At 46.9% G+C, this 552,716-nt stretch overlaps 35 protein-coding genes and 2 long non-coding RNA genes across 96 annotated transcripts in view; 16 read left to right on the top strand and 21 right to left on the bottom strand.

Annotated features, from left to right (window-relative positions):
- The window catches only part of SMTN (smoothelin), a 30,536-nt gene extending 2,012 nt beyond the window's left edge, over positions 1-28,524 (bottom strand). Inside the window, exons 1-21 of one of the 2 annotated variants that reach the window (XM_039332481.1) lie at positions 28,394-28,524; positions 26,847-27,028; positions 19,811-19,959; positions 19,047-19,146; positions 18,577-18,655; positions 18,328-18,431; positions 17,294-17,372; positions 16,766-17,076; positions 16,474-16,534; positions 16,025-16,108; positions 14,719-15,324; positions 12,840-12,919; positions 7,403-7,546; positions 7,014-7,089; positions 6,510-6,662; positions 5,780-5,842; positions 5,398-5,461; positions 4,255-4,425; positions 3,704-3,827; positions 3,459-3,610; positions 1,030-1,196 (exon numbers count right to left, since the gene is read on the bottom strand). In XM_039332481.1, coding sequence (XP_039188415.1) covers positions 1,052-1,196; positions 3,459-3,610; positions 3,704-3,827; positions 4,255-4,425; positions 5,398-5,461; positions 5,780-5,842; positions 6,510-6,662; positions 7,014-7,089; positions 7,403-7,546; positions 12,840-12,919; positions 14,719-15,324; positions 16,025-16,108; positions 16,474-16,534; positions 16,766-17,076; positions 17,294-17,372; positions 18,328-18,431; positions 18,577-18,655; positions 19,047-19,146; positions 19,811-19,959; positions 26,847-26,897 — 2,796 coding nt within the window. In that variant the 5' untranslated portion in view covers positions 26,898-27,028; positions 28,394-28,524 and the 3' untranslated portion in view covers positions 1,030-1,051. The remainder of the gene's footprint in view (positions 1-1,029; positions 1,197-3,458; positions 3,611-3,703; positions 3,828-4,254; positions 4,426-5,397; positions 5,462-5,779; positions 5,843-6,509; positions 6,663-7,013; positions 7,090-7,402; positions 7,547-12,839; positions 12,920-14,718; positions 15,325-16,024; positions 16,109-16,473; positions 16,535-16,765; positions 17,077-17,293; positions 17,373-18,327; positions 18,432-18,576; positions 18,656-19,046; positions 19,147-19,810; positions 19,960-26,846; positions 27,029-28,393) is intronic. The other variant, XM_039332480.1, reaches the window with a different exon arrangement.
- Positions 28,525-42,678: 14,154 nt separating this feature from the next.
- MORC2 (MORC family CW-type zinc finger 2) lies at positions 42,679-68,032 on the top strand. 2 transcript variants are annotated; one of them, XM_039332478.1, is made up of 26 exons: positions 42,679-43,140; positions 45,802-45,855; positions 45,967-46,001; positions 47,263-47,331; positions 53,202-53,292; positions 54,679-54,787; positions 54,886-55,045; positions 55,199-55,310; positions 55,481-55,606; positions 57,727-57,806; positions 58,058-58,140; positions 58,541-58,626; positions 58,723-58,863; positions 59,379-59,533; positions 59,661-59,789; positions 60,261-60,366; positions 61,275-61,404; positions 61,807-61,881; positions 62,594-62,995; positions 63,296-63,442; positions 63,674-63,728; positions 64,170-64,311; positions 65,235-65,483; positions 66,393-66,486; positions 66,925-67,113; positions 67,631-68,032. In XM_039332478.1, the coding sequence occupies exons 1-26, from the start codon at positions 43,076-43,078 to the stop codon at positions 67,697-67,699; spliced, it is 3,153 nt and encodes a 1,050-aa protein (XP_039188412.1). In that variant the 5' UTR covers positions 42,679-43,075; the 3' UTR covers positions 67,700-68,032. The 2 variants fall into 2 exon arrangements, with proteins under 2 accessions (XP_039188412.1, XP_039188413.1); XM_039332479.1 differs by lacking the exon at positions 45,802-45,855.
- Positions 68,033-71,700: 3,668 nt separating this feature from the next.
- LOC120303235 (apelin receptor-like) lies at positions 71,701-73,119 on the bottom strand. The gene has a single exon (XM_039332600.1). The coding sequence runs from the start codon at positions 73,055-73,057 to the stop codon at positions 71,900-71,902; it is 1,158 nt and encodes a 385-aa protein (XP_039188534.1). The 5' UTR covers positions 73,058-73,119; the 3' UTR covers positions 71,701-71,899.
- Positions 73,120-85,331: 12,212 nt separating this feature from the next.
- On the bottom strand, positions 85,332-90,810 carry LOC120303202 (zinc finger protein 268-like). 2 transcript variants are annotated; one of them, XM_039332512.1, is made up of 5 exons: positions 89,664-90,810; positions 88,491-88,656; positions 87,935-88,061; positions 87,658-87,771; positions 85,332-87,161 (listed from the first exon to the last, which is right to left on the bottom strand). In XM_039332512.1, exons 2-5 carry the CDS (start codon positions 88,512-88,514, stop codon positions 85,675-85,677), a joined length of 1,752 nt encoding a protein of 583 aa, XP_039188446.1. In that variant the 5' UTR covers positions 88,515-88,656; positions 89,664-90,810; the 3' UTR covers positions 85,332-85,674. The 2 variants fall into 2 exon arrangements, with proteins under 2 accessions (XP_039188446.1, XP_039188447.1); XM_039332513.1 differs by having other exon boundaries at positions 88,491-88,556.
- A 92-nt stretch (positions 90,811-90,902) lies between these two features.
- Positions 90,903-101,284, bottom strand: LOC120303200 (calponin homology domain-containing protein DDB_G0272472-like). 4 transcript variants are annotated; one of them, XM_039332502.1, is made up of 17 exons: positions 100,792-101,284; positions 100,026-100,135; positions 98,153-99,180; positions 97,857-97,977; positions 97,309-97,464; positions 96,929-97,087; positions 96,668-96,730; positions 96,397-96,492; positions 95,786-95,866; positions 95,300-95,482; positions 94,589-94,720; positions 93,642-93,868; positions 93,173-93,311; positions 92,968-93,051; positions 92,620-92,822; positions 91,545-91,611; positions 90,903-91,473 (listed from the first exon to the last, which is right to left on the bottom strand). In XM_039332502.1, the coding sequence occupies exons 2-17, from the start codon at positions 100,128-100,130 to the stop codon at positions 91,312-91,314; spliced, it is 3,006 nt and encodes a 1,001-aa protein (XP_039188436.1). In that variant the 5' UTR covers positions 100,131-100,135; positions 100,792-101,284; the 3' UTR covers positions 90,903-91,311. The 4 variants fall into 4 exon arrangements, with proteins under 4 accessions (XP_039188436.1, XP_039188438.1, XP_039188437.1 ...); XM_039332504.1 differs by having other exon boundaries at positions 90,903-91,462; XM_039332503.1 differs by having other exon boundaries at positions 100,026-101,284.
- Positions 101,285-101,608: 324 nt separating this feature from the next.
- OSBP2 (oxysterol binding protein 2) lies at positions 101,609-134,708 on the bottom strand. Of its 5 annotated transcripts, none has more exons than XM_039332506.1 (14): positions 134,326-134,701; positions 129,841-130,049; positions 113,862-114,112; positions 112,499-112,691; positions 111,936-112,059; positions 111,284-111,350; positions 110,324-110,488; positions 109,153-109,398; positions 108,145-108,265; positions 107,632-107,735; positions 107,336-107,431; positions 106,657-106,844; positions 106,240-106,460; positions 101,609-105,841 (listed from the first exon to the last, which is right to left on the bottom strand). In XM_039332506.1, exons 1-14 carry the CDS (start codon positions 134,502-134,504, stop codon positions 105,699-105,701), a joined length of 2,307 nt encoding a protein of 768 aa, XP_039188440.1. In that variant the 5' UTR covers positions 134,505-134,701; the 3' UTR covers positions 101,609-105,698. The 5 variants fall into 5 exon arrangements, with proteins under 5 accessions (XP_039188440.1, XP_039188441.1, XP_039188443.1 ...); XM_039332507.1 differs by having other exon boundaries at positions 111,936-112,056; XM_039332509.1 differs by lacking the exons at positions 129,841-130,049; positions 134,326-134,701 and adding an exon at positions 125,386-125,615.
- A 1,404-nt stretch (positions 134,709-136,112) lies between these two features.
- CUNH5orf52 (chromosome unknown C5orf52 homolog) lies at positions 136,113-138,184 on the bottom strand. The gene is made up of 3 exons (XM_039332692.1): positions 137,945-138,184; positions 136,802-136,910; positions 136,113-136,437 (listed from the first exon to the last, which is right to left on the bottom strand). Exons 1-3 carry the CDS (start codon positions 138,022-138,024, stop codon positions 136,183-136,185), a joined length of 444 nt encoding a protein of 147 aa, XP_039188626.1. The 5' UTR covers positions 138,025-138,184; the 3' UTR covers positions 136,113-136,182.
- On the top strand, positions 138,098-141,685 carry DUSP18 (dual specificity phosphatase 18). Its single transcript, XM_039332691.1, has 4 exons — positions 138,098-138,229; positions 138,965-139,040; positions 139,565-139,668; positions 140,560-141,685. Exon 4 carries the CDS (start codon positions 140,619-140,621, stop codon positions 141,183-141,185), a length of 567 nt encoding a protein of 188 aa, XP_039188625.1. The 5' UTR covers positions 138,098-138,229; positions 138,965-139,040; positions 139,565-139,668; positions 140,560-140,618; the 3' UTR covers positions 141,186-141,685.
- A 4,144-nt stretch (positions 141,686-145,829) lies between these two features.
- On the bottom strand, positions 145,830-152,926 carry SLC35E4 (solute carrier family 35 member E4). Of its 4 annotated transcripts, none has more exons than XM_039332683.1 (3): positions 148,360-150,331; positions 147,449-147,907; positions 145,830-146,336 (listed from the first exon to the last, which is right to left on the bottom strand). In XM_039332683.1, exons 1-2 carry the CDS (start codon positions 148,997-148,999, stop codon positions 147,486-147,488), a joined length of 1,062 nt encoding a protein of 353 aa, XP_039188617.1. In that variant the 5' UTR covers positions 149,000-150,331; the 3' UTR covers positions 145,830-146,336; positions 147,449-147,485. The 4 variants fall into 4 exon arrangements, with proteins under 4 accessions (XP_039188617.1, XP_039188615.1, XP_039188616.1 ...); XM_039332681.1 differs by lacking the exon at positions 145,830-146,336 and adding an exon at positions 152,493-152,926 and having other exon boundaries at positions 147,089-147,907; positions 148,360-149,656; XM_039332682.1 differs by lacking the exon at positions 145,830-146,336 and adding an exon at positions 150,343-152,170 and having other exon boundaries at positions 147,089-147,907; positions 148,360-149,656.
- A 119-nt stretch (positions 152,927-153,045) lies between these two features.
- Positions 153,046-160,320, bottom strand: TCN2 (transcobalamin 2). Its single transcript, XM_039332599.1, has 10 exons — positions 160,096-160,320; positions 158,912-159,112; positions 158,319-158,508; positions 157,386-157,528; positions 156,849-157,010; positions 155,932-156,107; positions 155,028-155,208; positions 154,505-154,691; positions 154,099-154,220; positions 153,046-153,335 (listed from the first exon to the last, which is right to left on the bottom strand). Exons 2-10 carry the CDS (start codon positions 158,982-158,984, stop codon positions 153,274-153,276), a joined length of 1,296 nt encoding a protein of 431 aa, XP_039188533.1. The 5' UTR covers positions 158,985-159,112; positions 160,096-160,320; the 3' UTR covers positions 153,046-153,273.
- A 1,187-nt stretch (positions 160,321-161,507) lies between these two features.
- Positions 161,508-169,964, top strand: PES1 (pescadillo ribosomal biogenesis factor 1). The gene is made up of 15 exons (XM_039332593.1): positions 161,508-161,642; positions 161,985-162,064; positions 162,802-162,955; positions 163,638-163,747; positions 163,932-164,103; positions 164,794-164,883; positions 165,630-165,746; positions 165,993-166,070; positions 166,353-166,442; positions 166,716-166,846; positions 167,329-167,454; positions 168,022-168,206; positions 168,290-168,429; positions 168,779-168,946; positions 169,179-169,964. Exons 1-15 carry the CDS (start codon positions 161,619-161,621, stop codon positions 169,263-169,265), a joined length of 1,752 nt encoding a protein of 583 aa, XP_039188527.1. The 5' UTR covers positions 161,508-161,618; the 3' UTR covers positions 169,266-169,964.
- A 1,430-nt stretch (positions 169,965-171,394) lies between these two features.
- On the top strand, positions 171,395-181,981 carry GAL3ST1 (galactose-3-O-sulfotransferase 1). Of its 4 annotated transcripts, XM_039332596.1 has the most exons (4): positions 171,395-171,444; positions 173,334-173,385; positions 178,975-179,096; positions 179,592-181,981. In XM_039332596.1, exons 1-4 carry the CDS (start codon positions 171,413-171,415, stop codon positions 180,739-180,741), a joined length of 1,356 nt encoding a protein of 451 aa, XP_039188530.1. In that variant the 5' UTR covers positions 171,395-171,412; the 3' UTR covers positions 180,742-181,981. The 4 variants fall into 4 exon arrangements, with proteins under 4 accessions (XP_039188530.1, XP_039188532.1, XP_039188531.1 ...); XM_039332598.1 differs by lacking the exons at positions 171,395-171,444; positions 173,334-173,385 and adding an exon at positions 174,664-174,894; XM_039332597.1 differs by lacking the exons at positions 171,395-171,444; positions 173,334-173,385 and adding an exon at positions 175,453-176,202.
- Positions 181,982-184,235: 2,254 nt separating this feature from the next.
- LOC120303291 (zona pellucida sperm-binding protein 3-like) lies at positions 184,236-191,073 on the top strand. Its single transcript, XM_039332693.1, has 10 exons — positions 184,236-184,317; positions 185,762-185,958; positions 186,360-186,460; positions 186,884-186,969; positions 187,392-187,572; positions 187,828-187,936; positions 188,906-188,997; positions 189,298-189,392; positions 189,666-189,802; positions 190,931-191,073. Exons 1-10 carry the CDS (start codon positions 184,245-184,247, stop codon positions 190,946-190,948), a joined length of 1,089 nt encoding a protein of 362 aa, XP_039188627.1. The 5' UTR covers positions 184,236-184,244; the 3' UTR covers positions 190,949-191,073.
- Positions 191,074-224,711: 33,638 nt separating this feature from the next.
- MTFP1 (mitochondrial fission process 1) lies at positions 224,712-228,148 on the bottom strand. Its single transcript, XM_039332611.1, has 4 exons — positions 227,948-228,148; positions 226,562-226,692; positions 225,896-226,128; positions 224,712-225,402 (listed from the first exon to the last, which is right to left on the bottom strand). The coding sequence occupies exons 1-4, from the start codon at positions 228,012-228,014 to the stop codon at positions 225,330-225,332; spliced, it is 504 nt and encodes a 167-aa protein (XP_039188545.1). The 5' UTR covers positions 228,015-228,148; the 3' UTR covers positions 224,712-225,329.
- On the bottom strand, positions 226,563-243,186 carry SEC14L2 (SEC14 like lipid binding 2). Of its 2 annotated transcripts, XR_005555381.1 has the most exons (13): positions 243,037-243,090; positions 237,363-237,438; positions 236,096-236,139; positions 235,749-235,808; positions 235,365-235,553; positions 234,437-234,532; positions 233,913-233,973; positions 233,722-233,805; positions 233,252-233,358; positions 232,806-232,945; positions 232,033-232,202; positions 231,603-231,814; positions 226,563-226,692 (listed from the first exon to the last, which is right to left on the bottom strand). XR_005555381.1 is itself a non-coding variant. In XM_039332610.1 (12 exons), the coding sequence occupies exons 1-12, from the start codon at positions 243,088-243,090 to the stop codon at positions 231,666-231,668; spliced, it is 1,230 nt and encodes a 409-aa protein (XP_039188544.1). In that variant the 5' UTR covers positions 243,091-243,186; the 3' UTR covers positions 229,777-231,665. The 2 variants fall into 2 exon arrangements, 1 of the variants encoding a protein (XP_039188544.1); XM_039332610.1 differs by lacking the exon at positions 226,563-226,692 and having other exon boundaries at positions 229,777-231,814; positions 243,037-243,186.
- LOC120303242 lies at positions 230,658-235,523 on the top strand. The gene is made up of 3 exons (XR_005555382.1): positions 230,658-230,788; positions 232,583-232,682; positions 235,387-235,523. It is a non-coding gene; the product is annotated as an uncharacterized LOC120303242 (long non-coding RNA).
- A 4,671-nt stretch (positions 243,187-247,857) lies between the features above and the next one.
- On the top strand, positions 247,858-254,216 carry RNF215 (ring finger protein 215). Its single transcript, XM_039332518.1, has 10 exons — positions 247,858-248,478; positions 248,752-248,880; positions 249,387-249,458; positions 249,555-249,640; positions 251,016-251,070; positions 251,335-251,439; positions 251,880-251,996; positions 252,092-252,229; positions 252,778-252,880; positions 253,515-254,216. Exons 1-10 carry the CDS (start codon positions 247,858-247,860, stop codon positions 253,526-253,528), a joined length of 1,440 nt encoding a protein of 479 aa, XP_039188452.1. The 3' UTR covers positions 253,529-254,216.
- A 276-nt stretch (positions 254,217-254,492) lies between these two features.
- CCDC157 (coiled-coil domain containing 157) lies at positions 254,493-261,517 on the bottom strand. 7 transcript variants are annotated; one of them, XM_039332556.1, is made up of 11 exons: positions 261,380-261,517; positions 260,339-260,654; positions 259,504-259,675; positions 258,201-258,885; positions 257,630-257,707; positions 257,265-257,455; positions 256,802-256,978; positions 256,126-256,354; positions 255,765-255,904; positions 255,172-255,289; positions 254,493-255,068 (listed from the first exon to the last, which is right to left on the bottom strand). In XM_039332556.1, exons 2-11 carry the CDS (start codon positions 260,584-260,586, stop codon positions 254,644-254,646), a joined length of 2,463 nt encoding a protein of 820 aa, XP_039188490.1. In that variant the 5' UTR covers positions 260,587-260,654; positions 261,380-261,517; the 3' UTR covers positions 254,493-254,643. The 7 variants fall into 7 exon arrangements, with proteins under 7 accessions (XP_039188490.1, XP_039188491.1, XP_039188495.1 ...); XM_039332557.1 differs by having other exon boundaries at positions 256,126-256,294; XM_039332558.1 differs by having other exon boundaries at positions 254,774-255,068; positions 255,172-255,251.
- A 161-nt stretch (positions 261,518-261,678) lies between these two features.
- On the top strand, positions 261,679-274,016 carry SF3A1 (splicing factor 3a subunit 1). Its single transcript, XM_039332563.1, has 17 exons — positions 261,679-261,812; positions 262,641-262,753; positions 263,301-263,505; positions 264,019-264,276; positions 264,409-264,483; positions 264,916-265,066; positions 265,659-265,852; positions 266,040-266,157; positions 266,594-266,779; positions 267,286-267,407; positions 267,522-267,764; positions 268,244-268,454; positions 269,268-269,297; positions 270,924-271,078; positions 271,778-271,879; positions 272,441-272,512; positions 273,483-274,016. The coding sequence occupies exons 1-17, from the start codon at positions 261,750-261,752 to the stop codon at positions 273,582-273,584; spliced, it is 2,400 nt and encodes a 799-aa protein (XP_039188497.1). The 5' UTR covers positions 261,679-261,749; the 3' UTR covers positions 273,585-274,016.
- Positions 274,017-275,075: 1,059 nt separating this feature from the next.
- EMID1 (EMI domain containing 1) lies at positions 275,076-292,552 on the top strand. Of its 3 annotated transcripts, none has more exons than XM_039332713.1 (14): positions 275,076-275,500; positions 280,533-280,646; positions 281,070-281,173; positions 282,480-282,566; positions 282,656-282,717; positions 283,113-283,251; positions 284,841-284,948; positions 285,120-285,257; positions 285,445-285,525; positions 285,815-285,858; positions 286,573-286,635; positions 286,925-286,969; positions 290,648-290,738; positions 292,162-292,552. In XM_039332713.1, the coding sequence occupies exons 1-14, from the start codon at positions 275,361-275,363 to the stop codon at positions 292,299-292,301; spliced, it is 1,356 nt and encodes a 451-aa protein (XP_039188647.1). In that variant the 5' UTR covers positions 275,076-275,360; the 3' UTR covers positions 292,302-292,552. The 3 variants fall into 3 exon arrangements, with proteins under 3 accessions (XP_039188647.1, XP_039188648.1, XP_039188649.1); XM_039332714.1 differs by lacking the exon at positions 290,648-290,738 and adding an exon at positions 288,727-288,811 and having other exon boundaries at positions 275,077-275,500; XM_039332715.1 differs by lacking the exon at positions 290,648-290,738 and having other exon boundaries at positions 275,077-275,500.
- An 854-nt stretch (positions 292,553-293,406) lies between these two features.
- RHBDD3 (rhomboid domain containing 3) lies at positions 293,407-299,844 on the bottom strand (the record flags this gene model as incomplete). Its single annotated transcript, XM_039332517.1, has 6 exons — positions 293,407-294,371; positions 294,869-295,138; positions 295,848-295,989; positions 296,276-296,387; positions 296,970-297,361; positions 299,619-299,844. Coding segments are annotated over 6 exons (1,326 nt in total), but the record flags the coding sequence as incomplete, so codon positions are not given.
- On the top strand, positions 299,763-318,220 carry EWSR1 (EWS RNA binding protein 1). 8 transcript variants are annotated; one of them, XM_039332705.1, is made up of 19 exons: positions 299,763-299,902; positions 301,934-301,970; positions 302,207-302,258; positions 303,606-303,729; positions 304,376-304,393; positions 306,425-306,611; positions 306,852-307,016; positions 307,493-307,701; positions 308,592-308,775; positions 311,597-311,631; positions 312,219-312,251; positions 312,651-312,769; positions 313,144-313,273; positions 314,085-314,207; positions 314,296-314,461; positions 314,910-315,007; positions 315,086-315,148; positions 317,382-317,634; positions 317,733-318,220. In XM_039332705.1, exons 1-19 carry the CDS (start codon positions 299,890-299,892, stop codon positions 317,770-317,772), a joined length of 2,049 nt encoding a protein of 682 aa, XP_039188639.1. In that variant the 5' UTR covers positions 299,763-299,889; the 3' UTR covers positions 317,773-318,220. The 8 variants fall into 8 exon arrangements, with proteins under 8 accessions (XP_039188639.1, XP_039188638.1, XP_039188642.1 ...); XM_039332704.1 differs by having other exon boundaries at positions 311,594-311,631; XM_039332708.1 differs by lacking the exon at positions 304,376-304,393.
- Positions 318,221-321,886: 3,666 nt separating this feature from the next.
- GAS2L1 (growth arrest specific 2 like 1) lies at positions 321,887-342,979 on the top strand. The gene is made up of 6 exons (XM_039332614.1): positions 321,887-322,526; positions 325,878-326,554; positions 333,755-333,862; positions 335,935-336,031; positions 337,746-338,079; positions 339,339-342,979. The coding sequence occupies exons 2-6, from the start codon at positions 325,901-325,903 to the stop codon at positions 340,963-340,965; spliced, it is 2,820 nt and encodes a 939-aa protein (XP_039188548.1). The 5' UTR covers positions 321,887-322,526; positions 325,878-325,900; the 3' UTR covers positions 340,966-342,979.
- Positions 342,980-343,330: 351 nt separating this feature from the next.
- Positions 343,331-348,957, bottom strand: RASL10A (RAS like family 10 member A). The gene is made up of 3 exons (XM_039332615.1): positions 347,154-348,957; positions 344,430-344,554; positions 343,331-343,800 (listed from the first exon to the last, which is right to left on the bottom strand). The coding sequence occupies exons 1-3, from the start codon at positions 347,367-347,369 to the stop codon at positions 343,530-343,532; spliced, it is 612 nt and encodes a 203-aa protein (XP_039188549.1). The 5' UTR covers positions 347,370-348,957; the 3' UTR covers positions 343,331-343,529.
- Positions 348,958-351,735: 2,778 nt separating this feature from the next.
- Positions 351,736-372,783, bottom strand: AP1B1 (adaptor related protein complex 1 subunit beta 1). Of its 10 annotated transcripts, none has more exons than XM_039332631.1 (23): positions 372,760-372,783; positions 366,976-367,039; positions 366,571-366,676; positions 365,989-366,124; positions 364,999-365,244; positions 364,511-364,701; positions 363,786-364,007; positions 362,950-363,070; positions 362,659-362,754; positions 361,846-361,961; positions 361,054-361,222; positions 360,165-360,263; positions 359,635-359,894; positions 358,817-359,018; positions 357,803-357,823; positions 357,369-357,509; positions 356,886-357,031; positions 356,081-356,210; positions 355,483-355,567; positions 355,091-355,177; positions 354,158-354,312; positions 353,698-353,706; positions 351,736-352,305 (listed from the first exon to the last, which is right to left on the bottom strand). In XM_039332631.1, the coding sequence occupies exons 2-23, from the start codon at positions 367,010-367,012 to the stop codon at positions 352,231-352,233; spliced, it is 2,850 nt and encodes a 949-aa protein (XP_039188565.1). In that variant the 5' UTR covers positions 367,013-367,039; positions 372,760-372,783; the 3' UTR covers positions 351,736-352,230. The 10 variants fall into 10 exon arrangements, with proteins under 10 accessions (XP_039188565.1, XP_039188564.1, XP_039188567.1 ...); XM_039332630.1 differs by lacking the exon at positions 372,760-372,783 and adding an exon at positions 368,904-369,040; XM_039332632.1 differs by lacking the exon at positions 372,760-372,783 and adding an exon at positions 368,904-369,039 and having other exon boundaries at positions 352,231-352,305; positions 361,057-361,222.
- A 3,849-nt stretch (positions 372,784-376,632) lies between these two features.
- NEFH (neurofilament heavy) lies at positions 376,633-384,849 on the top strand. Its single transcript, XM_039332694.1, has 4 exons — positions 376,633-377,508; positions 381,235-381,434; positions 381,715-381,839; positions 382,286-384,849. Exons 1-4 carry the CDS (start codon positions 376,662-376,664, stop codon positions 383,850-383,852), a joined length of 2,739 nt encoding a protein of 912 aa, XP_039188628.1. The 5' UTR covers positions 376,633-376,661; the 3' UTR covers positions 383,853-384,849.
- Positions 384,850-385,966: 1,117 nt separating this feature from the next.
- THOC5 (THO complex 5) lies at positions 385,967-396,921 on the bottom strand. Its single transcript, XM_039332684.1, has 20 exons — positions 396,811-396,921; positions 395,763-395,872; positions 395,314-395,457; positions 395,029-395,142; positions 394,247-394,344; positions 393,441-393,587; positions 393,166-393,280; positions 392,871-393,003; positions 391,942-392,019; positions 391,583-391,623; positions 391,349-391,448; positions 390,443-390,551; positions 389,818-389,919; positions 389,290-389,386; positions 388,614-388,728; positions 388,121-388,224; positions 387,524-387,611; positions 386,784-386,899; positions 386,440-386,630; positions 385,967-386,222 (listed from the first exon to the last, which is right to left on the bottom strand). Exons 2-20 carry the CDS (start codon positions 395,856-395,858, stop codon positions 386,159-386,161), a joined length of 2,052 nt encoding a protein of 683 aa, XP_039188618.1. The 5' UTR covers positions 395,859-395,872; positions 396,811-396,921; the 3' UTR covers positions 385,967-386,158.
- A 178-nt stretch (positions 396,922-397,099) lies between these two features.
- Positions 397,100-413,605, top strand: LOC120303270. Its single transcript, XR_005555392.1, has 3 exons — positions 397,100-397,392; positions 399,088-399,202; positions 412,660-413,605. It is a non-coding gene; the product is annotated as an uncharacterized LOC120303270 (long non-coding RNA).
- LOC120303268 lies at positions 397,847-401,898 on the bottom strand. Of its 5 annotated transcripts, none has more exons than XM_039332649.1 (5): positions 401,424-401,898; positions 399,804-400,032; positions 399,012-399,093; positions 398,789-398,931; positions 397,847-398,372 (listed from the first exon to the last, which is right to left on the bottom strand). In XM_039332649.1, the coding sequence occupies exons 1-5, from the start codon at positions 401,546-401,548 to the stop codon at positions 398,361-398,363; spliced, it is 591 nt and encodes a 196-aa protein (XP_039188583.1). In that variant the 5' UTR covers positions 401,549-401,898; the 3' UTR covers positions 397,847-398,360. The 5 variants fall into 5 exon arrangements, with proteins under 5 accessions (XP_039188583.1, XP_039188582.1, XP_039188584.1 ...); XM_039332648.1 differs by having other exon boundaries at positions 397,849-398,372; positions 399,012-399,123; positions 401,424-401,896; XM_039332650.1 differs by having other exon boundaries at positions 397,849-398,372; positions 399,012-399,123; positions 399,804-399,969; positions 401,424-401,895.
- Positions 402,101-406,781, bottom strand: PLA2G1B (phospholipase A2 group IB). 3 transcript variants are annotated; one of them, XM_039332656.1, is made up of 6 exons: positions 406,319-406,781; positions 405,464-405,522; positions 404,697-404,805; positions 404,311-404,485; positions 403,073-403,200; positions 402,101-402,820 (listed from the first exon to the last, which is right to left on the bottom strand). In XM_039332656.1, exons 3-6 carry the CDS (start codon positions 404,728-404,730, stop codon positions 402,699-402,701), a joined length of 459 nt encoding a protein of 152 aa, XP_039188590.1. In that variant the 5' UTR covers positions 404,731-404,805; positions 405,464-405,522; positions 406,319-406,781; the 3' UTR covers positions 402,101-402,698. The 3 variants fall into 3 exon arrangements, with proteins under 3 accessions (XP_039188590.1, XP_039188588.1, XP_039188589.1); XM_039332654.1 differs by lacking the exon at positions 406,319-406,781 and having other exon boundaries at positions 405,464-405,893; XM_039332655.1 differs by lacking the exon at positions 406,319-406,781 and having other exon boundaries at positions 404,697-405,893.
- On the bottom strand, positions 407,753-413,825 carry NIPSNAP1 (nipsnap homolog 1). Of its 2 annotated transcripts, none has more exons than XM_039332646.1 (10): positions 413,668-413,825; positions 411,302-411,429; positions 411,067-411,112; positions 410,341-410,435; positions 409,661-409,731; positions 409,343-409,483; positions 408,709-408,740; positions 408,435-408,529; positions 408,266-408,349; positions 407,753-407,936 (listed from the first exon to the last, which is right to left on the bottom strand). In XM_039332646.1, exons 1-10 carry the CDS (start codon positions 413,754-413,756, stop codon positions 407,872-407,874), a joined length of 846 nt encoding a protein of 281 aa, XP_039188580.1. In that variant the 5' UTR covers positions 413,757-413,825; the 3' UTR covers positions 407,753-407,871. The 2 variants fall into 2 exon arrangements, with proteins under 2 accessions (XP_039188580.1, XP_039188581.1); XM_039332647.1 differs by lacking the exon at positions 413,668-413,825 and adding an exon at positions 412,457-412,661.
- Positions 413,826-416,485: 2,660 nt separating this feature from the next.
- NF2 (neurofibromin 2) lies at positions 416,486-465,261 on the top strand. 5 transcript variants are annotated; one of them, XM_039332529.1, is made up of 17 exons: positions 416,486-416,547; positions 417,333-418,265; positions 429,646-429,771; positions 431,076-431,198; positions 433,584-433,667; positions 438,175-438,243; positions 438,958-439,040; positions 439,277-439,352; positions 439,766-439,900; positions 442,082-442,156; positions 444,622-444,735; positions 447,362-447,484; positions 448,038-448,255; positions 448,618-448,723; positions 451,729-451,859; positions 452,136-452,295; positions 464,039-465,261. In XM_039332529.1, exons 2-17 carry the CDS (start codon positions 418,152-418,154, stop codon positions 464,087-464,089), a joined length of 1,788 nt encoding a protein of 595 aa, XP_039188463.1. In that variant the 5' UTR covers positions 416,486-416,547; positions 417,333-418,151; the 3' UTR covers positions 464,090-465,261. The 5 variants fall into 5 exon arrangements, with proteins under 5 accessions (XP_039188463.1, XP_039188462.1, XP_039188465.1 ...); XM_039332531.1 differs by lacking the exon at positions 416,486-416,547 and adding an exon at positions 455,817-455,876 and having other exon boundaries at positions 418,152-418,265; XM_039332528.1 differs by lacking the exon at positions 416,486-416,547 and having other exon boundaries at positions 416,657-418,265.
- Positions 465,262-477,823: 12,562 nt separating this feature from the next.
- LOC120303249 (cell death activator CIDE-3-like) lies at positions 477,824-487,826 on the bottom strand. 4 transcript variants are annotated; one of them, XM_039332622.1, is made up of 6 exons: positions 487,724-487,826; positions 482,465-482,544; positions 481,938-482,079; positions 481,041-481,190; positions 479,467-479,654; positions 477,824-478,411 (listed from the first exon to the last, which is right to left on the bottom strand). In XM_039332622.1, exons 2-6 carry the CDS (start codon positions 482,515-482,517, stop codon positions 478,231-478,233), a joined length of 714 nt encoding a protein of 237 aa, XP_039188556.1. In that variant the 5' UTR covers positions 482,518-482,544; positions 487,724-487,826; the 3' UTR covers positions 477,824-478,230. The 4 variants fall into 4 exon arrangements, with proteins under 4 accessions (XP_039188556.1, XP_039188553.1, XP_039188555.1 ...); XM_039332619.1 differs by lacking the exon at positions 487,724-487,826 and adding an exon at positions 483,566-483,636; XM_039332621.1 differs by lacking the exon at positions 487,724-487,826 and adding an exon at positions 482,674-483,089.
- Positions 487,827-498,147: 10,321 nt separating this feature from the next.
- CABP7 (calcium binding protein 7) lies at positions 498,148-526,041 on the top strand. 3 transcript variants are annotated; one of them, XM_039332703.1, is made up of 9 exons: positions 498,148-498,461; positions 498,815-498,983; positions 499,687-499,862; positions 500,193-500,302; positions 501,140-502,121; positions 523,362-523,505; positions 524,052-524,164; positions 524,615-524,768; positions 525,275-526,041. In XM_039332703.1, exons 5-9 carry the CDS (start codon positions 502,010-502,012, stop codon positions 525,334-525,336), a joined length of 585 nt encoding a protein of 194 aa, XP_039188637.1. In that variant the 5' UTR covers positions 498,148-498,461; positions 498,815-498,983; positions 499,687-499,862; positions 500,193-500,302; positions 501,140-502,009; the 3' UTR covers positions 525,337-526,041. The 3 variants fall into 3 exon arrangements, with proteins under 3 accessions (XP_039188637.1, XP_039188635.1, XP_039188636.1); XM_039332701.1 differs by having other exon boundaries at positions 498,154-498,461; positions 525,258-526,041; XM_039332702.1 differs by lacking the exons at positions 498,148-498,461; positions 498,815-498,983; positions 499,687-499,862 and having other exon boundaries at positions 500,186-500,302; positions 525,258-526,041.
- Positions 526,042-527,938: 1,897 nt separating this feature from the next.
- Positions 527,939-534,312, bottom strand: ZMAT5 (zinc finger matrin-type 5). 2 transcript variants are annotated; one of them, XM_039332475.1, is made up of 6 exons: positions 534,175-534,312; positions 532,352-532,586; positions 531,668-531,730; positions 530,929-531,009; positions 529,689-529,800; positions 527,939-528,928 (listed from the first exon to the last, which is right to left on the bottom strand). In XM_039332475.1, exons 2-6 carry the CDS (start codon positions 532,476-532,478, stop codon positions 528,799-528,801), a joined length of 513 nt encoding a protein of 170 aa, XP_039188409.1. In that variant the 5' UTR covers positions 532,479-532,586; positions 534,175-534,312; the 3' UTR covers positions 527,939-528,798. The 2 variants fall into 2 exon arrangements, with proteins under 2 accessions (XP_039188409.1, XP_039188410.1); XM_039332476.1 differs by having other exon boundaries at positions 534,166-534,266.
- Positions 534,313-534,404: 92 nt separating this feature from the next.
- LOC120303181 (cytochrome b-c1 complex subunit 9) lies at positions 534,405-536,202 on the top strand. Its single transcript, XM_039332477.1, has 2 exons — positions 534,405-534,590; positions 535,953-536,202. The coding sequence occupies exons 1-2, from the start codon at positions 534,450-534,452 to the stop codon at positions 535,998-536,000; spliced, it is 189 nt and encodes a 62-aa protein (XP_039188411.1). The 5' UTR covers positions 534,405-534,449; the 3' UTR covers positions 536,001-536,202.
- Positions 536,203-536,904: 702 nt separating this feature from the next.
- ASCC2 (activating signal cointegrator 1 complex subunit 2) lies at positions 536,905-549,593 on the bottom strand. Of its 2 annotated transcripts, none has more exons than XM_039332453.1 (19): positions 549,285-549,593; positions 547,711-547,812; positions 546,496-546,654; positions 545,279-545,449; positions 544,045-544,174; positions 543,526-543,593; positions 543,170-543,280; positions 542,213-542,325; positions 541,610-541,684; positions 541,308-541,415; positions 540,897-540,965; positions 540,658-540,732; positions 540,167-540,341; positions 539,564-539,778; positions 538,882-539,001; positions 538,489-538,713; positions 537,742-537,841; positions 537,498-537,574; positions 536,905-537,230 (listed from the first exon to the last, which is right to left on the bottom strand). In XM_039332453.1, the coding sequence occupies exons 2-19, from the start codon at positions 547,789-547,791 to the stop codon at positions 537,059-537,061; spliced, it is 2,244 nt and encodes a 747-aa protein (XP_039188387.1). In that variant the 5' UTR covers positions 547,792-547,812; positions 549,285-549,593; the 3' UTR covers positions 536,905-537,058. The 2 variants fall into 2 exon arrangements, with proteins under 2 accessions (XP_039188387.1, XP_039188388.1); XM_039332454.1 differs by lacking the exon at positions 549,285-549,593 and adding an exon at positions 549,164-549,268.
- Positions 549,594-552,716: the final 3,123 nt, after the last annotated feature.

Raw genomic sequence — 552,716 nt, 5'->3', positions numbered from 1 at the left:
CGTCTTGCTTAACAACCTGCAGTGACTCACTTAATGGCCTAGGAGAAGTAAGCCCATCATGGCCCTGTGGTTTTCCTTTTACTGACCATGTGTGCTTAGTAACAGAATCGACAGTCCCAATAGTGGCCATAAACGAGGGCTACTCATACTTCGTGTACGTGAAGCTCCACTCGTGAGTGGAGGTCACACATGTGCCTGCCACTCACTCCCCTCCTGCGGGCATCAGGCCACCCAGCTGGAAAGGATGAGGACCCTGTTCTGAGACCCTGACGTGGTTTTTCCGCAAGCGTCCAGTCCAAGAAGGGAATCCCCGTGGCCTTCTTCCAAAGGGGCCTTTTCTACTTCCCACTCTAGCTGGCAGCCCTCACATCTCCTGGTGGTCTCCCAGCCAAGGGCTGATCAGCCTGAAACCCCCACCCCACTAGGGCCGAAGGGCCACTCCAGGCCCCAACTCAGTTACACACAGGGCAGCTGAGTGGGGAGGCCGAGAGAAGAGTTGATGGGCAGCCCCCCCCCACTCCCGGAGGCAGTGGAGAAAGGCCTGGGCAGCTCCAAGCAAGCCAGGATGCCCTTATAAAGCCATTGTTTAGCTCGCTCAGTGTGTGCGGCTTCCAGCCTCCCAGGAGAGCCGAGGAGATGCTATTAACAAGAACGGCCTGAGTCATTTTTTCCAGCTCTTCCAAGACTTATAAGGTCTGGGCAAGGCAGGGGAGGAGGAGAGACCCTCCACCACCTGTCTGGCTTCTGCCTTTGCCCCAGGGCCTGGAAGGTCAGGGCCTTTCATTGCCTGGGGAGGGTCTTTGAGGAAGCACCCCCCTCCCGATTTCCAGGCTAAACCACCTTAAACGTTGGGAACTCCTGCATCTGTCGCAAACACTCGTAACCTACCAGCTGAGGGCACCCACGGAGTGGGGAGGTGCATCTCTCGCCTTGCATCTGTGGGGGAGCCCTGCAGCCCCAGCCCCTAAACACCCCTCCCCCCTCAAAAAAAAGGACAATCAATCCCAGGAAAGAAGGAAAAGTTCTCACCGTAGCGCCGCAGAAAGGAAAGTTAAGACTTTTTCGTCTTGACCAGCCCCTTCTGAACTAGGCAGCGATAGAACTCCTGGATGTACGTGTAAACGCACTTCCAATCCGGCTCTCTCATCCGGACCATGTCTTCCACGTCCAGCAACTGCGGGCATTCTGCCAGTGTCCTGGGGGTGGGGGGAGGAGGGATCGTGGTGGAGGGAAGGGCAGGGGGAGGGGGAAGAGGAAGCCAGTGATCACAGCCCAGACAAATTTGGGGTGGGGTGGGGGAAGAGAGTAAATAGAAAGAAATTGGAGGAAAAGAAAGAGAGAGAGAAAAAACACAAGATACGTAAATCCAGTTCACATTCTCGGTGACGAGACCCACATATGCATGCAACGGGGTGAGCGGGCACGGACCTCTCCACCATGCCATGCAAACGGAGTAGGAGATATCGGGGTGCCAACGGATACAGGGGGTGGGGTGGGGGGCTCATTCCTGAGTGAGATGCAGAGGGTGCGGCAAAAACCCAGACTGAACGGCCGGGACAGACAGACAAAAAAGACAGAGAGGTGGACAGGACAGGAAAGCGAGCGGGGTGCTCGTTGCGCTCCCTCTATATGGCGACGTATAGAGAAGGGATGAGCAACTCGCTCTGTGCGCCCCATCCCGCCACACACCCTTGGAAGTGGGCCTCAGCCCGTCTGGGGTGCGAGAAGCCAAGGAAAGTGAGAAAGAATTTGGAGGAGGGGGGAGGGAAACAAGGCAGAAGCTGCAGAGGAGACATCTGAGTTTGGGCCGTGGTCCACTGCCTAGACCAGGGGTAGACAACCTTGGCTTTTATGACTCGTGGACTTTTTATGACTCATGGACTTCAACTCCCAGAATTCCTGAGCCAGCTATGCTGGCTCAGGAATTCTGGGAGTTGAAGTCCATGAGTCATAAAAGAGCCAAGGTTGCCCACCCCTGGCCTAGACCCTCGGTGGAGGAGAAGGGTGGACAATGCCCCATTCTGCAGTCTGGAGGCAGAACAGCCGATCCCCCACGCCTGATTTCCCTTGCTGGATCGGAAGCCGCAGGTAGCAGAAGGGAAGATCCGGGGAGAGGGGAGTCGGGACCCCTAAACACACTCACACAGGCCCATCCAAGGGCCTGGGGCAGCACAGATATTGGTCAAGGGCAGCCGAGCAGATCTGTTCCCCCTGTTCAGACCGGTGCCAGGCCCGTTCTGCCCGCCCCGCTTTTTTCGCAAGATGGCTGGACCCACCGCTGCGTGAGGGAAGGATGAGGAAGGCCTGGGGAGGCCCGAGCTGAAAGGGACGAAGCACTGGAAGGGACGGACAGAAAAACAGCAAAGGGAAAGGAAAAAAAAGAAGGAAGGGGTGCCTTTCTCTGCCGGAGCAAAATTCCCCGGAAAGGCAAAGCCGAAGAAGCCGTGCCAGCCGCTCCGTAGGTCAAACAGGTTCGAGAGGACCCCCGTCACATCCCACCCCAAGCTGCAAGGGGAGCCCAGCCTGTGATGCCAATCTCAGACAGAGGTTGCAGCTGCTTATCGCTTTTGGCCAACGAGGCCCTCCCGCAGCCCCCTTCCCATGCTCAGCTCCAGGCAGCAATGCGCACCCCCCCCCATTTGAATGCATCCCGAGCCCCCCCCCCGTCTCGTTCCCAGGGAAGGAACTTCCACAGACGTCCCAAGGAAAGAGGTTTCAGGAATCCCAAGTCAGAGAAAAGGAGGCCCATGGCAAAATGCTCGGGGTTGCACCCTATCCATCCTTGAGGGCTCCTGGCAGCAGGAGCCACCACTGCGGGAGGGCAGGGAGACCACAACGATCCAGCGTCCTGGGTACGCCGGCTTGCAGGGTTCCATTTCTGAACAGGTTAAGTTTCTAGTCCTTATGGTTGCAGTGGTATACGGGTAGCCCTCGAGTTACCACAGTTCGTTTATAGTGACTGTTCAAAGTTACAACGGCACTTAAGAAAAAAAACGACTCCTGGCCACCTTTCACACTTACGACCGTTGCAGCACCCCCAGGGTCATGTGATCAAAATTCAGACGCTCGGCAACTGGCTTGTACTTACGGCAGTTGCAATGTCCCGGGTCACGTGATCCCCTTTTGCCATCTTCTGACGAGCAAATTCAAAGGGGAAGCCGGATTCACTTAGCAACCGGGTCACTAACTTAACGATAGCAGGGACTCACTTAACGACTAGGGCAAGAAAAGTCATAGAATGGGGCAAAGCTCACTTAACAGGTGTCTTGCTTAGTAACGTTAGTTTTGGGCTCCTGAAAAAAAAGCACCTTTGGGACAACCGTGACCGAGAATCTCCATAGACATCTAGAAGATGAAGCAACCTCGTAGCTCTGGGGAGAATCTCCTGGGGAACTCTCTGCCACCACTAGCTCAGGGGCTGCAGCAAAGCCGAACGGAGCAGGCCCGGGGATACCTACTCGGCTGCGGAGAAGGCCTTCTCAAAGTTATGCCGCCGGTCCTGGGGCGAGAGCTGCGTGTAATCAAAGGCCTCGGGGAAAAAGTTGTGGACGAGCGCGCAGAAGGCCATCCCGTCGCTCCAGCTGGAGGAGAAGTTCTGGATGTCCACGTGCTACGGAGGGCGGAGAGAAATGAGGACCGTCAGGAAAGAGACGGGCCAGGTGCAGCGGGGCCAGGGAGGCGCGGGAGACGGGCAGGCGCTCACCTCGTAGCCCCGGGTCTTGGCGCGGCACCAGTCCAGAAGCATCTGCTTGATGGTGTTGGCATTGGGGACCCCGAAGCTGGAAGAGCGCTGGACTCCCACCCGGGCCAAGGCCGGGCTGGCGGGGCTGCAGAGAAAGGAAAACACATGTCCCGTGGCTGCTCTGGGAAGGAAGGAAGGAAGGAAGGAAGGAAGGAAAAGGAAAGGAAAAGGAAAAAGCCAGGAGGCCGAGCAAGCTGCTATATTTAGAACAAAAACAAGCACCAGCTGGATTAAAATGGCCACAGCCTGGGCAGGAGAAGGCCTCCCTCGGGCAGCTTCTCGTGGTGGGAACCTGGACACGGAAAGGCCCTTAGAAATAGAGTTTTGCAGCCCGGAGGAAGTGGGTCCTCCAGGAAGCCTCTAAGATGTCAGTTGAAGGAGCCAAGCCAAGTTCTCCAGCCACTTGTGGGGATGGGAGCAGAAGTCCTTGGGGAAGGAAAACATTCCAATCTCCAGCCTTAAAAAACTTTGATATCCCCCCTCCCAACTCTCCTTCGAGTCCAGCCCCTCACCTCCCGCCCTCCTTCTCCAGCTTCTCGATCATGGCCTTGCGCGCCTGCGAGGCTGACATCTTGGGCATGGCCTGGGCCTTCATGATCTCCTTCTTCCTCTCCGCTTGGCGCCGCTCCAAGTCAGCTAGACTGCTCCCGGACCTGGGGCTCGGATCCTCCCGCTCAAAGATGCTGTGCCAAGAGGGGGAGGGAAGAAAGAGGGAGAAAGATGGAACACTCCAGGGCAAAACTGCTCTGTGGGTTAGCTATTAATTCAATTAAATAAGAATCAATTTTCTCTGCTTCCCCCCTTCCCCCCCCCAAGGGATCTGTGCAAGGTTTGGAAGGCAAATCATCCCAGGGGTTTTTTTTGGGGGGGGGGGGGAGAGAAGAAAAAGTGAAAAGCATCTCGGAAGCAGAATTTGGAGAATTCAAGATCTGTCTTTTGGTGATGGGGGCTGAGAGCTGCTTGCATATGCTTGGCTGTGTGAACTGGAGGGTGGATGATGGTTAAGGATGCCCTTTTTGCTTTTGTGTTTTGTTTTGATTCAAATGTATTTTTAGCCTGGTTCCTTCTTCGCATGTTGACGTCAGCTGCTTGGAGTGTCTTATGAAAAGCAAGATATAAATAACACCGAAAAAAGACACACATGAACGGACAGCCCAGCTCAGCCCCAGGTCTTGCTCTGTTTTACCAAGCAAATGTAAGTTACTAGCCCCTTTTTGTCCCTGGACTGTTTTAGATCCCTTTGGGTGGGGCGGACGGGGGGGGGGGGATAACCCAGCCCTGGCCTGGACGCTCCATCTCCTCAGGATAAAATAAGATGAAAGATGATAAGAGAAGAGAAGAGAAGAGAAGAGAAGAGAAGAGAAGAGAAGAGAAGAGAAGAGAAGAGAAGAGAAGAGAAGAGAAGCAAGGCAAAATAAGATAAAAGAGTGGATAGATAAGAGACAAGATCAGACAAGATAATAAGACAGATGAGATCAGAAGATAAGATGATCGGATAAGACGTAAGATATGATAGATAAGATGATAAGCTTTATTATCATTTTTTACATGAGCACACTGCCACACATTAAAAATGAAATTTTATTGCACCCCAGAACGGCAGCCGTGCAAGACTTAAAAAGACCCGAGGGTGTGTGTGTGTGTGTGTGTCTTACCTGCCCACTTTCTTGGAAGATGACGAGCTGTAGGACTTGGTCTGCACAAAGGTGTTGCCATCTTCTGGAAACACGCAGGAAGAGAGAAAGAGAAGGAAAAGGACATGACCTCAATCAAGCTGCCTTCAATTCCAAGGAAGATTGATTGTCTAGGCTGGTGTTTCTCAACCCTGGTGACTTTTAAGAGGGGTGGAAGTCAACTCCCAGAATTCCCCAGCCAGCATGGCAGTTGATGTCCATCCCTCCTAAACCACTCTGGCTAGGGAATTCTGGGAGTTGACCTCCACCCCTCTTAGATTGGCCAACTTTGAGAAAGGTTGCTCTAACAGGCTGAGCCTCTCTCAAAAGAGAAAAAAGAGAGAGAGAGAACAGGGAAACTTACTTCCTGACCTCTTCGTGTAGCTTGCCTCCATTGTGATTGTGCGGGATGCTTTGCTGCCATCATCTGGAACAGAAAAATCAGGTAGGGAGAGGAGACAGTGCTAGTTATGCTGGCCAGGGTTACTACGGGGCATTTAAAGTCCGAAGCACCAAGAAATTGTACAATTGGGCAGGAAGGTTCTGTGCTAGGCTGAAATTCCTGCATTCAGGTTCGCGAGAAAAATTTGCCTGCGTGATTACGAATCTCTTATTTCTCAACTCAAAACCTTAAATGCTGGCACTTTGACGCCACCGCTGGGATGGAGAGTCAAAAGGAAGGAATGGCTGGAGGAGGCTTCAGCTGAAAGCCCCCACCCTGTCTGGCCTGCCTTAACTCAACTGCCCAACACTTGTCCTGTTTTCCAGATTGTGGCCAGGGGCTACTTTTGAAAACCTCTCCAGGTTCCCTGCCGACAGGATGCAGGCGAAGAGGCAAGGACCAAACTTCCAGCCTGCTTTTGGACCAGTGCTTTGGGGGTCAAGCTCCCCTCTGTAGATGGCCCAGGACAGCCCAGAAGGATGGCCGGGAAGAGAGCAGGAAGCAGCCACCACACCCAAGGGGAAAGAGCATTCCAAGAGCGGAAGGGGAGGGGGCTTCCATAAGCCCCTAATCAGAAGCAGCCCAATATTTGCATGACCACCTTTTCCCCCCCCAGGAAAGAAGCCCTTCGGAGCAAAAAAGCCCCCCTTACTGGACTGCACGAGGCGCTGGGTCTTGGTGACCGTGCTGACTGCCGAGCCGTCCGCCGACGTGCTGCTCTGCTGGGAGGTGGTCTCGGTGGTGTGAGAGCCCCCCTTCACCTTGGACTCCTGCAGCCGCTGGTTCCGCTCCTTTTCCCGCTGGTCTGCAAAGGGGGGGGGGGAATTATTCAGCAAGCAGAACTCATTTGGCATTGGAAAGCTGTTGTTCCCCCCCCTTTACTCCAAAGAGTGTTGGGCAGCCTGATTTCATGGCCTCCTTGGTGTCAAGATGGGGGAGGAATGGGGGGTGAGGTTCCTTTTATCTCCGGGGGGGGGGGGCAGAGGCAAACAAAGGTGAGAAGGGCCCAGAAGTCCTGATGAAATGGGTCATGAGTGTGTCTGTCATAACCTTGACCAGCTATTGAGCAAGGACTGCCCGTATTTAGGAATATAAATCCAATACAGGTAGAGTCCTCGGCTTACAACCGTTCATTTAGTGACCCGTTCAACGTTACCTCGCTTCCGCTGGCGCAGATCCCGCATGGCTGCCCGGATCAGCCGTCGCTCCTCAAAGTCTCTTGTCTGGTCCAGCTGCGGAGACAGAACTGGGGATGAGAGGCCTAACCAAACTGGGGGGGGGCACATATTTACACAGGAGGGAATGCAAGCTAGGTAGCTGCTATTGAATTTCCCCGAAAATAAAGAGCGGGTCTTCTATTAATTTTTGCTCCAAAAGATGCAAATAAGACGGGGAAATACGGTACTAAAGGTGTCCGTCTGGCTGATGATCTTAAGTGGGGCTTATTTTGGAGAGGGAGGGTTGATGTTAAGAGCGTCCTGACAAAATCACACTAGGACTTATTTTCCGCTTGGGTCTTAATTTTCACGGAAATAGGGTAGGTACCATCTTATCCAAGACGTCTTCCTCCTCGATTTTGCTCAGCGCTTCGGCGCTCAGTCGGTCTGTCTTCTGCTCTTCCTGCGCCTTCCCCTTCTCCGTCCTAGTCAGCAGGCCTGCCTTGGGCTGCCTCGGCAACTCAGCTTCCATCTGAAAAGACAGGGCGGCCACGGTGAGGCTGGACTGGCCGCTCAGCCTTCCGGGTGGGACATCCGGACACAGCCAGGCATTTTAGAATAGCATGGAATAACAGAGTGGGAAGGGACCTTGGGGGTCTTCCAGTCCACCCCCCCCCCTTGCTCATTTTGTCGATAGCTAAGTCAAAATGGGTGGAGGGATGCTCGCTCCCACCCTCCTAGCAGGGCAGAAGGTGCCTCTAAGGATGCTGTGGACGGACATAAAATTGCCACTGTTCTGGATGGCTTAGCACAACATTTTTGGGGAGGTTCTCAAGTAGAGAAGGGAAAGCCATTTGTCTGCAATGGTATAGGCTCTCCTGATCAAGCAGGGGTCAGACTACAAGACCTCCAAGGTCCTTCCAACTCTAAACATCTAAACATTTTTCTTAGACCCAAAACCAGATGGCACAGAGAGCAAAACATATGATGAATGGTTGCAGGATTTGGGTGAAGGACGAGGGGGGACATGATAAGCAGTCTTCCAATATCTCAGGGGCTGCCCCAAAGAAAAGGGAGTCAAGCTATTCTCCAAAGCGCCTGAAGGTAGGACAAGAAGCAACGGGTGGAAACCCATCAAGGAGAGAAGCAACCTAGAACTAAGGAGAAACTTCCTGACAGTGAGAACAATTAATCCGTGGAATCACCTGCCTCCAGAAGTTGTGGGTGCTCCAACACTGAAGGTTTTCAAGAAGAGATTGGACAACCATTTGTCTGAAATGATCTAGGGTCTCCTGATTGAATAGAGGGTTGAACTAAATGACCTGCAAGGTCCCTTTCAATTGTGACATTTTATGTTCTATGCTCTATATCCGTGGAAGCTCAATGCCAATTTTTTTTTTAACAAGTTTGCTTGTTAAAAAGCTAATTTTCAAGAAGGTGAATGAATTCCGCAAATCCCATCCTCTGCAATCTTTTGGCATTTTAACAAGCAGGTGGTGGATTTCCAGGAACCGGCTGTGCTTCAGTTAAAGGACAACTGTCATATCATACAAAGCAGCCTGTGCTGGGATTTCTTTTTTTCAGGAAGATTAAAGGGCTTAGTGGCAAGCTGCTTTGGGATCAGGACTCAGAGCAGGCTTGGCATCTCCAGACAGCCCCCCCCAAATGGTTACACCAACCCCGTCGGCATAATGCCTACACAACGCAAGGCAGGACATCAGCCAGGCCAGAAAAACATCACAAGGGCCACTGCAAAAATGGAGACAATCAGCCAAAACCTGCCAGGCAAAGAGGTTGAATAGCCTCCAAGGCCTGGCATGGCTCCTTCCCAAACCACGCGGTGTGATGGTCCAAGCTTATTGTAGGCCAATGTTCCTTGGCCAAAAAGCCTCTTTGCGGCTTCCCAACAAGTTATTTTGGGCCTCCTTCGATCCATTGAGCAGAAAAAAAAAAAAAAAACAGAGCAAGTGCACAAACTCCGTGTTTTATTGTCCTTCCCCCCCCAAGAGCTGCTGCTTCCTTCTTTCCGGCAAACCTGGGAAAAGCTGTCCCACCCTCTTCCTCCCCAAAGGCCAACCCACCTCCCTTCTTTCTCCAAAGATATCCTCGGGATTTCTGCACATCAGCGGGAAGCCCAAGCCTGAATTTTCACAATTCGAAGGCTTCCCCTCTCCAGCCACCTTCTTCAGCCATTTGGCCAGTGCTGGATCACAACACGCCCAATGCTGCCTCGGGATCAGGGCTACAGATCCCGTCAATCTTCTGGAATAGCCTACATTAGGGAAGACTGTGCTTACTAGCAGGGGTGAAAGTAAAGAAGCTCCAGTTTGGGGAACTTGAAGAGGGGGAATCCAAGGGCTGGCCAGGATAAACACTGGAATGGAATGGTGTATGTGTGTGTGTGTGTGTGTGTGTGTGTGTGTGTGAGATGAACTCTAAATGGAATTAAAAGGCTCCCAACACCAACAGCAAACTGAAGGTGGCTGCCAGAGCAGAATAAAAGTAACTAAGAGAGACCTTTCCTTCTGCCGAAGACTAACAGGAAAGGTGTCTCAGCATCCTGTCCAAGATTCCCCGTCCCAGATTTTGCCCCCCCCCCAAAAAAAACCCACAGCAAGTGATGCAACTCTGATACCGGAATACACATGTTCTAAAAAGTACTTCCACATGTGGCGCTTGGGAGGGAAGGAGACTCCCCCAAAGTGGAGGCTGAGGTTGGGGCTGAAGGCAGGGATCCGGGGTCAGCTGTCCGGAGACCCCATCCCACTCACTCCTCCTCTGGCCAGAGAGATGGGTTAGACTAGAAGACCTCCAGGGTCCTTTCCAACTCTGTTATTCTGTGTTATTCGGGGCGCTTTTTTCCCCAGGAAATCCCTTCTCCACACCCTTTTAAAAAAGGGGTACAGCAAGGAAAGAGAAGGAGCCCAGTTAAATGCCAAAGCACGTCTGGACAGAGATCCAAAGATCCAAACGGTTTCAACAACATTCTTCCTGCTCGCTCGCTCTGCTTGCCAGAGATCCAGGGCGCCTTTTGCTCCGAGGCCAAATCACGTTGCTAGATGGCTTTGCTTTAAGCTGCTTCATTCCAAAAGGTAGATCAGATTCCCGTTATTTCTTGCCCTTCCCCCTACCAGATTTGTTAGCCAAGGGTTCCGGAGCTCAGGTTGGCTAGGAACTCTGGGAGCTGAAGTCTCCAACCGTTTGTCTGAAATGGTATAGGGTTTCCTGCCCGAGCAGGTTGGACTAGAAGACCTTCACGGTCCCTTCCGGCTTGGCTCTGTTCTATTCTGTTCTGTTCTGTTCTCTATTCTATTCTATTCTATTCTATTCTATTCTATTCTATTCTATTCTATTCTATTCTCTATTCTATTCTATTTTCTATTCTATTCTATCTATTCTATTCTATTCTATTCCTTATTCTATTCTATTCTATTTTATTTTCTATTCTATTCTATTCTATTCTCTTCTCTTCTCTATTCTATTCTATTTATTCCTTATTCTATTCTATTCCTTATTCTATTCTATTCCATTCCATTCCATTCCATTCTATTCCTATTCAACCCACATACCTTGAAGTGTCCAAGATTGAGAAACTGCTCTAGATGCCCCCCCCCCCTCATTTGCAAGCCTGACTCTCCAGAGACCGCTAGGATAAACAGCCTGATTTCATTTGACTGAAACCAGCCTCTATTTTTAGGATCCCATATTTCATGGGACTCTCCGTAAGGAGACACCAGCAGGGCTGAACGATGCCTCCCACCCCGGGTGCAGAGGAGACCCAAAACTCCCCAAAGCCAGGAGAATCAGGACTGGGTGTTTTTTTTCCAACCCCCCCTCCCCTTAATCTCCCCCTCCTGCCTAAACATAACAAGCGATACAAGGTAATAAAGCAGTAAGATTTTACTGGAACCGCCTAATTTCCACAACGCCTTTCGACGTCCCTCAGCACCGAGCTTGCTCTGCGTTCATTTCTCACTCTGCAGCGGACTTCATTGATGTCCTCGTTTTAATGTTCATTAAAATTTCTTTTTTGGGGGGGCGGGAATCTCTCTGGGTGCCCTCAAAGAGTCCTGGGATTCAGGGTTCTTCGGAGGAGGAACCCGGATGGTGGCAGAAGCGTCCTGTTCCTTCTTCATGCCAGGAGAGCAGGGCCAGCCGCCCCCTTCTGCTCCAAGGAGAAGTGGGTGGGTGGGTGGTGCGAATCATCCTTCCTCAAAACTACTTGCTGCTCTCTGCAGCCGGGGGGCTCCCAGGTCTGCTGTTGCTGCTACTGCCAGATAGGTGCATTTCAGAAGCCTCCCCGGTGCTGGAGGAGATTGGGGGCTGCGCCACCGGCTCCTGTGCTGTCTCGGCGCCCTCAACCTTGGCGCACGGATCTTCTGGCGCCTGCAGCTTCGTGCTGGCCTCTTTCTCCTGTTTCAGAAACTGCCGGAGCTTTTCCATATGCTGCCGGAGGTGCTGTTGCTCAGCCCGTAAGGCCGCGGCCTCCTGGCGCAGGTTACCGATGGCCGAGACCAGCATGCCCACCACCTTTTTCGCCTCTGCCACCCGCTGCTCCAGGATCTGGCGATAGGTCTCCTTGTTCTGACCAGCTTCCTGTGAGGCCGGCTCCTCAGGGCCGGTGGCAGACGGCTCCTGCCTGCCCTCCAGGTCGGGGGTGGGCACTCCAGGCATGGTGACAAGACGAGGGGCAAACAAAAAAAGCCGTTCAGGGGTGGCGGCAAAGCTCCCTTGGGGTGCAGGTCCGGTGTCCCGAGAGACAGTGGACGCCCGTCTTCTCGGCTGCCTGGCTTGATCCAGAAGGCAGGACGGTGGGCTGAGCCTGGATGTCACTGGCCAGCTATTCTGGTCGCAGAGGAGCCCTCCATCCTGGGTGGCATTCCCGTGACAGACAAGGACAGAGGGCTGGACAGGAGCCAAGGGACCCGGCTGGCCGAGGGAATGGGGGAAGGGGGAGCTGGGCTCGTCCAGCAGGAGGAAAACTGCCTTCCCTTGCAAAGGGTCCGTTCCTTTGCAAGGACCTTTGTAGATGTTGTGGAGAGGCAAGTGGCCAGACTGTTCTCCCCGAGAGGCTCGAAAGAGTTTGGGCTGAGAAGGACCCCCCAAAAGGGGGAAGGTCTTCTGCCCCCAGAACTCCAACCCAGACAAGTTTGAGCAGCAGGTAAGGGCAATAAGATAATCAGAGACAAAAGTGTCAGCGCTCAAGACTCAATCTGTCTCCTGTACTTGCACAAAACCACCCAGGTCTTCTTGCACAATATACTCTCACCCAAGTCACAAGAGACCACCTGGGTCTCGTCCACTGAGAAAAAGCCCCTTAGGACTGGTCAGATGGTTCTACAAAGCCAATTAGAAAAGAGAGAGGGGGGAAGGAGGAGGGAGAGAGAGAGGGAGAGAGGGAGGGAGAGAAAGAGAGAAAGAGAAAGAGGAAGAGGGAGAGAGAGAGAGGGAAGGAGAGAAAGGGAGAGAAGGAGAGAGAGAGAGAGAGAGAGAGAGAGAGAGAGAGAGAGAGAGAGAGAGAGAGAAAGGGAGAGAAGGAGAGAGAGAGAGAGAGAGAGAGAGAGAGAGAGAGAGAGAAAGGGAGAGAAGGAGAGAGAAAGAGAGGGAGGAAGAGAGAGGAGAGAGAGGGAGGGAAAGAGAGGGAGGGAGGGAGAGAGAGAGCATGTCCAGTGTTTATGTTTAACAACTAAATGTTGGGCTCAAGAGTTCCTCCCCTGCCTTCCAGCTTCCCCCCACCCCTTCACAAAAGCCAAGCCGGGACCAAGCAAAGGAAGTCCCTTCCTGCAGGCAGAATTGGAGGCCAATGAAGAGAGAGAGAGACTCACCTTTGCAAAGCTGCTGCTGGAGCTGCCATGGCTGGAGGAGGTGATGCGTAGTGGGGAGTTCCGCAGTCCCAGGGTCAGCTCTGTGGGTTTCGGAGAGGAAAACAGGGGTGAGAGATGCCCCAAAGGAGCTATTGCAAGAAGAGGGGCTTGCAGAGACGAGATTAACCGAATTTGGAAGTAGCTGCCCGACTTATTGTCTCACAGGTCCGCCCGCAAAGACATCATAAGCGTTTAAGAGGTATGTGAAGCTCAAACGTTCCGGACTGTTTCTCCAGATCAGCCCAGCCTTGTAAAAAGGAGCAAGGGGATGATGGGTTTCCAAGGATGCAAAGACACACAGTTAATCTCTCTCAAGCTTTCCAGACTGAACGGGCTGTAAATCAGACCGACAAGCAAACGGGACTCCCTTAATAGGAAGCCTTCTGCCCCCAGGACCAGCCCCTCACCCCAGGCAGGCCATCAAGGAGAAGCCTGCATCTTCAAGTAGCAACCAATGCCCTCCCAGCCTTCCAAGCTGCAAGAGTTGGCTGGGAACGATGAGTTGTAGTTCAGGCCACATCATGCAAAGTGTCAAGCGGCAGTGGGCAAACTTGCTTCCAAGCCAAAGCCAGACAAATCACAGCCAGATTCAATCTGAACGGAAGAGCAAGCTCTGGAACATACAAGGCAGCTGTGCAACCCAACACAACCGTGAGGAACATGCATATCAGTGTCTGTGCTGCTCAGCCACCATCATCCACAGCCTTCTAAACCTAGATTTAGCCTGCTCTGGATTTTGGAGAGAGAGAGAGAGAGAGAGAGAGAGAGAGCAATGAATGTCTTCTCCACTGCAAAAGAAGGAGCTGATGCCAGAATTTTTTTTTTTTTTTAAACCACACTACCATCAATAAAACTTTCCATCCAGTGAAGATGATAAACATCAGCCTGGCCCCTTGCGTGCAGAAGAGATTTCGCCCAAAATAGGAAAGTTTCCAGCCTCTGGGACCTCAATTCACGCAACGGCCCCCAGCTGTCCGTTTCTGGCTAACTTTTCAACCTGTCCCTGCTCTGGAGAGGGGCGGGGGGGGGTACCTTACTTGCGGCAGTGCAAACCCACCACTGGCTGCCTGACTTTCAGGCGTGCTGGGATCAGCCAGATGTGCAGAGCAGATGTGCAGAGGAGGAAGAAAGGATCAGCCGAGGAAACGGAAGAGGAGAGGTAAAGAAATGAAGCGGCAACCAAGCTGAAATTTCACCAGGTGGGCACAAACCCCTCCTCGCCTGGCGTACCTATACCTGCGTAGCCTTTCTTGGTAAGGTAAGGACAGGTGCAGAGCGTAAAGGCCAGTCAGTCTTAGCCTGCCCATTCCCTGCCTATGGATGGTCAGTCAGTCAGTTTGGGCATATTTGGGGTAGGATCAGCCAAGCGCAACCCAAATCCAGCTTGGCCCCAACTTTGCTCACGCTATTCTCTGCAAGCCGGGATCGCCACCCTAACACGTTCTTGGTACTTCCCACCAATTAGGAGGTACATCTAATGTACAGGCACAGTCTCCAGGTGCAGGTCAATTGGATCCACCGCCCCCCTCCTGCAACTCATTTCATTACCCGGTGTCTAGCCCCGTATCCGCAGAGGGGGAGAGGTTACAATCTGCTCCCCAGTCTAAGGAGCATGGTTCGTGAGGAAGGGAAGGGAGGGAGGGAGGGAGGAAGGAAGGAAGAGAGGAAGGAAGGAAGGAAGGGAGGGAGGGAGGGAGGGAGGGAGGGAGGAAGGAAGGAAGGAAGGAAGGAAGGAAGGAAGGAAGGAAGGAAGGAAGGAAGGAAGATCTTTCTTCCTTGGCAAAAAAAGGGAATCCAAGCGAGAGACACCCTTGCCCTCCAGTGACCCTGTGCCCCTCACCTGCCCGCTGGTTCCCCGGGGGTCCCGCCAGGTGGCCCCGCAGAGGCTGAGTGCGGCTGTCCTTGATCTCAATGGTGAGGAGGGTCTTCATCTCGTCGTCCGGGTGGGCAGCAGCTGGACGGAGGACCAGGGAGTCTGCAGGGCTGTGGGCAGAGCCACTTTGCTGGCTACAGGGCACCTCTGAGTCCAGGGAGCCCCCCTTGGCGTTTTCAACACCGGGCCGGGCGGGGGATAGTTTCCTCTCCTGCCATTGGCTGCCCTGGCCCCGCCCCTGGGGGCCGCCTGCCTCTTTAGGGACGGCCGGAGCCTGCGAAGGGGGCCTGCCTGCCCCAGCCTTGGCGTGAGAAGGGCCGGTCCGGGCTGCATCCTGCGCCGTGCTGCCAGCCTGGAGCGTCCGAATGCCAGCATCGCCGCCCTGGTCCCCCGAGGGTAAGTTGGCCACCGGCTGGGAGGGTAAAAAATGCTGCCGTGGCAGGACGGGCAGCCCTCTGCCACCCTTCTCTCCCTTTTGGGATGTAGCCGGAGGGTTTGGGGTGCCGGAGACAAACTGGCGAGCACGCTCCCGGATGGAGCCGGCTCTCTGGAAGGGCTGCTCCCGGCACGGCTCTGCAGAGGGGAGGGAAAGAGGGGAGGGAGATGTCAGTGGAGGGAGGGGGAGGACCAGCCTGGGAGCAGAGAGTGGTTTATCTCAAGCGGCTGGGAGCTCTGCCAGGCCTGGGGGGGGGGTGGTGGGAGAGTTTCCACCCCAGGAAATGGAAGCGCTCAGTGTTGTCCTCGGCTTCCCTCCCAGTTATATCCAGAAAATCTCGTCTCTTTCCAAAAAAAGGAAAGAAGGGGGAACAGGCAGCTCCAACCGCACAAGGGCTGCTGTGCTGCTTTTCAGCCTTTCTGGGCTAGGCAGATCACAAGCGGGGGAAAGTCAGGGGGGTCCCCACTATAAATGTCCCCAACATGTTAAGGAGTGGGCCACGGCCTCCTCCTCCTCTCCGAAGTCCCCTCTGGGCAGCCTAGCACGGCCTCGCCCCCCCAATCCCCCTGCACCTTCCAGGCTTTTCATCAGGCTGGGCTGGGGCTCTGGGTGTCCCCCCAGGGTCTGAGATCCAGTGTTTCTCACCCTTGGATTTTTGCGGGTGGGTGGGCTTTAATTCCCAGAATTCCCAGAGGAAGTCAAGGTTGAGCCACATGGCCGAAAGCCTTTCCTTGGTTTTGCCAGGCCGGCCGGCAAGGAAAGGCATCCGGCGGATCGTATCCTGAACCGGGACGGATGTCCGCTGGGCAAAGGACCAAGGGAGGCTCAGAGCATTACCTGCGCCGGGTGGCTTAGGGGGAGCTTTGCAGCCGTCCGTTTCTACCTTTTGGGGGGCTCCGTGCAGGGCAGTTGCTAAAGAGGCTGTCAAGCATTAAAGTGGAAAAACAGAAGCCGCGTTAGAGAGGGAGGGATTCAGCCTCCCACAGGCACGGACACCCCTGTCAAGGGTGAAACTGGGGCAGCTACCTGAAATTAGGGGAGTGGAGGGGAGGAAAGGAAAGGAAAGGAAAGGAGAGAGGAGAGGAGGGGAGAGGAGAGGGGCTTTCACAAATAAAGGAGAGAGCCTCAAGAAGGGAGAAGATGTTCCTGACCTTATTGGGCGAAAGAATGTGAAAGGTTCAACTCTGAAAAGCAGAAATGCCCTTTCTGGGCAGGAAGGGGGGGGGCCTCACAGGAGGCTGAAGACAGCCGGGCAAAGAGGCCAGGAGCACACACACACAAAGTACCATCTCTGTCTCCCTCCTGGCCTGCAGCGCCTTCTCCCTCTTCTGGGGCTTGAGACACAACCTGGGGTGGAAAGAAATGCAATCAGAATATTGATGAGGTGCACACATACACACACGCGCACACACACAGACACAAACCTGGAAGGTTTCCAGGTTGGAGAAAGTCGTACAGCCCTCCTGAAAAACCTGTAATCTCCAGGGGGAGGGGGAGGATTTTAGACCCAGCAAGCGTCCATTCCAGGCGGGATTGCCCCCGCCCCAATTCTCAGCTAAGCAGGATTCCCCAAGGTACCTCTCTATTCTGGCTCAGGAGAGACTCCTCTTTGGGGGGGGCTTCCCCCCCAGCGCCTTCCTCCTCCAGCTGCTCCTCTTTCCTGGTTTGAGAGGAGCTCAACCCCTCCTCGCCTTTGGGGGGTGCCAGGCCTCCCGCTTCCTCCTCTTCCTCCTCCCGGGAAGAGGGCTGCGGTTCGGGGCCAGCATCCTCATCCTGGGAGTTGGGCCCAGGGTCTTCACCACCGGCCTCGTTGTCTGGGAAAGGAGCTAACACGGAAGGCGCGTGGCTGGGGACGGCTTCCAGGAGCAGAACAGTGCCCAAAGAAGACCCTGTTTGGGGAAGAAGGGGGTTAAGAAAGCCCACCTCTCTCAGAAGGAACAGCCAAGTCTACAACTCCCATCATCCACACCAAGGCATCTGCAGGCTCCAGCTTTCTACTCGGTACTCCTTTACAAGGGCCCTCATGCCAACAGGCTGGGCTCCATGCCAGGCCTCCCCCCAGCCCACCCCAGGTGCCTCCTGCAGGGACCCTCGGCCCAGCCTCACCTGGGGCGTCGGCCCCCTTGGGATCCAGCTGCTCCTGCATCTGGCTTTGGACCAGCTCCTGCCCGGCTCGCTTCTGCACCTAGAGGAGGCCAAAAGGGAAGTGTAGCCTCGGCCCTTAAGATCTGTTCAGCAAAAACCCTCGTCGCACACAGCCTCCGATCCTGGGAAGCTGTGTTTCAGGTGGTCCTCAACTTACGACCACAATCGAGTTACGAATTTCCGTGGTTAAATGAGATACCGGTAAGGTGAATTTTGCCCCCATTTTACACTCCGGGAAGCGGCTGCAATTGAATTGAGCCCAAAAAAGAGGAATCCCTTAAAATTCTGTGCACGTGGCACACTCTTCCTTTCCCCAAAAACTGGGAAGTGCGGTTAAGGTCCCCTTGTTCAGGTGCGCTCAGGTAGGGCCAATTCCTTCATGCAGAAATCCAGCAGGTCAGGGGGAGTTTCAGAGCAGCTTTCTGCCTCCGCGGAAGACGACAATTTTTTTCATTTTTTAAAATGGAAATGCACCGCAACCTCCGACTGGAGGCCTCCATAGTTTCTGGACACCTGCCATTGCCTTCGGCCACGGGGGTATGGAGGACGATGGGAGTTGTAATCTGACAGGCTGCTCAAGCTGGGCAGGGTAGCAGAAAGGAGCCCCAACTCACCAACTAGGAGAAGGCTGCCCTCTGGTGGGGAAAATGGGGAAGGCCAAGTACTCAAGACAACTCTTCTCCAACAGGGGGCCCTCCAGGGATGGAAGGACCCGAGCAGGCAGGCAGCCCTGCCTCTGACGGATGCCAGGCTGGCAGCAGAATCCCCAAGAGACTCCACGGGGGAGTATTAGTACCACTTTACAAACCCTTATAAAGACCAAACCTGGAATACTGCATCCAGTTTTGGGCAGCTACCTGAGAGGCCAGCAAGGAAGATTTACCGCCGAGATGAAAACGTCTCGGGCCCCGGGGAAAATCCGATGCCCCCTAATGCAGGGGGACCCTCCCTGCCTTCTCCTCCGGGGATGAGCCATCGCCGCAGCCCCCGCTTACCTGCGTGTTTCTGTCTCCTGCAGCGTTTTCGTCTTGCTCCTTGGATGCCCGAACTGTGTCGGCGGCCCTCCGGTTATTGAACGCTTTCCCTGCTAACGTTGCAGCTTGAGAGAGGGAATAGGAGCCGTTTCAAGCAGGCCGGGATCATTTAGAGAACCTTGCTTAGGGGACCGTGGTGACCAGGGGATCCAGCGATCCCTCTTGACACTCCACCCTGAGCTGTGGGTACAACCCAGCTGGGCCTCGTACCTTCAATTTCTTCGGCGCGCAGCTTGCGGATAGCAGCCCGGATGAGTTTGCGTTCCTCGTACTCACTGGTTCCTCGCAGCTGAGAAGAGAAGCAAAATCAGCAAAGGGGCAAAGGGATCATTCCCCCACTGTGCGGCCCTTACGCTGACGGGAGGCCACCCAGAGAGCCTGGATCCGTAGGCTGAAGCGGAAGTCCAAGCACAACCTTGGTGGAAAATAGCCACAGCACTTAGACTTATATACCGCTTCACCACAATTTACAGCAGAGTTCCCCAACGTTTCTGCCTTTGCGGACTGGTGGGAGGAGGGAGAGGGGATGGTTCTGCACGAGCAGCCAGAAGCGTACGGGGTGCAGCTCCATCTGTGTGCCCCCCTGAGCGCGCACTGGAATGTGAAAGTGCCCACCGGGGCTCCTCCGGAGACAGGAAGAGCCTCCCCGGAGAGGTCAGCCCCCTTCAGCAAGGACCTACCAGGCTGGTCAGCTCCTCCACATCCTGGATGGTCTCCAGCTTTCTCGAAAGGGCATCCAGAGACTTCTGCTGTCGCTGCTCCTCCTCTCGCTGCCAGGACCTGAAAGGAGCAAAGCCGGAGAGGGGCGTCACTCGGACAGGCGTCCCGGACTCTTCGCTTGCCTGGCAGCGGCTGCCTCCCCCAGGGAACAGAGAGAGAGAGAGAGAGAGAGAGAGAGCTCCTGCGGCCGGGGACAAGGATCCAACGGCCTCAGCTGGTGCAAGGCGACGAGAGGGCACCAAGAAGGCGGCTTACAATGCTTCGTTTAGTGACTGTTCAAAGTTACATCACGGGAAAGAGTGGCTTAGGACCCCTTTTCACACTTATGACCGTCGCAGCCTCCCTGTGGTCGCGTGATCAAAATTTGGCCGCTTGGCAACTGGTTCGTATTTACGACGGTTGCAGCACCCGGGGGGGGGGGTCATGTGACCCCCTTTTGCAACCATCCGACACGCAAAGTCAAAGGGGGAAGCCAGAGTCACTTGACAACGGTGTGACTCACTTAACAGCTGCATGATTCGCTTAACAACAGTGGCAACAAAGGTCGTAAAATGAGGCCAAACTCACTTAACAACTGTCTCGCTTAGCAATATAAATCTTGGGCTCAACTGTGGCCGTGAGCCATTTAACGAAGAAATAAAATGCTTGGGGAGGTTGGCCCAGGGAGGTTACAATCCGAGAAAAGTGGGGTGCAGAGGGAAGCAGCCCCCCTGCCCCAACTCACCTCAGCCGGTTCTCCTTGTTCTCCTGCCGCTCTGTCCGGAAGCGCTTGGATGCCAGTGCTTCCTCGTCTCGCTCCAGCTCCTGCCGGCGCAGTTCCCGGATGGCCGAGCGAATCTGCCTGCGCTCCGTCAAGTCCAGGGTGGCCTCCAGCTGGGGGGGGGAAGGAAACAGTGCAAGAGGAGAGTCATTCACGGCCGGGTCAAGGGCATTGCGGAGGCCGACCCCACCCAGAAGAGGCACGCTCCAGCCTCTTTTTGGCCACCCCCAGCGCCAGGCACACAATGGGTGCAGTGTGAGGTTTGCACAAAGTGCTACTGTCCCTCCGGCCAAGCCCTTGTGCTCTCCCCAGAGTCAAGGGGTACACACACACACACCCGTCCCCTGGCTTGGCCTGGGCCCAAAAGTCTCCTCCACCTCAGCTAGGTGCCGGATACCTCTGTGCCTTCCAAGAGAGGATGGATGCCTGGCACTCACGTTCCGGAACTCTCCTGCTGGCTTCAGTGACCAGATTGAACTATCCAGAATGGTCCAGAGAAACCGTGATTGCCTTCACTCATGGCCACAGATGTTTGCATCACTATTCACTGCCTACTTTTTAAAATCAAGAGCTTGGGGGAGGCAGAAAGCAGGGTGTGTATGTGCAGTGCGTGCAAGTGCGTGCAAGTCTGCCCACGGGGAGGGGGAAAGTTGAGAAACAAGAGGTGAGCAATTGCCCTTCAGCAGCCCTCGTTCTGCAGAGGCGCCACTGGCAGGCAGAAGCATCGGCCCCATCATGCTCAGCCGAGATCGTGGGGCGCCTCGGGGCCCCGAACTGTATAGGAAGTGGACAAGAACTTGCTCAGCCAGCCTGAAGGAAGCTGCTGACAGCTCTCCCTCCCTTTGCCCAGGCTAGTTATCGCCGGGTGATGGAGACGGAGACGAGACGGATGGGGCTGGAAAGGAGCCCTTGAAATGCGCAATTTGTAGCTGCGAAAGACAGGCCCTTCAGAGGCTTTATGAGGCAGCAGGAATGTGTTGATTCTATAATGATAAATGTTGGCGATTTCCAGATGTGCTGAGCTAAAACTCTAGGTGGCAGAGTCCAGACAAGCCAGACCCAAATCCTGCAACCGTCCTTTATGTGGCCGCATCAACGTCAAACTCCCTTTTCCTGCTTCCATTGGTCTCAACCAGGAAGAACTTTGCAAACATCTGACCGGCGGTTGCTTTGTTGAACAGCTGTGCTGTGAGATCAGGAAGACCCCCCACTTCTTGTTGTCTTATTAGCCTCTCATCAGAGATGTGCAGATAGTCCTCAATTTACAACAGCTTGTTCGAAAAGTTACAATGGCATTGAGAAAATGTGAAACTGCAAGATAAACCAAAGAAGGGGGGTGACTCTTTGGGGAGGGGTGCCCAAAAGGAAAAGGCTATGCAAACAAGGAAAGGGGGAAAGGAAGGAGGGAAAGCCAACTGGAGGGGAGGGGAGGAAGAGAAGGAGTAAAAGAAGCTAAAAGGACGGAGTGTTTCTCCTTATATGGTCTAACTCCCTCGCAGCAGCAGACAGAAGGAAAACTTGCTGTCTGCACCCACAGACACACATATCACGATGCCTTCCACACCCTGCCTCTCCATCTGCGGGAATACACCTCCCATCATTCCCAGCTGGCTGGATCAAAGGCTTGCTACAGCTAAGGCTGACTTAGCCTTCAGACTCGGCTCCAAATGGGCCTCCTGGGATCCAGAAGCCCCATCAGCTCAAAGGGCACCGGGCTGGCAGAACTGGATTCAGACTGGCACACCCATATCCCCCCACCAGACAAGGGCTCAGTGGCTGAAGAAAGACAATAAACCGGAAGGGCATTTGCTCGGGATAGACTTCCACCCGCTTCTAAGACACCCAAAATGAACAGCAACAAGGAAAGGCATTTTTGTGGCTTCACAATAAGAGCTAGCCAATTCATTAGTTTAATTAGCAATTAATATCTACTTTGGCCCTGTTCAAAGTAATCCTTTTACTTTAAACAGTCTTGATCCCTGATCTCCTCCTTTTTTATAATGCGGTGACCAAAACTAGATGTATTATTCCAGGTGTGGCCTGACTAAGGCTTTATAAAGTGGCATTAAGACTTCACGTGATTTTGATTCTACGCCTCTCTTTATGAAGCCCTGGATTGTGTTAGCTTTTTTGGCTGCTGCCACACACAGCCGGCTGGTGTTTCACTCAAACGCTCTTCTGCCCTGAAAATGATCAATAGTGCCAATTTTCCTGGCTCCTATTAAAGGAGGGTTGGGAGGAATCAAATGCTGCCCCTCTGCTTTGCCCAGAAGACCAGACCAAAAAAAACCTTGCAAATTGCAGATCTGCTTTGATGAGAACAACACTCCCTTTATACCAATGTTGGTTTCCTGCTTGTGACTTTGTACTCTTGCACACTGATCTGCACCTGTTGTGTCTGGAGGAGGGAACGGCTTGGTCCGCACAACAGGCAATGGCATTGGACAAGAGGAATTAGCACTGAAAGATGCTCGCGCCTCCAGGCAAACTCTTCCTGTTCCAGATGCTTTGGGCGGAGATCAGTGCCAACGTGCCACGCCCCTTTTCCCAGGTATTTCAACGGCTCATTTCCCCTTCGCAGAAAAACAGCTGGAAGGGAGGAAGGAAGGACAGAAGCTGCCTTTTCTCAACCTTTCATAAATTAGCAGTGTTTCCCAACCACGGCAACTTTAAGATGGGTGGACTTCGACTCCCAGAATTCCCCAGCCAGCATAGCTTACGACTGTTCTTTTCACAGCTGGCTGGGGAATTCTGAGAATTGACGTCCATGCATCTTAAAGTTGGGGGGGGGGGGAACTGAACTAGCAGATGAATGCTGTAATGTGACCCCCGTCTGGGGGACTGTAGCTCCTCTCCTACTTGCCTCGTAGCCCAGTTCCTGGCTGGGGTCCCTGGGAGCTGTAATTCCCCCAGCCAGCGAAAGAAGAAGACCCCACCCCCATGTTTTCAGCAGGACCCCTGGATGCATCCAGGAAAAGTCTCCTGCCTCCCACAGCCTTCCTGGTGGGCGATGCCTCAGCTGGCAGGGGAGGGTGCCAGCGGCTTCACGTCTGAACAGTGCTGCTCGCCCCCTTCCAGGCAGGGCTGGGCCGCTGGAAACCTATTTTGGCACTCCTCCCCAAAGCACAAACAGCAAAGAATCCCTGCCAGGGAGCACAAAGGGCCCCTTGTGTGCGGCAGGCAGCGGTGCCTTCCCTCCGGTGGCTGCTGCTGCGGGGCCAGGTGAGTCCAAGAGAGAGCAGAAGGCAAACTCACTTTGGCTGGGAAGAAAAATGGTTCCCAAGGAAGCAAAACTTTTATACTGGGGGAGGGAGGGGAAACTGAGGCTCCCTCTGTCAAACTACACCAGGGGTCTTCAAACTTGGCCCTTTGATGACTTGTGGACGTACCTGGCTGAAGAATTCTGGGAGTTGAAGTCCACAAGTCATCAAAGGGCCAAGTTTGAAGACCCCTGAACTACATCTTTCTAGTCCAGGTAGCCCTCGACATATGACCACAATGGAGTCCAACATTTTTGTTGCTGAGCAAGACATTTGTGAAATGACTTTTGCCCCGCAATGCAGCAAAATAAGAAATGCAAAGCTGGCTCTCTGCGAGGGACCCTCTGCTCTCTGAGCTGGCTTGTTTTCGTGCAGATGTTTCATGACCCAAAGGAGGTAACAGCATCAATGCTAAATGAGGTAACACCATCACTAGCACTGATGACATTACCTAATTTGGGTCACAAAACGTCTGCAAGAAAACAGCCCAGAGAGCACCAAGGACCCCCCAGAGTCAGTCTCCTCCTCCTCCTCCTCCTCTCTGTAACCCCCACTCCCTTCTAGCACTGATGAGGTTACCAGATTTGGCTCACGAAACATCTGCAAGAAAACAAGCAAGCTCGGAGAGCGCCAAGGAGCCCTCATTTCAACCCTGCGCTACAAAGATTCTCCTTTATTGCCTTTCTCTGTCGCAAGAGGAAGACCTGCTAGACAGCAGCACCCAGCTAACCTCGGCCCATCCCTAAAAGTTTGGACCCAGTTTAGTGGGGAATGGGAATCCCCAAGAACTGCCAGAGTGAAAGTCTAGAAAGTTCCTGAAAGAAGCCCAACCACCTCCTGGCTGCTCCAGAGGAAACAGCCTGGCCAGGTTCACCAGCTGCTCTCCGTTGAGCCTGTACCTTTGAGCGTGGGCCACACCCTGCATTCTTTCATCTCTCCTGCAGTTTCACACGGGATGACTTCAGCAGTGTGCCCTCCCCATGGGGGAGACTTGGGAACCGAAGCACAGTCAGATTCCTGGCGGGGGGGGGGGAGAATTCAACTTCAACCATAACCGTTAATAGCAGCTTCTCCATTTAGAGCGCCCCAGATGTTGCCAGGTTTTAGCTGCCAACTTTCCAGCAAATGCTGGCCGAGGAATTCTACGAACCGCCTCCCAGCCCACAGTAAAGAGCTGCAGAATAGCAAAGGGTGAGTGGCAGCGCAGGGGTAACGGGCCAGGGTCCCCAAGTCCCAGCTTGGCCCACCAAGGAGCTGTTGTGGCGTGCAGAGAAGGGTGGAGGGAACAGAATGGCTTCTCGTCGGTCAGACCAAACCCTTGTTGCAAGGAAGATGGCTTGAAAAAGGGCACCCCAGCCAGCACAGGATGCCACCGGCTTACAGTTTAAGTCGGTGTTTCTCAACCTCTGCCGCTTGACGATGGGTGGACTTCAACTCTCATGCTGATTGTTGGGGGATTCTGGGAGTTGAAGTCCACCCATCATCAAGCTGCTTTTGGAAAAAGTGCAGAGAAGAACAACTAAGATGATTCAAGGCTTGGAGACTAAAACATATGAAGGATGGCTGCAGGAACTGGGTATGAATAGTCTAGAGAAAAGGAATGGGGGTGATTTGATAGCAATATTCCAATATTTGAGGGGCTGCCACGAAGACGAGGGGGGGTCAACTTATTTTCCCAAACACCTGAAGGCAGGACAAGAAGCAATGGATGGAAACTAATCAAGGAGAGAAGCAACCTAGTGGAACGGCTTGCTTTTGGACGTTGTAGGTGCTCCATCCATCACTGGAGGTTTTTAAGAAGAGACTGGACACTTGTCTGAAATGTTATGAGCAGGATTAGAAGACCTCCAGGGTCCCTTCCAGCTCTCTATTCTGAATTCTGCCGGAACACTGGCTTTGATTTCAAAAGTGCTCTTTTGGCATTTTATAGGAGCTAAAGCGAGCAGGATTCAGCCTGCAATGGGGCGCGGCAATAGGAATAGATTAGATCAGATAACCTTTATTGTCATTTTTTTTCCTGTGGGCACAATGGCACACATTAAAAATGAAATTTAGTTGCCTTCTCTCAAAGTGTACACATACATAGCACACATTTAAAACTTACTATGTACAACATGCGTACAGACCTACACCCTTACACATAAGCAACATCTAAATATGAATATAAGTATTAACAGGACGACTCCTCTGCAATTGGAAGAATGTCACGTGTCAGTTGGATAAGTCACAGTGGCTTGAGCTCCTGTCTCCTGTCCTGTCCAGGCAGCCTCCTTCACACAAACACATCTCTCCTCCTTCATTTCACAACTATTAGGGCCACAGCTGAGAACTCTGGGAATCGGAAACCACACAGCCGAAGGGCATCCAGGTTGGAGAAAAGTCTGTTCTATGCTGCAGGTTTTAAGCTGGGACGGCAAAGTTTACACAACGTGCTAAAGCAAACTAAAAGCTTAGCGCTTTGGCCGAACTCTGCTCAAATGGCAGGAAAGCTAAGACGCCAGAAAAGCCTGGGGTGGATGTATTTATTTTCCAGCTGGCGGGGTGAGTAAAGGAGCAATTAGGCGAGTCCTTCCCACTGATGAGTGGTAGGGAGCTGATCTACTGAAAGCCACCAAACACAACAGACTTTGCTATTTCCCACAGCCATGGATTTGGACATCTGTGCATTGCGTAAAGGAGGATTTCAAAACCTTGCGAGAAGAAGTTGCAAAGTCTGTGTCCAACTGTGGAACGGCAACTCGCATGAACTCAAAAGATAAGTCGCACAAGGACTGTGTTCAAAATATAAACAAAGGTATGGTGAAAGAAAGAAAAAACTTGTGAAATCAAGATTGGGTCTGAAAGGAGAGCAATTCAAGGAGGCAAAGTGGGGAAGGGGCTCTGACAGCCTCCCAGTGGTGTACAAAGAAAGACCTCTGCATTCATCCCCTGGATTTCTCACCAGGACAATTAAAGACCGGAAGCTGCTTTTAGTAAGCCAGGCGGGCTGTAATCTGGATTAGCTATTTGTGGTTCAGCCCATTTTATGAATCCAGCTGGTTTGGTTACCTTAAGATTCAATCTAGTGCAAGAAGCCAGAAAGCAGGAAATTCAGTAATCGAGTTAAGTAAGGCTTTAAGCAACTGTCACTTATAAGATATGGTTTGCTTGCTTTTGGACTGGTACGTACTGAGTAAGAACTAGGCCAGTATAATGTGTAAACATTTGCAACAGACAAATTTACAGAATTGGATTAAGCAGCTTCTGTAAACTCATCCCATGGACTCATCTCAAAGGATAACGGGTTCATGCGTCCCCTTAAGCTTCGTGGCTACTGATTTTTTTTTCCCCCAAAGCGTCACTGTCACTCAAAAGTCCCACTTAGCCGACCGTAAACTTAGCCCCAGCAGGCTGTTCAACAAATCATGTTCCCAAAACCCTGTGCTTAATACAAAGTGTGAACCCACCCCTTTTATCCAGAAGCATAAATTGGCAGCCCAGGACAAATTCAAAGCTGGAAAACAATCCGTGCCTGCAAATGAAGCCGTTAAAAATCCACGGTGGACTGAAGGGGTGGGAGGAACCGATCCGCAGGGATGAAAAAGAAGTGAGCAAAGTGACCACAACATCTAGGCCTCCACCCAGCCACAAACATCGCTAGGCCAAAGGCAGAAAGAACCCTTCTCTTTGCTCAGAAACCCAAAGCCGCAAACCGTCAGTTCTCCAGAGCAGGGCAACAACATCAGGGGAAAGGAACTCACCAGTTTCCGGAGCGTCCCTTCATCCATGCTCAGGAGCGCCTCTTCGGACATGCTGTCAGATTCCGCCCTCGGGGCCCCCCTCCTTCTCTCCAAAGAAGCTGGCCAGGCAGAGAAAGGCCAGGCAGAGAAAGGAAGTCCCTCCAAAGGCCAGGGGCTAGTTCAGGATCAGAACGGATGGAGCTCTGGAAGGCAGAGGAAAACAACCGTCAATCAATTATCTCAGAAAGGCAAAGGAGGGGAAAAGCTAATCCCAGGACCGCAAACACAGGAGGGTCTCCACCCCCTCCCTTCAACTTCTAAGAAAATCTGACCCCAGAAAGTTTCGCCCTCCTGGCCTGACTCCTCTGCTTTCCAGGCGGCTGGCATTCAAGCCGGCACAGGAAAAATGCAAAGCTGGAAAACAATCAGTGCTGGGACGGCAAACGCCTTGCTGGGATGTCCTCAGGATGCCAGGCTGGGTTTCCAGCCGTCGGACATCCCAGCAAGCCATTGATCATCCAGGCCAGAACCTGGTGACTTCACTACCAGCTGGTTGCCCGACAGCAATCCAGGCGCCTCCCCCCCCCCCCGGAAGTCCCTGGCATTCCTCTCCAGCAAACGCACCAGGTGATGAATGCCCAAAGACTCTGGAGGATGAAGGGTGCCTGGCAGGGATGAGATGCCCAGGGCTCGTGCAGATCTCTCGATCTCCTCCCTACCTGGCAGGCTAGAGAGTGGAGAGGGGAAAATGGGCTGTGTGGGGCAGGGAGGGGACACAAGGCAACCGTCAAGTGGAGGAAGGGAAGTGGGGCCTGAGGGTCACTGCTGTATGGGCCAAAACTTTTTACCTCGCGTTCCCACGATTTCTGTAATGTCCTCAAGGGAAAGCAGAACAGAGAATGGCCCCGTTCGCACAATACATCATGCTTTCTTCTCGCCTAGTGCGTTTTGTCACTCCAGTCCATAAGGGTCGTTTATGGTCTGGAGTTGATCAAATCTAGAAAACTGGCTCTGCAAAATAAACTAGGGTTCATTTCATCCGGGGTGTTCCCCCCCTCCCACTATGCCAGGACAGATGCCCCCTCCGAAGCTTCATGAGGAAACGTTTAATCCTGGTCAAGGGCCGACACTATCCAAGTTCAGCTGAGCTTTCGCCCACCCGGGACATGAGTTACCTGTCTGGATTCACATCCAACTACCGACGGATAGCCGGGCCAGGTTCGCCCAGCCAGGGCCAACCTCGCCTAGCCCAGCTGGGAAGGGCAGGTATGGCAGGTCCCCCTCCTGCCCACAAGCCTTGCAGTGCCAGAGCCGCTTCGGGACACGTCGGCTGCATTCACACAACCCTCTAAACCCGTGCAAGCCTCCGCCGTTCTAGCAAGGGATCCTAGACTGGATCTTAGACCCGCCCCGAGCCCACCACGCTCCACTTCCACCCAGGTCACCCACCCCGCTGCCACGCCGCCAGCTCCTCCCCGCCGACCCCAATCGGGCGCCGCTCTGCCGAACCCCCTTAATCCGGATTAAGAATGGGCTTCCGACCCCAGTCCGAGTCGGCTCCTACCTACCTCCCCCGGTCGCGCAGAGCCATCCACCCGCGAAGCCCCGCCAACACGGAGGCCGCCGCCGCTCTGAGGTAACCAGCGCTCTGAGGCGGCAGCCGCGCCGCGCCGCCAGGACCCAGCCTTGCCGGGCCCCGCCCCTTCTCTCGAACTAGCCAATGGCAGAACGCGCCTCCGCCCAACGGTCCCGGCCGCGCCCCTTCCCACCCCGTTATTGGTCGGTTTCTAACCGTCGGCCCGCCTGCTTGAAGCTGGGCGCGCTTGGTAGGTTGGGAATTGTAGTTCCTGGTAGCGGCGGAGCGGCTCTTCCCCGGCGGGCGGGGATTTGGGGATAATAAAAAGAGTGGATTTTCTTTGGTGATCATGGCATGAGAGACAATGTTGTAATTGTCCAGAATTATATTTGCTGCAAAGGAAGTCTGAAGCTTCTATTTCTTTTTATTCTTCCTTTCTGCGCTTTTTCTTTTTTTCTTCTTCTTCTTCTATTCTTTGCTACTTTGTGATAGGGTAGCGTTCGTGCTTTTGCAAAACTACATAGGTAGTTTTTATTATTTATTGCTGATTCTGAGAGTGCGGGCTGCTGCTGGCCAGTGGTTCTATGTGGAGTAGGCAGCAGATAAGGAGAGATCCAGTTACAAGCAGCCCCAAATAATGGTGTGGCCTTTGGTGACCCTGGATTTAGGCTCTCCAGCCACTGTTTATTCTGTGTCTGGGGGAGAGAATGCGTTTTTTGTAGCACGTCTCTCTCCAGAAAGGAAACGAAGGAGGCAGGAAAGGCAGAAACACCCTCCCCAAAAGCTGACATCAGATACCATGAACTGAAGGCAGACGGCAAGCTAAATGATATCACTTCAGATCTGAATGAGACACCACCAGGCGAGGGGAAGTCTAGAAACATCCTGGACAACAACAACAACTTTATTGCCACTTTGAATGTACACCAATCGGCATACATCAAAATGAAATTTCCTTGCACACAGCTCTCAAAGGTCCACCACCTCCGATATACACTCCTTGTTCGTGGCCAGCTCAAGTTTCAGATCGAAACAAAAGGAACAATGCTAAAAAAACTGCCTGTCCATGAAGTCTTCAAGACCTGAATGCAACTCAAGGGGGAGGTGCCTCTCTCCTCTGCATCCCAGAATGAGTAGGGTTCCCCCCCCTGCACAGCTCACCTGGGGACTGCATGTCTTCTGAGTTCTGCATAATCTGACAATTTGTTCAGCATCAGCTGTAGATGGCTGTCTACAGTCAGAAACATCCCTATGGACAGAAAGTTTAAAATACGTTTAACAGTTTGAAATAGCCATCCAGACAAAACATCTGGGGGATTAAGCAGCCTAGCCAACTCTAAGAGGAAGGGAATGTATTCAGCTTGAGCATTTTCCCTTGGCCCAAGAACTGATTAAGCCAATGACAGATTTCTGCTCATCAGTTTTCTAGAGCCCTCTTTTAGGCATGGTCAGGATATTTAACTGAATATTTACACACACACACACACACACACACCATTGCTTCTGTCTCCTGTTGGCTTTTGTTCTCTGTTTATTTGCCTTAAGTATTTTAAAGTAGCTTTGAAGAAAACTTTGAAGTCAGCCTCTCAAAAGAAGTGAGAGACAGACAAAACAGAATCAACACAATATTGAAAAAGAGGGTCAGGGAAGACTCCTTTGATTAAGGATTTCATTCATCAAAGGCCAACTTGAAGGACTCCATCCTGCTTGGGGAGAAAGAAATAGCAGCAATGAAGTGGATCCATATATATATATATATATATATATATATATATATATATATATATATATATATATATATATATATATATATATTAGTTTGGCCAATATGTCAGAATTCATCTTTTTCATATTCGGCCACCCCAACTCAAGTGCAGATCCTAGATGACTGCAGGTTATCTAATGTGGGGCTGGCCCAGAGGGTCACCCAAAGTCTATACCAACGACAAATCAGTGCAACTGAGATGTTACAATTTGTTAGTAGATCAGAACACAGTGACAATTATGGTGCAAATGGGCAAGCATCGCCACCTGGACTTTCTGCCTACCCCCTCCTGGGCTAGCCTTGTCCTCAAGGCTGGCCATCCTAGTTTATAGTCTTGTTGATGGACAAAGAATTCCACTTAGTGGGACACAGTTGAGTCCGTGCCGATCCTGTATTCTCAGAAGCAGGAATCTGATGCAAACTTTATGGAAACCCTCTGGGTCCGTCAGCTTATCTAAGGCTGAAAGTCTGGCAAGGTGACAAGGACTAGTGGGGTTTGCTCACCTGTCACAGGTGAATGCCTCTTCTCATCTGATAAACATCAGGTCCTGCCTCCCTCTGCATGACTGGACAACTGTCTGCTAAGTGCTCTCTGTCCAGGGGCTGAAACTCTCCCCGCTGTTTGCAAATTTCCTCCCCTGTGATTCATCCTTTAACAGTCTCTGTTCTTAGCTGAGCCGTTAGAACATTCTGTATGTTTGCTGGTTTGCTTCAGTAATCAATGGTAAATTTCTTCCAGACAATGGCAAAAAGATAGTTGTAGGACTTTCTCCCCAGAGCCTTTGCTTATTAGCCTGGGCTTTGGACCCGGGACCTGTTTACCGATGTATTTTTATCAAGCAAATGTCCTCAACTTAGAACAGTTCATTTAGTGACTGTCCAAAACTACAATAACACTTGAAAAAAGTGAGCCATTTTTTCACACACTTGCAGAACATACTTTCCTGCATCTAGTTGGCCGTGCAATCGCAGCAATTGGCGCTCATGAATTTTCCACCCCTTTGCAGCCTCTTGGCTGTACCTACTTCCAAATCAGAAAAAGTTGCCTGAAAGGATCCCCCCCTTTTGGGGGGCTGAACGAAAGTCTGGGCAGGCAGGTGGTTTTATTTAACAGTGGAAGTTGTGAGCGCCCAAAGATCAGTTGCATAACCGTCAAAGGGACCAACGGTCAGATTTGTGAACCTGGGTTATAAGTTGCAGAAAAGTAGATCCTCAGAACCTCAAAAGTATTCTGCTTTTGCTTTCTCATTCTTGCTTTGGTGTTTCTCATTGAAATATATGCAGGCATGCTAAGTTGGCTGAGGAATTCTGGGAGTTGAAATTCACACAGCTACAAATGACTGAGGTTGAGAAATGCTGCTTTAGTAGATGATATCCTGGTTTTTTTGCACTAGGCCAGACCGAGCAGTATGGTTTTTAGTGCATGGCGCATTCAGCATCACTCTGGATTGGGTCCCTGTTTACAACTGACTCTGGGAAATTTGCCTCTTGTATTTCATTTGGCTGGACTGCTTCCTGACCATCTTAAAACAGCTCAGGCAGCTTTCCATCCAAACATTTATATTAAAAGCTGCTTCCATCGTTCTCCGTCTGCTGTGCCAAGTCACAATCCTGGGGAGTGGGGAGTGAGTCTTTCCAACTGTTAGAATGATCCAAGGTGGTTTCATCTTTGGCCTCATCCAAAGTTCAGATCAGGTCTCACCCACCACCCCATTATGCACCGAATGCAAACCCAGCATTACAGATAAGTCTTGTTTCTCTGTTGTAGATTTGGACAGAAAGGAAACATGTTTGGTTAAAGAGAAAAGTTGTTTCTGGAATGAAAAGCAAACATGAAACATGGCCTGGGAATTTTGCTCCCCTGGGCTGTGCTTTGCACAAAGCCCCAAATTTGGGTGTAAACCTGAATCGCTATATCTCCCCTGGATACAGGGCGCAGCCTGGATTCCTTCTAGGGGGCTGAGTTATAGAATTGCCCATCCCTTTTCCTTGCTGACTCTAGTCTGGGGCAAAGTGGGGATATTTCAGAATGGTTAAGGAAGCTCTGGAAAGGCTGACCCACTTGACCCTGATCATTTCTCATGACCAGGACATAAATCCTAGATTCCCATACACATTAAACCCTACATTCAGGTTAGCTAACATAAGCAGTTGCAATTACAAGACAGGCATACCTATGTTACTTACCGCAATTGCCTGATCTGCACAATATGCTCAAATAATGCTTAGATGCCTACAGCACAGATTTCATCCTTCCATTCTCCACCATTCAGTCAGAACTGAAGAAGCATCTTGGATGAGAAGCGAAACGTCTTTCAAGGAAAAACAAAGAAAGTCCAGTTGCCTTTTGAAAAAGCACCTTTGGGACAACCATGACCTGGACAACTGAGAATCTCCATAGACACAACTACAGCTTCTAGTTGGCCTCAACTAGTGTTTTGTAAACTCAAGCAAGAGTCTGGTACAGTTCATCCAACCTATCATTAGCTCACCTCCTTTGAACGGATAGGCAGGATTTGTTATCCGGCACATAGGCTCACCATCCATTTGTTCTTACAACATGTGCACAGATGCTTTGCTGGTCCAATGCAAGATACCAGCACAATCCACACTCAACTGCAGCAGGCAGGCTGGCCACCAAAGCACTTTCTATTGATCAATTGTTAGTTGTCTGCTAAGTTCTTCAGGACCTCTTTGATCTCCCATTTGGTGCAGAGTTTGTCTTCCAGTTGATGTCAGGGTAGCTAAAGTCCCCCATTACTATGGTGGTTTGTTTCCTGAGCACATTAGTTAAATGATTGGCAAAAAGCTCATTTATTTCTTCTGCTTGAATAGCCTGTAGCACACACCTATGAAAATGTCATTCTTTTTTCTCTCTTTTATTTCAGCCTATATGCATTCATATGAGGAATGAGAGAGAATATGAGAAATGATTGAATCAAAAGGGAAGGAGAGGAGGCCCAGGCTGTCAGCCGAAAAGCAAAGAGTGACTAGATGTACATCATCAGGCACTTATGCAAAGAACATTGTGAGGTTGCAAAGGCACCAAATTCAAATAAGGATGTAAACATTGCCTGGTTGGAACAACATCTTTTACTTCCTGTAAATTGGAAGCCATCCTGTGATCGGAAGCCATTTAGTCCAAAGGGCAGCTGCTAAGCCATTTTGATGATCTGCTCAGAAAACTTTTGTGGAGATGCCACTTTTCAAACAATTCCCCCAGTTTTTGATTTCTTGATTGCGAGGTTGGCTTCTCTTCAGTGATACAATCACAAAACAAAACAATGGGAAGAACTGTGGAACAAATCTATTCAATTTACAAAACATTGGATTAGAAGACCTCCAAGGTCTCTTTCAACTCAGTTATTCTGTTATTCTCTCATCTTCTCCTCTCTTCTCCTCTCCTTGCTATCCAGACCTATTGGATAGCATCAAGCGGCATCAAATTTTCATGAAGCAAATTTTAGCAGACTATGATATAGTAGTAGCAAACAGCTATCCTAAGATATTAGAGAGAGAAAAAAATAAAAGATCTTCCAGCTATTTGTGTCCAATAAACTGTCAAGTGACTCATTAGCTGGCAAGCTAAGAGCGTCATTTATTTGTAATCTTTGCCTTACTTAGTGCCTTGAGAATTATTAATGAAGCATCTCTGTAAGCAGAGGGGAGACAATGGCTAATATAAACTCAAATGCTCACAATCTTGGGATAGCAAAATTGTTGCTGAGAATTTGAGGCACGGAACAGGCTGATGCAAAACAATTTTGTACAATTTCTATTCAAGATTATTGAACAGATCAAAGATAAACGTAAGTATAGAAATTGAAATTTAAAAAGAAAAAGTGCAGATTAAAAAAGAAAAAAATGAAAATGATGATTTCTGATATTTGTTATAGAAATTGCATGGAAATTTAAGATTATTTCTCTTACATTAAAATTACATACATAATTAACTTCCTCCCTTATCCAAATTTTTTCAAGGGGCAAATCCAAAAATCAATTCATTTCTATTCATGTTCAGCAAAAAGTCCATAAAAAGTTTCCAATATTTTATAAAAGTATTCTCTTATAATTGATCAAACAGATTACTGTTATATTCTTATCTTTTATGCAGTATTCAGGATTAGTAATCTCCGTTTAGTTTTGAGATGTTATTGTAGAACCTGGTCTATTGTCTTCTTCTGAACAAGATGCAGATATACTTCTTACATTTCTTGATTTTTCATTTCTTCCTCGCATATTGATTTTTTAAGGTTTCAACTACCCTCTTTGCTATTTTCTCGATTGTTCTCATCATTTCTTTCTCTTTTGAACCAAATAGCTCAGAGGAGGTCAGCCAAGGGTTGAAATGATGAGCAATACTATAAAGCAGGAGATAAAATCAACAGAGCGTTTAAAATTTACAAGAAGTTATAAATGCCTAGGTAAACAAAGAAGACTTTTGCTTGCAATCTTTGGAAAGTTAAAATATAGAGGCCAAGCCAATATCTCCAGGCAGGACTTGTTCATTTGAAAGGCTTTGTTTTTATTTGCATGACAAAGAAGTCGTCTTCCAAACAGCCTGAGCAGACTTCAAGGTGAGAGAACAAACACCAACTGTAGCTATTAGGGACCTAAGCCATTTAGCACTTTCACTGTAAGGTATGGTACCTTGAACAGGGCTCCAAAATAAATGGACAATTTGTTAATGATTTAAAACTGGCATGACTCAGGCTGTATAAGTAAAAAATTGTTGTCCCATGAATCAGGAAAGTTTCTTTCTAGAACAAATCTTTGTCCTTAATCTCCATTTTCCTCCACCACATTTTCCCCAATCAAGTATGGGGGTAGCTTCTTTTAGCAAACTAGAAGGCTGTTCCAATTCTTCAGGGAAAGAATGCCGCCTAGTGGCTCCCTTGCAAAGTGAAATCCCGAAGCCGCATTGCTGTTGAAAATAAAAGGATGCAAACTCCTGGATTACTCCTAGAAAGAGCTGAAGAAGCTTCTTGAATGAGAAGCAAAATGTCTTCAAATAAAAACAAGAAAGTCCAGTTACCTCTTGAAAAAGCACTTTGGGACAGCCATGACCTGGATGAGTGAATCTCCATAGATTCCTAGAATTATAGTTGCAAAGCATTCAGAAGGTGCCAGATCAGGAATACAGTAGTTACATTAGAATAAGAGCTGAGCCATACTTTGCCTGCTTATATACACCTGGATTTCCTTCTCCTCTCCTCCCCTCAAAAAAAAGTCTTTTAGAAGGGAAAAAAAGGGGCAGCAGAGTGGGGAGGGCATTGCCTAGCTTTTTCCTATTTTGTTGTTTCCTCTATTCAGATCAGGCTTTCCTCCACCAATGTGTCTGGTTTGCTGGATTCAAAAATGCATTTACTCTATAAACGTATCATTAACACAAAATGTAAAGGAAGAGGGCAGAAATATTTTTCCTAGTTTCAAAAGTTCTTTATACTGTGTTTAAATGAAGCTGAATTTATTTCAGGGTTCACACTGCAGTGGGACCTTTGAGGTCCCTTCCAACTCTTTTATTCTATATTTTATGTTTCTTCAGTCAATTGTGGCTAATGAAACTAGAGCTTAGAATGTTGCATGAGTGTAATCAGCAACTTGGAAACGGGTATATACCATACATTGAGTTTGATTCAATAAACCATAATCAAGGAAACAGTGTTTTTTTTTATGAACCTAGCCATTTATTAACTTTTTCAAAAGAACACTAATGTTCTTACATTTTTGTCCTTTGACTTTTCGACTAGTGGTGATTGGGCTGTTTCTCCTTCTTGTGCACCATACAAAGATGAGATTCGGAGTAGAAAGAATCAGAAAGAATCTCTGGCTGCTTCTCTCCAGGCAAACTTTTTGGCTTCCAATCTCTGGTGAGCAAAACCCATCCATGGTGTACTTATTCATGTCTGCTGTTTTTGCTGCTAGAACATTGTCTTCCTTCTCAGACCTCCTTTCCCACATCCTTATCTATCTTCTTGAAGGACTGTATCTTGAAACTCATAAATCTGAAGCTTGAAAATCCAGTTATCCTGGAAAATGAAGGCATAGCTTTGCGGATAAAACGGGAATGCAGACGGCCAAGTTTGGTCTCTCAGTGCAGGGAAGATTTGACAACCCTCAATGGCCTCCTCTTCCCACAATGCAGCAGCACTTAATTGCCGGGCCAAGGGCTAACTTTATTGCTGCTTCCATTGTTCTAACTGCTTTTGGGAAGACGAAAAAGTGGCAGTGATGGTTCTAGCAAGCATCTGATGGTGCACCTGGGAGATTGGAAATGTCCCGGTCCTTAGCCATATTAGCAAAACAAAGAAATTCCTTGGCAGCAAAAGAAAAAAAACAGAGAGGTCATTCATTTCCAATTTCCGGAATCAAGGTTTCTAATGGAAAAAAGCACATAGATCTCAACCATGTAACTATCCAGTACAGAACACAAAGATTGGATTGGATTGATTGCATTCCTGGGCATCCTCATGCAGTGCTTATATAGAATGAATGCAAATATATGTTTCCCAGGATAATGTTGCAGAATTCAATCTGGGTTGGTCACTGAGACCAGAGGTTTTATCTTCAAGGAACTGCTCTCTAGCCTTCTCTGGCTAGGTCAGCCCCCTCTTCTCAGCAGCAGCTCTTCAAGTACTGAAAGACAGCTATCTTGTCCCAATGAAGGGCTTATGGTTCAAGAATCCTTTAAATAGGACTTGTAAAAGAACTGGTAGCTAAAGTTATTGAAGCATTGAGCAATAATGTTATCAGGATGCCATCTTGATGAAAAGTTCAACTGCTAAAATTCGAGTTAATGGCAGCTTTCAACACATTTTTGAGAGCAGCCCCATGTGCAGTGCAATACTGTGCAGGTCCCTGAGCTGTCCCAAACCTGATGCTCTTCTGATACCTTGAATAGCAATAGATATTAATTAGGAACAATCTGTCTCTTACATGGGGTACCAATAAATGCTGGAGTCCACATAATGCATGGGGATTGTCACATACAGGTAGTCCTCGACTTACAACAATTCATAGTGACTGTTCAAAGTTACAATGGTACTAAAAAAAGTGACTTATGATTGTTTTTCACACTTACAACCATTGCAATATCCTCATGATCTTGTGATCAAAATTCAGATGCTTGGCAACTGAGTCATATTTATGACGGTTGCAATGTCCTCGGGTCACAGGATCACCTTTTGCAACCTTCTTACAAGCAAAGTTAAGGGAGAAGCCAGATTCATTTAACAACTGTGTCACTAACTTAACAACTGCAGTGATTCAACTAACTGTGGCAAGTAAGGTTGTAAAATGGGACAAAATTCATTTAACAAATGTTCCACTTAGCAATAGAAATTCTGGGCTCAATTGTGGTCATAAGTTGATGACTACCTGTAATGGACAAGGTTGACTACTTTTACAACTACTCAAGTCACTCCAACTAGTGCTGAAATAAGAGATCTGAAGACTAGGACCTTACTCTTAATCACAATGGACATATCTTTCTTTGTAGAGTGATATAAATATCTATTTCTAGTTCTAGGCATTTTTTAAGACAGCTTATGTAAAATCTCTAGGCAGAAAACTCCTACCAGATTATCCCCACTGGAACAAATTACTTAAGTTCTTGGAAAACTGGTCAACTGTGCTTTTAAACAAAACATTTTAGAAACACGTAAGACTGAAATGCTTATATTCTAATATACCAAACCCCTGAGTCACTGAATAATAGCATTACAAGATTTCTCCCAGACCCTAAATGGGGAAATTATCTTGGCAGGCAATATAAGTGGCTGGTATTAATCGTCTGTTTGCTAGGATTAGTGACCAAGAGCAAAAGGGCAACTTTTCTGGTAATGCATGAATCTCAAAACAGATTAACACCTATAAACTTTTTTTATCTTTTTCTTATGCACAGAAGAAAATCAACAGCAGCGCACTTAGAGTCTAAATAGGAAACATTTTCATTTTATGTCTCCATTTTCAGTCATCACCTAAATGAATGAATCTTGATATAAGACAGGGGTGTACTGCCGGCCCGCGGGCCGGATGCATCATGTGGAAGCCGCACCCACCCCATTGCCAGCAATGGCAAAACCAGCCCGATACGTTGCGCGACGTCATGTGACGTCGCAAGTTTCACATGCCTGATATAAGAGAACAGAGGGCAATTCAAAGGAAGCTCTACTTTTAGGCTGATTGAGGCAGTCAACTAAAGTTGCAAATGTTAAAGGACAGCCAGGCTTTGAAGGGCAGAACTTATGTAATACTCCATAGCTTCAGCTCAAGTGTCGTAAAAAATTATCTTGCCAATTCAAGACTCAGTTGCGTCCAGTCAGATTTGCATTGTGATAGGAAGGAACACCATCTTATCTTGGTTCTTTTTGTTTCCTTAGGGCAGGGGTATCAAACTGCCAGCCCACGGGCCGGATGCATCATGAAGAAACCGCAACCACCCCACTGTCGGCAATGTGGAAAAAGTTCTGATATGTCGTGCGACATCATGTAACGTCGCGAGTTTGACATGTCTGTCTTAGGGCAATAAAATGTCTCAATTTGATAAAAGCTGAGGGGAAGCTGGATTTTCTTTATTACGGTCACAAGAGGAAGATAGGGTTTTAATAGGGATAATTGCACTTCTGAACACTGGATGGTTGAAATTGCAGTTTTCTCTTTCAGTTTCTGTCATCCCTTACTCTTTCCATGATTTTTAAAAAAAATGATATTTATATCATGTCTCTCTTCCAGAATCTCAAGGCAGCATATTTAATATTCTCTCTCCTCTTAAGCAGTTCACCCCAAAATAGAGGCTTGAAAGTACAGAAGGCATTCTGAGGTCCTGCTCAGCTATAACGTACTGGATTTGGAGGTGTTTTGGAAAATAACTTATTATAATGGAAAGATCTCTCAGGACATAGTAATTGTTGAAGATTTTTAAAGCTTACATTAACCATAAATTGTCTCTGATCCCACAAATAACAAACTGACATAGGTGAATGCTGAAAATGAAAAATCTTCTGTCTCATCTCAAACAGCTGTAGACTTTAATCCTCTGAAAGTGGCTTTTCGTTCAACTATTTCACTCTGTAACTGCCATTCTACCAATCCCAGAAATAACTGACAAAGGTGAATATTGAAATTGAAAAAAATCTTCTGTCTCATCTCAAACAGCTGTAGAATTTAATCCTCTGGCTTTTCATTTTACTACTTCACTCTAACTGCCATTCTATCTCATTCAGTTTTGGTAAGTGTTGATGTTTGGCAGAGAACATCTAGAATTCCATAGAATTACTTTATCTTCATTCACATTATTTTGCATTCTTGTCAACTCTAGCTATTTTTCTCCAAATTTCACACCACAACGGAGAATTCTGGTAATGTGTTTTGTTGATTGCACTTTCCTCCTTTAATAGCTATTATTTCACTATTAAATTTCAATTTATAATAGTCATATTATTCACATTGATAAACATATGGTACTTTTCCAGTTATCTGATGGAATGCAGTGGTTAGACTGCGGTATTGCAGGATAATTTTGCTGACTGCCGATTGCCAGCAGCTCGATTCTCACTGCCTCAAGGTTGACTCAGTCCTTCCGAAGTCTGTAAAATGAGGACCCAGATTGTCGGGGGCAACATGCTGACTCTGTAAACTGCTTAGAGAGGGCTGTTAAGCAATGTGAAGCAGTATATAAGTCTAAGTGCTATTGCTATGTTTTTAACTAGATATTTTGTAGAGTAATTTAATTCTCAGAGTTGTTTTGCAAACCAAAATCTTCTTATGGGATGCATGTAAACTTGCCCATCATTTAAAGGAAAATAGGGTTGAAATGAAGAGTTCTTGAGGCTCTCCTAGTTAGTTTTCTTGCAGATATTTTATAACCCAAACTAGATAACATCAGTGCTAATAAGTAGTGATGGTTTCTGAGATGTTCTTGATGTATGCCAGTGTTAATTCTTTTTAGGGCTTGTGTTGGATTGAGTGGTCAGGCACTTTTTGATAAAGTTGAATGAATATCCATTTTGTTTGAAGATGTTGTATAGATGCTCCATAAACTTTAATTTAGATGTGCTGAATTACTCATATATGGAATTACTAATAATTGTATTTGCAATTCAAATATGTATTAGAACTGCATTGTTTTCCTGCAAAAGAACAGGATAAAGATGTTTTGTACTTTCGGATCTCAACCTGAAAAAAAATGGTGTGGGCACAAGAATGTATGATACAGTGGTCAACGTCTTCTTAAAAAACATGGGTCTTTCCCTGGTAACTGGATAAGCTATGAAAAACAAGGAAAAGCTGAAAGGGTGCACACACACACAGAATCTCTTTTAATTCAAACATTTCTAGCTGGGCCTTAATCACTATAATAAGCCAAACTGATAATCCATATTTCAGAATACCTGTCCTAAAATCATTCCATGCTGCACAATAACCAATATGAGTTCAATATCCTAAATAAAATTTATTGCAAAGCTATGATCAGATTTATTCACTCTTTTCTTGTGATATATGCATTAGTTTGCTTCATAAAAAAATAAAATAGGTATGGTTATTACTAAAACAGCTCTCAAATACACATCAGAATCTTCCTAAAAGTGCTCACAATCATGACTATTCAGTAACTTGCAAATCTGTTCAACTCTAATGAGCAAATACGCATTTCCTACTTCTCCATACTTACTTCTGAGTCTACAGCTGCATGGCAGCATATTAAATTTCAATCTTTCTTATATCCAAAGTTTTAACGATGAATTCAATAAAGATATGAATAATCAATTTAGTGCTCTTTCTGGTGTTTTCTTCCAGATTCAATCACTTGAAACTCACCTTCTTCTTCTAAGTTATCAAAATTGTGTGATTTAAACATGGAACACAAACAACATGCACAAGTAGGACCATTTCTTCCATAATATAAAAACATAAAATTCCTGAAGGGCTTTATTAAAAAGATGACATCAGTTGTTGTGTTCTGGAAGGTTATTTCCCCCAGTTTAAGAATGAAGAAAAATGGAAAAATAAGAACCACAGATCCAAGGCCAACTGCCTTCATGTTTTTTGACGGCTAAAACCCAATTGACATTTTATCACCTATAAAGTAACAAAACACAATGTAATGGGGATCAGAAGAGGTCATGTAAATAAAAAAAAAAGGCTGTCACATGCAGTCATGAAAATAAAGAACTAATGAACAGTCAATCATTTTTTTTTTACTCCCCATCTTAATTGGTACCAATCGGTACCTGTGTTATACAGTGAAATTTTGCTTGAGTTGACCTTGAATGCATCAGACTGCAGCCAATGGATTCAATTTCCACTGTGACTTATCATTACGTCACAATCCCATAGCAATGTGCTAACAATCCAATGGTGTAACATTGGTATTAAAAATTTTCTAAATACAAATTTCCATAATGACATACCAAATTCTCCAATTTAGTGAGCATTCATTTACTACAATTCTTGCAATTCCCTGATTTTGTGAGCCAACAAACTCAGATGCCAAGAAATAACTGGCATTTTTTTTTAAAAAAAAATATTGGTCGTTATCATAATCTCCCATACACGCATATACAAAATACATACAACATTGTGCTACTATCAAAACCAGTTTGTTACAATGCAAAGATTTGCCGAAAGCTCAAAACAACCGCTATTCTCTGAAGAGCCATCACAACTACTGGCCTTTTTCTCACCCCAACTTTATTGCCCAGAAGAGAGAGGGGGGGAGAGGGAGGGAAAGCTCTCTGAGGCACTGACAGACAATAAACACACACACAAAAACACGATACATCAAAAACCAGGAGCATTTCAGTAAGATGGAGCATTTCAATGGTGGGATTCAGATATGTGAACAACCGGTTCTCTGTGTGGATGCTGCTTCTGGAGGTCCATTCTGGGCCTGGGCAATAAAAAAATAGCTACCGGTTCTGCCAAACTGGTGCGAACTGGCTGATTTGCACTGAAAAGAACCGCCGGTTAAGAATACATGAATTCCTGAAACAAATCACAGGAAAAAAATAAAAGGCTAGGAAGCTGGCAAGCGGGGGAGTGGTGCACCCGCATCGAAAGAACCCCACCGCCATCTTCCCTGAGAAAACACCGCGCTTTCTGAGGAAAATGGCTCCTTCTTCTTCTTCAGGAGATGAGGCAGGTGGAGGAGATCCGTTGGTGGGGGGAGGAGAGGAGAGAGATGCGCGTGCCCGCCTTGGCAAGAAAGGACGAGAAGCTGCAACTGCCACTCTCCCTTCAGCAGGCGGTGAGAAGGGGAAGAGGCGAGAGCGAGTTCCTCACGCGCGTGCGCTAGTTCTACCCTCCTACTCCCCTCCCCCGATTTAAACGGTCATCTGAGTCAGAAATAAAATGCGAGGGAGGGGAAAGAGAGGGTAAAGGCGCCACTCCCCCCTCGTCCGGCCGTTTCTCGCGAAGCAGGGCTACGCCCCTCGCCCGGCGGTGGCCCCATCGGTGCTGGACACGTGACCAGCTCTCGCCCAATCGCCGTCGAAGGGCGCTGTCAGAGTCTCCGCCCCTTTCTTCTCCTCGCCGCATTGTGCGAGGGGAAGGAGTATCGGTGCGGGTGTGAGGCTGGAGCGGATGAGGGCAGCGAGACGGGGGGACCCTAGGTGGTCATTTCCCTCTGCGTGAGGAGAAAGAGAGAAAAGGGGAACCGACGGCAGTAGAGAATTGAGGCAGGAGGGAGGTGGATTGGACAGCGCTGTCTTTGGAACTGAGGAGATAACGGCCGGAGAGTGGGGGAGGGGTCAACGGACGGGAGCACCGAGTTGGGCGAAGAATGTGGCTCTGGGCTGGGAGGAGCTGGGCTTGGGTTGGGCAGAGATAGTTTCTGAGAGGGGGAGGCAAGCACATCCTGCTTTTTCCCTCAGGGGAAAGGGCTTGGGGGAGAGGGGTGCCTGTGCCATCATGGCCTCCAACTACAGCAGCCTGCAACGTGCCCAGCTCACTTTCGAATATCTGCACACTAACTCGTGAGTAGGAAGGGAAGAAGGCTGTGGGTTACCAAATGTAGCATTAAGAGATTTCTTCTTCCTTGGATCTTGGTGATCACTACTGCGCTAATCCAAGAAAACAAAAACCATCTCATCGGGTAGAAGGTAATCCTCATGGGTGATCAGAAAATGCATGAAAAGCTGCTGGAATCTTTGACATGAATCAGCTAGCTGAAGTTGCTCTCCAGCTCAGGATTCACTGGATCCCTAGGAATTGTTTTGGACCTTTTAAAAGTGCTTTTGGCTCAAGGAACGGAAAAAAGGATTTGAAAAGATGATGCAATAATGAAGCAATATATGGAATTGAGAAACAAGGCTGATGCAATCTCTGAAGACGACGTAACAATAAGCTATACTGTCCAACAACAAAGTTTTGATAGCAAGAAAGTATGGACAATTCTGTAAAGATATTCAGTAAGCAAGCCTATGATCGTTGATCGATCAGGAAGCAGAGCTTTTAGATAACAGAAGTTTAATAATAAAGTTGGAAGGGATCTTGGAGGTCATCCAGTCCAACCCCCTGCTCAGGCAGGAAACCCTATACCATTTCAGACAAATGGCTGTCCAGTCTCTTCTTAAAAACTTCCAGTGTTGGAGCATTCACCACTTCTGGAGGCAGGTTGTTCCACTGGTTAATTGTTCTAACTGTCAGGAAGTTTCTCCTTAGTTCTAAGTTGGTAAGTATTTTCACTATATTGAAATGAGAAATGGATGACTAATTTAGTATCCTATGCTAAAGATGAAGTTAGAGAATTTGATCGAAGATTTTAATCCACAAGAACACGAATAATGAAGAGTGAAGAGACTGACTTGAAGAGAAATCTAACTGCTGGCAATTGAGATTGACTTGATTTATAAATGGCTGAAAGTTCTTGGTAATATTACACTGCAAAAAGCTACACTACTTCACAGCCGAATATTTACATCTTGTTTGTAGTTAGATTACTTGTATCAACAAGAAGATACACCAGCTTCTGAAGATATGTCAAGAAAGAACGCATTTAATAAGTGACAATAAATCAAGGTGTGACAAAAACTTCCCACAATTTGGTGATACAGAAACTACAGAATGTGGCATGAAATGGAATAATAATAAAATAGTTATAAAAAGAACAGCAAATATGATGTGCATTTGCGATACATATGAAAGAAGCATGAATTCTTTAGCTACAGTTTTGTGGGATTTCTTTTGCAAAAAAGAGAAATGGTTCTTAATAGTGCAGTAAAAAAATCTAAGCAAACAAGACAGTCCTGATGGGAAAGATGCAGAGATGATTATTGAATATGAAGTTTGTGACATCTTGCAATTTTATTCGTGAAAGAGCATCTCCTTGTTTCAGTGAAGATGTAATTGTGATAATAGGAATCTCTGGAATCCTTGATACATAGATTTGTCATTTTCCATGGCAAAAACTGCTAAAGATAAGGTTGGACTGAATTTTTAAAATTTTGGCTAAAGAAGAAAAATGACTTCCAACGTGAGAAGCTATGATAATGTGATATACGTCCATGGCCTTGTTCTCTGTAATAAGCAGGGATGTTCACATATGATCATGGAGCAACATAATGCAGTATGTTTTTCATTTAATTTTCATACAGTATCTCAAATTGTCACGCTTGAAATCTGGTAGAATTGGCATGTTAAAATCAGGACATGGTTTCCTTATTAGTTTATAGGATATTTGAAATGTTATGATTTTAGTATAATGTAGACATTGCTGAAATTGTACAGCTGATTAGTCTTGTGGAATGGTCCCTGAGCAGTTTAAAAGCTAACATTAAAAGTATTGATATTTAGAAACAGGAGAAACTGGATTAGTCTTCGACTTACAACCATTTTTTTAGTGACCATTCAAGGTTACAATGGCTCTGAGAAAAGTGACTTAGACCGTTATGCAGCAGCTCCATGGTCACATGATCAAAAATCAGCCGCCTGACAACTGGGTCATGTGATCACTTCTTGCAACCTTCTGACAAGCAAAATTGGGAAGCTAGATTCACTTAACAATCATGTTACTGAACAACTGCAGGGATTCATTTAACTGGCAAGAAAGGTCGTAAAGTGGGGAAAACTCACTTAACTATTTGCTTAGCAGTGGACATTTTGGGCTCAGTTGTGGCCGTATGTCAAGGACTGTGTACTATGTTTCAGTTGTCTTTGAGAATGAACTCTGAGATTATAGTTATAGTGAGGAAAGTAACAGTACAGTGTTTGACTTCAAACATTTATTTAAATTTAAACAAGATTACTCGGCTTTTTTTGCATTTCAGAATTTCCTACAAGATGATGAAATTAGGAAATCTGCTTTTATAGAAAAGAGATCTCTTAATGCTACATATATCAAGAACAATTTCAGATTGAATTATTAATAGTTTACACATTTGAATCATTTTGAAAAAGGTCTGTTTTCTTGATTTTTTAATTTTGCTTTTTATAATTGCTGAATTTTTACTCCTCCAATGACTTGTCTTCTTTTACAAAATATGCTGCCATCCTAGTTAACTTTAAGAATTTGTTCTGTTATGAGGGACAATTTTATGTAATTTTCTAGGCCATTTTAAGAACCTGTTACAAATTAGGTCAATAATATATATGTAGACAGCTTCCTAGATTTTTACCGATTCTGTTTGGCATTGCAGAACCACACATGAATTCTTGTTTGGGGCTCTCGCGGAGCTTGTAGATAATGCAAGGTAATGTTTATAAGACAATAACTTCCTAGGTTTTAATTTTGTTTTCTTGCATTATTCAGTGTGTGATAGCTCATCCTCTACTAAAACCAATTCCTTATTGCTGTTTTATAGAGATGCAAATGCCACAAGAATAGATATCTTTTCTGGTAAGTTAACTTTTTTCCTTATAACTTGCCAGATATTAATAGAACACAGAAGGTAGATTGGAAAGTGGAGTGGGTGGAACACAAAGAATATGTACATACTTAATGATAACTAGGAAAGTATTAAATGATCTTTCTGTTCACTGAATTTATTCCCAGGCCCTTTCATAAGCTTTAAAGCATTTGAACTCATTCATTTCATTAATTCTTGAAGCTGTTTTACCAATAAAATATGATATAATGTATGATAAATAGTAGCACAAAACTCACTTTAAAATGTCTTACCAACAGAAATTTTGGCTCAATTGTCATAAGTCGACTACCTGTAGTCATGCTGGCCACATGACCATGGAAATGTCTTTGGACAATGCTGGTTCTCTCAGCTAAGAAATGGAGATGAGTACTACCCCCTAGAGTGGGACATGACTGGACAGGGGAAACCTTTGCCTTTATGTGTTATTTAAACTGACTCCATGACCGAATGAGAAAGAACAGTAGATAATAACAGAAAATGTTTTTGTTCCAAAGTAATAAAGAATAAGATAATGTGCAGCTTTTGTGCTACAAGACTATTGCTCTGAACGATTACATTGTTATGTCTATAATTGATAAATTTATAAAATAAGACTTTGTGGCTTACAAAATCATATTTACAGAGTTGAAATTAACATCCTATGTAATAGTGTATCTACAGTTGTATTTATTCATCTCACTCATTCATATATTACTGTTCTGGCATGAGGATGACTTCCATGTGATCTTTATCAAAATGCTAATTGGTACACATATACCATAGGTGACGCAGCTGACATCATTATGTCCTTTCCCAACATTACATATCAAATAAACCTAAAAGCTGCTGGTAGTTATCTAATTCAAATTATTTAATTGAATTTAAGAGAGATTCTAATATTATTTTGTTCCATATATTTCTAAATTTTCATCTATTTCCCAGTGTGGCACTAGTTGGCTTTTATAGATCTGCTTACTACAGCAGATATTCCTTCAGTCTCATGCAATTATGATGAGAAGATCTCACCAGCTTGGAGCTGAGAAGAGATGAAGTTGCATAGTGCAACGCTAATGGATGATTTCCTGATCACGACCTCTGTCTCCAAACATGGAACTGCCTTTGGTCTTGCTTGAAAATACAGGATGAAATCAGAAACAAGTATAAGTACCGAATCCTGGCCATGGCAGTTTTTATTCCTAATATAAAAGAAGGATTGTAGACCCGTCACTCAAAAGTCTTCTGTTCTCATAGAGAATCGTGAAGACCTTCGAGGTGGATTCATGCTGTGCTTTTTGGACGATGGAGCTGGAATGGATCCAAGTAAGTAAAAAAAGAGAGAGAAAAAGAATATTTGAAATTGACAGATTACAGTAGATCAAATATGGATTATCCATTATGTTTTCCCAAAGTTTGTTAAAATATTTGTGAAGTCAGTAAAGGCAGAATGATAAAAATCTATTTTAAGATCTGTTGATTAGTATGCTCTGAAGGTCCATTTCAAAGGTGATTCAATTGAAATTTCAGGTATGGTGCCTTCAAAGCTATATGGTAATTTTATGAAAAATTGTAACCTGGTAATCATGTACATCTGCACACAAATCACGTATTTCAACTTTATTATTAGTGATAATTTGATATGAATTTGTGTATTCATAAAATAAATTTATTATTAAATAGTCTGAAGTTGAGTATTCCAGAAAATTTATAAGAAAATACTTATGTGACTTAAATTAGCAATATTTATGAGATAGGTTTCTCCAGATGCTTAGTTTCTTCCTGTGAATGATTTTAGGACGCATCACGTTTTAATGACAGTGTATCATGAGCTTGGACTCTTAGATTCTTCCAGGGGCAGCAGAAAACAGACAATAAGCTACAGAAAATGGTATTTTTATATTCATATTCTGACAAATGAAATCAGTTTGCCACAGTGGAGGTCGTCATGCAACATCTAGAAGCCATAACATTTTCACAACCAAAAATATGGATCAGATATGTAGGCAATATCTTCACCATAATAAAAAACGACCAATTAGGGAACACCCACAGAACCATCAATAACATTTTTAAAGGAATCCAGTTTACTAGAGAAGAAGAAAACAACAACTCGGTACCCTTCCTAGACAACCTGATCAGCAGAGACCCCAATGGCAACCTGGAAATGCAAGTGTACAGAAAAACCACTAATCAGATGCTCCATTAGCAAAGCAACAACCCAACCCCTCACAAGAGAAACTACGTAAAGACTTTATTTAGATGAGCCCAAATGCATTGCAGCAACCCGGAATAGTAGAAAAAGGAAATGGAGCACCTATACAACCTATTCCAACAAAATGGATATCCATGCAACTTTATCAAAAAGTCCCTGATCACTAAGCCCAATACAGCACAAACCCTAAAAAGAATTATACTGCTATACATCGAGAATATCTCAGAAACCACCAACAGACTACTACAACCACATGGAATCAGCATAGCACACAAGCCGACTAAAGCCCTTCAAAATATCCTAAGCAAACCAAAAGATCCAGCAACCCTAGAAGAAAAAACAGGAGTCATCTACGACAGAGGTTCCTAACCCCTGGTCTGTGGACCAGCACTGGGCCGTGCCATGTCAGAAACAGCCGTGCAAACAAACAAAGCCCCATCCATGGGATATAGGCAGCACACGAAACCACACTCCTACGGTCCGTGGAAAAACTTCTCCCCACAGAACCAGTCCCTGATGCCTAAAAGATTGGGGGCCTCTGATCTACAACATACATTGTAAGAACTGCAACAACCACTATGTAGGACAAATAGGCAGAAGACTGGCAGAACACATCCATGAATACCAACTAGCAGTTAGAAGTTTCAATTGAGAAAAGGTCACAGTCCTAGACCAAGCCAAGTCCAAAAACACCTGGGAATTTCTAGAAGCCTGGCACTCCAACAAATTAGCCATCAATAGACACACAGACATTAACAACATCTATATGCAAAAGAGACAATCAGCCAGCCCAAAAAGGAACAAAAAGATCCAAGCACCTCTCCACCAGCATCAACACCCAGATCATCATAGATTAAGATTAAAATCAGACCAATAATCAAGTAAACAATAACCCAATTATTGCCAAAGAGCCAATAATAAACAGCCCAACCAAAGAATTTCTAAGATCACCCCACTAACACTGACAGGGCAAGCCACCAGACTATAAACCGACAGCAAACAACACTCCTTACTAGCACTGATGATATTAACCTAGTTTAGGTAATGAAACATCTGCAAGAAAACAAGCTCAGAGGGCACTAAGGACCTCTCAAAGGATGAACTATCTCAGTTGGAGACAATATTTGACTGATGTTATCTCTACTTGGAAATTAAACATAATCAACGCTGAGTAGTGGCTGGATGGGAGAACTCCAGGGAAGTCCAGGGATGTTGCGTGGACTGGAAAACCAAAATAGCATCCTGGAAGAAAGCAATGATGATTCACTTTCACAATTGTCTCAAGGAAACTAGATAGACATATTTGTGTAATCATCAGGAGTCACACTTGACTTGAAGGATAATTTTGCCATAAAGTGTTAATTCTCAATATACTGGGAGTTCACATAAGGTCTTTTTTCAAGGAGTTTACCAATTTAATACAAAAGTATGCTGAACGCAAATCAGTCCAAGCCATATATGAAGCTTATGTGTTCAAAACACAATGCTTATCTTTCAAATGAGGCAATATTATGCCTGGAGAGCAAGAGACTTTTGTTCAAGCTTCAGCTATCCATGTTGAACTTCCTTTAATCATTTAAAAGAAATTACAACTGAAGGAAAAAAGCTGCTGTGAGACTGGAAGGAATGAATTGCAAAAGCTAGGGAGGGATTTACAAACACCAAGCACCAGCCTGAAAGAAAAAGTAGGCAAACTATGTTTGTGACCTGAGAACAGTAGTGCTGGGAGAGAGAAAACCTGCCATTTTTTAATAATCTGTTATAGTTTAAGAGAAGCTGATTTAAAGCAAATGCCCTTCTTTGCCTTGATTTTGGTGAACGAGAGTGGTTATCTTCAAAGTGAAAACCAGATTTCAGGAATTATACAAAAAATAAGCTCATTCTTATCATTTACCTATTCATTCACTTATGTTTACATATTTTTTTAAAACAATTTTATTGTTTAAAATTGTAAGGGATCATGGTTGTATGATGGAAGCTTCCACATGCTCATGTATTATTTTAGAAGGCGTAATACTCAAAGTTTGGTGACCTCTCAAGAAATGCTGAGGAGCTACACCACTTCGACAACTTCATGCTGGCCCTAGGCAGAGGTTCAGGGAAACCCTGGGCAACGGAAGGCAATGATCTGACTGAAATGGATCAGGCAAGAGAAGAGGTCCGTTGCAGCCTATATCCAAGAATTCCAGAGCCCAGCCAGTTGACTAGATGGCCCAGGCAATACTATTTGAAGACTTCCGAGACGGATTAAACCATGAGATCTACATCTCCTACATGACAATGAGGAGCACCTAGAACCCTCTGCCAGTGGTACAAGTTGGAAGATGAGGTGATTGACTTTGCAACGTTTCACGAATGCACTGGCTGGGAGCAACAAAATCCTTACACCCCAGAGAGGAAGGATTCACTCTGGATGGGAAAGGGGAGGCAACCCTAGGCTTCACAATATGGAATGTTTCCAATATGGCAAAGATGGCCAACAAGCCATTGTCCTTCCCAGTGCCAAACATCAGTTGCCACCTGTGAGGCTCCCAAGAAAACTAAAGTGACATTTAAATGCTGAGCGGGATCTCTAAGAGGGGTTGAGATCGTAGAGTTCACCCCATTGATCAGCGATGGTAAGGGAACTCCGATCAAATTCCCAAAGCTGGATCAAGACAACAGCAGCGGAAAAGAAGACGACCCTATGGTAAGTGACCCTCTAATCGCAGTGATAATCTGCATAGAACTAACAGTGACTTCCTCAAGTGCAGGAACTTGTTCATAGACTGAAACTGAAATGTATTAAAAATTCTCCGGCAAAACCCAGAGCACGAAGCCCCAAAGCAAGTGAAACTAAGTAACCACGTGCCTCTTATTAAGAAAGTGAAAGGGGAAAGCCTTTCTTCAACCCAAGAGTGGAAAGAAGCAATTAGTGCCATACTTACTAAATACCGGGATTTAGAAGAAGACTTCTAAATGGGAGGTGAATGGAAGGCTGACATGCTTCCCCTCCCAATCGACCACAGACTTTGTGATCAAGATCTTACCCAGGGCCAAACTACCGAAGTCTAGACTTGATGACACCAAGGGAGTTGGAAGAGCTCAGAGCTTTTATTGACAAGAACTTGGCCAGGGGTTTCATCCAGCCAGCAAAATCGCACGTTGTCGCCCCAGTGTTGTTTCGGGAGAAAAAGGATGGCTCTGTGACTGCATTAATTACTGCTGCCTCAATGGGGTTTGTGTGGAGAATGTGTAGTCCTTGCCAGTGATGAAAGACATGTCAGTCTACTAGAGTCATTTGGCAAAAGGAAAACTGTTTGCCAAATATTCAACATGACTTTTAAACTGTCAAAGCCCTTTTTGTATTATTTAAGATAATCTTTGCTGGCTTCTTCACTCAGGGTTTTTAAACTTTGCCTGTCCTGGGTACTGATTTGTTCACCTGAGTGCCTTGAATCTGCCTACTATGTTTGCCTGATCCACCTACCTTGTTATCTTGGATTTTTCGTACATAGTTTCATATCACAAGTGCCCAAAGAGTGGAAAATACAGTTACAATTGACTATCTTGTAAAAGCTGTACACATGATTACTGTTGACAGTCCTAATCCTTGGAAAAGGCAAACTTTTACTACACCTGATTTTTTTTACTTTCTACCTGGCTCGTGGCATTGTGAATTGATGAGCATTTCATTATTGATATTGGCTGAAACTTGTTTTCTTGAAACATGTTCTTTGATACCATCTTTTCTTTGTATCAGAACTTTGAGGCTATATAAGGAAGTCTTCACTTACCAGCCACAATTGGGATCAGCAACTCTGTCACTAAACTACATGGTCATAAAGAGAAACATCATGTGATCAATTTATGATGTAATTTTCAGCTGCAATTGTTAAGTGAATCACCACAGCTGTTATAATGCGTTGGCTACAGCTTGCAATTTCCTTCTAGCTTCCCCATTGACTTTGTCAAAAACTGGCAAACATTACAAATAGCAATCATGAGGTTGTAGGATCACAGGACCATTGTACATGTGCACCAGTTGCCAAGCATCTAAACTGCAATCATGTGACTGTGGAAGTGCTACGATAGCCACAACTTAAGAGGACTGTGGGTCATAAATCTGCTATTTTCAGTTTCTTCATAACTTTGAAGGTTTGCTAAACAAGCAGTCAGTAACTGGGGGCTATCTGTAAAATAATTCAGTGAGCAGGAAATAACGAGAAGACTGTTACAGAAGGCATTCCATGGATTGAAATAATTGTGGATTTTGAAAATATTAAACTATCTTTCGTCATATTAGTGTTATGTAATTCTTGTTTCATAGAACCTACTATGATGAAAGATAGTTTAATATTTTCAAAATCCACAATCTCTTTAATTCTGTATGTGTTATGTGGCTGATCACAGCTGAATAAAGGAAATGGATTTTAATTGTATCTACAGTTTGTTCATCTGTCAGGCAGCCATACAGCCTTTCATTTTTAAAAATTACATCATTGCAAGATTAAGAAATTGAGTAAAGTGCAACAGCAGCTTTAAGCAAATGCTTCCATTTTTTGTGACAAAATTATTTGCTTCTGAACCATAACATCTAATTTATTGATAGAGCTAACCTGAATGAAATTATTTGGAAAGCACAGAGTAAATGGATGAAAAGAGATGCTATTATCTAGAAAATTGTTTGGTGGATTTCCCAGTACTGAAAACAACATTTTTTTGCAACTACATCCACTTTACCGTATACTATAATTGCCTAGCAATTATATCTTTGTTATTATTGAAGATCAGCTTGGAGCTTATTGTCATCAGAAGACAAGAAACTTCCCAAGTGACTTTGTGAATCTGTTCTACCTTTTAACATACCTCCTTCTGAATAGAGATTATGAACATTGGAGCATACTTGGAAGAATTCTTTATCTGAAGCTTTAGGGAGGGAGCTAGTAATATATGTATTCTTGAGGTTTTTTTCTTCCTCATTTTGTTGTATTACTTTCAGATGATGCTGCAAGTGTGATTCAGTTTGGTAAATCTGCTAAACGGTCACCAGAATCCACACAGATTGGACAATATGGAAATGGCTTAAAATCGTAGGTATTATGGAGTCCAGTCTCCATACTGGAGTCCAGTCTCCATACTTTTTGTTTCATTGAAATGCTAAAAAGAAAAAGAAAAATTTACTTACTGGAAGGATGAGTTTTTCATGATGTTGCTTGCTTCCCTGGTTACTGGCTTCTGTCACATCTCTTATTTTACCTTACCTTATGAAGTAAATGAAAAGAAGAGACTGGACAGTCACTTGTCTGAAATGGTATAGGTGGGCTGGACTAGAAGACCTCCAAAGTCCCTTCCAGCTCTATTCCTATTCTATTCCTATTCCTATTCTATTCTATTCGGTAAACCAGCATTATAGTATTACTACATTTTCTTCAAACTTGTATGAGAAGAAAACATCCTGCAAGTACCCTTTAGGACTTGTAGATAATAATCACTTGATAATATGTTCATTTGGATTTCTTCAATACCAAGAATTAATCCAGATCATTTCCTAAATCCTTCAGTGGGGAAGTCAGAACAGCAATCTCTTTCAGTATCAACCCACTGGAAGAGAACTCATCTCTCAGTTTTAGGAATTGCCTTAGGAGAATCTGTTGCAAGATCTTAAAAATTAATATCCTAACTCTTTTATCACCAATTATCCACTTTCATAATCGTGTAATTTGTGTATTGAGAGTTCTGAATCTGATTGGACATGAATCCAGAAAATTTAATTCCAGCCAGGATGACTGAAATTATTCAGCAACCACCTGTTTCAGTGTGTAAACTAAGAATACTAGAAGTGGAATAAAAATGATTCCTTCTGGAACTGCCCAAAAGTTCAGCTCACACAGCTGATCCATTATTTTTAATGCATTAATAAAGACAATTCATAACCATCAATCTCTTCAACCAAGTTTAGCACAATGAATCTTGGTTATATAACTTTGCCACTTCCTAGAATGTAATTGATTCCTTTAAGAAGCTGAAGGAGATTACCTACTACTCCTTCTGGATTCTTTTGAATGCCTAATCAAAAGCATTTTGTCAAGAGTGAAAATTAGCGGCTACGTGCCTCACTGTTTTCACAAGCTTTTTTCTTAATATGTTATTACTTAATAACATAGACTGTTGGTAAGTCTTCCAAACTACATTGTCCCAAAGCACAATGGAAAGAGTATCTGCATCCAGAGATCTTCAGTTAAATTGAAAGACCTGATGTCTTTATAATCTGTGCTCGGATTCCAAATAGATTTCCTTCTTTTGAAGAAACTGCATTTTTCTGAATGTTTCGTTTAGCCATCTCCAGAGGCAACAGGATTTTCAGTTAATTAAACAAAGTAAGCTTGTTCCCCGCCTTGTGATTTTCAGTATATCCTGGAAGGATTGGTTTTGAGTACCACTCAGTATATATTCCATAAACTGAAATCTTTCTGCAGAGGATCCATGCGGATTGGCAAGGATTTCATCCTCTTTACGAAGAAGGAAAACTCTATGACGTGTCTCTTCTTGTCTCGCACGTTTCATGAAGAGGAAGGCATTAATGAGGTTTGCAAGTATTTGCCTTAACGAAATAGAGAACGCACCATTTTTAGAAGACCATCAAAATAGAATTATTCTAAAGCTTCTTTTTTTTTTAATTGCAGGTGATTGTTCCACTGCCTGCCTGGAATGCCCACAGTAGGGAGCCTTTGACAGACAACATGGAAAAATTTTCTGTTGAGACTGAATTGATTTACAAGTATTCTCCTTTTAAATCAGAGCAAGAAGTGATGCAACAGTTTGACAAGATTTTTGGAGAGAAAGGTAGTATATTCTGCATACCTTATGGATAGTATTCTTTGAAATCCAAGTTTTCAACGTAGCATATTTTCCTGAGAGACCCAGTCCGTGTGGCTATCTATTCAAAGGAAGAATGCTCGTACGAGAGACTTACTAACACTGTGTCTGTTACTTCAGGGACCTTGGTGATTGTCTTCAACCTCAAATTGATGGATAATGGTGAACCTGAGCTAGATGTGATCTCTGACCCCCGAGATATCCAGATGGCTGAAACTCCACCAGAGGGAACGTACGTTTGATAGAATCAGCAATCTGAACTCCAATTTTATTTGTTTTTAATCAAGGATAATATAATTTGCATGCTGTTAATCACTCAGTCTGCCGGTGATGAATTTAGTATGATAAGAGAACATTTTTAAGTTTATGTGCTATGATCTATAAGCCTATGTTCTGTTTCAGGAAGCCAGAACGCCGTTCTTTCCGTGCATACGCTGCCGTGCTCTACATTGATCCCAGAATGCGTATTTTCATCCACGGCCACAAAGTGCAAACTAAACGCCTCTCCTGCTGCTTATTCAAGCCTAGGTATGACGCATAGCCAAGTTCTTTTATAGCCAGCCATTTTTGTCTTGAGCAGATATCAAAGCAAACTCAAGTTGCTATCATTTTTCAGATGAATGTCCAGTTGGTTTTGCCAATTTTTCAGACCTCATCTTGGCTCCCCTCATCACAACATATTTCTAATTTAGCTTGTATTAATCCTCTAATTCTTTCATCGTTGTGAGTTAATTGCAGTTATTTTTCCAAAACATTTCCATCTCATGATATAACATAACCATCTCTGTTTTCTTATTGTATCATTTCTTCTCTTCGTATTCCTTTTAATGTTACTGACAGTTATGCAGTTTGTATTACACTGTTTCAGATAGTGTTTCCATTTTAGGTCTCTACAGTCTGACTTTTACATACATAATAACAATGCTTTCAAACTTTGCAGTCATTTTCTATTTGCATGACTCAACTTCAAGACTACAGCATTTTGTTTGCAAGGCTGAAGGGCACATGGATTGGCAGTCTCTTAAATGAAGCACTCGTGGTCAGGAATGACTGGATTAGGGCTAGCTATTTCTGGAGAAAGTAAATTTCCTGTTTGCTTAAGAGGAGCCTGTACAAATGAAAACTGATACCCTCAATACCTTTTTGCAAAAAAGTTGGACACATGTTCTCGAATCAAAGGAATGCTTGCAATGAAGTAGTCTGCTATGTGTAATTTCAACTACTCAGCTCCTCTATGAAAATTCTGAGATAAATTGCTTAGCAAATAGATGACGGACAATGACAAGGGTGCATCACAAGGAAGATATCATTGAAAATGATGAATTGATGTGGAATTTCTGTTGCCAACTTGTTTAATTCTCCCAGCAACATTAAGAGTGCAAAGATTATCCTGCTAGATCTAAGAGAAGATGGTCCCAAGATACTCTGAAGCCAAGCCGTGTGGAGCTGTCTTTTATCCATGATAGTTGAAACTTTTAAGATAAGAAGAAAGTATTAAAACTTAAATTTTATTATGGCTACCCACTCCAAAAATGAAACGTGAGAACCTAGTAGAAAAGAAATTATAACAGCAAAATAAATGACGGGCTCGACAAACATACTGCAAGCCTGGGAACAAATCCAAATCTGAGGAAAATATAGTACAGTAGCTGACATAAACAAATGATTAGCCATTTCCTACTCAAACGAGTTCAATTGCTCTTAATAATTCATTGTCTAATGTGGTGGTATATATACCACCACACAAAAGCGGGCAATCTTACATGTTGTTTCAAGATTAACATCAGAAAATAAGAATTACTTGTACTGCTGGCCATTAAATCCTGTTTTACTAGCCAGGAGTGAGGGCAATTGGAGCATTTCCACCATCTTTTGCATGCTTCCCAACCAGCTTCCAACAAGCAGAGTTAATGGAGAATGTGGACGTAAAATAGCATGTTATAATCGCATGATGCCTTACTTAACAACTATGGTGATTTATTTAACTGAATGAGAACTGATATAACCTTGTGGTCACGAGATTTTCTGCTTATGTTTGTGGCACTTAACAATGGAGTTGCAAGGCAGAGTGCAGTTCAACCAAAAGGGCAGAGATGTAGTCACGCAATGTTACGCTTTACGATCATATCACTTAGTGACCGAAATTCTGGTCCCAATTACTATCGTGATTTATGGATTACTTTTGCATTTTTAATCTCTTAATGAAGTTTCCGTTTGCTGGGGATAGTAAAATATAGGTAGGTGTTAAATTATTTGATTCCAGGTTCAGAATCCACATGTGTGCTGTCATGATGAGGGAACTTGATTATATATGACAAAATGACCACAGAACTGTTAGAATCATAATTTTCGGTTCTTTAAGATTTGTCTTACTCGTCTGAGGTGCAGTTAAGGCCTCATTCCAGTCAACTTTGATTAAGTTCTTGTAGCATTCTTAACAGCAACATGGAAATGGTTTCCTGTTGCTTTTTCCAGATTAATTTTTTTTCAAGGATTTTGAGATTAGCAAATAACGATTTTGTCTAGCTGGGTGTACATTTTAAGAAATTGGACGACTACTTTATTTTATATATCCAGAAGAAATGCTAGCCTTATTAATACATTCTCTCTCTTTTTCCTCTTTTCCCTCTTCTTGCAACTTCTTGTAGGATGTACAAGTATACATCCAAGCGCTTCAAGACTCGAGCGGAACAAGAAGTGAAGAAGGCAGAGCATGTGGCTCGGATTGGTGAGTCCCCAAAAAGGAAGGGATGGGAATCCATTGCGGCGTGAGCGGCGTCATTAAACCAAGTGTGCCTGTTTTGCACACACATTCCGCATGCAAACGGCATTGTATTCCCACAGCCTTCTGAAAGCTGCACTGATTTTCTGAAGGCAGTGCAACTTTTGGAAGTTTCCTACACGTTCTGGGAAGCAACTGGTTATAAGTTCAAGGTGATCTGTGTACATTTTTTTTCAAAATTAATTTCTCCTTTACAGTGGAAGACAAGGCACGAGAAGCAGAAAGCAAAGCCCGGGCTTTGGAGCTGCGGCTGGGAGGGGACCTGACCAGGGAGTCCAGGGTAAATACACTTTATTTGACTGCCAATGTGAAATTTATCCCAGAAGAGATTCAGAGAAATATCCTTGAACTGCTGGCTGTGCTTGGTAGTTTGGGAAGGCAAAGGTTAAAGGATAAAGGTTCATGATCCAAATTGCTGGAATATCTATTCTGATGAGCCATAATAATATAAGTGTACATACGTGCACATGTATAACTGTGGTATAATTGCCTCCTTTACTATTTGAAAAAAAAATGTTGCATGCCTAAAGCAGGAAGAGAGCCCTTAACATTCTGAAACTTCAGGAGAAGTCATTTAGCTTGCATAAGACACAGTTTATTTCCACAAAATTGTGCACACTTAAACTCTTGTTGGTTCCAGATGTGTTCTAAGTTGAAGTTTTATTTATATATATCTGTAGGTTATGCTGCGCCAGGCTCAAGACATAGCAATAACTATGCGCAGAGAGGCAGATGTTAAAAAGAAGATCAGGGAGGCAAAACAACGGTGAGTGATATGATGCTTTCATGTTTCTTGCTTTTTTCTCTTTCATATAAGTGGTCCATCAAAGAAGTGAAAATATCTTCATTTCCTGCTTTGCAGAGCACTAAAAGAGCCAAAAGAACTGAACTTCATTTTTGGTGTGAACATAGAGCAACGCCATCTGGACGGCATGTTTGTTTACAATTGCAGCCGGTTGATTAAGATGTATGAGAAGGTGGGCCCACAGCTGGAAGGCGGCATGTGAGTTCCCATGGAGACCTTCCCATACCTTTATAACAGAAGACCACTTTTTAGACGAAGTGGGACCATCTCTTTTTATTTCTGTGTAATACAGGACAGAGAGATGCTCTTTGTAAAAAAAAAAAAAATCCTTTTTCCAGTCCCATTCTAATCAGTGCTTAGAAGTTTGGGTAGACTTTTGGAACTAGCAGGAAAATACATCGCCTTGCAGTTGCTATGCTCAGCTACAGCATGCCAATTCACTTCAAGCTTCTTTGGATTTTAAATGCAAATGGGTGATATTAGCTGAAGAACTCAGTAAGCCAATATTGGCTTTATGTGTCACTTGTAAATTGTAACAGAAAAGTCGTAAAATGGAGCAAAACTCTTAACAACTGTCTTTCTTAGCAATGGAAGTTTTTGGCTCAATTGTGGTCGTAAGTGGAGGACCACCTATAATTCAGGTCCAGCTACTCTCTGACATTAGGCTGTTGGATGGGTGCCACCAAAGGTGACCCCCTGTTTCTTCTCCCTAGGGCATGTGGTGGAGTGGTTGGGGTAGTGGATGTCCCCTATCTTGTCTTGGAGCCGACACACAACAAGCAGGATTTTGCAGATGCAAAAGAATATCGGCACTTATTGAAAGCCATGGGAGAACACTTGGCTCAATATTGGAAGGATATTGAGATTGGTAAGACGTTACGGGGAGAATCGGGGGGCAGGAAAGGAGGAAGAATAAAGGGAAAGAAACCCTATGGACACAGATAACATTTGTTCATTTGTAAAAGGCTTTTTTTTTTTAAATTAAAAAAAAACAGCTCAGAAAGGCATTAGCAAGTTTTGGGATGATTTTGGCTACCTCTCTGCAAACTGGAACCAGCCCCCATCGAACGAATTGCGTTACAAACGGCGGAGAGCCATGGAGATCCCGACTACTATTCAATGTGGTAAGTGGTGAATTGAGATTTCCTCTATTCTGGGGTCCGAAAGCAGCTCCGTTGAGCCAAAGCCAGCGGTCACACCCAAATAGCAAAAATAGCAGTAGAAATAGCACTTAAACTTGGATACCGCTTCACAGCGCTTTTTCAGCCCCCTCTAAGCGGTTTACAGAGTCGGCCTGTTGCCCCCCCCCAAACAATCTGGGTCCTCATTTTACTGATCTCGGAAGGATGCAAAGCTGAATCGGCCTTGAGCCAGTCAGGATCAAACTCCTGGCAGGGAGCCTTGGTATTATGTCCCCTTTGCACAACAGTAGTGGATAAGTGCACGAAAGAACAGTCCGTGTCCACCAGGCTAAAGTCGTATAAGACCCTTGGCAATAAGTTCTCAGTACCTTAGTGGAGAGATCTGTGCACAGGTGTCTCACATTCAGCAGACTTTTCAGCATGCTGATTGTACGTTATGTCCTCGTATGACAGATGTGTGTTTGAAATGGCGGACACTCCCGTTCCAGCTCAGCTCTGTGGAGCAAGAATACCCAGATACCTGGATATGTGCCATGAACCCAGATCCTGAACAAGATAGGTGGGTGAGAATCAGAAAGCACTTTAAATCATAAATTGCCTTTACAACAATGCACCAGGTAAGTCACTTGAGTAATGCTTCTTATCCTCCTATGAAACAGAATCCAGACAGAGAATAAAACTCAGAAAGAACAACAAAAAAAAAAATAGCAAGTCAAAGAGTTTAAGAAATAAAGGAAGAGAAGAAATTAGCTCAATCTTACAGCTATGCCATACCATACACCGTGGAAGCGCTACATCTCCATAAACATTTTAACAAGTTGTACAATTCATCTAGTAGCTGTGGTTCTTTGAAGAGTTTTTTTGTGTGGGGGTTGCCTTTAAATCATTTGTATTGATTCCTGGTGATTGCCTGGTTAGGGTTAATTGTGCTAATCCCTGATGCTCAGAACAACATGAGTCCAGCCAAATGATGATTATACCTTGGAGTACTTCGTGTGTATTCTACGTATAGTACATTGGGGTAATAATTAGGATGCTGGTTTGCACTACTATCTCTGCCTGCCCAAGGAACTCTGAGACAGAAGGAAGGAATCTTGAGAATAGTTACAGAGTGCAAGCACAGATCCTGATGCAAATCCATGGATTATAATAATAGAGGCATGGTATTCAACCTGTGTTCCCCGGAAGCCCAGGTTTAAGATTTAGCTTTTGTTTCTGTTGTATTAAATGCATTACTGTAAAATTAATACAGGAAGCCCATTAATGGGATCTAGGCTGATTTTCCACATTGAGAAGGGTTACTTGGCTATCTGGGATAAGAGAATCTGATTCAGATAAGCGGTGTGCCCTGTTTATTCAAAGCTGGTGTGAATCTTCATCTCAGCATTAGTAGTAGAGCCTAAACCCACGTGATGCTTTTCGTTCACATTGCTGAGCTTTCTTTTGCTTTTTTCCTTCCTCTGACAGGTGTGAAGCTCCTGAGCAGAAGCAGAAGGTTCCCCTGAGCCTCTTGAGAAAAGAGAAAACGCAGGAAGATAAGGAGAAAGAACTGCAAGATAAAATTCGCCAGCAGCAGGACAAACTGGAAGCCTTGCAGGTCAGTCTGCACGCGGGACTGTAGCCTTCGTCAGTCTGGCCTCCCATCATGTCAGGGGCTTCATTCTGCCAAATCACTTGCAGATGTTCTCTGTCCAGAGCCCAAAGTCATCCATACAGCCACACTGCTACAACTGCTACTACAAACCTTTTCATTCTACGCTAATTAAGAAACATATGCACGTATATAAAAGAGTACTTTAGAGAACCACTTTGGTCTAGTGCAGGGGTCTTCCAACTTGGCCCTTGATAGACTTGTGGACTTCAACTCCCAGAATTCCTCAGCCAGGTGGTGGTTGTGGAGAAAAAAAAAAGAGAGGAGGAAGGAGTATTCTATATTTCTGCAGCCCTGAAAGGCGGGTAAAAAAATAAACGAATGCTTCGTTCCAATTGTTCTGTCCAGAAAACTACCCCAGTGCGTTCTCATGCTGATCTGAAGAAGCTGCCTCTGGAGGTCACCACACAGCCTATGCTAGAGGTAAGTGCCCTTCAGCCGCTGCTATTTCTGGAATTGTTCTCTTCTGGTGCACCAGAAGTCATCCATTGAAATGGCAATTGGGACCATAATTTTCATCGCTAAGTAATTGGGTTATATAATGCAAGGTCACTTCTTCGTGGCTTACTGAGAGCGGTTCCAGTTGCCGTTGTAAGCCCAGAACCCTGCAGGAAGAGGCAGGATTCCCAGGCAAAGAGCATGAGGGATACCACAAATAGTGCTGCAGTGTGCAGAGGAGTACATAGTTACTGCAGGGATAAAGATGCCCAGGGCAGGTACTATGAAGCACAGGTGGGCTGCTAAGAGCTACAGCCATTATGGAGGGCGGGCAGGCCTTAGATGGGCACCACAGAGTGTGGGTGGAGGCAGTGGCTACAGACTAGGTAGTAGAGATCTTGTACTCCCTATTGGGGGGAAAAATGGCAGGAGTGACTTGGGGCCTTCTCTACCGGCTTCCCCATTGATTTTGCCTGTGGGAAGCCAGCAGGGAAGGTTGCAAATGGCGACCACAGGACTCCTCAACTGTTATAAGTACAAAGCAGTTGCCAAATACCTGAATCAAATGGCCCTGGAACAGGTTACAACGGCCGGAACGCTTGAGGACCAGTTGCAAGGACCACACATTCACCTCAGTCTTAACCTTGGATAGTCACTAAAATTGAGGGCGACCTGTCTTTTCTTCATGTCCTAACAGAACGTGGACCTGTTCAGCAAACCCCAGCGGCCACGATCTCCTCCACTGCCCGATGTGATTAAGAACGCTGCCGCACGTCGGCCTCCCGTTCCTCCGTCTCTTTCCAGGCCCCTCAACTCTCAGAAGAAAGGCCCCCCTCCCCGACCAGCCATCAGCTGCTCCAGGCCACAGAACATGGCACACCAGGAAGAATCCAACCTTTCCAGGTTACAGCACCACTTGGAAGCTTCTCGGAAATGCCCCCCATCCACCTTTGTGATGCCTCTCTCCAGATCTGTGTCGATTGGAAAGATGGCCTCCGGGCCTGTTCAGAATGCCAGGAGCCAACATAGACCCCCCAGCCCCAAACCCTTAAAGGTGCTGCTTCCACCAAAGAGACCTGCCTTAATCAAGCCTGCCCAGGTGAAAATCTTTTTTAAAAAAAATAAAAATGCGAGGGTCGGGGGGTGTGGGTGGGATTGTTGCTTCCTTTGTACCATGAATGCCCACTGCCTCTGTTTACAGAACATTCCAGCACGCTCGCCAAAACTATTCTGATTAATTTTTAAAAGAAATAATGATCCAAAATGCATCCAGAAAGTCCACTCCACTGTCCTGCCGTTCTTAATCTTACCGAATTACACCTAAACCCAGCGGCGGTTTGGAAGTAGAAAAAGAAATGTTGACCATTAAGATACGTGAGGCAGTCTCTCATCTCCGCAGGCTTCCGGTTCCCGGAAGAGAACCATCAGCACAGTGGAGGATGACGAGGAGGAGGAGGAGGAGGCTGGACTGAGAAAAGAAAAGAGGAAGCCAGCCAAACCTGTGACAGTGAAGGAGGAGAAAGACTCGAGCGAGGTGGTCGTTGAAGTAAGTCAGCCGGCCTGGTTGGAAGTAGGACTAGAACCCTCTGATAGAAATTGGTGTGATTGTCCCACCTCTCCGTAGATACCAGGTGGAGATCCGTTGCAGGAGTGCCCAGCATCCAGTCGTCAAGAAACTATACTTTTGTTTTGGGTGGCATTCTGAAGTTTTGGTCCATAAAGTACAAGATGAAGGTTACTGATTTTCGGATATATTTGGCTTCTCTCTGCTTTTCAGCTGACGGACAGCGCGGGAGAAGAGGAATTAGCAGAAATGAGAAGAGCACAGAAAGGTACTTTGGCTTGGTCTCTTGCACCTGCAGTGTTTTTTAAAGAGAGGTCAATCACCCATAGATTATATCTACCACAGGAAAACTCTTCTTCACCTCTGTCTGCTAACAGAGTCACTAAGTGAGGGGCGGGGGAGCCTGTGGTTTTCCAGATGCTGCTGAATTTTAGTTCCTAGCATCCCTTCCTTATCCTTGGCAGCCCAGCGAGCTTTGCCCTGCGAATTCAATTATCCAATCTCAGTCTCGTAGACAACGCACTGAAGGAAGTGCCCTGATACTGGTAGCAGTTCTGCATTTAAAAAAAAAAAAAGATTGTATGTTTTGAACTTCCACCTTGCAGTTATTGAATGCAAAGAACACAGAGAGCGCCAGAATCCTGCCAGTTTGTCAGCCAGGGCTTTTTTGCTGGCCTTTGATCCGCTTCTCCCTCTCTGCTTCTCTCAGATAAAGGGCAGCACGTGGAGGTGCGAGTGAACAAGGAGTGGTTCACGGGCCGAATTACAGCCGTTGAGGCGGGCAAGCAGATGGTTCGTTGGAAGGTGAAATTTGATTACGTCCCAACCGATGTTACCCCAAGGGATCGATGGTAATTTTGAACGTACAGATTCTGGAGCAATAGGGGAGGGACCTTAGGGGGCTGAGGCGATGGAGGTTTTGCGCGATGGTCAGGCTGCTGTGAAGGAAGCCTTGAAGCCACTTGCTGGAAGCAGGTCAGATGGCCCTGGGCTTCCTTTGCTCTTCCTTGCTCACAATGTCAGGTCTTTGTTGGCTCATGTCGCATCTAGGCTGTGCGGTGTTTCAGGTTCAATTTGGACAGCGTAGCCTTCTTCTGGACTTAAGAGGCTATCTGTGCAAATCAAGAGAAATATTTCTCAAGGACAAGATCCAGAATTATTCACCACCACCACCATCCTCAGTCTGATTGGAGTATCCCATAATCCCCCACATAGTTACCATTTAAGCTGGGGTAGGCAACCTTGGCTCTTTTGTGACTCGTGGACTTCAACTCCCAGAATTCCTGAGCCAGCATGGGGGAACTATGGCCCCCTCATGACTTGTGGACTTCAACTCCCAGAATTCCTGAGCCAGCATGGGGGAACTATGGCCCCCTCATGACTTGTGGACTTCAACTCCCAGAATTCCTGAGCCAGCATGGCTCAGCTTGGAAACCTCTCCCTTTCCCCTCAGCATGGCTGGGTCAGGAATTCTGGGAGCTGAAGTCCACGAGTCATAAAAGAGCCAAGGTTGCCTACCCCTGATTTAAACCAATCTCAGAACCGCTTTCAGACTGACCTATGGAATAACGCTTCGCATTAAAAAGCACCACATCATCATAGGAGCAAAAATTCACTCCAATGACTTCTGGCAACATTAGGGCCTAAAAGTCTTTCACTTGACACAATATTGGCCTTAAAAAGTTGTGTTTAGTATTTGAATCATTTTAGCTCTTTGTCAGAAAAAAAAGAGACTTGAGAATGGCAAATGACTTGTGCCCGTTGCTTCGTTCAGGGTAGAGAGAGGCAGCGAGGATGTTCGGCTGATGAGACCCCCATCTCCAGAACAGCAGAGTCCAGGTATGCAGCAGCAGCAGCAGGAGGAGGAGGAGCAGCAGCAGCAACAAGAAGACCAGCAAGAAGAGCAGCTGCAGCTGAATATTCCTTCTGAGCCCTCTACCTCTGAGGGTGGCCAAACACAGCCGGATACCACCAGAGCCAGCAACAGCCAAGAGAACGCGGACGTGTTAGCCCGGTCCCTACGGTGAGTGTTCAGTGTTGTGAAGTCATTTCTGGCGGTAGTCATGATCTGGCATGTCCATCTTCTCATTTTGTGTTTCTGAATAAATAATAGACAGCCTTTCAGATTTCATGAGTGGAACAGAGGTCGGTGGGGGCGTATCCCCGTTTAGTCTTGCCATTGTTTAGATCGGTCAACTTCTTCGACTTACTTCTTCGTGTAATGTATTCTGCTCCTGGGGAAGAGCAAGACACTAAACACACTCGTAAAGGAGAATATTTGTGGCTCAGGGTTGACATGATCACAAACAATGCCCCAGTCAAGATAACTGCCAAAGAAGCCCACCAACCTCTTAAGAATCTCTTAAGACCACCCCTGCCAACACTGATAGGGCAAGCTGCTAGAATATAAACCCACAGCAAAGCCTACTCTTCACTAGCCCTGATGATGTTACCTAGTTTGGGTCATGAAACGTCTGCAGGAAAACAAGCCATCTCCGAGAGCACCAAGGACCCCTCGATAAACTCTGAATGCGTATTTTCATTAATTGACTGATTATGTGCCATCGAGTTGGTGTCAACTCAGCAATCACCTAAACGGACCCTCTCTCAAAGATAGCTTTTCCCCATCTTGGCCCTTAAGGTCTTCCAGCAGCACATCCTTCGTCCCTGATTGAATCTATGTACTTTGCTGTGTTGTCCTCTTTCCATCTTTCCCAGCATTAAAGTTTTCTCAACAAAGCTGGGCTTCCGCTTAATATGTATAGAAACGTCTTTAATAAAAAGGAGCTAAATATTCATGTTTGAATTCTATTCCCAGTACCATTTTCTATGCTTTTTTTTTGTGTGTGTGTGTGTGTGTATGTGTTGTTAACTGCAAATGACATTATATACTTCTGCTATGCACTTGCCTGTCTTCTCTTTGCTTCAATAGGAATTGCTTGCGTTATTTCTTGCCCCCCAGTTTCCCCATTTCCAAGAAGGATTTGACTTCCATGAGCTCGCAAGAGTTGGCGGCATTCCCTTTGGTGAGTGTTCAGCTGATAAATTCACGCACTACAACCAAATTACCTCCCCAGATATACTCAGAGTTCTTTTTAATGAGATGTAGAATTTTGGAATTGGAAGTTTGGTGTCGCCTCCATGGCCCTCTCCTTTAATATTTGTGAAATGTACTTCTAAAACAGGTGCAAAATAGCAAAAAAAAAAACAACAACAAAAGAATCCCTGCATTAAAATTCATTTGTTATTTATAGAATGTAATTAAATTATACGCTTCTCTGTCCCCAAAATTCCACATAAATCTCCACCTGTTATTCAACATTACGCAATAATAATCAGGGCTGGCTTGATTGGAAGTCCAATAATTAGTGTCTTTCTCTTCTTGCTTGGAGCAAATCGAAGTCCTTTTGCCTTGTTTCTTTATAACCTTGGGATGTTTTCCTCCATGTCTTCCCTTTCCACAGAAAGAGTACTTTAAACAATACGAGGTGGGTCTGCAGAACTTGTGCAACTCCTATCAGACCCGTGCAAATGGTCAGATCCAAGCCTGCGAGGAGAAAGTTCACCTCTTAGAGCAGAAGGTCAGAGAGACAAATGAGAAGCTTCAGAAACTGAGGACAAATATTGTTGCTCTTCTCCAGAAGGTACAAGAAGTAAGTGTGGCCTCACTTAACAACCTGGATGTTTTTGAGCTCTTTCTCAGGATGTGCAAAACCAACCAGTCCCAGAGCTCTCAAATCAAATCTTTATTACCGTCAAAGACCAGCAGAGGTTTTGCACATGGATCAGCTGCTTTGAATCACCTTTCCTTCGAGATGAATCTAGAACAGCCAGTAATCAGGAGTTACAAGAATTAATAGTCTTAAACATTGGAAATGAGCAACTTCTGTTACAAATATCAGCTTAGATCAGGGATCTTCAAACGTGGCCCTTTGATGACTTGTGGACTTCAACTCCCAGAATTCCTCAGCCAGGCACGCGTGCCTGGCTGAGGAATTCTGGCAGTTGAAGTCCACAAGTCATCAAAGGGCCACGTTTGAAGACCCCTGGCTTAGATTCTCAGAATTCTACCAAATTCTTTATTGTGTTTTTGTAATTACTAAGAGTCACTCCTTTTGTTCGTAAGAGGTACATTATATGGACTAAAGTTTTTTTTCTGCTGTTTTTTAGGATATTGATTTCAATTCAGACGATGAACTGGATGCTTACATTGAGGACCTCATCACCAGAGGAGATTGACAGGCCCAGCTCCAGTCCAGCGAAAACATGAAATCAGACAGCAATGCGGTTGCTATGTCCATTGGGTCTCCCAAATGGGGGTAGAACAAGCAGCGCAGACTGATGGGCAGAGCTGAAGCCATGGTTTTAGAGACTTGTGTTCCTTGTAGAGTTTGTCAGTGTTGAACATGTTCGTATTTTCTCTTTTATATAATGAAATTAGCATCTGTACTGTTAAGGTTTCTAGCCTTTTGTTTATAAATATTTGTTTAAAAAAAAAAGAAAAAAAAAGACAAACCTAACCCCCCACCCCCACCACCCCGAAAAATATAATTGTTCATGGAGCAAGCTTTATTTGTAGTACGGATAGATTCATTCTTGAATTTTGATAAAAGTTAACTCTAAGAAACACTCTTCCATTTGAAAGGATGTGCTGGAGCTGGTAAGAGAAGCCCACTGGGGCAGTTTGTTGCTGGGGCCTCTCTTGTGAGGAGGAGAAAATTAACATAAAGCAGACGGGCTCCGAAGGTGTAACAAAATTGTTCATATAATTGGAGAAAAGCATTTTTCTGACAGCAGGAGGTATTGTCGCATCAGAGCACCACTTTGTGGCTCGCCTCCTACTTTGCATTTACTCCATTTGGAAGTCTTCATAAATTTGGCCACTGACACATCACCCCCCCTTTCGCACTTTTCATCTGGAGCTGACACGTGTTTTTCATCTTAAGAAGCTGGGGATCAACTTGCTGGATATAAAAAAAAACCTGGAAGCTAAAATTGTTTGCTATTGCTTCTCTAGTCTCTGGACTGAAGGGGAAGCAGAGAAGTGAACTCATCCCCCGAAGCTTTTCTTTTGCTTCCTTCCATCCCATCGTTCAGCCAGCCCCATTCTCAATTTACTGAGATGTGTTTGAAGCAAACTTGGGTTCTGCCTTGGGTGTCACTTCAAGCCAAAGGCAATGGGGTTGTTGAATTGTCGCATAGATCATTGTGTAGACTTAAGGCACTTTCAGAAGAAAGGATGGGTCCTCTTCCAGTACGCAATGAATTCCATAAATACACACACACACACCCCTTTCTTCAAGCTATTTTCCAACAAAATCTCTTGAGGAGGCTATTTGCAGGCAAGCACAGCTGACTGAAACTATAACACCCAAGCTGAATAAAACGCAGGGGATTTTTTTTTTTGAATGTAGCCTGGACTTTTGCTGTTGTCTTTGAAAAGAAAGATCATCCACAAACAGGAAAAGAGGCTTAGACTCAGAGGAGTACCCAGCAAATGTTCAAGGACTGCAAAAGCACCACTCTTGGCCTGCAGCTGCTAGAAGCATCTAAGAGACATAGAAAAATAAGCTGTTCCTCATTTCTGACTAAGACAGTAGCAACATATAGTAGCTCCCAGCGGGCCCGTCCAAAAACAAGGGAAATGACTTTTTATGTAGAATTGGGCAGAAACTTAATTTTCAGGAAGCCATTTCTTTCAGAGTCATTTAGTCATGCTCTCTGATGATTTGGGGCTCTTTCCGACCTGCGCTTATTGCAAACTTGGGAGAACGGGGCTTTGAAGTGTCTGAAGGTTAATTTTATGGGAAAAGGATGCACGGTTTTATGGGCTAGCTTGACACACAAGAGACCAGTTAACAAGCAGGTTTTTAGCCCAAGATCTCATGCTGGACAAAAGAAGTGTAACATGCCCTTTCTGATGTGGCCACAATCAAAGCCTTGATTTCTCAAATCGATATGCACGCGGTATGAAGCATTCTGATTAAGCTCTTCGATTCTAGAGAAAGATATGAACAAGAACGGGCAGCCTACATTCTAGATTTGCACACAGTTGATTCCTGAAATTCTTTTCTGCATTCCTTGAGCCGCTTTTGAAGAGTTGATGAAAATCAGGAACTGTTTTCCAGCTCTTCTAAGATTGGTGGTACGCTCTTAAAATATATTCTGCATTAACATAAGTTTTAAAGAAAAAGACAAATCCCCTGAATAGAATCCAAAAACCTTGTAAAATTCCTCCACCTGAATGATGGGCAATCTTTGCTTTTCTGAAATACACGGTCACAGAAAGGTGACTCCCACCTGTTGTAAACTGTTGTTAATGGAAGTTGGTCCATCTCTTGTATCTGGGAAGCTGATCTAGAATGGGGGAGTAGCCAGTGCTTCCCTTCAAGGAGACTGACTAATGACTAGAAATGGGGGGCTGTAATCCCAAGCAACTAGAGATCTTGTAATTTTTAAATCTCCTGTCGGCCTTCCAGTCAGCAGCCTGGTGCAAACTTATTTGCTTCTGTAGGTGGATCCAGGAGATGCTTCTCCAACCTGATGTATTTCTCCATCCCTCAGTGGCTGAATCTCCCAAAGTCCTCTCCCAGCTGCTAAGACATTCCTTCCCCCACTCCCTTCCCACCACCCTTATCACTGTACCCCTTTTGTGATGGAGGGTGCAGCTGCTTAGATCAGCGCCTGGCTGATGAAAGAGCCTTCGTGAAAAGCTGGGCAACTGAGACGATTCATTGTCCCAACTGCCAGCTTCCCCAGGACCTGAGCTCAGCAGTGGTGCTTTTCGGAGGTACCCCCTGTCCACATGGCACCCCATTCCCCAGTCTCCAATGCAAGTTGAAGGGTGCCTACCCCCTGGCACACACCCCCCACACCGGTGCGTCATGTAGGAGAGAGGGCTGCATTCTCTTCCTAGTCCTCGCTATTGTCTACAAGCCCCCTTTTCCCTTCACGAGATGAGAAAGCCTCAGCTGTTTCTCCTCTGCCTCTTGCCAAGGGGGGGGGGGGACAGTGGAACCGGGGACATGCAGGTCGCATCTGGGGCTGAACCCCAAAGGTTGCCAAGTTTTCTGTTGCCTTGGGACACTGAAGCCTTGTCATCTGTCTTTTGGCTCCCTTGGGGAGATGCCCTGCAGATGTGGGACAGGGCAGCTTCCCAGGAGAGGCGCAGAATAGCGTGGCTTTGTGTGGTCTTTCCGGGGTTCTCCAGCCTCCCCGTTTCCCTTGCTCAGGTCAGCCCTGCTACACCTCTTTTGCTTGCTGCTTCTCTTTTCCAAAATAGCTGCTTGTGAGTGCAGGTCAAACCTGGTAAGCGTGACGTGGAAGGACAGCAGAAGTCTTCCATCAGTGGCATTCAAAACAATCCCACTCGGACGATAGTTGTATTTCCCAGCCAGACGGGGGCAATGAGAATTTAGATCCAACCGATCTAGGAAGAGTAGGATGGGGTTTTGTCATACAAGGGTGTTTCCCAACCAAACCATCTCTAGATGTGTGGATTTTGTACTCCTAGAATTGCCTGACTAGGAAGACCCATTACCAGGAAAGCTGGAGGTTGGGATCCAGACCTCTGGGGGAATACACAGGCTGGGAAAATCTACCATTTTGGGGTACAGGGATGTATGTATACCCAAGACAGTGTGATTATTTGGAGATGCTAAGGAGCACAGACTGAAGCTGATTTCCCTTTTCCTTATCTGACACGTATTTATCCTTTCCCCTCCAAATCAGCACCCTTCAAAGGAGCAAGTTCTTAGAAATTAAGAACTTTGGGGAATTAGACCTAGGTGTTTTTTAAGCCTCTTTTTAAGGGCAGGATTGGAACTAAATTTGATGTCCTTTCCACTGCACTGCAAGGAGAGAAGCAACCTGGAGTTATGGAGAAAATCTCTGGCAGGACAACCAACCAACAGAACGGCTTGCCTTCAGAAGCTGTGGCTGCTCCATCACTGGAGGCTTTTGAGAAGAGACTGGACAGCCACTTGTCAGAGATGGCACAGGGTCTCCTGCTTGAGCAGGGGGTTGGACTAGAAGACCTCCAAGGTCCCTTCCAACTCTCTTATTCTGTCATTCTGAATCCAGCTTGGCGTCGCCTCTCCGCGGGGAAAAACCCCTTCGCTTCGGGCATTCCCCGCTTCTCCCCCACTGGAGGAACTTCACCCCTCCCGCTTTAAAAAAAAAAACAACAACAACAAAAACGCCGCGCCAGCCCGAAACAGCTAGAAAAGAACCGACTCTCGTTTTTTTCCCCCCACCGAAGAGAAAGAGAAGCCTTTATTGGGTACAAGGGAGCTGTCCACCGCAAGGACCTGCCCCGAAACGGTGAATCCCCGGGTCGCGAGAGGAAACCAGTCCGAAGCCAGGCAAGGGAAAGTCTCAAGACGGGGCGGACCAGGCGGGCGCCGGCTTGGCGATCTCTTCCCGTCCAAGTCCCCTCCGCTACACCTTGGTGCCCGAGGAGGGCAGCTCCGACTTCTGCGTCTGGCCGCTGAGCGTGGACGAGACGGAGCCGGCGGGGCCGCGGCGGGGCGGGCGGAGGCCGAGCAGCAGCAGGCACTGGGCGCGGAAGCGGCCGTCGAAGAAGGCGTAGAGGAAGGGATTGAGGCAGCTGTTAATGTAGGCCAGGCAGGTGGTGTAGGGGTGCAAGCGCAGGATCAGCTCCAGCCAGGCGCAGGGCAGGCTCAGCGCGCCCGCCCAGGCCAGCACGTAGAGGCTCTTCAGCAGGTGGAAGGGCAGCCAGCACAGGGCGAAGACGGCTACCAGCGTCACGATGATGCGCAGCGGCCGCCGCCCCCGACGGCTCTCCTCCTGCCGGGCGCGCCGTCGGAAGTGGCGGCTGACAGCCGCGCCGATGCAGCAGTAGCACAGCGTCAGCAGCAGCAGCGGCAGCACGAAGCCCAGCGTCGTCGTGGCCAGGCTCAGCGCCGCCAGCCAGCGGGCTGCCTCCTCGGCGCTGCCGGCCCAGCCGCTGAAATCCATGTCGCACTCCAGCGCCGAGCCGTTGCCGCCGTCGCGGGGGCTCAGCCGCGTCCGGCGCAACAGCAGGGCGGGCAACGCCAGGAAGCCGGCCAGCAGCCAGACGGCAGCCAGCGAGAGCAGCCGGGAGGCGCGCGGCCGCCACGAGGTCGAGCAAGAGGCGGCCGGCCGGCCGGCCGAGCGCGGCAGGGCGTGCACGATGGCCAGGTAGCGCTCGAAGCCCAGGCAGCCCAGGCAGAAGGCGGAGGCGAACATGTTGAGCAGCACCAGGTAGCTGCTGAGCTTGCAGAGCGCCGAGCCGAAGGGCCAGTGGAAGCGCAGCGCCGTGTAGGCGGCCCACAGCGGCAGCGTCACCACGAAGGCCAGGTCGGCCAGCGCCAGGTTGCCGATGTAGGCGTCGGCCGGGCGCCGTTTGGCCGGCGCGCCCCTCCAGACGGTCAGCAGCACCAGCCCGTTGCCCGACAGCCCCAGCACGAAGACCAGCATGTAGAGCACGGGCAGCAACGAGAAGGAGAGCTCCCAGTCCGTCTCGGCCTCTTCCCAGAAGCAGCCCCCCAGCCCCCCGGCCTCGCTCCAGTTGCCCGACGGCTCCTCGTCGTAGGCGTAGTCCTGATCCTCCATCCTGCCCTCCGATCGGCCCCTCCGACGGCCGCCCAGCAGGCTGCTGCTGCTGCCGGCGCGCCCAGGGCGCTTAAAGAGGGCTCCGCGCCTGACCCCGCCCTTCGCTGGGAGGGGGGCTGGGGGTGGGAGTGGGGGGGGGTGAGAGGGAAGCGCCTTCCCGGGAGGCAGCTGTACCGGGCGCGCTCCAGTCGCCCCCAGCCCCAGCCACCCGCGTCCCGAGGGAACAAGCCTGCCTCCCCCCGGGGAACCTCTGAAGTTGGAAGGGACCTCGGAGGTCTTCTAGTCCAACCCCCTGCTCAGTCAGGAGATTCTATCTACCATTTCTGACAAGTGGCTGGCCAGTCTCTCCTTGAAAGCCTCCAGTGATGGAGCATCCACAACTTCTGGAGGCAGGTCGTTCCACTGGCTAATTGTTCTCATCGCCAGGGAATTTCTCCTTAGTTGCTTAGGCTTGCACCACAATGTCTGCTGCACGCTTTCTCTTTTGCAAGGAACAATAACAGGTGATGGGCAGGGAAGGTTTAAAAAAAATCCACAGAGGAGGAAATACCTCCATTAGACCAACTAATATATATTTTTCAAGATGCTGCGAGTTTTTGGTGCTTTTCTTTTTTCCGGCCAGTTGGAACCCCCAAAATAGCCCTTTTGTGCCAGGGCCTCTGGGCATGCAAATGAGTTGTGCGGGTACAAGAGCCTAAATAAGAATTTTTGTAAAGAGGAACCAGGAAGACCTGCTCAAATCTTCAATTCAAATTCTTGGCTGCTGAAAGTCCTGTTTTTTTTTGGGTGGTGGTGGGAGTTCATTTGGTGGTCTGGCGGGAGACACCAAAAAGATTTTGGCTGCCTGCTCCGGCTGCAAAATAATAATAATAATAAAAAAAATTCAGATGACCACTAATGGCTGAACAGAGCTCTCTGACGCCTTCAAGTGGGCGTTCAGATCTTTGCAACCCAAGCTGGTCTCCCATCTGGGCCCTGAGCTGTTGGGTTGTCGGTTGTCACTGCGAACACTCTCCCCTCCCCGCACACCTCCTGAGACACAAAGAGGATTCAGAAAGCCCTAAGAAGGCACAAGGGAGACTCCTGTTTGTTCTCGCTGGCCTCTGTGTGGGAATTTTCCAAACCGGATGCCCCATTCATTCGTCAGGGCACAGCAACAGGGCTGGGACCCCCCCTCCCTGTGAGAACCCCGCAACAAGAGGCTATAAATCCCCTTCCCACATTTGCAGGGCAGCAGAAATGGAACGATGCCACAAAGCTGCACACCGAGGCGCATGCCTGAATGGTCCTCTAGTTATGTCCTGCTCTGCAAGCCGGGGAGCGGGGGGGGGGGGGGAAAGGAAGTGGGACCTTTGTGATGCTTAGTGTGGGGCTGGTTAAGGAAGAATTGAGAATAACCTAATTGGAAGGGGTCTAGAGGGTCTTCCAGTCCAACCCCCCTGCTCAGGCAGGAAACCCTAGACCACACAATTTTTGCACTGTATTGAAATGCAAGTTGTCCTCAAATTACAACCCAAAATTTAATGTTGCTGAGTCAAACATTTGTTAAATGAGTTTGTCCCACTTGACGACTTTTCTTGCCACAGTTGCATTTCTTAATAACAGGGTTGTTAACTGAATCTGGATCGTCAGAAGCTCACCAAAGGGGATCAAGGGACCCCAGGACGTTGCAACTGTCATAAATATGAGTCAGTTGCCAAGCATCCAGATTTTGATCAGGTGACCCTGGGGAGGGATGCTGCAACGGTTGTAAGTGTGAAAAATGGTCATAAGTTCCTTTTTTCGGTGACATAACTTTGAACCGTCACTAAATAAACTGCTATAAATCAAGGGCTACCTAAAACATTTTAGGGCTGATCTCTGCCCGGTGCACAACGGTGCCTACATTTCCAATGGAGAGCTTCAACATTGCAGTTGGCCTCTCTCCCATTTGTTGAGGGCGAGGAGGGTCTTTGCTGTCCCCAGACCCTCCTGAGCTGTTTTTCTTTCCCTTCCCTGGTGTTTTTCCAAGGCCTGCCAAATTGCATTCCCTGAAGGAGGAAGGCGATAAGGGGGTGATGGCTGAAATGGCAGCAGAGACGTCTTGGCTCTGGGATCTGTCCGTGGGAGGGAGGGAGTGTGAAAAGGGTCGAGAGGAGGACTGACCTCCTTCACCCCATTTGACAATCCAGCCCGTCTATTTTAAACTCCAGCAGTAGACGGAGGATGAAATTTCCCTCCCAAAATCAAGTAAGAAGCACCGAAGTTTTGAAAGATGGTAGACCCAAACAGTAAACCGCCAGGCATTTGAGCTCTTAAATCTTTCCTAAGGATCCATCAAGACTGAACAATGCAAGTGCTATTCTATTCTATTCTATTCTATTCTATTCTATTCTATTCTATTCTATTCTATTCTATTCTATATTCTGTTATGTTCTGTTCTATTCACAGAAGATAAATGAGAGGTTTAAATTTCTTTTGCCATTCGGAAAAGACATTACCATTCTGAAAGGTTGAGGGACACAGGAGACTTGTGCAATGCAAGGCAATAAGAGGAGTGTCACTCCTAGCCTGAAAAAACAGTTGCACATCCCTGTTGTGAGAGAAAGGAAAGCAGACACCCCCCATCCCCCACCCCCCACCCCCCACCCCCACCCCCGGCACACACTTCAGGATACAAGGCCTATTTCTTGGGACTCCCACGGGATGCTGAGGTTCCTGGGCTGGAGCGTGTGAACTTCTGCAAGGAGAATTGGGATCTGGTTGGTTCACACCAGTTCTACAAAACCGGTAGCTAATTTTTTGTTGCCCAGGTCCAGAATGGACTTCCGGAAGCGGCATCCACACAGAGAACCAGTTGTTCACCTATTTGAATCCCACCCCTGGGGTCATCAGTTGTGTGAATGCAATGGACTTTTTTACTTTCTTGACCCCTTCTGGCCCCTGCTTAACACCCCCATTCTGAAAGACCCTGACAGCATATTACATCCATCAAAAAGAGAGAGAGAAAAGCTATCTTGTAGTTTTATGTGGACAATCATTTAAACACAAGCCAGCAGTGTGCGGAAGCCACCTAAAAAGCTAATACAATCCTTGGTTGCATAAACAGAGGCGTAGAATCAAAACCACGTGAAGTATTAGTACCACTTTATAAAACCTTAGTAAACCACACCTCGAAGACAAGCTCGGATTTGTCTGCCCAAGGGGCCCCTTTTGACCTCCATGTACTGCCAAAAATGAATCGTCCATCCCTGGAGGGAAACCATTGTCATACCTGCAGAAGCTAACAATGAGAGCACCTGATAGCAATCTCCTTCTGTAAACCAGGTGTGGCAATTTTACTACTTTTTCCCCAATGGGCACTAAAGGGGGAAAAAAAACAACACCTCACACAATCTTCTAATTTCTACAAATACCCCCAGGGTAGCCAGGTTCCTGCCCCTATTCAGGAAGGTGATCGGATTTTAATTAACACTTAACTCAGGTGGAAGCTGCCGTTTTGCCATTCCTGCTGCTAATTTCCTCTCCCCGAAGGAAGAGAGGAGTCCTGCAGAAGGTGGAAAACAATTGGGTGGGGGTGGGGGTGTATTCCTCTAGGAATGCTCCCATTTCTACTTCTTTGGTGGATGGGTTAAATGTTAGGATTGTCAAAAAGTTTGTCTCTTTAGGATGAATTCGCTGGAATGCTTTGCGCCACATTGCCCTAAGCCATGCTTGGTTAAACCATGGTCTGTCAACTGAAGAAAGCATTGGGCAAACCACAGCCTCAGCCAGCAATTCTCACCCTTGGCAAGTTGCAGATGTGGACTTCAACTCCCAGAGTTCCCCAGCCATCCAAAAGATGCTGAGACTCTAGACAGAAAGAGTGCAGAGAAAGAGCAACAAAGATGATTAGGGGGCTGGAGGCTAAAATAGTTGATGAATGATTGTGGGGCAACTGGCTATGTCTAATCTAGGGAAGAGAAGAACTAGCGGTGACATGATAGCAGTATTCCAATATTGAGGAGCTTTCACAAAGAAGAGGGGTCAAGCTATTCTCCAAAGCACCCCAAGGCAGGACAAGAAGCAATGGGTGGAAACTAATCAAGGAGAGAAGCAACCTGGAATTAAGGAGAAACTTCCAAACAGTGAGGGCAATCAACCAATGGAACAGAATTACCTCCAGAAGTTGTAGGTGCTCCATCACTGGAGGCTTTTAAGAAGAGACTGGACAGCTATCTATCTGAAATGTTATAGTGCAGGGGTATCAAACTTGCAAAATCACGTGACGTGTCACGACATATCGTGACTTTTTTTCCATTGCCAACAACGGAATGGGCGCATTTTCGCTATGATGCATCCAGCCCGCGGGCCGGCAGTTTGACACCCCTGGTATAGGGTCTCCTGCTGGAGCAGTGGGTTGGACTAGAAGACCTCCAAGGTCCCTTCCAGCTCTATTCTGATTGATAACACTGAGGCAATGCTGGGCAAGAGAGGAAGAGGAAGGCAACCTGGTGGGAACATGGCATAAAAAGGAAGTCTCAGAGCATCTTTGTCAGAAGATGTGAGGGATGAGCCTTCAAACGCAGCAAACCTGAAGCAGCCGGGAAAGATCCCACTGCATCCATTTTGGATCGTAAACAGGAAGAATGGGGGGGGGGTGAGGGGGGATTTCTGGCTTTTCCTTTCAGGAAGGGAAAGTGAATGGCAAGATTCAAAGGGTCGTCTTTGAAGTCTGTGGCTGCCTTGTGCTTTGATTCTGCAAAATAGAGCCCCCCCCTTGTTATCTTGTGGCTTTCCTTTGTGGATTGGGGGGGCTCTGATTTCAAAGAGGAATCAGCCTGACATCCATTCATTTCCCACACACACACACACACATACACACATACTGGTTTTATGATGCTCAACCTGATGAATATCTTGGTTTGGGCATCTTGTGTGGAGGCTGTCCATGGAAAGGGTGATCCAGATTAAGGCTCCTTTTGTAGGTATCTAGAGTTTAACTAGGTAACAGCTGCCCACTTACAGGCATCCAGGGGCCTGGCACAGACCCAGCATCGGTAAACCGCTATGCTTTATCATTAGAGCCTCTGCCCAAGACAGCTGAGGTTAAGAATTACCATGATTTAAAGCTGCCTTTTAATGGGAGCATTAGAGCTGTGGCTGAGATTTCTCCACATCAATCACAGAATGCTAGAGTTTGAAGAGGTGACTGAGGTTATGGAGACCAATTTAGCTCAGACCCTAAATTATAGCATCTCAAAAACGCTTGAATACATCCAAGGGACCTCGAGTTGCGGGTTCCAAAATGCAAATGCCCTTTTAGGAAAGTTTTTTCTAACATCCGATCAGAATTGACTTTCCCATAATATTAATGTATTATGAGATTGGACAACCATTAGTCTTAAATGGTATAGGGTTTTCTGCCTGAGTGGGGGTTGGACTAGAAGACCTCCAAGGTCCCTTCCAGCTCTATTCTATTCTATTCTATTCTATTCTATTCTATTCTATTCTATTCTATTCTATTCTATTCTAATCTGTACTCTGTATTCTGTACTCTACTCTACTCTACTCTACTCTACTCTATTGCTCATATCGGCTGGGGAATTCTGGGAGTGGAAGCCTACCTAACTTAATGTTGCCCAAAGTTGGGAAAGAGTGCTCTACACACTTCATGGGCCAGCTGACCCTCTCTTCTTCCCCATCCCCTGATCCTGAAGGCCTTGGTGGGCCAGGGCTGGCCAGGCTATTGTTCCCTGGGAAGGGATGTTTTGCAAAGAGAGGCTGCTCTGGTGGAGCCCCGCCAGGGTCACCAAGGAGCCGAGAGCAAGGAGGTCACCCTTCCCTGGGCCAGCAGACACAAACAGGAACCTGCCTTCCTGCTGACAGCCTTCCAGGAGATGAAGGACTTCTGGAGAAGAAAGCAAGATGAGGCACGAGGAGGAAGGCACCACAATTAGTCAACTCTCTGTGGAAAGCAAAGAAGGAAGCTGAGAATACAAACCAGCATCAGGGAGCATTTGCTGGGATAAAAACAAGCATATATATATATAGTACACACACTAGAAAGAGACAGACACACACACACATCTTGGCCAGCTGCAGAGAGATAAATTTAGTCAACTGGCCCGAGGTCTTGGTTCTCTTTCTGGTAAAAGTGTTGAGTTCAGGTTTTAATCCTTCCCAGGGACCACTGGTAGGACACGGGAGAAAAGACGAAGGACAATTTACCCCACCTATCCTCCAAAGACTTCAGACTTACCCATCTGCACTAGGAAAAGAAGAAAGCAGCAGCTAAGATCCCTTTGGGGATCCGTTTTTCAAGAAATGCTAAAAAGAAAAACCAGAGAAACACCACACCCCTTTGCACTTGTTTTTAAAAAGCTCACAAGACCACCTCTTTCCACTTTACTGCCCTTCGATCGGATTCACACAATACACGGACTAGGCTGAAATGGAGAGCAAGCAGCCACTCTCTTCCTGTAGAAAGGGGGGGGGGCAGCCATCCCAAGGTTTATTTTGGGAAAGACTAGCATGTCCTGTGAAGAGAGAAATTCAATAGATCAAAAAATGTGTTTATTTTGCAGGAGAAGTTTTTTTTTAAAAAAAAAAAACAAGCCAAGGGCTAATTAAAAGATCCTGCCAGATAAATTTGCAAGCTCCAGACTCCGAGATATAAAACTGACAAGCATGATATGGAACAGGCCACTTTTCCAAATTGGTTCCAACTTCTCATAAGGTTTCCGAAAGGTGGAGCGGCTGATTCCAAATACACAAACGGTGATGATGTTTAGCAGAACTCTTTACTCTGTGGACCTCCAAGGTTTTTCTCCCTGGGGCAAATTGGTTTGGAATGATGGGACCCAATGGGAACAGAGAAAAAGAGAATGGAGAGAGGCAGTCACGTTAAGCCATGATCTCACACACTATGATTTATTCAGTTGAACCCCTCAGGGCTGACAGTTGCACAATACGTTAAGCTTCCAATCCTAGTTTAGGGATCCATGTGGCTGAGCTCACACAACAGCATGCTCAGCTGAATGTGCCTGATCCAGGAATATGTTTCTCCTTTCCCTCCGGTAACCAGAAAGGCTAGAAAGAGGCTGTATTTGCAGGACACGCACAAAAACCTCCAAGCTTTTTCCAAAGCCAAGTCATGGCTTTGGTTTATGGAGTGAACCCAGGCTGTTTGAGGGGCTGCTGATGATGGCTGGCCCCTAACAAGCTGGAGTAGCCTGGTGAGGCAGATCAGCACCCATTGTCTCACGCAGCATCCTCTCCCCCTCCCCAAAATAACTTTCAAATTTGGGTTGGGAATGGTATTACAGGAGCTTCCCAGGGCTGTTTTTCCTCTCTGAATTTGGTCCGTGAGAAGGAGAAGTTCCTTTTTTTAGCAGCATCTTGGCAGATGTGCCAAACATAGAAAGGACCGATCCTGGGAATGTAGAAATCCCTCCAATAATCACGTCTGCAGGGAAATGTTGATTTCTTGGGCCGGTGATTCCCAGCCTGTTGTTGGAATTAAAGGAAACAAGATCCTGGACAAGGCCCACCTATCTGGTCACTAAGGATCAATACCAACCAATACCAATACCAATAGCAATCTGGTAGCACATGATCCATCAGCTGATCGATGCAAAAACTCAATTCTCTTGAAAGGCCTATTATGCTGGATAAGGAAAAAGAAGATGACGAAAAGAAAGGTGGAGAAACTCAATTACAGCCATGATAGAAGCACCATTGGAAGTCCTGAAGGACCAAGTTGGGGACAGATCATGCTGGACAAAGTCCACCTGTGTGGAATAGAATGGAATGGAATGGAATAGAGTAATGAATAGAGTAGAGTAGAATAGGAATAGAATAGGAGAAATGAAGAACAAAGTAGAATAGAAATAGACTGGACTGGAGTGGAATGAGTAATGAATAGAGAAGAGTAGAAAAGGAATAGGAGAAATGAAGAACAGAGTAGAATAGAAATAGACTAGACTAGACTTGACTAGACTAGACTAGACTAAACTAGAATTATTGGCCAAGTGTGATCGGACACACAAGGAACTAAGAGCTCTGACTGATGGCACAAATCAATCAGTTTCATGTATTAAGTTACGTTGTTGTTTTTTCCTCCATACTCTGAATGCAGGAAGGACAGGCAGCCATTCCACAGGCGTCACAGAGGAGTATTTTTCCCCTCTTTCACAGGAGAGAATTGGTGGCTAACTTCTATTTACTCAAGCGCCTTACAAACCCTTCATTGCCTGTGGCTCACAAGTGGATGTTAGTGATGAATAGCACCTTAAAGTCTCTTTTAATTGCGCCAATCAGTTTGGGTTAGCCCACGAGGAAGGAAACTTTAATTACTGTTTATTTTTTTTTACTTCTCTTTCTGGCATTCTTTGCATTTTTTTTCCCTAGCAAAATGGTACCGTCGAAATAAAATGAAAAGTAGCACTTAAAGCTTCCACATTCATCCCAAGAATAGAAGACAACACAACTTAATTAAGAAAAACCAATGAAGTGGCCAGAAGGAAGGGATCCACTAACCCCTCCAGTCACAATCAATTGGGAGCAATCAACCTACAGTAAGAGCTTTAGCGAAGAAACCTTTAATTAAAGGAACAACAGCCCTGCATTGTATCTTCCCTACCATCACTGCAACAATAGGTATAATTGCAAACCAGGTATGGGAAACGCTAAAAGATGTAATCTTTGACTGTCACGTTATAATTATTTGGAACACTGTTAAATGCAAAAAACAACAATAACAACAATCAAGAGAATAAAGGACTTATGTGATTGTATTTTACAGCCGCTTTGAGCATATTTATTTATTGATTTAAGCAACTTACTGGTCACCCAACTCCTAACAAGTTTTGGGGTAGGGTTTACGATTAAAAAAACCCAAGAACAATACCAGAAGAGGTAAAAGGTTGAGAAACATTAACCTAGTTAGTCTCCACACTTAGGGCAGGACGAGGGGGAAGCCACGTAAGTGTGGCGACTGACTAGGTTGTTTCCCAACCTTGACAACTTGAAGAGCTGTAGACTTCAACTGCCAGCAAAGCTGGCTGGGGAATTCTGGGAGTTGAACTCTACACCTCTTCTTGAGGAACATTGAGCAAGGCCTTCATTAGCTTCCCAAATGCCATCAGGATGTGAGCCATCAAGTCACACAGATGAGTTCCTTGATGATGTAGGACTAGACTCATCTTCCTTGATTTTTGGCCATGTTGTCGGGGATGATGAAAGTTGCAATCCCAAAGTTGCTCATGGTTTGATAGAGCTTGTCCCCATTCTGCAGAAGTCCTCTTGCAGAAATGCTAACGGTCAACAGTCCTCAAGGCAGACCATCCCGTGTTCTTCCACCACCTTGCACCATTGTCCTTCTCTGGATGATGGCAGGCATGGACGAGAAAGAACCAGTAATTTTAAGATGTTATGCTTAGACAAGTGTGAAGGGGGGCAGTGGTGGGCTTGGAGAGAAAATGGGATAACACAAGGATAGCACAAGCTTTTTTTGGGGGGGATAATGGACCCAACTGAGGACGGAGGGGGAGAGAGAGATTAGATATTTGGAGCAAACATCCATCCCTGGCCTTCCTGCCATTGTGTAGCCAGGGGCAGAGGGGTGGGGGTGAAGAAAGGATAGGCCTGCATAAACACTTAACCCAGGTTTCCTTTGGATCCTTGTGCCCAGTCAACGCCCAGGTCTCATTGTAAAAATAAGTGGGAAGGCTGGAGCAGCAAATAATGTGCACTATAACCTCTAATCTTCAGAGCCAGATGGTAACTTTGGCCAAGTAGAAAAAGAAAGAAAAGAAAAGAAAAGAAAAGAAAAGAAAAGAAAGAGAAAAACACAAGCCTGCAGTAACTGAGGTTTCTAATTTTAAAAACGATAAAGAAAATTAGACTCATAATACAGACAGACGTCTATTTTCAGTGAGTTTCCCCCCCCCTTTCATTGTGAATTTATTACCATTTCCTGATTGAATTTTGAGTCTGTGCACCTGGTAAGGAAAGCTGGCTACGAAAGATTTGTTCTGCAAAGGTGGCAGTCCCTATGCACTTCTTTAACAAAAATAATTGAACTGAAACTAAATTTGATGTCCTTCCTACTGTACTGCAAGGAGTCTTTCATTCACTTTTCAAGGACAGAGGCAACCTGAAATTAAGGAGAAACTTCCTGACAGTGAGAACAATTAACCAGTGGAACAGTTCGCCACAAGAAGTTGTAGGTGCTTCGTCACTGGAGATTTTTAAGAAAAGACTGGACAGCCACCTATCTGAAATGGTGAAGAGTCTCTTGCTTGAGCAGGGGGCTGGACTAGAAGACCTCCAAGAACCCTTCCATCTCTGTTCTGATTGAAGCCTTCTTCCCCTTGCTGATTACTGTAGCCCACTTGTCTGGGAAAGGAGGGGCTGAACCGGCCTTTGGCCAAACTGCTTGCCCAGATCCTTAACAACAGGAGGAAGAAAGCCCTGGGAAGGAGCCGGGACAGTACTAAGTGGGCAAATCAGACAGGAAGCCCATTAGCGCCCCACCCAGAATTGGAAAGAGCTCTGATATTTTATAAAAAATTAAAAGTGGACGCACAATGTTGGAAAAGTTGAGTTTTCGTTACAATGAGCACGTTTTCTTTGTCACTGAAGAAGTGGCCTGCAGCCCCTTCCTTGGCTCCACCTGGATTATTACTTTATCCTCAGCCATTGTGGTGCCGTCCCCATGTTCACACACCCACCAACTGACCGTGGGAACATTTGTGCCCAGAACACTTTCTTTGCACGGATGCTTATTAAGGCACCATTGTAGGTTTTTCTTCTCACCACGAGTAAAGCCCCTGCAAGGGAGGGTTTCCTTCATCTACCTGAGGGCGCTTGGAAATTTATTCCTTATCTCCCTGGAATGTTTTCAAACTGATTTAATGGTTGGGAATGATGGGCGATTGTTTCGGGGGCCCTCCTTTTTATTCAGTTTTGGTCACCACGATGTAAAAAAGATGTTGAGACTCTAGAAAGAGTACAGAGAAGAGCAACAAAGATGATCAGGGGACTGGAGGCTAAAGCATATAAGGAACGGCTGATTGGGTATATCTAGTTTAATGAAGAGAAGGACGAGGGGGGACAGGATAGCAGTATTCCAATATCTCAGGGGCTGCCCCAAAGAAGAGGGAGTCAAGCTATTCTCCAAAGCGCCCGAAAGCAGGACAAGAAGCAACAGATGGAAACTCATCAAGGAGAGAAGCAACCTAGAACTAAGGAAAAATTTCCTGACAGTTAGAACAATTAACCAGTGGAACAACCTGCTTCCAGAAGTGGTGAATACTCCAACACTGGAAGTTTTTAAGAAGAGACTGGACAGCCATTTTTCTGAAATGGTGTAGGGTTTCCTGCCTGAGCAGGGGGTTGGACTAGATGACCTCCGAGGTCCCTTCCAACATTATTATTATTATTATTATTATTATTATTATTATTATTATTAATAATAATAATTATTATTATTTCTCTGCAGCCTCCCTCTGGGCTACTAGTTCCCAAACTGAGCACCCCTAGAGGAATATGTATTAAGTGTGTGTTTGTGTGTGTGTGTGTAAAATATATCTATATATCTATATCAGGGGTGTCAAACTGCCGGCCTGCGGGCCGGTTGCATCATACAGAGGCCTTGCCCACCCCAGCTCCAGCAATGTGAAAAAAGCCGTTTTCTCTGTAATATGCAAATACACCAAAATAGCTTTGATCTTCTGCATCCTTGCTGATAAGAAACAGAAGATTCAAGGGTTCCATCTAGTCAAGAAGGTTTTAGCGCCCCCTTCTGGTGGATAATCCAGTGCGCCCCAAATTCTGGGGACTGGAATCCCGCATCATAGAATAGAATAGAATAGAATAGAATAGAATAGAATAGAATAGAATAGAATAGAATAGAATAGAATAGAAGCTGGAAGGGACCTTGGAGGTCTTCTAGTCCAGCCCCCTGCTCAAGCAGGAGTTAAAGTTGCCAAAACTGAGAAACCCTGGACTTTGTGGATGTTTCAGGATCTCTTCCAAACTCTTGCATTCTACAATTCCAAAAGCAGCCTAAACATCCTAAGGAAAAGAAAACGTCACTCTGAAATTTTGACCATTATTTCAGCGATAAGGAAGGCCGAAATTCTGATTATGCATCTTCCATTGTTCGCCTGGATATTATCCTCTAAACCACGGGCCTGAACTGGCAACGGGTACATCGCAGAGAACGAAGGATAGCAATCCATCCATCAACCAACCAACCAACCAATCAATCATCAAATATAAAACTCCAAAGTTGTTTAGCTGGGCGCAGAGTAGTTCATCGGAATTTTATTTTTATTTTTTATTTTTTTACAAAAGCTTTCTGTAAATAAATACAATAATAGAATGCTCATTAACATCTAAATGAGATTCTTGCGAAAAATGATTGTTTTTCCTACCGTCGTACTTCCCAGATTCTCTGATTGCATGACTGTGGATGGAAAATGTAGGGAAAAAATGGTAGTAAAAGACCTTATCACTTCAACCAAATGGAGTCAAGGGTCTTCCTTTCCTGGGGTCCTGAGTTGGAGCAGGTTTGACGCATGGTGGACTCAATCCAGCTCTTTAGGAATGCCAACATTCCCATGCTGAAGATGCCACCAGCATGAGTCAGGTCACATCTGAGGCTCCCATGCATTGGGCTTAGCCCCCGGATCCCTCCCGTGGTTGGGGTCCGGCAGGTTTAGCAGGAGCAGGGCCCCCCCTGAAACCGTCTTCAGGCTGAGCACGCTGGGCACACTGTCCTGCAGGCAGGGCTGCCAGTCTGAGGCAGTCCGCAGCGGCTCGCTCTTCAGGCCGTGCGTCCGCTGGTGCTTGAGGAGGTTGGTGCTCTGGCCAAAGGCCCGCTGGCAATGGGGGCATTTAAAGGGCCCTTCGCCCATGTGGATGCGCCGGTGCCGGATGAGGGTGGAGCCCCGGCGGAAAGTCTTTTCACAGTGGGGACACTGGTAGGGCTTCTCCCCGTCGTGCAGCCGCTGGTGGCGCATGTACTCCTGCCGGCAGGTGAAGGTGGAGCTGCAGGAGGCGCAGGGGTACGGCTGCTCCCCGGTGTGGATCCGTTGGTGCCAGACAAACTCCTGCTTGTAGCGGAAGCTCTTCTCACAGCCAGGACACCGGTAGGTCTTCTCTCCGGCATGGCTCCTCTGGTGCCAGGTGAACTCCTGCTTGAAGCGGAAGCTCTTCTCGCACTCCGGACACTTGTACGGCCGGTCACCCACGTGGGCCCGCTGGTGCCACATGAATTCCTGCTTGTACCGGAAGCTCTTTTCGCACTCGGGGCATTTATATGGGCGCTCCACGGAGTGGGTCTTCAGGTGCCACGCCAGCTCTTGCTTGAAGCGGAAGTTCTTCCCACAGGTGCCACATTTGTGGGGCCACTCAGCCGTGTGGGTGCGCTGGTGCCACATCAGCTCCTGCTGGTGCCGGAAGACTTTGGCGCAGTCATTGCACCTGTAGGTCTTCTCTCCAGCGTGCACCTTCTGGTGCCAGCTGTACTCGTGGGCGTATCGGAAGGTCTTCTCACACTTCCCGCACTTGTAAGGCCTCTCCTCCTTGAGGACCCCCCTCGGGCGGATGCTCAGCGTGGAGCAGTGTGCACAGGAGCAGGGGGGCAACACCCTAGCTCGGCTTGGGGGTTCAGCAGGGGTTGGCGGGTTCTTAACATGGCTGTGCTCACATTCAGGGCACACCTGCCCCAATGCTCCACGGGACACCACTATTGGGATGCGGAGAGCAGAATGGATGGGAAAACATTTCTGGCACTGGGTGCAGATCAGCAGCATCTCCTCATGGGTGCCTGGCTGAGTGATGCTCAGGGGCCGGAAACTGCTTTCCCCAGCCCCTCGAGGTGCAGCCTGAAATTCCACCGGCAGAGCTTGCTCACCTGCCAGGCTGCAGTTCTCCCGCTTGAGCCCCACGTCCCCGGGAGACAGACCAGCTGATCCGTTTACTGCAGAATCAGACTCGAGGGAGCCTCCCATCCACCCGGGCTGCTCACAGAGGGACCCATGGTGCTGGCTCCCCTTCCGGGCCGGTGGACAGCACAGCAGACCCGTGTCATCTCCATCAAGGGCTGGCTCCTCTTTAATGGTCAGTTGGCCACCTGCGGGGACAAGAGACCGAACAAAAGCATTACGCAGATGCACGAGGGAAAAAATACAGTATAATTTGGAGTGGGGAGAAATGGCACCTTTCAGAGTTGTCAGAAAATGGCCATCATGGGGAGGGGGAGTGTTACAAAGCATCTGGGTAGGTCCAGTTGCAACGCTGCAGTGGCCAATGGGGGGGGGAGGGGGCGCCCTATCAACACAATGTGGCAAGTTCTCCTTTGGCAGTCAAAGATCTCCTGAACTGAGCCAGGGGTTGAACTAAGTGATCTCTAAGATCCCCTCCTTTGATTCTACCAGGCTGTTGTGAGCTGGTGGTCCCCAACACTTCCATGCCCTCCCCCAAATTATTCATACTCCCACTGCAGAAATCCCCAACTTCTCTGCAGTTGAAAAACCCAGCCCTGCAGATGGTTGGAAGCACCATTTTGATTTCTCCTTCTGCCTCCAGGGAAGGCAACCCTCTCCAGGGATCTGCAGCTTCAGACATACCCCCCAAATTGTCCTTTGAATCCTCTCTGGACTTTGGGAACTGTGCTCTCCCCGCACAGGGCTTCTCCCAGGCTCCGATCTGCAGGAGGACGCTGGGGGGTTGCGCGGCGAGACCTGGGGGCCAAAAGAGAGAGAGATGGGGGTGAATCCTGCCCTTTCGCTGCCCTCCTCGGTGTGTGTGTGTGTGTGTGTGTGTGTGTGTGTCTTTCTGCACTTTTGGCTTTGCTATCTCTTACTATCTTGCTATTTCCTTCCCTTTCCAGTGAAAAAGAGCTACCTAGAGACACCAGGGCTTCATAGTTGTCCTTCATGACGTCCCGGTAGAGGTTCCTCTGCCAGTCGGACAGCGTTTCCCACTCTTTTGCGGAAAAGTAGATCGCCACCTCCTCAAACGTCACTGGATCCTGAAAAAGGGGGACCCAGAGAGAGCTCAAGTGTTGGCCCAGTTTCCCTTCTCTTCCGGGGGTGGGTGGGTAGGTATAGCCAAGCAAATAACAGCATTGGGCCATCCCTGTTTTTTTTTTCCTGATTTCATTCCCCCAATTGGCATAATTTATACTACATTTTTAAAAAGAGAGAGATGGATTTGGAAGGAGGTAGAACGGTTTTAGTGTGGGGAAATCTGTGGTTTAAAAATCTCCTTTTTACTTCCTCCTCTCAAGTCCAAAGCCTTGCGCACTGGTCACTGCCTTTGTTGGGGAGCAATGGTTTAACCCACCTTTCCCCCCCCCCCGTTCCACTGAAGGCCAGGCCGATCCCCAAAGCAAGGGAAGAGTTGCCCCGTAGGATGCAAAGTTGGGGCAGAAGCCAGGTGGAGCAGAGGACAGACTTACCTGCTGAGTGGGGGCTCCAGCCATCTCTCAAGGTGAGGCCTTGCTGGTCTCCCTGCAGTCCAGCTCCTTCAGAATCAATACGTACAGCTGATCAGTGCAGGACTTTGGTTTTAGGCAGAGTTTGGGTGGGAAAGGCCAGCTCAAAAACACAGGGTTCCCAGGAGGACTGCAAATCCGGTTGGGGGAGCAGGGAGCGAAGGGAGAGGAGAGGGAAAGAGACAGAAGGAGACCTTTATAACCTATGTTTTGACTTGTGGTTTCGACTTGTGTGTGGTGTGCACTGTGGACAGCACTTAATTTCGTGGTGAGATACACCCTGACCATAAAGATTAGTCTATTTTTAAATTTCCTGTCCATGAGAACAATTAACCAGTGGAACAGCTTGCCTCCAGAACTTGTGGGTGCTCCACTGCTTGGTTTTTTTTTTTTAAGAAGAGCGGTGAACTGGTGGGGAAGCCTGGGATCTGTAGTCCCCCAAATTAGGAAGATGCCTGGCCCAGCCGACCCTTTGCGTGCGACCCCTTCCCTCGGCCCCGCCGAGACCCCCAAGAACTCCCCACGCGCCACGCCCGGACGGAAAGCGCTCCCCACGCAGGATCCTCGCCGGGAAGACTCGCCGCGCCCGATCCAGCTGGGCACAAAAGCCGGCCGGGGAGGCGCTTATCAGCCACACGAGGGGCGCAGCCCCGCGCCTGGCTCTCCTGCCCGGCTGGGCACCTGCGCTGGGCACCGGCGGCCGCCTCTCCTCCCTGCGCGGCGGTGGGCAGGCCGAAGGCGGCGGCGGCGGCGGGGGGGCTCGTCAGCCTTAACCCCTGCCTCGCCGCAGGTAGGCAGGCAGGCGTGCCATCCGCACACCGCCCCCGCCTGGCCGCCGGGGAAGGGGAGCCGGCAGGAGCCGCGCCCGGCGCCCGGCTGCTCGCTCGCGCACCGGGACCACCGGCGAAGCTCGGAGCTTTGGGGCCGGGGTCCCGGGAGCCACGCGCGCCCGGCGCCTCGGAGGGAAGCGCGGGGGTCTTTCGCTTCTTTTTGGGAGGGTGGAGGGGAAGGGCTCGGCCGTCGCTGCCTCCAATGGGCCCCCGGGCTTTGGCCAGGCAGGCTGGGCGAACCCCCCACGCGCGGTTCTCGTGGGAAGGCGAGGGAGGGTGGCAAGGGAGCGCACCGCGGTCTGCTCACCTTGGGAAGGAGCGCAGCCCCCAGTTGGGGGACAAGCAGCAGAGCGACTGGCGCCCCGGGCCTTTGCGGCTTTTAGGGGGCTCTGCTTGGAAAGAGGCTGTGGCTGTGAGACCCGGGTGTCAGTGGCGAACTCCGCGAACTGTAGCAACTCGGGCAAGCGAACGGAGCCATCGGAAGCGGCCGGGAAGAACTCCGCTGGCTGCTTGAAGCTCCAACTCGGTCGGCTGCTTTGCGGCTTCAGGATGTCACGCAACCCTAGGCGGAAGCTGACGCGCAATTCGGCGCCTGCACCCGGTGCCGCTTGCGAGCGAGTGGCTAGGAAAAAAAGGAGGGGAACCCGCTGGTCTTCCCCCAAGGAACTCCTCGGGAGCTAATCCAACCTCAGACGATACAAGAAGGTAGATCCGTTCCGTCGGGGTGGTCTAGATGGCCACATGGGATCCCTGCCGTTTCAGCGGAAGCCTACGGCAACCTGGGCATACAACCCCAAATAACAGATCCCTAATCTGAATGTGGAAGTACTCTGATTCCCATCTTGCTATGCGGTTGTGCAAGAAGATGACAGACAAGGATAGTCCTTCCCATGGGAAAAAACATCAACACTTCCGGGTGTGTCTTGACAACTCAGGCAGAGGAATAACAATTACGTATTATTATATATTACACTATAAACTTGCACATTCTATGTATACATATACATATTCGCCACTATTGCATGTATTTATTTTTGTACATACATACATTTTATACATATACTACTACATATGCATATAATATATATATACCGTACCTATAGACATATACTATGCTGATATATCATGACATCTTAGGTTCTTGCATAGGAAGACCAACACCACCAGCTAAAGAACTCATAGCTGTGACTTCCCATTGTTGTGTGCATAGTACATTTCAATTAGCATCCTAGGGATTAGGCTGTGGTTTCACTCTGCCCCACTTAAGTGTGGCGAGTGATAACCGGAAGGATATGAACCTATGCGTGCTCCTATCTCTAGCAGAAGCTTTTGTGGCGTCCTCTTTGTGGCAGCCTCTCCAGGATTAAGGCTGCCACAAAAAGGAGCAGGTCCACTTATTTTTCCAAAGCCCCAGAAGGCAAGACAAGAAACAATGGATGGAAACTAATCAAGGAGAGAAGCAACCTGGAATTGAGGAGAAACTTCCTAACAGTCAAGACAATTAACCAGTGGAACGGCTTGCCTTTAGAAGTCGTGGGTGCTCCATCACTGGAGGTTTTTAAGAAGAGACTGGACGGCCAATTGTCTCAAATGGTATAGAGTCTCTTGCTTGAGCAGGGGGCTGGACTAGAAGACCTCCAAGGCCCCTTCCAGCTCTATTCTAATTGATCGGTTGATTGGCTGGGCAAAGGCAATCCAGGCTCCAGATTTTTCCTTTTGCTCAGCTGAGAATATCGCCTCTCCCCCCCTCCCCTCTTTTGGATAACCCCTTCATTCTTGGCAACCTCTTTCCTTCCCCACTTCCAGCTGGATTTCTCTGCTGGTTGGTTCGCTTTGAAGGCAGCCTAGCGCATTAGCCAGCACCGATACCTCCGCCTGATGTTGCTGGAAGCGATGGTTTTCTTACCAATTCCAGATTAGAGACATGCTCCAGGACATCACCAACTTGGCATTTTTCAGTTTGGGTTGGAAATTTGGAGACCTCTAAGTCTAAATCCAGCATGGCTGTTGGGCAGTTGGCCACAGAAGGGTTGATACAAATAGTCTTTGAGGTCTTCTGGTAACTGGAAATGTTTCTGTCCCATCCTTGGCCAACCATTTTGGCATCTGCAAACCATCTGGGTATTTGCAATGCAGGAGACTTTGTAACCCCCCCTCCCCTCCCGGGGAACCTTCCCCCCTCTTTTACCGTGGAGAAACGTCTTCCTTCTGATCCAGGAGTTGCCAGATTCTTGCAGAAATTGCTGGATAAACATCTGGAAGGGAGACGCGCAGTTGTGAACATTCAAAGTTAGAAGCTTGACTAGAGCTAGAAAAGCTCAACCCTTGTGAATAGGACATGAAAAGCAACAGGGCCTAAAGCCACGTACAGAAGGCCAGCGTTACATCTAGAGATCTTCTGCCACATTCTGTCCAACATTGCTTCATTGAGCACACAACTGTGGAAAGCTGCGCTATTTAGAGCACACACTTACAGATCTGTGAAAAAATATTTATCAGATCTTTGGGTTTTGCTTGCTGAGAGTAATCCAAGATTCCGGAAGCACCTGTGTTTCATGATTTTACTTATGGAAATAAATGAAGCCCACAGTAGTATATCAAAAGGAACGGCATGAAGCTCTGATGATATTTGGTAGGAAAGCGATACAAAAATCCAGAAATTCAAATCAGGGGAAATTTTCCTTCTCAGAGATCTGATGAAACTTCTTCAATTCAGCTGCAGACTCTGAGAACTTGGAGCCTTGTCAAGGACACCAGAACAGGTGTGGATTTGAAGCAGACGGTTCCCATAACAAAGCGGACTTGTTGATATGGATTACTTAAGACTTTGGAGGTTTGGCTGGGAAAACGATTGTTTAAGTCTATGAACTGGTGTGGGAACCTCAGAGTTAGTTTTGCTTTGATACAACCAAGCAGTGTATTCAATAAACAGTAAGATTTTCAGAAACAGAATTAACCCGGAGTTTTATTTGGATTCTCGAACTGGATGTTGACACTGAGGTATTTATGACTATTTTTTTTTCTGTAGTTTTAATTATCCAGGTTTTATTTATTTTTCTTGAAGGACATATCCATGTGGGCGCATTTACAAGACCAAGGCAAAGTTCATTCTTTGAGGAAAATGGCAAATGCTGGACTACAATTCTCATAAATGCCAATGGCACCCTCCCTTCCAAACATCTGGAGGATGGAAATGTCTAGCAGTTGGAATCCAACCCATATGGCTTGGGCAACTAAGATCTAAGTTCTCTTGCGACACTCACCTCTCTGGCTCACGATCCAGTTCCTCCTTCGGTTCGTTGATGGGCATACGGTCTGCTTTGTCTTTTCCATAAGCTACGTTCTTCTGTGCCACATGCAGCTCGCCAACTCCCTCTTCCTGTGGTGAGCAAAACCTGGACTTGTCTTTCTCCTGTCTTTCCTTCAACCAGCTGCGCTGCAGAGTGAGGATGTCATCCATGTGTTCCTGCAGGCAATTTTGTCTGATCAGAAGGGGCCATGAGCAAGAAGTGACTTTCAGTGCTAAGCCTCAGTTCCAGCCAGAATGTGTAGTGTCCACGACAAAAGGCCTCTCACGGCTCCGACTGGCTGGACTTTGAAGAGGGACTCACGTGAACTAGCTGCTCTTTCAGGCCTTCGAGAACTGACTGACTCTCCAGGCGAAGCTGCTCTTTCTGCTGCCTCAACTCCAGCTCCTGAAGAAGGGAAAAAGTCAAGTGATTACGTGACTTGAGAAGAACCGTTGTAAGAGAGTGAACAATAAAGGAAACCGATAACTTTCTCGGTTCGGGCCTGATAGTCCAAACCATCACTCGCCTTCTCCCTCTGGATCTGGAAAATGCGCTGTTTTTGCCCCTCAAGCTCCTGGTTGAGGTCCTGGATGTAACTCTGAATTTCCTCCCTCGCCTCTCGCAGGGCCTGGAGGGCAGCGCCGGAGGAGAGAGGAAGACCCTCCCTGGGAAACAAGGAAACAGCAGATGGTGGAATTGGCCTTTTTGCAGTTGTGACATTATGACAGCATTTCAGGGTATCTGCAGGTAGTCCTCCACCTGCAACGGTTTGTTAGTGACCGTTCCGGGTTACCATGGCACCAAAAAAAGAGACTTAGGACCCTTTTTTACCATTGTGACCATTGCAGCATCCCTGTGGTCACGTGATTTACACACAAGTTTTGATGCCTTGCAAAGAGGGCTCAGCCCATCGGCTGGAGGTTGCCGGTTTTGCAAGGAAAGAACCAGTTCACAAAAACACAGCAGACACAGATCAGCCCTGCCCGCTATTCTACCTGTACAGCAGGTGAGGAAGCAGGACTGCCTTCTCCGGGAGGAGCTGCTGGAGCTGCCGACATGCTAAGACAATCTGGGTGGCCAAGAATTGATCCATCCGCTCAGCCTGGGCCTGAGCTTCCCGCTCCCGGAGGGACAACCGGCTGCATTCTGCTTGCAGATGTTCTCGATCTTCTTCCATCTGCTGTAGCTTCACTCTTGTTTCTTCTTTTTCTTGCGTCCTTTCCTGGGTGAAGAAGAAACACCCACGCACCACCCCAAGAACCTGTTTCAGGAACCAGGGAAGTTCAGCAGATGGGTTTCTCACTGCCGCAAACAGAGGTAATGCTGGTTGTCATCTTGAAAGCCCTTGGATTCAGGTCAACTGCCTTTTTCCAAGGATCCCCACCCATCTAATTCTAGTCTAGGGAAGAGAAGGAGCAGGGGAGACAAGATAACACGGTTCCAATATTTGAGGGGCTGTCACAGAGAGGAGGGGGAGTCAATCTGTTTTACAAAGCACCCAAAGGCCAAACAAAGAACAATGGATGGAAACTGACCAAGGAGAGATTCAACCTAGAAATAAGGAGAAATCTTCTGACAGTGAGGACAATCAACCAATGGAACAGATTGCCTTCAGAAGTTGTGGGAGCTTCATCACTGGAAGCTTTCAAGAAGAGACTGGGCTGCCATCTGTCAGAAATGATGTAGGGTCTCCTGTTTGGGCGTGGAGTTGGACTAGATGACCTGCAAGGTCCCTTCCAACTCCGTTATTCTACTCTATTCTAAGATGCCTTAATGCGGATCACTGCCTTTTTGGAAGATTCTGAAGCCCATCGTGCTGTTGAAATTGGACGGCAAAATGGTCACAACAACGTAAGTGGGGGAAAACAGACGGACCATTACAAAGCCAAATGTCTCTTTGCAACCCACAGGCTCTGTTCTTGTGGGTGGGTTGTTGCCTCACCTGGTCCAGCTCCTCCCGCAGCCTCTGGAGAGCTTCATCTTTTTCCTTCTGCAACCCAACCTGGAGTTCTTCCAGGCTGGCTCGTTTCTCCTCCTCCAGCAAACGGGTCTGGTTCTCCAAGCCTTCAATCTTCTGAAACACAGAATGCCCAGATGGGCTGTTCTCACTCCTGCCTTGCTGTCCCATGGGCTCTTTGGCTGGCTACCCCAAGGAGGCAAGGGAGGGGGGAGGCGCCTGGTTCTCCACCAAATTCAGGCAACCATGACTGCAGACCTCCTGCCCCCATCAGGGATGGTCCTCATCAAGTAGGTGTCAGGCACAAGGAACCAGAACGAAACCATAAATTGATCAGAGTAGTTTCTTCATTGTTGTTTGCCTATTTACAAGAATCTTGCCAGACTAACTATGCTCTCTTGGGAACAAGCAAACAAAGGATTCAAGGATCTTAAGCAGGGTCTGGCCTCTGTCTCTTCCTCCCCCGTAGGGATTCTAAGCTCGCAGGTCTCTTTACTCCACCCCCTACTCTAGCTGGAGATTCCACCACATAGGTGGAAAAATTAAGAAGGACTACTAGCCCAAAATGAGTAAGGCTGAACTCCCAACATTTTTTTTTTATTATTAAAGGAGCCGTTCAGGCAGCCTCTTCCAGAGTTGTGTGACCCTCTTCTTCCCAGAATGCAAACTGTCAAGAATGAAACTTTGGTAGCTCACCCGACGGAGGTCAGCCTCTGCATCCCGCAAAGCACTGCTGAGTTTCCTTTCTTTCTCCAGGGCTCTCTGGAGATCCACCCGCCTCTTCCGATCCTGTTCCCGCAGGGCCTCCCACTGCATCTGGAGCGCTGCCTGGGCATGGGCTTCCCATTTCTTCTGCTCCTGGACCAGTGAGTTCTGCACCTGGGAAGGACACACAAGGGGGCAGCAAATCAGTCGCATAAGGTGGGGCCCAGGATGGGCTGAAGAGTCTTCCAGCCTTGGTGACTTTAAGATGGGTGGACGTCAATTCCCAGAATTCCCCAGCCAGCAGCCAAGGCTGAAATATGCTGGGCTAGAAGTGGAATGCTGCGTCCAGTTTTGGTCATCATCACAATGTAAAAAAGATGCTGAGACTCTGGAAAGAGTGCAGAGAAGAGCAGAGATTCTGTGACCAAAGGGGCTGATGAGGAAGAAAGTGGGGACACAGACCAGGAGCCGACCTACCATCTCCTTGGCCTCCACCTTCAGGGCCGCTGCCTGCTGCTGCAAGGCTTCCTGCTGCCGGATGGCTTCTGCTTCTCGCTCCTGGATGGAAAGGAAAGGGGGGAAAAAAGCTACCCTGGCTGGATTCAGACAACAGGTTCAATCCAGGTTAAGAAAACATAATGGCTACATTATGCACCTAATATGCTTTGCTGAAGTGGTTCAGATTCCCCCGCGAAGATGCGAAGAGAACGGCTGGGCTCCCAGCTCTGTTCTGGTCAATTAATATTAATCTTTCCAAATTACATTGCCGATTGCCCTTACTTCTCAAATATCGCCCTTTTCCTTTCTCTCAGCTTAATCATAGTTATTTCCCTTTTTTTATTTCTACTCCTTGGACTAGAGGATCTCCAAGGTCCCATCCTATTCTATTCTATTCTGTTCTGTTCTGTTCCGTTCTGTTCTATTCTATTTTGCTCCTATTCTATTCTATTCTATTCTATTCTATTCTATTCTATTCTATTCTATTCTATTCTATTCTATTCTATTCTATTCTATTCTTATTCTATTCTATTCTATTCTATTCTATTCTATTCTATTCTATTCTATTCTATTCTATTCTATTCATCTACCTTTATGATCTTTTGTAGATCTTCAATTTCCTTCTGGAAGGTGTCAGCTTGTTCCCGGAGAGCACTGGCTTTAGCCTCTTCTGAACTTTCAGCACACTGAAAAAAAGAAGGAGAAAAAATTAAAATCGGCTCGGCCACTCTTTATGAGGTCAGCTGCCAAGAACTTCCCTTCTGTCTTTTGAGGGCCGATCTCCTCTCTGGCTTCCATCCCTTTCCCAGCCTCTCCACAACCTCTCACAATTCCCAGAGACGCAAGATCCCACATGGATACCTCTTGTAAAGCCTGCTTCTTCTCCAGCTGCATCTCTTCCCTTAGCTTGCAGAGCTCTTTCTCCTGGCACGAAGAAAAACAAAAGGGAAAAAAAAATTACTTACGCATTCACTCTACCTACATCCCCTTTAATGTCTCCCAAACCTTTGGATACGAAGCTCTGCCCAATTCTAGGACCTTTAGCAAAGCAGAAAGGAAGCCAGGAACCCCCATCCTTGCTAAGAAAGAATAAATGCATGGCCAAGGAAGGATAAAGAGAACCTTTTCCTGGAAGGCCTCCTGCTGGAGCTGCTTCATCTGTTGCTGGTGTTCCTCTTTTAGGCTCCTGACAATACCGTCCAGGGCCCCCTTTTCCGCCTCCAAGACTGACAGGGTCTTGTGCATCCTTGCTATTTCCAGGTCCTTTTTGGACAGCAGAGCCTGCAAAACCAAAATCCTCCGTTCTGCTTCTAGATCTGAGATCCACCCTGCAAACAAGGTCAGGTCCTCTTGTTGTTGAGCTCACTCCCAGTTCATAAAAACCCTGGGTAACAACCAGCTCTAAGCAACCAATTTTCCTCCCCACATCTGAAATTGACGGTTAGTATTTTGGAGGGCTGTCAATCATTCCAAGTGGGGGGTCTCCAGTGGGATCTTCTTACCTCCTGGAGCTGCTTGGTCTTCTCACTGGCCATTTCCTCCATGGAGGACAACAAGGTTCTAGAACTCTTCAGCTGGAGCTTCAGAGAAGAGAGCTGGTCCTCTAAGCAGCGGACTTGGTCCTTCAACTCTTCTCGTTCACTGACCAGTCGAGAGACCTAAGATTTTTGTTTACAGAAAAGTAGACGACGAAATTTATCCTAAATAAATCAAAGCAGGATGAGTGGCTGCGACTTCTATTCTATTCTATTCTATTCTATTCTATTCTATTCTATTCTATTCTATTCTATTCTATTCTATTCTATTCTATTCTATTCTTATTTCATTCAGGGGAAGAGAAGTGACTCGCCAGTGTCAGAATATTTGACACTCCAAGTTGAAAGGTGATCTGAGGAAACGTTTTCTATGGATTGAAAAAAAAAGGGACCTGGGGGACCCTGCAGCTTGTGGATGCTCCCCTCTGATAGTCCTCTCTTAAAAGTAGTGGCAGGGGATGTTTCTGGCTGAAGGGAAGAGAGAAATCCCCCCCCAGGTGTGCATCCTTCCTCACCTCCACCTGCACAGCCCCGTACTGCCTGCCCTGCCACCTGAGCATGCTCAGTTCTTGCTCCAGTTCCATGACTTCCTTCAGGCAGGTCTCCTGCTTATATTCCAGCAGCCCCAGATCAGCCCTGCAGCAGGACGGAAGGACATTAACAGAATAGTAAAATAAATGGTTGGAAGGGACCTTGGAGGTCTTGTAGTCCAGCCCCAGCCATGTTTACCACATTGTCATTTTGGCAATGGATCTCAAATATCTGCCTCGGGGTTGTCCTACACTTATAGTAAATATTGATGGATTAATACCTGGCCTTTTCCACTTTCTCCTGATGTTCTTCCATTTGCAACTCCAGCCTCCTTGCCAGCTCCTGGCGCTCCCGTAAGGCTTCCTGAAATGTTTCCAGCTCCACAGCCGCATGCTGGGAGGAGAATGAGGAGGAGGAGGAGAAATTGAAGTAGGAGGAAGTCTTCTCAGAATGGCTGACCTCTGCTCTCCTCGGTGGGACTCGAATGTTTGATGTGGTTCTTCTGGCCCTTTGCCAGGATGACTGAGGCTCTCCAACGATCAACCAGTGCTTTGAGCTTCTATTGAAGCTCTGCCTCTGTTCAGAAGATTGCTCTAGTCCTTTTCCTCCTCGCTCTAATCCCAGGAATTCACTTTTCCTGGAATCCACTTTTCCCCCTTCTTCTCTCGAGCTCTGGAGTCTGGCATGAAGACTCCTCTTCCACGGTTGGCCTCCCCTTCCTGCATCCGTTCCACTGGAGCTCTTGGCTGAGCAGTTCTTGACTCTGTGTTGAGTAAGAGGTGCCATGTTCTTGAGTCCATCTCGAGGAAGACCCCAGAGTGGCCATTCTCTGGAAGGGGGAGCCAATTCTTGGCTCCTTTTCTCCTTGGACACTTCTGCTGGCCACCGCTTGCTTGTCGGCTCCAATCTGTGAGAATCCAAAGCAGGATGGAGAGATCTGAAAGGTGGACAAGGACCAGCCATCTCAGGCAGGACGGTGGCCTTGGATGTTGGTGGCCTCACATCTCTGGGGCCTAATGCGAGACCAGAAACAGCCTCGTCCTCACCGGAGCTCAGCCCCAGATCCACCAAACCTTTGTGGAACTCAGCAGCCAAGTCTTCGGTGCAAACGGAGTCTGATCTGCTCGGGGCCTCCTTTGAGTCAGGGAGGTGCAGCAGCTGCCTTCTGCGGTCCATCTCCCGAGAGGACATGTCTCCATCCCCACCTGCGTTGGTCCTGCCTGGATCTGCTGTCCTAGAAGTGGCCTCGGTTTCACCCAGGCCGAGAGGACCATCCCAACTGCTTCCCTTGATCCTTGGTCCAGGTCCCTGTGAGGCAAGAGTAGCAGGTTAGGGGGGTATTTCACAAGGAGGACAGGCTAGAAACAGCCAAGAGGAACAGATTTCAGAAGATGCTGCAGAACCTATAGGTTCTCCTGCTTGAGCAGAGGGCTGGACTAGAAGACCTCCGAAGTCCCTTCCAGCCCGAGATCTTTGAATCTTCAAGCTGAAAGATCTAGAGAAGGTTAAGGTAGATAACCCCTGGTGCACTGCAAATGTTTGGGCAGACAGGGTGGCTGTGGCTGATAAGGTCCAAAACATCTGGACAGCACACACCCAACACATCAGCAGTATTCACAATCTATTATAAAAAACAAAAATAATCTATTCGCAAATTTTAAACAATGGTTTTTATGTCTTTGGGTGCTCTGTGACTATAGAAAACTGTAGCCTATTTTACAGTCATGCTTAGATGCTCTATGGCTTAGCACATTTTTAAACCCAAACCCTAGGATGGCGAAATTGTTAGGGATGCCCTAGGCAGGGGTTGGCTTAGATGATCTCCAAGGCCCCTTCAGGTCTTTTCATCCTGTGATGCAGACCCAACAAAGAAATGCACGTTCCTCCATCTAGCTTGATTTAATTTCCTGGCATTAGCTGGGCAGAGACTCAGCTCTGCAAGCTTGGAGTGAGGTGGGCAAGACAGGCCTTCCTTGAGCAGATATGACTCTGAGACTTTTGCATTCCAAGTTCTAGGAAGGACTCTTTGCCTAAACCTTTCAAAGACCAGTTGGAGTGCAATGGGCAAAGCTGTCTCCCCTGGCCAGCTGTCTCCCCTGGCCAACCTAGGTGTCCGATCCTGAGGCACAGACAGCAAGGTGTGGCTGACCTACCTGCATGGGGTTGAGCTGAGCGTCGATGCAATCCAGCAGGAAATCGCAGTGACCCTTGGTGCAAGGGTGCAACCTCTTTACCAGAGGGACAGCTGTCTCTCTCATCACTTCTGAGGAAGCAGAAAACCTGGCTCAAAAAGAGTAACTGCGAGAGGGACCTCAGAGCCCTAGCGGACGATCCCTTAAACAGGAGCCAGCCGTGTGCGGCAGCAGCCCCAAAAGCCAATGCAATCCTAGGCTGCATTAACAGAGGGATAGAATCACGATCACTTGAAGGGTTAATACCCCTTTACAATGTGTTGGCAAGGCCACAGGTGGAATACAGCATCCAGTTTTGGTCGCCACGGTTATCTGTTCTGGGCTGCCAGAATCCAGAAGATCACTCCATGGCCAAAGCGAACTTTTGCTGCTTTCCAGTGGCACTAATACACGGTGCAGCTAATGGGCAAAGTCTATCTTAGGAAGTCCGGCATCCTGAGTAGGTACATAGGAGCACAGATGCCGCTTTGGGGGCAGGGATCGCTCCGCCTTCATGCCTAAACTGCCCTTTGGCTGGACCCAACTTCCTTCGGCCACCCCATTCCGTATCCCAGCCAGTCTTTCTCCCACTTAGAACTGGGCAGGAGTATTAACAGCGCAAGTGCGAGTGGAATCCGATTCTCTGGGCTGCGCGACTTTTCTTCAGGATGGAGGGGGCAGAGACGCAAGAGGGGAAATGCCCCAAGTGGGAGACCCGGCAAAGAATCGAGAGGCTCCCGCGACTCACCAACTGCCCACTCGGCCGCGCGCGGGCGGCTCCTCCCGCTTGGCCCGGTGGAAACTTCGTTTGCAGCCCTGGAACGTCCCGGGCCGGGGTTGCTTAGCTACCTTATAACGCGGAGCAGCTCCGGCGCTCCCATTGGCGGAGAGTCTCATCCGTTGCCTAGGGACACCACACACGGCGGACTCTCGGAAAGGGGCGGCGGGAAGCCACGTGTGACTGCTGGGGGAGCGGTCCCTGTAGGACCCCCTCCCCAAGACTGGATGCTGGAAGAAACACTCCGGAACTTGGGGAAAGTTGGAAGGATGAGGAAACGTTATCTTGGGGTATTCCTGAAGGAAGCAGAAATCGTGGAGGAAGGAACTTTGCATTCAGCAAACATGAATTTGTACTGTCACCTGTCGTCCGTCCATCCATCCACCCACTCACATACACACCTACCTACCTATCTACAATCTACCATCTACGGTACCTACCTATTTTCCATCCATCCACCCACCCATCTTATTCTCCATCCATCCACTCACCCACCCATCTTATTCTCCATCCATCCATCCATCCATCCACTTACCCATTCTCCATCCATCCATCCACCCATCCACTCACCCATCTTATTCTCCATCCGTCCGTCCATCCATCCACTCACCCACCCATCTTATTCTCCATCCATCCATCCATCCACTCACCCATCTTATTTTCCATCCATCCGTCTATCCATCCATCCAAGCATTATTTGATATTCAATAAGGCATGAAAGCTTTCTTACTTCCTTTCTCACAAACCCTACTTCCACTGAAATAGGCCTTAAAAAAGACAAGCCAAGCACAAAAATCCCTGTATCTTTTATTGTTAACATAATTAAAGCTGAACTGAGAGAAAGAGACAGGAAAACATCACATCAGCTCAGATTTTTACAATGTAAGAGGATCAGGAAAAAAATGCTACAGTTTGTGGCTCTGATTTTTGGAGGATTTGTGTGTATGGGGGGGGGGGAAGGATTGCTGGAGATACACAGGTGATCCTGTTGAAGAGGAGATCCTTGCAACGTGGCCTGAATTGCTTTGAATGTCCAGTGCAATGTGTCCACTCCAGGACACGCTGCATTGTCTAATGAGGGAGAGCAGGGCCGTTGCAAAAAAACGCCCCTAGCTGGACACGGAACAGGTACCTGAAGACACAATGACCAAATCCATGTTTCTTCAATGTAGGTTCCCTATCCCATAATAATCTCCAGACAAATTGGTTAAGTTCATGTTTCTCACCCTTGGCCACTTTATGATCTGGGGGCCTTCAACGCCCAAAACTCCCTAGCCAATGTCGGGCGTTGAAATCCACACATCTTAAAAAGTTATCAAGGTTGAAAAACATTGGGCTAAAGGATTGGGTGTTGTCATTTTACGGAACACAGATTAAAACCCAGAGACAAGCAGAATAACAGAGTAACAGAATGGCAGAGTTGGAAGGGACCTTGGAGGTCTTCTAGTCCAACCCTCTGTTCAAGCAGGAGACCCTACCATCTTGGACAAATGGCTGTCCAGTCTCTTCTTAAAAGCCTCCAGTGATGGGAGCACCCACAGCAAGGCTGCATTTTAAACCAGGAAATAAGAGCTTTAAAGAAACTAAAGAAATGATTTCTTCCCTAAATTAAGAGACTTTGGCACACATACAGTTCAAACATATCAGGAAAATTTCTTTTTTGTGCCATCATTCTTCATTTCCACCCCCAGGATCTCCCCCCCTTTTTTTTAAAGAGAAAAACTTCCCAGGAGCACATAAATTTAAGTAAAGTTTACAATCTGCTTCCAATCTGCTTTTGCTATTGCAGGTGGCACTTGCTGTTGGTGAGCCATCCACACAACCTTTTTTTCACCGTTGCAAGCGAATGCACAAAGGTTTTCAAGCAAACCCTGGCTTGGAAAAACTCCAGCCTGGGTTTTATGAAGGTCTTCAGGAATCTGACACCATCCTCAAGCTGATGCTTTCCAGATGTGTTGGCCTACCCTACCAGCTTCCATCGTTCCCAGCCGGAGTTCCGGTTGATGCCAGGGAAACACAAGGAGCTCAACACATTCAGAGAACACCAAGTTGTTTCTTCTGGAGAGCATAACCTTAGAATCAAATTTTGTCTACAGCAACATTCTTCAACCTCAATAACTTCAAGAGGTATGGACTTCAAACTCCCAGAAGTCCCCAGCTGGAGAATTCTGGGAGTTGAAGTCCGTATCTTTTGAACTGGCTGAAGTTGTAGAAGTTTGGCCCACCAAATTTGTTCTGACTTTGGTTTTGGAACAAATGACACCCCACAAAACTACCCCACTTTGGCCACTATCCATCAGGCAATTTTTGTGCAGGGATCCTGAATTCCATAGGATGCAGCACAGTTTGTACATCTTATCCCACTACTTAATTTTACTTAAGGAAAAAAAAGGGGGGGGTGGAGTAGGAGGAGGCCATTGTACCCTGAAAGGATCCAAAACGTGTTGAACACATTTGTACTATAAAAAGATTCGGACAGAGAGACTCCGTCTTCATTTCTTTGCTTCTTCTAGTTACATACCCATATAAATTTAAACAAAATAATTTTATATATATTTGTGTACATATATTATATATATATAATACATATAAATTAGAAACAAATAAATAGAGATTAAAGGTACACTGCCATCAGCGATAAGAGTACACTGATGTTCAGTCGCTATTGTTATTCCGTATACAAGGTATGTGTCTGTGTGTGTATATGGGCCTAGCTACGATGTGTGAGCGTGTAATGGGTCCTCCAGGATAGGGGATGTGGGGATTTGGCCAGTGTTATCCCACGTGGATCTTGCCGTGCCTTTAGCACTCTGGAAGCCAGGGGAGGCAAGACCCCTTAGGGACAGCCCCCCCATTATTGCTTGTTTTTGTCCCCCAGGAGAGAAATGGTCCACTTCTCAGTGAGTGCTGATGAGATGCCACCTTCGGTGGGGAGGGGCTGTTTCTGCACAATGGCAGGATGTGCTGGGGCTCTTTAGTTGCCTGTCCTGTTGGGCTCAAGGTGGGGGGGGGGCTTCTCCAAGCCCCAGCAGTTCAGGGCACCCCCCGAAGCAGTCTGGCCCTGGGGGATGATCAGCTGGACAACCGGGAAGAGGAACCAGTACGGCAGGAATCCTCACCTACAAGAGGGGAGGACTTCAACTCCCAGAATTCCCCTGGCTAGCCATGCTAAGGTTGAGAATCACTGGATCTGGCATCCTGGACTGGGGCAGAGCAGGGCCAGCACAGAGAGCAATGTGCTAAGGGTCCCAATGCACCACCACTACCATCACCAGCAGCAGCCAGTGCCCCCCAGGTTGACAGGGACTGCAGTCCCCAGAATCCCCGCCAGCAGAGATGCCAGCAAGGCCTGTCCATGGGAGCAGCAGGTGGAGCTACGTCTCCTGTGGAGAAAGAGAAACGGAAGCATATCTCAATGTAACCGACTGCGCCTGGGATGTTGGCTAAGGAGGTAGCTAGGCTGGTGACCGCAGGATGCCTGAGCTGACCAGAACCAAGAGGGCATTTTGCTGGCCCCCTCTTCGATCTTCTACCCTTGCCAGTTTCCTCTCCTTCATCTGAGGAAGAAAATCTTAAAACGGCAAGACGGTTCTCTGTTTGTGCGTGCGTGCAGGCACAGATGTGCTTTCTGCACACATGGAGCCAGCTGTGTTGCAAAGGTGATTTTTGCCCAGGGCATCCCAGAGCGGGCTGAGCATTCATCCAGCCTGCAATGCTCTAAACCCAACAAATATCCTGTGTTAGTGATGGGGACCTGGCTAGCAGGACAGCAAACTAACCAGCTTTGCCCGAAAGGCGAAAACAGGCCATGATTCAACCGAATGGGGGGAATGCTGAGTGTTTGATCCTCGCCTAAGCTCCCGAGCAGAGCTGTCCAAAGCAAATGAAGGAAAAAAGCAACCGGAAGGTCGGAGAAGCCAAGGTTTTGCTGTGGCTGCCTTCCCTGTTCTCCAAATGTTGAAAAACAAAGAGAAAATCTTAAAAATCCTTCCGGGAAACACAGCTGGCCTAGGAGGGTAAAGAACAATTTCTCCATCGTCGTGTTTAATACATCTTCAAAATCAAACGTCAGATCACTCTCCACCACATTTCCAGACTGGGGGCTGCAAAGAAAACTCAACCCTGGACAGAATCAGGGTTTGAATCCCTCCCTACCCTGGAGAAGAAGGACAGACTTCTTCCAAAGAGCTAAAGAAAGAAGATTGGCCCCCCACTCCACCCTAGAGAATTTCGAGGATCCCCCAAGAGGGTATATGGAGCTGCCTGAAACTTGGGGGAATGGGGATTATCTGCAGATTAAAAGTAGGGTTCATTCCCACGTGGCAATGAGAAATCAGAGGGGGAAAAAAAAGTCTTGAAACACTCACCATTTCCAATAAAAGAGATGCATCTTTGGAACTCAGAGCCTTGGTTAGTGAAACCGAGGCCTTGAAAGCGAAGTTAACTGCCACCCCAGAGGCAGGTTTAAAAAAAAAAAAAAAAAAAGAGGGGAAAAAAAACCCTAGCAAACAAACAAACAAACAAACAAAAAAACACCCCACCCCATTGTGTCTCAAATCCTAACTGGTAAGCTTAAAAAAGTCACTTAAAAAAATCATATGCCATTTTATTAGTGCATAAAAATAGCTTTTGGAATCCCTGTTTGGTTTGTCTTGTCTTACTCTTTGTTTGTTTGTTTTTCTTCGCTTGCATTTTTTTTGTTTTGTTTTGTTTTGTTTTCAATTCGGGATTTATTTGAATCTCTGCATGTTTCTCCGAAAAGTGGCTGGGGAGGTGGGAGGGGGGAGGGCAGGAGACCACCCAGAGGGGCTCAGCTACCGGCCCTTCCGTCCTGCCACGGATGCAGAGGCTTCGCGCCCGGCGCCCACGAGCTCAGCTCAGAAGATGCTGGGACACTGGCTCCAGTCCTGCTTCTCTTTGCTCTCCCAGTAACCGCCCTTGTAGACGCACATCAGCTCCCCCGTCACCGGGTCCACCTTCCTTTCAAACCACATTGGGATGTAGCCCTTGTAGTCCTTGCCTGCAAAAAAAAGCAGGGGGGAGGGGAGAAACACAGGAAAAACACGCCCCACACAGGTTTTGGTGCTGACACGGCAAAGCCCATAGATTCTCACCAACTGTCTGGGACAGGGGTGGGGAACCTTGGCTCTTGTATGACTTGTGGACTTCAACTCCCAGAATTCCTGAGCCAGTGGGGAACCTTGGCTCTTTTATGACTTGTGTTCCCCCCCCCAGCCTCATATTCCCTCGTGTGAAGAGAAACTTAAGGATCCCTCTGTAGATGTTGGATTTCATCTCCCACCTGCCCAGCCACCAGGGCTATAAGGAGGGATCGATGGGACGTGTAGTCCAAAAACATCCTTCCTTGTAACCCAGCCGAGAGACCAGCTGATCTCAAGGGCGGTTTCTTTCCGGTACCTTCTGCCAGCGCTTCGGCTGCCTCGACTTCCCGCTGCCGGCGCACGGCCCGTTGCTTCTCTTCTAAGCGTTGTTTCTCCACGTTGGCCTCGTCCCATTTGCCGTTCTCCATCAGCCGCTGGTCGGGCCTCAGGCGGCTGTCCGTGGGAGCAACGCCCTCTTCTGGCTCGTTGAGGGTCAGTGCCAGTTTGGAAAAGAAGTACATATTTTCGGCATTCTCCCTGGAGACAGACGAGCCGGGACTGGACTTAGAGAAGCAGCGGCTGGCACCGGCAGGGGCTTCCCTGCGTGGTGCCGGCATTTGGTCCTCTACATTCGTGGAGCCCCCATAATAATCTGGGCCTTCTCCGCCGCCTCAGAATGGCCAATCCCACAGCTGGCCAACCCTTAAGCCCCAAGCCTGTTGGGAGGACTCACGGGAGGGGATATTTCTTCCACAGGACCTTGGGGGACAAGGTCTGGTAGACCGTTTTCGGAAGCTTGCCTTCCGAAATGGAGTTTCCCTGGCTGGCTTCGATGATCTTGGAACACTCCATCTTCTCGTCCCATGTGCCGGACATGACGTAGTGCTCATTGCCATCGGCATCCATTACCACCCCCGTCACCTGGGAAGGAAAACCAGAAAGAGGAGGGTCCGTGGGGGGCTGTCAGCCCCACCAGGTAGAAATCAACTCTACGGGTAGCCTACAATGACTTCGACTGAGATGGGATAACACAGGGTATCTTAACCTCGGCAGCTGGAAGGTGAGTGGACTTTAACTCCCAGAATTCCCCAGCCAGCTGTGCCGAGTTGATTTGTTATTGCAACAGCCATATCTGGGCTCAAAGTATTTACAGCCAAATCCAGCTCCTGCCCTTTCACATAGTCCCTATAAACTATTTCCCTTTGTTACTGGAACTGTCTGCTTTTCTTCCACACCTGCTTCAGTGTCCTTGGAAATGCCTCAGGCTTTCCCAGTAGTCAGCAGATTTGACAAATTTCCATTTCTCCATCTAAACACTTTTAAAGCAACACTTCCCCCTCCCCCTGCCCTCCTCCAACTCTAATGGCAAGAAGAAACAAATAGGCTGCCAAGGTTTCATTCTTGACAGTTACCTTCCGGGGGATGTCTCTGGAGAAGTAACTGTAGGGTGTGAATTTCAGCTGGCATTTGTCTTTTGATTTGTGGTTGAGGATTTCTATGTCACCAGACTGCACAAAAGAAAGAGAATTTGCCCAAGGGGTTAATTATCCATACTGACAGAAACCAGAATCAAGAAATCAGGAAAAATGGTTTCCTTTCTTTCTTATTTAATTCAAATTTAAAAAAAAATCACTGACATCACTGACGTATCTCTTTATTCACCAAGTGATTTTAGCAATGCTGCAGGATGAGGCCCGTCCATCCTTACCTGGTCAATCCAGAGTTTTCCCACAATAATATTGTGAACTGTGGATGTCACTTTTTGCCAGATATAGTGATTGCCGCTGGAGTGGAATTCGAGGTGGATGGTGCCTGCGGCAGAAAAGTAACCTTACGGTTAGAATATAAATCTCTCTATACAGAAAGGATTATCTCTGTAACTCTTATTGGATTTTTGCCGATTCGGATGGCAGGACGAGGCTTCATTATTTGTTAATTGATAAAGGAGGATGAAGAGTTTTTCTTTTTTCTTCTTTTTCCTTGTTTATGTTAGTTTTATTTTTAATCTTAGCGTTTTTAAACTTTAAGAAAAATTATTATAAAAAGAAAGAAAGGAGAAAGCAAGGAATAACACTGTGGCATAAACTGCCCAGCCCCAGAGAATCGGGCGGCACCTGCTCCATCCTGCTCCGGAAAGCATCTCGACTATCAAGACAGCCGAGAGATCTGGTGTTATTATGAAAAACGGTCATGAGTTACTTTTCTTTCACTTTTTACTCACCCAGTGGCAAGATGGAAAGGTATTTGCCACGGAATTTGCTGGCAATGGTGATCTCCTGCCACAACGTCCAGCCACGCCTGGAGTACACATGGTGAGCTGCTGCTGGGGGGTGATGGCTCACCTGGAGGAGAAGAAACACACCTTGTAGGCAATTCTCGAAGCAGGATCCTCGAAGTGCTCTTTAGCAAGATTTATGGAGACGTCTCGGAGGGGAAGATTAACAAGGATCCCAGATTGAAATAGTGGCGCATAGCTGTAGCTTGGGTGTAGGATGAGGGCGAAGGTCCATTCTCCGAGCTTGCGGGCTGGTTTCCAAGCATTTCGGTACCAGGGTGGGTAACCCCTTCAGCGGAGTTGAGGGGACGTCAGTCTCGGTGTTCTGTTTATAAGGGCTTCAGGTGTGGGTGTTCAAGGGAGGGTCTTCTGATGGATATGGTAAGGGCTCAGGTGTACGTCATCAGTGAGAGTCTTGTGATGGGGAGTTTACATCAGGAGAGGGTCACCGGGAGGTGAACTGCTGGTGGGAGGATCGTAAAACGGGGCAAAACTCACTGAACAAATGTCTCATTTAATAACAGAAATTTGGGACTCCATTGCGGTCGTTAAGTCAAGGACTAGCTAAAACAGGCCAGTTGGAGACCCCTCCTGCTCTTCTTCTCAGCGCTTGAAATGGAACAAGCGGTTACAGGTGCCAATAGCAGCATGAAGACACGGCATAGACCGTCACTCAAGAGATTCAATCACTGCCCCAAACCCCAGTGAGTCTCTTCTTATCCTCCCACACAACATAGGATTAAATCTGCCACAATTGGAAAGATGGGATCCTGATTGAATAATTGGATTTTAGTCATAAGGTCAGCAGGTGGAGGAAATGGGGAAATAAGGAAGGAGTCTCTTTTTGCAGGCATCTGCGGAGTCCAGCCCCTCTGAGCTGGCAGCCTGGACCCAAACCCTACAGCACCTGGCCCTCCCCCGCCTCCTCCCCCCCCCACCGGTTCTTTGGCTCACCTGCTCAGAGAGCGAGCGGAAGCCAAGCTCGTCCAGGCGGTCCAGTTCGAAGGTCTCGCCCAGGAGCGGGTTGAAGGGCTTGGCGGTCCGCTGGACGGTGGTTGAGTAGGAAGACACGGAAAAGGCCGCCACGAAGCACATCTGCTCAATGGCGTTCTCACACCTGACCGCTCGGTCCAGTAGCTCGTGATACTCCAGGTCTTCGGTCAGCCTCTGCAGCATCGAGAGGGGCTCGTTGAAGTTGATCTGCAGGGAGAGGGGAGCAGGCAAGGGGGGTTAGGGGGAGTGGCAGCCCTGGGGGGCTTCACAGAGCCGCCCGTGGTCACGTGATTTAGATTCGGATGCTTGACAGATGACTCACATTTATGACAGTTTTTGCAGTGTCCCGGGGTCACATGACCCCGTCTGATGACCTTCCGATAAGGGGAAACCAGATTCACTTAACAACCAAGTGACTAATTTAACAACTGCAGCGATTTGTGGAACAAAAGTGGCGAGAAAAGTCACGAAGTGGGGCAAGGAAGACTCACTTGTCCAATTTCTCACTTAGCAACATACACGGCAGGCTCCATTGTGGTGGTAAGTTGAGGACCTCCTGTACTACAAAACCCCTCTGTACAGGGGATAAAAGAGCCCAGACGGTGGATGAAAAGTGGAGCCACCGGTCACAGCTGAATTACACTGACCAACAAGGTCACTTGGGAGACAGACAAGCCCTGAAAATAAATATGCTTGCACAAAAGAGATGTGTGTGCTGACCGCTGAAGCTTTTGTCGTCTGCACAAAAAGTTCCTGGCAGACCAGAAAGATTTAATGTCACGTCAAAGGGCGATTACGATTTCCGATGCTTCCCAGTGTGGCTCCCTTAATCAGGAGGCTGCCATGAGCCTCGCACTGGCAGATTTAACAGTTTGGTTTGGCAGCTGCCCTGCTGCTCTTTTACTGGGCTGCCAAGCAGAGATACTGGATATGGGGATTATTTACGGGTTGCAATATGGGAACTCTTGGGAAAAAAGAGATCTGGAGTCCTATTGCTGGGTGCTTGAGGAGAAAAGACTGTTTGGAAAGGGAAGTGCATGCCTTTCTCTTACACAGCTGGCCAGTTTCACACCCAAGGCTAAACTCTAAACCTCATTTAAAGGGAAAATTAAAAGTGGAGGAAACCACTTACAGGCATAGGGATCTTGGACAGTTCTTTACCGATGCAATTCTTCATTATGCTCCAGAGGTTAAGGCTGTAGTTGGGCTTGTCTGGAATTTCAGTGCGCCTCTTCTTGTGGGTGACACCATGCTTGCTTGAAGCACTGAGGCCAGTATGAGTGGAGGCCTCAAACACCTGGAAGGGATCAAATCCAAGTTAAGGACAATTCAGTGTGGAATTTCCAGTTCCCCACCCACCCTTGTAAGCAGAGCCCGTGATATGCTAAGCCAGCTTTACCAAAGGTGTTTCCCCCCCCCAAAAAAAGGCAACTGGAATTTCTTTGTTTTTGCTTAAAGACTTTCTGCAGATCAGAAGGGAAGAAGCTCCTTAGATGAGAAGGGAAACGTCTTCAAGAGAAAACAAAGAAAGTCCAGTTTCCTTTTGAAACAAAGCATCTTTGGGACAACAATAACCTGGAGGGCTGAGAATCTTCAAATAGGTTAAGTCGGTTTATTTAATGGTGGACTTGAGTTAATCCATAACTGAAGGAGATCCCAATTTATGCCAGACTGTAAACCAAGATTGAGAAATGGTAAAGAGTGGACCTCACTCAACAAGCTAGCCCTAAGCCAAACCACAACAATTCACATCACGGCTTCACATACACGAATCTAACCACACACAGAAGGTTAAACGACAGAATCAAACAGTGAACTAAGGAAGGGGAGCACGGCAACCATACTCAGAAGCAAGCAGAGCAAGGCAAACTTCGCAGAGGATGCAATGGGGTTCCCATAGACTTGAGACACATTAACTGCACGTTATCTTCCCCAGCCCCAAACACACACAATCACACAATCCAGAACGAGAACTAGGAGGCCGCTTCTCCCAGCAGCCCAGCCTGGAGGTGGTCAAGCTGCAGCCAAAACTATCATGCAGAGACAGAAACCAAACTCCTGACTGCTCCTCCCAGGGGTGGCTGATACTCACACTGCCGCCCAAGGTCCAATCGTCTGAACGACCCTCGCTGCCCACGCTAATGTTGCTGCTGGTGCGTCTGTGGGGGACACAAAAGTGACAATGGCAATGCCAAAAGCGATGGGGCATGGTCTCCTGATGCGCTGGCCAGCCTGGCCAGGCTGCCCCAGCAGGGCCCGTCAAGTGGGGCCACGGAGAAGATCACAAACAGGGGTGGGGTTCCAATATGCAAATGCACCACCTGGCATTCTGACCCCGCCCAGTTTCTCCAAGCTCTGGGTCTAGGAAACCAATGGGCAGGTGGGCAACCTTCCCTGCAGTGTGGGGGTGTGGGGAGGTGTCAACCAGGTGAGGTTGGGGAGAGGAGGGAACCAGGGGACCATAAGCAGGGTTAGAAAAAAAATGTGACTTTGGAAGAATCAGGGGTTCAGGAGATGGGTAGTGATATAAGGTGGGCAGTAGTTCCTTTAAAAAAACAAAACAAAAAATAGTTCCATTATTTTATTTATACATTTTAGGCTAAACTCTCCCGTCCCTCTCTTATCTCCAGAATGCAGGATGAGATGCTGGGCTGGGGAATTCTGGGAGTTGAAGGCCTCCCATCTTTGAAGCCGCCACGGTTGAGAATCCCTCGCTCAGACCACAGACAACGGCTCCCACCTACCGGTGATGTTTTGGTGACTCCGCGGCTACTGTGATGAAAGCATGAGCGTCTTCCATAGCATCAAAGTACTCCGTCTCCTCATCTTCATCACTGGCGTCTCCTTTTCCACTCTGCACGCTTCCTGCTGGGAGAGACGGAGAACCCAGACCTCAGCCCTTGCCACATCTGGGCACCTGAGGTGCCAAACGGAAGGGAGAAAGCTGGGTGGCTATTGGTTTCCCATTGGATCTCAGACACCATAAGTGTATGTTTACCATTTGGGCTTTCTGGGCCACAAAACAAGAGCTGAACAGCATCATCGCCAAATGCTGGTTATTAAGCAAATCGCTGCAGGGGGCTGGACTAGAAGACCTCCAAGGTCCCTTCCAGCTATTCTATTCTATTCTATTCTATTCTATTCTATTCTATTCTATTCTATTCTATTCTATTCTATTCCATTCCATCCCATCCCATCCCATCCCATCCCATCCCATCCCATCCCATCCCATTCCATTCCATTCCATTCCATTCCATTCCATACACCATACCTTATTTTCTATTCTGTTCTATTCTGGGCCACTCACCTCGGGAGGCGTGAGCAGTGGGGTTCGCGGAGAGGCTGGGCGCTCCCCGACAAGCCCGTTCTAGGTGGTTGTGCTGCTTGGCCAACTGCTCAATGGTCTCCTCCAGGCGGATGCGCTGCTCACATTCGTGTTGAAGGGCCCGCTGCCACTTTCTGCTGTGGGCCTCTGCAAGATCCAGGAAGTCCCGGCAGGCCTGAGGAAGGGAGGCAGGAAGGCGGGAAGGGGTCAGAAAAGGGCGGACATCTCCCTGGGAGGACGAGCTGCATGCAGACAGAAGAGAAGCCGGCACTGAAAAGGGGCCCAGGATGGTTGGTAAAGCAGACTCTCCAGGTGGAACCTTCCGGATACTTAGCAACAGCAAGGGCACTTAAGACTTACATACTTCATCTGGATATTTTTTTCAAACGGCAACTGGACTCCCTTTCTTTTTCATTGAAGATGTTTCGCTTCTCATCCAAGGAGCTTCTTCAATTCTAACTGAATGGTGGGGAGTTCAGGATTCCTCAATCAGAACTGAAGAAGCCTCTTGGATGAAAAAAAGCCCCGAAAACCTCTCCAAGCAAAAACAAAGGAAGTCCAGTTGCCGTTTGAAAAAAAAAAAATCCAGAAGCTTTCAAATGAGGCAGAAGCTGGAACAGAGTTCCAAGATGCTGGCGGGGAAGGAACAGCCAAAAAAACCCATCTCAGGACACCAGAGTCCATCAGCCACCGCAGGATCCTTTGCTGCTGCTCAGTTTAGCCAGTAAGTCCCATCACCGACTGGACTGGACGGTGGTGACGCTGTCTCTCCGATAAATCACCCAAAGCCATTTCTTAGACTCCTCTGTGCCCCTCTATGCCCCCTCCCATTTACCCTTTTCACCAGTTCTTCCCTATTAGGAAACACCTCCCGCACTGCCCTTGTGCCAGATTGCCACTTCCATATTGCCACCTCCTCTCTATTTCCTCCTCGCTTACTCAGTCCAGCAGCGCTTTATGCTTTCCCTTAATTTAGATTTTAAATCCAACAGGGGCGCCTTGGGACTCGCATAATCAATATATTATTTCTGTGTTTATATGCTATTCCGGGGAGAGGGGAATCCCCCTCGAATCGGTGTTCTAACAGAGGTTTGCATTTATTTTTCAACGCTTCGTAAAAGCAGGTGTTACATAAAGAAGGAACTCAAAACAGACAACTTGAAATCAAGGGAAAGAGAAAGCACCAGCCCTGCCTGGCTGCTCCTGTCCCGCCCTTCTCTATTTCCACCCCCTCCTTGCCTTGGAAGGGTCCTCCACCTGCAACAGGGAGGGAATGCTTCCCGTGGCACAAACGCACACACACACCCCTCCCGAAAATATAACCAGCCGCCGGGGCTTCGCTCACATTTATCATAGCATTGGAGGTGATCCTGAAGAGGGTGGCTCGCTCGTTGACCGCCTTGATCTTTTCCCCGCTCTCGGCCGGCAACTTGAGGTTCTCCAGCTCACTCAGGGACCTCTGGAGAGCCGCCCCGTGCTTGGCGATCAGGTCGTTGAAAGCGCTGAGGTCGTCCAGTTTACCAGAGAGGTGCTTCAGGGTGCCATGCACTTCGCTCTTGTCAGACTGCGAGGTGGATTCCTCGTCGCCCGAGTCATCTGTGAAAGGGAGGAGAAAGGAGGAGAAGGAGGAGGAGGAGAAAGAGAGAAAGACCATAGTTTCCATGGTTACCAGCTGGACAGCACTAAAAACACCGTGGTGATTTGTGCACTGATTAAGTGGGAACAACACCTGGAATTGCACCTGAATCCCCCAACTTGCAGCCCTACAGAGGCAGCAAACGACAATGCCCGAGGTCTCAATCCCTGTGTAGAGGACAAGCTGGCTGAGCCCAGGAACCCATGTCTGACCGGATGATGGACCGGCATCCGGACTCAGCCCAAGCCATTTTCAAGAGCGGAAGCAGCGAATGGGAGAGCTTTCCAAGTTCCTTGCTGAGAAGTTGCCACTGATTGCCTTGTCCCACAGTTCCCTCCAGCATCCACACAACCTTTTCCTCAGACAGGTGGATTTCAATCCCAGCACCCTTGGAGGAATGGGGAATTCTGGGAGCTGATGTCCACCCGCCCGGAGGGCAGTTTGGAGAAAGTTGTCCTTTCCACACTCCATAACGGGCTAATTTCTTTTTTCAATTGTTATATACAACCAGCTATTGATTCCTCCCCAAGGGTGAAGGAAGAAGCTAAAATTGAACATGCTCATGGATTTATGACCTACGTCCTGCTGATGCCCAAGATAAGGATAAGTGGACAGGATTAAAAAAAAACCCTCTTAAATATTAATGGAAGCTCAAGTAGCAGCACAAAACAACTGGAGGCTGGTGCAGCTTTAACCTTCATTAACGGAGGCAGGTTGAGCAAGGGAGTTTATTAACACAGACAGCCTCTGCATACAGGACCCATCTGGAAACCTCGTAAGCTATCAGAGAAATTTTATGTGTGTTTTTTTAAAATTTGTGAAGTACACAGAATCTGCCTATTATTCTAATAAATGGAGGGGGGGTGTTCTAACATGATGGCCTGCTTGCAAAAAGGAAAGGAGAAAAAAAGGAAAGAATCCATGCAAAATACCCACATTGTTTATTTATGCAACAAGCAGCTCAAAACATGCCTTTTTAATCATTAGGGGAAGGACGTGGACCAGGGTCTGTTTATGACGGTTCCAGCAATGTCAACAACCTGCCAGCAAATGGAAGCAAAATCCATATCCAGTCGCAGGATACCAAACACTGTTTCTGATTACTTCTGATGAATCCAATCTTCTTCTCTCTCTGACTGTGGGAAAGGGAGGGATTGCCAGAAATTCCAGCAGATAAGAAAGGGAGGCAGATCCATCACCTCTGACTCCTTTCCATTTTGCATCTGCTGTCCCTTCAAAGGCACCAATCAAATAAAATCATTTAGAAGCAGCTATTTCAGAGACAAATCAATCATGACTGTGGATAAAATAAGACACCGCCTTCCACAGCTGCCAGTCAATCAACACAATGGACAATGGACACACGAACACGTATACACACTTCTAAAGCCTTGCAAACTGAATCAAGCTACACAACAATTCAACTTAGGCTGGGGACTGTTTACCTGGGAAGCCACCTCAGACGATGAAAGTTTAAGTGAGAACTATCCACCATTGTTGACCAAACATGTAGCGATCAAATATAAAGGGGCGAATAACTCACCGAGGCAGCAGCTGTCCAAGGTCAAATACAAGTTCAAAACTGTCAAGATGGAACCCCCATTCTTATTTATGATGGGTTAGCTTGGATCAGTCAACTGAAGAGATTCGACAGCCATCTGTCGGACATGGATGTCCTGCCTGAGCAAGGGTTGGACTAGAAGACCTCCAAGGTCCCTTCCACTTTCGTTATTCTGTTATGGTGTTTCTCAAACTTGGCCTTTTAAAGATGCGTGGACTTCCAACTCTCAGAGTTGAAATCACTTCATCACTAGAGGTTTTGAAGAAGAGACTGGACAGCCACTTGTCTGAAATGGCACAGGGTCAGTTAAACATTGGTTTAAACGAAAGTCTGTTTGTGCTCAGGAGGATGCATCATGCATCTCAGCCAGACCCCGTACGCTGCTTAAATCAATGCAGACTGCAATATCATTTCCTGCCTTCTTGTATTATAGAACGTTTCAAAGTCAATTTCATAAACAACTGTGTTTTTACTTTGGATTTATAGCACACCACAAACCAGCCACTCTCCTAGGAACTGCTGTGTCTTTAGATATGAAGGCAGCTATTTTTAGACCCAAGCTGTTATTTATTCTCTTGTATAGAAAAGATCAGAAGCTACCAGCCATATGTTCCTCTAAGATCTACCTCCAGCTGGTTGGCTTAGGTCCTAGGAGAACGCACAGGGTCACAACGGGCTGCTGAGGACAGTGGACTTAATACACTGTGGGCTGCGTTTTTAAAAAATACCCCTCTTTCATTTCTGCTCATGGAACCTGGATGCCATTATTTTCCTGCTGAAATGCAAATTCATGCAGCAGCCCAGAGGCTTTTCAACTCGCTCCCAAATGGAACCAGCTCTGAATTTTGAGTTATAAACATACATCTGCCTTTTGGCGTAAAATGATGGAGCAGATTTTAAGCACATTGCCATTTGTTTTCTGGAAATAAAAAAAAAAACCCTATTGTTTTTAAAATAACCTGTTAAAACTTGGATTTTTAACAAGATGGTGTGGAGAGAGAATTTTCCTATGCTTTTGCACATTCAGGCCTATAATTATATACCCACAGGTACAGAAAACCTTTAGGGAAGCCTACATGATATTCTTGGTTACCTTTTTCTGTGCAGAACAAAGTATCACCCAGTTTTAATTGCTGACGGTGCCTGCAGGACTGTCAAGAGAAGGGAGGCTTGCTGACTTTTGAGGCTAATGAGGTGGCAGCGTGGAGAGTTTTATTTCACAAATGCAAAGCACAGATTATTGGTTTGGTTTTTTTTTTTTTTTTTTAAAAAGAGCCTCTTTCCCCCTCTCAAACTTTTCTCAATTTGGCAACCCTCACTTCTCCTCGCCTACAATTTCTGTTGCCCCCAATCTGCACAGCCAGCAGGATAGTCAGATCTGAAGACGCTGCTGGAATGAGAAGCGAAAGGTCTTCAAAGAAAAACAAGGAAGTCAGAGCCGAGATCTAATTAAGGAGTCTTTTTCAGACTATTCGTGGTGGAGGAATCTACCCGAAAGAGCAGGGCAAGCCGAGGTCTGTTGACTCCAACCACAGTCTGCAAAAGCTGAAGAGGGTTGTGGTGGCAGAAAAAGAGGCCGTCGCACAAGAATAATAATAAAGTTGGAAGGGGTCTTGGAGGTCATCTAGTCCAGCCCCCTGCTCAGAATCTTTACCTTCTCCTCTCTCTTCTGTTCATCCGGGGAAGGAATATCCGCAGTTTCTCCCAAGAGAACCTAGAGGGGGGCCTTTATCGTACCAATTTAAGAGCGATGAATAGTAAAGGGAAACTTCCATCCATATTTAATAGCTCTTCCTGCTCATATATTCCCACCGAAGTCTTCCTTTAATGGAAGCTGCAAATAAAAGCTGAGGTAGCAAGATCGTTAATGAAACTGGCTAACAAGATGAAATACAATCTGTTTCATTGTGTAGTCTTTTTTTCTCCCTTTCTCTCCTTCACAGCCAAAGCATCAAAGACATTCTTTTTATACATACATAACACAAAAATAGAAAACTATCTCCCATCTTTGGCATGAAGCACTGCTTAAAATTCAGCTTTTTTTTTTTGCAGCATAAAAAGCTTCAGAAAAATGATGGATACCTCTGCACCAAGAGGCAAAAGACTTTGCTGGAAATTCTTCATTGAAATGGCTCCAGAATCCATCCATCCATCCATCCATCCATCCATCCATCCATCCATCCATCCATCCATCCTCTCTCCCTCCCTCCCTCCCTCCCTCCCTCCCTTCCGTAAAATGGGGCAAAACTCCTGCTGCATCACGGATGGAACTTCATTAATTCAGCCCAATAACCAAATGTATATTTTGTATATTCTAATCTAGACCAATCCCATACCATTTGGTGGGCTCCATTCAAATCCAAACGTACTGAAATTTAATCCACCACTCTCTGATTTCAAAAGTAGAGATTAAAAATGCACAACAGAACCTGAAAACAACAACAACAACAATTAGACCACCTTAGCATTTTAAAATCTCTTTGTGCTCCACCTTCCTGACATGCTCTGCCAAGTCTTCTCTGCAGACTAAGCTCACCAAATGAAACTTGGAAAATAGGAAAGCGGGTGTTCTCCTTGTAATAGATACTGTGCTTAAATTACACCCTCGCCAAAGGCAAATCCATTTCAGCCGCTGTTGCTGTGCTCTATAATTATCATACAGTAATACAGAGCATGTGTCTCTGAATAGGGAAGGTGAAGTTCATTCAGGAAAGGAGGTATTCTGGCTTCAGGAAATCCTGGAGCTTAATTGAAAAAAAAAAAGAAAAGCACCAGTAAGAGAAGCATACTTCCTAAATTTAAATTTGGCACAAAACTGCCACAAAGAAGAGGGAGTCAAGCTATTCTCCAAAGCACCAGAAGGCAGGACAAGAAGCAACGGATGGAAACTAATCAAGGAGAGAAGCAAGCTGGAACTAGGGAGAAATTTTCTGATAGTGAGAACAATTAATCAGAGGAACTTCTTGCCTCTAGAAGTTGTGAATGCTCCATCATTGGAGGTTTTTAAGAAGAGACTGGACAGCCATTTGTCTGAAATGGTATAGGGTTTCCTGCCTGAGCAGGGGGTTGGACTAGATGACTTCCAAGGTCCCTTCCAATTCTTCTATTCTATTCTATTCTATTCTATTCTATTCTATTCTATTCTATTCTATTCTATTCTATTCTATTCTATTCTATTCTACTCTACTCTACTCTACTCTACTCTACTCTACTCTACTCTACTCTACTCTACTCTACTCTACTCTACTCAACCAACCAAGCCAAAGCCAAAATGCCCATGGCTGAATAACCTTCCCTAACCCGATGCCTTGGGAATTCTAGGAGCATCACATTGGAGCAAGATGATTTAATTTGTTCTGCTGCCTCTAAGCAACCGCGGAGAGAGAAGCTTGGCGCGGCCTTCCCAAAATGCCCATTTATCTTCCATAAAACGAGCCCTCGCTGCCATTTAAAGAGAAGGTGAGGAGGAACCAACAGAAGTCCACGATTCTGGCTGGTGGACATTGCTTCCTCCGGCCAGGGTGACTTGGCCTGCTTGCCCTTCCTCAGCGGATTGGATTTCCAAGCGGGAAGACACCCACCTCTCGTGTTCCCCCTTGGCTTTTCTAAGTATGTCGCTCAAGATAAATTTTTAATCATTAGTTAAACACATTTTCCATTCTCAGGTCTTTGCAAGGTTTCACTCTCCCGCAGAAAGGGCAGGGAACAAAGCCAGACTATACCTTTCTTCCTGGGGGCCAACAAAGGCTAGCTTTAATATTAATAAGGCTCAATTCCCAACCCATTTCTCTGTCTTCTGAGGACTTTATGCCGGAAGCTTCAATAGCTATCCCAGTTCATGACTGGGGCTGGGTGGATGAGAGGGACGTTAGAAATGTTCTCTTAAATGATGCCAGAAACAGAAGAGACCAGCTGTGCTTTTTCAGGAGGCAACTGGACTTTCTTGTTTTCCTTTGAAGACCTTTTGCTTCTCATCCCAGAAGCTTCTTCCACTCTGACTGGATGGTGGAGAAGGGAAGGATTTATACTCCTTGCAGACAGCTGGTCATTTGCATTCTTTTGGAGAGTCATTGAGGCCACTTGGAGGCTGATCTGTGTCCTCTAGGTCACCTCCAAGTGGCCTCAACGACTCTCTGAAAGAAGGCAAATTCTTTTAGCGGGCTATGGGACAGTCAGAGAAGGGGTGCTATTTTGAACAGAGGCAAGCACTCCCATCTCAGAAGACGGACAAAGCCCCCCCCCTCTCCCGTTATCTTCTAAGAGTCCCTGTGGGGATCTGCTCTACCTGCAGATACCAGAGACTTTGCCAAACATTCAGGTTTTGCTTGATGCTATGCTTTCCTTTAATTCTCAAAAAAGGAGGGACATCCAAGATCCTGCTGGGAGTTGCACGCTCACCCTGCAAATGTTCTAGCACCCAGACTCATCACATCCAAGATGCCACAACTCAACTGCCCTGCAAAAGTAAACCATCATCCTTCTCTTATTCCCCTTCTAGATTTATTGGTAAGAACTACACTCCTGGCAATTTCTACAGCAATTATCTGGGGAACAATGAAATTAAAAAGGTGAAGAAAGAAATCCCTTACTGAGCATTTCACCCTCAGTCTGTATTGTGGCAACCCAAAAGGGACCCCAATTTCCCCGTTTACTTCAGCTTCCACGTTGGTTCCAATTCCCCATGCAGCTTTAATTGTGAGCTTGCAACTATAAAGTTCAACCCCCATTAACGGAACTACACAAGCGTCAACTAAAAAAAATTAAGCGTTTTCGCCCCTTGCATGCTTCACTGGGGAAGGAAGAGGGGAGAGCAAGCGTTAAAAACTGGGTCAAGCATGTAACACAACAAGGCCGGGGTTTAACAGCTTGACTTTTGACACATACAGTGTGATAAACATGATTCTGAGTCATTTCTTCCATTAACCCCTCAAATCGCTGTAACTTCCCCAATATATTGACTGACATGCAAGATGACATTGTAATTATAGAATACAAGTTACGCACAATATATAACAAAAAGATTGTCAAGCTGCGAAGATTGTTTGCACTAGGACAGCCATGCTGCTTCTAGCTGGCCAACAGTTCCGAGGGGGGAGGGGAATGTATGGTTTCTATCCACTGGGAAGCATGATTGCAGGAGAGATATTATGGCTTCTCATAACAATGGCAGAAGATTAATTGGACAATGTGACTTAACTATCTTTCTGGCACTCTACTGCTGGAGCTGGTTTTCCATTCATTAGTGCCGGTATGCTGTGCTCAATAAAGTTTTGCATTAGAGATCACAATGTCTCAGGTGTGCTTACTTCGTTGGGATCATCAGCCAGAACTTTGACAAAGATTTAAAAACAGCAATTGGGCTCCAACACAACCACCACAGGTGCAAAAAAATGGGGAAACCACAACAATGTGCAACAGCAGGATCGCTTGAGATTGTTTCTATAGTTTCACACAGCAAAGAGGGTTTTTTTAAAAGATAAATATAACAACTTCCAATTTATAAGATGCAACTTTCTATCCGATGGAAATTCAGTTAAGGACTACCTATACTTATTTCCCCAAACACTGTCCACTTCTTACAGCTAGGATGGTGTGAGTACAATGCCTGCTTGAAATTTCAAAAGCCAGAGCAAATGTTGACAAGACCTACAACACGCATCATTTCAATGGCTAAGACAACTCGTCATGTAACTCTGGGATTCAGCAGAACCAATACAGGAAAACTACAGGAATCATGTACATCTTGCAAATCTGGGGCCAGTGATAGCAACCTCAAAACACTTCCCTTTCAGCATTCATAACATCCCTGGCAGTAAGCAAAGCTCTTCTGCTCCTTCTAATGGGAAACCAGGAAATATTCAGAGAGCACCCTTCAAAAGCCGTATTTTGTCATGATCCCGAAACACTTTTTGACATTTTAAGGATTTATTCTCTTTGTGGCTGACCTACTTAAGATTCTCTTCAGCTTTTCAAAATCCAGGCCATGCTGAATTTTACAAGAGACAATAAATATTCAAGATTTGTGATTGTGGGCCAGGCCTTTTGAAGTCTACAAACAGGGACAACAATGCAGTGTAGGCAAAGGGGCTGTGTGCCTTATTTGCATATCATAAAAGCCACATCCCTGTGTTAAGGAAGGATGGACTGTCTACCCCTGATTCTTCCCCTCCCTGGAAAAAATTAGAACCAGGTAATTTCCAGTTTTTGTTTTGTTCTTGTTAAAAGGAAACATGTACATAGTTCCACAGACCTCATTTAGCCAAATGAACACTAAAAGTCCCCTTGGAAAGACTTGAGCACCGAGTTCACTCTGAATGGCCACAGAGATGCACCCACAGAATTGGGCCCCCGTTATATAGGATGGGACACCTTCCTGCCGTTAACATGTTGCTTTGACTTTTACTCCCCATTGGGCTCAGCACCTTTTACTGCTCTCCCCAGCTGAAGGAGCCAGCAGCGATGCCCCTTCTTTCCCAACCAGGCATGCTCCTCCATTCTCATGTGTGTGCATGTTTTTAAAAGCAAACCAACCCGGGGCCTTTCCAGCGTCACCTCCGTTGGGCTGAACTGATCATGCAGCAAAAACTACCACCGAGCACCAGCTGGAAGGGGAAGGGGCCGAGGAGAAACGAAGGCGTCTGTGGGGAGGATCCACAAAGGCCCAACTAACCCTTCTTAATTTTATTCAGGCAGCCAGAGTTGCAGCAGGAGCGGACGGATCCCGTCTCCGAACAGCTCCTATTCTTCATGCCGGCTGCTGGAGGGCTCTGGCAGAAGCTGGAGCTAGGGACATGGCTGGGAGTCTCTTGGAAAATCAAAGCAAGCCAGAGACCAGCAATGTGGAGGAAACATCCTTATTTAGCAGCAAAGAGGGCTGCTGCTGATGATGCTGCTGATGCTTCGGGCACGTTCTTCTTCCCCATTAGAGATTCTGGCCCTATGCTGAGCTCTCCAAAGGCTGAGCCCCATGGATCTCCCGGCAACCCCCACTTCGGTGTGAACACTTAACTCCCTCCGCGCTGGCTAAGCCAGCAGGGTCTCCCCAGACAAGGCAGGAAGACTGGCACGGAAACCGCCAACCCCTGTGGTGACTTTAACGCTGCTGCTCCTTCCGTAGGGAAAGCCACCGGGAGGCCAGGATGAGAGCATTACCTGGAAAGGTGATCTAAACAGGCTCCTGTCTCTTTAAATCCTTCTGGCGGCTATTTGCAGGAAATTCTGCATCAAAGCTTTAACCCTTCCTCGCCTCTGCGCACTGCAACAGTATTTCCCAGATTTTAACAGCTTTCAAAGGGCTTGAAAGCCCAGATAATCTCAAAGAAAAAAAGAAGGTATTAACCGGGCAGAATCTGCACCCTTGGACTTTAAATGCGCCTTTTTCATCTGCTCTTTCCTGTTTTAGGAGGAATGCTAGAGTTTGCACCTCAAAAATGGCCAGTGCCTCAATCGAGTCTTGATTTTACCTTGAGAGAAAGTAAAAAGGAGAGGTATTATAGAGAGTCCTCGGCTTACGACCGCAACTGAGCCCAAGTTTTCTGTTGCTAAGGGAGACATTTGTTAAGTGGGTTTTGCCTGACATGGTTCTTAAGGGAATCACTGCAGTTGATTCAGTTAGTAACACGGCTGTTAAGTGAATCTGGCTTGTCAGAAGGTGGCAAAAGGGGAGTCACGTGACCCCGGGACATTGTACAAACTGTCATAAATGTGAGTCAGTTGCCAAGCGTCCGAGTTTTGATCATGTGACCATGAGGACGTTCCCCTGGTTGTAAGTGTGAAAAACGGTTGTAAGTCCCTTTTTTCCAATGCCGTTGAAACTTCAAAGGGTCGCTAAATGGACTGTTGTAAATGGAGGACTATCTGTACAGAGGTCCCATTTGGGCCCTGCTGGATTTTCAAGATGCACACAACTTGGTTGCGATGGAGAAAATGGAAACAAGGCGGAGGAAAACTACCAAAGGTTCATTGATTTTAAGGTGCGAGAGAAAATATTGTATTTTGGACAAGACTGATTTTTTTAAAAAATAATCTGGTACTTTTCTTCAACCTGATGCTCCCTTTGGGGTAGTAGTGATCACAGTCCCACAAGAGACAAACAGTCATATATAAACAGCCAGCAGCCTTTACTCCCCGTGCACTGGTGATGTTACCTAGCCTGGTAATGAAACGTCTGCAAGAAGGAAAATGAACTTCAAGAGCTTCACAAGATCCCAGCTGGTTCACCTCTGAGTTTTAACTTTCCAGCTCTTTGGTTTTAGAGAACAGTGGGACAAAAGTGAAAGAGGAACAGGAACACAACTCTGCAAACCTCAGAGTGAGTTTCTTAGCCTCTTTTAACAGAAAGCTTCGTTTTCTTTCAGGAACACAACTCAGTCTGCAGGGAGGAACGTAGCAAGGAGAGGGAAAACCTAATTAAAGAATATTGCATTCCTCTCCATACAGTCATCTGGGGCTCATTCAGGAACTAATTATAAAATCATCAATATGTATGTTTATTATTAATAAATACTAATAAAAACACAGGCATATGGAGCCTAGGGTAACTTCACAGCTTTGCTTAATATTAACAGAAGCAAGATAGCCGTAGCACCCCATCGTTCGCTCACAGCAAGTGATATAAACAAAAAGAATATCTCCTCCCAATATTATGTTCAATTATTGCCTTTATCGTTTTACATTTTTACTTACATTCATTAGGCCTCAATTCCCACCAGTTTCCCGCAGCCTAATATTAACATTTGCTAAGGAAAAAGGCAGCCAAGCACCAGAATCAAAGGGAAGATACAGAAGGATGAAAGACACCCATGTATTTGACTGGTCCAGATACACCTCAACACTCCTAAATATACGACAGACGCTTCCAAAGCCATCAGTATTTCATAGCGGTGTAAACTGGGGAAAAAAAACTTTCAAAAACTATTGAAGATACTGCTTCAAATCCCCCAAACAATGTCTCAAAGAACCTCACTGTAGTTTAAGAAGAAAAAAGAAATTTAGAAGATCACAAGTGTCTTTCGTTTTTACAAATAATATCAAGTTCCATTTGTATGTGGGTCTGTGCAATCCTTTTGCTAGTTTGTTGTATCCATTAATCTCTTGAAAACAGCAGCAGAAGAGAACCAGTCCTTCCCTTGATATTTCTCAAGGGGCAACCAGCAAATGGCCTCCGGTATGCCAGGAAATGGAAAATGGAAAATGAAACCCGTGAAATTACATTTACAGAGACGGGTTTCTTCCCGGTAAAACTCACTTCGCAAGCCTAATTTATTTTAACTTTCAGAAACTGCTGGAGTTAACACTGGTGGGGGAAAAAAATATCCCCCCCCCCATAAGACCAAAAATCACATTCTTTGGGAAAGACCAACAGCCATAAAATCTACAGCGCCACTGCCCGCTTCTCCAAATACCCAACTCCAAGCTCCATCCACAAACATTCTGAAATAAATTAAAAATAGCATAAGCACCCTCCCTTGCATTACCCTAACCTAACACAGCATTTCTTCCTTTTTTTCCCAGTCGCTGGGCGGAAGGAGGGTTTGTGTGTCTGTTTTTCGATTCTGCCCATCGCCTGGGTCGTACTTGTTGGCTTCCCAAAGGCATGCTTTTGTCCCACGTACAAGCGCATGAGCACACACACACACACACACACACACACACACACACACACACCCCTACCGTTCAGGCTCCAGCAAAAGGAAAGGCCAGCAAGATGAAAATTGCCTCCTTCCTTTTCAGGATGTCCAGAAACATTTTGACAATTACAGCCGGGGAGAGAACGAGAGCAATATCGCTGTCGCTAACTAATTCCAGATTGACCCTGCTTTGCACTCCTTCCTTCTCCAGGAAAGCCTGACCTCTGGGCACTGATCCTGAGCTTTAGGATTTCAAGGGTGGCTTTTAAAGCAACCTCATCTTAAAAGGAAAGGGCATCCAGGGACAAGAGCTACACAAACCGTGAAGGATTCCTTCTTTGCAGCCCAGGGTGGGGCCTTCTCCCTCCCCACCTGCTTTTTGTCCCTTTCGGAAAGCTTTTGTAGCCTCTGACCCAACAGCCCAGACCCCCCCTCCCAGGTTAGCGGCTCCTTCTGACCTTGCCAGGTGATGGAGACCTCGCCGTGATGGGGCCGTAAGCAGAGGTGGCCCATAAGGTTAAGGCACATCTCCCTTATGGAGACCTGGCAATATGGGGGGTGGCGGAGGGGGGCGAGGGGGCGGCTCTAGTGCAGCCCGGCTTCCCCGATAGGCGGGGAGTAAACGCTTACTCAGAGGCACAGCCCAGGCTGAGCAGGGAGGCAGCAGGGGAGGGAGTTGATATCCCCCGGGTGGGAAGGGGGAGAGAGATGAGGGTCTATCAAGGAATATGCATTTTATGCACCCCCTTTGCATTGTCGGATCTCAGAGGGCCAAACTTTGCACGGCCCCACCCTGATCGGAGAAGCTACAGCTGCTTCCATGTTTAAAATAACGTCTTTGAATGAATCTCAAAGCAGCTAGGACTCATTAAAAAGCATTGGCGCCCCCCCCCCATACAGACACACACCTCTCCACTTTATTCCAGCTGTGTTATTTGCATGGTGTGGCAAAACAGCACACAGGAGAGGGAGCTTAAGCATGGAATGTAAAAATCCGAGGGGGGGGGAGGGAGAAGGAAAGAGGGAGCTGCATTTTCTGCTGAATCTCATCCGTTGTTCCCAGGCAGGTCAAAGCTGAGCTGACCCACCCCCACCCCCTCCGTGCCCAACAGATGGGTGCCCTGCCTGTGCTCGGCTTAGGAAGCAGAACGAGGAGGGGCAAAGAAGGGGCGGGGAAGGAACCAACAGTGGGAAAATCCCACTCTCTTTTGTTCTGTCTTCTGGGAGACCCTTTGCCAAGCACCACCAGCATCCTCCCCCCACTCACCGCATCATTCCTGCCTCAGTAGCCAGTGACAAAAGGGCAACTCTTCACACACACTCTCCCAAACACAATCTGGAGTTACAGGTCTCCTCCTCCTCTGCCTTCCTCTTCTTCCTCCTCCTCCTCCTCCCTCCTCCTCCCTTCCTCCTCCTCCTCTGCCCTCCTCTCCTCTCTTCCTCCCTTCCTCTGCCCTCTTCCTCCTCCTCTTCTTCCTCTCTTTCTCCTCTTCTTCTTCCTCCCTTCCTCCTCCTCCTCCTCCTCCTCCTCCTCCTCCTCCTCCTCCTCCTCCTCCTCCTCTTACTAGAATGTCTCCAGCGGGCTGACAGGTCCAGGTGGAAAAGCGGCTCCGGGGTTAGAGGGCTGCAAGGCACCCAGGTTCATCTCCACTGGCTCGGAGAGCAGCAGCAGCAGCTCGGGCGAAGCAGCCCTGAGCAGCCAGCCGATCAGCACCCTGGACAGCGGCCAGGTGCAGCACCCGGGCGATTTCCCATCGGGGCTTGGCTGCCACTCCCCCCCCCACCTGCTCTCCGTGGAAGCGCCGCTGCCCCTCCTAGGAAGACCCACGCGCGCGCGCATCCCTGGAGCACCCCACTTGGCTGATGACTCGGCAGCCGGGTCCTTAAAGCTGCCCAGCTCCTCTGGCCCACCCAGCAAAGGATCTGGCCGGACCATCTCTTCAGTGGGATCTTTTATTATTATTATTATTGTTATTGTTATTATTGTTATTAAACAAAAGGCTTAATTGTCCCCACAATTGCTAATATCCAGATAGATGTTACAAAGTGTAGTTAACCCTTAAGCTGGCTTGTCTATCTGCATTTTCTCTGGTTTACAAATATCTCAATAAGATCTCCTCTTAAAGGCACCTTTATTAGGCCACGAAAGGGTGTTTTTTTTTTCCCCCAGGGAAAAAATACTATTTTTTTTAAATAAAAAAAATGATTTTGCAACCATTAAATCATAAAAAGGCAGCCTCAACTGTTGGGCTGCAGCAGATAATTTTATTAAATGGGATCCAATATTCTGTCCCTCCCCCCCAAAAAAACAGGAAAAAAACCCTCACCTGAACCACCTAGTTAGCATAATAGTTCCATCTGTATTATTACTAATTAATCAAATCAACCGTTTTAATGAAAGCCTGCAAAGAAAGCAGACAAGCATAGAATCCAATCAACAGACCAGCACAGGAAACTGGGTGTGGTTGCATTTTCTGTCAAGACTGCATCGCAGTTTCCTGAAGTCATCGTCATAGCTAGGTTACAGATATATATGCTTTTTTTTTTTAAAAAAAGATCTCATTACGTTGTCCATTATCAGCATACGTATAAAACTAAAATAAACACCCAAGCAGACGCGGAATTGAAAAACCTTCATTTTCTCACCTGCCTCCTGCCTTTTCAAAGAATTATTTGCAGAGATTGTGCTCAGCAGGATCCCTGGGGTTGAAATCTAATCGCAGTCTGTCATTCAGCTCTTTGATCCGCAAGCAACATGCTTGAGTTAGCAAACGGGAGCAGAATCTGACCTCTATCGACAGCAATTTATTAATTATTACCAAAATATCTATTGTCCTTAATAGCCACATAATATGAGGGAAACATAGCTGGCTATATATATATATATATATATATATATTTGTAGCTCAGGGTTGAAATGAGGGGTCCTGAGCTTGCTGGTTTTCTTGCAGATGTTCCGTTACCCAAACTAGGAAACATCATCAATGGTAGAAGGGAATGGAATTGGGAAGGCGGAAGGAGAAAGGAAGAGAGAGGAGGGAGGGAAGGAGGAAGAAGGGAGGAAGGTGGAGGAGGAGGCAGACTACGGGGTCCTTGGTGCTCTCTGAGCTTCTTTTGTTGCAGATGTGTCGTTACCCAAACTAGGTAACACCATCAGTGCTAGTAAGGAGTGCTGTTTGCTGTCAGTCTTGGGGGTGGTCTTAAGAGATTCTTTAGTCTGGGTTTCTGCACCCTGTGGGAAGCTATTTATCTCCCGTGTCTTGTAAACTAGTCTCGTTTTGCATAGGTCTGCTAAGACAAAAACCAGCAAGCCACATTAAGGACATGAACCAGGCAAAACCAGCCTCACTGGGGGAAGGAGAAAGAGACCCAGGAGGGATCACCCAAGGTTTTGCCTGCATGACAGTTTTTATTAATGTCTTTCCTGCTGCTGCTGCTCAGCGGGGCATCCTGCTTTCTGCATGACTATTAGTGATGGCTTCTTGATCAAGGAACGACGACGCGTATTAAACAAATTTCAACCGCAGCTCAGCTCAGCAGGGCGCCTAAAACCAACTGCAAGGCCTTTTAATGGGCTTCTGAGAGGGAGAAAGAAATGGAAACTCTGCAAACACGCTTGAGATGCCCAGAGCTGGAATTTGCAAAGGAGGCTTTCCAAAAATAATTTTGCTGAAAGTGAGAAGGAAAAGTGGGTTCTAATCCCACCTTAGGCACGAAAGCCGATTGGGTGACCGTGGGCCGGTGGTTCCTAAACAATGAGAACAATTAACCAGTGGAACAGCTTGCCACCAGAAGTTGTGGGTGCTCCATCACTGGAGGTTTTTAAGAAGAGTCTGGACAGCCATTTGTCTCAAATTGTATAGGGTCTCTTGATTGAGCAGAGGGCTGGATTAGAAGACCTCCAAGATCCTTCAGCTTTATTCTGACTGACTTATTGATTGACTGAGTTTTTCACAGCTAACAAGAAGCTAAAGAGATAACTAACTGGGATTCTTGTACAGAATCTGTTTCAGAGATGTGAAACTAAAGTCCTCAGCCTTTTCTTTATCAACTTTCATACATTCTAATGACTTGATGTGTTTTTGCCCCCTTCTGATGACCCTCCCCCCTCTCCCAGAAATTAAAATGGTTCAGAACAAGACTTGCTAGAAATTACGACATGGGCAGACAAAAGTACTTAAAACACGCATGTCTTTCTATTTCCACAAACAGAAGCACAACAGTGCCACCCTGTGTCTACCAAGATTTTGATTTACGCTACACAAAAGACAGACAATCACAATGGGGTCTGCTCAAATACATTTTTATATATTAGATTTTCTTTAAAATCCTGGCACAAAGAAATGGCAAACTCAATCACGCTCTTATAAAACCCGTTCTGCTTATAAGACTGTGATGGAACTTTGAAAGGTCACTGAATATGGGTCCATGTTAGCAGGACCTGAGCTTGCCAGAAGGCTTACGGCCCGCCCTCTCCCCCCAATGCATGCACATCTACCTGACTGGTTGCTCCTGATTCGAATGGCCCTGGCCTTAGCCAGCTCCAGAGCTGTGACCCAGCGCTGCCGTTCCACTTCCGAGCTGGCTTTCAAGTGGTAGGTCCTTCCCCCGTTGGAAAGGAGAATATTGCAAGAATCCTCCGTGTCAATGTGAGCCATGGACAGGTTGATGGTTCCCCGACAGGTGTGGGCCATTTCCGCTTGAGTCCTGCAAAAGGAAATCGAAGGAAGAGTTAAGAAAGGCTCTCAGGCAGCTAATATTGCAAGATGCAACTCTCCCAGTTATACTTTTTGCAGACTTTAGGAGGAAGAAGAAAAGGTTGGGGGGCTATTGCATGGGGAAAATCTTTTTTTCCAAGCTGGGATCCAGAAATGGGACTCCTCAAATGCTGGTTTGTTTTTGTGGCGAACGCCCAGGTTGTGTCTTTGGGAATTGTTGTGTGTTTTTTTCTTGAAATCTTTCCACCTAACGAAGATGCTCAGAGAGGAGATTTAAGTATTTCCTGCCAAAATGCTTTTTTATGCCCCAGAGTAATACAGGTAGGCCTTGACTTACGACAACAATAGAGCCTCAGATTTCTGTTGTTAAAGGAGACGTTTGTTAAGTGAGTTTTGCCCCCATTTTACGACCTTTCCTGCCACTGTACACCTTAGCTCTGTGTTTCAACCTTGGCAACTAGAAGATGGGTGAACCTCAATTCCCAGAATTCCTCAGACGATCACAGGGCCATTCTGGGGCTTGCAGTCCAATTCTTAAAGTTGCCAAAGTTGAGAAAACATGGCCTTATTTGTTGACTCTGCGTGAGTCCCTTCCTTTCTCTCCTCTCCTGCCGCACAGGGTTTAATCAAGTAGGATATCTGGGCAAATTTAATGAGATTTTGGTGTCTTGTCAAGTCATAGGATTTCAATTTGCCTCCCTCCAATTAACAGCTCCCTGTGCTAGAAAACAATATCTATCAGTTTAAATTTTTCCAATAAGAAAGACCTTTAAGTCAATTCCGGCTGTTCTTGAAGGCCCGTTTTGCAATATTCCCTATAACTGAGGTCTTTGGGTGGAAGAGATGTGAGTGGCAAAGAGGCTCCCTGCGGTTTGCTTCATTATCCTATTTCAGCGGCATGGGAGGCCAGGAAAAAAAGCACTCCTCAAATTGCTATAAAATCAATTTGCTTCTGTCGTCTAAAAGGGGTGATGATCCCAGGGCTACTAAGAGATTTTAATGGCTGTTCCTAGGAAGGAACCTATGTTAAGCTAAAACCATACAAACTACAGTCCAGTTCAAAATGTTTTATGGACAAGGCCTGTGAATCAATAGACAGCTTGAAGAGAGTTCTTCAGAATTGCAGTTAATTAAAAAAAAAAGCCTAAAGAAAGCTCACATGATTTAATAAGGGTCTTTCCAAAATGCATCAAGTTAACTTTGCTATCAAGAGGAGGAGGAGGAGGCATCAGCTGTCCTAGACATGCATTTGAGAGGGAGAAAAGGACGAAGCTTCGCTAACAACTGGCATTCACAACTCACTCACAATGGAGCATTAAAGTGACCGGAAACAAATCAAAGCCTCTTTTGTTCATCTCTCGGGCTTTCTGTTTCTAAAAACATCAGCGAAGAGGCAGCCTTGTTGCAAAGCTGAGCACCCACCTCAACTTTATTTCCCACAATGCCTCTGTGCCCCAGACAGAAATTAAAAAATGCTCTGCCCAGACCCCTTCATGTCAACCCTGAGCTACAACTATTCTTTTATTCCTCTTTCAAATACCTGTTTCTATAAGTGCCAGGTGTTCTACAGGTAGTCCTGAATGACTAGCAATAGCCCTTAGGCTATTTTTCAACAACTCTCACCCGATACAAACCTCTGACAGCTGGAAAGTAAGGACTTTATTGTCATTTAGTAGTATAGGTTTGCAATATCTTTCTGTGCCCCTGACACTGTGAACTGAACGCTGACAGCTTTCGCACTCAGAAAGAGGGAAGGCAAGGAGACCTTATTTTGCTAATGCACTGATTACATAAAAGGGATGGTGTGTGCACATTTTAGAACGAAGCTACAAAATAAGGCCGGAGCAGTCAAGTCCCATCAGATTAACAATCAAGCTTTCTGACAGGGCAAAAAAAGAAAAAGCGAATTCAAATTAGCCAATCACATCCAGAACTGGAGCAAACCACTGACGGCCACAACAGAAAGAGCTTAGAAACATATTTCTCCTATGAAGCACGTGATTAAGAACATTTCCATTTTGTGGGTATGTAAGCCCTTTGCTTTGCATTATGCAAGCAAAGGAACAGGATGTTCCTTCACCTTTGCAACGTTTTAAATACTGTTTTCCAGCAAATTTGTCCTTAATCATAATTTATTGAATGTATATGCCATCGGATTCCCAGAAAATCAGGGCAGTTACTGAGATATCTCCAAGACGCTCGTTTAAAACTTATTGTTGGGGAATCTGCTCTCCTGCTGTTTTAACGGTTTTACTGCTTTTAATGTTTGTTTTAAAATTGTCATCTTTTTTTCATTATTTACTGTACTCTTTTTTTTTTTTTTAACTTTGCCGCTCCACAGATTCAGCTATATGATGATAGACAAAACCAATTTAACAGCCAGCCACTGTGGCCAACCTCTCAAGGATTTATTCCTGAGACAGAAATAACAAGACTGGACTCAAAAAATACAGTGCCTTTAAAAAGTCCCAAGCCAGAAAGAGTTGGTTCAAGACACAGTTTTTAGAAGTCCCAGGGAACAATCAGACAATTGCAGAATGCAAATTTTCTAATCTGTTTCTAAGCTGCTTTGATGTCCCCAAGACTACTATAAAAGACCCCGAGGAAATATTAAATTAGAAAATATTTTTAGAGGAGCGCAATTTAATTTTCATTTCCTTCCTAGGAATTCCAACCAGTTTATATGTGTGTCAAATAGTTATCATCCTGGAGTGGAAAGCTTGCAAGATGTTCTGTATTTTTTTTTTTTTTCATTAACAGATCCAAAGCCCGGTTTTATCCTGAAGTGCGGGGGGGGGGGGAATGTTCCTTGGGCCTTACGACTTTGTAAGTTTACACAACTGAAATAAATGATTTATTTTTTCCAAAAAGTCTATGAACTCCACTCACAGACAGGAAAGTTGTCTGGTAACTGCCAACAACTAAGTCTTAAATGTCTTTTTTTTTTAAATTCCTTCAAATCAACCTTGACCCCCCAACCAGTTCTTTTTCCTCCCTCTTTCCTTCATCCTCCCTTGATTGCTTTAACCTTACCCCAGAGACACCAAGTGTGGGAGCCAAACAAAGGCGCTTTTAAGCCCAACTGGATTTGGGACAGAAGACACGATGATGCTCTCGTTGCATTCTTGTCTTCCAGCAACTGGTTATGTCAGATTGTTAAAGAGTACAGCACGTAGGGCATACATATTTCATGTGCCCCCGTTCTTAAATGCCCTTGGCACCTACAGCAGCTGGGACGGTGGCACAGCATCAGAAGGCAAATAAACTGGATCCACCAAGGAACACAACCTTGCCAGCAAAACCTTTCATCCCCCCTCCCCACTGCACACAACATCTGCACACACAGGCCTTGCTAGAGGAACTGAGCACCAGACAATATCCTGGCGTACAAAACTACCTACAAGATATGTAGAAAAAAGCTTCTTGGGGGGGGAAAACTCCCTTGCTAGGTGTTAAGAGACAATGGGGAGGCTGGGGGGGGGGAGACAGGAGGAATTTATGTCACTGGGACAGAAGGGGTGCAGTTCCAAGTAAATAAATATTTGGAAGCTGTCAATGCATTATAATGGAGGGCAGTTACCGTAATATGCTTTGCAGCAGAGCAAGACTAACTTTACCGGAATCTATGTAGTATTCCAGCACCCCAAACATTCTTCAGCTACCGAATGGGGGTGCGCTTTGGACTACAGTTCCCATCACTTCCCAATTGTACAGCCAATTGTTCCCCAGCATCCAGATGCTCCACGTCTGTATGGGGTTAAGGATGATGGGAACTGCAGTTTTATGGTTGGTGGAACAGCAGACGAGAAAGGTAGGCTGGGGATGGTAGGATTTGTAGTCCAACACTTGTGGCACTGGGGGTAATCTGGCACGCAGGCTCTGGCTGCCCCAGTGTTGCAGAAAATAGGCAGGAAGAGGATGAACCCTGGAATCCAGCCTATCTGAAGCGGAGAACAGCCTCCCTAGGCTAGCTGTGGATGATGGAAGATGTCCTCCATACCTTCCAAGGGACAGCTTGCTGGTGCAGCTGGTCTGCAGAGAAGAGTGAGGATGGGACCTGTAGTCCAAGTCCTCTTGGATGCCCCGTCCACACTGAGGGGACGATGGGAGCTGAAGTCCAACCCTGCCAAGCTGGGACCATGGGAGCTGAGGCCAGCACCCTGGGAGGGGACGATGGGAGCAGAAGTCCAAACACCCCCGAGTCAGCAAGGGAGCTGCGCACCGGCTTCCCAAGCGGCGGCGGGGGAGCATGGGCGCAGGGGTACCTGTAGTAGCTGAGCAGCCCGTTGCTGAGCACGAACCAGCGGCGCTGGTAGCCCTTCAGGTAGTTGGTCCATTTGAAGAGCCAGCCCTTGTAGGTGTCCGAGCCGCCGGCCAGCGACGAGCAGGAAGAGGAGGAGGAGGAGGCGGCGGCGGCGGGACAGCTGTCCCCGGCCAGGCTCATGGCGGCGGCGGCGTTCGGCGGGGCCCGGGGCGGCGGCGGCTGCTTGCAGACCAGACACTGCACGGCGCCCAGCAGCGAACCAGCCCGCGGGCGCCGTCGTTGCACAGCAGAGATGCCACCCTGCCCATAGCCGCCCCCGCCGCGCTCGACGCCGTCGCCAGGGCTGGGGAGGGGCCGGGGTGGCACGTGACCCGGGACACGCCCCCTCCTCCCCCCCCGCCGCTCGCGCGAGGGGCGGCGCCGCCGAGCCCGCCCGGGCGGACTCCAATTCCCAGCGACCCCTCAGCCAGCCGGCGCGTCACGGGAATTCTGGGAGTTGAAGTCCGGCGCGCCTCAGCTGAAGAAGCTTCTTGGATGAGGAGCGAAACGTCTTCAGAGGGGGAAAAAAAGAAAGAAAAGAAAGTCGTGAAAAAAAGCATCTTTGGGCTGCAAATCTCTCCTTGCCTCGCTGGAAAGGAAGAGCACCTGGCCCATAGCTTCCTATCTCGCCTTCCAGCGGGGGTGGGAGGCAAGGAGGGGGGAATCAGGCATCTCCTCGTGGTCTCCCTTCCCAGGACTAAGCAGCCCTGACCCCGCTTTAGTTTTTCAACCAGAGCAGGACTGTCCAAACTTGGCGACTTTATGACTTCACGGCTGGAAACAGTGGTCGGTATTGCTCAGTGACCGCTTTACTTAAGAACCACGTTACTAGTCCTGATTGTCATTGCTCAACGAGGACCACCTGTATATTTGAATGGGTTCTTCGTGGGGCTGACCTTGAAGACCATCCAGAAGCTTCAGCTGGCCTCGAATGTGATGGGGTGGATGCTGCGTGGGGCACCCCATTTTTGATCCCACTGATTGATCGGCTGTGTTGCTGGCCAGCCAGTTTCTTTGCAAGATGCTGGTTCTCCTCTTCTAAGTACAGGGCCTGGCAGGCTGAGATACCACTTATCTCCACTTTTTCTGCCCATCTCCTGCCCTCAGGAGGGTGTGTGCCTTCTGGGTCCGGCTGATTAAACTTCCCACCATTACCGGAAGTGGAATACTGTGTCCAGTTTTGGTCATCATCACAATGTAAAAAAGATGCTGAGACTCTAAAAAGAGTGCAGAGAAGAGCAGCAAAGCAGGAATTGGGGATAGCCAGTCTAATGAAGAGAAGGACTAGGGGGGACATGATAGCAGTCTTCCAATATTTGAAGGGTTTCCCCAAAGAAGAGGGGGGGGGTCAAGCTATTTTCCAAGGCGCCTGAAGGCAGGACAAGAAGCAACGGATGAAAACTCATCAAGGAGAGAAGCAACCTAGAAATAAAGAGAAATTCCCTGACAGTGAGAGCAATCAATCAGTGGAACAACCTAGCTCCAGATGTTGTGAAAGCTCCAACACTGGAAGTCTTTAAGAAGAAATTGGACAGCCATTTATCTGAAATGGTGTAAGGTTTCTTGCCTGAGCACGGAGTTGGACTAGAAGACCTCCAAGGTCCCTTCCACTTCTATTCTGATGGATATACCTCCAAGGTTCCTTCCAACTATTATTCTGTTACCCTGGGATGACAGAGCTATTTAGCTTGGCTAGCCTGGCTTTAAGGCTTTTTTTTTTTTTTTTGTCAAGAAAACCAAGCCACTGGATCTGGTTTTCAACACAGTTTTATTCTGATGAAATGTCTCCGTAAACGCCATTTCCCCAGCGTGATTCCAGTTATCTGAGTCGGCTTGAGGTGGTCCCGGGTTTCCCCCAGGGTGCAGAAGAGGAGTGAGGACTTTCCTTCGATGTAAACATTGTGCCTAATTTTCGCAACACGTTCTGCTGATCGATCTCTTCCAACATCTTCTGGTAATAGCTATATTCTTTCTTCCAACGGAAGGTCTTTTTCTGCTGGTTCTGGAGAAATCTCCTTTTCATTTGATCAAATAGATTCTCCGCCTTCTTTTTCCGACCTTCGATTTGCTGGACCTGGAAAAAAAAAAACCAGTCAGCAAAGGAAGCCAGGGCAGGAAAGCAGAAGCCAGCAAATCAGTCCAGATAATCTGTGTGTGCAGATTAACATGCATACTCAGCTGCTCTCATGAACCCAGCTTTCAGGAGCAATGCTCAAAGTTAAAAGCATGAGAGCAGATTCAAGTCCACCCAAAATTTCCCTACCTAATTTCCAGCAGAATTCATTCAGCAGTGGGGATCATGAAGAGATGTACCCCATTTATCCTTAGAGTTTTGACCTGGGGATATACTGCCTGTGGAGGCTCCGTTTTGCTGTATTTCTGGCATGCTCTAATTCCTGATCCTAGCAGAATTCATGCAAGAAGTTTCAAAAACATACCTTAATCTCCTGGATCCGCTGAACACTAACATTGTCCTGGATGATCACTTTAGCCAGGTGACTTTTGGGAAGAAATCTCTTCAAAGCAGCTTCGCCACAAGTTTGCTGACTGGAGAAGAAGTCAGCTGGTTAGAAGGGCAGCACAAAGGTCTATTGGCCACAATCGCAAGAGTGACCGTAAAAAAAATGTGTGAACTTTGGCACAATCAGTTCAGCTTCAGGAAAAGAATGGAGTGCTCCTCACCACAAAGCCAGCTTGGTGGTCTAACCTTCCCATCTCTCACTTTCCCTCCAGCCTTCCTGAACAGTTAATTTTACCCACCTTGGAAGGCTAAAAATGTATAAATAGTTTGGCAAGCTTCAGGGATGAAATAGGAAAGTTTTAAGTTTTCCTCACGTGGTATAGAAATGTATTTATGTGTGTGCGCGTGTGTATATGTGTGTGAGAGATATAAATGTGATAGGATGCTGCGATGGTTATAAGTGTGAAAATTGATCCTAAGTCACTTTTTTCAATGCCGTTGTAACTTCGAACTGTCACCAAACGAATTGTTGTAAGTCAAGTTGTTGCAGTCACATCCCATTGTTCAACCTTTAACCACCGCTGAATTTCTGGGCAGGAAGAACTACGACAGCGGACTCACACTACGTCCTATAACGGCATCCAAGCCATCGTGGCAGGAAACATTGTATGGCGCACATTCCAGCAGGCTGGAATGCCACCACAGAGGCAGTTGCCAGCCCAGCCCTGATGGGGGGAGGTCTGCAGATCTTCAGGTGCAGAGTGCCTTTAGATGCCCGACAAGGCTTGGCCGACAGTTTAAGTCACTGTTGGTTGTTTTGGCAATTTTTAAGATATGTGGACTTCAACTCCCCAAATACTCATGGTAGCTATACTGGCTAGGGAATTCTGGGAGTTAAAGTCCAGACACTATTGTGGCCATGGTCAAAAAAGAAGCTTTGATAGTACAGTTCATAAATATTGAAAGCTCAGAAACTAAATATGTGGCACTGTGGGGCACCTGCTCACAGAAGGGAGACGGGAAAGGAGGAAAGGGAGGAGGAGGAGGAAAAGAAGGAGAAAAAGGAGAGGAAGAAGAGGGAGGAACGGCCTCCCCCCAGACCCCCTCGCCCCCTTCCCACCTGTACAGCACCAGCACTTGATGCTCGCGGGGCTGGAGGAAAGTCACGACGGGCTGGGCTCCCTCCGGCGCCTTCTCCATCGCCCGGACTCCCGGCGGCTGGCTCAGCCGGGCCAAGCGGGCCAAAGCGGTCACAATGGGCTCGCGCGCCCCGGTTGCCGCGGAGACCGCCGGCCGGGCTGGTCAGGGGCTGAGCGGCGTCTCCGCGCGGCGCTTCTACTCCCGAACTGCTGGCCGGAGGACGGCCGAGCGAGAGCGCGAGAGAGACGGCGCCGGGCGGGCGGGGGTAAAGCGCGGGGCCGGAGGGGGCGGGATGGAGCCTCCAGGGGGCAGAGCAGGCTACCTTAATCCGCCCAACAGCCTCCTTCACCCGCTGGACCAAGTGGCCTGCCTGCCCCCCCCCCCATCCTGGTGGGAGAGGGATGCCTGTCCATCTGCCACTGGGAAAGGGACACCCAGGGGCGTTGGAACCAGTTCCCAATATCCCCAGCCAGTATGGCCAAGGACGATGGGCTGAGGAATCTACCACCAAGAAAGCTATCCTTTCTCCCTATTCTGGAGGGAAGAAAGGCTGGCTGCAGGTGCACCACGGGACCGGGCCAGAGGCACCCAGTGAAAAGAGGATGACGGGCAAAGGAGCTGGATCCTGGTTAGAGGATGCTGATCCTGGCTAATGCCTCCCAGATCCCGGTGTTGCAGCTGGAGGCAGAGCTGAACCAAGGATCTGAATTTCAGGATTGGGCCCAGAATTACACACACACACACACCTTCTTGTTTTCATCCAAACAACACCTTGCACGACAAACCATAACAGGATCTGATCCCACAGGGCCATGGTGCATAAAAAGTAATAATGCAACACGGAGGCAACAACAGCTAGCAAATGTCCCCAGAGCCAGCAACATCTTCCTCCTTAGAACAATGTTTTCCAACCTTGGCTAACTCCTTCAAGATGTCTGGACTTCAGCACCCAGAATCCCCCACATCAGGCCTCACTGACCCCACGCTTCTTTCTTCCTAGGTACCCTTCGCAAATTTTCACGCCGCTGGAGAGACAAAGACATGTGAAGCTTCTCTGGGAAGGCCCCTTTGCAAAGGTAGGGTTTTCCAAAGGCCAGGCTCTGTGTGTGAGGCTCACTCTCAAAACGGCCCTATTTGCTGAGACCCACACTGAAAAAAAGGCATCTGTCTAAAGGAAATAAATAAAAATAGGTTAAGGAAAAAAAGATTTGTTCCCTAGTGCCTGGTCCATGGGCACCTGAAAGCTTTGAATGATGATGCAGCAGTATATAACTCTATATAGATGAGGTTGAGAACCACTGGCGGAATGTACGGCACTCAGACAGACAAATATCATAGAATCCTAGGGCTGGAAGGGACCTTGGAGGTCATCTAGTCCAACCCCCTGCTCAGGCAGGAAACCCTACACCATTTCAGACAAACGGTTGTCCAGTCTCTTCTTAAAAACCTCCAGAGAGAAGCCATTACACTGGTTAATTACTCTCCCTGTTAAGGAGCCTTATACTACACATATATACATAATTAACTGTGCAGGAAAAAAAACAAAGAAATAGGTCAAATGTGTTGTTTTTTTTCTTCCTTGCTTCGACTTTATTGGAAGACAACCCTTATGATGTCCCAGGAGAAAAAGCATCCCGGCTGCATTTGATTGGGGACTTCAGTAGATGCTGCTGGCCTTTATCCCAGAACTGATGTGACGTGCAGGTACCGGCCAGGTGGTCTCGTGAGACAAGGCTCTTTGCCCCCAATAATAGGGGTTGTGTTCCCACAATGCATGTATCCTTTGAGTAGTCAGGATAAAGAAGTAACTTATATAGCAAAATGAATTCTGTAAGCTGTTTGGTTTGCCAATTTTCCTTCCCACCGTGAAAGCAATTCCTGGCAATAAATTAATCCATCTCACCATATAAATCCTGCAGAAAGCAGAAATTAGATAAATTGATCTCCAGCATGTCCCTTCTGGTCTTGCGATTCCTGGATGGATTAATCACCTGTCTTTTGGATGGTCAATCAACCAACCCTTCAGGTTCTAAAGTTTTAAATTGGAAATCACACTGTTTGCAGCACAGATTGAAAACACACACATATATGGCATGATTAGCATAGACATGTTAAACTCAACAGGGTGAAGAAAATTATATAAATGTGTAGCAAACCAATTACAGAATGGCTTAGTGTGATGTGGCAACCTACAGATAGTCCTCAACTTACAAAGGGCTACAAAGAGGAGGAAGAGGAGGAGGAGGGTTGAGCCCTTGGTGCTAAGTTGTCTTGTTTTCTTGCAGCCATTTCATGACCCAAACTAGGTAACATCAGTGCTAAATGAGGTAACACCATCACTAGCACTAATGATTTTACCTAGTTTGGGTCATGAAACATCTACAAGAAAACAAGAAAGCTCAGAGAGCACCCTCCTCCTCCTCCCTGCAAACCCCATTCCCTTCTAGCACTGATGATGTTATCTAGTTTGGGTGAGGAAACATCTGCCAGGAAACAAGCAAAGCTCAGAGAGCACCAAAGGCCCCACGGTCCTCCTGCTTCTTTTGATCAATGGTTGAGAATCCACCTTCCCTTCTTCTTCTCTTTTTTCCTCAGCTCATCACTGAAGCGAAAATGATGTCTTCCACTGAAACAGACATCTAAAGTTCGCCTTAATGAACGCAGCTTTTGGTGCCCTACCCATCCTTTTCAGGAACTCATCGATCTACGGCTTATCCCGGATCACCAACAGCCTTTTCATCAGCAATGGAGAGGCGGCCAACAACAAACTTTTCCTCTATGCGAACCGCATCACCACCATAATTAACGCCACGGTGGAGGTGGTCAGCACCTATTTCCCAGACATTTACTACGTCCACGTCCCTGTCTTGGACTGCCCCACCGCTCGAATTTATGACTTCTTTGACCCCGTAGCTGATAAGATCCACGCTGTGGAACAGAACCAGGGCCGGACCCTGGTGCATTGCGCAGCGGGTGTCAGCCGCTCGGCTGCCCTCTGCATCGCCTATCTGATGAAATATCACTCCATGTCTCTGTCGAACGCCCATGCCTGGGTCAAGTCCTGCCGGCCCGTTATCCGCCCAAATCTCGGTTTCTGGGAACAGCTGGTCGAATACGAGTACAACCTCTTTGGGAAAAACAGCGTCAAGATGATCCAGTCTCCTTTGGGTCTGATTCCTGACCTCTACGAAAACGAGGTTAGAGTCATGATAGCGCTGTGAGAGACCCAGCAGGGGTGCACACCAGCCAAGGCGTGTTTGCATTCACGGAGCCAAGTCCCGATCAAAATAAATCCATGCACAACCTTGGCTAAGTTTGTCACACAAAGTGAGGCTTGGCAACCACCTTGGCTAGAAGGGGGAATTTGACCAGGGATCTTCTGCTTTTTTCTTTTCCATAAATAAAAACAACGGATATTGGAAGGAAAAAAAATATGACACCATTAGATTTGCTCCTTTTTTACCTTGGTCTCCAGAATAAATCCTGCAGCAAAATTCTTGGCTGTTTGGATCAATATGGCTTCTTTGTGGGTTGGGGTTCAACAGAGCAGCCTGTAGTAGCCCCAGACCTTTGGGCGAGATAAATCCCTTTTGTGAACTTTTGCTGCATTTTTCCAGCCGTGTTAGGAAAACTGCAGGCAGACTTTCTAAACGTCTAAATTCCTTCCCTGCTTCTGGCTGCTTTAATATAAAGGATCCTCCAATAATTGATTTACTTGGGCACGTAGCCCTTTCGTGTTATTAAATATTTCAACTTAAATGTATTAGACTGCTTGTGTTTAATGGTTCACTTTGACCAACAGTTCTTCCATTCCTCTTTAAGCTCTAGAGGAGATATTTTGGACTACAGGTCCCATTAGCCGGCCTTGGGGATGGGGGTTGATGGGGATTGCCTCTCTCGCAACAGATTGCCCTTCTGGTTGGTGGGTCGTCCCCTCCACCTAAAATTCAAAGCTCTTTTTCTGTTCTTTGTTTGCATCTTCTCCACCTTGTCACAATCTTGCCAGGCAGCCCTTGGTTTTATTTTGAATTTGTTATTTTTTTTTTCAGTCTTTTTTTTTCTTTAAGAAAAAAAAAATCCAAGAATGGTTTGTTTTGCTTTGTTTCTTTACTTGGCTTTCTAGGGATTCTGGTAAAATGTTATAATAGAGTTTCTGATACATAGTGTCTTGCCCAGTGAAAGAAATTGACTCAAATTTGAAACTATTTCTTCCTTTTTCTATTATTGGAACTCTTCCCAGCCATAATTAAATGTTTTCAAAAGAGGTCCGATACATTTATATCCCCATCATAAGGATTTTAATAACTTTTAATGTGACCCCTCTCAACATTTCCACCACACTATCTTGTGTGTTATGCTTGTTTAGTGATAGGTTTTAGGTTTTCCCCAGGCAGGGAACATATTAGCCTCTTTCCTAGCCATATTTTCTTGTGGAAATGTGTCCTTCTCAACCTGCTTCCAGAAGCTATAAATGGAAGTTTTTATGAAGAGACTGGATAACTATTTATCTGAAATGGTATAGGGTTTCCTGCCCTGAGCAGGGAGAGGGTTGGATTAGAAGACCTCCAAGGTCCCTTCCAGCTCTATATTATTATTATTATTATTATTATTATTATTATTATTATTATTATTATTATTATTATTATTATTATTATTATTATTATCCCAAAGCAATTGTTCACTGTATTTTCTTCCACTGTTAAGAAGGAAAAACATACAGAAAGGAGAAACAATTTTCCTTTTAGCTGTTGTTTTGTGATTAATTCGGGATTTGGGGGAAATGTCCCTTTGACCGGCTCCTCTGGTCCAAGCCTCTGCTCCAGTTAAAAATATGGAGTTGCATTGTTTTGTGGAGGCTGTACTGATAGCAAGTGGGAGGGTCTTGTGGCAGGACTTTGATTCTCTTCACCCCAAGTCCAGCTGGTAAAAGCAGGAAAGTCTGCCCTCTCATGGACACCTTTCATCAACCCCGATCAAGAATTCTAGTGACTTATTATGATTCCTACAACTCAGTGCTTTTTTCCTAGGGGCACTCAGTGTACACCTTTGATAAAGGAATATACATAATACGCAAACACCCATAAAACTGAATTTAGTCAAAGCAGCAAAGCCTGCCCTCCTGTGGCCAGTGTGTGCTGTAACATTTGGCAAAGAAGCCCTGGAGTGACTTTTATTCTTTCATTTCCTTCCTTTGATGGAAGCTCAAAGCAGCCACAGAAGAGGCTGTCAGGAATATAAAAGATAATTCCAGGATTTAAAGCTTCATTTCTAATAGGACACGGACGATGGCAAAACAAGGAATTCTGCCTTCCTGTGGCCAGATAGGTCATGGCATCTTTTTCCTAAGACACAGCAGAAAAGGTTGCTGGATAGAGAGATATAAAGCCAAATCAAAAATAATTTTATGAAAAGTGCAACAATAATTTCACTGGAAGTTTATTTTGGTAGAACAGGACATTTCTGAATACACCCAAACCCCAACTCCTTACAAAAGATCATCCCTGGTGACTTCAGGTCCAAGTTCCTCACTGCAGGATCACAAATGTAGTTGAAAATAGTTCCTAACACTTTATTGTTTAATACCAGCATCACATCTTCCAAGCATAACCCAGCTGCAACAGTTTGTACAATTCAAAACATAATACAGTCCTAAAGATAAAACACATAAAAATATCATCCAATATTTTAAGGATAAAAAGCTAATTTTAACTCTTATTCACCTGTGGTGGTCGTGGCTGAGAATTACCTCGGGTTCCACCAAAATCTGAAGAACTTGCGCTTTGACTAGATACAGTGTTTCTCAACCTTGACAATTTTAAGGCATGTGGACTTCAACTCCCAGAATTCCACAGCCAGCAATTGCTGGCTGTGGAATTCTGGGAGTTGAAGTCCACGTGCCTTAAAATTGTCAAGGTTGAGAAACACTGGACTAGAATTACCTCAAGACCCAGCGGTTTGCCTTATTCCCCGAAGGAGAAATTGAGATAAGTATCTTTAGTGACCTGTGGTATTGGCGTCCTTTGAGTAAAGCACCCTTACCTCAGCCACCCCTGGCGTTTTACTCCAAAGAATACACGCCATTACCACAGGTGCTATCCTGACTCCCCGAGAACAATAAGCTATTACTTAGCTAAAGAACTCGCGCTCCCCCTACAACGTAGAAAAGTCTCCGCCAGAATTACCTCAAAAGCTCCAAACGCCCTGCCCGGCCTCGAGCCCCTCGGCGCCCCGCAGCACGCCGACATTTTAAAAGTCCCCGCCTCTCGGAGAGAGGACAGGCCGCTCAGCCAATCCGAGGGATGCGTTTTCGGAGGAGCCAATCACGGGCGAGATGGGCGAGCAGAAAGGAGCCTGCGAGGCGGTCCGAGGGCGCTGGGTGGGGAAAGGCGCGCGCTCAAACACAGGCGCGAGCGCTCAGCTGGTCCCCCTTTTTTTGCTCCTGTTGAGCAGGTTCCCCCCCTGCTTAAAATAAATGTTCACTGTTTTTACCCCAAAATCTGAAAATGTAATACATACTAAAATAATAATAATAAATTATGGTTATATGTACAGTATGGTATTTTTGAGCAGACCACCACTTTTCACTGCTCGTGGGCCGGGAGTGATGGTGGAGAGGGTATTCACTGGAGGGACCCCAGAAATGAGGATAAGAGTCACAATGGAAAAAGAGCCCCAAATTTTCACCCTTTATAACTTTTGTGTAGTTTAAGAGCAAAAAGAGAGCTACATAGAGTTATGAGTCACCTCAAGGTTTAGAAACAGTTGTAATAAATGAATAGAATTACAGAGTTGGAAGGGGCCTTGGAGGTCATCTAGTCCAACCCCCTGCTCAGGCAGGAAACCCTATACCATTTCAGACAAATGACTGTCCAGTCCCTTCTTTAAAACTTCCAGGATTGGAACATTCACCACTTCTGGAGGCAGGTTGTTCCACTGATTGATTGCTCTACTGTTAGGGAGCAATAATTACCAGGAAGTAATTCATCTAATTCTTATTTTATTTTGGCTCCAATATGTTTAAAAGGCCGGCAGAGTCAGATTAAAAAAGGGAGGACTAGGAAAAATAATCAAAAAACCCCCAAACCTTCAGTGTTACAAAACCAATGGTTTCCAATAACCTCTTGACCTGCATTAGTGTGTGCTGCAAAATCCATCCAATGCTGGCTTATTCCTAGCTTGGTGGAATGTGGAAACATAGCCTTGGGATCTAAGGTTGCCCAGGATGATTAACACACCTTCCCCTTTTTTAGCATCCAATACAATATAAAAACTTCAAGCCAGCAAATGTTTTCTTCCAGGAGAGAGCAAGTCATAATGCCGGCTGATGTTTCCAGATTCAGCGGCTGATCGGCAGAAAGCCGGGCCCCGTTTTGCTCTGGATGCCAGCATTTTTTTAGTGACAACCGTAAAAGCTCAAATCACACACAAAAGAAACAACATCTTCTTTCAGAGGGCCTGGATTGTTCAGCATTGAACTGCTGCCAAGGGATGCTTTCCCCCCCCACCCCCACCTTTTTTTTTTTTTTGCAACCTTCCTGTCTGTTTTTCATTTCCATAGGCTGGATAGCATCCATATTATCCAGCTTGCTTGCTTCTGCTTCTGGCTGTTCCAGGCTGCTTGAAATACTGGGCAGTCGTTGCTATAGCAACCAGCAGCTCTCGAAAAGGACAGTTGTTTGTCTGCACCGTGCAAAAAGCAAATCTCGCCCCCCCCCCCAGCCTTAATAATTCTCCTTTCCCAGAAGGAAAGTCATTCGTTTCCCAAAACAGTTTCTCTCGGCTGTCAGTCTTTTGCAAGGGCCGGAGGTGCGTCATATTCCCAGTCCTCCCTTTCCTCCCGGTCATCCAAGGACATCAGGCACAAATAAAGACAAAAATAGAACTTTATTTTGAGACAAACACAAGCCAAGATGCTAACAAACTGCCTGGTGCTTATTGGCTGGGAAGGGCTTCAACCTGCATTGATAACAAATCCTTCAAACTCTTCTGGTTCTGACGTCCAGCCTTACTTGAAACACCGCCCCCCCCCATAGATAAGCAATCATGGAGTTGTTTTGTGACTGTCACAACACCAATCTCTGCCCTTGCAAGGCCTGGCCATCAAAGAAGGGACAAAGGATCATTCAACAGGAAGATGCGATTCTGAAAAAGTCCTGGCCCAAGGACGACGAACGTCCCAGTTCTATCAGGAGATCCACCAAGGATCACTTAATTCAGAAAAGAGTGAGGAAGGAACCCCCATTTGAACTTTGATCACTTCTTTCCTCTAAAGAATCCACTGCGGTGTTTCTCAACCTCGGCTGCTGGAAGATGGGTGACTTCAGCTCCATTTATTGAGGGGTTGTCTTGGGTGCCGGCAACTTCTGGTGTCTCTGCAAATTGCACAATTCTCACTTGGTGCCACCAATATGACTCCAGATCATACTGGGATAATTCAGTGGCAAAACACCTAATTTTTAAGCCGCAGTTTTCTACTTCATTGGTAGGAAAAACAGGCGCAAGAGAGCTGTGGCTTAAGGTTCCTATCTGGCCCTTTGATCCCCCCCTTAACTCCCCCTTAGCAAAAAGGGGCCCAAATCGCCTTCTTAACGCAACAGTGACAATCCACTTCAAATTGCAGCCCCTCCCGCCTCCCTTCTCCAAAATAATAGCTTAGAGTAGCCCTGGCGCCTTGTGCAGATCCCAAGTCGTGTCCTTCTGATGTGTTGGAATTACAGTTAAATCCCCCAGAAATCCTTGGGAAATATGGCAGTATTAAAATAAATAAATAAACCATAAACAAACTCTGCAAATGATTCTCTAAATCTGTAGGACCTTTTATTAAGCAGTGCTTCTCAACCGTGGCCGCTGGAAGATGTGCGGACTTCAACTCCCAGAATTCCCCAGCCAGCCGAGCTCGGCTGGCTGGGGAATTCTGGGAGTTGAAGTTCGCACATCTTCAAGTGGCCACAGTTGAGAAACACTACTATTAATGAAAAATAACTTACTCTCTTTCCAAAGACAAGATTTGGGAAGACAGTAAAGCAGGAATCTAGCTTTAAAAACCGTAAACAAAGCTAAAACTTTCTGACATCTTGTATTTTTGTGAAAAATCAGAATTCCCACCTGTGCTGGGCAGGTAAAAATATTCCTAAAAACTGTTTATTGTAGTTCTTGCCCAGAATTACAAAATGATTAAAACAACAGGGACCTGTTTAGAGAAAAAAAAGCTTCTTTCTCAATGGCTTTTTGGCCGGACTTAGACAATCCTAGATGTCTTAGGTTAAGCCCTCCAATGGTTTGAACTCAAAAGATGTGGTACAGCCCCACTTTTGAGGTTTCTAAGCCATAATCTATGGCTCTGCTTGTTGTGCTTGTTCAGCCTACAGTGGTTGACTCAATGCAAAATAAGGTTGTGCAAATGCAAGCTGTTGTTTCCTGATCCTGACCACCAAGAGGATTTACAGGAGACTCCAAGCCCAGCAGAAAAAGAGGATGAGCTCACAGTCAGAAAGGCAGCTATTCCAGCCGATTCTCACTCCTTACTCCTTTTTGGCTGCGCCCGCCCGCAAGCGCCAGCAAGTGGCGATACGCTCAGAGTGATGGTACATGACGACGCCCAGAAGAGTCAGGGCGATGCCCGCGTAGCTAAGCAAAGTCAGGTGGCTTCCGAAAAGCCAATGGGAGAGAAGCAGGTTTCCCACCACGTTGAAGTTCCCCAGAACGTGGATGGTGAGGGCGGAGGTCAGCGAGAGGATGCAGAAGCTGGCCAGGTTGTAAAGGACCGAGCCCAGGCAGCTGAGCAGCACGCAGGTCCACAGGCTGGCTTTGTAGGCTAGCAGGCCCTCCCAGGCTGAGCCCACCTCCATGCCCAGCGCGGCCACAAAGAGGAGGCAGAAGCTGGGCAGCGAAGTCAGGCACAGGAGCCTCAAGGAATCCAGGTGCTCTTCCTGCAGGAGGGTACCTGTGGGGCAGACAAGGGGTTCAGCAAAGCTTCAGGTTCTGGGCCAAGAGAAAGGAAGTGTCAACTGTCCCGTTGGTAAATAAATGCAGCAAAAGAAACTCCTGGGACAGGTTTTTTTTTTAACCAAGAATACAACTTTACTGATAATTCCACATTAGACACAGAAGTAGCAAAGCCAGTTCTAAAGTACCAGCATAGGTAAAATCCCCTTTTTTACCTGTGTGTGTGTGTGTGTGTGTGTGTATGGATAGATGGATGGATAGGAGGGAGGGAGGGAGGGAGGGAGAGAGATGCTTAGCAAATCAATCGTAGAACAATGTTTCTCAACCTTGGCCATTTGAAGAAGGGTGGACTTCAGCGCCCAGAATTCCCCAACTGGGGAATGCTGGGAGTTGACGTCCACCCATCTTCAAGGGGCCACGTTTGAGGAATAAGCTCCGTGCGCCACTTACTTTGCTGAATGGACTTCAGGCCTCGCAGGAAAGTGGCAGCGAAGAGGAAGCAGCAGCCGGCTTGATTGAAGTGCACCTCCCCCACGATGCTGAGGGAGGCCCCCAGGCAAATGGGGCCCATGGCCAGGTACTGCAGGGGGTGGTGGCGCTTCCCCAGCAGCAGCTCCGAGAGCGTCAGGGTGAAGAGCGGGGTGGTGGTGTAGACCATCTGGGCAAAATCCAGCTGGACGTGGTTCAGCCCCAGATTCCCAAAAGCCACGCTGGAACAGAAGGTCAGGCTCAGCAGAAAAACCTGGAGCCGGGCTTTGGGCTGGAGGGCCGGATGTCCGGACCCCCTGGCCTGGAGCCTGGCGAGGGGCCTGCCCACCACCACAGCTGTCAACATGTGCAAGGAGGACAGCAAGACCGGGTAGCGGAAGTTGTGGATGGCGAAGATCCACTTATTCAGGCTGGACATGGTAGAGCCCGTGGCCAGCCACATCAGGACGGTGGCCACGAGGGGCAGGGTGTGATGCCACCGGGAAAGCAGCCTCAGCCCCCAGGGCTGCGCGGGGTCTTCCTTCCAGGGCGAGAGCAGCCAAGCTTCGGGGGTGGCCGAGCCCATCACGGCATCGTGCTTCTTCCTCGCCGGCAGGCACATTGGGGATGGCAGCCTGGCACAGGCAGAGGTGAGTTTCTTTGCAACCAGGACAAAGTTTGGAGACCCCACCGAGGGTCTCCCCCCAGTCTGGAGCCGTCCTTTCCTAGCTAAGGAGGGCTGCTCGGCTGCAGCTTGCTCAGAGCTGCTCCGCCAGATCCTTTGATGGAGGTGCTGCTGCTTCCGAGCGATCCTTCCTCTCGCCTTCTTGCTCTCTGTCCCTCCCTGTGAGTCACCAGGATCAGATTTCCTTTCCTTGCCTTGTGGTCTTCTCCCAGGCCGTCTAGAACATGCTGGGAACTCCCAGGATGTTTGGGGTCTTGGAGACAAACAGGCTCCTCAAATGGCAAGGATAGGTGCAGACCTTCTCATTCAGCTCTGGAGACCCTTCGGAAATGGCCCAGAATAAGCCGTTGTCTCCCCTGATGCTGCAGCTGGGCTGCCTTCCAGCCTTCCCTGGCAGGCTGGCTTGGGCTCAGCCACGTGGGGGTTCCTCCACGCAAGAGAGGAAGCGACACAAAGTTTGGGCTGGCAGAAAGCTCCACCTTTGGGTAACCAGGGAGTGAATCAGAGAGGATACCCTCAACCCTGAGGTCAGTCCTGTGCCGAAGCCAGGTAGAGGTTGGGGTCTGGCCAGGCCAGCTCATCGAAGGCCTGGAGCTGTGGAAATGAAAAAATGCAGACAGTAATGAGAAAGGAAAAGCGGAGTCAAGATGTTCCTAAACATCCAGTCGTCTTAGAAACTCAGCAACCACCAAGAGACCGTGTCACTATCCAAGTTTAGCTTGTTGCAAGGAGAAGCCACACAGCAGGGCAACCCCCTTGCTTCCCCACAGTTTCTTTCCCTCCCTCCTTTTTCCCTCTCTCCCTCCCTCCCCTCGATTGCTTGGGAGGTTAACTTCAAATCTTCCTTGTGCTTTGTTCCCCATCAATGTCCACGTTCTTGTGATATTTTTTGTCTTTAGACCTGCACAACCACAAACTCATTATTCAGCTGAAGAGGGCTGCCTCTGAGGCAAGACTCAGCTGGATCTGTTTCATCATCAATGTTATTTATAATGCGTTCATCAAACCTGTTTACGTATTCGGGAAACGGCAAAAATGAAATTGCAATTCGTAACTGTTCAGTAGAATCCATTCATTCTGGAAGACCCTTATTGGCTCTATCCCGATCTTCAGAGGAATAGGAGAGGGATTTTATGGGGAACATAGTGCAAAGAAAATTTGAAGTTAACATCCCAAGCAATTGAGGGGAGGGAGGAAAAGAAAGTGAGGAAGGAAGGAAGGAATCCACAGAGCAGCAGATTTCCCACCATTATGAAGACCGGGGGGGGGGGGGGGAGTACCTGGTTCTCTGGACAGTTTCCTCTTTTCCGGCTTCAGCAATTCAGGAGAAGCCACCTGGCTGTTCCAAGTGGTGAGACCAAATTCAGCTTGCTGGAGAGGCTGTCTCAGCCCCTGGAAGGCCCAACCTGGGCGGGCTGTGCTGCTGGTCCCACTGGGTAGGGCTCCCCCCCCCCCCGCTGCCTCCTGCCTGAGGATTCTTTAGGATCCGTGCAGCACAGGGCCAGCCTCCTCCTGCAGCTTCCCCCAAAGCCCTCAGCTCTCAATGGAGATGGGAAAGTGAGGAGGGGACGGCATGTCTGCACCCAGCCAGGAAACTCAAACTCAGGGGAAGAAGGTGGGGTGTTTTTTTTTTTTTTTCCTTCCCTCTGCATGAGAGATTTCTGCTGGCAAAGAATGACTACTTCAGCTAATCCCATCTTGGAGGGAAAGAAAGAAAACAAACAGCCAAACAAAGAGATCAAGCTGGTTTTCCTTTTCATTAGCAGGAGGGCTGGTGAGTCACTGACAAGCTTATGCCCATAACTCTGCCTCACAAAAGGCATGGCCCAGGAAAAGGCCACAACTCTGGCATCGAGTTATCTTCCGCACACACCCCTCCCTCCCGGCCCCTCTGCCATTTGCCTGGCCAGAAAATCAGCAAGGCAAAGAGGAATCGCTTTGTGGAAGGGGGTTTTCTGCAGCGTCCCAGTTTGCCCTGGTCCAAACATGAGGACCTGCTTCAAACATTCCAGGAGGTAAAAGCCAGAAAGGCAACCCTTGAAAACCATTATCCTGAATAATGTTGGGATGGGAGAAGCCAGCAATCTTTCCCCCAAACCATAGGGCTGAATCATCGCCTCCTTTAATGCTGAAATTACTGCTTTTTTACCCTTGCCCGGAAAGCTAGATTGGTGCAATTTTCTTCAGTCAAATGCTTGATTTAAAAAACAAAACAAAACCGGAAACGTCCATTTTATTATGCGCTTATCCGATTCACTCATTTACCTCTGTTTACTCTCCTGCCTGAGCAGGGGGTTGGACTAGATGGCCTCCATGGTCCCTTCCAGCTCTGTTATTCTATGTCTAGGTCAATGTCCACTCTACTCCCTTCCTCTGACTTTTGGAAGAGTTACTGTTTTTTCTTATCTCAATGCCTGTGCTATTAACTTCCCCTTGGGAAGGGCAGGATGCATTTTGTAATGTAAATAAATACCACCCCTCTTCCTGATCATCTCCCCTTTAAAAAAAAAACAAAACCTCAAGCTGCTGACAAAAACTTATCTTTGAAGATGCCTCCATCACTGCTAACCCAGATGCAAATTCTCAGTCAGTTTCTGAGGTGCACTTTAAATGTTAACTCCTTGTTCACTTCTGACCCACATTGCATATTCCCTGGCAAGCCGCTTCCCTTTCGCAGGCTTTGTTCCGAGCCCAATTCGTTCTTTTCCCAATTCCCAACTGGGAAATTTTCAATTTTTCCCCACAGTTACTCAGTCCTTATTCAGCCCAGTGGTTCCACCCTCAGCAACTTTTAAAACGGGTGGGCTTTCATTCTCGGAATCCCTCTAGATCTTAAAGCCCCGGAGGTTCAGCTATGGTGCCTTAGCACTCCATCCCTTCGGCTCGGGCCTTCTCTCATTTTGAGGAGGGTTGATTATGTTAGAGGTGGCAGAACAGACTGCTTGTACCTCTGGAAGCTGGTGGTTTTCGAACTACTCCAGTGGGGAGAAACGGAGGATGGGGTGGGAGGAGAGACAGCAGGAGGAGGAGGAGGAGGACAGAGCTGTTGGGATTTTGGTGCTCTCTGAACTTGGCAGTTTTCTTGCAGCCTTTTTCATTACCAAACCAGATAACATCATCAGTACTAAAAGGCAGAGGAGGAGGAAGGGGAAAAGGAGGAGGAGAAAAGGAGCAGGAAGAGGAGGAGAAGGAAGAGAGGAGGAGGAAGAGAAAAGGAGATGGGGAAGAGGAGGAGGGGAGAAGGAGCGAGCATCCCACCTTATCTTTCTCCAGGCGGGGACTCTGGCCCCACCTGCCGCTTGACAGCGCAGCCCCAGCCAGCCCTCCGCTTTTCCCCGCAGGACCCCGCACCGCCGCTTCGGCTGCCTCGCCCGGCCGAAGCTGCCACTCGCGGGGTCCCTCCAGGGCGCCTCAAGGTGACCCTCCTTACCTGCGCAGGGCTCCGGCGACGCCCCGGCGGCTGCTAGGCGCGAGGCCCGGCTGGGCTCGGCAGCCGCGGCCCCGGCGCGCCTGGACTCGCGCGGCCCCCGCTGCCCGCCCCCGGGACGCGCCCTGCCCCGCCGAGGCCGCCCTCGGCTCGCCATGCGCCCTGCCCGGCCGGCCCGACCCTGGAAGCGGCTGGGACTCGCGGAGGCGCCTCGGCCGCGGATGCTGCGGGAGCTGGACCAGGCGGTCGCCTCGGCCGCGCCCCCTGCTGGCCACCGAGCCGCTACTGCAGCAGCGCCCGGGCGCAGAGCGGCCTGCGCAAGTTGCGCGCAGGAGGAATCCAGGTGCCCCCGCCTTTTCTCCCGTCCCCATGCGCCCCCTTGGCGAGGCATCCTTCCTTCCTTCCTTCCTTCCTTCCTTCCTTCCTTCCTTCCTTCCTTCCTTCCTTCCTTCCTTCCTTCCCTTGTTTCTTGCTTTATTTTCCTTCCTCCCGTCCATCCATCCATTCTCCTTCTGTATTTTCAATTTTACAAAATTTTACAATTCTGTGTATTTTGTAATTTATTGTTGTATTAGTGCTTTCTTTCTCTCTCCCTCTTTTTTTTTTTTTGACATCACTGGACTTGAACCGAAATAAAAAGAGGTGTTTCAAAAACAAGATCCTAGTCCTCAAGTTCAAAGAGGTGAGGGAAAGAACATTCTGCAACTCTCCGAGGACAAGTCCATACAATATGCCTGCAGTTTGCGAAGAGACAGCCCAGCCTACCAGAGGGTGGGATCCATCTCTACCAAGAGCTCATCTTCAAGATAATATGGTCCTGATCTTGCGGAGTGTATTCTGCAATACCTGAGGAGCAGAAACGCAAATATGTTGCTGTAATGAGGAGGAAGGAAGCAGGACAACACTGTAGAGTTGCCATGAGGAATATTCTGGCTATCTGGGGATACCAGTAAAGGAGAATATTTGTGGCTTAGGGTTGAAATGAGGAGTCCTTGGTGCTCTCTGAGCTTGCTTGTTTTCTTGCAGACGTTTCATGACCCAAACTAAGCAACATCATCAGTGCTAGAAGGGAGTGGGGTTTGTGGGGAGGAGGAGGAGGAGGAGGAATGTGGGATCCTTGGTGCTCTCTTGCTTCTTTTCTTGCAGACTTTTCATGACCCAAACTAAGCAATATCATCAGAGCTAGAAGCAAATTCTGCTCTCTTCTAGGACTGATTATGGGACCAAATTGGATCACGAAACGTCTGCAAGAAAACAAGCCAGCTCAGAGAGCACCAAGGATCCCACACTCCTCCTCTTCCTCCTCCTATCTTTCCCTCCTCCTCCCCGCAAACCCCACTGCCTTCTAGCACTGATGATGTTCCCTAGCTGGGTCATGAAACGTCTGCAAGAAAACAAGCCAGCTCAGAGAGCACCCAGGACCCCTCATATCAGATTCACTCCAATTTGGCTAGTCTGGACCGTCTCGTGATGTGAGCTGGGATGACTCTGACATGGTGAGTCTGGGGGAAGCGAACAGGTCCATCGGGCTCCCTGGGCCAATGAGGAGTTTCCCCAGGTGCCATCTTGGAGCACCCTTCCAACCCCCCACGAAACATCCAGTCCTCACCTTGGTCCAAGCTGCTGTTAGGATGCCGCAGAATGCTCCAGTACTTGCGTTCGCCTTTTTGAGGCTTCTCCCCCATCACGCCGACCAGCATGGGGCCAGAGAGGGTTTTCTGGGTCTCATACCTGTTTCACCCCAAGAAAAGAGAACTGGTATCTAAGGAGGGTAGGCAAGCCAGGGCTGGCTGAGGAATTCTGGGAGTTGAAGTCCCCACGTCTTAAAGTTGCCAAGTTTGAAGACCCCTGATGTATGGGGTCAGTTCCGTGGTGATGAAGGCACCAGGCCAGAAATTTCAGGCAGGAGAGCTGGCTGGGTGATGTCGGGTTGAGGTCCCAAGGCAGCGATCCCACCCCATTCTCTTGCTAAGGTGCCCTTGGCCACACCCGAAGCACAAGAACAAGGCGCTGACCTCAAAGGTTGGTGAACATCTTTGGCTGCAGCTTTCAGTACGTCCAGAAGAGTGGAGCCCAAGGGAACGTCCAGCACGTGCTGGTACAGCAACTGAGAGGCTTTCCTTGCTTCTAGCCGGACAGAAATATTCTGTGTCGGATTGATCCCTTGAGGTTGCGGCAGGGAAAGATCAGGGACTGAACTTTCTATGAAGAAAGAAAGAAAGAAAGAAAGAAAGAAAGAAAGAAAGAAAGAAAGAAAGAAAGAAAGAAAGAAAGAAAGAAAGAAAGAAAGAAAGACAGACAGACAATCAGGAACCATTTCCTGGGAAAACAATGCTTAGAGCAGTGTTTTCCCAACCTTGGCTATTTTAAAAGGCATGGACTTCAATTCCCAGAATTTCAGCCAATGTGTATTCAATATTCTGGGCGTTGAAGTCCACAAGTCTTAAACTTGCCAATGTTGGACACCCCTGCTCTAGCCAGTCACGTTTCTCCTTCAGCCCAAGTCGGCTTCGGTGCCCTCCTTCTCCGCTCCCTTACCTGTCTGAGTTTGGCATACCATGCTGGCAACATCCACGTAACTCCTGCAGTACAAGGCAGGCAGCAGCTGTGACCGGATAAGGTTATTTTGGAAGTCTCCCCGCTCCAGGCTCTGCATCAGGGCCCCCAGACCTCTGGAGAACTCCTGCTGGCTCTGCCCCATTCCGACAGCACTCAAAAACTAGATTGCCAAGCAGACAAAAAGTTCACCAAAGTTTAGAGAAGAAAGCAGCCTTTATGTGTCATTAAAGGTAAAGGTTTCCCCTGTCCAGCCGTGTCCGACTCTAGGGAACGCTGTACGTCTCCATTTCTTAGCCAGCATTATCTGTGGTCATGAGGTTGCCACGACTGTATGCCGAGGCTCGTTGAATGCTGATACCTTCCCAACCAAGTGGTACCTATTTATCTACCCACATTTGCATGCTTTCAGATTGCTAGCTGGGCAGGAGCTGGAGCAAGGAATGGGTGCTCATCCCATCGCGTGGCGCTCAGTTCTCGAACTGGGCTGTCAACTTTCCAAGCTGATAAGCTCAGCGTCTTTAACAGCTGAGCCATCGCGCCCCCTTACATGTCATTTTATTTAATGACCCTATACTCCCTTGCTTCGGGGTGGAGTCGGGGGGCGACTGAATGGCGCTGATTATTTACTGACTGCATGCCCTTCCTGACACCTACGTGGAGTTCGCAGCAGATATTGTCTCTTTGGCCCTGATAGAGAAACATCCATTTCCTGCCTAGGATTTAACTCTCCATCTTCTGAGCCAGGAGGCGAGTGTCTTCACCTCTAGGCCACCATGCCACTCGCCCCCTTACACATCATTAATCATGAATAAATGTGCTCCATAACAAGAGGAATCCCCTACCCTCGAGGAAGACAATGCCAGGGACACCCCCCTCTCCTCACCTGCATTGCCAGGGGGGTGCTGTAGATGTTCCCATAAACCCCCTCTGGAGTCCCTGCTTTCAGGATGTTTTCTTTCGCTCGTTTCACAGCCCTTCGCACGCTGGCCTGGAGTTTATGGGGGTATCTGGGGGTCTGTTCCAAGCAGACAAAAGCCAGCCCGGCCATGGCTTCCGTGTCTTGAGTGAAGGACAGGAAAAGAAGGATGGGGTGAGGTGGGGCGAGGTCCCAAGACCGCCAGCAGTCCCACCCAACTGGGAGGAGGCGATGACAGTGAAAGCTCAATTTTCCAGATTGTGAACCAGGGGTAACAGCTCAGGGGAATCGGCAAATGGGTCAACGGGAGCTCGTTCCAGAAAACTTGTTTCTTTCCAGCCATGGCTTCACAAGAGAAGGAGACTCACTCCTTCAGCTAGTCCTTGACTTACAGTCACAGCTGAGCCCGGAGTGTCTCTTGCAAAGCGAGACGGTGGTTAATTGAGTTTTGCCCCCTTTTACCACCTCCCTGGCCACGGCTGTTAAACGAATTGCTGCAGGTTGTTAAGTTAGTAACGTGGTTGTTTGGTTTCCCCCTTGACTTTGCTTCTCTCAAAAGGGGAAATCCCATGACTCCGGGACGCTGCAATCGTCATAAACATGAACCAGTGACCAAGCATCCGAATTTTGATCGTGTGACTCTGGGGATGCTGCAAAGGTCCTAAGTGTGAAGAACGTCATAAGTGCCATTGTAACTTCAAACATAAGTCACCCAACAAATGGTCGCTAATCGAGAACTGCCTCCAATCCCTGAAGAGCAACGGGTGCACTGGGCATCTCCAAGGACACTTGGAAACTCACCTCTTGCTGACCAGAGAGTTAAATTTGGCCCAAAGGCTGAAGGAGCACCCTCACCTGGAAGCTTTGGGCAGAGCTGATCTTACCTATGGAGAGAGTCTGGTGGTGATAAAATCCGCCATGGTGTTCAGCCAACAGCAGCTTCCTGATCACCTCGGGATCGGTCCACTTGCTGTGAACGCACAAGGCCAGGACCCCCAAGCTGTACTGGTAGTAGTTGGTGATGAGGTGGCCTTTCCCCTTGTGATCTAGGTATATATATATAGAGAGTGCTTCCTAAACAAGATCCCTGATCTTCCAAGAGGGTTGTTTTGTTTCCCTTCCCCATCCCACCCCACTCCACCCTGGAGCTTCCAGACCCCCTCCAATGTAGGCTGGGGGTCTTTAAACTTGGCAATTTGAAGACTCTTCCGATCTGAGAATGCCACACTTCCAGTTTCCTGGCTTCCTAGCTCATCCTAGTCTGACTCCTCATTCTCTTTATCCCCCGAGGCTAACTTCCAGATCAACCCAGACAAGACGCTGACCTACACACCATTGGTGGCCTCTAATTTTACTGTCTTGGATGAGCACGCCGATCCTCATGGAGAGAGTTCTTCCCAAGCTGGCTGAGCCATTCTTACCGATCTGCTTCATTTCTTTATTCAAGAGAAGCTTCAGCCGGGTCACCACTCGGTTCCCCTCTGAGGTGTCCATGTTATGACAAGCAGCCCGCAGCGCAAGGAGGTACAGTGCCAGCTCTCCCGTCCCAGGCTGTTTCTGGCGGCTGAGCTCAAGAGAGACAAGAAAAATTTGAAGTTAACAAGACAAGAAACTAGCGCAGGGGTAGGCAATATTGGCTCTTTTATGACTCGTGGACTTCAACTCTCAGAATTCCTGAGCCAGCCTGGCTCAGCTTGGAAACCTCTCCCTTTCCTCTCAGCATGGCTGGCTCAGGAATTCTGGGAGTTGAAGTCCATGAGTCATAAAAGAGCCAAGGTTGTCTACCCCTGAACTAGTGCATCAGTTCCTTCTCTGCAGGCCGGGAGAGATTCTGCAGGTCTGGCTGGATGAAGGTATTACAGGTAGTCCTCAACTTACGACTACAAGAGCCCAAAATTTCTGTTGCTAAGTGAAGCATTTCTTAAATGAGTTTTGCCTCATTTTATGACTCTTTCTGCCACAGTTGCTAAGTGAATCAGTGCGCTTGGTAAATTAGTAACATTACAAATTTACCTAAGTGAATCTTAGTGTCTTCTCCAGGAATGGAATAAGGATGGAAGCTAGAGAGAGGACTGTACCACATTTTTTTTCCTCAACCTTAGCCAGTTAAAGACACATGGACTTCAACTCCCAAAATTACTTGGCTGGAGAATTCTGGGAGTTGAAGTCCACATGCCTTAAACTTGCCAAGGTTGAGAAAGTCTGCGGTACCACAAAGACAAAATGTACCATTGGCCTTCTAAGCACGTGCAGGAATTCTACACTTCACCAAGGAGAATTTCTAGGCAGCTCTCCTTTTTTTTTTGAAGATTTTTCAAGACAAAATTTCCGGATTGGGACCAGATTGCACACACCTGCTGCTTTGAGGCTGAAAGACGTCTATCAGTCGGGTGAGATACTCCGTTTCCTTCCCCAGGTCGTGTTCGTTGGAAAGTCGAAGGCCCAAATAGAGGCTGGGGTTCGGTTCCTGGGACGCATTGTCCACCAGTTTGAGGAGCTCTGAATTCAGTGCCTGGATGAGCGTAATGTTTCCTGGAGGGACATCTTCCAGAGAAAGAGAGAAGAAGCATGTCTGAGACCGAGATCAAGGCTCCTACTAGTTATGAGCACCTCATCCATCTAAAATACTCTGTGTTTCTCAACCTTGGCAGTTTAAAGATGTGCGGACTTCAACTCCCAGAATTCCCCAGCCAGCATAGCCTGACTGAGATTGCTGTTATTATTGCTATTTTAATCTCTACAGCCCAGGGCTTCTCCAAATTTGCACGACTACAGCTATGCACGAGAACTTGCCCTCTCTACCTGTAGAAGGTTGCTCAAATTGAAAATAAGCCCATCGCGGGTGACTTTTGTGCGTCCCACCCTCCATCTCAGATCTCCTGACTCAGTCTGATGATCCATTTCACAGGCATTTCCTGGCGACCTCAATCATAAAAAAGAGACCTACTGCACAGTTGGACTGATGCAAACAGGACGTGGAAGAGGAAAAGGAAGGGCGTCCGGAGCCACAGAAAAACCATCCCGACAGAGACCAAGGCAGGAATAACGGTGTAGCCTATCCCAAACAGATTCCTCAGGAATCCCAGATCACTGATCACCGCAAGGAGCGATCTGGGTCATGGCATCCTCCCAAGAGCAATGGCTGAGTCTACAAAAGAGGAAGGACTTTGACTGAGTCAGAGGAAAAACAGCACCGGGAGAGACTCCAAGGGACTTTGGCATTCCCGTTATCACGTTTTGATCTCTGATTTATGGATGGGGGCAACTGCTCGGCCTCATATATGGAACCGGATGGAGTCAGTGAGAGATTGCAGTGGGGACAGAGAGATCCCCACATTTTCTCACTGCTTCCTCAGAACCTCTCCTGGCCTGGAAAAGCTGCTCAGAAGGGAGAGGCTGGACCTGCCTGGTGGCAGCCATCATCTAGACTTTCTTGACCTTCCCCTGGGATGGAGACCTCCAGAGGAGTCCAACTGGATGGAGCCTTGCTATACCGTCTTAGAAGCGTAGAATGACTGCCAGGCTCAAGGTCTCATGCTGTGCTCCAGAGAAGCACATGTGTCATCTAGTCCCATTGGAACCATAACAGAACATAAACTTTCCCAGAAGTCCTGCTGAAACCAGGTCAGCCTAGAGACCCACCCTGTTAAGGCACAAGTACATTTCTTATCATTCTGTAAATCTCTTGCCCCTCAAATCTTCTTCTACAGACCCAGACTGAGAGAAAGTTATTTTGCGAGAGACTCTTCTCTCTATATTGTTAACTAGAACATAGTTTATTCAGTCAGCTCTGAGCTCTCCTTAATACCCTCCCTAAGGAGTGACCTGTACAGCCCATCCATTTAAAGCGTGATGGTCTACTTTGTGGTTTGCACAAATTGAGAGAAAACTAAAAACAGAAACAGAAAAACTGGGGCTGTCTCTGCCTCTTGGATCTGCCTCCTCACCCAATAAAGGCAATATTTCTCCAGAAATAGGTCCGGCTGAATCCAATGGGGCTAGAAGTTTTGAATTTTTTTAAACAGGCAGATTGATAAAACAGCCGTCCCAGATCTGGTTCTTCATGGGAAAATCCCCCAGTAGCCCGTATGCATGGAGGGCAGCAGAAGCAGCTGCCCTGATGCATCTTACCTTAATTGCTCTGGTCGTGGTTCTGTTCTAGAGGGGTCTTCTTTCAAATTCTCAGGAGGGGCCAGAAGCCGCTTAGAGGGAGAGACACCCTTTCCCTCGCCTTCTTGTTTACCCTTTGTCATATGATCTCTGGTTTCCCCTCCCAGCTGCTGAAGTCAGCTGTTTTTGCAGGATGTGGCTTGGAAGAAAAAAGAAAGTGTTCTGGAAGGCAAGGCAGACAACAAGTGTGTTGGAATGCATAAATGTTAGAGAGAGAGAGAGAGAGAATCCGCTAATATCTAAAGCAGATAACACCATTTAAATAAATCGATAATGGTTAAATTTCTTATCAGGCAAAGAACAAAAGGTACAGGAACAGAACGATCTGTGCATACAGTATTTTGTTTCCCTTTTAAGGCAGAATATGAATTACCACTGAACCAAAGTCACTTTTAAAATGGGGGGGGGGGTTTTACAAGATTTTTGTGATGCCCCTTAGAATTCCTGAATGTGATTAATTATTAAGCCAGTTAATAATTAATTATTAACTTTAATGTCTGAAAGCTCATTTTGGATGCATTTGTGAGACCAATTTTGATTTAAACATCAAAAACAGACTTAAAAGTGTACATAATGTGAGCTTTCATAATTACAGTTCACAGATATGTGATCTGACATATCTGTGAATAAAGCAAAGATATGATAGAAACATATTTTGTTCTTGAGCAATTTTATCTTTATCTTTATATAATCTTTATAATCCCATCATTCTTTTCACTCATCTATGTTGCAGTTTTTTTAAAAAATAATAAATTAAAAATTAAAAGCTAAAACTATTTATCATGATGCTCATATGCTTTTTATGTGTGTTACAACAAAACCACTGCTTGTTTGTAAGCCACAAAGGCTGAGTTCAGGCAGCGCACTATCTGTAAACAATAGTTACCAAACCAAATTATTTGTTTGCACATCAAAACAAAATGTAATGCATGATGGCTCAGGAAAAAAAATGCAAACGAGCCCAAGACAATCACAGCAGTTTTGAGTATTTGTGTGAAGGGATTTTATTATGCTCAAGCTTGATATTAATAATGATACTTTGTCATCATTTCATATATATCTTTGTTCATGTGAAAGCAGCTTTGTAGGTGCTTTATATTGGGAAATTATTTACACAAAAGCAAACGTCTCATGCTCTATATCCAGGGACAGCCAATCCCCATCATGCTCTGCGCGCTCCAGAGGGCCCTTCTTCAAAGGACCCTCTCCGGCCTTCTAATTTGGTGCCTGCTCGGAACGGCGGCCTACGGGCAGTTTCCCGCAGTGATAAACCACGAGAAACCTCACATTTTCCTGCCCGGAGGAGCCCGAACCATTAACTCCTGAGGCCACAGCAGCCCCTCTGGGGCTCCCCTTTCACGCCATACCGGAAACACCCTCCGAGATGGGAGGGCGGACTTCCGGATGACGGGAGGGGCGGGGCTTAGCCCGGCCAGGCAAGGGGAGCTTCACGTGGACGAAGGCGGCGGGCAGGAGCGGCCACGATGGGCGGCCTGGAGAAAAAGAAGGTACCGCCTGGCTTTGAGCTACTCGGCGGCTGACACGCCCTGAAAACCGTTCGGGTTCTCTCTTTATCACGTGTACAAAATAACATCTGAATGTAGACGCGCCACTTCCGGGTTTAGCTGTCTCCCAACTCGCATCTGCCCAGCGGGTCTCTCTCTCTCTCTCTCCCCCTCCCTCCCTCCCTCGATCAAGCAGAGCGGCTTGCTTCGGGGAAGATGGGGCGAAGGATCGAGCCTCCTTGTCCAGGAGCAGTCTACCCCTTAAATGCCAGGGCTCCAGGTCCAGCCTCGATCAGCTGATTGTAACTCTTTTCTCTCTTTTTTTCCTCTGCCCCTCTACAAAAGTACGAGAGGGGTTCGGCCACCAACTATATCACCAGAAATAAAGCTCGGAAGAAACTGCAACTCAGCCTTCCAGATTTCAGGTATGGCAGAGATATTTAGCGGCCTCTCGCGTGGGTCACTGGCTCTTTGTGTAGGGAAGTGCCAAGTTCCTGGTAGGAATGGAGTAGAAACTCAAGGGAAGAGGGTGATGACCCTTTACCTGGAAATGCTGCTTGGTCTTGGCTAACTGAAGTGTGTTTAACTGAATTATCTCAGGGTTTGGGCTTGCAAAATGCAGGGAGTCCTCAATTTACAACAGTTCAACTTCGTGACCGTGCAAAGTCACTTTAAAAAGTGACTTATAACTGTTCCTCACACTTACGACCATTGCAGCATCCTCCTGGCCATGTGATCAAAATCCGGGTGCTTGGCAATCTGGCTGCTTGGCAACTGACTCATATTTATGACGGTCGCAGTGTCCTAGGGTCAAGCGATCCCCTTTTGCGACCTTCTGACAAGTAGAGTCAATGGGGGAAGCCAGACACACGTAACGACCTTATTACTAACTTAAAAACTGCGGTGATTTACTTAACAACTGTGGCAAGAAAAGTCGTATAAACCTGTACAGACTCCTCAATGGAAGGCAGGCTGGTTGCGATTGTTTTTTTCTGCAGTCCTAACTATCCGTTGAAGTCTGTCCCTGTCCTGTTCAGTTGCTGTGCCAAACCAGACACTTATTGAGGAACAAATGAATGGAACCTAGACTGTGAAGCCAACCAAGATCTTAAGGTGGCCGATGGGCGAGCTGAGTCTGTTCTCACCCGTTTTCCTTTTCCAGGCGACTCTGCATCCTCAAGGGGATTTATCCCCACGAGCCCAAACACAAGAAGAAGGTGAACAAGGGATCAACAGCTGCTCGGACTTTCTACCTCTTGAAAGACATAAAGTTTCTTCTCCATGAGCCCATTGTCAACAGATTCCGGGAATATAAGGTATGATGATGGTGGGGGACCCCGGAACTGATAAAAGCTGTAGATGAACCTCTGGGCACCACAGCTACTTTGGAGGGAGCGGGTGGGAATTATGGGCGCTTTTCAAAAATTGCTGTTCTGCAACTTGCCCAGAAGTTGTAAACCCTTTTCTTCCTGTGTTAATGATTTGATCAGCACAGTTTTCACTTACAACCCGGGGGCAAAAACCTTTCTGATCTCAGAGCTGACGTCAAAGTTAAAAACAACCTGGATGCCCTGGGAAGTTAATTCTGAGACAGAGAACAATATTTCTATCCTCCCCTTCTTATTTTTAAAATAACTCAGGGCAGTGGACGTACCTAATACTCCTTCCCCTCCTGTTTTCCCCACAACATCCCTGTGAGGTGGGTTGGGCTGAGAGAGAGGGACTGGCCCAAAGTCACCCAGCTGGCTTTCCTCCTAAGGCATGACTAGAACTCACAGTCTCCTGGTTTCTTGCCTGCTTCCTTCACCACTACATCCAATTGGCAACACTATTATTATAGATTGCTTAGTATAAAAGAAAGTAAGCCCATATTTCAGTGTCTCCTTGTTGCAGAAGGGGAAGGAAACCCACTGATGGATAGCATGCCAGACCCTTAGAATTTGGGGCTGCATGTTGGGAAGTCTGGGGTTGTGAAATGCTTCTCTCCCCCCCCCCCAGGTGTTTGTCCGCAAATTGCGTAAAGCCTACGGGAAGAGCGAATGGAACACGGTGCAGCGCCTGAAAGACAACAAGCCAACTTATAAGTTGGATCACATTGTCAAAGAGAGGTAACAGTTGGAAGCTGTTCAAGATCAGTAATCTGTCAAGGCTTTGGAGGGGAAAGTGAGCAGTGCTAGAGAGGCAGCGCTGTTCCCAAAGAGGCCCTGGGAGTAAAATATTGCTTTAGTTTGGATAACAGGCAAGAAAACCAGAGATAGTGTTGAACTTGTCTTCTTCTCTCAATGGCTGCAGGTACCCAACCTTTGTAGACGCCCTGCGGGATTTGGACGATGCACTCTCCATGTGCGTCCTCTTTTCCACCTTCCCACGCACCGGCAAGTGTCACGTCCAGACCATCCAGCTCTGTCGTCGGCTGACGGTGGAGTTTCTGAACTTCGTTATCGCCTCGCGCAGTCTTCGCAAGGTGAGCTGAGACTGGCCTGTTGGAGATGCAAATGTTGATCGATTTCCCTCGAATCAATACATGCCAAGAGAATAATAAGTCAACGAAGGAGTGGACTGACAGTATACCTATGACCCATCTTTTCAAAGCTGACACACCCTGATGTTTTCACCAACACCCAACAATAGCTGTTCTCCAGAGCTGGTGATTTTTTGCTAGTTTTGGAAACTGGAGGCCCCATGAGAATGGGGTGTGATCTCGTTGAACTTCCAAAAGTCACATGAAAGGGCCATGCTTCTGCACGGCCTCTGGCTGGAGCACTTGAAAGTCATATGTTTGTGAGCGGTTCAGAGGCCACGGATTCTCGGAAGCCACGTCAAGAACAAAGGCCTCGTGGGCCTCCGAGAAGAGATGGGCAGGCCACAGAGCGTGTCAACCAAAGTGAGAACACTGCCTGAAGGAAAGTGGCACGTGGCAGATCCTGGTGGTCACACGCATGATTGGATTCTGTTTTTTTTTTTTAAATGACTACGTAAAGAATTGTTTCTGTTTTGTTCACGGCAGCAGAGTTGAGTTAGGCATTTTCTGAATTGTTGACATGCTCAGGCCAAAAATGTTTACCATCCTTGTGCTAGTCATTTCTTACCTGTCTGCAGTTTTAGACTCTTTAGACTTTTCTGGCTGAGTTTGTTTTTCCCTGCTTTTCTACAGGTCTTTCTCTCCATTAAGGGCATCTATTACCAGGCTGAGGTGCTGGGCCAGCTTATCACCTGGATAACACCCTATGCCTTTTCCCACAATGTGAGTATCAGTTGTATTAACTCGTTGGACAAGAGAGAAGCAACCTAAAATTAAGGAGAAACTTCTTAGCAGTGAGAACAATCAACCAGAGGAAAGGCTTGCCTTCAGAGTTTGTGGGTGCTCCATCACTGGAGGTGTTTAAGGAAAAGCTGGACAGCCATTTGTCCAAATAGTATAGGTCTTCTGCTTGAGCAGGGGGTTGGACTAGAAGACCTCCAAGGTCCCTTCCAACACTTTTATGTACCTGAATAGAATTAGACTGCCTTGACCAGAAGCCAGATTCCTTCTTGTTAATTGCGTGCCGAACTCTCATGCTTGGTGTTTAGTGTTCGGTGTTCTCAGGGGAAGGAAAATCATTAACTGTTCTTAAAAAAAAAAAACAAGGTGAAAATGTCAGTTAGCAATTAACTCCAACCATGGAGTTTCATTGTTAGAAGCCATTTGTGTCCAGTTGCTTGGATGCAGAACATTGTCTTCATTTATTTAGAAGCATTCCTCTCATTTTTTTAAAAAAAATCTATTTTGTTAAATCTCAATTATTACCAACCCAGGCGTCCCTTCCTGTGCCTGTATTTATTGCAACTTCCTTTTAATATTAAGCCATACCCTACATTTCCTTTAAAAAAAAAAAAATCCTATATGCAAAAAAAAAAAAAAAAAAAAATAGAGCTGGGAATTAGTGTTTTTTGTGTTTTTTTTTTAAAGTTTGTGCACATTGATTGATTGATTGGCTTTCTGTCTTCCAGCACCCGACAGATGTGGATTATAGGGTAATGGCTACTTTCACTGAATTCTACACAACCCTCCTTGGCTTTGTCAATTTTCGTCTTTATCAGACCCTCAACCTACACTATCCTCCCAAGGTGAGTGGAACAGGCAAGAGAAGCCCAGCGTATCTTCTTACAGGCAATGTTCCCAACTTTCTTTTTAATATTGAGCCACACCTAACGCTTCCTTTTTTTTGAAAAGAACATTCCAAAATATGTGCAAGTTTCTGTGACTGTAACCTTAAAACGACAGTAGTGTATGTATAGTACTCATGGCTTGGGTTGCCTGCCTGCCTGCCTCAAGAGGGTTGACACCCCCATATCTGTGGCCTGTTCTTTTAGATTGAAAGCCGCTGTTCAGCAGAAAGCAAGTCGGAGGACGGAGACGCTTATGCCTTGGACTCGGAGAGCACGTTGGAGGTGAGAAGGATGGAACTGCTGAAAGGACCATATTGTAGACTGGAGATAGATGATGTCATGTCTCTCCCCCTCTGTTGAGAGAGGGCCATTCAATTGCAGTTGCTCCGTCAGTGTTTCTCAACCTTTGGAGCTTGAAGATGTGTGGACTTCAACTCCCAGAGTTCCCCAGCCCGCTTGTTTCAATTCTGGGAATCTACATTAACTGCATGCTTCACTTAAGTCCACTAGGCTTAAGTCTTCCATCAATTAATGGTTCTCTTCCCCCCCTCTCCTCCCCTTTAGAAACTCTCGGCTCTCAGCACCAGCCTGGCTCGCGTTGTTGCCCCCAACATAGAGGATGAAGCCGAAGTGGATGAGTTTCCCGTGGAAGGAGTGAGTGACGCAGGAGTGGGTGGGTGGGGATGTCTTATATTTGGACCCCCTGTTTTGAGAGTCAAAGGATAATGCCTTCCAAGAGGCAGGATGTTTTGGGGGGGAGATTGTGGCAGTCCAGGCAGAGCAGATGAGGAGAATCTCTTCTTCTTAACCTTGAGATAATTATGATGAAGCAAATGGCAGCCTTCAAAACCCAAGAAAGAACCCCTCTTTATATATAACCTTTCCAACGTGGAGAGGGGGTTGATAGAGCTCTTCTTTCTCTACTAGGAGACTGCAGAAGAAGAAGAAGCCAGGCGGAAGGAAGAGAAGGACCTGGAGAAACAGAAGAAGCTCTTTGAAGGACTGCAGTTCTTTCTCAACAGGGAGGTGCCTCGAGAACCCTTAGCTTTTGTCATCAGGTGTGTAAGTCCTTGCCGTTGTTTCACCGGCTCTCTTCTGGAATTTGGGCAGGGCTGGACCAGCGCTGGGCTGTTCTGCAGCACTTTGAGGTGGTGGGCTGTGTTTAGGTCTTCGTTGAGTGAGCCTCCTGCAAGAATCTCCATTAGGACGCCAGGATGTCCACGTTCTTGATAAAGGATTCCATTTTGTTCCTGGGGAGGCGGTGTGTGTAAGTTGTCTTCTCCCCTCTGGTTACCTAAAAGTAAAATGGTCCACAAACTCTGCTCATTTTTTTTTCTGATGACTTCATGAACAAAACCAAAGGTGCATCTCGTCACTTTCTCTTGGGATGTCTATGGAGAGTCTCAATCATCCAGGTCATGCTTGCCCCAAAGGTAGCTTTGTCCAACAGCAAAAATTCCCTTCGAAATGGTAACATAATGCAAATTTGAATCTAGAACCTGTTGCTAGATGTGGCTTAAGCCCACCTCTCCTTCGCCAGGTGCTTTGGAGGCAAAGTGTCGTGGGACAAGTCCGTCTGCATTGGCGCTACCTATGAGGTTACGGATCCATGCGTCACCCATCAGATTGTTGACCGGCCAAATGTAGAGCAGCAGGTAGTTGGAAGGTGAGAGCTGCTCTTTGGGAGTCAAAAAACCTCCGTCGGATTTTAAGGAGCCACGCTGTTCATGCTGCCAAGTCACAAAGTCCTAGGGGATTACTCCACCTTCATCAGGCCTTGTCAGGTCTTGGCTCATAGGAAGACCTGGAGGATCATGAATGGAGCATGTAAAATAGTCCTCAGCTTACAACAATTTGTTTAGCGACACTGAAAAAAGTGACTTATGACAGTTTTTCATACTTACCATTGCAGCACCCCCCTCCCCTTGATCAAAATTCAAACACTTGGCAACTGACTTCTATTTATGACGGTTGCAGTGTCCTGGGGTCATGTGAATATACCCAAAGTCAGTGGGGGAAGCCAGATTCATTTAACAGCCATGTAACTCACTTAACAACTGCAGTGTTTCGCTTAAGAACTGTGGCAAGAAAGGTGATAAAATGGGGCAAAACTCACTTAACATGTGTGTCATTTAGCCGCAGAAATTTTGGGCTCTGTTGAGGGTTGTAAGGCCACAACATACAATTGACATTCTAAAATACCTACTTTTCATTGGCTTTCCTTTCTCCCCAGATACTACCTCCAGCCTCAGTGGGTCTTTGACTCGGTCAACGCCAAGATGTGCCTTCCAGTGGCTGATTACTTCCCCGGCGTAATGCTGCCTCCTCATCTCTCCCCGTTCGTCTCGGAGAAGGAAGGGGACTACATCCCTCCGGAGAAGCTAAAACTTTTGGCCTTGCAAAGGGGTGAAGAACCAGGTACACAGCAGTTCCTGGGTTTCTGGCGAGCACGTTGCATTCGGTGGGGGGCTGAGAGTGTAACACGGTTTGGGTCTTTCCAGTCGCAGAAGATAGCGAATCCGAAGCGGAAGAGGGGAGCAGTGGAGAGGACGAAGGCTCAGAGGAAGAGGAGGAGAAGGATTCTGACCAAGAAGATGAAGGGAAACTCCGGAAGATGGAAGCACAGAGATCTCAGAACAAGGTACTGTGAAAGATGTTTAGGAGGTACCTGATACGATGGGTGTGAATCACTGCAGTGGATAAGTTAGTAACCTGGTTACTAACGAATATGGCTTCCTCACTGACTTTGCTTGTCAGAAGGTCACAAAAGAGGGTCACATGATCTTGGGGACATAGCAACAGTCATAAATATAAACCAGTCTCAAGCATCTGAATTTTGATCACAGGATCACGAGGATGCTGCAGACGTTATAACTCTGAAAAACAATCCTAAGTCTCTTTTTCTTGGCTTGGGAAAGTTTCGTGAATGTTTTGTGTTCTCTGCTTGAACTGGAACGATCTTTTGAGTGCACCATTTCCTTTGGTCTCAGAATCTCCCAGTGAAGGTGACCCCCGGCCAGGTTGTGAAGGAAGATAAGCAGCGTCTGATGCAGGAGCAGCAAAGTGAGGAAAAACGGTTGGCCATCATGATGATGAAGAAACGGGAGAAATACCTCTACCAAAAAATAATGTTTGGGAAGAAGCGCAAAACTAGAGAGGTATCCTTCTTGGCTTGGCTTGGCTCGGTTTGTGTGTTTTACCTGCTGAGGTTCTTCGGAACGGCAGGAATTACGAATGAAGGTCCCAGGATAACATCGCAGGATCCAATCTGGGTCGGTTATCGGAACCACGGGTTTAGCCTTCTGAGCTTTCAGACTCGTGCAAGAGCCCATTTTGGGGGGAACTTTGCTGTGGGAATTGGACTTAGCATTTTCTTTTCTTTTTTTTCAGGCAAACAAATTGGCAGAGAAACGGAAAGCTCATGACGCAGCAGTAAAATCAGAAAAGAAGAAAAGCAAGAAGGCACGGCAGGAATAAAAGAGCCCATCTCATTTTGGGCTATCATTTCATAACGCAGCCCTGGAAAGGGGACCTGGGAGGTGGACAGATCTTTTCCTGGGAGGTGGACAGCATTGGAATCCCTGATTCTGTAGGTGTTTTGCTTGAATCCCTTCTCCAAAGCAGAACTAAGTAGAACTGGGTCCTACAATAACCCTGATTTCTTTAGGAAAACCCATTCTACTGAAAAGATATGTAAATTATTGGTTCCATTCTGTTTCTCTATGACGGCCATTGTGTCAGCCTCAGTGAGATGGTCTGGGATAGAGAAATGTTATTTTTGAGGAGAGAAATAGTCACTAATAGTCCCTCTTTGCCAAGGATACATGAAATAGCAGGCATGTGAACAAGGTTCCCATCTGGAATCGAAAAAAAATTGGTTTGCTGAGTATTCTGAGCAGATTCCTCTTCTCCCCCATTAGTTTTGTCACAGAATAAAACATTTTGAGGCTCTTGCCTGACACACCATTTTAAGTGTCATTTTCTTGCAAAGTAATCTTGCTATGTATGTAAATAAAATCTTGAATTAAGATAGTTCGGCTGTACCTCTGTTGGAGGTTGATCTCTAGCCAGCAAACATGGCTCCTTTGCGGCCATTGTGCTGTCTTCCTTTGCATGTCAATTGCAAATTACGGCATGGTGAATGAGGCTTCATTAAACTGAACTTTAAAACAGACATTCAGCTATCAATCTGCATCCATCTTTTTCTTTCTTTTTTCTCAACTCAGTGTGACTCTGGGAGGTGAACAACACAAACACAATAATAAATCAAACAATAAATTAAAAACCAAGAGCTAAAATATAAAATGGCAACCAAGCATAAAACACAACAACTTACGCAATCATAATACCACGTATATGAATTCTCCTTGGGAGAACACAGTGGGGTGATGTGTGATATACAAGGGTTCAAAACATTACCAAGATTTAAAAAGGTATAACCTTGTTTCTTTCCTAATAACTTTTACCCTTTGCATCCATTTTGGCTCTTCTGTGCCCTCATGTCTTGGTTTACAATGCTGCCAGGCTAAAAAGCACATTAGAATCCTATCTCTATTTTTAAAAAAAAAAAAAATATTTAAACAAAGATTTAAACCACTACAGCCAAAGCAGGTCAAAACCCCTGCAACTCACACACGTAACATCCAAAATAAAGGCATCCATCCAAGCTTTTAGGTAGCCGCAATAGGGCAGTCATCTAAAGAGCAAATTAAAATACCACTGAGGCATTAAACCATGGTGTGCTTAACCATCATTGAGGGAGCAAACCTCAAGATGGTTCAGCTGGGTTCAGTCCAACCCCGGAAGACGGGAGTCTCAGCCAAAACCGGACTGGCACCATTTTGGATCCTGCCCCAGACAACCAAGAGCCAATGGGGCACCACATTGGGATCCTGACCCAGAGCTGCTCCCCCCCCATCACCTCCGGATGGGCAGGGTGCTATGGGGCAGATGGGGAGATGGCTCCCCCAGGCAAAAGGGGGGGGGGTCCTTGCTATGATGTCCAGCCCAGCCATGGCAAGCAGCCGCTACTTCTCCCAGTCCCAGACTTGCCAGGCAAGCAGCCAGGCCTGGGCCCATCCAAGGGGCTGGTTTGGGGGCTTCCCCCTCGAGAGCTGCCCCGGGACGCAAGCTGCCCTCCCAGCCTCTCCCCCTTTGGCCCCAGCTGGTTGCAGCTGCTCGGCCTCCATCTTGGTGGTGGCTATTAAGGGCAAAAGGTCAAACTGCCCTCAACTGCCCAGCCTCTCTTTTCAGTTTTTTTTCTTGTTTTCTTGATCTCCGGTCCTTTCAACAGATCGTGGTTCACCGTCCTGGTTAAGCCACCCTGGGGCTGGGCCCAGCTGTGCGCTGATCTCCCATGGCGCAAAGCTGCGGCCTGCTTCAATGATGGTTTGCAATGGTGACCGAGCGAGCAAATGTCCTCAAGAAGGCCTCTATCTGGCTGAGGACATTTCTCAATCGAGGGTGTGGTGTAATGTGTGAACCCAGCCCATTGTGGCTTTTTTGATCAATCCAGGCTAAGCAATGGCTTGAAGAAGCCCAGGAAGAGAGCAAGTTGATCCTTGGCTGGGCTCCATTGGGCCTTTGGCTTAAAGAAATCCGTTTGGTGTTTTTTTTTTAGCAAAATGGCAGCCATGGTGAATTCCTCAGAACAAGGGTGGGCCCTAATGTCTTGGATGAAAGGCAGTTACTATATATATGTATATGTATTAAGATGAGGAGGAAGATACTCTCCCATGAAGCCAAGAAGGCACGGGGGGGGGGGTATCAAATTAAATTTATATGCCATCCATCTCACTATCAAGCAGCTCTGGGCAGCTTATAATGTTAGGCCTACACCCTACATGAAATTACTTTTTCCAGCCTCAGAAACAGGCCATTTTCCAGTTGCATGTTTACTAACAACTTTTACCTTTTCCAGCTTCAGAAAGACTGGTTTTTCCGATTGCAATTTTTTTTCCTAACAACTCTTTTTATTTTGAAGAACTAGTGATAATACAGATCTGACACACATTTCAAGTTTCTCTATAGAAACGTATGATGAATCATGGATTCTATAGAGTTCATATAAGGGGTTGGATTGAGGTCGATGGCTGGAATCAAGAAATAAATAACATATCGAGTCTGTCAGTGGACAAGGGAAAGAAAGAAACCGACAATTTACAAGATCACCATACACAGAAGTTTGAATTACCTAGTGAAAACAGTCCAAAATCCCACCACCCCTTCAAGACACTCACAAAGCTGGAGAATATTTGATTTTAAAGTTAGGCCAGCTGAACAGAGGGCATAAAAAGGATGAAGTTTCCTTTTTCCAGTTGTCTGGTAGCCCTAACTATAACAAGGCTGCAAAATAACCATTTTGGAGAAAAACAGACCTTAAAAGCAAGAAATTACCTTTTTCTGGCAAACTTAGATGTTCACAACAAACACATTACTGATAGAGTTCTTGTAATTTGTGTCATGTGTAACCTGAATCTGCATAGAGATTGTCTTCCCTTCCCTTCCCCCCCTCCTTTCCCCCTTTCCCCCAGATTAAACCCTACATCACTCCAGCAACTGTATGCATCTGATAAATAAAATTTGCCTGCATTTTAATAACAGAATAACTGAGCTGGAAGGGGACCTTGGAGGTCTTCTAGTCCAACCTCCTGCTCAAGCAGGAGACCCTATGCCATTTCAATCAAACGGCTGTCCAGTCCCTTTTTAAAAGCTGAACGACATTTGTTAGTTGGGAAAAGTGTTGCCAGATTCCTGGTTTTAGGATATTTAGGATAATTATTCTACAACATTATTGTGCTGAAATTTTTAAAATCCAAATTTGAACAAGGGACTGAACTTTATACTCTGTTTGCCAGGAAGAAACATTATACTGAATTTAAGATAGGTCTTCCCACAAAGTAAGATTAAACTGGAAAAAAAAATCTGATTCCAAGTTTTAAGGCCTCTTCTTTAAAAATAATTCATATAGAGAAAGTAGCATGCTTCTGAATCTTAAATTTATATTTGGGTTTCCCCATATGAAGTAGGATTGTCTTTCTTCAAAACAGCAATTTACACTCAATTGGGACAGAGTTGGTTGACGGCAAAATTCATAGCCTCAGTGCTTTACTGGAACATTACTGGAGCTGTGTTTGCAGACACTTGTGCAGTGTCTGCAAGCACAATCATGAATGCTTGCTGCTAGAGGATTAGCCACAGATAAATTTGAGTTTAATGGTGAGCAGCTACTATCTTTGCCTGCTTCAGAACATGACTCTTCTTCGATAACCTAAATGGTTTCAAAATGTTTTCTTTTAGGAATCAACAAACAATGAAAAAAACAACAACCCGCAATGCAATTCATTTCAGCTGTCTTCAAGGCCAGAAAAGAAACTGGAATATTCTCTTAGCAATCTCTCAATAGCGTAATTTGATTTGTAACAAATTATTGGGAAAACAAACAAACAAAAAGGCCTGCACACAGCTTCAGATATAGCACAAACTCAATCAGGACTGTGGAAGTATTTCAGCTCTAACCGAAACTTTTGCATTTTTGTTTTGCAGCTTTCGAGAGAAGGGGAGGCTCCAATCCCATAATTCAAAAAGCATTTTTCAGGTATATTGCTCTGATGACTCCTTTTATGCAGTGGTGGGGTTCAAATAGGTGAACAACCGGTTCTCTGTGTGGATGCCACTTCTGGAAGTCCATTCTGGGCATGGGCAACCAAAAATTAGCTACCGGTTCTGCCGAAGTGGTGCATAGTGGCTGAATCCCAGCACTGCTTTGAGGTCTGATTTCTGTAAGGGTCTCTTCTTCATGAAAAGGAGACAACGTGCTGGCAAGAAATATATGTTCTACCGAGTAAGTTGCAAGTGAGCCACGAATTCTTCAACAGTTTATAAAGACACAGTTGGTCGGCTGGACCAACACTTCCTGTAAGTGAAACTTCTGTGGCTTCTGGCAAGTGTCAAAACAGATGCTAAGTGCTGGTTCTAACAGTAATTTTATCAAGGAAACGAATAGATAGACAAAGGGATGAAAACGGACTGGCTCTGATTGAAGCAAATTCATGGCTCACTTGCAGAAGCCCCTTAATAGTTGGTTAATAAATTAATAAGCCAGACTTTCAGGCCTTCTCAAACAGGGATTCTCTCTGGTTCAGCTAGCCCTTGGTTTCTGTATATCCAAATTTCTACTCCAACACTGGAAAACGTAATGATAATTCAGCCCTATATTGAGGGGTGGGGGTGGGGAGAAAGAGAGAGAAGAGGGAGAGGAGAGGAGAGGAGAGGAGAGGAGAGAGAGAGAGAGAGAGAGAGAGAGAGAGAGAGACAGAGAACCAAAATTTGCTGAATTGCAGCTCAAGCCAGCATGGCTAATGGTTGAAGAATGCTGGGCATTATGATTCATTAAACAACTGAAGGATCTCTAATACTCTATCCTAAAGTAATCCTTTGTAGGTCAGAGTTTGAACTGCGCCAGGTCACCAGTGGGCTAGCAAGGCTGCAGCCAAATGGGATGAAAATGCCAATGGCCCCGTGGAGCTGCTGAGCCCCTTTGCATCCCAGGTCCTTGCCAGATGCTGACCTCCCCTGCTGTCCATCCCAAGCGCAGTCCGGGCTGCAGCCCCTTCTGTTTTCTGCTGTCAGCTCCTACTGGTGTAGGACTGGGCTGAGGGGGATATGCTGGCTTTTGCTGCTCCTAGCTGGAGAAAAGAGGGAAAGAGAAAACCAATTATGCCAGGAACAATGTCTTTGTTGATCCCAGTCCTGCAGAGAGATACAAGCAGCTGCTTTGTTCCAGAAGGCTAGTGAATGTCTCCTCTGTGCCACAAAAGGTAGGAGGAGAATCCGCTATGTGGCAGTACAGTAGCTGAGCTGCTTGAACATTTTCTGTGGAGGAGATGGGGGAAGGTCCCATGAGCTGCCCAAGGGAAAAGAGGTAGCCCTAAGTGGGAGACAATTTGTCCAAAGGCTGGAAAAAGCTTTCTGGAGCGTTGGGACAGATCCCCTTGAGGAGACACTGCTCCATGTCGGAGAAGCATCCCCAGGTTTTCTCTGCAAGCTTCGCTTTGACACATGCCAAGCAGAAGGACTGCAAGAAAGTGCTTAAGAGAAGAAAGAGGTAAGCTGCAACCCCAGGATTATTTCTGCAGAATTAGGGCAGGGGCTGAGGTGATAAAAAAACTGGACAAGAAAGAAATCTGGACAGCGGGCGATATTTAATAACAATTAGGTAGTATCCAGCAGGGGGAAAAAGGTATGTTTACACACACTGACATGTGCGCCACTTGATAAGCAAATATATTGGCATCTCCTTTTTGGACCTACTACTTCTTCCGGGATTGCTTGAAGAGAGGTAAACCAAGTCATTTACATTCGACTTATCTGAAGGGCTTTAACCCTTTTCAACCCTTGGAAAACTGCATCCCGTTCTGGTTGCCTTTATTCCCCCAAAAAGATGCTGAGATCCTAGAAAGAGTAGTCTAGTCTAATGGAAAAAAAAGGACTAGGGATGGTACGATAGCAGTCTTTGGCTACTTGACGTCACAGAGAATAGGTGGGGAGGGAAACCTATTCTACAAAGCTCCTGAGGGCAGGAGAAGAAGTAATGGGTGGAAACTTGGATCCAGCCTGGAACTAAGGAGACATTTCCTGACAAGGAGAACAATTAATCAGCGGAAGGGCTTGCCTTCAGAAGCTGTGGGTGCTCCATCGCTGGAGGTGTTCAAGAACAGACTGTAGAACTATTGATGGGGATGGTATAAAGTCTCCTGCCTTGAGCAGGGGGTTGATTAGAGGATCTCCAAAGTCCCTTCCAGCCCTGTTATTCTACATTCTATGTTCTAACAGATATTGTTTTAGAGGCATGGTGAATTCTTGCTCCAACCAATCTCTGCACATGAATGCATATTCATTTGCATCCTCTCTCTTATATCCCCCTGTACTAAATTCTCAGCTATGTTCTGTGTAAATTGTACTATGACAAGGAAAACCTATCAAAGGGTAGAGGACATCGAGAGGCAAGCGGACTTAGGTGTGGCTCCGCTGTTTTTGGCTCCAGACTCTATTAAATATGTGGTTACACCACCCACTTAGTCAGTTGGAGTCAGTAAACCACAGGAAAGCATTCTCGCTTGCATTGTGCCATGCGTTTCCATCAGCTGTCCTCTACGGCAAGTATAAAAAGACAGCATTGGCTGAAAGACTCTGCAGCTGTGGCTCAGGAGAGGTGGAGACCATTGGACACAGACTCCTTTGATGTTCCTTCTATAGAGCTATTCGGAAAAACCATATCCTCCATAATTGATAGGTATCCTGGTCATTTGGAAAGTATTTATCTCCAGTGACTTCTTAAGGACGAGCAGGAAGTGATCACGGCGCAGGTGGCTAGACTCTGCCCAGCAGCATTGGGGATTCGCCAGAAACATAAGTAAACATTTTAGATCTTTTTAGCAATCATTTATCATTAATTTTATTATGTGTTTTTAATCCAGCATTAGACTATACTCAATGTATTTTTATTGTCAGGTCAGTAAGATTCCGTTTTTCTGAAGGTACCTAGTTTTTGTTATACTGTCTGTAAAACTAGGCAGACCTTGGTCACCCATTGATTGCATCATCAATTGTAATATATTGCTATGTCTTCTTGCGTTGGTTCTGTTTAGTTTTGTTTTATTTGAATGTTTAATGTATTTGTTGGCCTTTGGCTGCAGTAATAATTGAGGTTACCTAGTTTGGGTCACAAAACATCTGCAAGAAAACAAGCCAGCTCAGAGAACACCAAGGAAGGACCCCACAATCTTCTTCCTCCTCCTTGCACTGATGATGTTACCTAGTTTGGGTCACGAAATGTCGGCAAGAAAACAAGCCAGCTCAGAAAGCACCAAGGACCCCTCAAACCAAAGCTTGGTTGTCTATGGAGAGGAGAGGCAAGGGATGAAGCAGGCTTGGTGAGGGAAAGCCCACAAGCATGTAGACTGGGGTTTACCTTGTGGACATCCTTTCTGCATCCTCCTGGCTTGCTGCCCAAGCCCCTGGGGGAAAGAGCGTGAGCTTTTTCAGCGCTCCGGGTGGGCCCTCTTTCACCAGGCCAGAAAGAGACTAGAAGCATCACTGTCCCCATTGAGGGCCTTCTTCTCCTTGCCAGTTTGTATCAGGTTCCTAGCGAGTTCTATGGGGTCCCCTGCGGAAGGAGGTCAGTCCGAGACAGAAGCAGTGGTGTTGAATGTCAAGAAGGAATAAAGGAGTCTTGTTCCCCGTTCAGGATCTATTTACAGTTTCCATTCATTATTCATTGGTGAGCAGAATCTCAGCTGTATCAAACAGGCACTAGCAACACAGAGCCCACTCACCCCCCCCCCAGGAGTCCTGACCAGTGTGGACGAGGGCCAGGATGATCTGCGCGACAGAAGAATTCTCTCTCTCTCTCTCTCTCTCTCTCTCTCTCTCTCTCTCTCTCTCTCTCTCTCTCATATTTTTCCAGTAATCTCATTGCACCCGAGAGGTGCAATAAATGACATGGTGGATTTCGCTAAACCAGTGTACGGGATTTTAGCTTCTATACACACCATACTCAGATCTGGAAAACCACTTTCCAGAAACAACTTAGAAACGCCGACCCAATTGGCCCTTTAGTTATTTAATGAACGCAAATTTCTGATCTCCGCTGTGGTCATTAAGTCAAGGAGCACCTGTAGTATTTTGCTCCTTATGCAAGGACAGGATGAAGGGCTATTAGAAACAATTAGGGTTTTTCCTTTATTAGAAGGAAATCTGGCAGTGACTGGGATATAAGCAATCCTGGCTGGAGGGAACAGCCAGTTTAATGCCAGTAGGATGCCAGCTAACTTAAGGACAGATGGCAAGTGCTTCAGTTTAGCCATGGGAAAAGGCTCGGCCTTTTTCATTTAATGACTACCAAATATCTTTACCTAATTATTTTTTTTTAGTTTTTATTTCTGGCTTGTGGTTTTTATTCGTTTATTTTTGAAGGGAGATTGTTTTAGGCACTTTATGTGGCACTTTTTATATGTTTTCAGGCTTAAAATAAACATGGGACTAGATCTCCGGTTTCTGAGTCCTGCCCTCTGTTGTAGATTGTGAAGAGTTGTGGAACCCCCAGGTGCTTTCTGTCTATGTCATTTTTTTGAGATTATATTAGTCTTTGTACGTGGAGCAGGATCTCTGAATAGGAAGCTCTGCATGCAGCACCTTCTTCCTTTCGCCTTCACCAACCATGTTCTCCACCAGGGCCCTCCGTTTGTGGAATGGGTCCCTCCTGGACCCCTGCAGGTCAGCCATTCCCCCCCCCCCAACCTTGTGCTCCTGCAGGCCCCGGGAACACAACCACAGAGGACAATCCTGCTGCATTGCAGTTGTTCTCCTCTATTCCAGCCCTCCCGATCTTGCAAAGAGCAGGCATTCCCTCCAGTCCAGCCACGGAGCTCCTGTGGACTCCTACTGGCTAGAGTCAGGTGCTGTCGCCTTTCACTCTCTCTTTTTTGCTGACTGCGAAACACACAGACGGCAGGTTGCAGGCTGGCCAAGTGTGCATCTGCAGGTATCTCTGCTTAGCGAGACTCCCCCCCCCTCCCTCCCACAAAGGCTCTGATGTGGTTGGTGGGCTGAATGACCAGCAAGGAAAAAATGTCAAAACTACCTCTCAGCTAGAAAATGCATCCAAACGGCCTGGGGGTCTGTATGTGAGCTGCTGCCTTCTCTCTAGATTAAATTATAAACAAGGAAATCCACCTCGTTCCTGCAGCGGGTGGATAACAGAACCCTGGCGCCTTGGCACCTTCAGATTGCCATTGGTGTCCCATAGCAAATGCTTCTGGTTTTTACAGTTGCATAGATGACAGCCCCAGCAATGGTCCAATGCAAGAGAATCCACGTGGCTAGACTTTCTCCAAGCCCTGATGAGTTCTGATGAGCCAACATTTCCCACGCTTGCTTGCTTACTGAAAGCCCGTGTCATCCTTTCCATGCCTCTCTTTCCTCTGATTATCGTACGAGGTGTAAGGAAGGCCTCCGCACGATCGGTTTGGGCTCTGGAATTCCTGGAGCGCAGCTATCAACCAGTTGCTAAGCCAGTATTAACCCCGATGCATCAAGGCTTGTATTTTGCATTAGGCAGCCTTCCCCGTTATGTAGGAATTTGTCGAGTGAATTAACCAACCATTCTCTCTGTTTCTTCTTTCAGACGATCATAATGTTGCCCCAAAGGACGAACTGGAAGTCCATGTGTAAAGGCCTCGTTCTGACTAGCTTCATGCTGGTTCTGTATTTGTATGCTGTTCCACCCTTACAAGTCAGCATGACAGAGTGAGTGAATCTGGCATAGACGGTACGAGGTGATGGAGGTGCAGGAAGCATGCCTTTTCCATCTGGAACCAGTCCGGGAGGGATCTTCCATAGAAAGCCTTTGGAACCATTTATATTTGTGAAACCACAGGCAGGGGTAGACACCTGGGGTACTAAAAGTGTACATTCTGTTTCCATCTCTTTCTGTCCTTGGTTCGAAAAGTCCTTGCAAGCAATCAAAAGTGGAATGCTGGGCCTTTGCAGAGAAAAGATAGGGTGGACATATTACTGCCCTAAGTTATGCTTGCAAAGAGCTGCACTGTATTGTTGTAAGGCAAACCAAAATTGCAAGGCTCCTGTGACCAATAGCTGCTTTCAGCATTAGTGATGAGGGTGGGAGGCCAATGGCAAGTCTAGAACTTTTGCCAGGTAGACATAAGAAAGGTAGAGATGATTTCTCCTAAAATAAATAAATCCTTATTCATTTTTCCTTTTTTTTTTCTTTCTTCCCACCAGGATTCCCATCCCTTATTCCTGCTCTTCCTACCGCACTCAGGCCCGGCTATCAGCTTCAGGGAATAGTAGCCAGGGCTCAGCCGGAGAAAAATGTCTTCCCAAACTAAATATCATGTTCATGAAGACCCACAAGACAGCCAGTAGCACCATCCTCAATATTCTCTTCCGCTTTGGAGAGAAGCACCACCTCAAATTCGCCTTCCCCAATGGACGTAGCGATTTCTACTACCCGTCCTTCTTTGACCACAGCCAGGTGAAGGGCTACCAGCCCGGCGTCTGCTTCAACATCATTTGTAACCACATGCGCTTTCAGTACGAGGAAGTGCGCAAATTGCTGCCAGCCGACGCCATCTTTGTGACAGTGCTGCGGGACCCCGCCTACCTCTTTGAGTCTTCTTTCCATTACTTTTGGGGCGTCATCCCTTTGACCTGGAAGGTATTGGGAGATGATAAGCTGGCTGAATTCCTGAGGGATCCTTGGCATTACTATGATCCGAACGGGTTCAATGCGCACTACCTCCAGAATCTCCTTTTCTTTGACTTAGGCTATGACAACAACATGGACCCCAACAGCCCGTTAGTCGAACAGTACATTCGCGAGATTGACGCGCGTTTCAATCTGGTGATGCTTTTGGAGTTCTTTGACGAATCCTTGGTGCTTCTGAAGGACTTGCTGTGCTGGGAGCTGGAAGACATTCTCTATTTCAAGCTCAACGCTCGCAAAGGGTCCTCCGTCTCAAGGCTGACCAAGGAACTCTACCAAAAGGCCACCGTCTGGAACTTACTGGATGCCAAGCTCTATCAGTACTTCAATACCACGTTCTGGCACAAAGTGGAGGCCTACGGGACGGCCAGGATGGCTAAAGACGTGGCCAGGCTCAACGAGGAGAATGAGAAGATGAAGAGCGTCTGCATAGACGGAGGCCGCCCTGTGGATGCCAACTCTATTGAGGAATCCGCCATGCAGCCCTGGCAGCCAGTGGGTGAAAAATTCATCCTGGGCTACAACTTGAAAAAGAGGATCAACAAGAAGCATCGGAAGCTTTGCCGCAAGATGCTGACCCCCGAGATCCAATACCTGTCAGACCTCGGGGTCAACCTGTGGATGACCAAGCTGTGGGGCTGGGTGCGGATGTTTTTGAAGTGGTAAGAGGGCAACGCTCCTTGTGACGACCGAGCACACTGTCCCTCCATAACAGTCACTTCGATGCTTTTCTTTCCCTTTCTTCTCTTTCCACTTGTTTCTCCCACTGGTTGGCCAGGCACACACTGAACTGGGTCTATGGCAATTTGCCGTGGCCGATTCACCACGGCCAACCCACCCCGGTCAACTTGCCCCAGGACAACTCGCTGCGGGAGAAGACTTCCACAAATATCAAAGAAGCAGTGGAACAGCATCGTTAAAGAAAGGGTGCAAAAGGAGGGATAGAATGAAATGTGACTGGCAAAAAATGTAAATACTTTTGATGTATTTTAAATAATTAAACAGAATGGTTAAATTGTTAAACTGCAGCGAGTTGGCTGTGGGAAGTTGTCCCATTTCCCCGCTGAACTCGCATGGTGGCCACCGGCTAGCGTGAGAACTATCTTGAGCATAAACTGTTCCTGAAGGTGAAATTAAAAACAAAAATAGGTGGGAGGGAATGCATGACCAAGGCTTGTAACCAAAGCAGGGAGAAAAGGTGCTGTACCCGTGACTCATTTTTGGCAGGACTTTGGCAAGAAGAAAGTAAAATGGAAGCATTCCATTCTCAGAGGTCACTCTGATGCTTTAACGACTGAAAACACTACAGTGAAAACCAGGTCAAGAAGTTTCTACCAGCTGCAGTATTTTGCCACTCAGAATCTCCTTCCCCTCTCTCATTCACACTCTCGTGGGCCGCAATCGTAAGAGAAACTGCCAGCCTGCCGTTTATTACAGCATAAGGTGGTTAGGGAAGGAAGTATGTGACGATATTTGCTTGTACCATACATCGTTTTCCTTGTGAGCAGGACTGGATGCCCGTTCCCTAGAGGCAAATTGAACAGGTAATTTGCCCTGAACTATAATAAAAAGAGAGAATGTGCACTGATGGAGCAGTACAATTTTTCACGTACTTTGAGCAGATCTGCCCCCAAAAGCTTTAAAGCAAGCAACTGTCAGTCCTTCTTCCCTCGGACCCTCTAAAGTACTGTAATGTTCTGCTGAAGTTTTGGAACGGGACTTTCCACCAAATCCCAGTTCTCAGGATGCTTTGCGAAGCAAGAGCAGCTGAGCACTTAATCAATATCGCTGTTACAATTTTATAGTGCAGGTGCGCCCAGGTGAAGCTTTATTCCGATGTGTTACACGAGCCGTGGATGTGCATTTCTGTAACATGTGCATAGATAAATTCTTCCATTGAACCACAGTTGTATTTTGTTCACTTGCCTGACTATGTTACATCCTGAGCATGAAACAGCACTGAGCGTTTTGTTGCTTGCATGAATGGGAGATGAGCGTAGTCTTCCGTGGGTTCCCCAAATCCCTCTCTGATTAAAATTGCACAAAAACAGAGTGTAAAAGGCAAAGAAAAGATGGGATTTGCACAAATTCACAGCATTCTACACAGTCCATTCTGGTCAATGAATGCCAAAGTCGACATAGGCTACTTTCTGATCATTCCAGGCCAACTGAGGCAGGAGAGCATGGCCAGGAGATCTGCTATTCAATAGGAAGGAGAGGACTGGTCAGGCCATCTATTTTTCGCAAACCTATTTTTAAATCACATTTGGTGCTTACAGATAGTTGATTTGGAGTTGTCTCATGGATTTCTGAATTATAGATTCCAATGGCTGGATGCATCTGCACCAGCTACTCTCAGAAACCATGGGCGTGCATCGTTTCACCAGCTAACGTGGCTCTTCCTTTGCTCCTAAAAGCACATTTTTATTTTCACTAAGGAGTTAATTCTCACTTTTGGTGACCCACTTCCCACAGGGCCTCAAGGCTCTCCCAGATTCCGTCCCCAGAGTCTACTGGGAAGGAAGCATCATGTTCTGGGCCCAACTTCCCCGCCATTATCCCATTTAGTTATTTGATTTACAAATAACTCAAGGGCAGCAAACATACATAAACACCCTCTCCTCCTCCTGTTTTCTCCACAACAACAACCCTGTGTGGTGGGCTGGCCTAAGAGTGATTGGTTTGAAGTCACCCGGCCCGCTTTCAGGCCTAAGGCAGGACTAGAACTCCCCGTCTCCTGGAGATTTGCCCAAAGTCCCCTCGGCTACTTTGATGCCGAAGGTGGAATAGAACCCTCAGTTGGTCTGCTTTCTAAGACAGCACCTTAACCACTACACTAGGTAAGCGACCTGCTAGCCCTGTCAGAACCTGGGGAACGTCCCAGCATCCTCTGGAAATCATTTGCAAAGTGACCAGCACATCGACAGCTTTTTAAACTTCTCTACATTGTAACATACAGATGCACCCCGGTATGTCAGGAGCAGAGTCCCTGATCACAGGTAAGGTCCACAATAATCAAAGCCACCTCCTCCCGTGCCTTGGGGTTGAGCTTGCTGGAGGACCTGAATCATAGCTGGGCAGATTCCAGACAAGGCCACAGCACCACCCTCACTCAGCCGGGTTTCAGTAATAAATGCCACCACCACATTAATTACAGATCCAGCATTGACACTAAGTCCCTTGAGCCAAGATCTCCACTTGTCCAGCCGTGTGGGCCTCAGGTTGGTAGTTAAGATTGCCACAAAACTGGAGGTGTCTGCAGAGATTGGACCGTCACTTATTTAAAAAGGTATGAGATCTGCTTGAGCAGGGGGCTGGACTAGAAGACCTCCAAAGTCCCTTCCAGCTCTATTCTGAATCACTTCGTTGTAGAGCTAGCTAGCTGGCTGGCTCAGTATGATGTGCTATCCAAACCAATCTGGCTTGCTGGGCAAGCCATGATTAAAACTAACCCAGCTGTTACAGACTTTCTGTTAATAGGAGACCTACACAGCCCACTGCTTTGGCTGAAGATACCTCAGGCTGTGCATTCTTCAAGAATGATCCCAAAGAAGTCTTTTGTTAAAGTGGACTCAACCCTTAAAGCATCAGTTTGACTCAACCCATAAAACCTTTCTGTGAAGCCTGAATACCCCCTGGCTGCTTTCATAAAGAGCAGGAAAGTGCTAAGGTCACTTGAGGTCAGGAGACATCCATCTGAATTCTTCCTGAAGCCCTAGCAGAAATAATAACCAAGCAATGGTTAATTGAACTGGCTTATCAAATCAAAATTGACTGACGTTCACATAATCACACTAAGCCAGAGGTCCCCAAACGTGGCAACTTTAAGACTTGTGGACTTCAGCTCCCAGAATCCCTCACCCTGCTTTACCTTTCTAAACGTGTCAAGCCATTTCTATTACAGCAAAATCATTCTAGTTGTCCAAACTCAAATGGCTGTTTAATTTTTCTTTCTTTCAGTTTTGAGTACCCATGGTCCTTTTTTCTGATCAGCTTCTTTGCTGGCCCCTACCGGACAAAAGAGACAGGCTCTGCCTTCCATTTGGGTCCTTGCTATAGAAAATGAGCAGCTGTGTCTCTGGGTGGGGCTTCTGTGGGAAGGAAATAAAGAGATCCAAGGGACAAAGCATGGATTCATTCTCCTGGGTTGCAAGTGGAAGGCCACCAAGATGGGACTGGAGAGGACCATTTCCACACTCTGGGTCTGCTTGATGCTGCTGGAAGCCACTGCAGCTCAAAGGGGTAACCATGTTTGTCTCTAGGTCAAAGCTGAGTTAGAAGGAAAGTGAGGAGAAGGCTTCTTTCTGAATTGGAGAAAGGTGTGGTCAAATGGAAGTAAATGTCTGCTCCCTAGTTCTTCTGATGGAGTTTAAGGAGGAACCAAATCTGGAATTGTCCACGATGAATCATAACATTTGCTGTGTGTATTATGTGATTCCCTAACTGGCATGGTTAGTCTGTGGTTTAGTATGCCTTGAAAAGCTAAAAAAAACCCCACCTAGATTAATTGAATAAACTGGTTTAGTTAATGATAAGCATGAGTGGCAAGTGAGCAGAGATACTAGCTGACTTTACAATTTACACTAAGCCATAGTTTTGAAATGCTACCAGTTTGTAGTTCAACCATGGTTTGTTGAATTAACTCAAGTGCCTAGCTTCATGACGCATGTGAGATAGTTTCCCTTGAGTCAAGTTTGAAATCTGATGACTACATGAACAACAAAAGTCCCCCCCCCCAAAAAAAGTCTGACCTATAGCTCTGGATTTAGTCATCCATCCAGGTTGTAACCAGACTTTCTCCTGCTTATCTTCCAATCTTAGACAAGATTGGCTAGTATTATATAACCTACCAATTGACTTTGTGGACTATATACACCCAATCCAGATGCATCACCATCTCATGAATTAAGCAGAACTGAAACAATGTTGGTTTAGTTTGTTAATTGCAACTTCCAGGATAATGGGATGCTTTTCTGAACCAAGACACTTTATGAAATGGAAGGCCAGCACTGTACCTGCAACTGTTCCTCCCCTGGCCCCTATCTTTGCTCATTCCCCTTAGTAATAATAAAATAGGAGAGATAGATGACCTCTTAAGGCCTCTCCCATGCTGGTTTGTTCCAGGAAATAGTAAGTCTGATCATTGCTTGGTTTTGTGTTTGATTTCTGCCCTGCTTAACTCTCATGTGGGGTCAATATCTCTTGACTGCTCTCATCCAGGCTTGCTTGATAGAAACCACAAAGAGGTTCCAATTGGTTAGTCAATTCAAACCTGTCTCACTCTTCTTCTTCTTCTTTGCTAAATCTCTAAAAATATCATGCTATTGCATTGCACTATATAATGCTCCTTCAGCTGGCTTCTGCTACATCCTGTATTTTTGGGGAAGATGGGGGAAAATATTTCCTTTCCACGATGTTAGAAATGCTGCAAAGGTAATCAGCAAGTCTAAAATCAGGCTGATTGTTCTACAGGTTTCAGACCAAAATGTAAAATCTCTTTCAAGCTGGACCTTGTAACTTCATGGACCTACCTGGGTAGTTTTCTCCGTAACAACCACCATAACACAACATTTGTTGCCTTCTGCCAGAATCTTCCTGGTGTGGATTATATTCTAGGCTCTCCTGGTGTTCTCCATCCAAGCTTGTGGTCCATGAGCTCTTTCTCTTATCCTTCTCTTTCCCACAGTCCCTGCAAACACCGTTATCTATGAATGCAACAGGACCAGTATCCACCTGGCTGTCAAGATGGACCTGTGGGGGACCGGCCTCGGGCTGGACCCGAAGTTTTTATACCTGGGCAGCTGCCTTTCTTCACATGTGAACGATGCCTCGGGCTTCTTCCATTTTCAGTATCCATTCCAGGAGTGTCGCTTCGCAAGACTGGTAAGGGAGGGGGACGTCGTTAAGATTTCCCCTTGAATTCCGGAGTGGGAATTTGGGGAAAATTGGTCCTGAAAAAGGACTATAGATGACCTGGGGCATCTTGATCCCCATTGGTGCCCAAGCCTGGCACAAATATCCTTGACACCTTGTTATTTTTTCGTCTTATGTCCTCAAGAGGTGGATTTATGTTAAAGTGGAGAAATATGCAGGGACCTAGAAAGGAATCTTAGAACAGAATAACAGAGTTGGAAAGGACTTGACCCTCTGCTCAAGTAGGAGACCCTAGACCATTTCAGATTCTGGGAATTGAGGCCCCCCCCCGCCGTCTTAAAGTTGCTGAGGTTGAGAAACACGGGTTCAGTACATATCCTGACATTCACATAAAGTACTCATTTTTGCAGACATCCGGCACCATGGTTGAGTACACAACCCACCTAGTGTACAGGCCAGTATCCAGCCACAACAGCCCTTTCACAGAGAGGATTAACTGTACAACCTATGAGTAAGTGCTGAGTTTGCAGAATTGTACTCCATTGATGGATGCCGGGCAGCAGAGCTGATCGGGAAGAAATTATTTCTAATGTTCCTTTTCCAATACGGCTTAGCCAAATTGCTGCCGCTGTTACTATCGCATTTTTTCCCCTTTGCGAATCTTAATATTCAATATGAAGAATACTTGCCAGAGCTCTCCAACCTTGAAAATTTTAAGACTTTGTGGCTGAGGAATTCTGGGAGTTGAAGTCCCCACGTTTTTACAGTTGCCAAAGTTGGAGAGCCCTGTGTTAGAATACCCTCTAACCGTAAATCAATTTGTGGGCTGCCTATTTGCTGAGCTGGTCACCCTTGAAGTGCTAATGCTGTCCAGGCACTCTGTGATCAGTTCATGCTCTGCTGGAAAATCTTTTTTTTTCACCCTGCCTTCTAGGACACAACGCCTTCCTGTCCGAGTCACGGGGTCTGGCCTGCTTTCTGCTTCCAGTGGATTAATGTTCCGAGGGACATTTATGAACGGTAAGCAGAAAGGTATTTAATAATCCACTGAACTAATGCAGCTTCACATAACACCAGAAGTGGCTCAGGGCAGCCTACCACCAATAAAATTACCTTATAACAATGATGGTTAAAAGCAATCATGAAAACACAATCCTTGCTAACAGAATGACAGAAGAGTTGGAAGGCATCTTGGAGGTCTTCTAGCCCAAATGCAGGAGACCCTAGAGTAGACCAACGGTCGTAAATGTGGAAAAACAGCCCTAAGTCCCCCTTTTTCTCTCTCCACTTTGAATGGTCACTAAATAAACTGTTTATTTAGGGCTACCTGTGTATGGTGGATTTTTCTAAATTTGGTAAGCCCCCACCAAATCTGCAAGTTGGGCAGCTCTATACATGGGTTAAAAACAAACCAATAAAAGCCTGTTTTAATCCTCTTGCAGAGGGCTTCAGTGCCCCTTCGGATCTGTCGGTCTTCCTCTTGGGGACACAAATCCACATTGAATTTGCAGTCCAGCAATTCTTCCATCAGCCTTTGCGAGTTTTTGCAGACGAGTGCATGGCTGCCGATGCGGCAGAGCGGGGCAGCTCCTCCAGAAATTACACCATTATTGCAAACCACGGGTGAGCACTTTCTGGCAAGCCCACACGTCTTCAAGTGGCGAAGGTGGAGAAATCTGGGTCAGCCTAGAGGGCAAAATAGCTAAGGGGCGGGGAGGTGAGCGATCCCCCATCCGGCACAGAGACAAAAGATTGATTTGTTAAACCAAGGTCACCCTAGTTCTTCCTACCTGAGACGCTGCCTGTAAAAGACGGCTTTCCGGGAAGGTGCTCGAGTAGTGATGGGTTGTTTTTTTTTCCCTTTGCTGTTTGGGACAGGTGCCTGCTGGACAGCAAGGTTGCGAATTCGAGGTTCCTCCCTCGACCCGCTCCGGATGTGCTCCGCCTTTCTCTGCAGGCTTTTGAATTTGTGGGGATGAACACAGAGGTAAGGAACTGAAGATATGGTTGGCTTCAGGCTTTCTCTTCTGGAAATGGCTTGAGATTTTTGCTTGCCCCGACAAGTTTTTCTGAGCAGCGATGAGGACTAGGAACTTGAGTTAGGGAAAACTGAGGGTTTTTTTGCTCCTCATGAGGCTCCTCCCGAAGGACACCACATCCATTGTGTAACAGGAGGAGATGTCCTTCGCGGGGATCTCTTTTCTGAGCCTAGTTCCATCCAAAGGCCCTGGAAATGGGATTTTATTATTTTATTTTTATTTATCTAATTTTCATTTTTTATTTTTGTTTTATTTTTATATATTTTTTTATCCTTTTTTATTTTGTCTTTATTTTTTATTTTTTTATTTATCTCATTTTTATTTTATCTCTATTTCTTATTTTTATTTTAGCTTTATTTTCGTCTTTATTTTTGTTTTATCTTTTCTTATTTTTATTTATTTATTTATTTATTTATTGGGATGACCCCTTCTTGCCACCCTGACAAGTTCTAAACACAGCCTTCCCCCATGAAATGTCCACACAGACCAGGATTTCTCAACCTCGGCGGGTGGACTTCAACTCCCAGAATCCCCCATGCTGGCTTCCAACAAGCCAAGTCAATGGGAAAAGCTGGATCCACTTAACAACCCCGTGATTCGCTGAATGACTGTAGCAAAAGCGATAGCAAAATCTAGCGTGGCTCAATAACCACCATACTTAGAATTGGACGTTCCGGTCCCTATTGTCATAAGTCAAGGGCTACCAACAGTGGGATTGATCTGGATAGGTAGAGTCCCAAGCCAACTTTATTCTATCGGCTGCTATAGGAAGTCATTGTTGACATGCTGTGGATAAGATACAGATCAGTATACAAGGCTGGATAGGGCTGGCTAAACAACCAGAGAAGAGACGAGGGCAGCTCTGGATGAAAATCCAAAAACGAACATTCACTTCTCCAAATCCTTTCATTTTTCAGATTTACCTGCATTGCCAAGTTCTCGTCTGGGAACCCGCAGTGCTGACCGATCCCAGAAGGAAGGCCTGCTCATTTAACAGGGACACCAACAGGTAAGAGTTCTCTTTCCAGGAACAGCACAAAGAAAGAATTCTACATTCCTGGGGTTCCCCCCCCCTCAAAACATCCGCCACAAGACATAGGTGTGAAAAGGCAACATTGACCTAGGTTTGCTGTTTAATGGGGATGCATTTCATGCCTTCAGAGGGGAGGGGAGCACCCCTCTGTCCAACTGGTGCTAAGGGGGGGTGCAGCGAGTGGAGGTCCTTCAGGGGGTGACTTGAATTCTTCTGCCAATTTTCATGCCAACAAAATCTGGGTTTGGGGATCCAAAATGGCCTTCTCTCTTGCAGGTGGGAAGCTCTGGATGGGATGGCCAGCGCAGTCTGCAGGTGCTGTGACTCAGTGTGTGAATCTGCTGGCTCTCGTCAAAAGAGAGAAGTAAAAGGTACTTTTCCCTTCCCTTTCCTTCTCTCTTGTCTCCTTCCTTCCTTCCTTCCTTCCTTCCTTCCTTCCTTCCTTCCTTCCTTCCTTCATCTCGTTTCCTTCTTACCTTCTTTCTTGTCTCCTTCCTTCTTTCCTTCTCTCTTGTCTCCCTTCCTTCCTTCCTTCCTTCCTTCCTTCCTTCCTTCCTTCCTTCCTTCCTTCCTTCCTTCCTTCCTTCGTGGGGATTGTTCCCTTTTTCAATCCCTAAGGAAAATTCTGCCTTGTTCAACTTCAGATCCGGCTTCAGAAGTCAATCCGTTGCAGTCAAAATGGTTGCTGGTCGGTCAGTTGACGGTTCAGCCATCTGCACCCAATGGGAGCGACGCTGAGTTGGGTTCGAATCATGCCCTCATTGAGAGCCATCAAAACAAGGTAAGTAAGGAGCTATTAGTGTAGCAGTCAGTTCTTTCTGCTAATGAAGGAGTTATTTCTGCATTTTAACTGTCTCTGTTCTGTTCTTGAGGTGTCTGTAAGGTGTGATAAAGTCAGATAGCTGGCCAAAACAATAAAATCAACTATTTGCCTGAGTTACGTATGTCAAGCACACTCTTGACATTTTTGCTGTACAGATAGTCCCCAACTTACAACAACCTTGTTTAATGACCATTTGAATTTATAACGGCACTGAAAAAAGTGACCTGGGACTGTTTTTCACACTATAATCATTGCATCCTCACAGTCACCTGGTCAAACTTCAGAATGCATGGAAACTGGCATGGACTTATGACAGTTGCAGTGTCCCAGGATCATGTGATCCTCTTTTGCGGCCTTCCAGCAAGCAAAGTCAATGGGGGAAGCCAGAATCACTTAACAACTGGGTTACTAATTTAACTGCAGTGTTTCATTTTAACAACCATGGTGAGAAAAAGGGGGCAAAAGTTGCTGAAAAACTGTCTTGCTTAGAAACAGAAAATTGGGGCTCAGTTGTGGTCCATACAGGTGGAACCTGAATTCTGGGTGTTGAAGCCTGCGCAGCTTGAAAGTCATAATGTGGAGAAACACTGACCTATTGCTTTTAGTGCCTTCAAAATTTTCCAATAAAACCTGGATGGAGATCGAATACATGAGCTGATTTTGCTCTCACCTTCCCAAGGAGAATTCAGCGAGCTTCTAATTTAAGAATGTCCTATCTTAAATGTTCCAGAATCAGCTAAGGACAAAAAGTTTTACCTTTTTGAGAGCAGTCAAGCTTGTGTAGATGCCGACACTTTGTGGAGCACGTAGGTATTACAGCTAAGTCAACAGTTCTCCTTTTGAACGTTGAAAATGTCCTAAGTATCTCCTGGTTAGTTGGGTTCAACTTAGGTTGTGTGAATCTAGCCATTGTGGTCTGGAAGCTATGAGTTACAGCAGATTAATATGGACAAAACTAGCCAACTGAGGCTTATTCCACAACTCTGTTTAAATAAAGCATTATTTATTCAGTTATTCCATGGAATAATTTGTTCAATTGTTCATTAGTCAATTAAATCATATTTCTCTTTCCCTTTCTTCTGCTAGGAGGGAAGCAAACTCTGATGCCACCCATTGTGGGCACCCTTCTTCCTGGAATCACAGCGATAGCCATGCCCCCCTTGGACTTCTGCTTTTGCAACACTTTTCAGAAAATACTGGACCTACACAGCAGGGATATTGTTGTTGACTCAGGAGCATGAGAGCTGACCAAGACTGTGGCTGTATCTGTGCTGCTGGGAACAGACTAAATTAAAAGCAATTGAAATGCCCTTGTTTGTGTTGATCGGGCCCTTGATGAATAAGACCGGACAAGGCAGGGAGAGAATTCGGATTCAACCTTGGCCATCTAAATGAGATCAGCTTTGGACCCCCTCTTGGGCACTGGGGCCGCACAATTCATTCCCTGCCTGAGCCGGGGTCTCTCAAGGTGTGTTTAGTGGAGGTATAACACGCCAGGTGAGACTGGAGTTTTGAATCCATTTTCACACTTGAGGCTTTTCAGGGATCTTTAGATGTAGCTTGTGGTCCTCCACCCCACAGAAGCTTAAAAAGAGCCCATTTGCCCTTTAAATCAGCAGCGTAACAGTGGCCTGGTTTATTATTGTTGTTTGGTGCCTTTGAGTCAATTCTAGAACATGGAATCTGGAAGGGACCTTGGAGGTCTTCTAGTCCAACTCCTTGCTCGAGCAGAAGACTTTATATCATCCCAGTCCAATGATGGAGCACCCACAATGGCAGGAGGCAAGCTGTTCCATTGATTAATTCTTCTCATCCAGCTTCATGGTTGAGAAGCAAAACATCTTCCAAAAATAACAAGAAAGTCCAGTTGCCTCTTGAAAAAGCACTTTTGAGACGTGCATCTTTAAGTTACCAAAGTAGAGAAATATTGTTCTACCAGGTCAGTTTCTATCCCAAAAACCAATGATAAATCACATAACTGAGCTATAAAACCATCATGGTTTATTCAGTACACCCAATCTTCTGGGCTTTGTTGACAAACCAAACACACCGTGACCTCTGTTTATGTGTTCACAGGCCGATGTTGGTTTATTCAATTTTGTGAATCAGTTTTACACACCAAACAGCCAATGGACATTCCGCTATTGGGTGCACACGTAACACAAATCATTTGGTTATTTAATTTGTGCTTTGGTGTGTTGTGTGAAGACAACAGTGTACTGGTAGCACGTTGGTGAGCCCAACCGGTGTAGTTTGTAGATCACAGCTTAGCACACTATGTAAAGGCAGCCAGTTCTGAAATTCAACAAACTCAACTTTTAAAATTTTTATTTCATTACATTTAAAAAAACACACACAAAAATACAAAAAATGAACTAATTCAAATACAATAACTATAAACACAAAAGTTAATAAACAGTAAGAAGCCGAATAAAACACCATCGAGCTGTTTATGTATCAAACTATAACATTTCAAATTTCAAAGATGTGAAATACCATGACATTTACGCCAAAGGGATACATAGCACACCATTTTTAACTAATAGAAAAAAATGCCTTTTTAGTAGAAAAATAAGTTAACCATCATTAACACAAACCAGCCATTGTGAGAGATAAGTTATCAGGGCTAGAAACCTGGTTCTCTTCAGATAACATGGATTATGACTCCCACAATTTCTTCACATTGGCCATGTTGGCTGAGAACAATGGGACATGAGTCCAACGTTTTGGGAAAGAGCCGGGTCACCTTGTCTTGCTCCAGTGTAAAAGCAAATCTATACAGAAAATGTATACAGATCTGTTGTATATTTGCACTCCTGCCATTTAAGGGACGCAGCCCCCCTCCAGCTCTTGTGGACCCCAGCTCCCATTAACCTGAGCCACCAGAAAAGTAGAGAGCTGGGTTGGATTGCAGTTCAGGGATAGAGTGTTAATATCACTATATAATGCCTTGGTAAGGCCACACTTGGAATACGGCATCCCGTTTTGGTCACCATATTATAAAAAAGATGTTGAAACTCTGGAAAGAGTACAGAGAAGAACAACAAGGATGATTAGGGGGCTGGAGGCTAAAACATACAAGGAACAGTTGCTGGAATTGGGAATGTCCAGTTTAATGAAAAGAAGGACGTGGGGGGGGGCATGGTAGCAGTCTTCCAATATCTCAGGGGCTGCCGCAAAGAAGAGGGTGTCAAGCTATTCTCCAAAGTGCCTGAAGGCTGGACAAGAAGCAATGGATGGAAACTAATCAAAGAGAGAAGCAACCTAGAACTAAGGAGAAATTTCCTGACTCTTAGAACAATTAATTAGTGGAACAACCTGCCTCCAGAAGCAGTGAATGTTCCAACACTGGAAGTTCTTAAGAAGAGACTGGACAGCCATTTGTCTGAAATGTGTAGGTTTTCTTGCCTGAGCAGGGGGTTGGACTAGAAGACCTCCAAGGTCCCTTCCAAAGCTGTTATTCTGTTAGAGGGATTGACCAATCAGAATTGAAAGAAGCAGCCTCAGGTGGGCTGGATCCCAGATTCTCCCTAATCATTTAAGGAGGTCTGAGAACAGCCGGGTTTGGCTAGGAGAACCTCCTTTGGAGACAAGATGATGCTTTGCAGAAGGGGACTCTATGGAATTTGGGGTGTTCTGTTGCTGGGTGAGTCCAGAATGGTGGTGGGATGAGAAGTGGGTGACTCAGAATCTCCACAGACATTTAATTAAACAGCTTTCTCATTTTTCTGATTGCATAAAGAATTGGTCTCTTTGAACCTCCTTCAGTTCACCTTGTTAAAGTCGCCACTAACCCTGGCTTACAAACACAAGGCTTGAACGGAAGGATGTGTTTGATGTTTAAAACCCACCTCAAGAAAGAAATGGTCCTTTAGAAGTCATGGTGGATGGGTTTATAAAGGAGAAACTTAACATTTGGAAATGGGGCGTGACGTGAGAAACAGAGCTACAGCAGGCAGACGGAGGGAAATTACAGGCTCCAGATCAGCCACTTTGTTCCTTTGTTTCTTTCAGCAACTCAGGTTTTGGCCCAAGGAAATGGCTTGTTCTCCCCAGTCACGGCTCCCAGCAATTTTCCGGAGACGACCGAGGAAATGGGCTTCTTCAAAAAAGTCTATCATGGTAAGCAACCTATTTCGCAGGCATAAAAGAGCGTGGATTTTGTGTGCAGAGGTCGACTCTGGCTAATGGGTTGAGTTGCGTCTCACTTCAGGGAAGGGATGGGAGACCACTCGGTGCCGTGCCAGTCAATTAATATAGAGCTGGAAGGGACCTTGGAGGTCTTCTAATCCAGCCCCTTGCTCAAGCAGGAGACCCTATATCATTTCAGACAAGTGGTTGTCCAATCTCTTTTTAAAAACCTCCAGTGATGGAGCATCCACAACTTCCACAGACAAAGCTGTTCCACGGGGTAATTGTCCTCACTGGTAGAAAGTTTCAACTTTGAGTTGAGTGGACTTCAACTCCCAGAATTCCACAGCCAGTTTGGTCTAGTGGTTAAGACCCCAGGCTAGCAAGCAAGAGGTTGTAAGTTAAAGTGCTACCTTAGCCGTGAATGATGACTTTGGGTGGGTCATTCTCTTTCAACCCAACCCACCTCACAGCATTGTTGTTGCAGGGGAAAAATAGGAGGAAGGTGTGTCAGCTATGTTTGCCACCTTGAGTTATAGATAAATAAGTGGGGAAATAAATGAAATAAAATGGTATTTTTCAAACTGCACCTTCACAATGTTTGAATGTCAACTTCCAGGATGTGTTTATGGTGTTCATGGAGGTTATTTTCCACCTCCACGGGACCGCTTTGTCCTTGTGGCTTTGAAAATGGCCAGTTAACCTTCTCTTTTTTCCATTTTTCCTGCTTTTCCATTTCCAGCTGCAAGAGGACTGGTGTGGCGTGACTTCCACAGTGCCACGAAACTGACCGCAAGCCCTGACAGGAAGCCAATGGAAAGCCACTTCTTGCAAACTGTTGAATTTGACGCCAATCTGACTTTCTCCCTAAGAGTCCTGAACGGTAAGGCTTGATTCTCTCCAGGCTTGAGAAATCCTGGATTATGTAGGATTATCAGTGCGACACAAAGGCTTTCTTTTCTGCAATTTCTCATTCCATTTGATAGGGCTCACAGCTGGAGAGAGGCTTTCCAGATTGCACTAGGGATCTCTATCTCCGTTGTGGTCTTCTTCTTTACTCTCTCTCTACACACACACACACACACATACACACCGCCCTTGAGATAGAATTGGAGGATTTATCCTTCCTTTAGGGATTCTGTGAAGAGTCTCAATTTTTCCAGATCATGGTTGTCTCCAAGGTGTTTTTTCAATAGGCAACTGGAGTTTTTTCTTTGAGGAAGAAGCTCCAAGAAGCTTCCTCGGTTCTGGAAAGGAGGGTGGTGGGATGGAAGGAGAATTTCTTCCTCTGGAGAGGAACCATCTGCCCCATTTTTCTGCCCCTCGCTTTGGGGGGAGGAAAGCCATTTGGGTCCCTCTCTATCCCAAATCCTGGCTAGTGGGGAATTTTGAGCTTGTTTTCTGGGTATCGCTTGCCGGTTTGTGGTGTTTTAAGGTGTGATGGTTTTTGTCCCGCCCTCCAGAGGACTTCACCATTGAAGCTGCTCCTGAGGTCCACGTGGAAGGTGCTGTGATCCACCTAGAAGCCAGCATCCAGGCGAGCCCAGGGGTGTTCCCCAAACTCTTTATCGAGGAGTGCTATGTGGCCGACACCCCACACCGCAGCCATGCCAGAAGGATCGACATCATTGTCAACAATCATGGGTGAGGGTGGGTGGACTGGGCTGTGGATCATGGGGCGGGGGCTGGTGGAGGTCTTTCCCTTTAAATATTTTCCAAAAAGGGAGCTCTTGATGAGGTGAATTGAATCTCCCCTCTTCCCAAAATAGAAATGGACCGTGGGGGGAAAGTTTACAAGAGCAGAGTCCTTAGCTGGTGCAACGTTTCTCTGTTTTTAAGAACTTTAAGAGGCATGGACTTCAACTCCCAGAATTCCCCAATCACATGACCCTGGGACACTGCAACCCTCCTAAGTACATGCCAGTTGCCAAGTGCCTGAATTTTGATCACGTGATCATGGGGAATGCTGTGATGGTTGTAAGGAGTATACCATTAAAAAAAAAAAAAGGCTTTCCACACTGTCAATCTCCCAGAAGGACTTGTCGCCCTTTCTTCTCTTTTGAAAGCGTTCTTTTTTTGTGACATTGAACGAGAGCCAAAGGAATTTCTCTGCATGGCCCTGAGGAAGAAGTGGGGACTTTTCACTCTCCCATCATCCCCTGCCATAGTTGGGTGGGAAGATGGAGCAATGGGTTATCTGGAAAGCACGGATTCCCTGCCCTTGCTATAAAAAGTTTTGGCATTTGCTCTCTGGACTTGGCAGGTGTCTACATGCCGGGGACCCCGAAGTAACATGGTTTCGTAAAACAGACTCTTCGATCATCTTCAAGCTGCCTGCTTTTCTGATGAAGGATGATTCAGAAGAGGTAGGAATCGGTGGGACAAGCCGGTCTGTCCTCGGATGGAGCTTGGGAAAGATACACAAACTGGAGGATCCAGTGAAAGGCAAATTCTTCTCAAACACAGCCCTGCGCGACCAGCTGGGTGGCTGCATTGCAAGCCGAATTGTACCGCATTCTGCAAGGGATCTTTGCTTAAAAACCTTTAGCCCAGCGCTTCTTGGGTAAATCAGCCAAAATTGGGCAAAAATGTTTTTTTCTTTGGCTAACAATACGTGAACCCCTCAGAACAAGGATATTTGCTCAACTTAAAGATCACCATGTGTGCTAAAATATATCTGAACGTTTCTGAAAGTATTCCTATTTGGGCAAAAATAGACGAAATTACCAATTGGAGTGAAAGGGTTCATTTTATGGTCACAAGCTTCGCTTAACAACATGGCAACAACCTCAGCAGCTTTTAAGATGGGTAGACTCCCAGAATTCCCCAGCCAGCTTGAAATGACTCCCTAGACCATATTTCTCAACCTCGGCAACTTTAAGATGAGTGGATGTCAACTCCCAGAATTCCCCAGCCAGCACAACTGTCTGAGGAATTCTGGGAGATGAAGTCCATCCATCTTCAAGTTGTTAAGGTTGACAAACGATCCCCTAAGGTGAAGATGGGAATATCCACATGCTGCCTCAGTTGTAGGGTTTGAGTCTGGGGACAGCCATGGTGGCATCTCCACATCCCAAGTGCCAATTCTCTTCCAGATCTATCTTCATTGCCTTCTCACAGCATGGAGTCAGAAGCTTCCCACAAGCCCTGGGAAAAAGATGTGCATCTTTGACGGTGCTTCCTCCAGGTGAGCCCCCAACCCCGAGCATCCTCCGTTTCTGACCCAACCAAGGGCAGCTGCAGGAAAAAGTTAAGTTTTCTAGACAACGGCCCAGAAACAGTAAAATGGCTGCTTTGATTATTTTTAAAAGGTGGAAGAATCTGGATGAACTATCAAAGTCTTCGACCTGCAACTGTTGTGATGGCTACTGCCCCCAGGAACCCCCTCCTCATGGAATTCCTAAAGGTGCCCGCTGGCCAGGCTTCAATATCTTATCATATTTAAGCCAATCAGCAACAAGTGCCACTCAACATGCAAAATTACGACATGATTTCCAGGTTCTGAATTTTATGTGTGGTGTGAATGTAATGCCTATGGTTTATAAACCATGCTTTGTGGCTTGTCATTATATTCCTTTCTCTTTCTTTCTTTCCTTCCTTCCTTCCTTCCTTCCTTCCTTCCTTTCTTTCTTTCTTTCTTTCTTTCTTTCTTTCTTTCTTTCTTTCTTTCTTTCTTGAGGGAATCCTTATATTTGCCTCTGGTTAAGAGCCAATTTGATATAGTGGGAGATACTGGGAGACTGTGAGTTCTAGTCCTGCCTTGAGCATAGAGTCAGCTGGTGATCCCCAGCCAGTCACTTTCTTTCACCCTAGAGACGGCGTTTCTCAACCTTGACAGCTTTAAGATGTGTGAACTTCAACTCCCAGAATCCCCCAACCAGCATAGTCTAGGAAGGAGGCAATGGCAAGTCAGTTCTGAAAAACCTTGCCAAGAAAACTGTAGGGATTTACCCAGGCAGTCTCCAGGAATCGGACACAACTGAACTGGAGGAAAAATAAAGATAATAACCTGCATGGCCAAAGGTGGCTAAACCATAGAGCGGGCTCCATAGCTCAGCGTAGAGGGGCTCCAGAGCAAATTGCTCCCACTTGAAGCTCAGATGCCGTTTTAGTTCCTACAGAAATTTGGGCAGATATTTCCTGCTGCAATTTCCTCAGCTTCCCCTTCCCCGCCACTAATCATGGTGTGCTTTACCCCATTCAGTGTTTCTAGGTGAAGGGATCTCACACAGAGAACTCCTTGGTCCACTGAAAGTCCACAAAGAAGATGCCTCGTGGCTGGAAGGTTAGCTTTTCTCCAGATTCTTTCTTATAGTCATTTTTGGGGCAGGAGGGAGGCCAAAGGACTGAGCTGGGCGGCCCACGTGAAGACATGGGAGACCACTGGAGGAGCCGATGTGGCAAAGTGACCTATTGCTTGGATCTGCCTCTGAATCGTATAAACAAGATGTTGAGACTCTGGAAAGAGTGCAGAGAAGAGCAACAAAGATGATCAGGGGACTAGATATGAAGAACGGTTGCAGGAATTGGGTATGTCCAGTCTAATGGAAGGAAGGACTAGGAGACATGATAGCAGTCTTCCAATATTTGAGGGACTCCTGCAAAGACGCAGTTTCTGAACTGTGGTCCCTTGAAGATGTGTGTGTCCAGCCCCAGTTTTGACATCTTCTGAACTGTGGACTTCAATTCCCACAATCCTTCAGTTCCCACAATCCTAATCGCCCATGCTGGCTGGGAAATTCTGGGAGTTGAAGTCCACCCATCTTCAAGTGGACAAGATTGACAAATGCACATCTGGAAAGATCGAGGCAGTGGTGCTACGTAATAAAAGCTTCCATGAATTTCTGAAGGGTACTTGGTTGGGACCGGCCTTTCTCAAGTTGACTACCCTCCAGATGTGTAGCCTTCAAACTCCCAGAGTTCCTCATCCAAGATGGCCATTGGTGAGGATTCTGGGAATTGTAGTCCACACTCCAGATGTCAGAGCTGGAGAAGGATGACTCAAAGAGTCTGTGGAAGAACGTCTCCATTCTTGTCTTCCGCAGGGAAGTGCCAGACCATGAAGAGGATGTTGCTGGTGAGCGTGGCCTTTGTCTGCAGCTGCATCTTGGCTGCCTTCTTTGTCGGGGTCCTCGTGGCATTGATCCTGGCTGTGCTGCGCTACTCTGGCACAGTGGCAAGATTCAGGCGCCCGAGGAACCAGAAGGAGCAGCCTTTCCATACAGAGCTCCAGACGGTGCTGGGAGCTTGCATAGAGACTGAAGAGATCGAAAAGGAATCCAGCGTGGACTACTGCAAGCTGAATGGCGATACCCCGGAGAAAGAGTAACCAAATGATGTAATGGGAGAATTAAAAAGGGCAACCCATGTCACACTAGTTAATAAATTCCCAGAGGCTTTACGGCTCTGGCCTCACTTTGCCTGGGCCTCTGCAACACATTCAACCACAATCTAGCTAGCAGATAAACTCTTTTTTCTGCTGGATGAATGCAGCCAACTGTGGTTTATTTAATATAGTGCAATATAGATCAATATACTGCAATCTGCAAAACAGGTTTTTTTGTCTGCTTGGTTCTTCCAGTGAAGGCTGCTTCTTTGCCCTGGCCTGGTTCACACGTCCCACATAACATTTATTGGGGTGGGTGGAGGGGCATTTAAAGTGGGTGGAAAAGGCTTTTAACTAGGGTGGGTAGGTAGGAAGTCTTTCCTCTATTATATTTGCTTCTAGAAGTTATGAATGCTCCAACACTGGAAGTTTTTAAGAAGAGATTGGGCAGCCATTTGTCTGAAATGGTCTAGGGCAGTGGTTCTCAACCTTTTTAATGCCGCAACCCCCAACCGGTCGTAAGTCAAGGACTACTCAACCGGTCGTAAGTCGAGGACTACTCAACTAGTGCAGCACCGTTTGCAGAATGGGACTTTTGGCGGGCTCAGCAGGGCAGAGACAGCCTGGACAATTCTTATTGGCTTTTGAAAGCCAATAGAATTAGACTCTATTCAAGAGAGTCTATTCTATTGGCTTTCAAAAGCCAGTAGAATAAAAGGGAGTAGCACAGCTAAGGAAAAGGGGGAAAAAATGGCGGACTGCGTTGTTTGGCGACCGTGAAATGGTCGTTCGACCCCAAAAGAGAGTGGACTCACAATGTTCTCCGAGGAGCTGAAAAGCTTACTGTGCTTTCTTTATTACTCTCTATCCTTCCACTTTATTCATTGGAGAAGCTTCAGGGTTTTTTTTGCCAGTTGTTAATAAGTCACTTTTTTCAGTGAAGTTGTAAGACTGAATGGTCACTAAACGAACTATTGTAAGTTGAGGACTACCTGTACAACTGCCAGGAGCAGAAAATTTTGGAGAATGTCGTCCTAAGGTGGGTTAGGAAAGACTGTAATAGACAAGCAACTAGAAAAAAAAACAAGATTCAACCCAAATCATCTTCATCACTCATTTATTATAATTTCACTTTTTTCCCCTAGTTGCATTCAATCATATTAAAACTCTAGTGTTCTGCATATAAAACACTCATTAAAAAAATACATTTCTTTAAAGCTGCTTCTGTTAAAAAAAGTGAAATGGCTAAGTAAATTGCACACCCAGTTTGCAGATGTTGGATTTTAGGTAATAGGCTTGCAAATCACAGAAAGTCACATCAGTGACCAGTGAAGATGCAACTGTTAAAAAAAAAAAATGTAGATTCTTGGCAGCCTATCCACAGGAAAATCATCCTTCATATAAACCTCACGAGGACTGGAAACTTGGTCTGGAGAAAAAGATGACTGCTAGATAAAAGGCTTATAATTTTTTTTTCCATAGTGGATGGGTCCTTGAGCATAACTGCATCCCTCCATGGTCTCAACAGGCTTATGAGCTATTTTTCCATCCATAAACCTCATGAGGACCAGGAGCTTGATCCAGAGAAAAGCATGTCAAATAAAGGAGAAAGTTTTTCCCCTGAATTGAATGGGTTCTTGAGCATAGTGTCAAGAGGCATGTAAGTTATTTCATCAAATTGGCCTACAAGATACTCTGAACTGACACAATCTCTACAACATAACACTCATCAATACTGACCTAAGAAGGCACGCTCTGGTTTTGACCTTTCTCTAACCTGAAATTCTCAAAGTAATTTTTGGAGGTGCACATGGGATGAGACGAGAAGACAGATCTCATGTAACAACACTTAGTGGTTCTAGAGGTCAGCTCAGAACTCTGTTTAGTTCATTAAGACTGTTAGGAATAATCAAACTGAGTAAATCTCTTCAGTATCCCCCTCCAGTAGATTGAATTGTAACTTCTGCACCTCCCACTAGTGAGTATTAAAAAGGGCAGCACAGTGGAAGATGCCCAGAGCAATATTTTTGGGGTGCCCACATCTGGGGAAGAGGGAACGATGCCCCCAAAGCTTTCAGTGGCTGTGAAAACACTCCCCAAACTTTTAAAAAAGTGCCTGTCCCTTTTTTTTTCTTTTTCTTTTTAAAAAAAGTGCACAAATAGAAAAGCCTTAAATCTAGTTAAGGAGGACTATGATGCCCTATTAATATTAATAAGGTTTTAATAATAAAGAATAACCTTAAAATGCCATTGAAGTTTAATGGCTGCTATACCTGCTTCAACCACAGGATGACACTGTTTTTTGACCCTTAATAGCATCCAATAGCTTCAACAGATTAATAATAATCTTAAAATCATATTAAAAGGGTTTATTTTCTTTTGTGGCTGCTATTCCTTCTTTAACCGTAGGACTCAGTTCTTCCCAGAAGTCTTGACCGCTTTAGTCTCAATAACTTCCCCTCTCCCAGGAAACAGGCGGTGGGAGCATAAGCATAAGCATAACCCAAGCAAAGCAACAGAATAAGAGACGTGGAGTTCCAGCTAGAACTTAACAGAATATCTCTCTGCAGCAAAAAAATGGAAAGCGTCTCCTAAATTCTGCATGTAATCTTTATTTTATTTTGCATTTATTAAATTTTCAGTTTTTTTTAAAACAGCATTTTAAGCATTTTCCTGCTCAACAAGAAAAAGTTCTCTGTTGGAAGAAGGGACGATCCCCATCAGCACCCCAGAGGTGGCTGATGGGACTTGTAATCCAGTGGAAGCCCAAGCCGCCCTCTGTTCTCTCAATCCTAAAAAGCACAGCTGCAAAAATGATGGGGATATTTTAAAAAGTGGGGCTTTGCAACGGGAGAGGGAGGGGGTGGGAGGCAGCCTCTCAGGCACAAGGCTGCCTGACGAATGGGATTTGTAGTCCAAAGGGTCCCCGGGCGGGGCGAAGAGCGCCATAGGCGGGGCGAAGGCTCGAGGAGGAGGCATTACGCAGTCTAATTATCTTCACCTGTGCGGCACACCTGACCGTGATGAGCAGCTTCCCGCGCCACGGCCGTCTCCATGGCAACCGCTGCGCGAGCTGGGAAAATAGCCGAGCGTTCGCACCGGTGTTTGGGCGGGAAAGAGCGCGCGCCTTTCCCGCCCAGCGCCCTCGGACTGCCTCGCGGGCTCCTGTCTGCACGCCCATCTCGCTCGTGATTGGCTGCTCCGGAAAAGCGTCCCTCGGATTGGCTGAGCGGCCTCTCCTCTCTCCGAGAGGCGGGGGCATTTAAAAAGTCGGCGGGCTCCTCAGGCTGAGTGCAAAAAGAAAAACGAGCGCGGTGCAGAGGCAGCCGACGCCGCTACCGCGTCTCTTTTTCCTCAGAAGAGGGGCGATAGCGGCGTCTCCTGCCTCTGCAGCGCGCTCGCTTTTCTTTTGGCTCTCAGCTTGAGAAGCCCGCCGACTTTTTCTTTTTGCTGCGGGGCGCCGGAGGGCAAAAATGTCTCTCTCCGGCGCTCCCGCGGCTCAAGTCCTCGAGCTCGAGGTCGGGCAGGGCCTTTTGAGCTTTGAGGTAATTCTGGCGGAGACTTTTTTTACCTTTTAGGGGTGCGGAGGGGGGCACGAGTTCGTTAGCTGATTAATAGCTTATTGTTCTCGAGGAGTCAGGATAGCACCTGCGGTAATTTTAACCACGGCGTGTATTCTTACGAGAAAAACGCCAGTGGTAGCTCAACGGTGCTTTATTCAAAGGACTCCAAAACCCATAGGTCGCTAAAGATACTTATCTCAGTCTTTCGCTCGGGGAATAACGCAAACCGCTGTGTCTTAGAATAATTCTAGTGAAATTCTTAAAATTTTGGTCGAACCTGAGCTAATCTCAGCCATGTCCTTTTTAAAGGGACCAAACCAGCAAAGGTTAAAATTAGCTTTAAAGGTAAAATTATCTCAAGAACTGACTTTTCTCTTAGGAATAAAGTGAATTCTTGGGGTAATTTTAGCCAAGAATTCAAGTTCTTAGAATAAAATTTTGGTCGAACCTGAGGTAATCTCAGCCATGTCCTTTTTAAAGGGACCAAACCAGCAAAGGTGAATAGGATTTAAAATTAGCTTTAAAGGTAAAATTATCTCAGGAACTGACTTTCTTCTTAGGAATAAAGTGAATTCTTGGGGTAATTTTAGCCAAAAATTCAAGTTCTTAGAATAAAATTTTGATGGAACCTGAGCTAATCTCAGCCATGTCCTTTTTAAAGGGACCAAACCAGCAAAGGTGAATAGGATTTAAAATTAGCTTGAAAGGTAAAAATATTTCAGGAACTGACTTTCCTCTTAGGAATAAAGTGAATTCTTGGGGTAATTTTAGCCAAGAATTCAAGTTCTTAAAATAAAATTTTAACGGAACCTGAGCTAATCTCAGCCATGTCTTTTTTAAAGGGACCAAACCAGCAAAGGTGAACAGGATTTAAAATTAGCTTTAAAGGTAAAATTATTTCAGGAACTGACTTTCTTCTTAGAAATAAAGTGAATTCTTGGGGTAATTTTAGCCAAGAATTCAAGTTCTTAAAATAAAATTTTGATGGAACCTGAGCTAATCTCAGCCATGTCTTTTTTAAAGGGACCAAACCAGCAAAGGTGAATAGGAGTTAAAATTAGCTTGAAAGGTAAAATTATCTCAGGAACTGACTTAAGTGAATTCTTGGGGTAATTTTAGCCAAAAATTCAAGTTCTTAGAATAAAATTTTGATGGAACCTGAGCTAATCTCAGCCATGTCCTTTTTAAAGGGACCAAACCAGCAAAGGTGAATAGGATTTAAAATTAGCTTTAAAGGTAAAATTATTTCAGGAACTGACTTTCTTCTTAGGAATAAAGTGAATTCTTGGGGTAATTTTAGCCAAGAATTCAAGTTCTTAAAATAAAATTTTGATGGAACCTGAGCTAATCTCAGCCATGTCCTTTTTAAAGGGACCAAACCAGCAAAGGTGAATAGGAGTTAAAATTAGCTTTAAAGGTAAAATTATCTCAGGAACTGACTTTCTTCTTAGGAATAAAGTGAATTCTTGGGGTAATTTTAGCCAAGAATTCAAGTTCTTAAAATAAAATTTTGATGGAACCTGAGCTAATCTCAGCCATGTCTTTTTTAAAGGGACCAAAGCAGCAAAGGTGAATAGGAGTTAAAATTAGCTTGAAAGGTAAAATTATCTCAGGAACTGACTTAAGTGAATTCTTGGGGTAATTTTAGCCAAGAATTCAAGTTCTTAAAATAAAATTTTGATCGAACCTGAGCTAATCTCAGCCATGTCCTTTTTAAAGGGACCAAACCAGCAAAGGTGAACAGGATTTAAAATTAGCTTTAAAGGTAAAATTATTTCAGGAACTGACTTTCTTCTTAGAAATAAAGTGAATTCTTGGGGTAATTTTAGCCAAGAATTCAAGTTCTTAAAATAAAATTTTGATGGAACCTGAGCTAATCTCAGCCATGTCTTTTTTAAAGGGACCAAACCAGCAAAGGTGAATAGGAGTTAAAATTAGCCTGAAAGGTAAAATTATCTCAGGAACTGACTTAAGTGAATTCTTGGGGTAATTTTAGCCAAAAATTCAAGTTCTTAGAATAAAATTTTGATGGAACCTGAGCTAATCTCAGCCATGTCCTTTTTAAAGGGACCAAACCAGCAAAGGTGAATAGGATTTAAAATTAGCTTTAAAGGTGAAATTATTTCAGGAACTGACTTTCTTCTTAGAAATAAATTGAATTCTTGGGGTAATTTTAGCCAAGAATTCAAGTTCTTAAAATAAAATTTTGATGGAACCTGAGCTAATCTCAGCCATGTCCTTTTTAAAGGGACCAAACCAGCAAAGGTGAATAGGAGTTAAAATTAGCTTTAAAGGTAAAATTATTTCAGGAACTGACTTTCTTCTTAGGAATAAAGTGAATTCTTGGGGTAATTTTAGCCAAGAATTCAAGTTCTTAGATGGGAACCTGAGTAATCTCAGCCATGTCCTTTTTAAAGGGACCAAACCAGCAAAGGTGAATAGGAGTTAAAATTAGCTTTAAAGGTAAAATTATCTCAGGAACTGACTTTCTTCTTAGGAATAAAGTGAATTCTTGGGGTAATTTTAGCCAAGAATTCAAGTTCTTAGAATAAAATTTTGATGGAACCTGAGCTAATCTCAGCCATGTCCTTTTTAAAGGGACCAAACCAGCAAAGGTGAATAGGATTTAAAATTAGCTTTAAAGGTAAAAATATTTCAGGAACTGACTTTCCTCTTAGGAATAAAGTGAATTCTTGGGGTAATTTTAGCCAAGAATTCAAGTTCTTAAAATAAAATTTTAACGGAACCTGAGCTAATCTCAGCCATGTCTTTTTTAAAGGGACCAAACCAGCAAAGGTGAACAGGATTTAAAATTAGCTTTAAAGGTAAAATTATTTCAGGAACTGACTTTCTTCTTAGAAATAAAGTGAATTCTTGGGGTAATTTTAGCCAAGAATTCAAGTTCTTAAAATAAAATTTTGATGGAACCTGAGCTAATCTCAGCCATGTCTTTTTAAAGGGACCAAACCAGCAAAGGTGAATAGGAGTTAAAATTAGCTGAAAGGTAAAATTATCTCAGGAACTGACTTAAGTGAATTCTTGGGGTAATTTTAGCCAAAAATTCAAGTTCTTAGAATAAAATTTTGATGGAACCTGAGCTAATCTCAGCCATGTCCTTTTTAAAGGGACCAAACCAGCAAAGGTGAATAGGATTTAAAATTAGCTTTAAAGGTAAAATTATTTCAGGAACTGACTTTCTTCTTAGAATAAAGTGAATTCTTGGGGTAATTTTAGCCAAGAATTCAAGTTCTTAAAATAAAATTTTGATGGAACCTGAGCTAATCTCAGCCATGTCCTTTTTAAAGGGACCAAACCAGCAAAGGTGAATAGGAGTTAAAATTAGCTTTAAAGGTAAAATTATTTCAGGAACTGACTTTCCTCTTAGGAATAAAGTGAATTCTTGGGGTAATTTTAGCCAAGAATTCAAGTTCTTAAATAAAATTTTGATGGAACCTGAGCTAATCTCAGCCATGTCTTTTTTAAAGGGACCAAACCAGCAAAGGTGAATAGGAGTTAAAATTAGCTTGAAAGGTAAAATTATCTCAGGAACTGACTTAAGTGAATTCTTGGGGTAATTTTAGCCAAGAATTCAAGTTCTTAAAATAAAATTTTGATCGAACCTGAGCTAATCTCAGCCATGTCCTTTTTAAAGGGACCAAACCAGCAAAGGTGAACAGGATTTAAAATTAGCTTTAAATGTAAAATTATTTCAGGAACTGACTTTCTTCTTAGAAATAAAGTGAATTCTTGGGGTAATTTTAGCCAAGAATTCAAGTTCTTAAAATAAAATTTTGATGGAACCTGAGCTAATCTCAGCCATGTCCTTTTTAAAGGGACCAAACCAGCAAAGGTGAATAGGAGTTAAAATTAGCCTGAAAGGTAAAATTATCTCAGGAACTGACTTAAGTGAATTCTTGGGGTAATTTTAGCCAAAAATTCAAGTTCTTAGAATAAAATTTTGGTCGAACCTGAGGTAATCTCAGCCATGTCCTTTTTAAAGGGACCAAACCAGCAAAGCTGAATAGGATTTAAAATTAGCTTTAAAGGTAAAATTATCTCAGGAACTGACTTTCTTCTTAGGAATAAAGTGAATTCTTGGGGTAATTTTAGCCAAGAATTCAAGTTCTTAAAATAAAATTTTGATGGAACCTGAGTAATCTCAGCCATGTCCTTTTTAAAGGGACCAAACCAGCAAAGGTGAATAGGAGTTAAAATTAGCTTTAAAGGTAAAATTATTTCAGGAACTGACTTTCTTCTTAGGAATAAAGTGAATTCTTGGGGTAATTTTAGCCAAGAATTCAAGTTCTTAAAATAAAATTTTGATCGAACCTGAGCTAATCTCAGCCATGTCTTTTTTAAAGGGACCAAAGCAGCAAAGGTGAATAGGATTTAAAATTAGCTTTAAAGGTAAAATTATCTCAGGAACTGACTTTCTTCTTAGAAATAAAGTGAATTCTTGGGGTAATTTTAGCCAAGAATTCAAGTTCTTAGAATTAAATTTTGATGGAACCTGAACAAATCTCAGCCATGTCCTTTTTAAAGGGACCAAACCAGCAAAGGTGAATAGGATTTAAAATTAGCTTAAAAGGTAAAATTATTTCAGGAACTGACTTTTTTTTTAGGAATAAAGTGAATTCTTGGGATAATTTTAGCCAAGAATTCAAGTTCTTAGAATAAAATTTTGATGGAACCTGAGCTAATCTCAGCCATGTCCCTTTTAAAGGGACCAAACCAGCAAAGGTGAATAGGAGTTAAAATTAGCTTTAAAGGTAAAATTATCTCAGGAACTAACTTTGCTCTCAGGAATAAAGTAATTTTTTTTGGGAATCTGAGGTAATTTTAATCAACGCACAAGCCCCTAAAAGCAAAATATATAATAATAATAAAGTTGGAAGGGACCTTAGAGGTCATCTAGTCCAACCCTCTCCTCAGGCAGGAAACCCTATAATTTAACAAGTTAACAAGACAAGAAACTAGTGCAGGGGTAGGCAACCTTGGCTCTTTTATAACTTGTGAACTTCAACTCCCAGAATTCCTGATCCAACATGGCTCAGCTTGGAAACTTCCCTTTCCCCTCAACATGGCTGGCTGAGGAATTCTGGGAATTGAAGTCCAAGGGTCTTCAAATGTGGCCCTTTTATGACTTCTGGATTTCAATTCCCAGAATTCCTCAGCCAGCATGCCTGGCTGAGGAATTCTGGGAGCTGAAGTCCTGGGGTCTATTTGTGGACTTCAACTCCCAGAATTCCTCAGCTAGCCTGCCTGGCTGAGGAATTCTGGGAGTTGAAGTCCAGGGATCTTCAAACATGGCCCTTTTATGACTTGTGGACTTCAACTCCCAGAATTCCTCAGCCAGCGGGCCAATCCACAAGTCATAAAAGGGCCAGGTTTGAAGACCTCTGCCTTAAAAGAAGCAAACCATGTAGAAAACAGGCTAGTGGCTTAAGGGAACAATGTTACAAGTCATTGTATCTTGCCTTCTTTCACAAGTAGGATAAAACTGATTGCTTTTCTAACCTCTGAACATCCATGGTCATTTGGTGATGTTGATTTTTTTATTTTTATTTCAAAGGCATGAATCCATGTAGACGAAGAAGAAGACATCAACAGTAAGACAGATGGTTTAATTCACTCTCCAATGTATTATGAAAGTGAGGAAGCCTGGCAGATACTGTTTGCAACATGTTAACTACTGCAAAAATCTTTGGGTCTTGCTAAAGTTTATCTTAAGACTTGCTTTAGCAAAGTTTTTTTTTAAACATTACAAAGTATCAAGGGTAAAAAGAGCAGTCATAAGTGTGACAAACATGCCTAAAAAGTAGCAAAAAAAATTTCTGACCCAAGACAATTTTAGCTATTGGCTGTGGATCTTAGAATCAGACAGATACCAGCCTCCTCCAGTACCTGAGGACTCCCTCAGTGAGACTCAAGCCGGAAGGGAATCCTTTGGGATCACCTCCCTCCCACCTTCACACCCTTGGAAATAATGCCAATACCAGACAGACTTCTTAGAAGCAAAAGTAAACCTGGTGATGCATTTTAATATGAGGAACACCAATAAAGAAGAATATTTGTGGTTAACAGTTGAAATGAGACGTCTTTGGTGCTGTCTGAGCTTGGCGGTTTTCTTGTAGACCAAGCAAGTCCAAACTCGTGACGTCATGTGACGTCATGCAACGGATTGGGCTGGTTTTGCCCTTGCCGGCAATGGGTGGGCGTGGCTTCCACGTGACCTGTCAGGTCCATGGGCCGGCAATTTGACACCCCTGTTGTAGACGTTTCTTTACCAAACTAGGGAGGGTCATCAGTGCTTGAAGGGAGTGCAGTTTGTTCCCAGTTTATGTTCTAGTGCAGTGGTGGCGAACCTATGGCACTCGGAGCCCTCTCTGTGGGCACATGTGCAGTTGCCCCAGCCTTGCCTCCCCCCATGACCCCCTCCTCTCCAGCAGCTCCCCTGAAGGAGACTCGCCCTTCAGCGTGGCCCACACGGAGCAGTGCAGCCAAGGACATGGCAGCCAGGCAGCATAGACAAGACTCTGCCCTCACACCCCATCATGCAGTTGATGCTGCAGGGCAGAGGGCGGAGCTGCCATAGCGCTGCTGGGCTGCCTGGGCGATCTACGGAGGGCCATGGAGGCGGTAAGTGGTCCTGGGGGTGGGGGGTGGGGGTGGAGGTGGAGGGGTGGAGCAGGGGCGGGGCAAGGTTTTGGGCACTCGGTCTCTAAAAGGTTCGCCATCACTGTTCTAGTGGCTCCTTTCAGTGTTAGCGAAAATGGTCTTGGAGGTTGTTTGTTGCGCTGTGTGTTGTTAGCTTCTTTGGCAGCTCCTTGATTAGGGTATTGTTTGCTTCTTGATTGTTGGTCTGGAAATTTAGCCTTGGCAATGGTTCATAGAACCAAAAAGAAAACATCAATGGCCCTTTTTAATGTTAGGTTGGCCACTGATCTGTAAAAGGGGGTTGCGGGGGGAGGCAAGGATGTTATAGTTTTCTAGCTTTGCAGACTGAGCAGAGGACGTGCACTCTTCTGCCAAATATTCTTCGAAAGAGACAACGTTGCCGGGCACGACTGAGGAAGAAACAAAGGAGAAAGAAGAAAAAAGAAGAAAAAAAGAGCAAGAAAATGTCTCCAGCGCAAGCCCTTCGGCTGTGATGGCACCCTCTACGCTGAGAGGTATGTTTAGTTGAGTCTTGTATTCTTTAAAGCTTTAGGACAGGGGTCTTCAAACTTGGCCCTTTTATGACTTGTGGACTTCAACTCCCAGAATTCCTCAGCCAGCGTGATAAGTCATAAAAGGGCCAGGTTTGGAGACCCCTGCTTTAGGATATGGAGGGAGGTGGATGGTCTTCCACTAATTATGCCTAGGTAAGCAAGGGTAACCCCTGTGTCTGGGGTAATAGTAACCACTGTGTATTGTGCATTCTTAGGAGTAAAACTCCAGTTCCAACTGAAGTAATGTTGACTTTCAAGGCACGAATCCAAAATGACCTGTAGACGAAGAAGAAGACATCAACAGTAAGACAGATGGTTTAATTCACTCTTCGGTGTATCATGAAATTGAGGAAGCCTGGCCAGTACTGTTTGGGCCTTGCTGAAATTTACCCTAAGGCAGTGGTGACGAACCTATGGCACGTGGGACAGAGGTGGCACTCTGAGCCCTCTCTATGGGCACACGCGCCATCGCCCCAGCCCCACCTCCCCCCGCGGCCCCCTCTTCTCCAGCAGACCCCCGGAGGAGAATCACCCCTGGGTGTGGCCCGCGCGCAGCAGCCCAGCCAAGGACATGACAGCCGGGCAGTGGGGACAAGACTCCGCCCTCGCACCCTGTCGCATGCAAATGATGCTGTGGGGCGCAGGCAGAAGGCGTGGCTGCCATGGCACTGCAGGACCGCCTGGGAGATCTGCGACGGGCTATGGAGGCGGTAGGTGGCCCTGCGGGATGGCAGAGCGGGACGGGGAGGCTGGCGGGCGAGAGCTGGGGCAGGGCGGCTTTTGGACACTCTAAAAGATCTAAAAGGTTCGCCATCACTGCCCTAAGGCTTGCTTTAGCAGTTTTTTAAAAAATGGTCTTGGAGGTTCTTTGTTGCGCCATTTGTTGTTAGCGTCTTTGGCAGTTCCTTGATTAGGACTGTTTCTTGATTGTTGGTCTGATGTTAATCATAGTGTTAATGTATGCATATCTCAGTATGGATTGCTGGTGAAGAAGTGTTGTCTTTTTTGCAAAGTGGTACATATTGTTTCTGTCTGTCTATTGACAGCTAATTTCTCAGAGTGACAGGCTCCTAAAAATTTATTAGTGTTTTTGGACATTGCTTGGTCTACTCTAGGATAATCAGTTTCCCAACTGGAACTATGTAACCATAGTTCCAGTTGGGAAACTGACTATCCTTTGAATTTGTTGTGAAATTAAAGAGTTTTCATTATATATTCTGGCTGCTACCTGGTATTATGATTGATGTTTGATTTCATACCTTTCTTCCCTAGCATAATTTTAGCCATGGTGATGGTTCTTAGAACCAGAAAGGAAACCTCACCGGCCCATTTAAATGATCAGTGTTGCCAGTGATTAATAATAGAGTTTATAGATTTGTGCCTGGCATAATTCTAGCCAATGGTGATGGCTCTTAGAACCAGAAAGAAAACCTCAATGGCCCTTCTTAATGCTAGGTGTGGCTTTTGATCTATAATAGATTTTATAGTTTTCTGCCTGGCATTATTTTAGCCATGATGATGGTTCTTAGAACCTGAAAGGAAACCTCAATGGCCCATTTAAATAAACAGCGTGGCCGGTGATTAATAATAGATTTTATAGTTTTCTGCCTGGCATTATTTTAGCCATGGTGATGGTTCTTAGAACCAGAAAGGAAACCTCAATGGCCCTTCTTAATGCTAGGTGTGGCTGTTGATCTATAATAGATTTTATAGTTTTCTGGCTGGCATTATTTTAGCCATGATGATGGTTCTTAGAACCAGAAAGGAAACCTCAATGGCCCATTTAAATGACCAGCATGGCCAATGATTAATAATAGATTTTATAGTTTTCTGCCTGGCATAGTTTTAGCCATGGCAATGGTTCTTAGAACCAGAAAGGAAACCTCAACGGCCCCTTTCTAATGCTAGGTGTGGCCGTTGATCTATAAAAGATTTTATAGTTTCCTAGCTTTGCAGATTGAGCAGAGGAACAAGTTGCGCTCTTCTGCCAAATGTTCCTCGAAAGAGACGACGCATGCTGGGCATGGCAGAGGAAGAAACCAAAGAGAAAGAAGAAGAAAGAAAGAAGACCAAGACAGCAAGAAAATGTCTCCAGCTCAAGTCCTATTAGCCTTTGGCTGTGATGGCACCTCCTACACTGTGAGGTAAGTTTAGTTGAGTCTTGTATTCTTCAAAGTCTCAGGGTATGGAGGGAGGTGGATGATCCGTTATGCCAGGGGTCCCCAACCCCTGGTCGATGGACCATCACTGGTCCGCAGCATGCCAGCAAGTGGGCCACACAAATAAGCAAAGCTCCATCCTCAGGATTCAGGCAGTATTCAAAACCACACCTCCTCTGGTACACAGAAAACCTTTCTCCACGGCACCGGTCCTTGGTGCCCAAAAGGTTGGGAACCTCTGCATTATGCCTAGATAAGGAATGGTAACACCTGCATCTGAGCTAATAGTAACCATTGTGTATTGTGCATTCTTAGGAGTAAAACTCCAGGGGCAGCTGATGTAACATTGATATTTTTTTTTAATCTCAAAGGTGTCTACTATACGATCTTAGAAAACAGAAGACACAATTGTCAGCCTGCAGTGTTGATGGTGAAAATGGAGGAAGAAGGAATGGAATAAAAGAATGAATATGGTCTCCATCAAGAATGCTACTTCACCAACTCAGTCACAACTGAGCTGTAGATAATAAAGTTTTAAATGTTTGTTGCCAGGCATAAATTTAGCCATGGCGATGGTTCTTAGAACTGGGAGGGGGGGAACTCTCAATGGCCCCTTTTAAAGCTAGGCATGGCTGTTGATAGATTATAGACTTTATGGTTTTCTTGCCTGGCATAATTTTAGCCATGGCAATGGTTTTCAGAACCTGAAATAAATCCTCAACAGCCCTTTTCTAATACTAGGTGTGGCTGTTGATCTACAAAAGATTTTATAGTTTTTTTAGCTTTGCAGTCTGAGTGGAGAAACAAGTGCACTCTTGCTGACAAATGTTCTTCGAAAGAGACAACCCTTGCTGTGCACAGCAGAGGAAGAAACAAAAGCAAAGAAAGAAAAAAGAAGACCAAGACAGCAAGAAAATGTCTCCAGCTCAAGCCCTATTAGCCTTTGGCTGTGAGGGCGCCTCCTACGCTGTGAGGTAAGTTTAGTTGAGTCTTGTATTCTTCAAAGGATATGGAGGGAGGTGGGTGGTCTTCCCTACTTGTTGATCCGTTATGCCAGGGGTCCCCAATCCCTGGTCTGTGGACCAGCACCGGACTGCAGCATGCCAGCAAGTGGGCCACACAAACAAGCAAAGCTCCATCCTCAGGATGCAGGTATTCAAACCCCCCCCCCTCTGGTCCGCGGAAACCCTTTATCCACGGCACCATTCCCTGGTGCCCAAACGGTTGGGAACCTCTGCATTATGCCTAGATAAGGAAAGGTAACACCTGCATCTGAGGTAATAGTAACCACTGTACTTTGTGCATTCTTAGGAGTAAAACTCCAGGGGCAACTGAAGTAATACTATTTTTTTTAACTCAAAGGCTTCTACTACACCATCTTAGAAGATAGAAGACTCAGCTGCCAGCCTGCAGTGTTGATGGTGAAAATGGAGGAAGAAGGAATAGAACACAAGAATGAATATAGTCTCCATCAAGAATGCTACTTCACCAACTCAATCACAACTGAATTATAGATAATAAAGTTTTAAATGTTTGTTGCCAGGCATAACTTTAGCCATGGCAATGGTTCTTAGAACTGGGGGGGGGGAGACTCTCAATGGCCCCTTTTAAAGCTAGGCATGGCTGTTGATAGATTATAGACTTTATGGTTTTCTTGCCTGGCGTAATTTTAGCCATGGTAATGGTTTTGAGAACCTGAAATAAAACCTCAACAGTCCTTTTCTAATACTAGGTGTGGCTGTTGATCTATAAAAGATTTTATAGTTTTTTTAGCTTTGCAGACTGAGTGGAGAGCAAGTGCACTCTTGTTGACAAATGTTCCTCAAAAGAGACAACCTTTGCTGTGCACAGCAGAGGAAGAAACAAAAGCGAAGAAAGAAAAAAGACCAAGACAGAAAGAAAATGTCTCCAACTCAAGCCCTATTAGCCTTTGGCTGTGATGGAGCCTCCTACACTGTGTGGTAAGTTTAGTTGAGTCTTGTATTCTTCAAAGACTTAGGATATGGAGGGAGGTGGGTGGTCTTCCACTATTTGTTGATCCGTTATGCCAGGGGTCCCCAACCCTCAGTCTGTGGACCAGCACCGGACCGCAGCATGCCAGCAAGCAGGCCACACAAACAAGCAAACTCCATTCTCAGGATGCAGGTATTCAAAACCATACCCCCTCTGGTCCGCGGAAACCCTTTATCCATGGCACCATTCCCTGGTGCCCAAATGGTTGGGAACCTCTGCATTATGCCTAGATACGGAAAGGTAACACTTGCACTTGAGGTAATAGTAACCACTGTACTTTGTGCATTCTTCGGAGTAAAACTCCAGGGGCAGCTGAAGTAATACTATTTTTTTTAACTCAAAGGCTTCTGCTACACCATCTTAGAAGACAGAAGATGAAAATGGAGAAAGAAGGAATGGATCGCAAGAATGAATATCAAGAATGCTACTTCACCACGTAACTCAAAACTGAACTGTAGATAATAGATTTAATACCTTTCTTGCCAGCTTAAATTTAGCCATGGCAATGGTTCTTAGAACCAGAAAGGAAACCTCCCAACAGCACTTTTAAATGCTAGACACAGCTGTTGATTGATTATAGATTTTACAGTTTTCTGCCTGGCGTAATTTTAGCCACGGTGATGGTTCTTAGAACCAGAAAGAAAATTTCAACGGCCTTTTTAAATGACCAGTGTGGCTGTTGATTGATTATAGATTTTATAGTTTTCTGCCTGGCATAATTCTGGCCATGGCGATGGTTCTTAGAACCAGAAAGAAAGCCTCAACGGCCCTTTTTAATGCTAGGTGTGGCCGTTGATCTATAAAAGATTTTATAGCTTTAGAGTCCCTGAGATTGAGGGGAGGAACATTTGCACGCCTGTTGCCAAATGTTCCTCAGAAGAGACACGGAGGAAGAAACAAAGGCGAAGAAAGAAAAAAGAACCAAGACAGCAAGAAAATGTCTGCAGCTCAAGCCCTGTTAGCCTTTGGCTGTGACGGCGCCTCCTACGCTGTGAGGTAAGTTGTACTCTTCAGAGTTTTAGGATATGGAGGGAAGTGGATGGTTCATTCTTCCTAGGAAATTGATGATCCATTCTTCCTAGGTAAGTAGGGGGTAACACCTGCATCTGAGGTAATAGTAACCACAGTGTATTGTGCATTCATAGGAGTAAAACGCCAGTGGCAGCTGAAGTAACGCTGATTTTTTTTTTTTTTTCTTAAAGGCATGTACTACAGCATCTTAGAAGACAGAAGACTCAGTGTCGATGGTAAAAGTACAAGAAGAAGGAATGGAAATCAAGAAGAATATAATGTAGATAATAGATTTTATATCTTTCTTGCCTGGCATAAATTAAGCACTGGCAATGGTTATTAGAACCAGAAAGTAAACCTCAATAGCCTTTTTTAATGCTAGGCATGGCTGTTGATCAATAATAGATTTTATAGTTTTCCTCCTGGCATAATTTTAGCCACGGTGATGGTTCTTAGAACCAGAAAAAGGAAATTACAACGGCCTTTTTAAATGACCAGTGTGGCTGTTGATTGATTATAGATTTTATAGTTCTCTGCCTGGCATAATTCTGGCCACGGTGATGGTTCTTAGAACCAGAAAGGAAACCTCAGTGGCCCATTTGCATGACCAGCATGGCCGGTTATTAATAATAGATTTTATAGTTCTCTGCCTGGCATAATTTTAGCCATGGCGATGGTTCTTAGAACCAGAAAGGAAACCTCTCAGTGGACCTTTTTAATTCTAAGTGGGGCCATTGATGGATAATAGATATTATACCTTTCTTGCCTGGCATAATTCTGGCCATGGCGATGGTTCTTAGAACCAGAAAGAAAGCCTCAACGGCGCTTTTTAATGCTAGGTGTGGCCGTTGATCTAGAAAAGATTTTATAGCTTTAGAGTCCCTGAGATTGAGGGGAGGAACATTTGCACGCCTGTTGCCAAATGTTCTTCAGAAGAGACATGGAGGAAGAAACAAAGGCAAAGAAAGAAAAAAGAACCAAGACAGCAAGAAAATGTCTGCAGCTCAAGCCCTATTAGCCTTTGGCTGTGACGGCGCCTCCTACGCTGTGAGGTAAGTTGTATTCTTCAGAGTCTTAGGATATGGAGGGAAGTGGATGGTCCATTCTTCCTAGGTAAGTAGGGGGTAACACCTGCATCTGAGGTAATAGTAACCACAGTGTATTGTGCATTCATAGGAGTAAAACGGCAGCGGCAGCTGAAGTGAGGCTGATTTTTTTTTTTTTTGTCTCAAAGGCATGTACTACAGCATCTTAGAAGACAGAAGACTCAGTGTCGATGGTAAAAGTACAAGAAGAAGGAATGGAAAACAAGAAGAATATAATGATGTAGATAATAGATTTTATATCTTTCTTGCCTGGCATAAATTAAGCCCTGGCAATGGTTATTAGAACCAGAAAGTAAACCTCAATAGCCTTTTTTAATGCTAGGCATGGCTGTTGATCAATAATAGATTTTATAGTTTTCTGCCTGGCGTAATTTTAGCCACGGTGATGGTTCTTAGAATCAGAAAGGAAATTACAATGGCCTTTTTAAATGACCAGTGTGGCTGTTGATTGATTATAGATTTTATAGTTCTCTGCCTGGCATAATTCTGGCCATGGTGATGGTTCTTAGAACCAGAAAGGAAACCTCTCAGTGGACCTTTTTAATTCTAAGTGGGGCCATTGATGGATAATAGATATTATACCTTTCTTGCCTGGCATAATTCTGGCCATGGTTCTTAGAACCAGAAAGAAAGCCTCAACGGCCCTTTTTAATGCTAGGTGTGGCCGTTGATCTAGAAAAGAATTTACAGCTTTAGAGTCCCTGAGATTGAGGGGAGGAACATTTGCACGCCTGTTGCCAAATGTTCCTCAGAAGAGACACAGAGGAAGAAACAAAGGCGAAGAAAGAAAAAAGAAGAATCAAGACAGCAAGAAAATGTCTGCAGCTCAAGCCCTATTAGCCTTTGGCTGTGACGGCGCCTCCTACGCTGTGAGGTAAGTTGTATTCTTCAGAGTCTTAGGATATGGAGGGAAGTGGATGGTCCATTCTTCCTAGGAAATTGATGGTCCATTCTTCCTAGGTAAGTAGGGGGTAACACCTGCTTCTGAGGTAATAGTAACCACAGTGTATTGTGCATTCATAGGAGTAAAATGCCAGTGGCAGCTGAAGTAACGCTGATTTTTTTTTTTTGTCTCAAAGGCATGTACTACAGCATCTTAGAAGACAGAAGACTCAGTGTTGATGGTAAAAGTACAAGAAGAAGGAATGGAAAACAAGAAGAATATAATGATGTAGATAATAGATTTTATATCTTTCTTGCCTGGCATAAATTAAGCCCTGGCAATGGTTCTTAGAACCAGAAGGTAAACCTCAATAGCCTTTTTTAATGCTAGGCATGGCTGTTGATCGATGATAGATTTTATAGTTTTCTGCCTGGGGTAATTTTAGCCACGGTGATGGTTCTTAGAACCAGAAAGGAAATTACAATGGCCTTTTTAAATGACCAGTGTGGCTGTTGATTGATTATAGATTTTATAGTTTTCTGCCTGGCATAATTTTAGCCATGGCGATGGTTCTTAGAACCAGAAACGAAACTTCTCAGTGGACCTTTTTAATTCTAAGTGGGGCCATTGATGGATAATAGATATTATACCTTTCTTGCCTGGCATAATTCTGGCCATGGCGATGGTTCTTAGAACCAGAAAGAAAGCCTCAACGGCGCTTTTTAATGCTAGGTGTGGCCGTTGATCTAGAAAAGATTTTATAGCTTTAGAGTCCCTGAGATTGAGGGGAGGAACATTTGCACGCCTGTTGCCAAATGTTCCTCAGAAGAGACACGGAGGAAGAAACAAAGGCGAAGAAAGAAAAAAGAAGAACCAAGACAGCAAGAAAATGTCTGCAGCTCAAGCCCTATTAGCCTTTGGCTGTGACGGCGCCTCCTGTGAGGTAAGTTGTATTCTTCAGAGTTTTAGGATATGGAGGGAAGTGGATGGTCCATTCTTCCTAGGTAAGTACGGGTAACACCTGCTTCTTAGGTAATAGTAACCACAGTGTATTGTGCATTCATAGGAGTAAAACGCCAGTGGCAGCTGAAGTAACGCTGATTTTTTTTTTTTTTTTTGTATCAAAGGCATGTACTACAGCATCTTAGAAGACAGAAGACTCAGTGTCGATGGTAAAAGTACAAGAAGAAGGAATGGAAATCAAGAAGAATATAATGTTGTAGATAATAGATTTTATATCTTTCTTGCCTGGCATAAATTAAGCCCTGGCAATGGTTCTTAGAACCAGAAAGGAAACCTCAATAGCCTTTTTTAATGCTAGGCATGGCTGTTGATCAATAATAGATTTTATAGTTTTTCTGCCCGGCGTAAGTTTAGCCATGGCGATGGTTCTTAGAACCAGAAAGGAAACCTCAGCGGCCTTTTTAAATGACCAGTGTGGCTGTTGATTGATTATAGATTTTATAGTTTTCTGCCTGGCATAATTCTGGCCATGGCGATGGTTCTTAGAACCAAAAGAAAACCTCAATGGCCCTTTTTAATGCTAGGTGTGGCTGTTGATTGATTATAGATTTTATACCTTTCTTGCCTGGCATAATTCTGGCCATGGCGATGGTTCTTAGAACCAGAAAGAAAGCCTCAACGGCGCTTTTTAATGCTAGGTGTGGCCGTTGATCTAGAAAAGATTTTATAGCTTTAGAGTCCTGAGATTGAGGGGAGGAACATTTGCACGCCTGTTGCCAAATGTTCCTCAGAAGAGACACGGCGGAGGAAGAAACAAAGGCGAAGAAAGAAAAAAGAAGAACCAAGACAGCAAGAAAATGTCTCCAGTTCAAGCTCAATTAGCCTTTGGCTGTGATGACGCCTCCTACGCTGTGAGGTAAGTTGAGTCTTGTATTCTCCAAAGCTTTAGGATATGGGCGGGGGGCTGGTTTGGTTTTCCACTATTTGATGGTCCATTCTTCCTAGGTAAGTAGGGGCAACACCTGTGTGTGAGGTAATAGTAACCACAGTGTATTGTGCATTCATAGGAGTAAAACTCCAGTGGCAGCTGAAGTAACGCTGATTTTTTTTTTTTTTTTTTTTTTGTCTCAAAGGCATGTACTACAGCATCTTAGAAGACAGAAGACTCAGTTGTCAGCCTGCAGTGTTGATGGCGAAAAAGGAGGAAGAAGGAATGGAACGCAAGAATGAACATGATCTCCACCAAGAATGCTATTTCACCAATTATGTAAAAACTGACTTTAGAACAATCGCTGAAAATGTAAGCCACTTTCATGATCACACCACACTACACATTTTCATCCTATCTGTGGCCATTGCTACATAATAGAGATTCTAGTTTTCTTGCCTGTTGTATTTTTAGCCAATTCTAGATGTGTTCCATGATGTACATAAGATTCCGTACTTTTCTTCCCTCCTTACTGTTAGACCTAGCAATGGTTCTTAAAACCCAAAAGAAAATGTCTATGGCCCTTTCTATTGCTAGGCTTGGTCACTGATTATTAAGACACTAATTGGTATTCTGGCCTGGTGTAATGATAGCCATAGCTGTAGTTCTTAGAACTTGAGAAGGGCCACACAAGCATTCCACATGCCAACCCATCACGTAAACAATAGTGATGACTCATTTTTAGGGGTCTTTCAGTCCCTGAGCTTCCCCTGTGTGACACTCACACTGAATGCACGTGGATAATTATCGGCTCCCAGACTCACTCAGTCCATGAGCAGATACTCTGTGAGACTCACACTAGAAGTCTCTCTCTTTCAGTCCCTGAGTTGGCAGCGAGGGCGAATCATACTGGAAGTGTCAACAGCCCTCAGCTGAAAGCCTCTCCCAATCCCTGAGGCTCCCCAACTGAGTCTCAAACTGGAAGGGAATCCTTTTGGATCACATCCTTCACTGGCCAATGATGATCATGATCAGTGCAGTCCGTGAAACCAGAGAGACAAAAGAGCTGCACTATTCCTGATTACATCTGCGCCGACCCCTATGTTTAGGCATGGACCCTTGGCCACAGTTCCTTCGCCCCCTGCCACTCACCTCAGCCCATTTACAGGCAGCTTTCCTCCTCCCCTGCCCTCCCGCAGCCATTCTCCACGGCCAGTGGGCCCTTGGCCCTCTGCCCGTCGTCCTTCGGCCCGGCCAATTCACCCAGACACCCTTTGTCCCGGGCCTTTGGCTGTACGGGACAAATAGCCCCCAGCCATGGGGCTGCGGGGGCAGCGTGCGATGAGCAACCCCAGGGGCTGGGGGGGGGGGAGCTGTGATGCAAGATTTTTTTAAAAAGTGCTTTGCTCTGCAAGTTTTGGGGCCTTGCAGCTCTGTCACCAGAATCGGAAGGAGGGGGACTGGCAGCAGAAGTAGCAGCCATCGGGGCCACTGGGGGGAGCAGTCAGACAAGAGTGTGTTGGGGGAACGAGGGAGGGAGGGAGGGGCACCTCGGGGGCTTCATGAAGACGCTTGACTCGCAACTCAAACGAAAGAGGGGAGGAGGAGCAAGGCCGGAGCAGCTTCTGCCATAGCCAGGGGGGTGGGTTAGGGGGGCGCATAAGCAAACAGAGGGCTGGTGTGTTGCTGGAACTGTGACCCGTCGTAGGAGGGAAGGGTGGGCAAATGGCATGGGCTTGGGGGTTGGACCTGGAGTGTCGTGGGAGGGAAGGGCGGGCAAATGGCATGGGCTTGGAGGTTGGAATTGTGACCCGTCATGGGAGGGAAGGGTGGGCAAATGGCATGGGCTTGGGGGTTGTGGGAGAGAAAGGTGGGCAAATGGCATGGGCTTGGGGGTTGGAACTATGACCCGTCGTGGTGGGAGGGAAGGGTGGGCAAATGGCATGGGCTTGGGGTTGTGGGAGGGAAGGGTGGGCAAATGGCATGGGCTTGGGGGTTGGAACTGTGACCCGTCGTAGTGGGAGGGAAGGGTGGGCAAATGGCATGGGCTTGGGGGTTGTGGGAGGGAAGGGTGGGCAAATGGCATGGGCTTGGGGGTTGGAACTGTGACCCGTCGTTGTGGGAGGGAAGGGCGGGCAAATGGCATGGACTTGGGGGTTGGAATTGTGACCCGTCGTGGGAGGGAAGGGTGGGTAGAAGCCACACTGGTCTTGCTGTTTGCCTGTGCACCCCCCTAACCCACCCCCTGGCTATGGCAGAAGCTGCTCTGGCCTTGCTCCCCCTCCCCTCTTTCGTTTGAGTTGCGAGTCAAGCTGTCTTCATGAAGCCCCCTTGAGGTGCCCCTCCCTCCCTCCCTCGTTCCCCCAACACACTCTTATCTGACTGCCCCCCCCAGTGGCCCCGGTGGCTGCTACTTCTGCTGCCAGTCCCCCTCCTTCCGATTCTGGTGACAGAGCTGCAAGACCCCAAAACTTACAGAGCAGCCACAGCACTTTAAAAAATCTTGCATCACAGCTGCCCCCCCCCCAGCCCCTGGGGTTGCTCATCGCACACTGCCCCCACAGCCCCATGGCTAGGGGCTATTTGTCCCATACAACCAAAGACCCAGGACAGATGGTATCTGGGTGAATTGGCCGAACTGAAGGGCAACGGGCAGAGGGCCAAGGGCCCACTGGCCATGGAGAATGGCTGCAGGAGGGCAGCGGAGGACGAAAGCTGCCTGTAAATGGGCTGAGGTGAGGGGCTGGGGGCAAAGGAGGTGCGGCCAAGGGTCCACACCTAAACATCCCATTCCCTTCCTGATGGGGCCTTTCAGTCCCTGAGTTACCACTCTGAAACTCACACTGAATGAGTAGGCAGCCAGTCAGCTCCCAGGCTCCTTCAGACCCTGAACACACACTCTGTGAGACTCACCATGGAAGGGAGACCCTTTCAGTCCCTGGGTGAGCAGCCAGGGCGAATCACACTGGAGGAGTCAACAACGCTCAAGCTTCCTCCAGTGCCCTAGCTGAGTCTCAAGCTGGAAGGGAATGCTTTTGAATCTGTTCCCTGAGAAATAATGTCAGCTGCATCCAGATCTCTTAGAACCAAAAGTAAACCTGGTGACGCAGTTTAACATGAGATATTGCCATCTCAATAAATTAATAACTAGCTTTTTGCTAGGGTGAGACATTATGTCCTTGAACTGGAAGATAAATCTGTGTGACCCTTTTAAATTCTAGATGTGGCCATTGAAACCCTGAGTAGATTTCTTGCCTGGCTTAATTTAGGCACGATGGTCGTTCTTAGAACCAGAAAGCATCTCAATGGCCCTTTTTAATGCTGGGTGTGCCGGTGATTGATAATAGATTTTACAGTTTTCTGCCTGGCGTAAAGTTAGCCATGGCAATGGTTCTTAGAACCAGGAAGAAAACCTCATTGGCCCTTTTAAATGATCAATGTATGGCCAGTGCTTAGTAATAAATTTTATAGTTTTCTGCCTGGCGTAAAGTTAGCCATGGCAATGGTTCTTAGAACCAGGAAGAAAACCTCAACGGCCCTTTTAAATGACCAGTGTGGCCAGTGGCTGTTAATGGGATATAGATTTCATAGTTTTCTGCCTGGCATAAATTTAGCCCTGGCAATGGTTCTTAGAACCAGAAAGAAAATCTCAGTGGCCCTTTTTAATGTCTGGTGTGGCCAGTGATTGATAAAAGATTTCTATTTGGAATAACTTTATCCACGGCTGTTATTTAAAATGTGTAAGTTATGTTTTGACTGATAAATGTTTAACATGAAACACAGTATGGCGGTCACCTCAAGAATTTTGATTTCTTTTGTCACACACATTTGTCTTTTTGTTCCTGAAATTTCTGTTTGACATGTATTTTTTGTAATACAACTGAGTTTTACTCCTGATTTACTGTAAGTTTTATCTTTTGTCTGTTTTTATGTATTCTTTCTTATCATCATCTCTTCACCAAGAGATACCTGTTGTGATATTTATGTATTTGAACACTGAAGTTGTGTTTTCTTTCTTCCGAGAAAAATCTTTTGATGACAACTATGGTTCCTTTTACACCTCACCTTTTGTCAAAAATGTCATTTTAAATTAGTGAACTATTTAACCCATGGTGTTTTATCACTGCTTTTGTAATTTTTATGTGACTTTTTATCCTTAAAATATTGGATTATGCTTTTATGTACCGTATTTTATCTGTAAGACTGTATTATGTTTTGAATTGTTGTACAAACTGTTGCAACTGGGTAACACTTGGAAGATATGATGCAGAACAATAAAGTATTTTTCGCGTCTTCCTTCACTATATTTGGGATCCTGCAGTCAGGAGCTTGGACCTGTTGGACACCTTGTGCTCCTGCCCTTTGCGAAGTCACCGAGGATCATCTTTTGTAAGGATTTGGGGGTTTGATATATTCAGAAATGTCCTGTTCTACCAAAATAAATTTCCAATGAAGTTTTTTGTGCTTTACATAACATTTTAGATTTCTCTCTCTCTCTCTCATCTATTATCTATCTCACCTATTAATCATCTATATCAGACATGTCAAACACAAGGCCCAGGGGGCCGGATGTGGCCCACAAAGCCATCCTGGAAACAGTGAGGGACCGGCCCCTGCTGCCTTGGCCCTGGCCCAGGTCGGCTGGGAGCCAATGTACAATTTTGTGGTAGCCATCTTGGCACTTGCCCCAGTGGACCATGCCTTGGCACTTGCCCTGGTCCCACCCCCTTCTACCAGAGACCCTCAGATCTGTCCCACTCCTGCCAGGCACCCTTGACGCGAATGATGTAGAACTGGGCACGCCCACTCAGTAGGCCACACCCATTCCATCCACACCCACCCAGTAGGCTCCACCCACTCTGGCCACACAGCCCCCTCCCCCCAGAGCAACCGCAATGCTGATGCGGCCCTCAGTGAAATTGAGTTTGACACCCCTGGTCTAGGGCAGTGGTTCTCAACCTGTGGGTCGGGACCCCATTTGGGGTCGAACGGCCATTTCATGGAGGTCGCCAAACAATGCAGTCCGCCATTTTTTTCCCCTTTTCCTTAGCTGTGCTACTCCCTTTTATTCTATTGGCTTTTGAAAGCCAATAGAATAGTCTCTCTTGAATAGAATCTAATTCTATTGGCTTTCCAAATCCAATAGGAATTGTCCAGGCTGTCTCTGCCCTGCTGAGCCCACCAAAAATCCCATTCTGCAAATGGTGCTGCACCAGTTGAGTAGTCCTCGACTTACGACTGGTTGAGTAGTCCTTGACTTACGACCGGTTGGGGGTCGCGGCATTAAAAAGGTTGAGAATCACTGGTCTAGGGTTTCCTGCTTGGGCAGGGGGTTGGACTAGAAGACCTCCAAAGCCCCTTCCAACTATTCTACTCTACTCTCTACTCCCATTCCCATTCTACATAAAGCAGTATTTCTCACCCGTAGCAACTTAAGGATGAGGAAGCCAGTTTCACTTAACCCTTGCCACCAAAAATTGGGCTCAACTGCGGTCCTAAAGCGAGGCCTGCTTGTCCATGCCGGAAATATGCAATTCTGCATTAGGGTGCTATGATGCAATGCAAAGAACAGCTGACATCAACTTGTTTTCCGTTTATTTTTAAGATAGCAAAAGAAGAAAGAACTACAGTGAGCCCGTCACCCAGGACAGATTGGTGAGAATTTGCCATTTGTGGCCAAATTTCAGTGCAATTAATCATTAGCTAAATTATCTAATACAATTCATCAGCGGGCTTCACAATGTAGGAGAAAAGAGTGTGCTGATTTTCTTGCTAATCCTTGCTACTATATACTTATTTAATGCAATTTAAAGGTCACCCAACTCCAGGTAAATTTGGATGGCTTCCATTAAGAAAAGTAAAACCTTTAAAAAATAATAAGCACGTGGGAACAGCTGCTCTAAGATCCAAGCTTGTTTTCAGAACTGTACCTTATTTTTATTAAATAAGATCCGTTTCTTGAAACAAGATCTGAAGACCCAGCTTAAATAAATGCCCTGCTCTTCATTTGCTCCCCTAGTACCTGAACATACTTTGAAGGAAAACCTTATCCCTTGCTTGAGTCTCTCCGTCCCCAAAACCCAGCTACATGGATGAGGGTCTGTTCTCCTGATCTACACTTAACCAATTTCAGAGTGGATTCTAGACCATGGAGGGAGAGGTAGTGCAAATAGATGTAAACACCGTCCATCTCAAAATGGAGGCGGTTTCTTCTCACTTTTGTAAAGTTTGCGAAGGCTGGAATCCATTAAGAAATCCACGGACCTGTATAACAGCCAAGGAAGAGAGGAGGAATTAAAAACGAGCTTTCTCTTAAGAGGAATTCATCCTTCCAGGAAGGCAAACCTTGCCAATATTTTTTTTTCTTAAATATCCCACACCTCGTTACAAATTCCAGAATCTGGAAATGCAATTTGGCCTACCACAAAGTTCCTTGACCTCGGCAACTTTAAGATGCACTTCAACTCCCAGAATTCCTAGCGCAGCTGGTGAATTCTGGGAGCTAAAGTCTATACCTTTGAAAGTTGCCGAAATTGAGAGACACTGCTGCAGTTTATGTGTGTTACAAGCTCAGGAACTTGAGCATCGCTGCAGTACAGGCAGTCCTCTGAATTACAACGGTTCGTTCAGCGACCGTTCAGAGTTACAACGGCACTGAAAAATGTGATGGGTCAGGTGTGAGTGGCAAAGTGGTTCCTTTTTAATTTGGCCCACTCAGCTCTCCTCCCCTTAAGCAAGAGGCTGGCCCAGACCATACCTGTCAATAGGTTTGATGATGAAAGGGATGGCCGTAAGCCCAATGGCCGTCGTCGTCCATTTCCTAGCAGGGAGGGGCAAGTGGGTCAAGCGGCCCATGAGGTAGAGGGACCCAGCGCAGATGCGGTTGATGGTGAATCCAGGGATGGCCACCGAGGCCAAGGCTTGCCAGATGAACGTGTCCACCACGGCCACGGCCGCCTGCCTGGTTCTCCCTTCCTCCTGAGGCGTTGCCTGGCCATCCCAGACAGAACAAACCCCAAACATGGGAAACCATGAGTGTCACCAACTTAACCATCATCCCGTCAGGTTTTAACAAATTCTTCATCTGAAATCGGAGGTTATCAAAGATATACAAAGCATGTGTTTGGACAAGTGTTTGTATACTTGCCTACTCCCAAGGATTCAGGGCATTGGACTATAATATCAATTAAACTATAAACTAACAAATACATCAGTTCTAATGGACAGATTAGGTAGGTAGACAGGTGAGCAGACAGACCTGGTCCACTCTCCATATCCAGTTTGATTTATTCTACCCCAACTCAGGGAGCTGAAGTCCACACATTTTAAACTTGGCTGGAAAACACTGATCTGCATTATTTTCCTGCCCTAGGGAAAACGTCCAAAGCCAGACGGATGTGAACCCTCCAGCCTTCATACTTACAGCTGCTGCGGCTTTTTTACCCTTGTCAACCGCATCTGCTGTCACGTAGGCAGTTGCCACACCGTAACTGGCCCAGACCACGGAGACGGGCACCAAAGCCCTGAAGGACTCTCCCACCTCGTTCGCGTAGCCTGCAACACACAGCAAAGCCCCCTCAGCCCTTTTGCGCTTCCACATTTTAATCTTCCCAGCCCTGCAAAGCAGGCCGGGCTCAGCAATCATGGCCTGGCTCTTCCTCCTGCTATGCCATCCCTTGCTTAACCTTAAGGCTTAACCTGCTTCTCTCTCCAACTCAGCAATCAGCTCCCCCCCCCCTTTGCACACTTAACAGTAGGAGCAGCTGTCCCATCCAGACTGAATTTCCTGATGTTGTTACACAAAGGGTGGAAAAATGTCATCTCTGCACTCTGCTGTGCCCTTCAAAGTGCAGCCTTCTCCTCCTGCCAGAAAGTCACCTTGAGCCACACGTCCAGCTGTCTTCTTTCACTCCAAAACCCAAATTCTCACACTCTCTGGGTCTTCATTATTATTATTATTATTATTATTATTATTATTATTATTATTATTATTATTATTATCATCATCATCATCATCATCATCATCATCATCACCACCTTCCACTTGTACCCCAACACCTTCGTATCTCCTGCCCCTGCCTGCCTCTTCCTGCCTGGCCAGACAAAGCTTTTTTTTTTCCCCTCCCCTCCAAGGCTTTCTTTCAAAGCAGCAGCCCAGCAAGTGCATTCACACAACCCAGCCCCCCCACTCAAAACCTAGTTCAGGAATCCCCCCACCCAATAGCAGGGAGACATAAAGCCAGCAAAGGGTTCAAGCTACGCACAGTCCCACACAAACGCAAAAAAAGCCCATCAAGGTTAAAACCAAGTTTAAGACGTGCTCCGAGCACAGCAGCTTTCCTTCTAACGGGGCTAGAGAAAGAGGTCGTGGGAACTTGGGATTTCTGCCCGCAGGTTGGAAAGGGCGGCGGTAGGCTTCTGCCGGCAAAAGTGAAAGCTCCTTTGGGTTTGGCCCAACGTCCTTGTGCTCTGGGAGGGCCCACCATACACTCCCCCCCCTTCTTTGCCCGGGATCTACTCGGATTTCAGGATCTCCCCTTCCGCTCGCTCCCCGGGCGCGCTCTTGCCCCGCGGCTGCCTCCGGGGGCGCTCCGGGGCAGCGGCCGGCCACAAGGCGCTCGGGTGGGCGTCGCAGCAGCCCGGGGAGGCTTCAGTCCCCCGATCGCTCCGGTTGGAGAGCGCTGGCTATGCTGCTCCCGCGGAGCTCGGCCGGCCGCTTTTCCTTCTGCGGGGCTGGGAAGGAGCGCAGCTCAGGGCGGGCACCGGGTAAGGCCTGGGGACCCGGGGCGCCCCTTGGCGGAACACTCACCCAAGTAGCGCACCCACGTGTCCCGGTAGAGGTCTGGCGGGGGCTTCGCGGCGCCCGGCCCAGCCATGCCGCCGCTTCCTCGCTGGCCCGCTCGCCCGCCCCCAGCGGCGGCTGCACACCACACCGGCTCTCTACCGTGCGCCCTGGGCGCACAGCGCACCGAGGAGCCGGCTGGAGCTCTGCCCAGCCGCTGCCCCCTGGGCGGGGAGAGGGCGGGGAGAAGCGGAGGAGGGGCCGGCTTTCGGTTCGGTCTCGGTGGCGGAGGAGGAGGAGGCTTCCTGCTTGGCCTCGGGCAGCGAGCGCCTTCCCGCCGGGCTCCCCGACCTGTCGCTGCCCGTCCTTGCGGAAAGCGGGGCCAGCCCGGCTGGGAAGCAGCCGGAAGGTCCCGGGATGAAGCCGCGCACGGGACAGCGCCGGCTTAGAGGCTCGGGCCGGCGGGCGCTGAGAGTTGCCCAGGCCGGGCACCGTCGGTGGCCAGAGATCGTGGGGAGGGTCGGTCTCAGGCTTAGCGCGCGTTCTATGAGCCCGGTCGGCAAGTTTGGGGGAGCAGCTAAGAGACAAGCCGAGAAAGGGGGTGATGATGATGATGATGATGATAACAACAACAATAATAATAATAGTTGGAAGGGACCTTGGAGGTCTTCTAGTACAACCCCCTGCTCAGGCAGGAAACCCTGTACCATTTCATTGCGTCCTTGGTCCTTGGTCTCTTCATTGTGTCCAACTACAAGGCCCTTTTTAGTAGCAGATTGGGAAAAGAGAGGACAGCTAGTCCTCAATTTACAACAGTTTGTTTAATGACCGTTTGGCACTGAAAAAAAAGTGACTTTGACCTTCCTGGAACCAAATTGGGGGGGGCACCTTTTTTGAACCAAATGGGCAGAGAAGCCAGTTCAAACCACCAGATGGCAGTCGGGCAATACCTTCCCATCCTAGTTTGAAGCAAACCCCTTTCGGTGGAGTCTGGGAAGTTGGTGGCTGCAGGGATGCTGGGCAGGACAAAGAAAGGCCGCTAGCTGAAGTTCTGAGCTTCCTCTCTTGTTCTCTGATCCGGTTTTTGGGCAGACAATCTCGGTCCCCAAGTCTGTCCCCTAACTTGGCTTCCTTCCAGGGCCCAAAATCTGAGCAGCTTGCTCCTTTTTGTGGCTTCTGCAGGTGAGCCTGTTTCCCTGCTGAGCTCTGGCTAGAATAAAAATTCCCAAATCCAGATTAGAGTCCAGAATAGAATCCAGAAAAGAAGCCATAACAGCATCTAGTGAGAATCGAGAATAGATTCCAGAATAGATAGCGATAGAATATGGTGTACAAACCAGAAGAGTCCAGAATGGAGCCCAGAATGGAAATATCTGGGATAGGGTCATGAATGTGGAATCCAAAATAGTGTCCTGAATGGAATTTAGAATAGGGTCAGCCCAGAGTACAGGACAGAACACATTTCATGTTTGGATCCAGAATAGAATCCAGAATAGGGTGTGGAATCCAGAATTGGCTCCGGAATATATTTTGAGACAGTTCAGAACATAAACCAAAGTAGAATTTGGAATAGTTCAGAATAGATTCCAGAGTAGGATCTAGAATAGGATCGGGCCTAATAGAATCCAGAATATGATCCAGAGTAAGATCTGTCTGATTTTCTGCTCTTTTTAAAAATTAGTGTTTAATTAGAGAATCAAGTACCCTAATTAATAAATATAATTGTTATAATTTATATAATTATAATTACATAATTACTAATAAGGAGAACCGTGCATAAAATGCGAGGAAACAGTGCAAAAAAAATTAAGAGAACAAGCAGTTCCAAAATTCTCTACCGCGCAAGACAAACTCAGACCACTTCGCCCACTGTTTATTAGCTCCATCGATTTTAAAAAAAATAAATTATCTTTCCCTGTACAGTTGTGAACTTGGGCAGAAATATTGTACAAAAGGTTTGTATTTCTCCTCCAGACCATACATACATTCAGATGTACCCATACACAGTTCACATAGTCCCAAATATATTCGGTTTTTTTTTTAAAAAAAATGTTCTTGGGTTTTTATCTTTTTCTTTTAATTCCTGCTCTGTGAGAATGGTATACTTGGGGGACGGGGGAGGCTAGTCCTTTTATTCACATTGTTAGAGACGTAGCTTCTGGATTTTATTTGAAGCCACCTTCAGGATAAACCACTTTTCAAAGTAGTTTAAAAATAATGACCAGAATAAAATATAATTGAGGCCTGGGTTTGCTTGTTTTTTCTCTTCCTTCCTCTGCTGTTTTCCTTTTTGTGCTGTCGCTTTAGAATTGCAATAGTATTGTTTTTATGTGGTTGGGCATGCAACTGGGGCCAAAGAGCTAAAGAAAACAGCATATAGTAAAGGACTCATCAATCCCTGTGCAAAATTTTCTAATGAACTGAGTTAATCTGTCAAATTCATCTCCATAGGAATTAGAAACATCAGTTTAAAAAAAGGAATGTTCTTAGTGTCTTAATATTACTAGAATGGAGAAAATGTTCTTTTTCTTAATTACATTTGGTAAATTCCTACCTAATTTTTTACAGTTTGCAAATCCCTCTGTTTCATTGTTCTTCTTTTCTCCTTCTGGTTTATTTAAAAATATTCTAAAAATATTTTTTTTTTAAAAAAAAAAAGTATCTGAAGGTTGCAGAGGAAACCCCAAAAATGCACAGTGGCTTCATATTTCATTTTCAGCCAACCCGTTCAGAATATACAGAATGTAGAGACTGGAGCAGGTAAAGGAGACAAATTTCCCCTTCTTAATTCTTCTGCAGTCTCCCCAACTTGTGCGGTGGAAAACATCCTGTTTGTGCATAGGATAAAGTCACCGGGAGCAAAAACAGGTCAGTAAATCTCGAGTGGGATTCGGTAGACGAAGAGTTCTGTTGAGGCTGGTGGCTAACAGTCCTGTTGATGTCACAGAGTCAGCAAGGGAACTGAGGCAGGCTGGTTGACCGTTTAAGGCAATCAGTGAGCAGCCAAGCACGGGGGTGGGGGGTCTCAGACATTCTGGGATCCCTAATTTTCTGGCACAGTTTCCGTTCCACGTGGTAAGAGGGATTCTAGAGACAGTTGCCTTTGGTATCGCCAAAAGAGGCAAATAAGCAAGCAAGACTTTGAGACAGACAGGCTTTGTCAGCCGGAAGCTTGCCCATTTTCATCCCGGGAAAGGGGATGAAACTGTACTGTATCAAAGGACAGATCTTTCCGCGGCTTTCGAAGCAGAACCTCCCCACAAAGGCATAGCGTACCTCAGCCAACGGCAGAGAACTCCACTGTCTTTGGACAGGGCAGATCCCTGACGCAAGCCAAATGCTAAGCTTCCGTGGATTTTGCTGTGACCTGGTGAGGAGGGGGAGGGCGATCCCCTCCACCCCATCGTACCCTGGGGGTCCAAAGCATTCTGCCACCCCAGAGGCCAGCAAGCCCCATTGCCTCGAGTTGCCCTAAACCAGAGAGCAGGCAGCCGATTCCCACACAAGCCTGGCCTCTATGTCTCTCCTGCGTCCTGAACCAAATGGCGGTGGGGCCATGGGGCCCCTTTTTATAAAACTGGGGGGCTCCAGGGACCGATACCCACATCGTTGAAACTCTGGCAGCCCGCTGACTGCCCGAGCATGAATCCCATTGCCAAAGACCTTTGAGGAGGGTGCCCACCTCTGCCACCCCCCCAGGGCGGATAGGAGGGGGGGGGAAGGCTCCCGGGAGATGGCATCTTCCTCAAGCATGGTTGGTCTCCAGCGCCCTGGTCTGTTCCTCCAACTCCTGGAACGTCTGCTCCGATTTCTTATCCGGGAGTAAAACCTCCACCGTGTAGCTGATTTTCTTGGCATAGAGGTAGCTGTAGGTATTGTCAAAACGCAGGACGTCTGCGGGGGCAGAAGAAAGAGACGGTCACCCAAGGCCAGCTGTTGCATTTTAAGATGGGCTATCGCCCAAATCTTTTAAATAAACCTACTGACAAACAGAAATAAACCTCCTGATTTATTAGTATAAGACGCCCCCAATATAAGGGCAAGAAAGAACTTTAAATAATGAAATATGCAAGGGGAGAGAAAGCAAACAGTTTTCGGCAGAGGCTACTCACAGATGCCAGCATCTGGGCAGGTGAGGCTGCCGTCTTCAGGGACCAGGTGTGCGTTGTAGCGCTGGTTGGGATACACCTCAGCCATCTCCCCAGCGTGCTGGCGGGCCCCTATTTTGGTCTTCAGGTAGATGCCAAAGCCTATATCGGCACCATCAGACATAAACTGCCACCTTGAATTCACAGCAGAAAACAAACCCAACAAGCACATTTCAATAGGAGATTCAATTTTTTTTGTCTCTTTGTATTTTCATAACTACCCCATTAACTATGTCATTAATGTAGTAGATAAATGACAGCTTAATAATCTGCAAATAGAATTGGTCGTTTAAAAATGGTTTGGGCCCGTTTCGCAAGAGGTGGGAAACTAATACCGTTGATAATATATTTATCAGTATTCAGTTGGGGAGGGGGGAGGGATAATATGTTATCCCCGCCCCTGATATGTGTTAGTGTTTTTTTAATGCACGTTTTTAAAAGCCTTGCTTGTTTTGCATGTTAAAAAAAAATAATGTGGAGTTTTAACTTTTTTTTAAAAATAAAATAATAATAGGCTGGAAAAAAAAGAGAAGAATCTGGATTCAGAATCTGGCCAGCCCTGGACTGCCCCTGATCTGCCACTTCTCCGCCAACCTACCTGGCAGGTGTAAAAGGTATGAAGCGAAGGTGCAAGGAGGACCAGCGTGTCCATCTCACCGAGCTCTTTGAAGGCTTCTAAAGCTTCTGTCCTATTCCCCCTCCCCCCCCCCCCGCTGCCAAGTTGCCCCTTGACCTACCTCAGGACACAGCCTGGAAAGAGGATCTCGTATTCCAGCTGCTGGGAAGACCCCCGATTCACCATTACGGAATGCTCATACTGTTGCTTCAGCTGATCTTGCATGTAGTATGTTTTGGGCACGTCACCACCAAAGCATATCTAGAACACAGAACGTTATCTGTGAAACGGAGAGCATGAAATCCTATCTCAGTTGTTTTTTTTCAACCTCGGCAATTTTAAGATTTTAAGACCTCAATGCCCAGAATTCCCCCAGCCTGGCATTCTGGGAGTTGAAGCCCATCCATCTTAAAAATGGCCAAGTCTGAAAAACTGACCTTTCCTGTCGTTCTCCTGACGTCCCTCATATGGCCTATTCCAGAACGTTTAGCAACCATGCTTCCCAACTGCCAGGGGCTAATTTTGCAAAGGTTTCTGGTTTTAGGATGGCCGATAAATATTCGGTACCTTGGTTTCACATTTGGGGTTTCCATCAGGGTCCGTGAGGGCCCCCCCATATATCACGGGAATCTCCGCGGGGTCAATATATTTGTGCAAGTCTTCCTTCCAATTTGCTGGAAAAATGTAAAAAAAAAAGATGCTCTTTTTAATAGGTAACTTGCTTTTGGCTGCCGTATAATTCCAAAACATTTTGAATATTTACATAACGAAGAACCAAAACATTAAAAAATGCAAGCAGTAAAGTTTGGAAATGCATAAAGGGACAATTGTAATCTTAGCTGACATAGCAAGATTTTAAATCTCCGTATTTAGAGCATTGTTTTAGACAGAAAGGACCTGCTAGGAACTACATTGTTAATGTAAGTTTTAAAAAGGTCATAAAAGGTCTTTTCCTTTTGTCTGAGTTTTGCTGAATCCACCCCCCCCCCCTTTTTTTTTCTGCTAGCAATCAAAGAATCAATAATGAGGCAACCCACCTCCTAGGATAATTAACTTCTTGCGAGTGTCTTCACTCAGAATGTGCTTCACCATGTTGTAAGCTACGGGGAATAGTTTTGGAGCTGTATTACATGCAGGAAAAACAAAGGAGGATTATGTCAAGAGATAAATGACTTTTTTTTTCTCCAAACCAAATGCATGCTCCAACAAGGGAAGGATTGAAGCTCACCTTTAATGATAAATAAATATTTAAGGCTCTCAGGGAAGTTATCTTCGAACATGCCAAGAAGCTGGAAGTGTGGACAAAGAATTAAATTGCAATGCTTTATAGCATGGTAGATCATGATTTAAACCTAACACATCCTAACAGGGGGATCCAAAACCAAATGGTGACATTCAGGATACAATGAATGTCCCCTTGAAGTGGTGTGGACTTCAACTCCCAGAATTCCTCAGCCAGCATGTTTTAAGATATGTAGACTTCAATTCACCAACCAGACTGTTTTAAGAGTGTTTCTCGACCTTAGTCACTCTAAGCTGGCTGGCTGGGGAATTCTGGGAGTTGAAGTCCACACACAGGTCAAGAAATACTGTTTTAAGATATGTGGACTTCAACTCACAGAATCCCTCAAACAGAAGCTTTACGATATGTGGACTTCAACCCCCAGAATGTGTGGCTAATGTTGAAAAATTATGTTGATAATCAAGAAAAATTCTCCATGCAGGAGACCGAAACGTCTTCGCCCATCTCACCTCTATGTAGACTTCAACAGCTGGCTTCCAGAAGTGCTTCAAACCAAGCCCCTCAAAATCATAAATCATTATGATAGTTTCAATTCTTCTCCCCAGCTTAAGAAAAAGAGGGGAAGGGGGAAGAAAGAGAGATGGGGGGGGGTTGGAATTAAATAGGAACAGCAGCAGTCACATTTTTATCCCTAAAGCTTTGAACAGAATAACAGAGTTGGAAGGGACCTTGGAGGTCTTCTAGTCCAGCCCCCTGCTCAAGCAGGAGAACCTAGACCATTTCAGACAAGTGATTGTCCAATCTCTTCTTAAAAACCTCTAGTGATGGAGCACCCACAACATCTAGAGCAGTGGTTCTCAACCTGTGGGTCGGGACCCCATTTGGGGTCAAACAACCATTTCATGGGGGTCGCCAAACCACACTGTCCGCCATTTTTTTCCCTTTTACCTAGCTGTCCTACTCCCTCTTATTGGTGGCCACACCCACTTGGGGGTCACCACAACATGGGGAACTGTATTATGGGGTCACGGCATTAGAAAGGTTGAGAACCACTGATCTAGAGGCAAGCGATTCCACTGATTAATTCTCACTGTCAAGATATTTCTCCTTAATTCCAGGTTGGTTATCTCCTTGGTTAGTTTTCATCCATTGTTTCTTGTCTTGCTTTCTGGCATTTTGGAAAGTTGGTTGACCCTCTCTTCTTTGTGCAGCCCTTTAGATACTGGAACACTGCTATCATGTCACCCCTATTCCTTTCCTTAACAGACTAGACACATTCAGTTCCTGCAACCCTTCCACGTATGTTTCAGCCTCCAGAGGCCTTTTGATCAGGAACCCTAGAATTTTTATTCAATTTTACTTTACACTGAACATGTTCCATGGCCTGAAAAAAAAAAATTCAGAATGTCTGGATCACAGCCTCTGGTCCTGTCTTACTTTTTGGGTCTGTTCGTTGCAGATCTCCCGCAGAGACTCGCAGTCCTGAAATTTATTTTTGAGCAGATCCTGTTTCGAAGCAGAGTAGAGCAACCCTTTGGGGTCAAGGGTCCCAACGATCTCGTACTGAACCGGGCAGCCCTCCCGATCAAAGCCACATGTCCCTCCAGCCATGTACTTCTGGATAACCTGCGAGCAAGCAGAGAAGGGCCAGTCTCCAAGTGATGGGCCTAGCCAAACAATGCCAAAAAATATCTGACCCAGTTAACAGGACGGCAATCCTTTTGAGGCAACCAAGATGGCACACCATGGAAGCTGAGAGATGGGGGAGAGCGTACCATTGTCAGGAGGAACCGGCATCCCTTAAGATCACCTGAGACTCACCTCTGGGGCTTTCCATTCCTTAATGTGGTCAGAATCGAAATACTTCCGCAGCTGCACATGCTGTTCGCCAAGAAAACGAGAGAGCAAGTCACATAAGTGGGGAGAAAGAGAACTTTGACGTCAGCCTCACTACAGGTATTCCTCGGGTTACCATCCTAATGGAGCCTGCCTCTTATGACTGTTAAGATGCAATGTCGTAAAGCAGGGTATCTTGGTTTGGGGAACAAAACAAACAAACAAATCCAGGCTAGTCTAGAAGCACAGCCTTGTAAAATGGGCAGTTTGCTGGGTGTCCCTTGTCCTACGTGTATAAAAGAATAAAATAAGCCGAGCGAGTCTCCTCTTACCTTCCTGAGCATGGCTTCCGACTTCTGCAGGTCAAAACACCGGGCTGAAAGAAGATCACGATGGTTAGGAATAAAAGGCCACCCTGGACCATGCCAGAGACACCGATGTGGCATTATTGTGAGAGTTCCCGCCCCTTTCAGTAGGAAGAGTTCTTCCACTGATCAAGTCAGGCAGCTAGATTTGAATCCAGGTCCAACAGAGCCATCATTTGCCACTTTTATTTACCTTTTGTTGAGCTTCCCCTTGGCTCACTTTAATCCCCTTAAATGGCAGCCTTGTCCAGAATCACTCTGGCTAGTGAGGCAGGCAGCATATAAATCCCCCAGGCAGCAAACTCAGCCAGATTTGAAGGATACTTTGCCTTTTGAATGATAATATCTCTTGTCTTTTTGTCCAGTTGCATAACCGTGATTTGAAAAACCACAATTACCTGGCTCATGCGCTAATTAAAATGAAACCTAGATTGCAACTGAGGATCGTGTCCAAAAATCTGTTTTTAATTGCACTCTGGGGCAGACATGTGACTCCATTTAATAGCTTTGGCACTGGCCTAAAAGCTTCTCTCCTGTCCCAGGTTTGCCCAGACTGGCAGCATTCTGCAACTGACAGTTCTTATCCGGTCACCATTCAGAAATGCAAGGCCACTTGGCTCCTTGTCCAGAATGGGTTGTCTGAAATGAAACGGGCAGGTCTGGTTTTGTTTAAGACGAGCCTTTTCCAACCCAATTCCTTCACCTCCAGTTTCTCAGTCTCCGTTAGTCAATCCAAGATTGCCATCCCCAAATTGCAGGCTGAAACATTTCCACACTTCTTAAGAACTCAAGGAACATCTTTGACTTCCCAGTTTCTCCCAACTTCCATCCAGGGACGAATCTGACCCTAACCTATTGATTGATTTATTCTTGTAAATTCGTAGGATTCTTTTTTCTCTCCATGTAGGTGTATACATCCGAATTAGACTGTTGTTTCTCTGTGTCATATATGTGTGTGTGTGCATGTGGGTATGTGCATAATATTTTGTCATGCTTGTGTAGTGTATATTGGAGTTGGTTACCCTTTGAGAGCTGAATGGGTTGAGGCATGGGGATGAGGACCCCAGTTCTAAGTGTTTTCCATTAGTGGTCCTGATTTGACATCTGGATCATCTTTGTAGCTTCCCACTACTGCAGCTTCCATGCACAATTGATCCTGTGCCCTTAGAAGTACTCTCTGGCCACAGAAAATACACCCAGTTTGCTACAGACATGATGTAAATTGCTTTCTTACCTCGGAGCCATTTCAACAAGTAGTAATCATCCTGAGCCGGAAGACCTGGTAAGATATCTTGGATATTCCCACGGAACTATAGAACAGGGGAGGGAAATGGAGGAGGTGATTTACATTCAATTGCAATCTTTCATTTCTTGCTCAAGCCTCTTCATGGAAACCAGTCAAAATAAAATAGTGGTTAGATTTACACAGCAGATCAGGCTATCCTGAAGCTATATAATTTGCTTATAACTCACAGTGGAGGTAAAGTCAAAGAAAACTGCCAGCAGCTGGAAGGTTGGGAAGCAAAGGGCATACTTTTCAATGGGAGGAACTTCAACTCCCAGGAGCCCTGGCGGCACAGTGGTTAGAATGCAGTATTGCAGCCTAATTCTGCCCACAGCCTGGAGTTCAATCCCGGCTCAAGGTTGGACTCAGCCTTCCATCCTTCCGAGGTCGGTAAAAGGAGGGCCCAGATTGTTGGGGGCAAGAGGCTGACTCTGTACACCGCTTAGAGAGGGCTGTAAAGTACTGTGAAGTGGTATATAAATCTAAGTGCTATTGCTATCTCCTGGTGATGCCTAAGGTGGGACTAGAACTCACCATCTCCTGGCTTCTAGCCTGGTGTTTTCACTACTAAACCACTGGTCTGCTGGACGCTGTAGTCACGGAGGAATATGAGCATGTATGAACCAATCCTTCATGACATGAAACTGCATGTGTGAATACAGCCCAGGGATTGTGGACTGGGAGTGAACCTGGGTATCAAAATACACTTAATCTGATTTAATCACACCCATAATTGCTATGGAAAACATCCCACGTTAAATGAGGTTATTCTAGTTCAGTACCTCTTGGTTTCATCTTATCACACAAAATCTTTACAAGGTCATAATCTTCTAAATGCAGGCAAACATTGTGATACCTTGATACTATACATTTCTTCTAATGCCACCTATTACAAAAACAGTTAATAAGCCTGTACATTAAAAAGAGAGTGTCTCAGTGCCAGCAGGAACCAACTGATCAATAAAAATCAGGTCAGGAGAAACGATGTGGAAGCACCAATCGCTAAACCAATGGCATAAACCTGATACTTAAACGCCCATCAGAGCGAATCTCACACACCACTTGGGAAAAGAGACAATTTGGAGGCATAACTGCACCCTCAAACAGAAGCCACGTAGATAAGTGAGATCAGTGTTTTGCAACCCTGGCAATGTGTGGATTTCACCTCTAGGCTAGCTGGGCATACAGTAGTTCACACGACTTAGTTGCCAAGCTTTGAGAAACACGGAGTTGAATAATCTCGTAAGCTGAAATGCAACTAATTCTCTTCTGGTTAAAAACAGCTATTGGAAAGAGAGAGAAGCAGGCAGGGAAAAAAAAAAAGGCAACCTCAGCAGAAAGCATTTTGCAAAGGACTCTCCCGAGTACAAAGGTTGGGGCAGCCGAGAACCATCCTTTCCAATCAACCAGGCTGAACGGAGGGGTCAATAACCTGGACTAAATTCTTTTTTTTTTTAATCTTTTTTTTTTAATCATTTTTTTTTATTTTCCATTTATCCAACATAGTTATACAACAAAATTCACTTTACAAAATAAATTCATAATCATAACCATAACCATAGGTGCCGCTTGCTCCTTCCCCCCAAGCTGTATCCACCCTCCCTAATACCATACCTTCCTTCCCTCCTCCTCTTTCTCTCCTCCCCTGACTACTCTCTTCCCCTCCCCTTCTCCTCTTACCATCCTACTTCCTCCCTTCACCTTCCTCCCCTCTCATCCCTCTCCAATACAGCACAGCGTAGAGGAAATGCCCAAGCAGCACCTCTCTCATAAATTACCATATCTATATTATCCTATTCTACCTATTTACCCACTCGCTCATTGACACCCACACACACAAAGAATTTAATCCAGATTTCTGGCTTCCCCACAAAGTCAGGTAGACTAGAAACATGCACGGATATCCATGTTCCTTCTAGAAGCCAGGCACAAAATAGGGAAAATAAAAGAATGCTTTTTTTAAAAATATACTTTTTATTTTGATGTGAAAAGATGTGTTTCTTTTTTAAAAAATAAAATAAAGCATATCATTACAGATGCTGCTGGCTGGGGAATTCTGGGAGATGAAGTCCACATCTCGTAAAGTGGCTAAGGTTGTAACGGATAAATTGATTCCCCCAGCCTCTTTTGCCTTTTCAACCCCTCTTTGGCTCAACAGCATCCAATGGATCAGAGAATGCTCTTGAGTAGAAATCAACCCCCCCCCCCGTTCAGAAAACGGAGACGTCGAACAGAAAACGAGCTCACAAGCTTTCTCCATGAGCAGCTAGTTGTCTACATGCAAGGCATTGAATGGCAGGAGAACAGACCTCAGCAGTGCACCCCAATATGCACGTCAGCATAGGATGAACAGACAGCTAATGCCAGTCTCACTAGGTGGAGCAGATCTGAAAACCAACCCTACCGGAAGACTAAAACTACTTGGATTCAGAGGGGCTATAACAACAGAATCTTGCAAATCTCATTGTGCTTTTCTCTCCCCCCTCCATTAAACTCCCTTGAATGAGGGAGGGCGGTCTGTCTGATCCACTATCTGGATGTTTCGGACTTTGCCCCTTTTTGGTTCCTCTGTATCTCGGTCAAGATCACCTTCTTTATCCTCATACAACGTTGTTAACCTCATGCAACTTTGTCACAATGCCAACAGGAAGCTGAAAGAGCCACGCTGTCCCTATCCGTTCATGGCAATGGGGATTGCTAAGTGGACAAAACAGCCACGACTACGTCGTCGTCATTGTGAAACGGGCCTTGCGCTTGCCTTGCTTGCTGTCAAATCCACCAAGGGAGAAAATGGCTAGCAAATCCATCGGTCTCCTTCGTTTCGTTCTTAAGAGGCACCACAACAGCCAGACTGAGCCATGAAGTGTGTAGACGCAGTTGCTCCTGGTTGCCAAGTCCCAGGATAGCTCACTTTTCTCTGCCCAGTTGCCCAGGCAACCCCATTCCCTGGGCAGAGATGCCAATTCCTGCATGGCAGGTATCCGAGGGGAAAAGGAGGGTGATATACCTGTACAGGGAGTTCTCACAACTACAATTGTGGCCAAAAATCTCCATTGTTAAGCAAGACAGTTGTTAAGGGAGTTTCCCCCTATTTTACTACCTTCCTTGCCCCAGTGGTTAAGTTACTCCCTGCACATGTTAAGTTAATTACACGGTTGTTAAGTGACTCTGGCTTCCCCATTGACTTTGGTAGTCAAAAGGTGGCAAAGGAGATCAGGTGACTCCAGGACATTGCAACTGTTATAAGTACAAGCCAGTTGCCAAATGTCCAAATTCTGACCAAAAATGGCTTGTTTAAAGGTGGCATGTTATGTTAACAAACCATTGTGGCGTGTGTCCTCTGTCCTTAGCACTTAGCAAGTAAGCTGAATCCACTTCTGGGCTTTAGTGCAAATCTCACTGTAATCCCTTCAAATATGAAAGCTGAGAGGCAGGTGCCTCAAGACGGATGGATTAGCTGCCTGGAGAACCTTAAGTAGGTAGGCAAAACCTTCAGTTTTTAATCCAAAACTTTAAAAATACACCCGTCAGGGTCGATTTCCTAGAATTCATATCACAGCCGTGCTCACACAACAGACCGAAAGAGCTGTGTGTTATCTAACGAATTAAGCCCAGTTATCTGGATTCAGCATGAACCCAAGCTGATTTTTTTTTTTTAAAACCACACAAGGTTAAACTGTGGTTGCCCGTTTTTTTGGATCACAGAGTTGTGCAGATTCTCTCGATGTTGTGTCACAATAGAAACAAGAAAAGCTGCACTATCAAAGAAAGAAAGAGAGAGAGAGAGAGAGATTGACACTGCAGAATAGGACAGAACAGAGTCTTAGAGGAAGATAGTGACTGTATGCAGCTAACCAGGATTAAGGTGAAACATGTGTGAATCCAATGGCAATCTGCTTCCACCCTGGAAAAAAAACCAGGATGCTTAAAGGGCAAAACACCCTGGCACTGGAGGGTGCAATCTCATGTCCTCATTTACAGGAGCAAAGGAAGCTGAGTGCCAGCAAATTACTCTCTACTGGGGCAGCCACTGACTTTAGAAACACCACCCCAAAATGAGGGAGTTAGTTTCAACACCTTAGGGAGATTACCTTGGTATGCAGACATGAATCTGTTTATCCATTTTTAAAATCCCCAAATGGGCCTTTGGGAACGTACAGGTAGATATATACTTTCTTTGGAGAGCAGATAACAGAATTTCATTTCTAATGCGGGCCAGTGTGCTCACAGTAAAAAACGACAATAAAGGTTATCTTATCTAAGAGTAATCAGTTTGCACCCTGCCTTAGAGGATTAAGTGAAGCACGCACAAAGATAAAGGATGAGCATGTTTCTGCAAGGGAAGGGCAATCTTTTGCAGGCAGACAGGGGTCTTTCCCAATTCCCTTCCTTTCTTTTTTAAAAAAAAGGCTGTTGGGAAAGAGTTGGGAGATTTGCATCAAAGCTTCTCATGATAAAGAATCTCAAGACCCACAGGCACCTTTGATAGCAACAGCCCTTTGATTTGTATACCGCTTCATAATGCTTTACAGCAATCTCAAAGTGGGGCTGCTTCATTGGGCAAATCACTTTTGTCCACCCTTTGAAGGTGTGGAAAAATGGTGCTTTCTAGAACCATGCCTACAATTACGTAGGAATCACTCTTGGAAACCAAAGACCTTTAACCCCTATCTTGCCCACTGTGCAGGCCTGATGTGAGCTGCCTGCTCGGTGAATGACCTGTGAGGTGCCAGATGCTCACTGCCAGAGAGGTGTCTAACTACAACTACCACGTCGACTGAGAGTAATGGGGCTTTACCACCCTCCTGAGACAGAGCCCCGGACAGCTGGAGAGCGCTTCTCTCTTGCCTACCGCATCCATCTTCACTCCTGCCCCTCCCCTGCGCTTCAAAGCAAGAACCCTGCGAGGGAGACCCATAAGAGTTTCTGCACTGCAGGATCCAATCTGAGTCGGTCGTCGGACTCTCCAGAATGTGGGCGCTGCAAATGGGATCCAGCAACAAGCCCCCAAACTTGGAAGAATAAAACTCTCGGTCCCGGTGACCAACTCAGATAGGATCCTGCAACATTATTAACCCGGGGACACGTATTCACCTCCCTTCGTGAGTTACTAGGCAACCCTTTGTCTGAAATGGGACAGGCTTTTCTGCCTGAGCAGGGGGTAGGACTAGAAGACCTCCAAGGTCCCTTCCAACTCTGCTATCCTATCCTATCCTATCCTATCCTATCCTATCCTATCCTATCCTATCCTATCCTATCCTACTGTACTATCCACGGTCCCGATCCCCGGAGAGGCGAGTGGAAACTTGCACGGGAAGGATCAAGCAGCGCAGCGCTGCCCGGAGGCGCGGAGAGCGCTGTGGGCGAGGGCGCTGGCGAGGGTCCCCGGCATGAAGCCGGCTTGGTGACTTAGCAGATCGAGAGAAGCCCAGATGCAGCCCCGCCAGCCGCTCCTAAGGCTACCCTTGGCTGGGGCTGAGCGGCTCTGGAGTCCCGGAGGCTTTGCATAAAGAGCCTTTGCGCGCCTGGCTCGGGCAAGGCAAGGGGCTCCCGGTGCGCGGACCCCGAGCGGGCAAACGAATGGGGAGGGCGCGATTGGGGGTGGGGGGGCTTCTTCTCTCACCTGGGCCAGCGCCGCCTCCTGCTTGGCGCTTAGGTCGCCGACGTGCCCACTCATGGTCGCTGCACCAGCTGGCTTCGGGCTCCCGGGCCCCGTCGGCTTTCAGTGGCATCCAGTGGGTGGGTCACGCCCCCTCCCCTCCCCGGGGAAACGCCCCGCGCCCTCGGGAGCAGGAGGAGGAGGAGGAGGAGGAGGAAGAGGAGGAGGAGCTTCAGGGGCTGGGGAACTCCCACGAGGCATCCTTGGTGCGCTCTGAGCTGGCTTGTTTTCTAGCAGACGTTTCATGACCCAAACTAGGTAACATCATCATTGCTAGAAGAGAATGGGGAGGAGGAGAGAGAGGAGGAGGACTATGGGATCCTGGATGCTCTCTGATCTTGCTTGTTTTCTTGCAGACGTTTCATGACCGATCTGGGTAACGTCGTCAATTCTAGCGCAATGCAGTACTAGCTCTGATGATGTCACCTAGTTGGGTCATGAATCGTCTGCAAGAAAACAAGCAAGCTCGGAGAGCACCAAGGACCCCACAATCCTCCTCCTCCTCCTCTGTAACTCTTCTAGCACTGATGATATTCCCTAGCTGGATCATGAAACGTCTGCAAGAAACCGAGCAAGCGCAGAGAGCACCAAGGACCCCTCATGTCAACCCTGAGCTACCAATATTCTCCTTTTTTAGGACTACTATTCCCAGCAGCCCTGCCACCAGTGCCAATGGGGGAAGAATTTTGGGAGTCGTAGTTAAAGTAACCGGCTCCTGGACTGAGAGAGACAGGCTCACAAGCAGGGAGGAATGGGATGGGGGCTGCAAGAATCTATAAATGACTCAGCTCGGAGAAGCCGAGGCTGTCCCACCCTGATGCCCGTCTCCAGCTGTCCTGCACAGATGGATGGATGATGTGTCTTCCTGTTGTAATCAGCTCCTAGCAACCCCATAGACAGGTATTCCCCAGAAGGAGCTGTCCCTAGCCTGGTCCTTCAGATCTTCCAACGGTGCCCCCCTCACCCCGACACTGAGTCCTTCCACCTTGTCCCTGGTCATCCTCTTCTCCTTTTTTTCCCTCCTTCCACTTTTCCTAGCACCAGAGCTTTCCCAGAGAGCTAAGTCATTGCCTAAGGTTTGAAACAGGTACTGCTGCTCCCATAATCCCCAGCAAGGATTCAGGGAAATTGTAGCCCATCCGGGAGCGTCCAAATTAGATAATGGGGCCGATAGGAAGAAATGCTTTTTGCCAGCTTTCAAGGAACTTTGTTGATCTGCTTGGATGTCATCTTGAGGCGAAAAGCTGGCAAGGTTATGCCCAGGGCTGGGTAGGCAGGAGGTGAGGCAGAAACTTTGTGACTGGAAGACACCGGAGGCAAAAAAAGGAGAACAGAATAGAAGTTCTGGCTGGGCAACTCTGCAGGCTGGATCAAGTTGGATTCCATCCAGCTCTTCTTACATAACCTGACCCCCCGAGTGTTGACATAACATTTAGAGCGGAGTTTCTCAAGCTTGGCAAGTTAAACATGGGTGGATTTCAACTCCCAGAATTCCCCAGCCAGCCAGGTCCCACAAGAACAGAATAGGAAACTATTTTCAGTGTTGTTGCTAAGAGAATCTCCACAGATATTACTGGAATATTGGCTAGGAATCCCCCAGGAGCTGAACTGAACAAAAAGGCTGCCCTGTCTTAAAGCACCTGACAACATATGGACTGATTTTTCAGCTTTTTTTGTTTGTTTGTTTTGTCTTGATTCCTTGCACCCATGTACTTTCACACACACACCCTTAAAAACTCCCAGCCTCCTAAATTCTTCTTCTTGGTCCTTAAATCCTTTAACCTTCCCTTTTTTTTTTTCCTTTTGCCAAATTGCAAAAAAGAAAAAAAAAACCTCTTTCACAACATCCTGATAGGCCACAGTTCTGAATGGGAAGCCGGAGTTGACATCCTACAGATCAAGAGAATTTCCATCTGGGTTTCTGGTCATACCAGTTCTGCTGAAATCTGAGAAAACGTCAACTTGAAAAAGACTTTTTCTTCTTTTTTTAAAAAAAAGTGTGTGGGGGGCAGCCTGTTATGCAACTGCAGGGTGTTAATCCGTTTAAGCGCCTTCAGTTAAGTGTCAGGCCAGTGATTAACAATGGGCAGTTGTTCCTCCGTAGGATTCAACTGGCCTTGCAGGCATGGTGTGATGTTTGGATGGTAACAATAAAAGCAAAGACAGGCTGGGTAAGGAGATGTGACTACAGATCATCTCACTGGCAGGTACAGCAAAATCACAAATGGGAACACATATAAGAGCGTGTGGCAAAAAACCGATATAATGGCATTTATGCAAAATATACAGATTTAATGCTTGTCATTACTGTTGAAAATGCCCTATTGAACCACGTGAAAATGTTGTTTTCCATAAAACATAACCTCACATCACCTTGTTGAAAGAAATTTTTCACTTATACAGGTAAAACTGTCCACTTACAACTGTTCGCTTAGTGATCATTCAAAGTTACAACGGCATGAACAAAGGGACTGATGACCATTTTTCACAGCTACAGCTTTTGTAGCATCCCCATGACTGTGTGATCAAAATTCAGAGTCCAGCTCCCAGTTCAAGCAGAAGACCCTATACTATTTCAGACCAATGGCCATCCAGTCTCTCCTTAAAAACCTCTAGTGATGAAGCACCCACCACTTTTGGTGGCAAGTTGTTCCACTGGTTAATTGTCCTCACTGTTGGGAAGTTTTTCCTCAAGTCCAGGTTGCTTCTCTCCTTGATTAGTTTCCATCCATTGCTTCTTGTCTTTCTTTCTGGGGAGATCTGGTTAGGGAAAATCTGGAAGTTGAAGTCCACCCAGACTGACAAACACAGGTCAGGATCCTTGCAACAACTGGGGAAGGCAGAGGAATTTAGCAAACAAATCCTCCCCCTCTCGTCTTTTTGAGATCTGATAGCAAAGCATTCCAGAGTCATAATGGAAGGAGAGAAAGATAAACAAAGCAAAAAAAGCCCAGTAGGAAAGTGAAACAACAAAAAAAGCCTTTTTGTTCTGCTGCTCTTAGAATCTGTGTGTCAATTGTTGCAGATAATGGAGGAATTCTTTTACCCTGCTTTCAACTTTGCATCTCTCTGCAGAGAAATCAGTACTGAATATTTCCACTCAAGCATCTATGGAAACTTTCACTGACGTTCAGTGGTTATCTGACCATCGCCCATGATGCTAAATTAAAGGAGAAGATATTTGCAAAGAACTTGGGTGACTCTCATCTGGAGGAATAGCTGGAGGATTACAAGGCGCTCAAGTGAAGAGACCCGGTATCACCTTTTGAAAGTGAGTTTCAAAATCACGTTAAGCAGATCAGGAGTTATTAGAGCCAGCGAAGCCTTGGCGTTTCCCACACACTTGTTAATAATACAAGTATCACGCTAATTAGTTTTATAATCTTCCTAATCCTGGTCTTGTTGTTCCTGGCAGCAGCCTTAACCATTATGACCATATTCTCTCACATTATATAGAAAGGGAACTCCTAGATCTGCAGGCCTCTGGAGTGGGTGAGCTATGTAAACAAGATGTTGGGCAATCAGATTCATGCTCCGGGCAGACTCCACCCTAATGAGTTCGATTACAGGAGCTCCAATTCCCAGTTTCAGTGTATCAAATGATCTGGACTGTTTCGCCAGCTTTATGGCTCAAGAGCTGTATCAAACTTCATGGCGAGCACGAGATTCCTTGCCTTGCTCGGGAATGTTTGCTCGGGAATGTTTGCTGGGCACAACCGATTCAGGTTTTTTTAAAAAACAACCACCGTCCTTTCCTTTCTCACCCTTCTTAAAATTCGGGCACAAGGGATTATTACCCTGCTAGGATTTCTGCTTTTGCAGCTTGAAGAGGCAAAAGGGAGCTGCAAAGCAGGTTAGGACACACACACGTACCCCGTCCGTTCAGGCTGCTAACACAACACACACAGGTAGTCCTCAACTTAAATGAATTTGGCTTCCCTATTGACTTTCCAAGCAACCATCCTAAGTATACGCCAGTTGCTGAGCCTCGTGGGATCATGGGGATGCTGCACGAGTTGTGTGAAAAGCAGTCATTAAGTCACTTTTTTCAGTGCCGTTGTAACTTCAGCCACTAAACAAACTGCATTTGTCTCCTGTTTGTTTGAAAGAGGGACAAGGCATGGTTGAGCTGAGCAGCTGTCTTCAGCCACAAAACTGTCCCCTCCCAGCCACCATAGAACATGCGGAGCTTCCTTCTGCAACCCCAGGCAAGACCTCTAGAGGGCATCTCAGCCCACCAGCTCTTCCCTGGCTGGAGCCTTCTGGGAGTTGAAGTCCATACATTTTAAAGTTGCTAAGACCTAGAATGATGCTCCTTCTAGAAGTGACACCAGGTGTAAAAGGGACACATCTGGAGGGCAACAACTGGATTTGCCTCCTGAGTTTTGCAAGATTTATCTTTGTTTGCAACACTATAAATAGTCCCCAACTTATAACCATTCCTTTAGTGGCTGTTTGAAGTTACAACTGCGCTGAAAAAAGTAACTCATGACCAGTCCTTGCACTTACGACCACGGCAGTGTCCCCAAAGTTGCACGATCAAAATTTGGGCCCTTGGCATGGATATATGAGGGTTGCAACATACAAAGGTCCTGCGATCAGCGTTTGAGATTTTCGCTGCCAGCTTCCCAAGGAGCGACTATGCGGTGGGAACCCAACCGTTGCTATTGCCCCCAGTTAAACCAGCCCAAAGTAGCACGTTATGTGCCTGGCGCAAATGTGGCACTCCCAACAAACCCCGGCTAAGAGGCAGCTTTGTGGAGCAGAGCCAGCATGCATTAAACCATGGTCGAGACCCTCTTGTGCGTGCACCCCTGCAACAAACCCTGGCTAAGAGGCGGTTTAATGAGAGCAGAATCGCTTGGGCTTAGCCCCTCTTCTGTGCACGCAGCAGGTGCAGCTCTGCAACAAACCCTGGCTTCGTGGGAACTCAGCCACCCCGCATCCGCCCCCCAAAGCAAGCCACGGCTTGGCCTGCGCGTGCAGCGGGCGCAGCTCCCCAGCGAAGCCGGCCAAGAGGCGGCTCGGCGGGAGCGCGGCCAGCCGGGGCTCCGCCGGCAGCAGATGCGGCGGCGGCGGCGGGGCTGCCGGCGGGCGGGAGGCAGGGCTGCTGGAGGGTGGAGGGGCGGCCCGAGGGAGGCGGTTGGGCGAAGGCGCGCGGCGGCGAGGGCGATGGCGGGCCGGGCGGTGCCGGGGCTGCTGCCGTGGCTCCTGGGTGCGCTGGGCGGGCTGGTGGCGGCGGCCGAGGTTCCCTCGCCGGGCTCCCCGGCGGCGCAGGTGGAGGTGACGCTGCGCGGAGGGGCCGAGCCGGTCCGCGGCTGCACCCTGCAGGGCGCGCTGCTGGGCCGGGCCGGCTTGGAGCTCCAGCCGGCAGCGGCGGCGGCGGTGCGGGGCAGCCTGGTGCTGGTGAGCCTGCGGGACTCTGCGCGGGGTTGGCTGGGTGGGTGGGTGGGGAGCGTGGCCCTCCCGGACTCCCGTGGACCGCCCTTCCCGTGGCCTCTCGGTGAATCAGCCCCTCTCCCAAGCAGTCCCCAGACAGCCCCCTTCCCCCCCAAGCAGCCCCTTCCCCAGGCAGCCCGCGCCCCAGACAGCCCCCTTCCCCAAGTAGCCCCCTCCCCAGGCAGCCCCCTTCCCAGGGTTTCACCTGAGTAAATGGCACTGTCTTCCCTTCTTTCCCAGGTGAATGACACTGACCCCAGACTGGAGGATGACGACCCCTGGATTGGCGTGGTTCCCGTGGAGGGGGAACAAGCAGAGGTCCCAAAGCACCACAAAGAGGAGTCTTTTGCCAGAGCTGTGGTCAACAAGGTACCCCTTTCCCCTTGACCTGACTTCCGCCTGCTCGTTTCTCTCTTGAGAGTCCCAAAGGCGCTTTTTTTAAAGAGGCAACTGGACTTCCTTCTTTTTCTTTGAAGACGTTTCGCTTCTCATCCCAGAAGCTTCTTCCGCTCCGACTGGAGGGTGGGGAAGGGAAGGATTTGGGAAGAGGTTCTGAAAACCTGTTCCTTAATGCAGCTGCTTGGGACAAATGGAGAAAATTGGAACTATATAATTGGAAAAGATGCCCATGTCTTTCCCATGCTGGCCTGGTTAATTCTGGGACTTGAAGTCCACAAGTCTTCAAGTTGCCAAGGTTGCACAGCCCTGAATCTAGACCAGTATTTCTCAACCTTGCCAACCTGAAGATGGGTGGACCTCAGCTCAGCTCGCAAAGGATTGGGGACTTCTGGGAACTGAAGTCCAGACATCTGATCTTAGAACCAAGGTCACCGTCCTCTTCCTGGTTCTTAATTTGGTGGGTTTTCTTCCCTCAGATGAAGCGGGCCCTTGTTTTGGGGGCTTCAGCCCTGCTCATCCTTGCCCTGAACCAGAACACAATCCGAGAGGTAGGTGTGGATGCTCTTGCAGGTTCTGGAGACATGATTGAGCCCCTGTGCCCACATCCCCAGTGATGGGCTTTCTTTGCCTTCTCCCTGCTGCAGCTGGATGTCTCCCAGGTCCTTTCAAAGCCCGTGGTGATTGTCCAGACTTCAGAAAATGTGACCAAACTCCTCGGGGCACTGCTGCGGTGAGCTGGCTGGGAACTGGGGAAAGAACTGGAGGCTGTGGGCGAACTCTTAATTTTCTCTTAGGCTTCTGAAAGTCCGTTTGCATTAAAAAATAAATCACAGATCACGTTTCTTCAGAGCATCCCCAAACACCTGACTGTATACAGCCGAGATCTCCAAATGGGGCCCCTTTGAGACTTGTGGACTTCAACTCCCAGGATTCCCTAGCCAGCATGGCTGACTGCGGAATTCTGGGAGTTGAAGTCCACAAGCCTTAAAAGTTTGGAAAGTCTTGATATACAAGGAAGTCCTGTATTTGGATCAGGTGGGAACACCGCCATAGTTGCGAGTGTGAGGACCACTGGGAAATTCTGGCTGGGGAATTCTGGGAGCTGAAGTCCATCTATCTTAAAAGTTGCCACGGCTTGAGGAAGCCTGTAATGGAGCCAGGGATTCCTCACTCCCAGTGCAGCCTGCTCCCCACCTCACACCCACGGATTGCCCTTGCCTAACCCCATATTGAGAAAAGCCAACCTTATCCAGAAGGAAATCAACTGCATGGAGAAAGTGAACTCCTAATTATTACCACGTTCTCTTTGATCCTCTGCACTTACTCCATCAGAGGTGTCTGGATGGGGAGAGGGGTTGAACCTGGGAATTTTTTTAAGCTATTTCCCAAAGCACCAAAAGGCAGAACAAGAAACAATGGGTGGGAACTAACCAGGGAGAGAAGCAATCTGGAATTGAGAAACTTCCTAACAGTGAGAATAATTAACCAGTGGAACAGCTTGCCTCCAGAAGTTGTGGGTGCTTCATCACTGGAGGTTTTTTTTTTAAAGAGACTGGACAGCCATTTGTCTGACATAGTATCGGGTCTCTTGCTTGAGCAGAATAAAAAGAACAACAAAAAAAATGTTGAGATTTTGGGGAAAAGTGCAGAGAAGAGCAACTAGGATGATTAAAGGCCTGGAAACTAAGACATATGAAGAAGGATTGCAGGAACTGGGTATGTCTAGTCTTTTGAAAAGAAGGACTAGGGGATGACATGATAGCAGTCTTCCAATGTCTCAGGGGCTGCCCCAGAGAAGAGGGAGTCAAGCTATCCTCCAAAGCACCTGAAGGCAGGACAAGAAGCAACGGATGGAAACTAATCAAGGAGAGAAGCAACCTAGAATTAAGGAGAAATTTCCTGACAGTGAGGACAATGAACCAGTGGAACAAATTATCTTTAGAAGTACTGGGTGCTCCATCACTGGAGGCCTTTAAGAAGAGAGTGGACAGTCACTTGTCTGAAATGATATAGGCTCTCCTGCTTGAGCAGAGGGTTGGGCTAGACGACCTCCAAGGTTCCTTTCAACTCTGTTATTTATTCTTCTCTCTCCCTCTATTTTGCAGAGGTCTTCAGGCCACCGCGAAGATCACATACCAAGCAGGGCTGCTGGAGAACATGGTATGTGGCTGGCAAGGGAAGAGGGATCTGGTAACAATCCTGGGCAGGGAAGCTGGGCCACGTGATCCATTCATTGAAAACTGTTGTGTGGCAGTTTCATGACCACCTACCCTCCAACAGTTTGCTGCGTCTCCTGCTTGAGCGGAGGGGGGTGGACTAGATGACCTACAAGGTCCCTTCCAGCTCTGTGATTCTGTAAACCACTGCACCGGTTTTGTTGTCAATATTGCCGGTTTTAGCCAGCTCTCCCTTTTCTCTTTCAAGGGGCTGACGCTGACCCTGTGGTCAACATGCGGCCTCTCGCGGGGTGGCGTGTACGCCGAGTGGCAGGGCGTTATCTGCACGGGAGAAAACAGCTCAAAGGTCCAGGTTGGTGAAGGAGCCAGATGTTCTGTTGAAATATATTGATTGGCAGGTCACTGTGGGTCATGAGAAGAAAGTTCTGAAGGCTACAAGTGATAATAGTAAAAATACAGGCAAAACCTTGACTTAATGACCAGTTGGGACCCAGAATTTCCATCGCTAACTCGGCAGTTCTGTGAGTTGCGTCCAATTCACAACTTTATTGCCACCGTTGCTAAGCAAAACAACTGGTCGTTAAGCAAACCCAGCCGGCCTCGTTCACTTTGCTTGTTGGAAACCGGCTGGGAAAATCACAAATGACAATCACGTGATGTCGGGATGCTGCAACCATTGTAAATAACGTGTTTGTTGCGGCTGCTAGATTTTGACTAGACCCGGGTAAGTACGTTGTGTGAATGCAGCTGAGAGTGACGAGTGTTACTTTTGGGCTGGGGCTCTGTTTGCAGAAATACCTCCAGCAGCTGTGGAACGCCATCCTGCTCATCGCCTTGATCCTGTGCACAGGTGTGATTGTGCAGGCACAACGACACTCCCGGCACAGTCAGCTGGACCAGGAATCAGAGGTGGGCCCGCTCCCCTCCTCCGGCTCCTCTTGGCCCAGCCCTTGCAGAGTGCGGATCCTTATCGCTCGGCCTAATGCTCATCTTCGCTCTTGCAGCTGGATCTCAAACAACACATTGCACAGAAGCTGCTGGCATTGAAAACCAGGCGTTACCACCCTGGCAGGTCACCCCACAGCTGGGCGCATGAGATTGACAGCTGTGCCATCTGCCTGGACCAGTTTCAGAAGAATCAAGTAAGAATCAGGAAAAAAAAAAAACCCTGCCTGCAGCCAGTTCCTCAAATACACATCCACCTTTGCTTCTAAGGCAATTTCCATAGCGATGCCTGTTTCTATGTGTGGTCGAGCTTATCGACAAAACATGTTTTAGACCAGCCTTTCTCAACTTCAGCCAACTTTTAAGATGGGTAGACCTCAAATTCCCAGAATTCCCTGTGCTGGCTAGGGGATTCTGGGAGTTGAAGTCCACCCATCTTAAAACTTGCTGAGGTTGGGAAATGCCGCTTGCTTTGACACAGGGCAGCTTTGATATGTTGGAACGCAGAACCAGGAGTTTGGCCAAATTGGATCTGTGGTGGTTGGTCCCTCCATCATAAACCCCCTGGTCTTTCCTCATGGAGGTGCTGAGTTCGAGTTGGGATGTCTTAGCCAGAGTTCTCTGAACCAAGCAGGTGTCCTCTTGATCTTGTGGGCCAGGAGAAGCTAGCAACTTTTCTCAAGAGTGGAGGGGGACAGCTGGCTTCCTCCTGCAACCCCTGAGTAGGTGTTGACTTGCCCCACAGTGTCTCCGGGTGTTACCCTGCCTGCACGAATTCCACCAGGACTGCGTAGATCCCTGGCTTCTCCTGCAGCAGACCTGCCCGCTCTGTAAACACAACATTCTCGGTAAGAGCTTGGTGGGGGTGGACTCGGCTGCCCCCCCGCAGGCTTCCTGATCCTTGCTTTCGAACATTCAGGGGCAGAGTAATCAATTAGTACATTTACTAGTAAGCGATAAAATAGGACGTGAGAAACTTTTGCTTGAGTGTTTTCTTAACCCGGCTTAACTTTGAAGAGGCGTGGACTTCAACTCCCAGAATCCCCCCAGCCTGCAGGCCTCCCAGTTCCGGGAGTTGAAGCCCAGAATTAAGAACTGCCAGGAAAAGGTGGTCAAATCAGGTGGTGATGACCAGCTTGACAGCCACTCTGACTTAACAACCGTCATTGGCAAGTTCTATTATGATCATAAGTTGAGAATTACTTGTATTTATTTTATTATTTTTTTAGTAGAAAGCCTGCTGCTTCCCTGTGTTTTTAGAAGCAGATTGCTGGTTGTTTTTTTTTTTAAAGACAGCCAACATGCTTTCCGCTTAGGAAGAAAAGAATTCTGGGGTCCTTCTGGATGGATGACGGTGAAGTCCAGAGGCTGCTGGTTCATCGCTTTGCTGGCTGCTGTCACTCAAGAGGCTGGCCCTGGGCTTCCTGCCTTTCTAACAAATCCTTCCTCTTCTTTCCTCTCCCCCCGTCTTCTTCTTTTTAGGGAACTGTTGCTGAGACAGGTAGCAAGACCTGTCCTTCCTGCACCCCGAGGGAAGAGAGCGCCTTTCCAAGAAGCCATGACTTACAGCAATGTCTCTCAAAATGTGTGGACTTCAGCTCCCAGAATTCCCCAGCCATCTCTTCCTAGAATTCTGGGAGTTGGAAGTCCACACATCTTAAAGCTGTCAAGCTCGAGGAAAGCTGCCCTCCAGTTATGGACCGTCCCTGGGCTTGCCTTGGGCCACACCAGGACAGGAACCACGGTAGTTATTGGTAAACAATGCGTTCATCTCTCCTTTGGCCTGTTTGTGCATCCTCTCCGGCCATCCCTGGACTGAAAGCCACGCCCTCTTTGGTGTGTGCGTGTGTGTGTTCTCCGAACATTTTGTGCAGCTTGGATCTGAGCTGGGATGAACTTGCCCTTCTGGGGAACTCACCTGAGGCCTTCATCTTGTGAAGGAACGAAGACGAGGGCTGACAAGCGAGGCTTCCAACTAACCCCCTTTTTGGACAATTTGCAAGGGACACACAAGAGTCAGCTGGTGGGGTGAGATGAGAGGGAGGTTTGAAATGTTTCCTTATTTATACTAACTTATTTGAGCAAGGGCTGTTGGAGGTCCTGGGATGACACCTCAGAAAGAGCTGAGATATCCCAGGCTTTATTGAGATGTATAGAAGCCCCTTGTCCTAATTAAAATAATTCTAGCAAACTGAAAACGGGGGCCACTGGTCCTTTTCTTGTCCTAGTCTTTCCTCATCCAGACATCCCCTCCTTTACAGAGTTGGAAGGGACCTTGGAGATCTTCTAGCCCAACCCCCGGCTCAATACCATTGCAGACAAATGGTTGTCCAATCTCTTCTTGAAAACCTCCAGTGATGGAGCACCCACAGCTTCTGGAGACAAGCCGTTCCACTGGTTGATTGTTCTCACTATCAGGAAATCCCTCTTTAGTTCTAGGTGGTTCAACCTGATGGGAAGCACTTGAAAGCTTGGAGCTGCACAGAAAGCCAGGAGAGGCTCGTGCCGGACTGCCAAGGCCCCGATCCAGACCTCCGCTGTCCCCGACTTGCCCTACAATCTAGTAAAGAGCCAAGGCCAGCCAGAGAAGTTCCCATCACAAAGTTTATAACTAAGGACCAGGAGGGCAGGTTTCTAAGGCTGCTTCTGCCCTGGGATCACCCAGCGTTGGTTTCCCCCCTCCTACACAGCCCCTTGCCCGGCACCTCCCAAGACCCCCAATGACACTCCCAGAGTCCTTCTGAGCGCGCTTCTCTTTATTTCTGATGGTTGCGGGTACAATAGCCTGGCGGGGGCGGACAACGGCCTCTCCCTTTGGCTGGGCCGTAAGGGCTGCTGACTGCCTCCTTGTAGAAAAGATTGAACGGAGCAGGGCCCAAGGGGGTCTTGGGCGGCTGGGGGCCAGAAGTCCATTGGGGGGCAGGAGCACAGACGAGAGAATTGTTCGGAGGCCTATTTCGCGAGGCATTTCCCGTGCTGCCGCTATTAGTCGGAGGCCTGGAGACCTGTCCCTGGAAGCCAGTCCCTGCGGGGTACCTGCAAAAGGAGCAATCAGAGAAGCCAATGGAAGACAGCCCGTCCCCCATTTCTAAACCAATCCCCCCCCCCCAAATGGATCCCTTTGGGCCAGCCCACTCACCCCACAGGAGGTGGCATCGCGCTGTCCTGAGGACCGGGTTTTTCGGCAGACCGAATCCACAGCTGGGTTGGAAGCACAAACTACGGAGAGAGGAATTCCCGGTTAGGCGGTCAGTATCCTAAGAGAGGGAAGGAAGGCACGTCTGTTGACACTCTGCAAGGAGGGCAGACGGATCTTCCTGGGTCACGACAGAACAGCTGGGGACAAGTGAATTCCTTTGGAATTCCTCACCTCTGGCTGAGCGTTTGGGAAGGAGAGGCTCCATGCCAGCTCTAAAAAAAGAGGATTTCTCCTAAGTGGTCAACAGGAACCCTGCTACCCAAAAGCACGCAGGGAAGACATCCTTCTGAAGCCCTCCGTGGGGTTTTAACGGAAATGGGAGGCAGATTGCAGGAGAAATTGCCTGATAACAATTAACCAGTGGAACTCCTTACCTCCAGTGGTTGCGGACGCTTTTAAGAAGAGACTGGACAGCCCCTTGTCTCAAGTGGTACAGAGTTGGGACCAATGGCCGCTGGCCGAGTGGCTGATAGTCTGGTGCCTTTTAATTGCCCCCCCGCCCCATCCTGGGTGCCCTGGGCACCCCCATCTACCTTCTGCATCTCCTGCTGGGCCGGCTCTTTCATTTTGCCTATCGCATTTCGGAGGCGCGCGTTCTCTTCCTCCAGAATGCTGATGCGGATGTTGTTGGCCTGCAGCTGTTTCCCCATGTCTTCCATGACGTTCCCGGAGGCTGCAAAGAGGCAAACCGGGCGTTTGAGGACTTGGCCTGATCTAGGATAGTCACCTTTCCCCCCCCCCCCCAGTTGAAACGAGGGTTAAATCTGTCTGTCTGTCGTTGCGATTAAAGAAGGCGCCTTGTTAACCCAAAATAGCCTCCGGTGGGGAGAACCTTGGATGGGGATCCAGATGGTGGGGCTTATACTGGCAAGTCGCTTCAGCCCCGGGCCTTACTTTCAAACTGGGTCTCGACGGGGAGGTGAAGGTCTGGGAAGAAGACCAGAAGTTTTTCCTTCTCCTTCATCTCGTGGATCAGCTCTCCCAGCTCAGAGATGGTCCTCTGCAGTTCGGAGGACGACTGCTCCAAGCTCTGCTTCTCCTGCTTCAGCTTCTCGGTAAGCTTCTGGGTGGAGAGAGCGGTGCAGGTGATCTTGCAAGCTTTCTGAATTCTACAGCAGAAGTCCTACGGGGAGAGGGAAACTAAGCCTAGCCTCAGAACGAGCGAGCGAGCGGCGGGGTTAAGGTGTAGCTACAGCACTTTGCGCTTACTTCTGTGCAGCGCTTCCCACCCTCTCTAAGCAGCTTTACAGAGCCAGCCTCTTGCCCTCAACAATCTAGGTCCTCATTTTACCCATCTTGGAAGGATGGAAGGCTGAGTCAACCTTGAGCCGGTCAGGATCGGACCACTGGCAGTGGGCAGAACTAGCTGAATTAGAGCAAATCTTTTATGCTTTTTGGCTGGCAGGCCAAGAACCGGGCAAATTGTTTTCTGCATGTTGAGAGTGATTCAGGGCCCTGTTGCTGGCTCTCTTTCATCCTGTGCTTCGTTGGAAGGGCACAATCTAAGCTAGGCCAAGGGGCACCTGCTCTGCTCTGGCTGAAGTTCCTACCCCACTGCCTTTCCCCAGACCTTCTGGGCCTCCAGCCGGCCTTGGATCTCCCACTTTTCCTCCTGGACCTCCTTCAGCCGCTCCCTCATCATCTGCCGGTCATCTTCCCCGTCCGCCATGCTGGTCTTCAGCTGCTCGCATTCTTGGTCCAGACTGTCCAGCTGCTGCATTAGAGTCTGTTGTTTGGCCTGGAGGGACTGCAGGGAGAGTTGGAAAGCTCATTATGGGGCTGAAATGCCAGGAAAAGTGGCCACCTTCACTTTGCCAGCTAAGGGCTCCTGGCTCCTGACTTTTGCCAGCTTCAAGAGCTTTTCACAGGAAGTCAAGTCTCTCCCAGGTTGACCTCATGGACACCTCACAAAGACAGAAGGGGCTTCTCATTCCTCCTTCCATTTCCCAATCTAACTTACAGTTTCCTTGGGGAAAGGAAGGACACACCTCCTCCTTGGTCAGCCTCTCCGCCCCACCGCTGTCCCCTCTCACCTCCTGGTGCTGGAGCATGCTATCCCCTCTGGCTCTCTCTTTATTGAGTTCCAGGGTGGTCCAGTTCAGCTGCTGCTCCACTCTCTCCAGCTGGCTGCTGAGGGCCTTCAGTTGCTCCTCCCGTTTGTCTACCTCATCCTTGTCCACCATCTTGGACTCCATCTCCTGCTGCAGATCCTTTCTGGCCTGTTCTGTGAAAGGCACAGCAGTTTAGGTGACTGGGGCGGAAACAGCTGAGGGGTTTATTTTTAGATCCCTGGGTGACTCTTCCTGAGGCCTTTTCTTATGTATGTTTTTGCCTTAGAATAACAGAGTTGGAAGGGACTTTAGAGGTCATCTAGTCCAACCCCGAGTGCAGTTCTTACCCAGTTCCTGGATGGTGCTTTCCTGTGCCTGAAGCTTTTCTTTCAAGGTGGAGAGATTCATCTCCAAAGAAACAGCTCCTGAAAGAAAGCCACATGGAAGACTCTTTAGGAGAGCACACTGACACCAAGTGGAGAAGCTGTTTCGAAAAGAGGGGAAGATTTCTGAATCGGGGCCTGAAGAATGGAGAAATGCTGTCCTTTTATTTAATGATTTAAATCCATTATGCCTCCCGCCTCACTCTGAAAGATGATTTTGGAGGCTCACAATTAAAGGAAGCCCTGCTGAGCATCATCAGCTGTTATTAGATGCTCCAATATCACCTCGGTTTCTGGGAAATTTAAAACTGGATGTCGGGCGCTTGGAAACAAGCCGCAGCTTTTGCACTCGGGTCTGGATCCTCCAATGGGCCCTGTTAAACGGCATTCCCAAGTGATTTCTCATCCCTCAAAGAAGGGACAGCTCGTTCTGTGAGAACCAGAACTGAGGAACAGCTGACCTTCCAGGCTACATGCCTCAGCTGGCATCAGCAGCAAAAGTGGGCTTAAAGAAAGAGACTAGAGAGATATTCACGGTTTCCAAGGTCCTCCTTCGCCTTCTGCAGCTTGGCCATCAGCTGCTGGCTTTCCCTCTCCTTTTTTTGTAAAAGCTGCTCAGTCTCCACCCTCTGTTGCTTCTTGGCCTCTTTTTCCTTTTGCAGACAACCGTCCAGGTTCTCCAGCTGCTGCTTCAGCTCATTTTTCTGCTTCTCGAACTCTTCCAATTCTCCCTTCAAAGGGTTGATGAGTCCCATCAGCATCTGGATATGCTTGCTGATCCGAGAAAGGTCCTTGCTCTGCTCGGTAGCCCAGTAGCTGACGTCCATGGCAGTGAGGAGCTTGCCCCCCAGTCTTTCCTCCACCATCTTGAGGAACTTGCCCAGAGAAGAGGAGATGTTCAGAGTGCTGCAGATGTCGATAATGGCTTTTCCCACTTCCTGCAGGCTGACCTGGGTGCTTTCGCACGCATCGCAGGGCACCAGACAGCTCTCAATTGTCTGGGAGTGGACACTCCGCCCAGGCAGATTAACGGAAGGATCCGAGCGGGCACTGAGGGCATTGTCCAGCAGCCTGCTGCCAGCGGAAGAGGTTAAAAGGGAAGACTGAAAGCCGGGCAAAGTCACATCCGACTCAGGAGACACACTTTTCAAATGCTCGTTCTCAGCTTTCATGGCCCGGAAGGAACTTTTTAGATTAGAAGCATCTTTGGTATATTTTTTCTAGGCACAAAAGAAAAAATAAAAGGCAGTCATTGGCCTCTTAGTAGAAACTTTTATTTTGTGTGCGGTGCATTAACGGATATGAATAATAAATTTGTGACACCAATGTTGACAATTTACCTTGCACGAAGTCACTCAGAGTGAAATCGAAGAGAGGGTAGGGGAAAAGAACAAAGGAAAATAGTCTGGGAGCTGATCTCATGGATAAAGCAACTTCAGAATATTTGATCAGATTATTAGGGCAAAAAAATCCTGCTGCTCTGTCAGCACTCAAAACTGACAAACGGCATGCAACACCAATCGAACCTCACAACTAAATTTGCACGTTGTACTTAACCCATCAGATGTTTTTTGTTTTGGCTTAGGCTTTGCACAAACCCACTAATTGGCTTTTACCACAATAAACCAGGATTATATTATGGCTCAGCAAATGTGTGAACAGGTCACAGTGGTAGCAACGCTTGTAAGCAACCACAGCAATGAGGATTGATGGATCATGTTGTTTTTTTTCTCGGCTTCATCCCTGGGTGTGGCCTGTGGAAATTCAGAGGAGAAACTCCAGGGGGGGGGGGAATACCACACCTCTGGCTAAACTGGAGCAGATGGACCTTTGCCTACCTCGGCCACCATCTGTTGATAAAGAGCACCCAGTTTCAGCATGCTGTTCCAGTACTTCCTTACAGTCAGCCCAATAGACATGGAGGGTCCTACCGCCCGGGATGGGGGCACTGCTTCCTCGCTCATGAGGCTCTCAGTGTATCCCGTGAAGCTCTGGAGCAGCAACAGGAGCCTTTGGGGGATCAAAAGGAAATCTTCTTTTCATTTCATGGCAAATCCATGCACCACTGCTCCTTCCTTAAGGAAGCCCAACTCATTGCAGGACAAACAATATTAAAAAAAAAAAACCATAGAAAATTAAATGTAATCAGCATTGTAGGGGGAATAACAGCTCAAGTAATCATCCCTGTACTATTCACAAAAATTAGGGGCTGTGGTATTGCAGGTTAATTCTGCTGACTGCCTACTGTTGGCAGTTCAAGTCTCGGCAGCTCAAGGTTGACTCAGCCTTCCATCCTGAGGTCAGTAAAACGAGGACCCAGATTGTTGGGGGCAAGACACTGACTCTGCAAACCTCTTAGAGAGGGCTGTAAAGCACTGTGAAGCGATATGTAAGTCTAAGGGCTATTGTTACTGTTTACTTATTCAATTTCATATTGCCTGACTCCAAATTACTCTAGGTGGCTCAAAATAAGCCAGACAATATAAAAACAAAACAGTAGGAAACAAGAAACCAGCCCTCCAGCTGTCCTTCTCGAAAGAAACTGAGATTCCTAAAGAATCTCTCCAAATGAATCCCACACGTATTTACCCAAAAGCAAGTCTCCAATGCATTCACTGAGGCTTAGCCCCAAAGAAGAAAAAGCTAAAGTTGCAGGAACAGATATAAACTTACCTGTCAATCACTAGTTCCAGAAGAACCACATGAGAATGCTGTGTAAATTCAGGGTCATTCTCGACGAAGTCATATTGTCCCATCAAAGCCACCAAGTCTAAGTCGCAGGACACTTTATCTGGAAATTTCCAGGAAGGAAAGCGCACGGCTCCAGCGTGGGAAAATACGCTAATGACCGTCCCTTGGAGATCCGTGATGTCCTTCCGCAAGCTTTCCATGCAGTTTCTGTTAACCAACAAACTCACCATGTTGCCCCCCGCCCCGATGTCATTTGAACCATAAGAAAAGCGCTGGAGTCTTCTTCAGACAGATGTTCCTGGAGGGAAGCAATTCATGTAAGAAAACTGGCATGAAAATGGCTAACTAGTTACTAGAGCACAGGAACGGAGGTGGGTGGGACTTGCAAAGCTCAGCTCCCAAGTGTTCAGCCAGAGGGGATTTGGGTGCCATGGCCTCTCATTTAGCACCCCCCCTCCCCAAATTTCTCAGATTGTCAGATGCACGCGTGAAACACGCCTTTCATGCATGCATTTGAAAATCTGACAAAAACATGCCATAGATCAGTGTTTCTCAACCTTGACAATTTTAAGGCATGTGGACTTCAACTCCCAGAATTCCACAGCCAGCATTGCTGGCTGTGGAATTCTGGGAGTTGAAGTCCACATGCCTTAAAAGTGTCAAGGTTGAGAAACACTGCCATAGACGCTTAAAGGATTATATGGGAAGGATGAGAAATGGGCAGCTGATGCAATGACGCCTGATACCTCCTCCCAGCTTGGATCTCAACATCCATCATCCTCAGCTAGCATGGGAGTTGTGATTCACTAGGTTAGGAAAACACCAGCCTGGGCTGGGCTGCTCTCACCTCCTGCAATTAAGGAAATATATTGGAAAACGGGGATAGAGAGCCAAGCTTCCTGGTGCCCTCCTGGGTTTTGATTGCAGTCAGCAATTAGCTTGTCCTGAATGTGATTTCTCAGATTTTTATCTATCTTTATAAGTAACCCAAGGTGGAGAGCAACATATAGATAGAAGACCCACCTGCCGAATAGCAGCCGCCCCCGGCTCTCGCCAGGCGTCGCGCAGGCCTCCGCTGCCATGGCAACTCCTGTAAGCCTCCCCGGCGCACGCGCAGCTCAAGGCCCGCCCTTTCGAATGCTGGCTAAGGTCTTTCTCGCGCCGACCACAAAAAAAGGAGCCGCTCTACCCATATCTCCATGGTGCTCGATGTGTCCAAAAGAGTGTGCGCAGGCGCTGCCGCTTCTTCCTAGGCTCCACCTTTTTCCAGAGGCGGAGCGGGCTCCTTTTGTGTGCGCGCGCACTCTGGCTACGGCCGCCATTTTATCCCCGAGGTTCGGTTTGTCTGTTTTCGCTCGGAGCCTCCTCGGTCCCGCCGCAGAAAAGGCTCGCCATGCCGGCCGGACCGGTGCAGGCCATGGCGCCCGCCCAGCCGGCCCCTCCGGAAGCCAAGCAGGTGATTTTGTAGCTTTCGCCTTCGTCGGGGATGAGGAGCCCCCCCCTTTCCCTCCTTCCTCAGCTTCTCGGCCTTCGCCCCTCAGAGGAGGGGGGCGCGCGAGGCTTTCTCCCGGAGTGCTTAGCGAGAGGAGCGGGGTATGCCGGGACTTGTGGTGGTGTTGCGAATCGCTTTTCCTGCAGCTCTGCCCTCCCCTAGGGCTGCAGATCCCATCGTCCCCAGCCAGCTTGGATAGGAAATTCAGGCAAGGGAGGAGGGTTGTAGGGGCAGAGAAACTGAAGAGTGCAGGAAGTCAGTGACACACAACCACAATTAAACCCAAATCCCCGTTGCTAAATAAGACAGTTGTTAAGTAAGCTTTGCCCCATTTTATGACTTTATTGCCACAGTTAAGTAAAAACGGGGTTGTTAAGTGAACCAGGCAGTTAAGTAAATCCGGCCTCCCCAGTGATTGCTGATTGAAAGCTGGCTGAGAAGATTACAGATGGTGATCACATGACCCTGGGACAGTGAGACTGTCATAAATACAGGCCAGTTGCTGAATTTTGACCATGGGGATGCTGCAATGCTCATAAGTCACTTTTTTCCATGCTGCTATAACTTTACTGATGAAACAAATAGTTGTAAGTTGAGGACTAATTGTGTTTTGCTTTTGGCAGCCTAGGAATTTGATGACGGAAGGAAGGGCTTTTTAAATGGTTCATTCTCCAAGCTGCTCTATTATGCTCCCTGTCCCACAACACCATTTCAGCTCTTGGAGACAGCCCCATTTGTTCCCCTGAGCTAATTCTGAAAGCCCTAATTATGTTTTCTCGTGTCTCCTTACAGCCGGAAGATGAACCAAAGGAAGAGACCACACCTGCCAAACCGATTGTGGGAATTATATATCCACCACCGGAGGTTAGAAATATTGTGGACAAGACAGCCAGTTTTGTGGCCAGGTGAGAAAGCCTAGATGAAACTCCTGAGATAAAATCTGTTTGCAGCACACAGCAAAGAGACTTTGGGCCACCTCTGGTAGATTGAACTGGGCTTATTATTATTATTTATTAGATTTGCATGTTGCCCAACTCCAACAATTCTGGGTAGCTCAGAGTAAAAACAAAGGAAAAATACAATAAGTAAAAAGATGGCAAGGATGACAAGAGTCAGATAAAAGCGTTCGCTTTCTGATCAGAGTCTGAAATGTTTCAGAACTGATTTTAAACTCAGACTGCCCTGCCTTGGGGTAAGAATGGCTGATGAGACACATAAAACACTCTGATGCTGTTCCGGACTATTCTGGAAGTGTCTGGAAACAGTCTTCCATCTTGGATGCAAAATAAGTTGTAAATATGGTTTTTTTTCCAGGGTCAGAATAGTTTGGTGATTTTTGTGCTTGAAATGTTTTGAGTTTGATATGTGTGGCACTCCTTGCTTCGAGATGATGGGATCTCCTGGCTTCAGTGGCTTCTGAGCAACAGTTTGGTTTGGTTTTGACTTTTCCAGAAACGGCCCTGAATTTGAAGCTCGGATCCGCCAGAATGAAATCAACAACCCCAAGTTTAATTTCCTGAACCCCAATGATCCTTATCATGCCTACTACCGCCACAAGGTCAACGAGTTCAAGGAAGGAAAGGCGCAGGAACCCTCGGCCGCCATTCCGAAGGTTATGCAGGCCCAGCAGACTGCCCAGCAGCAACTTCCCCAAAAGGTAAAACGGGATTCATCTCTTGGTGCAGCTTCTTCCTTTCTTTTGCGATTCGACACCTAGCAAAGATAAAAGTTTATAGCTTCTCTTGACTTTTCTCATCTCCTGGGAAGATACTGCCAAAAATAAGGGTTTCTAAGAAATTCCAACTGGTGGGGTCTTTGCTGTTCCACCCACCCTTTATCCTCCAACAGTGTGTAAAAAGCCTGGTTCTGCCCATTAGCATCGGGGCCTAAGAGTGGGATGCAACTTTAGGGATGGCTGATGGCTTGAAGGGGTTTCTGCCTTGTTGACTTTTTTAGCCTTTTGAATTTTTAACTTTGAATTCCACTTTTGATTTGCAAGTTTTAACCTTGTTGCTAACCCCATTATAATCTGTTTTGAATGTTTTATTATGTGATTGAAAACCACCCCATCACTTTGGTTGAGACGGACCGTGTAGAAATGCAATCAGTAATTAAATAAAATTTGTGGAGTGAAGAGAGAACTGGAGTTCTGTGTCTCTGTCTTCTGCAGGTACAAGCCCAGGTGATTCAGGAAACCGTGGTTCCAAAGGAGCCCCCACCAGAATTTGAGTTCATTGCAGATCCTCCCTCGATCTCGGCTTTTGACCTGGATGTGGTGAAACTGACTGCCCAGTTTGTGGCCCGCAATGGCAGGCAGTTCCTGACCCAGCTGATGCAGAAGGAACAGAGGAACTATCAGTTCGACTTCCTGCGTCCCCAGCACAGCCTCTTCAATTACTTCACCAAACTGGTGGAGCAATACACCAAGGTGATGCTCTTTGGAGGCAAGGGGGCGTTCGCTTTATCGAACTGGGGAAGGGGGGGGTCTTGATTGTCTGGGGGGAAACAGAGTGAACTCAATTTGATGAATATTAAATATTAAATGAATCTGTTTTTACAGATCTTGATCCCACCAAAGGGCCTCATTATAAAATTGAAAAAGGAAGCCGAAAATCCAAAAGAAGTCTTAGACCAGGTAACTAAGGATTATTATTATTATTATTTGTATAATTTGATTCTAACATTCAGGTCCTTAAAAATGGCAGGGTCAAGATTTTGTTTCATTTTCTGATAATTTTTTGGGAACAGAAGCCTGGAGTTTCTTTTCACCAAAGGCTTATGCCTATTTAAAATTTACCCTGCTGTTTCCATTATTTCTTGCCTCAATATATCAGCCAATTGAAATACTCTTTTTATTTTTGTTGTTTGGATCCAGAAAGGCTTTGGAATGGCAAAAACACTCAGGCTTCCTCATGCTGACTTAGAAGTATAATTTGATCTCTTCCAAAGACTTCCTGAATTTTAATAAAAAAGGGGGAACTTTCCCAAAACCTGTAAAAGGAAGATAGTTTTTTCTGTGGCCTCCGCTCACAAGCACTCTCTTTTCCTTGGCTGGTGTCCCCTGAAGGCATGCTACCGAGTGGAGTGGGCCAAGTTTCAGGAGCGTGAGCGGAAGAAGGAAGAGGAGGAGAAAGAGCGCGAGCGTGTGGCTTACGCCCAAATCGACTGGCATGATTTCGTGGTGGTGGAAACGGTGGATTTCCAGCCCTCGGAGCAAGGTTCGTTCCCCCCACTCATTTCAAAAACTTTGTTTTTTTCAGAGCCAGCCAGGAACCCCTGCTGATAAGCAGGGAAGAGAAAACAGGCATTAGACCAGCATGCTTTCTGCCTTCGGTCCCCACCGGCTTTTGAATGGGGAGGGGCGTTGTGGAATAAATTGAGTTACCAAGATCAGAGTTGACTCACAACAGCCAGCCCCTCCAAACTGGAGTTAATTAGCTTGCAAAGAAGATTTGTTTTTAAATCCTGATTTGAATTATGATTCAAAAATAGGCTGTACATCTTCCTGTGATCCTCTTCACCTTTGGCTCAGAGCAGCCCTATGGCCAATCCTATATGGCATTTATTTATTTGCTCAATTTATATAGCTGCCACCTTACTTTTACATCAATCTTAACAATAAATCTTAACAGTAAAACAAAAACAGAATGCATAATAGAAAACCAAAATAATCTTACCCAATGCTTCCCAAACGTTTTTGCTTTCTTACTAAAAACCACTTAGAAAGTCCTTTTTTGACTGATGTTTTTTGAGGATTTGATTTGACATTACAATTAACAAGAATTTGTCGTCCCCCCTTTTCCGTTGAAGGAAATTTTCCTCCTCCCACCACTCCCGAGGAACTAGGCGCTCGGATCCTGATCCAGGAGCGCTACGAGAAGTTCGGGGAGAGCGAAGAAGTGGAGATGGAGGTGGAATCGGACGACGAAGATGACAAGCAACAGAAGGCGGAAGAGCCTCCCTCCCAGCTGGACCAGGACACCCAAGTCCAGGATATGGACGAAGTGAGTGAGGAAAACAGACCCCCCCCCAATTGGGGGTGCAGTTTGAGGGGTTCCTCCAGATCTCTCTCTGAAGATCAGATGGAGTGACCTTTAGAGCTTGGAAGTGGACCTGGGCAATAGGAGATTTATTACTGCTGTTTCACCCTCCTCCTTTTTTTCTTTTTTCTTTTCTTTTTTACACTTGAAGGGTTCCGATGAAGAAGATGACAGCCAGAAGGTGCCACCACCCCCAGAAACCCCAATGCCCCCACCGCTGCCCCCGACTCCAGATCAAGTCATTGTCAGAAAAGATTACGATCCAAAAGGTAAGATTAAAATCCAGAGCCTACATCAGTGTTTCTTAACCTTGGCCACTGTAAGATAACAGAATAACAAAGTTGGAAGGGACCTTGGAGATCTTCTAGTCCAACCTCCTGCTCAAGCAGGAGACCTTATACCATTTCAGATAAACATCCAATCTCTTCTTAAAAATCTCCAGTGTTGGAGGATTCACAACTTCTGAAGGCAAGCCGTTCCACTGGTTAAATGTACTCATTGTCAGGAAATTCCCCCTTAGTTCCAGGTTGCTTCTCTCCTTGATTAGTTTCCATCCGTTGCTTCTTGTTCTGCCTTCAGGTGAGTGGACTTCAACTCCCAGAATTCCCCAGTCAACACTAACCTACCTGGAGGTTTATTTTGCACACACTGATCTCCACAGCCGGAGAAAACATTCCTAACCTACGTCTTTTCTCCTCCCTCCAGCTTCCAAGCCTCTTCCCCCAACCCCAGCTCCAGATGAGTATCTTGTCTCCCCCATTACTGGGGAGAAAATTCCTGCCAGCAAAATGCAGGAACATATGCGTATCGGCCTTCTGGATCCCCGCTGGTTAGAACAAAGAGATCGTTCTCTCCGGGAGAAGCAGACGGATGACGAAGTGTACGCCCCAGGTGAGTCCAGCCAGCATCTCCTTGCTAGCTGTCATTGTGCTTATTTAAATAGTTTGCATTTGATTAACCTGCAATATGGATCTTGTAAAGGACTCCTTAAAAGTTTGGAGCATTTGTATATTTATCTCTAGCAAACTTAGTACCTGGGATATTTTGAACTTTAAAAATGAGGAACCTTCTACAGGTAATCTTCTACTTACATTTGCTTAGTAGCCGTTCAGTTACAATGATGCTGGGGAAAAAAGGAGTGACAACCGGTCCTTATAGCAATAGCACTTGGACTTATATACCGCTTCACACTGCTTAACAGCCCTCTCTAAGCAGTTTTACAGAGCCAGCATATTTGCCCCCCAACAATCTGGGTCCTCATTTTACCGACCTCAGAAAGAGGGAAGGCTGAGTCAACCTTCAGCCGGTCAGGATTGAACTGCTGGCGGTGGGCAGAGTTTGCCTGCAATATTGCCTTCTAACCACTGAAGCCGTTTTTCTTCTTTGTGTCCATTTAGGCCTGGATATTGAAAGCAGCTTGAAGCAGCTGGCTGAGCGCCGTACCGATATTTTTGGGGTGGAAGAAACGGCTATCGGCAAGAAAATTGGCGAAGAGGAGATCCAGAAGCCTGAAGAAAAGGTCTGCCCCTGGCAGGGTAGCCGAGAGGAGAGGGTCTTCCCTTCCCCACGTGGCCTGCCCTTGGTTTGCAATCAGAAGGGCCATGCTTGACCCCTGACCCACGGTGTCTTTCAGGTGACTTGGGACGGCCACTCGGGAAGCATGGCCCGGACGCAACAAGCAGCCCAGGCCAACATCACCCTCCAGGAGCAGATTGAGGCGATCCACAAGGCCAAGGGGCTGGTGCCAGAAGACGACACAAAGGAGAAAATCGGTCCAAGCAAACCCAACGAGATGCCCATGCCTCCCCCTCTGTCCTCGGCCCCCAACCTCCCCTCCAGCGCTCCATCCATTGCCTCCATGCCCCGCCCTCCCGCGGTAAGCTGTCCGTTTGCGCAGTTAGGTTTATATCCTGCCCTCATTGTGTACAACTCAAGGCAGAGTCCCAAGTGTTCCCTCTTCCTATTTTCCCCACAACCCCTCGGGCTTGCCCAAGGCAATCCAACCTCTGTTCCAAAGTGAAATTAGGAACGTCCTGGTTTCTCGTCCCTTTCCAACTGTTACACCTTGACTTTGGTTTGCCTTCAAAGAGTTCGGAGCCTTGTTAGAAACCTCACACGCCCACTTCGCGGTCTGAAGTTTCCGTTGCTCCCCTCTGGGAGGAGGTTTCGATGTATTTACAGCAGAACGAGTCAATTCTGCAACAGCTTTGTTCCTTACACTATCTGTCTCGTAAATTCGCAGGATTCTTTTTTTTCTGCCATGTATACGTATACATTTGAACTATACTGTGATGTTTCTATGTGCTGATCAGTGTACATTTAAAGTGACAAAGTTTTCATTCTATTCTACTGTAGATGCCCCCTCCAATTCGCACCACCGTTGTAAGTGCGGTTCCAGTCATGCCTCGTCCCCCGATGACTTCAGTGGTCCGTTTACCACCAGGATCCGTCATCGCAGCACCAATGCCCCCCATCATCCATGCCCCCCGGATTAATGTTGTCCAGATGCCGCCTTCAGGTCCACCTATTATGGCCCCACGGCCTCCTCCCATGATTGTGCCAACAGGTCAGTGCTGAGTGGACTCCTCTTCATAGCCATAATAGTAGGAAAATGAAAGTCCTTCGAATCCGGGGTCTCTTCAGACTTCCTGGAGGTAACATCCTTCCCAACATTCAGAGCTCCTGCAGTGCCCTCAGCAACAGCATTGAACATCACAAGGTGTCATTTAAAAAAAAAAAAAAAAAGCATGCTTCCATTCCCAAAAGGCTCCTCAGTTTTGTTAGAAAATTCCATGTAAGATTTTTTTACTGCTGCAAAAAACATTACGAGCCGAAAGTAAATGTTCTTAATGGTGAGGAGGCCAACATTGGCCTACTGGCTACTTTCGTGCAAAATATTAAGAGCATTGTGGTTTTAAATTGTACAGATTTATATGAACCACGCCAGTTGTGACCTAGTTGGCAAAAAGTAATTAAAAACCGAATGACTTTAGTATTTATATTCAGATATTGCTTTTTGTTTTGCAAAAATTAACACACCTTGTTATTCTCATCCAGTCCATTCTATTTTTGTTTCTTTTTTTTTTTTTTTTTTTTTTTGGCACTGGGAGTTTTCTACTGGTATGGAAGAAAGCACATTACCCATCTTAAATTATTAGAATTTGGTACATACACGCTTATATGACAGTATATAAATGTTTATAAAGAGTATATAAATGCTTATATGGAGTTTGGCAGCATCCTTGTGCAGGGTAAATGAATAGAGTGGGATTTGCATTTCAGGTTGAAACATGAAAAACTAAACTAGCTCTCTCTGATGATCATAGAGTTGCAGTTGAGCTAAGCCGTTGACTAATGATATTTAATTGTTACAATATAGGCTACAGACAGGGACCAGTCAGCAGTCCAGGTAAACTTCTTAAGTGTCACTGTGATCTCAGCTAATCGCTAACCTTCAAGTTCAGCTCTGATCTGCATGCATTCACTTCTGTCTGTCCAGGGTGGGACCCTGGCAAGTCCTCACTGTGATGTCTGTCTGTCTGTCAGTACTTCTGATCCTGTAGAGTTCTTGGCCTGATTTGTTGCTGCTCTTTTAAGGTGTCATGGTTTGCATGCTAACTTAGATGTTGGAGCTCCACTTTTGGGAGGGAGCCCGAGGCCGGAGCACAGAGGGATCCGTCCTAGGGGCCTTGCAAAAAGACCTGCTCTGAGCTGCATTGCATTGCTATAATCGTTGTGCAGCTGTTAACAATTGGCTTATTAAGGTAACAAGCAGGAGTGTCTGCGGTTTGGTTTGGTTAAAAAGAAAAAAATGGAGATTGCAGCCACAGTGATGTGCCCAAAACCCACCTGAGACGTATGTGCAAGGAAGATAAAATGGAGACGCATATAAAAGCAGACGGATCTTTGATCACACCATTGGGGGTTGCTGCCTGGACCCCTACAGACTTGTGCCAGCCAATTAGGATTTTTTTTCCCCCACTTGGGTGGTACCAAGAGTCAGTCAAGATGTCCGACCCTCGATTGTCGCATGGATGAGATTTGTTGAACGTTTTTGAAATCCTTCCTCTTTAAATAGGAAAAAAAAACCAGTTATTCCAGGCCAATCAACTGATTGACGGCAGAGTTGAGCATTTGCAAGCATAAAGGTGGGGGGTGGGGGTGGCGAAAGAGTATACATGCTTTAGTGAAACCACAGGACAGATCTTGCGTGCATTGCCTTATCCCAATGAACGTAACATAAAGCAAGTAGAAGTATACTAAAGGTACATGCAACAGTGAGCCTGGGATTGAAAGGGCCAGAGACAAGCTGCCATGAAATGGCCTTTAATATGAATCCTAAAGAAAAAGGGCTCCATTTCGCTAAACATTAATAATGATGCTTAGAGGCATTCACTCTTATTTAACCGTCATGTTTCTCCTGTGAAACCCAAGTTTTTAGAGGGACTGAGGTTTAGGCTCTTGGTCAATGGGGTATCTGGCTTGTGTGGTGTTTGGGTAAGAAAGGGGTGCCAGCCCCCCTAAGGATTCAGCTCAACTGACCTGCTTTTTAACAACAGCTTCTTTGCTTTGGAGTTACGACTGGTTACTTTCCTTTTCTCTTTTTCTTGCGTCTTCTCCTCCTCCTCCTCCGAAGCAAGGGGCGTCAAATGGGTCTCGTATTTGAAGAGCTGTAGTCCTTCCTGCAGATGCAGGGTGTGCCTTTTGGCCCCTGCATTGTTGCCTGGGGGAGCAGTAGCAGTAGCAGACATTTACAAAACTCAGTAGCCTTTCCAAAGGAAAGGGCCACTTAACATGGCCTCTTACGACTGCTTCTTGCAAGAGGCCATTTACGCAGGCCAAGGAAGAGCCCGTCTGTTAATTCTGAAGCAGATGTGGAAATAACCTTTTTAAGACCCTATTTGCCCCCCCCCTCTGCTTCAGGACGTTGTGCAGCCCTGTTCCTCCCTCCCTCCCCTGCCACCCCTCCCTCCCCGCTGCCTTCCAAATATTGCTTGCCGTTCTCTTTATCGAGCAAGTGTTTCCGTTGCTACAGCCTTTGTTCCAGCTCCACCAGTCGCTCCTGTCTCTGGTCCGTCCTCCGTGCCTCCAGTTCACCCCCCACCTCCCATGGACGATGAGCCGGCCTCTAAGAAACTGAAGTCCGAAGAAAATCTGATGCCAGAGGACGAGTTTCTACGCAGACACAAGGTGCAGAGTTGGGCCCTTAACGCAGGGCAGGCAGTCCTCGGCTTACGACCGAAAACGACCTCCACGTGTCCATTGCTAAGCAAGGCAGTGAAGGGAGCTTTGCCCCCATGTTACAACCTTGCTTGTCCCAGCTGTTAAGCGAGGAACACGGTGGCTGAGCAAATCGGGCTTCCCCATCTACCTTAAGGTCGCAAAAGGGGATCACAGGACCCCAGGAACGGCAACCGTCACAAGTAGGAGTCGGTTGCCAAGTATTTGAATTTTGATTGCGCAACCCCGGGGATGCTGTAGTAGTCCCAAGTATGAGAAATATCATGTCATTTTTTCCAGTGGCGTCTTAACTTTGAATGGTCACTAAATGGAAGGGTTGTAAGTCGAGGCCGCTTTAGCGAGTTTCGCACCCTTTAGGACAGGGTTTCTGAAAAGCTCGGCCTGTTGAAGAAGTCTGAACTTCAACTCCCAGAATTCCCCAGCCAAGCTTTTCAGAAACACTGCTTTAGAAGTTCCGTTTGGATAGTCCTCGGCTTATGACTGTAACCGAGCCCACAGTGTTGGTCATAAGTTGTGCGAAATGCTTCCATAGGGAGGCAGTTGGAACGAGCCCTTTCTAAAACAGCCCAGAAAATGGCTCTCTTTCCATTTCAACTCAAGTGTAGTGATTGTTCTTGGGCCTTGTGCTCTCGTCTCTGCTCCCCCCAGGGTCCGGTCACTGTCAAAGTCCAAGTCCCCAACATGCAGGACAAAACGGAATGGAAGTTGAATGGCCAAGTGCTGGTCTTCACCCTCCCCCTCTCTGACCAGGTACGTATATTGGCCAACGTTGTGATTGAGGGATTCTGGGAGTTGTAATCCATACACGAGCAAATAGCTTTAAAAAACTACTATGACCTAGAGACAGTGATGGGTTTCTTAATAAACCCAACTATTTGTGACCCCAGCTAGCTGGGTTGATCTGAGACCTGGAGAAAACCAAAACCGTTGCAACTTCAAATCGTCGCTAAATGAACGATTGCAAGTCAAGGAGTTCCTGTCTCTAAAATGCAGTCGAGTCTGTGTGTGGCATAACGGTATTTTTCCATTATGGCAAAATACCGGGGACCTTTGTGCCTCTCAACCAATCAATCAGAATAGAGCTGGAAGGGATCTTAGAGGTCTTCTAGTCCAACCCCATGCTCAACCAGGAGACCTATAACATTTCAGAGAAGTAGCTGTCCAGTCTCCTCTTAAAAAACTCTAGTGATGGAGCAGCCACAGCTTCTGGTGGCAAGCCGTTCCACTGGTTGATTGTCCTCACTGTTAGGAAACCTCTTTCTGATGTTGTACCATGTTCTGCTAAAGGGGTCCATTTTCTTCGGCCTGCAGGTTTCCGTTATCAAGGTGAAGATTCACGAGGCCACCGGCATGCCTGCCGGGAAACAGAAGCTCCAGTATGAGGTGAGTCAACAGGCCTTGGAAATGGACCCGCTCTACTTCCTCAGATGCCGCAGTTTACAAAGTGGATCCTGCTTTCCTTCTTTAATCCAGCCCTGCACGTTGCCGGTGCCTCCTTGACACAGAATCACCGGCTTAAATTAACGTATCCTCTCACTTCTCAGTTTGAACTCCTTTCTACTGCCGGCTGTCAAAGCCGACCAGATTTTCTTATTGGAGCAGAGCAAGTCTGCGTGTGTTAAATGTGTGTGTGCGTGGATCTACACACATCCAAGAAAAATAAGTCTTGTTTGATATTGACCAAAAGCCAAAATGGATTTTTTTTTTCCTCCCCCAGTATATTTCTCAGAGTCCCTTTAGCTAGATTTATTGAGAGAGAGATGGGGCTGCAGGAACTCTCAGCTCCAAATCTGCTCGGGGGGGAGGGGGGGCTTCTGCAGCCATTGTTGACTGCCTTATTGTGAACCAGAAAAGCAACTTGTCTCCCCCCCCCTCCGGATTCTTGCAATTGTTTATGTAACCCGTTTTATTCCTCAGTCGAAGGATTTTACCAATAGTTCTGCTTTTTATTTTGTGACTCTGGGTTTTGATACCATTTTAATCGGGATCTTAATCAGAATACAGCTGGAAGGGATGCTGGAGGTCTTCTAGTCCAAGCAGGAGACCCTATACCATTTTGGACAGGTGGCTATCCAGTCTCTTTTTTAAAAAAACCTTCAGTGATGAAGCACCCACAACTTCTGGTGGCAAGCTGTTCCATGGATTAATTGTTCTCCCTGTTAGGAAGTTTCTCCTTAATTCCAGGTTGCTTCTATCCTTGATCAGTTTTCATCCATTGTTTCTTGTCCTGCCTTCAGGTGCTTTGGAAAATAATTTGATCTCCATCCTCTTTGTGGCAGCCCCTCAAATACTGGAAAACTGCTCTCATGCCACTCCTAATCCTTGGTCTTGAAACCGGTCTTGTGTCTTTCAGGGCATCTTCATCAAAGATTCCAACTCCTTGGCTTACTACAACATGACCAGCGGGTCAGTGATTCACTTGGCCCTCAAAGAGAGAGGGGGCAGGAAGAAGTGAGCGTCCACCTCCAGTGTGATGGGACAGCCCGCTGTTTGACTTCCTCACCTGAGTAGCAGCCAGGCTGTTACGTCTTTCTCGGGCTGTTTTCTTGGCCCTGGGCATCTGTTTAGTACCCCAGAGGCTAGAGGAAATTGACCTTACCCATGCCGTCATTGTGAACGTTTGTGCTAATTCTGTGCTGTTTTTAGCAGCTTGCGATGTATTTGTAACGAGTTTGTGTTCCACTAGCACTTGGTTTAATTTCTCATAGCAATCTTTTCCCCTGGTAGTGGCTAAAACTGTCACAATTTAACCTCGTGTCTAAGGAGTTGGATGGATCTGCTTTGGTACAGAGTCTTTGACCTGTTGTGTGCAGCAATCGGTTTAATTGTCTAGTGACGAGCAGGTTTTGCTAGGCTCATTAAAAACCTCTTTGATTCCCCACCTGAACTTTGTGCGATCTCCTCGACTGACAGTACACGGCGGTTCTTTGTCTCCCTGAGTGTTTGAGAGAAAGCACAGTGTGCAAATGCACCCACACTTATTTGTGCTTCCCTGTGCTCAGAATATTTTCCAGAAGAAAAGTGTCAGACCTGCCCCAGGTCGGGCCCTGGAAAAGAAAGACTCTCGACTCCATTAGGTTGAAGGGATAGGCTCTTTCACTAAGGAATAGTGGTTGCAGCAAAAGCAAGGGTAGATCTAAAGTTCCCATGCAAAATTGCAAGATTTTCCCCTGTTGTTGTTCTCACCCGACTGGATTATCAGTGTCCAATAGCATCTCAGTTTGATGTTGAATCCAGAGACCCCTTCTAAATTAGTTCCTAGTACTGTTCCTTTCCTTCAGCTCTGCAAAAGCCTTCCGTATCCTTATATCCTTCATGATCTGCCCCCCCCTTTAAAAAAAAGCTCTCCCTTCCCGCCACCATAATTAGGGGACCTGCTTACGGGATCGTAAGTCCAAAGAACCACCAATAACCTCCCGAGACCACATTGTAGAACATAAACCTGGTTACACTACATGAGACCAACTCTCCAGCAGCATATAAGACACATAACTGTCGTGTTCAATATAACATGTAGGAAAGACCACATATATCCCTCAAGCAAGAAGCTGCTGCTCTGGGCCCTGGCCCACTCACGGTTGCCCTGGGGGGCTGGTGCTGTCCCACACACTGGGCTGGTTCTGACCTACCAGACGGGGAGCAGGCTGGCCGAGTGGCTGCTTGGACAGTCTATCGGCCAAGGCTTTGGACTGCTACAGGGGGGTCCAGGGGTGAGGGGCTTCTGGGCAGGGGCTTGCTGGACTGGCTTGCAGAGCAATAGCTGGGGGGGCAGCTGGCAGGGGGGGCTTGATCTTTTTCATTAAAGTCTTCATTTGGAAAGCCAGCAGAACCCTTTAACTGCTACGACGGGTATAACTCAGCCCTAAAGGTCTCTCTTTAACTGAGACAGAAGATGGGGCAACGCGGGTGGCTGGGTGGGAGGGGCTGGCGTCCGCCCCTCCCCTTTCCTCCTGTTGCTCTAACGTGGGGGCTTGCGCGCCGCCGCCGCCGCCTCCGGGTTCCGCGCTCGTCAGCACGCGTCCCTCCTGCGGGTGAAACCTGGATTCAGCCCGAGTAGCTCGGGACACGGCGAGTGGATCCCCTCTTCTTCCTCGTTCTCCTCCTCCTCCTCCTTCCTCTTCCTTCCCCCTCCCCAGGGGGCGCCTCTGCTTCTCGTCCCGGAAGCCGCGTTCTTGGACCAGCCGCGGGGGGATCGCGCGAAGCCCGCGGGCGGCAGCGGCGACGGGCAGGCATGGAGGCGGCCGGCCGAGGCTCCCCCTGCCCGGATCTGCGCGCTCCTCTTTGGCCGCGGCTCTGCTGCCTGCTGCTCCTGCTCCCGCGGCCGGGCAGCGGCACCTGGACCCGCGCGGGGCTGCAATTCGCCTCCCGCAGGTAAGGGACCAGCTTTTGTCCCCCCCCTCCCCCTGACCTGACGGCCCTGGAAGCGAGGAAGCCCGCCGGGCGGTGCAGGAACCACAGGTAGGTGCTCCTGAAGGGGGAACACCGTACCTGTGTTGGGGGACGGCCAGGGCCGCTGCCCTGATTTCTTTGCCGCTGGCTTCCTGGCGGAACCGGGGGAGCGAGGCTGCCTTTCCAGAGCCCGTTCGCACGACCCGTTGGACTTCAAGCGAGCCGACTGCGTGCCGGGACAGCGTGTTGCGGGAATGCAGCCTGAGCGGCGCAAAAAAGAAACGGATGTTGTAGATCGGGATTCAGTTAACCGTGGACGAGTGTTTTGTGTGTGTGCGTGTGTGGGAACGCAGCCCTGTTTAGGGGAACCGGAGCTCGGATTGCCCGGGATCTTGCATCTCAGTTTATGGAAGAAGCCACCAGCCTTTTGTGGGGGTGGCTGTGTGGGCTGGAAAGTCTACATTACAACCAAAACAGGTCAAGAAACTGTCATTATGGCATGTCAGGCTGCCTGAATCCAGTTGTGGAACTCAAGGAATCTGCAGCCGTATTTTTAAAGCGAGATCTAGTGGCAGTGAGTTCCATGGGCTCAGGATGCTTTGTATGGCCTGGGTGTTTGCTAGTTCTGACTTTGGGTGGGGGTCGGAAGCCTGGCTCCACGGCAGCCCCCTTGACTTTCCCAAACCAGCCAACCACTGCCTTCTGCTCCATCAAGAAGCTGCTTGGCTGGTGGAATTCTGCATTTTTTTTCTTTATTGCTCCATCAGAGTAAAGCAGGCTCCGTCCAAGGGCACTGCTGACAACATGAGTTGCGACAGCAGGCCAGACACGGCCTTGGTATCCGGGCTCGGGATCCTTCCCCCTCAAGGCTCCCTTGAAAATGGAGAAAGAATCAGAATCTGGATAATGACAGGGAGAGAAGGGAAGTTGCTGTGCTTCCTCCAAAGGAAGGAAGGAAGGAAGGAGGGTGCGTTTAATTATAGACCCAAGGCTGAGGAGTCATGGAGACGCCAGGCTGGACTTCCAGGCTCCCTCTGGACGATCAGCAACCTTGACCACAGGGGCCAGGCGGAAACCAGATACCCCCAACTTCTGTGGGCAAGCTTGGGTCATCAGCTCCAAGTGTGGCACCCAAATTGCCTGTTGAGTGGGTGGGTGAGTTCCTGGTGCCTCCCACCCTCACGGTGGTCTTGCAGTGCGGGGGAGGGAGGGCAGATGAGGGAGCAGGGAATTCTGCTTTGCACTTCTCCCAGCTGCTGGCACTGGTCCATCCAGCTGTGGGCAGGCCTCCCTCTTCCCAGATGCTGAGCCCAGCATCCCAGCAGCAATTGTGGCTACTTCCACAGCAGAGACCTTTTAACCTCCTGTTCCCAGCCAGGTCCTCTGGCCAGGGGATCGGCCAGCCGGCCGGCCACCCACACACAGGCCTTCAGAAGAGGCGGAATTACAGGGAAAGGCGACACATAAAGAGCCTTTTGTGATATGGGGGGCTTAGCAGGGAGTGCCAGGCGGCCTGTTCCTCCAGGACTGGCAGAGGGGGCTGCAGGCTGGCAGGACGCTGCAAGCCACCATGGGGAGATTCCCAACAGCTTGGGAAGAGTAGAGCCTTCCCAGGTGAAGTTAAGCTATTACAGTACACGGTTTATTCATTTGATAACCAACAGCAAATTTTCTTAGCTTATTGTGTGAAGGCAGGAGGGAATCCAGAGGCTCCTGAGCGTTGCCTGTTTAGAGTTGGCACCCCTATGATCCCATTTGGTGAGGATTCCCAGGCTGTTTCACTGCTTTTTGTTTTCATTAACGATAGATCTACTGTAATTAAACTGCGTAAGAGAATTGAAATCGTCTCGCCGGGAAGAGGCGCCTGGTGCTGACTTGAGTCCTGTGGTGATGCCCAAAGCGTTTTTTATTCACATCTTGTGGGAATCACATCTTGTGGGAATAATATCCATAGGCGGACTCTTGTGTTTTGCTGAAAAGGTGCTTTTAAAACGGTTCCAAGTCTCTCTAGGATGAAGACAACTTTTTATATCATTCATCTCTACTTCAAAGTGGGAGCCTCCCCCCCCCTCTTAATTCCATTTATTTTCAACCACTATAGTTCAACGGTGTGGCTGGGGATGACTCCGGGGACATGGGGGATGTTAAGGACTGCTTGGGGTTCTCAGCCAGGGATTCCCCTCCTTGTTCTTTGCTTCCTGCCAACAATCATCATTCCTGGAAGTGCAAAGTTTGCTCCCTGGCAAGAGGATGGGCGAAATTCTTCTGGCACCTTCTCAGCATCCGTTTCGGTGCCAGGCCATTGAACGAGCGGCGTGTTCCTCCGAAGGCTTATTGGAGGACGTCTGTCAGCCCTGCAGGAGCTTAATGCCTAAAGTTAACGGGATTCGGCAGCCCCTTTTTGACCTGGCTGAATGCTTACACACACACACACACACACACACACACACACACACACACACACACACACACCAGGTCTGAATCAATGGCTCCCAAAAGAAGATGAACTCCAAATAAGGGAATGATTAACAGGATGTGCTCTTCTCCTGACTTGCTGGGAGTTTCCTTGATTAAATAGGAACCCTAATAAAGGAGAGTCTTTATAGCTCAGGGTTGACATGAGGGTCCTTGGTGCTCTCCGAGCTTGCTTGCTTTCTTGCAGACGCTTCATGACCCAAACTAGGTAACATGGTCATCAGTGCTAGAAGGGAGAGGAGGAGGTAGAGGAGGAGGAGGAGGAGGAAGAGGAAAAGGAAAAGGAAAAGGAGAAGGAGGATTGCAGACTAGGTAATCAATGCTCTGAGGACATTATCTAGTTTGGTCATGAGACGTCTGCAGGAACCCATCAAGCTCAGGGGGCACCAAGGACCCCTCAAACAGGAACCCTTTGGAGAGAGATGGCCAACCGTGTCAAAGCGTTGTAACTTCGAATTGGGGGGGGGCTAAGCATATTATCCTTACCCTCTGGGGCACGATCCCATCACAATTTCGACAACAATACAAGAAATACAAAATGTGGACTCTAAAATCTAAAAGAGCTGCTGAACCAATGTTGCAGGACAAGGACTGCCGACTTGTGCACGTTGGAAGGGCTGGGGAGGTGGAGAGAGGGGCAGCACAGGGTCATGCACACCCCCTACGTAGAATGGAAGGGGGGGGTTTCCTTCCTCCAGCCTCCCATTCAGTGATTGATGACTCTGGCGTGGAAAATTACAAACTCTCCAGATGAGAACTTGGCAGTGAAGGGCGGAGGGAATTTCCCTTCCTTTGCTTCTTCAGAGCAGTCCTGCAGCTGGGATCTTTTGCACCCTTTCCAAGTTCCTGCTCTCCCATCCTCTGCATGGCGGGCACCCCCTGCACGTCTCCTCATTGCCCGAATGGCGAAGAGCCCATGCAGTTGCACGCCAACAATGAACGCCTTCAGCAGCTCACGAGTAGTCTTCCTCGGCCAGTTAGGGCGAGCGGCTGCGGCTGCATTGGGAAAAAAACCGCTTTGTTTGGGTTAAGCAACAGCCATGCAATCCTAGGTCTGGATGGTCTGTCTTTCCCAGGCAGAAACCAAGGTCCTGCCTTGGATTTTCTTTCTTGGAAAGCGAAGGAATCGACAAAAGCCAGGGCCGAATTGGACCAGGTACAGGAACCTGGAAAGTTGGGTTTGAAAATGAAAAATGTCCATGAAAAGAATGCTAAATGAAACTTAGATTTTTAACCCCGTGAGCCAAACAGTTGGTCTCTGTCTGCTGGCCTTGGAGATGCCTGGACAAGTTGAGTGGGTTTCCACATTGCAGCAATGCCTGGTTTGTTTAATTCTGATTGGTTGAGTAAGGCAGCATTGTTTAATAAATGGAATCGGGTCAATTTAGGAAATCCTAGCTGAATTAGCCATAGCCTGGTTTTTACAGCCTTCCATGTTTTAATTTACAAGCTCTAGGGCAAGTTGGCTCAAGACCAGAGCATAAATATGTTCAGTAAACAAACCAAAGCTTATCTAACCAGCATCCTCTTTCCCACACAGCTGTTAATCACTGGCACATCTCTATCAGGGGTGAGAAGTTACAGGTCAGCACACTGGGGATGGCCGGAGATATAAAAATGACACAGATCAGGCTCAGAGACACATTCCATTTGAGTTAATTAAACCAAAATGAGTTAAACGGGGCTGGTAATTCCCTGTGCTTTAATTCTTGGTCCTTTCTGTTGCATTAAAATCACACTTTGGGGGGCAGTTTTCAGAAGGATTATGGGGACTTTGAGGAGAGAGATGGCATTTCAAAGCTCCAGGTGGTGCATCTGTTTCTAACACGGGCAAAAATGATATAGAAGAAGTGGCAGAAGCTAAGGGTAGAGTGAAAAGAGGAATCAGCCTAGAATCCCTACGTAGCCACAAGCAAACCAAAACCCATCTCCTTTGAATTTTGCTGGCCCTTATCTAACTCCAAGCAGGTGCAAAACAGGAGCGGAATAGATTCCTGCACATAGACATGAATACCAATAAATCAGTTCAATCCGACCTTCACATATGGACCTGATTCTGCATCCAACGATCATTAAGTGACGAGGACGGTTGACCTCTACTTTTGAATTATGCCTGTCCTAATTCATTGATTTCCAACATGTGGCCCAGATGTGGCGCCCACAAATAAATGTATATTTTTCTGCAAGATCCTCTGATCTTATTGGATGTTGTCGTCCCATCTGAAATCAAATAAGAGTTTGCTAACCGACTCTGAATTTTGCAAGATTTCAGGCTGGCGCTCCAGTTTTGGAGATTGGGTGGCCTCCCACGATGGCGAGGCCTTCCTTTCAATCAGAATTCTGTTTAGTTTTTTTGAAGTCTTGCAGACTTCCACCTCAGGAATGGAAACATGGGCTTGGTGCCCAACGCACCACATTGCCGACCCACAGAGCTTGTGGTGATCTTCAGAGGGTTTGGTTGATGCTGTCACGACCTACACTAAGTAAACCCTTGGGAGTGGCTGCCCTTGGTGACCTCCTGCATTGTGGTCTCTTTCAGAAACTGGTGTCCCTACACGGTCATCAAGACGGTTTCCTGTCACATCCAAAATGGCACCTATCTCCAGAGAGTTTTCCAGAATTGTCGCTGGCCTATGAGCTGTTCAGGGGGCAGGTGAGGACTCAGGTGAAAGAGGAACATTAAGGTCTCCCAAACCCACCGTATCTCTTCACCATTCCAATCCAAAAAAACCCAGGCTTCTACTGGCCTCATAGAGGAACCACGGTTAAAACGGTGATGAAAAAAATAACTTTGCATCTCCAGCCCTCCCAGGTCTGAAAGCGAAGAAGGGCTGAAGTCACCTCATAAGCACCGTCACAGTTTCTCTTAATAATCAAGTTGTCAGTCACGGTTGCAGTGAGTAAATGGGGACTATCTGCATTTACTTCCCCAGCTGGCCTTCCCCCGGCTTGGTTTGGAGACCCCCTGCTCTAAATGCTTGGTTCCTTGGTCTCCCTTTTGAATTCTCCCTCCAGGCACAATTGCCCAAGGTTGTCCCTGTCACTTGAAGTTGCTTGTTCTTCTTTTGCCCTCTAGCTACAGGACGGTGATCCGACCGACGTACAGACAGGCGTATAAGACGGTCACAGCCCTGGAGTGGAAATGTTGCTCTGGGCATACGGGAATCAACTGCGAAGCAGGTACTGTGTGTGTGTTTGTGAGAGAGAATGACAAAGCTTAATGTCTACGGAGGTTCTCCGTCCTACAGGTCCTGGTTGTCCCAAAGACATTTTTTCAAGAGGCAACTGGACTTCCTAGTTTTTCTTTGAAGACGTTTCGTTTCTCATCCCAGAAGCTTCTTCAGCTCTGACTGGATGGTGGGGAAATGAAAGGATTTATACTCCTTGCAGTCAGCTGGTCATTTGCCTTCGTTGAGTCCACTTGGAGCTGACCTTGAGGACACAGATTAAACCCCCAAGTGGCCTCATTCTCCTCTTAAAAGGCCCCCTTTAATACAGATGTCTCTCTCGATGGGAGAGGAGCTCAGGTGATCTCAGGAAGCAGAAGAATCTGGAAAGGAAATAGGACGGCTGGCACAGACGTTGGGAATGTTGCTGCTCCAGCAAGGGAGGTTAATAAACAGGGACAACAGAGCATTTCCTGAGCCCTCCTGTACTTGCGTCACTAAAAGGCTGATCTCACAGGATGGCCAACGGGGCAGGGAGAACAAACAGAATAACAGAGTTGGAAGGGATCTTAGAGGTCTTCTAGTCCAGCCCTCTGCTCAAGCAGGACACCCTGTATCATTTCAGAAAGATGTTTTTTTTTTAAAAAAACAAACCTGCAAAAAATATAATGTGATAGGAGGACTGAGCCTCCCCTTTGCTTCACTGCCCAGGGTCCCTTGGAACATCTCCCTGGTCCATTGAATTCCAGCTGCATGAGACGTGAAGAAGCCCTCCCTTTGTTTTCCCCCTCTCCCCTCTTTTCAGAGCAAATATTTATGCTGGGTCTTGTCTGGCCGAGGGAAAGGGATGGAGGTCAGGGCAGGGTGGGCTTTGAGGGAACAGCTCGGGCACATCAACAATCCTTTCTTCGCTGGGTCCCAGCTGGTGACCTGAACTGAACCCGAGACTTGCAGAAAAAAAGAAAGCTGAAAGAAGAAGAAAGAGAGGCAGAGCCAGAAGGATGAGGCGGTGACAACTTTCTGAGCGCCTCTGTGACAAAAAAGAGTGTGTGTATGTGTGTGTGTGTGTGTGTTGGGGGCAATAGGTTGACATGGTAAATCACTCAGAGAAGCAGAGTAAAGTGGTATATAAGTCTAAGTGCTATTGCTATTCCTTCCTTCCTTCCTTCCTTCCTTCCTTCCTTCCTTCCTTCCTTCCTTCCTTCCTTCCTTCTTTCCTTCCTTCTTTCCCTCCCTCCCAGTGGGTTGGACTAGAAGACCTCAAAGGTCCCTTCTATACTCTGTTATTCTGTTATATCCTTTTTCTTTTGCTTTTTCAGAAACCGTCAGTTACCAGGATGTTCCAGGTGCCACACACGGGATCCCGGCTCTGAGCAGAGTGCCCATTCGACCTGCAACGTATTCCGGTGAGAGGATTTTATCTTTTCAATTTCCAATTTCTGTCTTGTCCAGAAAAATGTTAAAACTCCTTTTTTTTTTTTTTTAACCTCCACAGGTTGTTTCAACTGCAGCAAATTCTCCGAGCTTTTGGAAAAAGTAAACCTCCTGGAAGCCAAGGTTATTTCCTTTCTTCTCTTTCTTTTTTCAATAATGTGTATTCAGAACTACATTAAAAGGATACAAGAAGCTAATACAAAAAAGAAACAATTTAAAAAAAGAAAAGAAAAATATTAAAACGGGCAGAAAAATCCCCCGAAATAAAGAAGGGGGGGAAAGCAAATTGCCCCCTTATCAGAGATGGAAAGGTTAACTATTTTAATTTGGGAAAAGAATATAACAAGCGTTTTTTCTTGGGAACTGCTTCTGAGCTAACTGTCTCACTTAGCAATGGAAACTGTGGGCTTAGCTGTCATAAGTCAAGGACTGCAGCTATTTGCGTACCAGCTGTATTTTGGTGCCTGTGTTAAAGCCTGAAGTCTGACGAATTTGTCCCATTTTGGCCCCCCCCCCAGGTAGCTACCTTCACAGCAGCTGGATCCGGACCCTCGGCCATATCTCGACAATGCTCCACAGGCAATACGGCCCCCAACCCTTTAAATCTGTGGGACCCTCAGGGCACGCCAGGAAAACCCGGAGAAGAACGCGGGACAGGTCAGTGAGCGAGAAGGGAGGCTTCCTGCAAGGGGTTTGTGCAGGGTGGGCAGAAAAGTCAAGATGGCAGCCATGGCAGTGGGAGCAAAGCCCCACCTGGTTTGTTGTTGTTGTTGTTGTTCTGGGTGTCTCTCGTGCAAAGGTGTCTCTGAGATCTACACCCAACCTGATGCATTGTGTGGTGTGCGGATAGAACAGAATAAAAAATGTGGAAATAATTAGAATAGAGTAGAGTAGAGTAGAGTAGAGTAGAATAGAATAGAATAGAATAGAATAGAATAGAATAGAATAGAATAGAATAGAATTCTTTATTGATCAAGTGTGATTGGACACAGAAGGAATTTGTCTCCGGTGCAGAAGCTCATAGTGTCTGTTTATGTGTACACACACACACACACACACACACACACACACACACACATTAATCAGCTTCAGAGACTCAGCCCCAGCCCCCCCTGGCTCTCTCCCCAGATCCAGTGTGGTATCAGAGTTGGGGAGTATGAGACGAGGGGGCTGGGGCGGAAAACGGCTGCATCCCAGGGCATCTGGGACTGGCTGCCTCTCAGCTCCGGGGCTGGTTTCAGTTTCTGCAGCTGGAAAGATTTATCTGACCCCCCCCCTACAACTCCCCCCCCTTTATTGCAACACAACATATGCTTCTGGTTTGGTATGTAAGCATTGAGAAAGGTTGATTGCTGGGCTGGCTCCATTTTGCACAAAGGGAGGGCCGGGAAGGGTGTGTGTGTGTGTGATGAGCAGGGGTTAAGTGTGTGTGGGGCTCTGTTTCCCCTCGCTCAGGATGGCAAATGTGTGCTGGAACACCCCCCCCCGCCCCGCCCTTCATCTCGCCACAACCAGAAAGGCGATCCTGGGCAGCCAGAAGGGGACTGACTGGGAGGGGGGGTCTTCTGGCTGCCTGAACCGAATTGGCAACCCCCTCCTCTCTGTCTCCTCCTAATTGTTTTGCAATGCAGCCCCCTCCCCAACTGGCAGTTAGTAGCAAAGAGGCTATGGGGAGCTGGTGTGGGGCCCAGGCAGGATGCTTCAGCTTCAGCAGCTTTAAATCTGCTATAAATTACATGATAGGGGTTCGATATTTGCTTTGAACAAGCAGAGTCGATGGGAAGCCAGATTCACTTAAGGACCATACGATTCATTTAACGATTGCGCTGATTTTGTTTAACCACCCTGGCCCAAAAAAAAAAAAAAAAAAAAAAGGTCACAAAATTGGGTACCACCCACTACTGCCTTGCTTAGCAAAAGGAATTCCGATCCCGATTGTGGTTGTTAAGTTGAGAACCACCGCAAGTCCTCCATTTATGACCACCACGGAGCCCAAAATTTCTGTCACTGAGTGAGATATTCGCTGAGTGAGCTACACCCCATTTTATGACTTTTCTAGCCACAGTAGTTAAGCGAACCACTGCGGGGTTTAAATTAGGAACAGGGTGGGGAAGTGAATTCCGGCCTCCCCATGGATTTTGCTGGTGTCACTAAATGAACCGTTGTAAGTCTCTGCAGGTATTTGGGGTTTGATTTAAACCTCCCCCCCATTTAACAATCATGAACAACTTTTTTCTGTGTTTCAGGAAGATTGGCTTCCGAAGGACCAGCAGGCCCCGTAGGGCCCAAGGGTGATGCTGGGATTCGGGGCCCTTCGGGCGTTCCTGGGGTCAAGGGCCCCGTTGGACCACAGGGTAAATTTGTCACGAGGTGCACGTCCGATTTTGTCCAGGGAATCCCGGTTCAGATGCCAAAGAACATGGATTAAAACCCGCTCTGGGAGCTGCCTGCATTCTGACCACTGCGTTTTCAGTTGTTACTTGCTTGGTTCATCCTTCTCCATTGTCTACATTTATTTCTTCCAGGTCCTCCAGGTCCACCTGGCCCACCAGGACGAGATGGAGCAAGGGGCTTTCCTGGTGAGAAGGGTCTCCCTGGACCTCCTGGACCACCGGGACCACCAGCCCCAGTCGGTCCCCAAATTTCACCCATCCCAGATCAAAGTAAGTCCAAGCAAGGCTGGCTGGGGAATCCTCCTCCTCCTCCTCCTCCTCCTCCTCCTCCTCCTCCTCCTCCTCCTCCTCCTCCTCCTCCTCCATACATCTCAGGAGAGACACCGCAGTGGATGGAGATACCTGGGTGTTCTTCATGAAATTTTCTTCATCATCTTTCTTTTCTCTTCTGTTTTAGGGGATCTGCTCCTCTCCAACTCCTTCACTGAAACTGCTATAACTGGTCCAATTGGACCTCCAGGACTTCCGGGCCCAATTGGTAAGAATAGCTACATCCCAACCAACCTCACTCTGCCTGTTGCCTTTGAATAGAATTCACAACGTTTTGGAGTTCTCTGAGCTTGTTTTCATCCTAACAAGGACAAAATCTCCATCAGTCAGTTGCTAACAGTAGCTTTACCTGGAACAGCATCCATCCTGTGATGATAGCGTTGACACCATCAAACATCCATATCTGCCTATCCCAATTCCCAGAAGTCTCCAGCCCCCTTTTTCTTACACTAGCCATTCAGCAGGTTGACCAGGATGTGCCATCTTCTTCTCTCTAGGTCCCCCAGGACCCGCTGGAAAACCAGGTTCTCCAGGGCTTGATGTAAGTAGACCATCCATCTCCCCAGGAAGAGAATTGGGGAAGGCGGATGGAATTCTCTTTGGGAAGAAGGGGGGAATTCCACCTCTGTTGCTGTTGTGGTTTATTTAAGATGTATGTTTTCATGGGGGGGGGGGGAAGAGATTGTTTCCTGGCTCCCTGGAATTCCTAATATTGGGATGTTATCAAGGAGAGAGCCAACCTACGTAGGATGAAGGAGAAATTTCCTTAGGAAAACAAGTAACCAGTAGAACGCCTCACCTCCAGAAGCTGTGGGTGCTCCATCACTGGAGGTTTTCAAGAAGAAACTGGACAGCCCTTTGCCCAGAACTGTACAGGGTCTCCTACTTGAGCAGGGGGTTGGACTGGAAGACCTCCAAGGGCCCTTCCAACTTTATCATTTTCTTATTCTGTTATCCTGAGATTCAAGAATTCCCAATGTTGGGAGGTGAAGGTCTACAACTCCCGGGAAGCCTAGCCTGCAAACTCCTGAGTTCCATCACCAGTTGTGAAGAATGTCTTGTGTCTGTAGTAGTTTATGTGAAGATATCTGTTGAGATGTTAGACAGAAATGGAGGGCAAGTTGGGATGTGGCCACTGAGGGGCATCACTTAGAGGAACCAGGGCAGGAGAAGGAAACGGTCAGGAATTCCCGGGAGGAAAATATGCTCGGGAAGCACCCGACCTCGTCTGACACAGTGTGATGGCTTCTTCCAGGGAATTCCAGGATCACCAGGTGGTGATGGGGCCGCTGGTACCCTTGGGCAGAAAGGAGAAAAGGTGAGTTTCCAGTTTGGCTTCCTCTGGAAGTTGAGGATCCAAGCAGGTGCCCCTGAAACAGAGACGGGCCACAGTGAATTGGACCTTCTTGCTGTCCCCAGTATGAGCCATCTCTCCTTTGTCTTTCCCATGGCTGAATTCCCCTTCCCCAAATTTGGTTGTGCTGGATTACAGTGCCCATTTTCCCCATCCTATACATGCAGGCCTGATGGGAGTTGTAGTCCAGCTCCTTTTCAGCAAAGAGCCAGCTTTCCTGGTTACCTAACATCTGTATTTTGGTGTCTTGCAGGGCGAAGCAGGACCCAAGGGTGACCCAGGCGAGAAGGGGTCCTGGGTAAGTTCTGGGTGATGATAGCCCCCTTTCCTCCCTCTCTCTCCTCCGTAGCTCTTATTTCTTGGTGTCTCGGGCCAAGAAGACCCCCCATCTTTGTAAACAGTCTGTCCCACCTGCCCAAGAACAAGGGGGCGGGGGTAGCAGCCATCCGAAAGACCTTCAGTCAGAAAATGAAAAGGCAGAACGGTTGGGACGTCATCAGCTCCCCCCAAATTGGTCATCCGGGTTTTTCAGTTTTTCATTGAGAATGTTCAAACCTCAGACAACTTTACGTCAGAAGTTCAGCATTTGGGGAGATTGCATACTTGAAAAAAAAAAAAAAACCACCACTAAATAATTACTGATAGAAGAGAATATTTGTAGCTCCGGGCTGGTTCTTGGTGCTCTCTGAGCTGGGTGGTTTTCTTGCAGACGTTTCATTACCCAGACTAGGTGACATCATCAGTGCTAGAAGGCAGAGGAGAGGAGGAGGAGGAAGAGGAGGAGAAGAAGGAGGAGGAGGATTGTGGGGTCCTTGGTGCTCTCTGAGCTGGGTGGTTTTCTTGCAGACGTTTCATTACCCAACTAGGTAACGTCATCAGTGCTAGAAGGGAGTGGTGGTGCTTTTAAAAAGGGGGGAGGCTTCAATTATTCAGTCACAGCTTCCATTTGCATCCTCTTTGGTGGATCCTCCTCTTTAAGGCTAATTAAATACTCGCTTTTATTATAAAGTGGGAGGGATTGGACGGACCCCCTGAAACAGGGATGACATTTATACTTGATGGTCTCCCGTTTGCTCCTTGCCTCTGAAGAATGGCTTTCCTCTGTGTGATAAGAAGCTGTTATCTGGGTTGCGATGAGATCCTCTGAGTAATGCAATCATGCACAGGAAACTCTCCCTTCCTTTCTTCTTTTCCTCCCTTCCTCCCCCCCCCCCCGAATGCCCAGGCCACCAACTCACCTATACAGCCCTTTGCAATGTCCCACATTCGGGGAGTTGAAGTCCACAAGTCATCAAAGGGCCAAATTTGAAAACCCCTGTTTTAAACCCTTCCCTGCTCTTCCTTTCCACACAGCAACTTTTAATAACAGCAATAAGAGATAGGTAAAGGTGGCTCCTTAGGCTCATCTGAGGTCAGTCACAGCTCAGCCTCCCTAACCAGGAGAAGATGGCCAGGAAAAGCTGCTTTAGATGCCTCCTCCGGAGCTCTCGAGGCCAAAACGCCAAGCATGAATCTCCAATTAACCCGCCTGTCGTGGCTGGGCCACGGGACGTGGTCATGGCAAGCTTCCTGCACCCTGGACCAAGGCTTGATGTGGATGGCCTGCAAGTTCTCCTCTAACCCTGTAATTCTTCAGGGGCGGGGTTGCAAGTTTCTGAGGATGTAATGCAAAAGCACCCCCCTTCCCCCCCCTTCTCTAGACAGCATGTTTTCTTGCACACGTTTAGTTCCTTCCCTGTAGGCCAAATCCTGCACCAGCTGGTTCTCTTTGCCTGCTTGGCAGCTTCCTCCCCAGAAACACTCTGTGCATGAAAGATGCCTGGTTGCCCATGAAAAGGCTTGACTCCCTTCCTGCCTGAATAATAACTGGATTCACACATACGCCCTCCTGCGGATAAACCCAAGTGTTTGGTGGTTCGGATGCCTGCGAGAAAGTTGGGAGCGTCTAGGAAAGGCACGGCGGGCCTCCCTCTCCTTTCTCTCCCCCCGCCCCACCCCTGCACACGCGTGTGCGTGCCTTCCTTTCACGGCTGTGTCTGTCTCTTTCGTCCGCAGGGGGAGGGGTTACACCAGCTCCGAGAGGCTTTGAAGATTTTAGCAGAAAGGGTTTTAATCTTGGAGGCCATGATTGGGCTGCATGGTGAGTAGAGACAGGGAAGGAGGACAGATACCCCAAAGTTAGCCGCTCTCTGGGCTGAAGGGCCCGGGGTCTCGGAGCCCACCTTCCCCGACTTGAGCTCGCTGGATAGGATGGGGCTGCAGATTCTGGCACCCCAGGTTTTGTCCCTGTTGATCGGGAAGGCACCAAGGTAGAAAAGGCTGGCCTGGATGGATGCATCTGTTGGGAGAAGCTGCTTGGACCGACCTATCTGTCTGTTTGGAAGTCTGGGAGCTGGATGGGTACATATGAAAAGCGACATATCCCCTCCATCCAGATGGTCTGGCTCCTTCCTTCCTTCCTTCCTTCCTTCCTTCCTTCCTTCCTTCCTTCCTTCCTTCCTTCCTTCCTTCCTTCCCTCCCTCCCTCCCTCCCTCCCTCCCTCCCTCCCTCCCTCCCTTCCTTCCTTCTTAACTTCTCCCTTTCTCAGGCTCCCCTTTATCTACCTACCTTCCTTCCTTCTTTTTCCCTTTCTCATGCTCCTTCTTTCTTTCCTTCCTTCTTTCCCTCCTTCCCAGAGAAACTGGATTTCAGGCCTATGAGCATTCAGAGGGCTCCCCCTGGTGGCCAAAGAAAGGAAAAATGTTTATCTCTTTTGCACAATCTTGGTGATGGATGCTGGACTGTAATTTCCCACAAGTACATTAATGCAGCCAGTATCAGCAGCAGCAGCTTAGGGAAACTGGATCCAGATAGTGACAAGACCTCAGGAATCAGCCCTCTGTGACGAGCTTTTGTGACTTTGTGATGAGCTGAGTCCAGGGGGAGGCCAGATTCTCTTAACGACTATGGCAGGAGTGTTCGCAAAATGCGGCAAAAACAAAAATCACAACAATGGTCTTGCTGAGCAACATAAATTTTGGGCTTCACTGTGGCTGTAACTTGAGGACCACCTGTACTTCCTTTCAGCCTTATCATTTAAGGCAGGGAGAGAATAATGTTACTGCTGTTATTGAATGCTTGCAAATCAGTCTTTTTTTCTTCTTCTTTTTGCTGGATTCCTGCCTCTTTCTGAATTGGGATCCTGTCTCTGTTATTTCTGTTCATTGGGGAGCTTAGGCTCCCGTGTCAAGTGGGAACAGGGTTGTGTCAGGATGTGTCTTCCGGGAAAAACCTCTCTCCCTTGTCTCCGTCTGTTCCTAGAGGGGGGCTCTGTGGTGCACATCTCTGTTGTGAGTCACTTATCTGCCTTGTCTGTTGTGCGCACGCTCAGACCAAACCCATACTGATAGCCCTTGCCTTTTTCAAAAAGGAATTTGCACTCTTTTTTTTTTCTTTCATGGGAAAAATATATAACATCTATATATATTAGAGTTAGAACGCTCCTTGGATGAGAAGGGAAACGTTTTCGAAAGAAAAAACAACAACCAAAGAACGTCCAGTTGCCTTTTGGGGTTTTAAAAAAAAAACCACCTTTGGGACAACCACAATTTGGATGATGGAGAATTTCCATAGACATTTAGCCACCTTGAATTTAGTGGTGGAAATCCTGATCCCAAGTGTGGGTCGTAAGTCAAGGACTGCCTATATATTTAAAAAAAACCACAAACCTGCATTTTTCAGTTCTTCGTCTCTGGAAGTCTCAATTCCCTCCAAACTCAGAACTTCTCCTTATCAGGCACGACCTGCAGGTTCCATATAGGGGAGAAATCCCTGGGTACCTTTCTCTCTATCCCGTAAGGGAGACCCTCTCTCACCCCCCCCCATACCCCTAGCGCCATCTTTCCAAAGGACCCTGACTCCCCCCCGCCCCCTCCCCTTCCTGTTCCCTGCGGGTGGCTCAATCAATTTGCACTCTGCTCTTCTCGCTCCCGCCAGGCCATTAGCTTGCCAAGCTTCCTAGAACAGCAAGCCCAGCTGGAGCTCCTGGCTAGGAGAGTCACCTTGCTGGAAGCTATCATATGGCCAGGTAATGCGCAATGCGAGGCCTGCCTCCCCCCCCCTTCCTGTTCCTCCACCGCATGGTGCATTCGCCAGATGCCAGGACCCGGCAGCCATGGGCTTTTGCCTTCTACTTCCAAGACTTTGCATGCCATCTCTGCAACAGCCCACCTTTTTCCTGTTGTGTACAACACCTTCCTGAACACAAATGACTTTTTTTTTTAAAATCCTTAGCATGGTTTGGCCTGCCTTGATTCCCCGGCTGGTGGGAGTAGGGGGGTGGGTGGCTGCAGGATTGGAGGGGAATCGGAAGACCCTCCTCTCTTCCCAGCCTGAGCTAAAGGCAAATCAAGGGTTCTGTGATATCGAAGCAAATGAGATTTGGATGGCTGGAGCTGTAGAATCCCAGCTTCGGCTGGGGATCCTTTGCACATTCTCGGGGGCATCTCCGACTAGCCTGCATGCACGGAAAAATAAAGCTTGCACCCATCCAGCAGGGATGGGATTAGCAATCAGTTGTTCAGGACGGGGATCCCACTCCCCGGCGTGTCCAGCTCCATTGAGACTGCAGCTCTCGTTAATCCCAATGGCCAAATCACCTGGATAGTTCTGGGAATTGTAGTTCTCGTGCACCTAGAGAGTACGGGAGAGCGCCCTGAGAGAGACACGTGCAGGGAGGGGTCCATCTGCGAAGCATCTGGAAATGATAGGGAGATGAATGGGAATGGCTTGGAACCAGCTCCTCGTCTTCCAATAGCAGCCCTCTCTGGAACACCTCTGAGCAGAGCTGCTCCTGTATATGGAGGTTCAATTTACCTCCAATGGGATCACTCACCTTCACAAGGTCCCCATCCCTCAGCCTGCTGATTGTGCCTTGGTTTATCTTTTGCTGGTAATGAAACATCTATTGGGTGTTCAGGCTAAATGAATAACTGATACCTTATCTTTTTGTTCAAGAAGAATTAATAAGCTACCAGCCCAAGCAAGCAAATCTGAAAAACACTGAGCTAAGCTACAGGTCTCTAAATGAGAAAGAAATACAAAATGCAAAGACAGACCTTGGATTACAACATCCATCACATATGGCCAATGGCCAGGCTGGCTGAAGCTGATCTATGTTGGGATCCAACAGATTGCGGTGCTCCTGCCCTCTGCTCTGGCGAAGATTTATTTGCCAAATTGTGAGGTTCCAGTTGCTCAAAACCCACCCAAATTATGCATTGGAAGAATGTTGCTCTTGAAAGATGGGGGATGTTGGAGTCAAGCCATTTCCAAAATGGGGAGGGGGAAAGAGGACCCCAGAGGGGCACCTCAAAACCCTAGTCCTTCCTACGGGCAAGCCAGCACATTTTCACATATATCTCAAGGCCATAAAGATGCCTGGATAGAAACAAGTGAATCCTAGAATTTAGCCATTTCTGCCATGCTGACATTTCTTCCTCCGTTGGCAGAACCAGATCTGGGATCCGGGCTTGATCCCGCCACTACAGGGGTCCCCGGCTACGATCGGAGTAAACGCAATGAGAACTTGGCGGCCTACCAGGTGAGCTCGCACCGTCCTCCTCACAAGGGAGAGGAGAGGAAGAAATGAAGGATGGTCTACTCACCATCAGGCGAAGAGGGCCACGTCTGGATCAAGGGACCTCCGATTTGGAGGGAGCACCATGCTTCATCCTCCTCCTCCTCCTCTCTGCCTTGGACCGGTGGTGATGGAGACGGGCTGTTCAACAGCCAGGCAGGGGACAGGCCCCTGGCTAACGATCCTACTTTGTATTTATTCTTTCCGCACAGATTTGTTCCTGCTATGGAACAAACAGGAATAGATGTTATGGGGTCTATGCCCACGGGGGTGGGTGGGTGGGTGGGTCTCAGCCTCCCTGTCACTTGCCACAGTTCCCCTCTTGTGGTCAGATTGGGCCACAAGGCAACGTGGCAGGGATGGGTCAGCACGCGTGGTGGCATCTCTCCGGCATGCGTTCAGCAGCTCAGGATGCCAAGATGATTCCTCTCTCGCAGCACTGCTCTCGCTTTGAACCTTAATTTTATCTTTCTTCAAAATTGGATTGCCCCCCCTCCCTTTTCACTTCAAAACAAACCCCAGCCATTCTGCCTAAGAGCCCTGGTGGCACAGTGGTCAGAATGCAGTACTGCAGACTAACTCACTGCCAGGAGTTCGATCCTGGCCAGCTCAAGGTTGACTCAGCCTTCCATCCTTCTGAGGTTAGTAAAATGAGGACCCAGATTGTTGTGGGCAAGAGGCTGACTCTGTAAGCCGCTTGGAGAAGGCTGTAAAGCACTTTGAAGCGGTATATAAGTCTAAGTGCTATTGCTATAAAGCAGGATTTCTCAATCCTGGGAATTTTAAGACTTGGCTGGCTGGGGAATTCTAGGAATCGAAGTCCACGTCTTAAAAGTTCCCAAGGTTGAGAAATACCGCAAATGGATGGACTGGGAATTCAGTCATTCTGGTCACACACACACACACACACACACACAAACACACACAGTAGCTGAGCAGAATCGGGAGCCTCCCCACCCGTATTGCCTAGGAGCAGGGATTTTGAAAGTTTTGGGAATCAGATGAGAAAGAATCTTGTGATATTTGGTGGATAAACCGACAGATTGTTGCCCAAATTCTGGGCATTTTGTGGAAAGAAACCAGGATCCACAAAAAAAAAAAAAAAACTTACACGGGATTAAGAGGGGAGTCTTTATTTATTATCCCAACTTTTTGAAATTTGTGTCTTTTCTTGTAATAGTCTTCTTTTATTATTTTTGGGAAAGATTTGTTCGGGAGGGATGGTGGCGAAGCAAGGATTGCTAGCTGGTCCTCCAGCATCTGTCAACAATTTTGAGGGAGAGTAAAAAAAAAATTTTTTTCTTCTGTTTAAAGAATAGCCTTTGTGCCTCTTCATGCCTGTCTCTATTTCATCTGAGTTTATAAATATTAGTGGTATCCTTGCACACCTAACACAGGGCATCTTTTCCTGGATGTCTCCCTTGGGATCGCCTAGGCTCACTCTTGCACCCCGCCTTTTAAACCGGTCCCTGGTGCCCAACAGGTTGGGGGCCGCTGGCCTAGAACGGGTGGATACGCTTGGCAAAAGCTGCATTGGGTTCCTGCACTTTTGTTCCTGTTGCATGCAACTTTGGGGTGGGGCTTGTTTTTTTTTTTGCTCCATTCATTCATGTCCAGGGTGGAAAAAGGAATTGCAAGCAGACAAACTGCAACTCCCGTCTGGAAAGGCATCCTGGGTGGCCACCTGCCACCCCTCAACTCCTTGCTGCCTTCCAGGAAGGCACAGATGAACCTGCGTCTCTTCCCCGGAGACTTTGAAGCCAATCTGAAGCCTTTTCATGCTCCTGCAAAAAGCCAGCTTCGATTTTGCAAGACATCCCTCTGTTTTGTGGCATTCGTGGCCGCTCCCGTTTCTGCCCGGTATGACAGAAGTTCTGCCCAAATGCCAGCGGTCAATCTCACGGGTTGAGGGTTGACTGAGGCTGTGTGGGAGGCCCCGAGCGGTTCTCTGCCATCACCATGGCTTTGTCCCCGACGTGGCCTCCGATCAGTAGAGAGACGGCTCCTTCCACGTGGCTGGTGGCCGCCAGAGCGATCACGGCCTCTTCCGTTGGGAAGCCCATCTTCTGCAGCTGCTGGAGCCTGGGAGGGGGGCAAAGAGAAGAAGGCACAAAGGGGTGTCAGAGGCCGGACTGTCAGGCCTACAAAATAAGAACAATGGGCGGCGTTACTTCTGAGTACTGTCGTTTATTGTGGTTTACCTACAGAAAGAATCTTGCCGGATTAAAACAATGACGTGCATAAGTATAAATATACAGGTAGTCCTCTCCTTACAACAGTTCATTTAGTGACTCTTCGAAGATACAACGGCATTGAAAAAAGTGACTTGGGACCGTTTTGCACACCTACGACGGTTGCAGCGTCCCCACGGTCACGGGATCAAAACTCAGAGACGCTTGGCAACTGACCCTCATATTTATGACGGTTGCGGTGTCCCAGGGTCATGGGATGAACTTTTGCTACCTTTTTTTGGCCGAGCAAAATTTGTTCCCAGGGTTTTGCACTTACGGATACACTACTCCTGCAGCTGGAGGTTCTACGCGGCTCTGCCCGCACCCGATTTTCTCCCAAGGACTTACCGGAGGGAAGAAACAGAAGATTTGTGCAGCTTCACTTCCTCCTCACTTCTGTCTTGCAGGGAAGCCCGGATTCCTGCTTGTATTTGCTCTTCCTCCGTCAGGAAATCCGGGAGAGAAAAGAAGGGGGTGCCCAAAGACTCTTGGGGGTCTGAGAAGGGATGCTGGGACTCCCGGGCTACCCTTTCATCAGCCCAAGATGGAGGAGGAGACAGAATCTGGACAGCAACTGTCCCTACCAGGTCAGGTGGAAACATCTCCTGAGCAGGAATTCTGGAAGACAGGAGAGAAGAAACAAGCCAAGGGGGACGAAGTGAGTCTAATTGGGCTAATTGTCTATTAAGATGAGAACTGGGCAACTTGGGATTGTGACAGTTACAATGCCACAACTCCCTAGCTAGCAAGGTGAGCGACAAGGGCCGCTGGGAGTTGCAGTTCAGCAGTCCTAGAAGGCCCAACTCTTCTGCACCCAAAATGGTGATGTGTGAATGCAGAACACGGCATGCGTGCACAGGCTCATCCCTGCATGCTTCAATGCAGTTGGTTTTTGCATGGCTGGCTCAGGAATGCTGGGAGTTGAAGTCCACAAGTCTTAAAGTTGCCAGACTCTTGCTCTGTGCATCCGAGAAACTGCCGGCTGCACCGAGGATGAAATGGCTCTTTTTTTCAGATCTATCAGAGCCAAGGAAAACCTCTTTGGAAGGAAAGCATGATGAGATCTCTCTCCCCTTCCCAGTCCGACAGGCATCCTTTATCCCAAGGCCGATCAAAATACCCAGTGGAACAAGGGGGTGCTTCCCCCCTCAGTAACTCGACGTATTTTAAAGAGTTTCTGAGGGGGAGCAAATTTCTCCGTCTCATTCCAACAATACCTTTCCTTTCTGGCTGGTTGGGGAATTCTGGGGGTTGAAATCCACGTATCTTAAAGAGTTCCTGAGGTAGGAAACGCTGTTGTAGGAGCACAACTTTACACAAAAGATACCTTTCTTTCCTGACTGTAAATGGGAGGCTGCCGGATGTGGAGGGCCTGATTAAGTGAGAAAAAGTCCTTCTGAGGTGGCTGCAGCTCGGGATCCACTCTTGCAGCCTTTCCAGGCGTCTCCTGGACGATGTCCCAGCACAGTCTGAGGCATTAAGGACAATCACAGACTCATAAAAGTCATCATAGGCCTGAAAGGGACTTCAGAGGTCTTCTAGTCCAACCCCCCCTGGTCAAGGCAGGAGATCTTATTCCAGCCCAGTCAAATGGTTGTCCTGTTTCACTGAAGAAAGCCGGGTTTTTGGACAGCCACCGCAGAGGCAGCAGTTACAGCAGCTCAGGACCCATCATCCTGAGCAGGAGGGGAAGTGAGGCTTCAAGGCGCAGTGAACATGCAATGGCTGCCATGCCCGCAGCGCCAGCACGCTTACCAGTCCTTTCAAAGTGTGGTCCGGTTTCTTTAAAGCAGAAAGTCCATTTATCAGTTTGGTGCCTCTTTTTAAAGCCATGAACTGGTTCCAACTCCCCCTCCCAACTTTTTACCTACAAGACAGGCAGAGTCCTCAACTTACAACAGCTCGTTTAGTGACCATTCTAAATTAGAATGGCACTGAAAAAAAGGGATTTGGGACCGTTTTTCACACTTACGACCGTTGCAGCCTCCCTGTGGTCAAAATTCAGACACCTGGCAAGTGACTCACATTTATGACGGTCTTGGTATCCCCTTTTGTGACCTTCTGATAAGCAAAGCCAATGGGGAAGCCGGATTCACTTAACAACTGGATTACTAACTTAACAAGAGTGATTCACTCAATAGCTTGGCAAGAAAGGTCGTAAAACGGGCCAAGACAACTGCTTAGCAACAAAAACTTCGGGCTCAATTGTGGCTGTAAGTCGAGGACTACCCAGAAGAGATGCTGGCAAACAAGGGGCCGCTATCCTTTAGAGCTCTTGAAAAAAAAAATGTGTTTTTTTTCCCTTTTACCAAAAGAACCATCAACAAATCCTTTTAAACTCTGGGAGGGCTGCCAATGATTCGGGGGCCACAGGAGTCCTAGAATGGCCCTTCCCATATGGGTCATAGAGAGGGCCCTTCTCTTTCCATTTCCCAGCCTCAAAGCCCACCTGTTTGGAAAGGATACAGGCCAGGCCTGTCAGCAGCCCAGAGAGGTGCAGGAGGAAGGGAGAACGTGGGGACAGGATCTCCCCGAGGCCGAACAGCAAACCGGCCGACAGAGCCACGGGCAGCCACCCTGAGCGCCTTCCGTGGCACCCCAGCAGAGCCAGGTGGACAGGGATGTAGCCGCTGATGGTGGTCTGGGCTTCGATGCCCCAGAGTCCAGCCAGGAACAGGTAGACCAGGGCTGAGACGGCAGCAGAGAGCGCAGTGGTCCGGAGGTAGCAGAGGGTTCCTTGCTGCAGCTCGAGGCGCCAGCTCAGCGGTGGGAAGAAAAGTAAGCTGGCGGCCAGGAGGGGGGCGTTGGCGTGGCCCAGGCAGTACGTGACTAGGCGGAAGGCTGCAAGAGAAGAGACCTCGTGCTGTTAACCGCGTCCTTTTCTGTTCATTTTCATGGCATTGGTAAGACCCCATTTGAGGTGCTCCGTGGACCCAGAAGTAGATTGTGGTTAATTTGGTCAATCATTCTGAGAAAAATCATTAAAACTCAAAGAGGAACTAAGTCTTTATAATAGGGATGTCCAACCTTGGCAACTTTTAAGACCTATGGACTTCAACTCCCAGAAGACCCTAGCCAGGCAGCCACTCAAGCACGAGACACCCCATGATCCCTAGCCGGCTGCACTAGTGCCGAGTGAGGAAAGCCATCTTGGTTCAACAGGGGAAGTTTCAAAGATGGCGACCAACCTTGCAGAGGGCTGCTTAGCAAGCTGGGTGATAAGACGAAATGGTCTCCAATTCCAGTCCCCCAGAAGACGCTGAGAAGCAGCATCAAGACAGAGGAAGCGATGGGGAGATGCCGGACCCACCTCAGCCTGGGGATTAGCATGCCCCTAGGAGAAGAGAGGGCTATTATTAATTGAAGGGAGCAGTCCAACCGCTCACTGAGACTTTTTATTCCCAATAAAGCTCATAAAATGGGCGCTACACAGAAGGAGGAAGGACCCGGTTCGGATTATCATCTCTATCCTGCAAAGAACAAGGGCAATCATCGTGACCGCCTCCCAGCCAGGGAGATACTTTGATTTTCTGGGTAAATATCAAAAGTTCAATCCTGTGGTCTGGGCTGAGATCATTACAGGCACGCCTCGACTTATAACCATTTGTTTAGTGACCGTTCAAAGTTACAATGGCACTGAAAAAAGTGACACAGCCGCTTTTCACACTTAATGACAGTTGCAGTATCCCTTTGGCAACTGACTCATATTAAGAACTGGGTCTCCTGCTTGAGCAGGGGGCTGGACTAGAAGACCTCCAACGTCCCTTCCAGCTCTATTCTGATTCTGACTCGGTTGCAAAGTGGGGCAACACTCACTTAACAAATGTCTCACTTAGCAACATAAAGTTGGGCTCGATTGTGGTCGTAACTCAGGGACTATCTGGAAAAAGGTGAAACGTGATCTTTTTGAATTCCCCACGTTCAAAAGCAGTTTACCTGCAACAGGTAACAGCGTGGGAAGGACAGCTTGGGGAGTTCCCAGAAAACCAGATTAAACAGATCTCAGACGGATTGGCTTCTTATCTGTCGGCCAAAGCTGCCTCTGAGCCACATCACTCGCTCACTCGCCCACCGGCAATTAAAACCTCTCAAATTCAATTAAAGCCCACCCACTCTTGGCTTCGCAGCTGCCATTCCGAGACGTCCCCCTTTTTTTGCAGCAAGGCAGCCTGGCTTGCGAAAACAGGAAGATTTGCACCCCCCCCCCTTCCCCTTTCTTCCCATTGATTTCACCCTGCTCAAGAACGGCTGCTAAAGGCAGGGCTGGGGGCTGCCCCGGGCTGGCTAGCTTGGAGAGGGCCGGCCTGCAGCCATTTTGGACATGCCAGCAGCTGTTCCAGGCAGGGCCCGCTAGCACATGTGGGAATGGCGGAGGAGCGTCTCTAAAGAGGAGGAAGCAGGCAAGGTGATGCTGGGTAGGGGGAGGAGGAGGAGAGAGGGGGGAATTTAAGCACACCAGTCCAGCCGTTGGAAAACCCAGCCTTTGCCCAGGGCTGCAAAGAGCCTGCTGGACCCCATTCTTCTTCTTTTTTTGTATAGATTTTATTAGTTTTTATGGGGTTAGGAATAAGGTGGGGTCAGGGTTGGGATTAAGGCTAGGGTTGGGGTCTTTCCAAGTAATTCTCAATATTTAGCAAACAGCGTAATGTCTAGGTTCCTGCGTTTAACAAACAATAATAGCAAATGGTTAATCATCATAAACAATATGTTAATCACTCAATCTTGCTAATGTATATTCAAAATTACACATCACGTTCCTTTCTCTCTAATTCGTCTTTCTAGTTAAAATCCAAAGCCAGGCACTCAGGAAAGGACCACGTGGTCGACGCCTGCCCTTCCCTTTTTACATCATCGCGGATAGGCTGTACAAACTGAATAAGCTACGACCCTTCCCATCATCCACCGCCACCTTAACCCAGTTCCTTCGCCAGACCCCTCCGCGTTTTCCGACCCTTCCGCCTCTTGCGCGAGGATCCCTAAGGAGCACACAGACGGTACCATTCTACTCCTGGCACGGGGGTGCACCCAAGCGGAAGGAAAGAGCCACAACGCCGCTCTGTCCTTCTGGCTGCCCTTAGCGCCTTTCTCCTCGTCTTACCCTTCTCTCTTCTTCGGAGTCCTCGGGGTTTTTCGGCAAGGGAAGCGCAGGAACGGGAGGAGAAGCGCGACGGCGGCGCCCCCCTCCTCTCCGCCGCGCAGTGGTAGCGTCTCTTGCTGGGGAAAACCTCGCGCCTGCGCAGTCGTGGGCTGCAGAAAGACCGGGAGGACGTTAGCGAGGAGGGAGGAGGCGGAGAAACGACGCTGACGACGCCGAAGCGAGACAACTAAGAGGCGGCGGAGGAGACAGCGGAGGGGAGCGCGACCGAGCGATGGCGTCGACGGGTGAGGCGAATCGTCCGGGGCCTAGACAGGGGGAGGGAAGAAGGCCAAAAAAAAAAAAAAAGCCGTGAGGGCGCCGGTAGAAGTGGGCGGCAACGAGAAGTCGCGGCATCGCCTCCTTCTGGAGAAAGTCCACCGCTCCCGAGCGCAGGCTGGGGCCGGACCGGGGCCGAAGGTCGGCCGGGGCGGCCGTTGAGGGGGCCAAGGCGGGGGGAGGAGCGGCCGGGCCGCCTGCGAAGTGCGCAGGCGTGGGCCCTAGTTACGGAGAGCGCATGCGCAGCGAGGCGCTGCCGCCGGGCCTACTCGCTCTATTGAACGGCGGCGCGCGGTGGGGGGAGAGGCGGAGGGTGGAACAGCGGCGCCATTTCCCCCCCCCCATACACTTTTATTTACTCCACTGGGTGACTTTATTTCCCCCCTTTGGACGCCACGTTGTACGTTTTAAACCTCTTCCTCGCTTTCACCTACGGCCTAGGCGGCCTTCCTTTCTTCTTTCTTTCCTTCCCGTTTTTTAATACTTCTATTCTTTTAGCTTTGCCTCTGATTATACTTTTTACCTCTTGCTTTCCTCCCCTTTATGCCCTTATTCCTTACTTACATGTGTGTGTATGCGGATATATGCATTGTGTATTTATTGTCATGTTTAGGCATGGCAATAAATATTTGGAGGTGGTGACCGTTTTGAGAACTGTATGCAACGAAATCTCATTTTAATGTATGTTGATCAGTGCACATTTAAAATGACAATAAAGTTGTTATTCTGTTCTATTTCAGTGTTTCTCAAACTCGGCCATTTTAAGACGGGTGGACTTCAACTCCCAGAATACCCTAGGCAGCATGGGAGTTGAAATCTGTGCATTTTAAAAGTTAGAGTAATTTAGAGGGTTGGATTTTGATTTTACTGCTTTCATTTTATGCCAGAGCTGACTGATGTTTTCCATTCTGCATTTCTGCATTATTGAACATGGTTTGCAAGGAAATGAGCAATATAGATGGATCATTCTAAAATACAAGACAGCCAACCAAATTTATAAAGTATTTTTATAAAGGAAGCAGATGTGTTAAAATGAAACTTCATTTTTAACCAAGGAAATAGATTGTTCTTAAAATATTCTTAGCAATGCCTTTTTTCCCAGTTTTGTTGCTCCAAGTAACCAGTGGTAGCAATTTACATCTCCTGAAGTTACATCTAGTTTATAAAAGAGTATAATTTGCTAAGTTACAAGGTGTGGGAACTTGTTTACTCTTGCTGCAGCTGATAATGGCTTCTGAAATTTGTCCTGCGGGCACAAAAAAAGGCAGTTCAAATATGTGCGTATAGAACATAATCCAGTCACAACTCTGCAATTTAGAAAGTCAAGATCAATAGTACATTTGGAAATAAGCCACTGCACTCTGTTAGTGAGTAGGCTTAGAAAGGTCTGTTAGTTCCAGTTGGAGACTTAGGGCGTAAGATTTGTTTAGTTTCTTCCCTCACTGAGACTTAAAGAATTATAAGATGCTTGTGAAGGTTACCTGCTTACAGCATACATACACATGTATATTTTAGTATGGTATTGCAAAAAAGCAGCTTTTAATTCTTTAAAGATTCCATTTTGAATGCTGTTGAACTGTATAAAATACAGTAATACTCCTTATGGAAAATGAAAAGCAAACAAATGTAATAATGATTTTACTGTTGATTAGAAAACATTTTACTTGATAAAGCAGGAAAAAAAAATTGAAAATAGTATGTGTAGAGCAGGGTCCCCAGTCTGTGGGCCCAGTACACAAATGAGCACCAAAAGTTGTAAAGTGAAACTTCACATAAAAACCAAAACTACACTCTGATTGCACTACATAAAAGCTGCTTGGATATTGCTTCCACAATGGTAATTCTTTTAATTGGTCCATCTTCTGATGAATATTAGCACAAGCTCTTTCTTCTCAGGAGTTCTTAATACATTTACTTTGAAAAGACTAGATTTTAGATTGAGTTCGTTTTATAGTAATTTTTTTTTCTTATTCTTGATTTTCTCTTCTTAACATCTGCAGATTATAGCACCTACAGTCAAGCAGCTGCCCAACAGGGGTGAGTTTCTCTCTCTATATATAGTAATGTTACATAAAGAAAACTTGGATTAGAGTTCTAAAACGTTCTCATTCTAAAATATTCTATTCTGAAATATTCTTTGATATTGCAGAGTTGGCATGAAGAGTTTTGCTTTTTTTACTTTACATCTGTAGCAATGCATTTTACTCCTTTTTAAACCATGTTTTTTTTGTTTTGTTTTATAAACCTTCAAATATCTTGTCTTCTTTTCATAGCTATGCAGCATATGCAGCTCAGCCAGCTCAAGGATATGCACAGACTACCCAGGTAAAATACAACCACTGTGATAACAATAGAATCTCTGACCAATTTGAAGCTTTTACACATTGTGCTAGATTAAAAAAGCAAGCAGGAAGCTATTAAATCAGAAAGCCTGCCTCATCTCTATTCACAAAAATGCCACTTTGTAGTGGCAGTCTTAAGAAAGAAAATGTCAAAAGCCCATGAAAAGTGTTGGCAAGCTTTTCTGTAAAAGCCACTTCTCCCCTGATTGAAGTGTTCTTTTTAAGCAAGGTTTTGTGTAGTCCTTGGTGCTCTCTGTGTTTATTTGTTTGATTGTTTGCTTGCAGATATTTCATTACCCAACTTGGCTGATGATGTTACCTAGCTGGGTAATGAAACATCTACAAGCAGATAAACTCAGAACCAAGGACTCCACATTTCTATTAAGTTGCAGAGATTCTCTTTTGTTGAAAGTAGATTTTATCATACATGGAATATAGAATAGCTAACAATGCTAAAATTAACTGAAGTGCCCCTGAAGAGCAACTAACAGTGATAACACAGGAAGTAGCAATTTAATCTCTTTCCCATATTTACCATAAGGCATATTTTTGAAGCTGCATTCCCATACATACTTATTGGGAATATTCTTCATCAAACTGTGCGGATACAAAGGTGTTTATACAGACATGCTGTTTACAAGCAAGATTTTGTGTAATACTTAAGTATTTGAAAAAAACACACACAATTTGCTGCAGACGTCCCAAAAATGCTTTTTGCAAAAGGCAACTGGACTTTCTTGGGTTTTCCCTTCTCATCCAAGAAGCTCCTTCAGTTCATGTAAGCTTTTGGGATGAGAATCAAAATGTTTTCAAAGGAAGGGGACACCCCCCCCCCAAAAAAAAAGTCCAGGTGCCTTTTGCAAAAAAGCACCTCTGGGACAACCATGACTTGGATGACTGAGAACCTCCATAGGCATTGTGCTACAGAGTCAAGAGAAAATGACAGAACATTTGGGGAGCTTTAGGGTAGAGAAAAGTAACGATAGATGACTTAGCTGAAGGTAACTTCATTTTGCTAAACGTTAGTTCTGTGCTAGATGAAATGCATTTTATTATTAATTTGAACTGTCTGCTAATGAGCCATAATTGATTTTTTTCCTCTGACATTCTCCTGGCAAAACAGTACTTCTTCATCTTGACCACCAGCTGTATACCTCTTATTCTTCTTCCCTCGAGTTTTGTAATCTTGGGAAGATTATTCCCTTGGTCTGCCTGACTGGAGGATATTTCAAAGTAGGAAATGGGAGGATGTAACCTCTCACATGCCTGCGCATAGAATTACATCTGCTCTCTCATGGCACAGTTTTAAAACATTTCTTCTTGCTGGCAGGCCTACGGACAGCAAAGCTATGGCACGTATGGACAGCCCACTGATGCCAGCTATACCCAGCCTCAGACCACAGCTACTTACGGGCAAACTGCATATGCCAGTTCTTACGGGCAGCCTCCAACCGGTGAGCACATCTGCCTTCAGTCCCTCTAGTACAAGTAGTCCTTGACTTAGCAGCAGTTCGTTTAGTGACCGTCCGAAGTTACAATGGCACTGAAAAAAGTGACTGATGACCGTTTTTCACACTTAACGACCATCGAAGCATCCCCATGGTCTCGCGATCAAAATTCAGGCGCTTGGCAAGTGACTCACATGTATGACGGGTGCAATATCCCCGGCGACCTGAGAAGCAAAGTCAACGGGGAAGCCCGGATTCACTTAACAACCGTGTTACTAGCTTAATAACTGCAGGGATCAACTCAACAATGGGCAAGGAAGGTCGTGAAATGGGGAAATTTTTACTTAGCCAGATGTCTCGCTTAGCGACAAAAAAATTCTGGCTGTATGTCGAGGACTACCTGTATTTATTTATTCTGGATGGGGGAGAGAACGATGCCGTGGATTAATTGGCCACTAAGAAAGATTGAGGGTGCTAGTTTTCATATAATTGAAACACTTCTGAAGACGGGGGGGGGGAGGCCACTTATGAATTAACATTCCTGGGTGTTCTGAGATGCTAGATTTTTCTATTGTTTCGAGGAAGTGAGTTTAAAGCGTGCTTGTTTGTTCTGATGAAATGCCCTCTACTTTTTGTCTCGTGCTTTCCACAGTAGAAGGGACCAGTACAGGTTTGAATATCCTGCTCAATTTTGCATGGGAAATGCTGTCCATTTTGTCTAAATGTATGGTGTTCACTCTTTAGGAGTTTTTATTTTAACTCCGCTTAGAAATACCACGTTTCTACAAAAAGGGCTGTTAATTAGTTCTTTCTGGCTGCTGATTAAAAAATGAATAACTTTAAACCTCAGCTATGGGAAAAGACCATTCGGGTTAACTCTGCTTTTCTAGTTTACTAAAGGGTGAGCAACATAATTAGGCATATTTCAATTGTTAACAGCTCTCATCCCTGCATGTTTCATTTGATTGGTTGTTCCTCCAGAGGTATCCTTCCGTGTTTTGTCAATGTCCCGTGGAATACTTTGCTTGCACGGTTAAAGAATCAGGATCTGAATGCTTCATTTTGATATTGCAAGAAGATTGCCTTTGAAGGCTGGGCAGAAATCAGTTGAATTTTCAGCGCATGCAGAAACACTGGAAAACACTTCTACTACATTTCTAAGTAGCATGGTTTCTCTGATTAATTGTCCTCGCTGTTAGGAAAGTTCTCCTTAATTCTAGGTTGCTTCTCTCCTTATTAGCTTTAATCAGTCCTCTCCTTGATCAGAACATTTCATAATTTCAGGGTACTCTATTAAATTTATTTGCCACCCATCATCCTGCAGTTTGAGGCAGCTGGGTGGCTTAACAGTATAATAAGACGTTATACAGTATAATAAAACAATATAACGTATGGGCATAAAAACAATTATAAAAATAAATCACAACAAACTGAAGAGCCACCAATGGGCAGTGGTTGCGGTACCCTCTCTGTTCCTGCACCAACCGCCTCCCGCTTGTCCTTCAGGGTCCCATGGCAATAGGCACAGCCGGGTCACAAGGCTTTTCCTGAAGGCCGGGAGAGAGGAGGGCCTGTAAAACCTCTGCCATTGTCGCAGCATTCTTGCATTATAAACTGCAAATGCTTGGATTCTGTAGTATCTTGATGCCATTCTTGGGCAGAAGGCTATGTCAGAATCGGATAAAAGAAGCTTTCCCATCAGGTCTGCATTGCTTATGTTTCCACGTTAATCCATGCAGGGAAAAGGGGGGGGGGGATATCTGGGAAGGTCTGGCAGACCGTATTTATGCTAGCAGAAAACATAACTGAAATGGGGGGAACACCCTTTGGGGAAAATCTTTTGTGCCTGGTCAGGGCTGTGCTACTTGTGAAGATTTTCTGAAGTTGCACATCTTTAGTTTGGCATTTTTAGGTTGTGTTTTTTTTTTTTACCCTTCTCATGAATTTTTGAAGAAAGCTTGTTCAGAGATCAAAAAAAAAAAAAAAAAAAAAGATTAGGGAAGAACATTTACAATTGATAAATGAGTACAGATAGTCCTCGACTTACAACAGTTGGCTTAGTGACCATTCAAAGTTACAACGGCCCAGAAAAAAGTGACTTGTGACCGTTGCAGCATCCCCGTGGTCAGGTGACTTGCATTTTATCTATTGGCTGGCCTTTCCCAAACCTGGTTACCCTCCAGCTGCATGGTTTCCAGCTCCCCGAATCCTCCACGGTAGTCAATCCTGATTAGAGAATCCTCTGATCTTTAATTTAAGACTTCCTTGATGTTGGATTAAAGTTATTTTCAGGCGCCATAATATGTATGTTTGTACAGGTAGTCCTTCACTTAACAACCGTCGGTCTGAGGGCTCCTTGGTGCTCTCTGAGCTGGGCGGTTTTCTTGAAGATGTTTCATTACCCAAACTAGGTAGCAACATCAGTGCTTTTGTTTAGTGGCGGTTCAAAGTTACCAATGCAGTGAAAAAAAAGGTTTTCACCCTTATGACCGTTGCAGCATCCCCATGCTCAGGGGGTCAATATTCAGCTGCTTGGCAACTGGCATATTTACAACGGCCACAGTGTTTTGGGGTCACGTGATCCCCCTGTCTCGCTTAGCAACATAAATTGGGCAATTACGGTCATAAGTCGAGGACTACCTGTGCAACTTGACCGATGGCAAGAAGCACCCCAGTTTTATTTGTTTTGCTTCCTTTGCAGGTTATGCCACCCCAGCTGCCCCTCAGGCTTATAGCCAGCCCGTCCAAGGGTACGGCACTGCTGCGTATGACACCACGACTGCCACAGTCACCACCACGCAGGCTTCTTATGCCGCCCCGTCTGCTTACGGCACCCAGCCTGCCTATCCTACCTATGGACAGCAGCCAGCAAGCACCACACCTGCGAGGTAATGCACGGATTTTGGTTGGGTTTTAAATAAAGTTGTCTCGTGCATTGGTTCTGCTTTTTCCCTTGGTTTTTCAAATGCTCCCCCGAATTATTTCCTTCCTGTTCTCCAGTCTTCTCTGGCCCCGTCTCCATGAATGCGTACGTGAAGCAGCTCATATATAAAATTCACTCTTGTGTTGGCGACAGTACCAAAAGGCTTCGTATAAAGTATGCTTTTGTTTCTTAATTTCCCATTTAGACCCCAGGATGGCACCAAGCCTTCAGAGACCAGCCAAACTCAGTCTACTTCAACAGGCTACAGTCAACCAAGCCTAGGATATGGTCAGAGTAACTACAGTTACCAGGTTCCTGGAAGTTACGCAATGCAGCCAGTGACTGCGCCTCCATCCTATCCACCAACCAGGTGAGCATTCACAAACTCTTAGGCTGTCCTTCTCTCTCTTTCTGTGTTTGGTTCCTGCTGGATGAAATGTGCTAGGATCGGACGACCTTTTTACAAGAAGCATTGAAGCTGGCGGCCCTTCTAAAGCTTAAACCATCTCGGGCCTTTGGCGACACAGAATTTAAAATACCTTGGCATCCCAGATCATGTCTTGGAGAGTGATTTCCAGAATAAAGAACCATAATGCTGTGTTTGTATCGCAGGCTAGTTCGAAACCCAGCAAGAAACACATAAAGAAGTGGTTCTTTTTAGCAGTGGCGAACTGCTAATAACATAACGTCTTTTAAATATGAAAATGCCTCAAACTCAGACTTTTTTTTGTTTTGTTTTATGTCGGTTTATGAAGAGCAGCCGGCAGCTTGGGCGAGACCAGCTGCAAAGGACCCTTTAAAAACTTCTTTTTTTAACCAGTAGCTTTTTTTCCTGTGTCTTTTCAGCTACTCTTCTTCTCAACCGAGTAGTTATGATCAGAGCACTTACTCCCAGCAGAGCAACTATGGGCAGCAGAGTAGCTACGGGCAACAGAGTAGCTACGGGCAACAAAGCTATGGGCAGCAGCCCCCCACCAGCTACCCACCTCCCACTGGATCCTACAGCCAGGCACCAAGCCAGTACAGCCAGCAGAGCAGCAGCTATGGGCAGCCAAGTAAGTAACCCCCTCCCCTCCCCTTCTCAGTCCAAGGCCTCCCTTTCTGGTATAAAAGCTCTCCTTGTTTTGCGAGAGAGTTGTTAAGGGAGCGTTTGTCCCATTTTACAACCTTGCCATGGTTGTTAAGTGAATCGCTGCAGTTGTTTAGTTAGTAAGAAGGCTGTTAAGTGAATCCGGCTTCCCCCATTGGCTTTGCGTGTCAGAAGATGGCAAAGGGGAGATCACGTGACCCCAGGACGCTGCACCCGTCATAAATAGGAGTCAGTTGCCAAGCCTCTGGGTTTTGATCATGTGACCCTGGGGGAGGCTGCAATGGCCGTGTGAAAAATGGTCATGTCACTTTTTTTCCAGTGCCGTTGTAAAAATTGAACAAGTTAAACCGTGAAGCAAATAGTTGTAAGTCAAGGGCTGCCCCCACCGTTTCGGTTGTGGCTCATTCTGAATCTTTTGTTCCCCTCTTAAGAGATCTGTTTTCCTGTCAGATCCAACTTCGAAACTCTGCTTGTCTTTAAATCCAGCGTTTCAGGGTTGTTGTTTTTTAGGCCAGTTCCAAATCATTGATAAGAGGAACACAAAAAAGCTAGGTTGCTGATAGAGGTCTGGTCCTAGCAGATCCAGTCAACTCTCTGCCCTTAGGAGTTTGTGCCCCTTGGGGGCGCCAGAAAAGACCTCTCTGTTTCCTTTGGACTTACTCAGCTGTAGTAGCAAAGTGGGTGGCTTATTTAATGGGATTGCTGAAGATGGGTGAAACCCAAGCATCAAAGCCAGCGGGTAGTATTTGCGGCAGGTTCTTCTCCCACGGTTGGCCTGCAACCCTCGGGGCCGTTCGGGTGGCTTGTTGGGGCCCAGAGCCCAGGTCCTTAATGCTGTGTGAATTGCTCCTTTAGGTTCATTCCGTCAAGACCATCCCAGCAGCATGGGTGTGTATGGCCAGGACTCTGGAGGCTTTTCTGGCCCAGGAGAAAGCCGGAGCTTAAGCAGCCCTGAAAACAGGGGCAGGGGAAGAGGGGGATTTGATCGTGGAGGCGTGAGCAGAGGTGGGCGGGGAGGAGGAGGCCGCGGCGGAATGGGGTAAGAGTAAACCTTTTCTTCCTTCCTCTCCTTAATTTGATTTTACCCTCCCGCAGCAGCGAGAAGGGCTGAAAGATGTCAGAGCAAAATGGCTCTTCCATGGAGGATACGTTTATTAATAGCAAGTAGCTATATGGCTAATTAATCCATGGAACAATCTTGTTAAGGGGAATAGGCGCAGGATGTATTTTCCCTGCAGCAAAGGGAGGCTGGGTCATGAGAGGGATTTGGGTGTCCAAATTAACGAAACTTTCAGCTGCCTTCCACTCTGAACAGAGGGGCCGTCCTCTGTGGGTTGAACAGTCTCTGGGTGGAACACACACACACACACACACTCGTTCCAAGAACTCTGCATGTTATGCCTTTGCTCCTTGCTGGTTTTTGCTGTGTTCAGGTATACATACTGAGGTGCCCACGGCTTCTGGCCAAGCCTTTTCTCCTTCTAGCTGTGTTTGCTCTTGGCAGTAGCTCCCTGAGCTAGTGGCAGAGCCGTGCGGAGGTGTCCACTCCTTCCTCAAGCCCCACAGCTCTGGAGTGGCCATTGCCCGCGTGCAGGCTTTGAAAACGATGCCCAGCCGTGCCCTTAAACAAGCAGTCACAAAGAAGCCAAAGTCGAGAGATGTGAGTTGCAGCCCCCCAAAGGAGCCTTCGGGTATCCCTAAATCAGTTCCGCCAGTTTCAGCTGTGGCGGGATCTGATTAGGGAAGTTTCTTCCCACCCGTTCTTGTCGCCCGTTGATCGATTGGTTTAAGGTAAAAGACACGGTGGTCGATGGAGGGACTTGGTTAACTGAAGGTGCTTTTGTGTGTGTGTGTGTGTGTGTTCTACCCACGTACGCCATGCTACGCAGAGGGTCCGCTGGGCAAACCGATTGGAGAAGGGACGGGGAAAGAAGAGGGTTCCGGCTGTCATCACTTCTGATGGGGGGGGGCATCTTCCCAGCTCCATCAGGTCTGATGACGTGCATAAGCCAAAGAGCCCCTCTGCATAGCTGAAACACCAATGACTCTTTATTGTAGTCGTTCACTTGCTTTTATGACTTCCAAACCAGTTCAGTTAATGACCCTTAACCTACTGAAGAAATAACCTTTCCAGATTGACTTGAATGGAAAAAAGGGCTCCCTAGATTTATATGTAAAAGATTTCATTTATTAGGTGTTCCTAGATGTGTTTAAAATAGACCTAGACACTTGAAATGGCCATCACCACATCTCTTTCTTCTCCCCTTTCTTTTAAATCTCAAACTCATCTCTGTCTAGCCTTTTTGGACACGGGGCATCCCGATCCAATTCATACAGGTGCCCAAAATGCCACTTAAATTGAAAATTGGAAGTGGTGGGGGGGGTTGCCCTTGCTATTGGCAGTGGAAAAATCACACCTCAAAGCTGGCTCGGTGGTGTCAGCCGAGAGTTCGGGTGCGGGGTTCCTCCCTCGTGGTGTGGTGATGCCTTTTAGTATCTATCCTGCAGGTAAGGAGCCCGATGTTCTTAACATGATGCCCTTTGTCACTTCCTCAATATTTTTATATTTTCACTGGCTGTTAAACATGGAAACTTTTTAACATGCTTTGTCGCATTTATATGCTACAGGTTACAAAGTGAGAGACTTGTATACACTTCAGTACTTAAAAAGTACCCGTACTCAATACTCAGCCGGCAGCATAATGAAAAGTGGGACTAGACACGGTGTCCATATGGAGAGGAAAAAAATATATATATATATATATACATATATACATAGAATATTTTTAAACCAAATGTGTACATTGTATAAATGGAAACCTTCTGTAACTTTGGTAACTGCATATAGTATTTCATGTTTGGTAATGAAACTTAGAGGGGAGGTGTGATAACTCTAGAATTGTGTAAAATTAAAAGTGTAAACATCTGTTAAAAAGGGAAGGATTACATATATGGTATATACTTTGGGAACAAAGAAAAGCTGCATGCATCAGCTTAAAATTGTGTTTATTAAATTTTTTATGGGTTAATGATGCAATACTTGCTAACGGTTAGTTCTCTCTCCTTTTTTTTAAATTCACGTTCTTGTACTTTTTTAAAAAAAAAATCACCCCACTTATGGAGGCTTTTGTTTGCCCACAAATTGTATTTCATGTTTCTCCCCTGTGTTAAAAACACAAGATGCTGATCTTCATGGAGTTGTGATACGCAAAGTTGCATCCTTAGACCTTGGAATATGGTGTATTATGTAAGACCTCCTTTCACAGAGACTGTTAAATCAAGTAGACACCTTGAATGTATGGTTTAATGACTTGTCATCTGAATTGTATTCTAGGTTTTGCTGTCTTTTTATTTACTTATTTATTTATTTTCGTTTTTTGTTTTTGAACTGTTAATGTTTAAAAAGGTTTTCCATCCAGTAATTTGGTTTATTCTTGCAAGAGGCTGAGGATGCAACTTTACGGTCGCAAAACAAGGAGGGGGTTGATGAGAGGACTATCCCAAATGTACCTGTATATAAATATATATATATTGTTTTTTTAAAAAAAATGGGGAACAAATTCCCATCGCTTCCGCTAGCGAAGTATTGCATGGTTAATGTCATTAGCCGTGGAACAGTCCCGCTGCCCAAGTGTGTGGTGTCCAGCCCCAGGCAAACAAAGGTGTTACGTGTGTAAAGGAGATTTGAACAAGCTGCCCTGAAGAAAGGCCTAGTGACGAGATGACAGACAGACAGACAGACAGATGCAATGTTTGGATATGTTAGCCAGTGCCCTCCTCCCAGTGAGCCCCAGTGGCTCCAAGCGGTACTGGCTTTTTTAAAGGGAAGGCCTTCATTTCTTCGTTTATCCCCCCAGCAGCGCTGGAGAGCGAGGTGGCTTCAGTAAGCCTGGTGGTAAGTTTTTGAGCATTACAATGGGATCGTGTTTTAAAAAAAAAAATGCAGCCAGAAAAATTAAAAAAATAATAATAAATAACTTAATATTTGCTAGTTTCATAAACGGTTAAAATGCCCTATGCAACAGAAACTTTTAATGGGTACTGCCGGCAATGCCTTTGGGTCTAGAAGGTTTTAACCTACGGGTACAGAACAAAAGGGTGAAAAACCAAGGGTGATGCGGTGTTGAGAGAAACTAATTGGGGAAGGAATCACTTTTCAGAGGCTTCGGCGTTGTAATAAGCAACCTTGGTAAACTTTGGCAACACTGGTTGACGCAAGAAAGCCCCCCCCCCCCGAACCACGTGTGTAAATATCAGGTGATGGTTTAAAGGCTGCGAGAAACGGCAAGCCGCACGAGCATTAAGGGTTGTGCATTGCAAAACTTTTTTGCAGTGCGGTCCATTTGAGGTTTTTTTTTAACCCATATGCCATCTAATCGCGGTTGTAAATAGGTAGCTGTGTGTTTTGTTGGTGGCAGAGCTCACAAGGCACGCACTAACAATGGCTTCTGTGATTTCTTTCTCCCCCCTCCCGGACGACAGGACACATGGATGAAGTGCCAGATCTCGATTTAGGTAACGTTGAAGTCCCCGCTTAAAAGATCAGAGGTTCTCGTATCGTTTGTTAGCCCTCGGCAAAGCAGTTAGGTCTCTTTTAGAGAGCCTGCATAAAATTCCAGCTCTTTAGGTCTTTGTACATTTACTTGCTCTGTTCTTGCACCTGGCTTGCCCTCTGCTGGCTGGAGTTAGATTAAGCAGCCTTGCTAACTATTATTTGTCATTCCGAGGGTCTCCTTGTGTAGCTCCCTGGCTGATATAAGTCAGAGTAGCAACTTGAACACAGCAACCCGGGTTTAAAGGTTGGTGGGCAGATCGCACAGGAAAAGGTCCTTGGAAAAGCAGGAAGTAACAGTCAGTCAGTCCGAAGACGTGATGATGTGGCTGTTTGGGATGATGCGTGATTTGTGTTTACAGGCCCACCTGTAGACCTGGATGATGAGCTTGATAACAGTTCCGTGTACGTGCAGGGTCTGACCGACAATGTGACTCTAGAGGAGTTGACTGAATTCTTCAAACAGTGTGGCATTGTTAAGGTGAATATTAACAGGATCCCCAAGAGATTTGGTGCCACTAGTAACTTGAAGGCATTGATGGGGGAAATCCTGGCTTCATGTGGTTCTCCCTTTTTCTAAGTTATTTACTTGAGCCGAGATCGCTTTCTATTAAACATTTTGAAACTCAGTGTCATGTGCCGTGTGTGTGAGATTTGGCTCCAATAAATGCCTGTTTCTGGACCTTTTGCTTAAAGACTAAATTGGGGTGCTAGATGGCTATGCAAGTTGTTGAGATCAGTGTGTTTCAAATTAAGGCTGTCTGCACGCACCTAACATTCAGTTGCCTGAATTTGCAACTTAAATTTTCAGCATACTGAAAATGTTCTCTCTCTCCCCCCCCCCCCATATCCCAGATGAATAAAAGAACTGGACAACCCATGATAACCATCTACCTTGACAAAGACACTGGGAAGCCAAAAGGAGATGCGACTGTGTGCTATGACGATCCACCCACTGCCAAAGCAGCCATAGAATGGTTGGATGGTAAGTTAGTGGCAACACGCACGTCACTACTAAGGGTTTAATTGAGAGTTTGCAGGGATTTGGCTTAAAGTGCCCACAGTCAGCAAGCCTGGGTTATGCGTTGATATGATTCAACCTTGAACAAAAGGATGTTTTGCCTCACAGAGAGAGAAAAACGTGCAGAGCTCTGCCGAAGCCTCAGAAATGGCTAAGTGAATGCAATGTGTGGAGAGTTGGCCGCCCCTCTCTGTTGAGTTTAGCTGTGCAAAGTCTTAACAGTGGTTTCTTCCAGCCTGAGGGAGGATTGGAAATTTCTTCCCTGGGTCAGCTAAGTGGAGGGCCCCTCCTTTCCTTGTCGTTTTCAGCCATCCCTGTTTTTTCTCTGTTGAGGAAGACACGGGACTGCTCTTGCCAGTTCAGACATTTTACACCTTTTCCCCCTTCAGAAAGCTTGGCTGATGCTCTTCAGACTAGCCTGGCATGAATATTGCAGCTTTGGCTGGTGGAGGGCTCCTTCCTTCCCACCAATTATGCTGTTGGGGCAGTGTTTCCCAACCTCAGCAGCTTCCAGCTGTGTGCCCTTCCAACTCCCAGAATTCCCCAGCCAGCCTTGGAAGTTGACACAGCTGAGCTTGAGAAATATTGTGTTGGGGATTGGAGTCTGGCACCTGTTCCCAATTCCTCCTCCTCCTCCTGCTGCTGGCATGACGGCCCTGAGGACCCTGCCTTAAATTTGAATAGCTTAGGCCTCCTTACCAGCTGTCCACATGGCGAGCCCCTTGGACGCAGCGTTGAAGCTTGGATGACCAAGACCGTTTCTGCTTCGTTTTAGGGAAGGAGTTTCAAGGCAGCAAACTCAAGGTCTCCATGAACCGGAAGAAACTGCCTCTGAACAGCCTGCGAGGAGGCATCCTGCCACGGGAGCCTCGTGGCATGCCCCCACCTCTCCGTGGAGGTAACCTTGGGGCCCAGGGCGTGCGGTCTCCGGGCATGCACAAAGCGGCATGTGAGGCATCCTTGGACTCACCAGCTTTGTCTTTCAGGCCCGGGAGGGCCAGGTGGCCCTGGCGGTCCGATGGGTCGTATGGGCAGCCGAGGTGGTGACCGGGGCGGTGGCTTTGCCCCGAGAGGGCCCCGAGGATCCCGAGGAAACCCTTCTGGTGGAGGAAATGTCCAGCACCGAGCTGGAGATTGGCAGTGCCCCAACCCGTAAGTCCTCTGACTCTTCTTCCCTCCCTGGCATCTCCGGCCTGCTTTGGGGCTTCTGTATCGCAAAGGGCTGGGAATAAAGCAGGGCCCTCTCTCTCAGCATAATTGATCCCTGCATGGCATGTTTGTTGCCCAGCTTTTTAGTGCCTCTGCCCACCTTGGGCAGGACATACAGGTGTTCCTCGACTTACAACAGTTCGTTTAGTGACCGAAGTTAGAACGGCACTGAAAAAAGTGACGTAGTGCTGATTTGCACACTTACCACCGTTGCAGCGTCCCCGTGGTCACACGATCAAAATTCAGACGCTTGGCGACTGACTCATATTTACGACCAGTATCTTTGTGATCCCCTTTTGCGACCTTCAGCCAAGCGAAGTCTTGGCTGCCTGGGTCAGGCCGGGCCTCCCCACAACAGTTCTCCTCTCAATGGAACCCTGGTCCTTCCTAGGGGCTGTGGAAACCAGAACTTCGCTTGGAGAACAGAATGCAACCAGTGCAAGGCCCCAAAGCCCGAAGGCTTCCTTCCACCGCCCTTCCCTCCACCAGGTACGTCCCGACTCTCTGCGAGCTGGGGTGGGAGTCGGAATATGTGACACTGATCTCTGCTTATGTGATATTCACAAGGTCCTGGATTCTTGCTTGGAAAACCGCTGCCACTTAGAGGGCTCATATACGGGACAAATAGTGGTAAGGGTACTGTACAGGTGGTATCTTTTTCCTTCATTTGCGTATACGCTTCTGGAGCAGTACATGAGGAGATGGTCCCACACAGAGTAGAACAGGAGCCGCTGTTGGTAACTAGCAGCGCGACCCACGGGCGCGTGCTCCGATGGGAGCCCAGGTAGAGAGGAAGCTGCTCTGTCATTGGGGGGGGGGCTGGGGGTTCTTCTGCAAGAGCTACGCCAGGTTCTATGGGGCCCGGGGTAAGGAAAGTTCTGGAAGAGCCTCAGTGTCTTCTCATCTCCTGTGCAATGTGTTGACGCAAGCAACTTCTCTGTGTGGCTGCTGATGACTTGGAGCAGGCGGTCTCCAATCTGGGCAACTTTTAAGACTGGTGGACTTCAACTCCCAGAATTCCTCAGCTAGACAAATTCAGCCTCCCACTTGTAGCGTTCCTGCAGTCACGTGAATTAATGTTGGGGCCCTTGGCAACCGGTATTGATTTAACCCTGATTGCAGCTTTGCCCTGGGCTCCTTAAGATTACCGTTATGGCAGGGGTCCTCAGCCCCCGGTCCGTGGCATGCCAGCAACCGGTCTACGCAGACAAGCGAAGCCCCATCCGCGGGATGTAGGCAGCACGCTAAACCACGCCCCCTCCCATCTGCAAAAAAACCCTCTCCACGGAACTGGTCCCTGGTGCCCAAAAGGTTGGGGGCCTCTGCATTATGGGACCCTCCCAGTAGGCAGAGTCAACAAGGGAAGCTGGATTTGCCTAATGACCATACGCTTCTCTTAATCGCAGCGATTCTCTTAACGACGATGACCTAAAAAGGTCGTACAACTCAGCCTTGCTGGTGGGATGGGACCATTTTTGTAGGGAACTTGTGGCCTTTTATAGGCAGCTACGTGCTCCTCCCGTCGTGGTTTCCTGTATTTGAAAGCTGCCTAGAAAGGACTGTTTGGGGCTGAAGGCATTAAAAGGATTTTTTAAAAACCAGGGCGACACTATTCATTGCCCTGTTTTTTTGCTTTCTGGCCAATCTCACCTGAACGATCGCCCTGACTCCAGTTTCTCTCACTAGAGAAAGGGTTAAGATTCCCTGGGGAAAGCAAGCCAGTTGGGTGCTGGGCACAGTCTGTCTTGACTGAATCTCCTATTTTGTTGTTTTTCCCCACCTTAGTTGCTCCCTACTTGAGCTAGCCAAGCCAGCCTCAACTTGCCTCCAAACACTCTTTAAACATTAGGCTTAAAAGGCCCAGCAGTGCCCTGAGGATAAACCGGACGTTGGTTTATCTCAACTAACCGATGCCTTAAATATTAGATATGGAGCTGGGCACGAATAGCATGGTGGTGATGACAAAAGAGTATTTTGGTGCTTCATGCTTATCTTTTAATGGGCAATCCCTGGCTCAGCCTGCATGTAACATGTCCTCTGTTGTGGCCCTCACCACTTCCCTGTGTAAGAAGCAGCCCCCATCGCCAAAAAGTCTGCATCTGATGAAGAGGCTTGCTCCAGCGTGCTTTCTTTTTTCCCTGGACGAGCGGAACAAGCTTTCTCCTTGTCCTGGAAGCAGGGATCCCTAGCACCTCAGCGGATGTCTTAAAACCTGCCCGCTTGCCAGCTTCTGTTTTTATCATCTGTGCCTCTTTTGAAAAGAAAAACCAGCTCAATTTCAGAGCAGCACTTTTCAAAACTGGGAACTTTGAGATGTGTAGACTTCCAGCTCCCAGAATTCCCCAGCCGCTGTGGTGGTTTTGGAATTCTAGGGGAGGGGGCTCAAAGTTCACATATCCTTAAAGTTGCTTAGTTTGGAAAAACAAAACAAAACCCCACTCTTTCAGATTTCAAGATCTGTTAGGAAAACCTGATCTTCTAATTTGGAATCTGTTAGCACAAATCTCAGCACTACAAACCCTCCAGCTTTAATGTACTCGCTGGAAGCCATCCTCCCAACCTCTCAGAGTAGCTTTCAGTCAGTTCAGCTTGACTTTTTCTCTCTTTGGATATACCAAAAGCGTGAGAACGGGAGAGAAACGGGGCATTTGGGCATCTGGGAGTTTGCTTGCTGTTCTGTCCACACCCACCACTGTCACATTGACAGGGGAGTGGATGGATCCTGTTTTTGGGGGGGGATTTAAAATGCATCTGCAATTTTATGGTGTCCCGAGTAGCTTGACCCGTGTGAAGCCAGCCCGCCGTGGGTGCTCCTGAGACGGGTGGCCCTGCCTTGACTGAGCGCTGCTGTCTTCCTGCTTAGGTGGTGACCGCGGCAGGGGTGGCCCCAGCGGCATGAGAGGAGGCCGAGGAGGGCTCATGGACCGTGGCGGCCCCGGAGGGATGTTTCGTGGCGGCCGTGGCGGAGACAGAGGTGGATTCCGAGGAGGCCGTGGCATGGATCGTGGGGGCTTCGGAGGGGGCCGGCGAGGAGGCCCTGGGGGGCCCCCTGGACCTCTTATGGAGCAGCTAGGAGGCCGAGGCAGCAGGCGTGGAGGACCAGGAAAGATGGACAAGTAGGTGTGGGAATTTGGGATGGCGGAGAAGAAAAGGAAGCCGGAGGGCTGGGGGATTTTGAGAGCTTAGCTCTGTTCTGACTCCTTCTTTCTTCCAGGGGGGAGCACCGTCAGGACCGCAGAGACCGGCCCTATTAGCGGCCAGCGACTCCCCTTTTTTTTCCTGCTGGATTGCATTTACTACCAGATTTATTTTTTAAACCAGAAAATGTTTTAAATTTATAATTCCATATTTATAATGTTGGCCCACAACATTATGATGATTCCTTGTCTGTACTTAGTATTTTTCACCATTTGTGGAGAAACATTAAAACAAAAGTTAAATGGTAGCGTGCCGAGTTATTCTTTATTCTTTTTCTTTCTTTCTTTCTTTCTTCCTTCCTTCCTTCTTTTCTTTTTCTTTTTTTAAAAATATGGTTGTTTTAACTAAAAACTCGTTTGGAAAAACAAAAAAGCAGCTTTGTTGTGAGCATGCCCAGTAAAATGTGTGTGTTGGAAGTCAGGAGGATGGAAACTCAATGTAACAATGTTCATGATTGTGATGTTTTTTTTAATTAAATAAACTTCCGAATGTTTATAAATGCAACACTTTGGAGCATGTCTTCAACACGAGGCTCTGGTAGGACTGGGAGAATCCTTTGGCTTCTACCTGCAAGAATAAATTGCCCGTCAGGGAGTCCTCAACTTACGACACAACTGAGCCCCGAATTTTCTGTTAAGTGAGTCAGTTGCCAAGCATCTGAATTCTGACTGGGGATGCCATTAGTGTGAAAAACAGTCCTAAGTCATCTTTTTCAGTGCTGTTGCAACTTTGAATAGTCACTAAATGAACTGTTGTAAGTTGAGGACAACCTGTATTCTTGAGGCTGTTTGGTTTCTTACCTGCAGACTCTTTCAGATCCAAAGTTTTTCATTTGGTTGTACACTGAATTATTTCACACGGCGCCGTGGCTACAGAACCATCCCAGTTTGCACGACGATTGTTTTAGTGACTTTTCGCCTAGCAGAGAAAGACCTCCACAGCGATGCTTCCCAACCTCTGGCAGCTTTTAAAATCTAGGGACTTCAACTCCCAGAATTCCCCAGCCAGCATGGAGTCTTCAATGACATTCTCAAGGTCATCAGGATGGGAACTGCATAGGAATCTGGTGGGAACCATTCCACAATGGAGAAGTCGCCTCTCTGCAGCAGGTGGCAGCATTTTGCTGTAACTCCACTGTATCCTCTCCCTCCTTTGAAATTTCCCTGCCAGATGTGCAGCAGTGAAAGGCTGGGATGAATAAAAGGAGCCAACAATTTCCAGATGCTGAATCGGAAGTACTGCAGCGTGTAATAATTGGAAGATCAGAACAAAAACAAAAACCCACTCCAGGATTATAGAATTCAGCCTGGCGCCAAAGTCTAGATGAGCATCTGCTTAAACAGCCAGGAATTCAAGCCCAGGGTTAGAAGAAGCCTTGAGGTCATCAAGTCCAAATCAAAACATCCTTGGATGCCTAACAGGATAATAGAAATAATAGAATAACAAGAGTTGGATGGGACCTTGGAGGTCTTCTAGTCCAGCCCCCTGCTCAAGCAGGAGAACCTACACCGTTCAGGACAAGTGGTTGTCCAGTCTCTTAAAAACTTCCATTGTTGGAGCATTCACAATTTCTGAAGGCAAGCCATTCCACTGGTTAAAAGTTCTCAACTGTCAGGAAATTTCTCCTTAGTTCCAGATTGCTTCTCCTTGTTTCATTTCCATCTGTCGCCATGGATAGATGGAGATCCATCAGTGAGTGCCTTGACTTGTAGCCTTGGGCTGGGAAATGCAGTTTTCAGCGTTTCAGCCTTATGTCGCTGCCAAATTATTTCCTTGAATCTAGGCGGCCCCCTCCCTGCCCTCAGCTTTGTCCAGTTAATCCTCTTTTCTTTTGTTTTCCATTTTCAAACTTTGCAGTGTGATCATGACTCAGCTACTGACAAAAGCAGAGAGGAGAGATGAGAAGCTGTTAACTCTGATTTTGCAATACTTTCTAGTGCTACCAAACTGGGGGATATAGTGGAGCTATTCTGTCTTCTTTCCCTGCAAAGAAACAAACAAACAAAAAAACCGAGCTAAAAACAAAAGCAGGTTTTGCAAATTATGTAGACGTGTCCGTGTAATCACCAGGCGTTGACTTTGACTTAACGGAAACTTTACCTATATATCATTTTATGGTTTATAACTTATTTGCTTTCCTGCTCTGTGCTCCCTGCCCCAATAGAACAAACTGTCGTGTTTAATCTACTGTCATAAAAAGTAAAGTTAACTTTGCTCTCCATTGCTTCTCATATATTTACAAGAGGCCACAAAATCAGCTCAGAATTCGGCCAGAAAATTGGGGGGGGGGGGAGAGTCTTGCCTTGCCCAAGAAAATGATAGCAAATGATTTCTCTATTGTTGCCTAGAAAAATGACGCAGACGTGTCCATTAAGCCATTGGGCAGCATTAAGCTAAGACGTGTGGACTTCAATTCCCAGAATTCTCCAGCCGACCTGAGAAGCAATATTCATGTTAGGGCAAAAAAAAAAAAAAGCTCTCTCTTTGTATGTGCATGCACACATACTTCTGTATGAATAGGTGTATATATATACAAGTAGCCCTTCACTTGGGATCACAATCGGGACTGGAAGTTCTGTTACTAAGCAAGTTGGTTTGTTAAATGACTTGTGTCTGATTTTATCATCTTTCTGCCGTGGTTCAGTGAATCACTGCCCTTGTTAGGCAAATTGTGTGGTCCTTAAATGACTCCAGCTTCCTCATTAACTTGGCTTGTTCTGGAAGCTGGTTGGGAAGGGCACAAATTTTGATTAGGTGACCGTCATGATGCTGAGACAGCCATAAGTGTGAGGACTGGTCAAAAGCACTTATTTCAGGGCCAGTATCGAACAGTGGCTAAGCAAAGGATTGTAAGTCACAATGCCCTGGGTCGAAGGGATGTTGACCTAGCCTCTTTGGCCAAATCCAGAGTTAGCGATCCTTCTGTATTTAGGATAGGCTCTAAAATGACATATTCCCCATCCTGCAAACTCCCAGGCAGGTTTTTCTCGATCTGGAGTTTTCAGAGTTATTCAGACCCTGGAACTTGTTAAAGTTAAAAAATAAAACACACCCCCCCCCCTCCATATTTTAGGGAGAAAAACTCGGTTTGGAGGGAATTTTTCCTCCCCCAGCCTGGCACCAAGGCTGTGCAGACTCTCGGATCAGGGCGAGCGGCCCAGCTGGTGAACTCCAGCGTCTTTCCATTCGGATTGCTCCCGAATGGTTTTCCCTGGGTCTGATGACCCGAGTTGCTTTTTGTGTGCATTCAGGTTCAACGCTTTCTTGGCCCGCTGCCCTGTGTCACGTTGCCCGAGTTGGGCGGTCACTTACATGTGCTAAACAAATAAAGGGAACAAAAGTTCTCGCCAAACGGGGGCTTGAAGAACTGGGAATAATGTCTAGTTCAATAGCTCTCTATGCTTCGCTGGCTGGGCCGGTTCCCAAGTTGGGCTAAAGAAAAGAGGATGTAGGTTTTCCTCTTTTCCACCCAGACGCCCTGGACCTCCCCCTCCCTCGCTTGGCTCTGTGTTCCTCTGTTTGTGCTTCCAGTGAAAAGCAGGGGGTTTCCATAGCAATCCCCATCTAAAGAGGAACCAAAAAGAGCCCCAGGACTCTACCGGGTTTTGAACAAGTCTCTTGTTTCAACCTTAGCAACTCTGACCTGAATCCAAATCCCAGAGCTGGATTCACACAGTACTCTGGTTTGGATAATGCAGGGATGCTTGGTTGTGTGAACACAGCTCCCGTGGTTTGCGAACCCGGGTTGAAGTGTGGGTAAAGGCAGAGATTGGGGATAGGGGCATCGTCTGAGCCAGATCGGACCCCTCTGGTCTCTTGAGCTTGCACAGAGCGTTTCTTGTAGAATAAGCAAAGGATCTGCTTCCCTATTCTAGAAGTCGGAATATTATTTTTTTTTTAAAAAAAAATGGCTGAGGAAGGATACCAAGGCCTGAGCGCCCATCTACGATTCATGAACTGAGAGAAACGGGAGGCATCCATCCGGGAGCCCATCAGCCAAGCCAAGGTTGCCTCTGAGCGCGGGCAGAGCGCCTTGTCGCGGCCGCCCGCATTGCGCAATTCTAACCCCTCCATCTCCCTCCCGTCTGGCCTGCCCCCCCCCCCCCCGGCCGGAGCAATGCAGCGCTGACCCGAAGGAAGCGGGGCGTGTTCGGCTCTTGATCCGGATGAGATCAAGGCGCCGGCCGCGGCAGGCGGAGCCGGAGTGGCTCCGGTTTGCGCAGGACCTGCTCGGCCTCGCGCTCGACGCCTCGGGCTCCGGAGGCGCGCAGTCCCGGCGAGAGCTGGCCGGGCTCAGTAGCCAGGATACCCTCGGGGAGCCGGGGGCAAAGGCGCTGCTAGGGTTCCCCTCCTCCCCTTTTCTTCCTCCTCCTCCTCTTCTCCTCCTCTCGTCCTCCTCTTCCTCCTCTTTTCGTCTTCCTCCTCTTCCTCCTCCTCCTCTCTTCCTCCTCCCTCCCTCCCTCCCTCCTCCTTTTGCCGGGCTGGCAGCTCCACCTCTTCCTTCGCCTGGAGCCGCGGGATCCCGGGCCAGAGGCTGGGAAGCTGGGCAGCGGCGGCGGCGGCGGCGGCAGCCCCGTCTCCGCTCTCCTGCCTTCCGCCCGCTCGGCGCTCGAGGGAGCCCCCAGCACCCCGGCCGGCTCTCCCCTCCTGGTCCAGGATCCCGGCGGCGGCGGCGGCGGAGGGCAGCCTCGCACGTGGGCCGGGCGGAAGGGACGCGCGATGCCGGACCGGCCGGGGTGAAGCCGGGCGCGGGGGGCCTCCGGCCAGCCTGCTGCGAGCCGGCCCGGAGCGCCCCGACATGGCCGGGCAGGTGAGTCGAGTCGGGGGCGGCGGGACTCGCCGATCGCTCTGCGGCGCAGCTCTCGGGGCGCGGGGGGGGGTCTGCGCCCCTCCCGGCGCTTCCAGCTGCGCAGATTTGGCCGGGAAACTGCGGCGCCCGCCAGGATGACTTGCAGGTGGGAAGGGCGCCCACGACGGCTCCTCGCCCGCCCGCTGCCCGCCTCCGCCTGGAGGGCAGCGCGGGCCCTTTGGAATAGGGCGGGGGACTCGCTGGAAAGCCGGGGAAGCATGGGCACTGGAGTCCCCGGAGGAAAGATCTTTGGAGCCCATCTAGCAGGAAAGCCGGGGAAGCATGGGCACTGGAGTCCCCGGAGGAGAGACCCTTGGAGCTCTTCTGGCAGGAAAGCCGGGGAAGCATGGGTATTGGAGTCCGGCTTTCCTGCCAGAAGAGCTCCAGGGTCTCTCCTCCAGCTGCCCCCTGCGTCCCAGCCCTGCGCCGTCCCCCGTCTGGCTACGAGGTTTGCATGGTTCCGGAGATTGGGCGTCTAAGCCGCGGCGGGGGCTCCCCTGTCTGTCTGTCCGTCCATCTCTGCCTGCCCCCTCCCACCCCCGCCTTCCCGAAGTGTATCCCACCCCCTAGACGAGAATGGGCTCTGGAGTTGCTGGCTGGGGCTGGATCCCCCTCATTCTGCCGACGGCTTCTGTCATTCTTCCCCCTCCCTTCAGTAGTTCAGAGGTTGTATTAGCGCGACGGCCGATCGGCTGCGGAACGGGGGAGAGGGCTGAAATAACCGGGATGGAACAAAGAGGTGGGAATCGGAGGGATCCGGATGTGGGAATGCCCCCCTCCCTTTCCAGCAACCTCTCCTTCCTTGTCTGATTGTCTTGGTTTCGCTTCGCTCCAGGGCTGTAATTTTGTGGGGAAGGGGCCTTATTGGCCCTTTGCTGGCCGCTCTTCTGGGAAGGTTGCAAATAGGGATCACATGATCCCAGGATGCTGCAACCCTCATAAATGGGCAGGTTTTGGAGCAGGAAAAAAAGGGGGTAGAAAACCTCCATCCGTCCATCAGCACTAAGAAATCCGAAAGAAATTCTGGCACATGGTAGAAAAACAGAAGCCTCGTTCTTGGGCAGGGATGTCTTTTGGCACATTCCTGGGCACAGCATCTGCTTATTTGTGCAGATGTTGGGCAGCACCTTTTCCGAGTAACACGTTTTATTAAAAGGTATGTGTGCTGTTGTGAGCAGCAGCCTTTTCGTGAAATGTGTTACTCGGAAAAGGTACTCAGTTGACCCGTCTTGATTTTATTTATGCAGGAAACTGATCTCTGTAATGAAATAAATGAGACATAACATCCTGGAAGATAAAGAATAGAATAACAGAACAACAGAAGTTGGAAGGGACCTTGGAGGTCTTCTAGTCCAACCCCCTGCTCAAGCAGGAGACCCTATGCCATTCCAAACAAGTGGCTTTTCCAGTCTCTTCTTGAAAAGAAGGATGGGGTGAGCTCCCGTTCCTTCCTCCAGCTCCTGCCCACCTGGCAGTTCGAAAGCATGCAAATAGGTACCACTTTGGCGGGAAGGTAACAGCCTTTGCATATAGCCATGCTGGCTACATACCATGGGAAATTGTCTTCAGACAATGCTGGCCAAAAAACGGAACTGAGCACCGTGCCCTAGAGTCAGACACAAGTAACAGGAAAAAACTTTATCTTTTTGACCCTTCAAAAGTAAAGGCTGTCCCTGGAATCCTGCAGTATCTGTTTATTGCCCTACCTTGAAGGGTTGATGTGCATCACCCGGGACTGTTGTGCTCAACCTATGAGACTTGCTTCAAAGGAAACCAGGTTTATGCACGACACAATTTCTAGGCAGGGTCTCTTCCAGTACTGGGCTGGAGGGAATTGTGAGAAACAGCACAAAGCACACACACCCACACCCTCTCCTTCCAACGGGCTCACAATGGCAATTGCAGCTCAGCAAATCCTCAGCTGAATACACAAGGGTGACTCATCCTCTAGCAGGCAAGCAAGCAACAACAACTTCCTTGCCTATGTCCAATCAGTGGGACTGCTGCTTTCCAAGGAAAAATATTCCCAAGCATCCATGGAAACCCCTACGCCTGTTTGCCCGTGGCCCAACCACCATCTTTGTAGACAGATCCTGGATCTGGGATGTGCTTTAGCAAGAAGAATTCCTGGTTTAAAGAAAACGAGAGAAGATTTGGTTTTAACCAAAGTTCTTTGTCTCTGTATATATTTGTTTAAAAAAAGTTTTAAAAAGTTTTTAAGGAGCTCTGTAGCCCTCTCTTCTCTGTGGCCGTACTTTGTGGTGCTATTCAAAATGAAAAAGAAGAGGTACAGATGGAAAGCAGTCTGGAAAAGGACAAGAGAGGTGTGGAAAGTTCTGTGTGCAGGCCAGGTGTGCAATTGTTGCTCTCAGTTCTGGCTGTAATCCTGTTCTCACATGTCTGGAACTAAGCAGGTTTGAACATAAAGGCTATGTCAAGTCAATCTAAGATTAATGGCTTCGGTGAACACCATAGCAGCTTCTATCCGCTCTAAATTTAGAGCAGTGTTTTTCAACCTTGCCTGCTTTAACATGAGTGCACTTCAACTTCCAGAATTCCCCAGCAAATTCCCCATGGCTGGCTGAGGAATTCTGAAAGCTGAAGTCCACCCATCTTAAAACAGGAAAGGTGGAGAAACATTGGTTTAGACTAGTCACTAGAGTGTCCAAGTTAGTAAGATCTTCTCCTTTGATAAAACACAGATGGTCTGCTTCCCATGTCCCAGCAGGTCAAAAAAATCAAGATGATGGACATGCAAGTGAAGATCTGCTTGTGTTAATAAAAATAGATGGGCTTCAGCTGCATAGTTTAGCAGCCTTCAGGCCACACATTTAAACAGCTTGGGCTAAGGCTTAGCAACTTACTTCCCCACCCTGGTTAATGTTCACCTTGGTTAGTTTTATACAGGTCATCATGTTGTCTGAACCCATTCTATTTGCTTAGTTGATTAATCACATTTTAGCATGCGGGCTGGGGGATTCTGGGAGCTGAAGTATCGTATCTTCTATATCTTAAAAGTTGTTTCCTGCTTGACCAGAGCGTTGGACTAGAAGACCTCCAAGGTCCCTTCCAGCTCTGTTATTGGGTTATTCTGCCATGATTTAGTGCATGGAACATAAAATAATGATTCAGTAACCAAGTCACTTAGGTGAGTTGGGCTGTGTAGAAATGGGATAAATAAATATGTTTTAGGCCCGAGCTGGTTACTATGCTGGATCGGCTACAGGATTAATAGAGAGAACAAAGGAATAACGGGGTGAGTCTTTGCCGCTTTGATAATATCTGATATCTCCCTTCCTCCATGCCCAACAGTGACCACGCCAAGACTCTGAACAATGGCTGAGCCTAGCAACATCCAGTCAGCGGCTTCTAAGAGCATCCGTCCATTCCGTTCCAGCGAGGACTATCTCTACGCCATGAAGGAGGACCTGGCGGAATGGCTGAATACACTTTACGATCTTGATGTCCAGGTGGAGAACTTCATGGATGCCCTGGAGATGGGCTACGATCTCTGCCAGCATGCCAACAACGTCAACCGTATCGCCCTGGAGTTCCAACAGTCGAACCCGGAAACTGCTTCTCACATGAGAATCCCTCAGAAGGAGGTGATCTTCCAAGCAAAGAACGTGGTCCCTGGCTCTTTCATCGCTCGGGACAACATCTCCAACTTCATCCAGTGGTGCCGTCAGGAGCTGGGCATCCAAGACGTGGTGATGTTTGAAACCAACGACTTGGTGTTGAAGAAGAACGAGAAGAACTTCGTCCTTTGTCTGCTGGAGGTGGCCAGGAAGGGCTCCAAGTTTGGGATGCTGGCTCCCATGCTCATCCAGATGGAGGAAGAGATTGAGGAGGAGATGAGGGACCACCAGGTGGTCTGTGGAGAGTTGAAGACTGAGCAAGTGATCGAAGATTTGGGGCCGAAGTCTCCCGTTTACTTGAACAAAACACAGAGGATAAGCTTGTGTGACCTCAAGAATCTGGATGAGCTGGTGAGTTCTTGCGTTCCACTTTGGTTTTATTTATTGAATATAGCTGCATCTTCCTCCTTTTCTTCGACTTTTCAAGACAGCATGTTGAGCTTCCTCTATCATTCACATGAAGTCTTCAAGATTGGCTTCTGGGTTTGGACCTGGCTATTCCAATCCAAGCTGGCTCACTTCCTTTGTTCTATTTTTTTAAAAAGTTTGTAGCTGAGAATGGATGTAGGTAAGGGGAGATGGCTTCTTTCTTCCATCTGGTGTCCTCCAGATGGAATGAGGACCCACAAGTCCCCTCTAAGAAGTTGTGGAGATTTTGGGAGTGCATTTTGGTCCCAATACCACTAAATGATCCCAGGTTGAGAAAATTGTTGGTGGTTTCTTTGAGATATTCTTGATGTATGCCAATGTAATTCTTTTTAGGGGGTGTGTTAGTTGTGCTGTATTGGGTTGAATGGTAAAGTTGCGTGGATATCCATTTTGTTGGAACTAAACTAAACCCCTTTGTGTTAATTACAGAGGTTAATGCCATCAAACAGAAGCTGCAAAGCAAGAGTCATGAGCCATTCCGATCCCTGCCCTGCCCTTGCCCTTAACAAGAGTTATACTCATTACAGGACTCTCAGTGGCTCCATCCAATTCTGTAATCTGTGTTTTAAATTAAATAGATCCCAATGTTTGTAGGATACGTTAAATCCTCTGGTCTAATTCAGTTGGGCCTGCAGGCTGGGCCACCCCATGCTCCAAATGTGTCTTGGCTGTTTGTTTGTTTGAAGTTTTCCATCCTTTTCTTCAACCTCTGTGTTCCTCTTGGCTTTCTCTTTGATTGATGCTGTTCTTGGATTTGGGGGCAAACTGGCTCATACAGTATTGGATTTGGGGGCAAACTGGCTCATACAGTATCAATATGCCTCTGGCTAGCTTGATAGGAACCAGAAGGAGCTGGATGGGAAGGAAAGAGAGAATCAACTCTGAATGAGCTGCCTGTCACTCAGAGAAGACCGGAAATTGTTGGCTACAAAGACTATCTCCTTTGGCTTAATATTAGCCCTGTTTGCTGGAGGAGATGGGAGATAGGAAGGTGAGATAGGACAATTCTAGATTTAGCTTTTATGTAGTTTAGAGCTTTAATTGTTCTGAGAAGTGCTTTTCCAGTTGTGGTTTCAAGCCTCTTTAAATATTTAATTCTGTCAACATTTCATTGTTTTGGGTGCCTTCTTTTTCCAAAGGGTGTTTGTTTTGGCCGTCTTTCTCCTGCATCATCTTTATGCCTTTTTATCAGATTTGCAGACTCCTTAATCTCTTTCTCCAACCCTATCTTTAAATAACCCTATTTATATAAACAACCCTATCTACACAAATTTATTTCACTGGTGGGAATCGTCCCTTTATTCTGTCTTTTTAAGGTATGTTACCGCGATTGGCAGCTAACAAGGACTCAATTAAAATGTGACACTAAAGGGAGAAAGAATTGGGAGGCAGGAATTAGACAAACTCAGACATACATTCATAGTTACAAACTTTTATGGGCGAACCAGCCAAACAGCACCAGTGGGCTGTCAAAAGACGTGATTATTTAGCAACATGAATAAATGAACACCAAATTCAGCATATTGTAAAGTCAGACTTTTCCTGATCCATGTTTTGCCTCTGCATCCTTCTTGTCACACCTGTCATTTGCATAGTTTTACTTTATCTCACGAAGAAAGCCATTCCAAAAAATAAAATTGGAGGAAGGAATTAGGGGTGGGAAAGAGAAAAAAAAATCTCTCTTCTGCAGCACAGAAAATGCTTATTGTTCCTTCTGAACATTGCCCTGTGCCTTTGAACTGAAAGACCTACTGTCTATTTATTTAGGTTATATTATGTTCGTTTAGAGTTGGCTTCCCTAAAGCTGCTACTTTAAGCCACAAGTCGTTTTGGCCCCTGGAGAAAATGTTGGTCTGCTGCATTCGTCACCAAGATGTCACTTTTCCATCTTCTCCTCCACCCATGTCAACAAGCAGACATACAGCCCATAATTTTGAGACTGAAATAGCAGAGAATAACAGAGACATTCATCAGTTTTTCTTCATGTGGATAAATGTCCCTACGTAGCCAAAGGGTGAATATAGGAGGAGGATGGAAAATGAGAAACAAAACCAGGATATTCTCACAACCAACTGAAGAAAAAAAATGTTGTGTATAGGAAACTTACACCGTGGCCGTAAGGCAAGGACTACCTGTATTTCCTCTGCCATGGTGGTCTGTGACACAGTTTTAGGGGTTCCCTATAAGCCTGTCCAAATTTAGCTTGTCGAGCAGATCACGAAGTTGTGGGAATGCAACCGCTCTTGTAAAAACGGGGTTTTGAAAAAATAATCCTGAGTAATTTTGTCTGTGAAGAAATACTGACCACGGTGTCAGGGTTGAGATTTATCTTCTACTTCTGACATACTGTAGCTCTTTAATGGCCCACAATGCTCTTTCTCAACCATCTCATTTGCTGTACCTGAAGGGGAACACGTCGTAATAACATGACACAACCTTGATGAAGTCACTTCTTCCTAACTGAGCAAGCCTCACGGCTAATTGAAGTTTTATAGAAGGTGGTTGAGTCAGCTGATGTCTCTCTTTCCTGGCCCGTCCTGGATAAATTGCTGCCTTTATTTTTAGGTGTGGTATTCTCAGGCCTTTTATGGTTTTGCTAACACAAACTCGCCCCAAGGTACGACACACCCACTGTGCAAAGCAGAGAAGCATTCAAAGACGGAAATGGGGGTATTTTCATGTAAAGGGAATCCTCTTAAGAATATTCATAGACAGTTCTGATGACAGAATCCATTGGGCAATCTTTGGCTGGACTTGAAGATGAGCAGTTAACCTACGCAGGCTTTTTTTTGTTTTAATATAATCTTGAACGGAGAGCGGGGCCTGTAAAAGTTGACACTTTCTTGGCTGGATAGAATTTGCTCACCTATTCACTAAGTCAAAGGAGAGTCCATCTGTGATGAAGAGGATGAGAAAGGAGGATAAGAAAGAGAAGGGAGGGAAAGAGAAAAAAAGAAAGAAAAAAAGAAAGAAAGAAAAGAGGAAAGAGGAAGAAGGAAGAGAAGAGAGGGAGGGAGGGATGAAAGAAAGAAAAGAGAAGGAAGGGAAAGAAAAATATAATACAATACAATACGGATTTCTATTTTCTGAGTTCAGATAGGATATCTCCTTGCCACAAATGTGGGCATTAAAATTAGGAATGGCATTAAAGACCTAATGAGATCTTCATTGGGGGAAATGCTACAAAAATCTGCCTTTGATGTTTTTACTATTTTTGGGGGTGGGGTGGGGAGACCTTGTCCTAAAAGAGACTGGACTGACTCTTGTCTGGAATGGTCTAAAAGGTCTCTCCGGCTTGAGTAAGGTTCAGACTAGAAGACCTCCAAGGTCCCTTCTAAGTCTGTTATTCTGTTATATCCACAAAGACTAGAAAGCTGCTTTTTTTTGAAAGAAGGAAGGCTGGAACAACAATGCAAAAACCCTTAGAAAGCTGCTCTCCAGCCAGATCCAGAGGATTTTTTCCACCTCAGCTGGTCTGAAAAATCCTTTTCCCCCCCCTCCCCGCCCCCTGCGAGGGCTGGTTGGGACTTGGTGCTGGTTGGCTTCCCACTGGGGCTGCAGTGCAGTTTTACTGGCTGTTCATTCATCTGTCTCGGTGTGGGTCTCTCTTCTAAGCAACCCAGTGTAAATAAATTAGCTCTCCAACTTCGACTGGATGCTTTCCAGAGCCCTGTCTGGTGCAAAGGAAAAAAAGTACAAAGTGGTCTGAAGTGTGTGTGTGTGTGTGTGTGTGTGTGTGTGTGTGTGTGTGTGAGAGAGAGAGAGAGAGAGAGAGAGAGAGAGAGAGAGAGAGAGAGAGAGAGACTTCTCCCTTCAGTCCAACTTTGATTTTATACATTTACCATGTCGTTTTCTTGCAACCACACGGAAGACATTTCCCATTGCCTTTCACTCCCCAGCCCATCCAGAATTCTGGCATCTTCTGGCAACCTGCCCTTCGAATTTTCGCACACTCCAGTCCTGTTTGATCAACTGATGGTGTTAGAATTGGGTTTTCCAACTTCAGCAATTTTAAGCTTTCTGGACTTCAACGCCCAGAAGTCCCCAGCCAGCATACTTTATTAGGTGTGGACTTCAATTCCCAGAGTTCCCCAGCCAGCATGGCTTAAGAAGCATGGACTTCAACTCCCTAGAGCCAGAGCATGCCTTAACACATGTGGGCTTCAACTCCCAGAATTCCACAGTCAGCATGCAGGCTACGGAATTCTGGGAGTTGAAGTCCACTCGACTGAAAATTCCCAAGGTTGAAAACCATAGCTTGAAGTCCTAACCAAGCCCAACTGTGCTTAACTCCCAAACCTGGGCACAGTTGGCAGGAAGTGGTTTTCGTCATGAGCCAGTCTGGAGAGGACAGGAGTAAAGGTGGATCTTTTCTGATTAAGCTTAACATTCCTTTTTAATTTCCAATTCCTTCCCTGCCCTGATTCCTTGCTAAATCTGCAACTGGCAGATGGGTGACCTCTTTGTTGCGTGCCAAGGGACCGGACTCAGCTCCCCACTCCCAGGAGCTTCCCATCCGATGCTAACCAAGAATCGGCTGGTCTTGGAGATGACCCTGCTCTGCAAATAGACAGCCATCTGCCAAATTCCTAAGCCCGCTGGATTTAAATCCCTTTTAAAGGATCTTTTTAATTTTGTTCTTTTATTACAGCGATGGCACCGGGGAAAATATCAGATTTATCCCTAGGAAGATTCTTCAAGCTCATTATTTAGAGCCAGATGCTGTCATGGGGTCTGCTTAGAACACAGAATAACAGGAAGGGACCTTGAGGGTCTTCTAGTCCAACTCTCTGCTCAACAAGGAGTCCTATACCATTTCAGACAAATGGTTGTCCAATCTCTTCCTAAAAACCTCCAGTGTTGGAGCACCCGCAACTTCTGGAGGCAAGTCGTTTTGCTGATTGATTGTCCTCACTGTCAGGAAATTTCTCTTTAATTCCAGGTTGCTTCTCTCCGTGATGAGTTTCCATCCTTCTTTGCTTCTTGTCCTGCCTTCTGGTGCTTTGGAGAATAGCTTGACCCCCCTCTTCTTTGTGGCAACCCCTGAGATATTGGAAGACTGCTATCATGTCACCCCTAGTCCTTCTTTTCATTAAAATAGAACTATCCAGTTCAGCCAGCCGTTCCTGTTCAACTGATTTTTGTAATGGCTTTCTTTGCGTCTTAGGGACGTGTATGAAACAGGAGGCAGGCAAGGAATCTGAGCAAGTGTTAGGATGGCTCACAGCAAAAAGTCTGAATTGAACAGAGCAGTACTTTTCAAACTTGGCAACTTCAAAATGGGGGCACTTCAACTCCCAGAATTCCCCAGCCAGCCAACCAAGATGATGAGAAAGGAAGTCCAAGTTGCCTTTCTGGAAAAAAGCTCTTTGGGGACAGACTGGGTCAAGCTAACTGAGGTTGGGTCTTGGCAGCGAAGAAGGAGTTGGAGAGAAGGGTCTTCTTGGGACCAGACAAATCAGACAACTTTTGTCTCTCCCTTCTCCCCCCCCCCGCCTCTTCTGCTCATAGACCGAAGGAGACGGCTTGTCGCGTGTCAGTGGGTGAATTGAAAGATTAATCCACTTTCCACCCAGCTGAGTTGTTTGGAAATGAATGCCTTAACATTTCTTTCTGGTTCGTAAGAGTCCGGCTGTCTGCCCAACACTTTGCTTTTATGGGCATGGGGCAAACTGAGCAGGAACTGGGAAACACCCTCACTCGCTTCCTTTCTCTTTCGGTGGGAAGAAACGATCTGTCACCCAGCCCTGCCAGGTGCTCTTTTCCCAGGGATTCTGCAGAGACAAATCGTTTTTCCATTGGGGATGCTGGACTCAATTAACGATGGTTGAAGCTGCCAGAAGAGCAAGAATCAGAGAAAAGAAGAAAGAAAGAAAGAAAGAAAGAAAGAAAGAAAGAAAGAAAGAAAGAAAGAAAGAAAGAAAAGGAGGACGAGGAAGAGGAGAAGAATTATTCCCAGAATTCCCCAGGCATCATGGGCGGACTTCATCTCCCAGAATTCCATGCTAGCTAGCTAGTCCACATATCATTAAGCTGCCAGGGTTTCAAAACAGGGATTTAGGGCGACATGGACTTTGAATTCTCCCTCCGCCCTAACTAAATATTGTTGGATCAGCCCTGCCAGATTTTTTTTCCTCTTGTTTTGGGCAACTACAGTGCACTAAATGTGGGAAAAAAAATGGGTTGCTTTCTTTCTCTCTTTCAAACGAACAGGAAAAAAAAATCTTTTTCTTTGCTTTCTGTTTCCTCTGCTAGCAAGAATCCTCCCAAACGGACTTGGAAAATTCCGCTGATCAATTTTGTTCCATCCAGGGACCAAAAAAAAAAAGGGGGGGGAAAGTGTTCCTTTTCCCACCAGGACCTTGCTTTCCTCGCTTGTGCCTGGTTTCAAAAACAATGACCTCATTTTCCCACGTCTCCAGGTAGCTTTAGAGAGGCAGACTAATAAAAACCCAATAATTGAATCCTGGAATTGGCAAAGAGGAGAGAATAATCTTGAGTCAACACTGGAGGTGGCTGATATCCACAGATTTGGGATCTGCAGCCCCAGGGCCTTTTGGAAAGAAACTTTAAAACAAGCACTCTTAATGAAGCAATAAATAATTGAGCGAGCAAGCATTTCTCAAGCGCTTTTATTGTTGCTGTGAGAGACCGAAGGTGACACCCTTGAAAAAAAACAATGAACCTGTGGTTTATGGGTTTGGAGATTAGACCAGCAGATAATGATAAAAAGGAAGTGAGAATGGATAACATATAAACGCTGTAAAAAACAAAAACAAATTAAAAGCCACTTTAATACCACTGTTGCCTTTTCTTTTTCTTCCTTTACATTTTTTTCTCTATATCTTTTTTTTTTTTGCTTGCTTGCTTATCTCCTTCTGGGCTTTTCAAAATTTGTATTGTTTTTATTCTGTTAAAAATTTAAAAAAGAAAAAAGATGACACCCATGGAAAATCTTGTATAGGCAGTCCCTGACTTACGACTACAATCGGGTCCCAATTTTTTTGTTGCTAAGCGAGACCGTTGCACTGTACCTGTAGCTGGATGGGTTATTTGCTGCCTGATTTAACCCTTGTGTTTTTCCTCTGTTTCTCCAACCCGGTTTGTTTTCTCTCCTTCCAGGTAAGGGAGATCCTGGGCCACTGTACCTGCCCATCCCAGTTCCCCATGGTCAAAGTCTCGGAGGGCAAATACAAAGTTGGAGACTCTAACGCGCTCATCTTCGTCCGAGTAAGAGCTTCTGCAACTACTCTCTCTCCCTTTGTGCCAGGAGAAAAGCCTGAGATATATTTTTTTTCCATGCTGCATCCTATATTTTTAGTGGAGGGGGGGGAATCATGGTATGGGGGGAGAGTGGAGGCAGCTGTGCTCATTTTCACATGCCCGCAGAGCAGCAGGAAACAGATGTTGGTAGCAGAGCATCTGCAGAAAGCTAATGACCCCCTTTGCAAGAGGCTCCTTCGTTGTGTCCCTGTTTGAGCCACCCAGCAATTCATATCCATGGCAATGGAGACTCGCTCCAGCTGTTTTAGGGGACGGCTCTGCATTTATGCCACTTTGCTGCCTCCCCCCCCCTTCCCCCAATCCTTCAGAAATAGGTTTTTCTTCAGAAAAAAAAATAACAGTCTTGGGGAAAGACAGAAGGCAGGGCCATGGAATGGGCAAAGCAGAGTGGGTGAAGGAGCTGAGCGGAGGGTCTGGAAAGCACCAGCAGCCACGTCAGATCCACGGATCATCTGGCACAGATTTATATAAGCCGGGGAGGGGTGGGGGAGGTAGGGAAGGGAACGGGGGGGGGTTGGCCCAGAGCAAGAGGGAGAAATCAGGCCAGGGCTAAAGATCCTTGGAGAGGCTTCAAAAGCTGTCTCAGGTCACCGTTCCCGATCTCTGTACAAAAATCCTTCCCTGCTTTCTGTCTTTGCACCCCAGCAGAGGCCAAAAGGGACGGAGGGGGGGGCTTCATCCCACCCACCCCCATATCTATTGCATGGTTCCAGCCACAGTTTTGATATTATGCACAGGTACATTCCCTGGACCCTCCTACAGCCCTGTTTTTTCACAACCTAAACCTGTGCATTTGCAGACAGATGTTACCTAGTAGGGTAATGAAACGTCTGCAAGAAAACCATCAAGCTCAAAGAACATCAAGACCCCCCCCCCAGTCCTTTTTCTCCTCCTCCTCCTCCCTCAGTTCCTTCTAGCACTGATGATGTTACCTAGTAGGTTAATGAAGCATCCGCAAGAAAACCACCAAGCTCAGAGAGCACCAAGGACCCCACAGTCCTCCTCCTCCCCCTTAAAACTTGGCATTGGGATGTTGCTGGGACGTTGTGTTTAATCACCATTTTGAAAGCAGGGTGTGCAAGATCCAGAAGGATTGGTTAATTGCTTCAACGGCCTGTTTTATCCCCTCTGTCTGCTTACCCAGGCTTTCAGATTAAATTTTCTAAGCCTGTAAGATCAAAGTGAAATCTGCATGGTGGATGGAAGGAAGACATTTCCCCGGTTTCGAACGACAAAATTCTCCTTCATTACGACGTGGTTCTTCTCTCTCTCTCTCTCTTTTTTTTTTTTTGCGGTTTTAAGTAAGGATGGCTGCAAAACAATCCCTGAAAGATTTCGGAGGCCTGCGCGAGAAAATAGCTCGGATAAAAATAAAAGTCATAACCGAAGATAATCTCCTGCCCTTTCATGTTATTCCAGGCGGGATTGTTATCCTGTTGTACGGTGCTTAATGACAGAGATGGCTTTTTAGGGATAAGTTTACACAACCAGCTGCTGCTGTTTGATAGCGTGTGCCCGCAAAGGGAGGACCATCTCTGAAATGGAGAGATTTGAGATGACTATTGTCTGTTTCAAGAAAAGCACTGAAATTGCAGCCTTTAAACTCTGGGTGTTTCAATGAAGCCTTTTTTTCCCCTTGGCAAGCAGTTCCAAAGTCAACAAGTGGCCTTTGAGAAAAGGTTCCACGCATAATCTCACAATGTACAGATGGTTCTCACTTACGGCCAAAGGAAGTGTTGTTAAGCAATAAGTCAGTTTTGCTCCATCTTACGACTGTCCTGGCCACAGCTGTTAAAGGAATTGCCGCAGTTATTAAGTCGGGGACACCTTTTTTTTCCGTATCGTCGTAACTTTGAACCATCCCTAAATGAACGGTTGTAAGTTGAGAATGACTATCTGGCAAAGCCAAAAATGCAGAAGTGTTATTTGCCTTCAGAAGATGACTCTACCAGCCTGGTCCAGTTCAAGCAACACCTAAAGTGGCATAACTGTCAGATGTTATTTTAATTTCTTCCTAGGTTCTCCGCAGCCACGTGATGGTCCGGGTAGGGGGGGGCTGGGACACGCTGGAGCATTACCTGGATAAGCATGACCCTTGCCGGTGCACTTCCGTCTGTAAGTACCTGGGGGGGAAGGGGGCTTGGTGTCGGGGAAAGGAATGCAAGTGTCATGTGTGAGGAATCAATAAGTTCCAGTTAAGATAATTTATTGCTTATGCATATACAGGTAAGCCCTCAAAATACAGCCACAAGGGAGCCCAGAATTTCTGTTGCTACGGTGGGCAGGACACGTTGCTAAGTGAACCTTGCCTCGTGTTACGCCTTTCCTTGCCGCGGTCGTTAAATGAATCACTGCTGGGGTTAAATTAGTCACGCGGTTGTTACGTGAATCTGGTTTCCCCGTTGACTCTGCTCGTCAGAAGATCGCAAAATGCGATCCCATGATCCCAAGGTTAAGGCGTCCTTGGCCAATAGCTCCCATGGCTAGTAGCTACTGCCTGTGAAGCACATCAGGCCGGGCCCTGAGTTCAAATGCTACCCTATGCATATCTGTCTCTGTGTGTGTGTTTGTGTGTGTGTGTGCCTGATGCTAGCTCAAACAAATAGGGGTGGGGTATCAAAGTCAGCAGCAAAAGAAAAAGTTGTTTTTAAAATTTCCTTCCACGTGCAAAGCGTGACGGTGCTTTGGACATGTGCTGAAATTTTAGGAGAATCCAGCGTTTTGGGAAGAGCCCAGTTCATGCTCTCATGTATCCCCAAGGGGTTAACTGGAAGCTCGCTGTGAGAAGAAGGCAACAGGAAGCAATATTCATCCCCAAAATGACATAATTAAAAGCTCTCTTCCAACTTGAAGGCTCAGGCAAGATGTTGGTTAGAGGCAGCATTGCAGGGGCGCCCCCTGGTGGCTTGTAGCCATCAGACATTCCTTGATATATTTTTTTCCTTTTTAAAAATATCCACAAGGCTTGCAGTTCCTCTTTTGACACTGCAGCTTTTTTCCCTAAACCAAAAGGCCTCTTTTTTAAAAAAAGAAAAGAAAAGAAAAGGAAGGAAGGAAGGAAGGAAGGAAGGAAGGAAGGAAGGAAGGAAGGAAGGAAGGAAGGAAGGAAGAAAGAAAGAAAGAAAGAAAGAAAGAAAGAAAGAAAGATAGATCTAGGCTCATATCAAAGACTATTTGATCCATCCTGCAGCTTTTTCTAATTAGCAGAAAATTCCTTTCCTATTCAGACATCCACTGCATTACTGTACTGCAGACAAGATTTAACTCCCAACAAAGAGGAATCTATCAAGTTTCAATATTCATTTTGAGAAAGGCACCTTCTCCACAACTCAGCCAAAAGATCACCAATGAGCCATCCCCACTCCATGAAAGCAAAAACCTACAAAGAACAGTTGCAGGAATTGGCTACGGCTAATCCAGAGAAAACAAAGAGTAGGGAATGACGTGACAGCAACATTCCAATATTTGAGGGGCTTCCCCAGAGAAGAGAGAGGTCAGCCTATATAATCATAATCTATTAGCCAGTAGAAAGGCTCAGCTCCTCCCCTAGTTTGGAAGCCAATCAAAGCATACAGATGAGTTGGGTTGGCCAACTTGGGGACTAAACACAACATGCTTTTTTTCCTCCTGTTCCTCTTTATGTCAAGTCCTCAAGGAAATAAGAACCAGTAAAGAGTTGTAAGAGAGCCAGCTTGTCCTCGTGGTGAAGGCACCAGGCTAGAAAGTGGGAGGCTGTGAGTTCTAGCCCCACATTAGGCGCAAAAGCCAATCATCACAAGACTGAGCCTTGTGGCTGACTTATTTGGACATTCTTTCTCACTTTTTGCAGCTCATCGTCTGACCCAGGGTCGAGGGCTCGGCTTCTCCCCCCAGAAGACCAGTGGCCTGGCCAGCCCCCAAGCAAACAGCCCCACCACTCAGCGTCGGGCTGAAGCGGTGGCTCACTTGGGGGAGAAACGGCTCTTGGCTGGAGGGGACCCGACTCAGCTCAAAGGAAACCGTCCTCCCACCAAGAGATCTGGGACCGCGACCCCACCCAGGCAGGGATCGCTGGTTCCGCCAAGTGGGAAATGCAGCGCGGCAGGACAGGGGGGTGCCAGCCCTCTACGGGGGTGCCCGTCCCAAGCCCACCAGGAGACGGGAGAGTCCCATCTCCCCGTCAGGTAAGACGTGCTGAAAGGGGCTGCCTCTTGAATGTCAGGATACAGTTCTTGTCGTACGTTTGAAGACAAGAACTTTATCCCAAGATGTCCCAAAGAAGCTTTTTCACGAGGCAGCTGGGCTTTCTTGTTTTTTCCTTTGAAGACGTTTCACTTCTCGCCCAAAGGAGCTTCTTCAGCTCTTCTTGGATGAGAAGCAAAACATCCTCAAAGAAAAAACAAGAACGTTCCGTTGCCTCGTGAAAAAGCACCTTTGGGACAACCATGACCTGGATAGACTGAGAATCTCCATAGACACAAGTTTGGGGACCCCTGGCTTAGACAGATAGCAGAAGAGAAGCTGTAGCCATCCCCAGCCAGGTGCTGGGAAAACAGAAAAGCCGCCAAGGGTGACTCACCCAAACCACAGAAGCAGGCTAAGGCAGAGAGCCTGCCTGATGTGATGACAGTTTTTTTCCAGACTGCTTTCTCAGCCAGAGCTATGAGCAAAGAGGAGGCTCTCTGCATATCTCTTCCACTAATTGCTCCGTAATGGGCTTTAAGTGGAAAGGGTGGGGTAAAACAGGAGTTTGAAAGAGAATAGGAGCCCCTTTTCAGACACCAACCTTAGGAAAAAGCAGACGCTTCTCCCTGGTGTATCGGCAAAGAAGCTTCCAGATTCCTCCTGTTTTTTGTTTTATATTTTGCTGCTGCTGTAGATTGTGGCTCTCTTCCTACCGTGTCTGCCAAAGGGCCTGGTTTCCCTGCAAAATTTGGCAATTGCCCAGTTTCAGCAGAATCTCTGTTTGCTAGACTTGCACGTCCAAAGTGTTAAATTTGGCACCTTCGTTAGACTTAGAAGGGACTTTGCCAAGCTTCTGCCTGAAGGCAGGACAAGAAGCAACGGATGGAAACTCATCAAGGAGAGAAGCAACCCAGAACTAAGGAGAAACTTCCTGACAGTTAGAACAATTAACCAGTGGAACAGCTTGCCTCCAGAAGTTGTGGGTGCTCCATCACGGCAGGTTTTCAAGAGGAAACTAGACAGATATTGTCTGGAATGGTGTAGAGTCTCCTGCTTGAACAGGGGCTCGTACTAGAAGACCTCCAAAGTCCCTAGGATTCTAGGATTCTTGAAGGGAGGGAGGGAGGGAGGGTGGGAGGAAGGAAGAAAGAAAGGAAGGAAGGAAGGAGAGAAAGGGAACAAGAAGGAAGGAAGAAGGAAACTTAAATGCAGAGAGCAAAACGTGACGTGTCTTAAAGGCTGCCGTTCTTTCTTGCAGGACCCCCAGAGCTAGGCGTCTTTCCGGAGACAGCGATTCCTCCTCCTCCTCCTCTATGCACAGTGCCAGCTTGGGAAGGAAGCGGAACGAGGAGCCCAGCCTGGAACTCAGGAAGGAGGCTGGGAAGCGTATCTCCGAGGGGCCAGCCTCCCAGCTCCACGCCAGTCCCAAACGGCAGCCAGCCAGCCGGAGTCAGTCCCGAGACCGTCTCAGCTTGCCAAAAACCGTTGCGGTGCCCAAGAGGATTGAGTCAGAAGAGCGTGGCCGTCCCCGCATGGCAAGCCGGCCGAGCAAGCCTGGACCGCAGAGCCCTCGTCCCCGGGCCCGCAGCCAGGGAAGGCCTGCAGGAGAGCCCATGCTGCTGATCAGCCGAGCAAAGGATGGACAGCACTCTTGGACACGGGCAGACGAGCCCAAGGAGAATGCCGGGGGCTCTGGAAGAGCCACCCCCAGGACCAAGAGCCCGGCAAGGGGTCACCTGACCCCGGTGGGTTCCCGAAGCCCTGCCCCCATCAAGCGCAGGGGTTCCCTGCCCGCCACAAAAATGGCCAATCCTTCCGCCCGAATCCCTCCGCCAGCCCCAGGAAGACAGCGACAGCCCTGCTTGCCCAAACAACGGGGGGCCGTGAGGCAGCTGCAGTCGGGGGAGAGTGGGCCCTCCAGACAGCCCAATGAGGACACTTTGGGGCAGGAGCTGGAGGCCATGGCGCAGGCTTTCCACACCCCGCTGCGCCTCGATCCGAGCCAGGAGCAGCAGCTCTACCGGCGCCTGGAGGAAGAATTCCTGGCCAACTCTCAGATGATGGGTTTGGAGATGGAGGAAGAGCTGGACCCAGGCAGCCAGGCCTGCGATGGTGCCCGGCTCTTGCCCCCCAATCCGGACCAAGGGACCGCTGACTCCGCGTACTGCTCCTCCAGCTCTTCCTCTTCCTCCCTCAACGTCTTCAGCAAACACGGTCTCCAAGTAGAGGAGTCCAAGCGGAAGGCAGCCCAACAGGTGACCGGAGGAGGGTCTGAGCTGGGGGATTTCCACAATGGCTCGCTCGAGGCTTCCGAGCTGTGGGATTCCTCTGGGTCTCGTGAGCGAAGGAGCCGCTGGAGGAAACCCGTCCTTTCCAGCTCGTCCGATGAAAGCAACTGCTACCTGGGTCTGAACGACGTCCAGGAAGTCCAGGAGGGTCTGGAGCTGGCCGAGCCTCTGGTGGATAGCCCCTGGGCTCCTGGGGAGCCGGCCCCTTCCCACACGGAGCTGGGACCCTCCCTGCAGGATGGCACATCTCCCTCGGCCCCTATCCTGGAAGAAGTCGCGCTCCCTCCCCAGCCGTCCCTGGGGAAACCCGACCGCGTGCCTTCCAGCTACCAGATGAAGCTGCGCCCGCAAATTAAGCCTCGTGCCGACTCCCAACCGGACAAGACCCCCTCAAAAATCCCCACCCCCCTCAGCTACAAGGCTTCAGGAGGACCCAAGGTTCCAACAGGAAGTGCCTCGTCCAGGGACAGCCCAGTCAAAGGCCTATCTGAGCGCCGGGGCTGGGCGGCCTTCCAACACCTCTTCTCCTCCTCCTTTGGGGAGTGTCCCGGGGGTTCGGTGGAGTCCAGTGTGACCGATGAGGGGGCTTGGGCCTAGGACAGCCCCGCCCACCCCTCCTATCCTCTGCACCTGCTTCTGTGGTCCAGCCCTCTCTTTCTCCAGCTGCTTCCTTGGACCTCTTCCCGCTGTGACTTTGTCGTATGCTGCTGTCCAGAAGAGCGTTTTCTTTTTCGGTGACGGGAGGAGAGAGGGACCAGGGGCGGGGTGGGGGAGAAAGCCTTGGATTGCAAGGGTCTGTCCTTCTATATTTTATTTTTGGAGTGAGGCTGGGAGATGGCAATGCTTAAAGTGCAGTGCTGCTGGGGCTTGGGTTGCATGTATGTTGTTGTTTGGGCTGCGTACGTGTGAAACGCTTGTATGGGGAAGTCCTTTAACACTGGATACTAAAGGGAGCATCAGGGTTAATATTCACTCCCTTGGTCTGTCACTGTCCAGCTTCTGCCATCTTGGTATTTCCGTAGCCGTCTAAGCTCAGAACAAGGAGTCCTTGACTTACGACCAGAACCTCTATCACTGTGAGGACTGTTAAGTGAATCACACCCAATTTGACTACCAGTTTTGCTACGGTCATTAAGCAAATCCATCCACCCCCTTAGAATCCCCCTGAAAGGGCCACAAACAGCAATCCCTTGAAACCCCCTCCGTCCCAGAGGCTGCAACCACAGTAAATATACTGGCTGTCAAACATCTGAATTTGGATCACATGACAGTCATAAGTGTGAGGATCAACGTGGAACCATTGTTTAAAAATGATCGTAAGCGGAGGACTTATTTGTAGCACGTCTGTCGGTTTGTCGCATTTCAGCAAAGCTCGTGTTTCTTTCAGACACCTCTGGAGAGAAAGCCCAGCACTAAAGCTGACCCCAAGGCTTAACCTGGTTAGCCATGAACCTCATCAGAGCTTCTTCCTTGTGGTCTGGCGCTGGCGTACTATTCGAGCGAGGTGGAAAGGCCACCATTTTCGGAAACAGGGTTTTAAAAAGCAGAAAGGAGGGTGACTTTGACCGCACAATTGCAGTTGCCATATTGATTTTGGGGGGACCTCTCCTCCCTCCCCACCCCCACGCCCCTGCCCCTATTTCTGGCCCTCCAGCCAGGGAGGCAGCATTGGCGGGTCTACGACAATTTGCTGCAGGGCAACTCGCTACGGGACAAGAGTGACACTAATATCAAAGAAACTGTGGGACAGAATCATTAAAGAAAGGATGCAAAAGGAGGGACGGAATGAAATGCGAAAGGCACCAATTAAAATATTTTTTTAATTTATTTATTTTAAATCATTACACAGAAGTGTTAAATTGTCCTGTAGTGAGTTGGCCGTGGCAAGTTCTGGCATTGGCATGGATTCAGCATTCAGCTACGTGAGGATTTGGAAAAGGACCGTTGTGCACTTGGCAGGGCGTTGTGTAATGGAGCGGCTGTCCCTTTCATTTTTTGCACACTCCCCTTGCTTCTGGGCAAGGCTGCACAGAGTCGGAAGAGTGCCTTATGGGGTAGGCTTGGTTGGGGTTGGGGGTGGGTGGGGAGGGAATGCCGAAGGACTGCCTGGAGAAAGTGGTTTGACTCCAGTTTTCTGGCTCCCGTTTGGAGTCAAACCTTTCTCCCTCTCCCCACAGGAGTGGCCGTAGTGGATTCACACAACAGACGCTTAGTGGCACCTGGCTAAGATTCTTGAAACCTCGGGAGAAGTTGGGGAGACGTTTGTGGGACTGGATAGAAGGGACGCCCCCCCCATTCTGCAAGGCAATCGTTGCACGTGGCAAAATGTCGGGCTTGGGCAAAGTGGCCGTGTGAGTGGAAAGAGGGGCAGGGAGGGAACGCTGAAGGCTTTGCACGTGAATTTCTTTTTGGCAGGGCCTCTCTCGGCCTTCGCGACCCTCACTGCCCCCTTGTCACTGGAGGTCTGTTGAATAATCTATGCATATTTATATGAGTAATAGGGAGCCTGGCTCTCCTCCCGTAGAGTGCCTGCTATCCACCCCCGTGAATGTAGCTGATTAAACTGACCTGCAGATTCCTGAATTCAAACAGTAAAGACTGACACATCGTCTGTTTTGCCCCGCCCCTTTTTTGTGTGCATGCGTGTAAATGGGTGTGTTAGTATGGAAGGAAGCTGTGCTTCAGATCAGAAAAGTGCACAGATTTTATTGGGGTGGTGCAGGTTTGGGCAGCTTTCCTTTGCTCTCCCTCCCTTCTCCCTCTCTCCCTTTCTCTCCCTCTCTCCCTCCCTGGAGACTACTCTGTACGACCATCACAATCGCTATAATTCTCTCCCAATGTTGACTTTGCAAGGTCTTAGATCAGGGGTCTTCAAACTTGGCCCTTTGATGACTTGTGGACTTCAACTCCCAGAATTCCTCAGCCAGGCACATTGAACTCCACAAGTCATCAAAGGGCCAAGTTTGAAGACCCCTGACTCAGATCAAAGCTCTCCAAAGTTGGCCACTTTAAGACTTGTGGACTTCAACTCCCAGAATTCTGACTTGGGAAATTCTGGAAGTCCACAAAACTTAAAACGGCCCTGTTTGGACACCCTTGTCTTAAGATGAATGTTCAGGACGTCCCCCACCTTCCAGCCCACTCCATCCTCCCCTCCCAGCTCACATGAGGCTGCACCTGTTTGTGTGCAGCGCCCCTTGGAGGCGCACCGCAGAGTGATAGCTCCGACAGCCCTGGGCCACGATGCTGCATAGCAGCTCTTTGAAGAGCAGGATGATGTGCCAGTTGTATCTGGCCGAGCACTCCATGTAGCCACACTTCCAGGCCTTCTTCACGAGCAAGGAGAGTGTCCGGCGGGGCGTGAAACGCTCTCTTTGCAGGTCCCGCTTGTTCCCCACTACGATGACGGGCGCTTCGCTGATGTTGCTTGTCCTAGAAAAGAGGGGACGCGAAGGAGATTCAGGTTTGGGGGGCTCAAGTTGTAAGAGCAGCAGTAGGGCTCATGAATGTAGCCGCTTCTAGCAAGTCCATTTCTAAGGAAGGAGAATGTGACTCAGGCTTGACATGAGGGGTCCTTGGCCTGTACAGTTAACCCTCAAAACCGATTGCTTAGCAACCGTTCAAAAGATGACGGACCAACCTTGGGGCATGCCTTATTCCAACAATTGCCCCCCCCCCATGGTCACATGACCGAACCTCCGGCATTCAGCAACACAGCCACAATTACAGCTATTTGAAGAGTCCCACCGTTTCAATAGTTTTGCCAAAAATTGGCACTTCCAGTTTTGGGCAAAGTTGCACCCATAGCATACTATCAGTTCACTTAGTGACCGGTGTTCACTTAACGACCATGATAGTTGCTTTATGACCATGCTTGCTTAACGACTGCAAAAAAAGACCCTAAAACTGGGTCACTTATGTGACTGACTCCTATTACGATCATCATGACTTGCAACCAGGATGGGCAGGTTCCATTACAGCCAGAAGTAGAGGACTAGCTTTCTGAGTTCATGCATTGCCATATTTTATCGGGGGGTCTCTCCTTTACCCCCTGCCCTTACCTGTTGTCCTGAATCTGCTGACGGAGCATTTTCACGTATTCAAAGCTTTCTGGACTGCAAATGTCGTACACCAGAACATAGGCGTCGGTGTTTCGTAGGCCCCAATACTTTAGGTCTGACCACTCCTGATGGACAAAAAAAAAAAAGACTTGGGACGGTAAGATGTGTCCTTGCGACCAAGGAAAAACCAGCTAGGGGTTGACTTAGCCGTTGCCAGGAACCCGACAGAAAGGACAGGAGGACTTGGCTGAATTTTTTAAAAATATTAAGTTCTATCTTCTACGTGATTTCATAGAATGGAGCTTCCTTGATTCCTATGCAAATACTACCCTTCATGTCTATGAAGATTCTCAGTCATCCTGATCAATTGTTGTCCCCAAAGTGCTTTTTCAGGAGGCAACTGGACTTTCCTGTTTTTTCTTTGAAGACGTTTCGCTTCTAATTCAAGAAGCTTCTTCAGTTCTGACTGGATGGTGGAGAAGGGAAGGATTTATATTCCTTGCAGACCGCTGGTCATTTGCCTTCTTTTAGAGAGTTGATGGACCCAGACAAACCTCCAAGTGGCCTCAATGACTCTCTAACAATGAAAATGACTAGCTGTCTGCAAGGACTATAAATCCTTCCATTCCCCACCATCCAATCAGAGCTGAAGAAGCTTCCTGAGTGCCAAATGATGGGGCACGGAGATGAGCAGCGGCCGCTAGAGCCAGCAATGAACAGTGGATTAAAATCCCCTCCTATCTGTCATTTTGACTTTTTGGACTACCCCTCACCCAAGATGCCTTTTCCTGCAGGAACCAATGATGCTGTCCTCTACCTAGCCTTGACGTACAATCGCAATTGCGACTGGAAATCCTGTCATCGGTCACTAAGGTTGCAAGTTGAGGCATCCATGTAACTGGGCTGTCTTCCACATTTGCCGCTCTGTGGTGCTTCACGGGCCGGGCCGTTGCTTGACCTGGCCATTTGGTCTGTTGAGGTTTCTGGCCCACATGCGATCAGCAGTGGGCTCCGCAAAGCCCTCCCTTCAGCGTTACTATTTAAGGAATTCTAAAAACTCAAGTGGGAAGACAAGCTGCTTCAAGAAACAGCGTGAGCGCTAGAGGAAAGTGCCTAAAACGGAGCCAGGTTAAAACACACACATTTTTTTTTTAATTTTGAGAACCAGCAGGTGTGAAGAAGGTGACAGCCATCTTTTACAGACAGCTGGTGCTACTATTTTCCTCCCTCCAGCTGCAGAAGGGGAGAGAGCCAAGGTGACATGGGCGGCCGATTAGTCCTTTCAACCTTGTTCAGAAACATCTTTCATGGATTCTCCATAGAATGTAGTTTAGAATATAGACTAATAGGGTTGGACGGGACCTTGGAGGTCATCTAGTCCAACCCCCTGCTCAAGCAGGAAACCCTATACCATTCTGGACAAATGGCTGTCCAGTCTCTTCTTGGAAGCCTCCAGTGATGGAGCACCCACCTCTTCTGAAGGCCAGCCGTTCCACTGGTTAATTGTCCTCACTGAAGGAAATGCTTGTTTTTGCTCTCTGCTAGTCCAAGAAGCCAATTAGATAGGAGCAAAATATTTAGGAGCCAAGGGCAGAAGAGGAGCTTCTAAATGTTTTATACTTTGCAGAACTGTGGTGGAAGAAATGGGTTAAATTGGTTAAATTTCTAAATTTCACACTCCCTAAAAGTATGACTCTATACCTATTTGTGGTACCATCAATACTTACATTTGGTTTAAAATCTTCATTGTAATATTGATTTAGAACTGGGATTTTTGTGGCTAAAGCTTTTTTTTTTTTTGCTTTTGTTTTTTGCTTTTTTCCTCTTCCACCCTCTTTTTTTTAACACCTCTCGAGAGGAGGTGTAGGTTGAAGAATTCAAAGCATGAATATGCTGTTTAGCTGGAGCTGGAGAAAACTAGTATCCATCTGTAGATTTTTGGATTAAAAAAAACCCTCAAGAGACTAAAAGTAATGAAAGTGGAGGCTAATGCAAGCAACTGAAAAATCGAGAAGCCATGTGTAACGTGAAAGCTAAATCATCATCAATCATCATTTTAACCATTGTCTACTCTATCCACTGTAGGATGAAGGCCTCTTCTGCATGTTTCCCACCAATATGGTCCTGGGCTTCCTTTTGCCAGTTGGGCCCATCATACATGCTGATGTGATCGATCCATCTTGGTTTTAGTCTCTTGGATGCTTTTGATCAAGTGGGATCCATTCTAGGACCTCCTTGGTCCACCTGCCCTCAGTTCTTCCGGCTACGTGACTAGCCCGTTTTCCATTTCATTTCTTTTACTCTCTTGATGATATCATATACTTTCGTTTGTTGCATGTGCAGATCTTTCTATTTTGTCCTGTAATGTTACGCATGTGTCTTTCCATGGCTCTTTACACCACTCGTAGCTTTTGTTAAGCTAAATATTGGGAGGAGAGTCCTCTGCTCCAGTCTGTCTTTTCCCCTGGATATATTTAATCTGAATTACAATTAATTTCAGCCACAACAGTAGTGGAGAATCAGAACTGCAACTAGCATATTCTGCTGACTTTTTTTTAATATGAGTCGGTTGCCAAACGTTTGGAAAAGAAAAACTTAAAAAGAGCCAGCCAACTCCAACTTAGCTTGACCCCTGCCAAACTACCACTCTGCTTCTCCCCAGATGTTGTTGGGTTGGGGTGATGGAAACTGCCAGGTGGGAAGGGATGGAGAAGAGGCGCTCACCTGAGAGCTGTTGGCAGGAAAAGCAGCCACGTAGGGGACGTCCATGATTTTCAGGTTGTAGGAATTCCCGTTCAGCATGACTGACGGCCGGTAGATGTAACGGTCCTCGGTGGGGCTGTACTTGTCTGTGAAATCATGGTACAAGAATTGGTGAATGATGGCCGTCTTGCCTACCCTGGGGGCCCCCAGGACGGCGATGGTCAGCGTCTCCACCATGGTCTGCCTTCAGGATCCTGGAGAGTTCCTCCCGCCAGCGTTGCTCCTCCGAAGGGCCGCCACACGCTTCCTCCGAGCCATCAAACCCCTTCCCTGCCCTTCCCGCGGTTCACACGACAAGCTTCTTCACCGGCCTTCTGAGTTAGCCTGTTTTGGGTTCACACGCTACACGGAAGGATTTAGGCTGGGTTGATGGCACCGGAGGCTGAGCCTCCACCAAGAAAAAAACCCAAGCCAAGCTGAATACGTTGGGCACGTCAAGGCTGGTGCCAGGTTTGTAACGGACTCCCAAAGTGCCTTATGTGGACTCACCCCCACTTTCTCCTCCCTCCAGGACCCCAGACTTCCGAGGATTGCTCCCCCTTAGTCCGACTCCTCCGTCTCCAAGCCAAGTTGCTCAACTTCGCAATTCTCTCCAAGTATCTCCTCCGCAGCAGCCTTTGTCTAGCCCAGGAGCTCAGACTTCATCCGAGTCCAGGACGGATTCCGACGGAGTGGCATGAACGGGAAGGGAGAGGGGAATTCAGCCAAGGCGCGGAAGCCAAACACCGGGGATGGAGGCGAAACGAGCAGGGAAGCGAATGGAGCCAAAGTCCTCCGAAGTGCAGTTGGGTTGGGGGCCAGCTCCCTTCTCGCAGCCTAAAGACTGCGCTGCGGTTTTGAGAGAGGTAGGAAGGAAAAGAAGTTGCTGAAGCGTGAGAAGGGGGAGGCAGAAGGAAAGAAAGAAAGAGAGAGAGAGAGACGGCGGAGGGGGGCTGCCGAGCGAGCGGAGGATGGGACCCTTCCAGTCGCCTTCCTCAGCTTTCTCCTGAGCGCAGAGGAAAGGCTGCTCAAGGCCGCTGCAAGGCCAAGGGGCGCCGGGTTGCCCGCCCTGCTCCTACTCAAGCTCCCGACCGGGCAGCCCGATCCAAGCGCCCCGCCGGAGCCAAGGCGGAGAGAATTGGGCGCCGCGCTTGAGTCGGCGCTCCTCTTCAGCACCCTGGACAGGGACACTGCGGCGCGCAAGCCCGCCGGGCTGTCCCCGCTGCGGCAAGAGAACCCGGGATTGCAGGACAAGCACGTGAGAAAGGCGGCGCGGCGGGCAGGGCAGGAAGAACGACTCTGCCTAGCAGCAGGCAGGGGTAGCCTGGGCGGCTGGGCGCGCGGCGGAGGAGCCGCGCATCCCCCGCAGACACGGAGCGCGTCTTCCCCGCCTTTCCGGAGATGCGGAGAAATATTACTTCATACTTTTCTGCCACGGCGAGGGGGGAGGAGCAGTTTTCACGCTCCGTCTGCCGGCACGGTTGGACGACCACCAGCACCCGCAACTCCCCCCCCCCGACCCGGGAGAATGTCCATCAAAGGGAGGGTCAGCTGAGTTGGTCATCTGCTCAGAGGCTAAGGCAGGTTCCTGCCTGAAGACCAGATCAATAAATCAGGATCCAAGACAAAGCTAAGAAGGTCTCTAGGCCCCGGACAGAGAGTGGGGCTGCTCCAGCCTGGGATCTTGGGGAGTTAATTAAAAAAAAAAACTTCCTTGAAGTGTTTCGGTTCTTTTGATTTGTGGGCTGATACTTCCCTCTTTTCTAAAAAAATACTGTAGAGATTTTGTCCCCTAAAATTTAACCCACCCGAAGTGATTCTTGTGGGAACGGTGTCTCTTGCGGAAATCTACGAAGAGAAGTTTGCTCAAGGAGAGTAGGAGCCCCCCCCTGTGGGTTTGTATGGACCCAAATGGGCAATGAAGAAAGAATGGACATTTTTAAGTTTCACATTTTAAACTTAAATTGTCAGTTAAATTTTAAGTTCTGTGTCCTATGGGACTTGATAGAATGGAGTTGCCTTGATCCCTATGCAAACGCTGCCTTTCTTGGTTGGTTTGCATCTTTTTTTGCTTTGAGGTAATCACATTGGCTGCTGGGAAAGTTATTTTTTGTTTGCCAAATCCTCTACAGCGGCCTTGGAAAGGAATATTGAAATTATGACGCATATTAAAGAAAACTTTAATCCAGTGTATAGCTGCGATGAAAGAAGTCCATTACAAAGTGAAGGTCAATAGGACAGTCTTTGTCTTATATAAAGCTATGATGTGACCACGATAGCAATACTGAATATATAACCTGCTTCAAAACGTTAGTGAGAAGAGAAATCAATGTGAGCGAACAGCTGCTGTATTTGGAAAGGTTATAACATTGGGGAGGTTTGACAAAAAGATGGTGAGCAAGAAAAACTAGCGAAATACAATATAATAGCAGTGTGAAAGTGGAGTTTCCAAACTTTTCCAGGCCTTGTTCCCCCCCCCCACCAAAATATCCTGGAATTATCAAGAGGCAAAGCTTTAGTGTTCAAGAAAACTGTCCCTCCCCTTATTCCTTTATGGAACCCCATCAAATATTATTTATTGCTTATTAAGAAAATATATATGGCTGCCCGAGTCTCACAATGACTTACAGAAATCAAACCCCCAACTTTAAGAGGCTTGGACTTCAACTCCCATGGCCGGGGAATTCTGTGAGTTGAAGTCCACAACCTCTTCAGGTTGCCAAGATGGAGAAACACTGCTTTGTGGCGGTGATTCAGACAGCCGGCTGGCATTCTCGGGGGACGTTCAGCACCCTAGCCGGGCCCGGCTGCTGCTGTCGACAATCACAACTTGATTCTAGCCAGCGATGTCTGCTCCGGAGACCCCAGCTTGGCAGAGTGCTGAAGAGAGCAGCTTGGTGCTTTCAGTCGGTGGTTAATGAAATGATTTAATTATCATAGCTATAAAAAGAAAAAACAGCCTCGCACTTGAAACGGCCTGCTCTCTGCCAGGGAGCCAAGCCACCAGGCTGGCAGAAAGGAAGGAAAATAATCAAGGAAGCCTTCAGAATGTGGCTTCGCTCTCTTAAGCCTTACTGCTGAACAAACACAACAGCATCAAAAAGCCCCTGATCACTCAACCCAATACAACACAACCAACACAAACCCTAAAAAGAATTATGCTGCTATACATCAAGAATATGGAATCAGCGTAGTGTACAAGCTGACTAAAGGCCTTCAAAACATCCTAAGCAGACCCAAAGACCTAATTATTTCTATTCTATTGTTCTATTCTTTGTTATTCTATTCTATTCTTTTTTATTCCATTCTATTATTATAATTCTTTCTGTTCTGTTCTATTGTTATTCTATTCTATTCTGTTCCATTCCATTCCATTCTTATATTCTATTCTCATTTCTAATCCTTCTTGTCCTGCCCTAAATAAAAACATAAAAATAAAAAGCAGAATTTTGTCTGCAATGGGCTAGTGATATAAACAGAGACAGGCAGACTATTTTGGGTAGCCGGCAAGAGAAAATGATTAAAGAGTGTTGGGGGGGGGAGAGAGAGAGAGAGAGAACAGAGAGCTATAAGTTGGTCACAGCCAGCCAGAGGTTTAGGTTGGATTTGGCATATTTATCCATCTATTGAGACCTTCCCAAGGACCTGGGATGGGTAGATATTGAGGGTGTTAAAAGTATGGTTGCAGGATGGAAGTTGTTCCAAGTGCTCCAACTAGCCCAGCCAGTTTTCATGCCTAAAGTGGGACTAGAACTCACAATCTCCTGGTGATTGGCCCAAAGTCACCCAGCTGGCTTTCATTCCTATGGTGAGACTAGAACTCACTGTCTCCTGGTAACTGGCCCAAAGTCATCTAGCCATCTTTCATGCCTAAAGTGGGATTAGAACTCACCGTCTCTCACCATTTCAAGCCTGAGGCAGGACTAGAACTCACAGTCTCTCACTTTCTAGCCTACTGCCTTAATCACTAGACCAAAATGATGCAAAAAAACCTAAACAAACAAACAAACAAACAAGACCATCTGGAGGCCTTCCAGCTTTCAAAATGAATCAGTTGCCAAGCATCTGAATTCTGATCATGGATGTTTGGCTAACAGACTAAGCTGGCTGGTGTCCAACTTTTATTTAATAATAATAAAGTTGGAAGGGACCTTGGAAGTCATCTAGTCCCTCTGCTCAGGCAGGAAACCCTGTATCATTTCAGACAAATGGTTGTCCAGTCTCTTTTTAAAAACACCCAGTGTTGGAGCATTCACTCCTTCTGGAGGCAGGTTGTTCCACTGGTTAATTGTTCTGTCAGGAAGTTTCTCCTTAGTTCCAGGTTGCTTCTCTCTTTGGTTAGTTTTCATCTGTTGCTTCTTGTCCTGCCTTCAGGCGTTTTGGAGAATAGCTTGACTCCCTCTTCTTTGGGGCAGCCCCTGACATATTGGAAGACTGCTATCATGTCCCCCCTCGTCCTTCTCTTCATTAAACTAGACATCCCCAATTCCAATTCCATTTCTACCCTTATACCTTCATCCACACCCAAGAAGTCTTCCCCGCTCAGGAGTAAAACAGAAACGGGTTTCCTGTTCTGGAAGTGGTCACCATTGATTTCTTTATTGAGGTGGAAGAATAGCAAGATCACAAGGAGATGCTGCAGGGGACATTCGCAGCTGCAGCTGCAGCACGGCACTCGTGCAGCCAGTGTGACTTCAACACACAAAGCGCCTCAAGGACACGGGCGATCTCAGCAGAGGAACACGGCAGGCTTTGATGCACACGCACGCAGGCACATACACACACACACACAAAAATAGGGAGCCGGGTCTCCTTCACCCCGCCCCTGCTTCGTTCTCCGACTTCCGCAGGGGACTCCGTTCCAACCACTCGGGAAAGCCTGCCCAGATCCCCGCAATCATCTGATCTCTGCCCAAAAAATGACATCTTTCGAACCGGGGCGGGGGAATGGAGGGTGGTGGGTTTGGTTTTTTGGGTTTTTTTGATTCGGTGTTTTTGTTTTTCACGACTTGGTCCCCATTGGTCTCTGTCACTCTGGGGGAAGGAGGAACGGGTGACATCAGTTTTTCAGGATGGTTTCGTAGGCTTGGAAAATGTGCTGAGCAACTTCCGGGGCGCGACACTTCAGGGAGAGCTGCAAGGAAAGAAAAGAGTGGAGTGAGGAGGAGCAGCTGCAGGAATCCTCGGCAGAGGTGATGGGGTTAGTAAATCAGAAGTGGGATCCAAATGCAGAGGGGGAGGGGGGATAGAAAAAGTTCAAAGATTAGTCGTTCAGAGCGGAGACCGAAAAGCTGGCAGCTGCTGTGAACCGACAGAAGAGAATATCGCAGATAGTCCTCGATCTTACGACTACAACCGAGCCCAGAATTTATGTGGCTAAGTGAGAAATCTTTTTAAGTGAGCTTTGTCCCATTTTATGACCTTTCTTGGCACGGTTGTTAAGTGAGTGAAATGGGTGTTCAGTGAATCTGGCTTCCCCATGGAATTGGCTTGTCAGAAGGTCGCAAAAGGGGATCGTGTGATCCCGGGGATGCTGCAACCGTCGTAAATGCAGGATAGTGGCCAAGTGTCCGAATTTGGATCATGTGACCACGGGGATGCTGCAATAGTTGTTAAGTGTGAAAAATTGGGGTAACGCAACAATGGTTGTAAAAATGGGGCAAAACGTCTCGCTTAGCAATGGAAAGTTTGGGTTCTTTCGTGGTCATAAGCTGAGGACTACCTGCAATTCCATTGAGGACTACCCGGGAGGGTGTGGTTGGTCAGTAACCAGACAGACTTAACCGTTGCAGCCAACGGTTGCTGGTATCGCCAGATCTGCTGCCTTCGGCTTGGTGTCTCACTGGCGTCCTGCCCTCAATCAGGAAAGGAAGGGGGGGAAGCAAACAGGCAATAAAGCCGTATACCTTTTTGATGGGAGATTGGAAAATTGGGAGGGGGGGAAACTGACAGTTGAGGAAGAACAGAGCCGTTTGTAATCTGGTTTGCGTTGGCACGCTGGCATTTTCAAGGCTGTTTGCCCTGAGAGTGGAACTTCACCAGCCTGAACACCTTAGCGTTTCCCAATATCTCAGCGGTAACGGATTGGTTACACACAGATGAGATTATGGGGGGAGAGCTGGGGTAACCAAGGGGTTACTTTTGTGTTGTTGCATGGGAACTTCAGATTCTGTGCGACACTGCTGCAATCTGCATCTCTTAGTAAGAGGGTCTTTAAACCAAATGGAGCCAAGAGTTTTACTTTCCTAAGAGATCGGAGGTGGGGCAGATCTGACAGGTATCCTCTAAATTTCTGCAGTCTGCAACTGCCCACCCCTTCCCACCTCCCAATGGCAACCTCCCCCCAAAAAACCCACAACCAGCCATTTCCTAACTTGCATCGAGCAGAAGAAATGCATGTTTTGCAATCAGGAGTGTTAAAAGCCAGGCTGGAATGGAACGCTACCAAGTGGCCCTTGTGAGAACAGAGTGGCTGGCTGGCTGGCGAAAACAGGGAAAAGAGAGAAGCAAAAGGTATTGAGCTAACCTCCAGATCCTGTAAGTTGAGGGGGGGCAGGCCCAAGGGAGTGGGCCGGTGGCCAGGCAGCGACGGAGGAATGGAAGGAAGCAACACAAAAACAAAAGGGAAAGGGAAAAAAAATAAGATTACATTGCCATCCCAAGGAAAGGAAAGGCAGGGAGGAAACGAAAGGCAGTCCTCGCTTACAACAATCCATTGAAGTTACAAAAAAGGGGCCGATGCCTTACGACTGTTGCAGCATCCCTGGGATCACGTGATCAAAACTGAGACGCTTGGCAGCTGACTCGTTTTTATGAACTGCCGTAAGTCGAGGACCATCCTGTATTTTAGGTCTTGATAAATTAACAAATCTTTGAAATGAATAAATGGATTGAATGAAGGGAACAAAACCTAGAGCGAAAAGCTGGAAAGGAGGCCTAAAACGGCTGGATTCCCACCCCAACGGGACCAGGAGAGGAAGCCATACCGTGAAGTTCAGACTCCCAGGCTGAATTCTCAGCTCAGCCAGGACCCAGATGCCGTTGGTGAGCTTGAGCGACTGGTACAGCATGTCCTGCCCTTCCACGTTCCTCTTGGCAATGGTGAAAATGTTATTACCTTGCAGCTTGCTGCTCGCGGCCTCTGTCCGACCAGAAAGAAAGAAAACCACATTGTTGAAAGCCAAACAGAGGGAATCCTGGCCTGGGACCAAGACGGGCTCGAAAGACAGGCTTCCCACCTTTTAAGATATTGTTAAGAAATTCCTAGTATTTATTAGAATAGAATAACAAGAGTTGGAAGGGACCTTGGAGGTCATCTAGTCCAACCCCCTCGCCCAAGCAGGAGACCCTACACCATTTCTGACAGAGGGCAGCCCAGTCTCTTCTTGAAAGCTTCCAGTGATGGAGCTCCCACAACTTCTGAAGGCAACTTCTGTTCCATTGGTTGATTGTCCTCACTGTCAGAAGATTTCTCCTTATTTCTCGGTTGAATCTCTCCTTGGTCACCTTCCATCCACTGTCCCTTTGTCTGGCCTGTGGGTGCTTTGGAAAACAGGTTGATCCCCTCCTCTCTGAGACAGCCCCTCAAATATTGGAAGACTGCTATCATGTCCCCCTGGTTCTTTGCTTCAGTAGACTAGCCATGCCCAGTTCCTGTATTGTTTGGGAAATAGTTTCAGGCTTGTAAGGGCATCATTATCATCATCATAAAAAAAAAAAAAAAAAAAGATTGCTGTATGGGTTACTCCCTGCTAGCAGCTAGGAAAATGTTTCCAGTTTCCGGCCTGTTTTTTCAAAATTCAGAACAATTGGGGGGTCTGTCCGGAACAGCCCCGTTTTGAGCAACGGACCGTTCAATTCGTATTCACGACGGCTATTTCAAGCTGGAAAGGTTGGGCGCAGCCTTATTCTCGTCTCACCTGCGCTAAGCGGACACTCTTTAATCTGGAACTGGGCTTCGTTGTCATTGGGAATGTCCTTCCACGTGGCCAGGAACATCTGCCGTTCTAGGAGGGACGTTGAAAAACAACAACTAAGAATTTAGAACTTAACAAATCACGCTTGGCTATTCTCTCAAAACAAAGCCGAAAAAAAGAACAGAAATATAAAGATAGTTTTCGACTTACGACCACTTGTTTAGCGACGGTTCAGAGTCACTTAACAAATGGGGCCAGAAAAGTTGTGAAGTGGGGCAAAACTACGTTAATAGATTTCTCACTTAGTAACATATGTTTTGGGCTCAAGGGTGGTCGTTAAGTCGAGGACTACCTGTAATTTGGACCATTTCCCACCCGCCGAGTAGTCAACTCACCCATTTTCCCGTCTTCCACAAAGAGAATGTACAGGGGATACAGGGTGCTGAAGTAGAACACATCAATGTTGTTTTTCACAGCCACCTGAAAGCAAAAACACAAAGAATATTTCAAGCCCATTAAAAAATGTCAAGAGTTGCACTGTGCATGTACGTACGTACGTACGTACGTATGTATATATATAAGTCACCCAGCTGGCTTTCGTGCCTAAGGCAGAACTAGAACTCACAGTCTCCTGGGTGATTGGTCCAAAGTCATCCCAATGGCTTTTATGCCCAAGGTGGGCCTAGAGTCTCCTTGTGATTGGATCAAAATTACCTAGTCAGCTTTCATGCCGAAGGTGGACTAAAACTCGCCATCTCCCATTTTCTAGGCCAGCAGTTGAACCAGTACACCAAATTGGCTCCAGGTGTTTAGAGAGAGTCTTCCCCAAGTGAGCTGCATCCACCTCTTCTCCCCAAAGATACCATTCCCAACAATCCTGGGCCCTCATGCTGAGCCTGGCTGAGCTTCAGCCCTTCCAGGCATCACTGCTGCTTGGCCTCTTAAAAGACCCCCATTCCCTCCTCCTCCTCCTCTGATGCCCCTTCGGCTCACCTGGAGGTTATTCAGGGGGTCCATTTTCATGACTGAGCCAACGGTGTTGAGGGGAAGAGAGATCTCCACATTCTGGTTGGGGGCGAGAGGGGTGTGGACTTGCAGAGGGGCAGCGGGGGCCAAACCAAAACTGGAGAGAAATGGCCAGAGAGAGAGAAACCAGCAAGCCGTACATTGGTGGGCAGCAATTTCAACAGAAAACAGCTCTATAATGAATTGGGCCCTTCCTAAATAAATTAAAATAATAAAATAAATTAATAAAATAAAATAAATAAAATAAAAAAAATACTAAAATAAAATATTTTATTATAAAATAATAAAATAAAACATAAAATAAAACATAAAAATAAATAACAAAATAAAATAAAAAATAAAATAAATAAAATAAAACAATAAAATATAAAATAAAATAATAAAAAAATAAAATGAAAAAAATAAAATAAAAAATAAAATAAATAAAATAAAACAATAAAATATAAAATAAAATAATAAAAAAAAATAAAATGAAAAAATAAAATAAAATAATAAGTAACATAATAAAATAATAAAATAAAAGATAAAATAAAATAAATAACTAAAAAATAAAAATACAATAAACTGAAAGCCACATTCAGTCTGAAGGGCAGTTTCTGGAGCCTTCTCCAACCTGGCTGGCTGGGGATTCTGGGGGGTCGGAGTAGGCCACCCTGCCAGGTAAGCCTCTTCAGCCAACTTCTTAGAGGGTTTGGCATCATGGAACCAACCGCTCAGGGAAAAGGCGATCATCATCAGAGGCTGCCAACCAGGTGGGGGTGAAGCTTTTTACCTGTTCCGGTTGAACTGGATGGCGAAGTCCGACATGACCTGCAAGGCTTTGTTGGACAACGTGAGGTCCATCGAGAGGGAGCCTGCCCGGCGACTGAATGTTCCTGAGATCTCCAGGCCTTTGGCTTTTACCGCCGGGAGCCACACCTAAAAGCAGAGAGGACCACTCAAGGTTTGGCCACATCTCTTGATTGTTTCTCTTGAGAGAGACCCCCCCCCTTTCTCAACCACAACACAAACTCTCACACCCAAGAGGAAGACTCGTCTTTGTGGGATGTTGGTCAAGCGCCTGGCCGCTGCTGCTGAGAAATTCTCTTTTATGACTGGGGAAGGATGGTGAGGGAAGCCCCCAGCAACCATGGACCATGGCGAGATCTGGCCAAGAGAAACTCAGTTGCCCTCACAAGGCTTCGGCCAGGGAGAGCTTCTACGGGATGCCGCCATCTTTGGCTTCAGGGGATCCAACGAGAGGAAGGCTACTCACGGTTTTGGGAATAACGTAGGAGCCCGACAGATTGCTCACACCTCCAGCCAGGTCAAAGAGGTCTCCCAGCCCCCCTCCGAGGGGTCCTCCCAGGTTTGAGGGGATGACTGTACTGGGGGCCGCAAAACTGGGCCCTCCCATCTGCAGGAGAACAAAAGGGGCGGCGTTCTTGGAAGTGTGTAATGCTAATCGGAAAGGGAGAAAAGCTGTTGCAAAAAGCTTGGCAGAGGAATCCCCAAACCAGGGAACGCGGGAGATCCCTTGCATAGGGTTCCCAGGAATGGAACATCTTGTCCCTCAAACTGGCCGGAAGACCGGGAGCGTCCAATGGCCGACTTGGGCCAGCACCGCTATCCCATATCTAAATTGGAGCTGAAAATACAGATAGACCTCAACTCTTACGACTGCAATTAGAACTAAGAAGAGAATCCTACCCCTTCGGTTTCTTCCCCCATCTTGAAACAGAAGTGGGAGACGAAGAGAAGAGCAGCGACAGCAGCAGCAGGAAGAGAAAGGAAGAGAGAAAGAGAGAGGGAGGGAAGGAAGGAAGGAAGGAAGGAGGGAGGGAGGGAGGGAGACAACAAGGGAAGGAGGGAAAGTTACATTTGCTCAGCACACAACATGGCAAAGCTTAGCCCACCAAGCTACAGAGAAGCCTCCCTGGGGGTGTTTGTGTCTGTGTGCCATTCTTAGCCACCTGGGCAAAGTCTGCCCGGCAAGTTGGCATCAACCAAAGTAGCTTTTGTTAGCCCTTAATCAAGAAGAACCTAAAAATCAGAACAGAACGGACAGAACAGAACAAAACTATGGAATTGGAGTAAAATGGAATGGGGAGAGAGAGAGAGAGAGCCAATTTTGCCTAGTGGTTAAGGCACCAGTCTAGAAAGCAGAAGACCAAGAGTTCGAGTCCCGCCTTGGACAAGAAGGCAGCTGGGTAACTTTGGGCCAGTCCCTCTTTCTCTCTCAGCCCAGCCCACCTCACAGGGTTGTTGCTATGAGGAAGGGAATATTAGCTTCGTCGGCCGCCTTGAGTTATTTCTAAAATTAATAATAAAGGCAGGATACAAATAAATAAAATATATGAAAAACAAAGAAATGAAATAGAAAATATGGAACGGAATAGAACATACGGAGTGGAATGTATGAAATGGAATCGAACTGAATAGAATAGAGGGAATGGAATGGAATCCTAGGAGCCTTCAGAGGAATTTGCAGACCTTCTGGTTTTTGTTTTTTCTTTTTAAAAGCCTGTCGGCATTTAGGGGGGTCCTTATGCAAGACAAAAAGCATACTCGACTGCCTTATTTTTTTTTACTGCAATGACATTTTTGCTTGCAGGGGCTTCTGTTCCAGTTCAGAGAAACGTGTGCAACCTCTGGATTTTTTTTAAAGATTTTTTATTTTGCAAAAGCTTCTCAGGATTTGGAGGCGCCCAACCGAGAACTTACCAGGCTCTCCAAGCCACCACCAAGAAGGTCCACGGCGCCTATCTGCACCGACGATGTGGCAATCGGAGGGCTGCTGACTGGGGGTCCGAGATCCAGGTTCAGCAGGTCCCCCAACAGATCCCCCTGGGTGGGGATGACGGCCGGTTGCTCCGAAGGCGGCACTCCAGCTGCCACAACATCTGGGCTCTCTGAACTTTCGCTCCTGATTTAATGGTAGGAGGGGGAAATGGTTGGTTTTCAACGGGAACAACCTTAAAGAGTGTTTTGTTGTAGACATACACAAACACACACAATGTGCAAAGAACAGGTAATGTGGGCAAAACAGAGCAGGTTGCATCGGAGTTCAAATGCTGCCTCAATCATGAAGCTGGTAGGATCACTGTGAATCAATCACCCTGGTTGAATTGACTCCTTAAACCAGTGTTTCTCGACCTTAGCAACTTGAAGATGGGTGGACTTCAACTCCCAGAATTCCCCAGCCAGCACAGGTGATACCCAAGATGACTTTGGGCCAGTCCTTCTCTCTCAACCCACCAGGTAGAGAGTGATGCATTGGTGAAGGTGGTAGATCAAGAACGAGGAGAACCAGGTTCTGGTCCCACCTCAGCCCTGGAAGCTCCCTCAGCCTAAGAGCCACCATGGAAGAGTCACTAAGGTTCTCAGCTCGGAGCGGGAGAAGCTCCTTAGGAGACTTTGGATCAGGGGCTGTGCTCAGTGTGCCCCGTCCCACAGGGTTGTTGTTGCCAGGAAAAACGGGTCCCACTTGAATGCAAGTCAGGTAACCAATGAATCAGTGGGGATTTCGGAGTCTGACTTACGAGCCTGTCCGGGGAGGGAGGCTTTTGTGGACGACGCCCCTGCTCCCCTCCACAAACGCACTGGGGGGCTTGTGGTAGACCGAGGCCAGCGTGCCGATGTAGCAGATCAGCTCGTCCAGCAGGGTGGGCTCAATCAGGTCTGTCTCCTCGGAAATGAGAGGCTTTTCGGCCAGGACCACTTCCTTGGCGGCCACGGGATCCGTGGAGAGCAAGCGCCAGTAGATGTAGCCCCTGTCCCTCAAGTCGGGGTTATCCGAATCCTACCAGGTTGGAAGGAAGGGGAAATGACTGATTTACCACAGGGCTAAACGAGGTGGGCGGGCTTGGATGCTAAGCTGGCTCAAGCCCAGTTAGTCCCTGAACAGGAAACCCCAGCACTGGAGGCCACTGGAGGTGAGGAAGAGATTCCCAAAAAGCGGAACGGGACAACACAGTACAGCCACCTTGCCGGGCGCTGACACGGCCACGAGGGCTTTTGACAGTTTTTTTTCGGTGGCCGGAAGGAGACCCTCGTGATGGGTGACATTTACCTGTGTGGCCAGACTCAGCACTTGCTGTACCAGCTCTTGAGTCTCGGTGGGTTTCTTCAGGAAGAGCTTCACGATGGCCGTCAGCAGCTGCAGCTGGACCTGAACGGGGCAGGAAAGCCTGATCAGAGGCTAAAGGAAGGCAAGCTGGTTTGTTTCTTGCTAAAGGCTCAGACGAAACCCCAGGAGGAGGTCCTCAAAGGGGCGGGGAGTTGACCCCAAGCAAGAGACAAAGAGGGAAGACCTTGTCCCATCAGCGTACATTGGGTCTTCTTGTTTCAGCAGAAGTCCTTAAACCAGCGGTTCCCAAGCTCTCCAGTGGAGTGGCAGGCACATGAGCATGTGCAGAGTTCCATTTGTGCGATCTATTTATTTATTATTTATTTTATTTATGAGAGTTATATACCGCTTTAAGTGCAAGCACTCTCTAAGCGGTGTACACCAGTAAGCAATGTATATATATATATATTTACATTGCCCCCAACAATCTGGGTCCTCATTTGACCTACCCCGGAAGGATGGAAGGCTGAGTCAACCTTGAGCCGGTGAGATTTGAACCGCTGACCTGCTGAACACAGTCAGCTAAAGTGGCCTGCAGTACTGCACTCTAACTGCTGCGCCACCTCGGCTCATCATCCACCCATCATGTCTGTCTATCTGTCTGTCTATCTCTATTTATATCATGCTATCCATCCATCCATCCATCCCATCTATTTCATCCATCCACCCACCCGTCCATCCATGCCTCCCTCCCTCCATCATCTTTTTCTGTCTGTCTATTAATCTATTTATATACTAAATGAATGTCTGTGAGCACTAGCTGTAGTTTGGGGCACCCACCATCCCCCCCTCCCCCCGTCTCAGTCCCCAGACCTAACCAGCCGAGGCCCACCACCTGGGTGCTTTCATCATGGAAGCCCTCCAGGAAGCTCTCCAGAAGCTCGTCCGCGTTGTCGATGCGCTCGGCGTATTCTCCCACGATCCAGATCATGGCGGCCCTGGCTTCCGGTTCGTCCAGGGAGTCCAGGTTCTCACACAAAGTGGCGATCACACTTTCATACCTGCGAAGAGGGGGAGACGATGGGAATCTCGGGTGCCCCGAAGGAGAACCTGCGAGCTGCAAAGATCAGGCTGGTCAAGGAGGAGGAGACATGGAGGCAGCCTGCTGCAGACCGTCCATGAGAACGCCCGGCGGTTCACGGATTCACAGGAAGGGAATTAAAAAGAAAATAATATATTGGGAACAGATGGGAAGCAGTTCAGCTGCCACCGAACACGGGTTGTCCTTCACTTACAGCCATAATGGAGCCCAGGATTACCATGCCACGATGGTCATTAAGTTGAGCCAGCCACGTGATTGATTTGATTTTTACAACATGTTTGTGAATGCAGAGGTTGTTAAGCAAGCACAGTGTCCGCAGTGGCCGTGTTTGGCTGGAAATGTCAGTTTCTGGGAAACCCTAACCCCTAAATTGCAGTAATTTTTTTCTAGAAATCAGCCGTTCCTATTTGTGAGTTTCTCGAAGCCCCGGAGAACGCAGAACCCTTGAAATTTCCTTCAGCCTGATTCTGGCCTGCTCCAGATTATTCTTGGTTCTTAATGCAGAGCAGGAGGAGCATCCAGGACTCGAACTCAAACCCCTTAGCATGTTCACAGCCACAACTGCTCAAAAAATGCTCCTACTTGTTTGGGTACTTGCGGAAAATGTCCTTGATGACCACAATCGCTTCCTGTACCACGTAGTTGACCTTGGTCTGGATGAGATCCAGCAACGTGCTCACACAGCGCTCCGCGGATTGCTGAAACGGGGGAAAAAACAGCCTGGGTCAGCCAAGAAGTGGGTGGATGCTCCAATCGTTAACGGAAGGGGAAAGCGAGGAACATCCCGTGTTATCTTGCAGCAAGAGTCTTGCTAGTGATGTGTTTTCGATGTGGGGGTGTCAGGAGTTAATGCTGCTGTGATGGCACTAATTTCTGTGTGCTTCTCAGACTCGTTGCTGTGAGATGGGTGGCTGGGAGGGAGGGAGGGACGCTGGGGGTAGGAAAAAGAAAGGGAAGGAGGTGGGGGAGAGAAAGATGGAGTGGGAATCAAAGAAGGGGAAAGAGGGAGGAGAAGGAGAAGGAAAGAGATGGAGATGGAGATCTGGGCAGAGGAAAGAGAGAGAGAAAGAGTCACGTGGCAGTGCAAGGGAAGTGGAAGGGGAAAGGGAAGAGGAAGGGGAAAGGAGAAAGGGAAAGAAGGAAAGGAAAGGAAAGGAAAGGAAAGGAAAGGAAAGGGGAAAGAACCTGGATTCAGGAACCAAATATTTTTTTAAAGAAACGGAGGGGCATGATAGTGACCCTCAGCTTCTCCCTGGTGGCTGGGGCATTCTGGGAGTTGAAGTCCTCCTGTCTTAAAGTCGCCAATCTTGAGAAACCCTGGCATAATCCATGCCCCACCACCCCAATGAATAGATTCATGATTCAGATGCCATGTTCCTTCTTGCCAAGGCTCACCTCAACCTTAATGGCGCATCGGCCAATGGCCCGGACAGCTTTCCTGACAAAATCCACATCTACCTCCGTGGCGTATTCCTTTAATTCGGCCAGCACCTGCGAGGGAAGGAGGGGAAGGAGACCGGACGTGTTAGCACGAATGCAGCGACTTCTTCTCTCCCAGAGGGAATGTGGGAATGCAGTGGCAGGAAACAAAAACACCTCCTTTTGGAAACACGAGGAGGTGTGAGCGTGTGGGGCGAGTTCCAGACCTGTAAAAGGATCCTATGAAGCAAAGATTCAGAACTTTACCTGTGCGATGTTGGCCTGGGAGGCCAGGCGGATCATAATGTCCAGCTTCTCCAGCTTGACATAGATGGGGTCGTTGTACTTCACAAAGAAGACCTTCATCTCGTGCTTGAGAATCTCAGGCCTGGAGGAGAAAAAAAAAGGAAATAATGAAACGTTATAGTGAAATGATATTTTTCTATCTTCCAACGTCCAGCAGAAAAACCTGCATGGTTGCATAAGGCCCTAAAAAGCGGCTGCAGGACAGCAAACCTCTCGGTGGTGAGATTCACGCAGCGGCCAGTCAACAGGAGACTACTAGCTGGGTTCACACAACCGAGTAAACTTAATTTGGGTGTCGCTTAGCCTGTGGCCTGTTCTCTACAATGCAAGACCTCCAATATAAGTAAGTCCTTAAGTTTTGATCTAAAGGGAGCTTGCCCATCCTGGCTATAACTTGTGACAGTTCTAAAGAGAAGTCAGTTGTGCAACTGACTCAATTTTATGACCTGTTGTGCAGCCGTCATTAAGCAAATCAACAGGGTTGTTAAGCAAATCTGTAGTCATTCAGTGAAACCACAGTGTGCAATGGTCTTTTGGTTTTGCCCAAAACTTACAATTTTCGATTTTCAGCAAAACCGTCATAAAATGTGTCCATGTGATGCGGCAAACAGTCATAAATGCAACTGACTGTCAGAACTCCGAATCTGGGTCGTAAGTACCTCAGTCGTAAGCCAAGGACCTACCTGTAAGTCAGTTTGACCACCAATCTCAGCAGCCTGGGTGTGAATCCAGCTACGTCTAGTGCTAGGAACGCTCTTCCTTTTCCACCCCTCACCAGGCGTGCAGGAGAAACTCACCTCTTTTGCACACTCAGGTTGATGTTCCGGAGGGCCACGTACTGCAGCTCTGGTTCGGCGGAGAGCAGGGTGACCAGTGGGGGGGCCAGCTTCTTCAGCAAAGTCCCGTAATAGTCTAGGTCTTTCGAGAGCATCTCGGTGAACTTCATCAGCACCTTCACGGCGGAAAGGACCACAGCCGAGTTGGCGTGGGACAGCCGTGGGGTCACCCGTTCGCAGATGCTGAAAAAAAGGAAGGCAGGGTCAGGGTTTTTTTCCAAGTCAGAGGTCCAAAGAGCAGCAGGTCCAGGCTAGCATCCTTTCCGAGCTTCTTCGTTGTTAATATTAATTTTCCACCTTTAGGATATATACCGTATTTCCCCGAAAATAAGACCAGGTCTTATATTAATTTTTACTCCAAAAGACGCATTATTTTCTGGTTAGGTCTTATTTTTGGGGAAATACGGTACTAAATGCATCCATCTGGCTGACAATCTTAACTGGGGCTTATTTGGGGGGCTGATATTATGAGCAAAATAACTCCGGTCTCACAGGGGAAACCAGACCGGAAACACAACCTGGAAAAGCTAATTCTACAACAAACTACATTTGCAAAGGGATTAAAAAAGTATGAATCTTAAAAGCTCCCATTGGGCAGAAGAACAAGGAACAGCTGTTCCGTCGCTGTCAGGTGGTTTCTTCTTATATAGTGCACTCGAACAAGAGAGCCAAGCTGCAGCTCCTACCTCTGAGCTTCACGATCATCCTTGGGCATATAGCTGGCCAGGCAGTCTAAGATGAAGATCTGCCCCCATTCAGTGCATTCATTCAGAGCGGTCAGCAGCTTATTGATGGACTGCGGGTTCAAGTCCAGGAGATTGCTGCTGGGGTGGGACTCGGCGATCTCCGATAGGGCCGCAACCGCATTCGCAACCACCTAAATAAAAGAGAACCTTGAATACATCTCTCTCCCCCCCCCTTTATATCAAAGAAACTAGGGAGGGTCCCATTCCTGCTGATAGCTCAGCTGCCTCTTATCTCATCATTCCCTACTCTCCTCCTCCTCTCCCTTCTGGAACTGATGATGTTATCTAGTTTGGTCATGAAACGTCTGCAAGAAAACCACCAAGCTCAGAGAGCAGCAAGGACCCCACAGTCCTCCTCCTCTCCCCCCCCCCAAAGATTTTAGTACCTTAATTAAAAGACTATCTCAACTCCAAAAAAAGGTGCTCACCATTGGATTGGAGTCTGAAATGAGATCTTTCAGCGTATCCAGGAATCCTTGGTCTTCCACCAGCTGGGCATTGATGTCGTGCAGCTTCGCCACACAGACGGCAGCCGTCTTGCGCACGTACGGGTCCTCGTCCTTCAGGCATTTCCGTAGCGGCTCACAAAGATACTCGGTAATCTTGTCAACTCGGATGCAGCCCATCGTACGGACGGCCAGGGCTCGGATGAGGGGGTTTGCATCTTCGCAGTCCTAGGGGAAAAGAGAGAAGCTGAGGGGGCCATCCTGCCTCTTCCAGTTGCTGCTATTGAACCAAGTTTCACCTAACCTGTATCTGTATCCATTCAATGAGGTGCAAGTACAGAACTCATTGGTAGCCTCCCACAGCAACGAACAAGGACACACATTCAATTTTGCAGCTACTACGATTGTTGGACGAGGTGGGAAAAAAACAGCCAGGGAAATAATTTAACCCTGGGAAAGGGGCCCTGCATCAGTCAACAGGAGGGCTGATTTACCACCAGCCTCTCAAGTATTTCGAAGGTGAGGGCTGGGAAGCACAAGGAAAGGACAGCCAACGACTTAAAAACCAGCCGTCGACACATCACAATCGGCAACTAAAAAGCCACATACAACAGGCGACATATAAATATCACACACAGAACAGCACACCCTCGGCTAGAGAGAAGCTCCCTTGCTCCAGAACAAGTTCAAAAGCTCGGAAGACTAAACCATCGGGTCCCAGATTGGATCCTGCAACATTATCCTGGGACACCTATATTCACCTTCATTCATTAAGTCCAGATTCACCTAATTTGATTTGTGAACCATTGTCACGAACACAGCGTAAAGAGGGATCTAGCATGGATTACACCCCAAAGAGACTTTGGGGGCAGGTTTTCTGACTTTGCCAGCTCACTCTCCAAAAGCCTGTTGAAAACCTCTCGTCTGGCTGCCCCCTCGTACCCCTCGCCCAAAAGGCACAGCCCTGCTCACCTTAACGAAGGTGTTGACCGCCATGATGGCCATATCTGGCTGACTTTTGGCGTAGTTCATCAGATACAGGTAAACCAGCTTCTTCAGCTCCAGGTTGTCCGTCTGCATGCAGTTCACCACGTCAGGGAAAAGAGCGCTGGGGGAGACAAATGGAAAGTGTGTTAAAGGATCATGTAGGTAGTCCTCAACTTACGGATGGTGAGTTCTAGTCTGGTTTTAGGCATGAAAGTGGCTGGGCGACTTTGGGCCAATCACCAGGAGACGGTGAATTCTAGTCCCGCCTGAGGCATGAAAGCCAGTTGGGTAACTTTGGGTCAATCACCAGGAGACGGTGAATTCTAGTCCTGCCTTATACATGAAAGCCAGCTGGGTGACCTTAGGCCAGTCCCTCTTCTCAGCCCAACCCACCTCACAGGGTTGTCGTGGTGGAGAAAACAGGAGGAAGGAAGGAGTATTGTACGTTTGCCTTCTTGAGTCATTTATAAAAACAACAGTGGCGGAATATAAATAAATAAAATGAGCCAACAGACAGATGGACGGAATCCAGAGGGGTTCTCATGTCCCCCAAGGACAGCCACGTACCTGACATCCTTGCCAACGGTCATGGATGCAATCACTTTTTTCACCGCCTCCTTCTTCTTCTCTTTCTTGTCGCTGTTCAGTTCGGCCTTCAGCTCAAATATTTCTCCTGGAAAAGAATTCAGGTGGGCAAATGCAGGGAGCGCCCGATTCACGATCGCGGTTGAGCCCAACACTTCCTCTCTGCTAAGCGAGACCACTTTTAAGTGAGTTCTGGCCAAGTTCTTGCTGGCTGTTCAATGAATCGCTACTGCTGTGATTCACAGGCCATGATTCTGTTTTGATTGTTTCGCTTTGAAACGAGATAAGTCGGCAAATAAATTTAATCAATCAAATTAAGAAGGGTGTCCTGTGAATTCAACGTTCTGCCTGTCTACCTGGAGCACCAACCCCCACCTGCCACGTTACCTTTTTTGGTGGTGGTGAAATACTTGGAGTCGGACATCTTGACGGCTGGTTGGTTCAGTCACCTCTGGAAAAGAAAGGGAGACAGCAAGAGAGATTTAAGAGGGAAAAAGAAGCCACAGGTTGTTGTGTTTTTTTTTTAAAAAATGGGTAATTCTCGAGGATTAACAGTAGGAGAGGGAAAATCAACAAAAGGTTAATTTAGGAAGGAAGGAAGGAAGGAAGGAAGGAAGGAAGGAAGGAAGGAAGGAAGGAAGGAGAAAATAGGATGAATGGGAGGGAGGGAGGGATGCAGGCAGGAATAGGAAGGGCAAGGAGAAGGGGAAGGAAAGGAAAGGGGGAAGAGAGGAAAACAAGAGAGGGAAAACAAGCCTTTGATAGGCCTTATCTGGAACTTTCAAAAATGCCCGACGGTTCAGCTCCCTCCGGAAGCCCAAGACTAATCTTATTAGCAGCTGCTCTACAAAAGGTGTGGAACAAAATCTCCCAGAAGGTTAAATTGGATAAAACAACAATCCCATCCTACAGTTGGTGCTGTTGTTGTTGTTCTTTTCACCTGTTGCAAGGCAGCCCCACAAAACAGCTCCTGCAAGGCAGCTAACAGAAGATGACAGTCTAACCCCACCTCTCCCTAACAGGAAGGTGGTTTGAGAAGGATATTCGTCGCCTCCCAAAAGGCGGTTAATCCGCACAAGCTAGAAACACCAAATGTTTTGCGGGAGCAGAGTCCCTGAAATGTCATTTTCCGTTGCTAAGGGAGTTTTGCCCCATTTTACGACCTTCCTTGCCACAGCTGTTAAGTGAACCATCACAGGGGTTAAATAAATAAGCTTATTATGTGAACCAGGCTTCCCCATTGGCTTGGCCTGCCAGGACACAAAAGGGCATCACACACACACACACATACACACACACATACACACACACACACACACACACCGGACGCTGCAACCGTCATAACTGCGAGCCAGTTGCCAGAAGTCTGAATTTGCATTCAGGCGACCGCAGGGAGTCACTTTTTGTAACTTTGGACGATCACTAAATGAACCGTTGTTAAATCCAGGACTATCATAAAGCAGTGAACACCCCAAACCCACCTCACCCCCCCCCTTCGTCCTTTCCAGAGCTGCACAAAACACACAAACACGGATTATGTAAGGCTACAGATGTTTTTTCCAGGCGTCGGGCGGTGCGAGGGAGAATAACGGCTTCCCTTTCCTTCTCCTAAGGCCCCCCCCCACAATTTTGAGGCCTTCCTTGGAAGTTTTACAGTGCATTTGCAATGCGGGGGGGGGACGGGTTTAGCAGGGGAGGGGGGGCTCTCCTAGACTTCCCCAGGAGGCCTTCCAGCCCCCTCCCCAGAGACAGATGCTCCCCTCCGTGGTCTCCCCAGAAGGAGAGGCAGATAGGTGGCAATGGGGTCGGGGAGGGGGTCTCTCTCCTTGGAAAGGCAGACAGATGTGTCTGGGGGGGGGTCTTCTGCTTCTACCCCCCAAAAGATAAACAAGCACGGGACAGCAAAAAAAGAGGGAGTGCTGTGACTACCCCCCCCCCAGAGCCATACATACATACACTTAGCAAGGCAGACCGGGGGGGGGGCTGGATCTGATTCGCCCCCCCTCCCGGAAGAATCCCCCCCCCGGACGGCTCCCCTCCTTCTTCTACTCAGGCAGGTGCATTCCCCCTCAACCCCCTCCCCCCAAAAAGCAGGTGGGGGTCCTTGATCGCCGCTCCCCCAAACAGATCCAAGGGCAGCTGGGGGTCCCCCGAAGCCCCTCCCCGAACAAGCCGCCGGAGGAGTTGCTCTGCAGATCAAACCCCCCTCCCCTGCGCGACCCCCCCTCCCCACGATTCACGGCCGGGCGGGGCTTCTCTGGCTCCCTGGGCCAGGCAGCTGCCGGCAGGCTTCCCCAACCCGGCGCCCCCCGTACCTCCGCGGCGCTTGGCTCGGCTTCGGCCCGACGGAAGTCTCGGGATCGCGGACGCCACGCAAGCGCGCTCCCGGGGCGGCGACCCAGGAGGAGGAGGAGGAGACCGGAAGGCTGCGGGAGCGCGCGGGCAGTTCCGCGGGCGCGCGCAAGGCGAATTGCAGCAGGAAGCGCGGCGGGCGCCCGCAGCACATAGATAGGCAATCCGGCCGGGGGTCTCCGTGCAAAGCCCATTGGAAGGGTAGCCCCTCCGGCTAACACCAGCTGCAGCAGCCCCCCCCCCCGACACACACCTCCACCGGCTGCAGGGCGGGGACTACAACTCCCAGCATGCCTGGCCGGCGGTGGGCGTGGCTATGGGTCGCCATCCCCAACGTGGCGCCCTTTGCAAGGCTTGCAAGATGACAAGCGTAGGAGTGGAAAGCTGCGGCAGGTCGAAAGCAGTAACACCCCCCCCAACACACACACACACACACACACACACACACACACACACACACACACACACACACACCCCTGCCACAAAAGGAGCCGAGATTCTGCAACCGGCCAAGCCAGAGCTTATTTAACGGCAAGTTCACACCTCCTGCTAAACCCCCACCTGAGCTTTACCTGCCCCCATCAATGAGATCCCACCAGGCTCTAACCCGGCATGTTGCAGAGGGTTGAACTAGATGACCCTCCGGGGTCCTTTCCAACTTTCCCATTCTATGGTTCTATAACCTGGTTTACAGAATAGCAGAAGGGATCTTGGAGGTCATCTAGTCCAGCCCCCTCCTGCTCCCTGCCCTTTTCAGCAGGAAACACAACCTGCGTGTGCCTTTTCCTCTCCTCTGCAGTCCAGCAATGCTGACAAAGCTTGTCGTCTTTCAAAGAAAAGAGAAGCCAGCCAAATTAGGGGCAGTTTTTTGCAGCTGCTTCCTCTGAGCTTCCCTTGCTTGGAAGGTCCCCACCGTCCAAATTTGCTGGCTCGGCTTTTCAGGGTGACATTTTGGCACTAAACTGGCCCAGCCCCCTCCTCTCCATGCGTATCAATGATTTCAGGATGGCTGCCAAGTGTCTGTGCCTTGGGGGGGGGGGACGTACCCAGAAGGAAACTTGCATTAACTTTTTATTTATTTATTTGGCCTGGGCAATTTACAGAATTCGGTCTTTCCAAGAATCACAAAATGGCCTTGAGCATAGAAGAAAAAATAAAATAAAACCTAGACTGCTTTTGCTGAGTAATTAACTCAGAAGCCTCGTTCTAGGAAAAGGGGATGTAGGAATAAATGTTTCCGGCTTTGCATTTGCAAAGCTGTTTCTGCAACATGCATAAAGGAGAACAGCAGTTCTTCTGGAAAGTTTTTATGCGTGTCTGAAGGGATAATAGATATCTAGCAACATCTCCCTCAGTGTCTCTCAACCTTGGGCACTTGAAGATGCGTGGACTTCAACTCCCAGGATTCCCTAGCCAGCCTGGAACTGGAATAAATCCATTCCAGTTCTGCAGCATTGAGGTCTTCATCCCCTTTGGCTGAGCCAAAGAAATACTGCAGGACAAAGGAGCCTACATCCCAGTAAATCTCAACACAATACAGAAAGTAGACAACCGGATCAAGAGGGCCCTTAACCACACAACAAAGAAAGCTTGAATCACAAAGAAGAACCGCGGCAGATGAAAACCAGTGGGCCTGTCCTGTCACATTTTTGTGGACGCCCCACACTACTAGCCAGTTTGACTGGTAGTCCTTGACTAACATCGGTTCATTTAGTGACCGTTGGAAGTCACGACGGCACTGAAAAAAGGGACTTACAATCATTTTTCACCCTTACGACCTTGGCCGCGTTCCCCTGTGGTCACATGATCAAAATTCAGCCGCTTGGCCACTGGCTCCTACTTACGACCGTCGCTGGGTCCCAAGATCCCTTTTGCGACCGTCTGACAAGCCAAGTCAACGGGGAAGCCTATTCACAACCGTGGGACTAATTTAACAACTGCAGTGGCAAAAAATGTGGCAAGAAACATCGTAAAATGGGGCAAAACTCACTTAACAAATGTCTCGCTTAACGACATAAATTTTGGGGCTCAATTGTGGTCATAAGCCGAGGACTACCTGTACTTCTTTGTCCAACAAACAATTGCAGAGCTTTCCTTAACAACCATTAACTAGCAAGAAGAAAAGCACCACAACAGCAGCTGGGCTTTTGTGTCTCAATTTCTCAGGCTCAGGAACCTTCCTTAAATCAGAGCCTTTTAAAGTGACTTTTGTGGCCCGGTTCCGAACATCTCAAGGTCCGGTAGTGGGCTGTGGCCCTGGGGTTGGGGACCCCTGCTGTAGCCTCTAGAGCTCTGAGCATTTTTACTACTCTTCTCTGCACCCTTTCTGGAGTCTCAGCCTCTCAACCTCTCAGCTGGCTGTGCCCCCATGCAGAATTTGGAATTGATTGTCTGGAGCTGAGGCCAGATGCGATGCGGAGCTATTTTTGAGCTCGCTTGCTAGCTGAGACAGAAAACTGCAGCTAACTGGCAAGATCGGAAGGTTACTGCAGTTTTATTCTAACTCAGCAGACACCAGAAAGATAATGCAGGCTTGCTGGTGAGAATGGGAGCGCTGGTTAGGAATAAATCTCCAAGCTTGTCAGAATCAGAAAGAGGATCTGGACATTTCAATAAGCTTTCCTTAGCAGAATGCAGAATTTGCAGTGTTATTCTTCTGCCACCCAACACATTTATATTCTCTTTTCCATGCTGTGAATGAACATTTTTCAGATACTAAACAGAGGATTGAACAAGGAATTAAGCAGATTTTTTTAAAAAAAATCTTAATTGCAAATAGTGCTCGACTTTCAACATTTCATTTAGTGACCGTTCTGAGTTAACAGCGGAGCTAAAAAAAGGGACTGATGACCATTTTTCACACTTGTGACCACCACAACCTCCTTATGGCCATGTGATCAGAATTCAGATGCTTGGCAACTGATTCATATTTATGATGGTTGCAGTGTCCTGGGGTCCTGGGTCATAAGTATAACAAATGGTCATAAGTCACATTTTTTTCAGTGCTGTTCTAACTTTGAGCAGTCACTAAACGAAGTTGAGGACTAGCTGGATCCAGATACCTGATATAAGCTCATATAGTCCAGTTGCCTTTTGGAAAAGCATCTTTGAGACTAACTCACAAGGTAGCTTGCAAAATGCAAAAAAAAATAAATAAAATGGTTGTGTTTATGTACTGTATATTGGAGGTAGTGATCCTTTGAGAGCTGTATGCAATGAAATTTCATTTTAATGTACGCCAGTTATAGTACATTTAAAATGACAATAGAGTTATTCTACTAGGGTAGCTAAAATACAGTGGGTGTTATTGCCTCGCTGCACCAGGAGATGGCGCTTTAGGCCACGTTTTTTAAATTATAATCGAAAATTAACCGTGGTGAAGTCAGCTGTTGACCCAAAGCAACTTTCCCTTTCCAGCTGTAATGGGGTCACAGTTTCCAAAAACTACTTGGGAATGAGGAGAAGTCCCTGTCTCGACAGGCAGGAACTTGATGAGCTTAGTTTATACTCGGAGAGGAGACCACCAGGAAATTCTGCTGCAAGCAGACCAGGAACACCAGACTAGGACCAATAACAAATCCTTTCCATGTTGCTACCAAGATGACTACAGGGATGTAGTAACTCTGTTACTCTGTTGAGTCTCGAAAGAGGGTCCCAGTTTAAGGGAACAGTGACCCAGATTTTTTTCCAAACTGACATGTTTTGGCGGCGCTGGCTAGGAAATATTAGACAAGGTTTCGGTCCCAGAGTTGTAACTCTTGTTTCATGGAAACAGAAGCGGCTCCTGGATCTGTCTACCCAGAGAACAGATATTTTTACCTTCCAATTTTCCTGATTCAGCAGAAGCTGGGACGGAGAGGTGGAAAGCGATGCAGAGACCACGCCTTGTAGGCGCCACTGGATCTTCTGACGGTGACCTTGAGCGACTGATCCCTCAGAGACCGGTCACCAACCACAGACGCCAACTCTGTCGAAAGTGGAGCAGGTTGCAGGATCGTGGGGAGAGGAGAGGCAGAAGAAACCCTGCATTAGCTGCACACGATAAAACATCACCCCATGAATCGACAAACAAAAGTATACAATATCATCAAGAAAGTCAAAGAACAAATGGAAAATGGGCTGGTCACATAGCCAGAAGAACTGAGGGCAGGTGGACCAAGGAGGTCCTAGAATGGATCCCACTTGATCAAAAGTGCCCACGAGGGAGACCTAAAACAAGATGGATCAACCACATCAGCAAGTATGGCGGGCCCAAGTGCCAAAAGGAAGCCCAGGACCGTCTGGGTTGGAGACACACGGAAGAGGCCTTCCTCCTGCAGTGGATGGACCCTGTGTTAAAATGATGTTGGATGGTGATGAATCACAGTAATGATGACTATTGTGTGGACAGAACCGAAATGATTTAGTTCGATGATTCACATCTGACAGCTTTCAAAGTCACCCTGACCTCTCTGTCCTTCAGCAGCATCTTGCCAAGAGGTTGTGGCGGGTATTTAATCTCCCCATCATTTCTCCCCAGCTGTCAGTCAGGTCAAAAGCACAGGCCAGTATTTGGTCTTCTGATATGCCTGGAGGAGGGTCCAGGTGGGCTAAGACCAGCTGGCTCCTTCTGGCTTTCCCTGAGACGGGAGCACGTATGGCTGTCTCTACAAAGCTTCAACCAGCTTGCTGGATCTGCCCAGGAGTGCCTGTGCTTTTAAGAGGAAAAGAAAAAAAAAATGCTCTGTCACATTTGGTCTCTCCTTCTCTTCTGATCTCCAAATTCTCTCATTCTCCTCTTTTCCCAAGCCCCTGAAGCCGGGACAAGGAACCAAGGATGGAAACTAACCAAGGAGAGAACCAAGCTAGAACTCAGGAAAAAACGTCCTAACCATGAGAACAATAAACCAGTGAAATAGCTTGTGGATGCTCCATCACTGGAGATTTTCAAGAAGAGACTGTCCAGTCTCTTCTCCAAAGCCTCCGGTGATGGAGCACTCACAACTTCTGAAGGCAAGCTGTTCCACAAATTGCTCTCACTGTCAGGAAATTTCTCCTTCGTTCTAGGTTAGTTTTCTCCTTGGGTTGGTCTCCAGGGGCTTCTCATCCTGAAGGCAGGAAAAGCAAGCAATGCATTCATCAAATGCAAGTGCTGAATCTTTGAACTGACCTGCAGGTTGTACAAACTCTGGCACATCTTTCAAGCCAAGAAAACGGAGAACTGGGCAATCAGCAAAAACACCCCACCAATCCTAGAAGGGGTGCAATTTCTTCTTTTTACCTGATGGAGATCAATACTCAGATGGATTCCCTTGTGTTGCTCTTCTTCCTTGTAGAGTCAGCCCAAAATCTCTTGCGAGTGCAGAAGCTTCATCACAGTTTACTTAATGAGGATTTATAAAATTAACCAACCGGATCTGCAGAATGCTAGGCCTCCAGCAATCCAAAGATAGCTCTTGACTTGCAACCAACTCTTCAGCGACTGTTTGAAATTAAAAAAACACACACACAAAAAAGATTTACGACCTGTCCATTATTGGATGCTCCAATAATGGCGAACCCGCAATTTCTGGAGGCAAGCCGTTCCACTGGTTAATTGTTCTCACTGTCAAGGAAATTCCTCCTTAGTTCCAGGATGCTTCTCTCCTTGATAAAGTTCCATCCGTTGCTTCTTGTCCTGCTTTCTGGTGCTTTGGAGAAGAGGCCGACCCCTTCTTCTTTGTGACAGCCCCTCAGTTATTGGAATTATGAAGAAAGGAGGAGAAAGTAATTGCAAGTCATCGTGCTCAGCACTGCACTGTGTAGCTGACATAAAACAGACTGTGTGTCTATTTGTGTGCACGACTGTGCAGATGCAGGGATGTGGGAGAGAAATAGAGAACGAGAAAGAGAGAGGGAGATCTTCCATATTTATGCGTTTGTTTTCCTGCTGTTGCCCTTCCAAAGAAGATTTTTCCCAGCGTGGAATCTGGATGATGAAAGCTACGCTGCTAAAAGAAACCTCTTCCCTTGCCAATTCCAAAATGACTTGCATTTCTAAGCATTTTTTTTTCATGTTCTTCCAGCGCACGTGGGCTTGGGAAAAATAATTGTATTACACCCAGCTAATAGAAAAAAACGTAAAAAAAGAACAGAATGGAAAAATGTAACCCAGGGTGGATATGCTGCGTCTCTATAGTTAGGGAGGCGTATTTTAAATGGACCTCAAATCAATTTTCAGAATCTATTCTAGCAAGGGTCTACAACCTTGGCAACTTTACAACTTGTGGACTTCAACTCCCAGAATTCTGGGAGTTGAAGTCCACCCATCATAAAGCCACCCAGTTGAGGAAGACTGCTCTATACATCAACTCACTTACGAGAGGAAGATGAAACATGCAGGAGGAATATAACGACGGTGGAAAAGCGCTTCTCAAATGTGATTAACACGAAGCCATTTCCCCCAAAAGACCAACAGGAAAAGAAACAGCACCACACAACTTTACAGCACTCTGTTTTCCTTGCTGACCATTTTGAACTCCCCCCACATCTTTTTCTCCCTTAAACTATGCCCATTCTGTCTCCTGGATGCTCAAAAGACTAATATCATCTCTTTGATCTCTGCCTTTATTGTGGCATGTGGCCCCTGGTGCTCTCTGAGCTTGGTGGTTTTATTGCAGAAGTTTCATTACCAAACTAGGTGACATTATCAGTGCAAGGAGGAGGAGGAGGAGGAGGACTGTGGGTTCCTTGGTGCTCTCTGAGCTTGGTGGTTTTCTTGCAGACATTTCATTACCAAACTAGGTAACTTCATCAGTTTATTGTGGCAACAAGGGATTGTTTGCTATTACTCCATGCGGAGAACCAGTGAAAGAGCTGGCCCATTTTTTTAAATCACAAAACACCAGAGTGCCTCTGAGCACATGCAAACAGTTTTCTCTCGGCTTCCCAACCAGCTTTCAGATGTTTAGCTTGGACAGGTGCAACTTAAGGCTGCCATTAACCATCTGTAAAAGACGGAATGGATGGACGCACAGCCCTGGAGGGCCCTGAACCTCAATAAAGCTCAAGGAGAAGGGGGCAGATAATCCTAACACCCAATTTTCCAGCAAGGTGGATTAAGAACCTTTGGGGGTGGGGAGGAATTTTTTTGGATGGTCACTAGTATGACTAGGAGTAAATTCTGTTTGGTTGCACAAAGTCCAAATCCCTCTTATAATAGGACAACCGCATCCAATGTAATAAAAGTTTAGAAAAACTCATCTGTTAAATGGGGGTGTCCATACCCACGGCACACCCATTCCTCATTTGTTTTCCTGAACAATAACCCTGCGAGGTAGTTTTGGGGGGGGGTCTGGTGAGGGGGAAATCTGCTCAAAGCTATCCATTCAGGTTCCACAGCAGAGATGGATCTGAAGCGGGGTTCCCCCCTCCCCTTTTACTCCAAGGGAGTTTACCCCTGGGCGGGTTTGCGGCAGCTTTCCAACTTGATCACTCTTGGGGAGGGTTTTTTTCGGGGTGGGGGTATCTGCACTGCGCCTCTGCCTGCAGTTTGGGGGAGTTGGGTGGAGGGGAGCCCCTTGGAGCACCGGAGCTTCCGTGGAACTGTCTGGTTCAAGAACCCCCCCCCCTTCCCCGGGGTGGAAAGGCGAGGCGGCGCTCGGTGCCTCCTCCTCCTCCTCCTCCTCCTCGGAGGGGCGGCTCCGGGCTGCATATAAGCGGCGCGGCTGGCCGGCTGCCGCAGTGTCCTCTCCGACGGGGCGATGCTGAGCTACGGCGCGGAGGTTCTCTTCGGCGGCGGCCCCTCCTCTTTCCGCAAGGATGCCGGCGGCGGCTTGCGCTCGACGGGGCCGGCCGTCTTCTCGCGCTCCGGCGCCGTCTCGCTGGCCTCCAGCGGCTTCCACTCGCAGCCCTGGTCGCGCTGCTCGGGCTCGGCCTCCCGCCGCCAGCTGGGCTCGTCCACCGAGAGCCTGGAGTCGCGGGCCCCGCTGAACGGCGAGCTGCGCGGCGGGCGCAACGAGAAGGAGGTGCTGCAGGCGCTCAACGACCGCTTCGCCGGCTACATCGACAAGGTGCGCGGCCTGGAGGTGCAGAACCGGCAGCTGGAAGCCGAGACGGCAGCCCTGCGCCAGCAACAGGCCGGCCGCTCGGCGCTGGGCGAGCTGTACGAGCGCGAGATCCGCGAGATGCGCGGCGCGCTGGTCCGGGCGGGCAACGAGAAGGGGCAGCTGCGCCTGGAGCAGGAGCGGCTGGAGGAGGAGGTGGCGGCGCTGCGCCAGCGGCTGGACGACGAGGCCCGGCTGCGCGAGGAGCACGAGGCGGCCGCCCGCGCCCTGGCCAAGTTCACCGAGCAGGCCCAGCGGGCCAAGGGCGAGCTGGAGAAGAAGCTGGCCGCCCTGGGCGAGGAGGGTCTCTACCTGCGCCGCAGCCACGGCGACGAGGTGGCCGAGCTGCTGCGCCAGATCCAAGGCGGCAGCCCGGCTGCCGTCTTCGAGATGCGCGAGCTGCCCGCCCACCAGTCGGACGTCACCTCGGCGCTCAAGGAGATCCGCGCCCAGCTGGAGGGGCACGCCTTCAAGAGCTCCCTGCAGTCCGAGGAGTTTTTCCGAGGTGAGCCGGGGGGGGTGGCTGGGGGGGACCCTGGAGGAAGGCGTCTCTTGCAACCACCTACCGGCTCAGGACGATGGGTGGGTAGGTGGGCACCAACCGGGGGTGGGGAGGGGCGCTAGGCGCTCTAGTAGGGATGAGGACTATAAAACGGCTTCGATTCGGTGTAAGAGGCTCGGTCGCAACTCTAAAAGGACGCAAAAGAAAAGGCACTTTATTTCCATCTGGAAAGTGATTTGATGACTCACGATCGATCAAACGGCCAATTAATGGTCCAAAAGATGGCTGGGGAAAGTTGCTGTGCAAACCTGAACTTTCTCCCCCCCCCCGCCCTCGCCCCCCCCCGTTTTCTCCTCTTCCCCATCCAGAAGAGGAGGGGGTTGGCAAAGGTATCCTACGGAGTGACCTTGCGTTGTGGGGAAAAAGGTGGATGGGGGGGGAGAAGGTTCAAAAGAAACCCTCTGGCTCTCCCCCCCCCATCAGTTTCATTTGCTCTTCGTCTTTATTCATCTCTTACTTGGGGGGGGCAACCCCCCAATTTCACATTTTAGCGAGGGATGGAGGCAATACATTCACCCAAAATTTGGGGGGAAGAGACGGCTCATCTCAAACTATGGGGCCGAGAAATGGAAAGGCTGATGGGTCAGGGGAGACAGCCAGGGGGCCGGCAAGAAAACACCCCCTCCCCACTCGCGCCCTTGACCGACCCAGACGGTCAAAGTTGGCAGAGAAATTTGCTTTGGAAAGAGCGTCTGAGAGACGAAAGCCAACCTCTCTTGGGTAATGGGGGGCGTCTGTCTCCCCACTGCGGAAGAGGGAGCGGCGGTCCCCCTTCCCCCCCCCATTGCGGGGAAAGGGCAGAAGGAAGAACGGGACTTTTCTCGCAGGAGTTCGTTTGGAAGGGCAGAAAAAAAGCAGCAAGAAGGAGGCGGGGGGGGGGAGAAGAGAAAAATGGAAAAATAAGAGTTCTGCTGTGTTTCGGGGCTGGGATGGGGGGGTTAAGGAAAAGGTTCGCTGGTCTCGTACTGGGGCCCCTCGGCCTTGGTGCAGGAAGAGAAAGGGGCGGGAGGCGGGAGAGGCAAGAGTGGGGGTCACTTTCCCGGCGAGGGGGGTTTTGCCCAGACGCTGGGGGGGGGGCGGGCCAAGTGGTGCCGCAGTCTAGGCTGACTCTGGCCGGCTGGCACTGGGCGGCAAGTGGAGAGCAAAGTCCCTCCTGCAGTTTTTCGTGTGTGGGGGGGGGGTGCAAGGAGGGGCCAGACTGGCGCAGCGTGACTAGCCTCCTTTGCCACCCCTCCCTCCCCATCCTTGCAGACACTCCCCCCTCCCTCCCCTGGCCTGGCAAACGCGCCTCCTTCCCGTCCATCTCTTCGGCCAGGCGCCAGCTAGGCTGGGGACGGGAGGGGCGGAGTGATTGAAAGCGGAAAAAGGGGGGGCGAGAAGAAAGAGGCGTCCCTGGGGAGTTTGATGCGGCTGCCGGCAGAAAAGCCGGCTCTTCTCCGTCCCCCCCCCCCATCAGCCAGGCTGCCAGCCAACTTCAAAAAAATATTTGTGTTGGGCATCGCCTCCCCCCCAACCGCTGGAGGACGAAGTGGGGCGTTGCAGTCCTTTTGAAGGGGGCTGCTAGACTTGGAACGCCCCCCCCCCCATTGTCTCTTGACCCAAGTTGCAAAGTTTCCCCTCTTTTTGTCAGGGGCGAAATCTGCTTAATAGCCTGTCCAACCTTCCTCACCTATTGCCCTGTTAGCTCCCATAGTCCCCCCTCTCCACTTGAGCCTTGGGGGTGCTAATCCGCATTCACGATGTTCTCTTATCTGGTCCCTCCCCCCCCACTCCGGGGAAAAAAAAGCTGCGATAGGGGAGCCGCGCCTGGGAGCGAGAGAGGAGCCGAGAGGCCGGAGCGCTGTCCAAGGTGCTGCTCCCAGCCTTGGAATGACTGAGGTTTCCAAACCGAGAACTCCAAGATCCATCAGCCGCAGCCAGGGATCAGAGACCTAAACTCTGATTGGATTGATTGCGGAGTTCTCTGAGCTTGATGGCTTGCTTGCAGATGTTTCGTTATTAGGTAACATCTGCAAACATACCCCCATGCTCAGAGACCCCCAAGGAACCCACAGTCTCCTCCTCCCCCTCCTCTTCCCCCTCCTCCTCCCCCCTCCTCCTCCTCGTTTCTACACTCCCTTCTAGCACTGATGATGTTCCCCAGTTGGGCATGAGACATCTGCAAGAAAAACCCCAAGCTCAGAGACCCCACAGTCTCCTCCTCCTCCTCCTCCTCCCTCCACCCCACAAACTCTAGTCCCTTCTAGCCCTGATGATATCTAGTTTGATAGTGAAACATCTACAAGAAGGCCCCCAAGCTCAGAGAACACCAAGGTCTGTTTCAAAACCTGCCATTCCTGTCTAGATGTCTCCATCGGCTGCTATAAATACAACTCCAGCATCTGGAATTTATCTGCAAGCTCTTTAGGCAAGCAGCTTTTTAACACTGCATATCATCTTGGTTTTGCAAACTCACTTAGGCAGATAGATAAAGAGCAGAAGCTAATATTGGGCTGAATTTTAAAAAAACTGGTGGTCTAGCATCTAAAGTGCCGACCTGGTACTTTAATAGCATCTTTCAGCCACATAGAAATTTAGTACTCAGAAGCTGAGTTCTGCAGTGAATTTTCAGTTGTGTGGATTTGTTTTGCCTAACATCCTGTGCTCAAACAAACACAGTTTGGTTCAGCGTGATGCCTGCTATGCAACATACATGTCAAGACGGCTGCCAAACCCCACAATCGCCCAGCCTAGCCTAGCATGAGAACCTTGCTAGACGGTGGCTTCCTTCTAGACTGAAACTCTTTGTTGTAAAGGCCCTGCATTTGCTGAGTCAGACTGCAAAGTGGCTTCTCACAGGCAGAATCCAGCTTGGGAAATCCGCCTCCAGCTTCCAGAAGAGATTTTTCTCATATGCATCATTTTAAAAATCCAATCCTTTTCATTTTTCATAGCGTCATGGGACTAGAAGGGACCCTGGAGGTCTTCTAGTCCAACCCCCTGCCTTTATAACAGGAGCCCTGATACCATCATGGACAAATGGCTGTGCAATCTTTTCTTGAAAACCATTCCTTTTTTTCTTTCTTTTTCTTCTCTCTTTCCTCCCTTTCTTCCTCCCTCCCTCCTGCCCTCCCTCCCTCCCTTCTTCCTTCCTTCCCTCCTTCCTTCCTTCCTTCCAACTCATAGGGCTGGAAGAGACCTTGGAGATCTAGTGCATAAATTGCCATCCAAACTTTTCTTTAAAATCTCCTTCCTTCCTTCCTTCCTTCCTTCCTTCCTTCCTTCCTTCCTTCCTTCCTTCCTTCCTTCCTTCCTTCCTTCCTTCCGACACACCCCTGAATGCAGTACTCTACTAACGATTAATGTTTTTCCAGAATGCCAATTAAAAGCAACGCCAATAACAATGAGGATCTTTCCAGTAATTAGTACAAAGAGCAAAGGTCTACCTATTAATTTGGTTCATTTCCATAAAAAAAATTAAAACATCTATAATGCAGACCAGGAAGGGGCAGAGTGACCTACAACCTATAATGGGGATCTTTTCACAGCTGGTTGAGAGAGTCAGTTACACCTTTGGAGCGAAATCCATCCCAGCCCTTGTAAAACAGAGTTTCAATACCCAATCAGTGTCAACTCCGGTGCTCCAGAAGCTCATTTAAGTTTTTCTCTTTTCCCTATTCCATTTTGCAGTGAAGCTGGACAAGCTGTCGGAAGCTGCCAAGGTGAACACGGACGCCATCCGCGGTGTCCAAGAGGAGTTATCGGAATATCGCAGGCAGCTGCAGTCCAAAACAACAGAGTTGGAAACTCTTCGAGGAATGAAGGAGTCCTTGGAGAGACAGAGGCTGGACGTTGAAGATCGCCACCAATTGGATGTCCAGTCTTATCAGGTAACACGCAGCAAAGATCGGTGGACTTCAACCCCCAGAATTCCCCAGCCAGCCATTCTGGGAACTCCCAGAATTCTGGCAGTTAAAAGTCTACCCGTCTTAAAGTGAGCAAGCCTGAAAATCATTTATCTATGATATACATTATACGTCACTTTTTAAAATGCCATTGTAACTCTGAACAGTCACTGAATGAACAGTGGTAAGTTGAGGATTACCTGTCCTCTGTCAGCTTTCCTTTTTAGTGCAAAAGTGTTCACAGCAGATTGCGTCTCTTCCCTAGGATACAATTGCCCAGCTGGACAACGAGCTGAGGAATACCAAGTGGGAAATGGCCGGGCAGATCAGAGAATACCAAGATCTGCTGAACGTCAAAATGGCTCTAGATATCGAGATAGCTGCCTACAGGTACATGGGGCCTGATCACAGAAAGATGCAAATTAGGAGGGCATGAAAAGGCTACACTGGGATCCTTCTTCTAATATTTCTTCCCACCCTGATTTTAAAAGCTGATTTTTAGTCCATGACTCCGTTCCTGCCCAAAGATTTTGGCTATTGGTTTTTCAGCCCTATCCTCCAGATTAAGAAAGAAAAACTTGCCTCTGGAAGTTGTGGATGCTCCAACACTGGAAGTTTTTAAGAAGAGATTGGACATTTGTCTGAAATGGTATAAAATTTCCTGCCTGAGCAGGGGGTTGGACTAGAAACCTCTAAGGTCCCTTCCAACTCTGTTATTCTGTTCTATTCTGTTCTATTCATAAAGCACTACTAATATTTCACGTGGTTATGATTCTTTGCCTGGAGCAACAGTTTTGATTCCCCCCCCCACCCTCTTCTCTTTGTTTTGGAAACAGGAAGCTGCTGGAAGGAGAGGAATGCCACTTTGGCAGTGGGATGGGGATTTTCCCTTTCCCCGAAATCCCGCCCAAGTCCCCGAGCATTCCCACTCACATCAAAGTCAAAAGTGAGGAGAAAATTCAAGTGGTGGAGAAGTCAGAGAAGGAGACGGTGATTGTCGAAGAGCAGACGGAGGAAGTGCAGGTGACCGAAGAAGTGACGGAGGAAGAAGAAGAGGGTGAGAAAGAAGAGGAAGCGGGAAAGGAGGAGGAGGAAGAGGAGGAAGCAGAAGAGGAAAAAGAAGAAGCTGAAGGAAAAGAAAGGGAAGAAGCTGGAACAGGAAAAGGATCTCCGTCTGTGGAGGAGACCTCGTTGCCAGAAAAGAAGGGAGAGGAAGCCAAATCTCCTGAGAAGGTGAGTTCTCCCGCAAAAGAGGAAGCCAAGTCCCCCGCCAAAGTCACGTCTCCTACAAAAGAAGAAACTAAGCCTCCAGCCAAAGTGGTGTCACCTACCAAGGAATTGTTGAAAGTCCCGGGCAAGAAACCGGTGGAAGAGGCAACATCCCCCATCAAAGAAGAACGCAAATCTCCAGCAAAACCTGCATCTCCCGCCAAGGAAGGCAGCCGGACTCCAGAAAAGCTGAAATCTCCAACCATGGAAGCAGACAAACCTCCAGCTCTGAAGATCCCAGAGAAAGTGGCTTCCCCAACAAAAGAGGACCTCAAGACACCAGAGAAGCCGAAATCTCCAATGAAGGAGGCAGAAAAACCTCCAGCTGTGAAAATGCCAGAGAAAGTCGCTTCCCCAACAAAAGAGGACCTCAAACCTCCGGAAAAACTCAAGCTTCCTCCAAAAGAGGAAGCTAAATCTCCAGAGACGGTCAAGACCCCCGTCAAGGAAAAGGCTAAATCTCCCGAAAAAGAGGCAGCACCCCAAAAGGAACCAGCCAAGCCGGCTGCCAAAGAGGAGAAAGAAGAAAAAGAAGTGCCAGCCAAGCCCGTGGCCGAGAAGAAACCGAGCAAGAAAGAAGAGGAGATCAAGCCGGAGAGCCCAACCAAGGAAGCTCCAAGGGCAGAAGCCAAGGAGAAGGAGAAGAAGGCCGAAGACCAAGGGGAAAAGAAACAAAGCCCCAAGGCCAAGTCACCTACCCTTGATGGGAAAAATGCAACTGCTGCTCCCAAGGCTGAGGACAGCAAGGGGAAGGAGAAGGAGGCCACCACCAAACCACCATCCAAACCAGAACCGGAGAAAGAGGTGGAGAAAGGGAGCAAGGCACCTGGGCCGAAATCTCCAGCCGAGGAAGTGAAAGCCAAGACCCCAAGCCCACCGGCCAAGAAGGAAGCCGAGAAGGCCCAGGCCGAGGAGAAGAAAGCCGAGCCCAAGAAGGAGGAGAAAGAGAAACCCAAAGCAGCAGAGAAACCCAAAGAAGAAGCTCAGAAGACCTCAAGCCCCAAAGAGTCTCCCACAGTGGAGGGTCCCAAAGAGCCCCCAAAGGCAAGCAAGACGGAGAAAGCCGAAAAGTCATCCGGGATGGAGCCCAAAGACAGCAAAGCCTCCGAAAAAGAAGAGAAGACCAAGAAATGACCAGAAGAGGCTGGAGGTGTCTTGAGACCGGCACCAAAGGACTTGGAAGACCACCTGTCTCGGGACTGGCTCTCCTCCAGGCTAGATTGAGGGGAGGCACCTCGGATGCATGTTTGCAATACGTCGATCCGGGAGGAAAGAACCAACCCACGCCTAAGCCACGATCGATCTGAGACTCGGGTGGGGAAAAACAAACAAACAAAGGAACCCCGGATGGTTGGTTCCAATATGTTATTGACAGCTTCCGTAGCCGAATGTGATATATGCAGAATGCCATTTAAGCACTTGAATTATTAAAGGGGGAGGGAAGGGGGAGGGGGGATCGATAGTTGACTGCCCTTCTCAGATAAGTGCATTTATTTCCCAAAGAGGGGCAAGGGGGGGGGCCCACACGCAATAAACTCAGATGCCGAATATAGCAAGAGCTGGAGTTCTGCTTCGGAGAGATGACTTAAGGACAGAGAAATCTCCCAAAAGAAATGCTTTAAAGATTGCTCAAGGTCGTTCGATGTGCACTGCTTGCACAGGAGTGTGGACGGCAGGCCTTAAATCCAGCCCTTGGTTTTCTCAGGAGGAAATGTATTTTCAGGGGAGGCCTGTAGAAAAGCAGGGGTCGAAGTGTGGGGGGGCTCGTCCCCTCCATTCAGCCCCCACCGCTGTCTCAGAGGAGCCTTCTCAGGTGCTGGCTTGGCCCAAGAGTTAAAAGAATTTGAGGCGGAGGATTTTTTAAAATCCCCACACTCAAACTCTCCGGCTCCTTTGCGGCAGAGCAGGGACACCCCCTGCCCCAAACCTCATTAGGAGGGAAAAACCGGTGTAGTTTTGTAGCGTCGAACACCTCTTGACATGAGCAATCCCGTGTGCGGATACATATTCACAGACACGCACACACACACACACACACACAAAGATTAAAAAGTGCATTACACCATGTCAAAACGTTCACCTCCGGTTGCTTCTGTGCAATAAGACGCCAATTAAAAAAATGCTTACAATACATTGATTTCCTGTCTCTATTCTTCTTGTTTGGGGCGCAGACCGGGACGTTTAGAGAGTGCTGAGCAGGAATAACGCACAGAGGGACAAGGTTTCATTACATGCTCACCTGGGTAGAAGGAGCAAATTATTTGTGGCAGAAAAGCCCTTGCAGAGCCCAAATCTTAGAAATTAGCCCTTGCCCCAGCTGCAGACACGAGGAGAGTCGGATTCCTCAGTTCAAAATAAATACTTAAAATCTCAGTCATTCACAGAGCCAAAGATAACATCAGGCCGGTCTATAGGAAGTTCTTGACTTATAACACTCCCCCCCCCCCTTTACCTCGTCCTTCCCTCAAGTGCTCTGGAGAACAAGCCAAACCCATCTTCTCTATAACGGTCCCTCAATTTGGTTCAAACCTATGTTTAGATTCTAATAACAGAGTAACAGAGTTGAAAGGGACTTCGGAGATCATTTAGTCCAGCCCCCTCCCCTGCCCAAGGAAGGATACCTTACCATCCTGGACCAATGGCTGTCCAGTCTCTTCCCGAAAACCTCCCGTGATGGGAGCATCCACAACTCTGGAAGCCACACAAAAAACGACACACCGGTCTCCAGGAGGATTTAACTGAGCCTCTTGCTACGGAAGAATCTTTTTCCCCCCCAAACCTACTCTTTCCCTTTCCCCACTTTCTGCTGACCAGGGGCAGAGGGGTAGACCAGCCCCCTCAAAGTGGTTTGGCAGATCTGCTCCCTCCAGCCTCTTCTCCTCAGCTTCGCCACCCACCCATCTCCTGCAGAAGCTGAACTAAGGCGAGAGGCAGGCTAAAAATAGTCCATTCAGAGAGAAACTGCAATGCAGCCTGGGCTCCTCTCCTTCCTGTGGCTGGGAAGCATCCAGCTGACTTAACAGGAAAGCACACACACAAACACACACACACACACACACACAAATCTTGAAGGTGGGGATGGAGACAACCAGTTTCTCCCCCCCCCCTTGCTATTCCAATATATTCTATTGGAGGTGATGGCAAATTTGGAGCAGAATCTGCAACTCTGCACACTGCAGGTCCGTCCTGCACACCTGGAGAGGCCTCATCTGCCCGCCCCGGCTTACTTAAAGATTTAACAGGCCAGATTTCAAATGCATCCTTTATTTAATTTTAATTCCTTCAAAATGACTTTCACGAGAGATGAAGGAACGGTCGCAGCTGCCTGGCTGTCTTCTCCAGGGCGGCTTCAGCAGGAACAGTGCTGCAATGCCATCCCAAATGCACCAGCTCCAGATCCGAAATAAATCTCTTCGCTTGGGAAGTGAGGCCTAGTGGGCTCAGCGATGGCTGAAGAAGCCTTGAGGGTGGTTATATTTGAAGGGCTTCAACCGGCTGGGACCCCTAGGGAAGAAGGGAGATTTTAAAGGGAAGGCCACAAGGGAGCGAACACTCTCAACAACCCTTGAGCAACTCCCCTCACCACTCCCATGGATTTAAGAAGCTAAACTTGTAAAATCACAAATTTCATTCTGGTGCTGAACTCTCCCGTGACGAGACGGACAGGGTGAGTTGTCCCCGTTCTGTTCTGCCAGATCTCCACGGCCCCGAGCCGTCTTACCTGGCCAGGCGCAGGCACATCTTCTCCTGAGGAAATTCCTTGGGTCCTTCCACGCTGTTGTCGTGCGTCTCGGTCTCCAGGTACACATCCAGGACAACACAAAGGCGTTGCAACTGGTTGGTGAGGAGTTGATAGCCCGGCTTGGGGCCGCTGAGTTCCTTGTAACAGACGTTGACCTCACTCTCCATGGCCTTAAAGGCAAAGGGGAGGGGGGGCACAGAAGAGAGGCTGAAAAGCCAAACCTTTGACCTCCCAGATCAGCGTTTGTCAACCTAGGCAACTTTTTAAGATGTGTGGACTTCAACTCCCAGAATCCCCCAGCCCCGTTCCCGTCTCGGACCTACCCGAACGTTGTCATCGTTAGTGTTGGTCTTCTCCCCTTTCCAGTTCAAGCACAGGCTGAAGATGGGGGGGATGGAGGAGTATCCGGGGTTCAGCACCACGGCTGCCTGGAGTTTGGCTGCGGACGAGATGGAAGCAAGAAGCCCGTTTAGCAAGGACACCCCTGTTTACACACAACTACAGCTACACAACCACCGTTCCCAGTAGAAACCAGAAAGCTTGAAGGAGACCCTTGCTGGTGCGTTCACTGAAGCCAGCGAAAATGAAATTTGGGGGGCTGCGAGTTTGGAAGTGGCTTTTAAGGGAGGTCGTCCTCCCCAGCCCCCCCCCCCTCCGGCAACTCCATAAAACCACACCAAGGATCTCGGTTCGCCCCCCTCTTCAGAGAGCTGGCAAAAGGGGTTTCCAAACAGAGTATTTGCAGTTTGAAACGGAGCGGCCAAATTCAGCCTCCGTTTCCCCGGGCTGCTCTTTGCAGGCCTTAATGCCACGGATCCCTTGGTTTCCACCCCAGTCAAGGAGCTCTGCAGATGGTACCTTGTCCAGTTTTATCCCCACAACAGCCCTGTGAGGCGGGCAGGGCCGAGGAAAGAAGGGACCGGCCCCGAATCATCCAGTGAGCACCTCGAGGTTGGGATGAAACATTTGGGGACAAAACGTCCCAATTTTTCTCCCCCCCAGTAAACACCCACCAGGCGTCTCCTCAACCTCCCAATGGAGGGGAAAAAAGAGTCCAGCTCACCAGTGCCTCTTTCTATCAGTGCCAAGTAATACAGGTGAGTATCTTCAGCCAAACCGGCCCCAGCCACGTCTTTCGTGTAAGGCAGCTCCTAGAGTCAGCAAAGGCAGAAATGCTTTTAGACGCACAACTTGAGGGTGCCACTCGGCGCCTCCTGATCTGCTCTGGCGGAAGTTCCCGTATTTCTTCAAATCTGGTTTCACAGCACCTCCCCTTCCCAAGGACCCACCCAGACGGGCACTGGGAACAGGGTCCATTCCCATGGGCTGCCCGGGATGATGGGAGAGGCCCCCCCAGAGAGGCGTGCAACTTGCTAGTAATCTTCGTGGACACATCTCTTAAGGGAATCACTGCAGTTGGTTAAGTCATCCAGCCCGTGGTTCAAGGGCTTCCCTATTGACTTTGCTTGCTTAGGAGGTCGCACAAGGGGATGCCGTGAAGCTGCAACCGTCGTAACTATGAGTCAGTTGCCAAGGGTCCAAATTTTGATTTGATGCTGCAACCCATTGTAGTGCGAATTTTTTTTTCTCAGTTTAAGTCAAGGACTATCTGTATATTTTTACCCCGAGGAAAAGGCTTCTTCTACGTGAGGCTACTTACCAAATAATCCTCGTACGTCAGGGACACCCACTTCACCAAATGGGACACAATCTTGGCGGGAAAGAGGTGCTGAGACTCAGGGGAGATGGGCAGAATGCCATGTTCTGGAGGCAACGAGAAAGGAGACCTGTGACCCCCATGGAAGACGTTCCTTGCCACAGACCAAACATAAGTTCTCTTCTTTGGCCTCTGAGGACCACCACGTTCTTATCCTACTACAGGGATCTCCAACTGTGGCCACTTTAAGACTTGTGGACTTCGACTCCCAGAATTCCCCAGCCAGCCATTTGTCCAGGAGGCCATAAGGTCTTATGCCTTGAGTAGAAGGTCTGGATGAGAAGACCTCCATGGTCCCTCTTGGCCCCAGGACACTATGATATAACCGCCGCGAGGTTACTATGTGCTCAGAAGTGGAAAGGTTTGACGCTACCCACACCGGAGGGTTTTTTTCTTTCTGCGCCCCCAGGGGAAGGGGAGGGTGGCAAAGACTTACCAAGGGAAGCAAATTGCTTGTGAAGGGCAAGGCGGGACTCCAACCTCGTTTTGAGCAATTTCATGGTTCTCTCCATGTGGCTAGCACTCAGTGAGTTATCGGCGATCACGGGATTCTGTAAAGACAGCAAAACCCTTTATAGGGCAGTCCTCTTTTAGGAACGGCCTCGTTTAGTGACTGTTTACAGTCGTGACTGGGATGAAAAAGTAACTTTACGAGCAATCCCCCTTTGTGTGACCTTTGCGGGTCTGTAAAGCAAAGCGGAAGTAAGATCACAAGCACAGCAGCTGGAGAGCCAGTTTAAAAGGTTAAGGTTCTGATCTAGAAACCAGGAGACGGGGAGTTCTAGTCCTGTCTTAGGCATGACAGCCAGCTGGGTGACTTTGGGCCAATTACCAGGAGATGGTGAGTTCTAGTTCTGCCTTACTTATGAAAGCCAGCTGGCTGACTTTGGGCAGTCACTTTCTCCCAACCCACCTCACAGGGTTACTGTTGTGGGGAAAGTAGGAGGAGGAAGGAGTATTAGCTCCTCTAAACGAATTTCACATCCCTCACTTTGGCACGCACACAATACACACACACACATCGACACTTTTGTTGGCCTCGTGGGGGTTCAAAAAGGGAGGTCACTGAAGTTTGGAAAAGAGCTTTCGGGAGGCTTCCGTGCTCGGCCTACCTGGGGCTGGTCCTTGGGGAAGTGCAAGCCCCCCAATTTCTGCACCCACACATACGGGTGACCCAGTTCAGCCACGTAGTCGTTCAGGGTCAGGATGCTGGAAAGGTGAGAGAAGAAGCAGCGATAAGGACAAGTGGCAAATAGAGGATTTCAAGGCAGGGGTGTCCCTGACATATGACCTTTTTTATGACCTTTCCCGCCACGGCTGTTAAACAAATCGCTGCGGTTCTTAAGCGAGTCACCCGCTTGTTAAGTCAATCGGGCTTCCCTCTTGACTTTTGCTTGTCAGAAAGTCGCAAAAGGGAATCACGTGACACACACACACACACCGACACGCCAACCGTCATGTGAGCCGGTTGCCAAGCACCTGAATTTTGATGGGGGTGCAGCGAGGGTCGTAAGCGTGAAACACAGTCGTAATTTATTTTTAACAGTGCTGTTTGAACCGTCGCCAAACAAACGGCTGTAAAATCAAGGGCTCCCAGTCCCATTGGGGTGATGGCCAGTTCCCCCCTCCCTCCAACTTACCCCACTTTGTCAAACTGGAACTGATTGGCAGGGTTTGGGGTTCTCTTTCCGTGGTCCCCAGGATAGAGGCAGCTCAGAAGAGAATCAGGGCAAAGCAGGTCCCTGGGGGGGAGGGGGGGAGGGAGAGGGAGGAAAAGGAACAAGTCACTCATGTGTCCTTCAGTCCAGCTTCTGCTCCCTTGCCTGCCTTTTCCGGTCCTTTCAGCTGATGGAGGAGGGAAATATTCCTGAGTCATCAAGCAAGGTTTCATTCCCTTTCATTTTAGAGTAGAGTAGAGCAGAATATAGAATAGAAATATAAATAGAATAGGAATAGGAATAGACCTGGAAGGGACCTTGGAGGTCTTCTAGTCCAGCCCCCCCACCCAAGCAGGAGAACCTATGGCATCTCAGACAAGTGACTGTCTAGCCTCTTCTTAAAAACCTCCAGTGATGGAGCGCCCATGGTTTCTCCCAGAGCTCAAGCTGACATAGATTGAACCCCTAGAGACGTGGCCACGTTTAATTATAGGTAGTCCCCTATTTACGACCACAATGGAGCCATTTAACAACTATCCTGCTATCTCCTCCCTTTTTGTATTCTAGCCCATTTGACTTTCTCAGCAGATCCCCAGCAACAGCTCACCCAGCACTGATGGGCAGGGTCATCTCCGTGGCTGCCGTCATCTTGGCCTTGACGGTCAGGACGTTGAGGTTCATCAAATAGTAGAAGGTGAGGAGCAGCAAGCTGCCGTCTGCAAGGACACAGCCAGGGTCATTCTTCCAAGGACAGATAAGGTAAGTGTGTGTGTGTGTATGTATGTGCACACTGCATTTTCTCCAGAGCAGAATCCCAGCACACATCCTTACTGCTAAGGGAAGAGACTCCAGGAAGGAAAATGCCAATCCTTTTGAGTTGGCTGAGGAATTCTGGGAGTTGAAGTCCACAAGACTTAAAGTCGCCAAGTCTGGAGACCCTTGATCTACACTATTACAGCCCATGGTCATCAATACTATGGGGATTAGAATATGGAAGCCGAGGAAATGCTTTAAAAAAGGGGGGGGAAGCAAGTCCATGCTTTCTAATATTAAGGGCCCTGTGGGAATGGTCAAACGAATGAAGATGGTAGCCATGATGGTACAATGTAAGTTCCCAAAGTCCATTGCAGCTGCCAACTTGACTTTGTTGGCCATACACTGTTGGGCCTTGGTGATGAATGCTGTTTTTATTACTGGAGTGGTTTGGTATGTATTGCTGTTCCAATTTTGCAAAGCCCTTGAGTTGTCTGGAAAGAGCTGCCTTCAAATCCAATAACTCAACTCAACCCAACCCAATCCTATCCAACCCAACCAGACTTAACTCAACCCATCCCAACTCAATTTAACTTAACTCAACTCAACCCAACTTAAGTCAACCCAACTCAATCCAATTTAACTCATCTTCTCAATTTAATTCAGTTCAACTCAGCCCAACAAAACTCAACTCAACTCCACTCCCAGATTGGAACCAGAAACTGGCAATAAAACACAATAAATCCCTTGTTTTTCCTACCTTTACACTTCAAGTTGATGGTGACAGACAGAGGGTGCTTCTTCAGCATCTCTTTCCGCTTGTCATCCAGCTGCACCCCCAAAGTTGGTCGGCGACGTTTCTGCAGTGGGGGGGGGGAGGAAAACCAAAGTGTGCTTAATTCCCATCCTCCCCAATTAGCAACAGAACAGGAAAAGTGAGGTTTTTGCAACCCTTCTATTCTCTGCTTTTCTCCCAGCAATCTCCAAACCTCACCGTAGTCTGCTCCTCCTCCACGTCGGAATCACTCTCGTCATCTGGGAATACAAAACAAACAAACAAACAAACATTACAACAGAATAAAAATTTGCAGCTTCAACATATCAAAAGCCGCGTGGTTTGCCACTCATCCTGCAAGGAAAGAATAGAATAGAATCTACCTTCATAAATACGAGTCAGCTGTCACGCGCCTGAATTTTGATCACGTGACTGTGGGGATGCTGCAACGGCCATAAGTGTGAAAAATGGTCCTAAGTCACTTTTTTCAAAGCTGTTGCAACTTTGAACAGTCACTAAATATACTTGTAATAACTAATCCTCTGCTAATAGCCTTAGAACCAACAACAGAATCTCACCCTGGGAGTCTTCCGGAGGTTTGCAAAGAGCTCTTGCTTCCTCTACGTTTCCTTCAATAGCCACAGCCAGCTTCTTATCTGTGGGAGAGAAAAACACACCTTCATTTCTCTCTCTTACCAAGACCCTGAACGTTTACCTAACTACGTCCACCTTCTAAAACAGGAGACAATTTGGCAATAGGTAGGCCTGTTCTAGCCCAGGCTGGTCAATGTCGCTCCCTGGGCCACTGCAGCTATCCCTAAAGCTCCGTTTGCATCAGCAGCTTAAGATGCAAGTCCAAAGAATGTTGTCCAATGTATATTATTGTGCGCACGGCGTTAATTCAGAATTCTCAGGTGTATATGAAGATCAGAATGCTCTGATGAAGAAGTGGCCTCAACCACTCTCTAAAAGGCAAGTGACCAGCGGTCTGCCAGGAATATAAATCCTTCCATCCCCCACCATCCAGTCAGGGAAGAGAAGAAGCTTCTTGGATGAGAAGTGAAAAAACAGGAAGTCCAGTTGCCCCTTGAAATAGCACCTTTGGGTCAACCGTGATCTCGATGACGGAGAATCTCCATAGACACGAATCTGGGTTAAAAGGAGCCCCATGAATGGTTGTTAAATGACTGGTGTCAAGTCAAGGACTACGTTGTGTTCCAACTGGGAAGGAACATCAACTTTTCAAGACCAAAAGCTCTGGAAAAACGTGTCCTCAGTGAAGTCAGGAATGGAACCCCCTGAATCACCCCATTTCTGCCCTACTCTAGCAAGCTGCACACATCCAGCCCACAATCCAGGAGAAGCAATGGAAGTCAGCCAGGCAGCCCCACGTGGTTGGTGCATCTCCATGTCAGCTTTGGCCTTCAGCCAGAGCTGTGAGAAGGGATCGGATCCTGCTCTCCTTCAGGGAGGGACCTTCAAAGCTGTTCAACTCTGCGCTACTCACCACAGGCCTGGCCGTATGCGCTTGCTTGGACAAAGAGGACGTAGAGTGGGGGTGGGAGATGCCTGGCTGTTTCGTATTGCTTGTGAACTTGGTCGAAAGGCATGGCAAAGTATTCCTGGACAGGAAGAGAGGCCTGGGAAGAAACAGGAAGGGCAAAAAATGTCAGCTTGGATCAGCAGGGAGTGGTTGGAAAAAGTGAAAATGGAGGCTGTGATAGGGCAATTAGCTATTTTATACAGGTAGTCCCCAGCTTACAATTGAGCCCCAATTGTGAGACATCTATTACGGAACATACCTGCATGATGCTGTTAAGCCGAGGCTGGAGATTGCTCAGATATTCTTTTTTCACTTCTATCTCTTTAAGAATCTTCTCTTTGTTGGCTAAACTTTCTTTATACTTCTCTGCCAGCCTGCACAAAAGAGGTATATGATTATTATAAAAATAATCTTCAAGGTTTGGTGGCACACATTCCAGAATGATACACACCAGGTCAGGAGCACAATGTTCCGGAGGATGGGAGCCACACAGAAAAGGCTCTCCTCCTTGTTGCTGAAGGCTGCCCTACTCACCGTATGCGCTGCTCCAGTTCCCAGTTGAGGCGGGAGAGGGTCTGCTCGTGTGGGTCGTGGAGCGTAACGTCTGATTTGCTGATTTCTGGAGGGGCTTCTTTATAAAACTCGTCCACGCTCACCAGTTCAATCTCTTCATGCTTGGATCTGCGCAAAGGAGCACAAAGGAGATGGCTGGCTTTACAAATTATTCCTCTCACTCCCAAGAGAGACAGGAAAGGGTTAAAACAGCGCTGCCCAACTTTGAGAAAATTTAAGATGTGTGGACTTCAACTCCCAGAATTCCCCATGGCTGGCTGAGGAATTCTGGGAGTTGGAAGTCCATACATCTTAAACTTCCCAAGATTGTGAAGCACAGGCCACTTGGAGGTTTGTCTGTGTCTTGCAGGAAAACATCCTGCAGCCACAAGAAGGCTCCATGCTCATTTGCACCACTCAGGCGACCCTGAGGACACAGGTAAGTCTCCAGGTGGCCTCAACGACTCTCTAAAAGAAGACAAACGACCAGCGGTCTGCAAGGAGTATAAATCCTTCCATTCCCCACCATCCAGTCAGAGCTGAAGAAGCTTCTCAAATGAGAAGTGAAATGTCTTCGAAGAAAAAACAAGAAAGTTTAGTTGCCTCCTGAAACAGCATCTTTAGGATAACGATGACCTGGATGACTGAGAATCTCCATAAATTCCAGTATTGTTCAGAGGGATGAAAAGTCAGCTCTTTTTCCAACCTGTTCAGATTCTCCCAAGTAAAATCTTAAACGTCCACCCGGTTGCCAGCTGTTATATTTCCCTCCCTCCCAATGAACTTACTTGAACTCCAGACACTTTGTGATCTCCTTCTGCAGATGCATCACTTCATAGAGCAAATTTTGGAGCTGGAGGTGATAAGCATCCACTTTCAGTTTGGCCTGTATCCACAAGAAAAACAGAGGCCAAAGTTGCCACATTAAAAGAGTCAACCCAAAGATGCTTTTTTTTTCAAGAGGCAGCTGGACTTCCTTGGGGTTTTTTTGAAGACGTTTCGCTTCTCATCCAAGAAGCTTCTTCGTTTATGAACGCAGGGCACAGCATAGGAGAACAAAGCCACCAGGACAAAACTCAGCAGGCCATCTGCATTTTAAAAAAGGCCGCTCTTTCGAAGACGGCAAGGTCCACATTTTGGGACAGAGAAGACTGCTGGTTTGAAAGAGGGGTCAAAGAGGTCATCTAGGTAAAAAAACAACCCTCTTTCAACAGAGGGGTAGGGATACGACATCATCTACCCCCAGACTACAACAAAGGCCTTTCAACGGTTCCAAGAAGGCTCCACACCCATTTGCACTACTCAGGGGACTCCAAGCAGCCTCAACAACTCTCTGAAAGAAGGCAAATGACCAGCTTTCTGCAAGGGATATAAATCCTGCCTTTCCAACCCTCCCAGTCAGAGCTGAAGAGCTGTCAGTCAAGGACTATCTGTGAGTCTGCAGGAACAAATTTAGTGTTAACGAAATTTACACAATAAGCCATTGTGACCCAAACATTGCAAATCCCCCCAGCCTGGCTCAGTTATTCCACCCTTCCCTGCATTTTCTCATCTCTAGACTCGGCCGCACCTCGTGGGTCTGGTCCCTCCCCTTCTTCAGCCGAATATGAGCCAAACGGTTGAGCTTCTTCAGAGTCATGAAGTGGACGCAACTCTGGACCCGTCGCTCTTCTATCTCGGCAGCCTGAAAAACAGACGAGGGCGTTGATTTACCAGATCTAACAACTGTGGCAAGTTGTAAAATGGGGCAAAACTCACGTAGCAATCTAAGTTTTTGACTCAGTTGCCGGTCGTTAAGTCGAGGACTACCTGTATTTCCCCCAGGAGGGTTGTTTGATCACCCCAGGTGACTTACACTGTCTTTGTGGCCTTTACTCTTCAGTTCCTGGATCTCTGCCATCAGCTTCTGAAGATCCTGGCAGGTCTGTTTGTAAAGTTCATAATCCCGGTTGGGGTCCCGCAGATCCACCTCAGCCTCTTCGCTGTAGTACTTGGCATCCTACGGAGAGAAACAAAGCAGGGCTGCTGAATTTAATGAGCTTTTAATGAAAATAAGAACAAGGGGTGACCTGATAGCAGTCTTCCAATATTTGAGGGGCTGCCACAAAGAAAAGGGGGGTCAACCTGTTCTCCAAAGCCCCTGAAGGCAGGATAAGAAGCAACGGATGGAAACTAACCAAGGAGAGAAACATCTAGAACTAAGGAGGAATTTCTTGACATTGAGAACATATTAATCAGTGGAACTGCAGATTTCTGCACAAAAAACCATCTCCCAGGTTTTGCGAGGACTCCTGCAGACTTTACCTGATCAACGTCCGCTCTGCTCCGCTTGCCTTCTTGTGGACCGCCATCCGTGCGAATCACCTTCGGCTTCCGCTTCTTGTTGGACTCAGAGGCCATTTCCTTCGGCTTTCCTGGGAAAGACGGAGAAAGTCAGAACCGGTAGGTGGAGGAGCAGTCAATCAATTTTTCCTAACCCATCTTTTTTGTTTCAAACTTTTTATAGAAGTAAAAAAAAATCATAAATAAAAGAAAATAAAAATAATAAGAATAGTACATTGTGAAAAAAAGAAAACAGAAATATAAAAGGAAAAAGGAAAGCAAGGATTGTAAAGGTTTTCTTGCCCTTCCTCTTTAAAGTGACATCGTAATTTCCTTCCTTCCATAAGGTATTCTTTCTAATCTCCAAACTCATAAATCACAAGTTCATTTCTCTCTCTTTTTCCAGCTCAAAGTCCATAAAGGGATTTCCAATCACTAAATGTAGCTGCTGATCCTTTCCTAATCAAACAAGTTAATTTTGACAACTCTGGCATCTTCACCCACCATTCTTTCATGGTATGTAAATTTGAAGTACTTTTATACAATGTTATCCCAGATTTTTTAAATACATACATCAATTCCAGCCAGGCAACATGCCTAATATTCCTGTCTCCTCTTTTCCCACAACAACAACCCTGTGGGGTGGGCTGGCTTGAGAGAGAGATCGGTCCAGACTCACTCAGTTGGTTTTCATCCCTAAGACATGACTAGAACTCCCAGCCTCCTGGTGATTGGTCCAAAGTCACCCAGCTGGCTTTCATGCCTAAGGCGGGACTAGAACTCCCAGCCTCCTGGTTTCTCGCCCAGCACCTTCACTAGTTTTGTCCATGAGGCTGATCCATCAAAATGGACCTGATTAATCAAGGGGAGTTGGTCGATCTCGCAGGGGTTCGCCCTTTATGGTGATACAAACCCTCCCACACTGTCCCCCCCGCCCTCTGCACATGGTCAGAGGACCCCGAGCCCAGCGCATCTCCACGCGAGTCAACCCGGCTCCGGCGGCTTCTCCACCCGGAGAAGGCGGCCCCACCTTCAGCCGACGCTCCCCGGTCACCGAAGCTCGATCTCTCCGCCGTTGCCGCTCGGAAAAGCCTTCCGCATCACCGACCGGAAGGGCCCAGCCGGAACTAGATTTCCCCAAGTGGGGATTCCCGGCGAGCGGCTAGAGCGTCGCGTCGGCTCTCTTCCAACCCGTAGCGGCAGACAATAGAACCAGCGGGATTCCCGGCGAGCGGCTAGAGCGTGGCGTCGGCTCTCTTCCGCCCCTAGTGGTCGAAAACGAGAAACGCGATCCGGTGGCTGTTTGGGTGGAGCGTGACTGTCCAACTTGGCTGCTTGGGCGCCTTCAAAGCCTGCAGGAGATGTTCTGCTTTTTAAAATCTATTTTACTTTGTAATATGCTCCCTTTCAAGCGAGCCAGGCGTTTAAGCATGCATTCAATCAGTTCTGAAATTTCAGCAGGATCTCCTGATCTTTCCGACTTAAATCAACCTGTGCAACCAAGCGATTCCCAACCTTAAAAACCAACTTTGAAGAAGGCTTTGGAAAAAGGGCAGAGAAGAGCAAATAGGCCTGGAGACTAAAAGATAAGAAGAACGGTTGCAGGACTTGGGTAAGGCCAGTTAAGAGAAAAAGAAGGACGGGGGTGGGACGACATGATAGCGGTATTTCAATATTTGAGGGGCTGCCACAAAGAAGAGGGGGTCAACTTATTTTCCAAAGCATCGGAAGGCAGGACAAGAAGTAATGGCTGCAGGTTTGTTAGCGATACAACATAGAAGTAAGGAATTTCCTGACAGTCAGTGGAGCAGCTTCCCCCCAGAAGCTGTGGGTGCTCCATCACTGGAGGTTTTTAAGAAGAGACTGGACAGCCCCTTGTCTCAAATTGTACAGGGTCTCCTGCTTGAGCAGGGGGCTGGACTGGAAGACCCCCAAGGTCCCTTCCAGCTCTATTCTGATTGATTAATTGATTGATTGGGTGGACTTCAACTCCCAGAATTCCCCAGCCAGCAAAGCCACCCTATGCACCACACAATGAGCTAGCAATTTAGGCCGCCAGGACTGCATCGCATCTAGATTTCTCTGGCATTGTATGCATGATACTTTCAGGAAAAGACCGGACAATCACTTGTCTGGAATGGCACAGGGTCTCCTGCTTGAACAGAGGGTTGGACTAGAAGACCTCTAAGGTCCCTTCCAACTCTGTTATTCTCTTATTCTGTTCTGTTGTTCTGTTAAGCTCAAGGTGGGGGGTGTGATTTGCATTCAAAACATACAGAGCGGACCTGTCTTTTCGGCTTCCCTTGCCGCTCGTGTTCAGAGGCACAACATAGTCGCCACGCAATCAGAGTCACAATCATCACAGTCGCCACCCGGCTACCCATGGTGCACAGAACTTTCATTTGCTTAGTATCTTCCCCTCTGCCAAGAGAGGTTCAGGATCCTGTTGAGCGAGAATCAAGGTCCGGGTTGTGGTTTACTTTACAATCTTCTTTAAAGCTCCTTGGCTTAGCCAACACTGCAGGGTTGATAGTAGGAGAACAAGCTTAGTTGGCATTCGGCAAGGATCCGGTTGGGCTGTTAGTGGTGTCCCTAAAAGAGGAAACAGAACCTCATGAGGACTCCCGAGAAATCCAGGATATTCCCTATTTAAAATTATTTTCCACGCGGGATCCGTTGTGATCATAACTTGAGAACTGCAGTATCTCTGCCTGCCTGCTGAGCAGACCCAAAAGGCACTCAGAAAGGGGGAGAGTGAAAGAAGGACGTTTGCCAAACTAGCAACTGGAAGGGTCTATTCTATGAGTACAGGCGTAGTCCTCAACTTATGACCACAGTTGAGCCCAAACTTTCTGTGGCTAAGCGAGACAGCTGTTAAGTCCCTTTTCTGGTGCCGTTGTAACTTCAAATGGTCACGAAACGAATGGTTGTAAGCCGAGGACTTCCTGTCAACACAGGGCCTGATCATTCGAGGACCAAAGGGGGCCATCCGAATTAGGAGTACAGACCTGGCTTGGGAATGGTCCGAAGATTTTGGGCATGGTTGGGACCACTGGCTCCCCAAGTTTGGTTGGGCTGGGGTTGAAGGTTCCCAAAGCAAGATTCTTCCTTGTTCTTCTCTCCGGGGTCAAGTAGGATGCTTTTTTGGCAGCTGTGGAAAGAAGGGAGGCACTCAGTGGGAGATATTTTTGGGCAGCATAAACCGCAGAGACCCCCCAACCTCAGACTTACCCAAAGCGTAGTTATTCACCTTCTGCATCTCCCATTTCAGCTGCTTGACTTCCTTCCGTATGTCATCCATTTTCAGGGAATCCTCGGGGCAAAACAAGGAAGAAAACTTGGCCTGAGAAAGAGAAGAGCTTGTTGTCTATCATCCCTTCGCCACCGGCGGCTTTGGCTGTACCAAAACAACGGCAATTGGGGTAGGCTCTCTAGCATGTCAACGATGGCTCTATGTCTCTGGGAGGAAAATGGCCCAGGAGAACGTGAGAAGGAGGGCAGGAAGCAGAGAAGGACCTGGGACCCCATCTAGGACATGGGTGTCCAACCTTGGAGAATTGTGGACTTCAATTCCCACGTTAGCTGGGCTGGCTGAGGAATTCTGGGAGTTGAAGTCCACAAGTCTTCAAGTGGCCAAGGTTGGATTATCCCTGATCTAGAATATTCTAATGAAATTAGAATCCTCATCTCACTTCTGAATGTTTCATCCTCCTCCTCCTTCTCTTTCTCCTTCTCCTTCTTTCCCCTTCTCCTTTCTCCCTTGACTTTGCTTGTCAGAAGGTCACAAAACGGGATCTCTTGACCCTGGGACACTACAACCATCATAAATATGAGTGGGTTGCCAAATGTCTGAATTTTGATCCCATGACCACAGGGACGCTGCAACGGTCATAAGTGTGAAAAACGGTCATAAGTTGCTTTTTTCAGTGCCGCTGCAAATTCGGACGGCCCCTAAATGAACGGTCGTTAAGCCAAGGACCACCTCTGCCTGTCTACCACTTTCCGATAAAACCTACATCGTACCTTCATGTAGGACACCAACCCAGCATCCTCGCTGTCCAGCTGCTTCCGCTTCTGCACAATCGCGGCGCAGAGGCCTGGATTCTGTTCCATGTGGGCGTAAAGCTCCCGCAAAGCTTTCTGGGTGTAGGTCAGCGACTGGCTCTCAAAATCCTCTGGAGAGATCCGCCTGCAGAAGGAGACGTAGAGCGGGGACTCGTTGTCAAATTCATTGAGCATCTCCATCTTTGTCCTGCTCAGAAGAAGGAAGCCACAGATTAGAGCTGGCATGTTCATCTCGTGGGTCTGTGGGCCACACGTGGCCCTGGACAGCTCATAAGGCTGCTCCATCCTATACCCGTAACGTTACAAGTAGCCCTTGACTTACGACAACCGTGGAGCCCAACATTTTCTGTTGCTAAGTGAGACATTTGTGAAGTGACTTTTGCGCCGTCTTTCTTTCCACTGTTGCTAAGCAAATCACTGCCCTTGTTAAATTAGCCACCAGGTTGTTAAATGAATCTGGCTTCCCCATTGACTTTTGTCGCAAAAGGGGAATCACATGACCTTGGGACACTGCAACTGTCGTAAATATGAGTCAGTTGCCAGGCATCCAGATTTTGGCCATGTGACCACAGGAATGCTGCAACAGTCCTAAGTGTGGAAAACGGTCCTCAGTCCCTTTTTTCAATGCCACTGTAGCTTCTAACAGTCACTAAACAATGGGTTGTAAGCCAAGGATTACCCATATGTAGTCTCTAGCGATATGTATATACATTAACTATATTATATATTTTATACGTCTCCCAAGACAATTCCTCTTAAGGACACGCAGGCAAGCCAAAAGGTTGGACACCCATGGATTAAAGCGTCTCCACATTATTTTGGGGGTAACTGCAATTGTTGCCTGGAAAGGGGAGAAAAACATGGAAAGCTGAGAAAGAGGCTTGTGTCCATCACAGATCACCCCAATACCGTACAGCGGTTTCTTTCCTCACATCTACCCAGTTAATTACAAAACAGTGCATGTGTTCTAAATCCAATTAATTAGCATTACTTGCTGTTTATTTATTAAACCAATTAAGGAAAAGTAAAACACACACACACAGACACAGGGGCATACCTAGTTTTTATACTCGTACATAATAAATATAGACGGCTTATGTACATGTTGATTACATGCAAACGTTCCCATTAAAAGTGACCGCGTTTCGTTATATTTGTTCGTCATAATAATTGCTAATTAAGTAAGTGATTGCAGCATTTTCTGATGACCTGGCTTCACTCAAACGTAAACTAAGAGCCCCAGATGGGTTCACACAAACCCTAAACTCCCAAGATAGCAAACCTGCAGGTTACCCTAGGCTCAACCTTAAGTCTGAAATCTCAGCCAGCCAGCATCTCAAAATGTTCTCAACTTATGCTTCCCAAATTCACTGGAGACCCTGGGAATGGATGTCCAATCCATCTGAAGGGTACCAGGTTATAGACAACTGGCGTTTTGGATGGTTGAGAGATTGGGACATTTTTTGCTTGGGATGTCCTGAGCCAAAGAACCAGATCCAGATACATTTGTCTCAGCAGAATTCCCACCGAGATTTTATTCTGGTGGCCACAAGTCTTTGGAAGCAAGTACTTAATTACGGAGGCGACTTTGCTGGCAACGGGCTTCTCCCAAGTCTGGAATAGCCAAAGAGCTGATCTTTTTCAGGAAAGAAGATGTAGTTTGGCCTCTGGGCAGGAGTAGCTCTGGGAGAGAAACCTTCCATCCTCTTGGCCCACAGCTGCTCCGGAGAGGAATTGTGACATCAAGAAATGAAGAACCAATTGCGTGTTTCCAAGACTGGTCTCAAACAATGTCAAAATGGCTGCAACCTGGCTCCAAATAGCTGGGTGCTGGGCTGATCCCTGCTTCGTCTCACCTTCCCTCCATGAAATCAGATTGCCAACATCTAAAGCAGAGGTGTCCAACCTTGGCAACTTTAAGACCCGTGGACTTCAGCTCCCAGAATTCAACTCCTACGTTTTGCCCTGATTTACGATCTTTTTTTTTTTTTTGCCATAGTTGTGAAGGGAATCGCTGCAGTTGTTAAGTGAATCTGGCTTCTCCATTGGCTTTGCCTGTTAGAAGGTCACTCAAGGGGATCACATGACTCCGGGACACGGCGACCGTCCTAAGTCCAAGCCAGTGGGCAAGTGTCTGAATTTTGATCACATGTGTGAACGGTCGTCGTTGTGAAAACAGTCATAAGCCAGTTTTGTCAGGGCTGTCGTAACTTCAAACGGTCACTAAATGCGCTGTTGTAAGATGAGGACTACCTGTGCAGATAGGCCTCGCTTACCAGCTGTCTTGTTTAGCAACCCCTGGAATTTACGACGACATGAAAAACAAGGTTGGTGACTCATTCTGGCGTTTAAAACCATCACCGTGTCCTGTGATCATCACTGGGGCACTTCATAACCAGGATTCTTTTAGTTCCCAGCGCCCGACATGAAAGGAGCTAATTTTTTCAGCCTTTAAAGGGGGAATTTAGTTAAAGGAAGGGGCACCTGTTTTCCCTGTTCTTTCTCTCTCTCTCTCACACACACACACAAACACACTGCAAGTCTGAAGTTGAGAGGCCCTGGGCAAAAATACAGTTATATGGCAAAGGATTCTAAGTGTAAGTCATGACCTCCACGCTGGGCTTTTGTTCCCATAAATAAAGAACACATAACAGAAAACCTAAAAGGACACCAATGCCTCACTTTATTGTTCAGGAAATGTTTCCTTTGTTTTTGTTTGATTGTTTTAAATAAAAATGTTTGTGCTGGTGCAGTGTCTGTCTTTTCTGTTTCACAGGTAGCCATGCGAGGCCCGCCCGGAGAATTCCCGCGTGCACACATGAGTAGTGGCCTTGCGTTGAAGTCTTTCAAACATTATTTGCAATGCTTGCTGGTATCCAATTTCTTGTACTCCTCGTTATAAGGGGCCCCGGCGAAGCAGATGGCGGCCGAGCGGTCGCAGTTGCAAATAAAGGCTGCGCACTCATCTTTGTCGTCTGGAGGGAAGGAGAAAATTGTGAACCTCGGGGTGACCACCTGAGCTGGGGATTCTGCAACCGTCGTAAATGCATTCCGGTTGCCAAGCAACCGAAGCGTGAACAGGTGAACGTGGGGTGATAAGCACCGACACAAGAAGATTGGTCATTCGTCACTTTTTTTCAGTGCTGTTGTAATGGCGACTAAACAGCATAGTTGAAATTCAAGGATTACCTGCCTTTGAAAGACAGGTTGGGGTTTGTGATATTTACCTTTGCAGGTGAGGATGCCTCCAGAACAGGTGTAGGAGTAGGTCTTGGTGTACGGATTGTCCAGGAGGAACCTGCACGCAGGATGCTTCTTGGCTTGAGAGTAGCACTGGTCATGGGTCTGACAGCACCTGGCCCAAAGCAGGAAGACTTAGGGCTGGTTCTCCAGGTGGGAGAAGCCCTCTCTTGAGGGGTCCTGGGTGCGCTCTGAACCTGCTCATTTTCTTGGACAGGTTTCATGACCCAACTAGGTAACATCATCAGTGCTAGGAGGGAGGAGGTTTGTGGATGGGAGGAGGGGGAGGAAGAGGGCTGTGGGGTCCTTGGAGCTCTCTGAGCTTGCTTGTTTCCTTGCAGACGTTTCATGACCTAACTAGGTAACGTCATCAGTGCTAGGAGAGAGGGGGGTTTGTGGAAGGAGGAAGAGGATGACAACGACAACTGTGGGGTCCTTAGAGCTCTCTGAGTTTCATTGTAAATCTACCTTAACATAACCTTGCAGGTCTGAAAGTACAATTATGTACAATTATGTACAATTCTCCTGCCATCTCCTTTCCTGAGAAACTAGGCAGGGTCCCTTCAGAGCCTCTTTCTCCACCCCTTATGTAGCTGTGAACTATGCCCTCTCTTATCTGACCGTTCCCTAAATAGCATCTCTTGGCCCCGTCTCCCAAGTTCTTTCCACTGTATCATTTCATGAGAGTGATCCCCTTTGATTTATGAAGCCAAAGGACGATAGAGGACCCATTATCCTAGGGGGGACACAATAGCAGTCTTCCAATATTCGAGGGGCTGCCACAAAGAAGAGGGGGTCAAGCTATTCTCCAAAGCCCCTGAGGGCAGGTCAACAAGCAACGGATGGAAACTAACCAAGGAGAGAAGCAACCTAGAACTAAGGAGGAATTTCCTGGCAGTGAGAAGAATTAACCAGTGGAACTGCTCGCCTCCAGAAGTTGTGGGTGATCCAACACTGGAGGTTTTCAAGAAGAGACTGGACAGCCATTTGGCTGAAACAATAGAGGGTCTCCTGCTTGGGTGTGGGATTGGACTGCAGGATTTCTGGGGGTTCATGATCTTCCCTTGTATCCATCCCATCAAGCCCAAAGGAAGTCTGGACTGGTATAGGATCTATGCTATGTGCAGGGGGTTGGACTAGAAGACCTCCCAGGTCCCTTCCGAGCCTATGATTCTATGTTCTTAACTTGATCTGAACCCCTGTGCTAAAGGAGGCCAGGGCTTACCTGTCCAGTTTGTCTACAGGTGTCCCACTGCCTCCGAAGCCACAATAGCAACCGTACTTTGCGTAATCCAGCAAAGGCTTACTGCCGGGGATTGCGCATTTGATCATGTTGCCGAACTGTAACAGGTTGCGAGACGGGACAGGAATAACAGAGGCGGCCAAAAAGGAGACACAAACTACACACAAGAAAATCAGCGTTAGTATTTTGCAAATAACCAGCAGCCAAATCCAATTCCCTGCTCAGTGAAGGGTGGGGGAGCCTTCCCTCTTTTTGGAAGACTGGGGGAATCTGTCTCCTAGACAGCCCAAACCTCTGGAAATGATCAAGTCAGGAAAGCCTGCCATATCCCTGAATGGATTCTTTGGATCTACTGGATCTCCACTTACCTGCTGCCAGGACCAGGAGGTGAGTAGGATTCATTCTGTCAGCGGTCAGGATGAAGGTTGATTGCCAGGGAGCTCAGCCTTTATAGCCTTGTCATAACCTTGGCCCCAGCTGCGATGGGAGATAAGAAATTTTAAGAGATAAGAGATTGGTTTTATTGGTCTATCAGAACGATTCATCTTCCAGGAAGGAGATAAAACCAAAGCTGTTTGCTTGCAAATGTGCCAGTTTTCTTCCAACAGTTGTTTCTGCAGGGAAGGAACTGGGGGGACTACTGTCCTCCTTTCCAGGCACTGTGGAATTTGGAAACTTTTTGCCCTGGAGAAATATACTGGCTGAAATGACCCAAGCAGAAAATGCATGTTGGGAGGTGTTTAGAAGAGAGCGGGAGAAAAAAAAAAATCCTTCCATGAAAATAGGGTGATCTAACTGCCGAGGTTTGCAACACAACCAAGCGTGACATGGACTTGCAGATTGATGGGTAAACGCCTTGTCATCTTTGTCCTTTTGCATGATTTCTGGATTAGATAGTGGGAAAGATTTCAAAGTTCTTATTTTTTTTTAATTTTTCCAATCTGGCCATGATCCAGAACTCGGAGTCAGCAGTTGATAAATGTGCTCCATTTTTACGGAGAAAAGAAACTTTCCGTGCTTAAAGTCTAAAAATAAAGAAATAAAGCCTAAAAACGGCCTCTGTTGATATCTCCACCTGTTGCCGTATTTACAATCAAGAAAAGTGGACAGGAGCATTGAGGTCATCTAGTCTTACCCTTGCTGTGTGCAGGAATCAGGATTCAAGCGTGCCAGTCCAGGGAAGGTAACCATCTCCTGTGAACAGAGGTGATGTCTACTATATTGTCACTTCTTGTAACTTCAACCAGTTATTTGACCTCCTGTTTCTTGGACTGATGGAGAACAGGTTGACCCTGCCTTTTACAACATGATTATCTCTTCAGACACAAACGCCAATTTCCTCACTCAAGGTTAACGGCACCTCACCTCATCCTCCTTGCCTCCAAAGAACCTAGAGCAACTGAGTTGGGAGGGTCTTGGTGGTCATCTAGTCCAACCCCCTGCGCAGGCAGGAAACCCTATACCATTTCAGACAAACGGTTGTCCAGTCTCTTCTTAAAAGTCTCCAGGGATGGAGCACCCACCACTTCTGGAGGCATGTTGTTCCCCTGGTTAATTGTTCTAACTATCAGTAAATTTCTTCTTTGTTGTAGATTGCATTATAATCAATGTTTTTTAATTTGGACATCACGTCTGGATTTTGTGCTTGTGATGGACAAACCCCCCCCCCCATGAAACTCCGACTTTGGTTTTGCTTGTTATAGAAATGGCTGGTTATATTCTAATGGGTAGAAGTAAAAAGTTGAGGCTGGAATGTTATTGTACTGTGCTAAAAAGAGTCGGAAGTCAACGCTTTTTTCCCCTTTCTTCCCTCATACCTCCTATTTTCTCCGCCGCCCCTCTTTTTTCCTTCCCTTAATTTCCTATTTTTATTTTTGTTTGTATTTTTGGTATTTATAACACAGCGAAAGTCATGAAATGGGAAATGAGTAACCCCTCCCAGATAGGTCCGTCATAATTTCAACCCAGTGCTCCTAGGTTGAGGGCTTACCTATTCTTCTTCTAATGAATGAAAAATCCCCTCAGTTAATTATATTTTTTTTAAAAAAAAGCAATCCATGCTTCAAAGCCTCCTTGCCAGGAGGACGAGGTCAGGCCGAGTGCAACATACACACTTTTGTTGTTGAGACTTTGGCTTGATGCTGTGCAAGCAGAAAACAGAACAAGGATCACTCTCAAGAGGTCAGCGTGCACCCCACAGATGCGTCTTGCGTTCTTGAGAATTGCTAATATCTTAGGCATGGCAGCAGCTTCCTTATCAAAAGATTACCATCCTGAGAATCACAAATCACGTAAAAATAACTGCAAAGGAAAGTCATATTCTCAAACAAGAGACCCTTTTAGCATTCCGGATAAATGGCTGTCTAGTCTTTTTTTGAAAACCTCCAAAAATGGAGCACCCACAACTTCTGGAGGCAAGTCGTTCCACTGGTTAATTGTTCTCACTGTCAGGAATTTTCTCCTTAGTTCCAGGTTGCTTCTCTCCTTGGTTAATTTCCATCCGTTGCATCTTGTCTTGCCTTCAGGTGCTTTGGGGAATAGATTAACTCCTCTTCCTTGTGGCAGCCCCTCAAATATTAGAAGACTGCTACCACGTCTCCCCTACTCCTCCTTTTCATTAAACTAAACATCCCCAATTCCAGCAACCGTTCTTTGTTTGAGCCTCCAGTCTCCTAATCATCTTTGTTGCTCTTCTCTGCACTCCTCTTTTTTCTATTCTACTGACCAAAACCAGATGTAGTGTGTTAAATATTTAATTGCGTGTGCAATAAGGCAAGTCACACAGCCCTTGAAAAGCAGACCTTTTTATTATTGTTATTATCATTGCTACTGTCAATTCTTTTTAAGTCGCTAAAGCTCAGACTATTTGCCACAAGCATCCGTGGCCGCGGCAGGCCCACATGAATGCTTCCAGATGTCAGAATGCTTGTCCTTCTAAAGGAGGCGGGGGGAGTCACCTTCCCCCTCCAGAAAAGAGGCCTGACACTAGGGAAGAGAATCTGGTGCACAAAAATTGTTTAAAAGCATCCGTCCCTCACAACAGGCATCATAGTCAGCTCTCTGGACATCAATAGCCTCTCATCAAATATTTGATTATCCTCTTCCTCTGCAGAACAAGCTAAGCATTCATCAGGCTCTGCTCCAACTGGAAATTAACATGTTGACGGTTGAGAGGAAGAAAAAAATGGAATGGATAGATTAAAAAAAAAGGACAGAATCTTTCTAGCTCAGCGTTCCTCAAACCAGGCGCTCTAAAAGATGTGCGGACTTCAACTCCCAGAATTCCTGAGCCAGCCACACTGACTCAAGAATTCTGGGAGTTGAAGTTCCAGGCTTCTTAACGCGTGCTGGTTGGGGAATTCTGGGAGTTGAAGTCCACACATCTTTTAGAGCGCCTTAGGCGGAGAAAACAAAGCAGAAAAGGTTAGAGGACCAGGAAGTAACAAAGTTTATTAGAGGGGAAGGGGCTGGGGAGGAAATGTAACAAAGTTTTTTTTTCCCCCCGGGTGATGGCTGAGCCTTGTGCTGCCCCGGGAAGGTGGGTCATTGCAACGGGGAAATCTTCAGGGGTATCATGATTCGGGATTCCATGCTCCGAACGAGAGGCACTGCAAACACAGAAGGACATTCAAAGTGTCACAGAGTGAGACAGTATCTTGGGAAATTGTGACTTGTTGTTCTTGGCATCCAACTTGAGATACCCTTGGCCAACAGGGAATGCCTCCCTCCCTCCTTCTTTCCTTCCTCCTTCCCTTCCTTCCTCCCTCTTCAGCAGGCAGGTGAGTGGCTGTTGCTGAGTGGGGAAGGGAGCAAGGGATTGCAAGATTGGCTGGGAAACTGTCACAGAGCATTAAAAATGAAGATCATGTGGTCAGAGCACTGAAGCAGCCACAACTTTGAATAAGATGTCCAGCAGCACCTTATCAAGATGTCTGACCTGTATAGTAAACATTTTCATCCCATCCTCGCTTCCTCCAGGCCGCGTTCCTCGTCTCCTCTCGAGATTGCAGGTCTTTGTAGGCTGCAAAGCGACAAAAACATCTCCTAAATTATAAGGTTATTTTCATGCCAGCTCTAGAGAACTATGGGGTTTCAAGGCTACCTACCCCACAAGTGATGTACGATGTACAACTCTCCAATTTGGGAGAAGAAGCCCCCCACCGCTTCCTGGTTATCTTGACGGTGTTTAATTGCCCGAGCCCTGCGCCAACCGAGAAAGAGAGAGATGAAGAAACACGAATAATTACTCTTTTGCTAGCAATAATAATTTGTGAGCTGCAAATTGCAAATATCACTTTTTTTCTTCAGGGAATTCATTAATCTCTCTTTTATACTGACCTGTGGGCAACTTTAACAATATTTGAACTGCTTTCTGCTTACCAGTTGTTTCCCCACTCAATCATGGTTCCGGGCTGAAATTCAAAAAAGTAAGAGAAGATTGCAGAAATTCATTCACGACACCCAATCGGCCAATCTCAGCCTTTACAGTTGGATCAGCAAATTTATTAATTAGATTGTTATTCCCTCCTTTATTACTTTATAAATAACTCAAGGCAGCCAACGTAGGTAATATGCCTTCCTCCTCCTATTTGCCCCACCACAACAACCCTGTGAGGTTGGTTGAGCTGAAAGAGAGCGACTGGCACAAAGTCACCCAGCTGGCTTTGGGCCAAACACCAGGAGATGGTGAGTTCTAGTCCTGCCTTAGGCATGATAAAATCAGCTGGATGATTTTGGGCCAAACACCAGGAGATGGTGAGTTCTAGTCCCGCCTTAGGCATGAAAGGTGACTGGGTGACTTTGGCCAGTTACTCAGCCCACTCCACAGGGTTATTCCTGTAGACAAAATAGGAGGCGGAAGAGGGAAGGCTAGCATGCTTGCTGCCTTGAGTGATTTGTAAAAAAAAAAATAATCAAGGCGGGATACCAATAGATGAATAAATACATTGCCGAGAAAAAAGGAAATTTGTCATCAAGGAGGCTTCCCTCTCCCGCCCGTGCAAAGAGATCTCACCTTCAGCTTGTACGAGCGCAGTTCGTAGATGTTGGGCCCGGCGCGTGGCAGGGGCTCATTCCAGAAGCTGAACTCCAGGAGCAGCTGGTTCCTTCGCGAATGGAGCATGCTACTCCTCTCTTTGCGGAACTGCAGGTATTCCTGCCGGAAGAGAAGATGGGGAGAGTCAGGTGGCAGAAAGGAGCTAGTTGTTGTCTTCTCGAGGTCAAAAACTTGGCACATATAATTTTAACACACGAATCAACAACGGATATTCGAACAGCACTGCCACCTGCTGCACCAGGGAAGACCGGGGTGCGATGGGGCACCCCCAAATACCTGATTCTCCCTCAGCTTGTTCATGGACTCCATGAGGGCCGAGTAGCCACCGACGAACCTCCAGATATGCACTGCAAAGAGACGAAAGAGGCCGCCGATTCTTACACAGCCCCCAAAAGGAGGAGCGGATATAAAACGCAAGCGAGCCTCCGGCTGGGTTGTTCCACCGTACGGCTTGTCCTCGGCTTACAACAGTTCATTTCGAAGTTACAACGGCACCAAAAAAAGTGACTTAGGGCCGTTTTTCACACTTCATAACCGTTGCGGCATTCGCCCCATGGTCACGTGATCAGTTTTACCACCTTTGTTTTTTGCTGCGGTTGTTAAGCAGAACACCACGGTCATTAAGCAATACGTCCGCATCGCTGTGACTTGTTGTCTTCTCTGTCAGCTCCCCCGCTGATAACTTGCTGGTCGGGAGAGGGTGGGGAAAGCTTAAAATGGCGGTCGTGGGGGCGTGGGTCGCTGCGCCCGTCATAAAGGCAGACCAGTTTGCCAATTGCAACCACGTGACCATCAGGAACGCTGCGACAGTGTTGTAAGTGTGAGGATCGGCCCTAAATCACCTTTTGCAGCGCTGTTCGTCACCTTGAACGGTCACCAAACATACAGTTGTTAAGTGGGGACTGTGTACCGTACAGTGCTCTTTACCCAGCTCAAGTCAAGTTTCCCATCCTCACCTGCCTGGTCCTGCTCGCCGTACCACGTATTCCAGTTGCCAACCAGTTCACAAGGATACCCCGTGTCGGAATGCAGCTTGGGAAGGACTTCTTCTCTGTAAAAGCAAGGCTGAAAATTAACCGAGGGGCAGAAAGCCATATTTGCAAAATAAGGGAGAATTTCAGGAAGGTGCTAAAAGCCGAATCTTCCCTCTCCTCACTTTGCACGTTGCTGAGTGCGCCCTGGAGGCTAACAAACAGGAGAGGCGGTGTTTCTCGGTCCAAGGGAAATGGAAGTTATTTTAATTAAATTATTTGAATGAAAAATATTTCCCTTGGACCAACAAGCACAGCCTTCACGTTTATTCTTGGCTGCTGGGAAATAAATACAATGGCACTAGCCCTTAGACTTATAGACCACTTCACAGTGCTTTGTAGCCCCTCTCTAAGTGGTTTACAGAGTCCGCATGTTGCCCCCCAACAATCTGGGTCTTCATTTTACCGATCTTGGAGGGAAGAAAGGCTGTGTCAACCTTGAGCTGGTCAGAATCGAACTCCTGGCAATGGGCAGAGTTGGAAGGAAGGAAGGAAGGAAGGAAGGAAGGATTTCTGGCAACCCTCCCTGTGGCAATTCTAGCTTTGTTCCTAAAGCTTGCGAGAGGGCAGGGAAGGAAATTGCATTTTTCCTTCTGCCAAACCTCCTTGATCCCAGCCCCTTACATGAAAAACGAGAGAGCTGATCCTTACGCGAGTCTGTTGTAGGCATCCAAGCATTCGGGCTTCACATTGTGGACTGAAACGAGAGCAAAGAAAAACCAGTTTGGGAACCATTCTGGGAGTTGAAGTCCAAATGTCTTAAAAGTGGTCCAAGAAAATTTGCCTGAAGTGGCCATAAAATGAGGATACGGTCCGTGCAAATGAAGCTGTTCCAGGAAAGAAAGGAAATTTAGAAATTAGGGAGGGGGAGGGGGAGGGGACTCACACTGGATCTTGTAGAGGTGATTGGTCTCCTTCTTGGACAAGAGGTTAGAATGAGCGTCTTTCCGGGGATCCACTTTGTGGACGAAGAGTGAGCGGAACCAGCTGCTTTCACTGTCTTTGGAATAACCTCTGAAAGAAAGTTGAGACATTATAATTCTATTCTGTTCTATTCTATTCTATTCTATTCTATTCTATTCTATTCTATTCTATTCTATTCTATTCTATTATTATTCTATTCTATTCTTATTCTATTCTATTCTATTCTATTATTATTCTATTCTATTCTATTCTATTCTATTCTATTCTTATTCTATTCATTGTATTCTATTCTAGTTAGTCCTCCTGTAATAAGATATAGACTTTCTTGAAAAACAGATGCAATCAAACCCTTCTCTATTAGCTTTCTTTACATAAAGACCAAGAGAGTCTTCCAGTGTGGTAATCCAGTATATACCAATCAACTTTTGCTAATAATATCCCCCCTGCTTTATTTGACCAAAACCTTTGCTCCAATCCTGGTCACTCATTAACTTCAGAAAATACCTGGTCAACAATCTTTTCAACAGCTAATCTGACATCCCTGGTTGGCTCCCGTCTCCTTACTGTACAAGAACAAACAGTTAATTTCTGATTTGTTCCCCCCCCCCAACTGATATTTTCCTATTGGATTTGATAACAATACCCATCATCCACAGCCACAGCACCCCTCAACCATGCTGCCTGGATGGGGGATGGGAACTGTAGTCCAAGCACGGCTGGATCTTTTTTTTTCCTTTTTAGTTAATTTTTATTGAAGTTAATTTTATTTAGTTAATTTTTACAGTCAAAACAAAGAAATTGAAAGTGATCAGTAAATAGAAAACAAACCAAAGAAAAACACCTAGTAATAAAATAAAGTTATAAAGGAACTTTCAATCTTTTTGCAGCAATTATAAATGCATTTATATTATATCACTCTAAAGGAGTATCATGGCTCCTCTCTTTCCGTATTCTGCACTTTCTAATCACCAAACCCATAAACCATGTTCAATTTTCTTTCCTATTTCAGCCAAAATACAAGCTTTTTCAGTTGCTGACAAATGTAGTTTGTTGTCTTTTCCCTAATCCAAGAAGCCATTTTTTTGCCATCTCAGGAAATTCTGTCATCTCCACCAACCTTTCCTCCATTGTGACAATTAGCACGGCCGTTGTTTTCAAAGGGACTAGTAACTTGGCAGGGATGCTGACACACGCCAGGCGAAACCCATTCCTGGTTTACTGAGAATAAACCACAATCACCCAGCACCCTCCTCTTTTGGCCCAAGCTACAGTTTTGTATTTTATTTATTTATCTATTCTTTTTGTATCCTGCTGTTTTAGGATGCTAGCCTGGCCCAGCAAGACCTGGATTCCAGTCCAACTCCAGTTCTGCAAACTCACCAACTTTGAACTACTCTTTTGAGGACCAAAGAGAGGCGGGAGCACCAGGTACTCCATCTTTTAAGTTTAGAATGAAAGGAGGAAGGGCTTAAATGTTATTTTCAGCCCCCAGTGACAAGAAGAGCAGGATTTCCACTCTGACCTCCCTTTCCCATCAACCCTCTCCTCGCAGGGAGGAATCCCAGGGTTGAAAGGACCTCAAAGGTCTTCTAGCCCACCCCTTGCTCAGACAGGGACGCACTGGACCATCCCAGCCAAAGAGCTTCCAGCCTTTGCTCACACTTCCCCCCAATCTCTTTGGGGTGGGGGGCAGTGCAGAAGACCTACAGATTGACCCCAGAGGCTGGATTCATACAACATGCCATGCCCAGAAGGCGCTTGAGGAGTGGGGGGGAAGGGGGCTCAGTTGCCCTGGGTGAATGCAACAGCCAGAGCCAGGACAGATACTGGGGGCCACTCCTCCTTCTTGGGGGGGAGGCTTTCTAGCAAAACGGGGAGCGTCCTCCCCCCCACGGGCTTGCCCAGCCTCTGCTCTTCGCAGGAGAGTTTGAGAAAGCCAAGAGGGGCCGGGACGTCTCGCCGGGCTGGCTCCCCCCTGGCCCGGCCCTGCTCCGCTCCCGAGGCAGTCGGGGGTCCTAGTGGGCCGGGACAAAGCGGGGAGGGGGATCTTCGGGGCCTCCCCCCTTGCTCGCCCCCCCATCCCCGCCGGAGAGCCCCACCACCCCAGCCCTTCCCTTCCCTCCTCTGGTGCGCCCCGAGGCTGCCTCTTCGCGCAGGGATCGGGCCCGGAGTGGAGGAGGAGGAGGAAGAGGAAGGAGGAAGAGGAGGAGGAAAAGGAGGAAGGAGAAAGAGGAAGAGAAGGAGGAAAAGAAGGAGGAAGAGGAGGAGGGGAGCGCAGGGCCAGGCGCGGGGAGGAGGAAGGCGCGCCGGGGGGCTCGGGGGTCTCACCGGGCTCCGGGGCTGGCCGCCCGGGGGGCTCCTCCGCGCAGCGCCCGCAGCCAAGGCCGGGCCGGGAGGGCGCCCGCCCGCGTCGCCATCTTCGCTCTGCTGCGGGATCTGCCCGGGCCAAGCGGCGCGGGGCGGACCCGAGCGGGGCGGCGGGCGGCAGCCAACCCGGCCGGGCGAGGGAGGGCCGGGGGCGGCGCCGCGCTCTCCCGCCTTGCCCGGAGCCGCTTTCCAGCGGAGGTTTGCAGCTGGCGGGAGGGGGGGGGTCTCCTTGCAGACCTTTCATTGCCCACTGAGGAGGTTCTCCATCAGTGCTAGGAGGAGGGAGGGGGCTGCAGGGATGATGATGATGATGATGAAGAGTGTGGGGTCCCTGGTGCTCTCTGAGCTCGGGGGTCTCCTTGCAGACGTTTCATTACCCAACTAGGGACCTTCATCATCCGTGCTAGGAGGGAGGGGGGTTTGTAGAGAGGAGGAAGACTGTGGGGTCCTTGGGGGTCTCCTTGCAGACCTGTCATTACTTAACCAGGTAACTTTTTAGCAACGGAGTAATAAAATCAGTGCATGGATGTTGTGGGTGCTCCATCACTGGAAGTTTTCCAGAAGAGACTGGACAGGGTGTCCTGCTCAAGCAGGGGTTGGTCTAGAAGACCTCTAAGGTTCCTTCCAACTGTCATTCTGTATTCTATACCTCTTAAAGTTGCTAAGGTTGGGAGATGCGCCAGGGCAATGCAATAAGCCAGCCGCCATTCCCGAACTTCTTGCCGTGTCTCGTTTTCCAAACTGGCCTCCCTCGCAGGGCTTGACCACAGAGGCCATCAAACAATGTAGATGGAAGTCTTAAATCACCAGGAAAGCTGGTTTAAGTCTTTCCCAGTCTTCTTCAGCCAGGCCAGAATGCCTGTCTCTGAATGTCTAAATAACCCATGATGAGAATCGGTTGGCATTTAGCAAGGGCACATGAGGGGCACAACAGATGTCTCGCTTGCTGGATTTCAAATGAGGGATGGCAGAGTTTTAGACAAGCTGGGGAAATCATGGGATCCTTCCCTTTGACCTGGAAAATGAATAGTTTAGGGCTATTCCTGGCAGTAAAGAGGGCTTTATTATTATTACTTTTTTGTATGCTGTTAAGACTGCATAATCTTAGCTTGCTATTTAACCCAGGATGCTGGATTCACACATTGCGTAAAACCTCAGCCACAGGGGCTAGGGCAGCCTAGAACATTCTTGGTCAGCTCATGGTGTCTGCAATGTGTTTAACTTACCTGTTGAATTTTACCTTTTAGTTATTGCTTAATCCACCATAGACTGAATGTCAGCCAATAAACAGGCTAGCTTGCTCTCCCCTCTCACATTGTTATAAAGAAAGAAAGATTAACAAAGATCAAGCTTTGGTGTGTGATAGTGGCTGCCAAAGCTTTGATTGATTGGGCTAAGCAAAGTGCCCATTTTCCTCAATATTATTTAGGGCTGCTTAATAGATGTTTTTTTCCCCTGGACGTTTCAAGTTAATGAGGGGGAGACATTGCTTAAAAATGCTGTAAATTAAATGCTCTTAGCTTGGAACATCTGTTCTTTTTCTGTACATTAAATGCACTGACCAGATTTGCACATCAAGCCATAACAAGGTTTCTTTTGCTTATAGTTTAATATGTTATTTAAAGCCAGCATTTTGCATTTTCAGAATCCAAAACAAACTGGCAGGGCTCCTTCCAGATGGTGCTGGCTTCAAAGAGCAGATGAAGCCATCAAACGGGCAGTTTAATTTTGGCTTTGTGAACGAGGCAAACCCCTGTCTGGTTATGGTAGCATTGCAAAGATGCGATGTTATAAAGCCAGCTAATCATGGTTCATTTATACAACTATGGGTTAAACATATGGATCCGGACTAAACCTGGAGCAAAGTACCGATTATCCGTTTGTGGTTTAACTTTTGTGGCTTTCAAACGTTCCTACATCCCTTTGTTTTTAATGTTGAAATTGAAAATAAACTATAAAAAAAGCCCCACAAGCTGCGTTCACACAACACACTACCTAGGTCAGTTAAAACTCCACAAGTTACTTTTGCAGAACACACTTAACAAGATTACCTGGGTTGAAGATTTCCTAATAACCACTAAGGGAAAAGCCAGAGATGGAGAAAACACAGAATCTGTTTTCCCCTACTGGTTGATTATATTTTCGCAGTCTTCATTTGATTACTGTAACCACTAAGGTCAGGCAAACTCAGCCCATTTATTTAGTTTATGGTTCGGTGTATTGTGTGAATGCATAACACGAGTTCATTCTCATAACTACGCGTGTTTGCGAGAGCTCAGCCCGAATGCCTTTCCTTTTTTTCCTCCCGTATTTTGTCCTTCGCCGTTTCTTGCACTAGAGGGCGCTCGAAGCCGCGCCATCTCCGGCCTGGCTCCTACGCTCGGTGCAGAGGGAGGGCCATTCGTGCAGATAGACAAGCGTATCCACCAATCCGTCCTTCTCTACTTCATTTCGACTAGGGGCTGCGGTTACCTTCAACCTTGCATCCACCTTTCCGGTTCTTTTAGAAACGCGCGGAAAGTAGTGGCTCGCGGGACAGAGACCCGCCGCAAAAAGTCGCCGTAAAAACGGCGCCCCTACAAAAGCCGGGCCTAAGCCTGGCAAAAATTTCGGAGGAGAAGGGGAGTCCGGCGCGGCGCCTTGGCTCCCCCACAAAATGGCGGCCATCGCTCGAAAACCGGAAGTGCTGCGCGGTCCCCTCGGCTCAGGGAAGCGACTTCCCTAGGTCCGAGTGGGCGGCCGGAACCGTGGCGCCCCGCCTCCAGAGGCGGGCCTAGGCCCTCGTCTCCGCCAATGACAGGCGAGGGGCGAGGAGTGGCAGGTTAGGCTGTGGTGGCCGAGGTGAGGGCAGCGTTTGAGCGCGGGAGGGGCGGGAGGGCGGCGAGGCACCCCCGAGAGAGACCCCCCCGTCCCCGAGCGCCCCTCCCCACTTGTGGGGCAGGGGCCCTCCTCCCCCGCCCCCTTCCACGCGGAGAGGGTCCCTGGACCCCCCTTGGGCGGAAAACTCCCCCAAAGCCTGGGCCTCCCCCTCAGCAGGTCTTATAGAAGCCCCTCCCCCTTATAGGCCCCTACAAAAAGCCCCCTCCCAAGCTTCTGCCCTTGGAGACCCCCATATATATTTTATGGCAGCCTCCCCCCTCATAAATACACACATTGAGAATAGGAAGCCCCCTCCTTTAATTACAAGGGGCCATCTTGAAGCCCCCACCTCATATATCTAGATACTGGCACTGAGAGAATTCCTCCCCCCCAATAAACCTTGAAAATATTCGATTTGGGGTCTCTGGAAGCCCCCAGACCCTTTATTTTCTCCCCCCCTCAGCCTTGAACTTAGTAATTCCTTCCCCCCCCACACACACCTTTAACTAGCATCCCTTTTCTTGCTTGGGTTCCCCCCCTTATTTCTCCCTCCTGCTTATATAGAAAATATAGAGAAAATTGCAAAATGGATAATCTCTCCCTTTTCCCATTCTGCTCTCTTCTTGGTTTCCTGGCTGGGATGGTGGCTTGGGATTGATGATAATTAATCTGTGGTTTGTTTCTCCTGGAGCTGGCATGAAGGCTTCCCTGGTCTTCTGTGAATAAATTTTCTTTGCTCTTATTAATCCGCCTTCTCTTTCTCCCAGGTCCCTTCGGCTCTGGACTTCCCTGCCCTCCTCCCCCCGAACAAGAATGGCCGAAGTGGGGTGCTGATTTCTCGCGGGCTTCTTTCCGAGGACGCCTCTTCGGCACCCTCCGGAAAACCCCAGGAGTCCTTTTTGGGGGGGCAGCTTCAGCCCTCCAAAATATACAGAGGATATCAAGCCTTGAAAAGGAGCCCACTCCCCACCCGGGTCAAGATTGGGCCGATTTCAGTCTCTTTTTTGAGACGCTTTCGTTCCCAAATAAAATTGGGGGGGCTACCGTCTCCTTTTCCTCCTGGCCCCACACCCATCCACCGGCAGGCATCTGTTGGGCTTGTTGCTCCCGTGTGAATTGTGCCCATCTAATAACACCCCTGTTAATCCCTCCACCAATTTATTTTCCAAGTTTTTCCCCCCCCTAAAATTTAGGAATTTGGAAGGCTGAGCAGAGAGAAGGCAGGAAGGAGGCGGTTCCTATAAACCCCCCCCCCAAAAAAACCCTTAGTTTTTGCAATTTGGGGGGCCATCCTTTTGAACTGGGTGTGCGTTTCCTTTTTCTTCCTCGTTTGGTGAAGAAGACCAGTAGGACAGAACCACCTCTTGGAAACATGTTAAAGGGGGCGAGTTGGACCCCCCGCCTTTTTCTCATAGAAAAGCTCCGGACAAGCTGGCTGGTTCTTCGGACTTCCTTGCGTTTGATCCACCAGCTTGGCATCTAAACCGTGGGTGATTCCTCCCTCCCACTCCCCCCCTTTGGACCTTCCCCACAGAGAAGGGTCAGGGCACCCCCTTGGTATAGGTGAAGTCTAGGGGGCATTCGCCATGGCGGGGGCCATTGCCTCCCGCATGAGTTTCAGCTCTTTAAAGAGGAAGCAGCCCAAAACGTTCACGGTTCGGATTATTACCATGGATGCCGAAATGGAGTTCAACTGCGAGGTAAAATGCCTTTGTTGCACTTTAAGAAACTGAGAAGCAGGCCAGGTTGGATTGATTTAATGCAGGACAGGCAGTCCTCGACTTACAACGGTTCCTTTAGTGATCGAAGTTACAAGGGTGCTGAGCAAAAGGACTTATGATCATTTTTCACACCTAAACGATTGTTGCAGCATTCCCAGGGTCATGGGGTCAAAATTCAGACGCTTGGCAACTGACTCACACTTAGGACGGTTGCAGTGTCCTGGAGTCACGTGATCCCCTTTTGCGACTTGACAAGCAAAGTCAACGGGGAAGCCCAGATTCACTTAACCGGGTTACTAACTTAACAACTTGGAAGTATTCACTTAACAACTGTGGCAAGAAAGGTTATAAAACGAGGCAATCTGACTTAACCAACAGAAATTTTGGGGCTCATTTGTGGTCGTAAGCCAAGGACTGCCTGTGGTATCTTTGCTTGTTTTTATGGTCCTTCGCGGAGTCAGCCGGATGTTTAGACGGGATTTGGCATTTTAATCCACTGATCGAGTCCTTCCCACAAACCTGGGATAGGCAGGTGTGGAAGTTTGATAGTTTTACAGTTATTGTCGCAGGATGTCAGCCGTTCTGAGTCAAGCTGCCTTTTGCAATTGACCGATGGTGAATTTGTCAGTGCCGATGGTAATTTAAGTGGTGCTCCAGAGGTTTTGGAATTGCCAACTACTATTGCTATTACTTTTGCTTTTTTGCTGCTATTATTCTTTTCACAGTCAGCCAGATGTTTAGATTTGGTCTTTTTATCCCCCTATCGAGTCCTCCTCAAGGACCTGGGATAAGCCGACGTGGATGCTGGAAGATGTTAGAGGCATCCTCACATTATTGTTACCGTCATCATCAAATTTATTTGCTGCCCATCTTGGAGTTCAAAGTGACTTCGACATGACTGAAGGGAAAAAAAAGTTGAATAGGGTTCACTTCTGAGTAACTTGCCTACAATGACACGGGGAGGAATTTATTAACTGCCATAACCAAGAGGTGCCTTCGACCTGGTTCCCATCGCACGAGGACGTGGCTTGTTCCACTGTGTTTAATAACCCCTAACTGACCACTATCATAGAACCTGCCCAGCCCAGCGCAAGGTGATTGTGCCTTACGTACCTGTTTGCCACTGAAGTCTAATTTAGCGTCAAACATTTTTTTCAGCCGTCAGAGGGAGTTTGGTGTTTAGCTTGCCAAACCCTGGGGAGATTTTCGGGTCAAGGTGAATTGGGTCCCAAGCACTTGTCCAGATCGTCTGGGAATATTCATGAACCGCCAGAAAAGCTGGGGAAATGAAAGCTGCCTCTGCTCTTCTCCTTTTGAGGGACGGAGGCATCTGACAGGTGCATCTTAGTGGAAAAATCTCCTGGAGTTGCTTTTCCCAGGAGACCGAAACTGTCCGAGGAGGGGAAAGAAAATCCCCCTTCATTTTACAAAGCAGCTTAATGGCTACTCCATCCTCTTCCCAGGCCATTTGAAAAGATTGCGGCCTCTTTGTGTTTCACAGATGCTTCTTGGCAACTGACTCGTACTTATGACAGCCGCAGAGTGATACGTGATCCCCCTTTGTGATCTCATTACAAGCCCAGTCAATGGGGGAAGCCAGATTCATTCAACAACTGCAGGGATTCAACTCAACAACTGTGCCAAGGAAGGTGGTAAAATGGGGCAGAACTCCCTTCACAACTGTCTCGCTTAGCGACAAAGATTTTAGGCTCAAGTGTGGTTGTCGGTTGAAGATTACTTGCAATTACACAGGCAGTCCTCGACTCACGGCCGCAACTCAGCCCAAAAGTTCTGTTGCTAAGCGAAACGTGTGTTAAAGAGAATTTTGCCCCATTTTACGACCGTTCTGGTCACAGTTAAGCGAATCGCTGCGGTTGTTAAATTAGTCACACGGTTGTTAAAGTGAATCAGGCTTCCCCATTGACTTTGTTTGTCAGAAGGTCGCGAAAGTGGATCCCGTCACTCCCGGGACACTGCAATTGTCGTAAAATGAGTCAGTTGCCAAGCATCTGAATTCTGGTCACATGACCATGAGGAGGCTGCAATGGTCATAAGTGTGAACAATGTTCAAAAGCCCCCTTTTTTAGCAATGTTGTAACTGAATGGTCACTAAATGAACTGTTGTATTTCAAGGACAACCTGTATATAATAAATTTCGAATTTTCTCTATAAGGCTCTCGGAAGACCCCACACTGCAATCTTATATTCCAGCCTTGCATAAGTCTCCTAGTTTTTTACTTTTTCCTCTCGCTTTCCTTTTCTGATCTCCCTTTGATGCTGCTAGCAGGGTGTGAATCTCAGTGTGTTAGCCACACTTGCGTATCTCCACATGTCCCCACGGAAAAAGCCAAGTGGTTTTGTTCTTATTCTGTTTACAGTATTTCCTTGGTGGATTAGCAGAAATGGCTTTTAATGAAAAAGGCATTATCGGGCTGTCGTGCAGCCTAAGAAAATAAAAATAGCTTTTCACGACTTCTGTACACGGCCCAGTTAACTCACCCTTTATCTATTTATTTTGACATCTCTTTGTCGCGGAATGAAATGGGAGGGAGTCCCACGAGTTTGGTGGATTGGAAATATTTTATTCGCCTGCTCTCATCATAGTTATTTGGGAGTTGCTTTTCCTTCAATTGTAAAACAGGGGTGTCCAACTTCGCCAACTTTAAGACTTGTGGACTTCAGTTCCCAGAATTTCCAACTAACACTGGGGCTGGGGAATCCTGGGAATTGAAGTCCACAAGCCTTAAAGTCGCCTAGGTTGGATATACTTGTTGTAAAGCATCCTTTTTAAATGCACCAGTATCTTCAGGAGAAAGAGCCAGCTTTTAGTGACGGGGGGGGGGGAAATCTCTTTTTATTCTTTTCAGCTTACTACCCTGGTTCATATCCTTCTTTTGAATTGTGTTGCAGTTGTGTCTTTCTCTATCTGAAGTTTGATTTAAGCCTTGGTAAATTTGCCTTGGTAAATAGACTCTGTTAACATCTCTGCGTGGAGGAACGCCATGATTCATTGTCATTATTTTTCTGGTCATCGTAACCGGTGCTTCTAGTTCTTCTTGAGTCCAATCCACTATTCCAGCTGTGTATCTAATGATTGGAATTGCCCAGGTGTTGATTGCCTTGACGGTAGTTCCTCCACTGAGTTTGGACTTGTAAGATCTTCACATTCGTGATGGATTCACCTCTAACCACCTTCTTGACTTTGATGTGCTTGATAATGATTATTTATCACCTTTCAAAGAATTCACGAATGTTAGTCTTTAATCCTTGCGCGGGCTTTACAAGCTAAATCATATTATCCTGCTAGATGAATGAAAAGGATGAGATTAAGATTGTAGGTTCTCTGAGAAATGACTCTGTAGTAGAAGTAAAGTCTGAAATGAGCTTCTTGTAATATTTAACAGCCCGCTTTGCTATTAGCAAGCAAAAAAAATATGAATTATTCATTCATCCTAGATTTCTTTTCAGCTTGCTGATTTCTTGTCTTTTATTATCATTTCTTTGACTTGTTCTGAGCTGCTCAGAGTCGCGGAGAATTGGGTGGCGTATAACTTTAATAAATTATTTCTGAGTGAATGTTGAATGTGCTTCTTGTTTTGAAGATGTTGCTCCCTGAATTGTGTTCTGGCAGTTCTGGGTGATGCTCTTTGGGAATTATCTTGGGTAAAGATGCAGTGGGCATCTTCCTTGATAGACAAGGGATTCTGAGACCTCTTAATTATAGAATTGTTTTTACACTGTTCTGTAGTATTTAAAAATTGTAATTCCATCGTAATGTTTGGAATTGCCGCGGTCAATTTTAATGCCTAATGTTTTAATATTTCTAATGTTTTAATTGTCCGTATGGATATTTAGGACACTGTAAGCTTCTCAGAGTGGCTTGAGAATAAGATGGGTGGCACGTACATTTAATAAATAAAATATTGCAGCAGCAGATGGGGGCAAGACTTAATGATCTGTGGCTGATTCCCAAAAGCAGGAAGCCAGAGTAGATCCCTGAGTGATTTATTGGGTCATACCATGCCTATGGAGATTCCCAGTCATCCAGGTCATGGTGCTTTTTTAAAAAGGCAACTGGACTTTTTTTTCCTTGAAGACATTTCACTTCTGATCCCAGAAGCATCTTCAGTTCTGATGCTTCTTGGATGAGAAGCGAAACGTCTTCAAGAAAAAACAAAGAAAGTCCAGTTGCCTTGGTATTGGGACAAGAATACCATGCATTTTCCTGGCAATAATATGGCAGTGCTTTGCCGCTGATTTCTCCCATGTTTTCCCCGTTTCTCAGTCTAACTCTGGGCTTTCCTAGTGGTCTCCCTTCCCTACGCTCACTAGACCAGACCTTGCTTAGCTTCTGCACTTAGACATGGTCGGCCAGATGTTGCTGCTACTTGAAGAATGGGAGAAACAACAGTCACCCTCACTAGTCTTGTCCTTAGCTCTTAAAAAAAAAAAAATACAAATTAGAGTTCAGTTCAGTACAGGGTGTTCTTTCTGATGAGTTTCTGCTTTGCAATTTGTCCTCTGGTTTCCCTCAGACCAGCCCTGATATTTTCCAAGGCTTCCTCATTGTAATTGCCAGAGGAGCAGTTACAACATCACTTGTGGAAAAAAAGGACTGTATTCCCGGAGTGATGTTTCCCACGTCTGCCAAATTTGCAAATGACTCCTGTTGCAGGTTAATAAATAACGTACACCCTCTTAATAGATTCCCACACCCCTCCGATCTGACAAGGACCCCAGACAAAGCCTCTCTCCCCCCCTCCCCATTTCTTCCTCCCAGCGCTGGCTGGATTTTAAGTACTTGTTCCTGTTTACTTAAAAACATTTATGCGAGGATAAATTACAAGAGCTGTTGCATTTAGCAAAGATCGTAAATCCCCGAACCTGCAAAAACATGAGCCGTGCCTCCCTTCGCTTCTTTTAATCAGGGAGTTTCTTCACGTATCCTTCCAGGACTTGCAAATAGAGCTAACAAGCCATGTTCAGATAAGGCTAATGGAATATGACACCTGCAAAAGGACATTTGTATGCCTGCCAGGCGTTCTTGGGGGACCGCCAGGGGGACCTCGCCTTGTGCCCCCCCCCCCAGATGGTGTTAATGGTCTTGCAGTTCAATTACGGGTCTGTCTCTAATGCAGCCTATTTTAGTTGGGGATTGTAGCTGTGTAATGCAGATGATCCTCGACTTAAAACAGACCTTTTGAAGTTACAACCTGCCCGAAATAGGGGACTTAGGACCCAGATCTGAAGCTCTAATGATGGGATCCTCTTCCATTTCAAGTGTGCAGCAGCATGGCGACATGTACAGCCATTCGCAGAATAACAGAGTTGGAAGGGCCCTTGGAGGTCTTCTAGTCCAGCCCCCTGCCCAAGCAGGAGACCCTATACCATTTCAGACAAATGGCTGTCCTGTCTCTTCTTTAAAACTCTTTCTACTTGTGACCTCATTTTATGACAGCTTTGCCCAAAACTGGCAACGTAGCGAACCTACTTAAGAACTGCCATGTTCGCTTAATGACAACTGCAAAAAAACCCCAAAAATGGGTTGGTCATATTTTACAACCCATGCAAATAATGTCTGTTGCAGTCATAACTTGAGGACTATCTGCAACTTTTTGGCCACAAACTAGAAGATTATGGCTGGGAAGGCAATTTTCAGATTGCCAGCCTTCCTTCTGGATGGCGTGATCTTCACCCAATGCATTTTTTCGGTCTTAGATTTGGAGGCTTGCATTTTAATTCCTGTTTCCTACTGGAAAAAATTCCTTCGCCAGCAAGTTTCTACCTCCAAAGAACGATGGTCACCACATGGGCTTACGATTGACGAATTCCATTACTGACCACAGGTTGGGATCTTCGCTGGCTGCTGAGCCCATAAAATGCAAGAAACTCAGCCAGTCTTCATTAAGTCCCTCACCCCCCCCCCATTATCCTGTCCTTAATCAATTCAGGGTGATAGCAGCAAGACACGAAATCAATACGTGGACCTCAGTGCGATTTACAGTCGCCATGCTATCTTCAATTGAGGAAGGAGCCCAACCGTTTTGTTATTGTCTATGTCAATTTGTACTTTTATCGTATCCGTGCCATGGATTTTCTGGGCAGATCCCAAAGGAACAAAAGCACAACAATTAAAGAAGGACTCAAGTCATTTATTCCACTTAAAAAGTCAAGAGGGAGGAGGAAGTTCTAATCTCTTGATAGATCCTCCGATAGTCAGATCTAAGTTGCCTGGGACTCTATTAAAGATTTAAGTCTCTTAGGGGCAACCAGAACATGGCTTTAAGCAAGCTTATCAGGCAAGCCTGGTGTTGTGTGAGCTGAACTATGGCACTTTGCAATTTGTCTTCTAACAAAGAAGGCCACATTGGCAAGGGAGGGAGAGCAGGACAGGCTGACGGGCTTTGTAGTCTGGTGCATTTGGAATTTGTCAGGTTGATTTGGAATATCTCTGTTGGCAGATTCTGTCCATCTGTCCCTGGCCTTTATTGACTGGGACTACAGCTCCCAAAATTCCCAATCGTTCTGGATAATAGCACTAGCACTTAGACTTATATATAGCTTCATAGTGCTTTACAACCCTCTCTAAGCGGTTTACAGCTGAGGTCCCCAGGGACCAGTTCCGTGGAGAAAGGACCAGAGGGTGCGTGGTTTTGTGTGCTGCCTGCATCCCACGGATGGGGCTTTGCTTGTTTGTGCGGTCCGGTGGCTGGCATGCTGCAACCCAGTACCAGTCCACGGACTGGGGGTTGGGACCCCTGGTTTACAGAATCAGCATCCTTCCCCCCCAACAATCTGGGTCTTCATTTTACTGACCTCAGAAGGATAGAAAGCTGAGTCAACTTTGAGCCGGTCAGCATTGAACTCCTGACAGCGAGCAGTGAGTTAGCTAGCAATACTGCATCACCATGGCTCTTATAGCTAACATTTGCTAAATTTCCCATTCATCTGTTTTGGCTGTGTAAAAATCTGTTTACCTGGTCCTTTTCTGAGTGTCAAAAGAATGGAATCCAAGGAAGGAGAGAATCGGTGTTTGATCTTAGGTCGGGTAATTAAATTGCAAAAAAAGAAAATTGGTTTGCAAAGCTCCAACTCGGAGCCATCTCTCCGTGGCCATTAAATGGACCTTATTCCACTGATGAGCAAGCCTGAAGCTTAATAACCTTAGGAATCATAGAGATGCCAGTTAGAAGTGTCTGACAAATAAGGACGTGCTCTGAGGTCTGGAAAAAGGTTGGACACACAGTTAAGTCCTCAACTTACAACTATTCATTTAGGGACCGCCCGAAGTTACAATCAAGGCTGGAAAAAGGGACTTAAGACCGTTGCAGTATCCCCACAGTCATATGATATTTGGACACTGGCGTGTCTTTGTGACCAATTGCACGCCCTGTTCTGGGGGTCACGTGGCCACCATTTTGTACTTTCCCAGCTCAGCCCAGCTTGGCTTCCAACAATATCGGACGCCAGAGTCACTTAAGAGCTGCAGGGAATTCGCTTAACAGTTGTGGCTAAAACAAACAAATAAACAAACAGACAAACAAACAAACGGCCTCCAAATGTAGCAAAACTCACTTCCCCACCGCCTTGCTTAGCCCCAGAACATTTTGGGCCCGGTTGCTGTCTTGCAATTCAAGGCAAAACACACAATGGGCTTCCCTGGGTTGTTTTTTTTTTTTTTCCCTCTCCCCACCCCACTTTCTCGGTCCCCTCGAACTGCAGCATTTTAATGTTTTCCCCGAACTTAATTATAAAGACTTTGCAGCAGCTTACATAACACGGCACTTCATTTGCAATCAGGCTGGGCTTGAATTTGGGCGAGGGAGGGGGTCGAATTCCAGGGAGGGAGGGAAGGGGGCCCTCCCCTCCCTGTCCTTCCGAGCAAAGCACAGCTGGAGTTTGAAAGCACCGATTCCTCTGGGTACCGGACTGCATCTGTGGATGCAAAGCCTTTCCTCTGCCTGAGCATCCCCGTCGTCTGTGGTCTGCCTCTTCGCTTGTCAATCTTTCCCTTTAGAGCCATGACAGTAAAGACAAGACTTTACTGGGGGAGGGGGGAGAGGAAACACTGCCAACAGAGGTGTAGGGGGTACCTTAGTACGAAACAAACCTCCTTTGAGGAATATCAATCCAGTATCCCATGCTTTCTCGCCATTTTTTTAGAGCCGGACATGAGCAAAGGGAATTAACTCAAGCCGTTTGCAAACAGATGCATTTGCGTTCTCAGTGCTGAATTAGGTGCACCCACAATGGCCTTCATTGTGGTTTATTTAGCCACGGTTTATTAAGCCTCCCCCCCCCACCCGACAGTTTAGCCATGTGAAGTGTGAATTCAGCCTTTGGTGCCGCAGTAGCAGGTTGTGTACAAACCCCTTTGCAAAAAGCACGGTGCCGCTTTTGCACAATGGGATACTCTGGTGGATAACAGAATAACAGAGTTGGAAGGTCTTCTAATCCAACCCTTTGTTCAAGCAGGAGACCGTGTGCCATTCTGGACAAACGTCCAGTCTCTTCTTAAAAGCCTCCAGGGATGGAGCACCCACAACCCCTGGAGGCAAGCACTAGTTGATTGTTCTCACTGTCAGGAAATTCCTCCTTAGATCTAGGTTGCTTCTCTCCTTGATTGGTTTCCACCCGTTGCTTCTTGTCCTGCCTTCAGGCGCTTTGGAGAATAGCTTGACTCCCTCTTCTTTGGGGTAACCCCTGAGATATTAGAACACTCCTCTCAGGATACCAGAGTCCTTCTCTTCCTTAGACTAGACAGACCCAATTCCAGCAACCATTCTTTATATGTTTCAGCCTCCAGCCCCCTAATCATCTTCGTTGCTCTTCTCTGCACTCTTTCTAGAGTCTCAACATCTCTTCTGCAGGTCCCTCTTTGCACGTGGGAACGCTGTTCAACCTCATTGTTCTGTTCCTCTTCTAGCACATCAGGAAGGTCCTGGAGCAGGACTTAGCCCTTCAGTTTATTGCTCCTTAAATTACTGCAAAGTAGGAATTTGGGCCGAGATTCTTGGTCTTAATTCTCCCTTTTCTTTTTCTCCAGATAACTTTTTTTAATTGATTTGATCTGATTCGTTTGCTGCCCATCTTGCTTCGAGGGGACTCTGAGCAGCCTGGATTCTTTAGCCTTGTGTTCTTTTTGCACGGGGGGGGGGGGAGGACAAAAAAGGGTGAGACGGGAACCCTCTTCGCCCTTTTGCAGCCAGAAGTTGTCGCCAGGGGGCGGTGTGTGATAACAACTGCCGGGCATTGAATAACACTAAAGCAGAACAAGCCAAATCACCTTTCAGGATGAATATTGATGCTATGCAGGTGATCCTGTTGAAGAGGGGTGGGGGGGGGGGGGAGAGGAATGCTATGCCAAAACCTAGGACTCTTGCCTGGTTTCGAAGCCTCTGGACTCCTGCATTTACTTCTTTGCTTTCATGCAATTGTGGTCCCCCCCCCCCATCCCGCTCTTTCCTAAGCAGTGTTTCAGGTCCTAGTGAGGTATAAAACGATCTGCATTCCTCTGAAGCAGGGGTCCCCAACCCCAACCACAGCATGCCAGCAACCGGTCCGCACAAACAAGCAAAGCCCCATCCGCGGGATGCAAGGCAGCACACAAAACCACGCACCCTCCAGTCCGTGGAAAAACCTCTCTCCACGGAAGCGGTCCCTGGTGCCCAAAAGGTTGGGGACCTCTGTTCTGAAGGACTGTGGCTTTAGCAAAAAAAACCAAAAACCCTTGGCTTTGTGAATCATTTAGAATCGACCAAGTTAACGTTAAGCATTTAGAAACATTTGTAAATTGCTTCCCCATCTCAACGTGTCTTCTCTTGCCTTCTGATGCTTCCTTGTTGTGTATCAGAAGGCAAGAAAAGAAACAACGGATGGAAACTAATCAAGGAGAGAAGCAACCTAAAAACTACCAGTAAGGAGAAGTTTCCTAACGGTGAGAACAATTAACCAGTGGAACAGCTTGCCTCCAGACCTTGTGGGTGCTTCATCACTGGAGGTTTTTAAGAAGAGACTGGACAGCCCCTTGTCTGAAAGACCTCTTGCTTGGGCAGGGGGTTGGACTAGAAGACCTCAAAGGTCCCTTCCAACTCTGTAATTCTATGCTCTATGTATCTAGTACATAGTTTGTAGGAGCTCAGCTTTGAAGAAAAGCAATAACTCGGTTAGTTTTCCTATCTTCATATTTCCGCAGCATTTCCTTTACACTGCTCTTCTCTCGCATGCCTTAAACTATGGATGTGTTCATTGACACCTGTGTATATTGGATGGAGGTTACCCACCTGAAACATAAACAGGGATTTAAATGTATGCCCTGCTAGATAAGGTGAAGCAGGATAATGCAATCATGTTTTCTACCTGCAGAGGACTTTTTTTTTCCTCACCTGCATTTTGCTGATAAGATGGATCTGTTTCTTGTGCAGAAAGAGGTTAATAAAATACAGCGCAGGCTAAGGCTTCCGGATGTAGTGGTGGAAACTGGGCAACTTGTTGAAGATAGTCTTAGAGCAGTGGTTCTCAACCTTTCTAATGCCGCGACCCCATAATACAGTTCCCCATGTTGTGGTGACCCCCAACCACTTATACATCACCGGGTGCCAGGGGGTGGCCAAAGAAAAGGGGGAAAAAATGGCAGACAGCCTTGTTTGGCGACCCCCATGAAATGGTCGTTCGACCCCAAATGGGGTCCCGACCCACAGGTTGAGAACCACTGTCTTAGAGGGTCCTCACCAATACATGTGTTCGCCTTCAGGAAATTTCTAGCACTAATAATGACTGAACAGATGGGAAGACAGATGTACCGCATATAGGAGCCCTAACTCCTGTGAAATGGAAATTCCCCCAAAATTTAGACTACTTTTATTCACAAGTCGTAGCCATTGCAATGTCCCCGCAATCATGTGATCGTGATTCCCAGTGCTCCCTGCTGTCTTCCCACAAGGAAACTCAGTGGGGAAACCAGCAGGAAATCAGAAGTCACTCCTGCTCCATTTTTCCAGCCCACGGTCATTTTAATAATTAAATATTGACTTATTATTAATGTTTGTTTGCCACTACAATTAATTTTCCTGATTATGATATATACTCTTCTTAGATGGTTATGTTGATTCATCCTCAGCATTGGGGTTAAAAAAAACATACGGTCAGCCTAAGATTTAATGTTCATTCTGGTCATATCAAACTGTTACATCTTTCTCTTAAAGGATGACACAGAGTTGTGTAGTAGAGTCATACCTTGGCACTTGACTGCTTCAAAACTCATCAAATTATTTTGAAGCAGAAATTTTGTCCCGGCAGAACAAACTGAAAGCAACTTGGTTTCAGAAGAGGATCTTCTAACTTTTGTTTCCTGGTGCAGGTGAAATGGAAAGGAAAGGACCTCTTTGACCTGGTGTGTAGGACTTTGGGACTCCGTGAAACATGGTTCTTCGGACTGCAGTACATGATTAAAGACACAATAGCCTGGCTCAAAACGGACAAGAAGGTAAGGATCTGCCTTCCCCTTTCAAAGCATGAATATCCAGAATGTCCAGAGGTCTCCAACATTATACATAGCATTAAACCATGATTATCCTGGGTGGATTCAGCAAACCACAACAGCTGAATGGCGATAAGCCATATACTACATGATGGCTTAAGGCAAACATGGGTTCTTTCTTTGCATGTGCATGGAGACAGCATTTTAGTAGCTTACAAAATTCCCACCTCAAAAGGGCAGAGAAATTGTAACCATCGGTTCTTACCGACCACAATCAAAAAAGTCTCCCAAGGAATGGATAAAACAGTTTTGGGAGCTACCTGGAGGAGCAGCGAATACGTGCCGCACCTTGGTCTGTTTTCAAGCTGCCGGAATTGGGTAACATTTGATCCCAGACGCCTTAATATTAGGAGATGCCCTCAATGTCAGCTCCTCTAATTGGACACGTCTGCACAGGCTAATGAGACTCTTCGGTGTCCACCGGAGCATCTGTGGAAGGCGACATTGTGCTTTGTGGTCACCACGAGCACCTTGTGCGTTCACGTCCAGCTGCCGCTCCCTAATTAGTAAGGATTCTGTGTCTTTGGAGCCTCTGAAAGTAACAAACTTTAACAGAAGAGCAAAGAAAAGATGGCAGATGGTGGCCAGGGCTGATTTTAGATCGAGGCGGATCAACGGGAATTTTCTTTCTTTCTTTCTTTCTTTGGAAAATTTATATAGCCGCCTACTGGCTCTTAGCGCCTCTAGGCAGCTTACAAATAATAAAAAAAAAAAACCCAGTACAGGTAAGTCCTCGACTTATAACCACAGCTGAGTCCCACATTTCCGTGGCAAAGTGAGGAATTTGTTAAGTGAGTTTTGCCCCACTTTAGGACTTTCCTTGCCACTTCTGTTCAGTGAATCGCTGCAGTTGTTAAGTCAGAAGTTCGCCAAAGGGGATCATAAAATCAGGATGGCCACCTGAGTGACCTGCTTTATGACCATCACTACTTGTGACTGATGGGCAGGCCCCTGACAGTCATAAGCCGAGGGCTACCTGTAGCTTGCTTGCTTGTGCATTAGTGTCAGACTCGCCAGAACTGACCCTGCCTAGCAAGATGCTGGATGCTCACTTGTTTCTGGATTTGAGGAGATGGTTGTGATTTTAAGCCATGGTTTATGGTTTATTACATCCTGCTGATGGTGGCTTGTTCCCTAAACCATGCGTGAAGCCAACCAGCTGCTGTCTTTCCATGGCTGAAGAGAGCAGCAGTAATAAAAGATAGACGCTGGGAGATTTGGAGAGCTTCATCGGAGGTCTCCTTCTGCAGGTGCTGGACCACGATGTCCCAAAGGAGGAGCCGGTTACTTTTCACTTCCTGGCCAAGTTCTACCCAGAGAATGCAGAAGAAGAGCTGGTCCAGGAAATCACCCAGCATCTGTTCTTCCTACAGGTGAGGCCTTTTATAAGGGGGACTAATACCTGCCCAGCTTCCAGAGGTGCATTTTCAGGTTACGGTTTCCACTTTGGCGGGAAGAACAGAAGTATTTGGAAATAGCAGGGGACATGGGACGTCAAAGGTTGAGATTCCTGTACAAAAGGAATTGTGTTTCTATTGTGAGATGGCACATTTGGTTCCCTACCTTATAAACCAGGGTTTCTGAACCTCGGCGGCTTGAAGACATGTGGACTTCAACTCCCAGAATTGAAGGGAATTGTGGGAGTTGAAGTTCACACAACTTCAAGCCGCCGGAGTTGAAAAACCTGGCTATATTTATGTGACTTCAACACATCTGGAGGACCCAAGCTAGATTGGTGGATCTAGATTAATGGAACTTGGCCGGACGAGGGTCAAACATAGGTCTGAAGCCATCTTCATTTAATAGGATTGTTCCTTTTGTTTTCAAGGGGAACCTACACAATCGGTCAACAACCACAATTTCAGAAAATCTCGCCTTTGCACCAGGCCTCCTGTGTTTCAAGGAGACCCTTGGCTGAATTTATCTTCTTTTTCTTCCCAGCTGTAAATCTGAAATCTGTAAATGATGAAGGCTATCAGTGTGCGAGACACATGGATATTGCCTTTTGATACATAACATTTGAGTCTCACCGATTACACGGCTTCCTCTAACAGACAATCCACATTATTTATCGCTGTGTTTGTTTTCTTCGTTTTGTATCCACTTTTTCCTCCTGGAGCTCAAGGCAAAATTCACAACGTTTACTTTTTTTCACAAGAACAGCTTTATAGGACAAGTTAGCTGTTAAGGGAGCTTCTGTGGCTAAGGGGAAATCTGAGCCTACATCTCCTTAATTCTAATCAAACATCGTAACCATTGCATTGAAAAGTAAGGTTTGACATTTAGGCAAGAAAAACCAAATGCACAAGTGTAGAATAGGTGGTACCTGGCTCAACAGTAATAACTGTGAGAAGAATCTCGGAGTCCTAGTGGACAATCCCTTAAATATGAGTCATCTGTGTGTGGCAGCTGCCAAAAACGCCAACACCGTGCTGGGCTGCATTAACAGAGGGATCGAATCAAGATCACGTGAAGTGTTAATACCACTCTATAATGCCTTGGTAAGACCAAACTTGAAATACTGCATACAGTATTGGTCGCCATGATATAAAAAAGATGTTGAGACTCTAGAAAGAGTGCAGAGAAGAGCAACAGAGATGATTAAGGGAGGATAAAACATGGACAATTGCAGGAATTGGGGATGTCTATAGAAAAGGAGTAGGGGGTGACATGATAGTGTTACAATATTTGAGGGGCTGCCACAAAGAAGAGGGGAACAACTTATTCTCCAAAGCACCTGAAGGCAGGACAAGAAGCAACGGATGGAAACTTTTATATTTGTACAGAGTGCATGATACAACATCTGGAAAAAATCAACTTATGCAAGGGAATCCATATGTATCTACAAACATCTTGGGTTAATAAGTGGCATATAACACTGCCTTGATGTTATCTGAGGTCTAACAAATAAATACAATCCAAGCTTAATTGGAGCTTAGAACAAAATCACTGATATTCTGGCCCCAGTTCTTTAAGTCACTATGTTCCTGCCAGGATATTGCAAATGCTCTCTGGTATTAAAAAAAAAACAATTAAAATACTTAAAAAAAAAAAGGACAGACCCAGCCAAAACAAGCTTGGTTTTTCCTTTCCTAGAGGTACGCTATGCATTTCTAAAGAGCTCTTAAGAATATATTAAATCTTTAATTTACATATGTATTAGAAACTAGAGCAGATCAGGCTTCAAACCATGTTGCGGGGAAGAAGAAAAAAAAATCTGTTCCCTATTTGTGGCAGAGAGAATAAAATGAGATTGATGATTGTGCTAAGCCGTATCTGAGCAGAGGTGGTTAAAAGAATAGTGAAATAAAAGTAGAATCGATTTAGATGGGGGACACCTAATACAGCTTGCTTTGTCTTAGCATCCCTTAAAATCTTGCTTTTCAGATGGTGCTCGGATGAAGGTTTTGTTTTTCATTATGCACATTGTACCTGTTCATGTTTTATGCTGTTTTAACATAGCTGTGCAACCTCTTTGGAAGTTCTCTTTTGGGAGAACTGGAATGTTCTCCCAAAACATTCCTGTTGCATCCTGGTTCTGCAGCTTGTATTTCTAAAAGGGTGAAACTGGGCAGGAGTGTTTACCCCAGCATGTATCCCTCAGTGTTCAGCGAGGCTTAGTAATATGTGTACATCCAGGATGGCAGCTTAAGAATTATAATTGATAATTAACTGGCTGGTTGGAAGCTGCTTTGAAGAGGCATGAGACTACCTGCTCAGCCCTTCACCAGCTTGCATTTCTCTGTTGCCTCGTTCAGGTAAAGAAACAGATTTTGGATGAGAAGATCTATTGTCCTCCAGAGGCATCTGTCCTTCTAGCATCCTATGCTGTGCAAGCCAAGGTAAGGCCTGGTTCATCATTTATAATATAATAATATAATTATAACGTGAAACAGTGGATGGAAACTAATCAAGGAGAGAAGCAACCTGGAATTAAGGAGGAACTTCCTAACAGTGAGAACAATTAATCAATGGAATGGCTTGCCTTTAGAAGTTGTCCAGTTCATCACTGGAGGTTTTTAAGAAGAGACTGGACAGCCACTTGTCTCACAATGGCATAGGGTCTCCTGCTTGAGCAGGGGGCTGGACTAGAAGACCTCCACTGTCCCTTCCAGCTCTATTCTGATTCAGAATTGATTGCCTCTTTGACCCGTCTTCCAAAGAGTGGCCTTTATCTTTCAAATGCTGAATCTTGTCCTGATGGGTTTGTTCTCCTACGTCCTAAATACTTCCATTCTCCACCACCCAGTCAGAACTGAAGAAGCTTCTTAGATGAGAAGCGAAATGTCTCCAAGGAAAAAACCAAGGAAGTCCAGTTGCCTTTTGAAAAAGCACCTTTGGGACAACCATGACCTGGATGACAGAGAAGCTCCATAGATTGTATCACCACCAGGATACAGGTGGTGTCGTATTTCCCCCCCCCCCTTGAGAGTGGTCTACATCTTGATGGTTTGGGTGGTCCTTTCCAAGTTAGAGGTGGTGAATTTCTGGGCAGCCTCTTTCTTACAGCTGTTCTTGTTCATTTTCAGAAGGGCTTCCTCTTTCCCCTCCATTTATCTCCTCCTCCATCCGTGGAACAAACACCAGGCCAGGCCGCTTGTCAGTGGAGACATAAATATTGATAAATGATCATTGTTAATGAGCGGTGTCCTTTTTTTTTTTTTTTGCTGTTTACGCAGGCTGGCTAATGCACCTCTGGTTTTGCTCTTAAAAATCACAGCGTTGGGTTGAGTGGAAATGGCTAGTGAGGACGGATGAATCCCTTAATAAAGGTTTACAGAGGGATATTGTATTGCCACCCCCGCCCACCTGATTGCGTGACCTGCTATTAATCCACATGGACGAGCATTTGTCTTGTGCTTTATTGCTCCCTGCACATCATGTCCTTGAGCGAGACGGGGTGTGTGTGTGTGTGTAGCAACTTTAATTGGCAAAAAGCCACTTTCTGGGGCAGACTTTTCGTTGCTGCTACCTGTTGGACTCCGAAGTGATTATTTCTGAGTGCACCTTTCTCCCTTCCCTCCCTTTTTTCTTTTTGCCACTTCTTTTACAAAACATACAAAGGACGTGAGAACTGGTTCCAGGGTAAGGCTCATCTTAGTCCAGCATTTGGTTTGCATCCCTCGGGGCTGCTTGCAAGAAGGAGGGGTAGACATTTATTTAAATATTTGTTAAATTTGTATGCCACCCAACTCGCTCCAAGAAACCAGTAACTAACAAAATAAAACGATCAATATGAGGGCCAGTTTGGTTCGAGCGCTTAAGGTGTCAGGCTAGAATGTGGGAGACCGGGAGTTCTAGTCCCGTTCTTAGTCATCTTCAAAAGTGAACCCGTTACAGGCTCTTCGATTCGGTAGTTTCTCAGTTCTGGCAAAAATCTTTCTATTCCTTATTTGTTGTTTCTAAAATCCAACGCACACCACGGTATCTCAAATACAAGTGGAAACAATTTTGGTCGGTACAAGAAAAAGCAGATGTCTGGGTGACAGAATGATAATCTACAAGTATAAACATAAATATGAATCAGTGTTCTTTCGAGAAGAACCGTTTCCCTGGTGCTTGAAAAAGTGATTTAATTGAAAAGCTTTGCGTGGTGTTTTTTTTTCTCTCCTCCTTGCAAGTTAGCTGCTTTTTCAGCCCAGCATCTCTTGAAATATTTATGTTCCGCTTTGTCTCTTCGTCCCAACTTTTTGAACCTGGAGCCCAATTCATTTGGAAAATCTCTTTTAATCTTCATTAACCAAAAGCCTGTTTGGGCTAATGGTTAAGACATCAGGTTAGAAAAGCCAGAGATGGTGAGTTCTAGTCCTGCCTTAGGCATAAAAGCTTGGTGGCTTTAGGCCAGTCACCAGGAGACGGTGAGTTCTAGTCTTCCCTTAGCATGAAAGCCAGCTGGGTGACGTTGGGCCGATCACCAGGAAACAGTGAGTTTTAATCCCGCCTTAGACATGAGATCCGGCTGGGTGACTTTGGGCCAATCACCAGGAGTTTGGGAGTTCTAGTCCCACCTTATGCATACACACGATAATCTGGGCTTTTGGTACACGGGTGACTTTAGGGCGTTGCGGCTTGTTTTAGACAGCTAAAATCCAGATATCGCCCTTCCTTTGTATTAACTTCTTGGGGGTGGCCGTCCTGTTCCATTCAAACGGTGGTGTGTGTGTGTGTGTGTGTGTGTCTCATGGCTTGAATGCTTAATATGCAAAGTGATTGCTTCCCTGGCTATCTGAAGGGTATCGGTCTTTGATGATGGATTGCATGAACTCTCACGAATAATGATTCGGTACTACTTTGTAACCCAATTTAGGTAAAAGAGCTTTTGGCAGGCAGACAGGCTGTCTGTCTGAAAGGCTTCCGCCTGCCCCCGAGCTGAGTCTTGCCTTCAGTGAAAGTCCTTCACACAGCAGTCAAGTTCATTCAGTAGAACCCACCACAGGGAAGGATGGAGGCTTCCCCTCCGAAGCTGTAAAAGGGTCCGGGGGGGGGGGCTTATTTCTTAATGCTTCCTGTTGGAACCGAGACAGAAGCCAATGTTAAGTCATCGCTGTGGTCAGGCTAGACAGGAGAGGTAGGCTGCTGGACCTGACTCTGGAAGAAGAGAGCGGAACCGTGTCTCTGGAGATTCTCCATCATCCAGGACGTGGTTGCCTTCACAGGTGCTTTTCCCAAAAGGCAACTGGACTCTCTTTGTTTTTCCTTGAAGACGTTTCGCTTCTCCTCCCGGAAGCTTCTTCCGTTCTGACTGGATGGTGGTGAGTCAGTCAGAATGGATGAAGCTTCTCGGATGAGAAGCAAAACGTCTGCAAGGAAAAAGAAAGGAAGCCCAGTTGCCTTTTGGGAAAAGCACCTTTGAGACAGAGTAGAACCGTGTTCCTCAACCGTAGCAACTTGAAGATGCATAGACTTCAACTCCCAGAATTGATCTGCAAGAAGCCCCTGACTCTGAGCAGAGAGACAAGCAGAAACTTTTGGAAATTACCAGCAAGTCATCCCACATCCTGGTAGTAAGAAGATTCTGAATTACTGCAGCCAGTTAACTGTCATGCCTAAAGTGGAACTAGAACTCACCATCTCCTGGTGATTGGCCCAAAGTCACCCAGGTGGCTTTCATGCCTAAGATGAGACTAGAACTCACCGTCTCCTGGCTTCTAGCCTTTAAGCACTACACCAAACCAGCTCAGCAGATTGATTTTAGGAACCAGCAAACTTGCAGAAGGAGTAATTATATGTAGATGGACCTCCTCTTTCAGACCTAATGTGCTACAATACAGCTTGTGCCTCTCTGGATACGAAGGGGGGAGGGAGGCAGGGAGGGTTGTACTTAACAGAGAAGCCATTCCTTTCTTTTCTCCTCCTTTCCACCTTTTTCATCATTCTGAATCCAACCACGGTTATCTCTTTGTGTTAGTGAAGCCTTAGATGTTCATTTTCTTCTGCAGGTCCCATCAATTTCCCAAGTCTTGTCCTTTCCGTAAGAAAAGAAGAAGTCGGATCATTACTGGGCCATTTTCTTTTGTGTTCCACTTCTGCAGACCCGCCATAAATATTGCTTTGATGTGAACTGCTCTACTTCTGTTTTATTTACTTCCAAAGATTTAAGGGTTATCCCAGGAAAGCTTCAGAGCTGGAACCAGCGGAGGCTCAATAGGAATTTCAAAGGATGGGGTTTGCTATCTCTGTCTGGCTCTCTCTCTCTCCCCCCCCCCCCCCCAAGTGGAATCAGTTACATAATAGACAGCCACTGAATGCAGTCCCCCCTCCTTTCCTCTTCAGTTTTAATTAGCTGGATAGGAGCCGAATGCAACATGAGCCCCTCTGCTTTTGTCCGTTGGCTAAAAAATGAATCCGCGCACAAGATCCTTTTAATGGCCAGCTTCTTTAAAACAGAATCTTAATTGTGGAAAGGCGGAGCACCATCCATTTTGTAGCAGGATGAGGAAGAAGCTCGTTGACCTGTCCTGTTCAGAGTTTGCAGGAAGGGCTATGCCAGTTGCCCATGTGACTTTAGGGGGAACTTGCTGTCATAATTCAGATCCGGGTCCCAAGTACCTTTTTATGAGGTCCAGTGTAAGTCAAGGACTTCCTGTATTGTAAGGATACAAGGGTAAAAGGACTTCTGCTATCATAACGCAGAGAGAACAATATAATGTCAGCAGGAGACTGGAGAATCAAGTTTTCTCTGCTGTTCGGGGATATTTGTGGATATTTTGATAGGCTACGACTTTACCTTCCCTAACAAAGAAGACACCAGTGGTCCAGAAGGATTCTGCAGCTACCTGGGCTCTTTTGGGGACCTGTCCACATATTCTCACAACCGTTCTAACCCCAGAAACCCCTCTGTCTTTGCAGTATGGGGACTACGATCCCAGCGTTCACAAGCGCGGCTTCTTGGCCCAAGAGGAGTTGCTTCCAAAACGGGTAAGCACGATGGATCTCACTCCCTCAGCTCAGCTGAGACTAGTGGAAGGGGTCTGCCATGGTGGGGAAAATGCATGATGTGGCTGATACCGTCTTTTCCAATTGGGCAGCTTAGTGACCAAACCGAAAGATGGGGACATCGCTGAGTGAGCCACGTGTTTGAGGCACGTGGCTCACACAGCGATGCCCCCATCTTTATTTGTTTATTTTATAAATAAAGCCACATGCTTTATTTTCCAAAGCCCCGCAAGGCAAGACAGGAAACAATGGATGGAAACTAACCAAGGAGAGAAGCAACCTGGAATCAAGGAGAAACTTCCTAACAGTGGAGAACAATTAACCAGTGGAACGGCTTGCCTCCAGAAATTGTGGCTGCCCCATCACTGGAGGCTTTTTAAGAAGAGTCTGGACAGCCACCTGTCTGAAATAGTATAGAGCAGGGGTTGGACTAGAAGACCTCCAAGGCCCCTTCCAGCTCTGTTCTGATTCTTAAGGTTGAATTCCAAACTTCATCCAGCTTTGATTTATGACGGTGTTTCTCAGCCTTGGCAACTTTAAGCACGTGGGCTTCACCTCCCAGAATTCTGGGAGCTGAAATCCATGTGCCTTAAAGTTGCCAAGGTTAAGAAACACTTGGATTGTGATATCGGATCACTTGAGACAAACTCATAGCCAGGCAAGGTTGAGCTGAGTTTAGGTTCTTTTTTATCCTAGGTGATAAATCTCTACCAGATGACTCCAGAAATGTGGGAAGAAAGAATCACAGCCTGGTATGGCCAACACCGAGGAAGAGCCAGGTGAGTGACTTAAAAGGGACAAGTAAATACAGGTAGTCCTCAACTTTTGCTGCAAACCTTTGTCACCTTGGCTGGAAAACAAAAGTCTCCATCTTCGGAGAGATGATGGGATCTGCTGCACCTCTGAAGCGTGTTTGATTTGTGTTCCTGGGTGCCTGCCAGATGCTTTCTCTTCTTTTTTGGGTAAAGGTTTGCCACCCTAAAAACTTCCTTCTCACACCCCTCTCCCTTTGCAGGGATGAAGCAGAGATGGAGTACTTGAAAATAGCTCAGGATCTAGAGATGTACGGCGTGAATTACTTTGCCATCCGGGTAAGTACGTCTAGAAATACACCGTGCGAATTTACTTTGCAGTTACTTTGGGTAGTTTATAATGGAACAGAGCATTCAGGCTCAGCAGCTGAACCCTGGTCCCCTTTGCTCAGAAGCGTTCTGTGCTGCTCCGTGGCTTCTCCGTTGTAGCTTCACCTGCAAGCCAGAAGGAGATTTCTGAAGGGGAACAAATGAGTCACTGGCACTGCGGTCCACACACGGAGTTGGAAAGCTCCTCTCTCTCTCTCCCTCCTCCCCCTCCCCCTCCTCCTTTTAACCAGGTTAATGCAGCAGAACCTCTGGGCCAAGGTGGGAGAGAGTTAAGGTGCAATCCGTGTACCTGATGTGCTGCACGGCTTCAAGTGAAATGAAGTCTTCCCCATCCCACTCCCTTTTTCCCCCCTTCCTTTTAGAACAAGAAGGGGACAGAGCTGCTCCTGGGGGTTGATGCGTTGGGCCTCCACATATATGATCCAGAAAACAGGCTGACCCCCAAAATCTCCTTTCCTTGGAATGAGATTCGCAATGTCTCTTACAGCGACAAAGAGGTAGGCCTGAGCTGTATAAACACGGTAGAAAGCAACAATAGTTTAGGTCGTGGTTTTGAACACCTGCCTGGTTAAAATTTATGTGAAACCTTCTCTTGTGTTGGTGCCGTTGAGACAACAAATAATACAGGTATTTCTCAATTTAAGAGCACAATCAGGACTAGTTTCTGAGTGGTGGAGTCATTAAGAGTGCACTCTTCACGGCTGATTTTATGACCATTTTTTGGGTGCAGTTAAGCGAATCTGGCTTCCTCCAATAACTTTGTTTATTATCAGAAACCTGCTGGAAAGGTTGCAAATAGTGATCTCGTAACCACAGAGGCTGCAACTGTGGTTGCAAGCTGCCAAGCCCCCAAATTTTGGTCAACGTGACTCAGGGATGCTGCAATGGTCATAAGCACGGGGACTGGTCGTAAAGCCCCCCCCCTTTTTTTAGCACTGTCCTAACTGAACGGTTGCTAAACGGATGGCTGTAACTTAAGGACTACCTGTACATGGATTTCATCTCTTAGAAATCTCCACAGTAGTTACGCTAGGCTGAAATCCCACTTTCGTGGAGGGAGGGTGTCCTGGGTGCAAAAAATTAATCTGGAACTTAAAAGCGTATAAAGGAAGTTCGGAAGCTCTCTCTTCCGGAGGTCATCTCGATTTTGGATCGATTTTGAATTTTTTCCTTCCTCCCTCTGTATTTAAATAAGTCTCTGGCTTCCCATTTTGAATTGAACGTTTCCTGGCTGTGCTTAAATTAAGTTGACCCCACTTTCCCAGCTCTCTCCTCTGGTTTCTAATTGCCCTTTCTACTGTGTTTATGTATAGCGGCACAATTGGAGTCCTGGCTCTCCAGCAGCACTTAAAGTGAAGTTTCTGAGTGCTGCCTTTAAAATCCAGAGGCTTCGAATTTGGAATATGAATAGCAGCCTTCGTGTACTGGTGGGGGATCGGTGACCTTTTTAAGACAGGCAGAGCACTTGTTTCATTAGCAATGGGAAAAGGATGAAGAGGATTGTGAGATAGATGCTAACTAGTGCTGGCAAAAAAAAGTCCCAGTTTGGAACGTTCACGCTGCTGAATGCTTAAGCCCTGAATTGGTGATGTTTCTTTTAAAGACATCCTTGCATCTCTCTGGAATACAGGCAGTCCTCGGATTAACAACCACAGTTTGGACTAAAATTTCCACCGCCTGAGCAAGGCGGTTGTAAAGGGAGTCACACCCCATTTTATGACCTTCTTTGCCACGGTTGTTATGCAAAATCACTGCAGAGATTCTGTGAATCGCAGGGCTACTAAGCCAACTGACTCATACCTACGACTATTGCGGTGTCCCGGGGTCATGTGATCCCTTTTGCAACCTTCTGACAACCCACATCAATAGGGAAGCCACTTAACAATTAACAAGTGCTGGGATTCACTTAACAACTCTAGCAAGACAGGTCGTAAAAATTCACTTATCGAGTGTTTCACTTAACAACCTGTATAATACCCATTTAGCATGCTTGCATAATTCTACAGACTAAAAGGAAGCCATTGAGACCTGGGTCTTCTTAATGTCAGAATCCCCAGCCCAGCAGCACTAGAAAGCTGGAAATCTCTGCCTCAGCTCTTAACAGGCCCGTCTTTCAAGCGATGCTGCTGTCGCCTTTGATCATGGCAATGAAGGCTTGCAATGAGGTGACCACAAGACAGATCTGACACGATGGGATGAAGCCTTAAGAACGGGCCCTTGGCGCATGGGGAGGTGTTTAATCTAGTACAGGAATTGCTGAACAGTTGCCTGGAATTGAAATGTCTTTTCTTTGTCCATTGTTGGCAGAAAATTCAAGATGTGGGATTAATTTTGGGTTGGGGGGGGTGTTTCTCCCCTCATGGGAGCCAGAATCAAAAACAGCATTTCATTCTCCAACTGTCAGCTAAATGACAAAGCGAACATCACTTCTTTTTTTTTCCCTGTAAGATGAACCATGCTGATCTTTTCTCTAAATGCCAACAATTAGAGCATTTCCTTTTTCTCCCAAGAAAACCTTTGTAGGTGGAACAGGGGTTTTGTTTTGTGTGTGTGTGTGTGTGTGTGTGTGTGTGTGTGTATGTGTGTGTGAGAGAGAGAGAGGGGGGGGGGGAAGGAGAAGGAGAAAAAGAGAGAAAGAAAAAGAAATGTACCCAAAGCTGCTTTTGTTTCCCATCTAGTTTACAATAAAGCCTCTGGATAAAAAGATCGACGTTTTCAAATTCAACTCCTCCAAGCTGCGGGTGAATAAACTGGTAGGTACCGTGTCATCGTTACGTGGGAGCAATTTCTCCTGAGTAGAGAAAGGTGCCCATTTTCCCTTTTTTTCACCGGGACATGCTTGCACGCTGCAGATACAAACAGGTAAACCTAAGGTAGCCTCCAGAGGTTTGCAGCTATCTGACAAGCCACAGCCAACACTCAACAACACAGGCCCCCCAAAATGAGATTTATTTTTTTTCTCATATTCTAGCTCAGGACTCTCCAAACTTGACAACTTGTGGACTTCAACTCCCAGAATTCCTCAGCCAACCGTGCCCAACACTCATCATTTGACTGGGATGGTATAAGGCAGGGGTCTTCAAACTTGGCCCCTTGATGACTTGTGGACATCAACTCCCAGGATTCCTCAGCCAGGCACGCGTGCCTGGCTGAGGAATTCTGGGAGTTGACGTCCACAAGTCATCAAAGGGCCAAGTTTGAAGACCCCTGCTCTAGAAGTTGTGGATGCTTCATCACTGGAGGTTTTTAAGAATTGACTGGACAGCCACCTGTCTGAAATGGTATAAGGTCTCCTGCCTTGAGCATGGGGCTGGACTAGAAGACCTCCGAGGTCCCTTCCAGCTCTCTGATTCTGTGCTGTATGTTCATAACAAACCACCCCGCCCGTATATTGTTTTCCCCTTGGCTTCTGGAAAAAGCTGTCAGGTTCCCCCATTGCCTACTTGGCTTTCCATGGTTCTTCTATAAACCGCCAGGATGACAGGGCACTGGCAATTACCCTAATAAGCAAGGAGCAAGTGTCGTGATTTGCCAGCCTCTGCTTTGCACACCTCTCTTGCAAGGCATATTATTTTTCTGGCGGATTTGGGAGAGAGGACAGGACGGGGTCTGTTTGGATTTTGGTAAGTGGCTCTAAATCTTGAGCACAATGCCAACTTGACGAGGAATAATTCACTGTTGGTTCAAGCAGCAGGGCTTTGTTTGAGAATCCTTTCCGAAATTGGCCTCTTTGGAGCGCTGGGAAAACAACATGCCTTTTGGATGAAAGATTCCTAATAGCCGCTCTTGGCTCCTGGCTGCATCTAGTTAGCGTGGTCAGAGTCCCACTGGTGAACTTTTCTTTGAAGCCTGTGCCTGTTTTAGCTGAAGTTTTGGCAGCGCCTGGCCTGTTGATGGATTGAGGAGGCTTTGCCCCATCTCAGGAGAGATGGCTAGTTTTACCCTCTTTTTTTGGGGGGGGGGGTCTGTGCAGTTTGCATCACAGTAGCAGGAGCTGCAAGGTTTAATCGGAACATCATCTTAAATCCATCCTCCTGCCTCTCTTGCCAGCAGAAACCGGCTTGGGGAATTCACTGGTGCTCCTCACTTGAGCGAATTCTAAATTTAGCTTGAAAAGGGAGAAACTAACAATTCAGGAAAAAGAATCCAGGATTAGATCTGGGGGCGGGGGGGGGGGGAAGGTCTGGAAAGTCTTCTTTAAATATATCTGCACGTTGAGAAAAATCTCCAAGAATTGATGGTTCCTCCCTCCCAGTGGGAAAAAAGGACCTGAGCATTGAGCACACACCAATTCTATGCAATAAAATAAAAATAAAATAAAATCCCAAAGTCCTCGACTTACAACTTGTTCGTTTAGTGACGGTTCAGAGTTAACAACGGCCCTGTAAAAAAATGACACACGACCATTTTTCACAGGTTGCAGCATCCCCAATGGTCACGTGATCAGAGTTCAGACGCTCGGCAACTGACTCGTATTTATGACGGTTGCCGTGTCCTGGGGTCACATGATCCCCTTTTGCGGCCTTCTGACAAGCAATGTCAATGGGGAAGCCCGATTGACTTAACAACTGTGTTGCTCACTTAACAACTGCAGTGATTTACTTAACAACTGTGGCCAGAAAGGTCGTAAAATGGGGCAAAATTCACTTAATTGTCTTGCTTAGAGACAGAAATGTTGGGCTCGGTTGCGGTCGTAAGTCGAGGACCACCTGTATCTATCTGGAAAAGTCTCATTTTTAGTCTCTCCTCTGCAGAGCTTCCTAAAGTGAGACTGACCCCATCGCTTATCTAGCCATCGGGGATTCAAAGTCACACCCTTCTGGTAATGGGACGTTGCAGGGAAGACAAAAATAGCCCACATTTATTTCTGGAGAGCATTTAGACCCTCTCCGAGTGGGCAGATGGACACAGCCTGGGACAGAAACCAGTATTCCATCATTCCCTGGAACAGTCCGTTCTCAGAACGTTGCAATCTGCATTTCCCTCTGATCCAGTTTTGCAGTACTGAATTAAAGTTTGATTCAGTTGTCTTTAGCAGTGTGAAGGGACTGGTCGTAAGAGTTCTTGGGCTTCACCTGTTTACTCTTGTGAGTCTTGGGACAGACCCATTGTCACCCAGCTCCCGGGGATGGGTTAAGAAAAGGCATTGTTCACACATGGGGTGATGGTGTTAACAAGGACTCAGCCAGTTTGCTTCCTTTCTCATTGGCTGCCATAGATCCTTCAGCTCTGCATCGGCAACCACGACTTGTTCATGAGGAGGCGGAAGGCCGATTCCCTCGAAGTCCAGCAAATGAAAGCCCAGGCCAGGGAGGAGAAAGCCAGGAAGCAGGTGAGAATCTTACCAGATCAAACAAAGGTGGTCTGCATTCACAAAAGCAGAGCCAGTTTTGATTCTTCAGCTCTGAGAGGGTGTATCCAATCAAGTTTTAGCTTTGGGGATTTAATTGCCTTGCGGGATCCTTTCCCTGGGTTCGCTGGCCAGATTTTCAACAACTTCTCTCTAGCAGAGTGTGTGAGGAGACACACCCTGCTAGAGAGAATTTCCCTGAGGACGGGGTCTGGCATGAGTCCAAAAGCTTGGAAGACCGAACCCCAGTGACCGATTCAGGTTGGATCTTGCAACATTATCCTGGGACACCTATATTCGCCTTCATTCGTAACAAAGAATTTGGCTCGGAAGAATCCCCATGGGTCTTCCTTGATTTGGGCCTGACACATGGTCAGTGAGGAATCCTGGGAGTTGAAGTCCACACATGATGTGATGGAATGCCTATGGAGATTCCCAGTCATCTAGATCATGGTTGTCCCAAAGGTGTTCTTTCAAAAGGCAAGTGGACTTTACTTTGTTTTTCCTTGAAAAAGTACCGATCATTGAAGAAACAAAACAGGTCACCGTGAAAAACTGGGCAAACGCTTGGATTTGGGGGTGCTTGTGCACCCTTGCTTTTCATACTCAAGTGTACCCCAAATGGAGAAGGAGACGTTTTCTGCCCCAACTCTCGTTTCCCTCTTTCCTGCTCTTTGCTCGCACATCCCTTCCATCTGTTTTTGGTGTGAAGATGTTGATTGTACGCACGTACGCACAAGCAGGTGCTATGGAGCACTTTCTAAATACCTCTCCTCTTTCTGTTACTCTTCTCCAGATTTGGGAGAGGGTGGGTGGGTGGGTGGCAGAGGCAGGGAATCGGTTACTGGGAAAATGGGACCCTAGCAGGAGGAGTTGTGCACTCCTCTTTCCTAATGAAGCGATAACGAACGGTGCAGCGATGTGCGGCTGCATGCTGCCTGCATGCTAATGCGGGGCTTGGCCTCCTTTATCCCATCTGGCAGATGCAGCACAGAGCAGTCTGCAGCAGGGAGCCAGGGAGTGCATCTCTGCAAATTGGATTGTATGAATCATGCTTACCATGCTTTCCTCCTTGCTGAAGCCCACACAGCTAATCTGTGTGGTGCTACGCAGAATATTGATTGCCCCTTTTGGGTAAGCTGTTAGCGAGCCTGAGAAGCAGCAGCTGATTGTCTTGGGTCTTAGAGAGGCCCCCAAACGTTACAGGTGTCTTCGATTAAAGCACTGGGTTTCCTTAGGGTGAGGATCCTAAGCCATCTGGGTTTAGGGCTTAGCTCAGCAGGCATCTGGCATCCTTCTAGGTCCCTCCAGGAGGGCTGAGTTGGAGGTTGAGATCCTCTTTGGCTCCTGCTGTGGACAATCGAGCCCTTCCACAGGCATCTCTTGAGCTTTGTCTGGAAGGAGAAATTACAAATGAAGGCAAATATGTACATGTTCCAGGATAACATTGCAGGAAGGAGAATTGTTCACCTTGAGTCAAGTTGGCAGGCTGGGAAAGAGACTCAAGACAAGCTCCTAAGATGCTTTCAAACCTTCCTTGAACTCAAGGTGGGCTTCGCGAGGAGCAAACTATTGCCAAGAACTTGGCAAATGGTTTTCAGAAGAAGGAAGCCTGTTTCTGTTGATAGGAAGAAGAACAAAAGCTTTGGGAACAAATGAATTTGGCAACGGGGCTGGGACTGGCTCCTTTGCAGGCCCCTGGCATCTCTCCACCTGTTTGTGCCTCGTTGCAAAGAAAGAAGGACCTCTGAAATCCTCCTTGCATTTTTCTTTTCATTCTTAGCAGCCTAGAATATAAGTCTTCTTGGGTGATTTAGAAAAAGGCAGCTCACCATCTTGTGAAACCTTCAGCATTGGACGTCCTGCAATTTTAACTTTTTAAGAAAAAATAACAGGAGAAGTTGCTGTGGTTACGGAGAAAAGCTTCTGGTGTGGAAGCAAGGAAAGTTGCCGAGTCGAAACGCCCTTTTCTAGCCCATTGGCACCTTACGTTTCTTTGTCTTTCATGAACGAGATGGTGCCTTATCCAGTGTCTATTTACGAACTTATTAAAGGACTGTTTATTTTCAGAACTGGCTGATAGAATATCCAAGTCTCTATTTTAACTAGGAAGAAGTTGATAGCATCTCTGGAAAGTTGAAGGAAAAGTTGGAACATAAGCAAAATTTGTGAAAGGTTTAAGGTATTCTTACTTCATTCAGGCAGAAAATGTCATGCCTTATATCAAAAATTCATTAACGGAACTCCTTAGTGAAACTATTAAAATTTACCTTCTAAATCTGGATTACAGAAATAGAACTGGGCTCCTTGGTGATCTCTGAGCTTGATTATTTGCTTGCGGATGTTTCATTACCAAACTAGGTAACGCCATCAGTGCTATGATGAAGTTGCTTAGTTTGGTAAAGAAATGGAAAACCACCAAGCTTGGAGAGCACCAAGAACCTCACCATTCAACCCTTAGATACAAACATTCTTTGCCATTAGAACCAATTGTGCCAGACAAATATCTGAACTGTATGATTTCCATAGGCGTAGTAAATTGAATCTGATCTGCATTTATTTGCTATTTTTAATTCTTCTTTCCCCCCCATCGCTCTCTTTTTTCTAGATGGAGCGCCAGCGTTTAGCCCGAGAGAAACAGATGAGAGAAGAGGCCGAACGCACAAGGGATGAGTTGGAGAGGAGACTTTTGCAGTTGAAAGAGGAGGCTACGATGGCGAATGAAGCTCTGGTAGGTCCTTCAGATGCTCCTACAGGTCCAGCCTACCTAGGAAGAACACAAAATCTTCCTGCGGAAGGGATGTTTCATCCAGGATAATTAGTGAAGGATGTGCATGGCTTGTTTGAGGCAACCGTCACAAGTACGAGTCTGTTGCCAAGCATCCAAATTTTGATCATGCTGCACCGGTCATAAGTGTGATAATAATAATAATAAACTTTATTACGGTCGTAGACCAGCAATAGCCATCACTTTTTACGATATATTAAATAATAATAATAAAAATAGTACTAACATTAATAGTAAATAATAACATCCCTGTTAAGAAAATACATGCTCTCAAAATGTTAGGGTCACTCCCTAATAATTATAAGTGTGAAAAAAGTCCCTTTTTTTTCAGTGCCGTTGTAACTTCGGTCACTAAGTGAACTGTTGTAAGTCAAGAACTATCTCTATTTTAAAGGTTTAGAATTCATTCCCGTCCCACAGTTATGGGAGTTTGTCCAAACTCCCGCTCACGTGTCAGACGTCGTGGGTGTCTTAACTCTCCATCCTTCTCGCCCAGATGAGATCGGAAGAAACGGCCGACTTGCTGGCCGAGAAAGCTCAGATCACCGAAGAGGAAGCCAAACTGCTGGCCCAAAAGGCGGCCGAGGCAGAGCAGGAAATGCAACGGATCAAGGCCACAGCGATTCGGACCGAGGAAGAGAAGCGATTGATGGAACAGAAAATATTGGAGGCCGAGATGCTAGCGCTGAAAATGGCGGAGGAATCTGAACGAAGGTGGTACCTCGGGGAGCTTGGACCTGCTTGATTTAACCTCTCTTGATTTCTTACGTAGGAATGTTGGATCCCTTTAACTTCAGGGAAGGAGTTACTCACCCTCTTTTAGAGTAGTGAAAGTTCTGCTCCCCAAAACCGATTTGATTTGTTTGTTACCTGCAGCGTCTTTTCTCAGAGTTTTCCAACTTTACTTTTTAAGAATCGGCTACCAGAGAGATAACAATCCTCCCCTTCACTGGTTTTGCGTTATGATATTGATAGGACGTGACATGGCTTAATCTTCGGAGAGACGAAGCATGTTGGGGAGGGTAAGTGCTGGTCTGGGTCTGACTCTGGATTCTTCTTTTCTCGACTGCCTGCAGGGCAAAGGAGGCTGATCAACTCAAGCAGGATTTGCAAGAAGCTCGTGACTCTGAAAGGAGGGCCAAGCAGAAACTTCTGGAAATTACCAGCAAGTCATCCTACGCAGTAAGAACATTCTGAATTACTGCCTTCTTTTTCCTGTCGAGGACGCCAGACTTTTAATTCTTGTGGAGATGCCTGGGTATCCTCCAGATCGCTGTTTCTCAGCCGTGCCAACTTTAAGATGGGTGGATCTCAACTCCCAGAATTCCCCAGCCAGCTATCTTAAAAGTTGCCAAGCTTGAGAAACTCTTGTTTGAGACGAGTGGACTTTAACTTCCAAAATTCTTAGCAGGGACCATGTTGGCTAGGGAATTCTGGGAGTTAAATAGAACGGCCAGAATAGCACTTACTGTAGACTTATATACCGCTTCACAGTGCTTTACAGCCCTCTCTAAGCGGTTTACAGAGTCAGCCTCTTGTCCCCCAACAATCTGGGTCCTCGTTTTACTGACCTTGGAAGGATGGAAGGCTGAGTCAACCTTGAGCCACACAGGATCAAACTTCTGGCAGTGAGTTAGTCTACGGTACTGCTGCAGTCTACATTGCCTTTTTAAAATGAAATTCTTGATTGTCGGAGATGCTTCAGGTTTTGGAATTTCTAGGTGCCGATAGCAACAGCTGTAAAAATCATCCTTTAAAAGAAAAGGCGAACCGGAGATGCCCTCTGATGTCTTTTCATGGTCTTGGGGGTTCTGATAAGATTTGCCTGTTGTGTGCTACATAAGCGGAATCGGCATTTTCAGAATTAGTGAAATCCAGTCATCTGTTCTTGATGGTTTTAGCATGTGGACGATCCCTTAAATCCCCTTTTCCCTTTTATAGTCGCAAACCTAGGAGATCTCCAATTAAAATGGAAGGCAACCGACTTTAAAGAGGAGCAAAAAAATGGTTTTCCATCCTGAAAGCTATTGTATTTATTAGCCTGCAGAGTCCCTGGTTGTGGAACAGTTTCATGTTGCCTTTTGCAGCTCCACTCTCCGTTTGTTCTGTTTTGCTGGGAGCATGAATCATTCTGGGTCTCGGTTTAAACAGCCAGAGTGCAGTCGCCTAGAGACTAGTTTTCTCATAAAAGACATCTCAGCTGAATAGGAAAGGAAAGACTAGTGCAGAAAGTAAGGAGGGTAAAAAATAAGGGTGCAATAAAATTAATGTTCTTTGGTAACTGCTGGCAAGGAAGGAGAGCTTTCCAGTCCAGAGGAGGTAGACCAGAGAACAGGTAAACAAAGTTAAATACGTGGAAGAGTGAGTTAAAGAAAGACACTTATTCATTCATTCATTCAACTGCCCAGAGTCATTGAGACTCGGGCAACATACTGGTTTAATTTATTGTGGCTGGTTGCACTGTGATCAGATTTTTAGACTGCATTTGGCAGTCATCAACATCAACCTGGGATAGGCAGGGGTGGATGTTTGATGGGCTTATAGATAATTGTCGCAGGATGTAAGTTACTGTTCCGAGGAAAGCTGCCTTTTGCAGTTGACTATTTGTCAATGCTGATGATGTTCATATGGTGCTCTAGATGTTTTGGGATTGCACCCAAGGCACCTATCCCTATTGGTACTACCTTTGCTTTGCTCTTATTGTGGTTCTTTGCACTGTCAGCCAGATGTTCAGACTGGATCTGGCATTTTTGTCTATTTATCGAGTTCTTGGCAAAAGGAAGCTCAGGAACATCTGGGTTGGAAACATACGGAAGAAGCCTTCATCCTGCACTGGATGGACACTGGCTAAAATGATGAGGATGAAGAAAGCAACAATTACTGTAAAGAAAGTAATATAGGAAGAATGGATAAGAGATCGGTGTTTGTTCTCGCGCTTGCTAATTTTGCAGGAGTATAATGGCAAATTCTGCTATGAGTTTCTACAGTACCAGGAATGAATGGCGCCATTCAATGCATCCCACTTTGCAAAACCGCTAGCCGCTTGAGTACCATTAAGGTGGTGTAATGTTGGTTTAACTCTGCTCCACGTATGTCCCAAAGGTGCTTTTTCACGAGGCAACTGGACTTCCTTGTTTTTCTTTGAAGACGTTTCGCTTCGCATCCAAGAAGCTTCTTCAGCTCTGACCGGATGGTGGGGAAATTGAAGAAGCTTCTTGGATGAGAAGCGAAACGTCTTCATAGAAAAAACAAGAAAGTCCAGTTGCCTCCCGAAAAAGCACCTTTGGGGCAACCATGACCTGGATAGACTGAGCATCTCCATAGACATCTGCTCCATATAGTAGGTTGTGTTGTGGGGTTTTGCAGCTAGCCCATTGTATCACTGGGAGCTGATCAGCAAGCACGGCAAGTCTATTTTTTGCATAATTAAGAGGAAGATCGGAGGGCAGTCATTGACCCCCATCTCGCCAGCTGCATTCATCCCATAATTGCTCTCTTAAAAGAATCGCATCTCCTGGTCTTCTGACATTTTCAGAAACCTCTCTCTGTGGCTGCCATGTTCCCTCTGAGTCGTAGTTCTAGCAGCTGGCACAGAGCACGTCGGGATGCTCTGTTCACGGGGCCAGCCACGCGAGCAATTTCTCTTCCTAATAGGTGAGCCAGCCAGCCAATTTCTCAAACAGGATGTTAGCCAGCAGTTCCGTGTGAACTTCCCCTCGTAGGACAAACTGGCTGGGTGCATTCACTTAGCTTGAAAGAGCTTTGCCTGACAAGATCTTTTTCTCCAAGCTGTCAGGGACACTTTGGCCTTTGTTCTAAGTATAAGGGCCAGCACCGGCTTAGCAGCACACCTGTCCTCCTCATTTGCCAGTTGGAATTGTCCAGCTCAAATGCTTCCATATTGCATTTTTTAAAAACTCACCTTCCTGTTGGGAACTAGTCAAAAAAAGATCCAGCCTAGAATTAAGGAGAAATTTCCTGGCAGTGAGAACAATTAACCAGTGGAACTGCTTGTCTCCAGAAGTTGTGGGTGCTGCATCACTGGAGGTTTTTTTAAAGAGACTAGATACAAACCATCCTTGGTGCTCCCTTGCTCCTTCCTTGCTTTCTCTGCATCGCCTGGGGAAGCTGGTCAATTAACTGTTTGTTTGCCTGAAAGGCTGATTCATCTCTTGTTTTGTCCTCAGCAGCCCCTGAATGCAAGTACGACCGCCTTGCCCGCAGACTTGTCAACGTTTGGCATGATCAGTGAAAGCCTGTCCTTCGACTTCAAGGATAACGACATGAAGAGGTTGTCCATGGAGATCGAGAAGGAAAAGTGAGTGCTCTTATTGCTTCATCCCAATAGCTCTGCGTCCATCTTCCTCTTGAGCAATGGGCTAGACAGGAAGCTGAAAAGCCAAAAAATTTGACCAAGTCTGGCTCTTGGTTTTGATGTTAGCTTCAAGTGATGGGCTTTCTTGCATCCCATTTCATTGGGTTGGACTAGAAGACCTCCAAGGTCCCTTTGATTCTGTGCTCTACCTCTGCCCCTTCTTTTGGCAAAGTCTGCACTTCTGTGGCAGCTCACGGCAGATTCTTTGCCTCGGTCCAGGGTTGAATATATGGAGAAGAGCAAACATCTCCAGGAGCAGCTGAACGAGCTGAAGACCGAGATCGAAGCTCTGAAATTGAAGGAGAGGGAGACCACCATGGACATCCTGCACAGTGAGAACCACGACCGGGGGAATAGCAAACACAACACCATTAAGAAGGTAGTTGCTCTTTTGCCATCTTGAAATGGCTGGGTGGGAATCCCCTTTCATGCTAGCTGGGAATGTTGAGAGTTGCCCATGAGAAGGAGGCAATTCTGACTAGCCTTAGGGTTTTAAGAGTCCCACCTATTGGGCAAGCACGCTCCTTTCTGTCTCCTCTGGGTCTTTGACCATCCATTCATGAGGAACGTTGACCAGGTATAAGGAGATTCTCAGTCCTCCAGGTCAGGTGCTCTTCGAGAAGGCAACTTCTTAGGTTTCTTTCTTGAAAATCTTCCGCTTCTCATTCAAGAAGCTTCTTGCAGGAGAAGCAATAACTTTTCAAGGGGGGAAAAAAACCCCAAGAACGTCCAGTTGCCTTTAGGAAAAGCATCTTTGATACTGACCAGGCATCTTGAAGGTGTTGATCTTGTTCAGCTCTTTATGAATTCATGGAGAACATGCACACCACGCTCGGTGGAACTCTTTTTTCTAATTTCCTTTCGGCTCTACTTAGAAGAACTAGAATCTTTATGTGATCTGGGATAAAATAAATGTAATAAAATAAGCGCTGTGCCCTCATTTTAACTTACACACTCATTTCCTTGGCCAGACATCTGGCTTTCAATGACGGGTGAATTGCCTTACACAAGCTTGAATTTACCTGTTTCCACTACCTGCTTTCATTTCTCCAGCCAGCATCCTCAACAGTCCCAGGATCTCGTTTCTTCTTCTCGTTTGATATGGCAAGTCCTTGATAGGTCAGGGATTTAAGACTTGTGGACCTCAACTCTCAGAATTCCCCCAGCTGTCATGTTTTGTGGACTTCAGTTCCCAGAATTCTTGCTGGCTGAAGAATTCTGGGAGAGATGAAGTCCGTCCATCTTAAAGTGGCCAAGACTGAGGAACACAATGTGGAGGTGCCTCTCCTGCTAGCAGAGAATGGCATCTGGAACCTTCCTTCACCGACTTCACTCTTGTGTGGTCTTTTTTAAATGTTGTCAAAAGCCCCCAGGGTGATAGGCAGCTTGGCTAGTGAAATCGAAGGAAGCCTTAAGCTCCCTCTCACAGAGGGATTTTCTCGAACAGACATTGCCCTCCAAATGTGCCTTTACAAGATCACAACACAATCCCTCCCTAGAAGATTCCTGGTTCCTTCCTGCTCTGAATTTTCTTGAATTAACCCAAGCACCTTTCCGTGTCAGAAAAAAATGGGCTTTTGGGGGGGGGGATGTTCAGACTGCAAACGACTGGTGAGTGCCATGACCTTTGATGAGAAGAACAATCTCTACATAGATTAAAAACAGCATTTCAGAAAGCCATTTTTGAACCTTTCTCATGCAGAAAAAACCCAGCAGGCAAGCTGGGTTTAGCAACTAGTCAGTGGACACCTCTTCTCTTCTCTTCTCTTCTCTTCTCTTCTCTTTTCTTCTCTTCCCTTCCCTTCCCTTCCCTTCCCTTCCCTTCCCTTCTGTCCCCTTCTCTCCTCTTTTCCTCTCCTCTTTTCCTCTCCTCTCCTCCTCTCTTCTCCCCTCCCCTCCCCTCCTGTCCAAGCTGTTGATCTGAGTACAAAATAGTCCGCCAGAGCAAAACCTTTCTTGCTTCAGGAGGGCAGTGGAGACAGATCCTGTGAATGACAGCTCTAGAGAAAGATGAAGAGAAGCAGGGATACAATTCACAGGAGGGTCCCCGTGGGAGGAGACTGAACCCTTTCTATATTGCTAGAAAAGGAAGGGCCGTGTTTGTTTTCCCCTCACCAGTTGTGGTAAATACCTCCATTTGTTTACCTTCCCAAGGAAAAGAGAATAGCCGAGGATTCGAAAAACAGCTTGGTTTTGAGGACACTCTGGAGGGGCAGACCAGCTGATCCCTTCTCCTGTGCCTGCCTTCCCCATTTCTCTTTTTGCTCCTCCTGTCTTGAGGCCACCCAGAAGTGTGAGGGAATGCTGGCTTGGATGAGATGGCAACTTAGCTGCAAATCCCAGCTCTCGTTCTGCCTCTGTGATGACAGAAATGGAGCTAAGGAGTGTGGTGGGAGCAGTGGTGTCACTTACCTGTTATCGCCGAAGCTTGTGGAATACAGAGACGTCTTTCATGAGCCGCCCAGCAAGCACACCCTGTTCCAAAAGCAAAAAGGTTGGGCATGCTGATTAGATTCCAAATTGTTATATATCAAAAAGAAGAATTACGCTTTCTTTCTTTTTTTTTTTTTTTTAGAAGAAGAACCATTTTCCTCTCTAAAGAGCTTGGGGCTCATGATGTAGCTTATTGATATTTCATGTATTGTCCCCAGAGTCGAGTGATGTAGGTCAGGCCCACAATCTCCGCCTTTTCATAACCGGGAACAGAGGTTTTTCATCTGATTTTTCCTTGCAATTATGGCCAGATGACCCCTGCAAAAGAGGTCACTGGATGGTTTATTTGCCGGAGTGGAGATATTAGCAGACTGTATTGTCATGCAGATATAAAGGAAGATATATATGCCAATTTTTCTTCTGCCTTTTAATTGGTATGTGCATGTATAAGTATGCTTTGTTGGATGTTTTCTGTGTGTGTGTGTGTGTGTGTGTGTGTGTGTGTGTGTGTGTGTGTGAAAGAGAGAGAGAGAGAGAGAGAGAGAGAGAGAGAGAGAGAGAGAAATAGGAAAGACAGAAAGAGATGAGAGAGAGAAGAGAGAGAAAGACAGAGAGGAGAGATGAGACAGAGAGATAGAAGAGATAGATAGGAGAGAAAGACACACAGAGAAAAACAGACAGACATTAAGAAAATAATGTTACCAAGGCAGAGGTCACTCTGCCGCCACCTCGATTGGGCCAATATCCTCCTGTTGAAAACTGAGGAGTACAGTTAATTTCTTTACTGGATTTTAAAATATTTTTAAATTGTGACGTTTGCGTCAAAGAGCTCAGAAAGCATATTAGCAATGAGACTTTCCCTGCCCTTCAGGCTTATCGTCTTAAGGACACGATGCACCAGGCAAAAGGGACGAAGCGAAGGGAGGAGAAATCGGGCTTAAACAATGCAAGTAATGTCCCACCTTTATCAAAGACGGATCTTCTGCAAAAGCTCATCTATGACAAATGGGGCTTAAAAGGGGGTGTCTTAAGCCTGGCTGATCTTAAGGCACTCATTCCACTCGTAAAAACCACGCACGCCCCATATTTCCTAATGAAACCCACTTCTGACGGGCACATTTTGAGAAACCTTGCGCTCTGTTGCATGTTCTTTCCTTCTCATAACCAGCTGCAATGGGCAACTGGATAGCTCTTCAATTTCAGCCCTGGCTTCCTCCAGTGATTGGCTAGATTTTTTTTTTTTTTGTAGCCCGCCTTTATTATTTTTTACCCAAAAAAATCCGTCAAGGCGACAAACATATCCAACACACCGTCATAAATTTGTATGGCCTCACTCACCCCCTGAATCGGAAGAAAACCTCCCGGCATCCCGCAGGGTTAAGCACAAAACATAGTGGGGACATTGATGCTCTCTTGAATTCACAGAGGACCTTTCTGTGTTCTGTTTCTTATCGTTGCCGGTTTTAGCCTCAAGCCCAAGGCAGAAGACCTATCTGCATTTGAGACTTCCAAGTAGCTTATTCCAAGGTACTTTACGTTTGGTGTTGGGATGGGTGTCTTTCCTACTAACGTCTGCATGACTTTGCCTGTGACAGATTGCTACTACCGTACCAGCTTTCCGCGTTGTGCCACATAAGGGAGAGGGGTCAAAGGCTGAGCCACCCTGGTGGCCAGTTGGTCCATGGGACTTGATCAAGAACCTCACCATTTCTCGGTATCTCAAAGCTGGAGAGAACTTCTCCTTCCTGGTTTTGGTGCAACATCATCAGTGCCGTGTCTGAAGCGTACCTTGGCATTGGGAATAAGGATGGAGGCAGCTTTCATGCACTGAGCATAACCAGGAACGATTCCAGAGGCCACTGTGTGTTGAGGATGCTCCTGTCACCCCAAATCATGGAAATCTCACATGCTTTTGCCTGTCCTCAAAGAGATCTCATGGGATAATGGCAGTAAGAGCCATGGTGGCGCAGTGGTGGTTAGAAGGCAATATTGCAGGCTGACTCTGCCCACCGCCAGCAGTTCGATCCTGACCGACTCAAGGTTGACTCAGTCTTCCATCCTTCTGAGGTCGGTAAAATGAAGGACCCAGATTGTTAGGGGCAGGTTGCTGACTCTGTAAACTGCTTAGAGAGGATTGTAAAGGACTGTGGAGCGGTATATAAGCCTAAGGGCTATCGCTATTGCAATTTGAACATGGTTTCAGCTTATTTTGGGGACGGCAGAGACATATCTTGTGGGGTCTTGAAAACCGGATACGATCCACAGGGATCAGGCTGACGACTTCTAATTGGACAATGTCTGACATAAAGTGGGGGACAACTGCCACCCTCTCAGTTATGCTTGAGTTCCTCTTATCTTTATACGTTTAAGGGGAGCCAAGGGACCCTAGTCAAGCTATTGCCAAGGCTGTTTGCTTCTTCATCTCCCACAACCTGGCTCCACTTTCTGGCTGGCTGAAGTGTGAAAAACAAAAGCTGTGGAGAATCTTCTGAAGATGCAGCTTGCCTCTCTCAAGTCATGCTTTCAAGTTGACCCCTGGTCTCTGGAACTCCTGGCAAAGTTGACCTCTCGTCCCCCAGTGGGGCCCGTGCTTCCTATTCATAATTCTGCTCAACCAAAATTTTTCAGCTGTTAAGTAAAAAAAAGCATGTCAGCTGGCCACAAAGTCTGCTGGAAACTTTCTTGGAAACCAGCTCTGAAATGGATTGATTGGTTATTGACATTTTCAGAATGTGTTTTTGCCAAACTCTCTTTTCATAGGTGAAAGGCTGCAGGAGTTAGCTTCCCTGTCTTGATTCTGACATTTTGCTTTGTTTGAAGACCTGTTTTCCAGTTTCAGCAACTAAGTTAGTTTAGATTTCCACTTCCTCAGAATTGCATCAAATCCTTACCCCCACCTCCTTTTTAGATATTAATTTCTGCTCTGTGTTGCACTGATTAAGCTGCTAGGATCCAAGGACCTCATTTTTAAAAATTCACTATGCATCTCAGTGGAAGCCACTGAAGTTCTCCATCGAAGGGAGGACTGGACCTATTGTATTAGCCATAAAGATTTTTCTCCTCTCTCTTGACACCAGAATCAGCATCAGTAATGAGTTTGAAGTACTTTATGGAAATCCGCGTGGACCTTTTGCCTTAACCTCTGAGCGACAATTGAACAGTGGAAATTATAGATGGCCTGAAGCCGCTCTGTTCTTGGAGATAGAAAAAAAAAAAAACCCTCTTGTCATGCTAATCTTGTTTTGGGGAAAAAAGAAATCCAGAAAACAAACAAGAGAGACTTGATTTAAAACACATTTCATTCTCTTTAACTATCAGCTCAGGTAACAATTAAACAGGGAGATAATTGAGCCTGGAGAATTGCATAAACGGTGAAAACCATATTTGGAGTGGATAGAGATTAACTGTCACGGCTGTAAGGTTTTATTTAAGCATGGGCAGAGTCGGGACCTTTTCTAGGGCAGGCCACCAGACCCCTCTCTCAATCTTAACACTAATTTGACTGACTCTTAATTTTGCGGCATTAGGCAAAACCTTTCAACTGTTGCTGTTTTTCCAGGCCTGGGTTTAAGGAGGTTAATAGGACTTGTGAGATGGATTTTATTTGCACGGGTAGTCAGTTGAGCCCAAAAAGTTACGTTGCTAAGTGAGAGATTTGTTAAGGGAGGTTTTGGCCCCATTTTACGCCTTTTCTTGCCACGTCGGTTAAGCGAAGCCCCGTTGTTAAAATGAGTCTGGCTTTGCCCATTGGCTTTGCCCGGCCAAAGGCCTCAAAAGCCAATGGGAAACCCAGATTTCAGCCCCTCTGCTAAGCCAAGCCCTGCAACACTAGGCAACAGCTGTCTTTGTGTCCTCTGAATCGCCATCCCTGCCTTGGGAGGCTCCTTTGGAGGTCTTCATGTTTAATGATGTGGTTAACGTGCTAATCCCTTTTTATGAGCTCTGTGGGTCCGTGGCAGGTATCTCTTCTTCAAAATGATTTCTCTCTCACCTATCCTGCCGGTTGCACTAATTTCAACTGGCTGAACTTCAAGCGGTCTCATTGTTCAGTCAAAGAGATGAGACCGAGGGGTTTTATTTATTTATTTATTTGAATACTGCCTTCAATTCTGCCTCTGATTTCAGGGTTTCTCCTAGACCCGAAGAAGCTCACACTTCTGCGGGTTGTCTAAGCTGGGAAACACCTAGGACAGCTTTTTGGCTGAGAACAATTAACCAGGGGAACAGCTTTGCCTCCAGATATTGTGGTGATCCATCACTGGAGGTTTTTAAGAAGAGATTGGACAGCCATTTGCCTGCAATGATATAGAGTCTCCTGCTCGAACAGGGGGTTGGACTAGAAGACCTCCAAGGTCCCTTCCAGCTCTGTTATTCTGCTGTCTATTATCTGGCGGCCAAATCCCTGTACATCTCGGGATCTCCTGAAAAAAGATAGTTGGGAACAGCTGGTTATTCTTTGTTTTGTGGTCATTTGAAAGGCTTTCTTCATCCTTATTTCTAGACAGTCCCTTAAAGGTGTCCATCAAAGCCTGCCTTCTTAAAAAAACGGCACACTTGTGTCCGTGGAGTTACCAACTGGACTTGAAGAAGTCTTCATCTTTACATTACGGCTTTTGATAACGTTGGAGCAGCTGTTTTACATTTTGTAAAGGAACAAAGGACGGCTTTTCTTTTTCGATCCCAGGTCGTCCTTGACTTAGTTGAGTCGCTTAGCCTTTGAAGCGATGGCTGGCTGAGAAGGGGGGACTTACGATCTGACTATCTTCCCCCCACCCACCCAATCCCCCGCAGCCATATGACTACATAGGCGCTCGGCAACACAGCTGCATTTATGCCTGTTTGCAGTGCGTGCAGTCACGTGACTGCATTTTTACGACGGTTTTACCGAAACCCAACTCTTCCAGTTTTCGACAAAACTGCGCCATAGCAAACAGTGGCTTCGCTTAAGTGGCTACGACCGTTGCATTGGTTTAACAACCGCACAGAAAAGGTCCTAAAATCAGCCTGGCCCATTTTACAGCTTCCGTTACAACCATAGGCCACATGTTAACCAAGTCTAAGAGCAGGTGATCTATATATTCTCTTGTTATAGAGAACCATTTTTTTTTTAATTTCAGGGGCCATAATGCCTTGAATGTATTGTTACTTTAGACAGAGTTTATCAAGAGTTTTGCACATTAAGTGGATATAAAATAGAAGTAAAGCCACTGGGTGCGTGCGTGTGTTCCACCTTCATTTTCCCGAACGAAGGATTTGATATTTGTGCCTCACAAGGACAAACGGTCTCTTTTTCTTCCCAATTATACTTCAGAAGGCAACCTACAAAAGCTCTCTTTGAAGGGAAAACCCTTGGAAGTGGAGACCGGCATTCACAGCAAGCTTTGCGGATATCACGATGACCTTGTCTGTGAAAATACGGTCTGGCTTTCGGTTTCTAGTCGGCAAAAAACGCTGTCACTTTTATGCTGCTGAAAATCTAAGGCAAAGGGAGCAGGATAGATAAAGGATGCTATTAGTATTATTATTTTTCCCCCATTTGATGCTGCGAGGCCTGTCTAAATGTTGCTGTGCAAATCTGAATAATGCTTCCTTAGTGTTGCTTTCTCTTTTTGGAGAAAAGCTTTAGCTGACATAGATGGTATCGTCAGGGGGGTTAGCTTTTCGGTTGCTGCTTCAGATCCACCTCTCCTTCTTCCTTCTCTGTTTTAAGCCCTGCCTGATTTATTTATTTAGAATTATTTCTACATACACAAACACATACATACACACACGCACACAGACTGAGAGAGACTTTGTGCTCCCCAGAGTTGTGACAGCTTGACGCAACCTGTACATTTCCCAAATAATAAAAGATTGAGCCTTATGGAGTCCCCTAGTAGAGCAACATGGGCTCAGCTGTTCTTTCCCTATGACTGCTGACTAGAACCTCTGAGATAGGAACAGGACCGTAGGAGAGAAGCAGGCTGAGCCCAAGGGAGGGAGAGGTCAAACGGACCGTCAGTCAGGAGTCTCTTCGAGCCTGGCAGAGATCTGAGTCAAGCCCACCTTGAATTCTTTCTGTTCTGAACTCCCGCTAATTTCCCTTGACCGTTAGTAGATCAGGTTCTTGTAGGGAGCTCCAGCTTGCCATAAATCTTGATACACATTTGAACTATCTGGATCTCCGTATTCCTGGGCGCTTGCAAGAACCTTTGTAAATGATGCCTTTTCCAAGCCTCCCAGATAGTCCAGGTTGATGGCGCTGAACATTTAGAGCCTGATTTACTCAAACAGTCTTCTCAGCAGCCTTTCCAAGAAGGAAAACTTCAAAAAAAAAAAAAAAAAGAGTAAGAGTTAGAAGGGACCTTGGAGGTGTTCTAGTCCAACTCCCTGCTCAAGCAGGAAGCCCTATACCACTTCAGACAAGTGGCTGTCCACCTCTTCCCAAATCCAGACACACAAACACACACACGTCCTGCCCTTCACCTTGTTTCGCAGTTTAAGACCTGGAGAATTTCTGACTGCCCAACAGCTTCAGGGATTGCGCAACCTGCTGCTGTGTGCTTTTCCGCCTTATTGGGAAAGGCACCTGAAATCCATTTAGTGGTCGCATTTCAATTCTACAGCAGTTTGCAAAGGCAGCAGAAGTTCCTCGCCTCTAGTTATTGAGTTAGCGGTTGCAAAACTGATTTGGCTGCAATGGAGTTTTCAGGGAGTGAGAAAAAAAAAAATTCCAATAACCATCTAGTTCATGGGAAGAATACAGAACGTCTGGCAGAAGGACTCTCTCTCTTTCTCTCTCTCTTCCCCTTCTCCAGATCTCCTTTGAGGTCTGGCTGCTTAATTATCACCATCTGCCTCCCCCCCTCCCATCTCTCTCTCTCTTTCTCTCTTTCCCTCCCTCCTTCTTTGCAACTGCTTTTTTTTGTTTTTTGACCTATCCAACAATAAATTCTGCAGCCTGCGCTCTCTGTTCTCCCCTCCCTTGCAAAAATGGGAAAACCATCACAGAACGTTCCTTGGAAAAAACCATTTTCTCCCGGTTGACCAAAAAAAAAAAAAAAAATCTAATTTGTTCTTAATCACTCTGATTTGTTTGCACGGTCTTGTTGCGTGCGTGCGTGCTTTTTCAGGATCACTTGCCAAGGCATGCTTTTATTTATTTATTTTCCTTGCACGTGTGTTGAAGAAAATAACACCTGCCTCTGCTCCCCTCCACTTTCCTCACCAAAGGATTGAAAAGGAACAGCTTTCTGGCTGAAGCTGCTGTTTTGGAGATGCTCAAACAAACTAAAAACAGAGAAGCTGGGATCAATGCTGGCTTTGTGTGTATGTGCGTGTATATTCTCACCCTTGTGGGTGATTGGTGTCTTCCTCAGTGTTGGAAGGTCTGGGAGGGTCCTTCCTTCCTTCCTTCCTTCCTTCCTTCCTTCCTTCCTTCCTTCCTTCCTTCCTTCCTTCCTTCCTTCCTTCCTTCCTTCCTTCCTTCCTTCCCTTATGTAAAGGCAAATTTCAGCATAGCACAGGCTGTGCATGCCGAAATCTTCACAATGTCCCCCCCCCCCCAAGTGGTCGGAGACTCTGGCATTATATGTTTTGGGTAATTCCCTCACTTCCTACCTAGCAAAAGCCACATGCTTTATGGGCAGTGACGCCGCGGAGGCTTATTGCTTTTTAACAAACTGCTGGGATAAAATTAAAAGCAGACTGAATTATGCAAAGCAAGAGAAATCAGGCAAATTTATTTATAATTATATCCATAATTTATAGAGACAGGAGAATTCGGCTTCTTTGGTGGTGGCAGGATTTGAATCCGTGTAGGACTTCTCTCGCTGTAGCACGGAGGCTTCGTGCAGGGGGCAAACTGTAGGGGATTCAGTGGGGAACTGGCAGAGGAAGCCTTCAAATGGCTTTTCTCTTCCTTCCTGGGTTAAAGAAAGGTTCACCGAGAGACAGGTTCCAGGTCAGCCAAAGAATTTCATAGCTGAGGAGGGTGTACAACCAGGTCTCCCCAGTCCCAACATCCCTCACCAGCTTTCAGAACACAGAACATAGAATAATAAAGTTGGGAGGGGCTTCGGAGATCTTCTAATCCAACCCCCCCCACCCCGCTCGAGCAGGAGACCCTCTACCATTTCAGACCAATGGCTGTCCAATCTCTAATTGAAAGCCTCCAGTGATGGAGCAGCCACCACTTCTGAAGGCCATAGTTTCATTGGTTGATTGCTCTCGCTCTTAGGAAATTCCTCCTTAGTTCTAGGTGGCTCCTCTCCTGGGTGAGTTTCTTGCCTTGCCTTTTGGTGCTTTGGAAAACAGTTTGACCCTGGTCTTTGTGGCAGCCCCTCAAATACTGGAAGACTGCTATCATGTCTTCCCTGGTCCTTCTTTGCCTTAGACTGGACATGCCCAGTTCCTGTAACTGTTCTTTGTAGGTTTTAGCCTCTGGCCCCTTCCTTATTCAGTGAAAGACCGAGGAGCTGTATTTGCAGAGAACTAAGTTTGATTGGTTTTGACTTTTTGTTGGTGGTTTTTTTTTTTTTTCAAAGCAGTTGGATAGTTGATGGCCCTTATATTAATGCAAATCCAGAAAATAAACCCCTAGTATTGGCAGCTTTTTCATTGTTTTTCCCAAGGGGCAAGCCAGAGCTGATGAAAAGTCCCTCTTCCTTTACCCTTTCTGTCAGGGAATATCTCTCTCTCTCTCTCTCTCTCTCTCTGTGTGTGTGTGTGTGTGTGTGTGTGTGTGTGTCTGTAGGTGTGTATGTGAGCACAAAGCTGACCAACTGAAAACGTGTTCTCTTGCTTTGCTTCCCTGGTGAGCCTTTGCAGCTCAGAGCTCTGGTGTGCTGCACTGTCCCTCCAGGGCTCGGGAACCATAAATATTTCAGTGAATTGTCCATCCAGGGATGATTCATTGTCTTTGAGACGGGGAGAGGAGAACTCACATAGCTTTGCAGAGGCTAGAATGTGCTCGGTGAGCTTGAGGGTTAGTGCAGCCCTCTCTGTCCCTTTAGTTTTGAGGATTGTGTGCATGTGTTGTGTGTGTGTGTGTGTGTGTGTGTGTGTGTGTGTGGAGGGGGAACAAGGCCTTTTTAAAGATGAGCCTCACTGAGTGTGGGGGTGCTGGGGAGGGCCTCTCCACTTGCCCTTCATTCTTTATGGGGACACGCGTTTGCTTATTGATTTGATTCTTATCCCAGCTTTATTACTTTGCCGTATGAGTAATTCAAGGTGGGAAACATACATCAATCTCCTTCCTCCTGTTTTCCCCACAACAACAACCCTGTGAGGTGTGCCTTAACAGGATTGCTTAGTTCCCTTAACAAAGTCTGACTTGCCACCATTCCCTGAGCCACCACTCTCCTCTCCTTCTCCTTCGCCTCCTTCTCTTCCTCCTCCTCCTCTTCCTCCTTCTCTTCCTTCTCCTCCTTCTCTTCCTTCTCCTTCTGTTCCTCCTTCTCCTTCTGTTCCTCCGTCTCCTTCTCCTCAAAGAAAAGCTCAGCGAGCGCCAAGGGACCCTCTTATGTTCTATCCATGCCCTGGTTTTGGCTGAGGGCATAAGTCCACATTTCTCCATAAACCATAGTGAACTTTTCAACCGGACCTTACTTCGGAGCCCAAAACGAGCCACGACGGAGCCGGCTTTTGTCAAAAGGGCTGAGACCAGTCACTTTGGGGAGCTAACCATGTTTTCCTTTTTGTCTCCTCAGCTCACTTTACAGAGCACCAAGTCTCGGGTGGCCTTCTTCGAAGAACTCTAGGAGAAGACCCCGTTGCTTCCGGGACAGCCTTTTTTTTTTTCCTATGGAGGACTAGCCATAAACCGAGATGCATTGCTTCTTTCCAGCCAGGAGTCGCAGAGCGACTCTCTTGACGGGTACAGTACTCAAGGCCTGCTGTTGCTGGAAGAGTTTGGTGTGAATCTTTGTAGATCTTTATAACTTCTTTAGAGCCAACAGTTAACGTTTTAGCTTCCTCTCTCTCTCTCTCTCTCTCTCTCTCTCTCTCTCTCTCTCTCTCTCTCTCTCTCTCTCTCTCTGTTTGTATGGGTTGTAACTTGGATTATGCGCCTACTGCAGGAGGCTGGATTCAATATTGTTTTATCCCTTCTCTCGGCCCTCTTTCCCTGCTCTGTGAAGATTGCTTTCTGTCACAAGAGAGAGAAAAATTCCTTTCTCAGCCGCCCACAAAGATTGGAAGTTGCAAGCTGCCCTGGGAAGCACGGACCCGTTTCCTCGGCAGAATTCAGGGCCTGCAACGTTCCGTACTAACGTTCTTAAGTTTCCGCAGGTTTCCCCTCGTTTCCGGTGGACTTTGAAGGGGTTTTCCTTGATCCCGGAAGCCAAGCAAGCCGGGTTCGGTTTGGGATTCAGACTCGGCGTATCAAAAGGCACATTTGGAAGACCTATCGTTTCAATTTTGGGCGGGCGGTAAAGCGAGGATTGAGGGAATAAAAGGAGATCATTTTAAGTGGGTGGATGGACTTTCAAGGCCTGGAGTAGGGATGTCCAACCTTGGTCACTTTTAAGACTTGTGGACTTCAACTTCCATGGCTGGCTGGGGACTTCTGGGTTTTGAAGTCCACAGTTCTTAAAACTCGGACAGTGATTTTAAACATTTTGATAGCCCGGGCACGTCTTTATACATTTCTCTATGCAACATGGACGGTTGGAAATACTGCTTTTCGAAAGTAAACTGAGCACAACACCCTAATGGCTTCATACTGCCTGAAAAAATATATATATATACCGTATATATAGATATATCTCATGCGGGCCATACCATTTCTAACCACAGGGAGGATCTTTGATGGGATCCATTTCTGTTCGGCTTCTAGTCTTTTGAACTTCGGTCGTTTTGAAATGTCATGTTTGTATAATACTTCTGCGAGACGTTCTCTCTTTTTATTAAAGTCTCCGCTATTTTTCATGCTGTTGTGTCTCTGCGTCTCTCTCTTTCCCCCTCCCACCTGCCCCCCCCCCCACGATTTGGAAGGACTATACAGGTAACCCTTGACTTACAATCATTGGTTTAGTGACCGTTCAGAGTTATAACGGCAGTGAAAAAGTGACCTTTTTTTCCACACTTACGATTACGACCGTTGATGACATGATCAAAATTCGGACACTTGGCAACTGACTCATATTTATGACGGTTGCAGTGTCCCGGAGGGTCATGTGACAAGTCAAGTCAATGGGGGAAGGCAGGTTGATTGAATAAGTGCAGTGATTCATTTAATAGCTGTGGCAAGAAAGGTCATAAAGTGGGGTAAAACTCACTTAGCAACTGTCACAGGAATTTTTGGGCACAATTTGTGGTTGTAAGTCAAGGACTACCTGGGATAATCTAAGGCAGGGATGTCCAATCTTGGCAACTTGTGGACTTCAACTCCCAGAATTCCCCAGCCAGCATGGCTGGCTGGGGAATTCTGGGAGTTGAAGTCCACAGGTCCTATAGCTGCCAACGATGGACAGCCCTGATTTAAGGGGTTGGCAGTTCAGAGATGGATTTATTGGTCCAGAGTGTTGTTTCAATTACATCCTGGCCTTGTTCCCAGACAAGGCTACTCTTCCTCCTGCCCTTTTAATCTGTTCTCCATTTTGATTGAACTGCATCTACCAGATTTATGCCTTCATGGGGCGGGGGGGGGGGGAGGAGGAAAGCATCACATAAAAGGGAGAAAGCAGAAAGAAATCGTGGCTGGGTAAACGACGATAGGGACAGGATTAGCCACATCAATGTGACCCCGTTTAAATCTGGATCGTGTAATGTCCTTATCATGGACTCTTTGAAACTCCCGCCGACTTCAAACACCGCTTTGGATTCTGTCTTGTGCCCTCGAGCTGTCTGTCTCCATCCTTCCATCCGCCCACCTGCCTCTATCAAAAGGCTTCGGACTAGAATTCATTGTCTCCTGGTCACCTAGCCAGTTTTGATGGCTAAGGCAGGACTAGAACTCACCGTCTCCTGATGATTGGCCCAGAGTCACCCAGCCGGCTTTCATGCCTCAGACGGGACTAGAACTCACCGTCTCACACTTAAGGCACCGGGTGCCTTAATCACTAGGTCTAACTGGCTCTCCATGCTTATTGCAAGGAGAAGTGGGATGAAAAAGCAAGGAGTAGATTATGAAAAAGAGCAAGAATCCACAGCTGGAATCCAGAGCATCCGGGGAATGTCTGATACAGGCAGAACAGGATGGGTGTCCTACCAGTAGGGTGTTCCCAGTGATGGCTGGAGAAAATCGGGATTTAACCCCTCCTGCTGGCTGGGGAATTCTGGGAGTTGAAAGCCCAGAATTCTGGGAGTTGAAAGCCCACATCGTAAAGTTGAAAAACCTGGATTACAATCTTTGCCATCAACGAGCCAATCCACACTAGGAAGGCTATGTCAAGAAGGCGGAAATAAAACGTTGGAATTGAGATTTTTGATGCTTTTTTTTTTTTTTTTAAATTTTTTTTATTAAACTTGCATGCTGGCCATCTCGCCAGAGGCAACTCTGGGGGGCTTATAGACCCTCATTGAAAATGCACAGCGCTTCTTCCATTCCTCAGTTTTTTCCCCTCATTCCAAGCTTCGGCAGGAGGTGGTGAGATGTTCGTGAGCCAGAAATTGTTATAAATGGCTCTTCTAATATTTGCACTTTAGCGAGCCATTAAAGCCTCGGACACAAACACCAGCAGCTTCCAGTCTTGTTTGCGCTGCTCCGTGCAAACCCAGACTCCCCGTTCTCCATGTGGGTCACTGACCCAACGCACCTACCCACAACTGTTGTTTACCTTCTCTCTTGTTTGTCGGCTATCTTTTCTGACTCCTTACCACTCCACTTAGCTTTTCAGAGAAGGGGGAGAATCTGCCCTCCTGGGAATTCAGCCATTAGAAGTGAACAGCTGGACCTCCCTTCTTTGCTGGAGAGAGGCTGAAGGTTTTGAAGCAAGCAGGCAAAGATGAAATTCAATAGGATTTTGGTTTTTTTTTGATGCCGGGGAATGGGAAAAGAGGGATATGTCTGTGGGCTCCTGAGAACAAGCAGGCAAAAGAGAAAAGATTAAAGAAGAAAGGCCTGACCCAATTTCATCTAGCAGGCGGAGAAGAGAGAAGGATCCTGCTAATAAATAGCACAAGTTTTGCTCTGGTATTTTTGCAATGGGAAGCTCTGAAGTTCGGCCTAGTGGTTAAGGCACCAGGCTAGAAATGGGAAGATGGTGAGTTCTAGTCCTGTCTTAGGCACCAAAGCCAGCTGGGTGACTTTGGGCCAATCACCAGGAGATGGTGAGTTCTAGTCCTGCCTTAGGTACCAAAGCCAGCTGGGTGACTTTGGACCAATCACCAGAAAACATTTCCTTGTAAATGTTTCATTACCAAAGTAGGTAACATCATCTTGCTTAGCCCAGCTAATTCTGGGAACTGAAGTCCCCACATCTTAAATATAAGATAACCTTTATTGTCACTTTTTCTGTGTGCACAGTGGCATGCATTCAAAATGAAATTCTGATGCCCACTTTCAATAGAAATATATATATTTACCCATACATACATATACATGTGCTGTATGTATACATATATATGGGAAAATATGGTAGGAAAACTCCCCCCTGATGTTTGAAGTCTGCTTCTGCATTCTATAGATCCAGCAGCCGGGTTCAAAACTGAACATTCATATATATTATTCACAGTTTGCATGCACAAAGTCTGCTCTGCCAAAGGAGCTGGAGAGGATCTTGGGAGCTCTGCCTATTAATGGCATTAATCCTAATTGAGACTATGCTGTTCATTTACTCAGCAATTCACACCCTCGGATTAAGCCGAGAGCCCTTCACTAAGAGGGTTTGAATTCCAGGGTAAAGTGAAAACAAATATTTTTCCAGGCTGAATATGAAAGGAAGGAGTCAAGGTGACACCTGTAGAGGTCCTGTTTATTTCGGTGTGTTTGTCTGGAGAGCCTCAGGTTTTCTTCCTCCTGGAAGCTTTTCCACTTGACTTCAGTGCTTCTTCTTTTTTAAAAAAAATAATTTTGATTAAAGTTTAAAAATACAAGGATTATAAAAAACTACAAGTAATGCTCGACCTAACGGCCACAATGCCCAACATTAAACAGGCCCTCTAAAAAGCCTGCAGCTGAGTTGTCCAGCAGATCAAGCTTGCATACTTCTCACCTTGATTTGGTTTTGTGCTGATGGGGATGAGTTTGCCATATGATGCCGGCCCAAAGAATTGGCTAGTTCAGTTGCTGGATGATGTGTGTTTTGCTAAACAAGGTTGAGCATTTAGCATGCTCTGTTAACTTGGCTAATTGCATCGTTGGTGGATCCGGTGACATTCATAGACATGCCTGATAGTCAAAGCGTTATTGTACCATCTGCTCAAAAATGACCGCCATCTTTCCAAATCTTAATACACGATTCTCTTTCCAAAAATTCATAAGCCAGTGAACAACAAGAATGAATTTAGATAGTCAAGAATCCTTTCCTTTCCCTTCCCTTTTTCTCTTTTCCTTCCTTCCCCATTCCCCCTCCCCTCCCTTCCCCTGTCAAAGAGAACTGCTCATTTTTGAACCCAAAGCAGCCCTTGGCTTGCTGCAGGGTAAAAAACAAATCTTCAGCCAGTTTGTTCCCACCAGAGAATTTGCATCAGTGCTCAATTTATCCCACTTTGGTGAGGAAAGCAAGCCGTCTTGAATCTAAGCGCTTATGGATAGCCTTTCCCCAGACTTGCTCATCTGCTCTAGATTTTCAGCTAGCCGGAGGGGCACATCCAGACGTGGCCGTTACTGCTGTCACAGACATCTGAAGCTTCCAGGTAGTCTTCAAGGGCAGCCCCACATTATGCACATTGCAGTAGTCCAATTGTGAGGTGACCGGGGCAAGAAAGAATGTCTGAAGGGCCTTCCAGTCCAGGGAAGGGCACATCTAGCACACTGTATAACCCCCTGGTTCTGGGCAGGAGCCCGAAGCTGGCCTCGCATTTTCATTTTCAGAAAATGAAAAAAAAGAAGTCAAAGTCCAGCAGATGGTAGCCACGAATCCTAAAAGAGAGACACCCCCTCCAAAAAATCTTAATTATTGTTTCTGAATATTGCTGGGAATAATGGGCTCATATGTAGGGGCTCCAGAGACTGATATTTTATCCCAGGCTGGCTGTAATTTCTGTAATTTTTAGGATGAAAGTGATCCAGAGAGGGTTTTGGGTTTTTTTTTTTTTTGTAAAATAAAATAAAATTGCTGCCTACTTCATTGGGGACCCCCCCCTTTTTTTTTTTGAGACCAAAAGGTTTTAAATCAGTGAATGTAACAGATCTGATTAATTTGTTGCAGCCCATTTAAGCATCCATCAGCCTGGAGACCAATTAGCAAGCTGTGTTGCTGTTCAGAGGTCTCTCTCTCTCTCTCTCTCTCTCTCTCTCTCTCTCTCTCTCTCTCTCTCTCTCTCTCTCTCTCTCTCTCTCTCTCTGTGTGTGTGTGTGTGTGTGTGTGAGAGAGAGAGAGAGAGAGAGAGAGAGAGAGAGAGAGAGAGAGAGAGAGAGAGAGAGAGAGATTTGTTAAGGGAGTTTTGCCCCATTGTATGACTTTTTCTGCCAGAATGCTGCAACATCATATATGTGAGTTAGTTGCCAAGTGTCTGAATTTTGATCAGGGATGCTGGAACAGTCTTAAGCGTGAAAAACTTCTTTCCCCAGTGCCATTAAACGGCTGCTAAATGAACTGTCTTCTGTCCTCAAAGGACATTTGTCCCAATTACATCCAGCCACCCAACTTAAGCCAGACTCGACCCAGGAGAAGATTTTGAGAAATTCAATTCAATCTCCTGGTCATTTATCGGCTATTACTATAGTTTAATTCCTGGCTCGTTTTATCTCTTCTTGCCAAGGGTCGGTAGCTTCCCTGAATTGCAACAGATTTTTTCCAACTTCCCTTTGCAATCTTTTATCTCTTAATTTGGAAGGAGGAAAACCAGCCCTACGCATGGATCCTGCAGAGGGGAGCCGTGATCCTAAAAACAGGAACATTCGTTCCAAGATAGCAAATACGATTGGTTGGGTCTTTACACTTAGTTGTGGGAACTCAGCCCATCATAGCTTCTCCGAGAAACCCTAATTAAGCAAACCACAGCTTGAAGCAAGATGCAAGCTTGGTCAACCGGCTTTTAACCCCTTGATGAGATGAATTGATTTAATGCAGGGTGCAAAATCTCCAGCGCTTCCCTTCTGAGTAAAGAATTCAAGGTGCATTGTGTCGCAGCCACAAACCTTGTGCCAATGAGTGTTCCTCTGGCTATTGTTGCCTATTGATTTCTCCTCGCCCTTGAGTGGCACCACGAAACTCTTTGTACAATGGAGGTCAGGAGATAACTCTGCAGGGCTCCCGAGTTAAAAATCCTAGCCGAGCAGAAAAGCTTCTGCCTGAAACTTTTGTAGGCTGATCAAAGAAATAAAAGTTCAGATCTTTTAGAGACTTCAGAAGTGTCAGAGAACAGCCGTGGAGAAATGGGGTCAAACGGAAGACTGCATGTTCAGAAAAGACACCCTGGAAAATAGAATAACAGGGTTGGAAGGGACCTTGGAGGTCATCTAGTCCAACTCCCTGCTCCGGCAGGAGACCCTATATCATTTCAGACAAATGGCTGTCCAGTCTCTTCCTAAAAGTCTCCAGTGCTGGAGCATCCACAACTTCTGGAGGAAAATGGTTCCACTGGTTAATTGTTCTCACTGTCAGGAAATTTCTCCTTAGTTCTAGAGTTAATTAGTTAGCTAATGACAGGTAGCCCTCAACTTACAACAGTTTGCTTAGTGACCGTTCAAAGTTATAATGGCATTGAAAAAAAACTCAAAACCAGGAGAATTTCCTCATTAAGCAGAGGAATAGCCTGCTCCTGGAGAGGTGGGCCATCATCACCAGGGATCTTCAAGCCACGATTAGACAGCCAAAGGTCTGGGAAGGTCAGGGATTCCAACTCTTATGATTCTACACAAATAGAAAGTCATTTGCCCACAACCTCCGTGAGCCAAAGATTCAGCCATAACCAGGCTCATAATGAGGCGAGACTGAAAATAGAGATTTCTAGCTTATAGCTCCCGGCTTTAAACCGCTGCAAACAGTTCTTTAAAATTTACACACACACCATTTCTCTTTCATCCCACCTTATTAGTTCGGTTCCAGCTGGCTGCTGATCAGAGACTGGTGTCTCCCTCTAATCTTGCAAGGCCAAAGATGGATGTCCCATTTCTTGGGGATAATGGCGGGTGAAGTTTGATAAATGAGCTCCAGCTATCACCAGGAGCTGAGGGGGGGGGGAGTGAGTGTCATGTTGTGGTTGTCTACTCTGAAAGATGGAAAGGACAGCTCTAAAGCTGCCGAACGAACGTGTGGAGCTGCCAAGCTCTCAGCTACTGAAAGCGGAGGAAGGGGATGAGGCCACAGCAGCAGATGGCTTCATTTGAGGGACACTGACCTTGATCAATAGCTAATAGGGATCTGTGGAGGTCCTTAGTCATCCAGGTCATAATTGTCCCAAAGATGCTTTTTCAGGAGACAACTGGACTTCCTTGTTTTTCTTTGAAGACGTTGCACTTCTCATCCAAGACGCTTCTTCAGCTCTGACTAGATGGTGGTCTTTCCTAAATGTGGTTTTTCACTAGTGGACAGGAGACAATAGGAAAACCTTTCTCCATATTATTTTCTGCCCACAATTTCAAATTGTTACTGTCTATACATTGGTTGGAACTAGGGGTGCCTGTGGCCCTACCATGAATAAAAATAAAAATCATATTCTTATATGCTACAGCTTGGCAGACTTGGTGGCAAACAGGAAAGATTTGATACGATTTTTTTTAATTAATCAAGCATTTTAGCAGTCATATACTGAATATATATCAGAGCGCCAGTGTGGTAAGAACATAATGGGAATTTTGATCCTTTCAACTACGTATTCAAACTGCTGTTCCAGCAATACGTTGTCACCAAAGTTCTTAGTCCATTTTATCCTATACTCTTTCGCTTGTTCTTCCTTGGTTTCAAGTTTCAATGCTTATACATTTTAGCAATTGCGTCTTCATTGAGTATATTTTAATCAATTATTAATCGAATTTATATAACTGTCCATCGGTACCCAAGGCTCTGGGTTGCTCAGAAACAATTAAAAAGCAGTATCACAAAACAGCAATCCAGCACAGCAGACCGAAGCAATAAAAGCCGTATAAAACCGCATCGAATCATAAAACAATTATTTATTAATCACATTTAATTATACAGTATACAATTCTAGTTCTGGCTTCATTGCTTTCTTTCAACCCCCTGCTCAAGCAAGAGACCCTATACCATTTCAGACAAGTGTCTGTCCAGTCTCTTCTTAAAAACCTCCAGTGTTGGACAATTTACCATTTCTGGAGGCAGGTTGTTCCACTGGTTAATTGTTCTAATTGTTAGGAAGTTTCTCCTTAATTCCAGGTTGCTTCTCTCCTTGTTGAGTTTCCATCCCTTGCTTCTTGTCCTGCCTTCTGGTGCTTTGGAGAATAGTTGACCCCCCCCCCTTTTCTTTGTGGCAGCCCCTCAAATATTGCAGCACTGTTATCCTGTCACCTCTCGTCCTTCTGGGAACAGGTGCAATGCTGTTAAAATCACTTTGTCCTGACTTGCTTTAGGAGCTGACAATGGATCCGGGATTAATTGCCTTTGCAATTGATTCCGATGTTTACACTGGTTTTTATCACATGGCTCTTGTTGTATCGAAAATTGCCTTGAGTCTCACAAAGCAGAGTTGTATAAAAATCTCTCTATAAATAAATAAGCACATGTTCCCTCTCCTTGACTGATTTATGGGGCGATCAGCCCCTGATTCTTCGATATCGAATTGCTAGCACTGAAAGGGGAGATCCCTCATTGGGCTAAATCAGCAACCAAAGCCTTTAATTATTTTGCCCGTTATGGGAATCTTTGCTTTTTGGGGAGGCCAGAGGAAAGAGCTTCTTGCAGGGACCTCACTGACATTGGGCTGATATTGCCATCAGCAGGTTATGGATATATTTGGAGGTTTAGCAGTGCAGAATCCAGAAAAGGATTCTTGCTTTCTTGCTCAGTCATTCCGTTTGATGAGAGAGGAGTTGTTTTTCCCATCCGTTCCTGGAGGGACATTTTGCCAAGTGCCCTAGCAATTGGTTCCTTTGGATCCAGAGACAATGAACCCTCCTCCGTTGATTAAAAGGATTTTCAGCTTTATTATTAGCTCAAGCAAACAGATTTCAAAGCATAACATAAAAAGCGGATGTACCAAGCAAGAGCAGGACTCAAATCTCTTAACAGGCTGTCAGGACCTCCTTAATAAGGGCAGCAGAGATATCCCAAGAGTAGCTAGTTTCCACACTAATTAACAGTGCAGAAGATCCCAACAAACGCAAGACAATCCCAAGGGTTTTTTTTAATCCAAATTTGGCACCAGGACTTTATGGCCCTGTTATGGTCAGGAGTCTGGAAGATCTAACCTTGGCTGAGTGGCATGTGATTCTGGGATGAGAATCAAAAGTCTGAGGTGCTTTCCCCCCCCGCTTTTCTTCCAAAGGCAACTGGATCGGGTTTTTTTTCCCTTGAGGAAGAAGACGATAACGTTCTGGCTTGTCATCCGAGAAGCTTCATCAGTTCAAAGAAAATGTTTCGCTTCACCTGCTCGAGCAAGGGGTTGGACTAGCAGACCTCCGAGGTCTCTCCCCACTCTGTTATTCTCTGTTATTAGGTGTAGTGTCGAAAAGTAGGAGGCTAGTCCTATCTTAAGCACAACGCCCAGCAGGATGACTTTTTGACCAGCCCCAAGAAGAAAAAGACAAGGGCGAATCCCTTCTTGCCAAGAAGATCTCAAGGTCTACTTCAAGTGGTTGTCAGGAGTCAACGCTGACTTGAAGGCCCACCTGGGCAGACATTATTATAATTACTGAGGGGACATCCTGTCCTGGAGATCTAGCTGGATTATTTCTCCTTCCCCGAGAGAAATTTGTAGCAACCATCCACCCAATTCTTTTGGACTGAGTTTTGGTGGGACAAGGAGAGACTTTCAGAAGGCCATTTCAACATTGTCCTAGCTGGACTCGGGCCCAGATGTTGCTCTAGGATGTTGCCCAATGAGCTCTGATCTATGGGAATCACTCCATAAATTCTTCCTGGCAGCCCAATGCCTCATCCTCTCCTTGTCTGGGAATCTTCTGTGCAACTATGCTAAAATTAGCCTTTGAACTTGATAGGACACTTTCATCCTTCCACAATTAAATTATCTGTAGGGTATCTTTTTTTTTTATTGCTGCAACATACAGAAAAGGAAAATTACGCCAAATAGTAAGACAGAAATAGTATAAATAAGAAAACAGAAACATACCCACTCAGTAAAATACATATTTTTTAAAAAATCCCAGAGCTTTTAATCTATGTTTTAAAGTTTGAATACATTATATCGATTGCTCTTTGCCCAATATTTATATAAAAAACAAGAAGTTCAGACATATTTGAGGTAGCAAATGCATTTCTTTTGTCCGTAGTGCTAACTTGGATATGGCTTTCTGGTCTTCTGGTTATTTTATTTCATGCTTTCCTTTTTGCAAGCTCTCCAAGAAGATATATTTTGAACTGAACAATACTGCATTCATATTTTATATCGGCCAATGAATATCTGAGTCAATAATGGTCAGGCAGAGATGACAGATGGCGTAGAACCATATTTATTTAACCCTTCACAGTATTTGAAGAAAGATTCAGTGGAATCTACAGTCTAAACGACTGTATCAGGGATGATAGTATGAGCCTGTTAAGTCACTCATAAGTAAGCCAAAATTTAGTTCTAGGTTGCTTCTCTCCTTGATTAGTTTCCATCCTGCCTTTTGGCGCTTTGGAGAATAAGTTGTTTTCCCCCCCTTCTTTGTGGCAACCCCTGAGATGATTGCTATCATGTCACCCCTAGTCCTTCTTTTCATTAAACTTGACATACCCAATTCCAGCAACCGTTCCTTATATATGCTTTATGACCGCACAATTCATTTAACAGCTGCAGTGATTCATTTAACAACCACGGGGGGAAAAGAAAACTTCGCAAAATCACTTAACCGCTTTGCTTAGCAGCAGAAATTCCAGGCACAAAATTGTGGTTGTGAGTTGAGCATTACTTGCAGCCATCATTCCCAGGAAGAACAGCTGAGTTCGTGGCAGAGAGAAGCTGTCTCTGCCTCTACTAAAGTCCTGTAGGACGGGCCAGCCTGAACACCATCCCTCCACGTGCTTCACACAAACAAGCAACTGTTTTAGCTTGAGATCTTGTGTGAAGTCTCCCACCACTTTTATTCTCTCCCCCGCCCCGCAAACAAATAAAAATCTCCCACTGAGTTCACATAGCATGCTAAGCCACCATCGGGCTTTATGTCTTAGCAGAAAGATATTTAATCAATATCCTTGTTAAGCCAAGCATGACATGGCTTGCAAGAATTCTGGCTCCTGGCATGCTGAGATGGGAAAAATTCTCTTAAGTGAATTTAAAGGACTTTCTCCAAAAGAACCCTCATTAGTACATCTGTTGAAAGTAAAATTCCAATGAAGATAGATAGATAGATAGATAGATAGATAGATAGATAGATAGATAGATAGATAGACAGACAGACAGACAGACAGACAGACAGACAGACAGACAGACAGACAGGCTCCTAAACATCTTCTCTTAAACCCCCCCCCTTAAAAAAAACAAAAAAATGAAGGCAGATGCTTCCTGACCTCCGAAGCTAAAGGACTTGGCCATGAAAACGGCCTTATTAAACTTCCCTGCTTTTCATATGGCTCAGGCCATTTAAGTTCCTTAACTAGTCCCTGGAGAATCTTCAACTATCTCGTAATGGCCACGGCTTTTTAATATTGCAAGAGAGCCAGAGGTCTACAAATAGATTCTATTGCAAAAGAAAAAAAAAAGGGGGGGGGAGGGTTGCAGATTTGCTGTGCAGCGAATTTTAGCAGGTATTTTGCATAGCAGGGCAGTGCTGGTTGCTTTTTAAAGTTTCTAGTTCTCGTGACTTTGATTTTCTTGGATTATGTGGCATTGCAAATGGCTGAGGTACAATCTGAAGGGTTAAAGACAGAAGCAACCTAGAACTAAGGAGAAGCTTCCTAACAGTGAGAACAATTAAGCAGTGGAACGGCTTGCCTCTGGAAGTTGTGGGTTCTCCATCACTGGAGGTTTTCAAGAAGAGACTGAGCAGCCATTTGTCTGAAACGGTATTGAGAAGGGGGTTGGACTAGAAGACCTCCAAGATCCCTTCCAGCCCTATAATTCTATGGAAATATGACACCGGAGACAAGGTCTAAGATGTCTAAAGGTTGGCAATGTGAAAAATATAAAAGGATATTTTATCGCGCATGGTGATCTGAAAAACCGAAAAGGTACTGGGAACAAATACATACTGTGATATGGAGAGTTTTGAAAACAAATCTTCAGATGAAACCGAAACTTTTCTTATTAGGACTGATGGACACTCAAATGCAAAAGGCTGATGGAGAATTGGTTTTATACATGGGAAGTATGCAAGGCTATTATATGCACAACGATGGAGCACTGCAGAAAGACCAATAAATGGAGGAATGGATTGTGAAGCCGGCTGAGTTTGCAGAAACGGCTCAATGGACTTCTTTGATTAAGGAGAGAACTACAATTACTTTTTTTAAAAAAAAACAACCGGGAAACACTTTGCAGACTTTTTGCTGGAAATGGATAAAAATGAAGCCATTTCAGGATGTCATGATGAAAAAGGGCCATTGATGGGAAAAAGGGAACGATGATAGGCCAGATGGGAGAGGGTAACTGCTCTGTGTGCGGATAACTTTTATTATTATTATTATTGACTTTTTAGAATCTCCTTTCCTCTTTCCTCTTCTCCCTTTCTGCGGTTTTTAAAACCTTTGTAAAATCTTCCTTTCATCAAAAAATATTCACAAAAATAAAGCGATTAAGGGGACCAGAATGATAGTATATAGGTAGTCCTTGACTTACAACTGACTATTCATTTAGTGACCATTCAAAAGGGACTTATGACCATTTTTCATACTTTTGGGCCATTGCAGCATCCCTTTGCTCGTGTGATCAAAATTCGGATGTTTGGCAACTGGCTCGTATTTATGACCTTTGCGGTGTCTCCTTTTGCGACCATCCGACAAGCAAAGTCAATGGGGGAAGCCAGATTCACTTAACAACCAGGTTACTAACTTAAAACCTCAGCGATTCATTTAACAACTGCGGCAAGTAAGGCCGTAACATGGGGCAAAATTCCCTTAGCAACCGTCTTGATTAGCAACTGAAATTTCAAGCTCATTTTTGGCCATAAATCAAGGACTACCTTTCATGTATTGCCACATACACCCAGCTCTGTGTTTGTTTGTTTTTTTTTCAGTTCTAGGAAGCAACTGAGGGCCTGCAAATGTATTTTCTATTAAACTACCCACCTTAGAACAAGGCAGGAGAAAGGAGAGAGAGAGATCCCATCACGGTTTAAGAAAAGGTTGCTTTTTAATTCACATATTTACAGTGTAATACAAGTCAACGTGGCATCATGCTAGCTGTGCAGTTACCTATACATGTTGGAATATCTATCTATCTATCTATATATAAATAAGGAAAGGTGAAACCCTGGTCTTTTTCTGCACCAATTCTGGCTGCCGAGCTGGACAAGAAGCAACACACATGATAACTTACAAGAAACAGTGAGTGCCTAGAATTGTGAGACAAGAGTCAAAATGTTTTGACGTTGGCTGTGCTTTTCCACTCCAGCAGGTGCAGAGAAGTGCCCATCCCTCCCTCCATGATCTTGGAGGGTGCCTTACATGTAGGATGTCAACACCCCTTGCTCTCAGAGTCCGTAGCAGCAGTGGGGCAGAAAATATCTCCCCCTCCCAATTCATTGCAACATTCTCCGGGTGAGAGAGGAGGGGAGAGCGATAGAAGGACGACACAAGGAAGGCAAAATTTCTTCCTTCTGTTCTTCTGGAGTGTCTAGCAATTGCTGCATGTAACAGGAAGTGCCCAGCAAGACGTGCCCCGTGGCTTGCATGGTGAAGAGGGTCCAGCGCAGAACTTCTCTGAGAAAAGCAGGAGAAATTGGAGAGAGAAAGAGAGAGAGATGGTCAGGGAGCACCAAGGCCACCTAGACGGTTTACAATCATCGTTTTGAGGTTCTCTTTGAACTTTGAGCTAACACATTTCATCTCTTATTATTTAAAACTTTTTTTTTTTGCTCTGTGCTTTGCTGGAAAAACTCCCCTTTCTGGACGCTTCCACGAGCACCCCAAGAGATCTTAGATTTACAGCATGCAGAGACATGACATGAAAGGAAGTGAGGTGAGGAGGGAAGAGGAAAAGAACACACTTGGGTGCTATGTCTAAACAACACATGGAAGAAGAGCAACAAAGCGACATGCATAGACAGGACCTTGGTTTACGGGGAGATCCACGGTTAGTTCCAAAGCATTTCTTGATGCAGAGCCTTTGCCCTTTTCTGAGCCAAGCACAATTCTGGGAATTGAATCTTAGCATTGTCAAGATTGAGAAACACTCTTTTCTCCCATTAATAGAAGCCTGAATTGGAATCTCAGGATAACAGCCAAAATCACGGTTGGTTATCGTTTTCCTGACTGAGCCCATTCCTGCTGTATCTGGACTGTAACATTAACATGGGAACTTAACCCTTACGGCCCACAAATTTTGGGGTAGTATGTTCAATAAAACCTGGCAAAGATCCAGTCAGTCTTTCTTTCTTTCTTTCTTTCTTTCTTTCTTTCTTTCTTTCTTTCTTTCTTTCTTTCTTTCTTTCTTTTCTTCTTTCTTCCCCTCCCTCCCTCTCTCTTTCTTTCTTTCCCTCCCTCCCTCCCTCCCACTTTCTTTCTTTCTTTCTTTCTTTCTTTCTTTCTTTCTTTCTTTCTTTCTTTCTTTCTTTCTTTCTTTCTTTCTTTCTTTCTTGTGCCCCCCCATCTCATCAGAGGTGAGAAACATTCAAACTCGTACGCATTAAAATAGTAAAACAATAAGTCATAATAAAACGTGAGACACTGGTGAGCAAATTGTGGAGGAATCCTAAAGGATTACGAATCCCAAAGGATTATGGGAAGGGCCAACCCAGGGAGGCAAAGAGACTTACTTCATCATCCTCTTGGCCCCATAGCATTGCATATCGTAGGACATGGTGTAGGTCCCATAAAGAGTGGCCTTGACGTTCAAAGAGCCAAAGAAGTCCTGGGGCTTCGTCTTGTACAGATCAAATGTGATGCAGGCCACGTCAATCCGACGCCGAGGCTTGCTGGACAGAGATAGCTGGTAACCAGCTTTCTGGGGACAAAAAAATGGAAAAGCAACCCTTTGAGAGTCTAATGAAGAGAAGGATTGGGGTGACATGATTGCAGTCTTCCAATACTTGAGGTGCAGCCATAGAGAAGAGGGAATTCAGTCTATTTTCCAAAGCACCCGAAGCAACTGGTGGAAACTAATCAAGGAGAGAAGCAACCTGGAATTAAGGAGAAACTTCCTAACAGTGAGGACAATTAACCAGTGGAACAGCTTGCCGTCAAAAGTTGTGGGTGCTCCATCACTGGAGCTTTTGAAAAAGAGAGTGGATAGTCATTTGTGCAGAATGGTATATGATCTCTTGCTTGAGCAGGGGGCTGGACTAGAAGACCTTTAAGATCCCTTCCAAATCGGTTATCCTGTATTGTGTAATTATCACTATTGAACAGAGTCTCTGCATCCAAGTTTTGCACAGCCTCCTTTCCCACGAAGGCTACCTATTGCGGTAGCTTTTGTTTTTCAGGATTCTAGTCCTCGTGATTAAAGAGCAATCCATTCATGACCGGCATTTATAGCCAAGCGAGGAAAATCTGTTTTTCTCCCTTTCTCTTCACCCAAGCATCTCAAACGTAACCCTGAGAGTTATCAATTTCAGCACTTATGTGTTCCATTTCCTTTCTCTAATACGGTTTGCTGGGAATTGCCTTTATCGTGATGATACTTATTTAAACTGCCCTTTTCTTCCATGATCACAGGCAGCTTTACAAGCAGAATAATAAAATGCTCTAGCATTTAAAATCAACTTTCAAATGTTTCATTTCCATAAAACCTGGAGGGAGAGAGTGCTTTTTCGCTTTCAGACAGAATTCTGGATGGCCATCCTTTGCCTCACAAGGGCTGAGCAACCTAGCATTAGCATCCTAGGCTAGGTTCACACAACCCAGGTACTCAATTAACTCATTTGTGACGTATGCAAAAGAGACTTAACTGTTTGCCATGCAACTGAGATGGGCAGTCATATACAGTTACCAAATAAATAAATTAAATTAAAAATAAACCTTCTGATTTCTGGAAACGCCCATTCCAACAGACAATTTTTTCCTAGTGAGCCACTTCCATCTTGTGGCTGTCCTTCTCTACCTAGCCAATAGCGGCTTACTCAAGAAGCCATGGTTCAACCCAACAGCTGGGTGCTTCCAACCTAGATGTGGATTACCATTCTTGGGAAGAAGCCAAGTCAGTGGTGGCTTATTCAAGAAGCCATGGTTAAACCCAACAGACATGTGCTTCCAACTTAGTCAAAGATCCTTTGATCTTCCTTCCCGGGAAGGAAGCAGATGCCCACATTTCTAACCCAACCAGACAATAGTATGTCCTTGAAATGAAGATTAACACATTTTACTGGCTTAAGTCTTAAATTTGGCTCCTCACCTTGGCTGGACGCCACACCTGTCCCTCAGTTAAGGCCAGCAATACCATTCCTTCTTCTAGAGTTTGGAAGAACGCCTCTGATTCTATGCTGGTGCCATCTTCATCCAAGACAACGCTGATGGACCCCACTAAGTCCAGAGCAGTTCGTACCTGCGGTAATAAATTAGATTGGATACCCTGCAGTTCCAGACAGCCTAGGAATCAGGGTTCATTAACAAGGGAGCATCTCTTGAGCAAGCTGGCTTAGAAAGGAAGCTTTGACACTAATAGTTTTTATTTGGATGAAGTGATGAGAAGATCACCCAGTACTTCACCCAGGGCCCATTGGCCTCCGTTAAAAAAAAAAACTGACATGGATTTTGAAAGATTTAGCACTGATGATATTACCTAGTTGGGTGATGAAATATCTGCAAGAAAACCACCAAGTTCAGAGAACACCAAGGACCCCATAATCCATCCACCCATCCATCCATCCATCCATCCATCCATCCATCCATCCCTCCCTCCCTCCCTCCCTCCCTTCCTCCTCCTCCTCCTCCTCCTCCTCTCCCTTCTTGTGCTGATGACGTTACCTAGTTGGGTCATTGTGGAATGTAAGTGAACCGACTGTAGCCTGGAAGCGTCCCTTGACCCCAAGGTGAAACGAGGGGAAAGCTCCAAAGCGCTCAGGCCGTTTCCCCAAAAACAAAATGAATGTAATTGATTGGTGGACAATGGACAGCGGGTGGCTCAGAAGGGGAAAAGGCAATTTTTACTTATGCTATTTTGTGCGCAAAAACTTCAGAACTGGCTTTGCTACTTCTGTGCCTATGTGGAAGTATCAGTAAAGTGATACTTTTGGTAAAAAACACTGTCCCAGGAGTTTATTTTGTTTTCTTTTCTGCATTTACCACTTACTTTTTCAAGCAGGTCGTTCAGACTCTCCGCCATGATGCCTTTGCGCAGGGTGCGCTCGCAGTTGCTCACACGGTACGGCCTGGGACGGGCAGTGGGGCCGCTCAGCAGCTGCTGGGTCGCGGAAGCACTGGCTGAGACACATCTGGAAGAAGAGGAAAGGTCAGTTGAGGGAGGGGGAGAGGATAAAAACGCCCCCCTCTTGGCCAGCCAGGTTTGAACCATCTTCACTCCTCTCCCGTCTTTCCCTATTTCCCTCCTGACTAAGAGCTTTCGTATCCGTGACTTTGCTAGTCAGAAGTTCGCTAAGTTGGATCACGTGACCCCGGGATACTGGCAACCGTCCTAAGTACCAAGCATCTGAAGTTTAATCACGTGACTGCAAAATGGTCACAGAGTCACTTTTTTCAGTGCCACTGTAACCTTGAACAGTCAATTAAATGAATGGTTGTTAAGTCAAGGACTTACCTGTAATTCAAGACGGGGGGGATGAGGGGCTTATCGATTGCTGCTTATCGATCGTGACTTACCTGGAAAGTGATTGGGGGCTGAGAAGATCCAGGTATTTCTTTGCATAATCCATCAGGCTGCAGGGAATAGGATTCAGGCTCTAGGGGAAGAGAGAACTGGGTTAAGGCGTGTTGTTTTCTGAATTTATTTCTGGTTTGAGAAAGGGACATCTTGATGGATGGGGTAGCTAGATAAATAGAAGGCCCCGAGACCGATTTTATACTTTTACTTTGCTTTCTTTGCTTCCTTTTGTCCTTTCCTTCTTCTTTTCTTCCTTTTTTGAGTTTTTTCCAATACTTCCCTGCTCTTGATTGACATGAGCGAACAAGCAAAAACTGCTTTATCTAACCCTCTTTTTCTGCTAAAAACTGAACTCTATGCCTAAGGAGTTTGGGCATTGTCGTCTCCATTTTTTGTGGCTATGAAAAACTGGCCTGGTCCCAAGAGAGCCCCAGAAAGGACAGATCTGAAAAGGAGAAGGCTACAGGTCTCTGATCAAAATAAAAAGAAAAGTGATCGGGCTAAAAGCAGTGGAGTGAGACTTGCCGTGCCAACATCAATCTCCTCCTTCTTGGAAGACTGTTATCATATTTCTGGGGGAAATGGCTTTTTTTTTTTTTCACGATCTCCCTCCTGTGATAATGCTCAAAGTGTAGAACACAGAATCATAGGATTGGAAGGGACCTTGGAGGTCTTCTAGTCCAGCCCTCTGCTCAATCAGGAGACCTTCTTATACCATTCCAGACAAACGCCTATCTAGTCTCTTCTTAAAAACTTCTTTAGGCAAGCAGTTCCGCTGGATAATTGTTCTCAGTGTCAGGAGATTTCTGTTTGTTAGGAAAGAAGCATCCATTGCTTCTTGTCTCCTGCCTTCAGGCTCTTTGGAGAATAAGAGACCCCCCCCTTCTCTGTGACACCCCCTCCAATACAATAACAGCTATCATCTCTTCCCTAATCCCTCTCTTCAATAGGCTAACCAAGATGAGTTTACTTGCCCAGCTAGTTGGAAGGAACCCCTTCCTTTCTCCGCATCCCTCTTTCCTCCCCCTCCCCCATCAAGACCCCCACTTCAAACTTTTCCCTCCCCCCTTGCAAAAAAAAACAAAACCCTCCAGACTTGCCTTTCCAGCTGATCAACTAATCCTGATTTCTCTTCCACTCGGCTGAGGTGTCTCCGGCTTTATAGGAGCCCAGCCCTTGGCCGCCCTTTGGACAGGGAAGGGAGGGAGGACCAGTAACCACAAGGGTTAGGAAAAGTGCCAACCTCGGCAGGCTGTTGCGTCAGGCGGCATGAGGTCTATGGATGCTCAGAGGCTCTTGGGCAATTGGGACAAAGGAGAGTTTTCTGACACCACTGACTTCAGACTGCCCCAAAAGCTTGGATGCCAATCCTAAAGGTTTGATTCAATTGGCATCTGTTTTGGTAGACTGTTCTCTTAGTAGCTGGGGTGGGGTGAGCATGTCCCCAGCTTTGCCAATGCCAGTAACCCCAGAAAAAAAGGCCATGATTTCACTCATCTCCTGTGCCCAGTTCACCCTGTTTTATCTGTGGATTGAATTCAGTTTAATGCAGTCTTTCTCACCCATGGGTGGATGGGTGGACTTCCAAACCAACGGTTTGCGAATTGTGGTTTACTGAACAAGCCACTGTCTGGGTTCACACCACACATGGAGGCCCAGAGCAGACACATCCTGGTTTAGTACAGTCTCTGAACCTAAACGTGGATTTAAGATCTCCCCAAAATGTAGCCACGGCAATTATTTTCTCATGAGTATCATAGTTCGGTGCTCTTTCATATAAAAATGGCATTTTAGGGGAGAAAATTAGACTAAATTTGCTTGTATCCCAGCTTTATTATTTTTACAAATAATTCAAGATGGCAAATATATTCAATATACCTTACTCCTCCTGTTTCCCCCATAACAACAATCCTGGGAGGTGGCTTGGGCTAAGAATGACTGACCCAAGGTCTCCCAGCTGGCTTTCAGGCTATGGTAGGACTAGAACTCCCAGTCTCCTGGTGACTGGCCCAAAGTCACCCAGCTGGCTTTCATACCTAAGGCAGGACTAGAACTCACCATCTCCCAGTTTCCAGACTGGTCCCTTTACCACTAGACCAAATGGTTTCTCTCCCTCCCCCCAGTTAGTTTTCTGTGCATACCCTCCCACACCTCTCCACCCTCCTGTGAAGAAGTATTAGACAAAATGGCCTATTTTGCAGCTGTTGCAGGCTCAGTTTGCTAAACCGTTTGTAAGAAGAAACCCAGCAAGAGATATTTAATATTATGGATGTCACAATAAACAACTTGATTTTGTTACTCAGCAACACCCAAGATGTGAGCCTTTTCCTTCCTGCTGGCCAGCTTGCCATGAACTCTGGACTCCTCACCTTTAACCAGACGTTGTCACTCCCAACAATCACAGGCCAGCATTCTCAGTTAACTGACTCTGAGGCAGCCGAGGCTGTCCCAAGAATTCGGAACCTCAGCTCTTATGACTTAACTCTTCCTTGCTAGGTTGTAAGAAACCCTTAAGGAAAAAATCTATTTAAGAGACTGAATGCAATCATCTATTTATTTGTCATTGCTTTTGTTTTGTTCAAACACAGGCCTTTGGGATACAAATTTAATTTTTAAGCAGTTTGATTCTACTGGGGGAACAGTGTTGCAAAAAGCCAATTGTAGCCCATCCGGATGGGATCGGCTGCAGTGGACTAAAATTGACTAAATAAATTAAAGCAAGTTTCTGGTCCTTATGGGAAACAGTTATTCAGTTCACACCAGTTTTATGTGGTTATTTAGAGTTTTTAATTAGCCACCCAGAGCTACGATAGTGAGACTTGGGGGTAGGGGAACTATACAAATCAGATTCCTAATAAAATTAGTTGAGGTTCTACATCATGCTTTTCGCTAAGTCGACAAACCAAAAGAGCGAAGTTCACATATCATACTATGTACAATAAACCATGTTAGGGTTCACACAATATGCTAAGAGAATGTCTTGGAAGTGGGAGCTACTGCTAACGTGTTCTACAGCTAGCAGCAGTCCCACAACACTGACAGAATAGTTTAGGAGTAAAACTTGGCTTCACAAACCACGCCAAAGCAAAGCCAAAGCAGCCTTTTGTTTGGCTTTGTAACAAGCTGTGTTTAAAGCCATGGAACAAACCATGGTTAGAACAAAACCCTGGTTAGAGCCAGGTCTTGTAGCAAGGGGAAAGAAAACAGCTGACCCACAAAGAAACCCAAACTTATCAACCCTTGCTATCACAAGGTCCAAAATTATGATATGTTCATTCATAGCCAGATAACATGCTAATTGTACTTAATTGTTCGAATTGAATCATAAACGAAGTAAATGCAATGTATTCCCCAACTCACTCAGTCCCCTCCCCCCCCCAAACTAACACTCAAAACTTTCCCATTCAATTAAAAACCCTACCCATTTTTTATAGGCACTGCAACTCATGGAAAAGGACAGAGTTTCCGTTGTGGAGTTGCGGCTGCCATCTTGACTTTTCCATCCTCTTCACCCATGGAGTTAGCCCCCCCCCATCCCCAAACCCACCTACTTCATGCACATTTCCTTGGTGGGTGTGGACCAGTCCCTCTTTCTCAGTCCAGTAACTGAGTAGCTGGCAATTTGCAGGAATAAAACTGCAGGCCAGAATGCTACAGTCACAATACCTCTCCAGTCTTTGGAAGAAAAGCCAAATGGCTAAATAAAGAAGGAGCCCTACCTGCTTGGCACTTGGGCAAATGTCCTTTGGCAGAGCTATCCTTAACCTGGATAAGCTTATGGTACAAATATGGTGAGACTCTGGAAAGAGTGCAGAGCAGAGCAACAAAGATGATTGGGAGGCTGGAGGCTAAAACGTATGAAGAACAGTTGCAAGAATTGGGTTTGTCTAGTTTAGGGGAAAAAAGGATTAGGGGAGACATGATAGCCGTATCTCAGGGGCTGCCACAAAGAAGAAGGAGTCAAGCTATTCTCCAAAGCGCCTGAAGGCAGGACGAGAAGTAACAGATAGAAACTTATCAAGGAGAGAAGCAACCTAGAACTAAGAAGAAATTTCCTGACAGTGAGAACAATTAATTGGTGGAAAAAGCTTGCCTCCAGAAGTTGTGGATGCTCCAACATTGGAGCTTTTTAAGAAGAGATTGGACAACGACTTGTCTGAAATGGTATACGGTCTCCTGCTTGAGCAGGCGGTTGGACTAGAAGACCTCCAAGGTCCCCTCCAACTCTGTCATTCTCTTAAATGAAGACCAAAGTCACTGAAATCCAGCATGCTCGCCATTTCATCTGCTTACCAGAGATCTCTTCCCCTCCTTTCCCACTGACCAAGCGGCTACAGCAACTCAACCCCAGTTTGTTTTTCAGGACTGGGAAAGCTCTGCTCTTATAGCCGGACACACCCATCTCCTTCCCCTTGATCTCCTCCCCTTAATTTCCTATCCCAGCCTCGTGGTGATCAGGGGAAGCGGTAGAACCGCTCCATGCTGATTAATTGTTCTCACTGTCTCTTTAATGATCTTTTGACTTTTAGTTCTTGTCCTGCGCCCAGGGGCTTTGGAGAATAACTTGACCCCTTCCTCAAGTACTTGAAGACAATGATCATGTCCTCCTAAGCCTTCTCTTTAATAGGCTAGACATATCTCACTCCCTAAATTGTTCATCCTACCTAAAGAAAAGAAGAAATAGGGGAGACATGATAGCAGTGTTCCAGTATCTGAGGGGCTGCCACAAGGAAGAGGGGGTCACGTTGTTTACCAAAGCACCAGAGGGCAGGACGAGAAACAATGGTTGGAAACTGATCAGAGAGAGAAGCAACCTGGAATTAAGGAGAAACTTCCTGACAGTGAGGACAATCAACCAGTGGAACAGCTTGCCTCCAGAAGTTGTGGGTGCTCCATCACTGGAGGTTTTTAAGAAGAGATTGGACATTCACCTGTCTGAGATGGTATAGGTTATCCTGCTTGAGCAGGGGGCTGGACTAGAAGACCTCCAAGGTCTCTTCCAACTCTATTCTATTCTATTTAGCCTCGTATCCTCGTGAAAGCCTACATGCCAGGAGCCCAGCTCCCAGAATCCCGAGCTGCTTTGCTCAAGAATGTGGAGAATTGTGATCCAAACTCACCTGGAAGGACAAAATGTTGGGAAGTAGTTGCCAACTGCTGGCTATTTCCCCCCACTCCTGGCACAATCACTTCCCTCCGCGCGTCGCCCCCATTATGCAGAAAAGACATCTGAAACCAAAGAACAGCCTGTTCCTTACCTGAGAGCCCAGCCAAGGGAGGCAGGAAGTGTGTCCATGTGTGTGTGTGAGTGAAGGAGAGAATGCAAGATGATTTCTGAAGAAAATTCAGGGCTGAGTGCCAACTGTCTCCATCCTCCTTCTCCTTATTGATTATGTTGAAGAGGGTTGGTGTTTTTTGTGGAATGCTTCCTTCAGAAGACCTATCAGATGATGTGTAAAATGGAGAGATGCAGAAGGAAATGGCTTCTGCATTCCCTCAACATCTGTTCAGACAGATACTTGTCCTCTTTGCAGTTCCAAATATCCTGGTGTAGGAAGGCCCTCCTCCCCAGATTAAAATATTCTTTATTCTTAGTATTAAAAAGAGGCAGAATATTATATTTCCCCAAAGGAGGAATGGAGAAAAATCTTAACAAAGGCAGAAAGCAGCCCCAGTCTTTCTTAATAACCTCAAGCAGAAGCCTCAAGTCTATTTGTGCTAGTATTTTCATCTTTTTTGGCAGCAGAATTATCAATGGACTGTCTAAAGCGATGTTTCTCATGCTGGGCTGGAGAATTCTGGGAATTGAAGTCCACCCATTTTAAAGCTGCTGAAATGGAGAAACAGTACTACCCCAAAACACCATTCTAAGCCAATAATAAGCTTAGAATCAAATAAACTGCTGCTCGCTTTGAATAGCAGAAATGCTTCTTTTTCAAACCCTTCAGCATATGATTCATTTAAAATGACAATAATGGGAAGTTTATTGAATTCTTGGTTGCCAATCACATTTCGGAAATGCAATTAAATGTCGCTGTTACTTAAAGGCCAAAAATAAAAAAGTGAAAAATCACACACACACACAAAAAGTTCATTTAGTGGCCACTCAAAATTACAACTACACGGAAAAGAGGGACATATGACCATTTTTCACACTTATGACCGTTCTGGCATCACCACGGTCACATGATCAAAATTTGGATGCGAGGCATCTGGCTCATATTTATGACGATTGCAGCATCCTGGGGCCAATAGGAAGCTGGATTCACTTAACAACTGTGTTACTAACTTAACAACTGCAGCGATCCACTTAACATTCATAGCAAGAAAGGTTGTAAACTGGGGCAAAACTCACTCTACAAATGTCTCGCTTAGCGACATAAATTTTGGGCTCAATTGTGGCCATAATTCAAGGACTGCCTGTCCTTGTTTCCATGAATCAAATGAGCGCTGTTCTTGAACTAGGCCATGTCCTTGGGGACCAACAAAACGGGAGTGTGAGTTAATTTAATTCACTTAGTAAACTCTAAAACTAATTCTAGGTGGATGGTTAGTTATGGACTGGGCTGAGTGGGGCAAAACGAAGTGGTCACAACCAGAGTGCCTGAAAAAGCAAAATTTAGCAAGAGATGGATGTCTTATGCTGCAGGTTACTATTTATTTATATGTTCATTTCCCTTAAAGTATTTAAACCTTACCTCTGGTGCTATGTGTTTTCTAGAAGACATGCATTGTTAAAGATACATTTTGATGTGTTTAAAAGGCAGTATAAGATTTAAAAGCAGCAAGGCAACAAAAAGATATTGAACTGTATTTTGATGTATTATGATCAAAGATCAGCCAATGTTGAAATATGTAAAGAATGTGAAGGATGGATGGATGGATAGATGGATGGATGGATAGATAAAATAGAAACAGAGATAGAGACAGAGACAGAGATACATAAATAGATAAAAGATAGATTAGATAGATAGATAGATAGATAGATAGATAGATAGATAGACATATGTAAATAGATAAAAGATTAGATAAATAGATAGATAGATAGATAGATAGACAGAGAGATAGATCAATATAGAGATAGAATGATAAGATAGAGATAGAGAGATGACAGATAGATAGATCAATAGAGAGAGATAGAAAGAAGATAGACATACATAAATAGATATAAGATAGATTAGATAGATAGATAGATCAATAGAGATAGAGACATAGAATGATAAGATAGATATATAGAGAGATGATAGACAGACAGACAGACAAACTCAGAAGAAACTCCAGCTGCATTTAATGGTGCTTCCTGATGCTTTTTGCCACATTCATTTCCCCTCTGTTCTCTGTTACCGTTCATGAGCATCATTTCCCAAATCGGCTAGCTTATCTTCTCATAGGGCCCTGCGAGTTTAAGCATTCCCCATTAATCAGCCGATTAATCTACTGCAATAAAAGAGCGCTTTTGTTGATTAATTGGCAGGGGAGTCTATTAATTGGTGAGGCTGTGGATGAAGCAGAGGCTTGTTTATTTCCTGGGACTCTTCCTACCTAGTGAGTTAATGCAACCGGGAATTACTCCAGTGAGTAACTGTAAAGAAATGTAATTGCAAGTGACCTTCTCCTTTTTAATAATGACTGGCAATGCTGCTAATTATGTTCTTCTACCTTCCTTAACGGTCAAACTCCTTCCTCTGGATCCTTTAAAAGGGATCCAGTTAAGCCTCAACTGATTGCCTGCCTGGTCCTCCTCTCAAATGGGAATCCCTGGGTGGTGTGGAACTACAGTCTCCATCCTTCCTGGCCAGCAGTGGCCCATGGGTGGGCTGAGGAAGGCTGCCCTGAGCCTTCAGATTAAACAGGACATTAATGAAATGGGGGAGGGGGGAGAATCATCAACATACTGGCTTCATAAGAAGGAGAGTTGGCAGGTTTTTGCAGACTGCAGAAAAGCTTGTGTTTCTCAAAAATAAAATAAAAAAAACCAACCAAAAAGGAACATATTTTCCAAGGAATATTATGAGAAAATTGTATTTTTCAAGAAAACAGTGTTTCTCAAAGGAAATGCAAAGATTTTCTGAGGAAAAAAAAATAGGTGTTTCATTAAGGACATGTAATACAAATTAAGCTATGCCCCCCCAAGGGAAACGGGACCTCCTGAAGGAAATAAAATGCAAACTACATTTTTCAAGGAACACGGGATTTCCCAAAAGGAAATATAAATGCTAATAAAGCTACGTCTCCCAAGAAAATCGATCATGACTTTCTTGAGATCAATATTTTGCAAAGAAAATAAAATATGCACAGAAAAGTACCAGGAAAACTGTTAGTTCATTTTTAACTCAGGAAAATTATAATTTCCCTCAAGGAAACCATTGATTTCCAGGGAAATATTCTGATGGCTGAAATGAGATGACTGTTCGATCTTGCAAACTCTTTTGCAAATCGAACTGAGACCAGGGTCCATTCCTAGGCTAGAACCTATGACTCTTGTGACAAAGCTGACATGCCACAATGTTTTGGGTGATACGCATCAGCACCCAGGAACTACTCTTGAAAGCACATTTTAATATGATTTTCGGACGTTCTGGGGGTCTGTGCTGAACTGCAAACTACACCCTTTCATTTTATTCCATTTTATTTGCAGGGAGGAAAAAAAGCAGAGATTAAAACCAACAGAGGCCTCCCTAGCAGAGTGGCTGGTGAACACGTCCTTGATGAGAACAAAACTGTGACTCACTTACCTGCGTTTTCAGCAGCATTAAGCTCTTTTCTATTAGCTATTTTGCAGCCAGAGAGAGAAATGGATGTAAGAGCTCTGACAGGTGGACTCTTGTAAGGAGAATAAATTGGGGCACAATTGCAGTTTAAGTCACAAATTGCAAAGACGCCTGACCAAGAGCTTCCATCACGATTGCAAGTTCGAGGCCCAGGTTGTTTTCTGTTTGCAAGGATCTGCCCGAAGGATCTTTTTTCCCCTGCCTCTTTTTTAAAGTATGGTGTGGACGTGATAATAATATGGCTGGCTGCACAGTCAGCCAAATGCTCAGACTGGATTTGGCACTTTTGTCCACCTGCCAAGTCCTTCCCAAGAGAGACAGATGTGATTGTTGGTTGGAGTTAAAGATCTCACTGCAGGATGTAAGTTGTTCCAAGTAAAGCTGCCTTTTGCAATTGATTGATGGGGATTTTGTCATTGCCGATGGCTGCTGAAGTATTGTTCCAGATGTTTTGGCCTTTCACCCAAGGTGTCTATCACTACTGGGACCACCTGTCAAGAGTGAAAAATCTGGCAGCTATGTTCTTTATCCAGCTAGGTAATCTCACTCCTGTGAATCCCACTTTCCCTTATACTGTTGACGTTACCTAGCCAGGTCATGAAACGTCTGCAAGAAAACCACCAAAGTCACAGAGCGCTAAGGATTCCACAGTTTAACCCTGAGCTACAAGTATTGTTTTCTATAAGCCTGTGAGAATTCCCAAACCTGGAAAAATGTAGAACAATGGTGCAGCTGCTATCCAATCTCACCAAGCTTTTTTTTTCTCCCCAAAAAAATATTCGGCAAATTTTAATCAGCTATTTGAAATTAGCTGAAGCTAATTTTCTCCTGTCCAGTCCTAACCAGCAGAGCTGCCACAGACCTTTAGCATTGTATCACTTTTGTTCCCACGAAAGCGGAAGACTCGTTCTTCCCTTTCCACATTTATGCTTCCTATTCATCCTCGTCAATTGTTGAGGAGCAAAGTTTCATTCATGTCACGCTCGCCCGCCCTTGATGTCTTCCTTCCCTCTTTTTAAAGACTTCTGACAAAGCTTCCATCTGCTGGCCTTCTCTTCTCTGTCGGGGCTCTGACTGATTCCTTTTCATTCTGCTAACTTGCCACCCTGCACATTTTCTCTTTGTTCTTCCTTGCACATTGTTCCCCAAACACAATTGGGGAGCAATGGAAGAAGGGTGGAGAATGGACTAAGCTTTTTCCTGAAGCTAGTAAAAGAGGAGGTCACCCTATTCTCCAAAGCACATGAAGACAGAAGGAGAAGCAATGGATGAAAACTAATCAAGGACAGACAAAACCAACCTAATTCCCTGTTGAATTGAACTGGGGCAAGTCAGCCATGGCGAGTTGGCCAAGGTGAGTTGTTCCATCCCAAAAAACGGTTGCAGGAACTGGGTGTTTCTAGTCTAACAAAGAGTAGGACTATCGGTGACATGATAGCAGTCCAGTATCTCAGGGGCTGCCACAAAAAAGAAGGAGTCAAGCTATTTGCAAAAGCCCCTGAAGGCAGGACAAGAAGCAACAGATGGAAACTGATCAAGGAGAGAAGCAACCTAGAACTAAGGAGAAATTTCCTGACAGTGAGAGCAATCAATCAGTGGAACGGCTTGTCTCCAGAGGTTGTGGGTGCTCCATCTCTTTTAAATAAGAGACTGGGCAACCAGTTGTCTGAAATGTATTTGCTATTTATTGTGTGTGTGTGTTTTGGGGTATGTAGCTTCTGTGTCAATTCTTTCTCTTACGTTCTCATTTCTGATTTTATCCCTTCAGGTTTTATCCAATTTGTTTATTGATTGCCCTCATGAATTCAGCTCATGCATTTGAATGATAAACCGAGTCTGATGAATCCTTAGTACCAACGATAACGGAGGCTTGCTTCATTTTTCTGCCAGGAGCAAATGATTATACATTCTGCAATGTGAGAATTCCCTTCGCTCCCCATCCTCTGTTAGAAGAACGCTGCGTGCTATTAAACTGTTTTTATTCCTCCCTAGAGGAAAGCACGGGTGGAGCCATCTTCGAATTCTGAAAACCCATCAAGGACCTTTTGGCAGATGGACTTGCTTGGGAAACAGCACCATTAGAACTTCACGAAGGAAGGCGGATCTACGTGTCTCCGGATAATATCTAAAACGTTTAAATCATGGCAACTGGACCAAAGCTGATTAAAAATGAGACGTTTTGCTACTCCTCCAAGTGATGGAGACCTAGAACCTCTGAAGATAAGCTGTTCCACTGGTTAATTGTTCTCACCGATAGGAAATTTCTCTCTCTTTTTTTTTTCTGAGCTGCATTCATGGCACCCAAGAGGTGGAGAGCTGTCCAAGGTCCTGAAAGCATCTCACTCCATCCTCAAATCTTCGGAGAATTCCCTCTTATGGAACAAGGTCAAGTTGGACATGCCTTTAGACTTCATGCTGGCATCCTCTGGATGCTATACTGCTTGTCGTTACTTGAAAGTGAAAGCTGGGCCTCTTTGATAGAAGCCCTACATGGGGCGATCCTTGAAGAGCATTTGGAGGCAAGAGTTGCCCTCAAACGCAGTGACAGGGACCGTTTTAGAGACCTCTAGTTACACAACACCACAGTTACGCAAGCTGCACTGGCTGCTGATCTACTTCCAGGTCCAATTCAAGGTATTGGTCATTAGAGGTAATCCTCGAGTTATGGCCACAATCGAGCCCAAAATGTCTGTTGCTAAGTGAGACACTTGTTAAGAGAGTTTGGCCCCATTGGACGACCTCTCTTGCCACAGTCTTTTGCAGTTGTTAAGTTAGCAACAACTGGCTTCCCCTGTTGACTTTGCTTGTCAAGAAGGTCACAAAAGGGGATTGCATGGCTCACCTTGGGCACTGCCACCGTCGTAAATATGAAGCAACTGAATTTTGATCACCTGACCGTGGGGAAGCTGCAACAGTCGTAAGTGTGAAAAAAATGGTGCTAAGTCCCTTTTTTCACCGCCGTTGTAACTTTAAGCCAAAGACCATCGGTAATGGAGACCTTTTTTGGGGAGGATAAATACATAAATTCCCCTTTTTCCAAATCAGCATTCTGGCCAACCGCATCGCAAGCCTGCCTTGTACGCCGAGGCCTGTGTGAGTTTTTTGCACAGAGAATGCACCGCATCTTAATTTACAGTTATAAATGGCAGGTTCCAAAAGGATGGCACCTTCCCTGCCTTTTCCCTCCTTATAATTTTTTTTTTTTTTTTTGCACATGCAATACGGTTCCATTTGTATGGAGCTGTCATTTTCCCCCGATCACCCTATATTTCACGAGAGATAAATTCATTTTTATGGCTGACCCATAAATCTTGCGAGCGGCTGTCGGAGGGGGAGAGGGCAGGGGAAGGGCATGCCGCCATTTGTCACTTTTAACAAAGGGCAAACGAATGCAAAATTGGGGTGCGGCACCCCACGGAGTGGCAAAGGGGAGGGGGGAGGGGCTGGAACCCCTTGCAAGGAATCTCCAAACCTGCCCTAAACCTGTCAAGAAAGGATAAATTAGCAGTCTGGAAACCTGGGGTGTTTAATGAAATTTCAGATAAGTTAGTCGAGGATTTATTTTATTTTTTTTTTAGAACTGGCTTTTGCAGAAACTGAGGATTCCATTGGTCCCAATTGAATAACAGAATGACAGAGTTGGAAGGGACTTTGGAGGTCTTCTAGTCCAGCCCCCCTGCTCAAGCAGGACCCTAGGCCTAGCCCTAGACCATTCTAGGCAAAAGGTTGTCCAGTCTTTTCTTAAAAGTCTTCGGTGGTGGGCCCATAAGAGGAAGGTATAGAAAATGAAGCAACTAAATTGAGTTTATGGGACTTTAGAGTTCAAACAGACAGGCGAGAGCCACATAACACCCCGGACTTAACCATTGTTGATAAGAAAGACAAAAAGTCTGGATAGCGGATGGGGCAATACCTGGAGGCAGCGGAACAGAAGAGAAAGAACTGGAGAAGATCACAAAATACAAAGGCCTGCAAATGGAAAATAGAACAACCGTGTCAAAAGAAAGCAACAGGGTTCAAGTTCTCGTTTTCCATCTTCTGCAACTTTTACCCACTGCTTTCTCATTCAGCCAGGGGAAGAAGACAAATAGTGGTCTGTTTGGTGAGCCACACCCTCCCTTTTCCATCTCAGTAGCAAAAGCTGCGGAACAAAAATGCCATAGATCAAAGGAGCTGCGCTTGCCAAGAAGCAGCATGGGACCAGCTATGCATAAAAATGTCCTTCTTCCCGATCTTTCTTACAACACAACGGGCTTGGAGAGGTCAAAGAAGGCCAAGTGATTTTTGTTCCCCTCCCAAAGTCTCTAGATTTGTTTTCGTTGCTGACCACGGAGCACAGAATATAGAATAACAGAGTTGGAGGGGTCTTGGAGGTCATCTAGTCCAACCCCCCTCCTTGAGCAGGAGAGCCTGCTTTATCTTACTGATGTTTTAACTGATTTCTGTCAGTTATCTGTCTGGTTGTGAGGCGTCCAAAATAACTTGGATGGCACAATCATCCATCCGTCAATCAGTCAATCAATCCTGGTGATTGGCCCAAAGTCTCCCAGCTGGCTTTCGTGCCTATGGTAGGACTAGAACTCACGGTCTGCTGCTTTCTAGCCTTAACCACTAGACCAAACTGGCTCTCCACCCACCCACCCCTAGCTTGAAAAATATGGCTTGAAGCTGGAGAGTGGAACAGCCCAAGATATTTTGCTTAAAACGAAAGCCTGGAGGACATCTTCTCCACATTCCATTTATTAAATGAATTTTTCAGTTAAATTTCACTTCGACAACGATTCGATACGTCCCTGCCTCCGAAAACAGCAGTCCAGCTTAGCAAGTGCAGATAAAGCTACTCTGAGCATGGGGTGGGGCACTCTAAAACCTCCCTTGCAGCACCCTTCACCCTTGGTAGTGGCTGCTAAGGTTTTACTTAATGGTAGAGCCGGCCCTGATCCCTGGGACCACGCAGCTGGTTCAGGCAGTAGCCAAGGGGGATAAGAGCAAGACTATTAAATAAAATGCATTTCCACCCCGGGGAAATAATTAAAGGAAAAGAAAGCCGCTGGGAGAATTAAAGGAGGTTTTTGCATTACTGCCAGGGGAAGGAACAGCTAAGAGAAATAGGGAGCTCATTAATAAGCAAGGCAAGGAAGATTAAACGAATGATAACTCCAAAATGCCCTTGCAATAGAAAGGAAACCTTATGGAGAACTAGGATGCATTTAAAAAGGGGAAACATAGGGTAAGGGGGAGGAAGCAAATATGCCTAAATATGTATTCATAAAACCTGGGAGGGTTTGAAGTCCTGTGGGGGTCTGGAGATAGAAAATTAAATGGTTTTGCCAGAAAAGACAATTTAATTTTTTTTTTAAAAAAAGAAGAATTAAAGCTAAAGAACACAGGAAAAAGTGGCCCGCCGACAGAACCGGGAGGGACTAAAAGATACAGCAGAGTCATTTAAAAGCTATCCAGGTCTTTGGTTTTATGATAAATCTAATTAAGAAATCTATTAAGATAATGGAACAGAATATCAAAATAGGATGGTCTACAAAGGAGTTAGGCACTTTGCATGATTAGAGGCCTCCGGCTTTGTGAATAACGGAATTTGTCTTTTCTGCCCCAAACTGGATTCTGGAAAAGGAAAAATGTCCAGGGGCATTTTAAAACTCTGCTCTTAAATTCTTTGTTGAGCTTGGAATTTGCAGGAACTTCAAATAGTTTGGAGAGGGAAGCTTTTTTTTCCCCACTATCAGAAGCGCAGCAAATGAACAGGATGGGAAAGACCAGAAGGGTTTTTTAATAGTCTTTGAAGGAAAGCTAATGAGGTGGGGAACTTCCTTTCTTTCTTCCTTTATTTTATACAAAATGCTGACCAGCTTCTGTGGATGATCTAGTCATCACCTTTGTCCAAGATGCTAAGCTTGGTTAATGCCAGCCCTTCGTAAATTAGCCACCTCTAATTGAGAGAGCAGCATATGGTTCCATGTCAAATCCCAGCCCAGGAAATGGGTTAATCCAGTAACCAGGTTAAATGTACTCTGTGAATATAACAAATTAAACTGTCAAGATCACATCCTATGACCCATCTAGGTAACATCGTCAGTATTAGAAGCAACCCCACTCCCTTCTAGCCCTGATGATGTTACCTAGTTGGGTGATGAAATGTCTGCAAGAAAACCACCAAGTTCAGAGAGCCTCAGGGACCCCACAGTTGTTGTTGTTGTTGTTGTTGTTGTTGTTGTTGTTGTTGTTGTTGTTCTTCTTCTTCTTCTTCTTCTTCTTCTTCTTCTTCTTCTTCTTCTTCTTCTTCTTCTTCTTCTTCTTCTTCTTCTTCTCCTCCTCCTCCTCCTCCTCCTCCTCCTCCTCCTCCTCCTCCTCCTCCCTGCAAACCCCATTCCCTTCTAGCATTGATGATGTTACCTAGTTGTGTTATGAAATGTCTGCAAGAAAACCATCAAGTTCAGAGAGGATCAAGAACCCCACAGTTCTCCTCCTCCTCCTCCTCCCTCCACAATTCCCACTCCTTTCTAGCACTGATGATGTTACCCAGTCAGGTCCTGAAACATCTACAAGAAAACCACCCAACTCAGAGAGCAGCAGGGACCCCACAGTTCATCCCTGCACTGACAAATATTCTTTCCTATCTGTAATTTTCATATTCCCTCCCAGAGGCCGAGATCTGTCAAATCCTCTTTAAACCCTGATCAGGATGGGGTGGCGGTTACTTAAACGTTTCCATAATTCATCCGGTGTTTGCAACTTTCCCACACAAAGTTGGCCACATGAATATTTAACATCCTTCTCCCTTGGGGAGATCAGAAGAGTGATATTAGTCAGCTGCGGACTGGGAGAGACACGGATGGGGAGGCAGGAGAATTACAAAGAGGGAGAACGTCACTGGGCAGGGCACCTACCCAATTAGGAATAACTGGTGCTTGTTGGCGACTGGTAAATAGAGCCTCCACAGGCAGGAGTACTCTACCTCTGTAGTGCCCAGAACTACACTTAGGCAAAAATGACAGAAGACTCTCTGTCCTGTGCTAGGATACTGTCTGTGTCATGATATTGATTGTTCTTTCCTAGCTGTAAAATCGTTTCAAGCCGCGGCCTCTTAAAACAATTACAGCCCTGAATGCAAAGAGGATTTATTTATTAACAGCAGCTGCTGCTGTTTTAAGGCTGAATAGCTTATTGTCTCTGAAGATATAAATTTCAGCATCTTAGAGGAGAGAAAAGAGTAAGTAATAATTCCTAAGCGTTACCTTATTAATGTGCTATTCACACTTAACATTTAATGACCAAATTGGGAGAAACTTCAGCAATAAGAATTGCAGTGTTTGATTGATGGATTGATTGGTTGATTGATTGATGATCGGCCGAATCCCAGAGGAATTCAGCTGGCTTTTAAAAACCCTCAGGAAGAATTCAACATCTTCTAAAAGACATGAAACCCTCTAAGGTAACTCTTACTGACAAAATCCTTTCCTTGCAAACGTACGATAACTTATTAAGGGTATCTGTTCAGGCTAACTGGGTTAGAACAGCGAAATCTTCAAATATTGTTGAACTTCCAATCTAATTCTCACTTAGATCACTCGATATACTGCACTGGAAAGACCACACTTGGAATACCGCATCCAGTTCTGATCGCCACGATACGAAAAAGAGGTTGAGACCTTAGAAAGAGTGCAGAGAAGAGCAACCAAGACGATAGAGGATCTGGGGGCGAAAACACGCGATGAATGATTGAGGGAACTGGGTAAGTCTAGTCTAACAAAGAGAAGGATTCAGGGTGACGGGATAGTGGTCTTCTAGTACTGGAAGGGAAGCATTTTCAAAGAAAAAAAAAGGCCAAGAAAATCCAAAATTGCTTTTGGAAAAAGCATCCTTGGGCCAACTGTGGCCTGGATGATTGAGAATCTCCATAGAACATTTATTCTGGATTCCTTTTCTTCTGGCTAAGTAGATCCTGAAACCACCCCTGAAATTTCATAGCAAAAACACAACCTTCAGCCTATCAGATACGGAAGCCTTGAAAAGCTGACACTGGGTTGTCAGGAAGCAGAGACCCAGTTTGCTCAGTAAGTGCAAAGTCACTCACACCTTATAATTCGGAACTTCAAAAATTGACATCAAGATTTGCCTGCCGGGCTGGGATGACCTTTATTTTTAATTAAATTCCACTGATTGCTCTGAGTGCTGACTTAGTAGCCCAGGATCTCATTGCCAGCAAGGAAATAAGGGTGGGGGAAACCTGGAGGGGTATTTCCCCCCCCCCCAGCAAGCAAATTCTTCTCCAAAGGGTTTCCTGTCTGATTAAAAATCATCTTTTATATCTTTCGCCTCTACATATGTTAACAAATCTGTTGGGCATTAAAGCTACAGCAGTGGTACAAATCTAATTCTCTCGTTTGCTCGTTCCTGATGTTTTGTTTTGCTTTTTGGTTCTTCTGACTTTAAAGAAATGAAAACAGAACAGGCTTGCTTGGGTTCCAGAAAGAATTATTGACTGGCCAAGGGAGGCAGGAGAAATCGCCTTTCAACTCAGCTCGCTTTTGCACTTTCAAAGAGAGCTCCTCCCAAAAACCTGAAGGATTTTCCCCACGTGGGGAACGATGATTATCTGCACCAGACCAAGGTCAGGAAAAGTGGTTTTCTTGCTCCTTTCTTTCCCCCAATTTCCTTGGCAACCTATTTTCATTCTAGGCAGTCCTCAACTTACAACAGTTCGTTTGGTGACCATTCAAAGTTGCAACAGCACTGAAAAAAGGAATTAGGATTGTTTTTCACACTTACAACCTTGATCACGTGATCAAAATTCAGACGTTCAGCAACCAACTTATATTTATGACAGTTTTAGAGTCCCGGGGTCACGTAATCCCCTTTTGCGATCTTAGACTGGAATGGAATAGAACAATAGAACAGAACAGAACAGAATAGAATAGGTAACTAATTTTTTGTTGCCCAGGCCCAGAACGGACTTCCCGAAGCAGCATCCACACGAAGAACTGGTTGTTCACCTGTTTGAATCCCACCACTGCTCCACTTCCCCTGCAGCAACGGCCTTTTCCACCCAAGGTGAGTATGATTCTTCCTTCCTTCCTCCCTCTTCCTCTTCTTCCTTTCTCATCTCTTCTGTCTCTCTTTTCCTTCCTCTCTCCCTCCCTCCCTCCTCCTCTTTCCCTGTCTCCCTTTCTTTCTCCTTTCTACCTCTTTCTCTTCACCTCCCTCTCCTTCCTTCCTTCCTTCCTTCCTTCCTTCCTTCCTTCCTTCCTTCCTTCCTTCCTACCTACCTACCTACCTACCTACCTACCTACCTACCTACCTACCTACCTACCAGCAATGGGTAGAGAAACACCGTGAAAAATTGCCGCTAACCCCTCAATTAAATGCTAGGACGTGTCCTTTCGCCCCAAACCATCTGTCCCCCAGTCTCTTCTCCTTGGGTGACATTCCTGTCCCATCTCGCCCCAGTGAGTCAGAACTGGCCCAGTGCGCACACCTGGGGGTGGGTGGGCTGGGGAGGGTGCAAACAAACCGAAGCAGCGTCTTTCCCCCCTTCCCTTTCTTTCCTGGCCCACCAGAAAGAGCATCCAGGTGCAAGGAAGCTGCTTCGGACGTGCAGCTTTGCCAGCTAACCTGGCCGTCTGCACTGCATAATGGGGAGGGGGGAAGGAGGGAGACGGCGTCCTCTCCCCCAGGATTGAAAGTCCGCAGGGTGGGGGGGGGAGTAAGACTTCAATGGGAGATTCTGCAACCATTCAGGAAATGTAGTATTGAAAGTCCCCCCAACTGCTGGCTCCTGGGGGAGTGAAACTGAAGAGAGGGCAGCCAGGGCGCCTCCTTTCCCCCCCCCCGCATGTGATATTCCCCCCCCCCACCTCCAAAAGGATTTACTGATGCTTTGCCACACAGGCACTTGGCTGGCAGTGGAAGGCGTGTGTGTAGCCGTTGTGAGTCAGTCGGAGCAAGGAAGCCGGCGAGAAGAAAAGAGAAGCTGGGGCTACCGAGTTGGGGAAAAAGGGACCCCCCCCTCCCCCAGACAGGAACTGCCAGGAGATCCGGAAAGGGGAATCGGGTCGGTTGGATCTGGCGGCTGGAGAAACTTCTTCTGGGGCGGCCTGGACCCTTGGAGCCCCCAGCCCACTCCCGCAGCCCCCCTCGCCTGCCTGCCTGCCTGCCTACCTGCTGCTCCAAGCGCTCGCTTAGCCAGGCTTTGGCTCAGATTGCGGAGAACTGAGGCCGGCCTAGAAGGCTGCTCGCCACGGACTGGCGGGGGCTGAAGCTCGGGGCGGGAGCCGCGGAGCCCCCCGCGAGGGACTGGATCGGGCAGGCGCTAAGTTTCTCCCGAGTTGTCGTCCCCGGGAATTGGAGCCCGGCTGGGGGAATCGGAGCTAGAGCGGGGCTGTCTCAGGCTCCAGGCCGGCTTGCCAGCCGCCCACCCGGGCGAAGGGGATGCGCGTCTCCTCGGCTGCCGCTTCCACCCGGGAGCCTGGTCTCCGATGCCTCTCCTGCGCCGCGGCGGCCGCTCTCCACGCGAGTTCCAGTTAGGACCTGCCGGTGCGTGGCGGGGAAGCGGCTGGGTCCACCACTAGCAGCTTCCAGCCCGGGGTGGGCGAAGAGGAGCCTCGAAAGAGAGGGGGGGGGATTGGGAGACGAAGCCCCCTCCCGCTCCCCACCGATCGCCCCTGTCGCGCGTGGGCTTTCCGGCTGCCTCCCGCGAGCTCTCCCGGTCGCCTCCTATGACATTTGGAATTAAAGTTTGGGCTTCCGAAAACAGCCAAGATGCCGTTCCATCCCGTGACGGCCGCCTTGATGTACCGGGGCATTTATACCATCCCCAACATTTTGGCAGCGGATCCGAATCCGGTGGACATTCCCGAAGACGAGTTAGAAGGTAGCGGGGAGGGGAGGTAAAGGGAAGGGGCTGCGTGGAGTGGGCTGGAGAGCACCCAGCGTGGGGGGGCGTCCTTGGTCCCAGGGGAAGGGGAAGGGGGGGGGAGGCAGAAGCTTCGGGGAAGGGGCGCGAGTTGGTGCAGGAGGGGACAACCGCCCAGCCAGCCCGGGAAAGCGAAGTCGGTAAACAAGCTCCCCAAAGTGGCGTGCTGTTCTGACGTGCAATGCTGGGTGCCTGGCCAAGCCTTTGGCGCCTAAGGTCGCGGTAGAAAAGGAAGGAGAGAGGTCGGGGAAAGGAAACGGAGGAGGATTTGGGGGGGGGAGACCTAAAAGGGGCGGGTAAAGAACTCTGGAGGTCTGTATATGGGTGTGTGTGTGTGTGTGCGTTGATCTGGTCTACCTCGCGGGGCTGTTCGGAGGAAGGAATGCGAGGGAGAGGCGAGGCGGCGAGGAACCCAAAGGGGCAACCTGGGGGTCGGCTTCCAAGCACACACGCCGACACAGTTCATCCCGGCGATCCTGGGATCAGAAATTGGGGGTGGGGGGGACGCGTGAAAATCCGCCTGGAAACCACCGCAGCAGCCCGGGGGGGGGGGAAGGGGAGGCAGCGCGTGTTTCGCGAACGACCGGCTGGAGACGTGCTGGGGGGCTCCGGCTTGAGTGAGCCCAACAGGAATCGTTTGTGGGGGTGGGGGAGTCCGGGAAGCTCCCCTCCTCCTCCTCCTCCTCTTCTCCCCCCGCCCTCTGCCCCCCCCACCGCTGTTTTTGCAACAGCAAGAGGCATTTCCTGCAGTCTGTGTGCGGAACAGGTAGCGGCGGGGGCGGCAGTCTCCTTCCAGGCAGCTCTGGACTTGTGCTGGTGCGTGTGTGTGTGTGTGTGTCTGCGTGTCTGTGGGTCACCCTATGATATAAACACTCTCTGCGGCGCCTCAACCGGACTTGCAACTTGGAAAGCCAGGCGCCCACCTCGCCCCTCTTCTACCTCTTCCTTCTTCTCTTCCTGACTCTCCTTCCCCCCCCCCCCGCTCCAGCCCCTGAGGCCACCGATCCTAACCCCCCCCGCCCCTGAGGCAAAAGAACTCCCTGCCCCATCATCCGCGGCGGCCCATGAGCCGCCTCCTCCAGCCTCGCGCGGCTGCATCGGTGCGCCCAGAGATAAACACGAGTCTGGGCCCGGGTTGTATACCGTGGGCGGATGCGCGAGGGGAGTCCTGCCGCGCACCTTGGAAGGGTGTTTATTTGGGGGAGGGGGCATATTGGGTAGCGAGGAGTGGGCATCTCTCTTCCTCTCCCCCCCCCCGCCCACTCCCCCCCACCCACCCACCGCGGCAGATTTTCCCGATGGCGTCTCTCGATCGGGTTTTCCGAGGGGTCCACGCGGAATTGCGGAGGGGGGGGGTTGTCGAGCTGTCAATCTGTCTTTCTCCGCTTTGCCTGCCTCTCCCCCCCCCCTCCACCGCTCCCCCCCCCGCATGGATCGATCGTTGACCGAAGTCACGCAGGACTGTGTCTATACATATCTGAGAACCGAGCTCGGCTAATGGGATCGGCCGTGGCTTGTTTTTAAGGGGGGAAGGGGAAGGGAGAGGGGGAGGACCGGTATGCCGGACCGGGGTTCAACAGGTCCGCCTGGAAAAGCAGCCGGACAAGCGCCGCAGGCTGCCTTTCGCTGAGTCCGTGGGCTCGGCGGGGTGGCTGCCGTGGGTCTCTGATCTTTGCGTGACAAACAGGGGAAAAGCGCTAGGGTCCAACCAGGGTCTTCTAATCCAGGGGTCCCCAACCCCCCCGATCCGTGGACCGGTACTGATCCGCGGCATGCCAGCAACTGGTCTGCACAAACAAGCAAAGCCCCATCTGTGAGATGCAGGCAGCACACAAAACCACGCACTCTCCGGTCTGTGGAAAAACGTGGAAAAACCCTTCTCCACGGAACCGGTCCCTGGTGCCCAAAAGGTTGGGGACCTCTGCTCTAGTTCAATCCCCTCCTCAAGCAGGAGAGCCTATACCATTTCAGTCAAATGCTTGTCCAATCTCCTTAAAAACCTCCAGTGTTGGAGCACCCACAACTTCTGGAGGGAAGCCGTTCCACTGATTAATTGTTCTCGCTGTCAGGAAATTTCTCCTTAGTTCTAGGTTGGTTCTCTTCTTGATTGGTTTCCATCCTTTGTTTCTTGTCCTGTCTTCGGGTGCTTTGGAAAATAAATTGATCCCCTCTTCTTTGGGGTAACCCCTGAGATATTGGAAGACTGCTATCATGTCCCCTCTAGTTCTTCTTCTCAGTAGACTAGACATCCCCAATTCCTGCAACCGTTCTTTGTATGTTTTAGCCTCCAGCCCCCTAATCATCTTGGTTGCTCTTCTCTTTACTCTTTCTAGAGTCTCAGCATCTTTTTTCGTATCATGGTGATCAAAACTGGACACAGTTTTCCTACTGTGGTCTTACTGTCCCTTTGGGCTCCTTCTATATATTATTCCATTGCTGAGCCATTTGGAGTCGAAGCTTGCACAGACATAGAGTTGCTTGGCTAGACTGTCTGCACCCTGAATTGGCCAATAAGATGCCCCATAGCTGGGACAGGTGGTGCTTTTGATGCAGAAGACCTTGACTAACCAGAGGTGGTATGGTGCCCATGTTTCTCTGGGCCTCAAAAGATGGCAGAGGCTGCTTTAACCCTTGATCTGCAGTGACCACCCCTCCTTTATTTGTGGGTGCAGTCCACCAAATCAATGGTCTGTGCCATTTCCTTGGCAACATATTTCATAGGTGGCTTGTTGTTTGTTTCTGAGCTAGAAGAAGTACTTGGTCCAAAACTCTCCCAGCCACCTTTTGAGGAAGCAGAACTCATGGTCTCCCGGCTTTGAATCTAGAGACTTCACCACCAGCCCAGACTGGCCTAGCAGAAGAAAGTCAGGATGGGAGATTTGTGCCCTCCGCTCTTGATTCCATCAGGCCCTCAGATGCCTCCAGATTTGTGCCCTCTCTAATCTCGTGCCCTCAGATGCTTCCAAGGGAAGCACCACCATCCAGGGAAACGTTGAGAGATGAATCTTCAGAGACATCCTTAAGACCAACATTCTTTGCAGCTGTAATAATGGATATTTATGATTAGTATTGTTTGCTGTTGGTTCAGTTCCTCTTGAAGGCCCTCAGTGAGGTAGGAGGTTCCTTCACCCATGTCCTTTGCCCCACTTTATAGCCCCTGTGTCTGTCCTCGCCCCATCCAGGGAAGGAAGGCAGAAGGATGAGAAAATGTGTGTTTCTTTTTTCTTAACGTGTGAGAATTGTGAGTTCTTCTCCCCTGCACAGGAAGTCAAAGAACGGTAGTTTTGTCAAGGGTTAACCTTGTCAACCAGCTTAACCTGATTACCGAATTAACCCCTTTCCTAGATTTGGACAACGATCCATCAGCTAAGGCAGATGGGCGTGTTCATATAAAAGGCTAAATATGAAGAAAAAATAAACTATTCAGGGTTAAGCTAACCATGCTTACTATGTTGTGGGAATACAGCAGCTAAGTCTCTGACTGACCTGGTTTAAGAGTCATGAGCTATGGACAAGGGATAGGAGAATGGCTGAGCTCACGTGGCTCGTGGAACCACAGATGAATTGGCCACATTTTAGGACAGAGCAACGTGGGAGTCCAGCTTGTCAGGTTAGAGGATAAGGTATGGATCAGTGTCTTGTGTGAATCGAGATAATGGGAGACCTGAGTAACAAGGGCTAGCACAGATAGGAGTACAGTTTTTTTTCCAAATATGTGCCTGGTGTGGTATACAATGGATATGTATTCTCCTTACCCTACCCAGAAGCTCCATTTCATGGAGAGAGGGTCCCCACAGCACCCTTAAACTGGCACTGAAGTTACCCCCTTTCTGGGTTCCTACAAGACTTTGAACCATAGACCAATTAAACAGGCTGGGTTTGTGCAGCATACTTAGTTGCACACTCCCAGAAATTAACTCAGTTATCTCGGCTACGTAACACTGGACTCAATCTGTTGTGTGAATGAAACTGCTTGGTCTTTCTGTGACCTGGGTCAGCGGGGGATGGGAGAAACGTAGCTATTTTGCAGCTTTCCGACAAGTTTTTTTTTTTTTAAATTTACACTTCTAACTTTGTTCCTCTTTGATGTTTGATTTAGACCCATTCACAAGATCAAGGTTGGGTACATAGCATATCCTTCTCTTTTTCCCCACAACAGTCTTTTGAGGTAGGACAGGCTGAGAGAGAGAATTAGCTCAGTCACTCAATCAGTTTCCGTAGCTGACTGTGGTCTGGAACTTGGCCCTGTCCAGCACCAATCTGACACCTTAACCACTACACCACGCTGCCTCTGCTTTCTTAAAGTGTGATCAGAGTGAAGTCCAAAACTATTTAAACAAACCTAACTATTTTAAAAAATAATAAAATAAAGGTCAGCTTTTTTATATATAAAAAAACCAAACTGCTTTTTTTCTTTTAAATAAAAATTAGCTTAAATCAATGCCGCAGCTTCAGGGGAAAAAAAATTGCCGTTCCCATCTAAAATATACTTTGAATTCTGTTTACAGCCCTGTGCTAGCTTTGTAATGAAAATCATCTTCTTATGACAATGGAATTTTTTGTTTGCTCGCCCTCAGATGCCAGTTATTTCACAGAGCAACTTCCAAGGCAGATGAAATAAAGGGCAATGTTGGGATGAGAATTGCGTAGAAATGGAACTGGGGACTTGTTCTCGAAAAATAACATCAGCCGGCTAAAATGGTTTGTTTTGTGGAAGTAGCCCATTCAGTTCCAGATTGTTTTTCTGTCTTGAAAAGATTCAGCCCCGTCATTTGTCTAGCTTCTTTGTCACCTGCATTGACGGCTGCTCAGCTTGGACTGAAATTAGAAGCCAGAATTACAGAGCTGGAAGGGACCTTGGAGGTCTTCTAGTCCAGCCCCCGAATCAGGCAGAAGACCCTATACCTTTGCAGACAAATGGCTGTCCAATCTCTTCTTAAACACCTCCAGTGTTGGAGAACCCACAACCTCTGGAGGCAGGCCGTTCCACTGGTTAATTGCTAATTGAATCTGCAACAGAAGAATGGAATGGGATGGGATGGAATAGCAACAGAACAGAACAGAATAGAATAGACAGATTGTAGAATAGAATAGAATAGAATAGAATAGAACAGAACAGAATAGAATAGAATAATAGAATAAACAACAGAATAGAATAGAATAGAAAAGAATAGAATAGAATAGAATAGAATAGAATAGACAGATTGGAGAAGAGAAGAGAATGGAATGGAATGGCAACATAACAGAACAGAATAAAATAGACAGATTGTAGAATAGAATAGATCATAAAATAGGACAAAACTCACTTAACGACCAAAATTTGGGGCTCCATTGCGGTTGTAAATCGAGGACGTATCTGTAAAATCATGCGCAGAATGTTGAGTTGATCTGATGTTCTTTAAGAACTCCGGGATTTCAAGCGTTTCCCTATTTATTTTTTAATTGCAAGTTAAGGACAGGAGAAGGGGTCTCTGGAGGCTTCAGAAAGCATTGTGTTTCCTTGATTACGTAACCTCTCTTCCATCTCATTAAAAAAATATTCTGATTTTCCAGCTGGGGCTTGGGTAGCATAGCAAGCAGGCCAGACCCCCCCCCCTTCCGAAATAGTTCCTGATCACTGTTGCGGTTAACCGTGCTGTGCTATAACAAGAAAGTTGTTTCTTTGTTTGTTTTTCCAATCACAGACGCCTGATTGAAAAGTGGCAATCCACACATTCAGGCTTGCCAGCCTCACCATATTTTCTACGATTGGAGTGCTGCTGTATTTCCATTTTTTTTTTTTGCAGCAAACCTACTCAGGAAAAAAAAAAACCTGCAGATTCCCCCCCCACACACACACTTAGACTCAGGACTCATGGCACCATTTCAGATTTCGGATGCCGGATATTTTCGTTGCCAAAAAGGAACGAGAGATGAAAGGAAAAGAAGAAGAAGAAGAAGAAGAAAAGAAATGGCAAAATTCAAGCGTAGCCGAAGGGAATTCTGACATGCCTACATTGCTCAAATTTGCTTGGAAAAAAGCTCTGGCAATTGCTAACCATGGCAAGGGAAAAAATATTTTGGGGAAAGCAATCAAATGTGTGGCTTCGTCAAGCCATGGAAAGGCTTCTGTTGGAATTGCCTGGCCTGTGCGGATGGACTGCATAGATTGGACATTTTCCACTATTGAGGGCACAACGCCCAAGAACCCATGTAGCCAAGCCATGTGCACTCCTGTTTATTTAGGAGAAGCGAGACGGCGTTTTCAAAAACCAACTGTTCCCCCAGATAGAACAGCCAGAGCAACATTGTGCAAACAAGGAAGTGCATTAACATATCCATTTCAGATTTCAGACCGCATTGGCAAAACAGTGTGTTTAACTTGATTGAAAGCTCTGGCAGCCCCGTCTGCTAATGTGCAAAAGCCCTTGCTTGGTTTCAAATATGGGTTGTGGGCTTGAAGAGGGAAGACAGCTCACCAGGGACCGGGTTATTATATTGTGCACAGCCAGGAAAAAAAACCATGTGTTAATTGAATAGCCAGGGGAAGGAGAAACACCGCAGTTGCAGCTGGAGTGTTATGCAAAAATTAAGCAAGGCTTGTTTTTAGCTGAAGAAGAATAAACTCGAAAGTTGAAGAGGGTTGAGTAGGGAACTACCCAGCCATTCTTTGCTCTTTAATTGTTATGTTACGTGTTGTTGCGGCTCACAGCCTCTTCCCAAGGAGGAACACGAGACAAAGCATGATTTCTGAGCCAGAGGAGAACAAACTGGCTTGATTTTGTCTGACCAAGATTGATAGGTTGAACGGTTGTTGAGCAGTTTTTCCTGAGTTGAGGTCTTAGTAAAACAGAGAATACGGTTGGAAGGGACCTTGGAGGTCTTCTAGTCCACCCCCCCTCAATCAGGAGACCCTACATTCTGGACAAATGGACGTCAAGTCTATTCTTGAAAATCTCCAGTGATGGAGCACCCACAGCTTCTGAAGGCAAGCTGTTCCATTGATTAATTGTTCTCCTTAGTTCTAGGTTGGTTCTCGCCTGTTGCTTCTCGTCCTGCCTTCACGTGCTTTGGAGAATAGCTTGACTCCCTCTTCTTTGGGGCAGCCCCTCAAATGTTGGAACCCTGCTATCATGTCACCCCTATTCCTCCTTTTCACTAGACTAGACATACCTAATTCCTGCAACCATTCATCCTATGGTTTAGCCTCCAGTCCCCTGATCCTCTTTGCTGCTCTTCTCTGCACTCTTTCCAGAGTCTCAACATCTTCGTTGTGTGGTGGTGACCAAAACTGGATGCAGTATTCCATGTGTGGTCTTACCGAAGGGTTATAAAATGGTATTAACACGTCACCTGATTTTCATTCTCTCCCTCTCTTGATGGAGCCTAGGACTGCGCTGGCTTTTTTGGTGCACTTTTTTGGGGGGGTGTTCTGCTAAGCTGGCTGGGGAATTCTGGGAGTTGGTCCACATGTCTTCAGGTTGCCAAGGTTGGATAGCCCTGGCTTAGTTCTTTTCTCTATAGCTTTTATTTTTACCTTTAAGTTCTCCCCTAGAAAGGAGCAACGAACTCAGGAAGGCGGAAAGTTTATTTATCTCTCTGCATCTCCTGCTTCTTTGAAGGGAGAGCTAGAGGAGGTGACAGTCTCCAAGGACATTTCTGAATTGACCCATCTTTAAATTGCCTTTCCAGGGGGTGACAGAACCGCCTTTAGTCTCACTGATACCATCTGCCTTTCAATGAGTTTAACATACGGTTTTTCTCTTGCCTTCGTTTCTTTATCTCTTTCGAAGCAACCGATATGCTAGTAAACTGCAATCTGCTTTGTAGGGAACTTGATGCCCAAAGGCAAGAATCAAACATCTTAAATTAAGGAGAAGAAGAAGAAGAAGAAGAAGAAGAAGAAGAAGAAGAAGAAGAAGAAGAAGAAGAGGAAGAGGAAGAGGAAGAGGAAGAGGAAGAGGAAGAGGAGGAGGAGGAGGAGGAGGAGGAGGAAGAGGAAGAAGAAGCACCGTCATCTTTCAAAAACCATTGCCTGGGCCTTCCAAAAAAGAGCAGGCTGGCTGCCCCTGTTTATGGAGGTTTCATTTATTTTCTCCTATCTTTCTTTCCTTTGAGGTGGGGGAATAAAATACAGGCAGTCTTCAACTTACGGCCATAACAGAGCCAAAGTTTCTGTTGCTAAGCGAGACAGTAAGTGAATTTTTGCCCCATGCCTCTGTTAAGTTGTTAAGTTAGTCGCAGGACTGTTAAGTGGCTTTCCCCCTGGACTCTGTTTGTCAGGTCGCAAAAGGAAATCTCGTGACCTTGGGACCCGGCAACGGTCCTAACTACGAGTCGGTTGCCGAGCATCTGAATTTTGATCCCACGACCGTGTGTGTGTGTGTGTGTGTGTGTGTGTGGTGCTGCAAGGGTCGTCAGCGTGAAAAACGGTCCTAAGTGACTTTTTTCAGTACCGTGGTAACTTCGGATGGTCACTAAATGACCTGTTGTAAGTTGAGGACTTACCTGTAGCTTTTTCTATAGGTCTTGGCCATCGATGTGATGTCTAGCAGATTGTGAGAAAGTCTGGTCTTATGACCGTTGGAAACAGAGATTCCCTTAAAGGGTCCTGAAGACTTGTCCCCCCCCCACTCACCATTAGCTCTAGATATAGCAGATTGAACATCAAGGATGAATCCCCTCGTGTTATTAGGGGATGCATTGTGCTTCGATTTCAACGCCCACAGCGATGGTGCCCCATTTGCTTCCGTGTCCATGAATAAATCAGCAAACGTCAGGCAGATTTGCTTTCTCTGTTGGATTCCCCCTTCCCTCTCTTTCGGGGCTGCGTAAAAGGATCTCCCACACTTATGCGAAGAGCCACATAATCCGGCTGAATTAATGCCTTTCCCAGGGTCTGCTGGCAGAAACTGCTCATTTAAGAAACAGGCTAATCAAGGGTAAATTCTTAAACGAACTAAAACAGACTCATCCTGGATGTTATTGCTCCGGAACTGACTTTCTAATTATTTTTTTTAATTGAAGGAGCCCCAAATCCTCATTGCCCTAAATTGTACAGGATGTTTGCAGGTGTAGAGAGAGGTGGGATGGTATGTGTGTGTGTATGTGTGTGTGCTTTAACTCAGGATATCAATGGAAGGGCCTGGATTTGTGGGGGAAAAAAACTGGCTGAAACTCAACCCTAGCAAGATGGAGGCTCTGTAGGTCAAGATATAATAAACCAAGCAGCATTTTAAAACCAAGGTAAATATGTCTTTGACCAGTCATATCTTGCCTTCATCACAGTGACACAACATGCAATGAATGGTTTTAAATCCTGAAGGAGAAGGTTCAATTGATAAAATTTATCGATTAGGGGCACACTGTAGGTTGACCTAATGTCTCTGTAAAATTTACAGTGGAGTGTTACATGTGACACGGTTTCCACCACCTCATCACCACATGGGCAAATATGCTCAGCCACAGGGGTTTTACTACGTCTACCTTGAAGAAGTGTGATGGAAGAATTGAGAATCTTTAAAGAATCTGATTCTCAGATTAGGGAAGGTCAAAGACCACAAAAATGACTGCAATTCTATTGTTATTTTGCCTTGACACTCACCCTATTCTTGGTTGAGCCTCGAATTTATCTCTAACACCCATATGGCTTTGCTTCTTTGAATTGTCCTCAACGGGGTTGGGTTCCTTCTGAATAATGTGACCACCTCAATCTCCAGAAATGTAGAGGGAAGAAGGGATGGCTTTGAGGGACAGGAGGAAGACAATGATCGGATAAAAGAACCAGGTTAACAATACAGGTAGTTCTCGGCTTACAGTCATTCGTTTGGTGACCGTTCAAAGTTACAACAGCACTGGAAAAAAGTGACTTTGAAAGATGCATGAGGAGGAAACTCAACATAATTCTGCCTTGATTTTCTTTGACGTAACATAGGGCAGAGACAACTTCGCAGGCTTTCAAGATTGTCTTTCCCTACTACAGCAATAAAATGGCATCCCTCCAAGTCCCTATTTGGGACCTGGCCTAGCTTGAAGGGCTGGCAGCATGATAGTAAGGGGCTGGATGCTTCTGTTAGGAAAAATTCCTTTCTGAGTTTCCTTCTCTGCCCGTTATGCAGCTGCAGACTCTCTACCCTCTCTTATCTCATCATTCCCTAACAGCATTTCTTTCCGCCCAGCTCCCAAGGACGTTCGCACACACTGTGACATTCCTCTACACATTTGATCACTGGGCAAGGACTCCGTGATGGGCTTCCCAATTTTCTCTTTCTCCTTCCTCTCAGGATACATCCTGTTTTCCTCAAGGAGGCATCATCCCAGGCTAAGAATGATAGGATACTTCTCCTGCCTCTCTTCCCTTCTCAGGCTTGGCAACAACAGAGGAGAGTGAACCACCCAGGGGGGTGCTTATCTCCGCCCTGCAGGTTGCCTCCTGTAAAACCCAGCGTACAGGACAAATATCCCCACAATCCAGTACTCAGTGGAGCACTTCTCGGCTTCCGGCCATCCCTTGGAATCAAGAGACAGATGGAGGCTGGATCAGAAGTGCGTTGCTACCTCTGCTGTTCTCCTAACAGAACTGCAGTAGTAAATCTGACCGTTGCAGCACAATGGAAAGATTTTGAGTTATTCTCCTTGCTTCTAGGTTGGATCTCCCTCTGATGAGCTTCCACCCGTTATTTCTTGCCCTGCCCCCAAAAGACAGGTTGAGCCCCCTCATCTCTGTATGACAACCCCTCAAATATTGGAAGACTTTTATCCAGTCACCCCTAGTCCTTTTCTTTGTTACACTAGACCAGGGGTAGGCAACCTTGGCTCTTTTATGACTCGTGGACTTCAACTCCCAGAATTCCTGAGCCAGCACAGGGAGTTGAAGTCCACGAGTCATAAAAGAGCCAAGGTTGCCTACCCCTGCACTAGACATAGCCAGTGTCAGGTCCACCATTCGTACTCTGGTGTCTTGCCATCGTGCTGGGGGGGGGGGAAGGCATGTTTGGGATTTTCCTGCTTCTGCTGTTCACTTGGGAATTAGGGAGTGGGGCTGTCTTTGGAGATGGGACAGCCTCGTTCCCACCAGTTTCCAAGGCCGTCGGTGAACTCTACAATTTGGGGGGGTAACAAGAGCCGCGGCACGCTCGCCTTGCCAGCCGTGTCCTAATGAATAAACCACACTAAGGTCTGACGTGGTCTGATTCACCCTGCTTGTACAAACAACTGGCATCTCGCAGTACAATGAACCCGATTTCATTTGGCCTCTTTTTCAGTCTTCTCTAATGAGTTGTGACAGGCCCAGAAAATTAAAATTAAGACGGAAGACTTTTCTTGTGATGATGAAGAAGAATATGCTGCTGGTTCTTATCTCTGCAGAAATGTGCACAGGCAGCAATGCAAAAAAATATATATATATATACATTTCGCACCCCTTCCAATGTGAGGACTTTGTGCAAACTGATTTTTGGTCATTTCCATTCTCATTAACCATCCTTCTGGTTCTTATTGTCGGTTCTTATTAATGGTTAACAGAACAGAATAATAGAGTTGGGAGGGACCTTGGAGATAGAATAGAATAGAATAGAATAGAATAGAATAGAATAGAATAGAATAGAATAGAATAGAATATGGAATGGGGAATAGAATAGAATAGAGCTGGAAGGGACCTTGGAGGTCTTCTAGTCCAGCCCTGTGCTCAAGAAGGAAACCCTATACCATTTCAGATAAATGGCTGTCCAATCTCTTCTTAAAGACTTCCAGTGTTGGAGCTTTCACAACATCTGGAGCTAGGTTGTTCCACTGATTGATTGCTCTCACTGTCAGGGAATTTCTCCTTAGTTCTAGGTTGCTTGTCTCCTTGATTAGTTTCCATCTGTTGCTTCTTGTCCTGCCTTCAGATGCTTAGGAGGATAGCTTGCCCCCCTCTTTCTTATGGGAAGCCCTCAAATATTGGAACCCTGCTATCATGTCACCCCCTGGGTCCTTCTCTTCACTAAACCAGCCATACTCAATGCCTTCAACTGTTCTTTCTATGTTTTGGCTTCCAGTCTCCTAATCATCTTTGTTGCTCTTCTCTGAACTCTTTCTAGAGTCTCAACATCTTTTTTTTATATTGTGGTGACCTGTTGTTGTAACGGTGCATTGCATGGTGCATCTCACAAGGGGATTTTTACCCTTTTAAATCATCTGAAATGTGATTATGCGCCACGCCACCTCCCCGGTCTTTGCTTTCCATCACACCTCTAGGTCTTGGATGCTTGCCAAATGCATTATGCGTTGGATGTTATGTGTCTGACATGCAGCAACTCCACCAGGTGGTGACAGGTCCATTGTATTCATATCTGAGTACTTTACTGGTCTTTGTCCTTGACTAAGCAAGGCACTGTCACAACAAGAGAGGTGTTAGCATTTTGAGGGATTGGTATTTTCAGGGGAATATTAAAGTTTGCAGAGGTACGAGGGATGAGCTGGAAAAAGGAATGAATGAAAAAAGTTATAATGCAATATTCTGATAAAGGTAGTCCTTGGCTTATGATCATTTGTTTAGTGGCCATTCAATGAATAGAACAGAACAGAATAATAATGGAATGGAATAGAACAGAATAGAATAGAACAGAATAGAATTAAGAATAGAATAGAATAGAATAGAATAGAATAGAATAGAATAGAATAGAATAGAATAGAATAGAGACAATGAATTAGGAAAAGACTCATTGTAAATTGATATTGTTATATGGTTGACTGCTGCAAAATTATTGTATGGACAATGACGGAACAATATATGAAGAACGGTTGCAGGAATTGAGTATGGCTAGTATAGAGAAAAGGAGGGGTGACATAATAGCAGTATTCCAGTATCTGAGGGGCGTCCACAAAGAAGAGGGAGTCAAGCTATTCTCCAAAGCACCTCAAGGCAGGACAAGAAGTAACGGATGGAAACTAACCAAAGAGAGAAGCAACCTAGAACTAAGGAGGAATTTCCTGACAGTAAGAACAATTAACCAGTGGAACTACTTGCCTCCAGAAGTTTGTGGGGGCCCTGAGATACTGCAACCATCACAAATATGAGTCAGCCAAGCATCTGAATTTTGATCACATGACCATGGGGATGCTGCAGCGGTCTTAAGTGTGAAAAATGGTCACACTTTTTTCAGTGCCATTGTAACTTCGAACGGCCACTAAACAAGCTGTTGTAAGTACTCTCTGTACCCAGCAGAATCAAGGCAGAATTAGCTTCCACTGCCCCAGGACTCAGTTGTGTTTCCTCTCCTTTAATGGTTTCTCCACCCCAAGATTACCTCCCTTCACGTTGGACCACTCAAACTCTTAACAGCTTTAATCCAGAGATGCAGGATATGGATCCCAAAGCTGTCAACATCCATCTAACTTCATATGAGAGTGACAGCTCCATTTTCAACCACTGCCTGTTGACGTGCAGTTCTGACAGGCTGCTGTGCCACGTTTTGCTGATTGAGGGGAAAGTCTTTTCGGCGGGGAATTAAACCCAACAACTGCAAACTTCTCGGTGGCCCTAAATAAATTCAGTGCTGCTTGTCCAAGTGTAGATTAGAGCATGTTCTGCCTGCCTGGCCTGCGGCTGTTAAAAACAAAGATTGGGGTAAAAGGCAGAAAAAAACCCAGCAAGACTCCAGGATTCTCCTCCCTCCGTTTATTAATTTCAAGCTGGCTGGATCTTATAGTCTAAGGCTTATTGATTAAGGCACCAGGCTAGAAACCAGGAGACAGTGAGTTCTAGTCCCACCTTAGGAAAGAAAACTAGCTAAGTAACTTTGGACCAATCACCAGGAGATGGCGAGTTCTAGTCCTATCTTAGGCAAAAAAATCTGTGTGGGTGACTTGGGGCCAATCACCAGGAGACAGTGAGTTCTAGTCTCACCTTAGCCACGAAAGCTGAGTAGGTAACTTTGGCTCAATCACCAAGAGACAGTGAATTCTAGTTCCGCCTTAGGCATGAAAGCTGGGTGGGTGACTTTGGGCCAATCACCAGGAGACGGTGAGTTCTAGTCCCACCTTAGGCATGAAAGCTACTGGGCCAATCACCAGGACATTGTGAGTTTTAGGCTTGCCTTAGCTCTGAGAGCCAGCTGGGTGACTTTAGGCCAGTCTCTCTCAGCTCAACTCGTTGTTGTTGTTGGGGACAAAATAGAAAGAGGAAGGAGTATTTTGTATCTTCATTGCCTTGAGTTGTTTATAAAACTAATGACGGTGGGATATAAATTAATTAAATAAATCCGTTTGCTTCTCTCTCTATCCCTTTTATCCCTTAGTTTATGAAAACTCCCCAGGAACGCCACAACCTGTTTGTAGACAGAGCTTCTTGTGACTTTTGTTTTGTTGTAATACAAGGTTTCTGGTGGTGCAAAGTAACTCATTTTCACTTCTATGGAGGATCAAGCCTGGACAAGAAACCCAGAGTCTATGAAATGGGTTTAAAAGGGGAAGGAAATATTTGTTTGGCTCATAGCTGAACCGTAACTCATGTCTGAATTACCAAATACTGAATTACAGTGAATTTTGAATCGCACAAACTGAGCTTTAGTCATCATTTACAAGGTGCGGTCTTACCAACTTAGCCGGGCGATTTGTCAACAATAATGTGCATGTTTAGAGAAGCGTCAGTGAAGAATTCAATTGCTGGAAACAATCTCGGCAGTGCGTTATCGGAAACAAAACTACTCACAGAAAATATGGGCATTGTTATAAATTTAGAAACATGTTTGGGAAAGAAGGAACAAAGCATTCACAAATTAGAGGGCAAGCTTTTGTTTGTTTGTAAAAACAACAACAAAAACTTCCTTCGAATTGAGCATACTTGCAAAAAAGTGAGAATCTAAGCAAAACTCGACATGCTGACTAAAAAAGAGAAGAGAGAAATTGACGAGGATTGCGCATAATTACAACTGCAGCATTTCTTTCCAATTCCTCAACCAGAAAACTTGCTTTGTTCCTGTCAACGTGCTGGTTAGCCAGCAAAGACACTTTACTCATTTTCTTTCGGAATTTGCAGAGATTGCGGTCTTGGTTTTGTCTTCATCACAATCCAGTGAAATGTGGGTGGCCCTTGGAGGTAAGGTTAATATTGGTGGTTCAGAAGATCTGAACTCACAATCCATAATTTTGGACATCATGACCTTCTGCAATTAAATTATGGCAATCACCATTCTAAATCTCATATTGGGGTTCTGATTGGTTGATTTCGCCTCCACCCTCCCTGTTTATTCTTAGTTTCCTTTCCCACAAGAGAACCAATTATGGTTTGTGTTTGTGATCTACCTTCCTTGGTCAACTGGACTGGCTAGTCCACTCCTCTGGCTTTTCCTAGTGACCTGTGTTGGATGCTGTAAGTTCCTAGCTGCCATCTTGCTGGAAGATTATGGAACCTGACATACTTGGTGGGCGTTAGTTTTGGAATAAACAAGGAACTCAAAACATATTTGAGAAAAAATAGCTTTTAAAAGCATGGAGGGCTAACACTGGCATCTGTTATGGTGAGGAGGAGGAGGAGGAGGAGGAGGAGGAGGAGGAGGAGGAGGAGGAGGAGGAGGAGGAGGGAATTTACATATCTTAAAACATTGGCCTACAAGAAGTCCTACTAGAAAGATCAACAGTAGAAGAAAGACAGGGAGGTAATAACAGTTGAGTGTGGCCAATAGATGGGTTTTGACAGGGGCTGAGAACCTGAGGGAAACTGGGAAGGCTATGAAAGCCTGCAGATAAGTAGGCTACTGTATCTTGGTTCCAGCATCATTGGTTGGGCCTAAATCCAAATCTCAATCAAGGAGACCACCAGCAGGTGGTCTTTATATAAAGGAATATAGGTATTCCTCTTAATGTCCAGTTTTGGCCACTCCCAACCAGTGGTGGCCATGCTTGCTTGACGTTTCCCCTACATGGCTATCCTTCTTACCTAGATGTTTCACAGATTTTTGCCCATCATAAAAAAAAAAACTGAACAGGTTGGGGGGAGTCTACCAAGCTTGTTGTGTCATATGGCCTTCTGCACCCCTCCCTCTGCTCAAGAGACACACAGTCGTCCCATAAGCGCCACATCACACTGCAGAAAGTTGAGGGGAATCTTCCTAGCCATTCCAAAGAGCTCCTTTGCAAGGAGAAATGTCTGCAAAAACTGACCCTGGCTGTAAATATGTGGGATTTTTTTTTTTTTTAAGGATTAAACAAAGCTAGAAGAGACCTCTTTTGCTGGAGGCTGTCTTTTAGTCGTGTTTTGGATTCTTCCAGCAGCCATCCCCCCCCCTTCCTCATCCCCCAAATTAATGGGAGAAATTATTTAACATCCCGAGGCACATGTCATTCTGATACACGAGGAGGACATAAGCCTTAGGGAGTGATATTATGACACCAGTTTCCAACTGTTCATTAAACAGAGATGAAGGGGGGGGGAAGGGTCCCCGAACAAGGTCACTCGTATTTTATTTCATTTTATTTAAAGCTGTCTGGAGGCAGAGAAATTTGTTGCAAACCGATTGGGAAACAAAGGGCAGGGGAAATAACTCCTTCCTGATCTCCCTCCCTCTCTTCCTCCCTCCTTCCCCCCCCAAAAAAATACCCAGCAGGGAAAAACAGATACCAGCGGCCTGACGATAATCTTGCAGAGTGGCTGGGTGCCCACCAAGAGGTCAGTTAGAGAATTAGCAGAGGAATTAACCTTGGGACATTCGCGGTTTCGGCTCAACGAAGCCTGTGACGCCAACTGAGCCACTTTGGTGCTAAACATCAAAGCCGGAATCCATTTATAAAACCATGTCGTCGACCCATCTGGTCCACCCTCCAGATGACGGGATGAAAACGCAGGCGGTCCTCGGCTCACGAGCCCAAACTTTCCGTGGCTAAGCGAGACCGTGGTTTCAGTGAGTTTTGCCGCATTTTACGACCTGGCTCAATGAGTTGACACGGTTGTTGAAGGAATCTGGCCTTCCCCGTTGACTTGGCTTGTTGGAAGATCACAAAAGGGGATCACGTGATGCCCCAGGCACAGGGCAACTATCGTAAATATGAGTCGGTTGCCAAGTGTCTGGATTTCGATCGCGTGACCGTGAGGATGCTGTGATGGTCATCAGTGTGAAAAAGGGTCTTAAGTCACCTAAAACAGTCTTAAGTCACATAAAACAGTCTTAAGTCACTTAAAACGGTCTTAAGTCACTTAAAGGTCTTAAGTCACTTAAAGGTCTTAAAACAGTCTTAAGTCACTTAAAACAGACTTAAGTGTCTTAAAACAGTCTTAAGTCACTTAAAATGGACTTAAGTCATGTAATGGTCTTAAAACAGTCTTAAGTTACTTAAAACAGATTTAAGTGTCTTAAAATAGTCTTAAGTCACTTAAAACAGTCTTAAGTCACTTAAAATGGACTTAAGTCACTTTAAGTGAAAACTCACTTAACAACTGTATGGCTTAGCAACAGAAATTATGAGCTCAAATTTGGACTACCTATAGCTCTTATTCCTGGCAATCTTTTAGCTTCTTCAACCTTCCTCAAATGATGTACATCAGATGCATCATTTCTCTCTCTGACTATAACACAATTGTCTCCTCTTTGTGCTGCCAGAGTCTGGTGGGCCCTTCCACCCAACTCAGCTCATATTTGCTTGCGGTCAAGCGAAATCAATTTGATTATGAGGATCTTGCAAAAGGCTTGCCCTGTAAAACACTTCCCTAAAGGCCGTGCTGGATTTTATTCCATCAGATTCCCCTCATCTATTAATTTCACAGTTCTAATTTTAATGAGCCACCCATTAAAGCTTTCTTGGCAATAGTTGGAGTCGATCACCCATGGTGGTTTAATTGCTCATAAAACTGTCTTGCTAAAGTTCTCCCTCTCGGATATTCAAATCAGGGGCTGAAATGAGACGTGTCCATCAAACGTCCGCTTAGGAAGGTCTTCATCTTACCTGGAAACAGAGCTTGCAGAAGAAGTGGGGGGTTAAGCTATTCTCCAAAGCCCCTGAAGGCACGACAAGAAACAATGGATGGAAACTAATCGAGGAGAGAAGCAACCTAGAACTAAGGAGGAATTTCCTAACAGCGAGGACAATTAACCAGTGGAACGGCTTGCCACCAGAAGCTGTGGGTGCTCCACCTCTTTTAAAGAAGAGACTGGACAACCAGTTGTCTGAAATTGTATAGGGTCTCCTGCCCAAGCAGGGGGTTGGACTAGATGACCTCCAAGGTCTCTTCTAATTCTGTTATTCCGTAAATTCTGTTGTTCTGCTTCTCTCTCCATTGCAAGCTACCAAAAAGTAATTTGTTAGAACAGACCAAATTCCAGCTCATCCACTTGCTTTAATAACCATACTTCAGTTCAGGGCATAATCTCTCTTTTTTTCTCTCATTTAAATACTTTTTCAAACAACCCCTTTTCCCCCAGTGCAATAGCTGAAGGAACAATATAATATTCAAACCCCCAGGCTGAAACTCAAAGAGTTCCTTTTTTAAAATTTTATTTTACCTGTGGTTTTTTTTTTGTTCACTTTATTTATTTATTTTGTGGTGTATGAAAAAAGCCAAAAAAACAACAAAACAACCCTATATCTCAATGTATGTTTATTTAATGTTACCCAATACGGTTATGAACCAGTGAGTTCATTTAATAATAAAGAGAATTAAGTATATAAAAGTAACATATTGAGCCTGGAGGTCTAATTAGCCCTTCAGAGGAGACCCTTGGGAGCCAAAAACAGAGTTTAAATCTTTGATCCATTGTATAATTGATGGAGAATGAATTTCTTTTTTTCCCCTGTCACTTTGCAATAATGAACACATGTTGAATCTGTTTCTGTGATCCACCGTTTAGTTTCTTAAACTAATTCTTAAAAAACTGACAGTCCTGCAGGGAAAAGAGAGAGCCATCCAAAGTAAAATTAATAAGAGAAACAATGAGCGCGTTGTGTGGACAAATGCTGCATTTGGAGCACCGCAATTTTTGTAAAATCGAACAAGCACACAAACTCGCAAAGATGGCCATTGCAACTTAAACCTCCTTTTTAAACATTTGACACCCACATGATGTAATTGCTCTGTAATTATCTTTTTTCCTTTTAACATTATGCTAAAATTTGCATTGCATTGATCAAAAGTCCCCCCCCCACCTGCTTGATTTTGTTTTTTGTTTTTGTTTTTTGGTTAGCAGTGACAAATTTAAGAGATACCTCTGCCTTGTCCATCAAGTTGTTCCCTTTATAGAATCACCTAGTGGCCTACTTTTCACGACTCCTGCTATTGTTACAAAAGGGTTAGTAAATGATCTTCATTCAGTCAAGGGCCAGCAGAAATTAAACAGAAAAGCAAATAGAAATCAACTCAAGCAGGAGAGGAAAATTACATAATAATATACAGGTAGCCCTTGACTTACGGCTACCACAATTCAGCCCGAAATTTTTGCTGCAAAGTGAAACATACGTTAAGTGAATTTTGCCCCATTTTACGACCTTTTACGACCATTTTTAAATTAGTTGCACAGTTGTGAAGTGAATCTGGCTTCATTCTCCTTGCTTTTGACTTGCTTCTGGTCCCGTTTTTCTAATTAAGTGATGTGGATGTTTGCTAATGTTTAATAAATAAGTGCCATCTACTCAGTCGGCCGCCGAACGGAGGAACGTGCTCGCTCTAATCTGAATATAAGGATCCACTGTGGTAGGGTCTAGAGGGCAAATCTAGAGGGAATGAATCCATTGTCGTTTTTTTCCGACAACAAAAGGGAGTCTGCTGCGATTGTTTTGTCATTTTCTGGTCTGCGTGTTCCCGTCTTAAAAAAGGCCCATGGGGACAATTTACCTCTTGCTTTGGCTTCTCTGGGGATTTAATGAGAATATAGAAAGCAGCAGGATTCAAATTGCCAGAGATGATAGGGTGATTTCACAGCCCTCCGTTAGATGCCTAGTTGGTAAATAAGTGCCAAGACAGCTCACTTTGCCCAGGAGAATTTCAGCAAAATCCTCCTCCTCCTCCTTCTCATCTCCTCCAAAAGCAAATTCTTTCATTCATCTGAGAACTGGGAGGAAGGAAATGGAGGAAGCGCCTTCCTAAACCCTGAACTATTTTTGTTTAATCTTTTTGGGGTTTCTTTGAAAAGAAATGTATATATTTCTTTCATCTCTCTTTATCTCCTCTTTCCTCTTTTTATCTCCTCTCTTCTCTTGCCCTCTCTCTATCTCTCTATCATCTCTCTTTATCTACCCCCTCTCTAGTCTCTCTCTTTCTCGCCTCTCTCTCCTTTCTCTCTCTTTTGTGTCTCTCTTGTCCCTCTTCTTTATGTCTCTCTCCTCTTCTCTCTGTGTCTATGTGTATGTGTGAGAGAGTGTAAAAGAGAAAATGCAGAACCAGTTTTGATTTGTTCCCATTTAAGCATCCTTGCTTTAGAGGTCTAACATGGAAGCTGGCACTGAGCACGAATGATAAACCTGGATGGTACAAACCTACACAGTTCCCAGCCGGCACCTTCTGGATCTGTTGCTGTACATCCCCGTACAGTTGTAAGCTAAACATTTGCAAGGTGTCAGGTTGGGAATTGGGGTTAATTGTTGTTGAGTTGAAATGAAGGAATGCTTGAATGCATGGAAGATTGTTGTCATAGAGCAGCTTGCAAAAGGAAGTGACTATTTGCAAAAATGCAGAGCTCAAAACAACAGGGCAAAATTCCATATCCAGTGCAACAGTTTGACCTTGAAAATGGAGTCCTCCAATATTTGAGGGCTGTCACAGAAAAGAGGGGGGGGGTCCCCCTATTCTCCAAAGCACCAGAAGGCAGAACAAGAAGCAATGGATGGAAACTAACCAAGGAGAGAAGCAACCTAGAACTAAGGAGACATTTCCTGACAGAACAATTGATCAGTGGAACAGCTTGCCTCCAGAAATTAAGGGTGCTCCATTACTGGAGGCTTTTAAGAAGAGACTGGACAGCCATTTGTCTGTTTGAGCAAGGGGTTGGACTAGAAGACCTCAAAGGTCCCTTCCAATTCTGTTATTCTGTTATTTATATTTCCAATATTGGCCCCTGCCAGGGTTTGGATCCTGTTGAGCTCTGTCCAGTTTGGTTAGATCAAAGCCAAGGGGGCATCGTACTGGATCGGACACTAAATAAAACAGATCTGGGTCAGAAGCTGCCCAGTCCTGGCACCATGCAACCTCCAGGTCAAAACCGTCTTCTGGCTTAATGGCTTAATGATCTTCTCTCCTTTTCTTTCTCTCTATAGAGATCCGTGAGGCCTTCAAAGTCTTTGACCGAGATGGCAACGGCTTCATCTCTAAACAAGAACTTGGCACTGCCATGAGGTCTCTCGGCTACATGCCCAATGAAGTGGAGTTGGAAGTCATCATCCAGAGGCTGGATATGGATGGTAAGGCTGGTCAGGCGAGGACCATCCTTTTTTTTTCTTTTTCCTTTGGATGTTGTTGGTTTTTTTTCTTCTCATCAACCTTCTTCATCTCCAGTTCTTCTTTATTCTCTGCTTTTTGGCTGACTAAGGTGGATGGGATTGTTGGAAGTCATAGCCCATCTCAAAGATGTTTTTTCATGAAGCAACTGGACTTTCCTATTTTTCTTTGAAGACCTTTTGCTTCGGCTCAGAGCTGAAGAAGCTTCTTGGATGAGAAGAAAAACAAGAAAGTCCAGTTGCCTTGTGAAAAAGCATCTTTGGGATAACTATGACCTGGATGACTGAGAATCTCCACAGACAAGTCATTGCCCAACATACCTAGATAGTGGTGTAAAGAAGTCTACATTTCCTTCCTTCCTTCCTTCCTTCCTTCCTTCCTTCCTTCCTTCCTTCCTTCCTTCCTTCCTTCCTTCCTTCCTTCCTTCCTTCCTTCCTCTTTCACAAACACATGAATCTTGAACTTCATGCTTGCTTCAGATCACCTGTGATTGTTCCTCTCATTTCTAGGGGACGGGCAAGTGGACTTTGAAGAGTTTGTGACGTTACTGGGACCCAAGCTTTCCACTTCTGGCATACCAGAGAAGTTTCATGGCGCTGATTTTGACACCGTGTTCTGGAAGGTAAGGAGGGACTCCATTCCAGGTCTCTGTGACACTCTTCTTTGTATAGGATTGAAAAGGGAAGATGTTGGGTTCTTGATGTTCTCCAAGCTTGCAACACCACAAACTCATCCACTCCATATTTAGATAGCTTCTCAGAAGGACTGAAAAGGGAAGATGTTGGGTTCTTGATGTTCTCCAAACTTGCAACACCACAAACTCATATATTCCATATCTAGATAGCTTCTCAGAAGGACTGAAGAGTGAAGAGGTTGAGTTCTTGATGTTCTCTGAGGTTGCAACATCATGAACTTCCTATCTAGATAGCTTCTCTGGAGGATCAGAGAATCAGGATCACTAAGAAAAAAAAAACACAAAATCCCCACAGGTTATCTGTCCAGTGTGTTTTGCACCTGCCTTGAGCTCATTTACGGCATCGGAAGCTGTGCAATACTCTTTCTTCCTCTGCAGTGCGACATGCAGAAGCTGACTGTTGATGAGCTGAAACGGCTGCTGTACGACACCTTTTGCGAGCATCTCTCCATGAAGGACATTGAAAACATCATCATGACCGAGGAGGAAAGCCACATGGGGAACGCAGAGGAATGTCCAGTGGACGTGGAAAGTAAGTGGACTTGGTCTTGGGACTCAGATCCAGAGGCAAACTGGCCATTAGATTCCTGCTTTGCATGCCCCAGAGGAGATGTGGGTTCTTTAAACCCACAGCAGAAACTTCTAGCTCAGAAGTGTCCCACCCTGGCAACTCTCCAGCCAGCAATTCTGGGAACATTCACCCACTTCAAAGCTGCCAAGTTCGAAAAACACTGGCTTAAAAAACCGATGTCAGCATTCTTACTAAGAGTGATGATAGTCTAGTGCTTCTCAACCTTGGCAAGTTGAAAGTGGGTGGACCAACTCCCAGAATTCAAAGCAAGCAGGCCGGAGGAATTCTGGGAGCTGAAGTCCACCCATCTTCAACTTGCCGAGGTTGAGAAACGCTGCAATAATCTCTTCTTGTTTCTTCCTCTTCTCTCCCTTCCTCCTTATCCTCTCTCTCCTCTTCCTCATGACCTGGCCCTACGATTCTCCCTCTTCCTCTCCACTTCCTCCTCAGCGTGCTCGAACCAACAGATCAGGCAGACGTGCGTCCGGAAAAGCCTCATCTGCGCTTTCGCCATCGCGTTCATCATTAGCGTCATGCTCATTGCCGCCAACCAGGTGCTGAGAAGTGGGATGAAGTAACCTCTGGAGAAGGAACCGACGCCTGGATTAATGGACAGCTGGACTTCCTTGAAGGAGCGAGGGAAGAAATCTATAGACCTACCTATAAATTTTACCTTTAGCCACCAGGACCCGGGGCTGGGGGAAACTGTAATTCCTCCGTGGCAAAACTGCGTGCGTGCACAGACACAAACACAGAGACAAAGTCACCTTCCCTTTCGACTCCCTTTAGGGTCCCCCCTCCCAGGAGAGACAGCTGTCTTCTGAACAGATAGCATGGCTTCCCCAGGGAGGGTCCCACTCGGCGAAGCCGAGGGGCGTTATCGGGACCCACATGGTGAACTTTTTAAACTAAACTTTGGAAGCATGTCTAAGTGCATGAGGACCCTTTTCCACCACCCCCCTTCCTGATCTGAGTAATGCAATACCCTGTTCTTTTATAATCCGATAGTAGGACCTTACAAGATATATAAAGATATTCTATATATATAAATATAACATATATATATATATTTATGATCAACCGAATAATCAGTTAAGCAATATATAACGCGTCAGGATTTTCTATCCAAGATTCAGGCATTTGCATGACCATCAACACAACAAGGGCTGGACCACGAATCCAAAACAGTTTGTAACTTCCTCCTACCTCCTCTTGGGAGGTTTTTTTCCCCAGATCTATGCACTTTTTTTCTGGGGTGGGGTGGGGGTGGGGCTTACTGGAGCCTGTTGAATGTTGATCTAGGGTTGTTTGGCTGGAAAGCACCAGAAATGTTGGCTGGAGGAGGAGGAGGAGGAGGAGGAGGAGGAGGAGGAGGAGGAGGAGGAGGAGACTGGCCCACTATGGGGTAGTTTTAGTAGGGTCTTGCTTCTTCATTGCTGGTGAGTTTCCTACAGCAGGCCACACAAGTTGTGAAGAAATTCTTCAGTGGCCAGTGGATTATTCTGTTCCTGAAGGCCTCAGAGTCTCCATTTCTGATTGAGCTTTCTACCTTCAAATCTCAACATCAAGAGAAGGCAATGTTCCTTAACCTGGAGATCCTCCAGTGGACTTCAACCCAACTGTTGTTTTTTTTCTGCTGGACGAGGAATTCATTGAGCATTGAGTTCCACCCAACTGAACCTTAGAACCAGGTTGAGGACAGTTGCAGCAGTGTACATAGAAGATCGTAGGACACCCCTGAAATCATTTGTTTTCGCCATCTTTAAGCCCAACAAAGTGTGATCTGGCCAGGCTGGGGGTGTTCCTTGCGTAACGAGACTCTGATGTGATGGAGAATTTGATCCCTACTGTTTCTCTGGGTCACCTGTCCCAACGGTGAAGCTTGTCCCATTTTCAAGCTTGACCAATCTAGCTATTGTGCCTTATTTCTCATTTGACTTTGTCCAACTTCGAAATTGTTGGTTCGCGTTGTGAGTGTGGCCAGATGAAAGAGACTGTCACAATTCCCATGCTTTCTTCGCCATGAATGTATTGTTGTGCCACAATGAATCAATTGTTAAACTGGAAAAAAAAAACACCTGCTAAGCAAGAGTTTGTTTGTTAAGTTTGTCTCCAGCTCTTCTCAAATTTATTTATTTATTTATTTTGAAGAACGAGGGCACGAGAGAGGGTGCATCTCACAACAGCGTTCGAAGAAAGGTCAAATCCCTTTCCTACAGCATTCTTGCATTCCAACTCGCTCGGTTCCTGATGATGCCCACAGGGCTGTCCTGGCAGGAAATAAGTTTGGTTCTGGCTGAATTCCAAATTCTTAAAAGCTTCTGCAAGCAATCAATTTCAATGTCTGGTAAGAGGTCATTCTGGCTTCTCCACAACTGCTTTGGAGAGGGGGAGGAAGAGGAGGAGAAGCAGAAGCAGAAAGAGGAGGAGGAGGAGAATAAAGAGATCTGACCTTAAAATCATAAACCTTCTTAGCTGGGTGTCTGTGGAGATCCTCAGTCGTCCAAGTTATGGTTGTCCCAAAAGTGCTTTTTCAAGAGGCAACTGGACTTTCTTGTTTTTCTTTGAAGATGTTTTGCTTCTCATCCAAGAAGCTTCTTCAGCTCTGAGTGGATGGTGGGAAATGGAATTCGTTGCCTTGTGAAAAAACTTCTTTGGGTTCTGATCTGGGCTTTCTTAGAAAAGGGTTCCATCCTCATAATTATCAGACAAGTTGCTGTGAAACGAGGAGGAGGACTGTGGGGTCCTTGGTGCTCTCTGAGCTTGGCGGCTTTCTTGCAGACATTTCACGACACAACTAGGTAACATCATCAGTGCTAGAAGGGAGTGGGGTTTATGGAGGAGGAGGAGAAAATCTACCTATTTTCTCCTCCTTCTCCTCCTCCTCCATATGGCTACCTATCTCATCTGCGTGACTCAGGACAGCACACAAAGCTTCCCTATCCTCAGATACGGCGGACTACAATGCAGGTAGCTGGCCATTAAGGGAGACATAGTCACACATCTGGAGAGTGGTGGGTTTAGGGGAGCTACGGCCATGTCCATCACTCGGGCTGTCCTGTTTCCTCTGTGACTCCCCTAAACACCCAGAACACTTAAGCCCCAAAGCAATTCACAGAAATGTCAAGGTATTTAAAATAATATCTGCAGCCTCAAGATTTATTGGAAGACCAAGCCGGTGGATTATGCATGTGCTTTTTTTCCCTTTTTTCTTTATAAAATTGTGTATGTGTGTGTGTTATGTGTGTTCCATAATGTTCCATTGTTATAGCCGACGGACAGAGTTGTTAAACTACATTTATAATAAAAGGGAATAAATCATACCCTTTATTTCTTCACATAAAACTCTGGATTGCTCAGGGTCCCTCCCCAAATTACTAAGCAATTCCACCAGCTCTGCATTATCACACATAATTCTACAGGTTGATAATTTTATCACTATTGTTTCTGCTCTGAAAAACCCCCAGGTCTGTCAACATGATGGGCAGGCTGTAGGGGAAATGGGATGAAAGGTGAGTCCTCGACTTACGATGAAAATTGACAACCCCAGTTCTAGCAGGTGCCCAGTGCCTGTTAAGAGAATTAATCCTCATTAATATGTAACTTTTTCTTTTGCTGATGCTTAAATCAAGCAACTCCTGAGGGTGGAGAGGGACAGGCAAGTTGCAGAACGCTAAAACCTGCCCATCAAAAGCAACCTTGAATAAGTTGAATTTTGGAGACTGGCCTGGCTGCTGTAGCTGAGCACCGCAGATCGAAGGAAGTCTCCCGGCACTGTGAGTAATTCATGGAGACAATTTAAATAAATTATGCTAGAGTTTGTTCAGTCCTTTAATGTGCTTCTGTTTCGGTCTCCTTTCTGCAAATTCTAAATTAGCCGGCGGTGCAGGGATTTCTGAAAAGGTGCTGGGCTAAATTCTCTGTTTTTCTCCAGAGACACACCGAGAAGCCTCCAGCCTTCAAGGGTCCATCTTTTCATCTCCATCAGCTCTCAGCCCCAGTGGAGGCCTGGGGGGATCGTCCATCCACCGGGGAGAGGCGCTCTCAGGGAGGGTGGCAGTTCATGAACCGGGGGCCAGCCAGGTGGATACTGGAAGACCAATTCTTCTTCACAATGAGGACTAGGAGAAAAGAGAAATCTGATTTAGGGAAGGAAAAAAAAAACCGGTTTATGCAGGTCATTTTACCTGCATAAAGACGTTTTTGCAAGATCTGCTCAAGCAACCATTGAGGTCTTGCATGATTCTGCAAAGCTTCAGGGGCTCCTTTTGCGCTTCGTAAAATGCTTCCCTGCACAACCAAATTTTGGTGCCACTGAGGCTGGGGTGTCTCCTGCAGCTGAAAAAGGGGGGACTTTGGATCACAACTGCCTTGAAGACCTTCTGCCAGGGCAGGAAAAATAAAACGAAACACAGGGGTGGAGAAAACAGCATCCCTTTTCTCCTAAGCAGCGTCGTTGACTCCTGTTTAAAAAGCGCTAACCGGCATTTGCAAGGTACAAGCTGGGTCAGCAATGTCCTGGTTTTGCACAGGAACCGGATTGCATTGCCCACAGATTTAATAAATAATAAACCATAAATAAAATTTGCTCCTTCCCAGCCCCAACCAGGCCTCGGGGAAGGTGGATGAACCGCTAAGGGAGGAGAAACGATAACGCAGCCCTCGGAAAGCAGAAAGGGTGAGAAAGAGACTCTTAATAACCCCGCCTTGATTCTCTGAGCAGGAGGGAAATCCTGGCAAGTGTTCCAAGATTCTGTGGTTGTACCCGCCATCCATAAAGCCGAGTTCCAATCTTTCTCACGGTCTCTGTTTTGTGGAGCTGGGATACCTCAAAGGTCAGACAACTTTCTGCTTCCCTGGCAGATGGTGGAGAACGCCTACCTGTCCTGCTGAGCTGCCCGCAGCCGCTTGGCACGCTTCTCCAACCAGGCCTCAATTGTGCCCACCGGGAGCACCGTCCCATCTTGCTGCTGTTCTTTCGCTCTCCTCTCCTCTGTTTGGAGGGAAAGGGAGAAGACAGCTCAGCGATAGTGATAAAATAAAATAATAAAATAAAAATAAAATAAAATAATACAATAAAATAATATAAATAAAATAATAAATGAAATGAAATAAAATAATAAAATAAAATAAATAATGAAATGAAATAAAAAATAAAATAATAAATAAAACAAAATGCATAGCTACAGGGTGCAGCCTGCTGGTGAAGGTTAACCTTTTATCCATGTTTTTCTCAGAGAAATGCTACAACGCTTCATCGTGGGCCAGGGATTAGGGAAGGAGACACACAGTGTCTCTGTTTTAATGACTGCTACGGTTTTATCGATTTCTGTTCTAGCGACATAACACAGTTCCCGGGGCAGCCTGCAACCCAGAGCCATAAAAATTAAAATGCAACCATCAATCAGGAAAAAGAAAATCATGCAGCATATAAATTGTAGCAGCAGGCCATAAAATCAAGACACCAAAGCCACCTTCCTTGCCCAGAGCAGAAATAAAAAAGAGGGAAAACAAAGGCGGGGAAGAAGGAAGTTTAGCTGCTTAAAAACTAGAGGAGGTTTCAAGAGTACAGATAACAAACAGCCAATCCAGATTTACTCTGATTTAAAGCAAACTCCTCCCTAGTTTTGATCACCATAATACAAAAAAGATGTTGAGACTCTGGAAAGAATGCCGAGAAGAGCAACGAAGATAAGAAAGGTTCTGAAGGTTAAAACATATGATGAACCATTCCAGGAACTGGATATCTCTAGTAGTCTAACGAAGAGAAGGATGAGGGATGTCATGAGAGCAGCCTTCCAAGATTTGAGGGGCTACCACAGAAAAGAGGGGGGTCAATCTATTCTCCAAAGCACTTGAAGGCAAGCAAGAAGCAACAGAACAGGCGGAAACTCATCAAAGAGAGACCCAACCTAGAATTAAGGAGAAATTTCTTGACTGTGAGAACAATTAATTAGTGGAACGGCTTTGCCTCTAGAAGCAGTGGCAAAGGTCTTCACGAAGAGACTGGACAGCCATTTTTCTGGAATGGTACAGGGTCTCCTGCTTGAGGAGGGGGTTGGACTGGAAGACCTCCAAGGTCCCTTCCAGCTCTGCTGTTTCTCACTTCTGCTTCTCTTACCTTGCACCTGCATGTTCAACTTCTCGAGATCTGCTCCCGTCATATGAGAAAACCGGCAGTTGGAACCAAAGTCGCAGTGGCCTGCAAGGAAGGGATCCAGGCAAGCTATTAGGCCAGTCCTTCCCAAACTTTTTCCCTCATTAACCCCAAGTAGCTTATCGGAAAATCTTATCGAACTTAAAGGACTGGCAAGTGCCTTCCTTCAGCGCCCTCGTAACTTCAGTGCTCACGGAACGAGCTGTCATAACTTGAGGACCACGTGTATTATTAAAACAAGATCGCCAAATGATCTTTATGTCCTTTCAACAAGTTGCCGTTAGTAATGTCATTCGTTTTCGTCTCAACAGAAATACTTTGGGAGATTTTCAAATGTATTTTAGCACACGTGGCAATCTTTAAGCCGACGCAAATTTCCCTGTTGTGATGGGTAGCAGTTTTGCGAGGTGCTACCCAAAGGGGGGAAAAAAACCCCACTTTCACCTAATTTTGCTTAATTTACTCAGGTTTAGGAAGAGCTGCAATAAGAGCCTACAACAAGTCAGTTGCAGTTCAGAGGAGTTGCAGTTCTTGCTCCAGGGGGCTCCACAGCCTTGATTATTCCCCAAAATGCTTTTAATGCAGATTACTGGGGAAATCATTGTAAACAAGCCAGGATGGATGAATTCTCATGACTTTACAAAAAAAGCCAGCAATAAAAAAAAAATCAACTGTTAACATGACATTAGTTTGCTATGCATACCTGTTTGCAAAAATTTCCGACAAGGTTTCTTTTTCTGTTCTTCCTGTAAGATGGTTGCAGCATCTGTATAGAAAACAAAAACAAAACAAAAAAAAAAAACACCACAAACAGGAGGAGGAAGAGTTGGCTTATACAGATAGTCCTCGACTTACAGCTCTTCATTTAGATGGCCATATGGACAGACAGGGTAGAAGAAAGATCTGGAACACCCAATAGTTCTCTGTCAAGAATTAAACTTTGGCAGCTATGCGTCTCTTTGTTTCAACTTGCCATTAAAGGAGTGTGCGTGTGGCTTTAGAATGGGTTAGATGGAGAAACAAAACCTCTATGATTCCGCTGAAGACTGTGAAAGCCTGAAACCTTTCCAAGGACACCGCAGCAGGTGTGGAGAGGAAGCAGACTGTTCCCATAACAAAGTGAAATTTTTTACATGGACTACGTAAGAGGATGGGGGTTTGGCCGGAGAAATTATTGTTTAATTCTATGAATTGGGTGTCTGGGAACCTCAGAGTTAGCTTTGCTTCGACATTACCACGACGTGCTTTCAATAAACACTAAGATTTTCAGAAGCAGAATGAACCTGGAGAGTTTATTTGGATTCTGGAGCTGGATGTTGACACTCTCTTTGCACACCCGCAGTTCTTCCCGTTCCACCCAAACCAGAGAAGGTGTTCTGTTTCTTACCTCGAAAGAGATTATACCAGACTTCCTTAGCTCTTAAATGCTGCACCCCGTTCAAGTGTTTTTTCCTGTTGTGAAGATTGTCCTGGAAAGTCCGGTCACAGTAATCACAAAAGTACCGCTTCCCCATGCTGAATCTGCTCAAGAAAATATCCCTTTGGAAGAATGTCTCTCAATCTCAGCAACTTTAAGAGGTGTGGACTTCGATTCCCAGAATTCCCCAGCCAGCTTTGCTGTTCTAAGGGACCAAAAAAATAATAATAATAATCCCGCCTACTTCAGCAGAGAACAAGAAGAATATATAACGATATAGTTGAATTTTAAACACATAACAGAATGTTAAACATGTAGACATATAACTGAATATAAACATATAATTGAATTTTAGACATATAAACAGAATGTTAAACATGTAGACATATAACGGAACGCTAAACATATCAACAAATTTTAAACATATAAAACATACAAGAATTTTAAGTGTGGTTATTTATTTATTTTTTATCTTTTACATGGTATTTTAACTATATGACTGCAAGTTGCCTACAGATAGGCAGCAGAGAAATTTAATAAACAAACAAGTAAACAAACAAATAAATAATCAATCTGAACACGGTCAAAGCGTAAGATGGCAATCAACAGAAAGGATGGAAGTCAACATTTTAAGTTTTCTTTCTTTTTACTCATTGCCTATCTTTTTTTTCTTCTTGTACACTTTTATTGTAAAATTCTGATATATTTTTTTTTAAAAAGACCACACAAATATACACAACCAGCTTTGGCTGCCTAAGCTCAGAAATCATTAACTAACACAAGGGTGACTGTGTTCCAATTTGCTAGGCTTCAATGTAACTGGCAAGTTTGAAATTTGACATGTAGAAACGCTGTTCCTAATAGACCGTGGTGCCCACGGTTTGTAGAGAAGAAGCATTTCCTAACCACCCGCAGGGCTGAAAATTGAATCTGGAACTTCCTGCAGGCAAAACTCATGTCGGGATGACATCTTCACATATATTCCTGGGAAAGAGGCCCTGTTTTGCTTTCACTAGGCACTTACGTGTAGGTTAGCTAGATGCAAAACACAGTACACCAGATAGATTTGTGTTATCATTATTGTTCTAATTGTAAGGGGAATTTATTGTGTAGATTATAGCAGCCTAGATTTAAATGTCACGGATAAATAAAATGGGCATTTTGGTGCAGTATAGAATGTACATTCAGCCCTGATCCTGCTTCTATTTAATAAATGTATCCAAGTGGGACTTCCAGCATCTGATACATATATGAAGAGTTCAATTAGCTATACTGTTAGAATGCAGTATATGAAGAGTTGAAACTCAGGAGCATTATTGGAAAGAAGTCCACGCATCTTAAAGAAAATTCTGGGAGTTAAAGCCCAGGGTCTTAAAGCTATGCTGGCTGGGGAATTCTGGGACTTGAAGTCCATGCACCTTATGGTTTGCATGGTGGCTCTGCTGCGAATGCTTTTGCAGAGGCTTTTTCTTTTAAAAAGAAAGAACAAATCAGCACCCAAATAAACACACAGGAAGGCGATCAGCACCGCGAATTGCAAAACCCAAGGCTGACTTTTGATGACAAAACCAGCCAACACCCCAGCCAGGGATAACCAGCATTTTTTTGCACTGACTTTAACTGAAATTTAGAGATTTATTGGAATTTAGACTGTTCTGCCTTCTCCAGTCATCCGATTGCCGCAGCCCAGATCTCGCAGCCCTATTTCGGTGGAGCCTGTGATTCTCACAGACGGTCAAGCACTTCTGGACAGGGCTTGGTGAGGATGATGGGGACTGTAGTACCTGCCCTACCTCTCCGGTCGCTCTGCAGTCCGGAAGTTTTCGCCCTCCTCCCGTTTCAGAACTGAACTACATTATTCCCAGAGAACTCCGCGGCATCTTGGGAAACGTAGTTCGGCTTCCCCTAAGGAAGAGCGCGCTGCCTGTGGCCACCGGACTTCAAAGCCCAGAAACCAGCGCGGCGCAGGGCTTCCGGCTCAAGGATCTTCCGGTCGTCCCCGCAGAGGGCGTCTTGTCTTTCCCGAAGGCAGCAGCGCGCCTGCGCGGTAAGCCTCCAAGCGTCCAAGATGGCGTTCGCGGAGCAGCTCTACCGGTTCGTGTTCCGCCGCACGTCCACGCTGGTCTTCACGGTCGTGGTGGGCGCCGTGATTTTCGAGCGGGGTTTCGACCAAGCCACGGAGGCCATTTTCTGCCGCCTCAATGAAGGGGTGAGTCAGCCTGGGCGGGCGCACAGGCCCCAACCGGGGACTTGCGTGAAAGGCGGCCGGGAGACAATTGAAGGTCAGGCGGGGCTGGCGTCTACTTGAGGCCGCGGCTTCGGCCTGTCGCGCCGCTTCTTCTCGAGCAGCGTGGCTCTGCTTCCAGGTATAGGGCAGTACCTTTTGGAAAGAAGCAGGCGCTTCGTTGCGGATCTGGCTCTCGGCTTTTGGTCTCTGGGAGGATGGGATGGGAGAGGACAAGATTCATCCCTAGTTCTTCTTTTCTCCAGACTAGCCAAACCCAAATCCTGCAACCGTTTTAGTCCTGGGGTGAATTTTATGAGCGTTTACTATGTTTAGTGCTTTCTTCTTTAGTCTTTATTAAGTGAGACGGGACAGAAGAAAGGAATAAATAGCGAAGGGATTTCCAATAAAACATTGTGTGTGTCTTTATGTGTTACCTGTATCGGGTCTCTCTTTACAGACACATATATGCATATATTCACCCCTGTGTATTCACATCATATTTGTTTGGTAAATTTATATAGCTTGCCCATACACGTCCCCGGGCCTAAATAGGGGTGTATATACCTTTGTGTGTTTTGTCTGTGGAGATACACAATCATCCAGTTCATGGTGGTCCCCAAAGGTGCTTTTCCAACAGGCAACTGGACTTTCTTAGTTCTTTTCTTTGAAAATGTTTTGCTTCTCATACAAGAAGCTTCTCGAGTTCAGCTAACATCAGTGCTGGATGCTGAACTGGATGCCTCATCAACCCCTCTTGCACTGATGACATTTATGAAATGTCTGCAAGAAAACAACCAAGCTCGGAGATCATCAAGGACCCTTCATTTCAACCCTGAGCTACAAATATTTTCCTTTATTAGAGATTGCTTGAACACGTCTCTGCAGTTTCCTTGGCAAGATTTCACAATTGGTTTGTGGTTGCCTTCTTCCGGAGGCTGAAAGAAAGTCACTGGCTGACCTTGTGCCTAAGGCAGACTAGAAATCATGGCCTCCTAGTTTCCAGCTGGGTGGTTTAACCATAGTAAGCTGGCTTTCACATATACACACGCATATGTACACACACAGCGATGTAGTATATGTGCATACATATGTACGTGCACAGAAACACACATAGACCATATGTATACACTCGAGTCTTGTTACCCTTGAAGTTACTTTCCTCTTTAATGTACTTCAAGTACTTTGGGGAAGGCAGGGAGTGGGGTAGGTAACCTGCTAGTGAATTCCATTCTGCATCCTGAGTGGGCTGCCATTGAGGGATGATGTTTTCTTTAGTTCTAAGCACCCATCCCCAAATGTCATCCCTATCTTACTCCATGCTTGTTTGTGTCTCTTGCTCTGCAGAAACTGTGGAATGACATCAAGCACAAATACGAAGTAAAAAAGGACTGAGGCACAGGAGGCAACCCTGGACTCGTGTCAGATCCTCCACCATTCTCACCAATAGCCCTTTTTGTTTGTCGCCAGCTGTTAGACTAGCAGACGTTCATCCTTGTATGATGGCCAGGGTGCTCTGTTCCAAGTGATGAAAAGATTCAAATGACTTTTTTTTTTTTTTTTTTTTTTTTGCTGAAAAGCAGCTTAATAAAATGCACTCTAAGACCAGAATATTCTGTATTACCTGTGTCGCGGCATGCTCAGGTGCCTGTTTGGCCAATGCCATGGGTTTTTTTTTTAATCCTGTCATCAGGCACTGAAGTTGTAGCACAAGATGCAAGAAAAGTTATGCTTGCTTGTAGCTTTGGGTTGTAATACCAGTTTGATATTAACAGGCATAGCTGTTGTCATCAGTGCTACATTGGGAAATGCTCCCCTCTGAACTCATGGCTTTCTGACCTTGGTGGTCTTCATATAGGTAGCAGGTGTCAGAAAAGACCCCCTACAGTGGGAAGAAACCTGATCGAGCAGGGTAACTGGCTTCTGAGCAGGACTGGCACCTCGCTGGCATCCCGCCATCAACTGGGCAAGGGAGGGGGGAACAAATGGGCAATAAAGCAGTATGGCTTTATGATGGGAAATTGGGAGGGGGGACTGACCATTCACGTTGGCGTGCTGGCACCTTCAAGGCCGTTTGCCCTGAGAGTGGGATTTCACCAGCCCAACACCTCAAGTGTTTTCCGGTTACACACGGACGGACCGGGGGGGGGGAGGACTACAGGGAACCAGGGGGTTGGTTTTGTATTGGTGCACAGGAACTTCAGATTCCCTTCCATCATATGGACAGTTTTCCTTTCCTAGGAGAACAAAAGTGGGACAGGTCTGAGAGATGAATAGATGGGACCGCTGAAACAGCTCCTGCGGTTTAAAGAAAAGCATTTATTGACAATGCAATTTCCACAAGTTGCTCAGCACAGCCCTACAGCAGGTCTCTGTAATTTATCTACATGTGGATTTGTCCTTCCCCAGGAGAATCATCTTTGAAAAAGGAGCCTCCCTGGTGCGCCACTGTTTCAAGATGGGATCATGCCTTTGCTGCGCTTCCGGTCGGCCATTGTGCGTCTGTTGTGGTTTGCTCTTGTCCCCTTGCTGGCTTCTTTCTTCCGTCGCTCCTGGACTGTGTCTCGGTTTTGGCCACGGCCTTTGGCACTTCCCACCACGGCAGCCGAGTTATCTGGCTTTGGCCTGCAGGGAGGGTAGGAAAAGAAAGCCAGACCGTTAATTTTTAAGAAGAGATTAAACAGCTATTTGTCCAGAATGGTACAGGGTCTCCAGTTGAGCAGGGGGTTGGACTAGAAGACCTCCAAGGTCCCTTCCAGTTCTATTATTCTAAGTTCTAAATATCTGGTACCCTTTAATTGGGTGGGAACTGCTATTCCCAGAATACCCCAGACTGGATGCCCGAAACATGGCACAAAGGTCAGGAGAGGGGGGCTTTGGGGGAAATCTTACCCTTTTCTTGCGAGGAAGGTCATCCGCCTGGCCTCGGCTCGCTCCCGTAGCACTGCTGGATCTTGAACAAAGTGATCCTGTTAGCAATGAAAAGAAACATCTTTGAGAAGCGGGGACTCCATTCTCCAACAAAAAGAACGGGAGCTGCAACTCCTGACCTCTCGGGAGCAGCCGATTCTTTTCCTGTTCAAACAGCAGGATTGTTCCATGACTCTACCCGCCCTCCAGCATTCCCAATCGTCACCTTTGCCGCCTCTTTCTCCTCCGTCTCCTCTTCGTCGTCCTCCTCCTCCTCCTGCTCCTTTTCTTCTTTGGGCCTCAGGACTTGAGGGATGGTGAACGGCCTTCAGGAAGATGGGACAACCACATAGTGAGACTCCTCAAGAGCCTTGAGGCCCAAGCTTCATTGTCACAAGAGAGGCAGGAGTGTAGCCCTACTCAAGACCTTGCCTGAGGAGCTGCTCACACGGAGGAGATGCTGCTAGCTGAACCCCTGCAAGAGGCCCTCTTCTTGCAAGCAGGAAGAGGGGAGGCCCCGTCTTACTCCTTAAAGAGGAGTGGGCTTCATAGGCTGGGAAAGATGAAGAAGGCCCTTCTCTTGTCTGCCTGACAGGTGGGCATCTTTAAGAAGATCTGTCCAGCAGGCTAGCTAGAAATTGGCTGGCTGGAGAATTCTGGAAGCCCACCAGTTTTAAAAGTTGCCAAGTCTGGAGACCCCTGGTCTAACCAAATTGCCTTCCCCTTATACTCTATGCCCAAACGTGTTGATCTTGTTTAAACAACCTAAACAGGAAAGGCTGGATTCTGCCAACATGCTAACCCATGGCTTAGCCTTCTCAGGTGAATTAAGCTCTGCAGGACCTATGAACCCAGCTAGGGTGTGGAGAAGGTCCAGGTGGCCACTCAAGAGCCTGGAAAAGTAGAAAGCCCTGACCAAGAATTGCTGCAGCCCTGGGAGTTAAGCACTGGTTGCAAATGGTCTCTGGCTTACCTTCTGCTGATCAGCTCATCATCGGAGTCAGCATCATTTGCTCCCACCTGGTTGCCATCGTAGGTGTCGTCATACTCGTCCTCGTAATCTTCCCGGGAGAAGAGGTCACACCCGCTCGGCTCGGGGACTTCCTCAACAATCACTGAATACTGGTTGTAGCGTTCCCTTTGCTCCTTCACCAGGCGCTTGTCGTTCACTAAGCTTTTTGTGGTGGCTTTGTCGCTCCTGCAACCGGGAGAGGAAACAAACAAAATCCTGGTACCACTCGGCGTCTTGGGGATAAGAAGTTTTCTTTTGTTTAAACATTGGACTTATACCAACAGAAAACAACAGCTCGGGGTTGAGCTAATCCAATGAGAAACCCTGGATGGGATGGGAGCAGGGCAAGCTCACCTCTTGCCTTTTTGAATCCGAGAGATATCCACTGAATCCTTGCTGAACACATCAAACTCGTCGTCCTGGAAAACGTTGCATCGGGCACTGACAAGAGGAGTTGGGTCTGGCTTCACAGGCCTGGCAGGAAGAGTTTTAAAAAAGAAGAAACAGAAACAAGAGTCTTCATTCCCAGGAATACAAAGAAACACATTTTTTCAGGGAACACACCGCTGTTTTAGGACTGCAAAACAGGTGCCTGAATGTGAGACTGCGGGATGGACTGTAGTGAGGAGGTAGATCACCCAGGGAGGAGTGAGGACATTCCAGAGGAGGAAGAGGCAACTCAGCCGAGATACCAGGTGTGAGAGAAAGAGGGCGAAGACAGCTCCTCCTCAAGAGTTCCCAGAGTATATTGTGATACAGAGAGTGGAGTCCTCAGTCTGGCAATACATTATGAAACCGAAAGGAACTTGGCTTGGAAGAATCACCACGTGTCATTCTTCCCGGGAGTTGAAGTCTACAGATGATGGGATGGAATGTATTAAGAAGGCGGATTCCCCAGGAGGGAGGGGCTGCATTCCAGAGGAGTACGAGGCAGCTTAGCCTGGATATTTTGTGTGAGAGAAGTGCTGTTCAGCAGCAGTTGGATAGCTCAGAATTCACATCCCTGAATTTTTTTTTAAAATCCTTCCAACTTTACCTAGGCATTGCTCTGTCAAGCGTCCGTAGGGAGACAGCCAACTTGCCCTCTAGAAGGTTGTTGATGACGTGCTCCACGTTGTAGTTGTACTCCTCCAAGCAGGCCAGGACAAAGCCTTCTCCAAGGTCAGGGAGCAGATCCTTCACCTGAGAGATCAGGGAATCCAGCTCTACGCCAGAGACGGGGGCCACAGGAGCTGCAGCTGCTCCAGCACACTAGACAGGTCAAATCAATAAGCCACATTACATACAGCAGCAGGAGGAAACAGTCAAACCGAGAAGCAGCCTGAATACAACTAAATCAAAAGCAGCAACCATCCATTACCCCAAATTCTGATTTTCTGTCCCACTGCACTGGACTTTTGTGCTCCACAAGGTTATGGTAGATGTCCTCAGGAAGAAGGCAAGCGCTATGTCCTCCCAAACTTTCCTATACATTTTAAGCCGCCTCCTCTGATCTGCCACCCTGCTGGAAATGGCTCTTCCCGAATTCTCAGCTGGCAAAGGGCTGACCTAGATAGGCCTCCCCCCTAGGAGAAGGGCCTAGATCAGCCACAAAGCCACCATTTTTGTTGCAGGCTGACACTCTGCTGCAAAGACTTACCTCCAAGTGATCCTCTTCCTCAACGTGTTCCATTTGCTCTGAGACCCTGGACACTGTAATGGCCCCAGCTGCGGTTTCAGTAAGGGCCGGATCCTGGAGCGCCTTTTTCCTTCTATCCATTTTGTCCCAGGCGCTTTCCACAGCTTGCAAAATGTAGGATGTTCGAGTTTCATCTCTATCCAATGGGGTCAAGGGCAGATTCCCAATTCTCCATATACGCAGAACATTCAATAGCAATAGCACTTTGACTTATATACCGCTTCACAGTGCTTTTACAGTAAGCGGTTTACAAAGTCAGCCTATTTGCCCCCCCCCCCCCCAAACAATCTGGGTCCTCATTTTATCGACCTCAGAAGGAGGGAAGGCCGAGTCTCGAGCAACGGAGTTTATTTTTTCCCCGGTTCTACCTCTGACTACAAAACATGCCCGCCGATATTTTGGGCCTTAACCGACAGTGGATTGACAGCATTCACACCAGTGGCAAAGGATACAGCGCTGAAGAGGCTTGTTGGAGCAGGCTGACATCATCTGCCACAGGGAAGAGCTCGTCATAATCACGGAGAAACCTGAAAGCAGAGAGATGCAAATCCCCCCCCCACTTGTGATTTACAAGGAATAACAGCAACAGAGTTCGAAGGGCCGTGCAGGTCTTCTACTACATGAACCCCAGACTTTTTTAATTAATTTGGAGAGGTTAACCATGTTCCAGAGTTGCATCCAAACCTCTCACCTCGTCTCTTGAAGCACGGAGGTGAAAATCTGCAGGAACTCTTCAATGTAAGCCTGGATACTGTCGCAGCTGCAAGAACAAGATGAGAGTTGCAGATGATCCGTGAAAAGGATACAGACAGTCCGTGTTTACCTGTTCTAATGCTGCAAGGAAGGGGATACTAATTCAAAGACTGAGGTCAGAGCTGCTGCTGAGTTTTTTTTTTTTTTCAACTGCTAAACCAGGGGTAGGCAACCTTGGCTCTTTTATGACTCGTGGACTTCAACTCCCAGAATTCCTGAGCCAGCCATGCTGAAGGGAAAGGGAGAAGTTTCCAAGCTGAGCCATGCTGGCTCAAGAATTCTGGGAGTTGAAGTCCACAAGTCATAAAAGAGCCAAGGTTGCCTCCCCCTGCTCTACAATGTGGAATACCTGCTTTCCAAAATGGGCTGAAGACACAGCTGGTGGACCACTGTATGAAACATCTCCACCATCTTCTTCCGAGAGTGAGACAGCCTCCTCCATAAATCTGACAAGACTCTAAAGGGCAGGAGAGAGAAACAAAACCCACACGTCGTGGAAATTAGGGCAAGACGTTCACAGCTTAAAAGGCAGGAGAACCCTGATAAAAATGGGTGCCAAAAAACAGCAGATCTCAAGAACCCCTTCCAAGCTGGGAGAGAAAATGAATGGAAATAATGAGAAAGGAGACTGTCGCGCCAAAGATCACGAACCTGATATTTTCGTGGTGCCGTTTCTTGATAGCAGATTCCAGCTCGGGGATCACCAGCTCGTAAAAAGCAGCTAGCCTGGCAAGATAAGGAGCAAAAGAGTGAGTGGGCTTTTATCAAACGACCAATCAAATGGCTGGAGTTGGAGCGGGGAGGAGAGGGAGAAGGAGAGATGGGGGGGGGGGGAAATGTTAAGATGGATCTCAGAGGATGCCAGAGAAATAAGAGCAGGCTCTACGTGCCGCAAAATTGTCGGTATCTCCCGAAGACATATCTCGGCAGGCAAAACAGAGCAAGCCATAGATCAGAGGGGTCCAACCTTGGCAACTTTAAGACTTGGGGCCTTCGACTCCCAAAATTCTCCACCAACTTTAAGACTTGGGGCCTTCAACACCCAGAATTCCCCAGACTTCCCAGACTTGAAATCCCACTTGTGAAGTCCACCAGTCTTGATGTTGCTTTGGACACTCTTTAGACACCCTTGCTTAACAGCATCAGAAGGATACCACCCCAAACAGCTGGATGAGTCCAAACAGCGGAGGAGGTTTCCAGACTCAACTGACATGGAAGGCAGGAGAAACCGACACCGGGAGCCTAAAAGAATACCTGAAGCAGAAGTCCTGCTTCTGAAAAGTCTGGCAAGCCAAGGGAAAGACATCAAGAAAGGCCCACAGGGTAATGCAGCTGTCGCACACGTAGAGGACAATATCTTTCAGCTCCTAGGAGAGGACAGAGAGAGAAAAAAGAGGTATTTCCTGAATTTGGGTTCCAAATAGATGGGAACGACAAATCTCATCATTGCAAGTGGCCAAGTGTCTGAATATTAATCCTGAGACTCTGGGGGATGCCCCAAGGGTCGTTAATATGAAAATCTGCTATGAGTCCTCCTTTTTAGGGCTACTGGATCTTTCAACCGCCACTAAACGAATGGTTGTTGAGGACTAACTGTACTTACCTGTCTCTGGCATCCCAACCTCTTGAATCATCTCAGATGCCCACCAAGATAACAACAGAGCTGAGATCCAACTCAAAAATGTGGGTTCCTTTTTTTTTTTTTTTTTCATTTTTGTCGGGTGAATTCGGCTTGCCCTCATGAAATTGTCAAAAGGAAAAAGTCGTGTGTCCTTGTTGCTCATTTGGCGTTTCGGACTGGCTCTCTGCTCTTCTAAGCCAACCCTCGAAGAGGTCTCTAACTTTCAAACGTTCTCAACCTGTGCCATGATGACAAACCCTCTCCCTGTGCCTGTCATCTCCTTTCTCCTGGCCTGTTCTGACCTGTATTGGAGTGACATCTTTTTTTTTTTGCAAAGTCTTCCAGTCAATCTGCACTGTTCAGGGAGATGGCTAGAAGTGGACAGAGAGCGGAACTGTAATCATATGGTTGGAGAAAAAGCCTGGCCAAGCACATGTGACGGGGAGAAGATGCCTCACCCAGTCACAGGACAGACAAAGAGAAGGAGTGACCAGTTGAAGCCGTAGGCAGGCTGAAGGAAAAGTGTTTGGATGGGGGGGACAAGGGGGGGGGTGAGGGACACAGCCTCACTGCAATTGGACGGCCCTCACCTGCAAAGGCAGTCCCTTTGGAGTCATCCTGACCCTTTCCTCCAGCTTCTGTGGATTAGCTGAAGCCCCTTCGCCTTGCAAGCCACAAGCACGGAGGATGTTGCTGAAAACCTGGAGGGCAAAGGAAAGATGGATAACGATGGAAGAGGATATTGGTAGCGGAGGGTTGAATGGTGGGGTCCTTGGTGCTCTCTGAGCTTGGTGGCTTTCTTGCAGAGGGTTCATGACCCAACTAGGTAACCTCATCAGTGCTAGAAGGGAGAGGGGGAGGAGGAGGAGGAGGAGGAGGAGAAGAAGAAGGGACTTAAATATTGTCTCTGAGTAACTCTCAAATATTCCAAAAGATGTAAACCAACCTGAAGAATTGTAGGCACAATTTCATCCAAATCATTGAAATAACTCGACTGTTGCGTAAAGATATTTCCTGTGGACAGGGCAGAGAGGAAAAGCAGAGACAGAAAAGGCTAGTTAAATGATCAAAGGATAACCAGAAGCAAGGGGAGTGATGAGGGCACCAATGGGAAAAGTGGAAGAGCTTAGGGTTAGGATCCCAATTATGGGACCTTTTCATGCATTGGAGTCCTGGTCTTCCAATCGTTGAAATCCAGAAAATTCTCCTGGACATACTTTAAATAAGTGCATATGTTATGTCTTATTTTTAGCATAAATGCCTTGGGGGGGGGATTAATTTGCTACGCGAAGCCTGTTACTTACTGGATGATTTAAAGCTGCTGCAAAGTGCTTTGATAAACAACAGATTTTTAAAAAAAACTGAATAAATCTCGTATCTTTCAGACAGATCAGACCTCGGTTTTAAGAGACGCCGTCCCTCCCCACAGTCTTCCACCCTTCTCTCTCCCATCCTGTACACTAACCAATCATCTTCTGGAGCAGGGAACCGTTGCCTTTTCCAAACAGCACACACAGATCCAAGATCTTGGGAATGTCGAATAAGAAGTTATTGTAAAGGATCTCTCCAAATACCGACGGGGTTATGAAATGATCCTACAGGAGAAAGGGGGGGAGGGAGGGAGGGAGGGAGATTGGAAGATATTTATTGATAGCTATAAAAAGGGTCTCTGTTGTAGTCATCGGTGCAGGATAATGTCTACTCCATAGAAGAGAATATTGGTACTTCAGGGTTGACTGTGGGGTCTTTGGTACTTTCTGAACCTGCTCTTTTTTTTCCTTTGCAGACATTTCATTACCCAACTAGGCAACATTATCAGTGGGAGAGGGAGGAGGAGGAGGAGATTGACCAAGGGGTTCTTGGTGCTTTCTGAGCTTGTTTCATTACCCAAGGCCAGGGGTAGGCAACCTTGGCTCTTTTATGACTCGTGGACCTCAACTCCCAGAATTCCTGAGCCAGCATGGCTCAGCTTGGAAACCTCTCCCTTTCCCCTCAGCGTGGCTGGCTCAGGAATTCTGGGAGTTGAAGTCCACCAGTCACAAAAGAGCCAAGGTTGCCTATCCCTGCCCAAGGGGATAGCACTGATGATGTTACATAGTTGGGTAATGAAACAACCAAGCTCAGAGAGCCTGAGGGATCCCACAGTCCTCCTCCTCTTAATGTTACATAGTTGGGTGATGAAACATCTGCAAGCAAGCTCAGAGAACTTCAAGGAGCCCACAAGAGAACAAGGCTGATCTGAGTTAGCTACTGTCCCCAGAAAGAAGAACGTCTCTTTAGGTGCCAAAACCGGAGGTCTCTGAAAGTACTCTGTGAATCTGATAACTGTTCTAGAGCACCCTTTTGATCAGAAGAAAGAATCTGCAGGACTCTCTGGGTCGATTACTATGGGATTAGAAACTGCATGCTTCCACATGTCTCTGAAGAGTCCTTTAAGTGGCTCAACATGGCATGACTAATTCATAAAACGATAATCAACAGAAATGTCAAACACGTGAAGGGCCGGCCTTGGGAAGAGCCTTTGAACTTTCTCAAAACAAGCCTCGACTCCCCAAGGATGGCTTTTGAGAAGGGTAAACAGAAAGCTGTCCTTCCGTCACCCCTTTTTTTTTTCTCCACCCCCCCCCCTTCTCCAAACAGAAACACGTCTACGTTGCAGGCTTTCACGATGTCTTAAAAAACAAACAAGTTTCATTTACTTTGGATTCCTTGTGAGTGGACATACGGAGGAATGTTAGGAAAACATTCCGATGAAGGTGTCTCTCGAGGTCGTTCAACTCCACGGGCAGCTCCGCCCTCCTGTCGAACTTGCGGGGGGCGTAGTGCAGGTACGAATCCAGGCATTTCTGGAGCGACTCGTCAAAAATGACCTGTTGGGAGGAAAGCAAAGGCTTCCTGGGAATTGGTCAGAGTGGGGGGGGGGAAACCTGGTTAAGGGAGGTTTCCATCTTGAATCTCCCTTCACCCTTCCGGTGATGCTTCCTGATTAATTGGGGAGGGGGGGGGGAATGCCAGGCCACACCCAATCCAAGGCCTTCTCTCTTCCATCTTTTCAACCAGTGGGAAACTAACCTGGAACCTTTGTGAAAAGGCTGCTTCACTATCCTAAAAAGGGATCCTTGGTGCTCTCCGATCTGTCTTGTTTTCCAGCAGACATTTCATTACCCAATTAGGTAACATCACCAGTGCTAGTAAGGAGTGTGGTTCGCTGTCAGTTTATATTCTAGTATCTTTCCCTGTCAGTGTTGGTGTGACTGGTCTTAGAGATTGTTTGGTCTGCTGTCCGCTTCGTTGGCAGTTTCTTAATTGGGGCATTCTTTACTTGATTGCTGGTCTGATGCTGACCTTGGAGTTAATTTAGGCTGATCTGGGTGCTGATTGCTGGTGGAGAGATGCTGGGGTCTTTTTGTTCCCTTTTGGCCTGGTTGATTGTCCCTTTTGCATAGTCCATAGATGTTGCTAATGTCTATGTGTCTATTGATGGCTGATTGGCCAGAGTGCCAGGCTTCCAGAAATTCCCTGGCGTTTTTGGACTTGTATTCTCTAAGAGCACCCCCGCCAAGTTAACAACTGCAGTAACTCACTTAACAACTCTGGCAAGAAAGATCGTAATAAGGGGCAAAATCCGCCTAACGACTGCCTTGCTTAGCAATGGACATTTGGGGCACAATTGTGGCCATAAGCTGAGGACTTCCTGTACTTACAGAAGCATAGAGTCGTAGAGAATCCTTCCACCAATCTTTTCATGAAAACCTCCAGGGATGGATCAGCCACAACTCTGGGAGAGCAGCTGTTCCACTGGTTAACTGTCTTAGTCACTGCTTAACCTGCCTCTATCATTCTATCTAAAATCCTCTTTTCTTTTCTCTCCACCTTCTCCCATTTTTCAAAACAAAAAAACAGAAAAAAACGGTACCTGGCACCAGAATTTATCATGAGGCAGAGACAGGAGCCAATCCAGATCCTCTGCAATAAATCTGGCTCGTTCCAAAAACTCCTCCACCAGGCCTGGGTCTTCGGTGCCCGGGAGGGGCTTGTAGAGCACGAAAGAGCGGTCTGCTTTATTTTGGGGATGCTGGAAAACAAAATGGGGGTGGGTGTCACGAGCCCCAAGGCAAAACAATAGTCCTTGGTTTGAGTGATTCTGGAAGGCTTGTCCGCCAAGGACAGTTTGTGTGTTTGCAGGAGAATTTGGCCAGGTGGGTTAACCATCAAACTCGTGTTTGGTCTTTTTTAAATGCTGGCAATTCTGCCTCATCACACTTTAGGGGGAGAGAGCCTTGCTTTAAAACATTTCCAGAAACCTCTTTAATTTGTACCACATTCCAGTTCCTCCTCAGATACACAGGTCCCGCTTTTCACCTATCCAGTTGCTCCTCCCCTGTCACGTTTCCAAAATAAAAGCTAAGTTTGTTTAGTGGCCGTTCGAAGTTAGAACGGCACTGAAAAAAGGGACATATGACCGTTTTTCACACTTTGTTGCAGCATCGGCGGGATCACGTGATCAAAATTCAGACGCTTGGCAACTGACTCGTATTTATGACGGTTGAGTGTCCCAGGGTCATGTGATCCCTTTTTTGTGACCGTCTGACAAGCCAAGTCAATGGGGAAGCCAGATTCACTTAAGAACCATGTTACTGACTTAACAACTTAATTTGATTCACTTTAAGGTCTGAAAATGGAGTAAAACTCACTTAACAAAGGTCTCACTTAACGGCAGAATTTTGGGCTGAACTGCGGCCATAAATTGAGGACTGTCTCTGTCCTACAACTCAGCTCAAACCCAGGAGAACTGAAGGCTCATATCCCATGATGGTTTACAAACTGGGGGCTGGCAGAGGGACTATAAATCCCTGCCCCTGGAAAGACAGATGCCTGTTTGTCCCTTCCTGTATTTTTAACTTGATGCAGTGGCTTCTGCTCAAATTGCTTTGGCAGCTTCCCCAATATATGGCACTTCGGACAGGCTAGAGAAGTCAACAAAACGTAACTGCTATTCAATCAATGGCTCTTCAGTCTGCAGTCTGAAAAACAACTTCAGGGAGACACCCGTGTTTTCCAGGTTTATAAGCAGGATTCCACTTTTTCCTGCACCTCATCCAGCATAAATGTACATTTAAACTCTGCTTACCAGTGCTGGTAAAGTTGTTATCTTCCCTGTCAGTGGATCTTTTTCGGTAAACTGGAGTTCATCCAGAGGCAAAACTGGCATGTTTCCGGGATATCTTTTCACCTGAAAAGATACACACGCACATCAGGAATTCACAACCCAAAACTCAAGTTGATCCTGGTACGGTAACCACGCCTAGAGAGTCAAATTGTTTTTGTACAAACAAAGAACATGAAAGAAAAATAAAATCCTCAAGGCATAAAATTCTCAAGATTTTTTCGCACGAAGCTTAAAGAGGCCAGCCCCTTAACCACTACATCAAACTAGCTTCATATAAAGTTCCTAAGATTAAAGGACTTAGTATGACCAATATCCTCCTCTGCCGTATTTTTTTTTTATTTTAAAAAAGCTGTATTTCCACAATTGATTTCTGTTCTGGAGGAGAAAGTGGCACATACTAATCTTGTACTCTTAAGTCGAAATGAATAACTGCAAAATATCATATGATTGCAAATTTGGCATCAGACCTCAGGCATTGGTTAAATTTAAACCTTATATTAAATGGTCCGCCTGGGTGTGGCTGAGTATGCATGAACTCTGCAATGGGGTTTGCATTAATTATACCTAGGGTTTTTTTTCGTCTGAACCAATGCACAGGTATGGAATAGGTGGAACAGAGCTCAAAAGCAGGCCTTAAGTGAGAGGGGATTTAGGTGTCCTAGTGGACCACTACTCAAACATGAAGCAGCAGTATGCCTCAGCTGCCAAAAAAAGTCAACCCAGTCCTACGCTGCATCAGTAGAGGGATAGCATCAAGGCCACATGGAGTGTTAGTACTGCTTTATACAGCCCTGGTGAGGTCACAGTTTTGGTCACCATGATGTATTCTCCATTATTAAAGAGAGATCCAGCCTAGAACTACGGAGAAATTTCCTGACTGTGAGAACAATTAATCAGCTTGCCTCCAGAAGTCGTGGGTGCTCCCATCCCTGGAGGTTTTTAAGAAGAGATTGGACAGGCATTTCCTTATTTCCTTCCTTTTCTTGGCTAGCTTTGTTCTTCCGCCTTGTGCGGTTTCCTGGGTGTAGGGCTTTTTTCTATTGTTCTTTGTTTTTAAAATATGTTAGCTAGTGTAAGCCACCCAGTTATAAAAATATTATTTTTAAAAAAAGCCTTTGTCCCCTACATGTAGATGGACTGTCTTTCTGTTCCAGCTTTTCCAAATCTAGCTGGATGTATCTGCATTTATATCCAAGGCAAAGCTTCCCATCTCAAGTCCGAGTTGCTTTGCCTGGCTCAGCTTCAGAGGAAGATGGGATCTGTAGTCTTTGCCTTCATTCATGGGCATTGTAGTCCAACGCCACTAAGAAGCCCCCCCTCCTCCTCCTCTCCTCCTATAACTGTCCTTCAAAAGTTCCTACTTTTATAATTCCCCTCCCCTCCCCAGAGGAGCAGAGCGAGTAAATCACGTCACCTCTCAAACCAGCTTCGTCTCCACCACACAACAACCCTGCAAGACGGGCCAGGCATCAGCTGGCATTGCCAACCCGTTGGCCCCACCCAAGCCACGCCCTCTCCAGCAACCGACCAATCACCTTTCTGAACTGTGACGTCACCGCGTACCGTCCGGCAGCTCAGCCACGTAGCGTCACAGCAGGCCCCGTCCTGCATCCGGGTCTTCTGGCTCGAGCTTTATTGACTTAATCAAGGTCTAGTCTGCTCAGGGAAGTCGGGCTCGGGCAGGGAGAGGCTGGCCGCGGCACCGAGGCCTCCGCAGCCCTTTAGCTTTGCCCGCCGATTCTCCTTCCTGCCGAGGCAGTCGAGAAAACACCCGCAATCACCGGGCACTTCCTCGGTGGTAGCTTCGCCTTCCCGTCGGCCTCTCACTTCCGGTGCTGGGAAAAGCACTTCCGGGTCGAGAAGGCCCTCGACCCACGCCGGGTTGCTTAGCTGCGAGGGAGCTTTTTTTTTTCGTGCCTGTTTTATATTTATTATTAGCTACCAAGGCGGGTAATTATTTCTTTATTCACTCATTATTATTAGTGGCCAGGGCTGCAGTTCTTCCTAGCCCGTTTTCCTCGCGGGCGGGGAAAGAAGAGAGGTTGGGATTACACGTCCCATTGTCCCCAGCCTTACGTTAATCTTTATTGGGACGTCACTGTGGAGTCACTCCTCACTTCTCTTTTCTTACTTCGGCCCTCAGAATTAAATAAAAGGTAAAAATGCTGAAGAATGTAAAGGGAAAAGGGAAAGAAGGCAAAACTGCTTTTTCTTTAAAGAAAAGGAGTAGTAATTGGGAGTGTAAATAGACACATAAAAACACAAATGTGATCCCGAGAGTTTATCTGTTATTTATAGTTATATTTATAACTACATAAAATGCATTTCCACATGCAGTATTATATAATATACCATAAATCTATTTAATATTGTATATTATCTGTTGTATATAGATGTGCATTTTATGTGGACAGATCAATCTGAATACAAGATATCCACGCATTATGTTAACAACAGTGGCAAGAAAAATCGTAAAATGGGGCAAATCTCACTTAACAAATGTTTCACTTAGCAACCAAAATTTTTGGTCTGAATTGTGAATTTGGTACGTTGAGGTCTACCTGTACTCTGATTTCTGTTCAAATCATATACATCTGCCTTTTATCAAGTGTGGCCTCATTAGTGTGACATAAAGTATTATCACTTGCGATCTTCACCTTTGTTGGTGCAGCCTAGAATAGAATAGAATAGAATAGAGCTGGAAGGGACCTTGGAGGTCTTCTAGTCCACTCCCTGCTCAAGCCGGAGGACCTATACCATCTCAGACAAGTGTCTGTCTCTTCTTAAAAACCTCCAGTGATGGAGCACCCAAAATTTCTGGAGGCAAGCTGTTCCACTGGTTGCTTTTTTGGAAGCTGAAGAACATTGCTGATTCACTTTCTGCATTATATTGCTGAAAATCAGGCTAGGGGAGATATTGCTTTCGGAAATCCTTGGTCTCAGAATTCTTTAATTTATTAAACCAGAATATTTTGCACAAGGCTCCATTTGGTAGATATCAAGAGTTCTGGCTAAAAAAATAAAAAGCAATCAATATTCTTGTTATAAAGCGAAGAGTTGTCCCATGTAACAAGTGTCTCTCTCCCATTGTTTGTTTATTTTTTATTTCATTTCTATCCTGCCTTTAATATTTTTACAAATAATTCCAGGCAGTAAACATATCCACACATCTTCCTCCTATTTTCCCCAGAACAACAATCCTGTGAGGTGGGTTGGGCTGAAAGTGAGTGACTGGCCCAAGGTCACCCAGCTGGTTTTCATGGCTAAGGCGGGAGTAGAACTCCATGTCTCCTGATGATTGGCCCACAGTCACCCAACTGGCTTTCCTTGTGGGACTAGAACTCACAGTCTCCCACTTCCTAGCCTGGTGTCTTAACAACTAGGCAACTGGCTCTCTCCATTGATTGAACCTCGTCAAGCAATCTTTCCAAAGAATCTCCTCTCCAACCCTTTGTAAGTAGACCAAACAACAAGGTAAAAAAACAAAGTTACAGAAAAAAACAATGTTTCTGTCTCCCATATTTAATACACGCTTTAGGTTTGTGACTAAAGAGTCCCCAAACCAGAAATGCAGGCTGAATCGTTTCAACACTTTATTTATCTTTGGGCAGCATCAAGGGCGAATTCCCCACAGGAATTGCGTGTGTTGGATTTTTATATGTCCTCTCCTTTAAGAACATCTCTGGCTAAACTTGCTCCCTTTGCTGCTTGGCTGGGCTGGAACTTGGAGTCTCCTGGTGATCGGCCCAAAGCCAGCCAGCCAACTTTCATTGCTAAGAAAGGATTTGAACTCTTGGTCTCCTGCTTTCTAGCCTGGTAAAACACTAGATCAAACTGACTGTATGAAAGTCTTATTATTATGAAATAATAAATCCCAGTGTGGCTACCTTGCCCCGATAAATGGCATAGAACCATTATATAATTGTTCCAAAAGAATGCTTAACAGAATATTTAGAAAAGATGTTCACGCATCTTAATATTTTGGCATGAATGAGAGCTGGCCAGAATTTTAATAGTGTTTAAATAAATGGTATAAAATCTCTTCTTGAGGAGGGATAGGTTTTGGGAAGTTATTGAGCACGATAAACGGCAACTATTGAGTTGTTAGTCGCGCTCTACCTGTGAATGCTTCAGATAACGCCTTGATGGGAAGGCTTGACAGATGTATGCCACCAATCTTGGCTCTGTTTTAAGTGTTAGGAGAAGCTTCCTGGCACAGCCAGTAAGAGGGTACAAAGCAGCATTTTCATTCCAAAGAATGTCAGGAGCAGAGAATGGCAGATTTAAAGTCGGCGTTTCATTAATGCATATCTGCTAACAAAGACAGGCCCCAAACCTCCAAACTTTTCTAGGCCATTTTCAACTGTCAGAAGAGTTCACAAGGCACATTTCCATCATTTAAAACATAAACCTTCTTTTCTGTCCACGCAGAAAGATGCTGGCTCCCGTTTTGGCCCACCTCAGCTGCAGTTAGCTTGACCCCTGTTCCTGAATGCAAAGCAGCCACCCTCCACTTGGCTGGCTTTTCGTGTTCCGCTTGCTTTTCTTTTCAAGGGAAATTACAAAGAAAGGCTGGCGGAGCGAAGGGAGCGAGTCATGGTGGGGCTTTTGTTTCTTTTTCCTTTTCCACAAGTAGGTCAGGGAACCTGGAAAGCATAAACAAGTCAAACTGTACATTTCGTTGGCAATCTTGGTTATTAAAAACGACGCATGCAGAGGGGGCTCCACAATGGAGGGGACAAATTCCACAGAATTCTAAAAGCTTTTCCATGGCTTGCAGGGCCTTTGCCAGCTGGGGTGGGGCAGTCCAGAGGGGAAACCATTGGCCGAAGGCAAATGTCGTCTTTGTTGTGTTTTGGTTCTTTTTCCAGTGACCCCCAACGGGAAGGAAATTAACATTGCCGCAGCTTTAGGGCAACATAGTTTGTTGGATCCTTTTTCATTACACAGGTATTTGCGGAGGAGGG

The sequence above is a fragment of the Crotalus tigris genome, unplaced genomic scaffold, assembly GCF_016545835.1.
Source record: "Crotalus tigris isolate CLP2741 ecotype Arizona unplaced genomic scaffold, ASM1654583v1 scf7180000024461.5605484, whole genome shotgun sequence".
Classification (NCBI taxonomy): Eukaryota; Metazoa; Chordata; class Lepidosauria; order Squamata; family Viperidae; genus Crotalus; species Crotalus tigris.
Note: the sequence above shows the minus strand (reverse complement) of the source record. Positions and strands in the feature narration are given on the sequence as shown.

Bases quoted from the DNA above. Each gene is read 5' to 3' on its own strand.
- LOC120303235 (XM_039332600.1), bottom strand. From the start codon at position 73,057: ATGGAGGATCAGGACTACGCCTACGACGAGGAGCCGTCGGGCAACTGG.
- LOC120303200 (XM_039332503.1), bottom strand. From the start codon at position 100,130: ATGAGAGAGACAGCTGTCCCTCTGGTAAAGAGGTTGCACCCTTGCACC. The intron at 96,731-96,928 runs GTTCTCTTTATC...TCTTCGTGCCAG, and splicing joins AGGAGGCCTTCCAGGAAAAG to GAGAAAGAGCTCTGCAAGCT. The intron at 93,312-93,641 runs GTAGAATAGCGG...CTTGTTTCCCAG, and splicing joins CTTCCTCACCTGCTGTACAG to GGAGGGTCTTCCTCTCTCCT.
- THOC5 (XM_039332684.1), bottom strand. From the start codon at position 395,858: ATGGCCTCTGAGTCCAACAAGAAGCGGAAGCCGAAGGTGATTCGCACG. The intron at 389,920-390,442 runs GTGAGCTGTTGC...CCTCCCCCCCAG, and splicing joins ACCCTGCCCATCAGTGCTGG to GGACCTGCTTTGCCCTGATT. The intron at 387,612-388,120 runs GTAAGTAGCCTC...TGCTGACTCTAG, and splicing joins TGACGTACGAGGATTATTTG to GAGCTGCCTTACACGAAAGA.
- EMID1 (XM_039332713.1), top strand. From the start codon at position 275,361: ATGGAGGCGGCCGGCCGAGGCTCCCCCTGCCCGGATCTGCGCGCTCCT. The intron at 282,718-283,112 runs GTTATTTCCTTT...CCCCCCCCCCAG, and splicing joins TAAACCTCCTGGAAGCCAAG to GTAGCTACCTTCACAGCAGC. The intron at 285,526-285,814 runs GTAAGAATAGCT...TCTTCTCTCTAG, and splicing joins AGGACTTCCGGGCCCAATTG to GTCCCCCAGGACCCGCTGGA.
- MORC2 (XM_039332478.1), top strand. From the start codon at position 43,076: ATGGCCTCCAACTACAGCAGCCTGCAACGTGCCCAGCTCACTTTCGAA. The intron at 55,046-55,198 runs GTAGTATATTCT...CTGTTACTTCAG, and splicing joins CAAGATTTTTGGAGAGAAAG to GGACCTTGGTGATTGTCTTC. The intron at 58,141-58,540 runs GTAAATACACTT...ATATATCTGTAG, and splicing joins ACCTGACCAGGGAGTCCAGG to GTTATGCTGCGCCAGGCTCA.
- GAL3ST1 (XM_039332594.1), top strand. From the start codon at position 178,009: ATGTTCTCCACCAGGGCCCTCCGTTTGTGGAATGGGTCCCTCCTGGAC. The intron at 178,333-178,974 runs GTATCTCTGCTT...TTCTTCTTTCAG, and splicing joins GGCCAAGTGTGCATCTGCAG to ACGATCATAATGTTGCCCCA. The intron at 179,097-179,591 runs GTGAGTGAATCT...TCTTCCCACCAG, and splicing joins TTACAAGTCAGCATGACAGA to GATTCCCATCCCTTATTCCT.
- GAS2L1 (XM_039332614.1), top strand. From the start codon at position 325,901: ATGGCTGAGCCTAGCAACATCCAGTCAGCGGCTTCTAAGAGCATCCGT. The intron at 333,863-335,934 runs GTAAGAGCTTCT...ATTTCTTCCTAG, and splicing joins ACGCGCTCATCTTCGTCCGA to GTTCTCCGCAGCCACGTGAT. The intron at 336,032-337,745 runs GTAAGTACCTGG...CACTTTTTGCAG, and splicing joins TTGCCGGTGCACTTCCGTCT to CTCATCGTCTGACCCAGGGT.
- LOC120303181 (XM_039332477.1), top strand. From the start codon at position 534,450: ATGGCGTTCGCGGAGCAGCTCTACCGGTTCGTGTTCCGCCGCACGTCC. The intron at 534,591-535,952 runs GTGAGTCAGCCT...CTTGCTCTGCAG, and splicing joins TCTGCCGCCTCAATGAAGGG to AAACTGTGGAATGACATCAA.
- TCN2 (XM_039332599.1), bottom strand. From the start codon at position 158,984: ATGGTTTTTCTGTGGCTCCGGACGCCCTTCCTTTTCCTCTTCCACGTC. The intron at 157,011-157,385 runs GTAAGAATGGCT...ATATATACCTAG, and splicing joins TAAAGAAATGAAGCAGATCG to ATCACAAGGGGAAAGGCCAC. The intron at 153,336-154,098 runs GTGAGGACTGGA...TCTGCTCCTCAG, and splicing joins TAACAGCAGCTTGGACCAAG to GTATTGCAGAATACACTCCG.
- CABP7 (XM_039332701.1), top strand. From the start codon at position 502,010: ATGCCGTTCCATCCCGTGACGGCCGCCTTGATGTACCGGGGCATTTAT. The intron at 502,122-523,361 runs GTAGCGGGGAGG...TTCTCTCTATAG, and splicing joins TCCCGAAGACGAGTTAGAAG to AGATCCGTGAGGCCTTCAAA. The intron at 524,769-525,257 runs GTAAGTGGACTT...CTTCCTCCTCAG, and splicing joins ATGTCCAGTGGACGTGGAAA to CGTGCTCGAACCAACAGATC.
- OSBP2 (XM_039332506.1), bottom strand. From the start codon at position 134,504: ATGAGCCTGGCCGGGGACAGCTGTCCCGCCGCCGCCGCCTCCTCCTCC. The intron at 112,060-112,498 runs GTGAGTGGCCCA...CGTCTCTCCCAG, and splicing joins CACTGCTCACGCCTCCCGAG to CAGGAAGCGTGCAGAGTGGA. The intron at 106,845-107,335 runs GTAACTGTCAAG...TTTCCTTCCCAG, and splicing joins CCAGAGACATCCCCCGGAAG to GTGACGGGGGTGGTAATGGA.
- MTFP1 (XM_039332611.1), bottom strand. From the start codon at position 228,014: ATGGCTGGGCCGGGCGCCGCGAAGCCCCCGCCAGACCTCTACCGGGAC. The intron at 226,693-227,947 runs GTGAGTGTTCCG...TGTGTGTTGCAG, and splicing joins CACGTGGGTGCGCTACTTGG to GCTACGCGAACGAGGTGGGA. The intron at 225,403-225,895 runs GTATGGTCTGGG...GCTGTTATACAG, and splicing joins ATCATCAAACCTATTGACAG to GTCCGTGGATTTCTTAATGG.
- RNF215 (XM_039332518.1), top strand. From the start codon at position 247,858: ATGGTCGAGACCCTCTTGTGCGTGCACCCCTGCAACAAACCCTGGCTA. The intron at 249,641-251,015 runs GTGAGCTGGCTG...TCTATTTTGCAG, and splicing joins CTCCTCGGGGCACTGCTGCG to AGGTCTTCAGGCCACCGCGA. The intron at 251,440-251,879 runs GTTGGTGAAGGA...CTCTGTTTGCAG, and splicing joins AAAACAGCTCAAAGGTCCAG to AAATACCTCCAGCAGCTGTG.
- LOC120303291 (XM_039332693.1), top strand. From the start codon at position 184,245: ATGGGACTGGAGAGGACCATTTCCACACTCTGGGTCTGCTTGATGCTG. The intron at 185,959-186,359 runs GTAAGGGAGGGG...TCATTTTTGCAG, and splicing joins AGTGTCGCTTCGCAAGACTG to ACATCCGGCACCATGGTTGA. The intron at 187,573-187,827 runs GTGAGCACTTTC...TGTTTGGGACAG, and splicing joins ACCATTATTGCAAACCACGG to GTGCCTGCTGGACAGCAAGG.
- CUNH5orf52 (XM_039332692.1), bottom strand. From the start codon at position 138,024: ATGGAGAAGGCGCCGGAGGGAGCCCAGCCCGTCGTGACTTTCCTCCAG. The intron at 136,911-137,944 runs GTGGGAAGGGGG...CTTCTTCTCCAG, and splicing joins CAAGTGCTGGTGCTGTACAG to TCAGCAAACTTGTGGCGAAG. The intron at 136,438-136,801 runs GTATGTTTTTGA...TTTTTTTTCCAG, and splicing joins AGCGGATCCAGGAGATTAAG to GTCCAGCAAATCGAAGGTCG.
- LOC120303202 (XM_039332512.1), bottom strand. From the start codon at position 88,514: ATGGCTGGAGCCCCCACTCAGCAG. The intron at 88,062-88,490 runs GTAAGTCTGTCC...CCCCTTTTTCAG, and splicing joins CTGGAGCCCCCACTCAGCAG to GATCCAGTGACGTTTGAGGA. The intron at 87,162-87,657 runs GTATGTCTGAAG...TTGTCCCCGCAG, and splicing joins TTCAAAGGACAATTTGGGGG to GTGGCCAACTGACCATTAAA.
- SEC14L2 (XM_039332610.1), bottom strand. From the start codon at position 243,090: ATGAGTGGGCACGTCGGCGACCTAAGCGCCAAGCAGGAGGCGGCGCTG. The intron at 232,946-233,251 runs GTACCGAATATT...TCTGTGTTCTAG, and splicing joins ACCCCAAATGTGAAACCAAG to ATATGCTTTGGTGGTGACGT. The intron at 231,815-232,032 runs GTGAGTAGCCTC...CTGCCCCCGCAG, and splicing joins CTGCCCAGATGCTGGCATCT to ACGTCCTGCGTTTTGACAAT.
- EWSR1 (XM_039332704.1), top strand. The intron at 306,612-306,851 runs GTAATGCACGGA...TTTCCCATTTAG, and splicing joins GCAAGCACCACACCTGCGAG to ACCCCAGGATGGCACCAAGC. The intron at 312,770-313,143 runs GTGAATATTAAC...CCCATATCCCAG, and splicing joins AACAGTGTGGCATTGTTAAG to ATGAATAAAAGAACTGGACA.
- ZMAT5 (XM_039332475.1), bottom strand. From the start codon at position 532,478: ATGGGGAAGCGGTACTTTTGTGATTACTGTGACCGGACTTTCCAGGAC. The intron at 531,010-531,667 runs GTATGCATAGCA...CCTTCCTTGCAG, and splicing joins TCGGAAATTTTTGCAAACAG to GCCACTGCGACTTTGGTTCC. The intron at 529,801-530,928 runs GTAAGAGAAGCA...CCCTCCAAACAG, and splicing joins GTTGAACATGCAGGTGCAAG to AGGAGAGGAGAGCGAAAGAA.
- LOC120303268 (XM_039332648.1), bottom strand. From the start codon at position 401,548: ATGGAAGGTTTCTCTCCCAGAGCTACTCCTGCCCAGAGGCCAAACTAC. The intron at 400,033-401,423 runs GTAATTAAGTAC...TCTTCTGAGCAG, and splicing joins TTGCCAGCAAAGTCGCCTCC to GACAAAGATGGAGATGCTCA. The intron at 398,932-399,011 runs GTAAGTCTGAGG...TTCTTTCCACAG, and splicing joins GGTGAATAACTACGCTTTGG to CTGCCAAAAAAGCATCCTAC.
- LOC120303249 (XM_039332622.1), bottom strand. From the start codon at position 482,517: ATGGATTATGCAAAGAAATACCTGGATCTTCTCAGCCCCCAATCACTT. The intron at 481,191-481,937 runs GTAAGTGGTAAA...TTATTACCGCAG, and splicing joins TGAACGACCTGCTTGAAAAA to GTACGAACTGCTCTGGACTT. The intron at 479,655-481,040 runs GTGAGGAGCCAA...TTTTGTCCCCAG, and splicing joins AGGTGTGGCGTCCAGCCAAG to AAAGCTGGTTACCAGCTATC.
- NF2 (XM_039332529.1), top strand. From the start codon at position 418,152: ATGGCGGGGGCCATTGCCTCCCGCATGAGTTTCAGCTCTTTAAAGAGG. The intron at 429,772-431,075 runs GTAAGGATCTGC...CTCCTTCTGCAG, and splicing joins GGCTCAAAACGGACAAGAAG to GTGCTGGACCACGATGTCCC. The intron at 431,199-433,583 runs GTGAGGCCTTTT...TGCCTCGTTCAG, and splicing joins AGCATCTGTTCTTCCTACAG to GTAAAGAAACAGATTTTGGA.
- NIPSNAP1 (XM_039332646.1), bottom strand. From the start codon at position 413,756: ATGGCGACGCGGGCGGGCGCCCTCCCGGCCCGGCCTTGGCTGCGGGCG. The intron at 409,732-410,340 runs GTGAGGATGGGA...GTCTCTTTGCAG, and splicing joins CGGCGAGCAGGACCAGGCAG to TGCATATCTGGAGGTTCGTC. The intron at 408,350-408,434 runs GTAGGTAGCCTT...GTCGCTTTGCAG, and splicing joins CATCGTACATCACTTGTGGG to CCTACAAAGACCTGCAATCT.
- PES1 (XM_039332593.1), top strand. From the start codon at position 161,619: ATGGGCGGCCTGGAGAAAAAGAAG. The intron at 166,071-166,352 runs GTGAGAAGGATG...CCTCCCCTTTAG, and splicing joins ACTCGGAGAGCACGTTGGAG to AAACTCTCGGCTCTCAGCAC. The intron at 167,455-168,021 runs GTGAGAGCTGCT...CTTTCTCCCCAG, and splicing joins GAGCAGCAGGTAGTTGGAAG to ATACTACCTCCAGCCTCAGT.
- PLA2G1B (XM_039332656.1), bottom strand. From the start codon at position 404,730: ATGAATCCTACTCACCTCCTGGTCCTGGCAGCAG. The intron at 404,486-404,696 runs GTAAGTGGAGAT...TCTTGTGTGTAG, and splicing joins CCTCCTGGTCCTGGCAGCAG to TTTGTGTCTCCTTTTTGGCC. The intron at 402,821-403,072 runs GTAAATATCACA...CCTTCCCTCCAG, and splicing joins AGGCATCCTCACCTGCAAAG to ACGACAAAGATGAGTGCGCA.
- DUSP18 (XM_039332691.1), top strand. From the start codon at position 140,619: ATGAACGCAGCTTTTGGTGCCCTACCCATCCTTTTCAGGAACTCATCG.
- CCDC157 (XM_039332556.1), bottom strand. From the start codon at position 260,586: ATGGTGAGTTTGTTGGTTAACAGAAACTGCATGGAAAGCTTGCGGAAG. The intron at 258,886-259,503 runs GTAGGCAAAGGT...TTTTGTGCCTAG, and splicing joins ATCAACAGATGGTGGCCGAG to AAAAAATATACCAAAGATGC. The intron at 255,069-255,171 runs GTGAGTGGGCTG...CTCCTTTTGCAG, and splicing joins GCGATGCCACCTCCTGTGGG to GTACCCCGCAGGGACTGGCT.
- SF3A1 (XM_039332563.1), top strand. From the start codon at position 261,750: ATGCCGGCCGGACCGGTGCAGGCCATGGCGCCCGCCCAGCCGGCCCCT. The intron at 265,853-266,039 runs GTGAGTGAGGAA...TTACACTTGAAG, and splicing joins AAGTCCAGGATATGGACGAA to GGTTCCGATGAAGAAGATGA. The intron at 269,298-270,923 runs GTAAACTTCTTA...CCGTTGCTACAG, and splicing joins GGGACCAGTCAGCAGTCCAG to CCTTTGTTCCAGCTCCACCA.
- SLC35E4 (XM_039332681.1), bottom strand. From the start codon at position 148,999: ATGTGCCTGCCGGCGAGGAAGAAGCACGATGCCGTGATGGGCTCGGCC. The intron at 147,908-148,359 runs GTAAGTGGCGCA...TCTGCCCCACAG, and splicing joins CCTGAAGTCCATTCAGCAAA to GTACCCTCCTGCAGGAAGAG.
- ASCC2 (XM_039332453.1), bottom strand. From the start codon at position 547,791: ATGCCAGTTTTGCCTCTGGATGAACTCCAGTTTACCGAAAAAGATCCA. The intron at 541,416-541,609 runs GTTCGTGATCTT...CCTGCCCTTTAG, and splicing joins CGGCACCACGAAAATATCAG to AGTCTTGTCAGATTTATGGA. The intron at 537,231-537,497 runs GTAAGATTTCCC...CCCTCCCTGCAG, and splicing joins ACCTTCCTCGCAAGAAAAGG to GCCAAAGCCAGATAACTCGG.
- AP1B1 (XM_039332631.1), bottom strand. From the start codon at position 367,012: ATGTCCGACTCCAAGTATTTCACCACCACCAAAAAAG. The intron at 360,264-361,053 runs GTGGGCCTCGGC...TGCCCCGTTCAG, and splicing joins ATGATGAAAGCACCCAGGTG to GTCCAGCTGCAGCTGCTGAC. The intron at 355,568-356,080 runs GTGAGCCGAAGG...TTTTGCTTTCAG, and splicing joins ACCCCCTGAATAACCTCCAG to GTGGCTGTGAAAAACAACAT.
- NEFH (XM_039332694.1), top strand. From the start codon at position 376,662: ATGCTGAGCTACGGCGCGGAGGTTCTCTTCGGCGGCGGCCCCTCCTCT. The intron at 377,509-381,234 runs GTGAGCCGGGGG...TCCATTTTGCAG, and splicing joins GTCCGAGGAGTTTTTCCGAG to TGAAGCTGGACAAGCTGTCG. The intron at 381,435-381,714 runs GTAACACGCAGC...TCTCTTCCCTAG, and splicing joins TGGATGTCCAGTCTTATCAG to GATACAATTGCCCAGCTGGA.
- RASL10A (XM_039332615.1), bottom strand. From the start codon at position 347,369: ATGGTGGAGACGCTGACCATCGCCGTCCTGGGGGCCCCCAGGGTAGGC. The intron at 344,555-347,153 runs GTGAGCGCCTCT...TTTGTCCATCAG, and splicing joins TTCCTGCCAACAGCTCTCAG to GAGTGGTCAGACCTAAAGTA. The intron at 343,801-344,429 runs GTAAGGGCAGGG...CCTCTTTTCTAG, and splicing joins CAGCAGATTCAGGACAACAG to GACAAGCAACATCAGCGAAG.